Source organism: Tamandua tetradactyla, chromosome 17 (genome assembly GCF_023851605.1).
Source record: "Tamandua tetradactyla isolate mTamTet1 chromosome 17, mTamTet1.pri, whole genome shotgun sequence".
Classification (NCBI taxonomy): Eukaryota; Metazoa; Chordata; class Mammalia; order Pilosa; family Myrmecophagidae; genus Tamandua; species Tamandua tetradactyla.
In genome coordinates this window covers 48215712-48767936 of record NC_135343.1, presented here as the reverse complement: position 1 = coordinate 48767936, position 552225 = coordinate 48215712, and the positions used below count along the sequence as shown (strand labels likewise).

At 43.5% G+C, this 552225-nt stretch overlaps 21 protein-coding genes, 1 long non-coding RNA gene and 7 pseudogenes across 78 annotated transcripts; 16 read left to right on the top strand and 13 right to left on the bottom strand.

Annotated features, from left to right (window-relative positions):
* Window positions 1-37927: 37927 nt before the first annotated feature.
* Window positions 37928-38027, bottom strand: LOC143661789 (U6 spliceosomal RNA; annotated as a pseudogene).
* A 66759-nt stretch (window positions 38028-104786) lies between these two features.
* LOC143661608 (large ribosomal subunit protein eL22 pseudogene) lies at window positions 104787-105137 on the top strand (annotated as a pseudogene).
* A 56977-nt stretch (window positions 105138-162114) lies between these two features.
* On the bottom strand, window positions 162115-193394 carry SEMA4F (ssemaphorin 4F). 3 transcript variants are annotated; one of them, XM_077134678.1, is made up of 14 exons: window positions 193211-193394; window positions 190858-191009; window positions 190154-190213; window positions 189804-189902; window positions 185159-185252; window positions 175415-175534; window positions 175151-175302; window positions 174434-174612; window positions 174089-174236; window positions 173734-173956; window positions 173501-173610; window positions 173226-173386; window positions 166288-166346; window positions 162115-166066 (listed from the first exon to the last, which is right to left on the bottom strand). In XM_077134678.1, the coding sequence occupies exons 1-14, from the start codon at window positions 193389-193391 to the stop codon at window positions 165456-165458; spliced, it is 2349 nt and encodes a 782-aa protein (XP_076990793.1). In that variant the 5' UTR covers window positions 193392-193394; the 3' UTR covers window positions 162115-165455. The 3 variants fall into 3 exon arrangements, with proteins under 3 accessions (XP_076990793.1, XP_076990791.1, XP_076990792.1); XM_077134676.1 differs by lacking the exon at window positions 189804-189902; XM_077134677.1 differs by lacking the exons at window positions 185159-185252; window positions 189804-189902; window positions 190154-190213; window positions 190858-191009 and having other exon boundaries at window positions 162116-166066.
* A 6326-nt stretch (window positions 193395-199720) lies between these two features.
* M1AP (meiosis 1 associated protein) lies at window positions 199721-320118 on the top strand. Of its 3 annotated transcripts, none has more exons than XM_077134680.1 (10): window positions 199721-199776; window positions 224474-224766; window positions 266632-266817; window positions 268516-268684; window positions 286775-286948; window positions 291035-291197; window positions 292159-292240; window positions 316384-316590; window positions 318275-318415; window positions 319385-320114. In XM_077134680.1, exons 2-10 carry the CDS (start codon window positions 224527-224529, stop codon window positions 319541-319543), a joined length of 1521 nt encoding a protein of 506 aa, XP_076990795.1. In that variant the 5' UTR covers window positions 199721-199776; window positions 224474-224526; the 3' UTR covers window positions 319544-320114. The 3 variants fall into 3 exon arrangements, with proteins under 3 accessions (XP_076990795.1, XP_076990794.1, XP_076990796.1); XM_077134679.1 differs by having other exon boundaries at window positions 292099-292240; window positions 319385-320112; XM_077134681.1 differs by lacking the exon at window positions 316384-316590 and having other exon boundaries at window positions 292099-292240; window positions 319385-320118.
* Window positions 226085-228528, bottom strand: LOC143661690 (heat shock 70 kDa protein 4 pseudogene; annotated as a pseudogene).
* On the top strand, window positions 277449-278573 carry LOC143661607 (small ribosomal subunit protein RACK1 pseudogene; annotated as a pseudogene).
* LOC143661058 (tyrosine-protein kinase Yes pseudogene) lies at window positions 309960-314074 on the bottom strand (annotated as a pseudogene).
* A 34-nt stretch (window positions 320119-320152) lies between the features above and the next one.
* Window positions 320153-323446, bottom strand: DOK1 (docking protein 1). Of its 2 annotated transcripts, XM_077134682.1 has the most exons (5): window positions 322919-323446; window positions 322284-322583; window positions 322024-322117; window positions 321607-321791; window positions 320153-321390 (listed from the first exon to the last, which is right to left on the bottom strand). In XM_077134682.1, exons 1-5 carry the CDS (start codon window positions 322976-322978, stop codon window positions 320575-320577), a joined length of 1455 nt encoding a protein of 484 aa, XP_076990797.1. In that variant the 5' UTR covers window positions 322979-323446; the 3' UTR covers window positions 320153-320574. The 2 variants fall into 2 exon arrangements, with proteins under 2 accessions (XP_076990797.1, XP_076990798.1); XM_077134683.1 differs by lacking the exon at window positions 322919-323446 and having other exon boundaries at window positions 320182-321390; window positions 322024-322113; window positions 322284-322344.
* Window positions 323447-323742: 296 nt separating this feature from the next.
* Window positions 323743-341418, top strand: LOXL3 (lysyl oxidase like 3). 3 transcript variants are annotated; one of them, XM_077134664.1, is made up of 16 exons: window positions 323743-323846; window positions 325271-325595; window positions 327210-327373; window positions 328046-328260; window positions 334956-335012; window positions 335628-335687; window positions 337959-338178; window positions 338417-338597; window positions 338736-338890; window positions 339112-339279; window positions 339414-339576; window positions 339784-340027; window positions 340126-340241; window positions 340321-340457; window positions 340560-340671; window positions 340868-341418. In XM_077134664.1, exons 2-16 carry the CDS (start codon window positions 325283-325285, stop codon window positions 340939-340941), a joined length of 2379 nt encoding a protein of 792 aa, XP_076990779.1. In that variant the 5' UTR covers window positions 323743-323846; window positions 325271-325282; the 3' UTR covers window positions 340942-341418. The 3 variants fall into 3 exon arrangements, with proteins under 3 accessions (XP_076990779.1, XP_076990780.1, XP_076990781.1); XM_077134665.1 differs by lacking the exons at window positions 334956-335012; window positions 335628-335687; XM_077134666.1 differs by lacking the exons at window positions 323743-323846; window positions 325271-325595; window positions 327210-327373; ... (1 more) ...; window positions 335628-335687; window positions 337959-338178 and having other exon boundaries at window positions 328192-328260.
* On the bottom strand, window positions 341364-344583 carry HTRA2 (HtrA serine peptidase 2). 3 transcript variants are annotated; one of them, XM_077134669.1, is made up of 8 exons: window positions 344009-344581; window positions 343713-343917; window positions 343416-343610; window positions 343181-343213; window positions 342865-342970; window positions 342635-342704; window positions 341827-341922; window positions 341364-341721 (listed from the first exon to the last, which is right to left on the bottom strand). In XM_077134669.1, the coding sequence occupies exons 1-8, from the start codon at window positions 344506-344508 to the stop codon at window positions 341556-341558; spliced, it is 1371 nt and encodes a 456-aa protein (XP_076990784.1). In that variant the 5' UTR covers window positions 344509-344581; the 3' UTR covers window positions 341364-341555. The 3 variants fall into 3 exon arrangements, with proteins under 3 accessions (XP_076990784.1, XP_076990786.1, XP_076990785.1); XM_077134671.1 differs by having other exon boundaries at window positions 344357-344580; XM_077134670.1 differs by lacking the exon at window positions 343416-343610 and having other exon boundaries at window positions 344009-344583.
* Window positions 344584-344753: 170 nt separating this feature from the next.
* Window positions 344754-347869, top strand: AUP1 (AUP1 lipid droplet regulating VLDL assembly factor). 3 transcript variants are annotated; one of them, XM_077134672.1, is made up of 12 exons: window positions 344755-344938; window positions 345019-345156; window positions 345236-345386; window positions 345592-345776; window positions 346042-346114; window positions 346209-346282; window positions 346537-346603; window positions 346684-346786; window positions 346921-347040; window positions 347156-347271; window positions 347461-347579; window positions 347685-347869. In XM_077134672.1, the coding sequence occupies exons 1-12, from the start codon at window positions 344889-344891 to the stop codon at window positions 347719-347721; spliced, it is 1233 nt and encodes a 410-aa protein (XP_076990787.1). In that variant the 5' UTR covers window positions 344755-344888; the 3' UTR covers window positions 347722-347869. The 3 variants fall into 3 exon arrangements, with proteins under 3 accessions (XP_076990788.1, XP_076990789.1, XP_076990787.1); XM_077134673.1 differs by lacking the exon at window positions 347685-347869 and having other exon boundaries at window positions 344754-344938; window positions 347399-347529; XM_077134674.1 differs by lacking the exons at window positions 347461-347579; window positions 347685-347869 and adding an exon at window positions 347349-347434 and having other exon boundaries at window positions 344754-344938.
* A 117-nt stretch (window positions 347870-347986) lies between these two features.
* Window positions 347987-356013, top strand: DQX1 (DEAQ-box RNA dependent ATPase 1). Of its 2 annotated transcripts, XM_077134668.1 has the most exons (12): window positions 347987-348423; window positions 348787-349038; window positions 349271-349464; window positions 349838-350222; window positions 350527-350760; window positions 350849-350948; window positions 351057-351215; window positions 351299-351490; window positions 353153-353272; window positions 353447-353637; window positions 354070-354260; window positions 354465-356013. In XM_077134668.1, the coding sequence occupies exons 2-12, from the start codon at window positions 348802-348804 to the stop codon at window positions 354619-354621; spliced, it is 2160 nt and encodes a 719-aa protein (XP_076990783.1). In that variant the 5' UTR covers window positions 347987-348423; window positions 348787-348801; the 3' UTR covers window positions 354622-356013. The 2 variants fall into 2 exon arrangements, with proteins under 2 accessions (XP_076990783.1, XP_076990782.1); XM_077134667.1 differs by having other exon boundaries at window positions 347987-349038.
* Window positions 355574-357902, bottom strand: TLX2 (T cell leukemia homeobox 2). The gene is made up of 3 exons (XM_077134675.1): window positions 357503-357902; window positions 356812-357049; window positions 355574-356708 (listed from the first exon to the last, which is right to left on the bottom strand). Exons 1-3 carry the CDS (start codon window positions 357900-357902, stop codon window positions 356492-356494), a joined length of 855 nt encoding a protein of 284 aa, XP_076990790.1. The 3' UTR covers window positions 355574-356491.
* A 6077-nt stretch (window positions 357903-363979) lies between these two features.
* PCGF1 (polycomb group ring finger 1) lies at window positions 363980-366279 on the top strand. Its single transcript, XM_077135103.1, has 9 exons — window positions 363980-364098; window positions 364531-364636; window positions 364804-364956; window positions 365121-365192; window positions 365318-365423; window positions 365605-365638; window positions 365742-365828; window positions 365960-366040; window positions 366144-366279. Exons 1-9 carry the CDS (start codon window positions 364006-364008, stop codon window positions 366189-366191), a joined length of 780 nt encoding a protein of 259 aa, XP_076991218.1. The 5' UTR covers window positions 363980-364005; the 3' UTR covers window positions 366192-366279.
* An 8405-nt stretch (window positions 366280-374684) lies between these two features.
* On the top strand, window positions 374685-376281 carry LBX2 (ladybird homeobox 2). Of its 2 annotated transcripts, none has more exons than XM_077135102.1 (2): window positions 374685-374895; window positions 375896-376281. In XM_077135102.1, exons 1-2 carry the CDS (start codon window positions 374685-374687, stop codon window positions 376279-376281), a joined length of 597 nt encoding a protein of 198 aa, XP_076991217.1. The 2 variants fall into 2 exon arrangements, 1 of the variants encoding a protein (XP_076991217.1); XR_013164720.1 differs by lacking the exon at window positions 375896-376281 and adding an exon at window positions 375297-375398 and having other exon boundaries at window positions 374873-374895.
* Window positions 376282-378495: 2214 nt separating this feature from the next.
* TTC31 (tetratricopeptide repeat domain 31) lies at window positions 378496-386876 on the bottom strand. Of its 2 annotated transcripts, none has more exons than XM_077134662.1 (13): window positions 386585-386876; window positions 386325-386413; window positions 382931-383033; window positions 382581-382810; window positions 382306-382389; window positions 381834-381890; window positions 381645-381725; window positions 381355-381537; window positions 380965-381016; window positions 380787-380877; window positions 380555-380696; window positions 380293-380394; window positions 378496-380110 (listed from the first exon to the last, which is right to left on the bottom strand). In XM_077134662.1, exons 1-13 carry the CDS (start codon window positions 386622-386624, stop codon window positions 379730-379732), a joined length of 1635 nt encoding a protein of 544 aa, XP_076990777.1. In that variant the 5' UTR covers window positions 386625-386876; the 3' UTR covers window positions 378496-379729. The 2 variants fall into 2 exon arrangements, with proteins under 2 accessions (XP_076990777.1, XP_076990776.1); XM_077134661.1 differs by having other exon boundaries at window positions 378496-380113; window positions 386585-386868.
* On the top strand, window positions 386717-394469 carry CCDC142 (coiled-coil domain containing 142). 2 transcript variants are annotated; one of them, XM_077134660.1, is made up of 10 exons: window positions 386722-386850; window positions 387071-387953; window positions 388182-388268; window positions 388346-388513; window positions 388648-388778; window positions 388852-388971; window positions 392500-392614; window positions 392819-392996; window positions 393120-393319; window positions 393466-393733. In XM_077134660.1, exons 2-10 carry the CDS (start codon window positions 387212-387214, stop codon window positions 393720-393722), a joined length of 1998 nt encoding a protein of 665 aa, XP_076990775.1. In that variant the 5' UTR covers window positions 386722-386850; window positions 387071-387211; the 3' UTR covers window positions 393723-393733. The 2 variants fall into 2 exon arrangements, with proteins under 2 accessions (XP_076990774.1, XP_076990775.1); XM_077134659.1 differs by having other exon boundaries at window positions 386717-387953; window positions 393466-394469.
* Window positions 394470-394731: 262 nt separating this feature from the next.
* Window positions 394732-396969, top strand: MRPL53 (mitochondrial ribosomal protein L53). 2 transcript variants are annotated; one of them, XR_013164398.1, is made up of 4 exons: window positions 394732-394859; window positions 394969-395081; window positions 395190-395575; window positions 396525-396969. XR_013164398.1 is itself a non-coding variant. In XM_077134663.1 (3 exons), exons 1-3 carry the CDS (start codon window positions 394765-394767, stop codon window positions 395324-395326), a joined length of 345 nt encoding a protein of 114 aa, XP_076990778.1. In that variant the 5' UTR covers window positions 394732-394764; the 3' UTR covers window positions 395327-396335. The 2 variants fall into 2 exon arrangements, 1 of the variants encoding a protein (XP_076990778.1); XM_077134663.1 differs by lacking the exon at window positions 396525-396969 and having other exon boundaries at window positions 395190-396335.
* An 860-nt stretch (window positions 396970-397829) lies between these two features.
* Window positions 397830-434490, top strand: RTKN (rhotekin). Of its 22 annotated transcripts, none has more exons than XM_077134633.1 (15): window positions 424076-424152; window positions 424955-425145; window positions 425728-425806; window positions 426622-426714; window positions 427550-427749; window positions 429833-429894; window positions 429992-430045; window positions 430140-430257; window positions 430453-430659; window positions 431334-431428; window positions 431569-431675; window positions 431911-432039; window positions 432706-432874; window positions 433040-433144; window positions 433748-434490. In XM_077134633.1, exons 5-15 carry the CDS (start codon window positions 427589-427591, stop codon window positions 434119-434121), a joined length of 1581 nt encoding a protein of 526 aa, XP_076990748.1. In that variant the 5' UTR covers window positions 424076-424152; window positions 424955-425145; window positions 425728-425806; window positions 426622-426714; window positions 427550-427588; the 3' UTR covers window positions 434122-434490. The 22 variants fall into 22 exon arrangements, with proteins under 22 accessions (XP_076990760.1, XP_076990740.1, XP_076990739.1 ...); XM_077134632.1 differs by having other exon boundaries at window positions 425725-425806; XM_077134628.1 differs by lacking the exons at window positions 425728-425806; window positions 426622-426714 and adding an exon at window positions 418194-418299.
* On the top strand, window positions 398339-402001 carry MOGS (mannosyl-oligosaccharide glucosidase). Its single transcript, XM_077134621.1, has 4 exons — window positions 398339-398826; window positions 399010-399236; window positions 399634-399830; window positions 400076-402001. Exons 1-4 carry the CDS (start codon window positions 398475-398477, stop codon window positions 401817-401819), a joined length of 2520 nt encoding a protein of 839 aa, XP_076990736.1. The 5' UTR covers window positions 398339-398474; the 3' UTR covers window positions 401820-402001.
* On the bottom strand, window positions 402178-404736 carry WBP1 (WW domain binding protein 1). Of its 4 annotated transcripts, none has more exons than XM_077134653.1 (6): window positions 404614-404736; window positions 404358-404434; window positions 403922-404023; window positions 403293-403395; window positions 402989-403165; window positions 402178-402827 (listed from the first exon to the last, which is right to left on the bottom strand). In XM_077134653.1, the coding sequence occupies exons 1-6, from the start codon at window positions 404621-404623 to the stop codon at window positions 402316-402318; spliced, it is 981 nt and encodes a 326-aa protein (XP_076990768.1). In that variant the 5' UTR covers window positions 404624-404736; the 3' UTR covers window positions 402178-402315. The 4 variants fall into 4 exon arrangements, with proteins under 4 accessions (XP_076990768.1, XP_076990769.1, XP_076990770.1 ...); XM_077134654.1 differs by having other exon boundaries at window positions 404604-404706; XM_077134655.1 differs by lacking the exon at window positions 403922-404023.
* Window positions 404794-407973, bottom strand: INO80B (INO80 complex subunit B). The gene is made up of 5 exons (XM_077134646.1): window positions 407840-407973; window positions 407411-407603; window positions 407061-407179; window positions 406722-406891; window positions 404794-405700 (listed from the first exon to the last, which is right to left on the bottom strand). The coding sequence occupies exons 1-5, from the start codon at window positions 407895-407897 to the stop codon at window positions 405170-405172; spliced, it is 1071 nt and encodes a 356-aa protein (XP_076990761.1). The 5' UTR covers window positions 407898-407973; the 3' UTR covers window positions 404794-405169.
* On the bottom strand, window positions 434047-438353 carry WDR54 (WD repeat domain 54). Of its 6 annotated transcripts, none has more exons than XM_077134650.1 (10): window positions 438212-438309; window positions 437642-437921; window positions 437409-437471; window positions 436970-437036; window positions 436825-436878; window positions 436384-436472; window positions 435390-435490; window positions 435129-435291; window positions 434874-434948; window positions 434078-434800 (listed from the first exon to the last, which is right to left on the bottom strand). In XM_077134650.1, exons 2-10 carry the CDS (start codon window positions 437861-437863, stop codon window positions 434669-434671), a joined length of 966 nt encoding a protein of 321 aa, XP_076990765.1. In that variant the 5' UTR covers window positions 437864-437921; window positions 438212-438309; the 3' UTR covers window positions 434078-434668. The 6 variants fall into 6 exon arrangements, with proteins under 6 accessions (XP_076990767.1, XP_076990765.1, XP_076990766.1 ...); XM_077134649.1 differs by having other exon boundaries at window positions 434092-434800; window positions 436384-436511; window positions 437642-437939; window positions 438212-438281; XM_077134647.1 differs by having other exon boundaries at window positions 434094-434800; window positions 436384-436511.
* C17H2orf81 (chromosome 17 C2orf81 homolog) lies at window positions 438333-444288 on the top strand. Of its 2 annotated transcripts, none has more exons than XM_077134622.1 (4): window positions 438333-438461; window positions 442184-442414; window positions 442504-442725; window positions 442842-444288. In XM_077134622.1, exons 1-4 carry the CDS (start codon window positions 438444-438446, stop codon window positions 444219-444221), a joined length of 1851 nt encoding a protein of 616 aa, XP_076990737.1. In that variant the 5' UTR covers window positions 438333-438443; the 3' UTR covers window positions 444222-444288. The 2 variants fall into 2 exon arrangements, with proteins under 2 accessions (XP_076990737.1, XP_076990738.1); XM_077134623.1 differs by having other exon boundaries at window positions 438368-438532.
* Window position 444289: 1 nt separating this feature from the next.
* Window positions 444290-491463, top strand: LOC143661046 (retinol dehydrogenase 11-like). Of its 2 annotated transcripts, XM_077134657.1 has the most exons (6): window positions 444293-445113; window positions 445296-445535; window positions 445826-445918; window positions 473577-473765; window positions 474245-474351; window positions 474470-491463. In XM_077134657.1, exons 1-6 carry the CDS (start codon window positions 444963-444965, stop codon window positions 474656-474658), a joined length of 969 nt encoding a protein of 322 aa, XP_076990772.1. In that variant the 5' UTR covers window positions 444293-444962; the 3' UTR covers window positions 474659-491463. The 2 variants fall into 2 exon arrangements, with proteins under 2 accessions (XP_076990773.1, XP_076990772.1); XM_077134658.1 differs by lacking the exon at window positions 445826-445918 and having other exon boundaries at window positions 444290-445113.
* On the bottom strand, window positions 488867-491215 carry LOC143661037 (SCY1-like protein 2 pseudogene; annotated as a pseudogene).
* A 7003-nt stretch (window positions 491464-498466) lies between the features above and the next one.
* LOC143661035 (uncharacterized) lies at window positions 498467-506496 on the bottom strand. Its single transcript, XR_013164393.1, has 5 exons — window positions 506424-506496; window positions 505002-505081; window positions 500611-500841; window positions 499297-499432; window positions 498467-498866 (listed from the first exon to the last, which is right to left on the bottom strand). It is a non-coding gene; the product is annotated as an uncharacterized LOC143661035 (long non-coding RNA).
* On the top strand, window positions 498987-529956 carry DCTN1 (dynactin subunit 1). Of its 10 annotated transcripts, none has more exons than XM_077134608.1 (31): window positions 499033-499073; window positions 499567-499656; window positions 513163-513408; window positions 513676-513754; window positions 513953-513987; window positions 518408-518428; window positions 519718-519909; window positions 520270-520467; window positions 520642-520846; window positions 520922-521000; window positions 521124-521283; window positions 521400-521504; window positions 521704-521895; window positions 521981-522097; window positions 522335-522487; window positions 523038-523198; window positions 523321-523489; window positions 523738-523806; window positions 524150-524212; window positions 524323-524472; window positions 524625-524786; window positions 524869-525000; window positions 525214-525339; window positions 525481-525623; window positions 525908-526074; window positions 527517-527531; window positions 527726-527859; window positions 527972-528164; window positions 528375-528454; window positions 528965-529054; window positions 529467-529956. In XM_077134608.1, the coding sequence occupies exons 3-31, from the start codon at window positions 513181-513183 to the stop codon at window positions 529602-529604; spliced, it is 3756 nt and encodes a 1251-aa protein (XP_076990723.1). In that variant the 5' UTR covers window positions 499033-499073; window positions 499567-499656; window positions 513163-513180; the 3' UTR covers window positions 529605-529956. The 10 variants fall into 10 exon arrangements, with proteins under 10 accessions (XP_076990721.1, XP_076990723.1, XP_076990722.1 ...); XM_077134607.1 differs by lacking the exon at window positions 499567-499656 and adding an exon at window positions 509007-509072 and having other exon boundaries at window positions 499035-499073; XM_077134611.1 differs by lacking the exons at window positions 499033-499073; window positions 499567-499656 and adding exons at window positions 514661-514681; window positions 516976-516993.
* A 114-nt stretch (window positions 529957-530070) lies between these two features.
* LOC143661034 (chromobox protein homolog 3 pseudogene) lies at window positions 530071-536299 on the top strand (annotated as a pseudogene).
* Window positions 536300-552225: the final 15926 nt, after the last annotated feature.

Sequence of the window (552225 nt, the reverse complement as noted above, 5' to 3'; positions counted from 1 at the left end):
TTTGCTGACATATTGACCTAGGAAACAAGCGTGTATGTACCTATCTCTGATTGCTAAGCCTTTGAAAAGGAGTTGAGGACTAACTCATACCTACAGAACAGGTGCAGACTGTTGGCATCGTCAGGACCCAGCCACCCCTAGCTGGTTTCCATGCCAACACGACTCCATCCCAGCGTTCTGTTCTAAAACTTTGTCAGTCAATTCACTCCACAGCTCACATCTCTATAAGCGCTAATCAGTCACTACCTGTGGTAATCATTCATTCTACTCATCATATATTTCCAGTTCTCCCTCATAGTAAGATTGCATAACCTTGTCCTTTTAAGTTAGATGTGGTCATGTGATTTGCTTTAGCCAATGAAAAATCGAGCCAGTGCATTAAAATAATCGAACCCAGGTATCATGGAAGCACAGAGACAGAGCTTTCCTCAGCCTGATTCCCTGAGTGATGATAACACAGAAAAGAGTCCCCATCGACCTGCAATGGACAAGTAGCATAAACAAGAAGAAACCTTCACAGGTTTAAGCCACTAAGATTTGGGAGGTCATTTGTTACTGCAGATGTCCTGACTGATACAATACCCCAAACATTGGCTCCCCTCCAGTCACCTGCTTCCTCCCACATCTCCTCCCAATCCACATTTGCTCTCCCTTATCTAATTTTCTACTTCTCTATCAAATTCCAATGTCTAGAGTGTGCCTTCTGAAGCCTCATTTTTTTTTTTCTTTTTTTGGTGGAAAAGAGATTCTTCTGCATTCTTATCTCCTCCACAGAATGTGTCTTTCATCTCTTGGCCTGATCTGAACCCTGGCTCTCCCTCAGAGGCTTCACCTCCTACATATGTCAGACCTGAGGGTCAGGAGGTAAGTCTATGGCTCCCAGCGCCCAACACTGCTTCTATTGCTGAATAAAAGCCCCACTCCCTTTAGACTCATGCTCTCCAGCCAATTAACCTGGGTCTCTCCTAATTTTATGACATCCTGGCCAAGCCTCCTTTTCCACTGCAGTCTTGGGCACCTGGATCATGGTTTCCTATGTTTTTCCAAGTCCTACAGAATCCTAGGAGACTTCAGTGAGCCTGTGGTTAAGCACCAGATCCCCTGGCCTCACCACCTCCTGGCCCTCCCTAATCTAGTGACCGGCACCTTCTTTGGACTCTGACCACTCTCTCTGAGGTGCATCCTGAACCTCTCACCACCCCGCACTGTCCCCCTTTGCAGTCTAAGCTCCGACAACCACTGCCTTCTCTCCTCCAGCTCTGGCATGGCTTCTCTCCTGTGACACCTTCTCTCCTCCTCAGGAAGACCTCCAGTCCCTCAACCACACTTTCACCTCTTCAGCCTGCTTCTGCCAAGTTGTTCTCCTTTCCCAACCGAGACTCCATAGTTGTTCATTGGAACTACGGCTAACCACCGCCTTCTGTTGCCATGAACCCCTATCCTTCCACAGAATATAAAGGGAAAATAGTTGTCAAATTCACAGTCTACCTCCTCGGTAGCAGAGCTGCATTTTGCCTTCATGGGCCCCTTCCTCCATAGAAAGATCTAAAAATATAGATTATGACTACATTGGTACAAAAATGAGCATAATACAAGATGGATTACACTAACTTTTACTTCTGATTAAAAAAAAAATTAAGACATTTTTGTGGGCCCTTCCAATACCATGATGTATACTGGGCCTAATGGATGAATTGGCCCTTTTCGTAGGTTTCGCAGCACTGCCCATCAATACTTCTTGTATTTGGTTGGCTTCCTCTCCTATTGCCTTCAGAAACTATGCAATTATCGACAATTCTTTTCAATACCTGTACTCACTCCCTATTCCTTGTTCCCTTACTCTCAACAATGTTGCCTTGACCCTATTTAGAAAATAGAGATTGATATATTTGAGTGCCTTTAATCTCCCACTGTCACCTAAGATATTTGCATACATATGCATCCTCACCTCCTTTCCTCCTGCCTTATGTCTTTATTCATTCGACAAACATTATTGAGCATCTACTGAAACCAGACACAATGGTGGGTGCTGTGCTAGTTTGAAACTGTGTGTACCCCAGAAAAGTCTTGTTCTTCTAATACTTATTCAATATTGTAAGGTGGGATCTTTTAATTAGGTCATTTCCATGAAGACTGACCCACCCAATAGTGAGACCTTTTGATTAGGTGGAGATGTGACTCTAACCATTCAAGATGGGATCTTGATTATTTACTGGAGTCCTTAAAAAAGCCAATACAGGGAAACATTTAAGAGAAAGCTGAGATGCAGACATTTGGAGATCGAGATAGAAATAGCCAGGTGCTAATCTGGGACTCCCAGAAATAGCCAGAACCTGAAGAGGACAAATCTTAAGCTCCGGGAGATGCTATGCTAAGAGATGAAACCAGGAGTTTCGTCCCAGAGCAGTTAAGTGTGAATTCACAGATGCTTAGAGAGAAAGCCACTGGAATCAGATGCTGGAAGCCATCAAACAAGGAACAAGGACCAGCAGACGCCAGCCATGTGCCTTTCCATATGAGAGACATCAGCCTTTCTTCAGAGTCAAGGTATCTTCTTCTGGATGCCTTAGTTTGGACATTTTTAAGGTCTTAGAACTCTAACCTTGTAACTTAACAAATCCCCTTTATAAAAGCCATTCTACTTCTGGAATATTGCATTACAGTAGCATTAGCAAACTAAAACAGGTGTCAAAGATGTGGTGGAAAACAAGACCGAAACTGCTTCATCATGTGACTTAAAGTCTCATAGCAGAGAAAGAGAGGTCATTCCTGCTTTTCAAGTCCAGCCTCTTGATCCTTTCCTCTCCAATCAACTCTCAGATCATACCCCATCAGTTGTCATTCGTTTTCTTGTACTTCAGTCACTCCCTCTCTACCAACTCCTCCTTTCCCTTCTCTACAAACATGTTCAAATCTCTCTTTCTGAAAAATAAAAAGTAACTAGAAGGTATATTCACATTTCACTTCCTGTCTGGAACTATCTCCTCTACCAGTCACACTCTGAATTTAATCTCTACCCTCATCACTCCGTGGAAATGCTCTCATCATAACTAATGAACTCAACAAATCTAAGCAATATTCTCAGTCCTCTTTCCTATATTTAACATTCATTCATTCATTTATGCATCCACCATTTAGCAGGGAACATGACAATGAATGAGACATAATCTCTGTTTCCATGGAGCTTTCTCCTAGTGAGAGACAGATAACAAACACACTGACAAACCAATAGTCGCTTGTCAAGCGCCCCTTCCTTCTGGAAACTCTTTCACCCTCAGTTTCCAGATACCCAGTCCCCTATACATCTCCCACTTCACTGACATTTCCTTAATTTTCTCCTTTAAGGGGAGGTTTCTAGAATCTTGGTATTCTCCCAAGCTTCAGTTGTGGTTTGTCTCACCTAATGCTCTTCCAATTATCTGATCTAGTATGAGAGTTACCACTACCATCTTTAAATTGAAGACACCAGAACTCTGCCCAAAGGTTCAAGCTTGTATACATCTGTCTTCTGTGTAGTTTCAAAAAGGGGCCAGATAACTGGTGTAGTGGGAGGAAAAGTAGAAACACATAGAGAGGAGAGACAGAAGGAAAAGCTAAATTATGTTAAAGATAGAGAATCAGAAGGAGGATTCACAACTTCTCCTGAGGGGGACCAATGAGATGGCTCAGTAGGGTGAACTGTATCGCAACCTAACAACACTCACTTTACAAACTATGTCCTAGAGCAGATCTCAAATCTTAATGTGTGTTTATTCAAATCCCCTGGGCAGATTCTGCACACTCATCTGCCCCATGCAAGGCCTCTCTGTTTTTTTAATTTCTTTTCATTGATGTAACGAATTGCCACAAACTGGGTGGCTTAAAGCATAAAAAATAAAGGCTTTGAAGGAAGCTTGAAGATTGAAATCCCGGTTGTGGACAGGGCTATGCTCTCTCCAAAGGCTCTAGGGATGAATCCTTCCTTGCTTCTTCCAGCTTTTGGTGGCCACAGGAATCCTTGACTTATAGATGCATCACTCCAATCTCTGCCTGCATCATCATGTGGTGTTTTCCTTGTGTGTCTGTGTCTCTTCTTTTCTTTTAAGGACACCAGTCATATTGGATTAGAGCCCACCCTAACTCAGTATGACCTCTTTTAACTTGATTACATCTGTAAAACCCCTATTTCCCAATAAGTCCACAGGTTCTGAGAGTGAAGACTGCAACATGTTTTTTGGGGTACACAATTCAACCCATCACACCCTTTCTCCTCCCCAACCCTTGTCATGGGCCAGCATTCTAAGATGTTTGATATATGCCCTCAAATATGCAAGCAATCAACCTTGTAAAGCCTTTTTTTTTGGTATGTTGTATGGAATGGGTCACATATCATTCTTTTTCTATGTGAGTATCCCATTATTGCAGCACCATTTGTTGAATTTTTTTGTTTCTTTTTTGTTTGCTTGTTTGGGGAAATGCATGGGCCAGGGCTCAAACCCAGGTGTCCCGCATGGCAGGAGAGAATTCTACTGCTGAACCACCCATGCACCCTGTAAAATGCTTTTTAAATTACACAAATAATATGATATATATATATATTTTTTTTTATTTTATTTTATTTTTTAATGATGAGACCTTCCTATGAGGTCTTGTTTCGTGGCTCCTCTTGATGAGGTGCTGAGATTCCCGTCACCTTTACTTATACAGGAATACAATACCTCCCTTATTATTTGAACAAATTTCAATGAGTCTCTGTTGCAACCAAAATAGCTCAAGGGACATACTACCTCATAGAGTAGTTGTGAGGCTTAAATGAGAGCTGGAGGTGGCATCTAGATTGCCCCAACCCCGTGGTCCTTAACGTGTTGGAACCTGTTTTGGAGCATCTGGCACTGGGCTGAATGAAGAGTTATGGATTCAATCACCATATGGCCCAGGCAGCTTTGACATATACAAATAGCACCACTAACACTAGCGAAAAGTACTGTTGTAAACCCTTTGACATAATAATGGAAGAAGTTAGAGTTCAAAACATGCAGCCAGACATTATTCGACAGATAAATCACCGGGAATGAGTGAAAAGCTGAGAAATAGACCCACAGATGTACAAGAGTTTAGAATATGTTTAAGATGGCTTTTCAAACTAGTAGGAAAAAAGGGATTAACCAATAAATTATAATAAACCATCAGAGTAACTATCGTGGAAGAAATATTATAGTAAAATAAGTTCCAGATGGAGCAAAGAGTTTTATGTAAAAAAAAAATTAAATTATTAGAAAAAATCTTGGGACAATTTGTTCTCCTTTCTTCAGTGGGCACTGATGGTGCAACTCCTCTGTGCCCAGCCTGTGCCAAGACTGATGGGGAGGCACAGAGAAGGGAGAGGGTGTGAAGTGCCCCAGAGCGGGGCACCATCATGAGCTAGGGAGCAGGAAGCAGGAAGCCTGAACATCCTACAGAAATTGATGGGCTGGGAAGGCCGTGGCAGCAGGGAGGGAGCAAACCACCAAATATCCCAGGTGGAGGCAGCTTGGGAGGTCAAAGAATATGAGGGAAGGAAGTGAGGGAGGAGAGAGAAAGCAAAGGTTCGGAATGGCTGGGGCAGAGAATACCCTCCTCATTTTGTGTGTCTGATAACCCTATTGAGAGATAAGTCTTTCAACTAGTCCTTTGCAGGTTGAGTTCATGTTCAGAGTAATTATGGTGTGTTGATATTTATGCCCCTTTAGGAAGTGCTCAGCACTCAGTTCTGAAAGCCTTAACAGATGAGACACTCAGAGAAGCACCCAATGTGCCATGCCCTCAAACCTCTAGTTCTTTCAGTATTTGTGCTATGCCACTGCTGAACTCATCCTTCCCCAGCCCTGTCACTTACATAAGTGAAGGAAAAGACTCTGCTGCTATCACCTTGTGGGCATTCATTCATTCATCCAACAAGAATTTTTTGAGTACGTATTATGTCTAACAGAGATTCAGTGGTTAACAAGACAAATATGATCCTTACCGTCATGAAGCTTCCATTCTAGGCAGGAGACAGACATTAAAAAAGTAAAAACCCAAAAAAATAAATAATAAAAATTGTGATACATGCTATAAGAAGAGGGAAATGTAGAGCTCTGAGTGAGAGAAATTTGCAGGTATTTTAGATTGTGTGGTTAGGAAAGATGGCTGCCTCGATGCACAACTCCAGGGGTGTCGCTCATGGAACTCACAATGCAAAAGGCATCCCCAGATGTCAACCAGGTGGGCAGAGGCAAAAGAGCCTTCCGAGAGAGAAGAGTATGCTCAAAGGCCCTGGGGCAGGAAGAATCCTGGCACAAGAATAGCGAATGAGGACACAGAGGGGGCAGCACAGAAGAAGGGGTTGTGAACTGAGGTGCACATTCATGCAGAATCTGGAAGCCTATGAGAGGAAGGTAGGATTTTTATTCTAAGTGCAATTAGAAGACTCGAACGGTATTAAGTGGATGAGTGATGATATGGTCATCTATTATCTTTTCCTAAATCATGACATCAAGACACATTTTGGAGATACAACAGATAGTACTTACTGGTGGACTGGATGTGAAGGGTGAAGAATTTGACTCCAGGTTTCCCTCTTAAGCAAGTAGATAGTACCGTTTATTGAAAGAGGGGAATTACGGAAAGAATTGGTTTTGTGGGTAGATCCGGAGTTCCATTTTGGACCTGTGGAAATTCCTCAGATAATCCAAGTGGAGATCACAAGTAGGCAGCTGGATTTTTTGGTCATGTCAGAAATCTGACTAGAGATAAAACTTGGGAGCTGTCAGCATAAAGGTTGTATTTAAAGCCATAGGAAAAGATATGATCACCTCGTGACGGAGTATGGAGAAAGGATCTTTACTATCCAGTGCACTTGAAATTTTTCAACGTTTCCAAGACATTGTGGACCAAACCAAATAATGTTTTTCTGGAGTTGCTGAGAGGATGTCTTTTTTCTTTTTTTTTCTTATTGATTAGTCTTTACACACATACAATCTGCAAGCTGCTAGAATGCGATATACCAGACTTGGAACAGCTTTTAAAAAGGGGAATTTAATAAGTTACAAGTTTACAGTTCTAAGCCTATAAAAACATCCAAACTAGGGCATCCAGGGATAGATACCTCAACTCAAGGAAGGTCAATGGGTCAGGAACACCTCTGTGAGCTGGGTAGTAACGTGGCTGGCATCTGCTGGTCCCTTACTCCTGGGCTCCTTTGCTTTCAGTCTCTATTCTTGTGGAAGTTCTTCACTTTGTTCCTCTAGGGCTGGCTTTCATCTCTTGGTTTCCCAGGGCTCTCTCCAGGTTCTAGCTTGCCTAACATGGTGACGTCTGCTGGGCTCCAAGCATCTGTGTCAGCTTTCTCTCTGTGTGTCAGCTCTGTTGTTTCTGTCAGATCTATCATTTCTGGCTGTCTCCCAAATGTTTCCTCTTTTAAAGGATTCCAGTAAACTAATCAAGACCCACCTGGAATGGGTGGAGTCATATCTCTGTCTAATCAAAATGTCACACCTACAATTGGGCATGCCACATCCCGTGGAAAAAATCTAATCAACGGTTTCCAACCTACATTACTAAATCACTATTGAAAAAAACGGTTGCTCCCACAAGATAGGATCAGGATTAAAACATGGCTTTTGGGGTACATAATACTTTCAAACTCACACACAGAATATACAATCAATGGTTCACAATATCATCACATAGTAGTATATTCATCACCATGATCATTTTTAGAACATTTGCATCTCTCAAGAGAAAGAAAGAAGAAAAAAGAGAGCGGTGCAATGGTGGCTTAGTGGCAGAATTCTCACCTGCCATGCCAGAGATCTGGATTCAATTCCTGGAGCCTGCCCATGTAAAAAGAAAAAGAGAGAACTCATACATCCCATATGACTTACCCCTCCCTTTCATTGACCATTAGTATTTCAATCTACCCAATTTTTTACACTTCATCTCCCCTCTATTTATTTATCTTTATCCCTACTTTTTTATTCATCTGTCCATACCCTGGATAAAAGAAGCATCAGACACAAGGTTCTCACAATCACATGGTCACAATGTAAAAGGTATATAGTTATCCAATTGTCTTCAAGAATCAAGGCTACTGGAACACAGCTCAACAGTTTCAGGTAATTTCCTCCAGCCACTCTAATACATCATAAACTAAAAAGAGATATCTATATAATGCATAAGAATAACCCCCAGGATAACCTCTCGACTTTGTTCGAAATCTCTCAGCCACTGAAACTTTGTCTCATTTCTCTCTTTCCCTTTTGGTCAAGAAGGCTTTCTCAATCCCATGATGCTGAGTCCCAACTCATCCTAGGAGTCCTGTCCCACTTTGCCAAGGAGATTTACACCCCTGGGAGTCATGTCCTACTTAGAGGGGAGGACAATGAGCTCACCTGCCAAGTTGGCTTAGAGAGAGAGGCCACATTTGAGCACCAAAACAGGTTCTCTGGGAGTGACTCTTACACATAATTATAAGTAAGTTTAGCTCATCCTTTGCAGGAAAAAGTTTCATAGGGGCAAATCCCAAGATCGAGGACTCAGCCTATTGGATTGGTTGTCCCCATGGCTTGAAAGAATACCAGGAATTCCCAGATGGGGAAGTTGAATATTTCCTCCTTTCTCCCCAGACCCCCCAGGGGACTTTGCAAATACGTTTTAATTCTCTGACCAAATAACTCTGTGATATATCAGAGCATCACACTAACCTGTACAATCCAACAGGATCTCATGCCCTATTCAAGATTCCAAGTAATTATGGTATTCAAATAAACTGATTACATAAGTTAAATTAGATAATGCACAATTCAAAATACAAATTTTGCACCAAACAAACACCCCTTTCTTTGGTCTCACACAGAAATTGAAGTTTTCAAATATGGACCATATCATCCTTTATCTTGTATTCTGATTTACCTTAGTCCTATCCAGATCAACTTCATTAATATGTCTAGTTGAAGTCTAATTACTTTTTCAATTTTTTGAACAGTTACCGTATAGGATAATGCTGACTTTCATAGTTACAGTGCTCTAATTCAGGGTCTCAGGTATCAGATACATATCTGAAGTTTCAGGGACCAGGCTATACTCAAATAGCTCAGTATCTCAACATTTAGAACAGTTACAATGCCTGAATATATGTGACTGCTGTAACAGCTTACAATCTAGGCCCCTTTACAATAGGCCCCAACCACATAACCTGTGCTCTCAACTTCAGTTCACCGAGTTTTTATGTTATAGTGAGTCATATGAATGAGACATGATAATGTTTGTCTTTTCTTTTCTGCCATTGCATTCAGCACACTGTCTTTAAGGTTCATTCATCTAGTTGCATGCTTCACAACTTCATTTCTTTTTGTAGCTGCTCAGTAGTTCACTGTATGTATGCACTATAGTCCCTGCTTCCTTTCCTCAGTCATATCCTTGGCCATCACCATCCATTGTGAAAAATCGAGAACACTGCCACCATAAACACCAGTATGCAGATGTCCCCACTCTAATTTGTCCAGGTATATATCTAGCAACAGGGTTGCAGGATACTATAGCAACCCCACCTCTAGCCTCCTGTGGAACCACCATGGAGGGGCTGCATCTCTCGGTTTCCCTACCAACAGTGAATAGGTACATCTCTTTCTCCACATTTTTCTAGCACTTGTTCCTCTCTGTTCACTTTCAAACAGTTTTATTTACACATCATACAATCCAACCTAAGTAAATAGACATACCTTCACCACCATAATCTATATGAAGGCATTTCTTTTTCTTCGGCAAAGAATTCATTCTCCCTCATACCCATGTGCTCCCTCCCCACCCTGCCTGTTGACATTTAGTTTTGCCATTATGCCTTTGTTGCATTCAGTGGAAGCATATTACAATGTTACTGTTGACTATAGACCCTAGCTTGCAATGCTCATACTTTTTCCTGTATACCATCCATTTTCAACCCCTTACAATTTGACATTTATTTGTTCTCCCTCATACAAAAATGATTTTATAGGGCGGGCCGCGGTGGCTCAGCGGGCAAGAGTGCTTGCCTGCCATGCCGGAGGACCCCGGTTCGGTTCCCGGCCCCAGCCCATGTAACAAACAGACAAACAAAATATAATAAAAAAACAAGAAAATGTTTAAAGATGTTTCCCTTTCTTCCTCCTTTCCTTCCTTCCATCCTTCCTTCCTTCTCTGTCTTTCCTTCCTTTCCTCCCTCTCTCTTTAAAAAAAAAAAAAAAAAAATGATTTTATATTTGTACATTTAATCACGATCATTGTCCACTCTAAGCATTCCTAAGTTACACCATCTCAGTCTTTATCCTTTCTCTTTCCTTCTGGTTTCATATGTGCCCCCAGCCCTTCTACCTCAACCACGTTCAGCTTCATTCAGTGTACTTATATTATTGTGCTACCATCAGATAGTATAGTGCTATCCATTTCTAAATTTGACAATCAGTCCCATTGCACAATCTGAATTCCTTCATCCCCAAATGCTCAATCTCTATCCTATTTCTATCTCCTGATAACTTTCTTTAACTCTCAAAGTTCACTCATTAATGTGAGCTCATATTAGTGAGACCATACAGTATTTGCCCTTTAGTTTCTTGCTAATTTCACATAGGGTAATGTCGTCAAGTTTCATCCACGTTGTTACGTGCTTCATGACTTAATTCTGTTTTACAGCCACGTAATATTCCATTGTATGTATATACCACAGCTTGTTTAACCACTTGTCTGTTGATGAACACTTGAGCTATTTTCATTTCTTGGCAATCATAAATAATGATGCTATAAACGTCAGTGTGAAAATGTCCACTTGTGCCCTTGCCCTCAGTTCCTCTGAATATGCACTAGTAATGGGATTGTTGGGTGATATGGCAATTCTATACTTAGCTTCCTGAGGAACCACCAACCTGCCTTTCACAGCAGCTGTACAATTTCACATTCCCACCAATAGTGGGTAAGTGTGCCTCTTTCTCACATTCTGTCCAGCATGTGTCATTTTCTGTGCTTTTTGATAACAGCTATTCTAGTGGGTGTGAGATGATATCTCATTGTGGTTTTGATTTGCATTTCCCTAAAAGCCAGTAAAGTTGAGCTTCTTTTTATGTGCCTTTTTGTAAAAAAAAAAAATCTGTTTTATTGTATAACATAACATACATACAAGACAAAGAAAAGAAAAAAAGCAACAGTTTTCAAAGCACTCTTCAACAAGTAGTTACAGGACAGTCTCAGAATTTGTCATGGGCCACCATACCATCATCTCAGATTTTTCCTTCTAGCCACTCTGGGACATTGGAGGTTAGAAGGAATGTATGTATTTTTTATCATCACTTTTTTTCCTTTTTTGTGAAAAATAACATGTATACTAAAAAACAATAAATTTCAAAGCACAGCACAGAAATTAGTTGTAGAACAGATTTCAGAGTTTGGATGGGTTACTATTCTACAATTTTAGGTTTTTACTCCTAGCTGGTCTAAAATACTGGAGACTAAAGGAAATATCAATACAATGATTCAGCAATCATACTCATTTTTTCAACCCTACCTTCTCTAAACTCCATCATCACCTTTGATCTTTCTATCCAACTCTTTAGGGGTATTTGGGCTATGGCCATTCTAAATTTTTCATGTTGTAAGGGGTTTTCAAAAATATGGGGTAGGGAGATGGAACTAGCTGATGTTCTGGAGAAGCTGAGCCCTCTAGGTTTCAGGACTTATCTGGTCCAGAGACCCATCTGGAGGTTGTAGGATTTTGTAAAGTTACCCTAGTACATAGAACCTTTGTAGAATCTTATATATTGCCTTAGATGTTCTTTAGGATTGGCTAGAATGGTTTTGGTTGGGATTTGGCAAGTTATGATAGGTAGCAAGGTCTAATTGAAGCTTGAATAAGAGTGACCTCCAGAGTAGCCTCTTGACTCTATTTGAACTCTCCCAGCCACTGATACTTTATTCGTTACATTTCTTTCCCCCTTCTGGTCAGGATGGCATTGGTGCCATGGCTGGACTCATCCTTGGGAGTCATCTCCCATGCTACCAAGGAGACTTTCACCCCTGGATATCATGTCCCACGTAGCAGGGAAGGCCCTGCAGAGTTGGGCTTAGAGAGAGTGAGGCCACATCTGAGCAACAAAAGAGGTCTTCCAGAAGTAACTCTTAGGCATACCTATAGGTAGGCTAAGCTTCTCCACTACCTATAAAAGCTTCACAAGAGCAAGCCACACAATCAAGGGCTTGGTCTACTGATTTGGGTGACCCTAATGTTTGACAAATATCAGGGGATTCCCTGATGGTAAAGTTTAATAGCACCATATTTTTTCTCCCATCGGGATTTGTCAAATGTTTTTTGATTATGTTTCATATATTCTAGGATGTATCCAGGTATTATATTAAGCTATACAGAATTAAAGGCCCTCATTCTTATTCTGGGTTCCCTGCACTTGAATTGTTCAAAAAGCTACTCAGACAGGTTGCATTAGATTATATGCTACGGAAAATTTAGGATCTAGACAAAATAAACCATTTTTCCTTTGGTCTCAAAGAGTATGTGTGGTTCTAAAATATAGATAATGTCTTCCTTACCCCTGTGTTCTGAATTACTTTAATCCCGACCTGATCAGCTTTGTTCTCATCACTGAATACTAGGCTATAGATATATAAAACAGCTCTGAAAATCCAGAATTAATAATTACCCCTTTGGACTAAATGTGTCTGCTATAAGAGCTTACAATCTAGGCCCCTGTTTTCTTATAAGCATTTTCTAAAGGAGTCCATATAATAATTGTTCTTTTGTTTCTGGCTTATTTTGCCTCACCAAATGTCCCACAGGTTCATTCACATTGCTGCATGCCTCAGAACTTTGTTCCTTTTTGTAACAGCACAATATTTGATCATAAGTATACACTATCATTTGCCACTCTCTTTCTCAGTCAGTGCATCCTTTCCATGTGCCTTTTAGTCATTTGTATTTCTTCTTCTGAAAAGCATTTGTTCATGTCTTTTACCCATTTTTAAAATTAGATTGTTTGTCTTTTTGTTGTTAAGTTGAAGAATATCTTTATATATACTGGAACACTAAACCCTTATCTTATGTGTGGTTTCCAAATATTGTTTCCCATTGTATAGGCTGACTTCTTACTTTCCTGACAAAGTTCTTTGATGCCCAAAAGTGTTTACTTTGAGGAGTTCCCATTTTTCTATTTTTTTTTTTAAGGCTCATGCTTTGGGTGTAAGGTCTGTTATAAGATTTATAAGATATTTCCCTACATTTTCTTCTAAAAGTTTTATGGTCTAAGGTCTAATGTATAGATCCATGATACATTTTGAATTAATTTTTGTATAGGATGTGAGATGTGGATCCTCGTTCATTCTTTTGCATATAGCTATCCAGTTCTCCAAATACCATCTATTGAAGAGGCTGCGCTGTCCTTTGTGGGTTGGCTTGACAACCTTATCAAAGATCAATTGTCCATACATCAGAGGGCCTATTTCTGAATACTCAATTCTATTCCATTGGTCAATATATCTATCTTTATGCCAGCACCATGCTGTTTTGACCACTGTAGCTTTTTAATATGCTTTAAAGTCAGGTTGTGTGAGACCTCCCACTTCATTTTTCTTTCTCAAGATATTTTAAGTTATTTGGGGCACCCTGCCTTTCCAAATAAATTTGGTATTGGTTTTTCTACTTCTGCAAAGTAATTTGTTGGGATTTTAATTGGTATTGCATTGAATCTATAAATCGATTTGGGTAGAATTGACATCTTCACTATATTTAGTCTTCCAATCTGTGAATACAGTATGCCCTTCCATTTAATTAGGTCTTCCATGAAAACTACAATTTTTGTATTTTTCTGTGTATAAGCCTTTTGTTTCCTTAGTAAAAAATATTCCTAAATATTTGCTTCTTTTGGTTGCTATTGTAAATGAAACTGTTTTCTTGATTTCCTCCTTAGATTTCTCATCACTAGTGTATAGAAAGACTAGTGATTTGGGGGTGTTGATCTTGTACCCTGTCACTTTGCTGTACTCATTTATTTGCTCTAGTAGCTTTGCTGTAAATTTTTCAACATATAGTATCATGTCAACTGCAAACAGTGAGAGTTTTACCTCTTCCTTTTCAATTTGGATGCCCTTTATTTCTTTCTCTTGTCTAATTGCTCTGGCTAGAACTTCCAGCACAATGTTGAATAACAAAGGTGACAGTGGACATCCTTGTCTTGTTCCTGATCTTAGGAGAGAAAGCTTTTGGGAGCAAATCTTTTACAGCACAGAGAGTAAAGCTCATTTTCAGTTTTACTGTTTTGTAAACTAATTTTTAAAACTTATTAGTGCATCAAGAATGCTTTCCATATCAATAAATATGTAGCTTTGACATCAGTTTTAAAGGCTTCAAAGTATTGCATTGTAGGAATATAACAATTTAACAAATTAATTTCTCATATTTCAATAGATATTGCTTCAAAGTTTTGCTATTATAAAAATAGACAGGTTAGTTTTTAAAATATTCCATGCCCATGTGTATACAACTTTGTATCCTAAGACAATATGCTGTCTTTTCTAAAAACATACATATCTGAAGTGTGGATCATCTTAATGAATGCTGAAATTTCAGAACATAAAGCTTGTGTGCCATGAGGATGAAGTACTAGATGATCTGGGCAGAGCTGGCTATGGGATTGATGGGTCCTAGGGCAAAATGAAAATGTGGGCTCCCTTGTTCAAAGAGTAAGAAAAAGTGCCATTAAAGATACCGAAGTACAAAGCATTTTTTTAATCTTCCATGTTCGCTCTCTTGACTTGTCATGGTATTTTTTATTTACTATTTAATGTCATTCTAAGTAAAGAAAAATTAAATTTTTTATTATTGGCATAAATTTTAATGTTCATCTTTATATTGTATAATTCCAGTTTCAAATGCAAGCATAAGAGCATTTAATTTATATATGGAACTACCGAAATCACATAATTTGGTCTTCATAGCTTGTACATGCATGTGTATTTCATTCTTAACCGATCACTAGAATTGCTGCATGAAACTAACTCAACTGCTTGTATTTCATTTCTTGATATGCAGTCTACCAAAACTCCCTTCTTAAGAAATGCTGCACGAAACTAACTCAACTGCTTGTATTTCACTTCGTGATACACATTCTACCAACACTCTCTCCTTAATCTACTGCTGAATGAAAAAGGACTGAAAGGAAAAGGAACTCTGGGTTGCCTCACCTTTCTCTTTCCTTCCATTATAATTTTCACCATAGGTGATTGGCTGGTACACTAAGAAAGGCTGGGATAGGTTTCCTTGATTACTTATGTTTTTTAAAATGTCATTGCCTTCTTGATGTATCTGAAGCAAATTCTAGCTGGAATGGAAAGCATGGTCTCTCAGGGTTTCATTCTAACATGATTCCCTTGCATTGGCTTTGAGTCTCGCTGAACTTCCACGCACCCTGAGGCCGCTAGCATGCTTATCGCATGCCGTGCTTCTGGTTATGCGCATGTGCCATTGCATCATCAGGCTTCACTTACTGACCCCAAACATGGAAAAAAATCAAGAATTTCAAGACAGTGACAGCAAAGCATCTGACCAGCTCAGGGCACTTATGAGCCCGAGGCCCTGTGCGACTGCCTGGGCTCACTTGCCCATGAAGCTGGCCCTGCCTGGAGAACCAGATACTTCAGTAATGAGACGAGGTGATAGGGTGAGATGGCACAGTCCTCAGAAGTGGTTTCTAAAAGACAGAGGAGACAGTGGGGAAACAATGTTTTAGGAAAATGTTTGGAGAATAATGATAAATTCTACTTGCTGGCAAATGTCCCAGAAATCTGGAGAAGAAAATATATTCTGTCTGTAGGAGACAAAATTTGACATGGATCTGCTAAATCAATCATGAGATCAAGGAAATTTCATTCTGGATGCAGGATGGATAACCTCCTGGCTGAAGTGATCCAGGATGACACAGAACTTGGTTGGACAAAAGATCTCAAAGCCTCTGAAGAAAACCTACTGGTAAGACAGGCTGGTATTGCCTCAATGGAGAAGAGCTTTTAAAAGAAGGTGAAGGAATATATTTTAGGAAGGGCAACATGATGCTAGGAGAATTCTGACAACCTGCCTCCAAACTATAGGTGGGAACTGGCGAATGGGCAGCCTAGTGCCCTCCAGAGAAAGCCAGAGTTCAGGGAAGCAGGGGAAGGTTTAGGTTCCCCACCACTGCCACCCTTAAACAGATTCAGGCTCTACAGAGGTTTGTTTACCATAAGTAGGGGTTCCAGAGACATGTTGGACTGGGACTTGCATTTTAAGTGTTACAGACATTTGAAGCTTGGTGAGACTAGCTGGGCATGGATCCAGGAGGAAAGCCTGATGTTGGAGTTGCTTTGGGGCCAGCACAAGTGGAGATTGAGTGACACCTTATTGCAATTTTCTCCCTTGTCAACCGTCACCTGTATTCTTACAGGTTCCTCCTAATTGTTCTCTCTGCCACCAGTCCCACTGCACACCAGACCACCAATTACCCTGCTACTAGTTCTTATATCTGAAACACTGTCCCTGGCTCCTTTGGATGTGCACTTCCACTGTAGCACCCTCAGCCTTGTCCCTCCCTCCAGCCTTAGTGCCTGTCTCTGCCCTGTCTATCCTCCCTAGGATGGCAGATGTCTCAGCTTTCCCAAACAAGCTGGCTCCTCATCTCCTGAACTTAATACCCACAATTGATTGAGTCACATCTCCATGGAGATAACCTAATCAAGTTCCCAACCCATGGTACTTCTAATAGGGATTAGAAGAAACCGTTGCTCCCACAAGATTGATTAGTATGTAAATCCTTTCAAACCAGCATAGTCATGTACTAATATGTACGTAATGCTAAAATAAAATAAAATGTGATCACTCTCCTTTTGCCTGTCTGTTTAGTTCCAGCCTCCCCTCCATCCTCTCCCCATCTCAACCCTGACCTCACTCTTTCCTATCCGTGGACCTCTCATGGTTCCACGAACACTCCATGTCCCTACATTGCATATTCTGTTCCACAGGACTCGGCTCACATGTGGGCCCACCTCCCGCTGCCTCCTGCTACCCTCTACCTGGACCACACCAGGAGCATTCTGCCATTGCTTTCCATCCCAGCCAGGGACTAGGCACGTGTGGGGGGAGGGTCAGGGCTGGGCATGCTCCCATTGGACAAAGAGGTGGTTGTCCCCTGGGCTGGCAGGAGGCACAGTGGGGGCTTCTCGTCCACCCTGATCTGGGTTCTGAGTCTGACCCTGCACAGAGGTTGCCATCTCGGGCTGCTCATCAGCCATGGTCTGGGGCAGTGGGCCAGTGGAAAGGGAATTTCCCAGCCCCTGGCTAGGCCTCGCATCTTCACTTTACACTTGGCTCCTCAGAGTTTGTAACCAGCCCTACTGTTCTCCCTACCTAGGTTCCCCTGTTTAATTAAAAATAGTAACAACAATATCAGTAGTTACCATTTTTGAAGCTCTCAGTATATGCTAAGCACTTCAGAGGGTAAGGAAATCAGTCTCCATGGAATGATGGTAATTCCATGTAGTGTTTGGGAATAGAGTACTTCAAGTGAGGCAGAGATGGCTCCCGGGCAAGGGATTTGAAAGTCAACGGTGTGGGAGAGAGCCCTGAAGGGTTCACAGCAATTCCAAGCAACCATCAACTCCTTGTTCTATAAGAAAGGCAAAGTGGGAGGCTCTGTCCTTGGATAATGGGAACAAGCAGTGAACAGAGAGAGGGAGTCTGGGGAAGAGCACAGAATGCAGTGTTAACACCCAGACCTGGGGGAGCTGGTGCTTCCTGAGGACCTTGTTTGGGGTTACTTCCAGATCCTTTAAAGCCAAAAATAGAAGCAGCTGGGCTTGCACAGGCACTGTAAAGGGTATTTGGCAAGGGACTGGGGACAGCGTGGGGGGTGGAAGTGGGGAATGCACCCCCCCAAAAGAAAAGGCTGCTAAAAAGGGCAGACAGTGTGGTTGTTTTCTCAAGAGACTGCCTCAGGAAGTGTCCACACTGTGGTCACAAGTTGCAAGACCTTGGGGGGACACCTCACTGTGTGGGAAGAACAGGGTCTGGAGCCAGAAGTCCCAGATTTTAGTCCGGTCTCGGTCTCTTCAACTTATTAAATCTTGAGCAAGTCTCTAATCCTCTCTCAGTGAACACTTACCTCAAAATAAAGCAAGATATGCAAAGAGATTTGTAAACCGTTAACAAGCAATAGGGTATTATCACAGAAATCGGTAAAGCTTCATTAGGAAGGCAATTATTGTGACAAGGAAAGTTGTTGCTCCACCTTTCTGAAGGCAATGCTGTCTTACACTTCTACATATAAAAGGAAGCACTTGAGAAATTTATTTGCAAGCTTTGCTCCAAAATGACATGATGGCAACTTTTAAGGTAGCTCCTTCTCCTCCATTCTTTCTTGCCACGTCCACCCCGATGTTGGTGGCAGTTATCTTTGAATAGCAGAATTAGATTTTATTTTTATTTTATTGTTCATACTATTCTGCATATTATAAAACAAAGGCCTGGCCTGTGCAATAGTGAGGAAGGTCTAGGGAACTACAAGAGGCCAGGTGTGACTTGAAGGGGGGTGGGGGAAGGGGGGCAGCAGCTGGATGATAAAGTGATAACCGTGATGGAGATTGTGCTTGTGTAGTCCTTTTCTAAAAGCCCTTAAAGCCACTCTGATCTGGGTTTAAAGCAATGAATCTCAAAATGGGATACCCAGGCCTCACCCAGGTACTTGTTAGAGATGCAATTTTGGGGTCCCATTTCAGACATAGTGTATCAGAAACTCTGGGGATAGGGTCCAGCTCTCTGTGCTTTAGTAAGCCCTCCAAGTTATTTTTATGCACATTTAAGTCTGCAAACCACTGATTTAACATATTCCCAAGTTAGACAATGCTCCCCATCCCCAGTGGAGCTAGAAAGAAAAAAAAGCACCACTTGTTTTTATTATTTATCTAATCCACCCTCTTGTGCAGGATCTCCCACATTGGTTCTCTAAGCCCTTAAGAAATCCCTTTCTCTGAAATAATGAAATAGAGGTAAGGACTTGTCTCCAAATGATTGGGATTTTATTTTCTGGCAAAGAAGTGTCTGGGCAGAACAGACTTCACAGTATTGGTGCAAGCCTGTTGTTTCTATTTTTGGGTTTAAAGAATCTGGAAGTAACCCAAACAAGGTCCTCAGGAGAATCACAACGCTGACCCTTAGGATCTTGGAGCAAAGCTTTATCATCCACTACAGATAATTACTCTCCTTTTGAGAAACAGATTTTAGCCTGCTACTGGGCCTTAGTAGAGACTGAAGACACTTATCCATAGGCCACCAAGTTGCCATGAGAATTGAGTTGCCTATCATGAGCTGGGTTCAACCAACCATAAAATTGGTTGCACACAGCAGTGCTCCATCATAAAATGGAAATGGTATATAGGAGATAAGGCTTGAGCAGGTCCTGAAGGTACAAATAAGTTATATGAGGAAGTGGCCCACTCATCAAGGCCAAGCTGGCAACAGCCACTGCTGAGTGCAGAATCTGCCCACAAAAGAGACCCACACTCAGTCCCTAATATGGCATCATTCCCCGAGGTGATCAGCCTGATACCTGGTGGCAGGTTGATTACATTGGGCCACTTCCATCATGGAAGGGGCCACAATTTGTTCTAACTGGAATAGACATGGCCCCCACTCCTGCCACATTACCTTCTCTTTCCCAGACCAGACCTATGGCCTCTTCAGGAGTTCTTACAGTTAGTTGACTGAGGAAGAGAAAGCTTGGGCCTGGATTACAGATGGTTCTGCATGATATGCAGGGACCACCTAGAAGTGGACAGTTACAGCACCACAACCTCTTTCTAGAATATCCTTAAAAGACAGTGGTGAAGGGATATCCTCCCAGGGGCGTGGATGTTCAAGCAATGCACCTGGCTATTCATTTTGCTTGGAAGAAGAACTGACCAGAAGTGCATTTGTATACTGACTAATGGGCTGTTGCTAATGATTTGGTTGGATGGTCAGGGACTTGGGAGGAGCATGATTGGAAAATTGGTGACAAAGAGGTCTGGGGAAGAGGTATGTGAATAGACCTTTCTGAGTATGCATGGAGATATTTGTGTTACATGTTAATGCTCACCAGTGGGTGACTTCAGCAGAGGAAGGTTTTAATAATCAAGTGAATAAATTGACCTGTCTTGTAGATATGTCATCTTCTTTCCTCAGCCACTCCTGTCATTGCCCATTAGGCTCATGAACAAAGCGGCCATGGTGGTAGAAATGAAGGTCATGCATGGGCTCAATAACACAGACTTACACTCACTAAGGCTGACCTGGCTTTGGCCACTGTTGAGTGACCCACATTCAGTCCCTGATATGGCACCATTCCCCAAGGTGATCAGCCTGCTACCTGGTGGCAGGCTGAATACATTGGACCACTTCCATCATGGAAGGGGCAGTGATTTGTTCTAAATGGAATAGACATGTACCCCCAATAAGGGTTTGCTCTCCCTGCACGCAACCCTTCTGCAAAAATTACCATCTGTGGACTTACGGAATGCCTTATCCACCATCATGGTATTCCACACACCATTGCATCTCATCAAGGAACCCACTTCACAGCAAATGAAGTCTGGGAATAGCCACACACAGAGAATTGGGCCATTCTCTGGTCTTACCAGGTTCCTCATCATCCAGAGGCAACTGGGTTGATAGAATGGTGGAATGGCCCAATTCCAGGGCTGGAACAATGTTCTCCAGGAGGTTGTGTATGCTCTGAATTAGAATCCATTTTATGGTGCTGTTTTTCCCATATCCAGGATTCACAGGTCCGGGAATCAAGCAGTGGAAATGGGAGTGGCACCATACACTATCACCCCTAGTGATCCTCTAGGAAAATTTTTGCTTCCTGTCCCTGAAACCTTAAGTTCAGCTGTTCTACAGGTCTTAGTTCCAAAAGAAGAAGTGCTCCTTCCTGGAGACACAACAATGATTCCATTGAACTGGAAGTTAAGGCCACTTTGGGCTTCTCATGCCACTAAATCAATGGGTACAAAAGGGGATTACTGTTCAGTCTGGACTGATTGATCTAAATATCAAGGGGAAACATAACTGCAACTATACAATGGAGGTAAAGAAGAGTTTTCTTGGAATACAGAAGATCTCCTAGGGCATCTCTTAGTTCTACCAAGCCCTGTGATTAAAATCAATGGAAAACTACAACAACCCAGTCTAGGCAGGACTACCAACGGCCCAGAAACTTCAGGAATGAAGGTTTGGGTCACCCCATCTGGCAGTGAACCATGGCCAGCTGAAGTGCTTACTGAGGGTAAAAGGAACATGGAATAGGTAGTAGAAGAAGATAGTGCTAATATGAGCTACAGCCATGTGACCAATTAGGGAAACGAGAATTGTGATTGCATGAATATTTCCTCCCTGTTTTGTTATGAGTGTGTTTGCATTTGTGCATAAGCAAATATCTTGTTTTCCTCTTATCATACAATATAAATTGTATGGTTCATGTTATAGTATTCAAGTCATAGGATATGAAGTTGAACAGTGAATGTTACCTAAGGACTTGCACCCTACTCCGGAGAGATGTAGTTCATTTCCAGTTGTATGCAGAAGAGCTAAGTACTGTTAGGCAAAATCTATGTCTGTTATTATGTTCTATTTGGGAATTAAGCATGTTTCAAGATGATGTGTACAGCTGCCAAGTTGACAAGGGGTGGACTGTGATGGTTAGGGTCAGGTGTCAACTTAGCCAAGTGATGATACCCAGTTGTCTGATCAGGGAAGCACTGGCCTGACTGCTGTTGCAAGGCTGTTTCATGGCTGGTTGACAAACTGGAATCTGGTGTATTAAATCATCAGTCAGTTGATTGCATCTGTGTCTGATTACATCTGCAATCAACAAAGGTGTGTCTCCCACATAAGATAATCAATCAGCTGAAGACTTAAGGAAGAAGAGAGACTTTTTCACTGCTTCTTTCACCAGCAAGCCTGTCCTGTGGGGTTCATCTGGACCCTTTATCAGAGCTGTCAGCTTCACAGTCTGCCCTGTGGATTTTGGACTGTTTCATTCCCACAGTTGCATAAGACACCTTTATAATTCTCATATTTACAGATATCTCTTGTTGGTTCTGTTTCTCTAGAGAATCCTGACTTATTCAGGCCCAAACCACAGGCAGCTTAAAACCCTAATCTCCAAGCCACTCTCTCCTGGTTGCCTATGTGCCCCCTTGCCAGTCTACCCTCGCCCACCCCATTTTCTGCCCCATGCTGTGGGTGGTCATGGCCACAAAGGAAATGCTGAGAATTAGATTACTGGATGGTGAAACATAATGAGAAATTAAGGAGGCCATCTGGCTCAATAGGGTTTAGAGCTAAAGGTCAGGAAGTCATCCACTTACTCATTACATTGATCTTAGGAAGAAAACTGTCACTTTATAAGCGAAATGTGAACAATATTACGGATGTAATATTGAAGAAGTGTTCAGTAAGTTTAAGCAATTCTTGCTAGTATTATAAAAGCCTCTGAAAATGATGGTAAGACCCTTAGTGCCCAAGGAGAAGGGCTCAACCTGGAATGGGGGAGGGGTCTCAGGGACAAAAACATTGGGAGAGAAAGTATCTAAAATGATCCTTCTTCCTTTTCCCCCAGCCTTTCCAGGAGACATACACATTAGCAGAGCTCTCTACCTTTGTTTTTTAGTTATTTATAGGACATGTTGTCACTACTGTCTGTGATCAACCTAATGTCTCCCTCCATTGACAATGACAATTGGGTGTTCATTGACTACCATTGAGGTACAGTGGCTTCCAACTAAAGGTTAAATTTATACAAATAATTCAGCAGGACTCAGGATACAGGGGCTAAAGGGATGTTCCTGAGGTCATAGCTTAGTTTACACTCTCCATCTCCAGGTAGATAGGGGTCTTCTTAAGCTTTTAAAGCAGATTTTTTAAAAAAACTAAATTGTCCAGGTTATGACGTCCAGTTGTTTGGTCAAGCAAGCACTGGCCTTGACTGTTATGATGAGGATATTTTGTGGATTTAAGTCATCATTTGGTTGATTGCATCTAGGGCTGATAAATCAACTGAAAATTCAACTGATGAGATTGACTTTAGCAATGACTGATGTCTCATCCAATCAGATGAAGGCCTTAAAAGCAGAAGTGATAATTTCAGCAATCAGAAGGGAGAATTTCCATCTCTACTTCATCTGACCAGCTTTACCTGGTATTCTGGTTTGAAAGGATTATGTACCCTAGACAAGCCATGTTTTACTCCTGATCCAATCTTGTGGGCATAGCCATTTCATTAATCCAGATTCAACAATGTAGGTTGAAAACTTTAATTAGATTATCTCCACAGAGATGTGACACACCCAATTGTGTGTATTAACTTTTGATTAGATGGAGATGTGACTCCACCCATTCCAGGTGGGTCTTGATTAGTTTACTGGAATCCTTTAAAAGAGGAAACATTTTGGAGTAAGCAAGAGAGCGACAAGAACCAAGAGAGCCTATGCAGCCAGAGACCTTTGGAGATGAAGAAGGAAAACGCCTCCGGGGAGCTTCATGATATAAGAAGCCTGGAAAGAAAGCTAGTAGACATCTCCATGTTTGCCATGTGCCTTTCCAGTTGAGAAACAGACCCTGAATGCCATCAGCCATTCTGAGCCAAGGTATCTTTTCCCAATGGCTTAGACTGCACCATTTTTATAGACTAGCTTTATTTGGGACATTTTCATGGCCTTAGAACTATAAACTTGCGACTAATAAATTCCCCCTTTTAAAAACTATTCTAAATTTTTCAGTATGTGTACCTTTAGTCCAGTACCATGTGTACCTTTAGTCCAGTACCATGCTCTTTTGACCACTGTAGCTTTGTAATATGCTTTAAAGTCAGGTAGGGTGACATCTCTCTCTTCATTCCTCTTCCTTAAGATATTTTTAGCTATTTGGGACACTCAACAATTTCCAAATAAATTTTCTTATTGTTTTTTCCTATTTCATCAAAAGAAAAAAAAAACCATTCTGCCTATTTGGCGAGGGTGGATTTATTGGTTTTCTTTCTCTTGGAAACAATGAAATTGTTTAAAATTGAGACTATTGATGGACTTTGGACACTATACGTGATGCCTGATGAATGCAGGTGGCTGCTTCTGCACTGACTGAGAAGCAGATTGGTGAATGGTCAGTAATACTTTATGAACAAAGGTTGTGCTGCTACAAAAAGGAACAAAGTTGTGAGGCATGCAGCGATGTGAATGAACATGTGGGACATTTGGTGGCAGCACAATAAGCCAGAAACAAGAGTCAAACAATGATATGGTCTCCTTTAGAAAATGTTTATTAGAAAACAGGGGCCTAGGTTGTAAACTTTTATAGCAGACACAAGTCTGGAGTGGTGATTATTATTTCTGGATTTCGAGAGGCTGTTTGATATATATATATATTATATATATATATAGTATATATTATATATATATAGTATATATAGTATATATTATATATATATTATATATATATATAGTATATAGTATATATATATAATCTGATATTTAGAGATGAGAACGAAGCCGATCAGGTTGGGTTAAAGTAATTCAGAACACAGGGATAAGGAAGCAATGTCTATATTTTAGAACCACACATACTCTTTGAGACCAAAGGAAGAAAGGTTTATTTGGCCTGAACTGAGATTTTCTGTAGCACATAATCTAACTCAACCTATCTGTATAGCTGATTTGAACTATTGAAATACAGGGAACCCAGAATAAGAAAGAGGTCCTTTAATCCTGCATAGATTATTGTAATGCCTGGAAATATCCTAGAGTATATTAAGCAGATAATAAAAAAAGTCCCTTGAGGAATGGGAGAAAGAATATGGAACTATTAAACCTTATAATCAGGGAATCCCCGATACTGTGTCAAACTTTAGGGACACCCAAATCAACAGGCATGCCCTCGATCCTGAGGCTTACTCTTGTAAAGCTTATGTAGGTAGTAGAGAAGCTTAGACTGCCTATAGGTATGCCTAGGAGTTATTTCTGGAGGATTTTTTTTGTTGTTCAGATGTGGCCTCACTCTAAGTTCAACCCTGCAAGTAAAATCATTGTTCTTCCCTCTACGTGGGACATGACAGGGGTGAAAGTCTCCCTGGCAGCCTGGGAGATGACTCCCAGGGATGAATCCAGCCCTGGCACTGGGGGATCAACAATTCCATCCTGACCAAAAGTGGGAAAAGAAGTATAACTAATAAAGTATCAGTGGCAGAGAGACTTCAAAGAGAGTCAAGAGGCTACTCTGGAAGTTGCTTTTACGCAAGCTTCAGTTAGACCTTGCCACCTATCATAACCTGCCAAACCCCCAAACAGGACCATTTCAACCAATCTTAAAGAATACCTAGGGCAATATATAAGATTCCACAAGGGTCCATGCACTAGAATAACTTTCCAGAAACCTACAACCTCCAGATGGGTCCCTGGTTTAGATTAGAATCCTAAAAGGTCCAGACTCTCCAGAACATCAGATAGTTCCATCTCCCTACCCCATGTTAGTTACAGACCCAATATGAAAAAGTTAGAATGGGTATATTCGAAACACCCCTAAAGAGAAGGATGGAAAGATCAAAGGTGATGGTAGAGTTATACCGTGAAGATAGGATTTAACAAATGAATATGAATGTTGAATCTTAAAATTGATATCTCTTTCAGTCTCCAGTATCTTAGAGCAGCTAGAAGTAAAATTTTAAAATGTGGAATTTTAACCCCATTTCTCTGAAATATGTTCTACAACTAATTGTGGTGTTGTATTTTGAAATTTATTGCTTTTTTGTATATATGTTATTTTTCACAAAAAAAAAGAAGGAAAAAAGTCAGTTGTGATGATTAAAAAAAAATATTTAAGACTTCTAGACTCCTACATTCTGGAGCAACTAGAAGGAAAAATCTGAGAGGATCATATGGTAGCCCATGACAAACTCTGGGATCTGTCCTGTAAGTACTTGTTAAAGAGTACTTTGAAAACTATTGCTTTTTTATTTCTTTGCTTTCTATATATGTTATACTATACAATAAAAAAAGTTTTTTTAAAAAAGCCATTCTGTTTCTAGTATATTGCATTCTGGAAGCTAGCAAACTAGAACATGTGGGAAATGTGAAAAACTTCATCAGAGTTCCCAGCTTGTGACCTTCCTACAGAATTTGGATTTACCCACCCCAATCAAATGAGCTAATTCTTATAAAAATTTCATAATATTTCCTGTTAGTTCTGTTTCCCTGGAGAACCCTGACTAATGCAGATTTGGTACTGGGAGCGGTTCTTAAGAAACATAGTTCTTGGAACTGGTTCTCTGAATAGATTCAAAGGTACTAATGATTCTATTTCCAACACTCAAGATGACAATGATAGCCCATGGTGTGAGTTGACAAAGATATGCAAAATATCACTAGTGGATATGGCTATCAAATGCTTGTATGGGGCAAGACTATGAATGAGAGTGCTTGGGATACCATGGAAAAGTTTTGCGGAGTTAAAAAGTATAGTGATGTTGGCTGGTTTTTCCTAAATATGCTGGATACAGTTGTTAAAGAACGGAATAGGCTCAAGGTTTCAAATTTCCAAGCCAAGCACCACATGAAGGACATGAAGGTTTCTATGTGTATTGTGAAAGAAAATCTATTTCATGTGACTGCAGAACTCAGACTTGAGATTTCTGAAAACCGCACCCAGGGTCTCATTATGTGAGTGGCTGAATTATAATGTAAATTGAATTCCCAACACTGTAGGGCATCTGCTATAAAAGTGAGGGCATTGAGTAGAAAGGAATGGGATACTGATCATTGGAATGGGGACATAAGAGTTGACTATAATGATGGTGGAATCATTGAAACCTTAGATTCTGCCAAGTCTTTGCCAGAAAAACCTGTAATAATCTGCCCTAAGGAATCAACCTCCAATCTTCCCTGAGGAAATAGCCTTCACATTTCTATCTGAAGAGATTAATCCTTTTCATCAGATGAAATTGCAGTGGAATGTTCCAAGGTAATTGGTTTGTAAAATACTTTAATTCTTTTCATAATCCACACCCATCACCCTTTTTTTCTTCTAGGCCTACAACTAGACTGAAGTCCCAATAGGCACCAAAAGATAAGGTACAAAGTATGACCAATGAGGAGGTGCATGGCACTCTAAAGGAACTGTTTGAGTTTTCCAATTTATATAGAAAAAAAACAGGGGAGTATTGTGAGAATGGATATTAAGGGAATGGAATAATAGTAGAAGGAACATAAAGGTCCACTAAGCAGAGATTTTGGATTCAGTGTTGTAGCTTGAAGGGTTAGAAAGGGCTCTACAGATTTTTTCAGGGGTTTGGCTGAAGTTTGGACAAGAAGGTGGCCTCCGTTGCCTGAAGTAGAAATGCCAGACTTCCCTGATAAAATGTAGATAGGAGATCCAAAGACTTAGAGAAGCAGGAATGTTAGAGTGGTAAGACCTGCTTACCTGCTCTACGAATGCCCAGAGGACGCACCTTTCACCACGATTGTGAGGAATAAATTTGTAAAACTAACTCCATCATCCCTGAAGAACTCAGTGTTATCACTTCTCTATAGGTCAGATGTTACTAAGGAAACTGCTGACACTAAACTTGGACGCTTAAACCCAATGGGGATAATCAGATCCCGCGGTGGCAGAAGCCAAATGGTGCACTTTATCACCAAAGACAAGGTGGACATGGCTATCATAACGAAAAACAGACTCAAAGAAGTATTCAAAATAGTCTGGTTTACACAAATCCAAGGGATGAGCTAGTAGATGATGGGGTACCTGAAGTAAGACAAATGGGCAGTCTACTAAATTCTTATTGATCCGTCTGTTCAGACGGGTTCTAGGTTAAGCAAACAAAAGTCTAACTTGAATCACAAAAATAGAGAATCATGGCCTCTTAATCAATTCCCAGGCTTGAGACAGTTCACAGACTCAGAGCTCCTTTCTTTTTTTGAAGCAGTATTTTCTCATTTTTATTTAGCTTTCTTCTGGCTAAATAATTACAGTTTGAAATAGTTTATTATTAATAATTTTATACTCATACAATTACAAACAAATAGCATTACAGCATGCATAAATAAATGGCCTCAAAATTAGTATAAGCATTTTTAAAGAAAAGTTCTAAATTAACTTTGTTTTGATCTTATATTACAGTGAAGGAGTCACCAAGTACTTAGCCTACTGAAAAGGGTAAGTGAATTTTTACTGTGGCAATTTGTTTCATCTCTATAAGTAAAACCAGATACTCTCCACTAAAAATGTGTTTTCAAATGTTTTCCAACAAAGAAGAAAAACATATGAATATCAAACCTATATAAATTAAATTAATGGACTAAACACATTTTTGAAGAGGTCCATAAGGCATTTACAAACACCTTTAACTTGCATACTATTCTCATACTATTGTCAGTTACATCATTGCAAGTATACATAGTAAAGCACTCGATTTTCACATGTTGAAAATTCCTTTCCTGTAGCTGGTCAGACTTTAGCTGATTTATGGAAACTTGTAACTGCTAATCCAAGTAGATGTTCGGTGAACTATTTCACAAAGCAGTGCTGAAAACCTTGTGATTCAACTTTGACAGCCCATAATACCAACTTCCGAATTCCCTTCCCCGCTGCCAATGTTTAAAATGAAACTGACATTCATTTCAACTGTAAATAATATTAAAAGCAGAACCCAAGGAACGTACATGTGGGTCCCTCAGCTAAACTGCCACACTCTGCCTGCCTAACATGAAGTCTTCACTACTCAGCTCCAATGCCACATGCTTTCAGAGGGGTTTCCTCCTCCACAGTCTCTACTTTGGACACATAACCATTACAACACTTACGACACGAAAGTCTAACCACTGATTTTGTCTTACCCCTCTATTAGCAGTTGATGCAGATTGTCTTTTCTCATTTCTATATTCCTTGATCCTATCACAGGACCTAGTATGCAGTAAATACTCAACAAATGTTTGCTGAATGAATAAAAGAATGAACGAACTAAACAAAACTGACTCCAGATGTTTTAACCAAACACTGCAATAAGTACATCATTTCTTAAAACTATATTTTATATCACAAACACCCAAAGAAAGAAAACTAGCAATTTCAGCTCATTCCCAACATCAATATACTAATCCTTAAGTCCATTTATATTCATGTACATGGGCCCATTAGACACTAGCACAATGTAGGATTAGCTTTCAGCACTTACTCTTCATTCACATTCACCACAGTTATTAGAGATACACAGATGTATTAAAATGGCTTAGCACCAACAGGCAAGTCCTAAAGAAATACGCCTCATGAAGTGATATATCATTAATATTAATATACAGTAGATACGAAGACTTATTTTAATAACCAAGTCTATCTCCTCTTTCAAATGAGGCCTTTTTCATGATGAAATCTTTTAAATTTCCCTTTGGCACAAAAATCAAGCCATTAAGCAACAGTTTCTGCCAGTTTTAATATGTCAACATAACCACTTTATGTTTCTTCCCCATTTATGTTCCTCCAGTAAGTTCCATTGCAGTGACTTCTGTTCTTAGCCCACTGACTGTCATTACAAATTCACTGTTAGCCATTACATTGCCAGCTTTCAGGATCAGTATATTACTAAAATGCTAGGCTTCAGGAGATGAAACCAAACACCTGATATTAAGTGAAAAATGATAAAATTCTTTCCATCAACAAGGTCAAAGATTGCTTTCTATTGGAGTATTCCATATTTTGAATAATTATGTTTAAAACTGAAGAATTGTCAATAGTTAATTTTTTACTCCTTCAAAGTAATAAAGGTTCTAATAAAGTACTTTTTATACTTGTTTATTCTTCATAGTGAATACATATAAATAAATCACTCCCCTAATTGACTGATGAGAAATGAAAATATTTGAATTTTTTAAATACAGAGCCCTTACTGGTGAACAATCCCACATTCCTGGAGATACTGCAGAGATTAGTGCCACCATCAAGGAAATGAAGGATGTGATGATTCCCACCACATCCCCATTAAACTCTCCTATTTGGCCTGTGCAGAAAATAGATGGGTCTTGGAGGATGACAGTAGATTATCATAAACTTAATCAGGTGGTGACTCCAATTGCAGCTGCCATTCCAGATTGCTTGAGCAAATCAATCATTGCTTGAGCAAATCAACACAACACCTGGTAGCTGGTATGCAGCTATTGAGCTGGCAAATGCTTTTGTCTCGATTTCTGTTAGTAAAGATTACAGAAATGGACTGCTTTCAGCAAAACCAGCAGTACACCATTACTGTTCAATCTCATGGGTATATCAATCCTCCAGCCCTCTCCAAGTCATAATCTTATCTGCAGGTAACTTAATAGTCTCTCGCTTCCACGCAACATGATACTAGTCCATTATATTGATGATATAATATTGACTTGGCCTATTAAGCAAGACGTAGCAATTACTCTTGATTATTTGGGTGTTATTTATTATTTGTTATTTGGGTATCAGAAGGCAAGAGATAAATCCAACAAAAATTCAGGGACCTTCCACATCAGTGAAATTTCTAGTGTCCAGCGGTGTGGGGCATGCTGAGATATCACTTCTAAGGGTTAGGATAAGCTTTGCCTCTGGCCCCTCCTACAACTAAAAAGAAGCACAAGGCCTAGTTGGTCTCTTTGGATTTGGAGACATCATATTTCTCATTTGGGTGTGCTAGTCTGACCCAGTTACCAAGTGACCAGAAAATCTGCTAATTATGAGTGGGTACTGGAAAGAGAGGAGACCCTGTGACCAGTCCAGGGTACTGTGCAAGCTGTTCTGTCACTTGGACCAAAAGATCCAGCAGATTCAATGGTGTTGGAAGTGTCAGTAACAAATAGAGTTGTCTTCTGAAGTTTTTGGCAGGCCCTTATAGAAGAATCACAGTGCAGACCCTTAGATTTCAGAGCTACAGCCCTGCCATTCTCTACAGATAACTACTCTCCTTTTGAGAAGCAGTTTTTGGGCTGTTACTAGGCCTTAGTAGAGACTGAACCGCACGTCTTCAAGTTAGCATGAGATACGAGTTGCTTATCAGAGCTGGGTATGGCTTACCTGCCAAGCCATAAATGTGGGTGTGCATGGCAGCACTCCATCATAAAACAGAAGTGGTATATATGAAATAGGGTTTGAGCAGGCCCTGAGGGCACAAGTTCATTATATGAGAAGGTGTCCCAAAAGCCCATGGTCCCTACTCCTGTCACATTTCCTTCTCTTTCCCAGCCCATAGCTATGGCCCCTTGGGGAGTTTCTTACAATCAGTTGACTAAGGAAGAGAAAACTCAGACCTGTTTTACAGATGATTCTGCATGATATGCAGGTACTACCCCAAAACGGACAGCTGTAGAACTACTACCTCCTTCTGGGATGTCCCTAAAGGACAGTGGTGAAGGGAAACTTTGAGCAGTAAACCTGGTTGTTCATTTTGCTTGGAAGGAGAACTGGCTGGAAGTGCATTTGTATTCTGATTCATAGGCTGTGGCCAATGATTTGGCTGGGTAGAATATGAATGGAAAATTGGTAACAAAGAGGTCTGAGGGAGAGGTACATGAATAGAACTTTCCAAATGGGCAAAAAACATGAAGATTTTTGTGTTCTAGGTGAATGTTCACTGGAGGGTGACTTCAGCAAAAGAAAAATTTAATAATCAAGTGGATAGGATGACCCATTCTGTGGGGACACGTCAGCCTGTTTCCCTCTTTCTGTCACTTGATTCCTGCACCCCTGAATCCTGGCTCTGGGAGAGGCAGCACCATAGAGTTGATACTTATTTAGCACATATCCAACCTCCTGGAAAACACTGTCCCAGCCTTGCAAGCTATTGCCACCAAACTGATGCTATAATTGAGTCTTCATAAGGTCATTCCACCATTCTATCAACCTAGCTGATTTAGGAAGATGGGGAACATGGTAAATCCAGTGAATTCCATGAGCATGTGCCCATTCCCACACTTCATTTGCCATGAAGCAATGCTGTGTCTATAATGTGATGGTGGATAAGGCATTTTATAAGTCTATGGTTCGTAGTTTCAGCAGAAGTGCTGTGTGCAGGGAAGGCGTACTTCCTTGTCATTTTTCAATGGACTCATGAACAAAGGGGCATGGTTGTAGGGTTGGGGGTTATGGATGGGCTCAGCAACATGCACTTCCACTCACCAAGGCAGACTTGGCTACAGCCACTGCTGAATGGCCAAACTACCAGCAACAGAATAAAATGCTCAGTCCCCAATATGGCACCATTCCCTGAGGTGATCAGCCTGCTACCCGATGGCAGGTTGATAACATTGAATCACTTTTATCATGGATGGGGAAGCATTTTGCTTTGACTGAATAGACACATATTCTAGATATGGGTACGCCTTCCCTGCGCACAACACTTCTGCTAAAACTACGAACCAGGACTACTAATGACCCAGAGACTTCAGGCATGAAGGTTGGGGTCACTCCACCAGGCAAAGATCTACAGCCATGTGAGGTACTTGCTGAGGGTAAAGGGAAAATGGAACAGGTGGTGGAAGAAGGTAGTGATAAATATAAGCTATAACCATGTGACCAGTTACAGAAACAAGGATTATAATGATTATAAATATTTCTTCCTTGCTTTGACAGGAGTATGTTTGTATATATACATAAAGCAAGTATCTTTATTTTCTTCTCTTTCTTATCCCCAAATCATATGACATAGGTTGCATTAACTTCATGTCACAGCATTTAAGTTATAGGATATCAGGTTTAAGAGTGAACATTACTCAAGGACTCACACCCTATTCTGGGCAAAGTTAGTGTGTTTCTGGTTGTACACAGGACAGTTGAATTTTATTAGGTGAAAATTTGATTGCTATTGTTCTCATTTGGAGATTAAGTATGGTTTAAGAAAATATGTATAGCTGCTCAGTTAACAAGGGGTAAGCTGTGATTAGGTTCATGTGTCAACTTGGAAAGGTGATTGTGTCCAGTTATTTGGTCAAGCACTTGCCTGATTGTTACGGTGAGGATATTTCACAGATTTAAATCATCAGGAAGTTGATTGCATCTATGGTTGATTACATCTGCAGTCAATGAAGGAGATTGCCTGCAACAATGCTTACAGTTTTGAGGCATTATTCAGAAAGCTGCTGTTTCGGTTTACCAAAGCTGCCAAAATGCAAAATACCAGAAATGAACTAGCTTTTAACAATGGGGATTTATTAGCTTACAAATTACAATTCTAAGGCAGTGAAAATGTCCAAATTAAGGCATCAACAGGGGGATGCATTCTCTGAAGAAAGGTTCCTGTCATCTGGAACACTTCTGTCACATGGGAAGGCACATAGTGACATCTCCTGATCCTTCTCTCCTAGGTTTCATTGCTTTCAGCTTCTGGCATCAGTGACTTCCTCGTTCACCTTCTGGGGCTGTGTCCTTGTCTCTTAGCTTCTCTGAGCTCTCTGGGCTTTTTCTGTCATCTATTCTCTAATAAAGGACTCTAATAAAAGGATTAAGACCGACCTTGAATGGAGTGGGTCACATCTCAATTGAAATAACCTAACCAGAATGGCCCACCCACAACAGATCTGCATACACAAAAATGAATTAAAAGAACATAGCCTTTCTGGGGTACATAACAGCTTCAAACCAGCACAGCTGCTATCAACATTCTTATACTGGTCTCCCAGTAAACATACCTTTTTACTTTTCTTAATTTAATACTTGAGAGTGGGGTTGCTCAGTCATCTGTAAAGTGTATGTTTAGCTTTATAAGAAACTGCCAAACTGCTTTCCAAAGTGGCTGTATCATTTTGCATTGCCACCAGCAATGCATGAAATATCCAGTTGTTCCACATTCCCCCAGCACTTGGATTGTCAGGCTTTTTTTTTTTTTTTTTTTTAGCCATTCTAGTAAATGTGCAGCAAAATCTCATTGTGTTTTAATTGCATATCCTTAAATTACTAATGATGTTGAGCATTCTCCTATATGCTTATTTGTCACCTTTATCTCTTTGAATGTGAAGTATCTGTTCACATCTTTTGCCCATGTTTTATTTAGGTGGTTTGTATATTCGGGATACAAGTCCTTTATGAGATTTGTGTCTTGCAGATATTTTCTCCCAGTCTGTCTTGTCTTTTCCTTTTCTGAACTATCTTTTGAAGGGCCTTTTATTTCCCCCTAAGCTGATCCACCCTAGGATGTGGGTGGCCTTGCTTTGGAAAGATCCTGCCAACTACCACAACTTCCTTTTCTAACAGGAACCCTGCACAGATGGGTCAGGAGTAGGGTGTACTTCTGGGTGTCAGGAAGGCATTAGAATCGTATGCTCATTTGTGTGGGAACAATTAAAGGTTAGATTGACTTTGATGTGATGACTATTATTTCTGCTTCTGTTCTTGTCCCACAGAACCATTTCCAACACAGCAACCATTGTCACCCTGTTAAAATGTAAATTGGAGGGTGCATGGGTGGTTCAGTGGTAGAATGCTCGCCTTCCATTCAGGAGACCCAGGTTTGATTCCCAGACCATGCACCTAAAAAAAGAAAATGTAAGTCGGATCATGTTACCTTCCTAACAGCTGCCTCGTTAGTCTGAAAATGTGCCCCAGAGATGTACACCTCCTAACCTCCAGTACCTGTGAACATAGCACTTTATGTGGAGAAAGGCACTTTGACCAGGTGTGATTAAGTTAAGGCTCTTGAGATGGGGAGAGTATCCTGGATTATCAGGGTGGGCCAATGTAATCACAAAGGTGGGTCCTTCTAAGACAGAGGTAGACATGTTAGAGGCAGAGAAGAGGATACGAGCAAAAGCTGAGATTGGAACAATGCAGCTATAAGCCAAACAACGCCAGCAACCTCTCTCAAGCTAGAAGATGCAAGATGCAGATTCTACCCTGGGGCTTTGAGAAGGAACCAGCCTTGCCAACTCCCTCATTTTAGCCCCGCAAGACTCATTTTGGACTTTTGACCTCCAGAACTGGAAGGGAATAGATTCGTGCTGGGATAAACCACTAAATTTATGGTAATTTGCTACAGCAGCAACAAGATATACATTTCCAACCTGACTCACAATGGCTATGAGACTCTCTAAGAACTATCCTCCTAAAACCTCTCTGGCCTCATCTCCTGCAACTTTCTCCCTGTTCATTCTGCTTTAATCCCACTTGCCTCCTAGCTTCTCTGCCTCAGGACCTTTGCACCTGCTGTTTCTGTGCAGCCTTAAATATCTTCTTCAGTTTTACATATGGCTCCCTCCCTCACTTCCTTCAGGACTTTAATCCCACTCAGACCTTCCTAGGCCAGTCTGTATAAATTATAAACCCTACCCCCACCCCTCCCACACACTCCCCATTCTCCTTACCTGCTTTATTTTTCCTTTTATCTTTGAATTACCATATGTTTTATTTATTCATATCAATTATTAAGTACCCCCCCAAGAATGTAAACTCTATGAGGGCAAGAGTTTTTGTCTATTTTATTCACAGTCTATCCACAGTACTAGAATAATTACTGGCACTTATAAACATGTGTTAAATAAATGAATAAATAATGCATTAATTTTAGTTCAATTGCTCACTCTTTCCTCACCTGTTCTTTTTCTTTTATTCTTCTACCAGCATCTGGTTAAGAATTATGAGCCTGGAGAGATCACCCCTACATTCCTGTACACAACCTTGGGCAAGCCTCAGAGTCACGAGAGGGGGTGTTAAAACACACCCCACCCCAGGATTTCTGATTCAATGGGCCTGAGCTGGGTCAGGTGACCTGAAAGCTGTCAATATCTAGACTACACTTCAGGTGAAAGTGTCTCGATCAGGAAGTTGGACCATCTAGATACCTGGGGTTCTAAATCCACTGCTCAGTAACTGTCTGTGCTCAGCTTGTTTCCAGCTGAGGTCAGCTTTCATCTGTGTCCTTGCAGAATTGAACTTACCCTGCCCCTGCCTCAGATCCCGGCTTCAGCTACCCAGGACATGTCTATGATGGACTGGGGCAGGGGTGGGGGGCATTGGGTGGAATGACCAGGTCCTCAGGTCTGCTCCAGTTTAGGTTAAACTGGTTCACAGCCCCTCGAGCACTGGTCCTCTGCCATTATCCCTAGAGCCTTTTAGAGCCTCAGCTAGACTCTTAAATCCTTCCTTCTTCCCTTTCTTCCTCCCTGCCCTCTTTTCTCCCTTCTTTCCACCCTCCTTTCTTTTCCCTTCCCTTCCTTCCTTTCCCTACTTACTGACTAGAGTCCTGCCTTCACATCTTCATGGCTTTGCCCATTAGACTCTCCATGTCCATGGCCAGCTCAAGTCTAAAGAATAAGATTCGCTAGTCTCCAACAGCAGCAGCAGGCTCCAGAAGGCTCCAGGGACGCTTCATAGAACTGTGCCCGCCCAGGACACAGTGCAAGCAGAGGCCTGAAGCTTCTTGAGTAGCAGAAGCAGGGAGTGGATGGAAGTCTACCCAAGGTGAGAACTAGAATAGAGAGTTTGTGTTGGGGACCAGTGCCATCAGAGGGTTATGGGAGGAAAGAAGGATCAGTTGGAGGCAGAGGATTTCAAGCCTAGGAGACCAGATCTCTAAAGCCACGTTCCTACCAATTACAAAAGGTCTTGCAGTGGACATCAAATTTTCAGTACCAAGATAAGTGACTACTGTCTATTTCAGACCAATTCCTGGCATCTTTTTATCTTAACCTCTCCATCTGCTTGGCCTGAAGAGGCAGCCCTCTCTCAGATTCCCGCACAGGTGACAATCCCAGGATTCAAGTTTCATAACAGAAGATACACTGACTCCCCTTTGGGTGGTTTCGAGGATGTATCTTTTAATTCTGCACAATCTTATTTTATGTCAGTGGTTTGTTTTTCCAGGTGGAGTGTAAGTTTTTAAAGGCAAGAGCCACTGATATGGCATGGAGTAAAAATCAAATACTAGTTTAGGGATTTAGCTGACTTTTAATCTAAATTCTCTTCGCTTGTTTAATTCTCACTGCTTCAAATATTTCAATGAGATTTAGGCTGTGAAAGCTTAATGATTAGAATGGAATAATTGAAGTATTTTTGGATGAAGTGTTGAACGATGTCTATGGTAGACTTTAAAATACTCCAGGAAAAAGAAATTGGAGGGCTATGTGAACAAAAACAGCTGGGTGCTGGATTCAAAGGAATTTCACTGTGCTACTCTGTCTACATTTTAAGTGTGTTTTCAAATTTCCATAATAAAAAGAGCAAAAAAAAAAAAGCTAAAATAGAATAAGTCCTATAGACAGGCAAAACCTCTTTGGAATTCTCCTTCTGTTTTTAGGGTTGAAGCAGAATTGTTTAAATGCCCACATCCATGTATAAATTTGCCTCTTATGATGTCCTCTAGTCTAGTTCATTGGTTCTTTTTTTTTTCTTTATCTCTTTTATTACAGAAATTGTAGGCTTACAGAAAAACCATACAGAAAATACAGAATTTCCATATCACCCCCACCACACACACACACGCACTGTTTCCTATTATTAAGACTTTGCATTAGTGTGGTAACTTTGCATAATTGGTGAAAAATAGTATTACAATTATACTATTAACTGTAGTCCATGTTTTACATTCGGGTTCATTGTGTGGTACAGTCCTATGATTTTTTTTCAATTTTACTGTAGTAATATATATACAACCTAAAACTTCCTCTTTTAGTCACATTTGAATGTATAATTCAGTGGTGTTAATTACATTCACATTTTTTGTCACATTATCACCATCTATTAAAAGTTTGGTAACTTTCCCATAATTCTAAATGGAAACTCTGTATCAATTAAGCATTAACTTCCCATACCCTACCCCCTACTCTGGTCCCTGGTAACTTATATTTTAGTTTCTGACTCCATGAATTTGCTTATTCTAAGTATTTCATGCCAGTGAGATATTACAAAAATATGGACCGCTTCATGAATTTGTGTGTCATCCTTGTGCAGGGGCCACGCTAATCTCTGTATCATCTCAATTTTAGTACATGTGCTACTGAAGCAGGCATCTAGTTCAATGTTTCTCAAGTGTTAGTGTGCAAAAGAATTCCCAGACAGGGTGGGTACACAGATCCTGAACATTGGACATCATGGGCAAGTTCAGGGACTTCAAAAAGAATTTTGATAATGGGAGTTTTACATTAAAAGCTGACAGCCCGTTAACCTGGGATTTGGAGTATGGTTAAAGACCCTGAAAAGGGCTCCTATGCATTTCTTTGATGGTCAATGTGTTAAGTCATACCGCTGTGGCACAAAGTTACCAAGAGCTCATTGTTACTTATAGTCCCTTTTGTCTATAATTTGATGTTGTCAAAATACCATGCTTATACATACGACGGAATATCATGCAGCTCTAAAACAGAATAAACTTATGAAGTATGTAACAACATGGATGGACCTTGAGAACATTATGCTGAGTGAGACTAGCCAAAAACTAAAGGACAAATACTGTATGGTCTCACTGATATGAACTAACATTAGTGAATAAACTTGGAATATGTCATTGGTAACAGAGACCATCAGGAGATAGAAATAGGGTAAGATAGTGGGTAATTGGAGCTGAAGGGATACAGACTGTGCAACAAGACTGGATACAAAAACTCAGAAATTGGACAGCACAATACTACCTAACTGTAATGTAATTATGTTAAAACACTGAATGAAGCTGCATGTGAGAATGATAGAGGGAGGAGGGCTGGGGACATAAATGAAATCAGAAAGAAAGATAGATGTTAAAGATCGAGATGGTATAATCTAGGAATGCCTAGAGTGTATAATAATAGTGAAATGTACAATGTACAAGTTTTAAAAATGTTTTTGCATGAGGAAGAACAAAGGTATGTCATTATTGCAGGGTGCTGAAAATAGATGATAATTAATACTTTAAAATGTCACCTTATGTGTGAGACTAAAGCAAAAAATGTTTATTTGTTACAAAATTTAGATTTTGACTAGAGCATTTCCTAATATAACTCATGTAGATAGTTTGATTGAATGTCATAAGTACTTGGAATCTCAGGTAGCACATGAGATTTTGTTGGCTTGTCCAGAGTGATGCCCCGATGAATCCCAGAGTGATTTGATCAGTAACTGGAAAAGTATTTGCAAGCCCCCTTTGGGGAATGGTGAGAGTGGGGAGAAATTCAACTTCCCCAAGTTGAATTCTTGATATTCTCACAAGGAGTGTGGACAACCAAAGCTATAGGCTGAGCCCCCAGTCTTGGGGTTTGTTCACATGAAACAACCCCACAAAGGATAGGTCAAGTCTACTTAAAATTTAGGCCTAAGAGTCACCCCCAAGAGAGCCTCTTTTGTTGCTCAGATGTGGCCTCTCTCTCCAGCCAACACAATGAGCAGTCTCACCACCCTCCCCCTCTCTGCGTGGGACATGACTCCCAGGGGTGTGGACCTTCCTGGCAACGTGGGACAAAGATCCTGGAATGAGCTGAGACTCAGCATCAAAGGACTGAGAAAAACCCTAGAATGGGCTGAGAATTAACATCAAGGGATTGAGAGAAACTTCTCGACCAAAAGGGGGAAGAGTAAAATGAGACAAAGTGTCAGTGGCTGAGAGATTCCAAACAGAGTCGAGAGGTTATCCTGGAGGTTATTCTTACGCATTAAATAGATATCACCTTGTTGTTCAAGATGTAGTGGAGAGGCTGGAGGGAATTGCCTGAAAATGCAGTGCTGTGTTCCAGTAGCCATGTTTCTTGATGATGATTGAGCAATGATATAGCTTTCACAATGAGACTCTGTGAATGTGAAAACCTCATGTCTGATGCTCCTTTTAGCTACTATATCAACAGAAGAGTAGAACATATGGAATAAAAATTAATAATAAAGGGAACAAGTGTTAAAATAAATTCAGTTTGAAATGCTAGTGGTAAATGAAAGCGAGGGGTAAGGGGTATGGTATGTATAGTTTTTTTTTCTCTATTATCATTTTATTTCTTTTTCTGTTGTCTTTTTATTTCTTTTTCTAAATCGATGCAAATGTACTAAAAAATGATAAATATGCAACTATGTGATGATATTAAGAATTACTGATTGTATATGTAGAATGGAATGATATCTTAATGTTTTGTTTGTTAATTTTTTAATTAATAAAAAAAGTTTAAAAAAACTGAAGGAGAAATAAAGACTGTCTCAGATAAAAAACAAAAAAAACCATGCTTAAGAGTTAATTGTGTTAGTGTCTCACCCTCTTTTTGGTTACATTATTCATTTGAAATAATTACATTCATTTAGGGTGCATGGGTGGTTCAGTGGTAGAATGCCTGCCTTCCATGGGGGAGACCCGGGTTCAATTCCTGGACCATGCACCTAAAAATAATAATAATAATAACAATTACATTCACTTGTATACATACTGAATTTTCCCCATACTTATTGACTTTGTTTATTTTTTGTACACACATGAAACATGAAATGATTCTAAAGTCAGAAAATATATAAAAAGAGCTGACAGCAGCACTCCTTTGAGACTCCACTGCCCATGCTTAGGAGAGAAAGGGCCTGAAGTGGAAGCTGCATTATTCATTTGCCTTCCTGGGGCTGATAGCCTCTTTCCCTCAGAGCAAAAAATGCAGCCTGCCCACCTGGGGAGGAAGTCCTGGCTTCCTCACTTGGCAGCTGTCAGGCTTTGGAGCCAGGTGAGGTCTGAGCAAGGTACAGCTCATAGCCACAGCTTGCAAACCTGTCCACTCATCAGAATCTGTGGGTGAGCTTTCAAACAGTACTGTCCCTGGGCTCACCTCAGATTTACTGAAGCCAAAAGATGGCGGGGGGATTTAAAAAGCTGAGAGAATGGAGTTTGGTGAACCATGGGAAGAGAGGGGCAAAATGCAGGGAGATTTAGGGAGGGGCTGGGTCTCACAGGGTTGAGAAGACCACATTAGAGTCTGGATTATATTCTGTTCTTTAATAAATTATGAAGCAAGGAGATTTTCCGCCTGCCCGAGCAGTTTGCACCACTTTAGGTGGAGCCACTCTGCCATTGCCCATTGTTATAACAATGCTAATACAATAATGAAGATCAAAGAACATTTATGGCTTGTTTTGATTCAGCACCACGTTGTCAAGCAAACACCCAGGAATGGATTTGGTTTTCAGCTTTAGTGAGCATATCTTGGCCTTTGATTCTGAAGCCATAAAATATAAATGGCCACAGGCTTTGGACAGTATTTATATATTCAGAACCTGTGACTTAGAGCCACCTCCGGGTCAGGGTGGGAAAAAACAATCTGACAGATTAGAGAATGGTCTCGAGCAAATTAATTCTGGCATATTTTAGCCCCAATCCCATACTTTTTATTTTATTTGCTTTAAATGTATTGACGTGAAACCAGTTTAGGATGTGTAGTTGAATTCCTTCCTGTTACTGAGAATTGAAAGAAACGTAACGAAGACCAATATTCTTGTCCAGTGCCACCATCTTTTACAAAGAGACTCCTTAGCCCAAGACCCACTACTCTAGAATGAACAGAATTCCACTGTTACACCGTTAATGGTTACACTGGATAGTTGAGTATTCATAGTCCTTGCCAACATTTATTATTTTCTGTTTTTTAAATAACAGCCATCCTAGTGGGTATGAGGTGATGTCTCATTGTGGTTTTGATTTACATTTCTGTGATGGCCAATGATGCTGCTCATCTTTCCATTCATGAATTGAGTTTTTGTATATCTTCTTTAGAGAAATATCTATACAAGTTCATTGCCCATTTTCAAATTGGGTTGTCTTTTTGTTGTTGAACTGTAGGAGTTCTTTATATATTCTTTATATTAAACCTTTATCAGATATATGGCTCACAATTATTTTCTCCCATTCTGTAGGCTGTCTTTTTTACTTTCTTGAAAATGTCCCTTGACTTAACAAAAGTTTTAATTTCAATGAAGTCCGTTCTACCTATTTTTGTTGTTGTTGCTTGTGCTTTTGTTGTTCTATCTAAGAAACCAGATCCAAGATTATAAAAGTTCCCCCTGTATTTTCTTCTGGGTTTTATGGTTTTAGCTCTTATGTTTAAGTCCTTAATCCATTTAGAATCAAGTCTTGAATGTTGTGTAAGTTAGGGGTCCAACTTCATTCTTTTACAAGTGGAAATCCAGTTTTTCTAACACCATTTGTTAAAGAGAACATTCTTCCCAGAAGGGAAATTTTTGACCATGATTTCTCCAAATATTCTTTCTCTCACTCTTCCTCTGGGAGTCCCTATACATACATTGGTACACTTGAAGGTGTCCCACAGGTCTCTTAAACTGTGTTCATTTTTCTTCATTATTTTTTCTTTCTGCTTCTTGGACTAGATAAAGACATTTGACCTATCTTCAAGTTTGTTGATTCTTTCTTCTACCCGCCCAAATCTACTATTGAACCCCTTGTTTTAGTTTCCTAGGCTACTTAAGTAAATATCATGAACTGCATGAAATGGTTGATTTGGCTTAAACAATGGGAATTTATGAGTGTATAGCTTTGGAAAATGTCCAAATCATGGCATCATCAAGGTGATGCTTTCTTCTGAAAACCAGTCGCTTGCAATCCTTGGCTGTGCTGCCACATGGCAAAGCACATGGTGATATCTGCTGGTCTCTCCATTCTTTTCTGAGTTTTATTGACTTCAACTTGCTTCCATTACTTTCTCTCTTTTTTTTCTGAATTTCATTCTCTTATAAAGGACTCCAATAATAAGATTGCGACCCATTCTACTTGAGGTGGGTCATACCTTAACTGAAGTAGTGTAATCAAAAGGTCTTATTTACAAAGGGTTCACACCCACAGGAATGGAATAGATTTAGGAACATGTTTTTCTGGGGTACATATAGTTCCAAATCATCACACCATTCTGGTGAATTTTTCATTTCAGTTATTGTTCTTTTGAGCTTCAAATTTTTATTTTGTTCCTTTTTTATAATTTCTATCTCTTTTTTTATATTCTCTATTTGTTCAGGTATTGTTCTCCAGGTTTCATGCGGTTCTTCATCCATTGTTCCCCTTAGGTTTTTAATGCTTTTTTAATTGTGAAATATAACATATATACAAAAAAACAATAAATTTCCAAGTACATTTTAACAATAGTTCTAGAACATATTTTAAAGTTTGGTATGGGTTACAGACCCATGGTTTTTCTTTTTTTTTTTCTAGCTGCTCCAAGACACTGGAGACCAAAAGAAATATCAATATAATGATTCACCAGTCATGCTCATTTGTTAAATCCTATCTTCTGTGTTATACTCCTCCTTCTCTTTTTATTGAAAAATAACATATATACAAAAAAGCAATAAATTTCCAAGTACATCTCAACAATTAGTTGTAGAACAGATTTCAGACTTTGGTATGGGTTACAGTTCCACGATTTTAGGATTTTACTTCCAGCTACTCTAAGGTACTGGAGACTAAAAGAAATATCAATATAATGATTTAGCAATCATACTCATTTGTTAAACCCTACCTTCCTATATAACTCCACCATCACCTTTGATCTTTCTCCCACTCTTATAGGAGTATTTGGGCTAGACTCATTCTAACTTTTCACATTGGAGGGGCTGTCAATAATATAAGATAGGGGGATGGAACTAGCTGATGTTCTGGAGAGGCTGGTCCCTCTGCATTTCAGGACTTATCTATCCAGGGACACATCTGGAGGTTGTAGGTTTCTAGAAAGCTACCCTAAGGCATGGAACATTTGTAGAATCTTATATAATGCCCTAGGTATTCTTTAGGATTGGCAGGAATGGTTTTGGTTGGGGTTTAGCAAGTTATGATTGGTAGCAATGTCTACCTGAAGCTTGCATAAGAATGACTTCTAGAGTAGACTCTTGACTCTATTTGAACTCTGACAGCCACTGATACCTTATTTGTTACACTTCTTTCCCCCCTTTTGGTCAGATGGAATTATTGATCCCATGGTGCCAGGGCCAGGCTTATCCCTGGGAATCATCTCTCATGCTACCAGGGAGACTTTCACCCCTGCATGTCACGTCCCATGTAGGGGGAATTGCAATGGTTTCACTTGCAGAGTTGGGCTTAGAGGGAGAGAGGCCACATCTGAGTAAAAAAAGAGATCCTCCAGAGTTGATTCTTAGACATACCCATAGTGTTCCCCTTCATTTTGAAAGCATATTTAAGAAAGTTGTTTCAAAGTTTTTGCCTAGTAAATCCAATGTCTGTGTTCTTCTGGAACAGCATCTGTTAATTTTGTCTTCTCCTGGGAGCGGACAATATTCTCTTGTTAGTTTTGTTTTATCCTGGGAATGGGCCATATTTGCTTGTTTCTTTGCATGTGTCAATTTTTAAAAATCTGTCCATTTTGGATATTTTAGTTATTCTTTGTATTTTTTGCTATGTGTGGTCATTGACGTTTCTGTTCTGTTATCTCAGTGGTTAGGCAGTGGTTAAAAAGAGATTTCCTTAAACACCATATTTAAGATGACTTTTGCCTGGCTAAGGGTTCAATTGATAGCTCTAAAACTTTGACTATCTCCTGAAATCTGGTAGTGTTTATTTTGTCAGCCTTTGACAGATTTGATCTCTGGCAAAGATACTGGGAAGGAAGGACTGGAGCAACTCCACCAGGCATCCAGTTATGCCATGCCCAAAGGCTTATACTTAAGCTACTCATCACTCCTGATCTCAACCTTTTAGCTCTCTTCTGGACTCCAGATTCATAGAGGTCATTGAGCACTGGACAGCACCCTGACATCTCACTGGCCCCTCCAACCAAACTGTTCGAAACTAAGGTAGTGGACACATTGTTCCTCCAAACACATTGTCTTTCTGTTGATCAAGTTGGACCCCGGGATCCTCTTCTCCTCCTGATTTTGCCCATCCTTCTTCTTCTCATGCTCAGTTAATTCATGTCTTAGACTGTCAGTTTGAAAGGGACACCCTAAACAATACTCAGAGCCAGTTGTATCAACTCCCAGCTCCAGCTTAACCCCACCTGAGACTGATGCCTAAAGCTGAGACTGAGATTATGAGAGAAAGTGATGCTTAGGGAAAAAATCTTTCCTTCTGCCTTATCTCCAATCAATCTGACTCCTGGGAGAATTGTTTTCAAATTTTGAGGAATATGGGTATAAAATTAGTCATTATTCATCATCTTAGCTAAAAATATGGGAAGCGGGAAAGATAAGGAAGGCCAAATTAAAATTCTGGGGTGGGAAGTATTTATTTTTCAAACAGGGGAAGACCAGGCTGCTAACCTGGTGCCTCATCTCTCTCCTCAGAGATGAGTCCTCTTCTGGAGATTAATCCTCAGGGGACTGGAGATGCCACATAAAAGCCACCTGGTAAAAGCTGTAACCACAAGTCTCTGGGAAGATCAGGGTCAGCTAAGGACCTAACTGAATTGGCAGAGTTGGAGGATGAGGAATGGGAGGCCTTAAATACAGAAAACATTCTTTAAAGTCATTGAGCTCACTTCCCGTCTAAGTTCCTGTGATGACTTCTCTTCTCCAGAAACTCCCTCACCAAGTCACCACCCACCACTTCTTGCCTCTAGTGGTCTTTCTTTGTATCCCCTTCCCCCCACACACACACACTTTAGGTTCCTGAGCATTTATCATTGTCCAGACACTCAACTCTTGAACTCCCCTTCTTAGCAGGTTCTCCTACAGGACCACTCCTACATCTCTGATTCTTCATTTGGATCTGTTGAGGCTTCTTAGCTTAGTTTGGCAGGGCTGCTATGACAAATACCACACATTGGTTGGCTTCACATCAGAAATTTATTGTCTCATGGTTTTGGAGGCTAAGTCCAAAATCAAGGTGTTGATAAGGCCTTGCTTTCTCCCTGAAGTCTGTAGCATTCTGATGCTGGCTTGCCACAATATTGAGTTCTTCAGCTGACTTCTCTGTCTCCTGTCGTATGATAATCCCTTTCTCCTTCCAGTCTGCTCTTCCAGTTTCCACTGGCTTCCAACTTCTTCCTGTGGCTTTATGACTGTATCCAAATTTCATCTCTTTATAAGATCTCAAGTAATACAGATTAAGACCTACACTGATCCAGTATGGCCTCAACTTTACTAATAACATCTTCAAAAGGTCCTATTTACAAGTGGGTTCATACCCACAGGAATGCAGGTTAATATCAAGAGCATGTCTTTTTTGGGTTACATGATTCTAACCCCAACGGCTCTGCTTTCTCCTCTGATCTTCTAAAGGCCAGTATTTGCCAGGGATCAGTCCCCAGATTTCTACCTGTCCCTCTGCGTACACTCTGCCTCAAGGAGACTATCATTTCTTGTTCTTATCAATCCCAAATGAGCTTTCTAGACCTCAAAACGATGTACCACCTCCTCAGGTGAACTATGCACAGATATTGTCGTTATCTCTACCTTAACAATCCCTTCCAATTTCCTTGCCTTTCTCAAGAATTGAACCATTCTTTTACCTTACCAGATCAAAATTGAGGGGACGTCTCTGTCTCTTCTCTTTCCTTTTCCTCCTTATCAAATCAGACTCTAAATCTGTCAATCTGCCTAACTGAACCTTCCTACTTCACTCCTGTTTCCACTGAATTACCTCTGAACTGAGCCTTCAACCCATGCTTAGCAAAGACCTCAACCTCCTAAGCAGCCTCCATCATCACCATCCTCAATTTCGACTCTGGGCTCTCTACAAAGGCCATATTTGGCTCTCACTCTCCCAAATAAATCATTTTAGTCATTCTTATCACTTCTGTTTGGATCCACAGCCTTTTACATCAGACGCAGGGAAGGAACTCACCTTCCACTCTATCCCCATCCCTGTGATCCTAACCCTCCTGCACCATCAATAAAAGCTCCGTACAAGATATTAAAAATCCTTGTTTGACAATCTGGGAGAGCAATGAAAGACAGGCAGGCACAGGAGATTTTAACTCACAAAAAAAAAAAAAAAAAAGGGAGCCCCACTGGATGAGATCCATATTTATCTAATCTTTGTTATCCAGCGTGGTGTATGGGAATAAGGCTCAAGCAGAAAGCTCTTGCTATAATTGGTCTCTAACCTCGTCATCCATTGTATCCCCAGTGCCCAGCACAAGGTCTGGCCATCTGTATGCACTCAATCAATATTTGTTGAATAAATAAGTGAATAAATGAAGAGTCAGGAGGGGCCCAGAAGAAATGGTTTACTGAAGTCAAGGAAGGAAAGTTCCAAGAAAGTGTCAGGTATCCTATTCTTCACCTCCCACCTCTTGTGGCATAGGTGTGGCAGTTGGTAGGTGACAGTCACCTGGGAGAGGTTGGGCGAGTTCCCATCCATTCCCAATGTTAAATAACACCCCTGAGGTCAGGTCTTCCTAACAGGGCTTCAGTGGTGGTCATTTTTTGTATTAAAAGGCCCTACCTAATGAAGCAAATGGCATCACTCCCATGAAGGCCAGACACTAATCAGATAGCATACCTTTAAAATAGGCACTTTAGGGGGACGGGCAGTTCATGGTCCAGGGATCTAACCCAGGTGTCCCACATGGAAAGCGAGCATTCCACCACTGAACCACCCATGCACCCCAGACAACACACTGGTAGTGTGTTCTCTGTGGCCATCTGCGTGTACTTGACATTTATAGCTAATTCAGTGATTCAGTCCTGGTGTGACTGCTCTCACGTTGTCTCTAATTATCTCAAATGTGTCAACAGAGTCTCAAAATGAAGTCAATTTGCATTCACCTGAACACAGATTCCTAGATCCTACTCAAGACATATTTAATAGGAATCGCTAGAGTTGGGCTTAGAACTCTGCATTTTGTAACAAAGCATCTCAGATTATTCTGATGCAGCACTCTGGAGTCATTGTTTATTCCAGCCCTTTCATTTTCCACTTGAGCAATCCAAGCCAGGAGGGTGGAAATAGATCGCCTCAGTCACACTGTACCAGGATGAGAGTCCAGGTCTCCAACTCTGATTCCAGTGCCCTCCCTGCTGTACACAGTGCCTCAGAATCCCCAGATCCCAGCACCTGGCTCTTTGGGAACTGAGCAAGGCTTAATTAAAGCAAATCCTGATCTTCCTGACCTTGCCTTAATGTCCCGCAGCCTGTGGGTGCTGAGAGAGGAGAGGCCAGCGGATGCGGTTTACAATGACTGTCTTTGAGGATGGCAGAGCTGTGAGCAGTCGTAGCACAAGCCCCTGCCCCACCGGTCTGCGGGGAGTCGTGGCACCCTCCCCAGGCTCCAATCCACCTCTCCCCACCCCATTTGCCCTACAACTTCTGCTCAACTCCGTGGGGTCCCCAGGAACTGAGAAAAAGGAGGGGAGACAGCTATGCATGCGCATTCTTGGAGCAAAAGGCACAAAGGAGACTAAAGACTGAGAGCGGAAAGGCTGCCTGGGCCATCTCCATGGTAACATTTCCACCCCTGCCCCAGCATGTACGTGCTGCCTGGCATGTGCCCTTCGCCAGGCCCCTGGAGGGCACTGCTGTCTCTCACTGGCTCAGGAATCGGGAGCGAGTTGCTAATTTCCATATTTAGCTAATACTATCCACAGGCATTTATGGGGCCTTGAACCTGCCGGAACTGAAGACCCAGGTTTGCAGGTCTTCTAGCGAGGGACCCAGAATTTACATGCCTCTGCACACCTCCTCCGAGTGCCGAGCCTGGGTGAAAGGCTGAATGAATGAGAGTCTCTCCCGGCTAGAGTGCTCATCAACGTGAGAGAAAACCAGAGCAGACTGTGCCAGCGCAGCAAGAACCTGGAAGGAAGGAGGTGTAGGTCCCCCCCAAATTATGGAGGACACACATTCATCTCCAGATGACTTTCTGAGAGCCTCCCATCTCGCACCTCCCAAAAGTATGACCTTTCCTAAGGGTATGCGCTTCCCTCCCCCTGTAGAGCTCTCCTCAATGCCTCCCCCAACATCCCGTTGTCCTGCTGCCACACATGCACGCGCACACGTGCGCGCGCGCGCGCACACACACACACACACACACACACACACACACAAACTGCTTTGGGAAGTTTGTACTCAGCAATGAACCATTAAGAGAGGAATTTCAAGCAGCAGTGATGAAAATGTTTTTAGGAAATGAGAAGAGCTCTTTGGAGTCCTGAAAATTATTTGCCATCATAGCCTGCAACATATTTAAATATATATTTAAAATCCTCAGTCTCGTCTTCCTTTGCAGGTGGGTTTTCTGATTTGGAAAGAGCAAACACGTCCAGTGAATCTAGTGAACAAAGTGGGTGAGTATGCTAACTAATGCCACTTGTGATAGAAAAATGCTAATGAAGTGGTAAGACTTGGGTTTTGTTTGTTTTGCTTGGGTTGGTTTCTGTCTTTGCAGAGTCAATTGAGTAATTCAACAAATACTCCTGGAGTGTGACCCAGGGTCAGGCACCCACTCAGGCCCTGCAAATACCTACGGGAGAAGTGGGCCTGGGAGGGGCCAGGGCTCCCTGCCCCAGTCCACTAGGGAGAGAAACCAGTAACCACAGGGAACAAGGGCCTCCACCTCTACACCCCACTACCACCACTTAGCCTGGCTAGGTGAGCCATCCCCGAGCCGTCCTCCAGCACTCCCGACGCACCGTCCCTTCCCTCCCTCACTTTCCTCTGGCTGCTGCATGGTGTCCCAGGTTACTGAACACTGCTAAAGAACAGTGTTTGCCTGGCTGCGTGCCATCCCCCCAGGTTTATGGGGCCTCAAAGCTGTTGGATAACTATCTTCTGAGCCCATCAGTGCTTGCTGGCTTTTCCACAATAGCGGCTTTAAATTTTCACCACTGTTTTCATGCTTCCTGGGCCACCATCTCTTTCTTGACTGGCTGCAGATCTTCCAGGGAAAACAAAGGCATGAGGCCTGAGCTCCCCTTTACCCACCTCATGCCCCCAGTTTGATCTTTTAGGGGACCAACCCATACCCTACCTCTTCCATCTCCACGAAAGAGGGGCATCTGCTTCTGCCCAGAGCTAATCCTGATTTTACTCTCCCACCCCGGGCCTTTTCCTTTCTCTGGACTTTATCCCTGTGCCATATGAACAAGTCTCCCTCCAGCTTTTTATTTATTTATTTTTTTGCATGGGCAGGCACTGGGAACCGGCCGGGGTCTCCGGCATGGCAGGCGAGAAGTCTGCCTGCTGAGCCACCATGGCTCGCCCTCCCCCCCAGTTTTTTAAGCACAAACAAACCCCTGTACTTTTAGATCCATTTTATACCCCTCCTTCTCTCCCCAGTGAAGCTCTATTTAGAGAGGTTAGACATTCACGACGTTAATAAAAATCAACATGAAGAAGCACGCAGTGAAAAATGGCTTCTTTATGCGCTGTCCTCTCCCCAGAGGCAATTTTCTGACTAGTTTCTCACATGCATTCAATTATGTCTATTATATACCCCTTCTCTGCTTTTACACTTGCTGTTTTCACATCGCTACAATTCCATATTAGCATGTATAGATTTGCACTGTACCCCAAAGAACATACCATGGACATATCACAATATACCTGACAAATGTGTTGATAGATATCTGGATCTATCTTTTGATATTTCAAATAATTTAATAACCTTGGACAGTCATCATTGTACATATGAACATTGCCATAGGATAAATTTCTAAAGGCGAAATTGTAGGATCAAATGGTATGAGCATTTAGAATTTCAGCTGATATTATCAAATAAACAAGCCATAGGAAACGGACCAATTTACCCTCCCAACAGCCAAGAATGAAAGTGCCTCTTTTCTCAGGCCTTTACCAACAACTGAGTTATACAACTAGTATTTTTTTTTTAAATCTTTCTCAATCTATTGAGAAAAATTTCTTTTTAATTATGAAAGTTTTAATTTTTTCTTCTTCTATAATTAATGAGATCAAACTTTTTTTCATGTCTTTGTGTGAATAGTCTGTTCATAGCTTTCATTCATTTTGTCCGCTGGGTTGCTCTTTTTTGTATTGCTTTGTGAAAGCATTTTATGTTACCCTTTTCTTTTCTTTTTTTTTTTTTACATGGGCAGGCACCAGGAATCGAACCTGGGTCCTCGGGCATGGCTGTTACCCCTTTTCTATGATGGTACCTTAATTTCCCCCATTTGTTGTTTATATTTTGACTGTGCCTATGATTTTTTTAAATAATGCCATTAAAAAAAATTATACAGTTTAGGAGTTCTCCATCTTGGCAATTGGCATGTTGAACTGGATACGTCTTTTTGGGAGGTCAAGGAACTGTCCTGTTTGTTGTAGGATGTTTAACAGCATCCTTGACCTCTAGCCATTTATCCACTAGATGCCAGTAGCACCCCTGAGTCAGGACAACCAAAATGTCTCTAAACATTGCAAAATGTCACCCAGACACAAAATCATTCCCAGTTGAGAAGCACCAATTTGTCTGAATTTTCAGGTTTTATACTGATGTATCCATTTTTTCTTGAGAATTTTTGAGCTTTGCATCATACATAGAAAAGCCTTCTCCTTTCCCAGGTTTTTGTTTTTGTTTTTTAACCTACCGATGTTTTCCTTTGATCAGTGTTTCCCAATCCTGACTGCATTCTAACACCTGAAGAGTGAAAATACCTGGTCCTCATCTCCACAGTTCTGATTTAAACAGCTTGGTGTGTGGCCCACACATTGGTGATTCTTAAATAAGGGCCCCAGGCGATTCTCAAGTTCAGCCTGCATGGAGAACCACTGTTTGGGGTATTTTAGATTTCATCTTTTATATTTAAGACTTTGATCTACCTGGAATTTATGCAAAAATAAAAATATGATGTGAAAATTAACCTATTTTTTTTCCAGATGGCTATTCAATAATTCCAACACCACTTAAATATATGTAAACTATTAAAACTGACTTTAGAAAAGAGAAAGGTCCATTTCCACCACCTAGTAGCTGGGTGATTTGGGGCAAGTTACTTAAACTCTGTATGCCTCAGTTTCTTCAATTAAAATAGAGATAATAATAAATTGTGCCGATTTGAATCTGTTATGTACTCCAGAAAAGCCATGTTTTAATCCTGATCCAGTCTTGTGGGGGATGCCATTTCTTTTAATCTTGATACAATACTATAGGGCAGAAACTTTTTGTGGGTCTTGATTAATTTACTGGAGTCTTTTGAAGGAGGAAACATTTTGGAGGGAGTTAGAGCAGATGCAGATGCAGATGCTTGGAGGGCAGTTGCCTCAGAGCTGACAGAGCCAACAGAACAGAGACCAGCAGAGTCAATGTAGATGTTTGGAGATTGACACAGAAATAGCCTGGCTGCTAAGCAAGGACTCACAGAAATAGCCAGAACCTGGAGAGAGCTCTGGGAAACCAAGAGATGAAAGTGAGCCCCAGAGGAGCAAAGGGAGGAACCCCCACAGGAACAGAGGCTGAAAGCAATGGAGCCCAGGAGCAAGGGACCAACAGATGCCAGTCACGTGCCTTCTTAGCTGTCAGAGCTGTTCCAGACCCACTGGCCTTTCTTGAATTAAGGTATCTTTCTCTGGATGCCATAGTTTGGACATTTTTATAGGCTTAGAACTGTAAACTTGTAACTTATTAAATTCCCCTTTTAAAAGCTGTTCCAGTTCTGGTATATTGCATTCTGGAAGCTTAACAAATTAATGGAATAATATTCACAGGACTGGTTTGAGAATTTTAATAAATTGAAATCACTTAGAACAGTACCTGGGCCTTAGAAAATCTCATATTAATATTTGCCACTGTTATTTGCTTCAGCCACTGAAATGAGCACAGGTGGAGCCAACACAAATATGATGGGATGGTATACAATCATTACACATTATGTTTTTTTCTTTTTTATAATGTTTTTTATTGTAAAACATAACATATACAAAATAAAGAAAGAAAAAGCAATGATTTTGAAAGTACACATCAAGTCCTTAACAGATTTCAGAGTTTGTTATGGGTTACCATTCTACTATTTCAGATTTTTCCTTTTAGCTGCTCTAAAATACTGGAAGCTAGAAGGAACATTAATATAGTAATTCAGCAGTCATACTTGTTTGTTAAATCCTATTTTCTCTGTTATACCTCCTTCTTATCCTTTGATCCTTTTCCTAATCTATAGGGACCTTTAGGCAATGCCTATTTTGACTTTTCCATGCCGAGAAAAGCTGTTAACATAAAGCATAGGGGGATGTAATTAATTGATAATCTTGGACAGGTAGTCCCTCTGGGTATCAGGCTTTATCCTAGATACCCTCCAGGAATTATTGGTTCCATGAAAGCAAACTTAGTGTATGAATCTTTTACAGAGTCTCAGTTTGAGCCCTAGGTGTTCTTAAGAGTTAACAGGAGTGATGCTGGTTGGGGTTTAGCAAACCATGGCAAGAGTTTAGTTTCTTTTTGAATGAAAATAGGACCTAAAACCTATTTATCTAGATTAAACGATGGATCCATTAGACAAAGATTGTAAAGAAATACACTGAAATGTTAACAGTGGTTATATTTGGGTAGGGAGAGACCATGAATTCATTTTATTTTCTTCTTTCTTACATCTCCCCAATTGCCTACTGTGCACAGGTATAGTTTATGTTTAGGGAAAATGTGGGGTGGGGGACAGTTTAAAAATTCTCAGCAAGGTTTGTTTGGTCTGGCTTCCACCCCTCAGTGTACGTGCTGCCCTGCCCAGCACAACCTCGTGTTTAGTTTGAACAGTTTCATCCATGGTATGAAAAGCTTTTGGACTCTGTGTTCAAACTGGCCAGAACAGCCCCCTCTGAGCCATTCTAACCCAACTCATTGCCCTGTCATGCAGCCTGCATCATGCTATCGCTTCATCAATGAGGTGATAAAAGTCCTTAGCAAAAAACTTGCAAAAGCCCACGTTCACTCGGTTAACAAATACTGATTGAGTTCCTGTTATGCTCCAGGCATTTCACCTACCACACTTCCCTAAAAGATGAGTCTAGAAACAATACCAAGGAAAGAAAAAGTTCAGGCTGATTGCTGCCTTTCCAAAGTGTCTCAGGCTCTACAATTATTAGTATTTTAACTTATCTAATCTAGAATCTTGTCTGGAACTGAAGCCAAAGTCAAGCAGTGGTATTTTGAGCTGTGTTCTTCTCCCTTTGGGCCTCCAAATCACCTGTGTTTAGCTCCATCTTCTAGGCCTGCTGTCATGGTTCTGATACGACTCAAAGGGCACCATGAGGTCCTACAAACCTTCCAGTATGCGGGGTACCATTCTTTTGCACCCAAAGACTAGAACTGAGCAAAAGAAGCAAAATCTTGGAAACTTTTCCAGTATCTTGGCACTAGTATAAGAAAACGTCAAGGGAATCTTGGACACTTTTGAAATCCTAGAGAAAATTTCACCCACTTCTTCCCAGTTCTTTACAAATATAAACATCCAAAGAAGAACAAAATACTTATTTTTAAAATAAAATCTGAAAATAGAAGCACCGCAGTATTTTCTATTGCATAAAGGATTGCTATCAGCTGGTAGATAATAACTCAACACTTTTAAGAGCTGAATGGTGATACGTACATGATGAATGAATGAATGAATGAATGAGTACTCTATGGTATCACAAGATACATCTATCTAAACCTAGCTACATATGCGAGTGTGCTAACTATAGGAAATAACTTTCCATGGTAGAAATTAAAAGGGAATTCGATTTATGACCCAAAATTCTTTCTTAAAGTGGTCCAGATTTCCAGTTGACCAAGATGGTGGCATAAGACACACCAGGGTGTCATTCCCCCACAGAAACTTGGAACTAGCCAAAACTGGCAGAGCTAGTTTTTTTTCTAGGAATTCCAGAAAACAGTTAAAGAGTTGGAGTAATTGAGTGAATGCTGAAATCAAGAAAATGTAGCTTTAAAAAGTAGTAGGAGAAGTCCGTGGTGCCATTCTAGCCTGTCCCCCACTCCCTCCCAGGCACAGAGTAGACCCAGTCTGCACTCCCATTGTGAGTCCCTGGCTCTCTTTTGGAGGGAGCAGAGGAATCTCTATGCACACACCACAGTGCCTATGTGTTGGTACCAGTCTATTAGGCAGCAGCCTGAAAGACGGAACCAGGAAACTCTTCTCTGGTTCACCCTCCCAGAATTTGCCCTCCTGGCAGAAGAAGCTTGCAGACAGGTAAAGAGTATAAGAAACAATGAAGTCAAAGCAGCCTGGAACAAAGAATTACCTGCTTTAAGTCATAGGCTAGAGCACCCAGGAGGGAGAGAAAGTCTATTTCATATGAAGTGTATAGGGGACATTCTAATTTCTGTAAATAGGAAAATTCCCAAGGCCACAAACAAGCATGAGGCCAAGACAAGATTCAGGCTCAGAAAAGACAGAAAGGACCCTGCACTTCATAGTCACCTCGGGCTGATCTTCTTGACAGAACATCTGAATTCTGAAAGAGAGCACCAGCCAGTGCACAGGGAAGCATCTTGAGGACCTTGTGTTAGGTAATGGTTTATTAAGCTTTGCAACAAAAGCATGAACACCAAAAGAAAAAATAGATAAATGGGATTTCATCAAAATTTCAAAATTTTGTGCATCAAAGGACATCATCATGAAAGTAAGAGAGATAACCTACAGAACTGGTGGAAATCATTGGAAACCACATATCTGATAAGGGTTTAATATCCAATATGTATAAAGAAATCCTACAACTCAACAACAAAAAGACAACCCAATTTAAAAATGGGCAAAAAACTTGAATAGACATTTCTTCAAAGAAGATATGCAAATGGCCAATAAGCATGTTAAAAGAGCTAACATCATTAGTAGGAAAAGGCACATCAAAAGCACAATGAGATGCCATTTCACACCCATTAGAATGGCTACTGGTAAAAATCAGCATTAAAAAGTGTTAGGATGTGAAAAAAAATAGGAAAACTGTCATTTTTGGAGGGTATGTAAAATGGTGCAGACACTGTGGAAAACAGTTGGGGGGTTCTCAGAAAGTTAAGTATAGACTTCCCATATGACCCAGCAATCCCATTTCTAGTTTATACCCAAAAGAATTGAAAGCAGGGACTCAAACAGATATTTGCACATCAATATTCATAGGATCATTATTTACAATAGCCCAAAGATGGAAAAAAACCATTGCCCATCAACAGATAAATGAGTAAACATAATATAGTATACATAATGGAATGTTTATTATTCAACCATAAAAAGGAACGAAGTTCCAACACATGTGACAACATGGAGGAACCTTGAAGATATCATGTTGAATGAAACAAGCCAGACACAAAAGGACAAATTTCTTTTTTCTATTTTTTTCGTTAGAGAAGTTGTAGGTTTACAACTAGAAAAATCAGGCTTAAAATACAGATTGCTATATATTACCTTGTTATTAACACCTTGCATTAGTGTGATACATTCATTATAATAGATAAAAGAATATTATTATAATTGTACTATTAGCTATAGTCCATCATTCACATTCGGGTTCATTGTTTGTGTTGCACAGACACAAACACGGTGTTTGTTTTATTTTATTCTAGTAACCATTGAATTATATACTTGAATGTGGTTAAAAGGGGAAATTGTAGGTTGTATATGTGTTATTAGAATAACAATTAAAAAAAAATAGGCCTGTACAACACAGTGACCCCTAATGTAAATTGTGGACTATAGTTAACAGTATAATTATAATAATATTCTTTCATCAATTGTAGCAAAAGTACCATACTAATGCAAAGTGTCAATAATAGGGGAAAGTGCATATGTGAGGGGTTTATGGGAACTTGTTATTTTTTGCATGATATTTCTGTAAGTCTATAACCTCTCTCATTAAAAAAAAAAACGTGATCCAGAGAAGTTTAAAATAATGCTGTCTTTAATCCTAGTGTCTCTATGGTGTAACGCACAGAAAGTTTTTCCAGGGTTCGTTTTTTTGAGCGGCATATATTTTAGATACATCACTCAGAACTGGTGAGGGTGGGAGAACAAGCATGTCTTAAATGTGTGAGCCTGGTGGTTTGATGTTTAACAGCATTTCTCAATTTGGGAGCGCTTCCCTGGAGGTACTGCTGAAATGCAAGTTTTGCCCCTATCCACCTCCATCCCCACCCCCAGAGCTCCTGATACAGCAGGTGTGGTATGGAGCCTGAGAGTTTGTTAGAAACTACCAAGCTCCCGGATGAGGCCAAGGCTGCTGGTCCAAAGACCAAATTGCCATGACTGCCCCACAACACCTTGGAGGACTGCGATAAGCTCTGTTATGTGTTGAATTGTGTTCCCAAAAAGATATGTTGAAGTCCCAATCCCAACCCCAGTCCCTGTGACTGTGACCTTAGGTTGAAAAAGGGTCTTTCTGGATGTAATTAAGTTAAGAGGAGGTCATGTGGAATTGGGGGCCCTAACCCAAGACGGCCGATGTTTGTGGAAGAGGAGAAGAGACAGACAGACGGAAGGCAGCCACGTGAAGAAGGAGGCAGAGACTGGAGTTAAGTGCCACAAGGCAAGGAGCACCTGGGGCCACCAGAAGCTGCAAGAAGCCAGGAAGGATTCTCACCTAAAAACTTGGAGAGAGCCTGGCCTGGCCGACACCTAGATTTCTCCAGAACAGTGGGAAAACACTTTTACATTGTTTTAAGCCTCCCAGTTTGCTACAGGAGCCCCAGCAAACTAATATAACACCCCTCTCGACACAGCAAATTCCAAATGCAGGTTCTTTCTTTGGTTCTCGCACTTCATTCATTTTAATAGACCTTCACTTTTATCTACTACTGAGAATATCTATATTCTGGAAGGGAATACACCAAAACGTTCACAGTATCTCTGAGTAGTAGGAGTGCATGTGCTTTCATTTCTTTTTTTTTTTTTTTTTGCCTTTTTATGTTTTATAAATTATTTACATTGAGCATGTATAACATTTACAATAAAAAAAAATCTAAAGGCTAAGGAAAAAAAAGGGGTGAAGGGAACTTTTGTTGTATGGCTCAATGCTTTTATTCAATAGCTACAGAGTGGTTCCAGTGGACTCTATTCCCACAATCATCAATATTCCGTCAATAAAAACGTGGTCAAGTCATCATTCCCAGTATGTCAACCTCATCATCATCATCATTGCCTTCATTTAGCAGAGGAAACAGACGCACACAGGCAGCCCTTGGAGAAGCCAGGATTTGGACCCATGAATTTCGGCTTCTAGCTCAGCATGCTCACCTCCCCCCTCCCCCCATGTTACGTGTCCTCCTGAGGAATGCTTGTCTCCTTGACCATCCTTCACCATATCCTGCTACCACTGTCCTTCCCCACTGCTCTTTTCCCTAAATTCCTCCTGGATAGTCCCTTACAGGTGACCCTTCCAGGCACCTGCTACCTGCCAGACACCTGTCTCTACAAACTGGAGACCCTCACTTCATGAGCACATGGCAAGCCAGAGGAAAACCCTCCCAACTGGGTGGAACTTCCTTCCTGGCAGTCCGAAGACAAGGCCACCCCATCAACTGGACAAACAGTTATCGAGGGCCTGCTGTAGAGACACTGAGCTAGTCATTTTACATGCATTGCCTGTACTCCCCAACGCCCTCCAAAATGGGGTTTTTTTTTGGTGGTTCATGTTTGATTTGTTTTACCATTTTCCCCATTTCATAGCTGAAGGAAGAGTAGCTCAGGAAGGGCAAGTGACTTGCCTATGGACAAGCAGCCAACAGGCCCCAGAGCTGGACTTCAAACTATAGAATCTTTTACTCCAAACTCTCAGCTCATCTCCCTCCCAGGCCCCCAGGTGGATGAGCTGCTGTCCTTTTTTGCCCTTGGTGGTATTGGATTCTCTGACCTGGATCTCTCACAGCAGGGGGCAGAGGCTGGAAGGTAGAAGGCAGAGAAAGGAATGAGCTTCAGGGAGCAATTTCTTTTGAAGAAAGAGTTTCATTAATTTCTGTTTGTTTTACTTTTAATTCAAAATCACTGATTTGTACCATTGTTTCTATGAGGGAAAGCGTGGTTGGAGCTCCAGACCACACACTTTTAAGACACAACTTGTTCCTGAGTCAGCGTGCGCAGGTAACAGAATGACACAGTCAATGAGCTGGTATCAAAACACAGCAAGAGGCAGCGGGATGGAACCTGACCTCTCAACTGAGACTTCAAAAACATTCCAGGCTATGGTGGCTCAGCCTGCCCTGCGGAAGACCTAGGTTTGTTTCCTGGTGCCTGCCCGTGCACACACACAAAAAAGCTCAAGCTCAAGAGAGCTCCTTTTCTTCTCTTTTAATAAGTGCTTCTATTTGTTCAACAATGATTTATCCAACCCAAACAATGCGGCAGCAGCAGAGCCACTGAGGATACTGAGAGGAACAAGCCCCCCTGGGCCCAGCTTTCTGGGGGCAATCAGCTTCATGGGAGAGCTGAACGGGGAAGCCACTGAGCTCTACCAGGCAGGACAGGCATGCCAAGATACAGAGGGGGGCTTCCAGGAGAAGGATGGGGCTGCAGTAGGAAGATAATGCTGGATGATGTCAAGAAAGATGAATATGTGTTGGGAGTGAGGGTGATTCTAAGGCATAGAGCACCCACATGGGCCAGCAAGAAAGCAAAGCACAGGTATCAGACAGGTCCACCAGACGTCTGACACCTCAGCATCCCCTTCAGACAGAAAGGGCCATGCCACAGGTCGCTAAACCGGCCAAGTGTTTTAGGTTGGTCCTCAACAAGAGTGGCTGCTGATTGAATGGGTGAGCACCTGACTCTAGGGCTCAGACTGCCAGGTGCTCTATGAGGAATTCCATGTGAGGTGACATGGATTAAATAATCTGATCATCTGGGCTCCCCCTGGAATTGACACAGGATGAAGAGCAAGGATTTGGCTGCTGAGTGAAGAGAGTCAAGCCAGAGAATAAGGGCACCAGCTGGACCAGACACAAGACACAAAGCTGCCTCTGCCCATGCCTAAACTTTTGAGTTCTATTTCTAATCTGTTCTGGTTAGCTACTGCTGCATAACAAAACACCCCCTGAACCTAGTGGCTTAAACAGCAATCATCATTTTGTCTCTCACAATTTTTGTGAATTGAGGATTTGGGAAGGACTCAGCCAGGCAGGTCTGGCTCAGGGTCTTTCAGGTGGTTGCAACCAGGGGGTGACAGAGGATGGAGTACTAGAGGGCTGGCCATGGATCTCTCTCCCTCTTCATATTATCTCAGGATCTGTCCATTTGGTCTCTCCCTATGGGCTAGTTTGGGCCCTCTCACAATATGACAACCCCAGGGCAGTCAGACTGCTTATAGAGCAGCTGGAAGCTTCAAGAGTGAGGATTCCAGCAAGCGAACTGGATGTCACATCACCTTTCAGGACATAGCATCAGAAGTCAGATAGCATCACTTTCACCATACTCTCTCATCTGGACTTTTCAAACCCACCTTTTGATGAAAGGTTTATAACAACATTTGCAGACGTATTTTAAAATTTCCATACAGCCTCAGCTCAGTCAGACAACAAACCTCCATTTTCCTAAGGGTTAGGGGCCATGGGTTAGGACTGAATCTCTGTTCTTTGCACTTCAGACAAGCTCAAGTTAGCTCAGTGAGGCTGATGTGCAAAGCACAAGCAAAGCACAGGGGAAGATCTGTCTGAAGAAAGAAGCAAGGGTCCTTCATGTCATACTCACAAGACCAGACGTTGTCTTCCGGGTGTCCACTCTTCTTTCCAGTATGGCAAGGGCAGGCACAGGTGATTACCATAACTAGGTGGCCTCTAGGACAAAAGCTGGTAACGGGTGGTCCACGGCAGGAGGGGTCTCACAGGCTTGTTTTGTGCAGCCCATACAAGGGTTCTAAAATTGGGAAATTTCCTACAAAAACTCATCATTTCTGGCTTCTCTTGAAAAATTACAAAATCTGGCCATGGTAGACTTTCATTCTTATAGGGCAACAATGCAAGAGGGACAGAATATCAGCTTCTCTCAATGTATGGGACATAGGCACTCCAGTTTGCCATAGTCTCACTATTTCCTATTGCACGACAATTGTTTTGTTACATTATTTACGTTATCTTCCCAGTCAACAATTGAGGTTGTGACCCCTCATCTCAGGTTGTTCCTGGGCAAGAGCCTTGCTGGACCCAGGCTAATAAGTCCTCCCCTCTCATTTAACACTGGGCAGTGGAAGAGAGATATACTCTATCTTCATACAAAATGCAGTTTGCTTAAACTTTGCAAACACTAGGCACACATGTGTTTTCAACTGTTTTTAAAGAAAAACCTCATACTTGGAGGCATCTCACCTGCAGAACTCACTGAATTGGATTTAGCCAGATTTTTTTAAAGAACAAATGAAAACAATGAGGTATCCTGGAAAGTGTAAATCAGTCACTAGGGTGATGCAACTGCAAGAGTTGTCACTACTTCCCTTGTGAACCAGCATCATGGCCCAACAGGTGTGCCAATTAGCCCGAGATGATTTCAGCCAATCAGAACAATGCTCCATTCAGGTGCAAATCACTGAGTGGCTCTGTGTTCTCACCTCACAGGAAGGGGTTGTCATACTCCTCATTAACTCTCTATATTTTACCCTTCTCAAGCCCCAAATCTTATGCCAGTCTCTCTCCCCGAAAGCCTTTCCAGACCACTCTGAATGTGTAGCTAGGACCTCACCACCCAGCACAGCCTATCTGTCTGGGTTTGGGGCTGTATTTCCAAGTCCCTCCATGCTTTCCTCTCCATCGCCTGGCCTCACCTCTCACTGGACTCCCTTTTGGCCCCGGCTTGGCTGGACCTTGCTCCCATATGGCTGTAGCCTTAGTTTGCCTGACAGCCTCCTTCCCATAAAGGCCAATTCCTCTGTCGATCAGAGATACTGAGACCACTGACAAGGTGAGAAAAGAAACAGTGAAGAGAACACACTCTTGGAGAGCAAACAAGGAAATGACCAGAGGAAGCCCCAGCTAGAGGCTGGATGCCCCTGGTACCTTCGCAGAGAATTGGAAATGAACCACTGAAGACACATGGACAATGAGTGGCCACTTCTGGTTCATATGAATTTTTCTGTCTAGATTGCATCTGTTTTTCATAGACTTTATTTTTTAGAGAAGTTTTAGGTTTACAGAAAAACAACCCATATAGTACAGAATTCCCAAGTATCACTCCCTGACATATATGCAATTTTCTCCATTATTAACGTTTTGCATTAGTGTAAAACATTTGTTACAATTGGTGAACCAATATTATTAGAACTACATTATTAACTAAAGTCCACAGTTTACATTAGAGTTCGCTGTTTGCATTGCATAGTCCTATGGTTGTTTTTTAAAAAAATTTTATTCTAGTAACATATATACATCCCAACATTTCCCCCTTTTGACCACATTCAAATGTATAATTCAGTGGTGTTAATTCTATTCACAATATTGCACTACCATCACACTATCAATTACCAAAACTTTTAAAATAGAAACTGTACAATTTAAACATTAGCTCCCAATTCCTTCCCCCTTCCCTTCACCTCTGGTAACATTTCCTTTTTATTTTTTTTAACTTTTATTTGTGGTACCAAATAGCAAAATCATTTTTTTGTGGACAACACTTTCACACTAAGTCCATTGACAATACTGTGTAATTATCACCACTATCTATTTCCAGATTATTTTCATCATCCCACACCAAAATTCATACTCATTCAGCAATAACACCCCATTCTCCCTTCCCCCACCCCTGGTAACCACTGCTCTGTTTTGTCTCTATGAATTTGCTATTTCTAGGTATTTCACATTAGAGAATTCATACAATATTAGCCCTTTTGTTCCTGGCTTATTTCATTCAACACGATGTCTTCAAGGCTCATCCATTTTGTGGCATGTACCAATGCTTCATTTATTTTTATAACTGAATAATATTCCAATGTGTGGATATGCTACATTTTGTTTATTCATTCGTCCATTGATGGATACTTGGGTAGCATCCTCCTTTTGCCTATTGTGAATAATGTTGCAATGAATATTGGTATAAAAATAACTGTCTGAGTCCCTGCTTTCAGTTATTTAGGAATAGAATTGCAAGGTCATATGGTAATTCTATGTTTAACTTTTTGAGGAGCCACCAAATATTATCCGCAGCAGCTGCACCATTTTACATTCTCACCAGCAATGTATGAAGGTTCCTATTTCTCTACATCCCTGCCAACACTTTTTATTTTCAGATTTTTTTAATAATAGCTATATTAATAGGTATGAAGTGATATCTTACTGTTTTAATTTACATTTCTTTAACGGTTAATTATGTTGAGCATCTTTACATATACTTATTGGCCATTTGTATATCTTCTTTGGAAAAATATCTATTCAAATCTATTTTTATGTGGGTTGCTTGTCTTTTTGCTGTCAAGTTGAAGGATTTCTTTACATATTCTGGATATTCATTGAAAAAATATCTTTATTGGTATATATATATATATGCCCGTATTGGATATATCGTTTCCAAATATTTTCTTCCATTGTGTAGGCTGCTGTTTACTTTCATGATAAAGTTCTTTGAGGTATAAAAGTATTTAATTTTGATGAGGTTTCACATATCTATTTTTTTCTTTTTGTTACTTATGCTTTAGGTGTAAAGTCTAAGGAACCATGGTCTATCACAAGGTCCTTAAGATGCTTCCCTATATTTTCTTCCAGTCGTTTGATAGTTCTAGGTCTTATATTAAGGTGTTTGATCCATTTTGAGTTGATTTTTTTAATATGCTGTGACATAAGGGCCTCTTTTTTTTTTTAAACAAATGGAGGTCCAGTTTTCCCAGCATCATTTGTTGAAGAGACAATTCTTTCCTAGTGGAGAGGTCTTTGCCCCTTGTCAAAAATCAATTGGCCGTAAATGAGAGGGTTGATTTCTGAGCTTTCAACTTGATTCCATTGGTCTATATGTCTGTCTTTATACCAATACCATACTGTTTTTTGTTTGTTTGTTTGTTTTTTACTTTTTTTAAACTTTTTTGATTAATTAAAAAAAATTAACAAACAAAACATTAAGATATCATTCCATTCTACATATACAATCAGTAATTCTTAATATCATCACATAGTTGCATATTCATCATTTCTTAGAACATTTGCATAGATTTAGAAAAAGAAATAAAAAGACAACAGAAAAAGAAATAAAACGATAACAGAGAAAAAAAAAGATTATACATACCATACCCCTTACCCCTCGCTTTCATTTACCACTAGCGTTTCAAACTAAATTTAACATTTGTTGCCCCTATTATTTATTTTTATTCCATATGTTCTACTCTTCTGTTGATATAGTAGCTAAAAGGAGCATCAGCCTTGGCCTCGTGTCCTTTGAGTAGAGACAGCATATAGATGGGTCCTGTTTTTTAATCCATTCTGCCAGACTATGTCTTTTGATTGGAGAGTTTAATCCATTAACATTCAGTGTTATTACTGCATGGGTAGTACTTTCTTCTACTATTTTGCCTTCTGGATTTTATATGTCATATCTAATTTTCCTTCTTTTTACCTTTACTCATAGTCTTCCTTTCTACACTCTTCTCCACACCTCTCTCTTCTGTCTTTGTATCTGTGTCTAGTGTTCCCTTTAGTATTTCTTGCAGAGCTGGTCTCTTGGTCACAAATTCTCTCAGTGATTTATTTGTCTGAAAATGTTTTAATTTCTCCCTCATTTTTGAAGGACAATTTTGCTGGATATAGAATTATTGGTTGGCAGTTATCCTCTTTTAATACTTTAAATATATTATCCCACTGTCTTCTCGCCTCCATGGTTTCTGCTGAGAGAGCTGCGCATAGTCTTATTGGGCTTCCCTTGTATGTGATGGATTGCTTTTCTCTTGCTGCTTTCAAGATCCTCTCTTTCTTTGACCTCTGACATTCTGATTATTAAATGTCTTGGAGTACTTCTATTTGGGTCTATTCTCTTTGGGGTATGCTGCACTTCTTGGATCTGTAATTTTAAGTCTTTCATAAGAGTTGGGAAATTTTCAGTGATAATTTCCTCATTAGTTTTTCTCCTCCTTTTCCCTTCTCATCTCCTTCTGGGACACCCACAACATGTATATTCGCGCGCTTCATATTGTCTTTCAATTCCCTGAGTCCCTGCTCATATTTTTCCTTTTTTTTTTTTACCTATAGTTTCTGTTTCTTGTCGGATTTCAGATGTTCCGTCCTCCGGTTTTGAAATCCTATGTTCTGTCTCTCAAAATCTACCATTGTAGGTTTCCATTGTTCTTTTCATCTCTTCTACTGTGTCTTTCATTCCCATAAGTTCTGTGATTTGTTTTTTCAGACTTTCAGTTTCTTCTTTTTGTTCTTTCCTTGCCTTCTTTATATCCTCCCTCAATTCATTGATTTGGTTTTTGATGAGGTTTTCCACGTCTGTTCGTACATTCTGAATTAATTGTTTCAGCTCCTGTATGTCATTTGAATTGTTGGTTTGTTCCTTTGACTGGGCCATATCTTCAATTTTCCTAGTGTGATTTGTTATTTTTTGCTGGCGTCTAGGCATTTAATTACCTTAATTAGTTTATTCTGGAGATTGCTTTCTACTTCTTTTATCTAGGGTTTTCTTGCTGGATGAATTTGTTGTCTATCTGTTCTTTGACATTCCGTTCAGCTTTATCTGGACCTCTAGCTTAAGTTTTGTTTAACAGAGGAGAATTTTTCAGTTCTTGTTTTCTTGTTTCTTGCCCTGCTTGTGTGGTGCCTTTCCACCCCCCACACACAGTTAGGAGGGTCTACTTAGATATTATAGACTCCAGCCAGATTTTCCCAGACCAAACTGGCCTCCTATCAGGAGGAAAGAGTCACCTGCGTCGGTTTTCCCCGAGGGAGAGACCCAGCAGATTGAAAGACTTTCCTGTGAAGTCTCCGGACTCCATTTTTCTTATCCTGCCCTGTGTGTGGCGCTTGTCTGACTGCAGGTCCCACAGCATAAGATGATGCGGTACCTTTAACTTTGGCAGACTCTCCCTGCTGGAGGCATGGTAGAGACAGAGTAGAGGTTGTAGGCTGGTTTTAATGGCTTCAAATTACCAAGCCCTGGTGTCTGAATTCCTTGATGGAGGGATTCCACCTGAGTTGGGCTTCACCTCTCCCCTGGGGAAGGCACAGGCTCCAGATATAAGCCCCCAAAAGAGCTCACTTCTGCCTATGCCTGGGGCAGTTGCAGCCTGGAAAGTCCTGCCGCTGTATCCAGAGGCAGTCAAGCCTTTGTAGATACACAGCCACATAAACCTCTGTTTCCTTCTTTTTTTCCCCCCTTTTTCTGTCAGTCCTGCCCCCTTGGTGCCAGGGCAAAAATGAGCAACCTCCACTTTGATCGGGTCCACCTAAGCTGGGGGCCTATTTTTAGTAGTCAGAATTTGTTAATGAGTTCCACAATTGGCGTTTGATTGTGCCCAGTCCCTGCTGCTGGTAAAGTCCTTTCCTTTCCCCTCTGGGAAGCGGCCTGTAGGGGAGGGGCGCTGGCCGCCGCAGCTTTGGGAACTCACGGTTCTGGGGGGTGCTCGCAGCCAGTCCAGCTGGTCCAGACTGGGGTATGCTGTATGTCTCGTCACTGATGTGGCCCCAGGAGCTGTTCTGTACTGTTTCTGGTTATTTAGTAGTTGTTCTGGAGGATGAACTAAAACGCGCACATTGTTAAGCCACCATCTTGACCCGGAAGTCCATACTGTTTTGATTACTGTGGTTTTGTAATAAGTTTTAAGATCAAGAAATGTGAGTCCTTCAAATTTGTTCTTCCTTTTCAAGATGGTTTTGGCCTTTTGCCATTCCATATAAATTTGATGATTGTCCTTTCCATTTCTGTGAAGAAGGTTGCTGGAATTTTTGGGGGGATTGTATTGAATCTATAAATCACTTTGGGTAGTATTGACATCTTAACAATATTTAGTCTTTCAATCCATAAACAAGGAATGTGTCTCCATTTATGTCTTTCCATTTATTTGAGTTCTAGATTGCATCTTTGTATTTGAGAAGAGAAGTTTTCCTGGAGCAAGTGGTCAACAAGAGAAAGGGAATGGTCTGAGCAAGCAGAATGGGTGAGTGACACTATTAGGAATAAAAGAGAAGAGCAAATAGATAATGCGAGTTTCAGAATTGTTCATGAAAAGGAATCAACAGCATTAGAGGGTGAGAGAGAATGAATGATTTTTGTTGATTAGTAACTATTAGTAGGCAGAATTACATAATGCGGCCCAACCCAAACATTTTTAAATGTAACCCTAGTGTAATTTTTGGGTGTGCAGAGGGGCAGAACAGGAGTACACAAAATCAAAATATTCATGCTTGGATTAGGTAGACTTAAATGCTGGAAGAAATCATCAAAATTTGATCCACGTGTCTAATATACAATAAACATTGAATATCATAGACATCTTGAGATCATATAGACAAGAAGAGATCAGATTAGACAGCATCCAACATGATGATTAAATGCTATCCATCTATCAATCATCACACATTCATTATTCAGGTGACTTCCTGGTATCTACTAAGGGTCTACTATGTATCAGATGGTAGTGATGCATTTGATGAGTAAGAAAAACACAGTTCCTGACTTCATGGTAATCAGTTTAGGAAAAGTTTTCCTCAACTGTAGGCAAAACATCCACACCCCAGGGGGCATTTGCACACATGAGGAGAATAGGGAAACACTTTTGGCTGTACAGTGACTGAGGACCCCTCAGGCATTTAAGTAATGGGAATCAGTAATACAAAAGACTCTGCAATATACAAACTCTCATTAAAAGTCCAACAGCACCCCCATCGGGAAATACTGGTAATGCAAGGCATGATACTATTTTTATAAATAAGCTATGGTAGGGTAAAGTATTAGACACCATTTTTCGGGGTATGTATTATTCCATAACAATGAGACCATACATAAAGTTTACTTTTCAAGGATAATTTTTTCAAATTCTTTTACAATATTCTTACTTAAATCTCATGGAATGCCTGTCCCCTGAATGGCACACCTTGGAAAATATCAAAACGGAGGTTAAGAGCAGAGACTCTCAGGTATGAATCCTAACTTCACCCTTAACTAGCTTTTAACATTGAGGAAGTTACTTGACTTTTCTGAGCTGCCTAATATGAGGTAAATAATAGCTACCTCACTGAATTGTTGAATTTGGGGGCGAAATAAAGGCAATACTGTATATAAATTAACTTGCATCTGTCTGAAAATCTGGGTGAATAGAAGAGGCTGCCAATTTAGACAGGGTAGCCCAAGCAGCAGAAAGAGATGATGTTACGGGTGGAGGGAGTATTGGAGGCAGGGCATGGTTTCCTGGGGAATAAGGACACCTGAGGTACTGAAGAGCGGAGACAAGTAAGAAGGGAGAAGCAGTCACCAGGTGAAGGTAGAGAATAAGGCGGGAAATAATCTGGGCAAGAAGACTGGCACCTGGAAGGTATCATTCTTATTCCATTGCAATCCGAGGAGTGATTCATTTCCCACTCAGACTCCTCTAAGCGAACAGGTCCCTCTTGATGCCTCGCCCCACTTCAACCCTTTATCTCTTTTGTGTGTCCAGTGCCACTCCCAGAGGAGACATACAAACCAGTTCTCTTGGTGTCACGTGGTCCTGCTTCAGATGATTCACCCACAGAAAGGCCCACTGTAAGGAGACGGTTAGCCCTTTGCCTAACCTTTTGGCACGTCATCCCAGGGTCTTCTCAAGGTCAGGAGCAGAGACAGACAAGCCACAGGAGTCTAAGCCAGTGGAGAGTTTTTTTTAACTCTCCCTGGTTTTGTTTGCTTGTTTGACATGCAAGCTATCTTGAAGAGAATTCTGCAAAGTTACTTCAGGTCACTTAGCTGGGCGAAAGTCTGTCCCTTGGCCAAAGAGCTCCCCCACTGGCCATGAGTAGCGTTCTCATATTCTGGAGGCAACACTGTCATTTGCGTCATTTAGAGCAATGCTTTGGGTGTGTGATGGGGGAGAAGAAAGAACCATGGCAAGGAGTTTCCATTTCTTGGCGTTTATCCTCACACAGGCCATTACAAATATGCTCTGTAAATACTTGTTGACTCTCCTTGTTTGTTGACTTTGTGCTAGTTATGGGAAGTCCCAGCTTTGTAAGTCAAGTGTTCATTCCACCCACACTTTAATGAAAGGCAACATCCCAGCTGCTGTTTCCACCCCCTTCACCTCTTTGCCCATATAAAAATATTCAGAAACTAGGTAAGAGTTGCCCCATTCTTAGTCTCACCTATGCTTTCCTTTCATTCTCAGTGTACCCAAGCACTTCCCTGGAGCCAGCAGCTCTCTGAGAAGGGGAGTTGCAGATGTCAGCATGGCATAATTAGTTTCCCTTGAAAAAGAAAACCAAAACGAGGTAAATTACAAATATTTGAAATATAATGGAAGATAAAAATAAAGTGAAATGTATACTTAGACTTTGGGGGTAAGATGGTGAGTAAGGAACACCAAGACTCAATCCTCCACCAAAAACAGCTAGTGGGCAGGCAGGAACTGTCTGAAACAACTGTTCTGGGGGGAGCACACTGTACAGCAGCCAGGGAAGACAGAGAGAAAGAGGCTGAGACACTACACTAAAGAACGGTGAGCAACTTGCCCTGCAGTGACTGCCAGTGCCCACCCCTCACTCTCAAGGCGAGCCACCTTGGGTCTTACCCCTGGCTGGCTGCTGCAGACCGAGGGATAAGGAGGCCCTCTTCCCCAAGAATTGGGGGCCATGACTGAGTCCTGATCATGGTTTTTAATCAGCAAATTGCAATCGCTTGGTCCTGGGCTTTGAGCCATGGTTTTGGCCCACCTGGAACAGGGACCACCTATGGCATTGTTTCAACCCTGCCACCAACAGGGGCCAGTTAAAAACCTGTCCATGAGCTGTTTTTGGAGGACTGAGTCCTGAAGTTCCATAACTATGATGTATCTCTTCTTTGTTTTTTATTTCCACTTTTTCTTTTTAATCCTTTTATTTCCATTTTATTGTATTCAATTCCTTCTTATGCCCTGCTCCTCTTCCATCTCCACTTCCATCTTCTTTTCAGTGTTTTTCAGGCTTTCTGGAGATGCCTTCACCTGATCTCAGGATTTCTGACTGAGCTCAGCTTTTGCAGTACAGTCCTGGTCACGATAATTGCTGTCCCATCTGTTGCAATTTAACAAAGAATTTGGAGCAATAATTTGAAAAATTGCTTCCCATTATATAAAATGTTGAAGGTACACACATACCCTAAGATAAATGAACGCTGGATCTTTATTCTGAATATAAGCCTTTTTTCAGTTATATATTTTGCATATATTCTTCCTCTATTCCTTTCCTTTTCTCTTTCTTAATGCTATTTTTGATGAACCAAAGTTCTTATTTTCATACTGTCATATTATCAATATTTTTCCTTATAGTTAGTATTTCATGTTCTGATCATTATCCTGAAATCATGAAGATATTATTTTGTATCCTCTTCTAAGAACTTTATTATTTTTCCTTTCCTTTAAGAGAATATTCCCTTGGATTTTATTTGTGTGTGACACAAAAATTGAGTTTCATCTTTTTCCAAATGGGTATTTGAGTGTCTTAGCCCATTCATAGAAAAGACTTGCTTTCCCCACTACCCCACAGTGACTCCTTTGACATTAATCAGGGGTTCAGGTGTGTTTTATTATTTTAATCTATTGATGAATTCTTCCATCCTCAACAAATACCACAAAGTTTTATTTGTTGTCATTTTGTAATAAATCTTTATACTACTAGCTATTAAAAATGTCCTACTAATTCCTGGACTTTGCATATTCATATTAATTTTAGAATCAGCATGTCATTGGGATGGAATTAAATCAATAGATCAGTTTGAGGAGAATGAATATAATATTGAGTCTTCCAACCCATGAACATGGAGTATCTACACTTATTTTATAAAATCATCTTTAATTTCTTTCAATATTGTCATACAGTTTTCTAGGTAGAGATCTTCCCATTTTTATTAGGTTTATTTGTGCTATTGTAAATGGTATCTTTTTTTAAATTACATTTTATAACTGTTGCTGGCATACAGAAATAAAATTGGTTTTGTTTTTAATATTGACCTTCTTGCTAGAAATCTTTGTCAAACCATTTATTAATTCTAATAATCTATCAGCAGATTTTCAGATTCTTTCAGATCTGCAAATATTACAATGTCATTTCTTACTACCTGTGCTGGCTTGAAACTGTTATGTACCCCCAGAAAATCCATGCTCTCTTAATCCTAACTCACTCATACGGGACAGACCTATTATTTGGATGAGAACTGTTGATTAGTTTGTTTCCATGGATATGCAACACAGCCATTTGTGGTTGGGACCTTTTAATTAGATGGAAAGATGACTCTTCCTATTAAAGGTGGGCCTTAATTAGCTTACTGGAGTCCTTTAAGAGGGGAACATTGGAGAAAGCTCAAAACAGATGTCAGGAGGTGCAGAAGGAGCTAAGAGAGCTGTTTGAACCCAGAAGCTGGGAGAGAAGGCCAGTAGACTTCACCATGTGCCTTGCATGTGTCAGAGAAACCCCAGAATCAGCCTTTCTTGAGAGAAGGTATCCTCTTATTGGTGCCTCAATTTGTACATTTTCATAGCCTTAGAACTGTAACTTGTAACTTAATAAATCCCCTTTATAAAAGCCAATCCATTTCTGATATATTGCATTCTGACAGCATTAGCAAATCAAAACAGATTTTGGTACCATAGAAGGGAGGTGCTGCAGTTTGCAAATACCAAACATGTTGGAACTGCATTTTATGTGGTTAAGGGGAAGATTCTGGAAAAACTGTGAGGAAGAGAATATGAAAGGTCTGGATTCCTTTGAAGAGACCATAGTTAGAAGTATGGATGCTGAAGTTTCTTCCAACAAGGCCTTAGACAGAAATGATGACTGTGTCATTGCAAACTGGAAGAAAGGCAATCCTTGTTTTAAAATTGCAGAGATTTTGGCAAAATTGAGTCCTGATGCTGAATGGAAAGTAGAATTTGAAGGCAATGAGCTTGGATAGCTAGCTGAGGAGATTTCCAAACTAAATGTAGAAAATTTAGCCTGGCTTCTTCTTGCAACTTATAATAAAATGTGACAGGAAAGGGATAAGCTGAGAACTGAATTCTTGGGTACAAAGAAACCAAAAGCTGATGGTTTGAAATTCTGAACTTTTGGAAAATGAGAATATTTTCCCACATGAGGATTTAGCCAAACATGGAACCAGTTAGCCATTACAGGACAAGCCAAGATTGGAGTTATCCAGAAAGGATTTGTGGAAAGTCCAATTGTCTGATGGACTTGACCCCTGCATGCTGCATGCTAAGTCAACAAATTTTTTGTGAGATCTGCATAAATGGAACCACTGCCAGTCTGGACTAAAAGGGACAGTTTGAAGGAAAAATTACTTCAAAGACACAACAATGGAAGCTAAGGTCTGGAGCCAGGAAATCTCGGGCCAGAAGAGCCAATCCATCCATGCATGTGGAGAGTGTGAGTTTGCCCCAGAAGCAGAGGGTGGCCTTCCGCTGTTGCCCTCTCAGGCCTCAGAGAAGGTGGAGCATATTCCCTGGAGATTGGGGAGAATCTGGTGGCTGCCACCTCACTGTTCTGAAGGGGTTGAGTGTGTGCCTCAGAGATGGCAGTGAGTCCAGGGGCTGCCCAGAGGCTTGGACAGGGTGGGGTGGAGAATAGGGTGGTCTCCCCAATGTTCCCTGATGTTGAAATCCTCACCCCAGTGTTAGAGAGAACAGTGCTGCTGTGTAAGCTCTTGGAAAGTGTGGGACTACTGCTCCCTCAAGCACCAAGGATAAGTGACTCTCAGTCTTTGAAATCTAATGGACTTTGCCCTGTTGGTTTTTGGAACTATTTGGGTCCTGTGACCCCTGTCTTCCTTTTAATTTTTCCCTATGGAAATGTAAATGTTTATCCTATGACTGTCCCTCCTTTGAATATTGGAAGCAGTTAACTTGTTCTGAGTTTCACAAATCCACAGCCAGAGGAGAATTTTGCCTTAGGATAAATCATTCCTGTAATGATTTTGATAAGATTTTGTACTGTTTTACCTTTGTGTTTTATTTATATTGTTACTGAAATGATTTAAGGTTTTGTGATATTGTGATGGAATTAATGTATTTTGTATACGGAAAGAACATGCCTTTTGGGGGTCCAGAGGGTGGAATGTGCTGGTTTGAAACTATTATGTACCCCCAGAAAAGCCATATTTTTTTCATTCTAATCCAGTTTTGTGGGGCAGACCTATTGTTTAGATGGAAACTGTTGAATAGATTGTTTCTATGGATATGCAACCCAACCATTTGTGGATGGGACCTTTTGATTAGATGGAGAGGTGACTCCTCCTATTAAAGGTGGGCCTTAATTTGCTTATGAAGTCCTTTAAGAGGGGAACATTTTGGAGAAAGCTCAAAAACAGACATCTGGAGTGCAGAAGGAGCTAAGAGAGCTGTTTGAACCAGAAGCTGGGAGAGAAGGCCAGCAGACATCACCATGTGCCTTCCATGTGTCAGAGAAACCCCAGAATCAGCCTTTCTTGAGAGAAGTTACCCTCTTGTTGGTGCCTCAACTTGGACATTTTCATAGCTTTAGAATTGTAACTAGTAACTTAATAAATCCCCTTTATAGAAGCCAACCCATCTCTGACATTCTGGAAGCATTAGCAAACTGAAATATTATCTAATCCTTATTCCTTTGATTTCTTTTTTCTGACCTTACAATAGTAGCTAGAACTTCCAAAACAATGTTGAAAGAAGTAGCGATGGTGATGCTCCTTATCTCATTCCCAGTTGAATTCTGGGGAACTGTGTCTTTAAATAGATGCAGAAAGTTAACACAGAAGGAGGAGGGAAATCAAATTAGATGATGTCACAGAATCCACAGTAGAGAACAGTTCATTCTTTGAGTCAAGAGGTAGACAGTAGGGGAGGTTTGAAAGGTCTCATGGTTTTCCGATATGTTCAGTATCATGAAGCAAATGGAGATTTTCTTAACATTTGTCTATGTTAAAGATTCCTCTGAGATTTTGGGTTTATACTGGCTGCTAGACTTAGTTTTCAGGGTAGCTGTAAGCCTCCCCCCCCCAAGACTCCATGCTGTTGCATCATAGATATTTCACAAAAAATTAAAAGATGCCATAATAAAGCTGTTATCAGATACCATTTTAATATTAAATTCCCCTCAGCCATTGGTTTTCTTTTTAACTTTTTTATTTTATATACAACATCTATAGAAAGCAAAGAAAGACAAAAGCAATGATTTTCAAAGGACTCTTCAACGTGTAGTTACAGGACAGATCCCAGAGTTTGTCATGGGCTACCATACCATCATCTCAGATTCTTCCTTCAAGTTGCTCCAGAATTTAGGAGACTAGAAGGAATAAATTATTTTTCAATCATCACAATCAACTTTGCTTTTCTTTTCTTGTGAAAAAATAATATATATACAAAAAAGCAATACATTTCAAAGCACAGCCCAACAATTAATTGTAGAACAGATTTCAGAATTTGGTATGGGTTACAATTCCACAATTTTAGGTTTTTACTTCTAACTGTTATAAGATATTGGAGACTAAAATAAATATCAATGTAGTGATTCAGCAACCATACTTGCCTGTTAAACCTTACCTTCTCTATATAACTCCACCCTCACCTTTGATCTTTCTCCCACTCTTTAGAGGTATTTGGGCTATGGCCAGTCTAAATTTTTCATGTTGGAAGGGGCTGTCAATGATATGGGGTAGGGAGATGGAACTAGTTGATGTCTGGAGAAGGTAGTCCTTCTAGGTTTCAGGACTTAACTGGTCCAGGGACCCATCTGGAGGTTGTAGGTTTCTGGAAAATTACTCTAGTGCATGGAAACTTTGTAAAATCTTATATTTTGCCCTACGTGTTCTTTAGGATTGGCTGGAATGGTCTTGGTTGGGCTTTGGCAAGTTATGATAAGTAGCAATGTCTACCCGAATCTTGCATAAGAGTGACCTCCAGAGTCAGCTATTGTTTTTAAAGCTCACCAAACATATTAGATTAGCTCAATGATCAACAGAGTTTATGAAGATATTGAAGAGCTGTATGGCTTTCTTAACCTGATTACCATTTTGTCTGAGGTCTAGGTGTATATATGGATACTTTTCAACTCCCTTTGCATCTATTACATATATTTATAATTGTAAATAAAACAGCCAATCAAACTACCTGTGCTGGTTTGAAGCTGTTGTGCATCCTAGAAAAGGCCATGTTCTTTTAATCCATTCTTGTGGCTGCAGACCTATAGTGGGTAGAACCTTTTATGTCAGGTTTTTTCCATTGAGATGTGACCTATCCCATTCAAGGTGGCTCTTGATTCTTTTACTGGAGTCCTTTGTGAGAGGATAAAAGACAGAAAAAGCCCAAAGAGCTCAGAGAGAAATGCCCAAAGAAGTCTAGAGAGAACTTAGAAAAAAGATCCCTGGAGGAAAGAGAGAGAAAAGCCATGGAGATGCTAAGAGAGGACCCACAGAAGCTCAGAGAGGAGGACACTGGAACCAAGAGCTGAAAGCAGTAAAACCTGGGAGCAAAGGACCAGCAGACACTGGCTATGTGCCTTGCTATCTGATAGAAGAACTCTGGATACCAGCAAAACTTTCTTCGGAGAAGGTATCGTCTTATTGATGCCTTAATTGGAACATTTTCGTGGCCTTAGAACTGTAAATTTGAAAACTAATGAATCTGCATTGTTAAAAGCCAACCCATTTCTGGTATATTGCATTCGGGCAGCTTTAGCAAACCAAAACACTGTCCCAAAACACACCTTCGTGTGTCAGATATAACTAGACAACAACCACGGGTTGCCTTCCTAACCAGTACTACTCTCCACTTCATCCTGAACAACACATCCCCAGTTTTATTTGGGTTGTCTATTTTTCATCCTCCTTTAAATTGTATGGCCATGTGACTTTATTTTAACCAAGAAAATGTAGGTAGAGGCTGTTGGGGGTACAGTTTACAGGAAAAGCTCCTTAAAGGGGAAGAGACAGCTAGAAATTGCTTCTCTTTTTGGTCTTCACCACTTCCTCCTGCCTCCTGCCTGGAACACACACATGATATGGCCAGATTCTCAGCAGCTATCTTAGACCAAGAGCAACCTATAAGATGGAAGCCACGTCCTACAGATAGCAGAGCAGATGGATAGAAGGAGCCTTTCTATCTCATATCCATGAGCTGCCATACCAGCTTTGGACTTGACACCTCTGGGCTTCTTTTACAAAAAAAGAAAAAGAAATAGAGCCCATAGTTTGCTTAAAACTAGTTATTTATACACTCTTTTACTAGAAGTTAACTGTATTTCTATCTGATATCCTCTAAATAATTAAAGTAATAAAAAGCTAATGCGTGTTAAGTGTCACACTCTTCTAAGTGATATTAACTCAATTCAAGACTCACAACAATGTCAATATCCTGATTGTACAGATGAGGAACTCAAGATTCGGAATGCTTAAGTAACTTACCCAAGGTCACACTGCTAGCAAGAAGTAGATCCAGAATTTGATTCTGGCTCCAGAGAATGTTCCAGAGTCTGCATTCCTAGATACCATGTAAAATTCCAACCCAAACATCAAAGATGGCTCTGAAAATACACTAAGCACTGCCGTTAAACAACTGCAGTCCCAGTTGCCTGAGCAATTTCCAGGCTTCTGTGTGGTTCCCTGATTTTCTAAGCACTGTTTCACAAATGTCGACAAAAATCCAAACTGACAGCCCGTTGCAAAGGCCAAGCTAAAATCATGGATGGGAATTCACTGGCGCTGTTGCATCCAAGGGCCCAGCCTCTTACTGCCCCAAGACATCCCAGTTGTCGTTCCACATTCACATCACATTTAGCAATCTCACAGCACACTTCATCCTTAAGCAAAAATTCCAATCTTTTCCACCAAATAGAACAGAAACAAAATTGTTGTAAAAATTACCTATTAGCAATCCTTTAGCATTTTTATTGCAATACAGGTAGATACAAGAATTCACATCATTAACAGATCTCAACCAGTCCAAAGCAACATTCCCAACTTGTTCTGTCTGCAACTGTGTTGCATTCACAACTCGCCACAGAGTAATAATAAAATTCACTTATAAATATTTATCCAGATTAACTGAGACACTTGACTTGTACATTCATATAAGGTGTTTTCCAGACCTTTCTCAGTCAATCTCAATGTAAAATGTCATGCTTACAGGAAGTTATTGCTTTTCCTCTTCTTTCTTATTCCTTTCTCGCCCACAATCTGTTAAGAAAAAAAAAGAAAGAAAAGGAAAGAAACCAGACTGACAACATCTGAATGAAAAGGCAGAGTCTAAAAAGAAACCAAATGAATGAAACATACTGAAAATTTTCTGAGACCTCAACCAGGCATTAACCACTCTTGCAGCAGGACCCCGTTTTAACACCCGCCTTGCCACAGTTCAGCGTTTTAGCAACGCAGAGAGAGGCAGACCAAGAGAAAAGAAAGAAGAGAACGGGCCACTTGAGAGAGCTGCTAATTCCCTCCCTACTCGCATTATTTGATGGTGAGCAGGAAACTGTTCACTATCACTGCAAATCTTCCCCCCATTGATCCAGGGCTAATGCTCGAAATCCCACAGCTGTGGATCTTTTCAATTCTTCTTACAGTTAAATCCTAGCAGATGCTACTAGGAAGGACAACAACATAAATAATGATTTTCCTTCCCAGGAGGAGGGGCGAGCTTGTTAGCGTCTTTCCAACCTAAGGGCCACCTGAAAGTACACGAATCGGGTCGCCAGTGTCCGCGCGCAGACACGCGGGTGCGGGGAGGACTGGAGGGATCTGGGGCCCAGAAGCGCGCCGCGCGGTGGTGTGGGGTGCGGGGAGGGGTGGGGCCGCGCCAAGTGTTGGGTTCCAGTGGGGAGCCGAGGGGGACTGGACAGCTGGTCTTCAGCACCACGCATGCCCGAGGTGGGGACACCTGACCCCAGGAAGTGCTGGCGGCACGTGCGCCCTGCGTCCCAGCAACTGGAAGGAAGGGTATGGAGCAGGAGACGGAGAGGGAACACAGCTCGTCAGGCGTCTTCATGCAAACACTGCCTGGTCAAGGCCGGCACGGACGCGAAGTGGGTACTGTCCCCATTTAGCTCTGAGCCCATGGCCCACAGCGCCTCCTCCTGAGGTCAGCCTCCAAAGGCTGGTTGCCAAACCATGTGAGAATGAGCCAGGGTCCCACCGGGATGGGAGGCGTGTGTGGGGCCGAGAGATTTGTAGGAAGGACCGTGAGGTGGCCGGATGGAACGCAGCTGCAGCGTGAAAGCTCAGAGGGCCCCTGCGCCCGCGCGTGTGCGCCAAAGACTCCAAGAGCCGCTGGTGGACTTCTGGCTGGGCCCTCTGATGCTTCGCCGACCAGTGTCACTCCCGGACCAGAGTCATAGCCGGAATGTGTCCCCTTCCCGTATGCCTCTGTGGGTGAGGGGAGGGCCTGGGAGGTGTCAGAGCCCACAGCCCGGACATCTCCGGGCTGGACGTGGGCAGCCACCCCTGGGCTGTAAAGTGGGGGCCGGCATCTCTGAGAGGCTGGCTTCCCCCAGGGGCTGGCAGGGTGGAATGGAGCATCCTTCGAAAGGAACACTGGCATTGGGGTCACCAACCAGCTTGGGTCTCAGGGAAGGGGAAGACAGAATGCTGAACCTCTCCAACCCAGCAGGGCGGAGCTTAGGGGAGCTCAGTCTTGGGGGCTTCAGAGCCAACTCAGTCCTTGGCAAGTTTGGGGTGCTCCCATCTTCATTCCAAAACCACCTGCTGAGCAAAGGCAGGGAACCAAGCTGATATGGAAAAAGTATAAATCACTAGAGATGGTACATGAGGCAAAGAGCTGAAAACAGGGGAACCTTTCCCTTCCCCTGGTATCTAAAGCCCATCACACCTGAGCTAAGTCAAGCCAGAAACTCTAGAGCGTGGATTCCGAGGGAAGGCTGTGACTCCCACCACTTCCCTCTGGGGGCATATGTGAATCTAAGTAGGAGGAAGGGGAATTTTTAAAATTCCCTCCAACTTCGGCCACACACACCTGCAGAAATTCTGAATCACTTTCTAGGTAAGGATGGCCAAAGTAGTGGTAGCCAAAAAGATTCAGTAACTATTTCTTGAGCACTTCCAGTGTTGTAGATGCATGTGTGTCTATTCCTCAGGATGTGGAGATAAAGAAGCCCTGCCCCATCGGGTCACTCCTCTGGACGTGAGCGTGACAGTTTATTTGCTCATAAGACAGTCCAACCGAGAGTATGGGAGACAGCCCAACCTCACCCGTGGAGTGGGATGGGTGCTAAAGGACGTGACTCACTGGCCCATCCTGACCTCAGATGCTCAGCCATGTGGCTATGGCCACTGTCACTATCCCAGGATGTGGCAGAAACATATTTTGAAGAGGTGGGGGGACGAAGTTGGGATTAGATTTACAGCAGGGAATGGCAATAGGGTGGCACGGGGAACAGGTTATCCACAGCAAGAAGCTGCAGGCTTGCTGCAGAATTCAGAAGTCTCCAGTCTTGGGGCTGGGGAGCTGGTGGGTACACAGCAGTGAGGTCCCCGAAAAGGAACCAGGAACAGAAGCCAAAGGGAAACAAATGGGGTTTGGCCCTTAGATCTGGGGACTTGGCCCTGGGTCACCTGGTCTTGGATCAGATTTCGGGGAGTTGGGGAGGTGGCTTTGCCATGAATGGCATGAAGTCATGGGAGAGTATGGACAGAGAAGTGTGAGCCTGCAGGTGAGGAGACATGGGCTCAGCGGAGGAGAATGGGGGAGCTGGAGGCAGGGAATGAGTCCCTGGGCAGCAAGGGGTGTGCCTTCTGTCTCTTTAGAGTATCAAACAGGCCCTGGCTAGCCCTTATGGAGCCTTTGTAGGAGCAAGAAAAGGCACTCCCTCTGGGCAGCTGGATTTCAACAGAGCACCCTCTCGGGGCAGATCAATTGGGCAGACATGCCGGACGCACACAGATGGCACCTTGTATGAAGACAAAGCCTCTGCCTCCTCCTGCATGAACAGAGCATGAGCTGGATTTCAGCGCCCACGTGCTCTCTCAGTTGGCTCCTGCGTGCAGTTCACAAACCACACAGTTGTCCGGGGTCGCCCCAGGAGCTGTTCAGGAAGGGGGAATGTTAGCTCACCTGTTCTCCCCAGCAGTGGGCAAGCCTGGACCTCCCAACGTAGGGCAGTGACGGTGGGTGGGCCTAACTTTATGGTGGGGAGGTGTGTTGGAAGAAATGAGGCTTTGAGCCTTTGAAGATCCCACACCTCGGCCACTACCCTGCAGCACTGCTTATAATGGATTCCTTGTTCAGGGCCTGTCAGGTGCTAGGACGTCGCCTCCCTCCTCTTGCAGCCACAGAGCCATAGCTGGAGAAGGTTTGACCAGCTAGGGAGCTTCAGCCTCAGGCTTCTGGCTTGAATCCTGACCTGCAGGTTATAGTAATGAGAAAGTAGCAGCTTACATTCATAGAGCACCTTGCAGCTCACCCAGGGTTTTCACAGGTGTTATCTCGTTGGCTCCCTGGTGAGGCAGTTGGAACAAGCAGGCCCTTCACTCAGAGAAGTCCTACGTGCCAGGGTGGTGCAGCTTGGTGGGTGTATGGGGGATACACCATGGAGCCTGACTGCCAGGGCTCCTATCCCAGCCCTACCATTTACCAGCTCTCTGTGACCCACCTTTCTGTGCCTCAGTTTCTCCATATATGAGTTGAGGCTATTAGTAGCTATCTTGTGCATGAGGTTGTTGTGGCAATGAAAGTACTTGGAACAGTGTGGGACAAGTGACCCCAGCATAGAGGGTTGCTTTCATAGCCTCTTCTGGAAATTAGGATCCACCAACATGAGCAAAACCTCCCCTCTTTTAGCAGTCTATTTGTGACTCAAATAAAATTGGATCAGATCTCAGCATCACATTTGGGAAATTTAATTGCCAGTGAGTTTGCTGAGCATGACTTGGCCTCCACGTAGCTGGATGCTGTGGGCTGGGCACTGAGAGAGGGTGTCTGCAGGTGCATATGATGGGAGCAAGGGAGGCAGGTGGAGCAGATGCTGGGGTAGCCTCTGGCCACAGGTGGCCAAGCAAGACTACAGACTCAGCGCACCCATATGCCTGTTTTTCAACAGAAGCCACAAAATACTGATTTTTAATGTGTAATATTCTGATTTTGAATTTTAGCAACTAATTTGAATTTCTTTAAAACACCGGTGAACCACACAAGACCCAACTGCAAGGCGCCAGCTTGGGGTGCCTGTCCGGGCTGCCCTCTCAGCCTGCTGGCCCCAGGAGTCTTCAGTGTCTGCTGATCCACACTCCCATCTCCAGACCTTTCCTTGTCTTTCCCCTTGTTGGACACCACTCTGCTTGTTCCACTCCTTTGGTGGTAAAATGCCTGTCATGCAGGTGATGGGTGTTCCACCTGGGGCATTTCAGAGGGAAGAGAACATTAAAAAATACTCATTATCATGTAGTATGACAAAGACTGTGCTGTATAAAGTAAGAGAAAATAAAGCACACTCCTGAAGCAGCCATGCAATGGAGAGTGTTAGGTTTGCAGACCATGTACTCATTGTTACTTTTAAGAACACTCTTCTAGGAGGGGAGATTTGACTCCGCATGGAAACCCCTTAATAAAAGGGGAACTTCAAGGTCATCCCATTCAATCTCCCACATTGCAGAAACTGAGTCCCAGAGAGACCTGCACACGATCCCACAGCTGGGATGCAGCCTCCCAGCTCCAGCACGGGGCTCCCCCGAGTGCTCGCGAAGCCCACTCTTCCAATTCGAATGAGTTGTCGTCCCAGACACGTTCTGAGGGGCCGTTCCTGCCATCACAGGGTAGTGCCAGAGCTTTGGGAAGGTGACAAAATAGAAACTTACATTCGCAGAGGGCTTTATGGTTACCCAAGGGCATCCAGGTGTGCCTCTACTCTTCTGAAAGGGACACAAGGCATGGAAGAAAGAAGAAGGAACCCAGCTCTGGGTTAGGCAGACCCAGGCTCTCAGGTGAACACCACTTATAAGACACGTGACTTTGTGGGGTATTGGATCTCCCTAAGCCCCCAGTTTTCCCACCCTGGATAGTACTAGCTACCCGTTAGGATTATTGTTGTTATTATGAAATTTACCAGTCTCTGGTTAAAGACATGTTGCAAGTGACTGTGACACTGGGGTTCTCACTCCATTCCAAGGATGTTCCTTGGCCTGGCAGGTAACATCTTAAGAAATGGCACATGGTCCCTGAACCCACCAGAGAGGGGAGTGACACACACACAGGCACGCATGCACTGGCCAGGCACAGCAGAAGGCGGCTGAGGAGCTGGTCCCCAGGAGCCCACCTCTGGAAGCTCCAAACCAGACTTCTGGTCACCCGGGCTTTACTAGCACCAAGGGCCCAGGTGTGCTTTGGCTGGGGCTGGTGGCCTGTGTGCCTGGCTGGCTATAGGCACTGGGACCTTCTCCCTTACTTCCGAATCTATTTGGAAATCCTGTTACCTGCTGAGACTAGACTATTTCAGCAACAAACTACAGAAACAATGACCTCACAAGACTGAGGCAACAAGACTGGAGCTAAAGGGTGCCAATAACAGAGTGGGCTCTCCCGTGTGCCAATAAAGTTGCACAGGATAGTGTAGCTTCATTTTAGGGCACCAACTTTCAAGGTGGAAAGGATTGCTCAGAGGGGAATAGCCAGGGACTGATGAAGACTAGCATTTCAGAGATTATATGGGCAAGGATAGAATCATCTGCAACCCAGACTAAAGGGATCAGGGGCTTACTTTAAGCTCTGGCATTGGATTCCTGATTATCTTGGGAAAATATCTTTGCCTTCTTGGCTCTGTCCTCTCCATTTTTAAAGGGATAAAATAGTGAATAGTCAACATCTAGTAAAGCTTTCCATATACTAGGAGCTGTGCTAAGCATTTTCCATGTGTGTCTCATTTAATCCTCACAATGAAGTGGGTTCTTTAATTATTCCCATTTTCCAAATGCAAAAACTGAGGCTTAAAGAAGTTTACTTATTTTACTACCGAAAAGAAATGATAAACTTATTACGGAAGAGACAAGTGTTGGTCTGTCTTCAGAAGTGAGAAGATATTTGTTGAGGGAGCTGAGCCAGGAAGAAGGGGAAGGAGTAAAACCTAAGCAGAGGTCTCAGCTTAAACAAAGGCCTCCAGCAGATTAGCTGGAAAGGTGAACTGGGGTTATACTGGAGGTTGGGCAATGATGCATCATCAATGAATTTTTGGAAGAAGAATCACATAGTCAGAATTGTAGGGTTGGACGCATGAGTTCATAGTGCCTTTTGGAATACGTTTTTTTCGGTCCCCATTAATTATGGCTGCAGTTTGCTCTTAATTCACCCCACTTAAATTTGTGCCCTGTTTTTTTCATCCTAGTGCAGTGTGTGTGTTTTTGCCACCTGTGTAAGTCCTTTTAGGAAGGAGACAGGGAATAAATACCTGCCTACCTGGAAATACATGTGTAAGTCCACCTGTACATCCGGGCCAGCAAGAGAGACCGAGAAGGGCTGGAAGAAGCACGCAGAGTAGTAAAGAGATGGGTCACAGAAGCCAAGGTGGGGGAGGATTAAAAGAGAAAGCAGCTGGTCAGTGTGTCACATGTTGCTGAGAGGTTATGTTGGATGAGGACTAAAAAAAGGCCTTGGGATTGAGAGAAGAGAAGGTCACCTGGGAACCGCAAGATGAGTTCGTTGCCCTGCTGAATCAGACACAAATAGGGGGTGAAAAAGTGGAGGCAGCAAGGACAGACTTGCCCGTTCAAGAAATTTGCAGGGATCGAAGACAAAAAAAGAGAGCTGGGTTCAGTGAGGAGAGGAGGGCTTTATTTGCTTGTTTTCTGTGGTTTGTAGGGAGAGGATCTGAGCACAGATGGGAAAGGGAGCTTCAGACAGGTGAAGGAAATCCAAGAGACAGATAAACCTGGAGATGGAATGAATCTTTGGTCATGGAGAGGTCAGGCAAAGGAAATGGGGAAAAATCTAAACTCTAAGCTAGAGCTTTGCCTTGAAATGACAGCTGGGAGATTAAAGTGTGTGATCTGATTGGAAGACTCTGAGAAGCGGATTTCTCAACTTTTCCCACAGGAATATTACGGAGGTCATTGCTTTAGCCACAGAATCCTGGCACTCCTTTTCCTGACCTCCACCCACCCACCCACCCCATGTGTCCCCAGCGATGGTCCCTTCCCTGGGCCTCAGTTTTCCTACTGGGAGCTCCTGAGGCTACCTTGGGGGAGTGTGCAAAGGGAGCAGGGGACCACACGGTGGGAGGCAGAACGACCCAGGGCTTAGCGTCGCAGGTTCAAGGCTCAGGGATTCCATCTTATAATTCCCGCCTCTCTCAAAGAGCTGCCTTCTGCCCAGTTGATAGACAATTCTTACTTTGCGTTTCCATTCCCATCCCAAAAATGAGATCAGAAAAACTTGAATCCAAAAAAAAAAAGAGAGAGAGAGTTTAAAAAAATAAAAGGAGTGACTCCGATGGGAGAGGCCTGCAGCTGCCGGTGCATATGGAATGCCGCCTGTTTCCCTGAGCTTACATAATCGCTGGGCCAGTAGTGAATCACAGCAGACAGAAGAGCTGGAAATGTGACTAATCCTTATAACCCAGCTGCCTAAAGCAGAACCAGGCATGCTGTTTAACCCCTCCACTGCCACAGCCTGGCACAAGAGGGGACTGCTCTTGTGTAGACAGTTCCTGAAGCTGGGTGGGTCCGGGGCATTAGGAAAGGATCCCCAGACCTGCAACAGTATCTTTGAGACAGCACCAAAGGGCCTTCCATCCCACAATGCAAGTACTTATGGGAAAGGAAACCTATGGGATCCCAGTGTTGAAAGCTGAGAAGAGGAACTTGACGCTTATGCAGTTGAATCTTCCCCCTTAACAGATTAAGCACTCAGGTCCACAGAGATTTCATGACTATTCAAGACCACACAATGAGATAATGGCAGAGTGGGGCCTTGAACCTGGGCCTCCAACAGCAAATCCATGATGTTGGAGACAGGGCCATCTATTGAGAACATTGCACTCAAGGCAGGGAATCCAGTGACTCCCTCACTTCCCTATAGCCTCACATCCCTATAGCCTGGTGCTCCTGCTCTTCTCACACAGCCTGGGGAAGAAAAGCTATTCCCTTATATTTCTCTTAATGCCCAAGTTCTACTTAAAATTCTCATGGCTTGAATGCTGGAGGGAACTGTATTTGGATGTGGGTAGATTCTCCAGCTCCGGAGTCTTCCATATAGACATGGTTCTGCCCCAGACACTTCCTTGCTCAACGACTTTGGGCAAGTTCTCTCACCTATTTGAGTCTCCATCACTTCATCTGTGAATTGGAGATAAAAATGACAAGGTTGTGAAATCAGATGACACAATTTATGAAAAGTGCTTAGCTCAATGTCTGGCACCAAGGAAGTGCCTGCAAGTCATATCTGTTATTTAATGACAGAAGCACAGCTGCCTTCACAAAGGTTGGGGAGGGTGGGCCACGGTGGCTCAGCAGGCAGAGTTCTCGCCTGTCATGCCAGATACCTGGGTTCGATTCCTGGTGCCTGCCTATGCCAAAAAAAAAAAAAAAAAAAAAAAGCAAAGGTTGAGGAGCTCCTGCTGGAAGCACCTGCAGATGTTGCCTTCAGGCTGATGCCCAGACCCTTGCCATCTTCATGAAGATCCGAGTCCAGAATCCTTCTAACAAAGACCCCAAATCTCCTTTCGAGGCCCCTGCCATGAGTCTGCCAAAGTTCACAGGTTTGAGACCATCTGAATTTCACAGATGCCTGGTACATCCTGCTTGGTGGTGTCTCAGGTAGTGGCAGCAAGACACTACCTGAAGGGAACACAGGTTGTTTTATCACTCTCCTCCACAAAAGGTTAAAATGTCATCCCCCTACCCCTATGTCTTTCCTGGTTCCACTCAGAGCACTGATTCCACCATTCAAGAGTTTAAGGAAATGAATGATTATAAGCAAGTCTTTTATTTTCATCTTTGTTCCAATTGAGCAGGTTTTCTCCAGGAAGAGGACCTGCAAATACTGAGTTTTGAGAGAGGCATGAGACTGGGGACAGCCAGCCGGGTGGAAGGTGGGGTGAGGAGATACTTGAAAACAGAAGATTAAGTACAAGTTTGTTGGCTGAATGGTGAGAACCCTTCACCCTTTCCATGCTTAGCAAGAATGTTGATAGCCAGGTTTATATTCCCCAGGAGGGAAGTTAGAGGATCTTAATCTGTAAAATCAGATTACCTTAGAATGACCTGCAGTTCCTACAGATACTGATATTTTGAAGTTCCTTGGTAAAAAAAGTTCCAACGTTGCCCAACTGCCCTACAGCAGTTGACCTCAGCAGCTACAAGACCCAACACCTTCTTTTTTGTAAAATTGCTTTATTGAGGTATAATTAACATACAATAAACCGCACATATTTAAAGTGTATAATTTGAAAAGTTTGGGCATATGCATATACTTGTGAAACCATCGCAATCAGGATAATGAACATTCCATTACACCAAAAAGTTTCCTTATGCCCTCTTGTCATTCCTCTCTCTTGCCCCTCCCGGTCCTAGCCCCATTCCAGGCAATCACTGATCTGCTTTCCCTCATTGTAGATGAGTTTGCATTTTCAATAGTTTTATAAAAATGAAATCATGCATTAAGTATTCTTTTTACCTGGCCTCTTTCACTCAGGATAATTATTCTGAGATTCCACCATGTTACTGGAGCCAATACCTTCTTTTTAAAATAAATATTTTCAAATGTTCTCTTTACTATCTAAAATGGGATTCGTAGTTAAAATAATCAACCTACACATAATTTTTGAAGAAAACACATAATTCCCTTGTGAAAGAGAAATAAAAGGAAAGTAATTTATGATGCAGGATATAAGCACAAGGGCAAAGGATCCTGGAAGATAAAATGAAGTAGTCAGATAGTTTCACCTTTTTACAATAAATTAGTTCAGATTTGAGATGTTAGGCCATGTTCAACTGAATCTGATACTTTCTTCTTAATATTTTGTTACATTTCTTATATCTGATATTCTGAAATAAAGGCTAAAAAAGTATATCAGGGTGGGCCACGGTGGCTCAGCAGGCAAGAACGCTTGCCTGCCATGCCAGAGGACCTGGGTTCGATTCCCAGTGCCTACCCATGTGAAAAAAAAAAGATTATATCCAAATCACCATGAACAAGACAGCTACAACTGCAAACTGATACAAGCATGCTTTATTACAAGCGGTGCTGTTGTCCACATGTTTTTCAAAATGGTGAACAATTCTTAAGTTATAAATAAAACAAAGTATTGTCTTCCTCTCAATTTACATAGTAGATGCATTCTTAGAAATCTCCAAGTACATTAAATCCATTAAAAAGTTGTTTGTATTCATGTATACAGCAGAGTTGATACCTTGGATCAAATAATTGTGAAGTTTTTCACCTAAATGCCCAGTGGGATATGAAAAGTGGAGCAGGACACAGGGATGCCAGATGTAGTCAATAAAAATACAATATCTGGGATTACTTATACTAAAAAGTTATCCATTGTTTATCTGAAATTCAAACTTAACTGGGTGTCCTATATTTTATCTGGCAACCCTAGATAAAAAGTACTCCTTTTGTAAGGAACTGTCCTGCTGTCGCAGGTAGCTAGCACCCTCCGCCCCCACATGCTAAATGCCAATAGGGCCCCCAATAACTATGACAACTAAAAATCCTCACAAATTGTTAACATGCCCCTAGGATCTACCCCGATTTAGAAACACTGTCCTACAGTAGAGATCACTGAAAGCAAGTCCCACCCAGATGGGGCACACAAAGTCCCCCTCATCAGCTTTTTTGTGACTGACTCAAACATTAATGGATAGCTAAGACTCTATGGACATTTGTAAAAAGACCCCTAGCATGGAAAATAAAAGCCAGAGCAAACAAATAGGAAAAAGGGACTTAGAGAAAAAGTCAGGAAGAAAAAACTTCAGGGAAAAAAATCATGTTACCTGTGGAGAAAAAAAAAAAAGGATTCTACAGACGGAAATGAAGAAGGAGAAGCAAAAAACCTATAAGAGTCCTTGAAAATTAAATATGTGACCACCAAAGTTGCAAAAAAGTCAATGGAAAGGTTGGAAGATAAATTTGAGGGTCTTCCAGAAAGTAGAACAAAATAGCAAAGAGATAGACAATAGGAGGGGATAGACTGGAAAATTGGAGTTCAGCATCCAATTAACAGGAATCTTAGAACAGATAATCAAGAAGGGAAGAAATTTTCAAACAAATAATTCAAGAAAAATCTTAGAACTGAAGGTCATGAGCTTCTAGATTGAAAGGGCCCATGAAGTGCCAGCACAAAGAATATGACCCGTAACATTTCAGAACACCAAGAATAAATAGCAGTCTGTAAAAAGAACCAAAAAAAAAGTCACATGAAAAGAACTGGGAATAAAAATGGCCACTCCTCAGCTATAATATAGGAAACTATAAAACATGAAGCAATGCTTATAAAAGCCTGAGGGAAAAAGCCATTTTCAGGCTAATATTCTATACCTAGCCAAATTATCAATCAAGCATGAGAATAGAATAAAGAAAAATTTGGCCTGAAAAGTCTCAAAAGACTTTTCTCCTATGCACTCTTTCTCAGGAAGCTATTTAAGAATGTGCATCATGAAATGAAGGTGCTTATAAATAAAACAAGAGTGGGAACCAAGAAAAGGGATCATACACAGGAGAGAGTCAAAGGAGATTTCAGGGATGATGAAGAAAAGTGCCAAAATCATAGTTTCAAATGTGCTGAGAGAATAACACATCCAATTGGAGCAAAAAGGATAGGGGCAAGCAATTATCTGGTAAATTATCTGATACATTTAAACATGTAAATAATCATGTTAAGAAGCTATTCATAGAAACAAAGAAATTTAAGCAAATGTGTGTGGGGAGGAGGTAATACCCTAAGAATTTAAAAAAGTTTTCAAGAAAGGAATCATAGTTGTAATACATTCTGTGGCTCACCGCCAAACAATATTTACGTAGTCATAATAGTATAGACACTGAAATTGGGCTTAACCAAAAATTACAACATAGCTTTATTGGCAGGAGGGAGGGAAAGTGGAAGAGGGAGACAGCAGAAAAGCAACACCCCATTTCACCTAAGAGAAAACCATTAGGTAGTCTAAAACTGATAATGCAAACCAATGTTATACACATTTCACCTGGGAAAAAATGAAAATAAAGGTAGAGAAAAAAAAACTGAAAATGAGTTTAAGAGTAGGTGGGACAGAAGACATCGTGTTTACCTTCTGAGTAAACTGTTTAACTTTTTAAACTGTCTGTGTGTTTCTTAAGTAAAAATAAAAGTCAACCTCAAGAGATTAACGGCTGTGGTAGAAGTGGTCTGGAAGTTTTCAGAGAGCAGAAAGAGCTGCTGCATTCTGATGCTGAATTTAATCACTGAGCTACCCTTTGCCCTATGATGAGGCAAAGTAAACCAGTTCCTTTGAGAAGGAAAGCCAATGACTCCTTCTGATTAGAAAAGGTCCATCAGGGAGGGGCTTTGGGAAGGACCTGTGTGCATACCTGCTATGACCGTAATCTCTCTTAGTCACTGTTTCTCCAACTCACCAGGAGCAGGAAACTGCTTTCTCTGTTATACAAAGCAACAAAGGGGGAATGAATGGTTTGAGAATGAGGACTGATAACTGTCTACCACAAACAAAGCCTAGGTGTCCCAAAAGCTTTAAATTACAACTTTGATGGCCCTGATCAGGGCTCCTGAAGTTGCAACTGGGACACGGAGAAGCCACAGAAAGGCAGGGTGAGTGTTTTCCTTTAACCAAAAAAAAAAAGACCTGGAGTCAGATTAAACACCTATTCCCCGCTATTGAAGCAGATCAATTGGGGGGCAAAAAGGAGAATAAGAGATGTGTCTATCTCTTTAAATCTTGCTCTAAATTGCAGGTTGCCTTGTAAGTATAGTGAAGATTAGAAATTGTTTAATTGCTGTTCAGTTTTGAGGGAGAGTAAATGGGTGGGTGGGATGCTATAGTTATGATTCAGTTAACCATGATTAGGAAAAACATGTCTGCTTGGATCATAAGCCCAAAACCCAGACTCCACCATTCTCATGGGTAGCAGCTTTATCTGGATGACAGACCTGGTGCCTAGGAAGAGCAATCACCTTTACTGGCCTCGCCAACCTGAACCACCACTGGGATGAGAAATAGCACATCCCTTTTGAGCCCACATATATTTTCAATCTACACCATCTCATACCAGATCTGATCATTTATACATATCAGTTCATCACAAATTCTAGTTGAAGTAACATGATTTGACTCTGCAGACCAGAGTATACTAGATCCCAGGTATGTTCTCATAATTATCCCACTAAGAACATTTGAAAGTTTAGTAAGCAGTTGAAGATCTATCAACTAAAGATTAAGGTTATTCTCTTAGTTTCCTAGCTGCTAAAATAAATACCATACAATGGGTTGGCTTAAGTAGCAGGAATTTATTGGCTCATGATTTTGAGGCTAGGAGAAGTCCAAAATCAAGGTGTAACCTAGGCCGTGCTTTCTCTCCAAGACTGTGGCATTCTGGGGCTGGTTGCCAGCGATCCTTGGTCCTTGGCTTTCCCACTACATGGCAATACATATGGTCTCATCTTCTCCTTTCTCTTACAGGTTCCATTGACCTACAGCTTCTGACTGCTCCCCAAGGCTTCCATACCATGTCCAACTTCCTTTGCCTATAAAGACTTCAGCCATATCAGATTAAGGCCCACTCACCTTCATTCAATTTGGGCATGCCTTAACTAATGGTCCTATTGACATATGGGTTCACACCCACAGGGCCAGGGGTTATGACCTGAATATCCTTTTTGTGGGGGCATGATTCAATCCCCAATGGTCATTTCTGAAGAGGTTTTTACTGGACTTTGTCTATTACATATTTTATTAACAAGACCCTAAACATGCCTCAAAATGGATTTGGCTTGTTTAAAAGAAGAAAAGAAGAAAAAGGTGGACATTGTACATAAATGAAATTCGCATGTGTACCTTCAGTAGAAAAAGCCGCACTGAACTCTCAGCCATTTCTAGCATGACTTTATGTGCCCGGGCAGGCCTGGACTCACCATCTCAAATTGCAGAGCTCTTGGCTCCCCCAGAGAGTCTGTGACAAGATCTCCCTTCATTCCTATTGAAGTTTTCCAAGTTCTCCTGGACTCTACAGAGGCATGCCCACCGATTGAGAAATGGTCACAAAGGGCCTAGCATGGGGGCTCACAGCAGATGAGGGGGTTAGCAGCTTGGCCATCCACACCAGAAATTTTTTCAGCAGATCCAGGTGGACTTCACAGGGCCGTGCATGAGAAGGAAAGGCCTGCCTCACCTCTCTTCTCTCTTGCCTTCACACTTCTCTAGTAATAGACAACACAATTCAACATGCCGACAAAGCAATTTTCCCCATTCCTCCGGAAGACAGATAATACTTGCTTACTGCTGGTAGTAGCTACCATTTATTGGGTGACACCCATGTGCTTGCTGGGCCTTATTTCATTTAATCCTAGCATGGTTGTTGGGACCTGTAGTTACCCCAGAAAAACATCTTATTAAATCTAATCCATTCCTGTTGATATGAACCCATTGTAAATAGGATCTTTTCATGAGATATTTCAGTTCAGGTGTGATCCAATTCCATCAGGATGTGTCTTTTTTTTAAATTTTTTTATTGGGAGATATTACATATATACAAAAAAGCAGTATTTTTTTAACAAGTAGTTATAGAATAGATTTTAAACTTTGGTATGAGTTATAGTTTCAGGTTTTTCCTTCTAACTGCTCTAAGACACTGGAGACTGAAGAAGAAATACCAATATAATGATTCAGTAGTCACACCCATTTGTTAAATCCTATCTTCTCTGTTATTACTCCTCCTTCTCCTTTGGATCCTTCTCCCAATCTTTAGAGATATTTGGGCTATGCCCATTCTAACTTTTTCATGTTGAAAGGGGGGGGGGGGTCAAAAATATGGGATTGGTATGGAACTGCTTGATGTTCTTAGAGAGACTGGCACCTCTGGCTTTCAGGACTTATCTGACCTAGGAACCATCTGAATGTTTTAGGTTTCTGAAAAATAAACATAGTGCGTGAAACTTTTGTAGAATCTCAGACAGAGCCCTGCGTGTTCTTCACGGTTAACAAGAATGATGTTGGTTGGGAGTTGGCAAATTGTGGCAATTAGCAATATCTAGCTTAAGCTTGCATAAGAGTGGCCTCCAGAATAGCTTCTCAACTCCATTTAAGTTGATAGCCACTGACATCTTATTTTCACACATTTCCTTTCCCTCTCCTGGTCTGGAAAGCATTGTTGATCACACGGTGCCATGACTAGGCTCATCCCTGGGAGTCATATCCCATGTTGTCAGTGAGACTTTCACCCCTGAATGTCATGTGCCACACTGGGGACAGGGCAGTAATTTTCCTTGCAGAGTTGAGCTTAGAGAGAGAGAGAGAGAGAGGCCACATTTAAGTAACCAAAGAGGTTTCTTGAAAGCAACTCTTAGGCATAATTATAGGTAGTCTTGGCTTCTCCACCACAAAAATAAGTTTTGTAAAAGCAAGCCTCAAAATCAAGAGCTTGAACTATTTTCTTGGGAATCTTTAATGTTTGAGAGAAATACCAGAGATTTCCCAGCTGGGAAAGTTTAGTAGTTCCATATTTTTTCTCCATTCCCTCAGGGACTCTACCAATACTTTTAATCATCAGACCACCATAGCTTTGGATGAATCCAGTATTATATTAAACTATACAGAATTATAAGACCTCATTCCCATTCTGGGCTCCATATGTTTGGGTTGTTTAAATGAGCTATCCAGGCAAGTTGATCTAGACTGTGTGTTACAGAAGATTTAGGTCCTAGACACAGTAAATCTCTCTGCCTTTGTTCTCTTACAGTAGGTCATGCTCTAGAGTACATACACTTTCATTCTTTGCCCTGTATTCTGATTTACCTTTGTCCCAAACAAATCAGCTAAGTTTTTATCTCTAACTAAAGTCTGACCTCTTTTTTGGTTACTTTGACAATTACTGTATATAGCATTACTGACTTTCAGAGTTATAGGACTCCTGCTCAGAGTCTTAGGTGTCACAGAGGTACCCAAAGTTGCAGGGAAATACCAACTTATACACATATAGTACAGCATCTCAGAATCTAGAAATAAACTTACAATTCTGGACTAATTGTGACTGCTGTAAGAGCTTACCACCTTGGCTCCAATTTTCTTATAAGTATATTCTAAGAGACCATATCATAGTTACTTTTTGTTTCTGTCTTATTTTGCTCAACACAATGCCCCCAAGGTGCCTTCACTTCATTCCATGCCTCATGACTTCATTTCGTTTCTTTTTGTAACAAAGAAACATCATGTTGTTCCATCACGCATAGATCAAAGTTCATCATTCTGCTTCTCAGTCATTGTACCCTTCAGTCCCCTCCATCTATTGGGCATCATGGATAATGTCCAAAATAAACTATTCTTGTCTTACAGTGTCCTTACTTGGTTGTACAATCATCATCACTCCCAATTTTAGACAAATTTCATTGGTCCGAAGATGCAAAGAACCGATAAATACAGCTTCACCAAATATCAGATGCAAAGCTACCCTAATTTCTTGTCCCTCCCCGCAAATTGTTTACCCCTGGTATTGCTGCGGTACCATTGAGGTCTTCTGGTTAACGATTGCCATAGCATGCAATATTAGTTCCACCCCCTATTCCTCTATTTTTGACTCTTTGTACAAGATCAAACCTTTGAAGTAGTTTGTACAAGAATTTATTTATAATTGTAGAGTTAATCTATGGGATAGATGACTCTATACAACCCCTTCACTATGGCAATGTTGCTTACAACCCCACTAATGAACCACCTTTATTTCTATCTATTCCCTTACATTTAAGTTCAACTTCATTGGGTAGCCACTTACCCATCTCTAACTTCTGTGTACTTCTAGTTCCCCTATATCCTACCTTGTAAGTCTCTGAGTTTACCTTTACCATAGTCATAATAGTGAAATCACTCAGTATCTATCCTTTTGTTTCTGGCTTATTTCACTCGGCATTATGTCCTCAAGGTTCATCCATGTTGTGATGGACCTCATTTCGTCTTACTGCTGCAAAATATTCCATCATATGTACATACAAGATTTTCTTTATCCACTCATCTACTGATGGGCACTTGGATTGTTTCCATCTTTTGCCAATTATAAATAGTGCTGCTATGAACATCGGTGTGCACGTGTCTGTTAATGTCATTGCTTTCAGTTCTTCCGGGTATATACTGTGTATTGGTACTGCCGGATCATAGGGCAACTCGATGTTTATTTTCTGAGGAACTGCCAAACTGTCTTCCATAGTGGCTGTACAAATATACATTCCTACCAGCAGTGAATAAGTGTTCTAATTTCTTCATGTCCTCTCCAGCATTTGTAGTTTGCTGTTTAATAGCAGCCATTCTTATAGGTGTGAGGTGGTATCTCATTGTATTTTTGATTTGCATTTCCTTTATAACTAATGAAGATGAGCATCTCTTCACATGCTTTTTAGCCATTTGCATTTGCTCTTTAGAAAAATGTCTATTCATATCCTTTGCCCATTTAATAATTGGGTTGTTTGCTCTTTTGTTGTTGAGTTGCATAGTTTACTTATGTACACAGACTATCAAATCTTTGTCTGATATGTGGTTTCAAAATATTTTTTCCTCTTGAGTTGGTGTCTCTTTACCTTTTGACAAAATCCTTTGAGGCACAAAAGCTTTTGATTCTGAGAAGTTCCCATTTATCTATTTTTCCTTTCATTGCTTGTGCTTTAGGTATAAAGTTTAAGAAGCTACCTCCTATTACTAAGTCTTGAAGATGTTTCCCTATATTTTCTTCTAGGAGTTTTATGGTACCATCTCTTATATTTAAGTCTTTGATCCATTTTGAATTCATTTTTGTATAGGGTGTAAGGTAAGGGTCTTCTTTCATTCTTTTGGCTATTGATATCCATTTCTCCCATGCCCATTTATTGAAAAGACTACTTTGCCTCAGTTCAGTGGATTTGGGGCCTTGTTAAAGATAAATTCACCATAGATTCCATACTATTCCATACTCTCAATATGATTCCATTGGTCAATGTTTCTATTTTGTGCCAGTACCATGCTGATTTGACCACTGTGGCTTTATAGCAAGCCTTAAATTCAGGAAGTGTTAATCCTCACACTTGCTCTTTTTTTTAAGAATACTTTTAGCTACTTGAGGTCTCTTCCCCTTCCAAGAAAATTTGACAACTAGCTTTTCCAAGTCTTCAAAGTAAGTTGTTGGAATTTTGATTGATATTGCATTGAATCTGTAGATTAATTTGGTAGAATTGATATGTCAATAGCATTCAACCTTCCTATCCATGAGGATGGAATGTCTTTCCACCTATTTAGATCTTTGATTTCTTTTAGCAAAGTTTTATATTTTTATGTGTACAGATCCTTAGCATCCTGGTTGTTTATTCCTAAATATTTGATTCTTTCAGTTGCTATTTGGAATGGAATATTTTCCTTAATTGTGTCCTCGGTAACGTCATTGCTTATGTATAAAAACATTACTGATTGTAGAACATTAGTCTCATATCTTCTTTATGCTCTTCCAGTGTCTTCTTGAAATCTTTTATGTCCCTATGAACATCCTTGATTAGTTGTTCCAAACTCCATGCCCCTCCAGTGTTTTAATTTGGTTGTTTAGCTGGACCATATCTGCCTGAATCTACACATGCTTTGTGATTCTCTGTTGCATTCAGGGCATTTGATTTTAATAAGGTTGTTTTGCAAGCTGGTTTCCTTCACTTGTCTAAGGTTTTGTATCAGCTTGGGTTTGCATCAAAAGTGCCCTTTTGCACTTGGTTTGTCAGTGATTCCTTGCCCTTATCTCATGCAGGAGGTGCTATTCTATTTCCAAACAGATTATGTTCTTGAGCCACCTCTTCCCCTCAGGCCTACCTCTCCCTGACTGCAGCAGCCAGCTGAGCAAGATGAAGACTTGATGTAGTTCCAACCAGGGCTGCTGATCTCAGTGTGTGCTGAAAGCCACCAACTCCAGGGCTGGGGAGTGAGTGCTGCGCACCTAGTGGAGACTCTATTTATGGGCCCAATGGATCTGGTGGCCCCCAGGCTTGTATTTGGGATGACCTTGGCTTGTGGGGTTGAGTATTTCAGCTGCCCTGCCCACAACCAGACCAGAAATGCCTGGCAGCTGGTCACAGCTGGCAGCTGGGCATCCTTCTTGGTATCCCACAGGAGCTCCCGGCTGCATAGCCACATGGGAAGATCTCCCAAGTTAGCTGTTGGGGGGGGGTGGTCAACAGGAGTGGAGGGATGGTTTGCTCTTTTGAACCCACACTTTCCCATGCATTGACTTCCCTGTATAATGTAGAAGTTTTCTGGTCACTTGCACCCTGGAACTGCAGTCCTGGTCATTTTTCTGTCTCTTCTCTCATTGTTTCAAGAAGCAGCATTGAACTCAGCCTATCCTATTCCACCATATTCCCAGAAGTCCCAGCCATAAACTGTTTATATGTGAAGAATGTTCTGGAGATGTTAACTGCAGATGGGAATGAGGGGCCTTTTCTAGGAGTAACTTTAGAAAGCATGACCTCACCTCAGTTGATGTGGGCTGGGGTCCCCTCTCCCAGGTTAGCAATACTGTTGGTGGTAGCTCCAACAGGGACCAGAGCACCTGCCAGCTGTGGCTGGGCCTGGAACACACCAGGCCGGTTTGAGTTCAAAGTCATCATTCGGTGGTGGGTGATATGGGGTGTGCAATCCACACTACAGGCACAGACACAAGTGAAAGTGCCAGTGGGTGGGTTAGGATGGCAGGGGTTTGGCATGAAAATGTGATTAGGGATCCTCTGGAGTCATGGGTCTCAGGCCAGGTTTCCCTTCCAGAGCAAACCCTCGTCCCACATCCCTACAATTGCAGATTTCCCTACAACAGGGATGTACCCACTAATGGATCTAGGCTCTCCACTGGGGCAGCTGCAGGGGCTGGGAGGAGAGTAACACCCGAGCTATCATGAAGCCTATGGGGCACGGCCACCCTTCCTATCAGGATGTGTCTTAATGCTATTACTAAAATCCCTTATGAACAGAATGAAATCCAGACAAAGAAAAAAAAAGCCGGAGGAAGCAAAAAGCTGAAGCAGAACACGGAAGAGACCAGGAGATGCCGCCATGTGTCTTGCCATGTGACAGAGGAGACAAGGATCACCAAATGTCACAGTCTTTGGGGAGAAAGCATTACCTTGATGATGCCTTGATTTGGACATTTTTCCAACCTCAAAACCATGATTGAATAAATTCCCATTGTTTAAGCCAAACCATTTAATGGTATTTTCTCGAGCAGCCTGGGAAATTAAAACATCTGGTGACAACCCCATGAGAAGATGAGTACCATTTTCCAGAGGAAGAAACAGAGGCTTTAAAAGGTTAAATAAGATGCTGAAGACCACGTTGAGCCAATATTCAAATATACACTGTCTGAACAGGCATCCTGTTTCCTTCCCATTTATTTTTGTATAAATAACTTTAAGTTGGTTTTCCATCAATTGCAATGAAAACAGTGCTACTAAATACAGAAGGGCCATGTGATAGTGATAATCAGCCACAAGCAAAACAAAACCACAGAGCCCAAAGAAGGGCTGGGAGCCCGCTCTCAGAAGCTTCTCAAGCCAGAGACTCACACACTTCAGAGCTCCATCCCTTGTTTCTGTTTCTGTCTGTGTTGGTTTCTTGCATCAGATGGTTGGTGGTATGTTGGACAAGGGTGATTACTACTGAGTTGTGACATCACAGGCAATTTTTCATTTATTTTAATATTTTGCCTATCTGTGGGTTTTTTTTTCAGTTTTTCTACAATGAATCTTTGTTTATGAAAATTTTAAAAAGGAATGACAAAAAAAAATCCATAATAAACCCTGGAACACTAACTGCTCATCACTACTTAACTGCTGGCAACCCCAGAAAACACTCCAGACCCAAAGCAGGTGAATTCCAGGTTGCCAAAAGAGTGGACTAAATGTGGTTGGGTAAAATCCTGAGATGTCAATTTTTGTCTTCCTCTGACTTTCTTCCCTTTCTTCTTTGCCCCAATTTCAGGGAAAGCCTGTTCTATCTCAGAAGAGGTATGTAGTAGGATGGAAAGCAAAACTGCATAATACATATTTCCTTTATTGGATTTTAGTTCCAAAAACTTAAGTACCAGGGAGGGGAAAGAAATTGTGGATAGAGGCAGGGTATGTAGAAGAAATATGAACAGAAAAAGATTCCCCAGGAGGAGAAGTAGGAGGCTAAAAGTCTCAAAACATTGGATTAAGCTTTATGTCAACTCTACACTAAGTAATTGCCAAAAATTTTTAAAATTACTTTGTAGTAAATCATCTGCCAACGAATATAATAGTATACATGGAAAGCAGTGACATAAGGAAATAGTTAAGCAGCAGCAATAGAAGAACCTAAACAAGCACCCTTACTGGAAGGGTTTAGGAAGCTCTGAAGAGAGAAAAAAGCCATCAGAATCAAGTGCCTGGAGTATTTCTACATGGAAGCACACTGGAGAGAGATTAGCCAAGAAGTGAAGTCCCAGGAAGATGTTTTCAGCACTCTGCTTTCTTGAAAACTTGAGGGAATGGCACACTCATATTTTCTCCCCATAAATGTCTTAAATGTCTCTGCCCTGGTTTCTGCTTCTCAGCTTCTGAAAATTGCTCACTAAGGATCCATGCACCACATGCCACACAGATGCTCCATCCATGAGATTCACAGAGCCTGCCCTGCTGCCTTTTTCCTCCCACCTGGGGCTCAGCCTCCTATCAAGTCAATGACCAGCTGCTCAAAACCAAGAAAGAATACAGGGTAGGGTAAGCAAGGAGGGGAAGGGACAGCAACTCACCACCTGAATCATATTTTATTTTGTTTTAAATCTTTTTAAATTTCAGAATAGTTTTAGATTTTCATAAAATTTTCAGATAATACAGAGAGTTCTCATTTACCTCTCACCTAATTTTCACCTAATGTACTACATGTATTACATTTGTCAAAACTAAGAAACCAATATTGGTACATTGTGACTATCTGGACTTCATTCAGATTTCAGTTCTTCCACTGTCACAGCCTCTCAATACAGTTTTCTGCATAATCAAATGTATCAGATGATTTATCTGCTCTTTCATTTCCCTCCTTCCTGGAGCCCTCTCCCCCGCTCCAGAAATGGAGTGTTCCCTCCATAGGCCTGTGGCACAGGTCTTGTTCAGGAACTTCTCTTCTATCATCCTGAAAATGTCCTTCACCTTTCTCCTGTGTTGAGGAAGGTAAACCCTGGTTCTATCATCTTATGCTTGGACTGTTCTGAAATAACTATCCTCCTTGGCGAAACAAAGAATCTCCAAGAAACCCATATATCAAAGTCAATGACATGATGGCTAGCATACCTCATGGGACAAGGGACAGGCAATCTACCACACAGCTCATTCTTGGCCTCTGTCCCTTTCCTGGTGGACCATGGCCAGTCATTCAGTGTTGCCCTTGCTACCATCTTTGGCCCCTTGGCCTTTTTACCTGCCAGTGCTCCCAACACCAAGCCTCACTCTAGGACATCCACCATCTGCTCTCATCAGGGCTGCCAAGCTTGCTAGGGAAAGTATCGCAGCTGTATCACACGGCCTGCTAAGTATTCACTCTCCCCAACCACAGCTGGGCACCCCCTGCTTCCACAGGTATCCATCTAGAGATGGCTTCCTTTCTTCCCAGTCTTTGCACAGAATTCTCTAGGCTCCACAAGTCTCCAGCTCCTTCCCTGTGTCTCTCTCTTTCTGTGTCTCTCACCTTCATTTCCCCAAGAAATAAACTCCTTTGACCCTCACTCCCCCCACTCTCTTTCCACCTTGGAATTTTTTTCTGTCCTTGTCCAGCCTTTCCTGGGCTCCTCTTATTTTAGAAGAAGAGGTGATGCTTTTATTTCCTTTTCTAGGCAAACCTATCACTGCTCTGATGTTCAGGATGTTACAATCCCTCATTGCAACATCAATTTTCTCAGTAATTACAAAATACAAAAAAAAATCCATTACAGAAAATTTTAAACACATACAAAAGATTCTATTTATTTTTTGTATCTTCAAATTTGTCTGACTTTTTGCCTGCAGGCAGGTCTCCTCCAGTCTTAAAAATAAAAATTTTTGAAATGTATCTTAATATAGCTAGTCCCTTGAGAGCTACTTCCTAATTTTTCTATTTTTCAATGACCTAATGTTTCCAAAGAGTTATCTTCCTTTTCTCCTTTTCTGTTTCTTAACTCTTACAGTCTAGCTTCAACTCTATACCACTCCATTGAAAGTCCTCTTTCTTTTTTTAACCTTTGCTATTTTGAAATTACTTCAGACTTACAAAAAAGTTGCAAACATGTAAAAAAAAGAAAAGTTCTCATATACCTTTCACCCAGCTTTCCCAAATGTTGACATCGTATATAACCACAGTACATTTATCAGAACCAGGAAATTAACATTAATACAACACTATTGACTAAATTATAGATTTTTTTTTTAGAATTTCACCAAATGTCTCGCTGCTGTCTATTATCCAAAGCTCTTTTTAAAGAAGCTTTTTCCTAAAGCCATTAAATTTTCTATTTACTTCTCAAATTCTAAATATAAAAGTAAAGAGTGATGAGTAGAAAATTTGGAAAATATGGAATGACGTGAAGAGGAAAATAAATATTATCCACAGAGATAACTGTATTAACATTTAAATGTAATCCTTTCTGACCCCCAAAACCAAGCTGCCTCTAAGCTCACCTCAACAGAGACTCACGTTTGGAAGCCTCACCACTGAACCTGCCAAGAACTCTTGATACAACTACTAATTTTTGGACATACAAAGGAAAGAAGAACTTGTTAAATGATACAACCATGAGGCTATCATTAGCAAAATTCAGACTATGGATTTTTTCACACACAAAAAAAAATTCAAAGAGCAATAAAAGAGATGAAGGGGGAACCTGTAATTTAAAAGAGATTCATGAGCTATAGTAACCAATCACAATGTATGCACTTTGCATGGATACCAATTTTAAAAAACTGTAAAAAAAAAATTATTAGACAATCGAAAAACTATAAACCCTGAATATTTGGTAACACTAAGTAATTATTGTTACTGTTTAAATACGCATGTTTTAAAAACACTTATTTTATATACATATTGAAATATTTATAGGTGACATAATATCTTCAAAGTAGTGGGGGAACAGATTAGGTGGGTGTATAGGCCACGAACTAATAATTGTTGAAGCTGCATGAGTGAGTAAGTACATTTCACGATTTTCTCTACTTACGTATATGTTTTTAAATTTTCCATAATAAAATATTTTTTAAAAAAGGAATTACCTATCCTAACACCCTAAGAATCATTAAAAGTAAGTTTAGATTATTATCTTGGTTTTCCAAATAATCAGTACAAGGGAATCACATTGTTGGAGACATGACAAACATCAGCGCAAAAATCTAAAGATCTCTTTGAAATGCTCATTTTCACTGGCTATAAGGGAAATGCAGATCAAGACTACAATGAGATACCACCTCACGCAGTAAGAATGGCTGCTGTTAAACAATCAGGAAACTATAAATGTTGGAGAGGATGTGGAGAAACTGGGACACTTATGCACTGCTGGTGGGAATGTACAATGATGCAGCCACAATGGAAAACTGCTTGACAGTCTTTAGGAAACTGAATATCAAGCTGCCCTATGACCCAGCAATAGCACTACTTGGTATATACCCAGAAGAGCTGAAAGCAACAACACAAACGGACATTTGCACACCAATGTTCATAGCAGCATTACTCACAATCACCAAAAGATGGAAACAAACCAAATGCCCATCAACAGACGAGTGGATCAACAAAATGTGGTATATACATACGATGGACTAGTGTGCAGCAGTAAGACAAAATAATGTCCTGAAGCACACGACAAGATGGGTGAGACTTGAGGACACAATGCTGAGTGAAATTAAAAAAGGACAGATACTGTATGATTCCACTTTTATGACCAGCATAAAGGTATAATCAGAGACTTATAATACAGAATACAGGGGACTTAGAGGTGTATAGAAGCTAGTGATGGGTGAACCGTTAGTTAATGAGGTTGACCTCCAATGTAAAGGAATAGATAGGAGTGAAGTAGGTGGGTCTAGAAGTAATATTACCATATTGAAGATGGACAAGATTGAAAGGAATTGTATAGACCTACGTGTTCCCACTGATTCACACTAGAAATATGAATGAGTTTTTGTAAGAATTACTTCAAAGATATGATTCTTATATAAAGAGTGCTTAAGTCCAGGGTACAGGGGGAAAACTGCTACTGCAGGCTATGAGGTATGTTCAAAAGGAAACCATCAGCACTACCATAGCAACAGCAGAGAGAAATAATGGTGTGAGAGACAAGAGTTAAGAGAAGGTTTAGATTTTCTATTTGGTAAGGTTGTGTTTATTGGTTTTCTGTCTCTTGGGAACAATGAAATTATCTAAAATTGAGAATGTTAATGGACTGTAGACTTTGGGCCCTCTACATGATGCCCAATGAAAGTAGGTGGCCGAAGGATGCACTGGTGGAGAGGTAGATTGGCGAACAATGGTGTATACTTATGAATGAAGGCTGTGCTGCTACGAAAAGGAACAATGTCATGAGGCATGCAACGATGTGAATGAGCATGTGGGACATTTGGTGAGACAAAATAAGCCACAAACCAAAAAAACAACAATGGCATGGTCACCTTTAGAAAATGCTTATAAGAAAACAGGGGCCTAGATTGTAAGCTTTTAGAGCAGACACATTAAGTCTGGAGTGATGATTATTATTTCTGGATTTTGAGAGGCTGTTTTATATATATAACCTGATATTCAGAGATAAGAATGAAGCTGAACAGGTTGGGGTTAAAGTAATTCAGAACATAGGGGTAAGAAAGACAGCGTTTGTATTTTAGAACCACATATACTCTTTGAGACCAACGGAAGAAAGATTTATTTGACCTGGAACTGAAACTTTCTGTAGTGCATAATCTAATTCAACCTATCTGTATAGCTCATTTGAACAACTGAAACACAGAGAGCACAGAATGAGAAAGATGTCCTTTAAACCTGTATAGACTATTGTTATGCCTGGAAACATCCTGGAGTATATTAACCAGATAATCAAAAACTATTGGCAAAGTCCCCTGAGGGAGGAGAGAAAAACTATGGAACTATTAAACCTTAACATCAGGGAATCCCCTGATGCTGTCTCAAACTTTAGGGACACCCAAATCAATAGGCCATGCCTTCAATCATGAGGCTTACTATTGTGAAGCTTATGTAGGTAGTGGAGAAGCTTAGACTACTTATAGGTATGCCAAAGAGTTACTTCTGGAGGACCTCTGTTGTTGCTTAGATGTGGCCTCAGTCGATCTAAGTTCAACTCTGCAAGTGAAATCATTGCCCTTCCCTCTACGTGGGACATGACATCCAGGGGTGAAAGTCTTCCTGATGACATGGGAGATGACACCCAGGGATGAATCCAGACCTGGCACTGTAGGAACAACAATTCCATCCTGACCAAATGGGGGAAAAGAAGCGTAATTAATAAAGTATCAGTGTCAGAGAGAGTTCAAATAGATTTGAGAGGCTACTCTGGAAGATGCCCTTATACAAGCTTCAAGTAAACCTTGCTACCTGTCATAACCTGCCAACCCCCAACCAGAACCATTCCAGTCAATCCTAAAAAACACCTAGGGCAATCTATAAGATTCCACAAGGGTTTCAGGCACTAGAGTAACTTTCCAGTAACCTACAACCTCCAGATGGGCCCAGATAAGTCCTGACACTTAGCCCAGCCTCTCCAGAACATCAGATAATTCTATCTCCCTATGCCATATCAGTAAAAGACCCTTCCAATCTCAAAAATTTCAAATTGCCATAGCCCAATTCTATGGGCTCAATGAGAGCCCATAGAGAGGTATGGAAACCTCTCAATGAGAGGTATGGAAAGATCAAAGGTGGTGGTGGAATATACATAGAAGATAGGACTTAACAAATGAATATGAATGCTGAACCATTAAACTGATATCTCTCTTAGTCTCCAGTATTTTAGAGCAGCTAAAAGTAAAAACCTAAAATTGTGAAACTGTAATCCATGTCAAAGTCAGAAATATGTTCTACGACTAATTGTGGTGCTGTGCTTGGAAATTTATAGCTTTTTTGTATATGTGTTATTGTTCACAAAAAAAGAAGGAAACAAAAAAGTCGATTGTGATGATAAAAAAGTATTTAAGCCCTCTAGCCTCCTATATTCTGGAGCAGCTAGAAGGGAAAATCTGAGAGGATTGTATGGTAGCCCATGACAAACTTGGGATTTGTTCTGTAACCGCTTTTTGAAGAGTGCTTTGAAAACTATTGCTTTTTTATTTCTTTGCAATGTTATACTGTACAATAAAAAAAAGTTTAAAAAAAAATCTAAACATCTCTTTGGACCTCATTCAGGACCCACTAGCCCAGGCAGCTGCCGCCCGCATGTCTACCCTCTCTGATTCACTCCCCAACTCTCTGCCCCACCCAGGCTTTTCTGCCTTCTCCAACACCCTTTCTCTCTTGCTCTTCTCTGCCCTGTACCTGATCTTCCCTAATCCTTCATGCAAATAACTCCAAGCTCTTTTTAATATCAATCCACTCTCTTGAGTCTCCTTTCAATTCTACAGTCTCCCCATAACCCTGTTTAGCTCAAAGCACAGAGCTTGGTAGAAAATGTAGGAAAACACCCCAGCATACATTAATATTCTACTCAACTTTTTTTTTTCTAAGTATAGCCTTTTCTGCCTCCACTGCCACCATGGCTACCGTGAAAAAGCTTGTGACAAAGGGGGGCAAAAAAAAAAAAAAAAGCAGCAGCCAGTTCTGAAGTTCAACCTTAACTACACCCACCCTGTAGAAGATGGAATTGTGGATGATGCTGATTTGGAGTAGTTTCTTTGAGAAAGACTCAAAGGTAATGGGAAAACTGATGGCCTTGATGGAAGAACTACAATGCCTGAGTGGAGGAAAAAAGTATTTGAACTAAAAATATTTAAAGAAGAATAATCTACCTGCCTGGTTGCATGTGGTTGCTAACAATAAAGAAAATTATGAATGATGTTGCTTCCAGATTAACCAGAACGACAAAGCAGAGGAAGATGAGGATTAAAGCGGATTTATCTGGAATAAAGTATATGAGTCCTGGAACACAATTTGGGAACCCCCCCCAAAAAAAGTATGCAGACTAAATAAATGTGGAATAAATATATAACTTGTACGTTCTCTCGTGCTTATTATTTATTTTATTAGTTTACTTATTGGCTATTTATATGTATTAGTTGATTGATTATTTATCTGATTATAAACACTTTGTCAAATCCTGAAATGTCCTTCGAAAACCCTCTTCTTACTGTCTGCAGAATATCCCATCATATCCTTGTGGTGCCGTCATGTGTTTATTTCATCCAACAGTGTTCAGTCCGGTGACCCCCTCAGTTGTCAAAGCAGTTCGGTCCTCTTCTGCCTTTTGAACTTGACGCTGCTGACCACCTCCTGCCTTGAAAAGCTCCTCCACTGGCTTGTGTGGGATTCTCTCAATCTCCCTTCTCTCTGACTATTCCTTCTTTTGCCTTCTGTGACTTGTCTCCCTCTTCCTCCTCCCCAAGGCTCCCTCAAGGACCCCTCTTTTCCTCTCTTTACTCTCTCTCTCCCTAGGTGGGCTCTTTCTCTTTTGTCTTCTCTGCACATGATTCCCAAATCTATACCTTCAGCCCTGAACTCTTCCCAGTTTCAAGACCTGCATTTCCCTGGTCCTACTGTACATGACCACTGAAATATAGCCCCATAGTGTCCCAGCAAAACTACTGACCCACCAAAGTAAGCCACCTTTAACCAGCTCTGTGTGCCTCCTCACACCTGACCATGGAACTGCCACCTTCTCAGCTCAGTGCCATGGACTCACTGTCCACTCCTTCCTTCACCCTCTAATTCACCGAGTCACCAAACTCTATAAAAGCTACTTCTGAAATGTCTCCCACACAATTTTTTACTTTCCCTTCTCTCTGTTCTATTCAGACTTTGAGTTTTCGTCTCCCACTTGCATTCACCTCCTTCTTGGTCTTTCCTCTGTCTTGGATCTCTCCAGTACATCTTACCTCTGGCTGTCTTATTAGTATTCCTAAACTTTTATTGGGTGACTGCCCTGTTCAATAACTTTCATTGACTCCCCTTTACTGACCAAAATGAATTCTGATGTTTGAGTCCTATTTTAATATGGCTCCAAAAGACCTTTTCAATCTTATTTCTCACTTCTTCTACACATGTCTTGGAGTGGGGAAAGCATGACTCCAGAGTCATGCTTAGAGTGTTGTAGCCTTAGGTTAGTTATCTGAAGTTCTCTGAACTGCAGCTTTTCCATTCATAAAGTGGAAGTACTAACAGAACATGCCTCCTGGAGTTGATGTGAGGATAAAATGAAATAAATACGTGAAGCATAATACCCGGCATACTGTAGGGTCTTAATAAATGTTAGATAGTGTTACCTTTATTATAGTCAAACTGCAGTCAAATTGAATTGCTTGGCTTCCGCAAACATGCTTTAGGATTTCCCATCCACCCAATTTTGTTCATACGGTTCCCTTCTACAGCTTTTGCTCCCATCATATCCATCTTCTGAAATCCCTCTTATACTCTAAGGAGCCCACTCAAGTGCTGCTTTCTCTGGGAACTTTTCCCAGACCACCAGCCCCAAGCACTCTCTCCTTTCTCCTCTGAATTTCAGGACTCCTTGCTTCCAACACTCCAGAGGCATTTACATTGCCTTCTGGTGAGTGCTGTGGAACCTTCTTCTCTCCATCAATAAGGACAGGACTTTGTCTTCCTCATCTTTGTAACCCTGATGCAACCCAGCACAGGGCGTGGCACAGAGTTGAAACCCAGGACACTTTAATTGAAAAGTGAACAGATGACATTTCCTGTGTCTCATGAATAAAATTTCATCTTGATACTCACCTATTAAACAAATATTTAGCCAGCCTCTTCCCTAGGGCTGGGATTAATGAACACAATCCTAACAGCCTCGTTAGCCTAATTTGGAAGATTAAACTTGAAGAAATAAAACTGAGAACAAGCCGGGGCAGTATTTGACCATACATGAGATCAACTATGATCAAATTTCATAGTATATAATGCAGAGAGACAGTTTCCTGGGTGGTCCTGAGAAGGAGGGGTCTGCAAGAGCTAGGAGTGGGGAGGGAGACAGAAATCTTCATTAGAAGATTGAGCTCATGGGAAGACAATACAAACCAGCTAAGGAAAGTAGAGGGAGGAGTAGCTTTACAGCAGAGTAATTATACCTGCTTTTAGGGGGTGTGGGGAGTGTCCCCTCCAAAGGTAGTGATCCTTGTGCTGGAGTGCCAGTAGATGACAATGCATATCCAGATGCATTGTTCATTTGGGGCAATTACCATAATTATAAACCCAGCAATTAATATTTACCTGCCAGAAGACGGTGTGAGTAATGGGTGTCTCCAAGACCTGCAGAAGCTGAATAAAAACTACAATTCCTGGAGAACCAGCTTTGATTAAATAAGTTTCCATCTTTGCTCTTTTTTGATTTTGCGGCTGCAAGTTGCTATTCAGACTAATGAGGTCACATCTCCGCTCTGCACCCAAGAAAAGAGGGTTTGGCGTTTAAGTCAGACTCTCCTCGCAGCCAGACAAGGCCTTCAGCAGCAGCAGACTGTGATTCCTGAAATGCAATTTAAGGAATCCTAAAACGAAACCAACTGCCCCAAAAGACCTTTCTGGAGAGCTTGTCCACATGCATGAAATGACACCATTATAGGCCATGCAGTTTCATCCAGTTCTCTTCTTATAACTACAACTATTCCAGAGGAAGGCTGCATTAGGACTATCATCTTTTGGGGTGGATGTGTCGTCTAGCATCAGTGTGAGGGGAGGGGAGAAAGTATAGGGAAAAAAAAGATGGAGGACAGGTACCCTGCAGAGAAAAAAGGGGTGGGGTGGGAACAAAATAACCAACACCCTGTCTGGTCTAAGGGAAAAAGCCCCGGACCCAAGATTGCAAGCCCCAGGACAATTTCTCAGCAGTAAGAGGGGAGTGGCCCCTGGGACGTGCCGAGCCGCCTGCCGTGCCGGTCCCCAGGAGGGAGGGCACATGGCCCGGACGCTGACCCCGCTAGGATCCTCCATGGGCTGGAGGCAGTTATGTAAAAGCTTATGAAACGTGGCGCTGGCGGGGTGGCGTGAAAGCGCTGGTGACCATACACAGGATGCTGCGACCCGCGCTCCCCGGGGACCCCCGCCCGGAATGCCAGGTCCCTAGTCCCCACGGAGGCTGGCTCCCGGGGAGTTTCAAGTTGGGCAGACTGAAAGTTTTAACGAATGACGTGTTTGCTTTAGTTGCAATTGGATTTCACGTGATCTTGGCTCTGTCTCTAAACCAGTTCTCATCTTCTGTCTACAACTTCACTCTCATCGGCTCAGCGTGGGGGCCGCCTACACCGACCAGCAAAAGGCACTCGTGCTGCCACCTCCAGGCTGAAGGGGGAAATGAGAGAACCGGAGTTGTGTGATCCGTGCTGGAGGAAGCATTTCCGGATACGGCAGAGCCTCCTCCAGGCACGTCTGGAACCTGACACATTACAGATCTCTACAACTCCTGACGGTTTAGATGTATGGAATCCGAAGAGCACGATATTTGGGAAAAGGCTCGATCACATCATCTGGAGGCTTCACTTTGGTTTTTCCAATATGTGGGTTTGGAAGGGCATTGATGATATATATTCGCACAAATGCAGTTCTGTGGTGTAACACAGCTGTTCACCACCAAAGCAGGTCACTGACCCCCTTCGGGCAGAGCAGATGTGTTTCCAGGGCCACCTCCGTGATGTTACGGCCGTTTCTGTCCTGCCCAGACTGACACTGCGATGAGTCACCCATAGCCCAGGGGTTGCCCCTTCACCCAGAACTCTGGGCCACAGCAACTCTGGGCCGGAAGCACTCTAATACAACTATTTTGGAAATCAACATTTTTTTTTTTAATAATTTCATAACAATCCCATTAGAGTGGTGGCTGAGAGCACAGGCCCCAGCTGCCTAGCTGTGAATCCTGACTTTAACATTGACTTCAAGTTGAAGGTTATCTATTTCCTCGGTGCCTTAGTTTCCTCACTTACTAAATGGTAATAATAATAATACAGTCCTCATAAGATTGTTGTGAACCTTAAATGAGATATGGTATGGAGCACCTGGAGTACAGCAGACTGAGAAAGAAGGCATGCTCTGAGTTTCTAGGAGTACACTTTATTTTTTCTTTTTGTCATGGGCAGGCTCCGGGGATTGAACCCGGGTCTCGGGCATGGCAGGCAAGAATTCTACCACTGAGCCACCATTGCTTCACCCTGTTTTTTGCAAGTGTAGGGTCTGGGAATTGAAGCCAGGTCTCTGCATAGTACTCACTTTATTTTATGACCATCTGTGCAGTTTTTTAATTTTTTCAAGTTCCAGCAACTTCCTAAAACCAGATCTCAAAGTATCAAGAGAACTAAAAGAGACACAGCCTTTTCTTCCGACTCTCCGTTTCACTGGTTAAGGCCTGTTAGTTGTTGCCTTTTGAGAGAGGGTGAGGAGGGGCAGCAAGGGGTCCAGTGGGGTTCCAGCCTCTCAAGAGACTCAGATGTGCTTGTCCTCGTGTTCCTCCCACGATCCCAGCACCATACAAACACACACCCTTCTGAAATGCTCTTTCACTGTTGTGGAATTGGTTTTCTTAATCATCTCTCTTCCTGACAGACTGCAAGCTCTTTGACGCCCAGGACTGTGACTAACTTTAAAAGTTCTTTCAATTTCCTTTCTGTAAAAAAGAAATGCACTTTTAACACTTCTCTACGATGAAATGAAAGACAAGATGTCATTTCTTTGGACAATGAATTATAATCTATAGGGAAAGATTGCATGACTTTTGGCCAAATAGCCCTTTGAATACCTTCCTTTCCTGGTTAATAATAATAGTGAATAATAATAGCTTACATTTACCAAATGCCAACAACAAGTAGACACTATGCTATGCACATTATATGAATTAGCCAGCTCATTCAAGACCTGTGATAACCCTCCAGACTACATACCCTAAGCATTCTTGTTTACTGATAGAGAAGCAGGCTGAAAGAGTTTGGATTAGCTAATGTCACCCAGCTAGTAAGTAACAGAGCAAAAGTGGGGCTTGAATCCAGTTTCTCTGACCCTAAGGGAGGAGCCTTTGACCTCTGCCCTGTCCTGGTTCCCAAGAGCAGCAGGGCTGCTGAGCTCAGCTTGTGGAAGGGAGATGCCTGGTGTGGAGTGTGGACAGAGTGGGTATGTGCATGCATCCTGCCCAAGCCGTCTTGATTTCTTCTCTTTGATTTAGTTCCCAGTTCAAATGGCCCAAGTTTATACCAGAGTCATCTTCCTTGTCTCTTTCCTCGCTGTACCTGGCCTTCTTGGCCCTGGCCCTGGCTCAGGCTCCAGAGTGCTCTCTCCCTTCACTCCTGGCAGCAGGGCAGAGATCACTCACCGATGGGCATTGGCCTTCTTGGCAAACTGCAGCCGCCCCTCCAGTGAGTTGTGTTGATGGCCAAAAGCCCAGCTAGGGCCTCAACCTCTCCCTCGGCAAGTCCCCAATGCCCAGCTGCTCCTTATATGCTCCTGGCCACAAAGGCCAAATGTTTCCACTCAGTTCATGAAGTCCCAAACCCTCCCAGTTCTCCTTCGTGTCCCCATTTGGCCTTACCCACCAACCCCCTTGGGCCTAGTTCCTTTTCTTATTGCTGACACAGCCAGTTTGCTCCTGGGATTTGATTTCCAAATGCTTAACAGGCCCAGTAATTCAGCAGTAACCGTATGGGCAGCCCTAGTCCATTCGCAGCTTCTGTCCCCAAAACTTAAAAAAAAAAAATTGTTAAAGGTTGTCTACAGTTCCAGACTCATTTTCCTGATACATCTGTTTAAAAGTAATCATCAGATCCCATGGCAGACCCTAGAAACTACCTATCACGTACTGAGCATCTGCAGGGAAAGACAGTGGAGAACTGCCTACCTCTATGTCAACCAAGTTAGATAGGGAAGTTTTTGCTCCATGCTTACAACTGAGGGAAAGCCACAGCTAGAGAAGGAGGAAGAGTAAATGAAGATTCTGAAAGGGAGTCCTGAACAACTTCAGAGGCCATAGAGCAAGAGCTTCTCACATCTCACACAAAGAAACCACTAGAGAGCTTGTTAAAATGCAAATTCCAAGGGCCCTCCCCCAGAGGTTCTGATTCTTCAGGTCAGAAGTGGGACTCGGGGAGCCTGCAGGGCTAATAAGGTCTCTTCCCATGCAAGAAGTCCCCAGAAAATACTCGAAGAAACGCTGCTTAAAGGACAAGAACACCTGGGAGAGGGAGCTGAGCCCACCAGGAGAAGGTCCAGAGAACAAGAAAGAGACAGAATGGTTTCCTAGGGAAGGTATTCAGAAGGGAAGCAAAAAGCAGGATGGCAAGAGAAAGGGTGCTATGGATAAGAGAGACCCCCCAGACTCCCATATCCTCAAGGGACCTAAGAGTTAAATTTTCTTTACAATGCGTGCATCCTACTGTATTTCCAGAGAGTAGCTAGGGCAGACTCTAAACATTTGCGGTAGGGGAGGTACAAGAGCAGTTCATCCTTCTCTTAATTCTTCTTATTAGAATTATCTTTATTTTACCGAGCCAAAATTTATCTCCCTTAATTTTTCATCTCACCTCCACTGAATAAGAAAATTTAGTAAATTAATTAATGCTAATTAATGGTTGGCTGACTCATAGCCCCTTAAACTTCCTAGAGATTTTATTTTGTTCTTAAAATGGCATTACTGAAGTATAAATGACATATAATAAACTGTGCACAAAGTGCATGATTTGATAAGTTTTCAGTTATATATGCACCTGTTAAACCATCAGCACAATCAAGATAATAAACACATCCTTCATCCCAAAAAGTTGTCTCATGTCCTCATCCCTCCCTCTGAGCAACCCCATTCCCATGCCTAGGCAACCATGAATTTGTTTTCTATCACCATAGATTAGTTCAGATTTCATGGAATTTTATATGAATGGAGTCTTATAAGATGCCTTCATTTTCATCTAGCTGCTTTCACTCAGCATAATTATTTTGAGATCAATCCATGTTGTAGCAGGTATCAATACTACATGCCTTTTCATTGCTTGTATTCATTCTATTATATAGATGCACCCATTGACAAACACGTGGGTTATTTCCAGCCTTTGACTATTACAAATAAAGCTGCTATGAACATGTGTGTAAACCCTTTTGTATGAACATGCTTACATTTCTCTTGGGTAAATATCCAAGAGTGGAATTCTGAGATCGCATGACTGCTACATGTCATGCAAACTGTTTTCCAAAGTGATCGTACCATTTCACACCAACTGCTTATGAGAGTTCAAGTTGTTCCAAATCGTTGCCAAAACTTGGTATGGTCAGCCTTTTTCATTTTAGCCATTCTGATGGGCACATTGTAGTATCTCATTGTGGTTTTAATTTGCATTTCCTTAATGACAAATGATGTTGAGCATCTTTTCAAGAGTTTAGCTACAATCCATATATCTTCTTTGGTGAAGTATTTGTTCATTTATTTGGCCCCTGTTGAGGAGGGGGTAATTGTTTCTTATTATTGACTTTTATTTTCCTGAGAGTAACTTGGTGTTCTAGTTTGCTAGCTGCGGGAAAGCAATATACCAGAAACAGAATACTGGGCGGGGGGTGGGGGGGAATTTATTAGGCTCCAAGTTTACGTTCTAAGGCTATGAAAATGTCCCAATTAAAGCAAGTCTATGAAAGTGTCCAAATTAAGGCACCTACAAGAGGCTACCTTCAATCAAGAAGGGCCAATGAAGTTCAGGGTTTCTCTCTCAACTGGAAAGGCACATGGCAAACATGACAAGGTCTACTAGCTTTCTCTCCAGGCTTCCTGCTTCATGAAGCTACCCCAGGGGCATTTTCCTTCTTCATCTCCAAAGACTCTGGTTGTGTGGGCTCTCGTGGTTCTCATGGTTCTCTTTCTTTCTCCAGAATGTTTCTTCTTTTAAAGGATTCCGGTAAATGAATCAAGACTCACCTGGGATGGGTGGAGATACATCTCCCTCTAATCCAAAATTAATACCCACAACTGGGTGTGTCACATCTCTGTGGAGATGATCTGATCACATTTCCAACCTACAATGCTGAACAGGGATTAAAAGAAACAGCTGCCTCCACAAAATGGATCAGGATTAAAACATGGCTTTTCTACATAATCCTTTCAAATCTGCATGATTGGTAAACTAATGGTCTTCTAAAAACATGCCCTACTTTATGTCCTTTATTTACTCAAAAACACAAAACTGACAAAGAAAATACAAACAAATGAAAAACTCAGAAGAGTTCCCATAGAATGGCATAGAATATTCATAAAGTTATTAAGCAGATCAACGATAGCTTCTAAATGATTTATCTAAATCCAAGAAATTTTCTTGGCTCTGCTTCAAAAACCTCTGTTAGGTTTTGTAACCTAACAAGGAAATAAATAGGGAAAAAGACAGAGCAAGTTCAAGACATCAAATGAGTGAAATTAAAGCAATCTCTAGAAAAAAAAATTTTGAATGGGAAAAAAAACAATCCAAGATTTGCTCAAGAGCCAACTATTAAATAAAACAATTCAAAAACTATGTACTACACAGTATGAATGGATGTTACAATGGAATGCTTTAAAGTGTGGTAATACATACAGTGGTGCTCAGATGCTGGGTTTACCAACTGATATCTCTATTTTTTATTTTTTTACTCAGAGTCACTTATAAAATAACTCCTTACATCTTTAACATCAGAAATCAGCTAAAACTGACCCAAAAAATGCCTAGAGCACTATGTTAGGCTAAATTATGATACTTCAAAATGACTAGGTCACAGAGCCCTGGAGAAGCTATTAACAATCAAGCATTTGCAGATCACATTCTGTTTATATTCAGAAATGTTCATTCTGTTTACTAAAGATATGTGGAAGAATAGTATTCATGATGATTCAGTTATGTACCTCTAAAATGTAAAATTTAGAACATCATAAAAACAATTTGTATAAAATGCAAATGTCCCAGCTGGGTGGGTTGGTAGTGAGTTCTTCATTGGGTTGAGTCGGTGATAAGTTCTCAGTTGGGCTGGGTTAGTAGTGAGTTCTCAGATGGGTCCCTGCCTGAGCTCATTGTCATTCTGAGTTCAGTATGGGCATCAGTCTTTCAATAAGGAAGCATGTTTTTTTCTGTAATTCTTTATATTCCTTCTGAGCATTGCAATAGCCTCTTCAAATGGTGAGTAGATATGCCATGTTTTGACTTTTCCCCTTTGTCTTTCTTCTTTTCTCATGCTTCAGGATTTCTTCTTTTTATCATTTCCTTTCTGTTTCAAGAACTTCCTTTAGCCATTTTTTAGAGTAGGTTAAGTGTTCTTGGAACAAACTATTTTAGTTTTTCTTCATCTGAGAATGTCTTGTTTTCCCCGTCATTCCTGAAGTTTATTTTCACTAAATGTAAAATTCTGGACTGACACTTTCCTTTTGGCACTTGAAAAATATTGGGCCACTTCATTTTGGCTTTTGTGGTTTCTTACAAGAAATCACTGGTATTCTGTTTGTTTCACCCCTGTAGGTAAGATATAATTTTTTTTCTTGCTGCTTTCAAGGTTCTTTCTCTGTTTTTAGTTTTCAGAAATTTGATTACAATGTGTCTTGCTGTGGCTCTCTTTGAGTTTATGCTGTTCAGAGTTTGCTAGTTTCTTAAATCTTTAGGTTTCTGTCTTTTGACATATTTGGGAAATTTTCCATCATTATTTCTTCAAATTTTGGCTATTGGATTTTTCAGTTTTAAAATCTCCATTAGGGTTTTTGCATGAGGAAGAACAAAGGAATGTCATTACTGCAGGGTGCTGAAAATAGATAGTAATTAAGATTTTAAAATCTCACCTTATGTGTGAGACTAAAGCAAAAAATGTTTATTTGGTACAAAATTTATATTTTGACTAGTGCATTTCCTAATATAACTTATGTAGATAGCTTGATTGAATACCGTAAGTACTTGGAATCTCAGGTAGGACATGAGATTTTGTTGGTTTGTCTAGAGTGATGCCCCGATGAATCCCAGAGTGATTCAATCAGTGAGTGGAAAAGTATTTGCAAAGAATTGTGAGAACGGGGAGAAATTCAACTTCCCCAAGTTGAATTCTTGATATTCTCACAAGCAGTGTGGACAACTAAAGCTATAGGCTGAGCCCCCAGTCTTGAGGTTTGTTCATATGAAACTTAACCACACAAAGGATAGGTCAAGTCTACTTAAAATTTAGGCCTAAGAGTCACCCCCAAGAGAACCTCTTTTGTTGCTCAGATGTGGTCTCTCTCTCCAGCCAACACAACAAGCAATCTCACCACCCTCCCCCTGTCTACGTGGGACATGACTCCCAGGGGTGTGGACCTTCCTGGCAACATGGGACAGAAATCCTAGAATGAGCTAAGACTCAGCTTCAAGGGATTGAGAAAAACCCTAGAATGAGCTGAGACTCAGCATCAAGGGATTGAGAAAACTTTCTTGACCAAAAGGGGGAAGAGGGAAATGAGACAAAGTGTCAATGGCTGAAAGATTCCAAACAGAGTCGAGAGGTTATTCTGGAGGTTATTCTTATGCATTAAGTAGATATCACCTTGTTATTCAAGATGTAGTGGAGAGGCTGGAGGGAACTGCCTGAAAATGTAGAGCTGTGTGCCGGTAGCCATGCTTCTTGAGGATGATTGAATAATGATATAGCTTTCACAGTGTGACTGTGTGATTATGAAAACCTTGCTGCTGATGCTCCTTTTATCTACCTTGTCACAGATGAGTAGAACATACGGAATAAAAATAAATAATAGGGGGAAAAATGCTAAAATAAATTTAGTTTGAAATGCTAGTGATCAATGAAAGGAAGGGGTAAGGGGTATGGTATGTAAAATCTTTTTTTTTTTTCTGTTTTCGTTTTATTTCTTTTTCCGTTGTCTTTTTATTTCTATTTTCTGAATTGATGCAAGTGTTCTAAGAAATTATGAATATGCAACTAAGTGATGATATTGTGAATTACTGATTATATATGTTAAAGTTTTAGTTCGTTTGTTAAATTTTTTTAAAAATCTCCATTAGGTTGTTCTTTATATATTTTCTTTCTTTGCTAAAACATTCTATTTTTTCTCATTTGTCTTAAGCATGCTGTTCATAATTGCTCATTGAAGCATTTTTATAATTTCTGCTTTAAAATTCTTGTCAGATAATTCCAACATCTGGGTCATGTCAGTTTGTCATCTGTTGACTGACTTTTCTCATTAGAATTGAGATTTTCCTTGTTCTTGGCATGATGAGTGGTTTTTTATTGTATCCTGGGTATTTTAGATACTACATTATGAGATTCAAGATCTCATTTAAATAGTCTGTTCAACAGGCTTCCTCTGACACCATGCCAGCAAGGAAAGGGGGCTGCTGCCTTATTGCTTCCAGTTAGGAGTGAAAGCCCTGGTTCCCCATTGGCCTCAAATAATACCCCTGTTGGGAAGCAGCATCTTGCTTTTGCTGGGTAGGAGTGAGAGTTCCAGCTCCCTTCTTGGTCCTCATTGCCACCTGGTTGAAAAATGGTAAAAGTCCTGGCTTCCAACGCCACCTCCTCTGACACCACTCCAGCAAAGAGAGGAAGAGGCACTCATTACTGCTAGGTGGGAGTGGAAAGCAAGTCCAAGCTACTTATGTGGTCGCCACTGATTCAGGATGGGGTGAATAGGGGTGGATTGTTATTGCTGGGAAGTAGAGAAAGTCCTCATTCACCTCTCAGATTTCTCTGACACCAGCCCAGCATGAAGGAGGAAGGGTGCTTCACTACAGCCAGGCATGGGTAATAGTCTAAGTTCGCCACTTGGCTTTTGCTAACAGGATAGGCCTGCAGCTTTTCATATGGGTTTTATTTTTCTGCCTCTTCACATGCCTCATATTTTTATTGGTTGCTAGACATTGTGTAGTTTACCTTGTTGGGCATGAGATATTTTTATATTCCTATAAATATCTTGAGTTTAATTCTGAGATGCAGTTAAGTTAAATAGTTTATCTTTTAGGATTTTGCTTTCATTATATTTTAGGGAAGTCCTGAGAAGTGTTCAGTCTAGGACCATTTATTCCCCGCTACTGAGGCCAGTGTCCCATAAGTCATGAAGCTTTCCAGTCTGGCTTGAGGGAACAGGCACTGTTCCAAGCCCTCTGTGATCACTAAGCACTGCTACTTCTACTTGTTCCCAATAGTATATTCATGTATATTTATTGATCAGTATTCATCTGAATACTTGAGGGACACCAACTGCAAATCACCAGAGTTCTCTCTCTGTGCATCTCTCTCCTTGCCAGTACTCTGTTTTGCAAACTCTAGTTGTTTTTGGTTTCTTCTGACTTTTCAGCTCTGTTTCCTCAAAAGTCCTTTGGGCGCCACCTGGGTTCCCTTTCCTATATTGAGGCTTAGAAACACCTTCCAAGTTACAAGCTGGAGCAATTGTGTGACTCATCTCATTTGTTTCCCATCTCACAGATTCACTGTCCTTCACTGCCTGATGTCCTTGTCTTCAAAATTGTTGTTTCGTATTTTTTTCCATATTTTTAGTTCTTGCAGGCAGAAGAACAAACCCAGACCATCTTTTCCAGAAGCAGAAGTGTTCTAGAGAACTTTTTAAGTTTTTATTTCAAAATAGTTTAAACTTTCAAAATAGTTGCAAGAATAGTATAACAAGCTTTGATGTATCCTGTGCTTAGATTCACTAATTGTTAATATTCAGCCCCATTTGTTTCATTTCTAGATAGATGGTGTGATGGTTAAGTTCATGTATCAACTTGGCTAAGTTAAAGTGTCCAGTTATTTGGCCAAGCAAGCATTGGCCTGATTATTATTGTGAGGATATTTTGTGAATTTAAATCATCGTGTAAGTTGATTACATCTATGGCTAATTATATCTGTCATCAACTGAGGAGATAGCCTTCAACAATCGGAGAAGTCTCATCCAATCAGTTGAAGGTCTTAAAAGCAGAAGTGATGATTTCAGCAGTCAGAGGAGAGACTTTTCATCTCTATTTCATCCAGCCATCTTCTCCTGGAGAATTCATTGAAAACCTTCATTAGAGGTCCCAGCTTGCAATCTGCCCTATGGAATTTGGAGTTGTGCATCCCCACTGTCATGGGGCAATTCCTAGAGAAGCTTGACTTTTTTAGATGGATAGGTGGGTAGATAGATAGATAGATAGATAGAGATAGATAGATAGATAGAGATAGATAGATAGATAGATAGATAGATAGATAGATAGATAGATAGATAGATAGATAGATAGAAGGAAGCATATATACATACATACATACATAGATGGGTACACAGATGGGTACATAGATACATAGATAATTGTTGGATAGATGTAGATACAGATATACAGACACACACACATTATTATTGTTTATGCTGAACAATTTAAAAGTGAGTTGCAGACATGAAGCCCCTTAACCCCTAATACTTCAGCAAGTATCTTTTAAAAAATATACGCATACAAAAAAAAATTGGAAACAAACAAAAAAATATATACGCATACAGCCACAATGCAATGAACACATACAGAAAATTTAGTATTGATCCCAAACTATTATATAATATACACACTATACTCAAATTTTGCCGATATCCTTCACAGCAATTATTTTTCAATTCATTATCCAGGCCAAGATCATGAATTGCATTTCTTTCTCAAAGACATATTTTAAGATGTAATGAAGCCCTAGTTGGTCAAATTCTGGATAGTAGAAGAGGTGAACTGCCAATCTTGCCCTGTTGGGCAAGATCTGGGATTTGCCACAGGGTTCAGCTTTATTCCTCGTTTACTCCAGTTTCTCCAGTCTCTACCTCTGCCCCAATGCCTCTCTAATCTCCAGTGTCAGAGGCTCTAGAACAGCAGGGAGGAGGGAGTGGTACACTAGGCATCCTGCTTGGTCACTGAATTTGAAGCCCTCTACCTGGTGCCTGCAGATAGGATGTCTCCTCTCCTCATCTAGCACTTTGATGAGTGTGAAGTGGAAGTGCTCAAAAGTGCTCAATGAAGCACAAAGGGTAATAGAAAATAAATGAAGAGACTGCAAACAGACACACTTAGTAGTGAAAAATCAGTGAGGCAAAAGCTGTCCAGTTAGAAAATAAATGAGGTGCAAAGGGATCAGCCATGAAATACAGTCAGCAAAACTTTTCCAAGCAACCCTAGGCCAGTACTGATTGTTCAAGAAGCCACCCCACATCTAATCCAGACTCCTCTTCTGTTCCTACCCCTCCTTTACACTCACATGATTGGATCTGGAAAAGTCATAGACCTAACTGCCAGTTACTGAAATATATCACTGGGTCCACTTCATATCTCTATCTCTGATTATTCCAGCCAGAAGTTCTTTCCTCTCTGCATCTCCACAATCCTCTGTTTCTATCACTTGTTTGCCACTGATCAGGGTCTTGGTAGACCCATAGTCTTTGGGTTTTTGTATTCTCACATCCTCTGATGTCCTGGAAAAATTAAAACAGGAGGCTAGGTATAGGATTGCTATATGATCCTGCCACTCGTTATTAGGTATACACTTGGAAGAACTGAAAGCAGGGATATGAATGGACATTTGCACACTGGTGTTAATGGCAGCAGTATTCACAATGTGCATCGGATGGAGGTGGCCTAATGGTACATCAACTGTCTTTGAAGAGTCAACTGACATGTATACATACAATGGAATATTGAGTGGCTGCAAGGAGAAAACAGTTGTGAGGCATGCAACTGGTGAATGGATCTTAAGAACAGGATGTTGATGAAATAAGCCAGAAACAAAAAGACAGACATTATAACTTCTCAGTAATATGGACTCACTGTAATGTGCAAACTCTGAGAATTGAATATGAGAGCATAAGTTGTCAGGGGAAGGCTTATTGTAAAGATTCCTAGATTGTATGTTCTTACAGCAGTCACATGTATTTCCGAGTTGTAACAGTTATTTCTAAACTTTGAGATGCTGAGCTTTTGGGGTATAACCTGATCTGTTCCTGGAAATTTGGGTATCTGTGTGATATCTCAGTCTCAGACCTAGAGTTCTGCAGCTATGAAAATCAGCATTATCCCATATAACAACTGTTTTAAAAAGTTGAAAAAGAGATCCAGACTTCAATTACAGACATGAATGAAGCTGACTAAGATAAATCAGACTAAAGGGTAAAGGATGATATTGACCGTGCTTTAAAACTTCAACTTCTGTTTGAGACCAAAGGAAGAGATGTTTATTTGCAAAATTTATATTTTCTGTAGTGCCCTGATTTAACTCGTATGGTCAGTTTATTGAAAGACCATAATTACATGGAAACTTGTGAGATCTTGTTGGTTTGTACAGGTCAGTGTGATGCCATGATACATCCCACAGTAATTTAGGCAGAGAATAAGAAAGTATTTGCCAAGTGCCCCTAAGGGACTGGGGGGAAAATGTGGAAATACTTAACATCCTCACCTGGGGAATTATTGACATTCTCGCAAGTATTGGAGACTACAAATTTGATAGGCTGAGTCCTCAATCTTTGGACTTGCCCTTATGTAACTTATTCCCGCAAAAGAGATACTAAGCCTACATATAATATGCCTAAGAATCACCCAAGAGAACCTCTTTTGTTGCTCAGTTATGGCCTCTCTCTCTAAGCCAACTTGGCAGGTAAACTCACTACTCTCCCCTCTACGTGGGACATGACTCCCAGGGGTATAAATCTGAGACATGACCTCCGGAATGAGCCTGGACCCAGCATCAGGGGATTGAGAAAGTCTTTTCCACAAAAAGGGGGAAGAGAGAAATGAAACAAATAAGGATTCAGTGGTTGAGATTCAAATAGAGTCAGGTGGTCATCATGGAAGTTATTCTTTTTTATTTTTATTGTGAAACATAACATAGATACAAAAAAGTAATAAATTTCCAAGTACATTTTAACAAGTAGCTATAGAACAGATTTTGAAGTTTGGTTTGAGTTACAGTTTCATGATTTTTCATTTTTTCTTCTAGCTGTTCTAAGATACTGAAGACCAACAGAAACATCAATATAATGATTCAGCAGTCATACTCTTTTGTTAAATCCTGTCTTCCTTGTTATACTCCTCTTTCTCTTTAAATAACATATATGCATAAAAGCAATAAATTTAAGTACATCACTACTGTGTCAAACTTTAGGGACACCCAAATCAATAGGCCATTCCCTCGATCCTGGGGCTTACTTACTCTTGTGAAGCTTTTGTAGGTAGCAGAGAAGCTTAGACTACCTATAGACATGCCTAGAAATTACTTCAGGAGGACCTTTTTTGTTGCTCAGATGTGGCCTCAGTCTCTCTAAGCCCAACTCTGCAAGTGAAATCATTGCCCTCCCACCTATGTGGGACATGACATCCAGGGGTGAAAGTCTCCCTGGCAACGTGGGAGATGACTTCCAGGAATGAATCCAGCCCTGGCACTGTGGGATCAACAATTCCATCCTGACCAAAAAGGGAAAAAGAAGTGTAACTAATAAAGTATCTGTGGCAGAGGGAGTTCAAACTGAGTTGAGAGACTACTCTGGAGGTTGCTCTTAAATATCAGTATACTATCATCCTACTGTTATTTCTTTTAGCCTCCAGTATCTTAGAGCAACTAGAAGTAAAAACCTAAAATTGTGGAATTGTAACCCATGCCAAACTCTGAAATATGTTCTACAATTAATTGTGGTGCTGTGCTTTGCAATTTATTGATTTTTAGTCTATGTCATTTTTCACAAAAAAGGGGGGGGGAATCAATTGTAATGATAAAAAATAATATTTAAGTTGTCTAGCCTCCTATATTCTGGAGCAGCTAGAAGAAAAATAATCTGAGAGGATCGTATAGTAGCCCATGACAAACTCTAGGATCTGTCCTATAACTACTTGTTATAAGGTGCTTTGTAAACTATTGCTTTTTTATTTCTTCACTTTGTATATATTTATACTATTCAATAAAAAAGTTAAAAAAGGTTTAAGTACATTGCACAATTAGTTGTAGAACATATTTCAGAGTTTGGTATGGGTTACAATTCTACAATTTTAGGTTTTTATTTCTAGCTGCTCTGAGATACTAGAAGCTAAAATAAATATCAATATAATGATTCAGCAATCATATTCATTTGTTAAACCTAACCTTCTCTGTATAACTTCATCATTACCTTTGATCTTTCATCTACTCTTTAGGGGTACTTGTACACGGAAAACTATATTACATTGCTAAAAGAAATCAAAGAAGATCGAAATACATGGAAAGGCATTCCCTGCTCATAGATAGGAAGGCTTAATACAGTTACAATGTCAATTCTACCCAAATTGATGTACAGATTCAACACAGTACCAATCAAAATTACAACAACCTACTTTGAAGACTTGGAAAAGCTAGTTACCAAATTCATCTGGAAGGGAAAGAGGCCCTGAATAGCTAAAAGCATCCTAAAAAAGAAGAACGAAGTGGGGGGATTAACACTCCCTGACTTTAAAACCAGCCAAACCACTAGCAACAGTCCAGGAGTCAGTATACAAATGCACCAGTTGGCCAGTTCTACTTCCAAGCGAAATGAACAACCAGGTGCACTGCTCGAACTACTGCCTACTGGAAGGATTTCCCCTCACCACTGTCCTTCAAGGACACCCCAGAAAGGGGTTGTAGTGCTACAGCTGTCCACTTTCGGGTGGTACCTGCATATCATGCTGAACCATCTGTAAACCAGGCCTGAGTTTTCTCTTCCTCAGTCAATTTACCATAAGGAACTCCCCAAGAGGCCATAGCCCTGGTCTGGGAAAGAGAAGGTAATGTGGCAGCAGTGGAGACCATGGGCATTTGGGCAACTTCCTCATGTAACTTACTTGTGCCTTCAGGACCTGCTCTGGCCCTATCTCATATATACCATTTCCATTTTACAATAGAGTGCTGCTGCTCACGCCCAACTTTATGCCTTGCTGGGTCACACAATACCCAGCTCATGATAGGCAGCTCAGGTCTCATGGTAACTTGGTGGCCCATGGTTAAGCATTCAGTGTCTACTAAGTTCCAGTAGCAGGCCAAAAGCTGTTTCTCAAAAGGAGAGTAGTTATCTGCAGTAGATGGTAAGGCTTTGTTCCAAAATCCTAAGGGTCTGCACAGTGATTCTCCTATAGGGGCCTGCCAAAGGCTCCAGACAGCGTCTCTATTTGCCACTGACACTTCCAGCACCATTGGATCTGCTGGATCATATGGCCCAAGTGGCAGAGCAACGTGTACAGCAGCCTGGACCTGTCGCAGAGCCTCCTCTTGTTCAGGTCACCACTCAAAATTAGCAGCTTTTCTGGTCACTTGATAAATGGGCCAGAGTAGCACACCCAAATGAAGAATATTGTGTTGCCAAAATCCAAAGATACCAACTAGGCATCGTGCCTCTTTTTTGGTCATAGGAGGGGCCAGATGCAACAATTTATCCTTCACCTTAGAAGGATAGCTCAACATGCCCCACACCACTGGATACCTAGAAATTTTACTGAGTGGAAGGACCCTGTGTTTTTGTTGGATTTATCTCCCATCCTCTGACATGCAAATGCTTTGCCAGTAAGTCTAGAGTAGTTGCTACTTCTTGCTTACTAGGTCCAATCAACATGATATCATCAATATAATGGACCAGCGTGATATCTTGGGGGAGAGAGAAATGATCAAGGTCCCTTCAGACAAGATTATGACATAGGGCTGCAGAGTTGATAAACCCCTGAGGTAGGACAGTGAAAGCATATTGCTGACTTGCCAGCTGAAAGCAAACTGTGTCTGGTGGTCCTTACTAATAGCTATTGAGAAAAAAGCATTTGTCAGATCAATAGCTGTATACTAGGTACCAGGGGATGTATTTATTTGCTCAGGCAATAATAGCACATCTGGAACAGCAGCTGCAATTGGATTTACCACCTGGTTGAGCTTATGATAACCCACTGTCATCTTCCAAGACCCATCTGTTTTCTGCACAGGCCAAATAGGAGAGTTGAATGGGGATGTGGTGGGAATCACCACCCTTGCATCCTTCAAGTCCTTAAGAATGGCAGTAATCTCTGCAATTCTTCCAGGAATCCGGTAGTGCTTCTGATTTACTATTTTGCTAGGTAGAGGCAGTTCTAGTGGCTTCCACTTGGCCTTTCCCACCATAATAGCCCTCACTGCACAAGTTAGAGAGCCAATGTGGGGATTCTGCCAGTTACTCAGTATGTCTATTCCAACTATACATTCTGAAACTGAGGAAATAACTACAGAATGGGTCTGGGGGCCCACTGGACCCACTGTGAGACAGACCTGAGCTAAAGTTCCATCGATCACCTGGCCTCCATAAGCCCCCACTCTGACTGCTGGACCAGAGTGACGTTTGAGTCCCCTGAAATTGATGTCACTTCTGAACCAGTCTCTAATAATCCCCGAAATATCTGATCATTTCCTTCTCCCCAATGCACAATTACCCTGGTAAAAGGCCTTCGGTCTCCTTGGGGATGACTTGGAGGAAGATTAACAGTATAAATTTGTGGCAGTGTAACAGGTTTCTCCCCCATAGGGACCTGGCCTCCCCTTCATTCAAGGGGCTCTGTAAACTGTCTCAAGTCTGGAAGTTGATTAAGGGGCCATGACTCTGTGTTTTTGTAATTCAGGTTAGACTTCTGTCCACTTGACCTAGAACACATTTGTTTATACAGCTCAAACAAGAATTTAGTACACTGCCCTTCTGTTGTATTTCTAGGCACCCCATGATTTACTAGCTAATGCCACAAATCTCTGTGAGTCATATAATTTTGATGCCTGCTTTGAGTTTGCTACCTATTATAATAGCCACATCTACCCTGTCTTTGGCGATTAAGTGCCTCCACCTGGCTTCTGCCAACTTGTGATCCAGTCATCCCCATTGCGTTTAAGGATTCCAGCTCAGTGACAGCAGTTCCTACAGCAATATCTGACCTACAGAGAAGTGTAACTACAGAGCTCTTCAGGGATGATGGTGCTAGTCTCACAAATTTATTTCTCACTGTTCTGGTAAAAGGTGCATCCTTCGGACATTCCTGGGGTGTAAGAGCAAGCTTTGCGTGATAAATCCACTCTAACATTTCAATCTCTCTCAGCCTCTGGGTCCGCTCATCTACATTATACCCAGGCAGTTCTGGTATTTCAACCTCGGGTAATGTTGGCCACCTTTTGATCCATGTTTCAACCAACCATCCAAACAAACTGTCAATACCTTGTCTAATCCCTCAACTCTAACATTGAATGCAGAATCTCTGCTTAATGGGCCCATATCAATAAATTCAGCCTGATCCAGCCTTATATTCCTCCCACCATTATCCCAGACCCTTAAAATCCATTGCCACACATATTACCCTGATTTCTGTCTACAGAAATTGGAAAACTCACACAGTTCTTTTGGAGTATAACATACCTCCTCATGCGTGATACTTTATACCTTACCTTTAGGGGCCTGTTCTGACTTTAGTCTAGTTATAGGTCTGGAAGAAATGAGGGGTGGTGGGGGTGGGTCATGAAAAGAATTAGAAATATCTTACAAGCCATTTGCTTCAGGGCATTTATTTGCAGTTTCATCTGGTGAAGCAGGATTAATTACTCTAGGGCTAATCCTTTCAGGAGGAGGTTGGGTGGCCAACTCCTCAAGGCAGGCTGGAGGTGGGGTGGCTATGTCCTCAGGGCAGACTATTACAGGGTTATCTAGAGAAGACTCAGCATGACCTAGGGTTTCAACCTCGCCCCCAACACCATTATCAATCCATATGTCACCATCCCATTTTTCACTCTTTTCCAATCCAACCCCTCACTTTAACGGCAGACACCATGCAACATTGAAATTCAGTTTACATTGTAAAGTTGCTATCTAACAACAAGATTCTGAGTTGATTTTCAGAGATCTCAAGTCTACGGCTACAGGAAATAAAATTTTCCTTCAGGATACTCATAGAAACTTTGCATCTGTCAGACAGCACTTAAGCCTCTCATTTGGCTTCACTCCTTAATGTATCCAGTGTATCTAACAACAACCAGCCAACATCTCTATACCTCTTATTTCCACAAAACTCTGTAAAGGTGTCAAGAACCCTTTACTCCAGGGCCTGGCTTCATACAAGCGAAGCATTAGGAGAATCAAATAGTGATATTTTTACTGTCTCTTTTGCCAACTTACTCCATGGATTGGGAGTGTCATTCTGATTATGGGAATCAGAGTTCTTAGTGCCTTTGAGTCCAGTCAGAGTAGAAAACCATTCATAAAAACCCATTTTTAAGATTCTGTTTCTTGAGAACCAGTCCTCGTACCAAGTTGTATTAGTTAGGGTTTTGTAGTGAAACAGAATCAACAGGAAACACTCACAAATATAAAATTTATAAATGTGTCTCTCATACCCATGGGAACGCAGAGTCCAAAATCCACAGGGCAGGCTGTGAAGTCGATGATTCCGATGGAGGGTCTGGATTAACTCCACAAGAGAGGCTCGCCGGCCGAAACAGGAAGAAGAGACTGTCTCTTCTGAATCTTCCTTAAAAGGCTTCCAGAGATTAGATTAAACATCACTCATTGCAGAAGACACTCCCCTTGGCTGATTACAAATGGAATCAGTTATGGATGGAGCTGACGTGATCATGATTTAATTCTATGAAATGTCCTCATCGCTATAGACAGGCCAGCACTTGCCCAGCCAGACAAACAAGTACCACCACTTGGCCAAGTTGACACATGAACCTGGCCATGACACTTAGGAAACTAAATATTGAGATGCCCTATGACCCAGCAATAGCACTGCTTGGTATATGCCCAGAAGAGCTGAAAGCAAGGACTCAAACTGACATTTGCATACCAATGTTCATAGTAGCATTATTCACAATTACCAAAATATGGAAACAAACCAAATGCCCATCAACAGATGAGTAGATTTTCAAAATGTGTATACATGTGATGGAATATTATGCAGCAGTAAGACAAAATGACATCCTGAAGCACATGAAAAGATGGGTGAGGCTTGAGGACATAATGCTGAGTGAAATTAGCCAGACACAAAATGATAGATACTATATGATTCCACTTTTACGACATGGTAAAGGTAAAATCAGAGACTTATAATGCAGAATATAGGGGACTTAGAGATACATAGAAGCTAGAGATGGGTGCATGGTTAGCTAATGAGGTTGAACTCCAACGTAAGGAAATAGATAGAAGTGAAGGCAATTCTCTAGAGGTCTATAAGTAATATTACCATATTGAAGATGCGCAAGTTGAAAGGGGTTGTATAGACCTATGTGTCCCACTGATTCACACTAGAAATATAAATTAGTTCTTTTAATGATTACTTCAAATATAGTATTCTCGTTTGAAGACTGTTTAAGTCCAGGGTACAGGGGGAAATCTGCTATTGCATGCTATGAGCTATGTTCAAAAGGAAACCATCAGCACTACCATAGCAACAGCAGAGGTAAATAATGAGGGGAGGAAAAAGAGTTAAGAGGAGATTTAGATTTCCTATTGGCAAGGGTGTGTTTATTGGTTTTCTTTCTCTTGGAAACAATGAAATTATCTAAAATTGAAAAAAAGTGAGGGTGAGAAGGATGCAGGGGTAATTCACTTGTAAAATTCTCTTCTGCCACGTGGCTGATCCAGATTCAATTCCTGGTTCATACACTAAAAAAAAAAAAAATTCAGAAAGGGTCCTGCAATAATGGAATATTCCACATGGAAAAGAATGAAATGTGACCCCCATACCAAAAAAAAAGTGAAGGAAAGGTTAAAATTTTCACGAACAAAGTCTGAGGGAGGTTGTCAAATAAGAGACCTGCTCTGCAGAAATACTAAAAGGACTTCTATTGGCTGAAAAAACAAGACAGGAGAGGGAGGTCTGGAGGAGGCATAGAACTGAAGAGTATCAGTAAGGGTAAGTTAACAGATAAAAATAGAGAGAGGGAAATGGATATATAGATATGACAAATAAAAAACAAATAAAAAGTTGATAGATTCTAGAACTACCTTTACAGTAATAATTTTGACTATTAACAGATTAAAGTCACCAATGATTTTAGTTTGCTAAAGCTGCCAAAATGCAATATAACAGAAATGCAACAGCTTTTAAAAAGATAATTTATTAAGTTACAAGTTTACACTTCCAAAGCTATAAAAAATGTCCAACCTAAGGCTTCCAAGCAAAGATACCTTGGCTCAAGAAGACCAATGACCTTTGGGATTTCTTTCTCTGCTGGGAGGGTACATGACAATGTCTGCTAGCTTTCTCTCTTCATTTCCCTGTGTGCATTTTCTTTCTGCATCTCCAAAGATCTCTGTCTGTGTGGGCTCTGTCAGCACTAAAGCTTTCTCCAAAAAGGTTCCCTCTTAAAGGACTCCAGTAAGCAACCCCACCTTAAATGGGTGTAGACACATCTCTATGGAAACCACCTAATCAAAAGTTACTATGCACAATTGGGTGGGTCACATCTCCATGGAAGCAATCAAAAAGATTCCACCCAGCAATACTAAATGAAGTTTAAAGAACCTGGCTTTTCTGGGGTGCATGAGAGTTTCAAACTGGCACACCAATTAAAAGATACAGACTGGCAAAATGGATCTAAAAATATGATTCATCTATATGCTGCTTATGAGAGACTCATCACAGACCCAGGGATACAAATAGATTGAAAGTAAAAGGGTGAAAAAAGATCTTCTCTGCAAGCTGTGACCAAAAGAAAGCATGAGAAGCTATACTAATATCAGATAAAACAGACTTTAAATGTAAAGATGTCATAAGAGACAAGGAAGGACACTTCATATTAATAAAAGGGACAATTCACCAAGAAGAATAGCCATCATAAATGTTTATGCTCCTAATCAAGAAACTCCAAAGCACATCAGGCAAACATTGGCAAAGCTGAAGGGAGCAATAGACATCTCAACAATAATAGTGGGAGAATTCAATACACCAATCTCCTCTATAGATAGAACAACCAGATGGGATGATCAACGAGGAAGTAGAAAACTTAAACAAAGTGATAAATGAATTAGACCTAGCAGACATATATAGAATGTTATACCCCAAAACACCAGGATATACATTCTTCTCTAGTGCTTGTGGAATGTTCTCCAGAGTAGATCATATGCTGGGGCACAAAATAGGGCGTTTATAAATTTATTAAGAATGAAATTATTCAAGGTACTTTCTCTGACCACAACGGAATGAAGCTGGAAATTAATAACTACCAAAGAACTAGAACATTCACAAATATATGGAGATTAGGTAACACACTCTTAATCAGTGAGTCAAAGAAGAAATTGCTAGGGAAATTGGTAAATATCTGGAGATGAATGAAAATAAGAATACAACATATCAAAATGTATGGTATGTGGCAAAGGCAGTGCTGAGAGGGAAATTTATTGCCCTAAATGCCTATATTAGAAAATAAAAATGATCAAAACTCGAGGACTTAACTTCTCACCTGGAGAAACTGCAGGAAGAACAGCAAACTAACCCCAAAGCAATAGGAGAGGAGAAATAACAAGATTAAATCAGAAATAAATTATTTGGAGAACAAAAAAAATAGAAAGATTTGAAAAAATCAAAAGTTGGTTCTTTTAGAAAAACAATAAAAATGGATAGACCCCTAACTAGGTTGACAAAGAAAAAAGAAGGAGGATTCAAATAAAATCAGAAATGAGAGGCGGTTCTTTATTATGGACCCTGAAGAAATAAAAATATCATAAGAGGATACTATGAACAACTATATGCCTATAAACTAGACAACTTAGATGAAAGACAAACTCCTCGAAACACATGAATAAGCTACACTGACTCAAGAAGAAATAGATCTCAACAAACAAATCACAAGTAAAGAGATTCAATCAGTTATCAAAAATCTTCCTACAAAGAAAAGCCCAGGGTCAGATGGCCTCACAAGGGAATTTTGTTAAACATTCCAAAAAGAATTAATAAAATCTTGCTCGAACTCTTCCAAAATGCTGAGGAAAGAGGAACATTTACTAATTCATTTTATGAAGCTAACATCACTTTAAAATGAAAGCCAGATAAAGATGCTACAAGAAAGGGAAACTACAGACATAAATGCAAAAATTCTCAACACAATATTAGCAAATCAAATCCAATGACACATTAAAAGAATTATACATTACAAACAAGTGGAGTTTATATCAAGAATGCAAGGGTGGTTCAACACAAGAAAATCAATCAATGTAATACAGCACAGTAACAAGTTGAAAGGGAAGAATCACACGATCATATCGACTGATGCTGAAAATCATTCAACAGAATTCAGCATCCTTTTCTGATAAGAAAATTTCACAAGATTGGAATCGAAGGAAACTTTCTCACTATTATAAAGGGCATATATGAAAAACCTCTAGCCAGCATCATACTTAATGAGAGACTGAAGCATTTCCCCTAAGACCAGGAAAGAGACAACGATGCCCACTGTCACCATTATTATTCAACACTGTACTAGAAGTTCTACCTAGAGCAATCAGGCAGGAGAAAGGAATAAAAGGCATCCAGATTGGAAAGGAAGAAGTAAAATTTTCATTATTTGCAGATGACATGATACTATACTTGGAAAATACTGAGAAATCTACAACAAAGCTATCTACGACAATAAACAATGGCAGCAAAGTGGCCAATACAAGATTAATGTACAAAAATCAGTAATGTTTCTATAAGTAATGATCTAACGGAGGAAACAATTAAGGGAAAAAGTCCATTCAAAATAGCAAATAAAAGAGTCAAATATTTAGGATAAACTTAACCAAGGATATAAAAACCTGTACACAGAAAACTATAAAACATCTCTAAAAAAAATCAAAGAAGATCTAAATAGGTGGAAAGACATTACAGCCTCATAGACAGGAAGGATAAATGTAATTATGATGACAATTCTACCCAAACTGATCTACAGATTCAAGGCAATACCAATCAAAATTCCAACAACCTACTTTGAAGACTCAGGAAAGCTAGTTATCAAATTTATTTGGAAGGGGAAAAGACCTCAAATAGCTAAAAAAAAAAAAAAAAAAAAAAAAAAAAGAAGAGCAAAGTGGGACCACTAACACTTCCTGACTTGAAAGCTTACTATAAAGCCACAGTGGTCAAAACAGCATGATACTGGCACAAAGATAGAAGTATTGACCAATGGAATTGAGAATATAGAGATAGACCACCAAATCTATAGTCAATTGATCTTCAGCAAGGCCCCCAATCCACTGAACTGGGACACAATAGTTTTTTCAGTTAATGGGCATGGGAGCTGTGGATATCAATAGCTAAAAGAATGAAATAGGACCCCTACCTTGTACCCTGTACAAAAATGTCTCAAAGTGGATCAAAGATCTAAATATAAGAGCCAGTACCATAAAACTCCTAGAAGAAAACATAGGGGAACATCTTCAAGACCTAGTAATAGGAGGTAGCTTCTTAAACTATACACCTAAAGCACAACCAATGAAAGGGAAAATAGATAAATGTGAAGTCCTCAAAATCAAATGCTTCTGTGCCTCAAAGGACTTTGGCAAAAAGGTAAAGAGGCACCTCAAAGAGAGAAAATATTTGGAAACCACATATCATAATGACTTGACATCCTGTATAAATAAAAAAATCATACAACTCAACAACAAAAGAACAAACAGCCCAATTATCAAATGGGCAAAGGATATGAATAGACATTTTTCCAAAGAGCAAATACAAATGGCTAAAAAGCACACGAACAGATATTCATCTTCATTAGCTATAAGGGAAATGCAAATCAAGACTACAATGAGCTATCACCTCATATAAGAATGGCTGCGATTAAACTAACAGGAGACTGTGAAGAAATTGGAGCACTTATTCCCTGCTAGTGCAACTGTATACTGGTACAGCTGCTGTGAAAGACAGCTTGGTGGTTCCTCAGAAAACTTAGTATTGAGCTGCCCTATGACATGGCAATGCCGATACTCAGCATATACCCAGAAGAGCTGAAAGCAGTGACACGAACAGACATTTGCACACCGATGTTCATAGCAGCATTACTCACAGTTGCCAAAAGATGGAAACAATCCAAGTGCCCATCAACAGACAAGTGAATAAACAAAATGTGTTATATACATATGATGGAATACTTTGCAGCAATAAGACAAAACAAGGTCCTGAAGCATATGACAACATAGATGAACCTTGAGGATATAATGCCGAGTGAAATAAGTCAGATACAAAAGGATAGATACTCTATGATTTCCCTATTATGACCCTGGTAAAGGTAAACTCTAGAATATAGGGGACCCAGAGATACCCAGAAACTAGAGATGGATGAAAGTTTACCTAATGAGTTTGATCTTACTGTAGAAGAATGGATAGAAGTGATCGTAGTTTGTTAGAAGGTTATAAGTAATTTTGCCATATTGAAGGTGAATATGATTGAAAGGGGTTGTATGGAACCATGTAGCCCACTAATTAACATCACAAATATAAATATGTTTTTGCGAGAAAAAAAATCTAAATTGGCAAAGGAGCCGTCAGGAGAAGCTCTGGGGACAGAATGTGTAGGCAGAGGACTTAGCAAATGCAAAGGCCCTGGGGTGATAGTGTCATTGGTGTGAGCAAGGTTCTTAAGGCTATAATGACTGAGAGATGGTAAGAGATGAGGTCCAAGTTGTAGGTGGAAGTCTGTAAGTCATAAACTATGTTAGTTAATTTTGTTTTAGCTGCAGGTAAAAGAACTGAAACTACTTGCAGTAGTCATCTGCACATACGGCCACCTTCTATTCCTCCCAGCTTCATATGCAGACATTGCATCTCCCATGAAGTAGTCTCCTGAATCCTTGAATCAGGGCTGACCCTGTGACTTGCTTTGTTCAATGGAATACAGAAAAAGTAACATTTGAGAGCTTTTGAGTCCAAATGGCCATATTCTCATTTAATCAACACTCCCAGCGCTTAAGAGGACTAAGAAATTCTTCTTCCCCCTGGCAGGCCTGAGGACACCATGCTATTAGGAATCCTAAAGGAGCCACATGGAGGGGCCACATGGAGGAGAACAAAGGCACTTCAGCCAACATCCCCTGCCCACCCAGCAGAGGGAAGTTACTACATAAGTGACCCTGGGGAGACCAGCAGAACCACCCGGTCCATCCATAGAATCTGGAGAAACAGTAAATCATTGTTTAAGCCTCTAAAAAAAATACAGTGAATTCAACCTACATTGCTAGATGGGTTACGGTTTTTACTCTCTCTTCTGTCAGCTCATTAAAAAATATTCATCCCTTAATACTCATTTTTTTCCTCCTTCCCAATAGCTAACATTTGTTGAGGGCTTTACACATGCCAAGCACTATACTCTATGTGCATTATCTAATTTAAGCCTTAAAATGATCCCATGATGGTTGCACTATCATTCTCCCCATTTCACAGATAAGGAAACTGAGGCTTAGAAAAATGCAGTGTCTTGCTCAAGGCAAGACTAGTAAGCTGTGTGCTAATAAGAGGGGAACCAGTTTAAGAACACAGGCCTGACCTTCTCCAAGGCCAAGTTTTTAATCACAACATTTTACAAGGACCACTGTCTCTACCAGGCACACGAGTCATTTTTTATACAATTTCCTCAAGGTGAAGGCCAAGCAGCCATGGGAATATAAAACTAAGATCCCAGCAGCAATGCCACACGGAGAACAGGGGGACAGAGACCTCCCTCCATCCCAGTCCACCCTGATGGCTCATTTAAGTCCTCAGTCATACAATTGTTTGACTTATTTTTAACATGAGAAGAGTGCAATAAGCATATATTGTATTAAATTTCACAATAACGACAAGCATTTTTACAACTTTTTTTTTAACTTCTTGTTGTAGTAACATATATACAACTCAAAATCTCATTCTCTGTCTACTTTATTAGAGTCACTCAGAGCCTGCCTCACCAAGCAAGGGTGATATTTAATGTACTTGACTTCTTCAAGATTTTACATCATTTAGACCCAAAGAACCAATCTATTTTACAATCCATAATGTTTCCTTGGCTGCTCAAGCAAATAGCATGCAATGGGTTGGCTTAAACAATGGGAATCTATTGGCTCACATTTTTGAGGCTAAAAAAAGTCCAAATCAAGGCCTCAAGAAGACAGTGCTTTCTTCCCAAAGACTAGTGGGGTTGCCTGCCAGTAATCCTTAGTCCTGGGCTCCTCTGTCACATGGCAATGCACATGGTGGCCTCTCCTGGCCTCTCAATTCTCTTCTGAGTTCCGCTGATGTTCAGCTTCTCCTTATAAAGGACTCCAATAGTAGAATGAAGACCCGTCCTGGTTGAGTTGGGCCACACCTTAACTGAGGTCACCTCATCAAAAGGTCTTACTTACAAAGGGTTCACACCCACAGAAATGGATTAAATTTAAGAACATGTTTTTCTGGGGTACACTGTTCCAAATCACCACACTGACCCTCTTCTTTCCTGTGCAATTCAATCACAAATGGTTACCAGGAACTCAGCCATGGCAACCCCCATTCGGCACCTGGCTGCCACCCTGGGGACTGTGTCTGTGTTCCATGGGGCTTCTCTAACACAGTTTTCCAAGTTAGGTTTGACCTCATCCAGGAAACAGGACAAATGCAAAGCCTTGGGAAAGAGACACAGAAGGACCCTCATGCCTGCATCTCTTGGAGGTAACATATGGTAGCTAGAAAATCCGGGGCCCTTCAGAATTTCATGATACAAAGAGAATAGGGATCACCTCAAAGCAGTGATCTTATTGAGTCTCCAGGGGATTGGTTCCTATCTGGGTTAAAATCTGGCCTTGGCAGAAAGCCATGCCCCTTCCAAACCCATTCACCAGCCTTGCAGGGGGTCCACTATTTCTGTCATGGTGTCTCCTCATCACAGTGTCTTCCTGGAAAAGGGTGAGATTAGTTTCATTTTGGTTCATTGCAACACAAGCTGCTTCCCAGAGCTAATGGGAGGGGAGGAAGAGCTGGAGAAATCCTACTTCACTAATCCCCAGCTATGTCCCACTTTCTTCATGATTCCAGGCTACCCCTGCCATCAGATTCTTAGGCTGCATCCTTTTCCCCCAGATTCTCTGATTTTCTAGAACATTGCTTCCCTCCATCAGCCTTTCACATAATGCCTTGTTTGGTCCATTGATTGATGAGTGAATGCCTCCTTGTCTCCTTAAACAAAATGTGCATTTCTGGAGGACTGGGACTATATTTTAAGATATTTTTATATCTTTATCCAGTTCAGTATATGGTGTTATATGTCTTCACTGATGACCCTATTTAAAATTCCAGACAAATTACCCCCTCCCCTCTACCCTGTAATAGAATTCACTTGTTTATTTTGTTTAGTATCTGACCCCATTAGAAGGTTAGCTCCAGGAAGGCAGGTATATATTTTTGTTTTGTTCACTGATTTTTCTCTAGCATTTAGATTGCCTGGCATATGACGAGTGTGCAATAATAGGTGTTGAACTAATGCATGAGTTAAGGAATGAATGATGCAAAGAACTATGCAGTGACACACCAGGTATTTTCTCTATTACTCTTTATGAATTGTAGGATAATTTATTTAGGCTTTCAAGTCAATTTTTAACTTTTTAAAAAACTTTATTTTTTACTTTTTTTCTAGCTTACGAAATCCTAAAATAAAGGGTAACCACCAGAGATTAATTGAACTTTTCCTATGTCCCAGTGACCACATTCTCATTTAATCAACAAAAATTTCCATCCCCAGATCGATGCTACTAAGTTGACATTTTATTGACGAGGGTCTAAGTCTTTTCCTGAGCTCTTCAGCCTAGACCAGCCAACCTTCCCCTGGCTGGGGGTACCCAGGAAACGTAGGAAGATGTCTGCAACCTATAGAACTAGTGTTGGGCAAGTGCATGGCAGTAACGGCAACTGGAAAAAGCAGTTTCTGATCAGTCAAGTTTTCTTCATTAGATGATGAGCGATTTTAGCTGGCCCTTAACTGTCAACTGAGATGGGAGTGACTGCAGATAGAGTGTGTTTCAGGGAAACGAGGGAGTTCAGTTTGGGTCATCTTGAATTTGAGATGTCTAATCAACATTCAAGAACAAATGTTGCATAATCAGTTGGATATACACATCTGAAGTACAAGCAAGAGGGCTAGAGATATAAATTTGGGAGTCAACATCTTGGAACCTTGTTCAAGACAAATGCCAATGGGCTGCCAAACCACAGCTTCTTAGCTGTCAGAGCCCCAATCTTCAGAGTATGTCACATGTTTTTGAAAGTTTGAACAGTGCTGTGTAGAGGTTTCCATGTTCCCTGCGTGGCTGCAGCTCCTGCATTCCAAAGCTCAAGTTTGACATATTCCATGTCTCATTGGGGTCCCACTGGCATTCCATGTGTGATCAGCTGTAATTGTTCCAGGTTGGAAGGGTGAGCTCCAGAAATTGCCTTGAGGCTTATCCCTGGGCTTCCTGTGGCTGACCCAGCCACTTTTAAATGGATACTTTCTTCCTTTAGATACATTAGATCTATAATCTAGCTCTAAGATACAGCCTGCCTCATTTCAGTGACTTTGTCTACCTCTGATCTGAAGCAGTAGACGCTGATTTCTTCGTGTAATGTAAGAATCATCTAGTTTCCCATCTTACCATATTCTGGGCAAACCGTATACCACCTTCACTAATTGCCTAGTCAATATGCATCTTACCCCTGCCCCCAGCTGTGAAGATGGAGATTATAAGTGATAAGATGAATGAAGGGGATCCAGGAGTACCACCAGAGCACAGAGCCTTTTATATGGGGTATCTGACTTAGGGATAAAGAAAGTTGTTTAGCAACATTCAGATTGGAAATCTTAAATTTGTTCTGGAACCAGTCCAGCCTGACTGTGAAATATTCTTCAGGTTGGATTGAAACAGAGAAAACAAATGGTAGGGCTGTTTCAGGATGGGGAAGTATCTGGGCAGGTATGGTAAGAGGTCATTCAGAGAGCAGGTTTGAGTCACAGATGAAACCATAGCTGAAGCAATTGCCAGTGGGTTCCAAGCTGTGTAAAGGATGGATGTAAAGCCAGAAGGAACTGATACATGGAGTATCCCTCTCAGAAGGCTGGAGGTGAACCTGTGAGGATCTCAAAAGGATGAAGAGGGGAGGAAATCCAGACACACAAGCCCAGGATGAGGTAGACTAACCCAGCTGACACCCTCATGCCCAGTCTGGCTCAGAGTCCTCAACAACGCATCTCCTCCCACCAAACAAGGCAGCGGGAATCTTACATACCATACCCCACCTTCTAGAGATCCCAAATACCAGAGCTAAATGGAGGCTGAGTTTCCTAGGAACTATTCAGCCCCTACAGGTGGATCTCTCCAGGCTCTTCCCCTTACACTGGACCTACCAATTTCAACTTTTGGTCTCAGCAAATCCATTTTCATCTTTTATTAGAATGGCATTGAGGTATCACACAGCATCAAATGAGTAGCTGAAGAATTAAGTCTTAGAAAGGTAGGAACCAGGAAAATTCTGAGGATCTTGAGGTCTGAAACTTGGGACTCAAACACCATTAGAACCATCACTCTACTTTCACCATCCTTCTCTCTTTCTCTCTGCAGATTAATGTCATTCTTCCTTCCTGCAGAGGGGAAGAACTCTAGAACTAGCTGCCTGGGCCTTAACCTATCTCTGATCTTCTATTTACCAATTGTGTGGCCTTGACCAATTTACTTAGCCTCTCTGCCTCAGTTTCCTTATGGAGATAATTATAGTGCCTATCATAGGACTGCTTGAAGAATGTGGTGGTTTGAAGCTGGATGTACCCTAGAAAAACATGTTCTTAAAGCTAATCTAATTCCTGTGCATGTTAACCCATTGTAAGTAGAACCTTTTGATGAAGTTACTTCAGTTAAGAAGGTGTGGCCCACCTTATTCAGGATGGGTCTTTATCCTACTACTGCAGTCCTTTATAAACAGAGTGAAATTCAGACAGAAAGAGAAAGCCATAGAAGCAGAAGCCAGAGGCTGAAATTCATCAGAACCCAAAAGAGAAGGGAGAGACCAGAAGATACCACCCTGTGCCTTGCCATGTGACAGAGGAGTCAAGGATCACTGGCAGCCAGCCCCAGAAAGCCACAGTCTTCAGGAAGAAAGCATCGCCTCAATGATGCCTTGCTTTGGACTTTCTTTTAGCCTTGAAACTATAAACTAGCAAATTCCCATTGCTTAAACCAGACCATTGCATGGTATTTGCTTGAGCAGGCTAGGAGACTTCAAATATTAAGTAATTTAATACTTCTAAAGCACTTAGAAGATTCTTGCCCTCCACCCCCAGGCACTGCCTTATCTAAGAGAAGAGCTTGGGCACTCAGAATGATAATCAGTGATCCAGCTTTCAAAGTTGAAGGTAATAAACTAGGGTCCCATTCAAGCCAAAAGTGGTTTATCCACAGAGATCCGATCTCATGCATAGGGTTGGGGGATAGGCATAGCAGGAGCTTTGGTGCTACTCAGAATCACACAGGAAACATTTCTGTTAGGAGCAGGGGAATCTGTTCCAAACCTTGGTATTTCCTTTCAGATCCCTACTCTACCATTGAGCCTGTTATTCACAGCGGATGATCACACCTACAACGTCACAGGAAAAATTCACCCTGCACCTACATTCAGATTCATCTGCTTTAAGACCCATCCATACTGCTTTTCCTCCATTTCTGTGAATGAGGCACACCCTCCTATCCAAGAATAATTCCCCCTACTGTCCTTCATATGCCCCACATTCCTCCTGAGGACTGTTTCTCCATCAGCCATCTCCTCTCTCCTGCTTCCTTCATATCTTCTGCCTTTCCCTCTCAGTTGGCCCCTTTCCCTCTCAGTTGGCCCCTTTCCATAAGCACTAAAACCAGCTCAACTCTCTTTCTCCCTAAAGACAAACAGCTCTCCCTTTACTTCTCCCTCCTTAAGTGTCCTTATTTCCTTTCCCAGCCCAGCTTCCTAAAAGTTTCTCTCCATCCACTGACTTTACTTTCTCCCCTCCCATTCACTCCTCAACACTCTGTTCCCACTCACATCTCATTAGAAACTAACACCACCCCCATTTGCCAAATGTCTGGGTCTCTATTGAATTAGGCATCACTGACCACCCAATTTCATCTCTCTGTGTTTCTACAGTAACAGTCTCCCTGGTCCTCCTCCTGCTTCTCTGACCATTACTTCTCCATGTTCTCCACACATACCTCCATCTTTGTACACCAGTTCATGAAGAATCATCTGTTCAGCGCCCATTCTGGGCCCACTACTCTCCTTCCCCTACCCACCAAGGTCTCTCTGGGTGGTCTCATCTATTCTCATAGTTCCAGCCACTGCTTACACAAGCTGATGATTCTCAAGTCTATATCCATTAACTTAATCCTCCCTCCTGAATGTCAGACTATCTATCCAACAGTCCACTGGGTATTGTCATGGTCAGATTCATGTGTCAACTTGGCCAAGTGGTGGTACCTGTTTGTCTGTTTGGGCAAGTGCTGGCCTGTCTGTTGTGATGAGGACACTTCATAGAATTAAATCATGATCATGTCAACTGCATCCACAGCTGATTTCATTTGTAAACAGCCAAAGGGGAGTGTCTTTTGCAATGAGCGATGCTTACTCTAATCATTGGAAGTCTTTTAAGGAGGATTCAGAAAAGACAGTCAGTCTGTGGAGTTCGGCCAGACCCTCTATCAGAATCATCGGCTTCACAGCTTGCCCTGCAGATTTTGAACTCTGCGTTCCCATGGTCAAGTGAGACACCTTTATAAATTTTATATTTGTGAATGTTCCCTGTTGATTCTGTTTCTCTGGAGAACCCTAACTAATACATCTTGGTGTGAGGACTGGTTCTGAAGAAACCGTATCTTAAAAATGGGTTTTCATGAATGGTTTTCTACTCTGACTGGACTCAAAGGCACTAAGGACTCTGATTTCCATACTCAGAATGACAATCCTAATCTGTGGAGTGAGTTGGCAAAAGAGATAGTCAAAATATCACCATTTGATTCTCCTAATGCTTTGCTTATATGAAGCCAGGCTCTGGGGGATAATGTTTTTGACACCTTTACAGAGTTTTGTGGAAATAAGAGATATACAGATGTTGGCTGGCTGTTGTTAGATACACTGGCTACATTAGGGAGTGAAAGGGATGGGCTTAAGGCTTCAAACAAGAAGCTTAGGCACCATCTGACAGATGTAGACATTTCTATGAGTATCCTGAAGGAAAATCTTACTTCCTGTAGCCGTAGACTTGAGATCTCTGAAGATCAGACTCACAATCTTATTGTTAAAGTAGCAACTTTACAACATAAACTGAATCTCAATGTTGCATGAGTCTGCCGTTAAAGTGAGGGGTTGGATTGGAAAGGAGTGGGACCCTGAAAAATGGGATAGTGACATATGGATTGATAATGATGTCAGGGGTGAAGTTGAAACCCTAGGTCATACTGAGTCTTCTCTAGATAACCCTGTAATAGTCTGCCCTGAGGACATATCCACCCCACCTCCAGTCTGCCTTGAAGAGTTGGCCACCCAACCTCCTCCTGAAAGGATTAGCCCTAGAGTAATTAATCCTGTTTCACCAGATGAAACTTCAAATAAATGCCCTGAAGCAAATGGCTTGTAAGATATTTCTAATTCTTTTCATGACCCACCCCCACCACCCCTCATTTCTTCCAGACCTATAACTAGACTAAAGTCAGAACAGGCCCCTAAAGGTAAGGTATAAAGTATCACACATGAGGAGGTATGTTATACTCCAAAAGAACTGTGTGAATTTTCCTATTTCTATAGACAGAAATCAGGGTAATATGTGTGGCAATGGATTTTAAGGGTCTGGGATAATGGTGGGAGGAATATAAGGCTGGATCAGGCTGAATTTATTGATATGGGCCCATTAAGCAGAGATTCTGCATTCAATGTTAGAGTTGAGGGATTAGACAAGGTATTAACAGTTTGTTTGGATGGTTGGTTGAAACATGGATCAAAAAGTGGCCAACATTACCTGAGGTTGAAATGCCAGAACTGTCTGGGTATAATGTAGATGAGCGGATCCAGAGACTGAGAGAGATTGGAATGTTAGAGTGGATTTATCATGCAAAGCCTGCTCTTACACCCCAGGAATGTCCGAAGGATGCACCTTTTACCAGAACAGTGAGAAATAAATTTGTGAGACTAGCACCATCATCCCTGAAGAGCTCTGTAGTTGCACTTCTCTGTAGGTCAGATATTACTGTAGGAACTGCTGTCACTGAGCTGGAATCCTTAAACGCAATGGGGATGACTGGATCGCAAGTTGGCAGAAGCCAGGTGGCAGCACTTAATTGCCAAAGACAGGGTAGATGTGGCTATTATAATAGATAGCAAACTCAAAGCAGGCATCAAAATTATATGACTTGGAGAGATTTGTGGCATTGGCTAGTAAATCATGGGGTGCCTAGAAATACTATAGAAGGGCAGTGTACTTAATTCTTGTTTGAGCTGTATAAACAAATGTGTTCTAGGCCAAGTGAACAGAAGTCTAACTTGAATCACGAAAACACAGAGTCATGGCCCCTTAATCAATTTCCAGACTTGAGACAGTTTACAGACCCAGAGCCCCTTGAATGAAGGGGAGGCCAGGTGCCTGTGGGGGAGAACCCTGTTACACTGCCACAAATTTATGTTGTTAATCTTCCTCCAAGCCTTCTCTAAGGAGACCAACGGCCTTTTACAAGGGTAATTGTGCATTGGGGAAAAGGAAATGATCAGGGATTATTAGACACTGGTTCAGAATTATTGTTCAGACATTAATTAATGTTCAGACATTAATTTCAGGGGACCCAAAACATCACTCTGGTCCACCAGTCAGAGTGGGGGCTTATGGAGGCCAGGTGATCAATGGAGTTTTAGCTCAGGTCTGTCTCACAGTGGGTCCAGTGGGCCCCCAGACCCATTCTGTAGTTACTTCCCCAGTTCCAGAATGTATAATTGGAATAGACTTACTGAGCAACTGGCAGAATCCCCACATCGGGTCTCTAACTCGTGCGGTGAGGGCTATTATGGTGGGAAAGGCCAAGTAGAAGCCACTAGAACTGCCCCTACCTAGCAAAATAGTAAATCAGAAGCAATACTGGATTCCTGGAAGAATTGCAGAGATTACTGCCACTCTTAAGGACTTGCAGGATGCAGGGGTGGTGATTCCCACCACATCCCCATTCAACTCTCCTATTTGGCCTGTGCAGAAAACAGATGGGTCTTGGAGGATGACAGTGGATTATCGTAAGCTCAACCAGGTGGTAACTGCAATTGCAGCTGCTGTTCCAGATGTGGTATCATTGCCTGAGCAAATCAGTACATCCTCTGGTACCTGGTATGCAGCTATTGATCTGGCAAATGCTTTTTTCTCAATAGCTATTAGTAAGGACCACCAGAAACAGTTTGCTTTCAGCTGGCAATGTCAGCAATATACTTTCACTGTCCTACCTCAGGGGTATGTCAACTCTCCAGCCCTATGTCATAATCTTGTCCACAGGGAACTTGATCATTTCTCCCTTCCACAAGACATCACACTGGTCCATTATATTGAGGATATCATATTGATTGGACCTAATGAGTCAGATGTAGCAACTACTCTGGACTTACTGGTAAGGCGTTTGCGTGTCAGAGGATGGGAGATAAATCCAACAAAAATACAGGGTCCTTCCACCTCAGTGAAATTTCTAGGTGTCCAGTGGTGTGGGACATGTCAAGATATCCCTTCTAAGATGAAGGATAAGTTGCTGCATTTGGCCCCTCCTACAACCAAAACAGGCACAACACCTAGTTGGTCTCTTTGGATTTTAGAGACAACATATTCCTCATTTGGGTGTGCTACTCTGGCCCATTTATCGAGTGACCAGAAAAGCTGCTAATTTTGAGTGGGGACCTGAACAAGAGGAGGCTCTGCGACAGGTCCAGGCTGTTGTACAAGCTACTCTGCCACTTGGGCCATATGATCCAGCAGATCCAGTGGTGCTGGAAGTGTCAGTGGCAAATAGAGATGGTGTTTAGAGCCTTTGGGAGGCCCCTATAGGAGATTCACAATGTAGACCCATAAGATTTTGGAACAAAACCTTACCATCTGCTGCAGATAACTACTCTCCTTTTGAGAAACAGCTTTTGGCCTGCTACTGGACCTTAGTAGACACTGAATGCTTAACCATGGGCCACCAAGTTACCATGAGACCTGAGTTGCCTATCATGAGCTGGGTATTGTGTGACCCAGCAAGGCATAAAGTTGGGCGTGAGCAGCAGCACTCTATTGTAAAATGGAAATGGTATATACGAGATAGGGCCAGAGCAGGTCCTGAAGGCACAAGTAAGTTACATGAGGAAGTTGCCCAAATGCCCATAGTCTCCACTCCTGCCACATTACCTTCTCTTTCCCAGACCAGAGCTATGGCCTCTTGGGGAGTTCCTTATGGTAAATTGACTGAGGAAGAGAAAACTCGGGCCTGGTTTACAGATGGTTCAGCACGATATGCAGGTACCACCCGAAAGTGGACAGCTGTAGCACTACAATCCCTTTCTGGGATGTCCTTGAAGGACAGTGGTAATGGGAAATCCTTCCAGTAGGCAGAACTTTGAGCAGTGCACCTGGTTGTTCTTTTTGCTTGGAAGGAGAATTGGCCAGAGGTGCATTTGTATACTGACTCATGGGCTGTTGCTAATGGTTTGGCTGTTGGTCAAGGACTTGGAAAGACCATAATTGGAAAATTGGTGACAAAGAGATCTGGGGAAGAAGTATGTGGATAGACCTTTCTGAGTGAAAAACATGAACATATTTGTGTCCCATGCGAATGCGCACCAGAGGGTGACTTCAGCAGAGGAAAGTTCTAATAATCAAGTAGATAAGATGACCTGTTCTGTGGATACCAGTCAGCCTCTTTCCCCAGCAACTCCTGTCATTGCCCAATGGGCTCATGAACAAAGTGGTCATGGTAGTAGGGATGGAGGATATGCATGGGCTCAGCAACATGGACTTCCACGTACCAAGGCTGACTTGGCTACAGCTACTGCTGAGTCCCCAATCTGCCAGCAGCAGAGACCCACACTCAGCTCCCGATATGACACCATTCCCCAAGGTGACCAGCCAGCTACATGGTGGCAGGTTGATTACATTGGACCACTCCCATCATGGAAATGGCAGTGATTTGTTCTAATTGGAATAGACACATACTCTAGATATGGGTTTGCTTTCCCTGCATGCAATGCTTCTGCCAAAACTACCATCTGTGGGCTTACAGAATGCCTTATCCATCATCATGGTATTCCACATAGCATTGCTTCTGATCAAGGAACACACTTCACAGCAAATGAAGTGTGGGATGGGCACACGCTCATGGAATTCTCTGGTCTTACCATGTTCCCCACCATCCAGAAGCAACTGGATTGATAGAACAGTGGAAAGGCCTTTTGAAAACTCAATTTCTGTGCCAACTAGGTGGCAATACCTTGAAAGGCTGGGATGATGTTCTCCAGGAAGCTGTATATGCTCTGAATCAGTGTCTGCTGTATGGTGCTATTTTTCCCATAGCCAGGATTCATGGGTCCAGGAACCAAGGGTTGGATATGGGAGTGGTACCACTCACTATTACCCCTAGTGATTCACTAGGAAAATTTTTGCTTCCTGTCCCTGCCACCCTGAGCTCTGCTGATCTACAGGTTTTATTAAGTTCCAAAATGGGGAGTGCTTCCACCAGGAGAAACAACAATGATTCCACTGAACTGGAATCTAAGACTGCCACCCGGTCACTTTGGGCTAGTTATGCCCCTGGATCAACAAGCCAAGAAGGGGATTACATTATTATCTGGGGTGACTGACACTGACAATCAGGGGGAAGTAGGACTGCAACTACATAATGGAAGTAAAGAAGAGTTTTCTTGGAATATAGGAGATCCCCTAGAGAGTCTTTTAGTACTACCATGCCCTGTGATTAAAATCAATGGAAAACTGCAACAACCCAATCCAGGCAGGACTACCAATGGCTCTGAAACTTCAGGAATGAAGATTTGGGTCACCCCACTAGGCAAAGAACCATGGCCAGCTGAAGTGCTTGCTGAGGGTAAAGGGAACATGGAATGGGTAGTGGAAGAAGGTAGTGATAAATATGAACGTCCACCATGAGATCAGTTACAGACATGAGGACCGTAATGCCGTTTTGTTCATGTTACACTATTTAAGTTGTAAGATATCAAGTTTAAGAATGAATATTACCCAAGGATTTTCACCCTGTTCTGGAGAGATTTGATGTGTTTCCAGTTACATGCAGGATAGTTGAGCATTGTTAGGTGAAAGAAAAAAATGTGTGTTTTATTATTTTTTATTTAGAAATTAGGTATGATTTAAGGTGGTATGTATAGCTGCCAAGTTGACAAGGGGTGAACTGTCATGGTCAGGTTCATGTGTCAACTTGGCCAAGCAGTGGTACCTGTTTGTCTGGTTGGGCAAGTGCTGGCCTGTCTGTTGTGATGAGGACATTTCATAGAATTAAATCATGATCATGTCAGCTGCATCCACAAGTGATTCCATTTGTAATCAGCCAAAGGGGAATGTCTTTTGCAGTGAGTGATGTTTAATCTAATCGCTGGAAGCCTTTTAAGGAGGATTCAGAAGAGACAGTCTCTCTTCTTGCTTCAGCTGTTGAGCCTCTCCTGTGGAGTTCATCCAGACCCCACCCCCCCATCGGAATCATCGGCTTCACAGCCTGCCCTGCAGATTTTGAACTCTGTGTTCCCGCGGTCACGTGAGACACTTTTATAAATTTTATATTTGCATGTGTTCCCTGTTGATTCTGTTTCTCTAGAGAACCCTAACTAATACAGGCATCTTCACTTGGAGGTCACCCTGAGTCATTGCAAATTCAGAACACAGATGTAAGCGACAGTTCCTAAAACCACATTGTATTTACAATAGTTGAAGACACAAAAGCGTTTGACCGCAGAAGAGTGGACTTGAGTGAGTTATGATGGTGAACTCTGCATGTAGGGAAGGAATTGGTGATATTCTTTGTGGAACACAAGGGGTCAAATAAAGATCAGTGATTGGAAAATTGGAGAAGACAGATTTCAGCTAAACCTAGAGAAGACCCTTGAGAAGTCAGAGTGACTCAGAGATGGACTTGGCTACCTTAGAAGACTGAGTCCTTGGTTATGAGGACATTCAAGCACCAGGCTTTCAATTCCTTCCAAATTCAGGAGTCTGTGATTCTGTGGGAAAGCAAAACTGAGTTTAAGAAAATCTGACCTAATGCAGTAAAGCCTGGTAATACTGGTGTCAATTGGCATCAGTGTGCTGCTGGAGTCTCTAATCCCCTGAAATGGAAATGGCAACAGGAACATTTCAGGATAGCTGAAGGAACAAGAAAATGGAATAAACCAATATTGAAAATAAAACTCACATGGCACGACTTTCTCAAGGTATCTGTACATAGTTGTATTTGTATGGAACCACTTGGTGGCTCTGGGTTTTTGTTACCTATATTGAAGTAGGACCTTTGAGTTAAAGTTCTGCTTCAACAAACCTAACTACATGTCATTTGAGATAAGGAGCCCTGAATCTTTGTGGAGCATAATGACCTGACAATCAAGTTGGAAAGCTTATTGTGCTTGAATCCACAAATATCGCACCTTCTGGGTAAAGTACAGCCACTTAGAATTGCCATCTGAAAAAGGAGTGACTACCCCTTATAGCCAGCTCCAGACACCTCCATTCTTCCATAGGATTATGTACCTGTCTTAGTTTTCCAGAGCTGCTATGACAAATACCATAAAATGGATTGGCTTGAACAATAAGCATTTATTGTCTCATGGTTGTGGGAGGCTATAAGTTCAAAATCAAAGCATCAGCAAGGCCATACTCTCTATTGAGGTCTGTAGAATTCTGGTGATGACAAACCTCTGTCTATGGCGAGGGGTTGGGGGGTCCTTGACTTTCATCTATGCTTCTGCCACCTGGGGATGTCCTTGGTCTCCTCCTGTGGCTTTCTCTGACTTCTGGTTTCTTCTGACTACATCCAAATTTCCTCTCATAATAAGACTTCCAGAAATACTGATTAGGGCCCACTCTGATTCAATTTAGCCACACCTTACCTAATAGCATCTTCAAAGGGCCAATTTACAAGTGGGTTCACAACCACAGAAATGCAAATTAAAACATTAACATATCCTCTGTAGGGTACACAATTCAATCCCCAGCAGTACCCACCACTAAGACAGTTCCGTTCCTGCCCAAGCCTAGGCCATTCCATCCCATAACATGGAGTGACTGGAGCCAGTGCACCGGGCAACTTGACATTGGCTAGCAAGAGTAGGGGTGTGCTGAAGGTTGGGACATCCATTTGTGCCTTCGCCCTAGGCCTGTCAAATCCTAGATGCTCCAGGAAAAAAAGATGAATGAGGTCCAAGGAACCTCAAGACACACTCAGAACACAAGCCAACTGGTGCTCAAAGGAGGACTTGAACTATAGGTAAAGATGTTTCCTATTTCTCTCTTATGCCTGAGGCCTAGAACCAGCCTTAAATATGCTGCTTTCCTCGCTCTCTGCATGCTCCCCCATCCTCCTTAGCATTTCCCCAGCAGGAAGCAACCCCAGCTCAAAATGTCCTCTTCTGAAAATGCTCTCCAGCTCATCAAGACCTCAGTCTTACACTGGGAGAAGAGGCAGCAGAGAGTGGCTATCTCACCCCCTTGATGCCTCAATTTCTTCATCTGTCAAATAGAAATCATAAGAACTACACTTCACAGATCATTTTGGGCATAAAATTAGAATTGACCACCTGATAACCCAAGATGCACAGCTATTCTGAGCAATGGCCTTTCAAAGAGAAGTCCAGGAAAGAGCTAACTGGGAAGTGAGAGACACTGATACTCTGTACTAATGCTGTCCATTAGCTGTGCCAAATTCTTAAGTCTTAGCTGGTCCCATGTGCACTAATGCCCCTGGATGCCATCTGGTGTGTAGTCAAGGGATGAAACAAAATTAATATTAGTCCAAACAGAATGTAATCTGGGAAGACAGCTTTCCCGTAAAGACTAACTCCAGCTGTAGGGAAACAAGAGCACTTCTACTTTGTTGATGGGAATACAAAATGGTACAGGCCCATGGAAGGCAATTTGGTAGAATCAGTACTATAGATGTAGTTGCCCTTGGACCTAGCAAACCCACTTCTGGGAACTTACCCCTCAATAGGCCTGCATTCCTACAAGGTGACACACGACCACATAGGTTGTAAAAGCAAAAGATTAGAAATAATCCAAGGGTCCATAAATAGGGACTGGTTAAATTTACTATGGTACATCCTTATAATGCAGTACCTGAACAAGGAACAAGGAAGCTCCTTGCGGAAAGATCTTCCTGATACCTGGTTTCTGAAAAAGAAAGTGGGAAAAAAAGAATGTATTTTTATATTTGCTTGTATTTTCACAAGGAAACTCTAGAAGGATTCATAAGAAATTAATGAGAAAAAAATAAATTAATGAGAGATGGGAAGGAGACTTTTCAATATATACCTTTTAACATTATTTTTATTTTAAACCATGTGAATATTTTAACTTTTGTAAAGAAAACTAATAAAGTAAAAAAAAATAAAACCTCCTCTAGAATGCATTCCAGGAGGGCAAAGGGGCTAGTCTGGGCAACAGACTTGGATTTGGTCTTGGCTGGCTGTGCGCCTGGCTGCCCTGAATTTCCTCTACTGAAACACAAGAAGGAGAGTTGTGTCTGCTCTCCATTCCTTCCAGCTCTGTTCATCTATAAATAAAATGTTTGCCTGGACTGTGCCCTGTTTTGTATTATAGCTAGCTCCTGTGCCCTTGCACTTGTACAGATAATCGCAAATTGAGTATGTTTAATGCCATTTTCCAGAGAATTCCCAACACCTTACAATCCATGTTTGCTTACTTCCAACCCTTGGATTATATTTATTAATTGTCCCTGTCCAAATGTACTTCCCTCTTGGGCACCATTCAGAGGCTTTTAAATTTGCTCTTTACTTGGAGTAATCCTTTCTAAAACAAATTTGGTCATGTAAAAGGTATATCATCTATGAGTTTTAAAACAGCATCTGGTTTCTCGGGCAATTGCCCTTGATAGGACAAGGTCTGATTCTGCTTTCTTCACTCATTTGGAATTTCCTATGTCAAGGGCTGTGGGAATGAGGGAGGAGGGTAGCAGATGGGAGTGGGGTGTGGAAGATGAGGGGAGCCGGCACCCCGCTGTGTGTGTCATACCCGGGGAGTTTCCGTGCTAAGGACAGTATAGAAGCCACGTGGATCTGAGGGTTGTGCTAAGGTGCTAAGGGCAGGCTAAGGACGGAGGGAAAGCTCTCTGGATGTAAAGCATCAGCCTCCAGGTCAGGTCTGTTCCCAGCTGCAGAGAGGGTGGCTCTGTGGTCCCAGCTGGCCCATGTGCCCAAAGCAGGTGGAGGTAGTGCTCGTATATCCCACCAGGTATGCTCTGAGATGCCCATAGAGCCCAGCACAGCCAGTCTTCTTTTTTTACCCCTTTAAAAATCACTTTTGTCCAAAAGCTTAAATTAAAACTTTTAATTAAAAAAATCCTATCTATCCTCATCCAAACATAACTATTATCCTTTCTTTGAGTTTATTCCAGGCCCTGATCATAACCACTTACTTTTCCCGAAGTGAAATAGTTGTGTAGGTACATTTCTGCTTTTTTCACTGAACATGCTTTATAAGAACATTCCATGTGGGCCCAAAGTCTTCATAATAATTATTTCAAGGACTGAATAATATTCCATTGCATAGATCCACTATAATTTAGTTAACCATATTCTCTACTATGTGGGACTTCCTAGTTCATGCAGCTTTTCAATCCTTAGAAAATGTGCCTTAGAATAAATTCGCATAAGGGTGACAACTAGGTGAAAGGATATGAATATTTTGAACCATTTTGTTACATTCTTACTTTTCCTCCTTTCTCAACTTCCCATCTCCAGCCTCAGAGTTTACTAATACAATCAGTCCGATTATATGTCTAAAAAATGTTGGTCATATTTGGAGTCAAGATATTGTTTGATAGATAAGCTCTTTTGTGACTTTTCAAAATTCCTATAAGCATAAATTTTGGGGAAAAAAGTAATGTCTGCTTATTGTAAAATGTCAAAGTGTTTTGTAAATTAACATATAAGTTATCATGCTGATAGATATAATCCTATGGTATTTCTATTTTTTTATTTTTTGAAATTTTCCACTTCTATCAATCTTCATTTTTCCACTGTATCCATTTTTATAGATATAAGTACTCAAATCTCTGCTGGATGTTGAGTGATTTGATTTAGATTTTAATGCTTTTGTAGACGTGAGTTTACTTGGGTGTGTGTGTGAGGCACCCATGATCGGTGTTGGTTGATTTTGTTTACTTTACAATGTTCACAGCCCCTTCTTGGGGGAGGATAACTTTAAGATGATATTATCCAGTGGGAGTCATAATTTTTAAGGTTAACCAATCAACTTCTACACCGCTTCTGCAAGCCTGGGTACCACTTGGTCCCACTCGGTCTCCTCTGAGTCTGGACTTAGATTTTCCCATTCCCTGCTGCAAGGAGTCCTGTGCCTTCCACGTGGTAGTTGCTCCATAAGTATCTGTTAATAGGACCTGATCTGATACCACAGTGGCGCTGGAGTCACAGCCGAGGGGTATTGTTTAACCATCAGGACACATCCCCAGGGTTCAGCCTTTCCCAGCTCATAGATGATAATGTGAATGCCAGGAAAAGTGGGCCTGGACGTGCCTGATAGGGCCTGGCCACAGAAAACATACACTGCATTTACCACTTCCTAGGTGGGAGCTGGAGCAAAGCCAACTCTGGGTTCCTCATCTGTAAAAAAGAGTGCAAAATAGCACAAAATAAGGGTTAACTATGATTTACTCAAAGAACCCAGCAGGTCTGCCTGGCCTGGGAAGGTGCTGAACATGTAATAATGATTATCATCTTCCTTATTGCCATCATGTCCTAGAAAATCTAAGGGCTTAAAAGTCCTTAGAGGCCAAAGAATGTGTGCAGCTATGGGAGAGCATGGACATCAATGAGGAGGCAAAAAGGTCTAAGGGCTATCACCCCCACACCCACAGTGCGACAGTTCAAGCCCAACTGTCTTTGCAGAAGACATTTCATCAGATCTCTTAGATCTGATGTTAATCGCCAAGTGATCTGAACTGTGCATCTGAGTCTACAGAGTTAATCTGTTTACTATTTAGTTACGTGTCTCTAAAAGAGAGAAACCTTTCCAATTCATTTAAACATGTACAGCTGTCTTATTTCTGAGCATTACTTCCAAAGTAAATTCCCACACCTATGAAATAATATACAAGGTCACTCACCAGAGCAAAAGATTGGAAACACTCCGAAGTGTCTAGCAGTAGGGAACTGGTTAAATATACTATGGCTCAACTACGTGATGGAACACTCCAGGAGCTATAAAAAAAAGAACAAGGAAACTCCCTACAAACTGATAAGGAATGATTTCCTGGATGTACTGTTGGGTGAAAAGAAGAGGTGTAGTCCAGAGTAAGGAGCATGGCAACTTTTCTACAAGGTTTCCAAGAGCACCAACTTGCCCCTTCGTAAGTTGCAAAAAAATCACCAGCACAGGAGTCATCCCAGGAAATCAAGGCAGGTTCTGGATAATGGAGAGAAATTATACAATCATTTTAATGGATGCTAATAAGGAATTTGAGATCATTCAACATCCATCCTGATTCTTTTAGAAAAAAACTGTTACATTCTGTTAGTGTTAGAGATACATGAAGGAGACTTCCTTAATAAAATAAACTTCTTAGAAACCAACAGGAAACTTGAAAAACAAGGATAAGATACTAGAAGCATTACTATTAATATCAGGAGCAAGTTAAGAAGAGTTCTAGGTGGGCTTATTCTGGTAGTTCTAGCCAACGTGCTAAGATAAGAAAACGAAGGAAAAACCAAAGTTATTATTATTATTTGCAAATCATAATAATTTGCAAGTGTTAATAGAAGACGTTAAAAAAAAATAAGAGTATCAGGCAATAGAATCTTATGCAGCTACCAAAGATGATGGTTCAGTCTCATATTGGAAAGATGTCCAAGATAACGTATCAGATGAAAGAAGCAAGTTACGAAACAGTATCATACTATAATTTCATTTTTTAAAAATATTTATATTAAAAATATACATATATACTTATAAAACTATATTGAATATATATGTAGGAAAAAAGTCTGTAAGGAAATGCAGCAAGATACATTCAGAGATTATCTCTGGCTTATGGGGTTCCAGGAGTCCTCTTTTTTTTAGACTTTTCAGTATTTTCTAATGCTTCATAATGAGCATATTTTATTTATATAATCAGAAAAAAACAACCAAGAAAGCTCTTTCACCCATAAATGCACGCATGCAAGCATGTGGTCATTGGGATGAGCTGGGTTTCTCTTAAAATGGTTTGGGTTTATGACCTAACACCACTTCCCAACTCACACCTACCTCCCTGTCAAACCAGATTGCTCTGTCCCCATCTGACTGCTGCCCCCCTAGGTTCCAGAGAAGCCTAGCCTGGGCTCAACTCCTCCAGTGGTCACCGCTGCTGGTGTCATTACACATCATTACTACATAATGTTCAGTTGCAACCCCATCCCTTTTATTTGCAAAGAACTTCCAGCCCTCTGAAGTCTGCCCAACTTGCCCAAAGTTGAAAGGGCTTCTCCTTAAAATATAGCCACCGGAAGTTTTTGCCTCCCTTGTAGCTGGGTTTGGAAATCACTCTAGCAGCCTCAAGACCCCACACACCAGGCTTCTCAGCCCCACTCCTGAAGGGCTGAAGGTCATGGGCAGAGCATGCCAGGGCCATCAACCTCATCCCAGGACTCTTGGGGACCTTAAATGTTCCACATGTGGTTTCAACATGAGTCATAATCTAGCAGCAGCTCCCTGGAGCCACTTTTTTTCTGCCTCATATTTGCCCCACACCCCACCAGCTTCTCTGCTGGCCCAGCTACCACCATGTGGTCAGAAGATAGTCAGGCCAGCTCCTTAAGGCTGGGCAACTTCACACCAACTAGGAACATTCCCTTCAAATCACAGCACAGTTGTCCCAGGGTGACTCAGCACACTGAGACGGAGGCAGGCTTCCATCATCTTCTGACTTTAAACAATAGTCATTCTTTATCTATTCAGAACGACCTCCCTGGAAGTCTCACCTTTCCATAATTTTATTATGAATCGGAAAGTAATATACAGATACAGATGCCTCCAAATAGATCTGCTTTGAACCTGGGAAACTTTACTTTTTCCTCATTTCTCCCTAGCTTGTTTATTTTATTTCTAAACCCATAACAGAATAGGGAAAATGAACTAGAAAAGGAGAAGGCAGCAGCCTGATAATGATCACAGGGAAGCGCTGGAAAAGTGTGAGACCTCAAGGAGCAGAAGCAAGTAGCCCTACGCATCTGATAGCATCACATGGCACGTTAACTGACGTTTGTCATGATGACCCCAGGTCATGAGCAAGCAGAGGTCACATGCAGCTTGCTCTCTCAGGATGCTGCACAAGCAGCACAGGTCCCTTCTGATCATCTGTCTGGCATTTCCCAGAAATTCATCCCACTGTATTTTTATGGTTAATAATTTTATATATTCATATATTTAAAGCACAAACAGCGTAATTTTGAGGCATGTGTGCTAGTTCCCAGAACTAGATATTAAAGGGGCAAAAAGGCGGACCCATTAACTGCCAATGACAAGTTCTCTGATTAACTGCACTTTCTCATCTGTAAAATGGAGTGAAGAATAAAAGGATCCGTGAGCGTTCCATAGAAAGGAATAAGGGACGTGTTTTGCCGGAATAACTCTCCTAGCTAGATTGGGTCATGGATTAAAACTGCAAGGGGAAGGAAAATTACAAGTACATATTTCTGAAAGGTTAGAGATTAAGTAAATCTTGCAGACGATTATTGAATTGGGCACAGCTCCAGGAAGACGGCTGGCTGGCAATAGCCATCTGCCATTCTCGGGGAAGGAGCGACACCTACTGTACAACATCTGTACTGCATGTGACCTGGAAAACTGGGGGCTTCAACCCTCATCCATAACTTGTATACAAGTTTAGTCAGGCACAAGGATCTTTACTTTATCATTGCAAAAATCAAAAATTTTAAACATAACATCATGCAGTATTTTCCCTGGGGGAAAAAAAATCACCATTTTCGTCTGTTTAAAAATAACTTATTTATACTTCTGGGAAGATGGCTGAATAGAGTAGCTCAAGATAAGCCCTGCTCCATGGAAAAGTTAGAGAAAGGACAGGAGGGCAACTGAGGCGGCGATTCAGGAGGTCGGCTGACCTGGGAGAGACTTCTGCACCACGTGGGGCAGCCCTGGTTGCAGAGGCTGAGGAATTGAGAGGCAGAAAGCTGGAGCCTGATGCGGAGGTGCAGAGCCCGCGGGAGTACACAGACGGGAGCGGGGGACTAGGAAGTAAGTCAGGCCACGTTCCTTGCACGCGCTACCCTCACCAGCGCAGCCCTGTGACTGGCAACTCACCCCACACCCCACACACCTGAACCCCATCACCCGCCATCATTCTCCACACTCCAGGTGCCCCCACCCCACCAGTCCCCAGTGCACATACCTGCCCCACACCCACACCCTAAGTGCAGCCCAACCCACCTCTCCTGCACCCCTCCTGAGCACTACCTCCCCCTCCCTGTTCCCTGCAGGCTACTGCCAGTGCATAAGGGTTGGGTGCACTAACATCCATACCTAGGCTACCCACTCCCCACCCATAGTGTCCCACAGCCTCACCCCACCCTTCTCCCCCAAGTTCTGTGCATCAGTTTACAGCACACCTAGGCTCATGCATGCACATGGGCCCCCAATCTGTCCTTCAGCTCTGGGAACTGCCCTTTACAGCAGTCCTAGAACTGTGCATGCGTACAGCCCTCAGCCACACTTCCCAGCTCTGAGAAAGTGCTGACCTATGCAGCTGGGTCACATCTGCCCCCAGTCCAAGAAGGCATAATACCAACCTGCTGCCACAGCTCTATGCATGCGCACAAAGGGCCCTGTGCCTTAGACCAGGGCACACCAGGGTTACACCCCCGACGGGTGCACCTGCACAGCTACATCCTCCCTGGCCACTGGATGCCCTTGTAACATCCCCAACCTGCATCTACACCTGCCCTGAAACAAATCGTCACATTGAGTGCCCCACCCCGTACCCTGCTTCCTGCTGTAAACCATCCCACAAACACAAGGTCTTAGACTATTAAAAGAAATCAACTCCCAAAGTAAATCGGTCAAGATATTTACATGCCACAAAGACAGCAGGAGATCACTAAGCATTATCACAATGCAGACAGATATAGCCCTGCCTAATGACCAAATTAAAACACCAGAGGAGACAGAGACATTGGAACAATTAATCAAAGATATTCATACAACTCTACTTAAAATAAGTGGGACAGCAAATGACATAAAGATCAAGACAGCAGAGGAGCACAAAGAGGAATTTGAAAGAAGAAATAGAAAAATAGCAGATATCACAGAGATTAAAGACTCTGTTGACCAATAAAAGACATACTAGAGGCACACAACACCAGATTTGAAGAAACAAATGAAAGAATAAGTGATACAGAGGACAAGATAACTGACTTCGAAGACTCAAAACAGCAAATAGCAAAAAAGATGGAAAAAATTGAATTGGATCTCAGGGAAATAATAAACAAAACAAAGCACACAAATATAAAAATCACTGGTGTCCCAGAAGAAGAAGAGAGGAGTAAAAGGCTAGGAAGACTAGTTGAGGATATAATGGGACACCCTCATAAAGGACGTAAACATACAAGTCAAAGAATCCCAACAAGCTCCAAACAGAATAAATCCAAATAGGCCTTCCCCAAGGCACATACTAATTGGTCTGTCAAATGTTGAAGAGAAGCAGAAAATCCTGAGAGCAGCAAGAGAAAAACAATCTACTACATACAAGGGAAACCAAATAAGACTGAGTTCAGACTACTCAACTAGCACCCTGGAGGCAAGAAGGCAGTAGTACGATATATTCAAGAGAAAGACTTCCAGCCAAGAATTCTGTACCCAGCCAAATTGTCCTTCAAAATTGAGGGAAAACTACAGTTTTCACAAAGAAGTCCTGAAAGAAATTGTCAACAAGAGACCGGCCCCACAAGAAATACTGAAAGGAGTTCCGCCGGCTGAAAAAAAAGACAGGAGAGGGAGGTCTGGAGGAGGGCACAGAATTGAAGAGTACCACTAAGGGTAATTTAAAGAACACAAAGGGAAAAGAATATATAGATCTGACAAATAAAATAAAAAGATAAGATGGTGAATTCAAGAAATGCCTTTTCAGTAATAACTTTGAATGTTAATGGACTAAACTTACCAATTAAAAGATTCAGATTGGCAGAATGGATTAAGAAACATAATCCAGCATCTTACAAGAGACTCGTCTTAGACACAAAGATATGAATAGATTGAAAGTGAAAGGATGGAAAAAGATTTTCCACACAAGTTGTAACCAAAAGAACACAGGAGTAGCTACACCAATATCGGACAAAATAAACTTTAAATGTAAAGACATCATAAGATATAACAATCATAAATGTTTATGCTCCCAATCAAGGAGCTCCAAAGTACATGAGACAGACATTGGCAAAGTGAAGGGAGCGATAGATGTTTCAACAATAATAGTAGGAGGCTTCAATACCCCAGTCTCCTCTATAGATAGAACAACCAGACAAAAGATCAGCAAGGAAATAGATGACTCCCAGGACAAATCCATATGTGGCACCATGGGATTAACAATTTCATCCCAACCAAAAGGGGGAAAAGAAGTGTAATTAATAAAGTGTCAATGGCAGAGAGAATTCAAATGGAGTCAAGAGGTTACTCTGGAGGTTGCTCTTATGCAAGCTTCAGGTAGACCTTGCTACCTATCATAACCGGCCAACCCCAAACCAGGACCATTCCAGTCAATCCTAAAGAACACCTAGGGCACTTTATAAGATTCCACAGTGGTTCCATGCACTGGAGTAACTTTCCAGAAACCTATGGCCTCCAGATGGAACATCTCCCTGCCCCATATTGGTAACAGACTTTTCCAATATGAAAAATTTAGAATTACCATAGCCCAAACACCCCTAAGGAGAGGGATGGAGGGATCAAGGGTGATGGTGAAGTTGTGCAGAGAGGATAGCATTTAAGAAGTAAATATGAATGCTGAATCATTAAATTGATTGTCTCTTTTAGTCTCCAATATTTTAGAACAGCTAGAACTAAAAACCTAAAATTGTGAAACTGTGGCCCATGTCAAACTCTGAAATATGCTCTACAGCTAATTGTGGTGCTGTGCTTTGAAATTTATAGCTTTTTTGTATATATGTTATTTTTCACAAAAAAAGAAGGAAAAAAAGTTGATTGTGATGATAAAAAAGTATTTAAGCCCTCTAGCCTCCTATATTCTGGAGCAGCTAGAAGGACAGATCTGAGAGAATCTGTGGGGTAGCCCATGACAAACTCTGGGTTCTGTCCTGAGGCTGCTTGTTGAGGAGTACTTTGAAAACTATTGCCTTTTTATTTCTTTGCTTTGTATGTATGCTATACTATGCAATAAAAAAAGTTAAATATATATACATATATACTGTAATTTTCTGGAGTTCCCAAAATGGTTCATAGAGACTGTGTAGAAGGTATCTTTAAAATATGAAAAAGTAACCCAAAACCAGAAGAAAAGAGAAAAGAACCTCAGTGGGTTAAACACCTACCCTTTGTCCTCACACTGATGGGGCTTCTGAGTCAGGTGGGAGGCGCTGCTACAGGCACCTCTGGCTGGAGGGCTTCGAGCATGATTTTATCATGGCAAGGTCAGGAGTTTCAGAGGTATGAGGAGAAACACACAGTGACTTTTGACATCTAGAATAAATAATAATAAATAAAAAATTTTTTGAGAACATCACAGTTTTGACAGCTGATCAAATGGTATTTAAGTTAGTGTTTAATATTTAGAATTTAAGAACTTTGCTATTTGAATTTGTAGGTTTTTTCCTTGTTGCCTTATCTTAAATTGGTTTATGGAACTTACTGTGCAAACACAGGCTTTACAATGATTATATGGATACTTTATTTAAATACGTCTATGGTTAAGCTAACTAAGACATCTATTCTTGGTGGTTTTAAGTGTACTGTTTTCTTAAATAAAAATTTTTTAAAAAGAACAAAAAAATTATAAAATAAAAATTTGAGTGTCAAGAAAAAAATAAACAAAACCTGAAAAATTTAATTAAATAACTTATTTTATTTACTCATATTTAAATGTACTGCATAATAATTGTAGAAAATACAGACGACCATTCAAAAGAAGAAAATAAAGTTTGCACATAATGTCATTACCAACACTTAATCAATACTTAAATGTATAATCACTGCTATTCATTGTCGTCTTCTCCTCCTTACTTTTCCTTCTCCTCCTCTTCTTCTCTCCCTCCTTCTCACTAACTCTGTTTCTCTTTCTCTCCATAGATATGAACGTGCATGTATATACAATCTATGCACATTGTAAAAACATAGCTTAAAATCAAAAGTAAGATCATCAGGGATAATCATTGTTACCAGCTTTGGGTGTATTATGATGGTGAAAGTATGTATCTATTGCAAACACCAGTGAGACAGCACTCATTATCATCAACCTCCAGCCAAAGACCACCAGGAATATACCTTCAGTTCGACAAATTGGGTTTATTATTCTTTACTTCAAGGGAGTCCTCACGGCATGGAGAACCGTGAGGCATCTCAGTAAGAGGATGTTAGAAAGAACTTTTCATGGGACTTGGACTCATGCTAAGTGGTTTGGGGAGGGTTTAAGGAAGTAGGTTTTACTCTGGATTGGCTGTTATCAGGAAGCACAGGTCACCTCTCATTGGGTGTCTTCACCAACCAGAGCAAGGCAGAAGCTGGTAGAGTTGGTGAAGCAGTCAAGAGGTTATCCTGGAGGTTATTCTTGTGCATTATATAGATATCCCTTTTTAGTTTATGGTGCATTGGAATGGCTGGAGGGAAGTACCTGAAACTGTTGAGCTGTATTTCAGCAGCCTTGATTCTTGAAGACGATTATATATGTGTATATATATATAATGACAAAGCTTTTACAATGTGACTGTGTGATTGTGAAAACGTTGTGTCTGATGCCCCTTTTATCCAGGATATGAACAGATGAGTAAAAAAAATAGATAAAAAATAAATAAATAATAAGGGGGATAAAGGGTTAAAGAAATTGGGCACATTGAAATACCAGTGGTCAATGAGAGGGAAGGGTAAGGGGTATGAGATGTATGAGTTTTTTCTTTTTCCTTATTTCTTTTTTCTGGAGTGATACAAATGTTCTAAAAATAACCATGGTGATGAATACACAACTATATGATGATATTGTGAGCTATTGACTGTACACCATGTACAGACTGTACGTGTGTGATTTGTCAACAAAAATATTTTTTAAAAAAAGTATTGGTGAAGCAGCAGAAGTCATCATATTAACCATGATTGGTCATGTTTGTGGTCCAGTGTTCAGACATGATTATGGGGTGGTCTTGTTTTTGTCTTGACCCATCCCTGTCAAGAGTGACCATGGCTGATGTCATGGAATCATTTATGCTCAGCCGGAGACCTCCAAGGCCTAACTCCCAGCTCTCCGGGGCTGCTTTTGTTTTTCTCATGGTTTTCTCTGCTTCACCTAACAATTTTGTGGACATCTTTTTACGTCAATATTGAGCCTTTTATTTAATAGATTCTCTTATTGAATCTGTTTTTCTAATATTTTAGAATTATAATAATGAAAAATCTGTATAAATACATCTTCACACACGTATAGTTTTCCTCATAATAAACTATAGAAATATAATTAGAGAGAAATGATATATACTTTTTTTTTAGTTTTTAGTAGATGTTGCCAAAATGTCTGCCATATGGTCTATACTGATTTCACTTCCAACAACAGGATAGGAGAATATCCATTCCCCCAGACCTTCAGCATGAAGTATTATCAATCTTTTATGTCTTGCCCGTTTCATAGATGGAAAAACATCTTGTTTTTTATTATGGAAAATTGGGTACACAAAAGACAAAATGATTGGGGGGATTATATATATGTAATCAGTAAACTATACTTCACCAGAGAAATCTCTGTAGCTTCAGGGGAGGCCAGTTAAGGGTTCAAAGCTATTCAGTGGTGTCCCAAGTCTGCTTCACAAGTTGCCAATTAAGGAGAGATGCCAGGTGAATGCGATGTCTTTGGGTTCTTTGGAATTTGGGACATACATTAACAGCAACACTTTTCAAAGTGTGCTATCTGTTGGTTTGTCTGCCTCCCCACTGAATTATGAATTCCAAGAGTACAGGGACTATACCTTATCCATTTACGTGTCTCTGCAAGCTAGCCCAGCATCTTGCCTAAATAGAATTTAAATTAATATTTAATGAAAAATGAATTAAGGAGAAAACACTGCCCACAAAGACCAGGCCAGGATTTGGAAGCTGAAGTCCAGTGGGCATTATTTGGGCACTTGATACCCTGCAGCAGTTCAGAGCACAGATTTTGGACTCTGAGACCTGCCCCGTAGCCCTATGAACTGTATGACCTTGTGCAAGTTATTTCATGCCTCTGAACTTCAGTTTCTCTGAGTGAAAATGTGGTTCATAACACCGGTACTTTTGAGATTGAGTTTGCTATATAAAATGTGCAGTTCAATGCTCAGACCCCACCTAACAAATGATAATAGCTATTATAATTTAAGGAATTTATGCCTGGAAAGGGTGATGCCTGCCAAGGATGTCCTAATTCCTTCACTGTGAAAGGGAGAGCAGTGAGGTCCTACCTGGGAAAGCCACACACAAATTAGGGCCCAAGGCAAGGAAGGCCCAGGATGGAGTTCAGAACCCAACAGAGAGAGAGGCTGTGTGAGCTTTCAGAGAAGGACACTCCAATGCCAACCCTTCAGCTCAGGAGGCAGAAGAGCCCAGAGACTCTTGCCGTGTGTTCTGGTTTGCTAGCTGCAGGAATGCAACACACCAGAGACAGATTGGCTTTTAATAAAAGGGGATTTATTTTTGTTGGTTCTTCAGAGGAAAGGCAGCTAACTTTCCACTGAGGTTCTTTCTTACGTGGAAGGCACAGGATGGTCTCTGCTGGTCTTCTCTCCAGGCCCCTGGGTTCCGACAACTTTCCCCGGGGTGACTTCTTTCTGCATCTCCAAAGGCCTGGGCTGAGCTGCTAGTGCTGAGATGAGGAATGCCGAGCTGCTAGGCTGTGCAACATTGCGCTCTCTCATTTAAGCACCAGCCAATTAAGTCAAACGTCACTCATTGCAGCAGACACGCCTCCTAGCCGACTGCAGATGTAATTAGCAACAGATGAGGTTCACGTACCATTGGCTTATGTCCGCAGCAACAAGACTAGGTATGCTCACCTGGCCAAGTTGACAACTGAATCTAACTAACACACCATGGTACTGTGGAACCACGGGAGCTTGGCACTCTGTGGGCTTCTCCAGCTGCACTGACCAGCTGGTGGTGTTGGGCTTCCAGCAGGACCTAAATTCTTTCCACTATCCATTATGGGCCAACTCAGCAATGGCCATGTTTAGTCAATTGATCAATATTTATTGAGCAACTCCTGTATGTCAGTCACTATTCTAGATGCTGGGGATATAGCAATGAACAAACAGTCACAGTCCCTGTTCTCATCTAGCCAGAAAATAATTAGCATAAAATATACAAGAAAAGATGAATCAATGGTAAGTGCTATGCTGAGAATGAAAACAGAATGATTTGATAGGGGGTTCCTAGGCAGCTACTACGTATTGAGTGATCAGGGTGGGCCTCTCTATGAAGATGAAGCCTGAATGACAATAAGGAACCACCTGTTTACATGTCTTAAGGTGGGCGGAAGCTTGAGGTACTCAAAACAACTGAACGAAGGCTGGTGGTTGATGTTGTTGATGAGGGAGGAGTTTGAGGAGGTAGACAGGGGTCCTAACATTTAAGTCTCTGTAAATGCGAAGAAGGAACCTGGACTTTATTCTAAGTGCAATGGGAAGTCACAGGAAGGTTTTAATTGGGAAGGAACATGATCTGACTGGTGTTATATCAATCCAAACCGACCTCCCTGGAACCACTCCTAATGTCTTCCAGCCACACAAATGGCCATTCAGAGAAAACTCCAGAAAGATCTCTTCTTTGTGGTTTTTATTGATAGTTTTTCCTCCAGCTGGTAAAAACAATCTTTAAAACTCCCAACCTTGCCTCTGCTACAACTGAAAAAGCAAGTTGTATCCTCACACCCTTAAGAGAGGATCTGGGCCCCACGGACCAAGAGCAGTCAGTTCTGGTGACATCCAGCCCTCCCCTGACAGTGGGAGAGTAGCCAGGAGGGTCAGGACCCAGCAGATACTGAAGGCAGCTCTTTCCTGCAAGGGCTGAGGCCTCTGGTCAACGCATGCGGCTACAGGAGAAAGGGCACTCCTAGGAAAGGAAGTGGATGTATCTCCCGGAGGGGCTGGAACTAGCTGGGCTGGCAGAAGCACCAGATGCATGTTTTTAGCTCTGCATTCAGCAAGCTTACGTCGGTAGCAGCAGACCACTGGTTGGGTCTGGCAGGCTGACAACCACAGCTCATACACCAGGGAGTGAAGCCAAAAGCAGAGCAGAATTTGAAAGTGAGAGTCAGAAAGTGGGCAATCCTTGGAGTCTGGAACTAAATCCAACTACAAGGTCCTCTTGTTGTCTGCCTTAATGTGCTAAAGCTAGGCAGCATCTCTGGCTACCAGAATCCTAACATCCTCCCTGTAGGACCTCAGAGTGCAGGAACCTGTCTGCCCCAACCCTGCATGCTTCTTCAGCACCCTTGTCCGTGGACCCTGTCCCTTCCCACACCCTCAAAGACCACCGATAATAACAATTCATGTTGTTCCTTTGAGAACTGGTTCTAGGTTTCCAACCCATTGCTTAATCTTGGGAAATTTCAACCAACTAAGATGTGATTCCCTTTCCTTCATGTATATTTCCATCCTTCCTCATTTTTCTACACCTTTCACCCCACTTTCCTCCAACTAGAACCAGCATCCAAGGGCTAACTTCCCCAAATCCGCTGTGGTCTGATCTCTCCCCCTTCCTTGAAAATCTCTTCTCCCTCCTCACAAAGAACCCTATCCCCCGACACACACATGCCCCCACCTCCCTCTCTCCCTCCCCCAGAGAAGAACTAAGCCAGAAACCTCAAGAGAGTAGGATAAAGTAAGGATAAGCTAAAGAGGGGAGAGCCATCTCCATTTCCACATAATGGGACCAGCAGGTCACCAGGATCAGGCACAGCGACCCAAAACTTAGGCACTGGCAGCTAAGGAATGCCCAGAGTTGGCCCAGGACAGGATATCTCAGTGAGACAATGACTCTCCTGCCACAAATCGGCCTAAAACTACACGTCATGGCTGATGCCTGATTAAGCTGTATGATTATGGTCCAATCAGCCAATTTTTACAATAGCCACCACTATTAGTATAGATAGTGCTTTACTGTTTATGCATTTTCTCATTCAATCCTTGCAGCCATCCCTGAGGTAGTTATCATCATCCCCATTTTACAGATGAGTAAACTGAGATCCCGAGATTGGACTAACTGCCAAACATCACACACTCATTAGTGACAAAGCCATGGAAAATCCCAATCCCAAGGGGACTCCTGAATAGTTTATAGGCTGCTGCCAAGGAAGGTGGAGCTGAAAACCTCAACTGGAAAGGAATGGGTTGTTCACTGGAGTGCAAGAGGGCCCCTCAGCAAGGATGAGCGAGGCACATTCACAGGCCAAGACCAGAACTGAGCAGAAGAAGCTTAAAGCATCTGGGAGCCATGAGACAGGAGAGGGTCTTTAAGTTTGGTTAAGTGTTGACCTTGAGTTCAAATATGCACAGAGTCCAGACTCCAGGGACTGAAGAAACAAGAGGTCACCAGCAACTGCAAGTCCAAGGGCTAGCCACAGGGCAGGCACAGTGTGACTGAAGAGCTGCCACAAAGTGGCTCCATTTCAGCTTGGCCAAAAGAGCTGCCACAAAGTGGCTCCATTTCAGCTTGGCCAAAGAACTGGGGCCTCGGGGCAGTGGTCCTTCCCCTTGAGAGCCCTGAAAATCTTATAAGAACTATAAAACCTTTCCCCAGAAAAACCCAGACACACATGAGCATACGACATTCTGCATACAATTTCGGGGACCACAGACTCTAAGAGGAGAACTCCTGCTTTAGGACAGCGGTTGTACCCTGAGTAAAGTCTCTGGTGCAGACCTATCTCAAAGCTGCTATTATCTTCTGGGACTATTCCTCTTTTCGTCTTCCCTGAATATTCAGTATGTCATGAAGTTATTTTGAATGGGAGCCAAGGAAAAGGGTTCTGCCCAAGCTCTAGCAAGAAAAAGCAGCTGTGGCATGGCAGTGGTGCACAGCCAGGAAGCAAAAAACAAAGAAAGATGGGGTCACGTGTACCACCCAGAAGGTCACTTGGGGACCTTTTCTCTACTCAAATTTAGAGAAGGGCTGTGGAGCCAGTGGAGAGAAGGCAGTGGTGTGCTTCCTCTTAGAAAGGAAAGCTTTCCCTGGCTGGGTGTGGTATCTGAAGTCCTGCCCCATCCCCACCTCCCCTCTCCCTGTCTCCCTAAACACACTTAAGCATTGGCCCTGTTATTCATGGACTTGTGGCTGGGACTCCTATGAACACCCAGGAATTTAATCACCCTCTTTCGTGGAAGAAGGAAAACTGGATGGGGGAGATCTCAGGACAGAGATTCCATGTTGCAACATGGGGATCATGCACTCCCTAGAGAAAACCCGATAAACTGGGAGACTCAGCCAAGCCCCCCTGCAAGGTCTCAGTGCACATGAGCTCTCATCTACCTCATGGCCCTTCCTTTTGACCTGGCCCCCTCATGATAAGAAGCCAAAGTCATAACTAGGTCCTGTGCCACATCCCCAAAACTACTTGGTCCAAGGTAGAGGGCCAGGGTTGGAGGGGATCCAGGGGTTTGGGGGTGGGGAGCCTTGATTAGCTGCAGAGCAGCAGCTCTGATCTCTCCAGGGAAGCAGGAATCAGGCAAAGGTTGACCCTGACATTAGCCCCTCAAGACCCAGAGAGGGCAGATACTGAAGTTCAAGTGATCACTCTTGACTCACAGAAGGCTCAGATGGTTGGACTTCAGGCCCAGCAGCCCCCAGTGTCTCTGTGGTTAGGCCATTCCAGCCATCACCCAAGTTCGTGATGGTTTGCCCAGCTCTAGATGGATGTTTCATCACACGTAGCCAGAGGAGCCCCAGTCAGCCGAACGTGGGCTGGGCTCGGGCAAGGATCAAGTAGGAAGGGTGGAGGGAAGCCACCAAAGCCACTGCCCCTCTTGGCCAGGGCCAGGGGCAGCCGCTCATCTTCAGGAGATGGGGAGGGAGGGTCCTGGCTGTAGCTTGTGGTCCCGGATGGCGGGGCCCCCAGGTCCAAGCCCACCTTGTCTCGAGCCAGGAGCTCCCGCTGTCGCCGATGCTGCTGATGCCGACCAATCAGGAGGAGAGTCAGGGATGCTGCAAGAACCCCCAGGAAGAAGCCAGCCAGCCCAGCCCCCACTGTGTGGGCCCGGCTATGGGGGAGCCGCTGGCTGCCCCATACCAAGCTGTAAGCCGCTACCACGCGGGCAGCTCCCCCCTCCTGACATTCACAGGCATAAGCACCCATAGCCCCTGGGGTCACCACCACCTCTAGCCCATCCCGCCGTGGGGGCAATGCAGTCACTCCGTCAGGCTGGTGCCACACACAGGATGCCCAGGCTGAGCTTGGGGAACACGGCAAGACCACATGTGCAGCTGTGGCCACAGGAACTTCAAACACCACTGGGTGTTCTGTGGAGAGACAGCAAAGGCACAAAAAGGTGGTGAGGATACAGCCTGGAGATGCAAGAGGGAGAAATGAGTGATACTGGATCGGGGAAGGGGATTCCTCAAGAGGATAAAGTCCTGGGTCACTGGCCGCCATCCTCCTAGGACCTAGCAGGTCCAAAGTGGACAACTCTCTAACCCCCTACCCCTACTCCTCCTCCCACAGTTCCCGAAACCATACAGACCTCCAGGCTCCTTGGGACACAGAGAAGAGACATCTACTGCTTCCATGTCTTGGACCAGCCTATAAAGAAGAGAATACATGGTCAATCAACCTTTCCTTCTACCCTTCTTAGTATTGGTGAGCACTCACACACTCGCTGCATCCTCCAGCATCTCTAAATCACTCCTGGAATCACTGGCCAACATTCTTCTCATAACTAAATTTTCCCCCAACTAAAACTCAGTAACTCTTATACGCCTCATGTCAATTTGCTATATTAAATTCTGCAAATATATCTAGCAGGCCATAGCTAGCTAAACTCATACTAGGTCTGTCAGAAAGATGCTTGATAGGGAGGCTTTAAAAAACACATAGGATTAAGTTGTTCATATGTTACTAAAATACTTTTTTAAAAAAATGAAACTTGAGAACTTTCTAAGAAATGGAACTGGTTTTCTACAACTATAAGATTTCTCTGGGGAAAAAATATAAAAACTACAGCTTGTTTTTTTCTACCATTGAAGAGAAAGAACAAACTTTTTTCCTATAAAAATGTATCGAAATTCAGTAAGAGTAACCACAATCAGATACCATTTCACACCCACTAGAATGGCTACTATTAAAAAAAGAAAACAGAGGTGCATGGGTGGTTCAGTGGTAGAATGCTTGCATTCCATGCAGGAGACCCAGGCTCAATTTCAGGATCATGGACCCAAAAAAAGGAAAGAAAGAAAAACAGAAAATTAGAAGTGTTGGAAAGGATGTGGAGAAATAGGAACTCATTAATTCATTGCTGGTGGGACTATAAAATGGGCAGCCGCATGGAGGACAGTCTGGTGGTTCCCCCAAATATAGAATTACCGTATGACCCACAATCCCACTTCTAAGTACATATTCAAAAGAATTGAAAGGAGGGATTCAAATAGATATTTGCATACTGATGTTCATAGTGGTATTATTTACAATTTCCAAAAGGTGGAAGCAACACAAGTGTCCACCAACCAATGAATGGATTAACAAAATGTGACATATACACACAATGGAATATTATTCAGCACTAAAAAGAATGAAGTTCTGATAAATGCAACAACATGGATGAACCCTGAAGACATCACATTGAGTGATATAAGCCAGATACAAAAGGACAAATATTATATGATCTCACTACTCTGAAACAATCCAAATAAGCAAACTCACAGAGTCAGAATCTAGAATATAAATTACCAGGGGCTGGTGTTGAGGTAGTGAATGGGGAGTTAATGCTTGAAAAAAAAAAAATCAGAGTCAGTGAGATGCCTTTCTGTTTCATAAAAGCAGCCTTTATCTCCCCAGGACTCTTCTCCGACAGTGTTGCTACACAGTGGCCTCTAATGGATCTGTTGGCTCTGTTTCAAACACAGCACAATCCTAGTACTTCAGGATTTGGGCGGGCTGTGTCTGACAGAGGGATAGCAAGATAGACTGCTTATTGCCCACCCCCCAGGCACCACTCTCAGAAGTCGGGCGGCAGGGGAAGGGGGGCAGGCACGGGCAGGGCCGGCTTGTAAAACCTCTTCTGCATCTATCAGTGAAGCCCAACTGAAAGCTCAGTCTGAACACACAAACATCTCAGTTTGTGTGAACTCCTTCAATGCAAATTGAGGCCCCTGAAACGAGCCCTGAGACTGATATGAACAGATGGAAGTTTCCTGGGTAAAACCAAGGTTTACTAGTCTAGTCAGGCTTGGGAACATGGTAAGATCACATGTACAAAAGTAATTTATTTTATTATTTTTTTTTTTTTACGTGGGCAGGCACCAGGAAACAAACCCACATCTCCAGTATGGCAGGTGAGAACTCTACCTGCTGAGCCACCACGGCCCTGTACAAAGGTAATTTAGAATACATGTGTAAGGAAGACATTGCCTGTATTTTAGAACTTCACCTACTCTTTGAGACCAAAGGAAGAAGGGTTTACTATGTCCAGAATCTAAATTTTCTGTAGCACATAATCTAACTCAACCTGTCTGGATATATCATTTAAAAAATCCAAACACAGGGAGCCCAGAATAAGAATGAGAGCTTTTAATCCTGTATAATTTAATGTAACGCCAGGATACACCTCAGAGTATGTTATAGTATATACACTAAGCAGATATACAAAAAGTATTGGCAAAATTCCTTGAGGGATGGGAGAAAAAATATGGAACTATTAAACTTTACCATCAGGGAATCCCCTGATACTGTATCAAACAGCAGGAACACCCAAATCAATGGGCCAAGCCCTTGATCTTGAGGCTTACTCTTGTGAAGTTTATGTAGGTAGCAGAGAAGCTTAGCCTACCTATAGGTATCTTAAGAGTTACTTCTGGAGGACCTCTTTTGTTGCTCAGATCTGACCTCACTCTCTCTAAGTCCAACTCTGCAAGTAAAATCATTATCCTCCCCGCTACGTGGGACATGACATCCAGAAGTAAAAGTCTTGCTGGCAGCATGGGAGATGACTCCCAGAGATGAGTCTGGCACTGTGGGATCAACAATTCCATCCTGACCAAAAGGGGGGAAAAAAGTGTAACAAATAAGGTTTCAGTGGCAGAGAGAGTTCAAATAGAGTCAAGAGGCTACACTGGAGGTCACTCTTACGCATGCTTCAGTTAGACCTTGCTACCTATCATAGCTTATCAAAACCCAACCAACACTATTTCTGCAAATACTAAGAATACCTAGGGCATTATATAAGATTCTACAAAGGTTCCATGTACTAGAGTAACTCTATAAAACTTATAACCTCCAGATGGGTCCCTACACTAGGCAAGTCCTGAAACCTAGAGGGCCCAGCCTCTCCAGAATATCAGATGGGTCCATCTTCCTGCCCCATATTAGTGACAGACCCTTCCAACATGAAAAGGTTAGAATGGTCATAACCCAAACACCCCTCAAGAGAGGGATGGAAAAATCAAAGGTGATAGTGGAGTTATACAGAGAAGATAGGAATTAGTAAATGAATATGATTGCTGAATCATTAAATTGCTATCTCTTAGTCTCCAGTATATTAGAGCAGCTAGAAGTAAAAACCTAAAATTGTGGAATTGTAACCCATGCCAAACTTTGAAATATGTTCTACAACTAACTGCTGTGCTTTGAAATTGATTGCTTTTTTGTATATATGCTATTTTTCACAAAAAAAAAAGTCGATTGTGAAGATAAAAAAATATTTGAGCCCTCTAGCCCCCTGTATTCTGGAGCAGCTAGAAGGAAAAATATAACAGGATCATATGGTAGCCTATGACAAACTCTGAGATCTGTCCTGCAATTACTTGTCGAAGAGTGCTTTGAAAACTATTGCTTTGTTTCTTTCTTTGCTTTGTATATATGTTGTATTATACAATAAAAAAGTAAAAAAAATTGTTCATCAAAAATATAAAACTTCCATTGGTTAAAATATTTTTAAATAGCTTAAAATTACTTCTGCTTGAAAAATTATTATTTATGAATTGGTATTGAATAAAAGCCTAAAAGTTTAAACCTTTATCAATTTCAGGATAAACTGCTAATAAGTAAAATTAATATGCTATTGTGAATTAACCAATACTTTAACCAATAATTTTGTTTTTTGAAATACTTATGCATACCAGAAGAAAAGTTTAATTCCTCTATTGCTACGAATGACTATAATTTGCACAATTTATATAGGATACATATAGTGTGTGTGTGTACATATGTACGTGTGTTATATAACATGCACAGTGTCTCTACAGCTAATCTGAATCAAAGAAAAAATGTCATTTTGAATCTTGGCTCCCACAAAGGCAAGCTGAGAAAAGGAAAATTAAACCATTTTACCTCTTATTTTACTTATAAATTGTATACAGGAGTTGTGTTTTTCTAAAGATTTATAATTACAAATTTAGAAACTTCTATATTAAATACCCTAAGTTCAAAAAGTAATAAAAATATAAAACTGGAAAATTTAACATTTCTTACTTAGAAAATCTTACTTACCAACAGAAATGTAAAAAAAAAAAATCTATTAGGTTGTGTGTGGGGTGTGTATATAAACTTTAACCCTTTAAAGTAACTTTATGTCCTCGCTTGTGGGGATGTTTATCTACTGATTTTTTTAAACAGCTTTATTGAAATAAATAATTGACATGTAAAAGCTTAAAGTAAAAGCAGGTAGTTTATATATATATCCATGAAATCATCACCACAGCAACATAATAAATATATCCATTAGCTCCAAAAGTTTTCCCCTGCCCCCTGGTGATCCTCCCCCCTCCACACCACCGCCACCCCAGTTCCTAGGCAATTACTGATCTGGTTTCTGTTGCTATATATTAATTGGCATTTTCTAGAATTTAATATAAATGGAATCACATAGAATATACTCCTTTTTGCCTGGTTTCTTCCATGCAGAATAATTATTTTGAGATTCGTCCATGTTAATCCATGTATCATTAGTTCCTTTTTATTGCTGAGTAGCTTCCATTTTAAGGCTAATAACACCTTCCCCAGTTGTTAGACATTTGTCTTGTTTACAAATCATAGCAAGTACAGCTCCTATGAACATTCCGATACAAACCTTCATACATGCATATGCTTTCATTTCTCTTGGATAAATACCTAGGAGTGGAACGGCTAGGTCATAAGGTAGATACGTGTTAACTTTCTAATAAACTGCTAAACTGTTTTCCAAAATAGTTATGCCATTTTACATTCCTGCCACAGCATATGAGAGACACAGCACACAGCACGGTTGGTTTACAACAGCACTAACACTTGGTATGATCAGTCTTTTAAACTTTAATTCATGACTCACTTAAGTCATCAAGTCCCAACTCCGTTATATATTAAAACCACCTGGAAAGTTTTTTTTAATCTCTGACTATTTATATTTGTGATGTTAAAGCAAGGCATCAATGTTTTTAAAGGTCCCTAAGTTATTCCAATATACAAGCAAGACTGAGACCCACTTTTCTAAATCCTTCTTACATTCCAACCTTCAAGGGGGGCTGCAGGTAAAGGGTGAAGAGATCCAGGCCCAACCCACAAAGGATCTGAGAGTCAGCTCAGATAAAGCAGAGCTGGTAGACAGACATATTGACAATGCAGATTCACTGCACAACAAGCCAAACATCATACTAGTTCAGAGACAATAGACAGACATACAGACAGCAGACAAAAAGATGGAGCAGAGTCAAAGGACAGATAGCACTGACGATGCAGAAATAACAGATAGAAAACAGCACGCATCAGTGACAAAAGACATGAGTAGGCAAATCACACTCAAAAGAAACAAAAATGACTATTAAATGGGAAAAAAAATTAACCTGGCCCAATATTCAATGAAATACAAATTAAAATAACCATGAGATACCCGCTTTCCCTATTAGATTGGTAAAAGAGTAAAATAAATCTGAACAAATAATCATTTGTGGGAAAATGATTATTTACTGATGCAATTTTATGGACCATTGGAATTGTATTTTAAAAAACCGGCTTTCTGGGATGATGGGTCAGAAGTGTAAAAAGAATGTTTATAACAGGAGGGGGAAGGATATGGGAAGGTACCTCAAAATGCCTGGTGCCACCAGGCTATCAGGTGGTACTGAGTCTTTCAATTAGGTCCCATGGAAGCAGGCAAGACAGAATGTTCATGATAAGACACTTGAATCTTTCTACATCAAACTTAATCCAACCTATTTTCTCCTAGTTCAGATTACAACAGATATCTTCAGCAAGTACGTCTTCCTCAACTCCCTACCTTTACAATGAAGACTACTCAGAAGTTGCTGAGATTATTCCAATGGGGTTGAGTCACATAAAATAACAAAACCTTCATTGGGCCTGCCAAGAGAGCCTAAACCGCTCCAGAATGGGGTTCATTAATGACTTCCTGGCATGAACTTTAGGCACCCCACCTACTCCCAGGAAGGGAGGTAGCTATGAACAGGCTCCTATATCCTTTTGCCCAACCCTTAAAAAGTGAGCAGGAAACCATTTTGGTAAGGTCCCTGAAAAATCTCCTGTTTTTAAGCAGGGCATGATGCAATCTGACATACATTTTCATGCCAGCTGCTGAATGGCAAATAGGTGGTAGGGGCTCAAAACTGGCAAAGGGAGACAAGTTAGGAGGTTACTGGGGTAGTCCAGTTAAGAAGCGATGCTGTCTTGGACTAGGGTGGTAGTAACAGAGATGGAGAGAAGTGGATGGGCTAAGGATACGTTCTGGAGCTAGAGTCATATAAATTGCAGTACAATGTGGTGATTCCTGGCTTGAGCAACTGGGTGAATGGAGGTTCCTTTACTGAGATGAGGAAAACCAGAGGAGGATTATTTATTAGGGAAAGAGAAAAGAACGCTGCATATTTACACTTGATAAGTTTGAGTTGCTTATGAAGCATCTAAGGGGGCTATGAAACAGGCAGTTGGGTAGGGAATCCAGTCACTCAGTGAGAGATACATTTGTGGTTGTCATCGGCACTCGAAAGGAAGTAATGGGAATTAAATCAACTAGAGAGAGTGAGTAGAATGAAAAGAGAGGCAGGTCCATGACTGAATCCTGGGGAACAACAACATTCAGAAGTTGGATGGAAAAAGAACCCATATGGGATATAGGCCAGTGAGGTAGGGAGGAAAACTAGGAGAATGCAGAGACAGAGAAGGCAAAAGGAAAGAATATTTCAAGGAAGAAGGACACAGTCAACTGTGAAAACACTTGAGAGCTCTTGTAAGAGGTCAATCACATGGCCAGGGAAGATCCAGCAGAAAGGTCAGGGCACTGATGAGGTAACACCAGATGGACAGACCAATAAGTTCTTATGAAGTGACAGATGGACACACAAGTGATGCAGACACTAACAGAAAGGAAAAAAACACACACACACAGAGTAGCCTTAACTGATAGATCAGAAGCAGACAGATATACAGATGGGGCAGACCCCAGGGCAGTAGGCAAGAGACCAGCGTAATTGCACTCACCCTTGATGCTCCCCAACATGGGGCACGCATGCATCTAGGTGAAAGCTCCAAGCACAGGCAGGGTCCTGGGCCAATAGGCACTCTGAACAGCTCTGAAGACGGCCACAGTTGGTTGTATTCACTTGTGTCACCTCAGTTCGGGAGCCAACCAGGAGCCAGCCCTGGAGAAACGGAGCAGGTTAGGGGAAATCATGGGATCTCCCAGACCTCTGGGTCACCAACTGGCTCTGGACTCAGATGTCCTCCCACCATACTTTCCAAAATATACAACTCACTTGAAATAACTTCATGTTCTCAATTGGCTGTGGCTCTGGGAATAAGGCCAGATCCTCAAGGACACTGAGCTGGGCTCCAATCCGCACTGTTCGGTGGAGGTGTCCATCCTCTAGGAGGCAAGCAAGGGGAGGCAGGCAAGACATAAGGACATAATGGTACCCAGGCCTGGACCTGGGCTGTCGGTGTGCACGGGACCCTCTCTGTGACATCATGGCTGCACAATTAAATATACCTGTCCCCAGGTAGAGGACATCATAGTTTCTCCCTGACAGGCTGGTCACTCTGTGGGCAACGACTCGGAGATAGGCCGTATCCGTAGTGACCAGCAAGGGGTGGCCATCAACCGGAAACACTGGCCTGTCCATGAGGGGGTGGTCCCGGATGAAGGTGAGCACACGGTCAGGTAGGGAGAGTGACGAGCCAAACTGGTGGAGCTTCATGCTGCTGGTGAGGCACTGGAAAAAGCACAAGGGTGGTGACAAAGTCTCCCGGGGGCCGGGGAGGATCAGGGATGCTTAGCGCAATGCCTGCCCTCACAGTAGCTCTTAATTTAGGCCCACAATGAAGCTCTGCCCCAGCCCTCTTACCTCTCCAGGTCTGGGCTGGGGCACATCATTGTCCATGACGGGCAGTCCCCTGTTGCAGTCATGTTTCAACTCTTTGAAGGTACCGTTCAGTACTGTCCGAATGTCTTGTGGTCGGAAGGCACAAATAGCAGAGATGGTAGCCCCCTCCCTGGAAGAGCCACAGGTCGGAGGCAGATATATGGAGGGATTTAGGAGATGGCATAAAATGAGATGACCACGAGAAAGGCACAGCAAGGCCTGTGTCTGGGAGCGAGTCCTCCCTCTCTAGAGAAGACAGCACTGACCTCGCACCGACCCCCCTTATCTCCCGCCCTGTAACTCTCTTCTGCACCACGAGCCCCTCACCACTGGGAGGAAAAGATGCCATAAAAGATGGGGGTTCCCACTCCAGGCTCAGGTCGAAGAACAGCCATGTCCTGCAGGATGCTGGAGGCCCGGCCAAGCTCAGGCCCTGGACACAGCAGGTCGGCCTTCAGAAACGTTGTCCACCTTTGCTGGAGGGTCTTGCGGCCCCCAAGATCCCCCTGGGAGGACAAGCACATGGAAAGGGCTCTTCAGAAGACCAACACTGGGGGTGGACTGTGGCACGCGTCCCCTGACTTCAGGGCAGACAAACGGATGGGGAGACGCATGCATAGAAATGAAGACAGACATACAGACAGAGTCACGGTGGGGAAATGCGGTGCAGGGGCTCGATTTCAAGGTGGAAGGGGCACCATAGCAATGGCTGGGACTAGTCTGTTGTGTGCTTATAAAGCACTTTGCTCCGTGCTTTGGCCCAGTTAACCCGTTTAGTCTTCAACAACCCTTAGGGACAGGCAGAACTGTCATCTTTACCAATTCCTGCCTTTAATCTATACCCAGCCCAGGGTCACCAGGGTATTATGGGAATCAGAGATGAGTGACCCCCCCCCCCACCCTACCCCCTTACTCCTCGAGCTCCCAGAAAGGAATCCAAAGCAAAGGAAAAAGGAGATAGAGGAGAAAGGCAAAGGACCAGAGAGGAAAGAACAGGAGGACAGTGAGACAACAGACAGACACACTTTGGGGTTGGAGTCTCACCGCACACACGCGGGCCACCCGTGGGACCTTAATATGCTCATATGAGTCAAACACCCGAGAAGTCTCCGTAAAGAAGAAGTAGATTTCATCATCTCCGTCTTCATCCCCCCACTCAGCTGGGCTCAAGGCTACGGCTGCAACAAAGGCTGGGGCTGGGGAGACCGGTGATCTCAGATTCCCCCAACACTCCTGGACCCCAGCCTCCAACCCGCCCTGCCCCCATCCCCTCAGCCCCCCACTGGAGCACACTTCCCCATTCCCCACCATTCAGCCAGGACGGCAAGGTCTCGGTGCGAATCCAGTCCTCAGTGCGACCCGCAGCCCGGGAGATGATGGGCTCAGTCCCTAGGTAGTTTTTCACTGTGGCGGCATAGAGGACCCCCCCTGCAAGGCGACAGGGAGGAGATGCCTGTCAGGGACCCCAAGGGAGGCCAGGGGGATCACAGGCAGAACAAGGAACAAAGCAGGCAGCAGCCACCAGAGTCTGAGTGCCTGTAAGTGCCAGGACCGCCAAACACATCCCAGATCCTACCTCCCTGAAAATAAAAGGAGGTAGAAAAGAACACAAGGGCAGTGAGGGAAAGCAGTGTTCAGGGGCAACAACCCAGAAGTTCATGCGAATGAGAGGAGAAGAAAAGCCTCCCTGCAGAAATCAGTTCCCTGGTGTAACTATGAAAGTTAAACATGTTTTTTGCTTTGTTTTTATTTAGGGATGTCTCCGCCCTGCAACACGTTGAATGTGCTAGGACTCTCGAGGGGCGCTGCTTTGTAGCATGTCCCAAGCTTACCTAAGTAAACCATGGTAAATGTCAGCAGAAACTGAGCCCTTTCGGAACATCTGTGGGTGTACACTGCTCTGGAACAAGCCAACTCCAAGGTACACTAGACTGACTAAAATGCAGACTCCTGGTGCTCTAAGCGTGGTGGGGGCTGGGGGAGAGAAAAAGCACAGACTCCCTGGCGAGGAAGGGGGAGAGGTGAGACTCACAGCCACTCCGTAGCTCTGCACAGGGCTTAGCCGGGAACAAGAACAGAGTGATTCGTGTGTAGGAGAGGGTCCCAAGACCTACAGAGGAGCCCTGAGTCTCTCAGGCACTCTGGGGAGAACAGTGAGTAGCGTTTTTTTTTTTGCTTTTTTTTTTACCTTCTAGGTACAAGGCTCCACGGTGGGGCCAGCACAGTGCTACCCCCAAAAGCCCCTTAAGTGAGTCAAGAAGACAAAGATTTAACCAGATCCCAGAGGTGGGAGGGGGCCCAGAGGAGGACCCACTCCGTCCACCTGGGGGAGCAGCATCTCGGGCCAAAATGTGAACCAGGTCTGAAGACTGAGAAACTTGCCAGATGGATGGAGAACTTCAGGGAGAAAGACAAGCAAGTGTAAGAGGTGAGCCATGTTCAGGGAGGGTGGGATAGCCCTGGGGCTGATGCTCTGGCTGGGTGGAACACCCCTGGGGATGACACTCTGGCTGGAGAGAGCTGTAAGTGAGCAGAGATGAAGCTGGAGATAGAGAAACAGGCATCAAACTGTGAGGAGTGTGCTCTGCCATGCCAAGGACATGGATTTTAGGTCAAACTTTTTTTTTTTTTTTTTGAGGAGTAGGAGAGCGACATCATCAGTTTTGTAGTGGGTTGTTTTCTCTTTTTTTGGCATGGGCAGGCTCCAGGAATCAAACCCAGGTCTCTGGCATGGCAGGAGAGAATTCTGCCACTGAGCCACCGCTGCACCGCCCCATCAGTTTTGTTGTTTAAGTAGATATCACTTGTTAAAAGGTTATCTACACACTCCAGGCAAGAGCAGAGGGCCTGAACTGAGGCAAGGACAAAGGGAATAACGGGTCTGGACCCGGTAGATATTTCTCAAGTAGAGTCAATTAACGAGATTTGAAAATCAGTTGAACATGAGATGTGAGGGAATGGAGTAAAAATTCTCTCTCAGGTTTCTGGCTTAAAAGACTGTAGCTAGTGGTATAAATAACCAAGACAGGCAATGAAAGGAGCGGGCCCAGAAAGGGGGTGGTCGGAGAGGAAGCAAGTTCAGTTGTTGGCCAAGCTCAGGCTGGAGCGCCTTCAAGACATCTGGAGAGTCAGTGGAAGACAACTGAACAGAAGGGCCTTGGGAACAGGGTCAGAGTCAGCAATATGGGACATCATGCTGAAGTTATGACATGAAAGTGACAGCCAGGGACAAAGATGATGCAAGAAGAGAGCCTTCAGGGGAGAAGCTACTGGAAAGGATCAAGTCATAGAAGCCAGAGAACCAAGAAATGCTGACATGCTGGTTAATGCGCTGAAACCCTAGCAAAGGCCGTGGGACTAGAGCACATTTGGAGGAAGCAGTAGACAGTATGGCCACTTTTAGGGAAGCACATATGCTAGAGAGAAGCTCCATTTCTTACACACTGAAGAGATTAAAAAAACTCTAGGCAAAGCAAGAAAAGAAAGGGTCAGGAGCCCTGTGAGGGCAGCAGTGGAAGATTAGGATGCCCCGTGTGAGGTGGGGTGGGGAGACTATGCTATCGCTTGAGTTGTGAAAAGGATCCGAGACCTTTGGAGCCAGGCAGACTTGGGTTTGAACCCCAACTACTTCTTAGCAGTATGATTATGGGCAAATTAACCTTCCTAAGCTTCAGATTCCTTGAATGTAGAATGGGATCAGTAACTCATCCACTCAGAGCAGCTGAGGGTTGAGTGAGATAACAAATAGAGAGCCCCAACAGCACCTGGCATGGCTGGAATCCAATACATATTAGTTACAGCTCCTTAAGAAATCACAAAGGGCCTTACGCTTGATTTGTTGCCAGAAGGAGAAAAAAAAAGCCATAAAACAACTTCCCATTCCCATCTAGAGTATTTCAGTATTTCAGGAGGGAGAAAACCCAAGGTTATTTACTAAAAAGTCCTGGCAGCAAATAGAGCAGTAAATGGGGTGATGCTCTGTACTTCCAAAAGAAGAAAAAGTTGAGTCAGCAGCCAGAGTTAGAACCGAACATTTTCCCTAAGAGCATTATACACAAAACACTCTAAAACCCCAACTCCTGGAGGAAGCTGTGCCACAGATACCCTGAGAATAGAGGGAGGGGACAGTTATGAATATTTGGGGAGCAATACTTGGTGCACATGGGGTGAGCAGAAACACAAAACCCTGGAAACAGTAAAGGACCACAGATACTAGGCAAGGACCCAGCAGTGGATGGGGGTAAAGGGTTCCAAAGCTTACCAAGGGATCAAGGGGGCAGTCAGCAACCCCAGAACCTAGAGCACAGTCCCTCAAGGGGAAGAGCAGAGGGTCACTGACACTGATCAGACCCTTTGGGAGGAAGGGGCTTGCACTACAGTCCTACACACACACACACTCTCACACTCACACTGACAGCAGGGCATCACAGTCACGGGCAGGAGTCCCCCAGAGGGCACAGGACCACCTCATGTCCTAGATCCTCCAGGACAGTCTCGATTCCAAATCATCTGTTGCATTCATCATAGAATAAAACATCTCACAAAGTGCAGTTGTTTGGCAAATTATTGCTAATGGGGATCAAGTCAGTAAACATTAAACACATACTTGCTATTGACAAAAGATGGAGACTGAAGCTGGTTAGGAAAAAATACAGAGTACAATTCAACCTGATCTTTATTTTTTGGAAATACATACACGCATACACACACACACACACACACACACACACACACACACACACATATATATATACACACGCATATACATACCAGTATATGTACATGTATATAACCATGTCCGCAAGCATAGGAAAGATTGTTAAAGGAGCTACTCCAGTGTTGATGATGTTTGTCTCTGACTAATGGAATTACAAGTGATTTTTCATTTTCTCCTTTTACTTTTTTTGTATTCACTGTTATGTTTTGGGGAGTTAGCATCTTTTGCTTTTATAACCTGAAAAACTAGGATATTTTCATTTTCGAAATACATGCAAAAAAAATTGCAAAGATTAGAAAACCACACACACACAAAAAAATGAAGACTCACAGCCATAGAAAAATCATAAGACCCCTACGGGCCAGCTATAAAACCAACAAATATAGACTGCCCTGAATGTGTCAGCAAACCCAAACTGACTGGCTGGGTTTTGTGTCATGGCAGTGAGGATTTCACTACGTTCTGGGGATTTCAAATTTTCACTCTGGTGTCAAAATGAGAAAAGTACTCACTTTTAAATAGGTATATCTGTTTATTCATTTTAACAAGATTTTTAACATGCCCTGGATTACCTTCCTCCTCTCCCTCTTCTTCTCATGGCTAGATGCCTTTCAAGACAGAAAGCTCCCAAGCTAATATTCTCCACATCTTTAAAAATTGGGTGAGCTGAATATCTTATTCTAAAAAACAGCCTGTTATTAGGACATAATTAGATAGTTGGAGATGACCATTTACCTTTTCCTCTGCTGGCCATGTAGGATTCCTAAAACTGTTTTGTTTCGGTGTATGCATGCTAGCTGTGGGGCAGACACACATGGAGTTAAGACGTCAGCTTGGTCCCAAAATGCTGAGAACACGCAGGGCATCTGAAACATTTGTAATGCTCCTTGACAGATAAAGGAATCACAAGATGAGGCCAAAAGGAGACAATACAAGCAGGGAACGGGGGTGCATGGGTGGTTCAGTGGTAGAATGCTCACCTTCCATGCAGGAGACCTGGGTTCGATTTCCAGACCACGCACCCCCCCCCCAAAAAAAACGCACAGGACAGGATCCCAAAAAGATATAGCAAAAGCTCCCTCCTTCTGCTCTTCCTGGCTAAAGCCCTATTTAGTAGAGGATGTGATAGGAAGGCCCGAGCTGAAATCTCTAGCTTGGATACCTGGATGGATACAGAGCCATTCAGGGAACACAGGTGGAGGAGCAGATTTGGCGGAGGAGAGTGAAGATGGTGAGCTCACTTCGGGACATTCTGATTTTGAAGTGTCTGTGGGGATATTCTAATGGACACATCTGAAAGGCACTCGGATGTGCAGTCTGAGTTTCAGACAACCTCTGGGAAGCAGACAGAGATGTGGGAATATGGAATTGGAATATGGGCAGAAAGGGAAGCCCTAGGGTTGGTTGAGAGCCTTAAGATGAGTACATGGGGTGAGGAGAAAAGAGGATCTTGATAGAAGGCCAAGTCACCCCAACATTTAAAGGATGAGCAGAAAATAAAGAGCCTACAGAGCTCACCAATGTTCGTCAGGCTCATTGAATATTATTCTGGAATATTCACATTTTTTCAAATTTGAATAGTGCAAATAGAGACACTGAGATCATTTTGTGAATTTTATCTAAGTGCAGTACAGTAAAAAATTATATTTGAAAACAGATTTCAGAAGCTTTTCCCAAAACAAATACCAACAAACACATGAAAAGTTGTTAAACCTCACTAACAGAAATGCACATCAAAACACATTAAATTGGCCTTTGGAGGAGGCCACTATTTGTACGTTTGTTAAGTATACTTCTTGGGACAGACAAGGGAAGGGTGCAGTGAAACGGGTCCTCTTTTGCACTGCTGGTAGGAAAAATTCATCAAGCACCAGAAAAATCTTTACATCCTTTAACCCAGCAATTCTGCTTTTACATGGACGCTTGCAATTAATTAGATTTATGTAAAGGATTTACATAGTTTATGTAAAAGCATTTCTGCCACAGCATTATTTACAAAAAGCAACAATCTATTTAACAATGTAAATGTATAATTATATGGGAATAATTAAATTGTGCTACATCCATACAATGGAATATTATATAATCACTAGAAATCATGGTTTGAAAAATGAAACAATTTCTATAATGAGAAAATTCTCACTATGTAATATTTAGTGAACTATGCATAATTCCAATTTATTATATATACCCCACAAATACACACAAAGTAGAAGAAAATACTACAAATGAATAATAGTTTTTACCTGATGACAGAATTATGAATAAAATTTTCCCTTTCTTCTTTATATATTTCTATATTTTTCTTAAGTTTCTGTGATGTACATTGTTATTTTTATAATTTAAAAAATACTATAATATTTTCATCACTAAAAGCTCTTTTTTTTCATTTCATAATACTCTATTATTCCCAAGAAAATTTTCATAAAGCCTAACTCAGAATTTTGGTTCCAGTTCTTACATAATGTTGCCACTATTTTCTATTCTGCTATTTTTAAAACAGAGGAGCAGCAGGGCAGACTGAATCAACACTGAAATACCGGCACTTAGTTTAAATCAAGGAGACCAAGAAAAAAATTTTAATTGTAGCACTGTAAAGTAAGAACTGCAGAAGAAAATGTATAACGTTGGTATTAACTAATGATTTGGATCTGGGACAGAAAAAGGTCCAGAGGTTCTATGTTTAATTGTCTGAAGCTGGCCATTCTAAACTGTCAGAAAGCTAATTCTGACCACTTCCATCAATTATCAGCTGAAAGGCAACCCTGAATTTCACTACCTAAAGAAAAAAAAAAAGGCTTGAATCTTTTCCAAAAATGTTCTTCCCACATAGCCCTATGATGCTCTTATCTATGAGATTTGTGTTCTTAAACCACATCCTAATGCAAAGTGCTTGCTGGCTGGAACAAAGAGAAATTACTCACGGGAGGGTCAGGTGTTTCAAGATAATTACTCTAAACAAAGAAAGCAACTTAATTGATTACCTAGAATGTTACAACTGAAAAGTCATTTTTCTTGGTAAACAATTGTGCAGAATAAAAAAAACATTTACAACTGCTAAAAAGGAGATATCTTGAATAACTGGCTCAGAGTTTTGCCAAAGATACTTGGTAAAAAGCCAAGAAAAATAAACTATTGCAAAGCTATTTTAGTCAAACGTGTATGAGTATAAACAATGTCTCACCAATTTCAACAGCAGGGTAAATGATAAAAATGTTGTATTTACTGGATATGTACTTTAGTTCATTTTTAAAAACTTTTGTTATTTTATTATTGTTCCAAAACGGTGATTCATTAACTATATGACTAAAGAGTGTTATAAGTTTTATAACTTTCAAGATTTTTCCTTTAAATAAAGTCATGCATAAGAAAAAAATTTCACTGTTAGATCTTGTGTTCCAAATTTTGGTGTTCATAAAATATTGTCAAAAAGTGTAAGTAATGAAAAGGGCATGACCTTCTGTTCAGTTTGTTCAGGTTAGTGTGATGCCCCAAAAAATCTAAAAGTAATTTGGACAGTGAATAAAGAAATATTTGCCAAGCTCCCTTGGGGGAATGGGGAGAAAGGGAGAACTTTCCCATCTGGGGAATTTCTAATATTCTAGCAAGCAGTAAAGACAATCAAATCAATAGGCCAAGCCCTCGATCTTGGGGTTACCTGTATGAAACTTACTCCTGCAAATGATAGGCTAAGCCTACTTAAATTAAGCCTAAGAATCACCCCCAGAGAAACTCCTTTGTTGCTCAATTATAGCCTCTCTCTCTAAGCCCACAGGGTAAGGGAACTCACTGCCTTCCCTCTCTATATGCACCATAATTCCTAGGGGTATAAATCTCCCTGGCAACGTGGGAAAGAAATCCCAGGATGAGATGAGACCTGGCATCAAGGGATTGAGAAAACCTTCTTGACCAGAAGGGGAAAGAGAGAAATGAGAAAAAACGTCAGTGGCTGAGAGATTTCAAACAGAGTCGAGAGGTATTATCCTGGAGGTTATTCTTACACATTATATAGATACACCCTTTCTAGTTTATGGTGTACTGGAGTGGCTAGAGGAAAGTCCCTGAAACTGTAGAGCTGTGTTCCATAGCCTTGTTTCTTGAAGATGACTATACAATGATATAACTTTTACAATGTGACTGTGTGATTGTGAAAACCTTGTATCTGATGCTCCTTTTATCTAGGGTATGGACAGATGAGTAAAAAATATGGATAAAAAACAAACAACAGGGGAATAAGGGTTAAAATAAATTGGGTAGATGGAAATACCAGTGGTCAATGAGAGAGATGTGTAAAGGGTATGGTATGTACGAGTTTTTTCTTTTTTCTTTGTTATTTCTTTTTCTGGAGGGATGCAAATGTTCAAAATATGATCATGGTGATGAATACACAACGTGACGATATTGTGAACCACTGATTGTATACCATGTATGGAATGTTTGTATGTTAAGAATGTTTGTATGTTTCTATGTTGTTTCATCGATAAAAATATTTTTTAAAAAGTATAAGAATTAATTTTATGATAAAGGCAGCAGCATAAGTCAGTGAAGAAAAACAGATCTTTTTCTTTTTTTTATGATGAATGATGCTGATTAGCTAGTTGAGAAACATTAATTTAGATCATCTCATGCCATTCACCAAAATAAATTCCAAATAGAACAGAGTTAAATGTTTGAAAAATGTTTTTGAAAAGATATTTTGTCTGCTCTCTAAATAAGGGAGGGATGAGCTTTAAAAAAAGAAAATCACAAAGATATGTAGAAATCACAAAGAAAAGACATGTAGATTGGAACACTAATATTCTACCTGATAATTGGTCCAAGGATATGAGCAGATGATTTATCAAACAGAAATAAAAAGAACTAAAACATGAATGATATTTAATTTCACTAATATTCAAATGAATACAAATTAAAACAAGGTGCCATTTTTAGTCAAAGATTTTTTTAAATGACAATAAATTCTGGTGAACTTTTGTGAAAGGAAAAAGAGAACCACTCTCATTCACTGCCAGTCTAGGGTGTAAATTGGTACACTCTTTCTAAAAACTCAAACAGCAACACTTAATGAGCTGTAAAATGTTCACACCCTTTGATATAATAACCCATATCCAGGAACCACAAAAGAACAATCTAAAACGAGAACAAGAATTTATGCACAAAAAGGTTTATTGCAACATTATGGATAATATAGCAAACTCTGAAGTAAACTCAGTAAGCTTGGAAATTTTTTTAAATGTATATAAATGATTTTATAATTGATTAAACTACGGTATGCTCAAAGGATATCATGAAGTCATTAAAAATTGTTTTCAATAATTTTTAAATTAAATAGAAAATGCCTACTATATAGCTACCTGACAAAAAATTTTAAGTTACATACATAGAGCACGGAATTAAAGTTTTATTCACACACACAAAAATTTTCTTAGTCTGCTTGTTGACATTAAAATGAAAAAATGCCCAAATTTTCATTGAGTTTACAGGGTATGACCTAAAATACAGGCTATGTGACCCACAAACAATTTACTTTGTGACTGCCAAAGAATTAGGTAGTCATCCTCCAGAAGGTTTATGTATGGTCCATGATAACACCATTCCTCACTCAAGCAAAAGTAGATGACTTGTTCAAACAAAGTAGCAGCAAGAATTTAATGATTCCCTTGAGCAACAAAGGATTGGCCAGACAAATATATGTACATGAGTGTCTATAGATGTGCACACACTTACTAAAAAGGCTAGACAGAAGTATACCAAAATATTAGCAGTGGTTTCTGAGTTAGAATATTCTAGAACTGTGCTAATATGGTAGCCACTAGACACACGTGGCTGTCTGCACTTAAATTAACTAAAATTAAATGAAATTTAAAATTCCTTTCTTCATTCGGTCCTAGTCACATTTCAAGAGCTCAAACGCCACCATATGTCCATGACAGATAGCACAGAGAGAGAAAATTTCCATCATCGCAAAGTTCTTTTGAATAGTACTGTTCTAGAAGACTGCTTATGTTCCTCTTTATATTTTTTCCAAATTTATTATAATATGCATTATAGTGGATTTCTCTTGCAAACTAAAAAAAATAAACACTATGGGAAAAGAAAAGGAGATTAACAGGAAACATTTACCAGAGGTGCAGAGAGAAGGCATTCTCTAGGGGGAACCTTGGGGAAAAGCAGGAGGTCAGAGGCACTCTGGGAAGAACAGGAAAGGCTAAGAAAAGAATGGGAATAAGAGACATTCCAAGGAAAGGAAAAGAAAGGACACAGAAATTCCAACAGCAGGGGTAGAAAAGAAGGCAATGATAGCAAGTCACAGGTTCTTGTCTCCCCCCACTCACCAGCCATTACAGCTGCTGACCGCTGAGCTGGCTCAAAAGGACATTTCCCCCGGCCACTCTCAAGTCTTTCAACCTGCTGGAAACTGGACACATCCTACAGACCAGAAGGGGGCATTGGTTTAGGAGTAATAAGGAAGGTTCATGATGAGAACAGCAAAGATAGTCAGAGGAAGGGAAAACCCAATTTCCTATTCACCTCCCACTCTCCCCACTACAATCCCCATTTTCCCAGCCCACTATTCCTGATTTCTTCACCCACTCCTCAGCTTTCCATCTCTGTCATCCTTTTTATCAATTTAGTTCTCTACCCTCAATTCCCTTAGCACCCAATACCTACATTTCCTAATGAAGGAACACTTAGGATAGCTATAGAAGACACTAAAAGGGTAAACCTTTCTTCTGAAAGGCTGGTAAACTGTAGGTTTTGCAACAGACTGGAGATGTGCAATAGGACAAGGAAGACCCAGGAAGAAGGCAGGAAGGCTGATATAGGACAATCTGAAGCCTAGAAAGAGAAAGGCCATCTCCCCCCTACTCCCACCCCAAGGATGAAAACCATGGCCAGAGTCAAGGATACATTAAAGGAAGGAAGAGAATCTGCAAATTCAATGAAGAATGATCTGAAGCTTGGGTCAGAATTGGGGGATTTGGTAGGTAAATACCTTCTTCATCCAGTGATTCCAGAGACTGACCCGAGCAAGGGCAAGGATGTAAGAGATCCACCGGAGCCAGCCAGATGTTACTTAGCCTAGCATCCAGCACTAAGACAGGCATCAAGATAACATCTAAAATGGGGTATCAAGGGTGATTTTACCCTAGGACAAAGAGAGAAATTAGCTGTGGTTGGGTGGATGTGTCAGGCATGATTTTCAGTTCACCTATATATATATTATATATATATAATACATAATATATATATAATATATATATAAATATATATTCCCTGAGCCTACAATTGGTACATTCTACCTATTTGTTGCAGATGGCAAACAATGACTGTTGCTATTAGATGTGAGCTAAAGTCTTCAGAAAAAGAAAGACTGGGATCGGGATCAAAAGAGTTTCCTGGAATGGAAGACCCCACAGAGGCACAAGCACCTCAACTATGTGACAATGAAAGCCTCCTAGCTTGCACAGAAAGATGCCAATCCAGTGAAATATTACCAAGTCACTGGGCACTTTGGAAATTGGGTGATAACTGCTGCTGCATTCTTGCCTCTCACCTAAACTACAGCAATAACCTCCTTTTCTCCATACTATCCAGCTTAATCCTCCACTTATTCTACAGATTCACCCCAGATTAATCTTCCTAGAGAATCAGTCACTGACTTGATAAATGGCTCACCCACTGCCTGGAGTACAAACTTACTAGCCCAACTTACTAATTTTGCACCACTTCTCAAAATGGACTCTTTGTTCTATCAAAACTACCTCACGTGTTATTCTCAGAAAACAAATTGTTTTCCCATTTCTATGCCTGAAACTACTTCCTTACATTTCACCAAGGACTAAAAGGATGAGCCTTTTCTCACTTCTCACTCTCTTAAATCTTTATATACCACTTGATACTTCTAACTGCTCTCCTTGAAATATTCTACTCCTTTGCTCTCTTGAAACTACCCTCCTAGAGTCCTTCCTCCTATCTAACTGTTTCCCTGTCTCCTTTGGTTGTGTCTCTTCCTCCTAGCCCCTAAATGTATAGCCTAAGCATTTGTCCTTAATCCTTTCTACCTATCCCTCAAAGATCTCATTCATTCTTACACTGTCATCCAGTGCTTTTATGCAAACTCTCTAAACCTTCCCCAATCTCTCCAAGTCTGATCTCGTCCAAACTCTAATCCATGTTTTCATTTGTCTACTTGACTTCCTCAAAGAGATCAAAACTCAACCCCTTAAAATTCAACATGTCAAAAACAAATTCACCCTACCTTCCAGAACCAGTGCTCTTCTAGTTTCCCCAAATGGTACCATCATGTCATCCAGTTTATAACCTTTGAGAAAGTGAGTTTCCTGTTAACTAGAAACATTGTGTGGTCAAAACAATGTTTAGCTAGGATCTGAAAAGTGCAAGATCATTCCACTACATTCTTTATATGAACACTGAGATTCTTAATTGTATCATCATCATGCCAATCAGCACAATCTCTCAAAACCAGCTGTAGTGAAGCCTAGTCCCTCGAGCTGACAGCCAGAGCTGGGTAGGAAGACTATCACTGAGGAGTGGGGTTGAAATCTGTATTTGTACCTTGACCCAACAAGGGTACAAAACACCAAAGGTGGCCAGAGGGGAAATCCCCCATGAAACAGGTCCAATGTCACAAGAAGGAAGGTCTCTGGGGTTTCAGGCTAGACCAGAGAGACAAGACAGTGGAGCTAAGGGATAAACCTGGGTTTGAATCTTGGCTCTGCCTCCACAAGCTATATAATCTTAGAAATGGTCTCTAACTTCTCTGAACTTCAGTTTCCTTACTTGGAAATTAATAATACTTAAATATCATGATGTAGTGATGAAAATTAAACTCAACCATGAATGTAGAACACTTAGTATTAACCCTTAAAAACAATAGGTACACACTTTGGGAGTTTTGTCATCATTGTTGTCACTGTCATTGTTAGATGCTTAACATTTTTTCCTGCTAACTCCTAGAGCTCCCTCAACAAAATAAAATAAAATATTTTCTTCCAATATCTGGTAAGTTGTCACTGAGGGAAGCACTTGTCAAAGATGGTGGGACCAGAGCTTGAACTTCCTTTGCAAGAACGTTTTTTGCTCCACAATCATCTCTGAGCAAGTTGCTATGTCTAGACCAGGTAGCGAAAACTCTCAGATGAGAGCTACATAGTCTCAGTGTTATTGGTCTGCATCATAAGAGATTCAGCACTAAGGATAAGGCAAGAACTAAGTCAAGCAGACTGGGTTGCCAGGTAGAAGGATAAGACAAGTAAAGGCAGAAAAGAATGTTCAGAAAGTCTACAAAGCAGACATGGACGTGGTTTGAAGGTTAACAAAGATGACTTCTTTGGGGCTATGTCCAAATTCTCCTACAAACAAGCCTTGAAAAAATAATAGTCCTTCACTTCAAAAGTCAGCTCGAAAGGAAGGTCCAGAGAGAGAGAGAGAGAGCTGAAAGGTGTGGGAGTGCAGGACATAGACTAGTGGCTTCACTCTTCATTGCTGATGTTGCTAAAAAGTAGATAGGGGTCCAAGTCCCAGCATTCTGGGCAGGTGTGTCCAGAACATTTTCTGTGTAGTTAGGGTCCCACCTCAGACAGCCAAGGAAGAAATGAGGCAATAAGAGATTAAATGGCATGAGTTCATTGTCCATAAGCCATGGCTCCACTACTCACACCCATGGGCTCTCCTGAGCCAGGGGAGATCAGGAAAGGATAAATCAATGGCAGCACCACTGCCATCTGTAAGCTTTGAGAAAACTATAGGGAAACTAGACTCTTAAAACTATCTGCTGGGATACACAGATGTTCAATGCCACTCTGAACTGGAAAACCTCTTGGCCACCAGGAAGAAGGAGCTGTGCATGCCTAGGTGGACAAGGAAAGGAATCAACATAGCTCAACTAATCCCAAGGACAGACCAAAGGGACCGACTGAGGCAATCTGACATATACACCTGTGGCATCTTAAGCAAAAGTTGTGAGGATGATCTGTACAAAGAGGAATGTGGAGATATACAATGACTAGGTCCAGGTGGCAAAGATTACTGCAGACTGCAGAAGGGTCAAGCCAAGATCTAAGGTTAAGGATCAGGGTCAGGAATTGTACCCTCTCCTACTGCTCTATGGAGCAGAAAGGGAAGCCACTGGATACAAAGGATATGTAAGGCTTTGCACTCACCCCAAGGCCTTGCATAAATGTGTGCTGTCAAAGGACCAGTGACTGACTACTGAGTTCAAACACAACGAGACACCTGCTGAGGTGTCACCAGTCCCATGGACCCATGCAGCCATGACCAGTCTAGATATGATTAAGGAGACAATGCCCCAAGTCTGTTTGGGTTTGAGGGTGGAGATGTTCACAGCAAGGAGCAGGATCCAGGAGAAGATGTGACTGACAGAGTGCCCTGAAGGCACGATCCAGAGTATGGGGAGAGTGGGTACTATATCACTGGGCAAAGATCTTAGAAGCCATGAGAGCAGAGAGGTACAACCCACAACAGAACGATGTTCGAAGTGTAGATGGGAGAGGGTGGTAAGAGACTGTTACATGTTAGAGGAAGAAGAAACAAGCATGGGCTGCACTGATCAAGAAGTGGACCCTGGCTGCTTGGACAAAGTGTATAAGGCAAGAAAAACATAAGTTATTGACCTCTGTAAGCCTGTGCTAGCTCCCCACCCCAGCCAGCAACCCTAACTTCTTTCATTTCCCTGCCCCCAAGTCTCTCTTTATATTCTGCATATCTCACCTGCCTCCCTCCCTCCTTTTTCTCCCCTCCCTCAGTGGCAGATGAAAGCTCCACCCTGGGAGGGCATAACCCCACCCCCATGCTTATCATGCAGGTTGGTGGCCCTAACCATGCCCCTCATCATGGTCACTCACAGCAAAACCTTCCCAAACCCTCACCCCCACCCCCCAGTAACTCACACTGGTACGGGCTCCCTCTCCCTCTCTCCCCACCCCTGTCACTCACAATAACCCCGCACTTCGGATCAAATGCGAAGGTGCCACAAGTGAGGAGGTGAGAGGCATTGGCAATGGCGAGAATCTGGACAAAATTGTGACATTCGTCCTGGGGGTCAGAGATGGTTAGAGAGAATCAGAAGCAGCAGGCAGCAGGAAGGGAAGGATAGATAGTGTTAGGACAGTTAGATGCAGCTCTTTTTGGTTCAGAGATGAAGGGTGCCAGCATGGTGTTAGAGCCCCCAAGGAGACGAGGGGACTGGGTCCCCGGGAATGGGGGCACTGCAGGGGACTGACGCAGAGTCAGAACTGGGGCAAGGTCTCGATTGACACTCACAACAGGGCCAGGATATAACCTACCTCCTTCTTGCCTTTCTTCCTACAGCTCTGTCTGTGCGCATCAGGCACCATCCAATCAATCTGAGAAAGGAGGAATGACAGTTTCTTCCAGATTCCCCCCAAGTTCCCCTCAGGTCAGGGAAGGTAAAACAGTTTCCGTTCCACAACCTCCATCAATCTGGGAACTTCAAATACCCCCTACCCCTCCGAACTGGAGGTCCCTACCCATTATTGAGTAAAAGATCAATTGTGAAATCATGAGCAGTACTATTTTTAATGAAATAGAATAAAACATATCAGAATGTATCGATATAGAAGAGCAAGTATTGTTTCAAAAAACATTTCTCTCAGTATAGACTTCATGTACTGGGTCATGATGCAAAATATTATTTCTTACTAATCAATGGTCAAAAAAGTTTGAAAGCTACTTCCCCAGAGCATTGTGATTCTACTGATTCCTCTGCCCACTGTCACCGGAAATCTGCTCACAGTGGCTGCTCCCTATCACGAACCTTTGTCATAGCCTCCCCAGTCACCACGGCACCCTGACACCCTCAGACGACACATGAAGTGGAGCGTCATCCCCATTCACTTTCACCAACTCTCCCCCGCCCACCACCTCCACTGCTGCATGTGGAGTTACTAGGAAACCCCCTCCTACCTCCCATCCCACAACCACAGATCTTATCACATGCTCCAGAGCCCTCCCCCATCTCATCTCTCACCCTGCGAGGTCTCTCCCTGGAGAAGGGCAGGGATAAAGCGAAGATGGTGTCCCGGGCACCGACGTAAAGTGTGTGGGAAACGGGGTCCACAAGCAGAGCAGAGTAATTGTATGTCAGAGGGGCAGCAAACCGAGTGAGATAGGAGTCAGCCTCTGGCAGGAAGAGAGGGTAGGAAGGAAAGTCACATCAGCAGCCACCTCATAAGGGTTGAGTCCACAAGGGCAAAGCCAAAGAAGTCAATTTTTGTTTTCTTCCAAGTATCACTTGTTTTGCAGGCATCCAGGGAAAATAAAACAGAGCCTTGAGAGGACACCCATCTAAGCTTCTTCTGAGATGGATAACTGATGAGGCCTCAATATTTAGCACACAATCCAGTCAGTATGCTTTATCAATAAAAATAGAATACTTCATTAAAATAACAGCTAAACACTAATTCTATAATTTCTAGTCATAGCAGAGTGATAAGTAATTTGAAAATACCTACAGAAGGTACAGGTATTTTCCTCCGAGAAATTTCAAAAACTTTTTAATCACTAATAGTGACTTCTTTTTTCTTAAAAGGGAAACGTTTCACTACTTTCACAAACACACTGGAGACACTCTCCTCTGCCCTGTCCTTGACTCTCCCCCAATTCTACCCAAAGAGGTAAAAAGAGTATACTGGGAAAGGAGAAATACTTTGGAAATGGAGCAGCCTGCATTTTAATACGATCTTGAGAAAGTTATGTGCCTTCTCTGAGCATCACTTTGCTCCTCTGAATATACGAGCATCCAGGGATGCTGGGAGAATTGAATGAGATAACGGAGGTGGAAGCACTTAGCACACAGTACAGACCTCACAAATGCTTCCTTCCTTCCCTCCCTCCAGCAAGTGCTCTGTTTCGGCCAATTCTAAGCCTCATATCATCATTCAAAACTCTGATCTGTTTAAAGGTTATAACAAATCAGTCAACATGAACTGACCCTCTCAACTCAACCTATAGCTCTGGAGACCCTACCCCTACTCCAACACTGCTCTACTCTACCTGTTTCCCCTGTTCAGTGGCCCTCAGTTAGGACTGGAGAGGGCTACCAACCACTCACTCCCAGAGGTGCTAATGTAAGGGGTACCACTCCCTCACCCCACATTATTCATATGCTGTATCTTGCTACTCTCTCAAGCTTAGTATATGCCTTAGGTCACCCAAGCTTCCTTCTAAACCCTGATCACTGCTTCACCCACCCTGCCACCTAGACCTCTCTGGATTCCTGGACAGCAACCCTGCCTAGCAAACCTCAACTTCACGATATGGCTACTGCTCTGACACAAACAGATATCCCAGGCTCTGACCACGACGTTGGCTTCTGGATTCAGAGCATCCCTCCCTATTCCTGCTCAAAAGTTTAGACTCTAAATTAATATGAATTACCCAGCTATGAGTTTTTACCAACAGGTGGCACTCTGTTTCACTGGTTTTGTCCACCCCAGATGCCAAAATTCAATGCTCAATGAGAAGAAAATAAGGTCTATAACCACAGGCAATTCTGCTACGCGGGAGCCTCTAAGTCGGACTCGCTCCAATCACTACTTTTAACCTTGTGGCATACCCTGGCTCTGTTCACATCTTTGGAAAGGATCATACTCCCCTACACCCATTTTCCTTCTAAAGACTTTTTTAAAAAATCATTCAAACAGAACTTTAAATCAACCCACGGAATGATTTCCCAACATTCAATGTCGGAAATGGGCAGAGGGAGCAGGGAATGTTGAGGACGTCAGGAGGGATGAGGTGGATGGGAGGATGGGAGCCGGTGGAAGAAACGAAAGGAGGGGGCTGGGAAGTGGGTGAGGGAGACGAGGGCTGTGAGCAGCGCTACAGGCTTGAAGTGGGCTGGAACGGATGGTTAAGAGAATGCATTTGGGCAGTGGGCAGATGGAAACGCTAAGCTGGGTAGTCGGAACAGAATGGGCGACAAACTGGAATGACATGGGAGGGTGTGTGTGGGGAGAAGGGGGAAGATGGGAATGAAGGGGAAGCAACTTCAAGGGACGACGACGACCCCCATCCCTCCCGTGGGCCTCCGTGGCCCAGTCCGCACCGCGAGGGGCTGCCTCCGGCGGTTCGGCCAATAAGGAGCCGGGGAGCAGTCTGGGCGCGCCGTGGGAGCCGAGGCGCGAGGCCCGGGCCGTGGGCGCAATGGAGGGGCACCGCCTGGGGGTCCGCCCCGGTCCGCGCGAGGTGTGGGCTGCTGCGCCGCGCGGAGGGGCCAGGGGAGCGGCCGCCTCGGCGGGGAAGGCAGGTGGGTGCGGGCACCTCCGGGCGGGGGCCTGGGAGCGGCGCGAAGGGCTGAGGGCGAGGCGCCCACGCCTTACCCGAGATGGGAAGCGAGGTTCTGGGCACCGAGCGGGGAACGCGGCCGGACACCGGGCCGCTGAGCACCGCCAACAGCAGGAGCGGGAAGGGCAAGGCCCGGAGCGGCTGGGAACCCGGCCGGGGCAGCGCGCCTGAGGTCGGCATCGTTTCGACTCTGCCGGGCTGCTGGGTGCGGCGCATCCTGCAGGCTCCGCCGCCTCTGCTCAGGACCAGGGCGCCGCCTACCTCGGCCCCACTCGGCTTCCCTCGGAGCCGCTCGGCCTGCGGCTGCGATCGAACACCGCCCAGCTGCGCCCCCTCAAGAAGAGAGAATGGTCGGGCCGCTTTCTACCTCCAGCCAATCGAGGGGAATAGGAGGCGGGGCTCAGCGGAGAAGCCCAACCCAGGTAGAGGCGGGGCTAGACCCAGGTGAAGGTGTGAGGCCAACTGGCCTGGGGGTGTCACTCCAAGGACCTCGAGTGGCAGATTTGTTCCGTCCACTCCAAACATTCAAATGCTCAGATACGGGCTAGTAGAAAAAACATCTGGGTAAATGGGGTATACTCACCAAATTTCTCAAAATCGTCCCTTCTGTAAGGACTTAATGAAAACTCACAGGCACAGTGCAAAACACTGAAGATGCACAGGTACAAAAAAAAAAAAAAAAAAAAAAACCCAGTCCTTGCCCTTAGGGACCTCACAGTGCAATGGGACAGACATGTAAACAAATAACTGCAAGGAGATAATTGCACTACAAGGTGTGCATGTTTGCTGCAAACGTGTTCAAAAAGGTGTATTCGTTTGTTAGCTGCCGGAAAGCAATATACCAGCAATAGAACGGCTTTTATAAAGGGAATTTAATACATTATAAGTTTACAGTTCTGAGGCCATAAATATGTCTTAATAAAGCAACCAGAGAAAGATACCTTGACTCAAGGAAGGGTGATCAGGGAAGGCACGTGGCTGGCATCTGCTGGTGTTCTTCTGGATTCTGTTGCTTCCAGCTTCTAATGCCATTGTTCTCCTCTCTAAGCGTCTGTGGGCATTCACTTAGCTGCCCTGGGACAAAACTCTGAGTTTCATCTCTTGGCTTAGCATCTGCTGGGGCTGGAGATTTTTTCTGTTCAGGTTCTGGCTATTTCTGTGAGTCCTTGTTTTAGCACCCGGACTATTTCTACATCGGTTCTGAGGTTTCTTCAAAATGTTTCCCTTTTTAAAGGACACCAGTAAACCAATCAAGACATGCCTTGAATGGGTGAGTCACACCTTCTTCTAATCAAAAAGTCACACCCACAACCGGGTCACATCTCCATGGAAATAATGTAATCAAAAGTTTCCACTCTACAGTATTGAATCAGGATTAAAAGAAACAGCTTCCCCCACAAGATTGGATCAGATTAAAACATGACTTTTCTGGGGTGCATATAGTTTCATAAAGGCACAATAGGTTTCGTCTAAGACTATCAGGAGAGTTTCACAAAGGAGGTGACATTGAAACTGCCTTCAAGGATAATGGGCAGGATGAGAGGATGAGAGGCAAGCACTGCCTATGAACATCTCCACCTAGATATTCTACAAACACAGGTCCTGAGCATACCTATCTTCAGCACTTAGTCCTGCAATTTAGAGCCTTGCAGGTTATCCTTGCTTTCTCCTTCTTTTTAAACATTATATCAGTTATCTAGGCTGCATAACAAAGGTAACAAATTAACCTCAAAATTTGGTGACTCACCGTGGGGTCAGCAATGTCATCCTGACAAAAAAGAGGGAAAAGAAATGTAACAAATAAGGTATCAGTGGCTGAGGAAGTTCAAATAGAATCAAGAGGCTACTCTGGAGGTCACTCTTATGCAGGCTTCAGTTAGACACTGCTACCTACCACAACTTGCCAAACCCCAGCCAAAACCATTCCTGCCAATCCTAAAGAACACCTAGTGTGTTATATAAAATTCTACAAAGATTGCATGTACTAAGGTAACATTCCGAAACCTACAACCTCCAGATGGGTGCCTGGATCAGACATATCCTGAAATGCAGAGCATTTCAGAACTCCAACTAGTCCCATCCCTCTATCCCGTATTATCAACAGCCCCTCTCTACATGAAAAAGTTAGAATGGACATAGCCTAAATACCACTAAATAGTGGGAGAATGAACAAAATTGATGGTGGAATTATACAGAGAAGGTTGGGTTTAGCAATGATTATGACTGCTGAATCGTATTGATATTTCTTTTAGTCACCAGTATCTTAGAGCAGCTAGAAATGAAAATCTAAAATTGTGGAATTGTAACTCATACCAAACTTTGAAATCTGTTCTACTACAACTGATTGCTGTGATGTACTTTGAAATTTGTTGCTTTTATATATATATATATATGTTACTTTGCACAAAAAAAGTCAGTTGTGATGATAAATGCACAGCTATATGATGATATTGTGAACTTTGTACACTCTGGATGATTACATGGTATGTGAATATATGTCAATTAAAAATAAATAATTTTAAAAACGATGACTTAACACTAAACTTTTATTATCTCGCACATTTCCTCTGTGTCAGGAATTCAGGAGCAGCTTAGCTGGGTGGTCTGACTCCCAGTCTCTCAGTAAAGAAATCAGCTGGGACTGCAGTCATCTGCACACTTAATTGGGGCCAGAGACTCTGTCTTCTGGCAAATTGGTGCTGCCTCTGTTCCTCTCCACATGGACCTGTCTCCACGGGGTTTTGTGAATAACCTCACAATATGGAGCTAGCTTCTTAAGAGTAAGTGATCCAAAAGAGCCAGGTAAAAACCACAATGTCTTTTATTACCTAGTCTCAGAAGTAACATACAGTCACTTGTGCCGTATTCTATTGGTCACATACGAAGCCCTACGCAACATGAGAGAAAACGACACAGGGTAGAAGGTAGGGACTCCACCTCGGAGGCTGGTTACCACACCCATATGTAGATAGTCATTGGGTCCTGATAATTCTGCCACATGATTAACTTAAATCCGCCCTTTTATTTTTCATTCTCATTGTCATAGTTCAGGACTTCATCATTGGCCACCCCAGTATGCAATAGTTGTATTAAAAAACAAAAGTAAAACCTGTCTCCAATCTCTCCCTCTTCAGACTCCATCAGGGTAATCTTTCTAAGCGCAAGTTCTGCTTTACTTGTGCAACAATTATTGAGGGTCTACTATATGCCAGGTGCTTGCTAAGTATAACAGGTATGAAGATGATTACGATGTGGTCCCTGAATTCAAATTTCTTATCTAGAGGGGGAAATGGACATTTGAGATTGTACTTCAAATCTTCTCTGTGAAACCTTCTATACAACAACAGCCTCAATACAATGGAAGCCTCCTTTGAACCTCTTACCCTGGCACCAAGAAATGCCTCTCCCTGACTGCTTCTCAGTAATTGAGCTTTGCCTTAGACTCTTCTTTGGACACAGTTTAGGTATTGATATTTTTGTCTTTTGGTGTTTTTTCAAAAATATTTTTCAATTTTTTTATAGCAATGCACAATGAGAAGTTCATTTTACATTGCAACCTAGTAATACATAAGAGCATACATTCATAATACATTAGTGAATTAATCTTTTCATGGTCATATTTATATTATATTTACCCTTATTTCGGGGCTAAACCTTGATATTGTCTGTTGTATTGCATTTTATTCTATTTCATTTTTTTAAATGCTGATTGGATTTTACTACCCTTTAATAAGTTGCGATACCCACTTTGAAAATTAGCTGTTGTACTCAGTCTCATTCTGCTAATTTCATTAATATCTATTTCCTAAATCTCCATCTCCAGTTCATATTTCTCTCTTCGTATTCTGACTCATGAATGCTCTCTACAGTACACAAATCAGATCATTTCACTATTCTACTTAAAATGCTTCAATCCAAACGATCATGATGATGAATATACAACTATATAATGATATTGTGAGTTGTTGATTATATAACAGGAATGGAATGATCATATGGTAAGAATGTTTGTGTTTGTATGTGGCTACGTTTCATATATAAATAAATAAATAAATAAAATAAAACTTCAATCCAGCTCCCTCAACCCCACTGTTGCTATCAGATGAAATTTGACATCTTTATTATAGTCCAAAAGACGTTACATTTTCTGGCCCCTTATCTACTTCTCCTGCTTCAACTTTACCACTCCTCTTTCAAATATTATACTCCAGACTGGCCCAGCGTCTTCATTTTCTGAGTCTCCTCTGTGCAGAATACCCTCCATACCCCTTGTATGGCTAACTCTTATTCACCCTTGTTTGTTCAGCTCAGAATAGCAATCCTCTTTTCCAGGAAGAATGCCCTTAGTCTCCAGCTCTATGCTGTCCTTTGTGATCCCAAAACCCTGTGTTTCTCCTGCTCTAGCAGTCATTGCCTTAGTACCTGTTTGTCTTTCATAGACTTTAAGCCCCAAGAGGGCAGAGGTTATTGTATTCTTAGTGCCTAGCATATAGTAGACCACGAGTAAATATTTGGTGAATGTTTAATACCTCTACTGTTACTTTCTACATTGTCTGGAATTGTTTGTTCTAATATTAGTGTCTTAGTTTAAGTCCTGCAAGAAACAGACACCAAGACAAGATTAAATGCAAAAGATTTTATTAGGAAAAACACTCTTATTCTATTTCATGTGAGCGAAATTGGGGAAGGAGCCAAAAAAGGCTGGGAATGCAGTCAGACCATGATACAAGTCTGTCCCCAGATGTAGAAGAAAGGGAAGGAAACATTCTAGATCACTGTGCAGTCTAAGGACAGTTCAGCAAGGCTGTTGAGTCCTCAAGCCAAGGTTGTCCTTCAAAGGAGTTTTGTGTTTCCCAGGAACAGGCCTGCCTTAGTATACCCTTCACACTTAGTCATAGCTGGGAGCAGCCCATGGGGCGTGTGGCCTCAATGCAAACATGGCAATGGATTTCTTTTTCTTTTGTATGGTATATGGTGGGGGTCACATTTCATTCTTTTTTCATATGACTATCCTGTTATTGCAGCACCATTTGTTGAATTTGGGGGCAGAGGGAGGGGATAGTGTATGGGCCAGGAATCGAACCTGGATCTCCCACATGGCAGTCGAGAATTCTACCACTGAACTACCCTTGCACCCCCGGCAATGGATTTCTAAGGCAACAGCTGGGGCCCTTGGTCAAACATGCTCCTTGTATTTGAGGTGCATCTCACAATGAAAAGGATTTGTTACCCTCAGAGTCTAGTGAGATATTTAGGGAATCATATCATAGTGCCCCACATCTGTCACAGTTCTTGGCATATTTTTCAATAATACCCAAGGGGGTGAAACAACTTGTAGTGAGTCAGGGAGAAATTTGTTATAGCTGGGAGTGTTGAGTGATGGGTTTGGAGTTAGAGTTAAGGATACTGTGGGGTTGAGCACCGGATGGTAGGTAGTAATTATGGACCATAGAACCATAAAGGAAACATGAACAGTTTTTAAGCTGAAGAATGACATGATCAAACATTTATTTACAAGGATAATTCTAACATCAATTTAGAGGTTAATATGGAGATTAGAGGCAGGATGACTGATTTGCATTATGCAGAATAAAAGAGCTGTTGAGAAGCTACTTTCTTCAGATTGGAACACAGGAAGTCTAATGGACATCAGATTACAGTGTTCAGAAAAGACACTTGAGCAAAATAGCTCTGTTTTTACTCCAAGAAGCAGATGAGAAGAGCAAATGTCATTAATGGGACTAGAATATAGGCGGGTCACTCTGTCCTGAGGCACTCATTGGTACTCCATGCAGCAGTCTCCATTCCCCTAACTAACGTCTCAGATCATGAACTAATAGGAAAAAGCAATAATAAAGAAGGTAACAGGAGAAACTGTGTGTGTGTTCATTTTTTATTTAGCACTAGCATTATCTCTTCCTTTCCTTGTGGGCTAAACTGGAGGACTCTATACAACCAGACAGAGTTGAAGACCCAGATCAGACAGCTTATAAGAACAGGGCACTCCTAACCTGTCCCGATTCTGTCAAAGGGACTATAGGAATCAATAGGTATTAAGTGAGGATGAAGATGAGTAGAAAGGGCCAGGCCTTCTTGGGATGCAAGGGTTTGAAAAGACCGACAAGAACTTCCTGAGGGTAGATTAAAGGCTAACCTCCATGATGGCAGATACTATTTGTTTATCCAATTTATAGTACGTTGCCAGGCACATAGTGTGACCTCAACACATATTTATTGAATAAAGGAGTGACTGTATGAATGAATGAATGAATTATACAGAAGGGCAAGAAGATGGTGGGGGAGTCGCTGGACTATTTCATTTGTGGGGGGGGGGGATGGGGTACGCTAACGAGAAAGTGTCAGCTTTAGCATAACACTCCCAACAACATTCAAAACTCTACTGAACGACCAAAGAAGGAGTATTAGCAGGGTGCCCGAGGACTCGGAGACCGTGGGTCTCAGGGGCGGTGTTAGGGGATATCCGGAGGATGCCGTTCTCCCCCGCGGCTCTCTCGCAGTGAACCGCCCCGCCCAGCCCCAGCGGGACGTGACCCGGGCGCGCTCGGCGGCGCAGTGGGACGCGAAGAGCCGAGAGGACCAGGTAATGCCAAAGTTCCTTGCCTAAGAGAAAGGGGAGAAATCCGCGCTTCTGCATGCCTCAGGGCAGGAGAAGGTGCTGAGGGCCACGGAGGACGGGAGGACAGCCCCTAGAGGAAGGTCAAGCGCGCCCTCAGGCAGGTGGTAGCGGTAGCGGAGGCGACCGCGACCCGGGTAGGAGCCGGGGCGGGCCTGACGCCCCGAGGCAGGTGGAGCTAAAAGCCAGCGCGCGGCCTTCTGGGCCCTCCGCCGCGTTTCCTCAGCGGCCGGGCGGTCTAGGCTGAGGGCCGGACGGCGCCGTGCGCAGGGCCCACGATCCCTTTGAGGGACCCGCGAAAATGATGTTTTTACACACACACGTACACAGTGCAACCTTTAGGGCCCACGACAACCTGTCCAATTATTTTTAAAAATTGTGATAGAAATAAGAGGCACCGAAGGCAAAAGTACTTAGGGCCCTCGAAATTCTTAGTGCGGCCCTGACTGAGGGAGAACCATTGAACTATTTCTCATACGATAAAGTGTCCTAAGGGCTATAAAGGTATAATGCGGGAGCTTTTATGAGGGTATGTAAAGGGCCCCTAATCTTTTAAGCCGAGACCTAAAGAATAAGTAAGGTTAAGAAAGGAAATTATCAGAAACGAAGGTCGGGGACTAGCAGCCACAGGCGGAAGCTGAACACGTTTGGGGACCTGAAAGTTGCCCCGGGGGTACGGAGGAGCTTGGGCAGGGGGTGGCGTGGCATGAAGAGGGAGAGTAGGAAACAAGGTAAGGAGTTTGGATTTTGTTCCAAGTGTAAGTGGAATCTTTTGAAGGGTTTCACTAAGGGAGTAAGTTGCCAGTTTGGGGCGTTTCCAGTTCTAGTTTTAGCCAGTTTGCATGAGGAAACCATTAAGTGGGTGTTCTTGGCAAGAGTGGAGTGTATAGAGTCAAAAGTAAAGTCAGATCCTGTTTAATACTATGCCCAGACACGTCATATGCATTAATTGATCATATTTGAGGATTTAGTGAAGATCTCTGCCTCTTACCTGTGCTTTAGTACCATCCCCACATTGCATGTTAGTGTGGAGCTTTAAAAAAGACTGTGCGAGCTGAAACTGTGCAAAGAGCTCTTAATAATCAATGGGGAAAAATTACAATTTTTCCATGACCCCTAAAAATTATTGTCAAAACATTAAAAACCTTCTTACTGTGGATTATAAGAGTATATGGAAATAAAAAGTAATAAAGCTAATTTATTTAGTACACTATAATTTTAAATGCTAGAAACACTGAGAATCAAAGTTGGTTTTCTGAGACATATTTATCAACAGTAGTGTGAACAGTGCTTGCCTTCATATGGTATGACTTACGGATACAGAACAAGCGTCTTTTCTATACCTTAGCAAACTGTTATACTCCTTTCTAACTTTGGATCAACTTACATCATTTTATCCTTTGCACTTTCAAAGTAAAATATCTGCAAGAGTTCCTCTGAAGTTAAGTTTTTGCCAGCGTCACTTCTTCTGGGACATCTTCATCCATTTCCTTACCATGACTTTCCTCATTTACATTAAGTTCACCCTCACTAAGTACCTCTGTCTGCATAGTTAGAGTTTTTCAAACAGTGACAGTACATTCTCACAGTCAGGTGTTTCTTCTGTAACTCTACCTGTGTTCCATTCCAATTTCACTTCAAGCATTATCACTTTTCCTTTCTTTCCTGGAAAGAAAATCCAGAAAACTTTAATGGCTCACTCCCTGTTTTGATTATCCATTTTTATAAAATGTCACATAAGTTTGTTACTAAGAGAAAAGGAGGCAACACAGCTACACATACTGACTGTGGGTGAACTGAATAACACATGCAGTGCCTAATCACTGAAAGGCTTTGAAAGAAAGTGGCATGACTGGTCAATAATGATGGTGCACATCTGTTATTTACTGGTGATTTATAGACTGAGGAGCTAGCTGCAATGTGTAATTTATGTAATTGCTCACAATTAATAGCACATGATACCTGAAATTTAAACTCGGTTGTTGGGGGACTGGTGTTATTTAACTAAACGCTTGTAACAAATTCATCCAAATCTGAACTGTGTGAAGTGAGGACTGCCTAAGCTCTAAAATGATAAATTAAGGTTTCAGCTGTGAGAGAAAACGGGCAGGGAAAGTAGAAGCCCATCCCACATTCAGTAAGGCCTCAAAGTCCCTATCTGGGAGAGACAGGGAAGATGACGGCTTAGTAAGACGCGCAGATCTTAGTTCCTCCTCCAAAACAGCTACTAGGGGAGTAGAAACGATACAGAACAGCTCCTGGAGCCACGACAGAGATCAAAAAGACAGCGTACCCCATCCTGGAACGGCTGACTGGCTGAGAGAACCTGCTCCGGTGAGATCGCCGAGGGGCGCGGTATTCCCCGCGCGGGGAGGAAAAAGCGGCCGGAGTCCATCCCTTCCTCCCTCTCGGGCCAGCTGGCAGAATTGGGCAGGCGGTCCCCTCAAGCCGTGGCGGCTGGCGCTCCCACCATGCGCGGCCCCCCAGACCAACTGAGAGAATAAGATCGGAAATCCCCAGGCTGCGGAGAACGGTGACCGGGGGGGGTCCCTTCCAAACACGTGACTTCCCGGTCCGGCTGGGAACGGTGCACTCTCCTGGGGCCGCGGCGGCTGGCGCCTTCCCGCCACGCTTGGCGCCCCGGGCCGAATAGGAAATTCGGATGGGCACTCTCACGGGCTGCGGTGGCCGGCGACCCTCCCCGCATTCGGACCCCCGGGCCAGCTAGCACTCTTCCAAGCCGCTTTGGCTGGCGACCCCCCCCCCCCCCACGGCGAGAGTTTTCCAAAGTTAAAGGACCCACAGCACCTTTTACTGGTGGGACCCACAGACAAACGTGTGCCACGAGGGCCACCTACTGCGCAGGATAAGAAAAACAGAACCCAGAGATTTCACAGAAAAATCTTTCAACCTGTTGGGTCCAACACCCAGGGAAATCTGACTAAATGCCCAGATGCCAGAAGAAGATAACAAATCATGCTCAAAAAATTGAAAATATGGCCCAGTCAAAGGAACAAACCAATAGTTCAAATGAGATACAGGAGCTGAGACAACTAATGCTGAATATACGAACAGAAATGGAAAACCTTCAAAAACGAAATCGATAAACTGAGGGAGGACATGAAGAAGACATGGGCTGAACAAAAAGAAGAAATAGAAAAACTGAAAAAACAAATCACAGAACTTATGGAAGTGAAGGATAAAGTAGAAAAGATGGAAAAAACAATGGATACCTACAATGATAGATTTAAAGAGACAGAAGATAGAATTACTGATTTGGAGGATGGAACATCTGAATTCCAAAAGGAAACAGAAACTATCGGGAAAAGAATGGAAAAATTTGAACAGGGTATCAGGGAACTCAAGGACAATATGAAGCGCACAAATATGCGTGTTGTGGGTGTCCCAGAAGGAGAAGAGAAGTGAAAAGGAGGAGAAAAACTAATGGAAGAAATTATCACTGAAAATTTCCCAACTCTTATGAAAGACCTAAAATTACAGATCCAGGAAGTGCAGCACACCCCAAAGAGATTAGACCCAAATAGGCGTTCTCCAAGACACGTACTAGTTAGAATGTCAGAGGTCAAAGAGAAAGAGAGGATCTTGAAAGCAGCAAGAGAAAAACAATCCATCACATACAAGGGAAACTCAATAAGACTATATGTAGATTTCTCAGCAGAAACCATGGAAGCTAGAAGACAGTGGGATGATATATTTAAATTACTAAAAGAGAAAAACTGCCAACCAAGACTCCTATCTCCAGCAAAATTGTCCTTCAAAAATGAGGGAGAAATTAAAACATTTTCAGACAAAAAATCGCTGAGAGAATTTGTGACCAAGAGACCAGCGCTGCAAGAAATACTAAAGGGAGCACTAGAGTCAGATACGAAAAGACAGAAGAGAGAGGTATGGAGAAGAGTGTAGAAAGAAGGAAAGTCAGATATGATATATATAATGCAAAAGGCAAAATGTTAGAGGAAAATATTATCCAAACAGTAATAACACTAAATGTTAATGGACTGAATTCCCCAATCAAAAGACATAGACTGGCAGAATGGATTTAAAAACAGGATCCTTCCATATGCTGTCTACAGGAAACACATCTTAGACCCAAAGATAAACATAGGTTGAAAGTGAAAGGTTGGGAAAAGATATTTCATGCAAATAACAACCAGAAAAGAGCAGGAGTGGCTATACTAATATCCAACAAATTAGACTTCAAATGTAAAACAGTTAAAAGAGACAAAGAAGGACACTATCTACTAATAAAAGGAACAATTAAACAAGAAGACATAACAATCATAAATATTTATGCACCGAACCAGAATGCCCCAAAATACATGAGGAATACACTGCAAACACTGAAAAGGGAAATAGACACATATACCATAATAGTTGGAGACTTCAATTCACCACTCTCATCAATGGACAGAACATCTAGACTGAGGATCAATAAAGAAATAGAGAATCTGAATATTACTATAAATGAGCTAGACTTAACAGACATTTATAGGACATTACATCCCACAACAGCAGGATACATCTTTTTCTCAAGTGCTCATGGATTATTCTCAAAGATAGACCATATGCTAGGTCACAAAGCAAGTCTTAAAAAATTTAAAAAGATTGAAATCATACACAACACTTTCTCGGATCATAAAGGAATGAAGTTGGAAATCAGTAATAGGCGGAGTGCCAGAAAATTCACAAATACGTGGAGGCTCAACAACACACTCTTAAACAACGAGTGGGTCAAGGAAGAATTTGCAAGAGAAATTAGTAAATATCTCGAGGCAAATGAAAACGAAAACACAATATATCAAAACCTATGGGACGCAGCAAAGGCAGTGCTAAGAGGGAAATTTATTGCCCTAAATGCCTATATCAGAAAAGAAGAAAAGGCAAAAATTCAGGAATTAACTGTCCACTTGGAAGAACTGGAGAAAGAACAGCAAGCTAACCCCAAAGCAAGGAAAAGGAAAGAAATATCAAAGATTAGAGCAGAAATAAATGAAATTAAAAACATGAAAACAATAGAAAAACCAATAAGACCAGAAGTTGGTTCTATGAGAAAATCAATAAGATTGATGGGCCCTTAGCAAGATTGACAAAAAGAAGAAGAGAGAGGATGCAAATAAATAAGATCAGAAATGGAAGAGGAGACATAACTACTGACCTCACAGAAATAAAGGAGGTAATAACAGGATACTATGAACAACTTTATGCTAATAAATACAACAATTTAGATGAAATGGACGGGTTCCTGGAAAGACATGAACAACCAACTTTGACTCAAGAAGAAATAGATGACCTCAACAAACCAATCACAAGTAAAGAAATTGAATTAGTCATTCAAAAGCTTCCTAAAAAAAAAGTCCAGGACCAGACGGCTTCACATGTGAATTCTATCAAACATTACAGAAAGAATTAGTACCAACTCTCCTCAAACTCTTCAAAAAAATTGAAGTGGAGGGAAAACTACCTAATTCATTCTATGAAGCCAACATCACCCTCATACCAAAACCAGGCAAAGATATTACAAAAAAAGAAAACTACAGACCAATCTCTCTAATGAACATAGATGCAAAAATCCTCAGTAAAATTCTAGCAAATCGTATCCAACAACACATTAAAAGAATTATACATCATGACCAAGTAGGATTCATCCCAGGTATGCAAGGATGGTTCAACATAAGAAAATCAATTAATGTAGTACACCATATCAACAAATCAAAGCAGAAAAATCACATGATCATCTCAATTGATGCAGAGAAGGCATTTGACAAGATTCAACATCCTTTCCTGTTGAAAACACTTCAAAGGATAGGAATACAAGGGAACTTCCTTAAAATGATAGAGGGAATATATGAAAAACCCACAGCTAATATCATCCTCAATGGGGAAAAATTTAAAACTTTCCCCCTAAGATCAGGAACAAGACAAGGATGTCCACTATCACCTCTGTTATTCAACATTGTGTTGGAGGTTCTAGCCAGAGCAATTAGACAAGAAAAAGAAATACAAGGCATCAAAATTGGAAAGGAAGAAGTAAAACTATCACTGTTTGCAGACGATATGATACTATACGTCGAAAACCCGGAAAAATCCACAACAAAACTACTAGAGCTAATAAATGAGTACAGCAAAGTAGCAGGTTACAAGATCAACATTCAAAAATCTGTAGCATTTCTATACACTAGTAATGAACAAGCTGAGGGGGAAATCAAGAAACGAATCCCATTTACAATTGCAACTAAAAGAATAAAATACCTAGGAATAAATTTAACTAAAGAGACAAAAAACCTATATAAAGAAAACTACAAAAAACTGTTAAAAGAAATCACAGAAGACCTAAATAGATGGAAGGGCATACCATGTTCATGGATTGGAAGACTAAATATAGTTAAGATGTCAATCCTACCTAAATTGATTTACAGATTCAATGCAATACCAATCAAAATCCCAACAACTTACTTTTCAGAAACAGAAAAACCAATAACCAAATTTATCTGGAAGGGCAGGGTGCCCCGAATTGCTAAAAATATCTTGACAAAAAAAAACGAAGCTGGAGGTCTCGCACTGCCTGACTTTAAGGCATATTATGAAGCCACAGTGGTCAAAACAGCATGATATTGGCATAAAGATAGATATATCGACCAATGGAATCGAATAGAGTGCTCAGATATAGACCCTATAATCTATGGACATTTGATCTTTGATAAGGCAGTCAAGCCAACTCACCTGGGACAGAACAGTCTCTTCAATAAATGGTGCCTAGAGAACTGGATATCCATATGCAAAAGAATGAAAGAAGACCCATATCTCACACCCTATACAAAAGTTAACTCAAAATGGATCAAAGATCTAAACATTAGGTCTAAGACCATAAAACAGTTAGAGGAAAATGTTGGGAGATATCTTATGAATATTACAACTGGAGGCGGTTTATGGACCTTAAACCTAAAGCAAGAACACTGAAGAAGGAAATAAATAAATGGGAGCTCCTCAAAATTAAACACTTTTGTGCATCAAAGAACTTCATCAAGAAAGTAGAAAGACAGCCTACACAATGGGAGACAATATTTGGAAATGACATATCAGATAAAGGTCTAGTATCCAGAATTTATAAAGAGATTGTTCAACTCAACAACAAAAAGACAGCCAACCCAATTACAAAACGGGAAAAAGACTTGAACAGACACCTATCAGAAGAGGAAATACAAATGGCCAAAAGGCACATGAAGAGATGCTCAATGTCCCCGGCCATTAGAGAAATGCAAATCAAAACCACAATGAGATATCATCTCACACCCACCAGAATGGCCATTATCAACAAAACAGAAAATGACAAGTGCTGGAGAGGATGCAGAGAAAGAGACACACTTATCCACTGTTGGTGGGAATGTCAAATGGTGCAACCACTGTGGAAGGCAGTTTGGCGGTTCCTCAAAAAGCTGAATATAGAATTGCCATATGACCCAGCAATACCATTGCTGGGAATCTACTCAAAGGACTTAAGGGCAAAGACACAAACGGACATTTGCACACCAATGTTTATAGCAGCGTTATTTACAATTGCAAAGAGATGGAAACAGCCAAAATCTCCATCAACAGAAGAGTGGCTGAACAAACTGTGGTATATACATACGATGGAATATTATGCAGCTTTAAGACAGGATAAACTTATGAAGCATGTAATAACATGGATGGACCTAGAGAACATTATGCTGAGTGAGTCTAGCCAAAAACTAAAGAACAAATACTGTATGGTCCCACTGATGTGAACCGACATTCGAGAATAAACTTGGAATATGTCATTGGTAACAGAGTCCAGCAGGAGTTAGAAACAGGGTAAGATAATGGGTAATTGGAGCTGAAGGGATACAGACTGTGCAGCAGGACTAGATACAAAAACTCAAAAATGGACAGCACAATAATACCTAATTGTAAAGTAATCATGTTAAAACACTGAATGAAGCTGCATCTGAGCTATAGGTTTTTGTTTTGTTTTGTTTTGATTTTACTATTATTACTTTTATTTTTTTCTCTATATTAACATTCTATATCTTTTTCGGTTATGTTGCTAGTTCTTCTAAACCAATGCAAATGTACTAAGAAATGATGATCATGCATCTATGTGATGATGTTAAGAATTAATGATTGCATATGTAGAATGGTATGATCTCTAAATGTTGGGTTAATTTCTTTTTTTCCGTTAATTAAAAAAAAAAGAGAGAGAAGGGATAATTGGAGATGAAGGGATACAGACTGTACAACGGTACTGGATATAAAAACTCAGAAATGGACAGCACAATACTACCCAATTGTAATGCAATTATGTTAAAACACTGAATGAAGCTGCATGTGAGGTATAGGTTTTTTGTTTTTGTTTTTTTTTGTTTTTTTTTCTTTCTATTATTGTTTTAATTCTTATTCTGTTGTCTTTTTATTTCTTTTTCTAAATCGATGCAAATGTACTAAGAAATGATGAATATGCAACTATGTGATGTTATTAAGAATTACTGATTGTACATGTAGATTGGAATGATTTCTAATTGTTTTGTTAATTCTTTTTTTAATTAATAAAAAAAAAAAGAAAAAAAAATCACTGAGAGAATTTGTCACCAAGAGACCAGCTCTGCAAGAAATACTAAAGGGAGCACTAGAGACAGATATGAAGAAACAGAAGAGAGAGATGTGGAGAAGAGTGTAGAAAGAAGGAAAATTAGATATGACATATAAAATGCAAAAGGCAGAATGGTAGAGGAAAGTACTACCCAAACAGTAATAACATTAAATGTTAATGTATTGAACTCCCCAATCAAAGACATAGACTGGCAGAATGGATTTAAAAACTGGATCCTTCTATATGCTATCTACAGGAAACACATCTTAGACCCAAAGATAAACATAGGTTGAAAGTGAAAGGTTGGGAAAAGATATTTCATGCAAATAACCAGAAAAGAGCAGGAGTAGCTATACTAATATCCAACAAATTAGACTTCAAATGTAAAACAATTAAAAGAGGCAAAGAAGGATACTATGTACTAATAAAAGGAACAGTTCAACATGAAGACATAACAATCATAAATATTTATGCACCGAACCAGAATGCCACAAAATACGTGAGGCAAACACTGCAAACACTGAAAAGGGAAATAGACACATCTACCATAATAGTTGGAGACTTCAATTCCCCACTCTCATCAATGGACAGAACATCTAGACAGAGGATCAATAAAGAAACAGAGAATTTCACTATTACAATAAATGAGCTAGACTTAACAACATTTATAGGACATTACACCCCACAACAGCAGGATACACCTTTTTCTCAAGTGCTCATGGATCATTCTCAAAGATAGACCATATGCTGGGTCACAAAAGCAAGTCTCAACAAATTTAAAAAGATTGAAATCATGCAAAACACTTTCTCAGATCATAAGGGAATGAAGTTGGAAATCAATAATAGGCAAAGTGCCAGAAAATTCACAAATATGTGGAGGCTCAACAACACACTCTTAAACAACCAGTGGGTCAAGGAAAAAATTACAAGAGAAATCAGTAAATATTCGAGGCAAATGAAAATGAAAACACAACATATCAAAACTTATGGGATGCAGCAAAGGCAGTGCTAAGAGGGAAATTTATTGCCCTAAATGCCTATATCAAAAAAGAAGAAAGGGCAAAAATACAGGAATTAACTTTCTACTTGGAAGAACTGGAGAAAGAACAGCAAACTAACCCCAAAGCAAGGAAAAGGAAAGAAATATCAAAGATTAGAGCAGAAATAAATGAAACTGAGAACATGAAAACAATTGAGAAAATCAATAAAACCAGAAGTTGGTTCTATGAGAAAATCAATAAGATTGATGGGCCCTTAGCAAGATTGACAAAAAGAAGAAGAGAGGGGATGCAAAAAAATAGGATCAGAAATGGAAGAGGAGACATAACTACTGACCCCACAGAAATAAAGGAGGTAATAACAGGATACTATGAACAACTTTATGCCAATAAATACAGCAATGTAGATAAAATGGACAACTTCCTAGAAAGGCATGAACAACCAACTTTGACTCAAGATTAAATAGATGACCTCAACAAACCAATCACAAGTAAAGAAATTGAATCAGTCATTCAAAAGCTTCCTAAAAAGAAAAGTCCAGGACCAGACGGCTTCACATGTGAATTCTACCAAACATTTCAGAAACATTTAGTACCAACTCTCCTCAAACTCTTCAAAAAAATTGCAGTGGAGGGAAAGCTACCTAATTCATTCTATGAAGCCAACATCACCCTCATACCAAAACCAGGCAAAGATATTACAAAAAAAGAAAACTACAGACCAATCTCTCTAATGAATATAGATGCAAAAATCTTCAACAAAATTCTAGCAAATCGAATCCAATAACACATTAAAAGAATTATACATCATGACCAAGTAGGATTCATTCCAAGTATGCAAGGATGGTTCAACATAAGAAAATCAATTAATGTAATACACCATATCAACAAATCAAAGCAGAAAAATCACATGATCATCTCAATTGATGCAGAGAAGGCATTTGACAAAATTCAACATCTTTTCCTGTTGAAAACACTTCAAAGGATAGGAATACAAGGGAATTTCCTTAAAATGATAAAGGGAATATATGAAAAAACCACAGCTAATATCGTCCTCAGTGGGGAAAAACTGAAAACTTTCCCCCTAAGATCAGGAACAAGACAAGGATGTCCACTATCACCTCTGTTATTCAACATTGTGTTGGAAGTTCTAGCCAGAGCAATTAGACAAGAAAAAGAAATACAAGGCATCAAAATTGGAAAGGAAGAAGTAAAACTATCACTGTTTGCAGATGATATGATACTATATGTCGAAAACCCTGAAAATCCACAGCAGAACTACTAGAGCTAATAAACGAGTACAGCAAAGTGGCAGGTTACAAGATCAACATTCAAAAATCTGTAGTGTTTTATACACTAGTAATGAACAATCTGAGGGGGAAATCAAGAAACGAATTCCATTTACAATTTCAACTAAAAGAATAAAATACTTAGGAATAAATTTAACTAAAGAGACAAAAGACCTATACAAAGAAAACTACAAGAAACTGTTAAAAGAAATCACACAAGACCTAAATAGATGGAAGGGCATACCATGTTCATGGATTGGAAGACTAAATATAGTTAAGATGTCAATTCTACCTAAATTGATTTACAGATTCAATGCAATACCAATCAAAATCCCAAGAACTTACTTTTCAGAAATAGAAAAACCAATAAGCAAATTTATCTGGAAGGGCAGGGTGCCCCAAATTGCTAAAAGTATCTTGAGGAAAAAAAACGAAGCTGGAGGTCTCACGCTGCCTTACTTTAAGGCATATTATGAAGCCACAGTGGTCAAAACAGCATGGTTCTGGCATAAAGATAGATATATTGACCAATGGAATCGAATAGAGTGTTCAGATATAGACCCTCTCATCTGTGGACATTTGATCTTTGATAAGGCAGTCAAGCCAACTCACCTGGGACAGAACAGTCTCTTCAATAAATGCCTAGAGAACTGGATATCCATATGCAAAAGAATGAAAGAGGACCTGTATCTCACACCCTATACAAAAGTTATCTCAAAATCGATCAAAGATCTAAACATCAGGTCTAAGACCATAAAACAGAGGAAAATGTAGGGAATTATCTTATAAATCTTATAATTGGAGGCGGTTTTAAAGACCTTACACCTAAAGCAAGAGCACTGAAGAAAGAAAGAAATAAATGGGAACTCCTCAAAATGAAACACTTTTGTGTATCAAAGAATTTCATCAAGAAAGTAAAAAGACAGCCTACACAATGGGAGACAATATTTGGAAACGACATATCAGATAAAGGTCTAGTATCCAGAATTTATAAAGAGATTGTTCAACTTAGCAACAAAAAGACAGCCAATCCAATTACAAAATGGGAAAAAGACTTGAACAGACAACTCTCAGAAGATGAAATACAAATGGCCAAAAGGCACATGAAGAGATGTTCAACATCCCTGGCCATTAGAGAAATGCAAATCAAAACCACAATGAGATATCATCTCACACCCACCAGAATGGCCATTATCAACAAAACAGAAAATGACAAGTGCTGGAGGGGATGTGGAGAAAGAGGCACACTTATTCACTGTTGGTGGGAGTGTCAAATAGTGCAACCACTGTGGAAGGCAGTTTGGCAGTTCCCCAAAAAGCTGAATATTGAATTGCCACATGACCCCAGCAATACCATTGCTAAGTATCTACTCAGAGGACTTAAGGGCAAAGACACAAACGGACATTTGCATACCAATGTTTATAGCAGCATTATTTACAATTGCAAGGAGATGGAAACAGCCAAAATATCCATCAACAAACAAGTGGTTAAACAAACTGTGGTATATACACACAATGGAATATTATGCAGCTTTAAGACAGAATAAACTTGTGAAGTATGTAACAACATGGATGGACCTTGAGAACATTATGCTGAGTGAGACTAGCCAAAAACTAAAGGACAAATACTGTATGGTCTCATTGATATGAACTGACATTAGTGAATAAACTTGGAATATTTTGTTTGTAACAGAGACCATCAGAAGATAGAAATAGGGTAAAATATTGGGTAATCGGAGCTGAAGGGATACAGACTGTGCAACAGGACTGGATACAAAAACTCAGAAATGGACAGCACAATACTACCTAACTGTAATATAATTATGTTAAAATACTGAATGAAGCTGCATGTGAGAATGTTAGAGGGAGGAGGGCTGGGGACATAAATGAAATCAGAAACAAAGATAGATGTTAAAGATTGAGATGGTAAAATCTAGGAATGCCTAGAGTGTATAATAATAGTGAAATGTACAAGGTACAGTTTTAAAAATGTTTTTGCATGAGAAAGAACAAAGGAATGTCATTATTGCAGGGTACTGAAAATAGATGGTAATTAATATTTATAAATGTCACCTTCTGTTGTGTGAGACTAAAGCAAAAAATGTTTATTAGTTACAAAATTTATATTTTGACTAGAGCATTTCCTAATATAACTTATGTAGATAGTTTGATTGAACGCCATAAGTACTTGGAATCTCAGGTAGGACATGAGATTTTGTGGTTTGTCCAGAGTGATGCCCCGATGAACCCCAGAGTGATTCAATCAGTGAGTGTAAAAGTATCTGCAAAGCCCCCTTCGGGGAGTGGTGAGAACGGGGAGAAATTCAACTTTCCCAACTTGAATTCTTGATATTCTCACAAGCAGTGTGGACAACCAAAGCTATAGGCAGAGCCCCCAGTCTTGGGGTTTGTTCATATGAAACTTAACCACACAAAGGATAGGTCACGTCTACTTAAAATTTAGGCCTAAGAGTCACCCCCAAGAGAGCCTCTTTTGTTGCTCAGATGTGGCCTCTCTCTCCAGCCAACACAACAAACAGTCTCACCACCCTACCCCTCTCTACATGGGACATGACTCCCAGGGGTGTGGACCTTCTTGGCAACGTGGGACAGAGATCTTGGAATGAGCTGAGACTCAGCATCAAGGGATTGAGAAAAACCCTAGAATGAGCTGAGACTTAGCATTAAGGGATTGAGAAAACCTTCTTGACCAAAAGGGGGAAGAGGGAAATGAGACAAAGTGTCAATGGCTGAGAGATTCCAAACAGAGTTGAGAGGTTATCCTGGAGGTTATTTTTATGCATCAAGTAGATATCATCTTGTTATTCAAGATGTAATGGAGAGGCTGGAGGGAACTGCCTGAAAATGTAGAGCTGTGTTCCAGTACCCATGTTTCTTGAGGATGATTGAATAATGATACAGCTGTCACAATGTGACTGTGTGATTGTGAAAACCTTGTGTCTGATGCTCCTTTTATCTACCTTGTCAACAAAGGAGTAGAACATATGGAATAAAAATAAATAATAGGGGGAACAAATGCTCAAATAAATTTAGTTTAAATGCTAGTGATCAATGAAAGCAAGGGGTAAGGGGTATGGTAGGTATAATTTTTTTTTCTTTCCTGTGTTCATTTTATTTCTTTTTCTATTGTCTTTTTTTTTTTTTTTAAGTATTTTTTTTATTTTGTTATTTTTTGTTTGTTTTTTTTGTTTGTTTGTTTTTTACATGGGCTGGGGCCGGGAATCGAACCGGGGTCCTCCGGCATGGCAGGCAAGCACTCTTGCCCGCTGAGCCACCGCGGCCCGCCCTTTCTATTGTCTTTTTATTTCTTTTTCTGAATTAATGCAAATGTTCTAAGAAATGATGAATATGCAACTAAGTGATGATATTGTGAATTACTGATTATGTATGTTGTTTTATTTTGTTTCTTTATTTTTTTAATTAATAAATTAAAAAAAAAACAGCATGGTAGTGGCACAAAGATAGAAGTACTGACCAATGGAATCAAGTCAAAAGTGCGGAGATAGATCACCAAATCTATGGTGAATTGATCTTCAACAAGATCCCCAAATCCACTGAACCGGGACAGAATAGTCTTTTCAATAAATGGGTATAGGAAAACTGAATATCAGTAGCCAAAAGAATGGTACGCTCTATACAAAAATTAACTCAAAATGGATTAAAGACCTAAATATAGGAGCCGGTACCACAAAACTCCTAGAAGAAAATATAGGGAAACCTCTTCAAGTAATAGTAACAGGAGGTAGCTTCTTAAACTTTACACCCGAAGCACAAGCAACAAAAGAAAAAATTGCCAGATGGAAACTCCTTAAAATCAAAAGTTTCTGTGCCTGAAAGGACTTTGTCAAAAAAGTGAAGAGCAACTCAGAGAAAATATCTGGAAACCACATATCACATAAAGGTTTGATATCCTATGTACATAAAAAAATTATATCATTTAACAATAAAAGAAGAAACAACCCAATTATAAAATGAGCAAAGTATATGAATAGACATTTTTCCAAAGAGCAACTACATGTGGCTAAACAGCACATGAAGAGATGCTTATCTTCATTAGCTATAATGGAAATGCAAATCAATACTAGGAGATATCACCTCACACTCTACAAATGTTGGAGACGATGTGAGGAAATTGGAACACTTACTCACTGCTGGTAGGAATGTATAATTGTACAGCTACTATGGGAGACAGTTTGGCAGTTCCTCAGAAAACTAAATATTGAGTTGCCCTACAATCCAACAGCACCAATATCCGGTATATACCCAAAAGGACTGAAAGCAGTGACACAGACATTTGTACACTGATGTTTATAGCAGCACTTTTCACAGTTGCCAAAAGATGGAAATAATCCAAGTGCCCATCAACAGATGAGTGGATAAAGAAAATGTGGTATATACATATAATGGAATATTATGCAGCAGTAAGACTAAATGAGGTCTCAAAGCATATGTTCTAGTTTACTAGCTGCCATAATGCAACACACCAGAGATGGATTGGCTTTCAGTAAAATGGGATTTATTTAGTTAACATATAGTTCTTCAGAGGAAAGGCAGCTAACTTTCAACTGAGGTTCTTTCTTACGCAAGAAGGCACAGGGTGATCTCTACTGGCCTTCTCTCCAGGCCTCTAGGTTCCAACAACATTCCCTGGGGTGATTCCTTTCTGCATCTCCAAAGGCCTGGGCTGAGCTGTGAGTGCTGAGATGAGTTATGCTGAGCTGCTTGGGCTGTGCTATATTGAGCTCTCTCATTTAAGCACCAGCCAATTAAATCAAACATCATTCATTGCAGCAGGCACAACTCCTAGCAACTGCACATGTAATCAGCAATAGATGTGGTTCACATGCCATTGGTTTGTGTCCACAGCAGTAAAACTAGGCACCTTCACCTGGCCAAGTTGACACCTGAGTCTAACTACCACAGCATATGACAATATAGATGAACATTGAGAACATAATATTGAGTGAAATAAGTCAGAGACAAAAGGATAAATACTCTGTGATTTCACTACTATGACTCTGGTAAAGTTCATCTCAAAGGTTAACACTGTAAAATGTAGAGAACCTAGAGGTACACAGAAGCTAGAAATGGGGGAAAGGTTACCCAATGAGGTTGAACTTAAATGTGAGGGAAGAGATAGAAGTGATGGTAGCTAATTAGTGGGGTTATAGGTAACATTGCCATATTGAAGGTGAATACGATTGAAAAGGGATGTATAGTGCTATGTATCGTTTAACTCTACAATTATGAATAAGTTCTTGCATAAACTCCTTCAAAGGTTTGATCTTGTACAAAGAGTCAATAATAGAGAGGAATGGGGGGAAACAAATATTGCATGCTATGACCTATAGTTAATAGGAAGACAGCAACAGTACCACAGCAATACTAGGAGTAAATAATTGGTGTGGGGGAGATTAGGGGAAGTTTTGATTTGATATTTGGTGAGGCTGTGTTTATGGATTCTTTGTCTCTTTGGACCAATGAAGATGGTCTGAAATTAAGAGTGCTGGTGATTGTACAACCAAGTGAGGACAGTATAAGACACGGTTTGTTTATTTTGGACATTATCCATGGTGCCCAATAGATGGAGGGGGCCAAGAGTACATGACTGAGAAGCTGTAAAGTGAATTGTGTGTGTGTATATATATATATATATGATGAAATATTGTACTGGTATAAAAAGGAATGATGTGATAATGAACATGCACCTATGTGATATTGTGAATTACCAATTATATATGTAGAATGGAATGATCATATGTTAAGAATGTTTTTGTTTGTTATATTTTTTTAATTAATTAAAAAATTAATTTAAAAAAAAAGGAATGATGTCTTGAGGCATGCAACAAACTGAATCAACCTTGGGAACAGTGTATTGTACAAAATAAGCCAAAAACAAAAGAACACATATGCTGTGATCTCTTTCAGAAAATACTTGTATAAAAATTGGAGCCTAGATTGTAAGCTCTTATAGCAGCCATACTTAGTCTGAAGTTTGAAGTGTATTTCTAGATTCTGAGACACTGAGCTATATGTGTATAAGCTGGTATTTCCCTGGAACTTTGAGTACCTCTGTGACACCTGAAATTCAGAGTTGCAGTTCTGCAGCTCTGAAAGCCAGCATTGCTACATACAATAACAGTTAAAGTAACCGAAAAAGAGATCAGACTTCAATTAGAAATAAAAATGAGGCCAGTCTGCTTGGGACTAAGGTAAAGCAGAATACCCGGCGAAAGATGATAGTTGTATGTACTATAGAGTTTCACCTGCTGTATGAGACCAAAGGAAGAGAGGTTTATTTTGTCTAGAACCTAAATTTTCTGTAACACACAATCTAAATCAACCTGTCTGAATGGCTCATTTAAACAACCCAAACACATGAATCCCAGAACGGGAACGAGGGCTGGTAATTCTGTATAGCTTAATGTAATACCCAGAGACATTCCAGACTATGGTGGGCTGATACTTAAAAAGTATTAGTAGAAGGTACATGGGTGGTTTGGTGGTAGAATGCTCGCTTTCCATGCAGGAGACCCTGGTTCAATTCCTGGACCATGACCCCCCCCCAAAAAAAAACAATAATAATATAAAATAAAATAAAAAGAATTGGTAGACCTAAGTACATGGAACCTTGAGTAGGGCATAAGATTTTGTAGGTTTGTCCAAAGTGATGCCCTGATAAATCCCAGAATTATTTGAACAGTGAATAAAAAGTATTTGCAAAGTCCCCTTGGGGAAATGGTGAGAAAGGGGGACAATTCAACTTCCCCAAGTGGAGAATTCTTGATATTCTCACAAGCAGTGGGGACAACCAAAGCAATAGGCTGAGCCCCCAATCCTGGGGTTTGTTCATATGAAACTTATCATCTCAAAGGATAGGTTAAGCCTACTTAAAATTAGGACTAAGAGTCACCCCCAGGACCACCTCTTTTGTTGTTCAGATGTAGCCTCTCTCTCCCAACCAATACAACAAGCAAGGTCACTGCCCTCCCCCTCTGTACTTGGGACATGACCCCCAGGGGTGTGGACCTTCCTGGAAACGTGGAACAGAAATCCTAGAATGAGCTGGGACTCAGCATCAAGGGCTTGAGAAAACCTTCTTGACCAAAAGGGGGAAGAGTGAAATGAGACAAAATAAAGTGTCAATGGCTGAGAGATTCCAAACAGAGTCAAGAGGTTATCCTGAAGGTTATTCTTATGCATTAAATAGATATCACCTTGTTAGTTAAGATGTAATGTGAGAGGCTGGAGGGAAGTGCCTGAAAATGTAGAGCTGTGTTCCAGTAGCCATGTTTCTTGAAGATGATTGTCTAATGATATAACTTTCTCAATGTGACTGTGAAAACCTTGTGTCTGATGCCCCTTTTATCTATCTTATCAACAGATGAGTGAAACATACGGAATAAAGATAATTAATAGGGGGAACAAACGTTAAAATAAATTTAGACGATTGAAATGCTAGTGATCAGTGAAAGAGAGGGGTAAGGGGTATGGTTTGTATGAATTTTTTTCTGTTTTCTTTTTATTTCTTTTTCTGAATTGATGCAAATGTTCTAAGAAATGATCATGATGATGAATATACAACTATGTGATGATATTGTGAGTTACAGATTATATATGTAGAATGGAATGATCATATGTTAAGAATGTTTGTGTTTGTTATATTTTTTTAAAAAATTTAAAAATTAATAAGAAAAGAAAGAAAAAAGAATTGGTAGAGTCCCTTGAGGGACTGGAGAAAAAATATGGAAATATTAAATTTTCCAATCTGGAAAACCCCTGATACTCTTTCAGACATGAGGGACTCCCAAGAAAATAGGCCAAGCCCTTGATTTTGAAGCTTGACCTTAACAAAACTTATTTCGGTAGCAGAGAAGCTAAGACTACCTATAATTATGCCTAAAGCTTGGTCAGATGTGGACTCCCTGGCTATAAGCCCAACTCTGGAAGGAAAATTATTACCCTCCCCACTATGTGGGACATGACATTCTGGGGTAAAAGTCTCCCTGACAATGGGGGACATGACTCCCAAAGTTGAGCCTGGCCCTGGTACCATGGGATTGTCAATGCCTTCTGGACTAAAAGGGGAAAAAGAAATGTAACAGGGCGGGCCACGGTGGCTCAGCAGGCAAGAATGCTTGCCTGCTGTGCCAGAGGACCCGGGTTCGATTCCCGGTGCCTGCTCAAGTAAAAAGAAAAAAAGAAAAAAAAAGGAAATGTAACAAAATAAGGTATCAGTGGTTAAGAGAGTTCAAATGGAGTCAAGAGGCTACTCTGGAGGCTACTCTTATGCAAGCTTCAGCTAGATATTGCTAATTGTCATGGTTTGCCATACCCCAATTAACATCATTCCTGTTAACCCTAAAGAATGCCTAGGGCTCTGAGACTCCACAAAAGTTTCGTGTACTAAGTTTACTTTCCTGCAACCTATAACCTCCAGAGGGTTCCTAGACTAGTTAACTCCTGAAATCCAGAGGAACCAGCATCTCCAAGAATATTAGCTAATTCTATCCCCCTGTCCTATATTGTTGACATCCCTTTTTAAGATGAAAATGTTAGAATGGGCATAGCCCAAAGACCCCAATAGATTGGGACTAGGATCAAAGGAGAAGGAGAAGTTATAACAGAGAAGATAGGATTTAACAAATGAATATGACCGCTAAACCACTATAATGATATTTCTTTTAGCTTCCAGTGTTTTGGAGCAGCTAGAAGGAAAAATGTACCTACTCGTTAAAATGTACTTTGAAAATTATTGCTATATATATATATATTAAATTTCACAATAGAAAACCTTCAAAAAAGCTATGGTATGTGCTTTCTTGGTGTATACATTAGTCATTGGTTTGGATTTCAGTTCAAAATTAATTTCCAGCATATTAGCATATTCATTCATTTAATTGTTCAGCTCGTATCCAGCAGATAGTTGGAGCTTAGACATTTGTTGACTGAACAAATACCTATTTCTACTCCCCAGAAAGGAAAGTTTGAAGGGAATAACTTTATAATAAATATCATTTTGAGAAACACATTTATCTGTACACTCAAATAATTTTTATTAATCCTAAGTTCCTAAGTGTTTCTGAAAATTGTCATAATTATCTTTCTCTTGGTCACAGGGAAAATCAAGCTTTTCATTTCCCTGCATTCATTAACCAAAAGGCAATTATTTAGAATCATTTTAGTTGCCAGAGATGTGGACATTTTTTTTTTTTATTTAAAGAACATTTCCTTTTAGTATTATGTTAATATTGTTTTAAAGTTTGTTTTACTATCAAATATAACATATTTAACGTGAGCATACAGTTTAATAATTATGAAGTGAGCACTCCGTGACCATAATAAAGATTAAGAAATAGAACATTGCCAGTACCTCAGAAGGCCCTCTTTTGTCTCTTTTGATCATAACACCCTCTTTCCTAGAGAGAATCACTATCCTAATTTTTGTGATAAGCATTTCCCTGCTTTTCTTTATAGTTTTACCACTATTAAGTATCCACAAACATTATAGTTATTGTTTGTAGGAATATAGTTATTTTTCCATATTTTTAAAATCTGACAGATGGAATCATTCTCTATATATTCTTTGTGTCATCTTTTATTCAATATGTTTCTTAAATTCATCCATGTTGTTGCTTGTAGCTGTAGTTCATTCATTTTCATCACTGTATGTGTGAATATACCACAATTTATCCACCCTAATGTAGATTAATACTTGTATTGTCTGCAGTTTGGGGAAAGTGTGAACAAAGCTATTATGAACAGTCTTTGTACTGCTATGATCTGGTTTTGTTCACATACCATGTCTTTATTTACAAAATGTTGTGAGCAAAAAATCCAGAAGGATCTACAGATAAATTACTATAATTAGTAAGAGACAGTAGCTACCTTCACCACAGTGTTGAATAGAAGTGATGATAGCAGGCTCCTTGTCTTAGATGGAAAGCTTTCAGCCATGTCATTGTTAAAAATGATGTTTGCTGTAGATGTTTGTAAACACCTTTAATCAGATTAAGAATGTTCCCATCTATTCCTAGCTTAACAAGTCTTTATTATGCAGAAACATTGAGTTTGAACAGATTTTTATGCGTCTATTGAGATGATGATATTATTTTTCTCCTTTAATCTTTTAATGTGATGAAGTACAGTGATTAATTTTCTAGTGTTATATCAACCATATGTTCTGGAGATACACCCAACTTGGTCATGATGTGTTATTCATTTTATATTGTGGATTTCAGTTTGCTTGTTTTTATTTAGGATTTTTACATCTAAGTTCATGTGTAACATTATGCTATAGTTTTTTTCCTGTGTACTTCTGATGATTTTGCTGTCAAAGCATGTGCTATCCATACAACTTAGTTGAGGAGTGTCCCTCTTTTTCTATTCTCTGAGACAGTTTAAGATTGAAAATCTTGGTCTTTGAAAGTTTGATGGAACTCATTAGGAGAATTATCTGACCTTATAGTTTACTTTGTGGAAAGATATTTGCCTAATTCAATTTCACCAATGGCTATAGACCATTTAATTTCTTCTTTAATTAGTATTGGTTGGATATTTTTTCCTAGGAATTTGTCTGTTTTATCTAAATTTTTAACTTACTGGCATAAAGTTGTTCATTATATCCTCATATAATCCTTAATTATGTCCCCCTTTCATCATATTCCTGGTGTGGATTCCTTTTGCTTGCACTCTTGTTTGCTCTCTCTCTCTCAACTATTCTTGAACATGTATATCAAATTTATTTGTGTTTTTAAAGAACAATTTTTGAATGTTGTGTGTTTACTTTGTGTTTATTGATTTCTACTTTTCATTATTTCCTTCCTTCTACTTTCTTTGGGTTCCTTTTATTGTTCCTTTTTCCATCTTCCTGATATAGATACTTAACTCAGTAATTTTCAGTCCTTCTTTGTTTCAAATTTAATGCTATAAATTTACACTTAACTGCTGTTTTACCTGCACCTCATAACTCTTGATATGTACTGTATTTGTTCAATTCAGTTTTATTTTATTTTCCAATGTTATCTCCTCTTTGACCTGTGGGTTTTTGAGAAGTGCGTTTCCTAATTTCCATACACATGAAGATTTTCTAGTTATCTTTTTGCTATTTATTTCTAACTTAAATAAATTATAGTCAAAGAATGAAATATAACTTCAGTCCTTTGAAATGTATTAAGACTTGATTTGTAGCAGAGCAAATACTTCTTTCTAACATTCCATGAATATATGGTAAGAATAAATATTTTGTAGTTGTTGAATACAGTGTTCTGTGTATACCTAATAGGTCATTTGTTAATAATTTTATTCTAATATCTTTGTTGTCACTTAGTCTATTAATCATTTTTAAAGGAATGTTAAATTTCCCATTATGGCAATGGACTTACCTGTTTTTGATAAGTATAATACATAAGTATATGTATTTTGAGACTGTAATATTAGGTGCTTTATAAGTTAAAAGTTGTTCAGTCTTCCTGGAAATTAAACCTTTTATCATTATAAACTGATTCTCTATTTCTAGTAATACTGTTCACCTTAGATTCTGATTGGTTTGATATTAATGTGCCCACACCATCTTTCTTTCCCTTAGAACTGTATTTGTGTAAAATATCTTTTTCCATCCTTGCAACTTCCCCTATCCTTGTATTGTAGATATGTCCTTTGAGACCTCATAAAATTGAATTTTTGAAATTCAGTCTGATAACCCTTTCAACTGGAATATTTAATATACTTACATTTCATGTAATTATGAACATATTTGGATTTTAATATATCTTAACCTTATTTTAAGCTTTCTATTGGTTCCAACCTGTTTCATTTTATCTCCCGTCTGACCTTATTTTGGATTGATTATTTTTCTCTTACTATTTCTAATAATTATTCTGTTTTTTCCACTTATTTTTCTAGGTGACGATCATATAAGTACAGATAATGATTGTCTTTTCTATATATATCCAATTCTCAGTTTGTTCAAAGTGGTATAAGGAGTTCCTTTCCTCCTAACTGCAATAATGGCAGTCATTCATTTGATGAGCACATGTTGAGTGCCCACTGTATGCCAGGCATTATTGCTAGACTCCAGAAGACTATCAATGAATGATTCAAAGCCCCCACCCTGAAATCACTCAGATTCATGTTCGTGAAGGAAATCTTAAGCATATCTGTTAATCTAGAACCCAGCAAAAATCAGCTCAATCAAACTGGATAATTGAGGAGAGTTTAATAAAGGGACTATTTACAAAAGTATAGGTGGGTTTTATGGAAATCAAGGAATGTATAGGAAGCTGGGACAAGCAGTAGCACCTGGGGAAGTTTTTACTACTCCTGGACCTAAAGGGACAAGTGGAAGGAATCTTTTCAGAATCTAAAGAGAGTAGCTACATGGAAAGACCCAACTGACAAGGAATTATGGCTGTATTAGAAGAACATAGCCAGACCACTGTGACCAGAACAGATTGAACTGGAAGAATAAATATCCTACCTCACTCTTTCTATTCTTTGATCTCTTTCTAATGCCTCTTATTAGGTATTAGTTGGGTCGTCTGCCTAACCCAACTGGATACAACAGGGAAAGGAGCCCATTTTTGGTTTTTAGTCCCTATTAAATATAATCTTAATATAATCTTAAATTAAATAGTGTAGAACAACATGGAAGTGGGTGAAGAGTTGATTTGGAGGAGCACATGAAAATGTCCAGTATGATATGTAAGCAAATAATTACTGTTCAGTCCGAAATACGTTATTACATTTCTATAAAGAATTGTGAGAGTAGAGAGGAAGGAAAATGAGTAACTATTACTGTCTTTAGAAAGGAGATGACATTTGAACTATGCCTTGAAAGATATTTAATGAATATGTAAGTCAGGATAGGGCATTTAAAGCAGGGAGAATCATAAATACAAAAAAAAAAAAAAAGAAGAAGTATGAGAGCCTGATACAATTAAGCAAATAGCAAATACTTTCACTATGTCACCATTATCATATAGCTTCCTGGAATAAAGACAAGGGAGTGCTTCCTGGAGGAGATGCTGCCTTACCCTGAAATCTAGGCATAAGTGTAAATAGCCAGTAAAGCAAAAAGACAAGGGTACTAGAGGCAGAGATAACAGTTTAAACAAATGCACTAAAGTGCGTGATGTATTTTTGTATTATTTCAGTGAAGAGCGTTTGGTGAGGAATAGTCTCTGATGAGGCTGAAGATTAAGAAATGAAGGGTATTGAAGAGAGTTTAAATTTTAACTTATAGATGATGAAGCCAACCAAATAATTTTAAGCAAGAGAGAAATGTGGTCTTATTTTCATTTTTAAGGATTACTATGTATTAAACACTGTTCTAGGACCCTGATGAATAAAGTAGACAAGATGGTTTCTTCACCTGTGTGAAGCAATATACTAAAAGACACAGTCACAGAAATAAATTACAATATACTATAAGAAATACTAATAAAGAAACGTTTCATAAGAGTAGATGGCTTACTTAAGAGTGAAGTTTGATTTTTTAATAATTTCTTGATTAGTTCTGTTCTGTATCTCTAGGAATCATCAGCCTTATGTTACAGGCAAACATCTGGATTCCTTGGGAGCTGTTAACATGGAATGGCCTAGACAATGTTAATTCGGTAGCCAGTCAGACTCCTCTTTGAACTTAGTCACCTAGACCTATGTTCATTATTTCAACAGAGTATATAATTCAGTTTTATAAAAGCCAGTGATTTCTTTTTCCTTCCCCGTAGGTGTAAAGAATATCCAGATCGTGGCTGCAGTTCCACCTCTGGTCTTGGCTGCCATGCATCATGGTCAAAGTACTGGCAAAGGAACCTCCATGCCTACCCAGACTTACCAGCAACCACCACGGCTTCTCATTGTGCACATAGCTCTACCATCATGGGCTGACATCTGCTCCAACCTCTGTGAGGCTCTGCAGAACTTTTTTTCTTTAGCCTGCAGCTTGATGGGCCCTAACCGCATGTCCCTATTCAGTTTATATATGGTACAAAATCAGCATGAGTGCATCCTCCCCTTTGTGGTGAGTAGGATCATAATTTTTTAATTTCTGCATTTATTCACTCTATCCTGCAAGTAAGCATGAGGTCAGAGTTATGATTATTTACAGCAATAACTGTGCTGGTTCCCCCCACTCAATACTCCACAGGTGACACAATGAAAGCCAGATGTCATCCTTCACCATCAGGGTTATGCTAGTTTCCTTGGGCTGCAGTAACAAATTTTGACATTCTTTGTCTTATAGTTGCATCACTCCAATGTCTACATTATTTTTCATATGGTGTCTTCCCTCCAAATTTATGTCCTCTGTGTCTCTATGTCCAAATTTCCCTCGCCTTTCTCTTATAAAGATGACAGTCATTGGATTTAGGGCCCACCCTAATCCAGTGTGAACTCATCTTAATTATGTCTACAAAGACCCTATTTCCAAGTTCCAGGGGTTAGGACTTGAACATATCTTTGGGGGGACATAATTCAACCCACTAAACAGTTTTACTACAGATGAGGAACCTCTGTGAGGCTCTGCAGACTTTTTTCTTTAGCCTGCAGCAGATGAGGAACCCCAAAATCATGAATCTGGAAGTTTGTATAGGCTACACACTGCCCTCCTCCTTAAGAGAGGGAGAGAAATCTTGGCCTCTAGTTTACATTCCAAATAAATGTACCTCCTTGACACCAGGATTCATCTCCCTTTCAAATGTAAACACATAGCGAACTAAGTCTCTAAATCCCTTTGGAGGTCTCTAGTTATTCAGTCGCCCTTTAACTTACTTAAAGGGAAATGACTGGCAAGTATATAAAGAGAGGTTTGGCATCATTTGTTATAAGAGAAAAATAATTTTAAAGATACCACATTATATCAGTGAAATTGGTAATATTTAGAAAACATGATAGCAGGAAGAGTTAGTGAGAATATAAGGAGATAGGATTTCTCTCATGAATTATTAGTGAGAGGTTATAAATGCTTGCAGCCATTCTGAAGAGTATTTTTATGTATCCTCTATACAGTAGTCTAAGTTCTAGCTCTGTACTTTGAGAAATACTTGCCAGGATACATGTGGGACACATATGAAGATGTCTGTCACAGTATTGTTGGTAGCAGGGAGCTGGAGGTAACCTAGAAATCTAAAACCAGAATAATAAGTGAAACTGGTTGGTAGATACTATGGAATACATATGAGACAATAAGAAGCAATAAACTAGATTTACAGATGTCAGGGATAGATATAAAAACAATGTTGCGTGAAAAAAGTGAACAAAATGGAATCCATATCATTATATTGTTTATACAATTTTTTTTTGCTTTATAATAGTCTGTTTTAATATAACAACTGTTAGAATCAATTAGTGTCCATTTCAGAAAGTTTCTTGTCTGGATCCAAATGCACAGCTGTGTCTACCCTGCTCAGCAACATGAGGCCCTGGACTGTCTTCTTGTCCATCCACTGGTCCATTCTGCTCTGTTTTTTTTTGTTTTTGTTGTTTTGTTTTGTTTTGTTTTGTTTTTGGCTCTTCTTTTGGACGTTCCACTTTTGAGCTTTGGAATTATAGGGCTACAGAAACTCATCAGCTTTTTAATTTTAGCTTCACTCACTTTTGCCTTGATAACTGGATCCATGATCAGACTCTGCTTGTTCTGCAGATTCAGCATGTTATTCATCCACTCCATGGCCTCATTCATGCTTTTCTCTACTTTCATATCATTAGAATCCAAATGGTCATACTGGGCCTCCTTGTTTTTGAAAGAACTGATTATTTTCATATATTGTTGGATTTGTTTCCCTAGTTCTTCAAATAATTTTAGTCTTTCTTCAAATTCCTGGAACCATATCTTAATTGATTGGCCTAGATTTATTAATTCAGCCAATTTATCCACATAAACTTGCTTTAGCTGGTCTTCTCTATCCTCATATAACCAATTTTTAGTTTCAAGTTTGCAATCATCTTCACTCACAAATCTCTCATATTCACAGCTAAGCTTGTCTCTCATTTCACACACATATTCTTCCACTGCATTCTTAGCATCATTCCACTCCTCCAGTTTATCCTGCATGGTCACCTTATCTTCATTTTCAATGTCCAAGTTGAGAATCTCTCTATCTACCATAACAGTTGATTCTCAATTGTCAGGTCCACTATACTCGTCTTCACTTTTGCCTTCTTGTCTTGAGGTGGTTGCTCCATTTTTGTTGTTGTTGTTGTTCTTTGATTCAGCTTGAGAAGTCTACATTTCTTCAGACTCTGGCCGTAATTTTTTGCTGGTGTCTGTTGCTATCGCTCTTCAGCATGTAGTTCCTCTAGGTCTACTTGTGTCTTCTCTTCCTCCTTTGTATTCTGATCTGTTTCCATTGGCTCCTCATTTTCCTCAGACTTGTGTACTTCCACTAGGGATACACTGGACACAATAAAAATGTCACATACATTTACTTGAACTTTTATTTTCACTTTTGAACTAAAGCCATCAGATGGGGGGGGGGTGACTTTCTGAACTAAAAACTGAGCTATATCAGAATCTGGATAGGGCATATCCTCAGGAGAGTTGTAAATTGTCCTAAGAGTAAAAGGTTCATTTCTATAAAATCTGAGGACTTTAGAGAAAGGAGCAGCATGATATTTTGGAAAGACTTCACAGTCACTTGACCCTTCTTCAACTGGAGAATTCCATCTCAGAGACATTGGATATGGTACTACATCAGTGATAGAAAATTCTCTGACTTCGAAAGCAGGCAACAAGATTGTATACTCAAATAATAGTCTGCAAGGGCATATAGTAAACACATGACAGTAGCTGTTTCATCCATCTTCTTACATGTGCCAAAATCACCTAATTTTAGATGTCCACGTTGATCCAAGAGCATATTGTGGGGCTTCACATCCCCGTGTATTAAACCCATGGAGTATATTGCGTCCAGAGCAAAAACAACTTCAGCAGTATAAAATTTGGCCGATTTTTCAGGTACATCATATTTACTCATAAAATTTACAAGGTCTTCGCCAGGTATATACTCCATTACCATGTACAGATAGATATCTATGATCTTGAAAGGTACAAAAGAGCTGAACCATGGAGACTGTTGGCAAAAGCCATAATATTTCTCTTCCCTGAAGAAAGCAGAATCTGATCATTTTATCATTACAAACTTACTAAGAAGCTTCATTGCGTAAACCTTCTGTGATGCCTTATGACAAACCAACTGAACTTTACCAAAAGCACCTCTTCCCATGACTTTTACATCATAGCCTTCTGCCTTCATCTGTAGACTTCTAATTTTTTTTTCACAATCTTCTCATATCTATTTATTATCAGTATTCTTGTTTTTACTCAAAGCAAGAAGATCCGAATCAAGGACCAAGGAGTTCAAGCCATCCAGCAGGCTCTCCACATTAATGGGTGAATGGGGTACATGAGGGGGAAGGGGTCTTGTATGAGCGCCTTCAACTTCCTCTGGCGGCCCGCACTAGCCCGGTTCTCTAGCACGGCCTCGGGGACGCAGGGAATTCACCCATCGCCTGGAGCCCACTCATGCCTAAGCCAAGGGCTTGCATCCAGCCACCTCAGGGCCTAGCACCGCTCTGGGCATGGGGACTGCCCCAAGGTTTCCCCTCCCTTACGTCAGATTCACGCAGTCGTGTTCCACTAGTTCTCAGGGAGCTTCCTCACACAGCGAGGGGGCGCAGCCCTCCAGGGTCCTGGGAGGCTGAAACCCAGGCTTGTGCGGCTACTGACGCCACTGCCCCGACCCCGCCACTGCCCCGACCCCATAGCGCTGTCTGCTGCCCCCATATTCCGCAAGACCAGCTTCTGCGCATGGACACACACTGGAGGGGCCTCCATAGGCTTCTTGAAGAACCTCATTCCATGGAAGCTGGCTTTTCTGAGAGAAAGTGATCCAAAAAGAGGGTGAGCAAAGAAGCTGCCAAAATACCTTTTATGTTCTAATCTCAAAAGTGACACACTATCACTTCCTCCACATCTTATTAGAAACAAATCACTGTTCCCTTTAAGATGGAGCAATAGGGACCAGATTACTCTCCTGCCTGAAATAACAACAACAACAAAAAAAAAAAAACCTGGATAAAATATATGAAAAACAGGTTTCAAGACATTGGACATCAGGCAGCAAAGATCAGTGATCCCTGAGAGATAGGAAACAAATGGTGTGAGACTGACAATTGTCCAGCTTACTGCCTTGAAAAAGTTTGCAAACCACAATGCAGAGCGGGGAAACCCAGATGGGACTCAGAGGTCTCCCTGAATGGAGGAGATGGAGTGGAAATTCAGCAAGAAGAGAGAGAGCTTCACTGAGGAAAGGAAAGAGGTACACTAAGAGAGAATCTGGTGATATGAAGTCCTCTTTGAATATTCAGCAAAATTATGATTAGTGCGTGCATGTGAATAAACTACCCAAAGCCAAGAAAAGAACCTCCAGAAATGATGAGAGGCCACAGTACCTGGTACCCACAACAGGGGTAGTATCTGTCCCCATCATCCAGAGCTGCATAATTTACAGTACTTTAGGTAGATGTACTTAGAAGGGTCTTGCCTCAGTAGTGAGGAATAAATAGCCCTATAATTAGCACTTCTAAGATTACCTAACAAATTGTAAACATAAAATCCAAAAGGATCAAACTATTTCTAAGTAACATAGTTGCATCCCAGAACAAACTTCAAGAATATTTATAGAAATTCAGAAATATCCATCCCTGACTGGGTAAAACCCACAATGTCTAGCATCCAATCCATATTTACCAAGTATTCAAAGAAGTAGAAAAATATAACCTATTATGAGGAAAAAGTTCAATTAACAAAGCCAACCCAAAACTGACATAAATGTTAGAATTAGCAGGAGGGGGCAGTAAAACAGTTATTTATCTATATTCCATATGTTCAAAAAGCTAAGTAGAGACATAGAAAATCAAACTTCTAAAGATGAAAACTCTAATAGCTGACCTGAAAAATATATGAGATGGGATTAATGGATAATTAGACTTTACAGAAGAAAACATTAGTTCATTGTTCTATAACAACTTCCCTAATTAAAAAAAATTTGAATGTTTAAACAAACTGTGGTACATTCATACAATACAATATTATTCAGCAATAAAAAGAAATGAGTCATTGTCGTGAAAAGACATGGAGGAACAGTAACAAACTTCAGAAATATTTATAGAAATTCAGAAGTAAAAGTGCAAGAAGCCAGTGTGAAAAAGCTACATACTGTATGATTCCAACTATATGACATTCTAGGAAAGGCAAAACTATAGAGACAGTAAAAAGAGTGCTGGTTGTCAGTGGTTCAAGGGGAAAGGGGGAGAGATGAACAGGTGGAGCACAGGACATTTTGGAGGCATCAGAGCTGTTCTGTATGATGCTGTAATGGTGGTGTGGTGGTTTGAGGCTTTAAGTACCCCAGAAAAACGTGTTCTTAAATCTAGTCCCTGCCTGAGCATATAAACATTATACAGGAACTTTTGATGAAGTTATTTCAGGTAAATTGTGTCCCACTTCAGTCAGCATGAGTAGTAATCCTATTACTAGGGTCTTTTATAAGTGAATGAAATTCAGACATACAGAGAGAAAGCCTGATGCAAGAAACTGAATTTAGCTACCTGGAAGATACTAGAAACACCAGCAGAGGCCATCATGTGCCTTGCCATGTGGCAGAGGAGCCAAGGATCACCTGTAGCCAGTCTTTGGGAAGAAGGCATCGCCTTGATGATGCCTTGATTTGGACATTTTCCTGGCCTTAAAACCATGAGTGAATAGATTCCCATTTTTAACCCAACCAGTTTCATGATATTTGTTTTGAGCAGCCTAGGAAACTAAAACAAGTGGATACATGACATTATGCATTTTTCAAAACATATGGGACTAATGCTACAACATGAAGAATGAGCCCTAATGTAGATTATGGACTTTAGTTAGTAATAATGTATCAATATTGGTTCATCATTTGTAACAAATAAACCACACTGAGGCAAGATGTTAATAATGGGGGAAACTGTGCAGGGAGTGAGGGAAGAGTGATATATGGGAACTCTCTATTTTGTGTGCAGTTTTTCTGTCAACCTGAAACTGCTCTAGAAACCAAAATCTATTTTAAAAAACTTTGCTGTGTTGCCATTTTTTACCCAAATTATTGACAAAGAGTAAATTTGATAACATACTGTTGATGAGAGTTGAAACAGGCACACTTATATGCCTTTTGTGGGTATATAAATTGAGACAATTTCATTGTAGAACTATTTGGCAACAGCATTACAATTTACATACCCTATGACCTAGCAAGCCCACTCATGGGAACTTGTCCTACAGAAATATTTGCACGTGTGCGAAAAATAACTTAAGTAAAAGATTATGTATTTCAGCATTGTTTTCAGTACAAAAGATTGGAAACAACCTGAATGTCCATCAATAGGAGATTCATGGTCCATCCATTAAAATATAAAAATTTTTTTAGTCATCAAAAATTTTAAGATATTCTTTATATATTGATATGAAATAACTGTACAAGTACAAGAAGCACTAAATAAGGTACAGAAGAACATAGTCTTTTCTATTTGGTAAGAAAAAAAGATAGGGGTAAAGATAGGATATTTTCTTTCATGTAATGAAAAATCTCTACAAAGATACCAAGAAGCTGGTAATATTGATTGCCTCCAGGTTATTGGTTAGCTATAAGAATAAAAATGGAAAGATGACTTTTCTCTGCATACTCTTTTGTTTGAATGTAAAGCCATGAAATGTATTATGTATTCAAAATAAATACATAAATTAAATTATTTTTATATTAATAAGTTTATGCAATAAAATAATTTTATATGGGAGTTCTATGTAAGATTTTTATTTTTTATACAAGGAAGTTCTGATAAAAAATTTTTTAAATTACTGACCTTAACTATATTCTTATTTCTCGACCTGACAACCAATGAGACAACAATCTGAGTTATCCTGTATTGCCTAGAGAAAAATTATATACAGGCTGTGCCAGTTTGACCCTGTATGAGCCCCAGAAAAACCATGTTCTTTAATCCCCATTCAGTATTGTTGGGTGGGATCTTTTGAATTAAGTTGCTTCTATCGAGATGTGCCCCACCCAGTTATGGGTAGCACCTTTTGATTAGGTGGTTTCCATGGAGATGTGTTTCCACTCATGTAAGGTGGGGTTGCTTATGGGAGTCCTTTAAGAGGGAACCATTTTGGAAAAAGCTTCAGAGCCCACACAGCCAGAGACCTTTGGAGATGAAAAAAGAAAACCTCATGGGGAAGCCTTTTGAAATTTGACACCTGAAGAGTAAGCTAGCAGATGACACCATGTGCCGCCCCAGCTGACAGAGGTATTTTGGACCCATCAGCCTTTCTTGAGCCAAGATATCTTTCACTGGATGCCTTAGTTTGGACATTTTTATAGCTTAGAACTGTAATCTTACAACATAATAAATTCCCTTTGTAAAAGCCATTCCATTTCTGGTATATTGCATTTCTGCAGCTTTAGCAAACTAAAACAGAGGCTAATCCCAAAAAGTTAATGTATGAAAGCCCAGAAATAAAATTCTTTGAAGGTTCTGTCTGGCCAAGCCATGTGCATGATGACCAAACATATTAGCCATACTGGAATCATCCAGGTCAACAATGTATATCAACTGATTCCTGGGGTTTGCCCAATGTTATCATATATTTATCCCTTATTTCTTCAGCTTTACTTTCTGGTAACCAACTAGACTGAGTCACAGCTTTACAGCTTCTAAAACCCTCTTCAGCATTATCTCAATCATGGCTTGCATTGATCTATCTCTAGCCTATGCCTTTGAGACTGATGCCTTCATAAGAGATGTAAGTGGCATCCTATTTCAGGACAACCCTTGATCTGGTGACTAGATCTCGCAGGTACATTTCAAAGAATTAGGCACTACTGAGGTTAGCTATCCCTTGCAAAAAATACTGAAGCTGTTAACCATCAAAGGGAGAGACACTATCTCAAGGTTGCCTATGACTTCATGTCACTACCCACAGATCATCACTTTGGAATAATTGAGGTGCTTATAAATTTACCCAATATCATGAAATTTGGGCTGTTTTCTTCAAAACATCAACCTAACCATCAGCATCCTAGCTGGCAGTAGAATCTCTGGGTAGATGGATAAAGAAGTTAAAGTACTAGGATGTTAATGAAGTAGCCCCACCCTCAGAAATTCTCTAACCAAAGAATTTGGAGAAAACATTTGAGGAAGTCAGGATGGATTCTTACATGCAATGGTCCCTAACAAAATAAGGCCAAACAGGGGCACTGCATATCCCATAATACCAGGGCAGCCTGCTCTCTGAGATAAGTTGCTATTTGTCCTGGCAAGAGAGGCCTATACTCAAGTACTGGGCTTATATTGAAATAATACTGTAGATAGTCATCCCGATTTATTTGATACTGAATGATCCATAAGAATTTTTGGCAACCCTACACCTGGCCCTAGATTTACCACTGCACTCTTCAAGGGACATTTCATTCATGCCCAAATCCTTCATATTCTAGGATATCACCCTGGCTATGCCTCCTTCCACAGCCAAGGTCCTATTCTAACGGTAAGTTTTTTTTAATGATGAATTTCATCTCCTATGCTGACCCCACCTATCCCAAGATATACTGTCATGTTTAATTATATGTTTCCATTCCATACATTTTCAAGCCACCAGCTCCTGTCTGTAACCTGCTTGTGTCCGGGTTTTAGAGGTTGAAGTTCAGAATCCCAAATGTCAAAGCTACGTGTGCACCATTCATCTCTCAGAGACTGTTTTAGTTTGCTAGCTGCCAGAATGCAATACACCAGAAACAGAACAGCTTTTAAAAAGAGGAATTTATTAAATTGCAGGTTTACAGTTCTAAAGTCATGAAAATCTCCAAATTAAAGCAAAACAATAGAATTGTCCAATCTAAGGCATCCAGGGAAAGATACCTTGGTTCAAGAAGGTTGATGATTTTCTCAACTAGAAAGGCATATGGCGAGCATGGCAATGTCTGCCAGCTTTCTCCCCAGGCTTCTTGTTTCATGATGCTCCCTCAGGGGTGTTTTTCTTCTTCATCTCCAAAGGTCTCTGGCTGCATGGGCTCTCATGGTTCTCATGGCTCTCCAGGATCTTGTGGCTCTGAAATGTTTCCTCTTTTAAAGGATTCAGTTAAACTAATCAAGACCTACCTGGAATGGGTGGAGTCACATCTCCCTCTAATCAAAGGTTAATACCCACAATTGAGTAAGTCACATCTCCATGTGGATAATCTAATCAAGTTTCCAACCTACCATACTGAATGGGGATTAAAAGAAAAGGCTGCCTCCACATGATGGATCAGGATTAAACATGGCTTTTCTAGGGTACATAATCCTTTCAAACCAGCACAATTTGAAATGAATTTCTCAAATACAATACCCCACCAAAGTCCTTCACCCAGAATATCCTCCACTCAAAATATTTCCTTGAGCTGTAATTACATCTTTTATTCCTTCTCCTTCCTCAGTGTACCTAAACACAGCACTAGTACCCAGGGAACTACAGTCAACTCTAGAACTAAGCTATCTCTACTGTGGCAGAGATCAGAACAAGGAGAACACTCCCTGGTACTAGACCTTGGGAAAAGATACCTTCTAGACATATCTGTACCACAGTTCTACACAAAAAAGCTGGATAAAATATAATGAGAGTTCATCAGTCCCTACTCATTCATCCCAACTTCCACCCCTCTGTACAGTGATCTTCTAATGAATCATTATATAGATGTTTCTTTTTAGTATCTAGTATATTAGAACAGCCAGAAGGAAATACCTGAAATTGTGGAACTGTACCCATACTATACTTTGAAGTTTGCTCTATAACTACCCGTTAAACTGTACTTTGAAGTTTATCACTTTTATATATATATATATCTCACAATAAAAAATATTTTTTAAAAAAGACCCATATTTCAACTCAGGAACTCTCTGGAGCATATTTGAATACTCCACAATGGAAACTACAAACCCCCGCTCCAAGAAGGGCAAAGGGAGATTATGATACTTGACTTCTTGTCATCTCCTTTAATTTTACCCCATTTCCAGACTGTAGTTTGCGGGAAATTGCAGAATTTCAGCTAAGGGGCACCAGGCCTCATCTTCCTATCAGCCATTGTTTCCCTCTTTAGCCAACAACTCTCTATAGGTCTCTGACCCCAGTGATTTTACATCTTTTCAATTTGAAACTCAGCTCTGAACTTTTTGCATTGTTGTCTTCTAAAATGCTGCCTAGGTAATTCCTGAGGGAAAAGGCTAAACAATATAAGACTTTGATCAGTCTATTATCAATCTTTATGTTCTAGTTTGCTAGCTTCTGGAATGCAACACACCAGAGACAGATTGATTTTTAATAAAAGGGGATTAATTTCGTTAGTTCTTCAGATGAAAGGCAGCTAACTTTCAACTGTTTCTTTCTTACGTGGAAGGCACAGGATGGTCTCTGTTGGCCTTCTCTCCAGGCCTATGGGTTCCAACAACTTTCCCCAGGGTGATTTCTTTCTGCATCTCCAAAGGCCTGGGCTGAGCTGCAAGTGCTGAGATGAGGCATGCTGAGCTGCTTGGGTTGTGCTACGTTGTGCTCTCTCATTTAAGCACCAGTCAAATCAAACATTGTTCATTGCAGCAAGCATACCTCCTAGCTGACTGCAGATGTAATCAGCAACAGATGAGGTTCACATGCCATTGACTCATGTCCACAGCAATAGAACTAGTTTCCTTCACCTAGCCAACTTGAAACCTGAATCTAACTACCACACTTTGGTATGTGGAAATTGTTTCTGAGGCAAACTATATGAGCTCTTCAGATCCAAGGTAATTAATGTTTCTGCAAAACTTGCATTTTAAAATCACTTCCAGAATCAAGTGATTAGAAGTCAGTTCTAAGAACCCCAGATTCCATTTTCAAGAGGTATAAAGCATAGTTGTGTTAATACTTTCCAGAAGTCAGTTCTAAGAACCCCAGATTCCATTTTCAAGAGGTATAAAGCATAGTTGTGTTAATACTTTCCATTAGTTTTTTTTCAAAAAATACAGTTGTTTAGATAAATTGCATATGTGACTTCCTGATATAAAAAATAAGAACTATCTTATACACAGGTCACTTAATTTTACTTCTATAAACCAGGAGTGTCCTCGGGGCAGTGACTGATCCTATTATCTGATTACTGTCAGGAAGAACAATATAATTTTAGTGTTGCCAAAAACTATTGCATTTGACACAATTCTCCAATACTCAAATAAACAATATGTTCAAATCTTGTTGGAAGATCAGTTCCTTCTCCTAAAGGTTATCATCTCCTCCTGGCAGATACATCAGAGGGCCATTCTTTTTTAAATTTCGGGGGAAAAATGACAGTGAAGAATCTTGTATAGCTTTTCCCTGATCCACTCTCATTTTAGAAAATTTAGATGCAGAAAAGCATAGTCTTTTGACTATTGTCAAAGTTAGCCGTTGGAAACACACTTTTACTGTTTGTTCCTCCCAAACACTACCAAAAAGAAAGTAGAACTAGGTTCCTTCACCTAGCCAAGTTGAAACCTGAATCTAACTACCACACTTTGATATGTGCAAATTGTTTCTGAGGCAAACTATATGAACTCTTCAGATCCAAGGTAGTTTTTAATGGCATGGCAACAGTTAAGATTAGATTCAGCTGTGAATATTAGCAACCCCAAACAAAAGCATATTAAATAAGATAGGGGCAGGCCATGGTGGCTCAGCAGGCAGAGTTCTCATCTGCCATGCCAGAGACCTGGGTTCGATTCCCAGTGCCTGCCCATGCAAAAAAACTAAAAACTAAGATAGATGTTTACTTCTCTCTCAAGTAATTTTAGGCAATCTGGGGCTGGTATGGTAATTCCACAACCAGTAGAGAACCTTACTCCTTCTGGCTTGTTGCTTTACCGTCTGCAACTCAGCTATGATCTTGTGGTCCAAGCTGGCTGCTCAAGCTCAAGCCCTTATGCCTTTTTTTCAACCAGCAGGAAAGAGAAAAGTAGTGGGAAAACACTTTCTCACCCCTTAAAGACACTTAGCAAAGATTGCACCCAACACTTTTGCTTACATTCCATTGGCTAGAACTTAACCACATTAAACACCAAGCTGTATGAAAGACTTGGAAATATAATCCTCATTCTAGAAAGTCATAGTGGCTAAGTAAAAATTGTGAGTTCTCTTTCCTAGATGAAGAGTATAGATAACAAGAGACAAGTAGTAATCTCTGCACCAGTATAACCCACAAGAACAAATTAATGGGAGAAGAGAAATTTGCAGTGCAATTTTGGAAGCTATGATGTAGGTAGACAAGTGATAATTGACCTAGCAATCCTAAGAAAGCTAAATCTTAAGCCAGTACTGGGGAAAGCCAAGAAAGAAACAAGTTTACAATGCTAAGCATTCAAAAGACTCTGGAATTGGCAAAATCAAGTACCTCTGGAGATGTGAATGAAGATAGAGTCAAAAGCAAAAAGATAGTTGAACATCTGTTTTAAAAGAAGCTTGCCCTTTAGGTCTCCTCCTTTGTTCCAGAAACCAAGCAACTACTTCATCCTTTCTCTGGCAGAAAACTAGAAGTTTTGTTTCTATGAAAGTTTCTCTGGCCTAGAAGTTACCAGGCAGAGTTTGCTAATGTTGCTGGAAAGCAATATGTCAGAAATGGATTGGCCTTACAAAGGGGATTTATTAAGATACAAGTTTACAGTTCTAAGGTCATGAATATGTCCAAATTAAGTCATCAACAAGAGGGTACTTCACTCAAAAAAGGCCAATTGTATCCAGGGTTTCTCTGTAGCATGGGAAGGAACATGGTGACGTCTGTTGTCCTTCTTTCCTGGCTTCTCATTTCAAATAGCTCTCTGAGCTCCTGTGGGTCTCCTGGCATCTCCTAGGGCAGTTTCATTCCACATCTCCACACATCCGCGTCTAGACATCTGCTCTCTATATTGGCTCTCAGCTCTTTCTCCTTGAGGTCCTTTAAGGACTCTAATAAATTAAGACCCATCTTGAATGGGCAAGGGTCACAACTCCATGGAAATAATCTAATCAAAAGGTCACACCCACAATTGGGTGGGTCACATCTCCGTGGAAACAACCTAATCAAAAGATCCCATCCTAAAATAGATCTGCCCCCACAAGATTGGATTAGAATTAAAAGAACGTGGCTTTTGTGGGGGGTACATAACAGTTTCAAACCAACACATTCCACCTTCTGGACCCCCAAAAGACATGTTCTTTCCATATACAAAATACATTCATTCCATCATACAATAATTAGGTTTTTTTAATTTTTTAATTAATTTTAAATTTAAAAAAATGACAACAAAGAAACACAAACATTCTTAATATATAATCATTCCGTTCTACATATATAATCAGTAATTCACAATATCATCACACAGCTGCACATTCATCATCATGTTCATTTCCTAGAACATCCGCATCAATTCAGAAAAAGAAATGAGATAACATAAAAAGAAATAAATTGAAAACAGAAAAAAAAATTATACGTTCCATACCCCTTACCCCTCTCCCCCACTGACCACCAGCACCTCAAACCAAATTCACTTTAACATTTGTTCCCCTTACTATCTAATTTTATTCCATATGTTCTACTCATCTGTTGATAAGGTAGATAAAAGGAGCATCAGACACAAGGTTCCCACAATCACACAGTCACACCGTGAAAGCTACACCACCATACAACCATCACCAAGAAACATGGCCACTGGAACACAGCTCCACATCTTCAGGCAGTTCCCTCCAGCCACTCCACCACACCCTGAACAACAAGGTGATATCTACTTAATGCACAAGAACAACCTCCAGGACAGCCCCCTGACTCTGCCCGGAATCTCCCAGACACTGACTCTTTGTCTCCCCTCACTCCTCCCCTCCTGGTCGAGAAGGTCCTCTCAATCCCCCGATGCCGAGTCTCAGCTCATTCTAGGGTTTTTCTCAATCCATTCATGCCGAGTCCCCGCCCATTCCAGGATCTCTGTCCCACACTGCCAGGATGGTCCACACCCCTGGGAGTCATGCCCAGCATAGACAGGGGGAGGGTGGTGGTGAGTTTGCCATCAATTTTCAGCACCCTGCAGTAATGATATTCCTTTGTTCTTCCTCATGCAAAAACTGTTTTTTAATTTGTACATTTAGTCACTATCATTACACACTCTTGGCATTCCTAGATTATACCATCTTAATCTTTATCATCTATTTTTCTTTGTGATTTCATTTATGCCTCCAGCCCTCCTCCCTCTATCATTCTCACATTAAGCTTCATTCAGTGTTTTAACATAATTGTATTACAGTTAGGTAGTATTGTGCTGCCCATTTCTGAGTTTTTATATTCAGTCAATGTGTTAGTTAGATTCAGTTGTCAACTTGGCCAGGTGAGCATGCCTAGTCTTATTGCTGAGGACATAAGCCAATGGTACGTGAACTTCATCTGTTGCTAATTACATCTGCAGTCAGCTAGGAGGCGTGTCTGCTGCAATGAGTGATGTTTGACTTAATTGGCTGCTGCTTAAATGAGAGATCGCAACATAGCACTGCTAAGCAGCTCGGCATTCCTCATCTCAGCACTTGCAGCTCAGCCCAGGCCTTTGGAGATGCAGAAAGAAGTCACCCCGGGGAAAGTTGTCGAAACCCAGGGGCCTGGAAAGAAGACCAGCAGAGACCATCCTGTGCCTTCCACGTAAGAAAGAACCTCAGTGGAAAGTTAGCTGCCTTTCCTCTGAAGAACCAACAAAATAAACCCCCTTTTATTAAAAGCCAATCTGTCTCTGGTGTGTTGCATTCCGGCAGCTAGCAAACTAGAACAGTCCTGTTGCACAATCTGTATCCCTTCAGCTCCAATTACTCAATATCTTACCCTGATGGTCTCTGTCACCAACGAAATATTCCAAGTTTGTTCACTAATGTCAGTTCATATCAATGAGACCATACACTATTTGTCCTTTTGCTTTTGGCAAATCTCACTCAGCATAATGTCCTTAAGATCTATCCATGTTGTTACATACTTCATAACTTTATTCTTTCTTACAGCTGCATAATATTCCATCGTATGTATATGCCACAGTTTGTTTAACCACCCATCTGTTGATGGACATTTTGGCTGTTTCCATCTCTTGGTAACTGTAAATAATGCTGATATAAACATTTGGTGTGCAAATGTCCATTTGTGTCCTTGCCCTCATGTCCTTTGAGTAGAGACAGCATATAGATGGGTGCTGTTTTTTAATCCATTCTGCCAGTCTATGTCTTTTGATTGGGGAGTTTAATCCATTAACATTTAGTGTTATTACTGCACGGGTAGTACTTTCTTCTACTATTTTGCCTTCTGGATTTTATATGTCATATCTAATTTTCCTTCTTTTTGCCTTTACTCATAGTCTTCCTTTCTACACTCTTCTCCATACCTCTCTCTTCTGTCTTTTCATATCTGTCTCTAGTGCTCACTTTAGTATTTCTTGCAGAGCTGGTCTCTTGGTCACAAATTCTCTCAGTGATTTTTTGTCTGAAAATGTTTTAATTTCTCCCTCATTTTTGAAGGACAATTTTGCTGGATATAGAATTCTTGGTTGGCAGTTTTTCTCTTTTAATAATTTAAATATATCATCCCACTGTCTTCTCACCTCTCTGGTTTCTGCTGAGAAATCTACACATAGTCTTATTGGGCTTCCCTTGTATGTGATGGATTGCTTTTCTCTTGCTGTTTTCAAGATTCTCTCTTTCTCTTTGAACTCTGACATTCTGATTAGTAAATGTCTTGGAGTATGTCTATTTGGATCTCTTCTCTTTTGGGTATGCTGCATTTCTGGGATCTGTAAGTTTAAGTCTTTCATAAGAGTTGGGAAATTTTCAGCGATAATTTCCTCCATTAGTTTTTCTCCTCCTTTTCCCTTCTCTTCTCCTTCTGGGACACCCACAACTCGTATATTTGTGCACTTCATATTGTCATTCAATTCTCTGAATCCCTGCTCATATTTTTCCATTTTTTCCCTTTATTTTCTTTTTCTTTTCGGATTTCAGATGTTCCATCCTCCAGTTCACAAATCCTATGTTCTGTCTCTCGAAATCTACCATTGTAGGTTTACATTGTATTTTCATCTCCTCTACCGTGCCTTTCATTCCCATAAGTTCTGTGATTTGTTTTTTCAGACTTTCGACTTCTTCTTTTTGTCCATTCCTTGCCTTGTTTATATCCTCCCTCAATTCATTGATTTGGTTTTTATGAGGTTTTCCATGTCTGTTCATATATTCTGAATTAATTGTTTCAGCTCCTGTAGCTCATTTGAATTGTTGGTTTGTTCCTTTGACTGGGCCATATCTTCAATTTTCCTAGTGTGATTTGTTATTTTTTGCTGGCGTCTAGGCATTTAATTACCTTAATTAGTTTATTCTAGAGATTGCTTTCACTTCTTTTACTTAAGGTTTTCTTGCTGGATGAATTTGTTGTCTATCTGTTATTTGACATTCAGTTCACCTTTATCTGGACCTTTAGCTTAGATTTTGTTTAACAGAGGATAATTTTTCAGTTCTTGTTTTCTTGTTTCTTGCCCTGCTTGTATGGTGCCTTTTTCCCCCCACGCTTAGGAGGGTCTACTTAGGTATTATAGACCCCAACCGGATTTTCCCAGACCAAACTGGCCTCCTATCAGGAGGAAAGAGTCACCTGCATCGGTTTTCCCTGAGAGTGAGACCCAGCAGGTTGAAAGACTTTCCTGTGAAGTCTCTGGACTCTGTTTTTCTTATCCTGCCCAGTATGTGGTGCTTGTCTTCCTGCAGGTCCCACCAGCATAAGATGATGTGGTACCCTAAGTTTAGCAGACTCTCCCTGCTGGGAGCATGGTGGAGACAGAGGAGAGGTTGTAGGCTGGTTTTAATGGCTTCAAATTACCAAGCCCTGGTGTCTGAATTCCTTGAGGGAGGGATTCCACCTGAGCTGGGCTTCACCCCTCCCCTGGGGAAGGCAAAGGCTCCAGACAAGCTCTCAAACAACCTTGTTTCTGCCTATGTCTGAGACAGTTGCAGCCTGAGAAGTCCTGCTGCTGAATCCAGAGGCAGTCAAGCCTTTGTAGAAACACAACCACAAAAACCTCTGTTACTTTTTTTTTCTTTTTCCGTCATCCCTGCCCCCTCGGCTCTGGGGCAAAAATGAGCGACCTCCGCTTTGACCAGGTTCACCTGAGCTGGGGGCCTATTTTTAGTAGTCAGAACTTATTAATTAATTCCACAATTGGTGTTTAGTTGGGCTCAGCCCCTGCTGTTGGTAAAGTCCCTTTCCTTTCCATCTGGGAAGCAGCCTGTGGGGGAGGGCCACTGGCCTCCACGGCTTGGGGAACTCACGGTTCTGGGGGGGCTCGCAGCTGGTCCAGCTGGTCCAGACTGGGGTACACTGTGTGTCCAGTCACTGATGTGGCCCAGGAGCTGTTCTGTACTATTTCTGGTTATTTAATAGTTTTTCTGGAGGATGAACTAAAATGCGCTCATTGTTAAGCTGCCATCTTGGCCTGGAAGTCAATAATTAGGTTTTGATGTCAATTTGGCCAGGTGATGGTACCCAATTGCCTGGTCAGGCAAGAAATGGTCTATCCTACTGCAGGCATATTTCATGGCTGGTTGACATACCAGAAAGCTGGTTTATTAAATCATCAGTTGATTTCAGATGTGGCTGATTACATCTACTATCAACTAAGGGCATGTCTCCTGCATCCAGGATAATCCAGTCAATTGGATTTGATCCTATCAGTTGGAGAGTTTTAAGGGAGAAGAAAGAATTTTTACTTTTTCTTCAGCCAGTGAGCCTCTCCTGTGGAGTTCATTGAGACCCTTCATCAGAGTTGCCAGCTTCACAGCCTGCCCTGTGGAGTTTGGACTCTTGCATTCCCATGGTTGAGTGAGACATTTTTATAAATCTCCTAAATATCTCTTGTTGGTTCTGTTTCTCTAGAGGACCCTGACTAATACACATCACAATATTACAAAAGCCCTAAATCATATCAGTAACAATACAAATATGAAAACAAGTCAAAAATAGTACAAAATCTCATCAAATCAGTTCAGACATGGTTTGTCCTAAAGCAAAAGTTCTTCTCTGACTGTGGACATGTGAAACTTAGGACAAGTTGTCTGCTACCAATATACAAATGATGGACACTCATAGGATAAGCATTCCCTTTGCCATAGGGAAAATTGAAAGTAAAACAGTGGCCACTGGACCAAAACAATTCCAAAAACCAGCAGGGAAAACGCTATTAGATTTTAAGTTCTGAGAATCATTTATAGAATGATATTTTCTCCTTGGGACTTAAGAGAATGGCAGTCCCACTCTTTCCAAGGGCTTATGCAGTGGCCCTGCTCTCTCCAAACACTGAGATAAGGGTTGCAGCATTGGGGATCATTGGAGAGACTACCTTATTCTCTGCCTGATCCACTCCAACCATTTGGGCAGCACCTAAACTCTCTGCCATCTCTGGGACACACAATCTTAAGTCCTTCAGAACATTGGAGTGGCAGCTATCAGGATCTCTCCAATCCCGGGAGAATGTACTCCACCTTCTCTGAGGCCTGAGGGGGCAACACTTCCTGAGCAACAAAGCAATGAGCTGGTATCCCTAATTGAAGAGATTTCCAAACTAAATGTGGAAAATGCAGCCTGGCTACTGCTTACAGTTTATAGTAAAATGCAACAGGAAAGGGATAAGCTGAGAACTGCACTCTTGAGTACAAAGAAATGAGGAACTGATGGTCTGAAAAAATTCTGGCTTCCAGAAAGTAAGACCCCAGAGGCTAGTGTCCCACATGATGATATAATCAAACATGGAAGCAGCCAGCCATTACAGGACAAGTCAGAATTGGAGATGGAATTATCCAGAAAGGATCTGTGGAAAATCCTATTGTCTGATGGATTTGACCCCCATATGCTGCAAGCTGAGTCAACAAATTTTTGTGAGATCTGTATAAATGGAATCACTGCCAGTCTGGACTAAAAGGGACAGAAAAGGGACAGATTGAAGGGAAAATTACTTCAAAGGCAGAACCACGGAAGCTAAGGTCTGGAACCAAGAAATGTCAGATCCATCCATGCATGTGGAAAGGGTGAGTTTGCCCCAGAAGCAGAGGGCATCACCTTTCTTCCAGTTTGCAATAGCACATGCTTTATTCCTGTCTTAGGTCTCATTGGAGGTATCTTTAGAGTCCACATTTCCACCAGTTCAAAGAAATTCAGACCTTTGCAATTTATCCCCACACATTCTTCCAGAATCTTCCCCTTATCCATGTAAAAAGCCATTCCATTGTTGCTATAGGGGAGAAGCTAAGACTACTCAATGAGACATAAGAGTTGCTTCTGGGAAGCTTCTTTGTTGCTTGAATGTGGCCTCTCTCTCTCTGGGCCTGGCTCTCCATGAAGGATCATTGTCCTTACCCCTCCATGGTACAAGCCATTCAGGGTGAAAATTTCCCTGATTGCATAAATTGTGATTCCCAGGGATCTGGCCCTGGTCTTGTGGGGTCAACAGTACCTTCCCAACCAAAAGAGGTATGATAGAATAGGGCATCAGTGGCCAAGAGAGGTCAAGTGGAGTAGGGAGGCTGTTCTGGAGGCTGCTCTTATGCAAGCTTCAGCTAGATAGTGCTGATCATAACGGTTTGCTAGACCCCAATTAATGTCACTCTTGTTGTGTTTCAAGAATACCTAGGGCTCAAACTGAGACTCTCTAAAGGTTTCGTGCACTAGGTTTACCTTCCTGGAGAATATACTTCCCAGAGGGTTCCTAGGTCAGATGAATCCTGAAATCCTGTGGGACCAGTCTGTCTGGGATTATCAGTTAGTTACATCCCCCTATCCTTCATTGTGAACGCCCCTTCTCAACATATAAATCAGAACAGGCATTCCCCAAAGATCTCTATGGAGTGGGAAAGGAATTAAGGGAGAAGGAGGAAGTATAACAGAGAAAATGGGATTTAACAAACAAGCATGGCTGAATCACTATATTAATATTCCTTTTAGCCTCCAGTGTTTTGGAGTAGCTAAAAGGAAAAATCTGAGATGATGGAATGGTAACCCATGACAAACTGGGATCTGTTCTGTAACTGCTTGTTGAAGTGTGCTCTGAAAATTATTGCTTTTTTCTTTCTTTGCTTTGTATATACCTCATATTATACAATTTAAAAAATGTTTTAAAAAAGGCATTCCAATATGTTTGTATTTGCAAACCACAGCACCCCACTTCTCTGGTACAGAAATCTGTTTCAGTTTGCTAATGCTCTCAGAATGCAATATACCAGAAATGGATTGGTTTTTACAAAGGGGATTTATTAAGTTACAGGTTTACAGTTCTAAGGCCATGAATATGTCCAAATTAAGGCATCAACAAGAGGATTCTTCACTCAAGAAAAGCCAGTCATGTCCAGGGTTTCTGTCACATGGGAAGGCACATGATGACATCTGCTATCCTTCTCTCCTGGCTTCTGGCTTCAAATAGTTCTCTCAGCAACTGTGGGCCTTCTAGCATCTCCTGGGGCAGTTTCATTCTGCATCTCCAAACGTCTGTGTCTAGGCATCTGCTCTCTGCATCAGCTCTCAGCTCTTTCTCTCTCCATGAGCTCCTTTATGAACTCTTATAAACTAATTAAGACCCTTCTTCAATGGGTGCAGTCACATCTCCTTGGACACAACATAATCAAAAGATCCCACCTTGCAATAAGCCTGTCCCCACAAGCACAGAGCACACTAGAAATTGGAAAATTAAATGAATGTCTCATACTGAATGCTGAGATCTCCTACCCCCAGTGCACACTGTCATTTTCCCTTATTTGATTTCCAGAATGCTGGCAGCCAGGCCTATTCCTGCAAGGACAGATACTGGAGTATCTTTCTCCTGGGAATATGACCAGCCCAAGAGGAACGATACGAATTTACTGAGATAAGAGGATCTGCAATGAAGCAGTTCAGGAAAATCACCTTACAGTTAAACACAGAATCAGCAAGCCCTATCCTTGCACCCAGAGATTCCAACAGTCTTTTTAATGTTCAATTCTTAAATACAAGTCAATAACCAAAAATCAACATACATCTATCTTAGGAAAGCCTCCAACATGAAATATGGATAGCCAAATCAGAAGAAACAAAAGAAATAAAATTTTCTTTAAAAAAAAAGAGAGAGAGAGAGAGAGAGAGAGAGAGAGAGAGAGAAAATCAACTTGGAGGTAACAGAGACCAGGCAAGGAGAAGAAAATAAAAGCTTCCATTGATACCCCCGAGATATAAAAGAAGGTACCCCATCTACAAAATAAATATATCTATTTTTAAAATCCAGTGAACAAAGAAGAGCCATTGCAAACTAAAATTATGATAGTTGAAATGGAAAAACTCAATAGAAGGGTTGGTAGATGAAATGAGCCAAAGTCCAAGAGACTAGAGCAAAATTATGGAAAATAAGAGAAAATATAAAAGAAAATTGAGAAACTAGTCCAGTGTATCCAACATTTAAAGAGACTGGGGAGATGCCTTAGCTTAGCTCAAAGCAATTTTTGGAGGGAGTAGGGATGTCATGTTCTCTTTTTGGCTACTTCCTGCTGTGTCTGGGCGAAGTTAGGGAAGGAAAAACTGCTTTGAGCCAGGCAGAGCCATCATTAATTGGGCTGTGAGAGGAGCAGGTTTCAAATTTTTGATGTAGCAGGAGTATGTCTTTAGTATGTTAATAAGAGTAAGATTTCCAGAAAGAGAGAACAGAAGAGATGAAATCATGACAGAGATAATTCAAGAACATTTCCTAGAACTGAATAATTTATTTCTAGATTAAAAGCGCCCATGGGATGATAGAACTGTGCATGAAAATATGCTCAAATCAAGGCATATCTTCATGAAGTTTCATAATACTTAGGTGAAAATAAAGAATCATACACGACTCAAAAGAGAAAATAACAGATCATTTATAAAGGAGCAGGAATCATAAATGGCTCTGGTCTTCTCAACAGTGGATGACAATGAAGCAAGGCCTTCAAATTTCTGAAGGAAAATCTGTGTAACCCAGAATTCCATATCTAGCAAAATTATCAATAAAGTGTGCAGACAAAATAAGACATTCAAGATTTAAAATGTCTCAAAAAATTAACTCTCATGAAGAATACAGATTGTGTAACAGAACTTACTGTAAAAATTCAGAAATGGATAGCACAATACTACCTGATTATAGCACAATCATATAAATGTTAGGCGTGGGGTCCCTAAAGGATTCCACATGAGACAGTGAGTCAAAACTTAGTAGTTTATTGCTAGAGAGAAATAGATTGACGGAGAGCAAAGGTAGAGCAGACAGGTAGGAGCCAGCAAAACGTACCAGCAAAAGGAAGATAAATGTCTCCAACTCTCTGACAAGTGTGGTTTTAAAGGAGAACCGTGCCAAGAGGGGTGGGGTGACATGTGGCCACAGGCATCCCCAGGAGATATCAGGCTGGTGCAGATCATGTCTTTACACTCATGGCTATCTGGTCTGGCATCTGGTGGGTGGGGTGCTGGCACATTTGTGCTCACTATCTTGCTGTCACATAAGGTCCTGTAAGAAGAGCTGCTGAGGGAGAGAAACTGAAGAATGTCACAGAATCCATTTTGTATATTAAGTTTCATTTTCTGGTACCTGACATTCCTGCCTTTTTATTTAATAAAATTGACTGGAGTTGGAATTAGACTGGGGAGATGCCTTAGCTTAGCTCAAAGCAATTTTTGGAGGGAGTAGGGATGTCATGTTCTCTTTTTGGCTACTTCCTGCTGTGTCTGGGCGAAGTTAAGGAAGGAAAAACTGCTTTGAGCCAGGCAGAGCCATCATTAATTGGGCTGTGAGAGGAGCAGGTTTCAAATTTTTGATGTAGCAGGAGTATGTCTTTAGAATTTTGCTAGTTGGTCATGGCTGCTGTTGACCTGTGAACAAACTTAGACATTATAAGAGGCAGGGGGTTAAGAGGAAAATTAATAGGATGATAATTAAAAAGGAGTGAGTTGTTAATAAGAATTAAGGGCAAAGGGATGAATTGATAAAATTGTTGTTATTTTTGGAGAGTTTAGCATCTTCAGGTTTCTGAGCTTCTTTGGCATTGGAACAATTTGGAGGTCTAAAGTTTCTGAAAAACAAGCTTAATAAGTACATTAGATATTTTTTAGGGTTTCTATGAACATTATTGGTTAGGGTTTGCTGTATTGTGGCAGCTTGTAATATCTGGCTGAAGTTTGCATAAGAGTAACCTCCAGAATAACCTCTACTCGATTTGAAATCTCTTATTCATTGAAACTATATTTCTTTTCCCCCTTTTGGTCAATTCATCCATGTCAAGGCCAGGCTCATTTTTGGAGCTTATGTCTCACAGTGCCAGGGCCAGCCATGTTCTGCAATGATAAGGTCAGTTGTTTTTCACAATGTTAGTTCCCAGGTTTATATTCCTGGAAATTATGTCCCACGTTGGGGGAAAGCTTAGAGTTTGGCTTAGAAAGAGACCACATGTGAGCAACAGCAGAGATCTTCTGGAGATGTCTCTTAGGCACTAATTCTAAGTAGGTTTAGTTTACTATTATAGAAATAAATTTCATAAGGGCAAGCCTTAAAATTGAGGGCTTCCAATGAATCCCAAAATGATTCGATCAGTGAGTGGACAAGTATCTGCAAAGCCCCCTTCAGGGAATGGTGAGAACGGGGAGAAATTCAACTTCCCCAAGTTGAATTCTTGATATTCTCACAAGCAGTGTAGACAACCAAAGCTATAGGCTGAGCCCCTAGTCTTGGGTTTGTTCATATGAAACTTAACCCCGCAAAGGATAGGTCAAGTCTACTTAAAATTTAGGCCTAAGAGTCACCCCCAAGAGAGCCTCTTTTGTTGCTCAGATGTGGCCTCTCTCTCCAGCCAACACAACAAACAGTCTCACCACCCTACCCCTCTCTACGTGGGACATGGCTCCCAGGGGTGTGAACCTTCCTGGCAATGTGGGACAGAGATCTTGGAATGAGCTGAGACTCAGCATCAAGGGATTGAGAAAAACCCTAGAATGAGCTGAGACTTAGCATCAAGGAATTGAGAAAACCTTCTCGACCAAAAGGGGGAAGAGAGAAATGTGACAAAGTGTCAATGGCTGAGAGATTCCAAACAGAGTCGAGAGGTTATCCTGGAGGTTATTCTTATGCATCAAGTAGATATCATCTTGTTATTCAAGATGTAATGGAGAGGCTGGAGGGAACTGCCTGAAAATGTAGAGCTGTGTTCCAGTAGCCATGTTTCTTGAGGATGATTGAATAATGATACTAGCTGCCACAATGTGACTGTGTGATTGTGAAAACCTTGTGTCTGATGCTCCTTTTATCTACCTTGTCAACAAAGGAGTAGAACATATGGAATAAAAAATAATAGGGGGAACAAATGCTAAAATAAATTTAGTTTGAAATGCCAGTGACCAATGAAAGTGAGGGGTAAGGGGTAAGGTAGGTATAATCTTTGTTTTTCTTTCCTGTGTTCGTTTTATTTCTTTTTCTATTGTCTTTTTATTTCTTTTTCTGAATTAATGCAAATGTACTAAGAAATGATGAATATGCAACTAAGTGATGGTATTGTGAATTACTGATTATCTATGTTGATGTTTTATTTTAAAAAACAATCTAAAATATATTAACTCTTGTGTTAGTTAGATTCAGTTGTCAACTTGGCCAGGTGAGCATACCTAGTCTTGTTGCTGCGGACATAAGCCAATGGTGTGTGAACCTCATCTGTTGCCAATTACATCTGCAGTCAGCTAGGAGGCATGTCTGCTGCAATGAGTGACGTTTGACTTAATTGGCTGGTGCTTAAATGGGAGATTGCAGTGTAGCACTGCTAAGCAGCTCAGCATTCCTCATCTCAGCACTAGCAGCTCAGCCCAGGCCTTTGGAGATGCAGAAAGAAGTCACCCCAGGGAAAGTTGTTGGAACCCAGGGGCCTGGAGAGAAGACCAACAGAGACCATCTTGTGCCTTCCACGTAAGAAAGAACCTCAGTGGAAAGTTAGCTGCCTTTACTCTGAAGAACCAACAAAATGAATCCCCTTTTATTAAAAGCCAATCCATCACTGTTGGTGGGAATGTCAAATGGTGCAACCACTGTGGAAGGCAGTTTGGCAGTTCCTCAAAAAGCTGAATATAGAATTGCCATACGACCCAGCAATACCGTTGCTGGGAATCTACTCAAAGGACTTAAGGGCAAAGACACAAACGGACATTTGCACACCAATGTTTATAGCAGCGTTATTTACAATTGCAAAGAGATGGAAACAGCCAAAATCTCCATCAACAGAAGAGTGGCTAAACAAACTGTGGTATATACATACGATGGAATATTATGCAGCTTTAAGACAGGATAAAATTATGAAGCATGTAATAACATGGATGGACCTAGAGACATTATGCTGAGTGAGTCTAGCCAAAAACTAAAGGACAAATACTGTATGGTCCCACTGATGTGAACGGACATTCGAGAATAAACTTGTAATATGTCATTGGTAACAGAGTCCAGCAGGAGTTAGAAACAGGGTAAGATAATGGGTAATTGGAACTGAAGGGATACAGACTGTGCAACAGGACTAGATACAAAAACTCAAAAATGGACAGCACAATAATACCTAATTGTAAAGTAATCATGTTAAAACACTGAATGAAGCTGCATCTGAGCTATAGGTTTTTTTTGTTTTTTTGTTGTTGTTTGTTTTACTATTATTATTACTTTTATTTCCTTTCTCTATATTAACATTCTATATCTTTTTCAGTTGTGTTGCTAGTTCTTCTAAACCGATGCAAATGTACTAAGAAACGATGATCATGCATCTATGTGATGATGTTAAGAATTACTGATTGCATATGTAGAATGGTATGATTTCTAAATGTTGGGTTAATTTCTTTTTTTCCATTAATTAATAAAAAATAAAAAAAGTAAAAAAAAGCCAATCCATCTCTGGTGTGTTGCATTCCGGCAGCTAGCAAACTAGAACAGATTTGGTACCGGGAGTGGGGTGCTGTTGCGGTTTGCAAATGCCAGATATGTTTGAACGGTGTTTTGGATGGCTTAAGGGGAAGACTTTGGAGGAACTGTGAAGAGATTGATGACGAAGTCCTGGAGTGTTTGAAGAGACTGTTGGTGTAAATGTAACTACTACCAATCTTGGCAAAGGAGGACACAAAAGGGAAAAATTGGAGTTTGCAGAGTAAGAAGCATGGAACCTCGGGTCTGAAGCCAAGAAACCTCGGCCAGGAGAGTGGACCCACCCATATACATGAAGAGGGTGAGTTTACCCTGAAGGGTGAGGATGAGTCTCCGCTCTCATTGCAGTGGAATAGTTGTGCAGCCTCGGGCCTTGGAAAAGGCATAGCACGCTCCTTGGGGGACTGGGAGAGCCTGGCTGCTACCATGTGGAGGGGTTGAGCATGTGCCCCAGAAATGGCAGAGAACCCAGGAGTGGCCCTGATGCCTGGAGAGAGTGGAGCCCAGAGATGGTCTCCTCGATGTTCCCCGAGATTGATTTGGAAAGAGGCCAGCCACTGCATAGGCCCTTCGAAGGGGTGGGATTGCCACTTTCTACAGCCGAAGGATAAATGACTTTCAGACTTTGAAATCCAATGGTGTTTTCCTGCAGGTTTTTCTTCCAGTTTCTCCCTATGAATTCTGTGTTTATCCTCCTTTTCATATTGGCATCAGATAATTTGTTTTGAGATTCACAGGCCCACAGCAAGAAGAGAAGTTTCTGCACCTATTTAAAGTGATGCTTGAAGTTGCCAAGTTGACAAGGGGTGGACATGTGTTAGTTAGATTCAGTTGTCAACTTGGCCAGGTGAGCATACCTAGTCTTGTTGCTGCGGACATAAGTCAATGGTGCGTGAACCTCATCTGTTGCCAATTACATCTGCAGTCAGCTAGGAGGCGTGTCTGCTGCAATGAGTGATGTTTGACTTAATTGGCTGGTGCTTAAATGGGAGATTGCAATGTAGCACTGCTAAGCAGCTCAGCATTCCTCATCTCAGCACTAGCAGCTCAGCCCAGGCCTTTGGAGATGCAGAAAGAAGTCACCCCAGGGAAAGTTGTTGGAACCCAGGGGCCTGGAGAGAAGACCAGCAGAGACCATCTTGTGCCTTCCATGTAAGAAAGAACCTCAGTGGAAAGTTAGCTGCCTTTCCTCTGAAGAACCAACAAAATAAATCCCCTTTTATTAAAAGCCAATCCATCTCTGGTGTGTTGCATTCCGGCAGCTAGCAAAAAAAACATTTTTTAAAAATTTTACACAAAGGTTAAAACTTTAAAATACAGACAATATTATTTTTTACCTTGTATATTGATTTGTCTTGGTTTTAACTATATCAGTTTCATTACATTTTTAATTGGAGCTTGAGGGTTATAAAGACTAAAGTAAAGAATGTAATGATAATAGTCAATGTTTACAATCTGAGCCTTAATATTTGTATTTTTAAATGAAGCCTTTGAAGAAATAAAAAACCTTAGACAGTTGTTTCATATTAAGAAATTATAGCAGAGACTTCCGGATAAGATGGCGGCTTAGTAAGATGCGTGGGTCTTAGTTCCTCCTCCAGAACAGCTACTAAAGAAATGGAAACAGTAGAGAACGGCTCCTGGAGCCACGACAGAGACCAAAAAGACAGTGTACCCCATTCTGGAATGGCTGAACCGGCAGGGAGAATCCGCAGCGGTGAGATCACCGAGGGGCGCGTGCTTCCCCGGGCCGGGGTGGATGGCGGCCAGAGTCCCTCCCTCCCTCCTTCCCGGGCCGGCTGGGAGAATTGGACAGGCGGTCTCCTCAAGCCGCAGTGGCTGGCGCCCCCCCCACGCGCAGCCCCCCAGACCGGCTGGGAGAATTGGGTCAGAGGTCCCCCAAGCCACGGAGACCAGCGACCAGGGTCCGTTCCACACACGTGGCTTCGTAGTCCAGCTGGGAACGTTGGATAGGCACTCCCCCAAGCCGCAGCGGCCGGTGCCCACCCGCCACGCTTGGCGTCCTGGGCCGGCTGGGAGATTTGGACCAGCACTCCCCCAAGCCGCGGAGGCCGGCGACCCCCCCCCCCGCAGATTCCTGGGCCGGCTGGGAGATTCGGATCGGCACTCCCCCAAGCCGCGGTGGCCGGCGGCCACCCCACACACGCAGATTCCCGGGCCGGCTGGGAGATCCGGATCGGCACTCCCCCAAGTCGCTTCGGCTGGCAACCCTCCCCCACAGTGAGAGTTTTCCAAAGTTAAAGGAGCCACAGCATCTTTTACTGGTGGGACCCGCAGACAGACGAGCACCACGAGCGCCACCTACTGGGCAAGATAAGAAAAACAGAGCCCAGAGATTTCACAGAAAAATCTTTCAACCTGCTGGGTCCCACACCCAGGGAAATCTGATTAAATGCCCAGACGCCAGCAGAAAATAATGGATCACGCTCAGAAAATTGAAGATATGGCCCAGTCAAAGGAATAAACCAATAGTTCAAATGAGATACAGGAGCTGAGACAACTAATGCTCAATATATATGAACAGAAATGGAAAACCTCTTCAAAAACCAAATCAATAAATTGAGGGAGGACATGAAGAAGACATGGGCTGAAAAAAAAAGAAATAGAAAATCTGAAAAAACAAATCACAGATCTTATGGAAGTGAAGGACAAAGTAGAAAAGATGGAAAAAACAATGGATACCTACAATGATAGATTTAAAGAGACAGAAGCTAGAATTAGTGAACTGGAGGATGGAACATCTGAATTCCAAAAAGAAACAGAAACTATAGGGAAAAGAATGGAAAAATTTGAGCAGAGGATCAGGGAACTCAAGGACAATATGAAGCGCACAAATATACGTGTTGTGGGTGTCCCAGAAGGAGAAGAGAAGGGAAAAGGAGGAGAAAAACTAATGGAAGAAATTATCACTGAAAATTTCCCAACTCTTATGAAATACCTAAAATTACAGATCCAAGAAGTGCAGCACACCCCAAAGAGATTAGACCCAAATAAGCGTTCTCCAAGACACTTACTAGTTAGAATGTCAGAGGTCAAAGAGAAAGAGAAGCTCTTGAAAGCAGCAAGAGAAAAACAATCCATCACATACAAGAGAAACCCAATAAGACTATGTGTAGATTTCTCAGCAGAAACCATGGAAGCTAGAAGACAGTGGGATGATATATTTAAATTACTAAAAGAGAAAAACTGCCAACCAAGACTTCTATATCCAGCAAAATTGTCCTTCAAAAATGAGGGAGAAATTAAAACATTTTCAGACAAAAAGTCACTGAGAGAATTTGTGACCAAGAGACCAGCTCTGCAAGAAATACTAAAGGGAGCACTAGAGTCAGATACGAAAAGACAGAAGAGAGAGGTATGGAGAAGAGTGTAGAAAGAAGGAAAATCAGATATGATATATATAATACAAAAGGCAAAATGTTAGAGGAAAATATTATCCAAACAGTAATAACACTAAATGTTAATGGACTGAATTCCCCAATAAAAAGGCATAGACTGACAGAATGGATTAAAAAACAGGATCCTTCTATATGCTGTCTACAGGAAACACATCTTAGACCCAAAGATGAACATAGGTTGACAGTGAAAGGTTGGGAAAAGATATTTCATGCAAATAACAACCAGAAAAGAGCAGGAGTAGCTATACTAATATCCAACAAATTAGACTTCAAATGTAAAACAGTTAAAGGAGACAAAGAAGGACACTATCTACTAATAAAAGGAACAATTAAACAAGAAGACATAACAATCATAAATATTTACGCACTGAACCAGAATGCCCCAAAATACATGAGGAATACACTGCAAACACTGAAAAGGGAAATAGACACATATACCATAATAGTTGGAGACTTCAATTCCCCACTCTCATCAATGGACAGAATATCTAGACAGAGGATCAATAAAGAAATAGAGAATTTGAATATTACAATAAATGAGCTAGACTTAACAGACATTTATAGGACATTACATCCCACAACAGCAGGATACATCTTTTTCTCAAGTGCTCATGAATCATTCTCAAAGATAGACCATATGCTGGGTCACAAATCAAGTCTCAACAAATTTAAAAAGATTGAAATCATACACAACACTTTCTCGGTTCATAAAGGAATGAAGTTGGAAATCAATAATTGGCGGACTGCCAGAAAATTCACAAATACGTGGAGGCTCAACAACACACTCTTAAACAACGAGTGGGTCAAGGAAGAAATTGCAAAAGAAATTAGTAAATATCTCGAGGCAAATGAAAACGAAAACACAATATATCAAAACCTATGGGACGCAGCAAAGGCAGTGCTAAGAGGGAAATTTATTGCCCTAAATGCCTATATTAGAAAAGAAGAAAAGGCAAAAATTCAGGAATTAACTGTCCACTTGGAAGAACTGGAGAAAGAACAGCAAACTAACCCCAAAGCAAGCAAAAGGAAAGAAATAACAAAGATTAGAGCAGAAATAAATGAAATTGAAAACAATAGAGAAAATCAATAAGACCAGAAGTTGGTTCTATGAGAAAATCAATAAGATTGATGGGCCCTTAGCAAGATTGACAAAAAGAAGAAGAGAGAGGATGCAAATAAATAAGATCAGAAATGGAAGAGGAGAAATAACCACTGACCTCACAGAAATAAAGGAGGTAATAACAGGATACTATGAACAACTTTACGCTAATAAATACAACAATTTAGGTGAAATGGACGGGTTCCTGGAAAGACATGAACAACCAACTTTGACTCAAGAAGAAATAGATGACCTCAACAAACCAATCACAAGTAAAGAAATTGAATCAGTCATTCAAAAGCTTCCTAAAAAGAAAAGTCCAGGACCAGACGGCTTCACATGTGAATTCTACCAAACATTTCAGAAACATTTAGTACCAACTCTCCTTAAACTCTTCAAAAAAATCGAAGTGGAGGGAAAGCTACCTAATTCATTCTATGAAGCCAACATCACCCTCATACCAAAACCAGGCAAAGATATTACAAAAAAAGAAAACTACAGACCAATCTCTCTAATGAATATAGATGCAAAAATCCTCAACAAAATTCTAGCAAATCGAATCCAACAACACATCATGACCAAGTAGGATTCATCCCAGGTATGCAAGGATGGTTCAACATAAGAAAATCAATTAATGTAATACACCATATCAACAAATCAAAGCAGAAAAATCACATGATCATCTCAATTGATGCAGAGAAGGCATTTGACAAGATTCAACATCCTTTCCTGTTGAAAACACTTCAAAAGATAGGAATACAAGGGAACTTCCTTAAAATGATAGAGGGAATATCTGAAAAACCCACAGCTAATATCATCCTCAATGGGGAAAAATTGAAAACTTTCCCCCTAAGATCAGGAACAAGACAAGGATGTCCATTATCACCACTATTATTCAACATTGTGTTGGAGGTTCTAGCCAGAGCAATTAGACAAGAAAAAGAAATACAAGGCATCAAAATTGGAAAGGAAGAAGTAAAACTATCACTGTTTGCAGACAATATGATACTATATGTCGAAAACCTGGAAAAATCCACAACAAAACTACTAGAGCTAATAAATGAGTACAGCAAAGTAGCAGGTTACAAGATCAACATTCAAAAATCTGTAGCATTCCTATACACGAGCAATGAACAAGCTGAGGGGGAAATCAAGAAATGAATTCCATTTACAATTGCAACTAAAAGAATAAAATACCTAGGAATAAATTTAACTAAAGAGACAAAAAACCTATACAAAGAAAACTACAAAAAACTGTTAAAAGAAATCACAGAAGACCTAAGTAGATGGAAGGGCCTACTGTGTTCATGGATTGGAAGACTAAATATAGTTAAGATGTCAATCCTACCTAAATTGATTTACAGATTCAATGCAATACCAATCAAAATCCCAACAACTTATTTTTCAGAAATAGAAAACCAATAAGCAAATTTATCTGGAAGGGCAGGGTGCCCCAAATTGCTAAAAGTATCTTGAGGGAAAAATACGAAGCTGGAGGTCTCACGCTGCCGGACTTTAAGGCATATTATGATGCCACAGTGGTCAAAACTGCATGGTATTGGCATAAAGATAGATATATCGACCAATGGAATCGAATAGAGTGCTCAGATATAGACCCTCTCATCTATGGACATTTGATCTTTGATAAGGCAGTCAAGCCAACTCACCTGGGACAGAACAGTTTCTTCAATAAATGGTGCCTAGAGAACTGGATATCCATATGCAAAAGAATGAAAGAGGACCCGTATCTTACACCCTATACAAAAGTTAACTCAAAATGGATCAAAGATCTAAACATTAGATCTAAGACCATAAAACAGTTAGAGGAAAATGTTGGGAGATGTCTTATGAAACTTACAATTGGAGGTGGTTTTATGGACCTTAAACCTAAAGCAAGAGCACTGAAGAAAGAAAGAAAGAAATGGGAGCTCCTCAAAATTAAACACTTTTGTGCATCAAAGAACTTCATCAAGAAAGTAGAAAGACAGCCTACACAATGGGAGACAATATTTGGAAATGACATATCAGATAAAGGTCTAGTATCCAGAATTTATAAAGAGATTGTTCAACTCAACAACAACAAAAAGACAGCCAATGCAATTACAAAATGGGAAAAAGACTTGAACAGACACCTCTCAGAAGAGGAAATACAAATGGCCAAAAGGCACATGAAGAGATGCTCAATGTCCCTGGCCATTAGAGAAATGCAAATCAAAACCACAATGAGATATCATCTCACACCCACCAGAATGGCCATTATCAACAAAACAGAAAATGACAAGTGCTGGAGAGGATGCGGAGAAAGAGGCACACTTATCCACTGTTGGTGGGAATGTCAAATGGTGCAACCACTGTGAAAGGCAGTTTGGCGGTTCCTCAAAAAGCTGAATATAGAATTGCCATATGACCCAGCAATACCGTTGCTGGGTATCTACTCAAAGGACTTAAGGGCAAAGACACAAACGGACATTTGCACACCAATGTTTATAGCAGCGTTATTTACAATTGCAAAGAGATGGAAACAGCCAAAATGTCCATCAACAGACGAGTGGCTAAACAAACTGTGGTATACACATACGATGGAATATTATGCAGCTTTAAGACAGAATAAACTTATGAAGCATGTAATAACATGGATAAACCTAGAGAACATGCTGAGTGAGTCTAGCCAAAAACTTAAGGACAAATGCTGTATGGTCCCACTGTTGTGAACCAACATTCGAGAATAAACTTGGAATATGTCATTGGTAACAGAGACCAGCAGGAGTTAGAAACAGGGTAAGATAATGGGTAATTGGAGCTGAAGAGATACAGACTGTGCAATAGGACTAGATACAAAAACTCAAAAATGACAGCACAATAATACCTAATTGTAATGTAATTATGTTAAAACACTGAATGAAGCTGCATCTGAGCTATAGTTTTTGTTTGTTTGTTTGTTTGTTTTTGTCTTTTTTCTTTTTCCTTTTTTATATATATATTTTTATTTTTTATTATTATTGTTTTTTCTCTATATTAACATTCTATATCTTTTTCTGTTGTTTTGCCAGTTCTTTTCCTAAATCGATGCAAATGTACTAAGAAATGATGATCATACATCTATGTGATGATATTAAGAATTACTGATTGCATATGTAGAATGGAATGATTTCTAAATGTTGTGTTAATTTTTTTTTCTTTAATTAATAAAAAAAATTATAGCAGAGATTTTGTTCTATTATATTTTTATACATTTACCAGCATTATGTTATTTAACAGGTAAAATATAATATATATATTTGTTTAACTTTTTTTTAAGTTGTGCACTGACCATGACTGTCATGGTCAGGTGTCAACTTGGCCAAGTGGTGGTACCTGTTTGTCTGGTTGGGGAAGTGCTTGCCTGTCTGTTCCAATGAGGACATATCATAGAATTAAATCATGATCATGTCAGCTGTATCCACAGCTGATTCCATTTGTAATCAGCCAAGGGGAGTGTCTTCTGCAATAAGTGATGCTTAATCTAATCACGGGAAGCCTTTTAAGGGGGATTCAGAAGAGACAGGCTCTCTTTCTGCTTCAGCCAGAGAGCCTCTCCTGTGGAGTTTGTCCAGACCCTCCATTGGAATCGTCAGCTTCACAGCCTGCCGTGTGGATTTTGGACTCTGTGTTCCCACAGTTATGGGAGACACTTTAATAAATTTTGTATTCGCAAGTGTTTCCTGTTGTTTCTGTTTCTCTAGAGAACCCTAACTAATACAACCTGGTACCAAGAGTGGTTCTTAAGAAACAGAATCTTAAAATGGGTTTTTATGAATGGTTTTCTACTCTGACTGGACACAAAGGCACTAAGGATTCTGATTCCCAAAATCAGAATGGCACTCCCAATACATGGAGTGAGTTGGCAAAAAAGATAGTCAATGTTGTGGGACACAACGAAAGAGAGACCACATAATTCAAAACTGCAAGCCAATTTGGAGTCTTTATTAGCCAGCCGGCAACTGCCTCAGAAACTTCCAAGAAGGAACCCAGAGGTTTTCAAGCTATACTTATAAAGGCTAAAATCATGTTGTGGTTTTGCAGTTGCTAGCAAGCAAGTGTATCATAGAAGCAGAAAAATTCCATTAGCTGTTGCCAAAACATATCCCATTCTCTCAGTTTCCTAACATTGGTTATTGTTTAACTCTTGGGGACATTCTGCCCCAATGTTGTGGGGACTTTCCCTGCTTGGGCCTGATTAATTGCTCCTGCTTGGGCCTGATTGATTGCTCCTTGCCTTCCACAGTCAAAATATCACCATTCAATTCTCCTAATGCTTCGCTTGTGTGAAGCCAGGCTCTGGGGGATAATGTTTTTGACATCTTTATGGAGTTCTGTGGAAATAAGAGGTATACAGATGTTGATTGGTTGTTGTTAGATACACTAGATACATTGAGGAGTGAGAGGGATGGGCTTGAGGCTTCAAACGAGAAGCTTAAGTGCTGTCTGACAGATGTAGAAGTTTCTATGAGTGTCCTGAAGGAAAATCTTATTTCCTGTAGCCATAGACTTGAGATCTCTGAAAATCAAACTCAGAATCTTATTGTTAGAGTAGCAACTTTATAACATAAACTGAAATCGCAATGTTGCATGGTGTCTGCCACTAAAGTGAGGGTATTGATTGGAAGGGAGTGGAACCCTGAAAAATGCGATGCTGACATATGGATTGATAATGATGTTGGGAGTGAGGTTGAAACCTCACTCATGGTGAGTCTTCTCTAGATAACCCTGTAATAGTCTTCCCTGAGGACATAGCCGCCCAACCTCCAGCCTGCCTTGATGAGTTGGCAACCCAACCTCCTCCTGAAAGGATTAGTCCTAGAGTGATTAATCCTGTTTCACCAGATGAAACTGCAAATGAATGCCCTGAAGCAAATGGCTTGGAAGATATTTCTAAGTCTTTTTATGACCCGCCCCCACCACCCCTCATTTCTTCCAGACCCATAACTAAAGTCCCAACAGGCCCCTAAAGGTGAAGTACAAAGTATCACACATGAGGAGTTATGTTATACTCCAAAAGAACTGCGTGAGTTTTCCAATTTATATAGACAGAAATCAGGGGATAATGTGTGGCAATAGATTTTAAGGGTGTGGGATACTGGTGGGAAGAATATAAGGCTGGATCAGGCTGAATTTATTGATATGGGCCCACTAAGCAGAGATTCTGCAGTCAATGTTATAGCTCAAGGGGTTAGAAAAGGTATTAACAGTTTGTTTGGATGGTTGGTTGAAACTTGGATCAAAGGTAAGTGGACATTACCTGAGGTTGAAATGCCAGAACTGCCCTGGTATAATGTAGATGAGGGAATCCAGAGGCTTAGAGAGATTGGAATGTTAGAGTGGATTTATCATGCAAAGCCTGCTCTTACACCCAAGGAATATCTGGAGGATGCACCTTTTACCAAACAGTGAGAAATAAATTTGTGAGACTAGCTCCATCATCCCTGAAGAGCTCTGTAGGTCAGATTTTGCTGTAGGAACTGCTGTCACTGAGCTGGAATCCTTGAACACAATGAGGATGACCGGATCCCAAGTTGGCAGAAGCCAGCACTTAATCACCAAACAGGGTAGATGTGGCTATTAAAATAGACAGCAAATTCAAAGCAGGAGTCGAAATTATATGACTTGCAGAGATTTGTGGCATTGGCTAGTAAATCATGGGGTACCTAGAAAGAAAATAGATGGACAGTCTACTAAATTCTTGTTCAAACTGTATAAACAAAAGAATTCTAGGTCAAATGAACAGAAGTCTAACCTGAATTACAAAAACACAGAGTCATGGCCCCTTAATCAATTTACACACTTGAGAAGTTTACAGACCCAGAGCTCCTTGAATGAAGAGGAGGCCATGTCATTTTGGGGGAGAACCCTGTTACACTGCCACAAATTTATACGTTAATCATCCTCCAAGCCTTCCCCAAGGAGACCAACAGCCTTTTACGAGGGTAACTGTGCACTGGGAAAAAGGAAATGATCAGATATTTCGGGGATTATTAGACACTGGATCAGAAGTGACATTAATTCCAGGGGACCCAAAACATCACTCTGGTCCACCAGTCAGAGTGGGGGCTTATGGAGGCCAGGTGATCAATGGAGTTTTAGCTCGGGTCTGTCTCACAGTGGGTCCACTGGGCCCCCGGACCCATTCTGTAGTTATTTCCCCAGTTCCAAAATGTATAATTGGAAATGACATACTGAGCAACTGGCAGAATCCCTGCATTGGCTCTCTAACTCGTGCAATGAGGGCTATTATGGTGGGAAAGGCCAAGTGGAAGCCACTAGAACTGCCCCTACTGAGCAAAGTAGTAAATCAGAAGTAATACAGGATTCCTGGAGGGATTACAGAGATTACTGCCACTCTTAAGGACTTGAAGGATGCAGGGGTGGTGATTCCCACCACATCCCTATTCAACTCTCCTATTTGCCGTGTAGAAAACAGATGGGTCTTGGAGGATGACAGTGGATTATTGTAAGCTCAAACAGGTGGTAACTCCAATTGCAGCTGCTGTTCCAAATGTGGTATCATTGCCTGAGCAAATCAGTACATCCCCTGGTACCTGGTATGCAGCTATTGACCTGGCAAATGCTTTTTTCTCAATAGCCTTTAGTAAGGACAACCAGACACAGTTTGCTTTCAGCTGGCAAGTTCAGCAATATACTTTAACTGTCCTACCTCAGGGGTATATCAACTCTCCAGCCCTATGTCATATTCTTGTCCGAAGGGAACTTGATCATTTCTCTCTCCCACAAGACATCACACTGGTCCATTACATTGATGAAATCATGTTGACTGGACCTCGTGAGCAAGAATAGCAACTACTCTAGGCTTACTGGTAAGGCATTTGCATATCAGAGGATGGGAGATAAATCCAACAAAAATACGGGGCCTTCCACCTCAGTGAAATTTCTAGGTGTCCAATGGTGTGGGGCATGTTGAGATATCCCTTCTAGGATGAAGGATAAGTTGCTGCATCTGGCCCCTCCTATGACCAAAACAGAGGCACAACGCCTAGTTGGTCTCTTTGGATTTTGGCAACAACATATTCCTCATTTGGGTTTGCTACTCTGGCCCATTTATCAAGTGACCAGAAAAGCTGCTAATTTTGAGTGAGGACCTGAACAAAAGGAGGCTCTGTGACAAGGCTGCTGTACAAGCTGCTGTCCCACTTGGGCCATATGATCCAGCAAATCCAATGGTGCCGGAAGTGTCAGTGGCAAATAGAAATACTGTCTGGAGCCTTTGGCAGGCGCCTATAGGAGAATCACAGTGCAGACCCTTAGGATTTTGGAGCAAAGCCTTACCATCTGCTGCAGATAACTACTCTCCTTTTGAGAAACAGCTTTTGGCCTGCTACTGGGCCTTAGTGGAGACTGAATGCTTAGCCATGGGCTACCAAGTTACCATGAGACCTGAGTTGCCTATCATGAACTGAGTGTTGTCTGACCCAGAAAGCCATAAAGTTGGGTTTGCACAGCAGCACTTTATTGTAAAATGGAAATGATATATATAAGATAGGGCCAGAGCTGGTTCTGAAGGCACAAGTAAGTTACATGAAGAAGTGGCCCAAATGCCCATGGTCTCCACTCCTGCCACATTACCTTCTCTTTTCCAGACCAGAGCTATGGCCTCTTGGGGAGTTCCTTATGGTGGATTGACTGAGGAAGAGAAAACTCAGGCCTGGTTTACAGATGGTTCAGCATGATATGCAGGTACCACCGGAAATGGACAGCTGCAGCACTCCAACCCCTTTATGGGGTGTCCTTGAAGGACAGTGGTGAGGGGATATCCTCCCAGTGGGCAGAACTTCGAGCAGTGCACCTGGTTGTTCATTTTGCCTGGAAGGAAAACTGGCCAGAGGTGCGTTTGTATACTGACTCATGGGCTGTTGCTAATGGTTTGGCTGGATGGTCAGGGACTTGGAAAGACCATGAACATATTTGTGTCCCATGTGAATGTGCACCAGAGGATGGCTTCAGCAGAGGAAGGTTTTAATAATCAAGTGGATAAGATGACCAGTCAGCCTCTTTCCCCAGCAACTCCTGTCATTGCCCTTGGGCTCATGAACAAAGTGGTCATGGTGGTAGGGATGGAATTGTGCATGGGCTCAGCAACATGGACTTCCACTCACCAAGGCTGACTTGGCTACAGCCACTGCTGAGTGCTCAATCTGCCAGCAGCAGAGACCCACACTCAGCCCCTGATATGGCACCATTCTCTGAGGTGACCAGCCAGCTACATGGTGGCAGGTTGATTACATTGGACCACTCCCTTCATAGAAGGGGCAGCGATTTGTTCTAACTGGAATAGACACATACTCTGGATATGGGTTTGCTTTCCCTGTACGCAATGCTTCTGCCAAAACTACCATCTGTGGGCTTACAGAATGCCTTATCCATCATCATGATATTCCACATAGCATTGCTTCTGAACAAGGAACACACTTCACAGCAAATGAAGTGTGGGAATGGGCACATTCTCATGGAATTCTCTGGTCTTACTATGTTCCCCATCAGCCAGAAGCAGCTGGATTGATAGAATGGTGGCATGGCCTTTTGAAAACTCAATTACAGTGCCAACTAGGTGGCAATACCTTGAAAGACTGGGGTAATGGTCTCCAGGGAGCTGTATATGCTCTGAATCAGTGTGCACTGTATGGTGCTGTTTCTTCTATAGCCAGAATCCACAGGTCCAGGAAGCAAGGGATGGAAATGGGTGTGGTACCACTCACTATTACCCCTAGTAATCCACTAGGAGAATTTTTGCTTCCTGTCCCTGCAACCCAGCTCTGCTGGTCTACTGGTTTTTGTTCCAAAACAGGGAGTGCTTCCACAAGGAGAAATAACAATGATTCCATTGAACTGGAATCTAAGACTGCCACCTGGTCATTTTGGGCTACTCATGCCCCTGGATCAACAATCCAAGAAGAAGAATGCATTATTGTCTGGGGTGATTGACCCTGACTATCAGGGGAAATATGACTGCAACTGTACAATGGAGGTAAAGAATAGTTTTCTTGGAATATAGGAGATCCTCTAGGGCATCTTTTAGTACTACCATGCCCTATGATTAAAATCAATGGAAAACTGCAAAACCTAATCCAGGCAGGACTACCAAAGGCTCTGAAACTTCAGGAATAAAGGTTTGGGTCACACCACCAGGCAAAGAACCATGGCCAGCTGAAATGTTTGCTGAGGGTAAAGGGAACATGGAATGGGTAGTGGAAGAAGGTAGTGATAAATATGAACTACGACCACATGATCAGTTACAGAGACCAGGACTGTAGTGCCATCTTGTTCATGTTACACTATTTAAGTTGTAAGATATCAAGTTTAAGAATGAATATTACCCAAGGACTTGCACCCTATTCTGGAGAGATTTAATGTGTTTCCAGTTATACACAGGACAGTTGAGCATTGTTAGGTGAAAGAAAAAATGTGTGTTTTATTGTTTTTTATTTAGAAAATAGATATGATTTAAGGTGATATGTAGAGCTGCCAAGTTGACAAGGGGTGGACTGTCATGGTCAGGTTCATGTGTCAACTTGTCCAAGTGGTGGTACCTGTTTATCTGGTTAGGCAAGTTCTGGCCTGTCTGTTGCAATGAGGACATTTCATAGAATGAAATCATGATCACATCAGCTGCATCCACAGCTGATTCCATTTGTCATCAGCCAAAGGGCATGTCTTCTGCAATGAGTGATGCTTAATTTAATCACTGGAAGCCTTTTAAGGAGGATTCAGAAGAGACAGGCCCTCTTCCTCTTCAGCCAGTGAGCCTCTCCTGTGGAGTTCGTCCAGACCCTCCATCGGAATCACTGGCTTCACAGCCTGCCCTGTGGATTTTGACTCTGCGTTCCCACGGTTACGTGAGACAATTTTATAAGTATTGTATTTGCGAGTGTTTCCTGATGATTCTGTTTCTCTACAGAACTCTAACTACTACAGCTTCTTATAGCTGCCTGCAGACTAAGCCAAGCATCTCTTCTTTACTGAAGTGATTGTGAGGGATGTTTTGGGTAGCACTTCATCGATTCTGAAATGATCGTCCATGTCAAAATCCTCATATCTGCGAGAAAAAAAAATCATTCTTGAATAGAGAAGCTCCTGGTGCCTAGACTGACTGAAAAATGAAGATAATGTTTAAGGTCACTCTGCTAGGCCTACAGTTTGCAGGCCAATCCAAAATAATACTAAGCAGTCATGGGCCTTCCTTTGGGTGAGTGAATAGGTTAAAGCACTTCCTGTTTAGTTTGCTAAAACTGCCCAAATGCAACACACCAGAGATGGATCGGCTTTTAATAAGGGGGTTTAAAAATTTATAGTTCATAAGAGGAAAGGCAGCTAGCTTTCATCTGAATTCCTCTGCACATGGGAAGGCACAAGGTGGCATCTGCTGTCCTTCTCTCCTGGCTTCTGGGTTCCAATAGCTTTCCGCTGAACGAATCCTTTCTCCATCTCCAAACATCTGGGCTGCGCTGCCAGTACTGAGATGAGGTATGCTGAGCTGCTGAGCTCTCTTCTGACCTTTCTCTTTTACACCTCTAGGTAATAAATTAAACCTCACTTTGTGAAAGGCGCTCCTCTTAGTCAAGCACAAATGTGATCAGCCATAGATGAATTTCACATACTGATTATTTAAGTCCACAGAAAAAGAACAATGGGGCATAATCACCTGGCCAACTTGACACCTGAACCTACCTACCACACTTCTGTTGTGGGCGCACTGAAAGAGAGACCACATAATTCAAAACTGCAAGCCAATTTAGAGTCTTTATTAGCTGGCCGGCGACTGCCTCAGAAACTTCCAAGAAGGAAGATTCAGAGAGCAGCCCCCAGAGGTTTTCAAGGTGTGCTTATAAAGGCTAAAATCATGTTGTGGTTTTGCAGTTGCTAGCAAGCAAGTGTATCATAGAAGCAGAAAAATTAGTTAGCTGTTGCCAAAACACATCCCGTTCTCTCAGTTTCCTAACATTGGTTATTGTTTAACTCTTGGGGACATTCTGCCCCAATTTTGTGGGGACTTTCCCTGCTTGGGCCTGATTGATTGCTTCTGGCCCTCCACAACTTCCTTTCCCTTTTCTGATAACTCCACATAATCAAAAGCTTTGGGGCTGAAAATTTTTATTCCTCAGGCTTAAGGAGGATTTTTATGCAGTACCTAGAACATAGTAGGCATTCAGTAGATGTTGGTTGAATAAACAGATTTCCAGGAAGGGAATGATCTCCTGAAGAATAATTAATGATGAAGTTAGACTGCCAAATGTTCAGAAAGATGGATCACTGGAAATTTGTATCTTTGATTCTTTTTTCTCTGCAGCAGGTAAAAGGGAACTATGCTAGGCTGCAAGCTTGCATCTCAGAGCTACGCATGTCTCAGAGAGAAGGTTGTTTCAGACCACAAGGTACTTCTCTGAAGCTGGCAGTAGAGGATGGACTCCAGCAGTTCAAACAATACAGCAGGCATGTGACCACAAGTGCAGCTCTGGGCTACCCTTCCCTAGAGGTAAGTGAAAGGCAAACTCACCAGGAATGAGGCAGGATGAGGAGTTCAGGCAAAGGCTTTATTTCAGGGAGAAAAAGAGCCACCTGGGCAGCGTTTCAAGAGAGAAATAGTCGCACTGAGGAGGCAGGGGATAGGGTTTTTATGGCTTAAGGTTGGGAGTTGGGGGCAAGGTAAATTTCTGTTGTCTAGCTTTCAGGATTAGGTTGTGGGCAAGAGTTAGGTAAGGTTATGTTGGCTAGTTTTCAGAATTAGGGGGTTAATTTAGGAGTTGGCAGTGCTTCAGTGGTAAAGTTAAAATTTAAGCACTGCCTGAAGCATGCAGGGTTGTAAGAGGGTGAAGGTTGAGTAGTGGGGGTTATAGTAAGAGGGCAGTTGCTGAGCATGAAAAGGTGCAGGCTAGGGTGGGAGAGCTGTTTGAAATGTTTGCCAGAGGTAGATCACATCATGGGGGGAAGAGGTCCTGTTCTCCAGGCCTAACAGTAATAACTGCTAACTTTTAGGACTGTAAGCCATCTTCCCATCTCAGCTCATCTAGGTGCTTCATTATTTATCATTCTTAATATTTTGTTACATTGAATGTAGTTTTCAAGGCCAGATTTTCAGCTACCTTCAGGCAGAGGACCTTTTCCTCTTTTTTCCTATAATCTGTGCATTACTTAATACAGAGATAGGCAGAGAGATCTCTCAAAATATGGACTGAAGTGAATTACAAGGAAAAATAGAAATAAAAATAAAATCTGAATGTGCCATCTGCCTCTGAATTTTTTTTTCTTTGCCTCTGGATTTTGGAACTTATAGAACAAACAAACTATCGCTGTTGGCATCTATGTTTATATTTACCCAGGTACTCTTGGAATTCATAATCATTCCTAATCAAATCTTTGCATCAAATTGAATAAATTTGCTTGGGATTAGCAAGTGTATAAATATAAAAACTGCTGCAATTCTGATGCCAGACTGAAACAGTATTAAAAATATGTCATGACTGGATCCTCGATTGTGTACATGGATGAGTGCGAGTTGGAACACATTCTATCTTTGGTAACCCCAAATGTCCAAACTTAGTTCAAAGGTAAACTTTCATCTGCATCCCTCTTTGTCAATAACAAACTTCCAGGTACCAAAGATAATTGCATATAATACCTGCCTTCCAGAATGTCAAAATATTCAAATTATACACAGACCATATTCCTACAGGTCAAATATATTGGTCAAGGGTAAGCACATTTTAGGGTCAAGAGAGCAAGGAGAGAAATCAGTCTGAAAATCCTACACCAAAGCACCCCCATGGGATAGGAGCATACAACTCTCTTATATTTGGTACATATTTAGTGAGTGGAATTTAAAGATCTTGTTTCCTTTATTGCCTCATAAAATCAAAGAATTTTGAATGAGAGAGATGCTACAGTGCTTCAAGTAGTCTTAAAAGACTAAAATACAGGTATGGTTTCTCATTGGTCACTTTCTGGGATCGGTTCAGACTACTTGAAAGGGTTCTGTGATGATCTGTCCCACCAGAACCTGTCAAATGAAATTTAATTTGTTATGGTTAAATACTCTTCTTTGCACTAAATGAAATGGCCACTACCAGAGACTTCTGCTGCATATATTGTATATATCTTCCAGATGTAGCCTGTTATGTTCCTCACTCTGTACATCAGGGAGAGTAGACACATTGATTCTTGGGTTTATTTCCAGATTACTGTTATGACTTCCCAGTCTGGGAAAGAAGTTGTCAAACAGTTGGAGGAAGGATTAAAAGATACAGACCTAGTCAGGGTCAAGAGACTTCAGGTTGTTGAAATCACAAAGGGAGGCCTAGAGCATATGGACTCAGCATCCCCTGTTGAAGACCCCAGCAACAATGGTAAGAATTTTTTAAAAAGGTAAAAAGAGTGGTAAGAATTTTAATGTGCGGTCTATTACAGATCAAGAAGTCTATTGTCTGTGGTCTTTTTGTATTCTTAAAAAACAAATGAAGCTGGATATTTCACTGCAGTTCAGACCCATGTTTCTAGGTGTTAGAGTGGAATTTTGTAATTGTTATTTTTATTTCAGAAATAAAATACGTTATTAGTAAAAATCAAAATATTATAGGTATAAAAAGTAAAAATCCCTTTCTTCCCTAATCACTTTGAAGGGTTTGGAGTATCCACCCCAACTTTCCTCTATATATTTATATACATAGATATGCTTACATACCCACACACACACATTTAATACTTTAATGGGACCATGACATAAATCTTATTTTGCAAACTTTTTTGTTCTTGTTTTTTGGATAGCTATCTATATCAGAATTTATACATGTCTTGTTTTTTAAAAAGTTGCATGGTTTTTTTTTAATTATATGATTGAACCATAGTTTGTCTAATCGCCTATTAATGAACAATTTGGTTTATTCCATTTTTTGCCTTTATAACCAGTGCTGTACAAACAGACTTATATACATAGTTGGCTTCACGGGCTTATGACCACTGAAGTCACACAGGGCCCTATGCCTACAGTTTCATGCTCTTTAGTCTCTGTCCTGACTCAATAATTTTATCTTTGAATTTCTCTTGTGCGAATAAAGTTTGATGGGACACAGGAGCACACACCGAGGGCTTAGAGCTTTGGCTCACATGTACCTGGTCTCCCACCTCCTCTACCTCTACAATGTAGGTTCTCGGTCACCTGCTCCCCAGCCCTGGGCCCCCACCCCTGCAGGTCCCCAGCCACCTATGCATATATCCACTCACCCAGCAAGTATTACAGTGCCCAAGAGAGCATGAGGTTAAATAGCAAATTTTAAATTACAATGGCATGTTAAGGAAGAAACCACAGAAGAAAGGAAAAAAGATTTAGTGCACTTAATGACACTGTCATTCTGTTTTTTCTAACAAGGAACCCCACATTTTTATTTTGCACTGGGCCCCAGCAAACTATATAACCAACCCTGCTTAGACATACACTTGTATGCTTGTACAAATATTTTCTGTAGAATAAACTCCTAAAAGTAAAGTTACGGATAAAACAGTCTATACATTTTCAGTTGTGATAGTTATTGCCAAATGACCCTCCAAAAAGATGATACCAATTTATACTTCCACCAACAGTAAATTAATTTTTTACTGGGAATTACTCTCTCTCTCTCTCTTTTAATCTTTGCTAATCCACTGGGGGAAAATATCATTTTGCTTTTGAAATTAGACTTTTATTTTTGAATGACCCCCTAAGATTACTTTGGAGGGAAAGTGTTACGTGAGCCTACAAAGTGATCTTTCCCTTTTTTCCATTTGCTCACTTTACGTGATGATCTTTTCCTTAATGTTTACATTGGAAAAAAATTCATGTTTTTTGTAAACAAACTTAAAAATGCAGGTAAGCAAAATGAGTAAATTTAACACCCACAATCCCACTTCCTGAAAGAAGAAATATTCAAAGAGAGTTTTAAAGAACTTGCAGGAATTAGCCAGAGAAAGAGGAAAGGGGCACTCAGAAAGGAGACCCAGAGGCATGAGAAAGCAAAGATAGGATCAGCTTTCAGAGATGTTCCCATGTTCCTTATGACTGGGGCCTGGCAGCAGGTGGCAGGAGTGAGGTTGTAAAGGAGGCAAGGGGTTAATCAAGAAGGGCCATATATGCCATTCTGGGACATTTGGAATTTATTCTAAGGCAGTGGTAGTTTATTAAAAGATTTTAATCAGGAAGTCAAATAGAGATTTCCAAATTGTGAAATTTCAGAGTTTAAAAAACTCTGAAATTTGTTTTATATGTTTTAATTCATATAACACTTAAGTTATGGTTTGCCCTCCAGCAGTCCTTTCTGGCTATATTAGCCTTTTCCAAGGTTAAATACATCTGGAGGTGCCTGTGTAATGATAAGTTTGATATCTTCCTGGTCCCACATGCATAATCTTGCTCTTTTTTTTTATTTCTTTCCCATGAAATTAGGCCTGGGGAATGGTAACTAAAAATGTGATTCCCATCAAATTCTGACACGCTTGGATCCTCCCACCATCATGAAGCCACTCACATTGTTCTGGTAGGGAAGGGAGAATAGCCAGCCTAAGTCATATGGTTCGTGAGCTCTCATGCACTGGTACACGCTGCACTTTTTAAGCCAGTCTCCTCACTGGCTCCAGAACTTATTGTTCTTCTTTCTATCTCCATCCCTTCACTCCTATTAGCCTTTTCCTCTGAATTACTTTTCCTTTTCTCTGAATTCCCTACCCTGTCTTCTTCCAGCAAAATCCTCCCCATCCTAAGTCCTAGTTTGTGACCACTGTATTGATTTTCCTCTGCTTAGAACAATATTATCACTTCTAGTCAGCACCACCCAATTTAGCATTTAATTATACACTATGTAGAATTGTTCACCATTGCTTTGTTGTGTGATAATTTTATCTCCTCAGTTAAATTGTGGGTTACTTGATATCTTTTCCCCCTGCATTAAACTGTATATACCTTGGGATTAGAAATTTGTTTGACTCATTTCTGCATTCCAATGTGTAGCAAATTTTGATTATCAATAGGTATTTTTTCAATGAATTGGTGGCAATGATACCTGAGGAGGCTGTTCTTAGTCTGCCTAGCATCCTCCTTCTCCTGTAACGTCTCCACCCTCCTTGTCACAAAATGCTCCATGACCCAGGTTGAGACGATCATAGTTCCAAAGATCACCAGAGTCCTTCCCGACAGATTCTGAAACTAATACCATAACACAGAAGTTATTTTTCTTTGTCTTTGGTCACAAACAGATCAGATATGGACTATGTCCTTTTCTTCTTTCAGTGACTGAACTCAAAAAGCATTTATTGTATCTCTGACAATGGAGTTCAAAGTGTTCTGAGGCTGCCTGCCACCTTTATGTAGAATAGTTAATGGCTAGGGCTGTGTAGAAGAGCTTTTAAATGCAAGAAAGCATCTTCCTACCTTGTATCATGGTTGATGATTCTTCCAGTAACTTCCTTATAAATAATATATCATCCAATAAATTACTTATAATTCCTTTTTTGTGAGTTAAATTATGTCTTGTTTGTTGCTTGAAAATTTTCCTAATTTGGCTCTACTTTCCTCAGCGTTAATTCTTTTGTTCCCTTAATATTTTTGTTTCATTTTCGTGTCTTTATCAAGAGATTGGCAACAACTGCTTCTCTCATTCTCAGAAGGATGAATGCTCTGGAATTAAGTTGCCTAAATTCCAGTTCTATCACTTACTACCTAGGTGACTTTGGGCAAGGTACTTAACCTCTATAAATCTCCATTATTAATTCCTAACCCATGCAGTAGTAGTAAGAATTATATGAGATTATGTAAGTAAGTTATTTAGTACATACTAAGTACTCAGTAAAACTTACCTATTTTTTTAAAATTTTTATTATGGTAGCATATATTTTAACCAATTTCAAGTTGGTTAATTACATTTAATTATATTCACAATGTGGTACTACTGTCGCCACCATCCATTACCAAAGCTTCTCCATCAGAGATGGCCTAAGGGTACATCAACTAAAGAACGCAAGGGCAAACTGTGGTGAATACATAAATGGAATATTGAGTGTTTGCAAGAAGGAATGAAATTGTGAGCATGTGTTCTAGTTTGCTAGCTGCCAGAATGCAATATACCAGAAATAGAATGGCTTTTGAAAAGAGGAATTTAATAAGTTGCTAGTTTACAGTTCTAAGGCCATGGAAATGTCCAAATTAAAGCAAGTGTATAGAAATGTCCGCTCTAAGGCATCCAGGAAAAGATACCTTGGTTCAAAAAGGCTAATGAGGTAGATTCAGGGTTCCTCTCTCAACTGGAAAGGAACATGGTGAACATGGTGATGTCTACTAGCTTTCTCTCCAGGCTTCTTGTTTCATGAAGCTCTCCAGGAGGCATTTTCTTTCATCTCCAAAGGTCTCTGGCTGGTGGACTCTGCTTCATGTCTCTGTGGCATTCTGAAGCTTTCTCTAAAATGCTTCTTTTAAAGGCTTCCAGTAAACTAATCAAGACCCACCTGGAATGGGTGGAGTCATGTCTCCATCTAATCAAGTTTAATACCCCTACGTGGGTGAGTCACATCTCCATGTGGAGATAACCTAATCAAGTTTCCAATCTACATTATTCAACAGGGATTAAAAGAAACGGTTGCTCCCACAAGATTGATTAGGATTAAAACATGGCATTTCTAGGGTACATAAATCCTTTCAAACCAGCACAGCATGCAAGTAAGTGAATGAACTTTGAGGACAGTATGATGAATGAAATAAGCCAGAAACAAAAAGACAAACATTATAACACCTCACTAATATGAACTAACTATAATGTGCAAACTTTTATTGAATCTAAGAGCACAGATGATCAGGGGAAGGCTTACTGTAAAGATTCTTAGAGTGTAAGCTCTTATAGCAGCATCTATTTCTGAGATGTAATGATTATTTCTAAATTTTGAGATGTTGAACTCTGTATAATCTGGCCATTTCCTGGAACTTCGGATATCTATATGACACCTGAGATTCAGAGCTAGAGTTCTGCAGCTATGAAAATCAGTATTACCCCATACAGCAACTGTTAAAAAAAAGAGAGATCAGACATCAGTAAGAAATATGAACGAAGCAGATCTGGTTATGTCTAAGGTAAATCAGACTAAAGTGTAAAGGATGATACTGACTGTGTTTTAAAGTTTCAACTTCTGTGTAAGGCCAAAGAAAGAGATGTTTATTTGGTGCAAAATTCATTTTTTTCTGTAGCACACTATCTAATTTAACTTATATGGTCAGTTTATTCAAACACTGTAATTACATGGAAACTTGAATAAGGAGTGAGAACTTGTTAGTTTGTACAGATTAGTGTGATGCCCCGATAGATCCCTGAGTAATTTGAGTAAAGAATAAAAAAGTATTTCCAAAGCCTCCTTGAGGGACTGGGGTAAAAATGTGGAAATATTAAACTTCCCCACCTGGGGATTTCCTGATATTCTTGCAAACACTAGGAACTGCAAATATAATAGGCCAAGCCCTCAATCTTGGGGCTTGCCCTTATGAAACTTACTCCTGCAAAGGAGAAGCTAAGTCTACATATAATTATGTGTAAGGGTTACCCCCAGAGAACCTTTGTTACTCAGATATGGCCCCTCTCCCTAAGCCAACTCAGCACGTAAACTCACCATTCTTCCCCTCTACATGAGACATGACTCCCATGGGTGTAAATCTCCCTGACAACATGGGACATGATTTCAGGGATGAGCCTGGACCTGGCATCATGAGATTGAGAAAGCCTTCTTCACCAAAAGGGAAAGAAAAATGAAATAAATCTCTCTGTCTGAGAGATTTCAAATAGAATTGAGAGATCATTCTAGAGATTATTCTTATGCATTGTATAGCTATCCCTTTTTAGTTTTTAGTGGACAAGAATAGCTAGAAATACATACCTGAAACTGTTGAACTGTACTCCAGTAGCCTTGATTCTTGAAGATCATTGTATAACTACATAGCTTTTTCAGTGCCTGATACTCCCTTCATCTAGTGTATGGACAGATAAGTAAAAAAATAAAGACAAAAAACAATAAGTAATAGGGGGGTTAAGGAGTATGGGATGTTTTTGGTGTTATTTTCTATTTTTATTTTTATTCTGTTGTTTGGAGTAATGAAAATGTTCACAAATTGATTGTGGTGATGAATATACAACTACATGATGGATACTGTGAACCACTGATTGTACACTTCGGATGATTACATGGTATATGAAAACATCTCAGTAAAATTGCATTAAATAAAACTTCCCCATCACTCCCCAAAAAAGTTAACTATTCATTCTTATTATTAATATTTTTTAACATTTTGTATATGGATGATTTGGTATATTTCTGATATTTGTTTTAATGGTCAGGTCCCAAGCAGACCATGAATTACATGAGGATAAGAATGTGTCTTATTCATATCTGTATCACCAGCATTTGTCATCTGCCTGGCACATAGTAGATTCTCAGTAAATATTTCTTGAATAAATAAATGAATGATTGGAAAAATTATATAAAATATTGATAAGTCTGACTACTTTAAAATTAAGAATGTTTGTTTATCAAAAGACACCATGAAGAAAATGATGAAACAAGTCACAACCATATGACCAATAAAGAGTTGGTATTCAGAATAAAGAATGCCTGAAACTCAATTAAAGAACAAAAACAAGACAACCAAATTTTGAAATAAACGAGAAGTCTGAACAGGCATTCCACAGAAAAGGAAATCCAAATGAAAAGTAAACTAAAGAAAAATTCCCAGCCTTATTAGTAATCTGGAAATGCAAATTAAAATAATAATGTACTATTTTAAGCCCACTAGACTGAAAAAAATTAGGAAGTCTCATTATAGAGTTGACAATAGCAGAGCAATGTAAACTTTTATACACTTCTGGAAAGAAGATACATTGAAACACAACTTGACTTTTTTTGTAAGGTAATAATCACAATACCAGCAATTCTATGTCTAGGAGAATGTCCCCAGAAAAACTTTTTCAAATGCCCACCTGGAGACATATACAGGAATGTAAATATTGACCTTATTCATAAAGCAAAAAATTAGAGGGTGCACGGGTGGTTCAGTGGTAGAATGCTCACCTTCCATGTGGGAGACTCTGGATCGATTCCCAGACCATGCACCCCCCCCCAAAAAAAAATTAGAAACCACTAAACTGTCCATTGAATGAAGCATGAATAAATGTTGTGAGGTATAATCACAAAGTGGACTATTAAACAGCTATGAAAATGAATGAACCACAGCTGTGTAGAACAATGTAGATGAATCTACTTCATATGGAGTTTTTAAGAAGCAGGTAAACAAAGATATATACAATATTATACCTCTTTATAAAGCTCAAGCAAAACTAAAATAATAACATGTTGTTTAAAGTAATGAAACTACTCTTAAAAGGGAAGGAAACATAAAAACAAAATTCAGTTGTTAAGGTTTCCTCTGGAAAAGATCAGGGAAAAACATAAGATATTTTGATGGCATTGATAACGTTCTACTTCTTCAGTTGAGTAAACTATCCATAAGTGTTCATTGTGCTGTTATGAGTCATAGCTTACATGCATGTGTTCATTTGCATGTAATAAAAATTTTATAATAACTTTTCTAAAGAGTAAATAATAAATAATTCAAAAATAAAATGGCTATTATGATCAACATGCTTTGGCATCCAGAGGGCACATATCCATGTTGACAGCAGTCTGCACTCTTTGGGTTTGTAAATCTCTCATCCAGTTAGAAATCAACCTAACTGCTGTCAGCAAGCCTGTATTTCTCACAAGGATATCAAGTTCCCTTTCTAAGTGCTCACAAACCATCTGTTTAAGATTTCCTCCTAGATTTTGCCAGGGATGGATGTCAAGTTCTTTTGGAAAGATTTTATCCACACATGTTCTCAGGAAACAAATGTTACAACCCAAACATAGAAGATAAAGATGCATTGATTTCTAAAGGATTCCAGAAGAAGAAAAAGAGCCTCTGTGCTTCAGTGCAATTGTCAGACTCCTAATATTGATTTTCGCCCCTGTAGTATCCTAGAAAATAGATCAGAAAATGCAAGCTGTTCATAGAGCTTGTCTTTGATAACAGCATTAACGTCATTTTCCTGGGGGATTAAGACTAAAGGAGAACCACTGTTTTATATAAAGATTTTGAACACAAACATTTCTTTATTTCATTAACAGAAGCCATAGTCTCCGAAAAATGGCAAGTCTTTCTAAAATTTAAGCATTTTTTAAGGGTTCTGCAGAAAATCCAAAGTTATTTGAAAAATAGCATTTTTATGAGGAAGAAATTCCATACCATAAATTGCATTTATTCAAAGTGCAATATTATTTAGAGCATTCTGCCACTAAACCACCTGTGTACCCTGGGTCATGTTTTTTATCCATTCTGATAATCTCTGCTTTTTTATTTGGAGTGTGTACTCCATTAACATTTACCATAATTGTTTATACGACTGGATTTAGGTCTACTGTTTGATTTTTTGTTTATCCACTCTGTTTTTGTTCCTCTTTTTCCTGTTTTCCAGATGTTTGGGTTTGACTCAAGTCCCCCACAAAAGGTATGTCCAGGTCCTAAAACCTGTGCGTGGGAACTCATTTGTTAATAGGACCTTTGAATATGTTATTATTAGCTAAGGTATGCTTATACTGAATGAGGATGGGCCTTAATCCAATATGATTGAAATCCTTATTAGCAAAGGAAATCTGGCACAGAAGGAGAGCCACAGGAAGGAGCAAAATGCTGGAAGTCAATGGAACCCAGAAGGAAAAAGACATAGCCATGTGACAGGAAAGCCAAGGAACCCAAGGATGGCTAGCCAGCCAGAATGCTATTGACACCAGGAGGAAGAAAGCCTTCCAGCCTCTGAAACCATGAACCAATAAATTCCTGTTATTAAGTCTAGCCCGTTATTGGTATTTGTCTTATAGCCTGGAAACTAAGACACCTGCTTTGTTTTGGATTATTTAAATAATTTTTAGAATTTCATTATAATTTATGTATTGTCATTTAGTTTTATTTCTTTGCATTAGGTTTAGTGCCTGCTCTGTGAATTACTTTTGTTTTGTTTGTTTTGTTGTTTTTTGTTTTTGTTTTTGTTTTTGACATGGGCAGGCACCGGGAATTGAACCCAGGTCTCCAGCATGGCAGGCAAGAATTCTGCCTGCTGAGCCACCGTGGGCCACCCTATGGATTACATTTTATATCCTTAAATTTTCACAGTCTGGTGGCACTCAGCTCTCCAGACTATCCAGTGTCATCCTTATCACTGTGGTGACACCAACACCTGCCACTGCCATGACTGAGCAGATGTCCCTCTGTGGCACCCTCAAGGGCCACAATGGCTAGGTGACCCAGATTGCTACTATTCTGCAGTTCCCAGACATGACCCTGTCAGCTTCACGAAACAAAACCATCATCATGTAGAAGTTGACCAGGGATGAGACCAACTGTGGTGTCTCCTGGCATGCTCTGCAGAGTCACTTCCACTTTGTCAGTGATGTGATCATCTCTTCAGATGGCCAGTTTGCCCTCTCAGGCTCCTGGCATGGAACCCTACACCTCTGGGATCTCACAACAGGTACCACAACACATCGATTTGTAGGCCACACCAAGGACATGCTGAGTGTTACCTTCTCCTCTGACAACCTGCAGATTGTCTCTGGCTCCCGAGATAAGACCATCAAGCTCTGGAATACTTTGGGAGTCTGCAAATACATGGTCCAGGATGATAGCCACCCAGAGGGAGTCTCTTGTGTCTCACCCAACAGCAGCAACCCCTTCATCATCTCCTGTGGCTGGGACAAGCTGGTCAAGGTATGGAACCTGGCTAATTGCAAGCTGAAGACCAACCACATCGGTCACATGGGCTACCTGAACACTATCATTGTCTCTCCAGATGGGTCCCTATCTGCTTCTGGAGGCAAAGATGGCCATGCCATGCTGTGGGACCTAAATGAAAGCAAGCATCTCTATACCCTGGATGGCAGGCATATCATCAATGCCCTGTGCTTCAGCCCCAATCGCTACTGGCTCTGTGCTGCCACAAGCCCCAGCATCAAAATCTGGGGCTTGGAGTACAAGATCATCATAGATGAACTGAAGCAAGAAGTTATTAGTACCAATAGCAAGGCAGAGCCACCCAAGTGCACCTCTCTGGCCTGGCCTGCTGATGACAACCTAGTGCAAGTGTGGCAGGTAACCATCGGCACCCAGTAAAAAATTTATGGCAGAGCTTTAGAAATAAAGGAAAAATTGGCAAAAAAAATTTTTTTCAGTCCACTTAGAGTCAATAAAATACTTCTTCAGGTAAAATTTAGAAACCTCAGGATTATAGTACTTCATGTGAGCTGTAAAAACCTAAAGTTTTAAATATATTTATATTTAAATAAATATATATATTTAGTATATGTATAAATGTATATGTGAATATGAATGTACATATGTATTATGTTGTGTATATGTATATATAAATATTTGCAGCCCATTTAAAATAAATATACCATTTCATGGGAAACATAGAAACTTTGCATCTATATAGGTCCATTTACACACACATTGTCTTTTATGTTATAATTGCCATGTGTATTACATCTACATTCATTCTAAACTCCACACGATGATATTATAAATTTTGCCTGAAACAATCATGTATATTTTAAAGTAATTGAGAGAAAGATAGTCTTTTATATTTATCCATATATTTACCATTTTCAACACTTTTCATTCATTGCTGAAGATCCAAGTTATCCTTATATACCATTTCCTTTGGCTTAAAGAATTTTAATATTTATTGTAGCATAGTTCTGGTGATCCAAATTCTCTTATTTGTTCTTCATCTGAAAATATGCATTTTACGTTCATTCTTGGAGGATATTTTTCTTGTATATAGAAATCTGGGCTGACAGAGTTTTTTGTTTTTTTCTTTCAGCACTTTAGATGTTGTTCCACTATCTTCTATCTTGAGTGTTTTCTTATTAGAAGTCACAGTCTAATCATTTTTCTAATCATTTTTCCCTGTTTGTAAAGTGTCATGTTTCTGGTGGCTTTCAATAATTTTATGTTTATATTTGTTTCAGCATCTTGACAGTGATGTGATCAGGCATGAATTTCTTCTAATTTATCCTGTTCAAGGTTCACAGAGCTTCTTGAATCTGTACATTTATATCCTTAACACAATTTGGGAAATTTCTACCATTATTTCTTCAAACATTTTTTTCTGCATCATTCACTCTCCTCCTTCTGAGACTCCAGTTATCTGTACGTTAAACCTTTTAAAATTGTTCCACCATTCCCCAGGGATCTGTTTGTTTATTTTTGTTAATTTTGTCCAAAAATTTTCTCTCCATTCTTCAGAGTAGACGATTTCTATTCAGCTATCTTTAGTTCACTGACTCTTTTCCTCTTTCATCTTCATTCTGCTATTAAGCCCATGCAGTGACTTTTTAATTTCAGATATTGTATTTTTCAATTCTAAAGTTTGTTTTGCTCTCTTTTATTTTATGTTTCTATTTTCTATAAATAGAAAAATTTTATATTTTCTATTTCTCTTTTGTTGTTTACTATCATTCATTCATTATGAACGTACTTCTGTTCCTCGTTGAGCAGAATTATAATTGTGCTTCTTTAAAGTCTTCATCTGATAAATCTAGCATCTCTGTCACCTTCAGGTTTGCGTCTGTTGACTGCACTTTCCTTTGAGACTGGGTCTTTGTATGTCAAGAACATTTGGACTGTATTTCATGAATGTTATGTTTTGGAGATTTGGGATTCTATTCTATTGCTCTGAAAAGTGTTTGTTTTAGAGACAATTAACTTTGTTGGTTTCAGACTGCAATCTTTCATGCCTTCAGGGATTCAGATCTTAGTTCCATTCTTTAAGTTTTAGTTATAAAATGCTTCCTGTCTGCCTTTATAAGTGTGGTGCAATGGTCAGTGCAATGTCTGGGCTAAGTTTAAAAACATATTTCAGGGAGAAAAAAAAAACATAATTCAGGGTTCGCTGACTCTTTCCTCTCTTGGATTTCTCCTTTTCCCTCTGGAGGCCCTGGTTGTCCCAGGGTCCTTTTGGTAAATCCAATGAAAGACAGAGAGCTTTCTATGGACATTTTAGTTGTTCTCATACTGCTGTTAATTCAGCTACTATCAGGACAAAGGTTAAAAAAAAAAAAAAGGAAAACTCACTCCTTATTGGTTGCTTATTGCAAGTTTCAACTCTCTCCAAAATCTCTCTACCTTTATTCAATCTCCAGAACCCTCCATGTAGCTGGTTTTTGTATACTGTTCGATTTATAGCTCTTTTACAGGAAAATCGGTTTGTTAGATACTGGAATCTGACCATGCAGGGTGCCCCTATTCACTCTTGATCAGTGTGGTTCTTTATTTTTACTTCCTTTTCTCCCTCCTATTCAGACCAGTAAGTTCTCCATCATTTCTCTCTCTGTCTTTAGGAGGCTGTGATTTATAAGAAGCTTTTCTGATAAGATTAAAGTCCAACCCTTCTCTTTTCTTCCCTCCCACCTCAGTACTCATAGACACACACCACTGCTTTACTTTGCAAAGTACTTTTATTGCTGCACCCAACCTTGAGACAATCTGGCCACTTTTCTATCTGAAATCAGCTCTTTCGTATACCTAGCACTAGACAACAATGGTGCAAGGTGCAAACCCCAGGGCACAGAAATATGCCTATAGAAATTTAGTATAGAATAGAGGGCATCTCAAATCTCTAGGGCAAAGTTGAGGTTGTTAGAAAAAAATTGTGTGCATTAAAGCGTTAAATTCTCCCATTTTAAACACACTTCAATTTTGAAATCCTGTTTCAGCTATTTTTTTTAATAACAAAGTGTTTTTAGACACAGTTTTTTATCATTTCTTTATAATTTTTTCAATACCATGATTCTCAGACAATAAAAATGGCCTGAGCCTCCCTTGATTTCTGAGAATCCTGCTTTAGGCATTACCTAATTTTCAGTCATTGTGGCCTCCTTAGTTTTTTCCATTATTGTGGCCCTTCCAATAAACCCTAAAAAGACCTCAGTAAGGAATGTCACTGCGGCCACAAGGCGGCAGGATAAGCCCAAAAACTGAACGTTAAGGTCACAGCTAGACCGTGGTAAAGCTAGGTCTTTGCTTTTCATAACTACCCAAGCCTTCAGAGCCGCAGCTCACTCCTGTTGCCTTTCTATTTCATGACCCCAGGGGTCCCACCTCATGCTGGGCATGCTTCCCTGCTCTCCAGTCACTGTGGGAGCTGTTTTCAGACATCTAAGAAGTGAGAATTCTCTTCCTCATCTGCCAAGACTTAGCACATTGGTCTGTGTTTGTAAGGAATTTATGTATGTTGGTGCATTTATGTATGTTGAGGGTGGAGAGAAGGCAGTGACTAAGAAAAGAGCAGTCTTATCCTCTAAATGCTAATCATCTTGTTGATAAGAGAAAAGGAAGATAAATGACATTTTTTTACCTCCTGCATGCCATCCAGTGTGCTAGGCACTTTCATACATAATCATCTCACTTTTTATGCCTCATTATAACCGTAGGAAATAGATTGTACTGTCCAAACTTTGTAGAAGAAAAAACTGAGGCTTAGAGAGGTGAACATGTGCCCAAAGGCACATAGCTAACAACTTGCAAGGTATGATTCAAACCCTGGTCATTCCACCATATCCCACTCCATTTCATAAACTCATAAAAAAAGAAGAAAACCCTTCAAAATAATCAAATTAACTAGTGTAATTATTATTGCTCGAATGAAGTCCACAGATACAAAGGGAGTGCTGGTTAAAACCAGATATAGGAGGATATGATTAAGCATAACTTCCTGGACAAAGTCAGTCCTGAAGTTGGATTCTGAAGGAGGTGCAGGCTATAGATTGAGAGTAATAAAAGCACTAAGGAAGGAAGGAAGTCATGTGGCACAGAGCCTAATTTAGCTGAAGAAAAAAAAATTACAGGAAAAAGTAATGAGAGCTGAGGAGGAGAGAGCAATGTTGAACTCAACAGACTTCACTAAGCTTTAGCTGTATGCAGGGTACTGAGCTAGGGGCTGGGAGAGTGGAAGTGAACAAGAAATAGCTCCTACCCTTTAAGAGTTTGCGTTTGAATAGGAGAGACCAAATGTTTCCAAGTAACAATGGTATGAAGGCAAACTGCAGTATGAACCATATTGCAAATATTAATCAAGAGCTATGCCTAAATACACTAGATGGAAGGTGGCTCAGGGCAGACTCTATGAAGGAGGTGACATCTGAGCCCAATCTTGAAGGGTGGGAACATAGGATTTCAGCAAGCAGAGATGGGGAGAAAAAGTGGGGGAGGCTCCAGAGGACCAAAAGGGTAGAGTATTTGAAGAATAAGGAGTAGTACAGACTGAGTACAAGGATGAGTGAGGGGAATAAAAAAGAGTAGAGCAGGAAGTTAGTATGAGCTCTTTAAGAGGGATCTGATGATGCCATGTTTTAGAAAAATTAACTGGTTGTAGTACATAGGCAGTACTGGAGGGGAAGGAATGGAGTTTGAAAGGACAGCCAAGAGGCTACTGCAATGATCCGGGCACAAGCAAGTGAATTCCTAGATCAGTGACAAAGAAAATGGATAGAGGTTGTCCCTCTAAAGTGTTCTGGTTTACACATTAGTCTTTACTTAGATAACGGTAGTCTATCACCACGAGGGTGCTAACTCCTTTTTTGAGCCTACAGAACAGAAGGCTCAAACCTGAAGCATAGTAGGTCTATAGAACTTACATGAGAACTTTTTCAAAGGAAGGAACTCTGCTCTGTGGCTTTTCCAAGAAGTTGTAGGTTAAGAAGTTAGAAAGAACATAGGGAGCATTGATGGGGTATCTGCAGAGAAAACTGGCTGCCTATAACAGGATGAATTTCCTTCATAAAGGCATCAGACGTCAGGGTTGGGCCTTCCCCTTTGCAGGATCAGAAAGTTTATTTTGTTAGTGCCCTCTCAGAGACACTCACCCTACCAAGTTCAACACTAAAGTAAAAGCCTGAATATTTTGAGGGAGAACCATAACCCACATATCCACCAAAAAGGACAGAGACTCGACAAACACATCCTAGCCATTAGGACACATCCTTGAGCCAGAACACCCTTTCCTCTGAGCCACACTCCAATGAACACTACCAGGCTGTGCCTCCCTTGCTCCCTTTGTCTGTGCTCCATTTCTGACCAACTCTCTGCCCTACTAATGGACATGTTCATTCCTCAGATATACCAATACCATCAATCAGGCTACAGCCAAATCTTGCTCTGTTCAGTAAACCATTCTCTTTTCTTTAGCTGTTTTTTCATTGCCTTCACCACTCTGTGGATTTTATAGTATAACTATCTGAGGAAACCCCTGTTTTTCTTATTTCTAGATTCTTGGTTGGAGACAACTTTGTCCTTTGCACTGCCCTTGGTAGGAGTTTCTGGATTTTTGCCCCTTTCCCTGGGGGATAAAAATAAATAAATAAACACATTTCTCTTCTCCAAAATTCTGATGTTTGAACTCTAAGCAATATTATCCTTTCTACTCTCTGAACTCCTTTGTTCAATTCTCTTTAGTTCTGTACCTTCCTCCTTATGCTTTACTATTTTGCCTCATTGAAGAGAAGCTGTTCAGTCATTTCTGTATTTGTTACTCAAATTTAAGCCCAGGCTTCAGGCCAGAAAAATTAAAGTACTTCTCTTTTTTTTGCCTGTAACCATGTAAGATTCACATTATTAAAAAGTGCATAATTCAAAAGTGCAAAGAATTTTTTCTTGGGCAGTCACTTCATATTTATCACTAGAGGACCAAAATAGGATAGGGCATATGATAGTTTGAGCAGGAATGGTGAGGGAAATATTGCTTTATGAACTCCTTAAAGGGAGAGTGTCAGATATACCTTTTTATTCTGTGTGATATTTCATCTTCCACATGGTAGCTACTTCATAAATATTACTGTTGATGGAATAACTGAAATTCCATGAATCCTTATAACTATTCATGGAATATGGTAGCATTTTCTGGTAAAAGAGAAATGCATTTAGTGAACCTTTCCAGCCACAAGGTAAGTCATCAAATATAACATGAAGTCATCTAACTCACACCCCACCTCTAGTATGTTGAGTACCAGCAAGCTGGACTGAAGCCCTTTTGTTTCCTGTGAAGAGTCTGCCACCTCTACAGACTTGTCCTCAGGAATGTCGTTCTAGAAATAAACCAGCCTTCGCCCTGGTGTCTATGAGTCATACACAGAAGTTAATTCATTAGAGCGACTGGCTTTTCTTAGGTCCTTTGTAAAGTATTTCAGAGAGTCCCTCGTGGTGAAATAGAGAATGTTGGATTCTTCCATTTCTTTCCAGCTTTTGCTGCATTTCCTCTGTCTGTGCTTCCTCTACCACCTCACATTTGGCTTTCACTGACAACATTTACCTGCAAACCCAGACTTTCCCCATTTCCTGAGCCTGTGTTGCCTGAAGCAGGAACTACAACAGCAAAGCCTCATTACCACACCCTTCCCTGTTCTATTCATTCAAGTTTGAACACTCCACCAGACCACCCTATTATCTTTGCTGCTAACCATACTTGTGAGATGGTATGCCAAAGACAAACTCATATAATCTATAACAAAAGGTGGAGCCTAGGAGTTCATCCTTTTTTTTTTCTTTTAGTCTTTTTAAAATTTGTTTTTAACAGAAGTAATAGTTGAATACACCTTCATTGTAAAACAACAACATAAAGCTGAAGTCACCTTTGTAACAAAGTATTTAACTTTCATTGCTGTAGTTTTTGTGGTTGCTTTTATATTCTAGAATGTTTTTTAAACGCAAGGAATGCATTATTACAATAAAATTTGAGCAGTGTAGAAGTATGAATAGTAAAAAGAGAAAGTATCTCAGAATACTGCTCCCTTTCCACTCCCTATCCACCGGTAACCCGCTGTTAACAGTTTGATGGTAGCCTTCCAGATTTTTGTTAAATGCATTTACATACATATGTATATAATTATGCAAATGGTTTTAATTTTGACTTAAATGGAATCATACTTGTTTTGGTTTGCTAAAGCTGATGAAATGCAATATACCAGAAATGGGTTGGCTTTTACAATGGGGATTTATTAACTTACAAGCTTAGAGGTCTTAGATCATGAAAAATGTCCAAAATAAGGCATCAGTAGCATACCTTTTTCCTGAAGAAAGACTGCTGGCAATCCAGACTCCTCTATCATATGGCTAGGCACATGGCAACATCTGCTGGTTCTTCTCTCCCAGGTTTCATTGCTTTCGACTTCTGGCTTCTTGATTTGTGGTTTCCTTTCTCAGCTTCTGTGTCTTTTTCTATGTGCTTCTCTGAATTTCATCTCTTGGCTTCTCTGTGCTTTTATCCTCTTATAAAGGAGTTCAGGAAGGGGATCAAGAACCACCCTGGAACACTCCTCAACTGAAATAACCTAATCAAAAGTTTCCACCTACAATAGATCTGCACCCACAAGAATGGATTAGCTGATCTTTTCTGAACATGATCTTTTCTGGTGTATGTACAGCTTCAAACTCCCATGATACTATACATCTGTCCTACAATGTATTCACGTACTATCTCTTAGTATTCTGTACTGGTTTGAAACTATTATGTACCCCAGAGAAAACATGTCCTTTAATCCTCATTCAGTATTGCTAGGTGGAATCTCTTTTATGGTTTCCATAGAGAAATGACCCACCCAATTGTGAATGGTAGCTTTTGATTAGATGGTTTCCATGGAGTTGTGTCTCCACCCATTCAAGGTAGGGTTGCTTACTGGAGCCCCTGAAGAGGGAACCAATTTGAAAAAAAAAAAGCTTTAGAACCACAAAAGCCACCAGAACCAATAGAGCCAACAGAATGGACAGAGTCCCAGGGAAGCCAATGAAGAGAAAGCTAGCAGATCTCATCATGTGCTTTTCCAGCTGAGAGAGAAACCCCAAACATCATCAGCCTTCTTGAACCAAGGTATCTTTCCCTGGTTGTCTTAAATTGGACATTTTTATAGCCTTGCTTTAATTTGCACATTTTCACATCCTTAGAACTGTAAACTTGCAACTTAATAAATTCCCCTTTTTAGAAGCCATTCCATTTCTAGTGTGTTGCATTCCAGCAACTTGCAAACTAGAATATGTCCCAAATCAATACATTTACAATACAAATACTGTTGTTTTTTAACAGCCAAATAATACTCCATGGTCCGAGTGTCAAAACTTATTTAAACATTCTCCTATTGATGGGTATCAGAGTTGCTTCCTGTTTGGGGCTTTGATTTATTGTTACTAAGTATCTCTTTGTGTCCTATCCAAGAATTTCTCTAAGCTAGGTATCTAGAGGTGGAATCGACCTCTAGGTCAAGAGGTCAAAAGATAGGTGCATTTAAAATTTTGCATTTTTCAAAATTTCCCATTAAGGAAGAAAACAATTTAACCACTATTTCCCTTTCTTCTGCAGAGAGTTTTATCCTGGGAACTGACATTGACCTTCAAGCTATAGACAATGATGTTGTCAGCCTGGAGATTTTCCTCAAAGCGTGGCTGCAGAACAGTGGAACAGACCGAGAGCATATCCATCTCCTTCTTCCTTCACAGAGTTTCAGCAGTTTTTCCAGAGCTAGAGATAATTCAAGTACACAACCCCCAAAAGGCATATTATATAGGATATGTGTATCCTAGTCTAAGATTAAGACTCTAGATTAGGAGTTATCAAAATACAGAGCAGTTGAGGTTTAGGGATTTGATGGGGCTATCCAGCATTAGCATGAGAAATAGAAAGGGAAGTTCTGTAAAGAGACCATAGTTAGAAAGTCAAACCTAACTAAGCCCAGTTAGCATGGGCCAGTTATTTTTAGGGACAGTCTTAGACACCTCGACATAGGGTTCATCTACCCTATATAAAAGCATGATGAATCACATAGTTTTCTCAATTTTCACATTTTTAATGTGGTAAATACTATTGACATTATAATTTAAGACATGCTTATTCCTCAATAGTATCAATAAGGCCTATGGAGAGTGGGAGAGGACCAAAATTAATACTTACATTCTTGTTAAGGAGGCACCAAATTAAGGGCAAAACCAACTACATAAGCAGGCCCTAAGGCAGACAGCTAGTAACCCAGGGCCATGTTCACAAAGGATGTTCACCCAGTTATTGAGATCAAGAGATCAATCTAGTGTTATGGGTGTGCCAGCTAGGTCCTGGGTATTGTTCTGGCTAACAGTGATACTTCATTCCAGATCCTACTAGATGGCAGGAATAAGGCCATTTATAGTCTCACATTCTCTTTGAAGACTGGCTCAGCACATGGGCTAGCAGGGCCTGCAAGTGGGCCCATCAGTCTTGTCGGCCACGCTGAGTACAGTAAAGTGACTCCTATAAAGCCCAGCTCAAAAGGGAAAGGACCAAAGTTTGTCTTTCTTCAGGTGTGAGGGTTCATTCCCATTTTCCTTATTGAGCAAAATCCTGGTAGTGGCTACAGGGATCGGTTGAGAGATGAAGGTTGGACATCATGCTAATTGGGACCCTTCTCAAAGCCTCTGACACAACACCCTGGGGTTGCTCTCTCCTCCCAAGGCTCTTTCTTGGCTATAGGTTGTGTATTTGAGTTTTTATGCAGGTACCCGTTTCTTCAGCTGGTACTGTAATAGAGCTTTGCCCTGACTGTGGTTTCAGTTAGGTCAGAGAAGAGCCCTTTGGAGGTGTTTCTGGATAGGATTTTGGTTTCCCAAAATCTTTCTTTCTATGGACAACCCTTGGGTCCCTACTGGACTTGTTCCACACTCTCAACCCAAGGATGGGATTGCCTTTGACAATTTACCTTAATTTTAATCTGTCTTCCATTGTGCATAAAATTTTATTCCCTTTTTGACCAAGGCTGGTAGTACCAATTCCTCCCTGTCCCATCCTCTGGAATTCACTTTTTATCTATTTTCCCTTATCTAAAGCAATTGGCTATTTTATTCAGAAACTTATTAATAGCTAACATTACTGAGCCCTCCCTCTGCCCTAAGCACAATGTTAACTCCTTTCCCCAAGTTATCTCAGTTCATCCTCACACAATATCCTGAAGCAGATACCATTGCCATATGCCATTGAATCTAAGATACCTTGATGGTGTACCACTAAGAAAGAAAAACACTAACAATTCAACATGATACAAAGCTTTCTTATCACTTAGAAATATTATATTTCAGGTTAGCACTTTCTTATCACTTAGAAATATTTTATTTCAGGTTAAAGTAGTAAGCATGTCTGGTCAATGCCAACTGTAAGACACATATAGAGATATAACTATGTGGGAAAAAAATTCTCTTAGAATCAATTCAATACAGTAGTATCCCTTTTTTACAGATGAGAAGTCAGAGACTTGGAGAAATTAAACACTTTTCCAGGTCTGCATAGAAAATTAGTATTAGAGCCAGAATTTGAAGCCAGCCAACTCCAAGGCCCACTCTTAACCCTTAGGATCTGAAATCTGTATTTTGTATATTTAACCACTCTCTGCCCAGACATTAATAAAACCCAGGTCTATCTGCCTCCAAAGCCTGGGCCTGTACCTGCTACACTAAACTGCCTCGCAAATCCGAGCAAAAGGGCTAAAAAAAAATTTTTTTCTCATTAGGAGGGCTGGAAGCCCTCAAAGGCCAAGAACTCCTACAATCAACCTTTCTGTTCATTGGCTTTTGCATGGCCTATGGTGCTGACCAGAATTTTCCTGCTTTAGTCTCTGTCTTTCCAAGGATTTCAGCACCAGGGTCAGAGCCAAAAGGTTTATTTCCACCTCTAATCATTTTTGGAAATCTGTAAGTTTTCAGGGTATGTGGTAGAACTTAGATCCAGACTCCAGTCAACTATCTGCCAAGGAGCTCTTCACTGGAATCCAGATGCTCAGGCACAGCTAGAATGAAGTCTGGTAAATTAGGCCTCCTTTGGAGTGGGTGTGACCCTCCTGAAATTTTAAACAAGGACAGAAAAGACCATACTGTAGTTATCTATTGTTTAAAAAACTGAGGCAGTGCCACACAGGTAGCTTTCTGGTCAAGTGGCTCACTACAAAACAACAAAACAAAATAAAGAACTCTAACCTCTCCTACTGTAGAGTCTTTTGAGGAGTGTTCCTCAGGTGTTCTCTTTGACTCCTTACATGGTTCCACCCCATGCCATCTGCTTCTTTAGTTGCTTAGGGCCCTTCACCCATCTCCAAGTGCTTCCCTCATAGGCCTCCCTCTGACAGGGTGCAAAGTCAGCTACAGATAAGCGTCTTTTCATTTCTTTGGTTCAGAGTCTGCTGTCCCTGCAGCTGGGCTCTGATAGGTAAGAAGCATACTTGGTTCTAGACTGTAGCACCACTAAAACAGCATTCCCGGCTTTGTAATACTCGGCTGAGGCTACAGATCCAGTACTTCCCAGCCCTTGCTTCAATAAGAATCACTTGGGGAACTTTAAAAGATAACCAAACCTGAACCTCACTCCCAGAGATTCTACTTAATTGGTCTGGGCTAGGTCCCAGACATCAATAGGTTATTAAAGTTCCCCAGGTGATTCTTATTACAACAGGGAAGAAAACTTCAGCCAGATGAACATAGACGAAGCCAGGAACCTAGCAGTGAAGAAGTCAGGCAGAGAGAAAATGAGAGCGAGTTAGGGTCCTAAGCAAAGTCCTTCCTACTCACTCTCAGGACTCTGGGAAGCACCAGGCCTATAGAGCTCATCCAGAATTAATGTCTAGGTCGGATTTGCTGGGCCTGGCAGGGGCAGCTGGATCTGACAACTGTTCTGCCATTCTATTTTTTTCTACATTATTTCTACTTTTGTTTTACCTCACGTTGCCATTAATACAGTCATGTGACACATCACTAACATCTATTACTAGCCCTCAGCATTCATATATTTGCAAGTTTATTGGTATACAAATCAGGTATCCATTTTATTGAAAAACTTTGTAATATCAAGGATTCACACCTAGTGCAACAGAACATTGTACACAGTGATATATGAATGAATGATCCTGCTGCAGCAGAAGCATAATTCAGAAGAGTATTATACTTAGATGAGTAACTCATGCCTAGTCTAAGTCCAGCTCAGAACTGTTGTTTGTGCCTCAGTAATGCCCCAAGGCTAGGAGAGCCTATACTCATATTTTTGGGGGAACTCAAAAATAAACTATTTCAGGAACTTATTGTCCTCCTCCCCCATATGTCCATAAAAGAGCCCACATTGAAACAGTAGCTGTCAGCTGACTGTCTGACTTCTGCTTTCCTGCTCTTCCTTCATCTGACCTGCAGTCCTGCCAAGGCCTATCACAGGGAAGCAGCAGAGGCATGATTTCCTTCTCCGATTGCTAAAGGTCCTTTACATACTATAGTATTAGCTGCCTCCCCCACAGAGGACACGTGTTCCTCTCACACTGGCTTACAAGCCAAATCTCTCACCATGAGGCAACTGTCCAGCCAACCCAGGAATAAAACAAGTAAAAATCATGCAAGACCCAGAAAACAAGTTAATTATTGTGTAAAGCAATGGAGATCCTGTAGGTTCCAGATCTGTTCTATCTTCCCAAAATATTCTCCTCTTTCCATTCCTCTACCCACTCCTGACCCTTGCTTGCCCAGTAAAGGGGAATGGGTGGCAGATTTTCTCTTAATCTCACAGACTGAGATAAATTGTGATCCATAATCCTTCCCCAAATGCCTTTTTTTTGTGTGTGTGTAGTGTGTCTGAAATGTGATCTCCAAGAGCGACTTCTCAGCCCATCCCTGCTCCCTGGCACAGCTGATGGCTTCTTAAGAGTGGATGATCCCAAAGGAGACTTTAATACAATCTACCAGATGGTTTCCCAGTCATCAGCTTCCTGTTACAAACTCCGGGTGATCAAGTATGGTCCAAGGGAAACTCTCCAATCCATGCAAATCCTATTCCTACTGGTTCAATATGGTTAGATAGTCCAGAGATAGCGATCTGTCAGGAAGGCAGGAGTCAGTCCCAAAGCAGCAATTACAGGCATCATCATGTGGAGCAGGTGGGGAAAGCTGTCCTTCATTAAAACATTCCGAAGTTCTGGATGAGGACTGGAAATCCAGAAAGTCTCTGAACATAGAGAAAAATAAGACCAGTAGACAAGTGTTTATCCAGTCAGTAAATGCTTATATTGAACCTTTTGTGTAGGCCTCAGGACAGAAATCCAACTTCAAGGAGCAATGGTACAGAGGATCTACCCCTGTCCCCTCCCATTTCTCTAATTAATAGAATTCCTGATTACAGGGGAGCCAAGTCTAGGGTAGAATTGGTAATGATGGCAAAGGTCACTTTTACTGCTTCTAGTTCCTATCACAGTACCCCATGCACAAGTACCTGAGTAAACTTGTCCATGAGTTTGTAGCTGTAGATGCGGCTAGGGAACCTACTTAAATGCAAAAGAGCCAAGACCCGGATATAGACAGCATACTATTGTGTAATATGTTGTTGCAGCAGGGGTATTATGGGAGCATCCTCAAAGAACCCACTTGGAATGGAATGGCCTCAGGAGAAGAAATATCCATCAAAATCTTGAGATTGCCTATTGGCTCCAGCTTCTATTGATTAACAGGCTCTGAGAATCTGCTGTGTGCCAGATACCATGCTAGGTACAAAGCATGGCCATACAAAGATGAGTATTTCATAAGATCCCACCTAAAGGCTTTCAGCGTAGGGTCTTAGATGGAAGCTGAATTTAAGTGGATCTAGGTAGAGGTTCTGGATATCACTGACGATTTTTCACTGCCTGTGTCTCTCCTCAGGGCTCTAAAATCTAGTGGGGTCTGTGAGTCATTGACATATGGACTCCCGTTCATCCTCAGACCCACAAGCTGCTGGCAGCTGGACTGGGATGAACTGGAAACAAATCAGCAGCACTTCCATGCTTTATGTCACAGCTTGCTGGTGAGTACCCATGTCCACAGGTGAGGAAAAATGTTAAAGCATCAACCACAGAAAAGCAGCTAACTTAATCCTGCCCTACTCACAAGAGAAAAGACCTGGAAACATTGAAATTTGGGGCAAATTTGGTGGGTTTCCTGCTATAGAGAATAATTCCTGAATTCAGTTACGTGATACCAAACTTGAAAGTCTTTGGTTTTATTGGCTGAAATTTAAATGGCAAAAGAAATTTTTCCATAAGGAACTATATTTTGAAACCCACTTCCCTACTAACACTATTCCAGACATTGTGCTAAGCCCTAAATAATCAGTGGTAACATAATATATATTATCTGTGGGCCTCAAGAAACTTACTTTCAAATGAAAGAGACAAAATTTTAAAAACTATATGTACTCTAATTATAAGTTTTATGAAGGAAAATAAGAGACTGAGAAAGTGACATTTAAACTGGAATGGGGATTAGCCAGGTGAAGGGTGGCAGGAAGAGCATTCCAGGTGCTGGAGAAGGCATATGCAATATCCCCAGGCTGGAGAGAGCTGAGAGGAGAACCAAGAATAAAGGCTGTTGTGGCTGAATTCCAGAGAGCTAGTAAGAGAGAGACAAAAGCTGGAGAAGTGAGCAAGAGTCAAACCACACAAAGCTTGCTAGGCCAAACGAAGGACCTGGGGTTTTATTTTAAGTAGGGAAAGAAATAATGGAAAATGACATAATGTGTTTAAGGTTTTAAAAGATTACTTGCACTGAATTTGGAAATAAACTGGCAAAAGCAAGAATCAAAAAAAGAAAATGAGGTAAGTAAGCATTACAGTAGTCTAGCCAAGAGATGATGGTAGCATGGACTAGAATATTGAAAGTCAAGATGAGAAAAGTAATCTGGTTAGAGAAATATTTTAGAGATAGAATCATCAGAACTTGGTGAAGGACTGGATGTAGGGAGTTAGAAGGAAGAAAGTTTCAAGTAACTGCTTAGTTTCTGACTAGAACAACTAGATGAATGCCATTTCCTGAAATGGAAAAAAAAATAAAAGAGCACACACATTAAACAGCTATATGATACTTTAAGAGCAAAATAAAACAACTGCAAATGTAATTTAAGGACATGCATAACTGTTACATGAATATAGAAAAAAGGTTTGATCCTGTAAGATACATGTGATCAGAACAGCACAGCAAGGTCTCTCTTTCATTATCAGAAGCAGACTTCTTCCTTGTTTCACTCTCTTGTGGGTCCACCCACCGAGTTCCTGTTTCCTATCTGAAGCGCACAGAGACAACAAAGATGTTCTGACTGTTAGTGCCCAACAGCTCAGTTTGCTATTTCACTCCACCCAATTCCTCAGGCTCTTGTAAATAATATCATCACTCAGGAGCAATTCCCTCATGTGTCTTCAGTACATTCTTTTTTAAAATTTGCTTTGTTTTGTTTTGTTTTTGTAAGCTGTGCAGTGGGTGGGGGGTGGGGGTGTCACATTTATTCTTTTCCAAGTGACTCTCCCATTATCTCAGCACTATTTGTTGATTTATTTTATTTTATTTTATTTTGAGTTCATGGGCCGGGAATCAAACCCTGGTCTCTCCCATGACAGGCAAGAATTGTATCATCTCAGTACATTTTTTTTTAGCGTTTTTGTGTGTGTGTGTGTGTGTGTGTGTGTGTGAAATATAACATATATACAAAGAAAAGCAATAAATTTCCAAGTCCATTTTAACAAGTAGTTATAAAACAAATTTTAAAGTTTGGTATGTGTTACAGTTCCGCGATTTTTCATTTTTTCTTCTAGCTGCTCCAAGACACTGGAGACCAAAAGAAATATCCATATAATGATTCAGCAGTCATACTCATTTGTTAAATCCTATCTTTTCTGTTACACTACTTCTCTTTTTTTTTCTTTTTTGTGAAAAATAACCTATATACAAAACAATACATTTCAAAGTACCTTGCAGCAATTAGTTATAGAACAGATATCAGAGTTTGGTGTGGGTTACAATTCCACAATTTTAGGTTTTTACTTCTAGTTGCTCTAAGGTATCAGTACATTCTTATAGTACCTGATATTTTAAACATTTTGTATTGACATTCTCATATATTGCTAGAAGGCATATAAATTTTCTGGAAGGTAATACCCTTCAAGACTTTAATGCTATTGGTGGGAATGTAGCCCAAGAAAACAATCTTGAAAGGGAACAAAGGTGTATGTCCCAGCATGTTCATCTCAGTGTTATTTAAAGTGGTAAAAAATTAGAAACAACTTAAATGTTCTACGTAAAGGACTGGCTAAATAGGCAAAAGGTTCTAGGAACTATAATTCAGACAATGAGATATTATACAGCCATTAAAAGCAAGGATGGGAATGAGTATTCCCTTCTGTCCTGGCTTACATACACAAGAACAGTCTCCCTGCCTCTGAACTCGGTGTTTGAGAATATTTATTTATTTATTCAACATTTATTTATTGAGCACTATGTGCCAGGCATTGTTGTAGGGGCCAAAGAGACCTCTTCTTTATCACTTCTCTCTCACGGAAACGGGCAAGTTGTTTGATTGACCCATAACTAAAAGATACTATTTGGGAGCACTTCTAAGTACTAGTCACTTTGCAAACTTTATCTCATTCAATGTTCACAGTACCTCTGTGAGATAGGGAATACTGTCCCCAATTTTATAGATGGGAACACTGAGGAAAAGAATGAAGCTAATTAGTGTTTGGATAGCTCTTCCTTCTCACTTTCCACATACTGCTTCTCCAAGCAACAAAAAACCTGAAAGGCAGTATGTTATAGTGGGAAGGATTTTCCACAAGCATCAGCTCATTCATTCACCAGCAGATCTTTTGTAAGTGCCTACTATGTGCCAAGATTTATTTAGAGTTTTAACCTTACTAACCCAATTATTACAAGTCTTTGCAGTACTTCTTTAACTCCATCCTTGTTATTCTTACACCTTTTTCACGGACTCTTAAAATCTTTTGTCAAGGCAGCAACCTGTGTAACTCTCTTTCCTTCTGTTTCTTATTGTGATGTTTCTCCTCAAGACAACTTCTCATTTTAACTTCTGTCTTTCTGTTAATAGCAGCACCACTAATAACTAGTTACCCAGGCTTGAAACCTCAGTCATTTTTAGCCATCTCACCCTTTACACCCACTTCATCACTAAATCACATCAATTTTCTTTTCATAACATGATTTAAACCTGTCCTTTCCTTCCCATTCCCACTGCTTGTCCTCACCAAATCCTCTTCAGTAAGCTCTTAACTTTCTTCCTTCCAGACTCTCCCCCTTCTAATTTAACCCTACATTTACAGATTAGTCCTCTTGAGACTTTCCTCTGATTATCACAAGTTTCCCAGTGGTACCAATACCCTATCACTCATTAAGCCTTTGTGTTCTAGCCAAATGCAGTAACTACTGCATTTTTCTCTCTCAAGACTCATTATTACCATCCTGGGTCCAGCCCTTTTTACTTCTTTGCTTCAATATTGCAGTAATCTCTTCATTTGTCTCTATGCCTTTAGTGTTTCCCCTTCCTAGCGCATTTTACATACTGACACCAGATTAATCTTGAAACACTGACCCTGTCATTCCTTGACCTAAAAATATTTTGTGATTTCCTATTGCTTATACATTAAAGTCCATATTCCTTAGCCTACTATTCAAGACCCAGCCTTATCTCCCATTATTCTTCCTCATGCACCATATACTCCAACCAAATTAATATACAAACCTTAAATTTTCCCACCTTTGAACTTTTGCTCATATTGTCCTCTCTCATCTCCATGTGTTCAAATCCTACCCCATCCTGGAAAATGGTGCTTGTTTAATAAAGCCTTTTCAGATTCCTCTTTTTTTGCTTCATTTCTTTATAGAGAAAAGTTTATTCAAATTGTTTTTAAAATATATGATGATGATTGAATTAAGATCTAAGCTATAAATTTGACTTCCCAGATTCCAGGATGACATACTTTCCTTTTCTTAGAGTTTCTACCACTTCCCCACTTTAGGAATTGACTAAATTCCTCAGTCTTCATCACATTTATGTCAAGGGCAGAAATTTCCCCCTCTTGGTTACCTTTCTTTTTGGGGAGTCAGAGAAAGGCAATTTTCTAATCTGTTGTGATAAAATGTATTTTGTACTGTCCATGAAAAAGATGGGCCTTGGACTCACATAGCCCTAAGGTTCTGACAGCTTCATTATTTTCCCAGCCTCTGTAAGCATCTGTTATTCAACTATTTACAATAACTCTAAAGAAATCCAGCAGCCCCACATGGCTCAATCTCTGTACAAATGGCATATAAAGAACCACTGTCCAGAGGCCCAAAAGTAATTTTAGCATTAATTTATTTGTGTCTTTCAAATAACACCAAAGACAATCTAGTTCATAAACCACAATGACAGTTCTCAAACCCTCATCCTCCATCCCCCTTTCCCTAGTTATCTCAAAACTGGTGCTGTTCTAACAGCCCTTCACACAACAAACCCAAAAACTCTCTATATATTCCCAGTTCCTATTCCTCTCTATATATAATCTTCCTCCCTCTCTCAGCCATGAATTATATAGATTTATTTAGCCCCTTTGGCATATCCTCCTCCTTCTGAGGTCCTGTCTCTCTCTACCTATTCAAACCCTGGAATAAAGCTGACAAGGCTTTCTCAGTAAAAGTAGAGTGGGGGAGAAAGAAAGAAGAAGGTGCATGTCAGATACACATTAGTAACTCTTGAACTTGTCATTTGTAAAATGAGATGACAAAATATACCTCAGGAGGTTCTTAAGATGATTAAATAATTTCATGTGTATAAAGCACCTTGCATGTGCCTGTTACATAATTTGCATAGAGTAATTGATTAGGAGTTCTACGATTTACATTTCTTTTTTTTAATGCAGTTTTGAGATATATTCACATACCATACAATCCATCCTAAGTATACGATCAGTGGCTCACAGTATCATCATAGTTGTTTTTTCATCACCACAATCAATTTCAGAACATTTTCTTTACTCAAAAAAAAAAAACCCATACTTCCTACCCACCCCCATAATTGACCCCCAGCAATTTGTTACTGTTGATGAAAGACTATTAAAATGTTATGGTTAACTATAGTCCATAGTTTGCAATAGGTTAATTTTTTCCATATTCCACTGTATTATTAGCTTCTTGTAATAGTGACATACATTTGTTCTAGCTCATGACAAAACTTTTTTATATTTGTACAGTTAATCACAGTCATTGTCCACCACGGTTCACTGCATTATAAAGTCCCATGTTTTGTTCTTCAGCTTTCCTGGTAGTGACATACATGGGTCTAAACTTCCCCTTTCAATCATAATCATACCCATAATTCAGCACTGTTAATTATATTCACCATAATGTGCTACCATCACCTCTATTGATTTTGAAACATTTAAATTCAACCTAGTTAAAAATTCTGCACACATTAAGCATCCTCTCCCCATTCTCTACCCTCTTTCTATTTCCTGGTAACCTATATTCTAGATTTTGACTCAGTGGTTTGCTTATTCTAGTTGTTTCAAATCAGTGAGATCATACAATATTTGTCTGCCTTATTTCACTCAACATAATGTCCTCAAGTTTCATCCATGTTGTCATGTGCTTCAGGACATGACTTCTTACTACTCAACAATATTCTATTGTATGTATATGCCACATTTTGTTTATCCATTCATCAGTTGATGAACATTTGGGTTGTCTCCATCTTTTGGCAATTGTGAATAATACCACTATGAACATAAGTGTGCAAATGTCTATTTGCATCCCTGCTTTCAATTCTGGGTATGTACCTAGCAGTGGGATTGCCAGATCATCTGGTAGGTCTATACTTAGCTTCCTGAACAACCACTAAACCATCTTCCACAGCAGCCGCACCCTTTACATTCCACGAGCAGTGAATAAGTGTTCTTATTTCTCCATATCCTCACCAACACTTGTAGTTTTCTTTTTTAATAATGGTTATCCTAGTATGTGTGAAATTATATCTAGTTGTGGTTTTGATTTGTCATTTTCTTAATAGCTAGTAAAACTGAGCATCTTTTCATTTGTTTTTTAGCCATTTGTATTTATTTCCTCTGTGGAAAAATATCTATTCATGTCTTTTTCCCATTTTTAAATTGGGTTTCTTGTCCTTTTATTGTTGAGTAGTAGGATTTCTTTTTATATTCTGGATACCAAACCCTTATCATATATATGGTTTCCATATATTTTCTCCCATTGAGTTTGCTGCCTTTCTACATTTTTGACCAAGCCCTTTCAAGCATAGAAATATTAAAATATTTTTTATGAGTTCCAATTCTCTGGATAAATTTTCCAATTTTCATCTAATTTCCTGAACATGGTATTCATAGTTATTTTAATGTTCTTTTCAGCTAACCCCAATATCTGAATTGCCATGGATTTGTTTCTATTGTCTCTTTTTTTCTCTTGGCTTTCAGACATGTGGTCTCTCTTTTGGTGTGCCTGGTAATATTGTAGTGAAAGATGGACGCTATTATAAACAAATAGGTTGCTGAGTGGAAAATTGGCTTGAGACCCTAGAAGTCTCACCAAAAGATCTGCTGGTTTCTCTGTTCCTTAGCAAGTGCCTCAGCAGATACAAAACCTGAATTCTCAGCCCTCCCCTTCCACTCCTTCGAACCCAGAATCAATATATACCCTCAGTAAAAGTGGCTACAATAATTCCCTCATGTTTTTTAATTCTTTCCTCTCCAGAAACTTAGCTACCTCTAGTTCTCATTACCTCAGCAACTCCCCACTACCATCAAACAGATGGCCTCTGTATATTATCCAGCATTTCTTATTGTTGAACACAGCAGAACTGGTCTGCTGCTGGCCTCTCCAACCCATCCAGGTACAGAAGTAGATGCTTATTAATATTCATTTGTCCCTTTTTGCAGCCCCCGCCTGGCTAGACAGCCTATTGCACATTGGCTGCTTTGTCCTCAGCCGGTTGGCTGGCTCCACCTTGTTTTCATTTGCAGGTTCTTGTGTCTCCTTACAAGAGTAAGCATACCTCAGTACCTCAGTTGATTCAGTGCTGTCCCTTCATCCGCCCCCTCATTTACAGCAGTTCTAAACAATGTCCACACTGCCCTCATTAAATTCTAGCCATTGGTGCCAGCCCATCAGGCCTCAGCAACTATAAATGTTGTGTGGCTTTTCAAATTACATTTTACACATACCCTAAACCTTAGTCAACTATAACCCTAAATACTATTCCATCCCCTGAATTTTTTACTTGAGAATTAAATGTTGCATCTTTCTATGCTCACAAGGGATTATTTTGTTTTATTTGGGTCTTCTACTTCCTTTTCCTCAGAAGATTGCTTCACGAGATGGGCAAGGCTCTTGATGAACCCAATTTTCCCAGTTTCTTCTGAAAGATATATGCCATCCATTCATTCCTATTAATTTTCACTCCTAGATCAAACCAGACCATAAGAGAGTTATGTGCTTTGATGGCATCTTTTGGAGATCTTATAGGCCTATATCTAAGATTTATTAAATTATTTTTAATTTAACAAAAATTAGTAAACTCTAATAATTACAAATGTATTTTTAACTTTAAAATTTTAACACTTCATGGCACTTGCTGTATACTTGACACTGTTCTAAACACTTCTCAAATGTGAATTTAATTATTTTACCCTCATAACCATCCTATGAGTTAGGAATTATTATCCCTATTTTACAGATGAAAAAATGAGGCCAAGAAAAGTTTAGTAATTTTCCTAAGATTACACAGCTAGTAAATGGTAGAGTCAGGATGGAACCCAGAAAAGCTGGGTCCTGGGCCCAAACTTTTAATCACTCTATAGCTATATGAAGTCTTTTATTATCTTGATTACAGGAGTTCTCCAAAAGATATCACTTACTACTCAATAAAGATCCACAAGAAAGCTTCAGACACTTACATCAGGAAAAGCTGTGGGGCTCCCTTCTCATAAAAGTGTGTGGTTTGCATTTCTGTAAGCTCATCTAGTCCTGGCCCTGTTATTGCCCTACCCTTTTTTCCTTTATCCAATCCCCTTAATTATTTATTTTATCTTTTTTGTGTTCTTGTGTTTCTCCAAATCAGCTTAATTGCTTTGTGGAATGTGGCAGGGAATAAATATAAAATAAATAAAATTAACTTTTTCCAAATATTTATAAGATGAATCTATCCATTGCCAGGAAAAAATCATTTTAATTACCAAATCCCATTGTGTATCCCTGGTTATGTAGCTAGTGACTCACTTTCCACATCCTCATTTCTTTTACAAAGTCAAGTCTGTGTCAACTTGAAAAAGAAGTGAAAATACCACCTAGGTCGTTCAGATTCCTACTTAAAATGTCAGAGTCTCTAGAAAAGCATTCCAGAGCTTTAAAGATCTGCCTTAATTGGCTACAGGAGTTGATAGAATTCAAGCCAAGATGTGTCAGCAGGAGTCTAAGAACACAGATAATGACTTGGTTGGGCAATAGATGGGTAGATACATGGAAAGTCCTTGGATATATAGGTAAAGAATAAGACCAAGAATCCAAGCTGAGTGTAGGGTGATGGTAGGTTAGGAACCACTTTTTTAAAAGATAAAGAACAATATGAGGTTAGAGTGAAGAGTCTGCTGCAGAAACAGACAGGTACTAGGACAACAGACTAGAATGGGGTATGGGATCAGTAGGCTTCCTGCAAATTTCCTGTGACCCAGCATTGTCTATTTCCCTTCCTTCATCTTTCACCCTGCCTCCTTCATCCTCCACTCCAGGTACACTAATAAATTACTAAAAGTTGCCCAAACATGCTAAATTGTGTCATGCCCTCATAACTATTTTTGTTCTGCTACCTTCCCTCCCCACACCTTTGTCTGCCTGACATTTTTTGTGTGTGGATTCTGTTAAAATACCTTCACAATGAAGCTCTTTCTAACCCCCTCCCATAGCCTTTCCCCACTAGTTCTCTTTGCCCTTTCCTCACCCCATGTACCTGTTGCCACATCTATCTTGACCTTCATAGCAGTGGTAAGCAGTATGAATCTGCACCATACCTCTCTGATGTACGCATTATATTTTTCTAAATATATTTAGAAAATATTAGTAGCCAAGTGCCAGGATGTTGACATACTCAATATCATTATGGGTGCCTCTCCGCCTCCCTAGCAGTCTGAATCCTGAATCCTAGCAGTCTGACACAGTCCAGAAAAGGTGAGGAGTGACCCTCTGGTCTTCCATATATCTTAATCACCACTGAGATGCTCATGGTGATGCTCATGGTCCTAGTTAACATGGTCAATTTCGTCATGCTTCTCTTCCTCTGGACTAGGCCAGATCAACAAAGCTTTTGCAAAGGCTTCCAAACTGCAGCTCCTAAATTCCAGTGTCCTTGGATCACGCAAACAACCAGCCTCCCATTCAAAGTACTGTATGCAAGGAAGCCCAAGTTTATAACCCTCTAAGAAAGCCAAAACTCCCCATTGTCTCCCCAGTTTCAGGTAAGTTCCCCCTCCTCCTTCTCCTCAGGTAGGCTATTTCTACTTCCTCCCATCTTTACAACCAGCTAAAAATAGACTCTGCAACACAAGCCTTGATGAAGGGTTGTCTTGCAAGAGCTGCAACTTCTGTATTTCTCTCTCAGACTCAACCACCTTATTGGGAAAACCAAGAAAAACATTCTCTTATGCTTGCCACATTCCTATAGCACAAGGACTAAGTAAGCACAATTCATAGCTCAGTTAATTATCCTGCTACATTTCTTCTCTTTGTAAATATTTGTACCCAAAAAAGGAAATCTACTTCCTGTTCCAGTGTTTCCCCCAAGAATGTGAAGTTATACCAGTCTTTAACCCAAATAAACATTTTTCTGGACTGAACTGCATTTCTTAGAGATCATAATACCTAGATGCGAAGCAGCACATTTTAATGTGTGAAGATAGAACCACTCCCCACATTTTCAAAGGACATATGAGCCTGGGAAAGCAGCAAATTCTTTGCAGGTGAGTGAGGTGATTCCACTTGGAAAGTCACCTTCATTCCAAGACTGGCTCCTTCTGACCCCAAGGGCTTTGACCTTACTCAGGCAGAGCTCTCTTGTAAGTCTGGAGAAAACATTGTAGGCAACAAACAACGGATAGTTGGAGATGGAAAGAGAGAATGGCTGCAGACATTAAGGCAGTAGCCCTGTGAGAAGTTAATCTAGGCTAGTACTGTGACCTGGTTTCCCAACCTGGCTTTCCAACCACTTCCTTTTCACTTTTCCCTAAATTTCTGACCCAACTCTACTCACTCCCATCCCCCACCCGCCAAATTTAAATGAGATATGCTCTTGCTCACATTTTGTAGAGGAAAAAAAGGCTGCTGGGATTTTGATAGGGATTGCATTGAATCTATAGATCAATTTGGTGAGAATTGCCATTTTAACAATATTAAATCTTCCAATTCATGAACATAGATTGGTTAGATCTTTAGTCTGGTAATTTTGTTAAATTTATTCCAATGTCTATTATTCTTTATGATGTTTTGGAAATGAAATTGCTTTTTTATTTCACTTCATGATTTTTCATTGTTAGTGTATAGAAGAATTACAGTTGATTTTTGTATCTTAATCTTTAATCCTGAAAACTTGCTGAACTTGTTCATTAGTTCTAATAGTTTCTAGTGGCTTCCTTATGATTTTCTATATACAAGATCATGTCATCTGCAAATAGAGATAGTTTTACTTCTTCCTTTCCAGTATGGATGCATTTGACTTAAAGGTAGTTTTATAATCAGGTGTCCCAGAGAGAGAATGTTAAGTAAACTATGGTTCATTTCCTTATCCTGGCTGTTGAATGTGATTTTAAGAGTTTCAAATGAAGGCAGTGGTATTTAAGACAGATAAGGTGGCCCTCCTATTCATTAGAATTCCTATATCCTTGTCTCCAATTATCAGGTCTATTCTCCTAAAGACCCAGACAATTGGAAAAGTCTGCCATTTTCTGAGGAGACAGCCCTAGAAGTTAGAAAGTGACTTAGCTTTCTTAGAAGGCAAAGGATATGGTGGGGTTGGGATAGCAGGGTGTGCTACTGTTTTCCAGAAGTTTTAGGGAGTTTTTTTTTTCCCCTAATGTCCTGGTGGTTTACAGTAATTACAAATACTAACGCCATGAACCCTGGTGCCCAGAGGGTTGTTTGGGGGACCTTATTTAGCTGCTGGTTTAGCTTAGGAGGATTTTTCTCAGGTTTTTTTTTAATAGTTTTATCTAACTAGATTTCTACCTGACCTTCACCAGCAGTTCTGTAAATTAATTGACAAAGATCCAAGTATCCAGGCTTATAAGCCTGAGTGTTCAGTAGGATTTGGGAAATCTTATCATTACAGAAGGGGAGCTGGTCAAGCCATGACATAGAGGGAAAAAATAGGAGAAGTTTAAAGAGATACAGAAGCTTGGTTTCCCCCAGGAGTAATATATATTTATTTTTAAGCAATCTGAATAGAGCTGTCCTAAGAATTTTTATTTGTTAATTTGGCATTACTATCTGGAAATAAGAAAGTATATATCAAACAGACAGACATAAATAGAAAGTCAGACACACCAAAAATACAGAAACAGTAATATATAACACTAATTTGAACCATAATTTTGCACTCTTTTCTGCACATTCTTATTCTGATACAAAGACGTAAGAGATTGTACATATGATAACATCTGTTTTCAACATGAAGAAATTAGAATGGTCATTGCCTGAAAATTGAGAGAATGAGCAAATGAGAGGGAGGAGCTGTAACAGAGAAGTTAGGCTTTAACAAATGATTGTTTAACTATCTATTATATAGATAGCTCTTTTTAATTTCTAGTGTATTAGAACAGCCAAAAGGAAATAACCTGAAATTGTGGAACTGTAACCCACACTATATTTAAAACTTTGCTCTATAATTCCTTGTTAAACTATACTTTGAAATTTATCACTTTTCTGTATACATATGCTATATTTCACAATAAAAAAGTTAAGAAAAAAGAAAGATCACATATATGGGATTTTATCCCATATTTTTCTTCTCTTTTGCAAAACAAGCCTAATTGTTAATATAGTTTTTGTATTTATAGATTTGTTTTCAGGTCATTTTCCTCCTGATTGTAAATCAGATTGAGGCAAAGAATGTTACAGAAATAAACCATATTTAGTCTTTTCATTGGCTCGTAACAAAAAAAAAAAATCTTCCCAACTTTTCAAAATACAGCTGAAAAGGCTACATATAGGAATGCTATTAGAATTTCCCATTTCTAAAAGTTTTAGTAATTAGTAACTGATTAGAAATGATTTGAATGATGCAAATGCCATAAAAATACAAATTAACAATTTAAACAATGTATAATAATTTATATATTACAAAAATTACCCAGTGCTCCAAGATTCAGGAAAAGGCAGTGGTCAGAGCAAGGGAAAGGGTCTAGAAGTGGGAATTTGGGCCTTCAACCCTGATTTTGGGGCCTGTCCTCCTGATCTATTTTGGCCTTGGTAAGCTATTCACTCAGTAAGGCATCTGGACCTGGAACTATTTCTCCCTTTGAAGCGTCAAGGCACGGATGATCCTGAGGCGCCTACAGGGCAGGACAAGCCAGGTCGCCGAGCCTCTAGACACAGGTCTGGGCAGCTGCCAACACTCAATTACCACGCTCACCTGCCCAGCCAGGGCTCCAGAAATACAGGCAGTCAGAATTAGGACCTCCTGATCCCACCAGAGACCCCAGATTGATGCTGATCAGTGTGGGGTTTTCTCCCTGATGGGCATAACAGCCAATCTATGATACCAAGTTTCAAAGGGAGAAAGAGTTTTATTGCAAAGTGCAGAGCAAGGAGGACAGAAGGCTTCAGATCTGTCTCTTCAAACTGCAGTAATTCTGAGTTTTATAGTATTCAAGGCAGGTAGGTTTAGGACAATGAGGATAATCGCTTGAGATGACAAAATTAGAGATAGTCTATTTGTTGAGCCTGTGCAGATTAATTACATACCTAATAATTAGGTATGTAATTAATTTCTTACTTACAGAACATAAGTAAGAAAATGGCAACCTTAACGTGATGATGGGCATGATTTGGGGTAGTATAATGAGATCTAGGTCACCTATGTGTTAAGGTTTAAGCTATTGTGCATGTCAGGCAGGCCAATTTTGGCTAGAACTGGCTTTGTCTAGTAAGATAGCTTAGAAATTGTGGTGAGTTAGTTCTGGGCTGACTCAAATTCCTTCATTAATAAACATTAAGAGGTGTCTTTGTGAACAGAAGACTTCAAAGTTGTACAACAAGATAAAGAGGGTGCATGAGTGGTTCAGCGGTAGAATGCTCGCCTTCCACACAGGAGACCCGGGTTCAATTCCCAGACCATGCACCCGGTAAAAAAAAAGATAAAGGGATACAAGTGGGGCCAGTCATGTGTATCATGAGGTTTTATAGCCCAAAGTAAAGATTATATAGTTATAAATTATCATTACAAAGATCAAGGCATTTGGGTTATAGTTCAGTAGTTTCCGGTATTGACTTTTGGCTATTCTACAATATGCTGGATAGAAAACGGCATCTATATAATGATTTAGTAACTATAATCATTTGTTAACTCAACTCTCAGTTACAGCCTGGGGGGACCCCCAATATATAAGTTTATTCAGTTTTTTATTTCTTCGTGTATCAGTTTCAGCAGTTTGTGTATTTCTAGGAATTTGTCCATTTCAACAAGGTTATCTAGTTTGCTGTCATACAATTGCTTATAATATTCCCTTATAATCCATTTTATTTCTGTAAAGTCAGTAATAATGTCCCTTCTTTTCTTTCTGACATTCGTAACTTGAAAATTCTTGCTTTTTTTTTTTATGAGTTTAACTAAAAGCGTGTCAATCTTGGTGCTGTTTTCAAAGAGCCAACTTTCAGTTTCATTTTCTGTTATTGTTTTTCTGTGCTCTTCTGGTAGATTGGATTGTGTACTCCAGTTTGGACATAATTGGTCTTGGTCTGCATTCTGGTAGGTATGGACCCATTGTAAATAAGATCTCTTCAAGATGTTTTTCAATTAAGGTATGGCCCCACTGAATCAGGTTGGGCTTTAATCCAGATTACTGGAGTCCTTTACAGTCAGAGTGAAATCAAATGGAGAGAGAAGCCAGGTAAGACAATTATGTGCATTGCCATGTGACAAAAAGCCAAGGACCAAGGATCCCTGGCAGGCAGCCCCAGAATACCTCTGGGAGAAAGCATCACTTTTCTGACACTTCAGCTTTGGATTTCTCCTGCCTCAAGACCATGAGCCAATAAATTCCTATAGTTTAAGCCAGCCCATTTCATGTAATCTATTCTAGCAGCCATGAAACTTAAACAACTCTATTCTATTTATTTCTGCTCTAAACTGTATTATTGCCTTCCTTCTGCTTCTTCGGATTTATTTTGCTCCTGTTTTTCTAGTTTTTTAAGGTGAAAGGTTAGATTATTGACTTGAGGTCTTTCTTCATTTTTTAATTTAGGAGTTTACAGCTATAAATTTCCCTTTGACCACTGCTCTTATTGTATTCTATAACCCTTTGTAATGTTGTGCTTTCATTTTCATTTATCTCAAAGTATCTTCTGCTTTCCCTTATGATTTCTTTATTAACCCATTGATTACTTGGGAGGATGTCATTTAATTTCCTCATATTTGTTAATGTCCAAAATTTCTTTTTGTTATTTCTGGTTTTATTCCATTGTGGTCAAAGAAGATTCGCTGGATGCTTTCAGTCCTTTTTACTGTACTGAGCCTTGTCTTATGGCCTATTCTGGAGAATGTCCCATGCATGCTTGAGGAGAACGTGTATTCTGCTGTTGCTGGGTTGGGGATCCTTTTTCCCTGGGTCCCCTTTGTGGGAGCCAGTGTGCAAGTAGTGGAATAGTGGGCTTTTCAGCTTTTTACTTTTCCTCTTGGGTCCTGCCTTTCTGGAGTGAGAGGAAACGCAAATGCCAAATTAACCTAATTTCTTCCTGATGCCCTTCCAGTTTCCAAAGGCCTCTGAGTATGTGTAGCTTCTCCATAATGGATTTTCTTCCTGGATATATTATGCCATGAAATGTGTCTCTTCCCCACAATCAAAAAAAAAATGGTACTTTTGCATTTACCCTATTGTCAGCAGCTGCCTCTGAAACTTCCTCACTCATCAGTTGGTCAGTGCTTCTTTAATCACATCCTGAATTCGGCCCAGACTATCGTATTAATAGCAGACCAAGAAAGTGCTGGTTTGGTGAGATTAGAACTTTTACCAGCTATAATAAATCCCCACATGCCCTCACTGGCAAGGCCTAGGCTAGTGTCACTAAAATTGTTCATTCTACTACTGTTTCCCCCACCAGGAAGACAGTAACCACAACCTCTTCCTTCCCTGTGGTTGTATCTATAAAGGATACATCTGGCTGCAACTAAGAAAACCTATCCAACAGTAAGTTAAATAATTAAGAATTTATTTTTCTCATGTAATAAGTAGTCTGGGAACAGACAATTCAAGGCTGATGAAGTTGATCAGGATATCATTAAGGACCCAGACTCTCCCCATTATTCCACTCCAGCATCCATAGCACGAAGATTTCATCCATATGTTTGTTGCCTCCCAAGACCAAGTTCTGTCATAGGGGTAGGGTACAGAGACAAAAGACATGCAGCATATTGAAAAGTTTTTCCAGAAGCTCCACCCAACTTATGCCTCATTATTTAAATCTAGGTTACATGATCATCCCTACACCAATCACTGAAAAGCAGTAAAATGGTTATGGGAATTGCAGATAAGTTAGTATCTTCATCAAACTCTAAAAGATGCATTTCCCTCTGTCAGCATCTCTGTAAATCAGTCAACAAGTTTTAAAGAATTGTGTAAGACTCTATTCAATGTCTTCCCAGTCCTTTGATAGTCCCCTTATCAGCAGTGACTTATGAGAGATCTCACTCATTTGTTCACATCACATTCTCTAACAGAATTTTTACTATTACCCCCAAATCAGTTGACTCAAATTCTAGGGATTTTAATTTGTCTGTCTGCATCATTCTTAGTAGTCCCATAATGTAGCAGGTATGGATTGTTCCATAAATGAGGTGCTAGGATTGGCACACTGCCATAGTATTCAAAAGCAAATTAAGCTGCCTCTAAGCCCCCAGTGACTTGTCAAAGTGGAAAAGTATTCCATTCTCAATCAAGTCTGGATAGGGCAAATAACTGTCCGATTTTGTCCAAGACTGGTGATTCCCTGGGATGCAGGGCCTTCAGTGTTAAAACTGAGTCAGTCCCAAGCAAACGAGAACAGTTGATCATCCTAAATTTTGGACAATCATTAGTTTACAAGCCTCCCCCTTACCAGACTATAGATGCTGAAGGGCAAGCAATATGTCTAATGACTTTTTATATACCTACACCTAGTGCTTGGGTCTAAATAGGCTTTCAATAATTTTTTTTTCAAATGTGCAAAGTTATTTTTCTTGGCAATTTAAAAATACATAACCATTTAAACTGAATACACATTACGTTAGTATTTTATTTCCTTACTGTACAACTATTACTATAAGGAACAGCTCCATTCAGTTAAAACCTAAAGAATACCATCAGCTTTTCCTGTCTTTTTTTTTAAGAGCATTAGTAAATATATAATTTGCTACTCTTTTTAAAATGCTTTGAAAAATTGCAATATCGTAGTTCACATAAAGCCCCTTAAAATCTGATGTCACTTTTCTAATACAACTTATGTGGACAGCTTACTCGAACACCATAGTACTTGGAACCTTGAGTAGGGCATGAGATTTTGTAGGTTTGTCCAGAGTGATGCCCCAGTAAATCCCAGAGTGATTTGAACAGTGAATAAAAAAGTATTTGCGAAGTCCCCTTGGAGGAATGGTGAGAAAGGGGGAAAATTCAACCTCCCCAAGTGGAGAATTCTTGATATTCTCACAAGCAGTGGGGACAACCAAAGCAATAGGCTGAGCCCCCAATCTTGGGGCTTGTTCATATGAAACTTAACCCCGCAAAGGATAGGCTAAGCCTACTTAAAATTAGGCCTATGAGTCACCCCCAAGAGAACCTCTTCTGTTGCTCAAATGTGGCCTCTCTCTCTCAGCCAACACGACAAGCAAACTCACTGCCCTCCCCCTCTCTACATGGGACATGAGTCCTAGGGGTGTGGACCTTCCTGGCAACGTGGGACAGAAATCCTAGAATGAGCTGGAACTCAGCATCAAGGGATTGAGAAAACCTTCTCGACCAAAAGGGAGAAGAGTGAAATGAGACAAAATAAAGTGTCAATGGCTGAGAGATTCCAAATAGAGTCTAGAGGTTATCCTGGAGGTTATTCTTACACATTAAATAGATATCACCTTGTTATTAACGTGTACTGAAGAGGCTGGAAGGAACTGCCTGAAAATGTAGAGCTGTGCTCCAGTAGCCATGTTTCTTGAAGATGATTGTCTAATGATATAGCTTTTGCAATGTGACTGTGTGATTGTGAAAACCTTGTGTCTGATGCTCCTTTTATCTACATTATCATCAGATGAAAAAAACACATAGATTAAAAATAAATAAATAATAGGGGGAACAAATGTTAAAATAAATTTAGACGATTGAAATGCTAGTGATCAATGAAAGGGAGGGGTAAGGGATATGGTATGTATGAATTTTTTTCTGTTTTCTTTTTATTTTTCTGAATTGATGCAAATGTTCTAAGAAATAATCATGATATTGAATATACAACTGTGTGATGATATTGTGAGTTATCAATTATATAACAAGAACGGAATGATCATATGGTAAGAATGTGTTTGTATGTTGTTATGTATCATAAAAATAAATAAATAACCTTGAGGGGGGAAATTAAATGAGGATTAAAGAACTTGGCTTTTCTGGGGTATTGGACAGTTTTAAACTGGCACAATCACTACTTACCTGAAAGTGTCACAAGCTAAAAAATATCAGTTATACTGTCTCCCCTCAAAAAAAAATCTGATGTCACAGGATGTGAAAATTAAGGGTAAATAATGACGCACTTTTCTTAGGAAGACCCTCCTGGTAGAGGAATTCAATACTAAGCAGGTTACAGAAATATAAGAAATAATCACAGTTATTAGTACCAGAATTGCTGATAACTTGCATGAAGTTCATTTGTCACATTTTAAAATGGTTTGAATTTCAAAAGATTCCACAGAATAGAATTTTAAATTTCATATCAATTAAATCAGATAAATGATGCTAGTTAAAAACTACATTCCTAAAATATGGGAACCTGAGGTTACTGTTTTATTTAAAGTGTGACTATAAAATAGAGTATTTTAAAACATAAATACCAGATTTTTATTTATTAGATTCAGTTTTTCCATTGCTAAACACTTAAACCAGTAATGCTGCTATTCAAATTCATATTTTGGAATTTCTTTCTAACTTAGTCATAAAAACCAATGTTACTTCATGTTTCACTTCTGCACTTTAAATGGGCAAAACTATCCCATTTTTGCATTATTTTTATTATTTTGAATTAGTTTTCCTCCTCAAATCAATTATATTCTAAAAGAGAAAAAATAGTCACTATTAAGTATATTTAAAAAGTGAATGTGAGGGATCGGTGGTAGAATGCTGGCCTTTCATGCAGGAGACCCAGGTTCGATTCTCGGACCATGCACTCCCCCCCAAAAAAAGTGAATGTAAGATAAAACACATTTTAAAACTGGGATTTAAAAATGTTTTGAGTGGGGTGCACAGGTGGTTCAGTGGTTAAATGCCTGCCTTCCATGCAGGAGACCAAGGTTTGATTCCTGGACCATGCATCGCCCCCCCCAAAAAAAAAGTTTTGAGTAAAAGCTGTATCATTGGAAGTATGAAGCCTTTACTTTGCTATTTTGAGGCTATAATACTCATGTTATGTGTATACTAAGAAAAATTATAGTCATACTTTATAATTCTTAAAAAGTCTCAGAAATAGATAAGTTAGGAGCTTTGAGTACAACAAAGCTATTTTGTCTCTCCATGACATTGACATTAAACATTACATTCCATCCCTCTACCTATAGAGATTTCACATTTTCTTTTCTCATATTTATTTTAAATACATTTTTCTTTCTTGGTGTAAATTCCTCAACAACAAAAGTGCATTCAAGTCCCTGATCTAGTAATATTTTATATTTGTGGCTCCCTTCACCATAAGTACATATTAACAACATCTACAATACCAAGTCTGTTTTTTGAAAAAGTATTGTTTAAATTCTGGATCTTATTTTTCATGTTATCTAAAGATTAAAAGATTTCCCCTTGGATTGGACAGTACAATTTCAATCATATATTGCCTTTTTAAAAAAACAGTGCAGCTTTTTAAAAGAGCAACTCACTTTCTAGTTATCTTCATTATTCTAAATTGAACTATTCACAAAATGATTAAAGTGAAAAATTTTTTATTCTGTATCCTGTACTATGAATATTAACATAGTACATTATACTTTCAAATTCCACTGTTGGAGTCTTACATCTAAGCAAGTTTTAGATGCTACCTATATTCCATTTTGCTTCTGAGAAACCTGGCCTATTTCCATGCAAAAGGAGGCATATTTTAAGATTGCTAGTAATATTCATATTAACTGTTCAACTTAATGAATACAAGACATTTTAAAAAACTGGAATGGAATTGTTTAGACCCATGAAGTTCCTTGATTTTTAACTTTATTATGATATAACTTTTTATGTCCCAAGTTTTGTTTATAATGATAAATAATTTTCCCTTAATTCTGAGTTTGGGAAAAAATGATAGGAGAGGATTTGTAAACAGTAGCCTTGTTTCTCTTCATAGTCATGCTATTACTCACACTTTCATCAACCTCTTGGTGATAGTTTCTTTGGCCTGAAATAAGTTGGAAAACTCATCACACTTGAGGAAAAAAAACTGACTTTGTACAACCATGTCTGGAATTCCAGTTTACCATCAAAAAACATGCACAGAGAAGATTTTCTTCTTTTGATTCCTGTACATAGTGAGGAACTCTACACAACTTCTTTATATTTTGGCAGATTTGTACATATAAAATATACTTGACTTATAAATTTTCTCCTGGCTGGTACTGTGGCTCTGTGGCAGTGAAGTAGTATAGAATTTGGATATATTCAAATGATGATCATTTATCAGGGTCCTTCTTTCAGCAAAGGTTCATCAATTTTTGTAGGAATTCTGGACAGCCCTGAGAGCAAGGCATCCTGTATCCTCGTTCAACCTGCTCCAGCACTTTGCAGTTTACCATGTCTAGATATGGTGCTCTGCCCTTCATTACCAGTTCTGTCTGTAGAATTCCAAATGACCACACATCAGACTTTATTGTAAAGTGACCGTACAATGCAGCCTCAGAAGCTGTCCATGTGATTGAAAAATTACCTTGTCTTGCAGTATATTCACTGTCTTCAGTTAACCTTGCTAAACCAAAATCTGCTGTTCTGCACACAAGGTTTTCTCCTATAAGAATATTAGCAGCTCAAAGGTCAAAGTGAATATAGTTCATTCTTTCAATATATGCCATGCCATCAGCAATGTGATCAGCCATATCAACCAGTTGTGGGAGCTTCAAATACTTTCCATCTCCCTCCTTAAGGAAATACAGTAAACTCCCTTTTGACATAAATTCAGTGACAATGTAAATTGGCTCTTCAGATACAACGGCATATAGTGGAACAAGTTTATCCTGTCTTAATTTCTTCGTGATCTGAGCCTCTTGAAGAAAAGCTTCTGGCATCATTGTACCTGGTGTTAGTGTTTTGATTGCTACTTTTGTAGTTCCATTCCATGTTCCCATCCATCCATAATTCACCAGAATATCCTTGTTCTAGTTTAACCAAGTTGCAAAGATTCTGGAGGGACTTTCCAAGCATTTTTTGCTAGACCTTGAGTATGAGGTTTCAAAGTTGGACACACAGTTGTCAACTTATGGCATAAACCATCAACATGCTCTGTGTAGTGTTTTACCAGTTTCTTTAGAGTATCTGCTCTGGTTGTGATGTGGTATCCACCATTATCAAGTTTCCTAATTTTGTAGTTTTTCACAATGTCACCTTTTAACCTCATGTCAATCACGAATGGAGAGGAAATAGTCACCTTTTATCGTTTCACTCTCTCTTACTAAGAAAATACCTCATTTATTGTCAGGATTCAGAAGTAATCTTTTCTCCTCCTTTTGCCAAAATACCATTTTTCTGCCTGAATGGAACCTGCGGGTGTTACATAATTGCTAGAAATATAAACATTTTTTCCTGTAGCAATTGATCTTGCTTCCCACCAGTCTCCCTCCCTATTGTTAATTATTTGAAAGCTTTCACCCTTCTTAAATGAAAGGTCTTCTGTAGTTCTAGGTCCATAATTACATAAAACCACAAATAGTAACACCATCTATTAAACCAGTAGTATATGAAGTTGGCACCACCAAGAATGAGGAAGATGCTCCTCCAAAAGGTGCCACCCCTAAGGATCCTCCAAATGTTTTTATGGAAAGATTGCTAAAATTAACAGGTGTTCCCTTTGCGGATGATGACAGTGACATTGCAGTGTCCTCTGCTCCACAATGGCTGCACTTGTGCTGACAGGCTCTGGGGTAGCTTCAGTTCTATATTTAATGGCCGAACTTTTGTTCTTTTTACTTTTAATGCAGCCCATTATCAAATCTGTTCCCTGGCTGTGATCGCTTAGAGTGCTGCCGTGGCAGCTCAGGTGGAGGGGAGGGACGGCCACTAGTGGCGAGACCCACAGGGCCCTCTGGTACCCAGTGGTGGCAGCTTCCAATAAATTTTTAATAAATAAACAAACTGATGCATGAATGAGATTAAAAACAGAAGTTAAAAAAAAATCCAAGGCCTAAGCCCCATCAGAAGTTATTTGAACCAAAAGAAATCAGTTAAACTTCCAACTTCCTAGTTATCCTTTCCTGGTTTAAAAAGGCCATGACCTCGGAGCAGGGGCACATTCCCCCAAGCACACTGTCACCATGATTTCTAAATCATTTATTTCCAATTTGATGGATTTGATAAGCATCAGGCAAACTTGCATCACATTTTGAATCTGCTTTTCAGAAGACAACACAACTCCAGATGTAAGCAGAATATTAGGAAAGCATGAACTTCTGAAGATACACATAAAGTTCTTAGCACGGTTCCTGGCACATGGCAAGCATTCTAGTAGAGTTTTTGGTTATGATTATTATGATGATTAATTTTCCCATGCCCACATCACCTACCCCCTTTACCAATCATTTCAGTGAAGCTGCTCTGCGTCTCCAGCCTTAGTCAACACCTGACCCAGGAAGTTTTCTACAACCACAGGAATGGCACACATCTCTTAGAGATATTAACAAGTTGCCAACCACCTGCCAGTGTTCACCAAGCCTCCTCCGAGTTGGATGGCGCCCAGAGTGATGACACTGCTTTCAAGCGTTCAGAACCCCTTGTCAGCACATTCCCTCCAGAGTATAGTGAAAACGCTTCTGCAGTTTTTTCTGCCTTATTGTATCCTTTTCTACTTGTCCCCCTGATATTGCTGTACCCCCTTTAAATCTTTTTTTTTCCCTTTTTGCCTTTTCTCTTACTTCTACAAACCTTCTGTATAAGCTGGAGTTGTTGTAAGAGCTAGTGTGTTTTCTTTCATCTTGAGGGGAGACTGTTATATTTGTACCAGGTGTTATCTGATGATCACTTAAAGCAAAAGAGCACAAGTCACAGGTGATTATAACAGTTCTGACTCCACATTTCCTGAAGTTTTGTGGTTTCCCTGAAAAACTGACAGAAAATTGCCTCATTTTCATGCCTAGCTTAAAAGAGTGTGCCTAGAAAGAACTGTTTTTCAATCTGCTTGTCCCTTCCCCTTATCCATGTGGCTAACTTCTATACTCTCCATGGCACATGGCAAAGTTTCACCCCTCTGTTCTGCAGTACCCTGCACCCAGGATGATTCAGACTATTCTTTTTGTCATGTGTTCTGGTTTGCTAAAGCTGCCAGAATGTAATATATTAGAAATGGGTAAGCTTTTACAAAGGGAATTTGTTAACTTATAATTTACAGTTCTTAGGCCTTGAAAATGTCCCAACTCAAGGCATCAAGAGGATGATACCTGGGCTCTAAAGACAGGCTGCCAGCATTCAGACACCTCTGCACATGGGAAGGCACATGGCCGGCGTCTGCTGGTCCTTCTCTCCCAGTTTTGTTGCTTTCAGCTTCTGGCTTCAGTGACTTCCTCTCTATTTTCTGTGGTTCCTCTCTTAGCTTCTCCAGGATTTTTCTCTAAACTTCTCTACGGGGCTTCTGTGAGCTTCTCTTAATTTCATTTCTTCTGACTGCTGAAGTCACACTTCTCCTTTTAAAGCCTTCAGCTGATCGGATGAAACATCTCTCATTGCTGAAGGCAATCTTCTCAGTTCATTGTAGATAGAATCAGTCATAGATACAATCAACTGATAATTTAAGTCCACAAAATGTCCTCAGAGTAACAGGCTGGTGCTTGCTTGACCATCAACTGGGCACCATTACCTGGCCAAGCTGACACATAAGCCTCATCATCACATCATGTGACTGGCTAAGCTGATCTCAGAGGCCTTGCATACACACACACACACACACACACACACACACACACCTCCCACATTCCTGTTATACCAAAGTTTTCCTCTCCCTGCTCTCTCCTTATCCTCAAGACACAGTTTGCTTCAGGCATCTTCCCTTCAGGGCATCACAGGGATATTCCCGAATCAGCCCACTGGAAGCCCAGTTGTTAGATCTACAGCCAGACTTTATCACTCTCAAAATTCTACAGAATTTTTTCAACACCCTGTACAGGTTTCTGGGTTTTTTTGTGACTCTTAAAACTCCATATTTACCACCAACTAATGTAATAGCCCCTTCAGAGTCAATACCTACTTCAGTTCAAAGGGCATTTCTTAACCTGTCTCTCCATTGTTAACCCTTTTGTGGTATTCTCACTGGCACATCCCTGACCAGGGAGGAAGAGGAGTACCTTATGGTATTGGTTTCAAACAGGAAGTCCCTCCTCCCAGAACCAAGGTGAAAAGGCTCAGCCTTTCCTAACACCCTGGAGGAAGTCAGCAACCTCAATTGTGATTGATCCTCAAAAAGTGCCAAGGAATGAAGATATGCCAGGGTTAATGTATGTCCTTGTTTCAGAAAAGAGAGTGGCTGCTGTTGGCCAAAGGGGAGCCCCTGAGCTTAGGATATGAACAAAGAGTCCCTGCCAGCACCTTTTATGTGATCATGCCATCCCGCTCCCTCACTCTGCTGGTCAAGACGGTAGCCTCACGGGAACTGATGCTGCCCAGCCCTTTTCCCCTGCTACCTGAGGACCCACCTGATGACAGCCTTAGGACTGTGGAGGTAAGTGGGGCCCAGACCTTACAAACCCAGGGGACAGACAGAGGGGAAGAAGAGAATGGAGTTTGAGGTGGGATGAGGGAAAAGAGTGAGCCAATGGGGGATGAATGGGGGAAAAGAAGGAGATATGGGTCCAAGGGGTGTGGTAAGAGTGTCAGAGACGGAATCAAGGATGAGAACTGAGGCTAGGTGGTAGTAAACCTTGGATTAAGGCAGCAGAGATGAAGAAAAAGGAGACTGGCTTAAGGAAAATGAAGCTCAAGAACAAAGAATTGGGAGAGGAGGTTGTGGGGTGAGAAGGGTAGTAGGTCCAGGCAAATGATTAGGAATCAGTGCCAGCCTGGACAGCATAAGTGATATACACACACCGGAAATCTGATTAAAATGAATACCCTATAGAGGAGAAAAGGGGAAGTCATAGAAGGGAAACCTGAATAGAACACAAAAGGTACATGGACAGATTAGAGGCACTCCCAGCTCCAGGTTAAATATTTGATTCTTGCTTTCATTTTTGCACTGGCTGGATATCCTGCCCCCAATTCCCATCCCTACTCTTGGCATGCAGAGGAGATTGTAAGGCTAGAAAAGAAGGGTAATTGCATTTGGGGAATAAAAAAGAAAGAAGAGGATATAATGGAAGGTAGAGGAAGAAAGGAAGAAAGGCGGAGAGAGACAAAAAGGAAAGAATGAAGAAATATCAGCCCCTGAATGAATAAGCATGTCTCTGTGTGCTTATTTTTGTGTCCCTAAGTGTGTTTACGTGCTTGGGTCTTACATCTGAGTCTGTGTCGATATGCCTGCGCACATCTGTTTAATGGTGGGTCCTTACAGGTCTGATTCTCTGTGTTATGTGGGTGTGGTGTGTGAGCGTATACCTGTGTTCCTGTGCATCTATTTCTGTGGACAGTAAGAAGGAAAAGCAGCCAATGTAGGAACCTAGGATAGGAAAGGCTTCAAAATGAGACACTGATGCAAAGGAGGGAGCAGCTCTGAAGGCCAGTCTCTCTCCTCCTCCTCCGCCTCCTCTCCTGCCTGGGTCTGGAATCTGTGATTCCTCTCTGCCAGCCTCTCCAGGCGGAAGGTGGGAGGGACAGCCCTAGGCACGGAGAACTAAAGCCACCTAGCTGCTGGATGGCTGGCTTATGTGCAGAAAGGACAGAGCCTGGGATTGTGCTCTCAAGCTAAAGGCGGCCACGGGGAGGCGGAGAGAGGTGGGCACGAGTGGCCGTGGCTCACTCAGTGTCTCACTTCAGGGCCAATGGTTTCTGGCACAGGATGTTGTGGCCGGAAAACCTGACTGTTCAGGAATGCTGTACTGGCAAGTCCTTCCGTTGGGCTCACCTCACAGGCCCAGAACCTTGTGTACTCTCCGCCCGCACTAGCCTCGCAGACTGTGAGCCCCCACCCGCCCTCACAGCTGCCCTCACTGTATCCCTGGTAACCCTCCGAACCCTGGGACCCGACCCACTTCTGGGGGCTGAAGTGCTCATATCCCTCGGGGTTGCTCCTACTTCCCGTACTGTGGCCTAATGCTTACCTCACAAGCACTCTGACCTCCGGGCTGAACACCCAGTAGGACATGTTTCACAGCCTCCTCCAGCCTCTCACATTCAAGAGTCCCTGCCTGACATTTCATGTTCTATGACCTCAAGTTCCCTGGGTGAAGCTTCTCCTCTTTTCTCCTCAGAGCTTGCTGGACAGCCTGGAGCTGGAGCCCACTTACAACCCGTTACATTTTGGGAGCCACCTGTACTCATACCTGAATAGCACCTTGGCCAAGCCTCAGGGGCGACTCCATTTAAGCTGGGAGAGCCGGGCCCTGAGAAAGGTACAGTTCTGTCTATCCCTTCCCTTCTTAACTTCTCTTCCTCCCTTCTACGCCCAAACTCCAAGAGAGCCAGCCCTCTTCTCTTGCCCACATCCTCCCTGGTAGAGGGGAGAACCAGATCCATAGGGGAGGAAGAAAATGAGTGCCCCTTTATACTTGACAAAGGAAATTACAGGTCCTACTGGGAAAGGGGACTTGACTGCTTGAATATCTCCATGTGATAATGTTTAGATATCATAATTATAGTTTAATGATAATCCCTTAGCCATTTAATAGGCTGTTGACCCACTAAGCAATCTGGCTGCTCTAGAACCACAACCCTTTTCTTGAAAGAAGCATAAGGGAAGGTGGGAGAAGAAATGCCCCCAAGAAAAGGGAAATTAACATTCATCGAGCACTAACCATTTGCCAGGTTCTGTAATGAGTGCTCTCACCTATATTTTTCTCGTTCACTCTCACAGGATCCCTGCAAGGTAAGGATGAGTTCTTTTTATGAGATCCATATTCTGCAATATTGGGGCTTCCTTTTGCCATTATTAATCTTTTAATAAGGGAATTTCTGAAAAACTCCCATTTTGTCTCAGCTAAATGAAACAGCAGAAAGCTGTTTCCAAACTACACTGCAGTGATAGATATGTGGAAGCAGAGCCCAGCATGGTTTAGACTTATCAAAAGTCTGCTTGTGGGGGCGGTACAAGGGTGGCTCAGTGGCAAGAACTTTCACCTGCTGAGCTGGAGACCCGAATTCAATTCCCGGAGCCTGCCCATGCCAATAAAAAAAAAAGAAAATCTGCTAGTGGGCAAGCTACAAGCTGGCAAACAGGGCCTCAGCAAGAGACGGTACTGGTTTCTGATGCCACCACTGCAGGAGTAGGACATCTGAAGGAGATCGAACAGTAAGCCCAGCAGGGAGGACAGAGGATCTGTCCCTGCTATCTCCAGAAAAGGCTCTGGATGCTGTCTTTGCAGGGTGGGCAGTTGCAGACCAATCGAGTTCGAGCTACAGTGGCCCCCCTACCTATGACTCCAGCCTTAGGCAGAGCCCGCAAGATGCCAGCAACCCGGAAAGCTTCCTCAGAAGCCTTGCTGCTTTCCAGTGAGGAGGAAGAGTATCCCTCCAGATCCTAAGTCACCTGCATCAGAGCGCAGCTGCCCTGCCAACCCTGACCATGCTAAGGCTCATACAACAGCTGCCTGTGGCTAGGCGTGCCCTCTACCTATCTGAGCCTGCGTGAGCTCAGAGTGACTGGGAAACAGACCCTCAGTGCTACCACATTCCATAGCTCAGACCAGGATGAGACACCTCCACACCTCTCCCTTCCCAAGCAGGGTTTTTTGTCTTTGTTTTTGTTTTGATCATCTGATACTGTTAACAGAGATGGAGATTAAACACAAGTAAAGCCTCTACTATTGTTAGGAGCATTCCCAACCAAGAATTTCTCCTTGTGTAAGCAGGTGGATAAGGTCAGGTTCCCATCAGGAAACTGGTCCTCAGGAGATAAGGATGAGGTTTCCAGAGCTCATGAAAAACAAGAATTGAAATCCACGCCTCATTCCAAGGCTGGTGCCCTGCCACTGTGCCCCCACACTGTAGCTTCCTCCAGCCTCCACACAGTGGTTGGAGCTTGCACCTAAAGGTGGGGCCCAGGTGGCCTCTCCTCCAGCCACAGCCCCCAATACATTCCTGGTCCTCCTCCGGGTCCCTTCCACACCCATCCAGTGCACCTTGCTGTGTCTCCTCACACACACACAAACCTCTTAAACCTAAGTGGACTTTAATGAAAATCTAACTTGAAAAAAAAAAAAAAATATATATATATATATATATATGGCAAAGGGCAGTGCAAGGTAAGAATCTGGGCATAGTCCAGAATCTCTCGACACCCTCCATCCAGGTCCCTTAAACAGTAGCCCTGCTGACAAAGCACCCCTTTCTGAAGTCCTGGTCTAGCAGCTGTCCATTCCTGTGGGGAGGGGAAGGTCAGGAGTGCTGATTCCACCCCCACCCCCTATCATTTGTCCCACTTCTTAGGACTTCTTGGGATCCTTCCCACTACCCTGACCCTTCAGGTCTAACACAGGTCTATCAGGCCCCTAGTTTCTACTGGTTTCTTGATTGCTATAGTCTTCCTATCAACTCCCCAGCATTGCCTTTCTTCTCATATGGAGCCCTCTGACTTGAGCCCAGTCCTGTGGCTCCCTGCTCTAGAGAGCCCACAGTCCCAGCTCCCTGAGGCTCCACTCTTCTGGACCTTGCTATACAGGGCAGTGTCTGAACTGTGGCCTGTAGTGCCACTATCCAATTCAGTACCAAGTTCAGGGAAGGCTGGGCGCTGGGACTTGGGAGCTGGGAGGGGCTTGGTGCTCCGAGGGGGTGGCACAGCATAGTCGTCAGTGGCAGGGTTGTAAGGGAGTTCATAGCCCTCCTCCTTCACCCGAGCCTGGCACCACCAGGCATCCTTGGGCTCCTGCGGCAGGTCATAAAGGCCCCGGGGAGGAGCTGGGGCCAGGCCCTCAGGTTCATCATAGATGGGGTCCTCTCTGGGGTCCCTCAGCTTGGCCTTCAGCAACTGCTGCTGCGCATGCTCGTACAAGTCCCAGTAGAGGGTAGGTTTCTTCAGCTGTACCCCCTCCCTAGCACAAGCAAGGGTGCTGTCCAGGGGGTCTGAGTATAAGGAGTCCCGGGAAGGGCCTGGAGGAATGCGCAGGGAGTCCATGGGCTCAGCGTACAGGGCTGGGGGGCCTCCCAGGAGCTCCTTGGGACCAGGAGGGGAAGCCAGCTGCCCCCCTGTCCCCTCTCCTTCATGGGAATCAGTACTCAGAACATCGTGCCCCTGGCCAGCCCTTCCCTGGGCCTTCTGCTGATGGATGGCGGTCTCAACTGCCTGAAAAATGTCATTTCCCTGTGCCGTCTGGAAGGTGAAGGTTCCAGGGCCAGAGGGGCAGCGGCGGCCGGCCTCAAAAGAGAACATAACCTGAAGAGGGTATGGAGAGAAGCACATCATCAGAGTCTCAGGGCCTGAAGTAGCTAGAGAATCAAAGAGACTACCTGGGGAGGGAGTGGACTCAAGGGGTAGGCCAGGTAGGAGGAGCCCAAGGGGCAGAGTTTCCCTCCTTCCAGTCCTGCCCCATCCCATCCTCAGCTGGGGAACCCCAGAAGCCCTTCCCCATAGCCCCCTCCCCGCCCCCACCTTGTCTCGACCATAGCGACGGAGCAGAGTGTAAGGCCAGGAAAGGAGCGGCTCCAGGCTCTGGCTCCCAGACCTCAGGGTCAAGAGAGTCAGCTTCTCAGCCTCAGCCCTCAGCACATAGGAGCCGTGCAGGCCACAGCGCTCTGCAGCCTCAGTCCTCTGCACAGTCACCCAGAACTGGGATCCTGAAAGGAAGAGCCATTAGATTCAAGGGGCACCTGGTCAGAACTGGGGGTTGGGGGGCTGGTGCAGGGAGTGTAGAGACCAGAAAGTATTGGGGAGCACAGTGCCCAAGCACTCACTCCAAGTCAGACTTCCGGGGCTCTCCCCCTTCCCCCTGGGTCCGGGAACCCTCTAATAACCCCTTTCCAAAGTCACCCCTTCTCGCGATCCCATTTTTGCTTCTCAAGCCTCTACCTTCCCAGGAGGAGCTATACAGAGAGTTCTCCAGCATCTCCAAGGCAGAAAGCTTGGGTAGATTTTCTGCAGGCGTCGGAGCCCAGCTGCCTTTCTGTGTAAAGAAAGAGTGTCCAGGACTCTCCCTAGCGTGGCTCCCGGGGTCTGAGCCAGCTGAGACCTCTGCTGCCGTGACCCTCATCCTGCCCCCCGCCTCACATCGTCCCTTGGGCCCAGGGCCATTCGCCCCAGACCCCTTCCCACTCCCCGGAACCCCTCACCGGAAAGGCGTTTCGGCACAGTGTCTGCACCCAGGCGGCGCTGGACGGCGCGTCAGCTGCCAGCAGGTGGGAGCGCTGCGCGGTGTCCAGGCGGAAGGCGGCGGCGCCGGGCTCAGGGGGGCTCTCCACAGCCACGGGGGCCACGCTCACACACTCCGCCAGACGGATTACCTTGCAGTCCAAGCGGCGCGAGCCCCCCCGGCCACCTCCAGAGCCCGACCCCTTGTGGTCAAAGAACTCGAGCCGGGCTACGCCGTGGGGGCTGGCCGGGTAGAGCACGGCCCAGGTCTTTTTCCACCTCTGCGGAGAAAGCGCGAGACTCTGAGGAGTGCGCTGCTTATCTCGAGCGGCCGCTGGCCGAACGGGAGAGGAGGCACTGGCTCAGCTCTGGGGCTTCCCGACTGGGCAAGAAGTTTCCCTAGGAGATCGCCATTCCGGCTCCCCAGGAAGAGGGAAAGCGTAGCCCGAGACCCGCAGACGCTTCTCCCGAGTGTGCAAAGCAACTTCGGAGGAACGTCGCGGGACTCTCCGGGTCCCCGCGCCGCACTCCAACCCGCTGCCCACCCCTCCCTCCTTCTGGGCCCTCTCGCCCACCTCTAGCCCTGCTGGGGTTTAGCGTCCCCAGCCCCTACTACCTTGGTCCCGAAACGCTGACTCTGCAAAAACAGAGGCCCTTCCATCACCGCCTCGTCCATGGCCCCCGGCGGTTCCTTCCGCGCTTCCTGGCCCCGCCGGCTGGAGGCGGGGAAGAGGCGGGGCCGGACTCGCCCGGGGCGGACCACGCGTGGGGAGGGGGGCGAGAAGCGAGCGGGAAACGGGATCCCCAGAAACACCCGGCGGCCGCCCTACTTCCGGGCCCCAACCCATAGCCCTGGGTGGGTGGGGGACAAGTAGCTCTACCATGAGAAATTTTGCGGTCTCGGGCTGAGCGTAGGAGCTGCGTGTGACGTTATGATCCCCTCATGACATCAGAGTGATGGCGTGACATCACCCCGAAAGTGGCCGCCGGCACCCTGGGGCACAGGAGGGGCCACGGGCATCCTCCCGGTCTCAGTTTCCCTGCCCCGGCCCGACCCTAACCCGGCCCGAGCTGAGCTGTTTACGCTCGGCCGAGCCGGGGCTGGGGGCGGAGGGGCAGGGCCGGGGCTGGAAGGCTTCGAGCCACAGCCCCGAGCCGAGCCGGGCCTCCCGTCGCCACCGGGCTGCTGCCGGGGGCTGTCGGTGGCCCCGTGGCCGCTTGCGTGTCCAGATCCCTGACCGCAGCTACCCGGCGTCCAACCGGCGAGTAAAGAAAGCTTCTTTGAGCCGACCGGGAGGCTGGGGCTGGGGCGCGGCGTCGGCCAGTCCCGCGGGGAGGGGAGAGCCGAGGGAAGCCGAGGCGGGGCCAGCGAGGGAGGAACCCCGGGAGAGGGTGGAATGTAGGCGGGCTCCAGGGGACATGGGCGGGACTAGCGGAGAGGGGGGGGCCTCCCCTGGCCGAGCACTTTTTTTTTTGGAAGTCTTAAGACAGAACCCCGGGACCGGGACTCTTCATCCAGCCCCTAAGGCCCCGCTCAGCCAAAGGTAGGGGGTGTTAAGCTGTCCGCTGAAGGAAGAGGAGTTGAGGATGGAGAGGATGGTGAAGGGACCAGGGAAGAGGAGTGGCGTGGGTTGGAGTCAAGGACAAGCCAACCAACGGAGGGTTTTATTATTATCAAAGGGGAGATACAAGAAAAGTGGAGAGAAGAAGCAGATGGTGGGGGGCAGGGGTTCCAAATAAGGCAGCTGAGAGGGCTCTAAGGCTGGGGGGCTCCTCTGTGAGGCCTTACCCCTGGCCAAAGTCCCCAGAACAAAGCTGTCTTGTTGGGTTGTTTGTCTGGGTTGGGGGAAGCATGCTCTGGGGGCCCCCTGGCTGTGGAGGGTCTGTTCACGGCCCCAGACGGAGAGAGGGCCTTGGCTGCCGTGCAAATCCGCGCCCTGGCCTCTGGTTGCCGGGTGACAGAGAAGGCGGTGTTGGCCGGAGGTTGTGTTGGCTGGAGGCTCCGACCACCCCACCCCATCTCTGCCCTGCGTGAGGCCTGGCCCTCCTGGGCCCCCTGACCTGATGGGACATCTGAGAGCCCATGAGCCTGGGCAGAGGTGCAGAAGTTCCCTGGATGGTCTGGTCTCTGCCCTCCCTGCAACCACATCTTCCCCAGATGGGACTCTGCTCCGCTGCCATTCAAGGGATCTGAGACCAGAGGGTCTCTTGGGCCCCAGTGGCCTGCCTCTCTCCACAATCAATAGGGCTGTCAGTCTGTGTGACTGACGGAATAGGGTCATCTGGGTTCCTCCCACATCTGCTCTTTGGCTCCCCCCTTAACAGCTGCCTGTACCTTTCCCTATTTCTCCCTAACTCCGTGTGCCTAGCTCTCTCCCTGTCACATTCTTTCTGTCTTCACTGTCTCTCTCTTCCGCTGCCTCTTTCTGTTTGTCTCCCTTGCATTCCCACAGTTTCCCTTCATCTCACATCCTGTCTGTCTGGGTCTTCCTCTCTCTGGGTCTCTTGCTCAGACTCCGTCTCTTTATCTTGACCTGTCCCTGACCCTTGGTCTCTAAAAAAACAATCACTCTTTTGACCTCTGGGTCTCTCAAACTGGGGGGTGGGAGCAATGGAGGTGATGATGGCAGAACTAGGGAAAGGCACAGTGGAGCGTTACAACTGATTGTGAAGATTTATTATTTACACGGGGTGGGGGGGGCAGCTGTTTGCTCCCTCTTCCCCTCTCCCTCCATCTGAGTCTCCTAGTCACTCCTCTTTGACTGTGTCTCTGCTTTTATTTAGAGTGTGTCCCTCTTACTGTCTCCCACAGTCCCTGAGCCTCTCTCACCACGGTTTCTCTGTCTCCCTCTTTGGTCTTATTCAGGGTCTGTTTTTCTTTCACGACATCTATCTTTGACTCTGGGCCTCGCTCAGTCTCTGTTTCTCTTCCTCCCTCTCTCTCTCTCTCTTTTTCTGGGGCACGCAGGCCTTCTCTGCCATGCAACCTGTCAGCATCTGGCAGTGGAGCTCATGGGGTCTGCTGCTGTGCCTGCTGTGCTGCTCGTGTCTGGGGTCTCCCTCCCCATCCATGGGTCCCGAGAAACGAGACGGAAGTGAGGGGCTACGGTTCCGGCTGGCTGGCTTCCCCAGGAAGCCCTACGAGGGCCGTGTGGAAATACAGCGTGCCGGCGAGTGGGGCACCATCTGTGATGACGACTTCACACTGCAGGCTGCCCACATCCTCTGCCGGGAGCTGGGCTTCACGGAGGCCACAGGCTGGACCCACAGTGCCAAATATGGCCCTGGAACAGGTGAGCAATGCTTCCAGTGGCCTAAATGCAGGGAGAGGGAGTATCAGATAGCACAGTCACAGAGAGGGACACAGGGAACCAAAAACACCCAATGTCAAGAAAACCTATGGATGACAAGCCAACACAGTCACTTCCCAGGTTCATGTGACTTTAGGTTGTCAGTTGCTTTCTCTGAGCCTCAAATGTCCCAGTTGCAAAGTGACTAAATGATCTCTAAGTTCCTTTCTGCCACAAAAGTGTGTGAGTCTACAAAGCCACATGCCATGGAAGCCCAGATACAGGTAGCCCTGTATTTCAGTACAGCTGGTTCCGTGGGAAGGTGAAAGCCGGCAAATGATGTCTGGATGTCCCAAAGCCAGAAGGGATCACAAATACATACTGCAGCTACAAAATCAGGTTACAAGCCAGAGCTGAAACCAACAAATTGGAACCGAATAAGGACAAACATGAGGCTTAAGACAGGTATGGGGAGGGGGGTTAAGAGCAATTTGAGTGAGACCTGGGAATACCTGGACTGTCTGGGCCCACTGGGATTGATAGGCAGAAGCTAATGCAACCAGCAGCCAATGCCCCAGTACCCACTGGCTAGACCACTTCGGGAATAAAATGTCTACTTGTGAGTGCCACATTTTAAGAGAGACACTAGAAAATGGAAATAACTTTTTTGGCAGCCAAGTTTTAAGGAGGAATAGCTGAAGAAACCAGGGACATTTGGTCTGGAAAGAAAAAGCCTTCAATGACAATTACAAGACGGTTGTCTTCAGTTGAACAGGGCAGTGATGTGACTGAGCGATTTTTCTGGATGGCATCAAAGGACTGAGACCTAGTGGGGGAGTCATCAACAGTCCCAGGAAGTCTCTGATGGGGGTAGCAGCCAGGTGGGGCGGGAGGAGGGTATCCAGCAGAAGCTGAGCAAGCTCTATCAGTGGGTGCGTAGGGGTCTCTGCACACCGGCTGGGACGGACGACCTTTGATGTCCTGTCCAATTCTGAGAGGAAATCAGTGCTGTTCAGTGCGGGGTCCAGCCTGAGAAGAACAAGGGGCAGCATAGTGGCACAGGCAGGGAGGCACGTGGGAGGATGTGTGGCTCCAGTAAAAGGATCTTAGATCTCCAAGCCTCACAGACTGGGCTCAAACACCTGCCCCCATCTACTGGCTGTGTGGTTGGTCTTAAGCAAGTTACCTAACTTGTCTAAACCTCCATTTCCTTATATAAAATGATGATGGTGTCTTCCTGGCAACACGGTTCCTAGAGTGATCATATATGTACAGAACCTAGCAGTGTCTGACACTCACTGGGTACTTGATTAATTGTAGTCATCATTGACCTGGTAAGGACTGATCTGAACTTCACTGTTGACTCAGTTTTTTATTCACCCTACTAATTTCTTGAGTAGGCCCAGATCACCACCAACTCTCTGGCAACTGCGTGCCCCTTGCCTATTTCGTTGCAGGGTTCCCTGTCCCTCCCCCCCCACCCCATCATCTTCAAAGAAAAATAGGATCTTCACAGCCAGGTGGGAAACCCCCAGGCTCAGTATTTCTAATACCCCCACCCCTCCCCCCTGCTATCTCCCTCAGCCTCTCTCAGTCCCTTCATCTCCCCTACTACAGGCCGCATCTGGCTGGACAACCTAAATTGCAGAGGGACAGAGCAGAGTGTGACTGAATGTGCCTCCCGGGGCTGGGGGAACAGTGACTGTACCCACGATGAGGACGCCGGGGTCATCTGCAAGGACCAGCGCCTCCCTGGCTTCTCAGACTCCAATGTCATCGAGGTCTGCAGTTCATCACACACACACACACACGCACACGCACACACACACACACACACACACACACACACGCTTGCGCACACATCTAGGATAGCCAGACAGGGAAGGCTGTGGGTGGTGATATGTGGTTAGGGCAGATCTAAACACTAGGGGATCCCAAGTGCCCCAAGAGATAATTGGGGTTAGTGAGCAGCCTGGAGGGGAGCCCAGAGGCTGTAGGGTTGGAGATTTTTATCTTTAACATTCCAGTCACTAAATCTGGCATTAGTGGCTCTACCCTCTTTCCTCATCACACAGTCACACATCCTGTGCTCTCCCTGGCCTCAGATGGTCCCGCTGTCCCTGAACAGCTCCTTTCTTATTCTCTGCCTCCTTCAAGGCCCTTTGTGCAGCACTCCCCCAGGCTCTGGGCAGAACGGGCCCCTTCCTCAGCTCCCTCAGCAACCTTACCCCCTTCTCAGGTCCCAGCAGTCCTCCCATGGTTGCAGGGACGTCAAGGCCCGCCAGACTCGGGGTTTCCTAGGAGCAGGTGCTGCCTCTCTCTCGCAGCCCCCTCTCAACCCCGCCAGACCCCTGAGTTTACAGCAAGCTCAGTCAGAATTCCCGAAGGCTGGCAGGACCCATGGAAGGGGCGAAGGTGCTACTGGGGTGCCCCTGCGTGTGGTCTCCCCCCAGGTAGAGCAGCACCCGCAGGTGGAGGAGGTGCGGCTTCGACCAGCCGTTGGGCGTGGCCGGCGACCCCTGCCTGTGACTGAGGGGCTGGTCGAAGTCCGGCTTCCCGAGGGCTGGTCACAAGTGTGTGACAAAGGCTGGAGCGCCCACAACAGCCGCGTGGTCTGCGGGATGATGGGCTTCCCCGACGAAAAGCGGGTCAACACGGCCTTCTACAGGTGAGGGGCCGCGGGGGCGGGATGCTCCTTGTGGAAGCATGTTCAGAGATCCTGGAGAGGGTCCGGGGGCGCAGGGGATCGGGAAGTGGGGAGGGAAGGCGCAGCGAAGCTGGAGCGTTGAGAACTCATTCACCGCGGGAGCGCGGCGAGTGGCAGGGCGGGCCCTGGGGTCCCGTGACGCCGGCGGTTGTCAGGCAGATCCCGCGGGTCCCAGGGCGCGCGCTTGGGCGTCGTCTGAGCCCAGGGGCGCCCGCGAGTCCCGAGGGGCGCGGCCGAGCTGTGGATCCGAGAGCCTTGAGGACCCCTATGGAAGTTTCATCCAGAATTTGCTCTGGGCAAGGCGCACGAGCCTCTCCACGCGCCCTAGGGTCCACGCCTCATGGATATAACGAATTGCACGAATGGACGGCCCGGGGTTAGAGCGCCTCGCGTCCTTGGCGCATCTTATTTGGCCATCTTGAGCAACAGAGAGGCTCTGAGAGCACGCATATATTTGGGAATCTTTACATTGTCTGTAATCTTATATTTTGCAGGCTACAAATGCTTATTCTCTTCAGCTTTCTTAGGCCCGTTTTGCAGAAAGATCTCTTCACATCTAAATGACCTTTCTCTGGGTACAATATTCCAGATGTAGTCTGGGAAGAAAAAGTCCTACTTTGATTAAAGCAGCCTAGATTTTGCATTACCTTTCTGTTAAGGCAGCATCACAGTGTTCACATTGAACTTGTGGTTGCCTGAAACCAGTTCAGAAATTCTCTTATTCTTAATTCTAATAGAGCAAGTTTTCTTAATCTAAGTAGGTTGTTTGCCCTATTAAAATGGTTTCCATATATCATTAAAAATTATTGAAAAGCCATGATGATCTCATGAAATTATCTCAGTTCTTAATATTATGTTCCATCCATTCTCCTTCCCAGCCTCCTCTCGTCCACAGACATAGGAAGAACTTCTGACTGCATCGTAATCATGGTTAAAATTGTTGAAATGGTTAAAACCAAGCTCTAGCTCTTCTTGTGAAACTTTCCTCCCGGTTTACATCAAGCCTTTAATCATCAGTTGTGAAATGTTTTGTTTTTATTTTTGACCAATTGCGAACGAACAGAACAGTACAATGATACAGCCTACATTCCTCTATCGCATCTATAATGAAATCATGGGACATTGTACTAAGTCCAGATACACTACATTCCACAGCCATTCTCCAGCCTTCCAATGTAGTAATCCCATCAAAAAGGGAAATCCTGGTGGTTCGAGTGAGCTTACTTTTATTGAAGTCTTTTTACATCTCTGAGGATCACCATATTCTTTCCTAAATGCTCACAAATTTTCTATTTAATAGGTTATTCCAGAGTTACTTATTTAGCTGTAAGTTGAAGAATCCTTTTTCTTCTTTTTGAAAGTCTGTGCATTATCCAATCTCCAGTCTTTTCTACACTTGCTCAGATTTTACTTGCCTTGGCTCTGAATCACATCTTAAAGTTCTTTCAGTCCTGAGGAACATACTTTTTCTGGTCTGTAGACTCAAAACATTTTATAACAGCTATGTGCTTCTTTCCTATTATCTATCTTGGCGCTGTATGTCTTTCTTTTTACATGTTCTTTACTTTTCTTAAACCAAATGGAAAGTCCTGAAAGATTGGTAGGATTTAAAGAGCAGGCATTCCAAGTGAAGAGGACAACATAGACAAAAGTGCAGAGATTCATTCATTCGATATTTATTGAATATGTAAACTCTGTGGCAGGCGCTGTTGTAGACACTAGGAGTTCAACAGTGAACAAACAGACAGGAGTTCCTGATCTCATGGACTGGGAATAAGCAGACAATAAAGAAAATAAGTAAATAAAAATGTAAATGTAAGGGTGGTAAGGAGTATAATGGATAAAAGTAAATTAGGGAAGGAGTTAAGAATAGGAATGGGATTGCAGTTTTAAAAGAGTAGTCAGGAAAGGCCTATTTAAGAAAAGATTGAGAGCAGGTGGGCGCACACTATGGCGACATCAAGATGAGCGTTTCCAGGAAGAAGGATAATAAATAGAAAGATTCTGGGGAACGTGTGTATGCGCGCACGTGCATGTGTATGTGTGCATGCGCGCGTGTGTGTGTTGTGTGGTGGAGGGGAGATGGGAAGCATCCTTGTCATACACCATGAAGCCACTGAGTGAACAAGGGAGAATATGACAAGAGATGAAATGTAGGAGGGGTCAGGGGAAGAAAGGAGAGCCAGATCCCTTAGGGCCATTTTGGAGACTTTGGCTTTCACTTTGTGTGAGATAAGAGGATTTTGAGCTGAGGCATGACATCTGACTTCCACTTTTACACTTGATGTTAACCAAAAGGCCGAGATGTGATGACTTCCACTTTTAAAGGAGTGCTTTACTTTATTAAGGATAGACCGTAAAGGGTAGAGTAGAAGCCAGGAGGCAGGAGACTAATTAGGAGTTGGTTGTCTCTTGAAAGCCAAGTAAAGAAAGTGAAAGGTGATGGTGACCAGTGTAGATGGTGCAAAATGATCAAATTCTGTATGTAGTTCAGGGTAGCACCAACAGGATTTTCTGATAGATTTGGTGTGGCATGAGAGAAGAGAGGAGTTAAGGATCATTCCATGATTTTTGGCCTGAGCCCAGTATGGAGTTGGCCTGAAAAAGGGAAGACAGTGGGTGGAGCAGGTTTTGTGTAAGGATGGAGGAATAGATTAAGAAGTTGGTTTTGGACATGTTATATTTGAGATTCTTTAAGACATCGAAATGATGAGACTTAGTAGGCAATTGGATATATGACTCTAGAGTTCAGCTGAATAGAAGTATTTAAAGTCCTGAAACTGGACAACATCACCAAGAGAGTAAATGTAAATATAAAAAGAAAAAAAAATCCCCAAGGACTGAACCATTGGGAGCTTGAGAATGGGGAAAATAAGGTGAAATGTAGAAAGTGAAGTAGGAAAGAAACCAGGAGACTATGATGACCTGGAAGCCAAGTAAAGTACTTCAGGGAGGAGAGAGCAGTCACTGAGTGAATGCAGCTGATGGGCCTAAAAATCTGAGGACTGAGAAGGAACCATGGGATTTAACACTGTGGAAGTCACTGACCTGGATAAAGATGATAATGAACAGGATGTATTTGGAAGACAGTAAGTTGACTATAATAGAAAGTATATGCTAAGAAATACTAGAAGAAATATTTGAATAGATGAAGAGGTCAGATAATGGCCACTTTTCTTCCAAAATTGGAGATTTTGACCTTTGTCCTCCAGAAAAATTAAAAATAAAGGCATTTGTATGGGACAGTGCTAAAATAATACGAGCGTTTTTGAAAGTTTGCCTGTTAGCATTGAATGGGTAAAGGAGGGTCTAGCTGCAGTAAGACTAAGAGTTTGTGGTAAATGAAGCTGATTAGGAGAGTGACAACAGAAATGAAGGGGAAGGGATAGATACAAAGTGACTGACAGAATGCATATAAAATAAGAGAAGGGACACCTAAAATGTTTCTGAGGCTGCCCGAGAGAAGGGTGGTACCATGTCAATATGAACTAGCTTTCAAGGTGGGTTATCCTTGGGAAGTTTGAGACCCAGACATTTTTCCTAGGTGGGCTCAGCCAGTAATTTTCAGAGATCAGAAGTATTTGCTGTACATATTGGAATCTCTTACTGAGTGTGGGATATGAAGGCTGGGGGAAGAGATATGCCAAAGTACAGAGGTCATACTTAGTAGGGAAAGAAACTACAGGAGTCTGGGAAATGCCATGGTGAGTGATCTTATATATCTTCTTTCATAGGTCAAATCAGACAGAGGGAGCATTCTCATTGTCATAAAATGATAAAGGAGAGACAAAACTCCCATCCTCAGAAAAAGATAACACATCTGTAAGCTCTTAAAACATGCCAGTGTTGAAAATCAGTGATTTCTGAATGGGAAAATCAGAACCTGATATATCTATTGTTTTTAAATGTATTTTGGTGGTTCCATGCTAGAACATGTGAAAGTTGTGGAATTTTTGAAGAGAAAAGGAATTTATAGATAATTGAACCATCTACTTGACTGCTCTTTTGCAGGTAAGGAAATTGAAGCTCTTAGGACTTAAGTGCCATTTAAGAAATTACTCTTCTGGCTTACTTCTGTTCAGCAGTTATTTATTGAATTTCTACAATATGTCAAGCACTTTGCAATGTTCAGAGAATACAAAGATGAATAAATGCTGGGAGAGATAATTAGGCATCTGATCAGAGAAGTCCGATTGGGCCATGTTATGGGTTGGGGCTTATGGATACCATTGAAGTGTTTTAACAGGTAGGACAGTGAGTTGACATGATCAAGTTTGTGACTCCAAAAGATCACTTTGACTACATTTTGGAGAGTAGTTTGCAAAGGACTAAAAGTGAATGGATTGGAGAGAATTATATAGGAAGTAAAATTGACAGAACTTAGGACTGACTTTGGGAACTGAGGAAGTAAGATGTGCCAAGGTTGACTGCTATGAGTTTATTTTTTGGACACACTATGCTTTAGATGACTTTAAGACATTTAGGTATAAACATCGAGAAAACAATTGGATATACACAGTTGGGTGTGAATGAGAAAGTATGGCATGGGAAGAGAAGAATACTTATTCAGAGCTCAAAAAACTTCAATGACTAGGTAGAGGAGGAGCCTGAAAAGAATATCAAGAAAGAGCAACCACAATTAGAAATAAAATCTGGCAATTGTGCTATGGAAGCCAAGGAAGGAGAGAAAAAACGTCAGCAGTGTCTGATGCTTCTGGAGAGACCAAGAAACTGAAGCCTGAAAAACTAGATTTCACATCATTGGAATTAGTACAGAGTGATGGATGGGGAAAACCAGAAAGGAGTGGGTTAAGAAATGAGAGGGAAGAAAGGATATGGAAATGATGAGAACTGATAACTCTTAAGTTTTGCTGTGAAGAAGAGAAGAGAGGTGAGGTCTAGGGTGTGTGGGTGTGGGTGTCAGAATCTGAGTATGTTTAAAAGGATTCAGGGATTCAGTTGAGAAGGAGAGTTTGATTACAAGACAGAGAAAGGATCAATTCATAAACAGTTGGGGGAAGTGGCCTTTGAGAGGAGAGAGTGGGAAGGAATGAGAATAGGATATGTAGATGTAGATAAATTTTTAAGTTTGATGGTGGAAGGAGCAAATGATAGGAAAAAACAAGCATATCTGTAAATGAAAAAATGTAAACCAAGACAAGCAGTATCAGCACTAGTCTTAAATAAGATCATTTAAATATCTTACGGAAGAGGTCATGTTAAATTCTCCTGAGTACTACTCCAGAGATCAAGATTATCTCTCTGGGTTGACTGGTGAAAGAGAGAGAGAGAGAAGGAGAAGAGAAGGAGGGGAGGAAAGGGGAAAGAGGGAAGGAGGGAAGGAGGGAGGAGAGAGAGAGAGAGAGAGAGAGAGAGAGAGAGAGAGAGAGAGAGAGAGAGAGAGAGAGGGAGGGAGGGAGGGAGGGAGGGAGGGAGGGAGGGAGGGAGGGAGAGACAGAGAGAGAGAAAGAAAGTGCCAAGTGAGTTTCATTTGAGACATGTTTGAGAAAAAAGCCTTCGGAGAAAAGTTTCACACTATATTTGTAAGATGAAAGGCTCTAAACTCTTAATAATGTTCCTGGAAAGGGACTAAGAGTTATGTGGGCTCTTTGCTAGTAATGTTGGCTGTGTTTGAAGTTTTGGCAAAAGGGGCAACTAAATAACATCCTCAGTTTAAAATATGTATGTTCCATGCATTTATAGGAGCAGAGAGACAAAACTTGTGGTCACCTATAAATAGTTGGATAGGACAAAGAGGGCCATAATTAAAGTCTTTAAAATTAAGGGAAGACGGCAGTGCAATGCTGGCTCAGTGGCAGAATTATTGCCTGCCATCCTGGATACCCAGGTTCGATTCCCAGTGCCTGCCCATGTTTTTAAAAAAAAAAAAAGTCAAAATTAAAGAATATGAGAAGAAAGAGATCCAGTACCTAAATTCCAGACACTAGACTTAAGGCAACCCCTGGAAGAATGAAATGTCAATTATTTAAGCCAATTAAAAAAGAAATGAGGTTTTAGAGTTTATTTTCTTGGAAGTAATTTTGGGAGATTAGCTCAGTGTATAAATGACCAAAGTATATGGGATTAGAACCTGGGCAGGAGAGGTGCTAGCATCCTAAACAGCCTGGCTCAGGCTCACTGGTCAGACCAAGATAATGTCCCTGAGGCTTGCAGGCTTGGTCTCTGATTCTGTTTCTCTGGCCTTAGGCCTGTACAGTGATAGAGGCCAGAGAGCATCCAAAGAAAAGGAAAAGAGATAGTAAGCCTTCCTAGGCCTGACCAATCTAGTACCCTCTCCTAACCTGGTCATTCTGGTAATCCTAGCACCCTTCTACTTAAACACCCTTTCCCTCCACCCTCCCTTGAGATTCAGGTCAGCCTAATCCCTGGACCCAGGATTCCTTATTCACCTAATTTCTGTAGGTGCTTGTATACGGACACCATCAGTCCTGAGTCTGTGTCCTCCGCTGCTGCTCACACATAGATTCATGTGCTTATGAGGCCAAACAGCCATGGAGGGCAAGGCCTCGGGAGTATCTCTGCCTCCAGGAGCCCTTCTGACTGGGAAAGAAATTTTACTCCTGGTCCCAGCTGTGCTAGCATTTTTCACTTGGCTCTAGATTGATCCTGACTCTATTATTATCTTGTCCTCACAGAAAGTTGAGGAAGCGAGCGGCCAAAGCCTCGGCCCGACGCCCCAAGCCCCTTGGAAGGTAATGGGGCGAGAGCCCTGGGACCTCCTGCTGGCCCCTGTGGCCCCTGGAGGTGGATGGACAGATGGCAGCCAGTCCATGTCCATCCTAGAACCCATGCTGACAAATTAGGGATGTGACTGGAAAATGCCCTTTCCAGGGTAGAGGGGTGAGGAAGCAGGCCTGGGGATGGGGTCTTTAATCTTAGGGGACACAAGGAGGATATAATGCAGGAATGGCTGAGGAGAAGCCTCCCCATCTTTATATTTCCTCCAAATAGCTTGGACTCCAGCCTCAGCCACCTGTATTCTTCCTCCTTGCCCCCACTCCTCACCTCCTTTAATTTACCCACATCCCTATTCTCTCCCCACTCTTTACCTTTCTTTTATCTCCTCTCTCTCACCTACCTGGGCTGACCTCACTGGACTTCCCACCACTGTTACTAAATCCAGAGAGCAGCATGAATAGTTCACTGATTTTCAGCAGTCAATATATGTGGAAATTCTGTCTGTCCTCCTTGGCTCTTTTCACACTCTGCATGAAGTACCCTTCCCAGAACCAGAAGAAATAACCCTCTACCGTTCCTGGGCTACATAACTAACCACTACCTCTACCAACCTCTTTCTCCTTTTGCAGACCAGTTACCAAGCTTAAAGTCAAAGCAAAACCCCGAACAGGCAGGGTGCCAATCAAGAGGTAAAGTTCAGCCGGGAGGCGAGGCAAGGGAGTGTGACGTTATGATACGGGGGAGGGGCCTGGAGGTGCGCCAAGAGGGGTCTAAGACAGGCTGGTCTGGCTGAAAGAGCTGCCCAAGGTAAGGGGTGAGGGGTGAGGGGGAGCAGCGGCGACGACAGCAGGTCCCCTGCCAGGTCATTTACTGCAATATCAAGTATGCCTGGACCTTACTTTAGTCTCGGGACTTATACTTGCCACAGGATTTTTGAAAATCTCAGTAGAGTTCATCCACTGACACCCCTGGTTCCACATGTTCATTTGTCTTCCCCCTATAGTTCAGATAGAGAATCTGGTGCTTTCCTCTTTTGGATGCCATTTGCCTCTTCCCTGACAGCTTAAGCTTGCTGAAGAGATTAGTGTTCCCATCCCACATTTATTAATTTTTTGGGGGAGGGTGCATGGTCCAGGAAACAAATTTATTAATTTTTTAAAAAGAAGTTTTCTAAAAGTTTTAAGTAAGTGCTTCCAGCTTACCTGAGATGGAGGTGAGACTCGGGTCTCCTTTGGATGGAGTCAGATAGAAGTCCCTGCCTCTCTGGTCAGTTTAACATGATTAAACTCCAGTTTGCTATTTTCTCCTAGGTTCCTTCAGAACTGAAGGAGCCGAAAGCTTCCAGCCCTGAGGATTACTTCCTACTTGGCTTCAAAAAGGGGGCTGAGCGTTAAATACCTCCCTGATAACTGAGGGAGGAACTGAGGGGCATCCGTCCTTTTCTGTTTCCCCTCTTCTCCTCAGAAAGGCCCAGGACCACCCAGTGGTCCTCTGGATCCCACGTTCCCCAACTTTCTTCTTGATGGTTTCACAGGAGCTCAGAACTGGGGGTTTCCCTCACTCCCACATTAAAGTCCATACTATAGTTTTTGCTTGGTTAATTGTGGGGAAAGAAGAGGTCAGAGTTTAAAAGAAAATGTCTTTTTCCTGCGATGGCTTCTTGGACTTTTATTTTCAGCCAAGCAGGACTCTGGAAGAACCCCTGATCTCTTTTATCTTCAGATCCATTGATTCTTAACTCCCACGGAGGTATTCTGTAAAGTCTCCAGGCTTCCATTGTTTGCTTCTTTTTTCATGTCTTCCTAGCGAGTGGCTTCAAGTCATCATATTCCTTCCTCCTCCACAGCAGATGATGGGCACATTAGTGCGATAATCCACCGCGAGGCCAGCGCCTCGGCCACCTGCCGCGCCAGATCTCATCTGGTTTCTTCCTCCCTGGGCTCGAATCAGCTGTTCTGGGAAGAATGCGTTTCTCTCACACGCGTACCTCGTACCTCGCTGCGGCCTCTCACTGCATTGTGTTGATGAGCAAGTCCCCTCGTTCTTTTCAGAGTTTCTTAGCAGGTTTCATGCTTGGAAACTCTAGTTTTTGGCCCTATTTTCTTGCTCTGGTGGCTTACTGGGACATTCCTTATATTCCTTTATACGTTTATATTCCTAAGTATAAATGTAAATTTATATTTAAATTGCAGAAGCACAGAGTAACTCATTAATGACTATTGTTCCTATTGGCCCAGGTCCTGGGATTTCCTTACCATTTAGGGGTTCTCATCTGCCCTCTTTCTCTGGTCATGTAGCCCCCCAGCCTTTTTCCGTCTGCATTTACACGTCTTCCCACCTGCGTATGCCAGCCCAGCTCTTCCTGTGCCCTCCGGCTGGAATGTTCTTCATAGCTCCCCATCGTACTCTGGCCTGCAAAGTCTCCAGCTCAAAAACCTCTGGCCTCTTTCATAAGCCTCTTCAGTCCCAAGGCTTACTCACACCTCTGCCTCCTGACTCATCGGCTAGCTCAGGCTCGGCTCGGCAGAAAGATGTGCTCACTCCGGCTCTCCAGGCTTCCTGTTTGTGTCGGCCTCTCCCTTCTGACCATCCCTCCCAGCTGGGCAGTCCTGGCTTCCCCTTTCTCTTTGCACCACAGCCTTTAGAGCCACGGCTGCCAGAAGCAATTGGGGACGAGGTTTCTGTTGGGTGGGTAAGGACAAGCCGTCTGCTCTTAGGGCTCTTCTCCTGCAGGGGATCCCCAGAGACCCTCTGTCAGGGTAGTCTGGGCATTTTCAGCCTGGACACTTGGCATTCCCTTTGTCTCTTTGGATGAAATCTCAGAAGAAAAGCGGGGAGAAGGGAGAAAGTGGCGGTCATAAAAAACTGGGGGGATGAGGGAGGCAGGGAGCAGGAGGAAGATTGTGGAACAGAGGCAGGACACTGTTTTACCCTACTGCACCCCACTCCTGTCCCCCCAGGCTGCTGGCCCAGCGGCAGCAACACTCCTTTGGTCTGCATGGGGTGACGTGCGTGGGCACGGAGGCCCACCTCTCCCTCTGCTCCCTGGAGTTCTATCGTGCCAATGACACCACCAGGTGCCCCGGGGGGGCCCCTGCGGTGGTGAGCTGTGTGCCAGGCCCTCTCTACGTGGCGTCCAGTGGCCAGAAGAAGCAGCAGCAGTCGAAGCCTCAGGGGGAGGTGTGTGAGACAGTGACTATGACATCCCCACCCCAGGTGGAGAACCCCTGGCCTGGCCATCCCATGACTAAGCACAGCCCTGACCTTTCAGGACAAAGAGGAACCTTTCAGGGGGTGGGCCACAGACATGATATCACCCCGCCCCCCTCCCAGAATCTCCTTCATCTCCCAAATCTACTTAGCCCACTCCATGCTAATGTTTCCTTTCACTCGTTGGGCATGTGTCTCTCTACTATAGGCCCATGTGCGTCTAAAGGGTGGAGCCCACCCTGGAGAGGGCCGGGTAGAAGTCCTGAAGGCTGGAACGTGGGGCACAGTCTGTGACCGCAAGTGGGACCTTCAGGCAGCCAGCGTGGTGTGTCGGGAGCTGGGCTTCGGAAGTGCCCGAGAGGCTCTGAGTGGTGCCCGCATGGGGCAGGGTGAGGGGGAATGTGGGTGGGAGGGAGTGGGAAGGAGGAGGCAGGCACACCTAGAGGGTCCATTCCTTGGGAAGGTTAGGATACCCTGAGCGGATGACAGTCCAGTGACAACCCCTGACCTTTGACCCCTGCCCCCAGGCATGGGCGCCATCCACCTGAGTGAAGTCCGATGCTCCGGGCAGGAACCCTCCCTCTGGAAGTGTCCCCACAAGAACATCACAGCCGAGGACTGCTCCCACAGCCGGGACGCAGGGGTCAGATGCAACCTGCCCCATACTGGGGCAGAGGCCAGGGTTAGTCATTCTTTCTGCCTGGATTCAGGTCCTACTTCTCATCCTATCCTGGTCTCCAACCTGCAGTCTGGTAGCCCTGGCCTATTATCCCAGGCCTTGCCATCCTGCAGCTCCCATGGGACCCCATCACCTGCATACATGCCTCTGACTTGCCCTTCCACCACATTCCTGCTACAAACTCCCACTTACCCACCCAGAACTTTGATTTCATGTCACTACAGATCCGACTCAGTGGGGGCCGCAGCCGACATGAGGGGCGAGTTGAGGTGCAAATCGGGGGATCTGGGCCCCTTCGCTGGGGCCTCATCTGTGGGGATGACTGGGGGACGTTGGAGGCCATGGTGGCCTGTCGGCAACTTGGCTTGGGCTATGCCAACCACGGCCTGCAGGTGAGCAGGAAGGGGGTATGGGGGGGGTCAAGGCTCTGGCCTCTCCTGTCTGAGTTTGCAGCCGATTGAAATTAGCCCTTGGGCCCAGGAGGCTGGGTCCTGGGGCCTAAAGAAATCCCTACATACATCCCCAGGAGACCTGGTACTGGGACTCGGGGAACGTAACTGAGGTGGTCATGAGTGGAGTGCGCTGCACAGGGACTGAGCTGTCCCTGGATCAATGTGCCCATCACGGCACCCACGTCACCTGCAAGAGGACAGAAACCCGCTTCACTGCTGGAGTCATCTGTTCTGAGAGTGAGTGTAGACTAGGGTGACCCAAGCCAGGGAAGAGAGGTTCCAGGCCTCTCTTTCCTTTTGCAAGGAAAGGGAGGGGGCTGTAATCTGAAGGGACATACCTTCCCCTGAGAAAACCAACCTTACCCACCCTGGGGGTAAAAGCACCCCCATATGTCCCTGCCCCTCAGCAATGGTTTCTAACACTCTCCTTCCTTCCTGGGGCAGCTGCATCTGATCTGCTCCTGCACTCGGCACTGGTGCAAGAGACGGCCTATATTGAGGACCGGCCCCTGCACATGTTGTACTGCGCTGCAGAAGAGAACTGCCTGGCCCGCTCGGCTCGCTCAGCCAACTGGCCTTATGGCCACCGGCGCCTGCTACGATTCTCCTCCCAGATCCACAACCTGGGAAGGGCGGACTTCAGGCCCAAGGCTGGGCGCCACTCCTGGGTGTGGCACGAGTGTCATGGGTGAGAGAGTAGGGGGTCAAGTAGAAGGGCAAGGCCACGGGGACAGGGCAGGCAGGGATGGGGCAGGGAAGAAAACAGGAGTTCCCCTGTCCCCACAGGCACTACCACAGCATGGACATCTTCACTCACTACGATATCCTGACCCCCAATGGCACCAAGGTGGCTGAAGGCCACAAAGCTAGTTTCTGTCTAGAAGACACTGAGTGTCATGAGGGTGAGTTGGGACCCAGAATAGACTACAATATCTCCATCCCACAGCCCTTCCTTATACTGACATACACCACTCCCTTCAGATGTCTCTAAGAGGTACGAGTGTGCCAACTTTGGGGAGCAGGGCATCACCGTGGGTTGCTGGGATCTCTACCGGCATGACATTGACTGTCAATGGATTGACATCACAGATGTGAAGCCAGGAAACTACATTCTACAGGTAGCTGGGGTCTGAGATTTCCAGAGGGCAAGCTGGAGGAGGGTCAAGGACACCTTTGGATTTGAAGACAACTGGGTTAAGCGGCCTTTCTCCCACTCACAGGTGATCATCAACCCAAATTTTGAAGTAGCAGAGAGTGACTTCACCAACAATGCCATGAAATGTAACTGCAAATATGATGGACATCGCATCTGGGTGCACAACTGCCACATCGGTATTTGGGGGAAGAGCAGACTGGTTTGGGGGGTGGAGGGAAAAAGTCCTTCCTTCTCTTTTCCCTGAGTTGCTTCTGTGTCCTTTCACCTATCTCTGACCTCTCATATCTGTAGTTCTACCTACCCCTTCCCCACAATGGGTCAGTCTTCCTGTCCCTGCCCAGGGCTCTCCCAAACTGCTTGATCACCCTGCAGGTGATGCCTTCAGTGAAGAGGCCAACAGAAGATTTGAGCGCTACCCTGGCCAGACCAACAACCTGATCATCTAAGTTGGCCCCACCCTCCTCTCTAAACCACCACTGGCCCGACCTGCTCTGAGGCTGCTGATATCTCAGGAGCTTACCAAGAAACCCATGATGTCAACAAGCCCACTGCACTCATCCAGCTGTATACCATGTTATGTGGAAATGTCAGGAAGCCATCATTCTCCTTTCTAGGCCAGCTTTCAGAGTCCATGGCCAAGCACAGGGAATTGTGCACCCAGGCCCAACACTGAGCAGAGCCCGTCACAAAGAGCAGCACCCAACTAACTGCCCATGATGACTGATGGCAGCAGCTGGTTTTCTTGACTAGGGAAGTCAGGATGGTCAGCTCCAGTATCTCCCCTCAGATCAGGGAAGATACCGCCTTACCTCTAGCCTTTTGGTGGGGGAAAAGATCCAGCCCCCCCCCCTCATTTCTGACTATAATGTGTTGCTAGGTATAATTTTATTTTATATAAAAAGCATTTTTGTGATTCTTCAGAACCCAGGGACCAGTGCTGCTGGTTGGAGGGACCTGCCCCCCACTGATTCATCTAAACCTCTGCCCAGGTGTCCTCAGAGCCTAGGCCAGGAAGGCAAGGAGGAAATCAGACAGAGGCCTCACATTCTTGCTGCTCCGTTCATTCTGTGACCTCAGGGGTCACATACAGGGTCAGTGTTTCTGGTCCCCGTCGGATCTGCACTGCCAGCTGGGATTGGGTTCGAACAGCTTCATAAACATCTTCAGCATTTTGTACTAGCTGTTCCCCAATGGCCAAGATTACATCACCCGGCCGCAGACCAGCCCTAGGGAGAAAGATGGAGAGAGAAAAGGGAGGGAGTGTGCAGCCCCATCCAAGGGCAGCCCCACAGCTCACCCACCCTCCCCTCCTGGCACAGCCTCTCCCTCACCGGTGTGCAGGGGAGCCCAGGATGACTTTATGGATGAGGACGCCATGCTGAACATCAGGAAAGCTTGGCTCTCGAAGCTGTAGTTCAGCCAGAATGCTATAAGGATACAGGTCACTGTGTTATCCACATGCTGCACCCTCCCCCTCTGGGTTCACCGCATGTCTCTCATCAACACACTGACAGTCATACAGACAGGACACAGGCCAGGTACCACAGATACAAAGGCAGGTCACTTTCTGCCTTCTAGCAGTTAGGAAAGCTAATATGTACATAAAAGATAACTAGTTCCAAATGACACACAGTGTTAAATCATTGACATTAATGTCATTCTTAAGTCCTAAGAGACTTAAGGGGAGAGCAAGACTAAGACTAAGGGGAGAGCAAGACTTGAGCTGAGCCTTGAAGGACGGGTCTGATATTTAACCATACAAAGTAAGAAAAGTACAAATAAAAACATGGGAGCAGGAAACCAGGTTGGCTGCAATAGAGTATTCATACAGAAAGTAACAGGAGCTAAGTCTGGAAGGCTGAAATAAGACAGATGGAAAATGGCCTTTAAACACCAGGTTAATGGATCAAATGCTTTAAATCAAAGCAGGAGCAGGACAAAAACAATACAGTGGCAGCAGTACAAATGAAGCAGGATGAGAAAGTCAAGGTGATGAGAGGGACAGCTGTTCTGATAGCTCCAAATGTGAGGTGGCTTAGATAAAAGGCAGCAATGAGGAACAAGGCCCAGTAGGGGTGCCCCTAGCCCAATACTGATTACACCGGTGGTCCTCCCTGTCACTATCCCTAACACTCCTACCTGGGAGTCAGAGTCAGCATCATCACCCCAATGTAGCGGCGCTGGGACCCACTGATTTCAAACCAGGAATCTATGATAGAAGGACAAATGAGTCACAACGAAACCCAGCTATCTTTCCTACCCCCTCTCTCCTCCCAACTGACGCCTCTCAATCAAGTCCCAATAAAAGCCCCTCCTTATGCTCTGCCCACCACTTAAAGGAATCTCCTTCCCCACTAAAGCAGGCTCACTCTTCTTTTCCCCACGATGCAGAAATTCTCGAAGGCGATCAGAAGGGATGGCAAAGGAGATTCCAGCTGTGACCTTCATGGTGTTCACCCCAATCACCTCCCCATCCTGTAGGGACACAGGCCCTGATCCATAGCCCCCCAAAATAGTCCAGGTTGGGGGGACACTGGACCAAGGGTAGCAGGGAATGTTGGGGAGATCTGCTTGGATCCTGGGAGGCAGCACACAAGAAACTTAACCAAACATCCTTGAATTAGGGAAAACCCACCCTCCCCACACTGACCTGGGACAGGCATTCTAAGAAGATGTCCAACTCACCAGGTTAACCAGGGGACCTCCAGAGTTTCCAAACTGCAGGACAAGGAGAAAACATGAAAGAGATCCTGGGACCCTGAGCCTGGGGGCATAACCAGGATGTAGACACTCTCTCCAAATTTTATCCTTTCCTAGCCCATAAATGAGTGGCAACATTCTTGCAGCCCAGTCCCTGAATCTGAACCACAGTCTCCCCACCTCCAACCCAGTTTCTCCTTTCTCTCGCATGAGAACCCACGTCAATAGCTGCATCAGTCTGGATGTATTCCACATTGGTTTGGGGGAGTCCCAGGTCTCTGGCTGGGCGCTGAGCAGAGCTGACAATGCCCGATGTGATCGTGTTCTGCAGTGCAAAGGGACTTCCCATGGCGACAACAAACTCCCCTTGCCGAACCTCGGCTGAGCGGCCCAGGGGCAGCGTGGGGAGAGGTTCCTACCGCAGAAGGGGCCAGAGAGAACTGTCAGCTGGAGAAGCAACCAAATCCAAAGTTCCAGACAGTCTCCCACCTTGAGAGGGTCCCAATTCGACCCCCACCTTGGTCTGAATCCTGAGCGTGGCGATGTCCGCCACGGGGTCCACAGCTGTGACCATAGCCTCATACGTGTCACCACTGGGCAGTCTCACACGGACCCGACGTCTATCAGCCACTACATGGGCGTTGGTAACGATGAGCCCATCCGCAGCCACCACGAATCCTGAGCCGTTTGAGATAGGGACCTCGCGGCCAGAGAAAGGGTGCCTAGGATGGGGGTGCAGCACATATGTGAGGAGGCTTTGACCCCTCCTGCCTGTCCACCCCTCCGGGGCCTCCCGGTCTACCCCACCGTTACCGGCCCAAGATCTCGATATAGACAACGGCAGGTGCCGTCTTCTCCACCACATCTGCAATGAAGTTATACTGGCTCCGGGGAGAAGTGGGAGGCGGGCCAGGGACCGCAGCTAAGACCGCCTGGGGGCCTCGCCCCCCGCTCCATAACAACAACAACACCGCTCCCCCGGCCCCCAGCGCCACCGCCAGCCACACGCGCGGGCGTGTTCCGGGGGTCTCTGAGGCCTTCTGGGGATCGGGAGTCCCGGCGGTCAGCCGCACGCGGGATTCCGGAGCCCCCGAAGTCAAACATGCCCAAGGTCCAGGGTCCCCAGCCGACGACGGGGCCGGGGGATTGAGACGCTCATACGTCAGTCGGGCCCGAACGTCGGGAGTTCCTGACGTCAGCAAGGCCCGGAGGTCAGGGGTCAACACGGGTCCCGTTCCCCAGCGAGTACCCCCCAAAGCCCGCCATCTCCAGAGGCTCTGGCCCACACCGCGCCCCGCCCTCAGCGCAGCCATGAGCTCCGCCTCGGCTGTCTCCTGACCGCCCGGCTCAGAGGCGGTGCCCTGGACGCGAGCAAGCGGACAGCGGGACGCGGGGCACGCCGGTACCTGAAGTCCTCCAGAAATGCGCGCCAGTACCCAGCGGCCAGGAGGCCGGCTCCGCCCCCACCCCGCGAATGCCGGGAACTGTGGTCCCCGCGGGGCGCGAGTTCTGAGGTGGCCAAGGAGGCCGCGGGGCATGCTGGAACCGCTAGCCCTTCCGGGGCGACTCGATCCGATTTCGGGTCCCGGCACCCTGGGCCGAGGCCCAAAGGCCCCGCCTTCCCAGGAGCCCCTGCGGCCGGGCACGAAGATGGCGGCGGCGGCGGTGGCCGGGCACCCCTAAAGCAGCAGTGATGGAGCCTCCCTCAGCACCGGGGCCGGAGCGGCTCTTTGACTCGCACCGGTAAGAACCCCAGCGGGAAGTAGACGGCTTGCGCCTCCTCTCGGCCCTCGACGCCCGCTCAGCCCGCCTTTCGTCCTCAGGCTCCCGGGTGACGGCTTCTTGCTCCTCGCACTGCTGCTCTACGCACCAGTAGGGTTCTGCCTCCTTGTCCTGCGCCTCTTTCTCGGCATCCACGTCTTCCTGGTCAGCTGCGCGCTGCCAGACAGCGTCCTCCGCAGGTTCCGACCCGGGCGCTCGGGGAGGGTCAGGGCTGGGCCCGGCCTGAGGCCGCGCAGTCACCACCGCCTGTGTCCCCAGGTTCGTGGTGCGGACCATGTGTGCGGTGTTGGGGCTGGTAGTCCGGCAGGAGGACTCCGGACTCCGGGATCATCGCGTCAGGGTGCTCATTTCCAACCACGTGACACCTTTCGACCACAACATAGTTAACCTGCTCACGACCTGTAGCACCGTGAGTGTGTGTAGGGGGGGAACGAAGCCGCGAGTCTCCCAGAGCGGTTCCCCGGGGCCCAAAGCTCCCCTCGGCCGCTCCACCTGCTGGCTCTAGTTTCCCCTGGGAACCACGAGATACTGAACTTTACCCCAACCCCGCTTCTCTACCCCTCTTGTCAGTTTTCATCATTCTTCTCCATTCTTGCTTTCTTCTCTGTTCCCAGCCTCTGCTCAATAGTCCCCCCAGTTTTGTGTGCTGGTCTCGGGGCTTCATGGAGATGGATGGGCAGGGGGAGTTGGTGGAGTCACTCAGAAGATACTGTGCTTCCACGAGGGTTCCCCCCATCCCTCTGCTGCTCTTCCCTGAGGAGGAGGCCACCAATGGCCGTGAGGGGCTCCTACGATTCAGGTGGGTAAGCACAGATATTGGGCTTCAGCTGGGTAGATGGTCAGATTTGGGGCCCCTTGGATTTTCGCAACTTTTTCTTCTTCATCCCTTCCCTCTCCCATCTCTAGTTTATTTCCTTTCTGTCCACTTTTAGTTCCGTCCCCTGAATCCCTTTATACCCCACTTTATCTAGTCATATGGTTTGACAGTTTTCCTTTTTAAGTTACATATAAGCTGCTGACTAGGCTGATTGGATGCCCATCCTTCTCTCTCATTTCTCTTTTAGTTCCTGGCCATTTTCTATCCAGGATGTGGTACAACCTCTTGCCCTGCAAGTTCAGAGACCCCTGGTCTCTGTGGTGAGTGTTTGTTGGACAGAGAATCTCTGGGGCTTGGAGGGGAACTTTTCCACCCGTGGCCCTGGCTTAGGCCTCACATCATACCCTCCCTCAGACGGTGTCAGATGCCTCCTGGGTCTCAGAACTGCTGTGGTCACTTTTCGTCCCTTTCACGGTGTATCAAGTAAGGTACTAACCGTCCTCACTTTTTGGTGGCTGGGGAGAAGCTCACCTCAAGGTCAAGGAAGTAGCTGGCTCTGCCCTGTCCATTTGCAGATCTTTTAATATCAAGGTTCCACCACAGAGGCAACACAAAGTATTTACTATCTACCCCCCTCACCACCACTGTTCCATGAAAAGAGGTACCAAGAGTAGGGAGGAGATGACAGCCTTACCCCGGGTGCCCCCAGCATGGCCCTGGATTGTTTGTTTTATTTTTACAGGTGGCTCCGTCCTCTTCATCGTCAGCTGGGGGAGGGGAATGAGGAGTTTGCCCTCCGTGTGCAACAGGTGGTAGGGTCTCTCTGGGGGAGGGGGAGGAAAGTTTGAGGCCTCAGATTCTAACACTTTCAAACTTCCAATTCTCCTAGTTGGTGGCAAAGGAATTGGGCCAGACAGGTACCCGGCTCACTCCAGCAGACAAAGCAGAGCACATGAAGCGACAAAGACATCCCCGATTACGCCCCCAGTCAGGTGTGTGGACTCTATACACAGAGCTTTTTTTTTTTTTTTTAGACCTTCTGTAATTTCTGCCCTATTCCTGTCCTAGTCAGCCTCTCCTTCCTCCTAGTTTTCCACTCATCATGTTTCTGATTTATTTTTTGCAGTCCAGTCTTCTTTCCCTCCCTCCCCTGGCCCTTCTCCTGATGCGCAACTGGCAACTCTGGCTCAGAGAGTCAAGGAAGTTTTGCCCCATGTGCCACTGGGTGTCATCCAGAGAGACCTGGGTATGGGAAAGGGTAGCCTCACATGGGGAAACAGGCAGAGAGAAGAAAAGTGGGTTGTGAGGGGAGAAGGTAAACAGGGAACAGATTCCCCTCTTCTCTCTTCCCTTCTCCCCAGCCAGGACTGGCTGTGTGGACTTGACCATCACTAATCTGCTTGAGGGGGCCGTGGCCTTCATGCCTGAAGACATCACTGAGGGGACCCAGTCCCTTCCCACAGCCTCTGCTCCCAAGGTGAGACCAAGGAGACGAGGGTCAGGTCTGAGACTGGGAGTAGGGTGGAGCAGTCTACATACTCCCTAGCCCTGAAGTCTCTTTTTTTATCCTGAGACCCTAGCACGGTGCCTCTCTTGCAAAGTAGGCACTTGATGCGCATTTAATGATGATGACTTCGCAAGCCCTCTGACATTGTGATCACCTCAGTTCCCCAGCTCTAGCCCGGTGACCCCTCAGCCCACAGCCCTAACATTTGCCAAGTCCTCCTGGGCCCGGCAGGAGAGCTTGCAGGAGCGCAAGCAGGCATTGTATGAATACGCGAGAAGGTAAGGGATATAGAAGACAATGGATAGGAAGGGGTGGGTTGAAGATAGGAATTATGGAGCTAAGATGGCAAAGCCCATATGATGTCTTCTCTCTGTGTCCCCCAGGAGATTCACAGAGAGACGGGCCCAGGAGGCTGACTGAGCGCAGAGGAACAGGATGGCACCCAGAGCCGCAGGGCGGAATCTGGGGGCAGCCCTCACCCAACTCACAACAGGCCATATGGTTGGGTGGTATAAAGGGAGGGATGGGGCTCCCCCAATGTCACATTAAATTCAGGGTTTTCACTCAAGGTCTCTGTTGCTTCTCTGAGTCTGAAAAGCCCCCTGAGCAGGTTCCTTTTCCCTTGGTTGGGGGGCCATAGGGTGAGGGCCTCCTTGTGAGTTTATGGGGGCTAGTCAGAATGGAATTGTCTGAAATCACCTCCTCGCTACCAGGAGATGAGTGGTTTTATGGAACTGTAACTGAACTGAAGACCCAGCAACAACTGGACCCTAGCTTGTGTGTTTAGCCCAGGTTTGGGGGCTGGGGGAGTGAGGGGAGATCAGCGGCAGAAGAACTCCAAGGCCCAGGATGCCTTTCACTAGCACAATGCACGTCATCCATAGAGCTTACATGTACTCAGTGTGGTAGCTGAAGACTGTTTTCTATAGGCTCCTTACTAGGTTAAATAAGGTGGAGCAAATGGCCCCACCCCAAAACCATACATGAGGATTCGTGTCTGAGAGGAGTCCCGGGGTGGAGCCGGAATTTACCTTTGTACTTCTCGTGAGTCAAGGTTGGTAGTGACTGCTTGGGTGGGTCTGGAACTGGCTGCCATCCTGATCTTCTCAGAGCTACAAACAGGTTTGAATTCAGGATCCTATGGCCCTGCTGCCCCAATTACTTCCTCCCCTACCCATATCCTTTATCCCTTTTCCCTGGGGACCTTGCCACAGGTTACAGATCTCATAATTCCTGCTGCCCTTGAGGACACCTGCAGTAGTCACAAGATTTCTATTGCCTGGCTACAGGGTAATAGTCCACTTTCGATAGACCTTACTTGAACACTCTAATACCCAGCATTGTTTCTTGGCAGGCCTGGAATACCGGGCAGGATGAACCCCAGGGCATTATCCCTGAGGGTACAGGTTGAGAATCAGGGTTGATTTGGGTAACTGGTGTTGGTCTCCAAATACGAGGCCTGACTGGCCCTCCTGCCTTCTGTAGGTTCTGACAGCTGCCATGGCTTCTCAGCCCTTCAGGCTAGCAGAAGAGTCTGACCCAAGCCCGGGGGAGTCTGAATTGGCTGTGAACCCTTTTGATGGGCTCCCCTTCTCCTCCCACTACTACAAGCTGCTTGAGCAGCGGAGGGCCTTGCCTGTCTGGGCTGCTCGCTTTGTCTTCCTGGAGCAATTGGAAAATAGCCCCAGCGGAGTGGTGCTGGTGTCTGGGGAACCAGGCACTGGCAAGAGCACACAGGTGGGGGAACATTTTGGGAGTATATGAAGGGAGGAGCCAGGGAACTGTCTCTCCCCTGGGCAGGGGAGACTGGGCTTCATTGAGTCATGGGGGAGGTGGGAAAAGGAAGACTGATTGGGTGGCCCCAGGGTGGCTGGTAAAGGATCAGGGGACTCCTCATAATGAGCAATTAAATGGGCCATAGCTCCCCTGGCATTTCTGCCTGACTGTACTTCCCTACCCCTACCCCTAGATCCCTCAGTGGTGTGCAGAGTTTGCATTGGCCAGGAGGTTCCAGAAGGGCCAAGTAACTGTCACTCAGCCCTACCCTCTAGCAGCCCTGAGACTGGCTCTGCGGGTTGCTGATGAGATGGACCTGACCCTGGGCCATGAGATTGGATACAGCATCCCCCAGGAGGACTGCACTGGGCCTGACACCCTGCTCAGGTGTGGCTTCCTGCAGGCCTGACCCAAATCGAATTCCACTCACCTGGTACAAACAGGCCCAGTCTTCCGACATCTCACCATACCTGCCATCAGCCCAACTTACCCTGTAAATCATGTACCTTGCAGTTTCTGATTAAACCCTTTTCACTTCACCTACGCACCTCAGACATTCAGCTTCACCTGCATCTCTAAAACGTTGCTTTCCCAGCTTGAACACAGCCTGTCCCAGTTAAGGGTCCGCAGACTCAGGAAGTTAGTCACAGTCTTTCTGACTTTCAGTGTAAAAATCTAGGTCCCCTGGGCAGAAGCTCCACTGGTCTCCTGAGGCTGGTCTGTGTCCACACTGACTCCTGCCCGCTACCAATGTCAACAGGTTCTGCTGGGACAGGCTGCTCCTGCAGGAGATGGCCTCTGCTCGGGGCACTGGAGCCTGGAGTGTGCTGGTGCTGGATGAGGCCCAAGAGCGGTCAGTGGCCTCGGATTTACTCCAGGGACTGCTGCGAGATGCCAAGCTGGGAACCCTCCCAGGGGATCCCAGAGTGGTTGTGGTCACTGACCCAGCCCTTGAACCCAAGCTTCAAGCCTTCTGGGGCAATACCCCTATTGTGCATGTACCCAGAAAGCCTGGTGGGGACCCCACCCCCATCTTCAGGGACACTGTGCCTGCTGACCGGGTGGAGGCTGTCTGCCAGGCTGTGCTTGAGTTGTGTCAGGAGGAGGCTCCAGGTGACATCCTGGTTTACCTGCCCAGTGAGGAGGTAAAAAAAATGGACTGCAAAAGAGGATGCTTATGTATGCAGCCTTCCTGTCCTAGGTGAAGGGAACACTGTTTATTAAAGTACCACGATTTGTAGTATTAATGTCCGTTAGGGTCCTGAGGGAAAAAAAAAAAAGGATCACAGATGCCCTCTACTACAGAGATTGCAGTTCAGTGAAATCCTGAAATCATAACACCCCAATTTTCTGAGCATGTACATTCTTTAGGGTGAAGGGAAGGGGCCTAAGGTGTTTCACCCAAAAAGGTGAAAACTAACAGCCCTAATGCCCCACTCTTCTCCTCAGGAAATTTCCCTGTGCTGTAAATCCTTGTCCAAGGAAGTGGGGTCCCTGGTTCCCCAAGGGCCACCCCCCCAGGTGCTGCCCTTTCACCCGGGCTATGGTCAAGCCATTCAGGCTGTGTATGAGGACCTAGACGCAGGGGCCCGAAAGATTGTGGTCACTAACTGGCTGGCTGACTTCTCCTTCTCCCTCCCTTCCATCCGACACGTCATTGACTCAGGATTGGAGCTTCGAACTGTGAGTGAGAGAGAGAATGGGGTGGTGGGGGTGAGGATAGAAATGGCCCACTCTCATCTGTCTTGGCCTTGATTGGGGGGAATGACAGGTTTACAATCTTCAGATCCGAGCAGAATCCCAAGTATTGAGGCCAATCAGCAAGTGTCAGGCAAAGGCAAGACGACTGCAGGCAAGAGGGTTCCCGCCAGGTAAGAGCCTTTACCGTCACTGAGATCAAACATGACCATAGGAGTCACTAACACGCAAGACCTGAGAAATCCAGAGCCATCTTCTTTCCCAGGACCTTCTCCCCTTAGGATCCTGCCTCTGCCTATATCCTGAGTCCTTCCTAGAACTAGAGGCTCCCCCACTACCCCAACCCAGGCTGTGTGAGGAGAACCTGAGCCCCCTGGTATTACTACTAAAGCGGAGACAGATTGCAGAGCCTGGGAAGTGTTACTTCCTGGACCGACCTGGTGAGCACCCTCCTGGCCAAGTCCTGCCACCTGACCTCTAGGCACCGAGGCCTAAGGCCTGGTACACCCTGTTTCCTCGCCAGCTCCTGAAGCACTGATGCAGGCCCTGGAAGACCTAGACTACCTGGCGGCCCTGGATGATGATGGGAACCTCTCAGACCTAGGAGTCATCCTTTCAGAGTTCCCCTTGCCTCCTGAGCTAGCCAAAGCCCTGCTGGCTTCATGCGAGTTTGGCTGTGTAGATGAGATGCTCACCCTCGCAGCCATGCTCACTGGTATAAATCACCTCTTACTGCCTCTTGTGGCCACTTCATTCCTTTTCCTTGGTGTTTGCTGTTCTAAGGCTGGCCCTTTTCTTTGGGCCCCAATTCCCACCCAGTGCCTAAAGAACTAGACTTAATCACTTCTCTTGATCTCTTTAGCCTTTTCTCCCTACTGGTACTTGTCCCTCAACATGCTTAAATCTCCCCGTCTGCTATTATTGAAAACTGACATACACACCTTTCTCAGCCTTGTACTACCACTCAGCTATATAGCATTATCTCTGTTCTTTTCCTTCTAATGTATTCTTTGCTCACTGTATCCCAGCTTCAGGCTGCACTGTACTGCTGAAATTCCTTTAAGATCACCAGTGACCTCCCAGATGCCTAATCCAATGAATAATTTGAGTCATCTTCGTGACCTTCTTTTGACATTGAGAGTACTGACTGTCTTCCCCCCCCGTAGCTGCCCCGTCCATCAGCTTCTGTGACCCCACTCTTCTTGGTTTTCATTCTACCTCTCCGGCCATTCCCTTATTTCTTCCTTGGGCTCTTCATCCTCTGTTTGCCCACTGTAAATTGGTCCTCGGGGTCCTATCTTCGTCCCTTTGGTCTTCTCATTCCCTGAACTCTCTGAGCAAGTTCACCCACTCCCATGGTTTGAACTGCCACCTTATACTTAAAATTTCCAAGCCTTGAATCTCCTTTCCAACATTGTTCTGAATCTTAGGTTTATATATCCAACTCCTGGTGGACTCTTCTGCCAGAATCATCCAAAATTCCTCAAATCATTATGCCTAGAACTGAACTCAATCACTCCCTTAAACTACCCCCTCACCACTAGCTACCACAAAATCTTTTCCTTTCTCTGGATTCTCAGTTTTGGTAACATCATCATCTCCACAGCTCCACCAGTACTATTCTATGCTAAAATTTACCCAAGTCCATTTTATCTCTTAGATGGTTTTTAAAATTCATCTGTTCCTCTCTATACTCACTGCCACTGTCAATGTTAGGTTCTCATCACTGCTCAGCTACATTCCTTCAGTGGCCTCCCAACTTGCCACATGAACTTTTTCAAATAGCCTGAATAGCCTCCTTAGTTAAAAACTCTTCTTCAATAATTATTCTTTGTCTTCAAGAATGTAAACTCCTTTGCACAGCACATGCAGCCTTAACCTGGCCTATAGCTATCCCTCTTGCCACTCTGCCACATGCCATTCCTTCCATCCCTACCCTGCCGTGCTATTAACTTCTGTGCCGTGCTTTTCCTGCCTTCAAGAATACTCTCCCTGCCCACCCCTTTTCCACTGGGGTGGAAATATTGGCCCAGGTGTCCTTATCTTTTTTCCCCCACATCACCCTCTTCCCCACTGCCCAAAGCCTGGTTTACATACCCCTCCTCTTTGTTTCCAGAGTACCATATACACACACTTATTATGCTTATCAAGTTTGCTTACTTGTAGGTCACTCCCACCAGACTCTAAGCTCCATGTGGGCAGAGACTATCTTTCATTTACTTACCCTCACTATCTAGTAATGGCACCTAGTAGTTATCAATATCTTTTGAATAAAGTTCCCAAAGGGATACTACTCCTTTCCAGAGTTCCACCTTCTCAAAACACTATATGCTCCTTTCTCTTTTCCCAAAATAAGCTTCCTCTCTTCTGCCTCCAGCTGCCCCTGGATTTACCCACCCTCCACTCTGTGCAAAAGAAGCTGCTCTGCGTCGGGCCCTGGAGCACCCGGATGGTGACCACAGCTCTCTGATCCAGGTGTATGAAGCTTTTATACAGTGTGAGTGACCAACTCTGCACTCTCCTATGGAATCTCAGATTTCCTAAGGAAGGGAAGCAGTGGGCAAACAGCTAACTGATGTCCATGAACAGGAAGAGGAGGCCTTTCGGCTGAGGATTGATTTCTCCTGCGGCTCTCAGACTTTAGTTGTAGCTGTCCCCTTTCCTTTCCTAGGTGGGGAGGATGAGTCTTGGTGCCAAGCTCGGGGTCTAAACTGGGCGGCATTGTGCCATGCCCGTAAACTTCGTGGAGAGCTCCTAGAACTCATGCAGCGAATTGAACTTCCATTGTCCCAACCAGCCTTTGGTTCTGAGCAGAATCGCAGAGACCTTCAGAAGGCACTGGTGTCAGGATTCTTCCTCAAGGTTAGAGGAAAAGGCTGGGGTGAGGGTGATAAAAGAAGCAGAGGGAGCAAATACTGGTATACTATCTCTGAAACCGGAGTCCAGGTGGCCATTCAGAGGATTCTTTGGAACCAGGAGGGACTTTTCCTTTGAGGCTTTAGGATACAAAAGGTTATAGAGAATACCTGATAGTATGGGAGAGGCCATTCAACACTTAAGAGGTAATGATTTACTTTTTTTAAAAAAAAAAAAACACGGGCAGGCACCGGGAATTGAACCTGGGTCTCCGGCATGGCAGGCAAGAATTCTGCCTGCTGAGCCACCATGGCCCGCCCAATGCTTTGCTTTTGATACTCTCACCTCCCTTACTAATTCTTTCTTAGACTCCTCTTTTTTTGCCAGTCTGCCCCTTCCCTCTCATTTATTTATTCAGTCTCTTTGCCTTTCAATGAGGTGGCCCGAGACACAGACGGGACTGGAAATTACCTGCTCCTAACCCATAAACATGTGGCTAAGCTCTCCCCATACTGCTGCTACAGAAGCCGCCGAGCCCCAGCCAGACCCCCACTGTGGGTGCTTTACCACACTTTCTCCATTTCCAAAGACAACTGCCTTTCCATTGTTTCTGAGATTCAACCACAAACGTGAGTTCTCTGATACCCCTCCTACCCTGTCTGTTCCTCTTCTTGGGACCAAAGTTATGTCTGGGGAGTTAGAGAGCCTTAAGAAGAGGAAGGAATCATAGTGATTTACAATAATATATGATTTGAGGGGAGAGGGTTTATGGACAGGGTGAGAAGTTTATGAGCCTGATTGATAAAAGATCTAATTATGACTGTTTCTATCAGGCTGGTAGAGTTGGCCCCCCCATACTTCCTGAGCAATTTGCCCCCGAGTGAAAGTAGAGACCTTCTAAACCAGCTGAGGAATGAAATGACAGATTCTTCAGCTGGGAGTGACTCCTCCTCCAGCCAGGAGTTCCGCGATGCCTGTATCCTACAGTAACCCACCTAAGGAACAGAGCTGGGCTCATCTCATCATCAGAGCCTCCATCAGGCCAGTACCAAGGCAGCCTGCCAGATACGGAAACAGCCACAGGTTTACGGTCAAACATAAAGTCTGGAAAGTCTTAAGAAATGGTGGGGTGTGAGGGACGGTCTCCTCGTACCTCACAGTCTGCTCATGGTAAGACTCTTTTCTTAGCCACCTCCTATTTATTGAAGAAAGACTGACATGCCTCCTCCATACCTCAGTTTATGTCAAATCTCTCCTCATGCTCATTTTTGATCTTTAAAAGATTTTCCTGTGGCACCAATTTTGAGTTTGGTTCTGCAGCACCATATATAACATCTGTGACTAAGAGATATGACACTACATCAAAGACCCTGGGCCAACTCCTTCAGCCTCTTGCCTGGTCCTATGACTGGTCAAGCCTTTGCACTTTGACCAATGTAGCTATCACCAACACAAAACATGAGTAGTTCGGTTACAGTTGGCCTCTCGCCGTTCTTATACCTTACTTCCCTCTGTCACATTGCTATGCTTCAGCCAGCAGGGAAGGAAGAATCTGGGTGGAATCTGGCAAAATCTTCCCCTTTGTCCTTCCTTTTTAAAATCTGAAAGCTACTGTAACTATCCCCTAACTTTGAACCCTTCATTAACATGCTTCCCAGCTGCCCTGGCCCACCTATAAGCTGAATTTTTTTCAATAACTTCTCAGTCATCATACTCTCCTTTGTTTCAGGCAGAGTACTCCTGTCCCTTTTCTACCCTTGCATCATGCACATTGTAAATTTGTGGAATGTGGCAGAAAGAAAGATTTAGAATTCTGCTTTCCTTCTCAGAATTCCATCCCTTGGAAATTCTATCAGTTCACCTCATTCCATTTCTCAGTACATCCATGCAGTTGTCAACCAACCTCCCCCCAAAAGTACTTTCCTATAACTTTATGCTCTCCCGGCCTGGGACTGAGTTTTTCCCACAGAATTATTCTTGTTCCCATCTTCCCAATTTCCCTTCACGGTCCACAGCACCATTCACTTCCTGATACCCCACATTTACAACCTTGGAATCATCTTAAGACTCTTTTTAGGTTTGTTCCTTCCAAATGATTCACCAAATTCTGCTCACCCTAACTCCACTGGGCCTGCTGACTTTGTCCATGGCTTCCTCCTCTCCCCTCTCTTTTCCCGTGGGACATCAGAGCCAGTTTGGTCTTCCTAGATTTTCCCTCTCGTCGGGCGTATAAGTCCCCGCCTCACCATTGAAAGGAAGTGGTCAACAGGCTGAACACACACCGACAACAAGAGGCTCAAAGTCAGTTTTGTTGCTGGAAGGAATCCTTAGCGATTATCTTACAGTTGAGGGATGAGATGCCCGGCATGGGCACCCTCTGGTTCCCGTCCCAGTCAGACCCTCGCGTCCCACATCCACTGCATCACTCTGCTGTCGCCCAGGGGCATCCTCCTACGGTTGATCCTCTCAGATCTGGCCGCGCGGGCTCCGACCCCTTCCACCGCCTCCATCACCACGCCGGCCAGCAGGACCCCAAATCCCTCCGAAGGGCAGCGCCCATTGGCCAGCCCGTCCCCCTCCCCACACCTCATTGGTTACCATCCTGCAGGGCCCGCCCTTTCAGGGCTGCAGGTTCAGTCCTGCGGGCAACTGCCGCGGTGAAAATAGAGGGAAAGGCCGTAGGGACTGGCGCTGGGCCCCGCCGGGTAAGGCGCCCTGGGTGATAGAGGGGCGTTGCTCCTCCCGCGCTCCGCCGCGACGAAGCCACCTGCGCAGGCAGGGCGCGCTCCGCCTACCCGGGCCTCGCGCCCCACGCGGCACCTGTTCGAGAAACGAGCGCTCGGCCGGGTGCGGGCGTTGCTCATACCACCGAGGCAAGCCCAGACACGGAGGCCACCTTGTTGTCCTCGGCCCAGGGCTGCAGGTTCTGCAGCGCGAAGAGCGACGAGTTGTGCAGGCAGAGTGGGTCCGGGGGCAGCGGCGGCCTTAGCGGCCGCGGGAGCGCATCCTGCTGCAGGTGCAGGAGCAGACGGCCTGCGCGGTGCCGCTCGGCCTCGCGCTCCTCCGCTGTCTGGCGCCTGGACGGTAGGGGACGCGGGGTCAGCCAGACCGGTCCGCGCCTACCCGCCCATCCAGTCCGGCCTGCGGGCCCTCCCTGCCCTCTCCCACCCCGCGCCTTACCGCCACTTGGTACGCCGGTTCTGGAACCACGTCTTGACCTGGGCGTCTGTCATGCGCAGGGCCTTGGCCAGCGCCGCCCTCTCGGCGGACGCCAGGTACTTCTGGCGCAGGAAGCGCCGCTCCAGCTCCAGCACCTGCGAGCGCGAGAAGGACGTGCGCGGCTTCTTCCGTTTCGGGGGCGTCCGATTTTGGTAGGGGTGGCCTATGCGGCGCGTCCCGGAGAACGGCGAGAGCGCGGCTACGAGGAGGGGGAAGGAACAGGGCAGGATTTGCGGGGTGGTCCGACGGGCCACTAAGAGAGCACGGCAGCTCAGGCCGAAGAGCTCCCGCGCGGCATCCTTAACCCTGGCCCCAAGCTCGGCTCCGCATCAGTGGAGGACCCTAAACAAGAAAGGGCCTCAAAAGAACGCCCGCCACCCCTTTAGTGAAGGAGAGACGCTCCCTCCCCCATAACCTTGCCCTCCCTGCGTGTGGATCGTTGGCTGTCGGGGGTAGGGTGCATGGGAACCGACGGCAACTCCTTCCCTATTGCCTCTAAGCGGCGGGACCAAGAGACGCGAATTGGGGGAGGAACTCTAGAATGATCGGGGAGGAGATATGAAAGGGGCGCCTGGAGTTGGGGCAGAAGAACCAAAGATGAGGAAACGGGGTCAGCGCGGGGCCTGAGACCAGAAGGGTCGGGCAACCTCACCCGTGAGCCGGTCCTTGGCGAAGCGACGGCCGCTGTCCATCCAGGGAAAGGTAAGCCCAGCTAGGCCCCCGGCGCCGCCCAAGCCCGAGGGCCCAGGCACCGCAGGCGCGCCCCCCGCGGGCGGTGGCACAGGCAACGGGCGGTGCGCGGGAACACGGATCACGCCGCCCGGACCCACGCCGGAGCTGCCTGGCAGCGGGGCTAGCGCGCCCGCGGGACCGTAGGCTGAGGTTCCGTGGAATCCACCCGAGAATGCCGCACTCTCCCCATGGCCCTGGCCTGCGCGACCCAGGCCTAAGCCGCCCCCGGGAGGTTCGGGGCCGCTCAAGATCTGATCGATGCCGAAGCTGATTGGCTCGTGGTGCGCGAGGTTGTGCGGGGCCAGCACCGCCGGCTCCATGGGTTGGGGCCAGTGGGGTCGGCGGGAGGTTTAGCGGTTGGGGAGGGCACCCCGGGCAGCCCCGAGAGCCGGGCGGTGGCACGCTCGGAGCGGCGGCCTCAGGGGCCCACGGGGCTAGCCGCGGAGGGGCGCCGGGGCCCCCGGCACAGCAGCATCCCGGTGCACTGGGAGCAACCCCGCCCGTGCCGGCCGCAGCGCAGTGTCCGCGCGGGAACTCGCATCCCGGGGTAGCGTGGGGCCCCGGAGCGCTCTCGCTGATTCCGAGGCGCAGATGGACGTTGGGTGCCGGGGGCCGCTGCCAGAGTCCGAGGTGGAAAGGGTTGGCGGGCTACGGCCGGGGCAGTGACTGACAGATCGGCCCCGGGTGAGGAGTGGGGGCTGGGGGTAGGGCAAGGGCGGGGCCGGGCCCGTTAAAGGGGAAGAGACGCCTGTTTGCGCCAAGCGCGAGGAAGACTGGCCTGCATGGATGGCGGGAGATGGGGGGTTGGGGGGGTTGTTGTTAGGAACCAGGCTCGGCGAGGGCTGGGGCTGGGGGGCCGCTGCGCGCTGAGTCAGCCGAGAGACGCACGGTGCCGCCATCCTGGCCAGCCTCTGGCTTTGAGCTTCCTCGGCCTTTCCGGCTGCCTGGGCAGGTGCCTCCTTCCCCAGCCCTCATTCTTCGCCGCCCGATGGGTCCTGCCTGCCGACACCCGGATTCGTTGTGGCCCCCGCCTAAGTGCCCTCGAAGACCAAATCTCGTTGTGGTTTCCCGGCTGCGATGGGAGAAAGTTGGGGAACGACTCCCGGTGAACCGGAGGCGCGGGGAAGAGGACAGGTGTGGGAAGGGAGCGGCGGGCACGGCCGGTGGGCTCCCGTGGGGACAACCTCTCCGGGCCAGTGAACCGGTAGCCTCCTCTCCACCCCCAGCCCTGCCCAGGCGCGCGGGTGACCGGTGTTTCTTAGGATTTCGATTTTCCGAAACTGGCTGAACCAGGACCAGCTCAGTCCGGTAGGAGATTGGGGCGGGATCACAAATTCCAGGGGCCCGCAACGCGAGACCCTGCCCCACCACTCGGAGCCTAGAAAGTCTCTTCTCACCCACTCCCCCACCCCGGCAAAGGTGGTGGGCGCCACGGGCGCCTCTGGGACCTTACTGAGGCCTTCTACGGACCCCAGACGCCCTATTTCCCACAGACCCTTCACAACACCCCAGGAGCCCCCAAATTCCGCCTGAAGCGTGACGGAAAATGGAAGTACGGGGATTCAGGAACGCGCGGTGACCTTGTGACCTCTGGCCACAGCCCTGGGAGTTGGGGATGTGTGAACCCCTAGTCCTTCCCCGGGATGGGACCCCCCGCCAGGCGGGCCCCTGCGCCTTAGGCCCGCCCCCGCCGCCGCCCGGCCCGGTGCAGGCCGCGGTAATCGGGTTAGCTGGGCCGGAATTACATTACCTTCCCCGGCCCGGCCCGGCCCCGGGGGGGGCCCTGGCGCCTCCGAGCCGGTGAGACTGGGCGCGGGGAGGGGGACGCTCCTACCATCCCGCGGCGGGTGGGCACGGACCAGCAGCTCGGCTTGTCTTGGACACATGGTGTTCAGAGGACCCCGCCCCGCTGGGTCAACCCTCGCCCCTCACACCCAGCCCACTCTAGCGCTCAGCTCCACGCGTGGGTTCCCCGTGTGAGCCGAAATGCCATCCACTTCTCATAGATGGGTCACCCTAGGAGCACGGATCTTCCAACTGATTTTCCAGGGTCCCCTGGGAAAAACCGCCCCTCCTTTCTCTCCAGCAGATGGGCTGGCAGCCTGGCGCCTGGGGCAGGGTGAGAGGGTCTTTTCTCTCCAGGGAACCAGGAATGATATTTGGGCATCTGGGCAGGAAGATGAAGAGAAGAAAGAAGGGAGTGGGCTCTGTCTTCGACCAAATGGCAGCCCCCTCAGTTTGTAAGAGGGTAGACCTTGAGTGGAGGGGGTGCCTATTGCAGGGAGAAATAGGCATCAAGAATAGGTGACATTCCCTGCCACCACCTCAGCCACCTCTATCATACCATTTCCCCACCCTGCTCAGAGCCCCCTCTGAAAGGAGGGGGAAGATCCTGCCAATTTGGCAGCTGTGTTTTTCTTTGAGAAGAACAGACAACATTATCACCTTCCCCATCCTTCATCCTTTGCAGAAACCGCAACATCCTTTCTCAGCAGTAGATAGCGGGCTAGAGAGCCTGAAACCTCTGCTATTCAGGCAAAACTTACCCATATAGATGGGTTGTGTCCCCCTTGTCTCCCCATGGGAACAGAGAGCCTAGGGAGACAAAGAGGCAGAGAGACAAAGCCTCTGAAGGGGTCTGGCCTGCAGGTCAGGAGTCTGCCAGGCCCTCTACTCATTCTGGGGAGTAGGCCTCTGAGAAGAAGTGGGCCACAGCGTGTCTATGATTCAAGGATCTGCCTCATACCAAGTTGAATAAACCCTGAATGAATCAATGAATGAGAAAAAAGGCATCATTGTGCAGGCCTTTTGAGGTCAGCATAGATGGCACTACCATCCAGAGATTGCCCAAGTGATCCTCATGAGAATGGTCACAAACCCAGTAATACATGCAACTCTTCTGGGGAGCTTAAAAAGAAATCCAGCACCCCACTTCAAGAATGCATGGAATAACCACTTATGCCATTTAAGATATAACCAGTTCTTGAGATTATTCTCTGGCACAACTAGTTTTTTAAAAGTGAAAAAGCCATTGACTTCCAATCCTTTAAACAATAACTTTCCATTTGCTGTTTGACATGTTTTTATCTATACAAGTATTAAAAATGTGTAATAAATGTATATATAAGAAGATTACATTTATGTGAGAACGTTTATGCTAATAATTAAATATCTCTTGTTAATGCCTGCAAGGCAAAATAAAACAGAAGAAAGAAACAAACAAAAAACATGCATGGCTTCCAGTTTTAGAAATTTCTTCTCACCTTTAAATATCCAGCTCCTGCTTGCCTCCACCCCTCTAATTCTCAGTAAAGGAGAGTTCTGCTAGCTCATATTAAAGACACAAGGCCTGGGGAGAGCAACCCCCTCCCACACATACGCACTGCTTTGGATCTGTCTCACCATACCCTAAGCACATGTACCCTCCCCCCAACTCAATTTTTCTCAACTGTGAGCCTGTAGCTTCACAGAAAGAGGCCGTTCCCAGCCTGGGCTAACACTCCTTCCCTTCCTTCCTGCTGTTGGTGCAGTATCTTCCCTCAATGACAACTGCCCTCCTACATAATTTCTCTGATCAGCGTAGTCCTATCCACTCCCAGATGTGCATGTCTATGTACTTAGGTCTCCTTCATCTGGACAAAATTTTTGCCTGACTCTTCAAACAGGATTATGTTCTTCTTTTCCCTCTTACTGCCAACACATGCCTCCATTTCCTCATCATTTATTCTTGTTTTAACGTACTGCAAACTGGCTTTGCTATACAGACACATTCTCAGAGAGCTCCAGTGCTCAGTGTCCACTCTCTAGGACTTTTCTGACACATTTTACTTTGTTGATCACCAACTGCTTCTGGAAATGTCCCTTCTTTTGGCTTCTATAATACAGTCTTATTCTACTTCTTTGGATTTTCATAATCACTGCTTATGTTTTTCCTCCACTGATATTGCTTCTTTCACTAAAGAATGTGTGCATTCTTCAGATCTCAAACTTCAGCCTTCTTTATCTCTGCATCTGCTCATTTCATTCATTCCAGTGGTCTCAACTCTTCTCAGACAACTGTGACCTCCATCCCTGCTTCTGACACCCTTTTGAGCTCCAGACCACTGCTATCCTAGCCTGCTGGCCGGCTCCACCTGCCTTTTCTGTTGTCACTTTAAGTCCAATATGCTCTTCTCCCAAGCCCCCGGCTCTCTTACCCAGGCTCCAAGCCAGTCCCTAATCACTCCCTCCTATTTTGCTTTCCTTTGAAATGTTTCAGATACAGTGCTTCCTCTCCATTTCTACTGAAAACCCCTAAACAAGGCCTTCATCATCACCACCTAGATTCATTCATTTCTTCATCCAGAAAATTTTTATTGAACACCTACTATGAGCCTAAATGTTCCAGCCATTGAAGATGGAACACTGAACCCAATAGGGGGGAAAACTGCCACTGAGGAGCTGACATCCCAATGGAGGAGACAGATGAAAAATAGGGGAAAAAAATAGTATATTCAATAATAATAAATGCTCAAGGGAAAAAAAAAGCAAGGAAGGGGAATAAGAAGTGAAAGGGCAGAGGTTTGTGCTTTAGGTAGAGAGAAAGCAAGAAAGGCCTCATGGAAGATATTTTTGAGTAAAGACCTGAAGGAAATGAGAAAAGGAGCCATCTGGATATCCAAGCAAGGAGAAGTTCAGGTAGGGGACAGAGCTGGAATGTATCCTGGTATGTCTAGGAACAATGAGGATCCAACATGGCTAGAAAAATTGGGTGACTAGGAGAGCCCAGGCAAGAACTTGCAAGCCATTTTAAGGACTTTGACTTTTATTCTGATTGAAAAGGGAAGCTGTTGGAGGGTTTTGAAAGGAGAAATGGAACAACCTGATCTTTTTATTTTAATTTAATTTCAACAGCTTTCATGAGGTATAATTGACATATACTAAACTGCACATATTTAAAGTGTACAATTTGGTAAGTGTTGGCATATGTATCTATCCATGAAACTATCGCCACAATCAAAATAACAAACATAGCTGTCACCTCAAAAACTTTCCTCATGCTGTTTGATTTATGTTTAACAGAACTGCATGTTAATAGACTAAAATGGACACCAGGAAAGCAGTCAAGAGGCCAATGCAATCATCCAGGGAGAGTCAATGGACCAGAGAGGTAGCTGGCTGTAGTAAGAAGTAGTTTGTTTAATAAATCACTTATCTCATAACTTCTTGTCTCTTCTCCACTCCAATCCACTCTGAAGATAAATGAACCAAAATGTCCCTTTCATAGGGTAACTCTCCTTTCAGGAGGTCAGAAAAAACCTGCTCGCTCCCTATTGCCCTCAGGCCAAAAGTCCAACTCCTTAAGGCCCTGCTTCTTCTCGTGCCACTGTCAAACCCACACCTCAGCCTCCTTCCTGTCCCTCTCCAATCATTCCCCTCCATTCTGCCTTTCAGCTCTGTTTCCACCACATTTCTACCCCTATCTCTATAATGGGCCAGCATAAAGTCCCATTTTTTCTAGGAAGTCTCTCAGTCTCCATTGGGATCTCTCCCTTCTCGAATCTCCAATCGCATTTGGTGTTAACACTTCATGGAAAACTTAACCTTATTTATTAATCCCACTGTAAACACCCAGAAAGCAAGGGACGGCGGCGTACGAGCTTTCGGGCTCGCCGCGTCCTCCCAGTGTGTGGGGCTGGTCCTGTGCTCCTGCAGGCGCTCGCTGCTTAAGTGTGTTTGTGTGCTGCGGCGTCCTCGTCGTCTTCCCCCCTCCTTCGGCATCTGCTCTGCATTAGTCTGTCCCAGGCCTCCGCAGGCGCCGATGATTAAATCATCACCATTACCCAGGGCCTGGCCCCCCCAACCCCGGCAGCAAGGGGAGGATGGGGGGACAGGATCACTACCAGGTCCCTGGGGTTCCCCCCCCCAACACCCGCTGCAAGCACCCTCTCCGAGATTCCGCGAAGCCCCAAGAAAGTCCTGCAGCTGAGCCATGTGAAGCCCTGCCACGCGGACGCGTCAGCGGACAAGGGTGGCACTGCAAGGAGAGGGCCCCAGAGGGGCTTCTTCAACCGGGTGGTCGTCTCAGGAGACCGACAACCCTGGGCGGTGGCGTGCGGAGACAGCCGGGCCTTTGAGAGTAGGTGGGGACAGTCTCTCATAGGCTCCAAAAGTTAGTGCCGAGGTTGGGTAGGGTCTACCATGATCATTCCTACAGAAGATCGAAGAGCTAGGACCCTTTCCCAAGCCCCCGCCTCACTCTAATTACGGATCGCGGAGGGGGAGGGGCCAGTGGGACTCAGGTGAGCACACGGGGAGAAAGGGGCATGGGCGGGGCTTTACAGAGAGTCAGCGAATCCGAAAAGACCTAGGCCCTCGTTGCTGGGAGACAAATCCCGCCCCGCAGGCGGCACCGGAAGTGGCAGGCCGGGATCAGCCTTTAAGATGGCGTCTCCTCAGGGGGGCCAGATTGCGATCGCGATGAGGCTTCGGAACCAGCTCCAGTCAGTGTACAAGATGGACCCGCTACGGAACGAGGTGCAGGGGCGGAAGGGTTATTGCTGTGGCAGCCAGCGGTGCGAACTGCGGGCGGCTAGAGGACGGGCGGTAGCTGGCCGGGCGCCCAGTGCGCCTGCGCAGAGACCGGGTGCCCAATGCGCCTGCGTGATTGTGGTCCTGTTGCCAGACTACTGGCTAGGACGCCTGCGCATTCTGCCGCCCGCGTCTGGTAGTCTCCCCTGGGAGAGGAGAGATCGGCAGGTCCAAGTGCAGGGAGTCCCCGCTGTGCGCGGAGCCCCCTGCTGGGCGGAGGGGGACTGTCAGCCCTCGGGCGCTAATACCCCGAGGACAGCGCAGTGAGAGGGACTTGGCCGTGAGGTCTGATGAAAGAGGCGACCCCCAAGCTGGGAAGGCGCAGCGGGAGAGGGGGCGGAGGGAGAAGATTGTCGGTAACTGAGGGTGTGTCCGCAGGAGGAGGTTCGAGTGAAGATCAAAGACCTGAATGAGCACATCGTCTGCTGCCTGTGCGCCGGCTACTTCGTGGATGCCACCACGATCACGGAGTGTCTTCACACCTGTGAGTGTCCTGGTCCCCGGTTGGCTTCTCCAGCCACGAGACCCCACCTAGCAGGCTGCCAACCTCCGTGTTAGTAACACGGGGCTAGACCTCCTTTTCTGGCACCCCACCTAGCCCATGTACCCGATTCCCAGAGTGCCTGAGAATTTGCTTTTCTCTTCCTGTAGTCTGCAAGAGTTGTATTGTGAAGTACCTCCAAACCAGCAAGTACTGCCCCATGTGCAACATCAAGATCCACGAGACACAGCCACTGCTCAACCTCAAACTGGACCGGGTCATGCAGGACATCGTGTACAAGCTAGTGCCTGGATTGCAAGACAGTGAGTGACCAACCTGGATGTAAGGGCCCCTTGGAGACTGATTCTGGGTGGCAGCTTGAGGTGACAGTCTTGAGGTGGGAATCACAAAAGCAAAGGAAATGACAGCCAAAAGGACAAACGGCGAGGGATAGCTCATGCTTTGCTTCTCACACTCCACCTCCTAGGTGAGGAGAAACGGATTCGGGAATTCTACCAGTCCCGAGGCTTGGACCGGGTCACCCAGCCCAGCGGGGAAGGTATGTCTCTGGCAGCAGGAGGGTGAAGTAAAGCCCCTAGAGCATTCCGCTTGCCCAATTTTGCTCTCTTTGGGGAAGAAGGGGTATGGAACTTGTCAGCCGCCTCCCTACCCTGTCTTTCTCAGAACCAGCCCTGAGCAACCTTGGCCTCCCCTTCAGCAGCTTCGATCACTCTAAGGCCCATTATTATCGCTATGATGAACAGCTGAGCCTGTGCCTGGAGCGGCTGAGGTGAGGGGCAGGTCGGGGGCTATCTGAGGTGACAGCATGAATGACCTAGAGCCAGGGGGGGTCTTGGAGAGAGGATGAGCAGTGTGGGACTGTCTTTTCCCTTGAAGAGAGAATATCCTGGCTATAGGTGGGGAAGTGGGGAAAAGGTAGGGCTCCCTAACTTGTGTCTCTTTCCCCCCAGTTCTGGCAAAGACAAGAATAAAAGCGTCTTGCAGGTGAGAGGGGTTGAGGGGAGGGCCTTCTAAGGAGACTCACCTCCTCCTGGCCCTTCCCTTACACTCTGTACTATGCCTTCTTCCCTCCCCTCCTCACCCCCAGAACAAATACGTCCGGTGTTCTGTTAGAGCTGAGGTTCGCCATCTCCGGAGGGTCCTGTGTCACCGCTTGATGCTAAATCCCCAGCATGTGAGTAATCCTACAGTGTGGTTTTCTTGGGGGGAGAAGCTAAGAAGGAAGGGACAGAGTAGACCAGGGAGGGACTGGGGATGCCTCTAGAGGAGAGTTCATAAAGCTGTGCACCTCCCCCTCTCTCCTAGGTGCAGCTCCTTTTTGACAATGAAGTTCTCCCTGACCACATGACAATGAAACAGATATGGCTCTCCCGCTGGTTCGGCAAGGTGAGCCAGGGCCAGGACAGTTCCTAGGGTAGGGGTGGACTGAAGGGAGCCTTCGAGTAAGCATGTTCCTACTGACCATTTCTTCCCCTTGTTCTCTCCTTAGCCATCCCCTTTGCTCTTACAATACAGTGTAAAAGAGAAGAGGAGGTAGGGGCCACGCCCCCACCACACACCCCTCCCTTACCCTCCCCAGATATTTATGTGAAATTAATTGCGGCTTTATTTTTTGAAATAAAAACATAAACATAAACCTCTCTTTCTCCTTACTGCACCACCAGTCATGTACTTCAATCTCTGTCATTTGGCATTCTCCCTCTGAAGAATATGTCTCTTCCCGTATTCCTCAGAACTCTGAGTTGCATTGTGAAGGAGGTTCTCTGCTCTATGTCCACAGTCCCTTAATGTATTGCCAGAGGAATAGGGTAGTGCCAACAGGCACATGAAAAGATGCCCAACTTCCCTGGCTATTAGGGAAATGCAAATCAAAACCCTACAATAAGACATCCTCTCACACCCAAGAGAATGGCCATTATCAATAAAGCAGAAAATGACAAGTGCTTGAGAGGATGTGGAGAAAGAGGCACACTTTCCATTGTTGGTGGGAATGTAAAATGGTACAACCGCTGCGGAAGGCAGTTTGGTGGATCCTCAGGAAGCTAAGTATAGAATTGCCATATGATCCAGCAACACCTTTGCTAGGTATCTATTTAGAGGACATGAGGGCAAGGACATTTGCACACCAATTTTATAGCAGCATTATTTACAATTGCCAAGAAATGGAAATAGCCAAAATGTCCATCAACAGACGAGTGGCTAAACAAGCTGTGGTATATACATACGATGGAATTATGCAGCTATAAAACAGAATAAAGTTATGACGGATGTAACAACATGGATGGACCTTGAGGACATTATGCTGAGTGAAATTAGCCAGAAACAAAAGGATAAATACTGTATGATCTAATTGATATGAACTAACATTAGTGAATGAACTTAGAGAATTTCAGCTAAGAACAGAGACCATCAGGAGATAGAAATAGGGTAGATATTGTGTAATTGGAGCTGAAGGGATAAGATTGTGCAACAGAACTGATTGTAAAAACTCAGAAATGGATAGCACAATACTACCTAATTGTTATACAATGTTAGTACACTGAATGAAGCTGAATTTGAAAATGATAGAGGGAGGAGGGCTGGGGGCACAAATGATATCAGAAGGAAAGACAGACGATAAAGACTGAGATGGTATAATCTAGGAATGCCTAGAGTGTATAATGATAGTGACTCAATGTACAAATTAAAAAATGTTTTTGCACAAGGAAGAACAAAGGAATGTCAATACTGCAGAGTGCTGAAAATAGATGGTAATTCATATTTTAAAACTTCAACATGTGTGAGACTAAAGCAGAAAATGTTTATTTGGTAAAAAAATTAAATATTGACTAGTGCATTTCCTACTGTAACTTATGTGGACAGTTTAATTGAACACCATAAGTATATAAAACCTTGAGTAGGGCATGAGATTTTGTAGGTTTGTCCAGAGTGATGCTCCGATAAATCCTATAGTGATTTGAACAGTAAATAAAAATGTATTTGCAAAGTCCCCTTGGAGGAATGGTGAGAAAGGGGGAAAATTCAACTTTCCCATGTGGAGAATTCCTGATATTCTCACAAGCAGTGTGGACAACCAAAGCAATAGGCTGAGCCCTCAATCTTGGGGTTTGTTCATATGAAACTTGTCCCCACAAAAGATAGGCTAAGCCTACTTAAAATTAGGCCTAAGAGTCACCCCCAGAGAGCCTCTTTTGTTGCTCAGATGTGGCCTCACTCAGCCAACACGACAAGCAAACCCACCGTCCTCCTCCTCTCTATGTGGGACATGACTCCCAGGGGTGTAAATCTCCCTAGCAACTTGGGACAGAAATCCTAGAATGAGCTGGAACTCAGAATCAAGGGATTGAGAAAACCTTCTCGACCAAAAGGGGGAAGAGAGAAATGAGACAAAATAAAGTGTCAATGGCTGAGAGATTTTAAGTTGAGAGGTTATCCTGGAGGTTATTCTTCCTCATTAAGTAGATACCACCTCGTTATTCAAGATGTAATGGAGAGGATGGAGGGAACTGCCTGAAAATGTAGAGCTGTGTTCCAGTTGCCATGTTTCTTGAAGATGATTGTATAATGATATAGCTTTTGCAGTGTGGCTGTGTGATTGTAAAAACCTCGTGTCTGATGCTCCTTTTATCTACCTTATGGACAGACGAGTAGAATATATGGATTAAAAATAAATAAATAATAGGGGGAACAAATGTTAAAATAAATTTAGTAGATTGAAATGCTGGTGATTGGTGAGGGGGTAGGGGAGGGGTATGGCATGCATGATTTTTTTTTCTTTTTTCTTTTTATTTCTTTTTCTGAATTGATGCGGATGTTCTAAGAAATTATGATGATGAATATACAACTATGTGATGATATTATGAATTTTGTGTTTATATACCAAGAATGGAATGATCACAGGGCAAGAATGTTCGTGTTTGTATGTTGTTATGTTTAAAAAATTTTTTAAATGAATAAAATAAAGGAATAGGGTAGAGAACCCTGCATGTGTGAAACTCAGAAAGTGAGCTAAGTGAAACCAGGCCACCCATGCCAGCTGTTTTTAGTGAAAGGAAGGGTTTCTGGAGGGGTGTACTCAAGCATTCTCTCGTATGCTGCAGGTGTCCTAATCTACAGGTGGTTATAAGAGGGCTAGAGTTGAACAGTGCAGGAACAGAGTAGGGTAAAGGATAACCCAAATGATCACACTATGATTCTATGATCAAGGAATGAGGAGAGCGAGGAGTCTACAATTCAGCTCGGGGGAGGGGGAGGATGAGGATAGCCAGAGGTGAAGGCCTGGCTGTCTGCACACGGACTCAGCAATCCTTCCTACGGGTGGGGGGCGGTGGGGAGCTAGGTGAAGCCAGGGCAAGGAGAAGGAGCTAGTGTGAAGAGGAGAGCAAAAGCAGCTTCAGGAATCAAGGGGGGGAGCCAGTAAGGCATGAGTTCCATCAATTCAGCAAGCATTCCTTGTCTGTCTGAGCCCAGACATATGTGGTGCCAGAATGTGCGCTGGACACCTGAAATAACCCCACTCAGTGTTTCTCTTCTACAGACCTCCCAGACGGCGGAGTAGCCAGAAATTCACCCAATTGGAATGGAAACATTTGGAGGTGGAAAGCTGGGGGTTTTGAGGGAAGCAAATGGGGCTGCTGCTGAGCTGGGACAAGGGACTGTCAATCATGGAGGGTGCTGTAACAAATTTGCACAAAATTGATAGAAATATATTGTCATAGTTCTGGAAGTTAAAAGTCAGAAGAAGGTGTTAGGACTATCTTTCCTCTTCTGAGCTTCTGGGGGCCCCGGGAATCTCTGGTGTTCCTTGGCTTGCAGCTGCCCATTTCAGTCTGCCTCAGATGTCACCTGGCACGCTCTGCTCTATCTGTGCCTATTCTCATAAGAACACCAGTCACTGCATTAGAGCTCCAACTAGTCCAGGAGGGTTAAGGGATAAGATGACCTCATCTCGACTGATTCCCTAGACTGCAACTACCCTATTTCCAAATAAGGTGACAGTCTAAGATAAAGACATTTCTTTAGGGGGGAAACAATTCATCCTGGAGCAAGCAGCATAAATGTCTCCAGAACCCGTTTTAAAGTCTAAACCCTGTGCTAGCTGAAATCTGACTCCATGTTGTGCAAAGCTGGTAGCTGAAGGCCCTCAGCAGCTATGGATGGGCTGGGGGTGGCAGAGGATGGTGGGAGGTCGGGAGGAGTCACCGAGGTGACCTAAAGAGAGGAAAGAGACAGATACTTGCATGGAAACCTGAGCTGCTTCTCAGCACCACAGTCTACCGCGAGCTTCCTGGAACCCACCGCCTCTCTGCTCAGATTAGGCTGTAAACTAAAAGGGCGATGTTTGGGGAAGGGTTGCAGACACCCAGAAAGAGTGCCCCGGGGCACAGGACAGGTGGCAATCCGGGAGGAGATACCTCTGAGCCACCTGCCAGGGCAAGATTCCTTCCTTCCACGGGCTCCAAGATTCCCAAAGATTTCCTTATTTCCGGGCCTCCTGCTGAGACTCCTTTTCCTGGAATGTTCCCCTCCCTTGTCCACATTCTACTTATCCTTACAGCCTGTGTCACCTCCTCCAGGAAACCCTCGCCCGGAATCAGAGCTGCTTCCACCACCTTGGGACCTGTCTCTACACCTGCACAGAGCTTGAGGGTTTATGTTAATTGTCTCTATCCTGGGACTCCCGATTCCCTTCTGCTGCCTCTGAGCTCTTACAGGCTTGGTAGCCCCCAAGCTGCTGCCCAGGACACTTCCAAGAAGTGGCTCTGGGCCACAGTGTGGTCCGAGGACAGGGAGAGCAGAAACCCGCCCCCTGGGACTCTTTCAGAGGCCGGGCAGCTGCGGGAGTGTGGGAGCAGTCCGGCTGGGTCTCCTTCCCAAGGACCACCCGGCTTAGGGAGGTGGCGAGCTGGTGGGGCTTGAGGCAACTCGGTGTGAAGAAGGCCCCGTTTGAAGATGTCCCCGTTTGAAGATTAGGGGCCTCGAGACCTGAGACCACCCCTGGAGCTGGGGCCCTCGATGACACGGGAGGACAGAAGGCTCTGAGGCTGGGATGCGTGGAAGGATGGAGTCCTGGGCGGCCCAGCCCCGCTTCCAGCTCCGCGGGGCAGCCTTCTTGTCTGGCCACCGCGGAGGTAGCAACAGCTGCGGGCCCCCCTCTCCCGGGGTGGCTGACGCAGGCCAGCTGCAAGCTCCCCCGCCGCTCCTTCCGGCTCCCCTGGGGGTCTCGGGTCTCCATCTGCCCGGCAACAGGCAAATCCCGCTTAGTTCTCTTGGGCTCACTAGCCCAAGCAGGGGCGCCTGTCGCCTCGCGGAGCTTCCGAGATTTGACGTCCGCGCCCCGCGGGGCCACTCCCATCACTGGACCCAGCTGCCCTCTCCCACCCCTCCGGTTCCCTCGGGCCCCACTCGCCCCGGGGCAGGCGACACAGTGGACCGGCTCATCTCTCAACCTGGCCAGTCCTGCCCTGGTCTTGGTAGTAATGGGGGCAGGGGCGGGGGGGCGGGGAGGGAGGGACTTCCCTGGAACAGAGTCTCAGGGTGTCCGCGTGTGCGTGGGGGTGGGGGGGTCAGAGCACCCAGCCACTCCCCCGTCCCAGTCGGCACCCCGGGGTGGCAGCCACGTGCAGCGCTCTTCACAAGTTAGTGCCAAGAGCCCAAAGGAGACAGACACACAGCCCTAGAAGTAAAGATGATAAAATTTAAGTGTCTGAGTGGGTTCACTCCACAGTAACATTTTCTGAAAGGGAAAGCAAACCCAGGAGTGTGTCTGATGGAGGAGCTGGAATTTCCCCCTGCACTCCCCCTGCCCTCCCACTCGGGGTGACAGGTTTTCCCCAAGGATGGGGCTGGGGCGGGGAGACAACTTGGCTCTGAGCCTGCGCTTATTGCCCACTGTCCCAAAGAGGTTATTCTGCTGGTCCTCACACGCAGGCAATTCAGGAGCTTCGTGGGGTGGAGTCTGCAGAGAGGAAATGTCCTTTATTGAGCAAGATGTCAGTGCCAAGGCCCCGGCTGTGGGGTGGGGGTGGAGGTCTGAGTGGGAAGAACCCAAGAGATGAGAGGCTGGGGTGGGCAAGGAGGGTGAGGAGTGGGATACTGGGGCGTACGCTTCAAGGTTGGGGGAACCAGGAACGGGAAATTTGAGCAGGAGCCCCGCCGGGAGATGTGAGCCCTTCATTGGGAATAGGGTGCCTTCCTGCAGAGCGGAGACAGAATGTGGGGGTCTCTAGACGGGAAGAGAGCAGAGGACCCCAAAATGTCTGAAGGAGCAGGCAGCAAGCAGACGAGGTGGGAGACTTGAGGGATTGCCTGAAAATGATGGCGAAGTAAACCGGCCGCAAAGGTGCGGGCCGCGCTAAAGGTGGGTGTAGGTGGGTCCCTCCGGGAAGAACCTACACAGTAAGGGCGGGGCCAGGGGCCCAAGGCCGCGCACGATAACCCAGCCCGGGTCAGTGTCCCAGCTGGCCCTAGCGGAGGGAGAATCTGCACTTCCAAAGTGGGATGGGAAGGGGGAGGCTAAATGCCCCCTCCAAGTTCAGATCCCAGGTTTAAACTCTTAATCTCCCTCATTAATCACTCACCCTCCTCCAGCCCTCCCTCCACGGATCCAGTTTCTCCCCAGCTCGAGTTCCAAAGGCTGTTCTGGGGAAAGCCCCCTCCTGTGGCCCCGCGACCGTCTGGACTGGTCTGCGGGACGCCCCTGGTAGGGCCTCTGCTGTCCATGGCCTCCTCTGTTTACTAGTCTCCCCTTTCCTCCCCTCCTCACAACTCCCGGCCCAGGATGGCCCAAGGCCACTATGTGAGCCTGGCTGCAGGGGAGGGAAGATGGACAGGGAGATGAAAGGGGACAAAGGAGCCCCACGCTCCCCACAAACTCGTGCAAAATCAAGAGGAGAGGACAGACGAACATAAAAGGTGCAGGGAGGATGCTTGAGTGAAGGCGGCAGTGTCTGTTTGGTGACAGGCCCAGGAAGTGGTGACCTGCTTTAATTGCAGATTGAGTGAAACCAGGAGGAGGATTCAACTTGGTACAGGCAGTGAGCCGGAGGTTCTCTCCTGCTGCCCCCACTAATACCCAATTAACAAGATCCTGAGGCATCTCAGCTTTCCGCTGTGGCCTGGCTCTGCTCTCTGACCTGGCGGTGGCCCATCTGTCTATGTGTTGCTCAGGCCACTGTGAGGGCACTATGTGAGTGTCCAGCATGGGGGGGGGGGGGGGGGAGAGGATGTATGTTAAGGGTGTCAGAGGGATCCCTTAACCAAGGAGACCCCATGTTTCCCTATGTTAGATGAATCAGACCAGTAGCTCAGACCACTTGAGGTTCCCCAAAGCCATTGGTCATAGATCCCACTATCAAAGCACCTTCCCGTCCCTGTCAAGGAGTCTTTAATTCCAGGGATCTTGGGCCTCTCAGCCCTGTTTGGTGTCCCCCACTGTAGCCTTCGCTTGCCCCAGGGAATAGACAGATGGATTCAGAGGACCTCTGCACAAATGGTGAGAGGTGCCCAGGTCTACAGGGAAGGCAACTGGTGACAGAGAGTTGGGGAGTCTCAGGACTGACCTCATTCTTTACGGAGCTGTTCACAAAAACATGAAGGAAGCCTGCTGTGTTTCCTGCTTCCGGCTCTGCTTCCAGCTCGTTCCCCAGGAGGGGTACAGTTTCTTCTTATCTGGTCAGGGAATGCCCTGGTATTCTGAGTGCCATGGGGACAAATCCTTGCCTCACTCGGTCTCCACTGCCTCCATGGCTCCAGCAGCTGTCAACCCACAGATGCACCTTCTACAAGGGAAGGCTGTGGGCTGCTCAACCCCAGTTGGAGCCCAGGACTGGAACAGGTGGGAGAGAAGGCAGACAGACAGACCATATAAAAAAGTAGGAATGACTATCCCCGGCCTCGGAGTTGTCCTTGTCGCAACGTCCCAGGTTCTGGTTGGGCCCCTGAAGTCTGCCGCTCTCCCTTCTGTGGGGAGCCACCCTCAGGCCAGTGGTCAGCAGTCCTGGCTCCCTCTGTGGTTTCTGGGTCACCCCCAGCTTGGAACAGGTGCCTGAACACAGGAGCTTAAAAAGAAGACCAAGACTGACAGACGGAAAGGCCCATAGAATGAGTGGAAAGCCCTGGAGGGAGCTGGTCCTCACGGTCAAAGTCTTCTCCCAGGCGCTCGTGGCCGCTGTGGTTTAGCACTGTCCTCTCTCCCTAGGCCCAGGTCTCAGGCCGTCTTTCCTTGTGTTCACCTTTGGTCCCCCAGGTGGGCAGACAGCCCCACGAGAGAGCTGGAGATGTCCACTCATCTGCTCTGCTTCGCCGTCGAGCCCCCCAAGCTCCCACTATTTCCGGGTGCAGTCGCTTTGCCGGTCCGGCCCTCCCAGCTCTGGAGCCCCCCACTTTACCTCTCCCCTCCCACTCCCACCCGCACGCCGCGCTAATCATTTCCAGCTTCCAGGACCAATTTAATAGCCTTCCGTAGGGGCCCGGTGGGCACAGGGAGGCCAGGTCAGGAGCCGGGGTCCTGGGAGGAGCCGGGGTAGCTGGGCTGGCTCCAGCACCACTTGGATCCTAGTACAGTCAGCTCTGATCCGCCTCTTAGGAACTTCGCAAATCCCCAGCGGCTGGGGCCGGGGAAGGCAATTTTATCGCCGAAGAGTTTATGAGCCGGAGCGGCGGCTCCGCAGGGAGCCGGCGGCACACAGAGTCTGGGAGCAGCCGGCGAAGGTCCCGGCCAGAAAGAGCGCGGGGCCGCGCCCCGCAGAGTGGTGCCTTGCCTCCGTCCGGGTCTGGAGGGCTTTTCCGCAGGCTTCTTCTCTCCGCGCTGTCCCACCTTGCAGAAATACGGCTGCGGGGTCATCTACTTTCTGCAGACCCACCGCGGCCGGGGGTGGGGTAGGGGCGTAAGAGGAGGGGCACACCGGGCTCTGGCCCCGCGCGGGGGGCGGGTCCGAGACCCGGCCCGGATCGCTAGCCGCGCGCTGGGGCCCAGGCGGCTGCCGAGCCGAGCGCAGCGGGTGGTGGGACCGCCACAGCCTGGCCGGCCATGAGCTCGGGCCCCGAGCCCGGGACCCCTCGGACGCCCCGGACACCTTTCAGCATCGCCGACATCCTAGGTCCGCGCGTGGTCCCTCAGGCACCCCTTACGCCGCAGCGTCCAGAGCCGGGCCCGGGCGCCGCATCTCCACTGTGCGCGCTGCAGGAGCTGACTAGTAAAACTTTCCGCGGACTCGACGGCTCCCCGCAGCCCTCTGAAGGTACAGCGCTGGAAGGTCACGGACTCCGATTGGCCTTCTCCCCACCTCCCTCCTCCGGGTTCCGGGTCTCGAAACTTCGTTCTCCCCATCCTCCCGCCCCCATCCAGCAGCCCTAAACCGCTCTTTGCCTTCAGTCTATGGGCCGGGACAAGTATCTCTTGCTCTTCATCCCCGGAGCCATGGGGACTGAACGGACTTCACGAACTGAGCGAACCGTTGGTCCGTTCCCTGTAGGCGGGGCAATCGCGACCGAGGAAGGCCGGAAAGAAGGAGACAAAAGGCCTGAGCCACAGCCGGTAGACGAATGAGCCAGGGCAAGGGCGGCACAGAAAGCTCTGGGAGGCGAAGTCTCCCAGCCTCTCCGGAGGCCAGGCTCCGCTCCAAACCATTCTCTTCTCCAGGGGGCGCGAGGATCAGAAGGTCCTCGGCGCTACAAAGAGCCCGGGACACCGAACTCCGCCTTGCCTCGCCCTTTGTACCCTACTGTCTCCCTTTTGGGCTCGAGAAGAGGGCTCCGGTGTCACTAAGGAAGTGCTCAGCACGACCCATTAGGCTAAGGAAAGGCACGATCAGGGGAACCTGCTACCCTCACCGTGGCTAGTCAGCTGCCCCTACTGTAACTCGGCCAGCCCCCGCCCTGGTGCCTCCCCATCCTCTTGGCCCAGGGCTCCAGAAAGCCTCAAATGCCCTATCCTGGGCCCGGTCTCTCTGGCCTCTCCCGCCCTCATCCCACTCCTCCCTCCCACACCCACTAGACGTCCTCCAGCCTGCAGCCTGCGTTACCCTGGACCCCCCTCTGGCCTGCCCCGCTCTGCGCCCCACTCCCTGACCTCTGCATGACCCCTGCGCGGTCAGGTAAAGCATCTCCACTCGGCTGCCACCCCCGACCGCGCCCACTTCCCCCAACACCCTCTGGTGTGATCCCACCCCCCAGCTTTCCCTGCCCGGCCCCAGCCTGCTTCCGGGGGGTCGGAGACTGACCCCAGCCCTATCCCCGCAGGCCGCCCCGCCCCGGGCGCGCTGGGCCCTGGCCCAGCCGGCCGCAGACGGCGCAAGGCACGCACGGCGTTCACCGCACAGCAGGTGCTGGAGCTGGAGCGGCGCTTCGTCTTCCAGAAGTACCTGGCGCCGTCTGAGCGCGACGGGCTGGCTGCGCAGCTGGGCCTGGCCAACGCGCAGGTGGTCACTTGGTTCCAGAACCGGCGCGCCAAGCTCAAGCGCGACGTGGAGGAGATGCGCGCCGACGTGGCCTCGCTGCGCGCGCTGTCCCCGGCAGTCCTGCGCCGCCTGGCGCTTCCAGACGGCGCCCCCAGCCCCAGCCCCGGCCCCGGCCCGTCTGACTCCGGGCGGAACCCGTCTGACGAGGAGATACAGGTGGACGATTGAGGGTAAAGCCACCCCCAGCCCTGGGCTCTGGAGCCTGGAACGAGGTCCTCGCCTTTGCGCTCCGCGCCCTGTCCGGTTCCGGGGTGGAGGGAGGGGGTCAGCCGGCCGCCTCCGGTTCGCAGTCCCGGCGCCCGCCTTCCGCAATGGTTGAGAATAAAGCTGGGAGTCCGCGGCCCAACGCCTCAATTCCGGCGCCCAGAGCCAATAACCGCAAAACTAGCTATGGTCGCGGGAGATTACGCGCTGCGCTATTCCTTTAATCCTAAAGCAACCCCTTAAGGTGGGTGATACAATTATGTCCATTTTACAAAGGAAGAACCCCGAGGCCAGGATTTGAACCCACCGTTCCAGCCAGCTTTTAACCCTGTGCTCTGCAGACTCCGGCCTGGCGGAAGGGGCTGGGACTGTGGCGGTGGCTGCAGACGACCCCTCCTCCTCTACTGGCCTGGTCGCAGGACTCCCCGGGCCTTTGTTCCGCCGCCGCCTGGGAGATATTCCTAGATCTTCCTTGTGGGTAACATCCAGGCCGGCCCCGAGCGGCCGCGGTGCCCTGACGCCTTTCTCTTTCCCCAGTTGTTCATGTGGCCTCAGTTGTTAATGTGGGTCCCGACCCTTTTCCCCGCCCCCGCCGAAAGAGACACAGAGAATGATGGGCGCCGGGAGAGGGGGCGATACCCTGGCACCTGGGTGGGAAACGTTCCCATCACGACGGTGGCGGTGGGAAGGCCGGTCCATCTGAGGCGGAGCTTGGAGTAGCAACCTCCCGGGTCGGAGGTCCCAGCCTGATCCGCCGGTGGCGGCGGACGTTTCTGAGACTCCTGTACTCCGCCCAGTGATTAACACCCCTCCAGCAGTGTGATGGGGAGGAAAGAGGAACACCCGGTAGTTACAGCAGGCGCATACTTCAGGCCCTGTTGAGGGGGCTTTCCTAGTTCCTCTCTGTCCGCCTTCCACGGGCTTTCAGTTAAGCCCTGGGAATAATCTAATGAGGGCTCAAGGTGGGGGCGGGGGGAGGGCAGCCAGGACCTCAGTTGCAGTTGGAGGGCCCAGGAGAGTCCACAGCAGTGAGGGCAAGGAAGGCAGACGTGTACCTGGTATTTTAGACAGAAGTGTACCTGGTATTTTCAGACAGGTACTCTCAATTTTAACTGTGTTCTTAACGAGCACAGTTCTTAGTGCTTTATATTAATCCTCACAGTTACCCAATGACACAGAAATACTTTTTTTTTTTGGCATGGGCAGGCACCGGGAATCGAACCCAGGTCTCCAGCATGGCAGGCGCAAACTCTGCCACTGAACCACCGTGGCCTGCCCAAGACAGGAATACTTTAATTCTCACTTTAAGGATAATTAGATGGAATCACTGTGGAAACTTGGCCAGGTCATGCAGCCAGTAAGTGGTGGAGCAGAAACTAACCTGCTTGCCCTCTTAACTCAGGAGCCCATGCTTTTGTGTCTACAAGTATTGCTTCCTATAACTGGGTCTGGGCCTAACTGAAAGAAGAGGGTTTACAGAGAGAGAAGAGGACTAAGTTAGGAATTTGGATATTGCACTGTAGACAGAGTGTGGTTTTTGGAAATGCTAGGGAGGTGAGACATGAGAGTTATATTTAAGGCAGGCTAATATGTGTTGGTAGACCAGAGACTGGTAGATACCTGAGGAAGGGAACATTATCTCTGGCCCAAGCAAAGGGTAAACATAGTGAGAATGAGGGATCAGACCTGGGGGGTTGGGGTGTTGTCATAAAAGAGGAATGAATGTGATTCTCCAGTGACCACAGCAGATCTGCATGAGTCCCAGAATGATCCTGCAGACCCTAGCAACTGGGAGAAAAATGGCATCAAGGATAGAAACCGACACTCACTACTCATTTTAGAACTAATAATTTGTCGGCCATTATGTATGTAAAATATTCTTTATCACCTGCATTGCCATCACAGTATACAAGCTGCACACATATACCACCCTAGTTCCTGTTCAGGGACCTATCCCTTATTCTTTTTATCACACTCTCAAGATTTCTGATTACAAAGTCTGGGATGGGGTTTGAGAATTTGCATTTGTAGTAAGTTCCTGGGTGATGCTGCTGGTGCTCATTCAGGGACCACCCTTTGAGAACCACAGCCGCAGGAACTCAGTATTTTATGAATTTATGCAGTAGTTCGCTCTTGTCCCTCTCTTCCCACTGTGAAAATCAAGAAGATGGATGACAGTTGCAGATAAAAATCTGTTTATTTAGCACCCACCCTGTACTAGATAGACTCGTGGTAGGTACCTTCCCATGTTCTTGTTCAGTCCTCACAACAGCCCTGTGAGGTAGGGACCATCCCTATTTTACAGATGAGGGAATAGAGGCTCAGACACTAAGACCTGCCCAAGGTGACCCCACTAGTAAATGGCAGACTCCAAAGCTAATGTTCATTCTGCTAGGAACGGTAAAGGGCCTGTGCGTAAAACAACAACAAAAATAATTCGGCAAAATCCAGTATAAAGGGGGTGCCCTCAACTCCCCACCTCCAGATGTGAACAGTGTTAGGCAGGACCCATAAGCCAGCAAGAATCATTTACGTAGATGTCCCTCTCCCTGAGAAAGGTACTCTGAGGGCCTAAAAGCCCCCCACATATCCATGTTTAAATGAACTGTCCCCTGTGGGCTAGGCAGCCAAGGACAGCTGCCAGGGTCTTAAAAGACAAACCAAAGGGGGACCATGATTCCTACACAGGAAGCAGAGAATTATAGCCTCTTTTGGGGCAATGATCCTTGGTGGAAAAACTACAAATAAATTCATATAGGGTAAGAAAACATGGTACTTATGATACCCAGAGCCAGGATGGAGAAAGAGGGTGGCCAAGGTAGTGGCCACCTGGCTGCTAGCTAAGGCCCCACTCGGCAGCAGAGCCCCCAGCGGGGGACTGCGGGTTGTAAGGGCTGTGCCTGCTCCAGGCAGGGCCTGGGTAAGGGGCTTCCCAAATGCAAACCCTGGGTGAAGCCTCTAGCAGTGGGAGATGAGCGTCAGACCACTGGGCAAAGGAGAGGTCAGAGTCTGCCCAGCAGACAGAAGAAACAGGACACAAGGAGCTAGGAGCAAATTAGGGGTTGGAGTTTCAGAAAACAGGGAACAAACTGGGGTTAAGAAAAGACTGAGCATGCTTCAATCTAAAGGGTAGAAACAGGCCATACTCATCTGTGACCCCATTTAGCAAAGGGGTCTGGTTGGCAAATGAATCTCACAGAGCCAAAAAGCCAAGCAAATCCAAATGCCTCCTTCCTGAGTCTGTTAGAATCCAAAAATCTGAACTTCTCTTGAGCCTTGGAGGATTTTAGTTTTCCTTACTGCCCCTAGCAGAAGCCATCTGCTTGAGTACCAGGGAAAGAATGTTACAGTGGATGTGGGCTTTTTCCTGTCTTCAGGAGGTTCTCTGTGGCAATAGGGATGACTGCAAAGGTCATGGCTTTAGAGCACAAGATCTTGAAAGATGCAGTGAACTGCTGCCACTCATGTGGCCCGGCCTGCGGGATACACACGTGGTCTTGCCCTGAAGAACAGACAGGTCCTCCCTCACCTGTCTTGAGGTAGACCCCTTTGAGGGACCCTGGAGATGTCGAGGACGGGGTCCTCTATTCTGAGCCTGGGGGAAGGTCCAGTTGGGGGAGCTCAGATGACATGGGGGATAATGCAAAGGTAGAGACAGAAGGCTAGGAGGCCTTGGAGCAATGATTTGAGGGGGTCTGAGGGGGAGTAGGCCTGGGGCCCCCAGCTCAGCACAGGGAAATGGCTGGGGGAATTCAGGCAATGGAGGTTGCATACTGTGTCTTCCTCGATGATCCTGCTGAGAAAGGAGAGGGGCACCGATAATCATCTCAAGCAGCAGGCCATGCCCCTCATTCTACCCATTTCTGCCTTTCCCCCATTTGCCGTCTAAGGCATAAGGTGGCATTGCTTGGCACCACCACCCAGGCATTTCTCCCTGCTGCTGCTTCAGCAGGGGAGTGGATCTGACTTCCTTACCACAGCAAGTTGGAGAAGGCAAGAGTGGAGCTCCCGGGCTGCATCAGGCTGGGATCCACTTCTCAGAGTCTCCTGGAACACAGCAGCTGCCTCGCTGAAGCACTTTGGTCCCAGAGGAGTTGGAAAGAAGAAAGTTAGGTGTCAGGGAGTGAAGGGTCTTAAAGCTGCCTCCTTCCCCAAACTGGTCCCCCATCAATGGAGACTCAATCCCCACCTCATCCCACCCAAATCCCTCCTCTGCTTCCAACCCCAGACCCATTACCTGCAGGCCCATGAGGGCCTTGCCCAGGCGAAAGAGGCCCCGGGGCCAGCCAGGCTGCAGGGTGAGGGCCACCTGGGCATCTGCCAGGGCCCACACTGGCTGCCCTAGTCGCTCATGGCAGAAAGAACGATTTCCAAATAACCTGGCAAGGACCAAAAGTAGGCAAAGTTTGGGGTTCTGAACACTCGGCCTTGCCCTAACCTTCCAGCAGAGAGGCCAGGCCCCCACCTACCGGTGATCCTGGGGGTTGAGCTTCAAGGCCTGGGTAAAGAGGTCCACAGCCTTCTGGTAGAAACCATTTTGGGCAAAGCTGGTACCCAACTCTGGGGAGGAAAGAGGGTGGGTAGAAAGGTTCTGAAAGGGCTACGCCAGGGGAATGAGGTAAAGGGGGAAAGAGAAAGGAATCTCACTTGCCAGCTCCTGGCTCTGCTGTAAGGCTGTGGCTAACATTCCTGGAGATACCTAGGGATGGGGAGTAAAGTCAAGCAGGCCTTAGGACCTCAGCCTCATCAAATCCTTCTCCTTCTCCAATGTTAAACAGTTAACATTGCAGGGAATATCCCCTGACTGAAGTATTTTTCATATCAGCCCTGCAAGATGGTGTCAGCCCTATCTTCCTACAGAGCCAAATGCCCGGGGTCAGGGCAATGGTGACAGAGCATAACTCCAGGTCTCCTGGACTTAGGGCCTGAGAATTCCTTCTATAGATACACTTCCCCAACCCTTAGATCGTGGGACTTCCCAGAGTCCTCTGGCTCCCTTTCCAGGGGTTCCAGCTGAGGGTCTTCTGCCCATCTCACCTCTGTCTTTGGACTCTTCTCTCTTGGAGGAGTCCCTTTCTCTTGGCCCACCTTCTCCTGGGGGTCCTGGCTCCTGCCTCGAGGCTCCTGGCTCAGTTCCTTTTCTCTTTGGGCACTGGGAGGCCAATCTCCAACTTTGCGCAAAGCCAGAGACACAAAAGTGCTAGACAGATCCAGTGGGTCCTGTTGGCAGAAAGGAAAGTTGGGAGAAGGTGGAGATAAAGTACATCCTAGAATGATGGGAGAAAGAGGTGGGCAGAGACCAAGAAAGGAAGGAAGGGGGTTCTCACCACTTCTTCATCATACTGTCCCTGAGCTGGGTTCCTGGGGCTGGATGGAGGGCTCCCATCCCCATCTGGGATTGCCTCAGCCTGAAAGGAAGGTAGACAGGCAGAGTTGGGATCACTTAGCTGCCTGTCTTCTCAACTCCACCTTTCTGGCCCTCAGTGCTCCTGGCACACCTGCCAGTAGATACTCACCTTGGGTTCCCCACCATCCTGCTCCAAGCGTTCCTGACGTTTTCGTTCCTTTTGACGCTAAGATAATAATAATGATGATGTATTCTGAGTACTTATATTTCATGTACTGGACTGAAAGTTTGTTGTTTTTTTTTTTTTAATATATGCTATCTCTACTTGCAATTCAGTGAGGTAATTATTATTATCCTCATTTTATAGGTGGAAACACAGACAAGAGAATCACCAGCGATAGGTCTCACAGTAAATGGGGGAGGCAGATTCTAACCCAGGTGGTAGAGTGGACTCCAGAGCCCGTGCTAAGCCACTGTAACATTTGGTTTCTAGGTGACCCTCCTGTCCCTGCCCCTTGGACCCTCGTGGCAAGAAGAGCCGCTGCAGTCCACCTTGAACTCTCTCCTGTATCCTCATAAAGCTTTCCTTTTTCCCTTCCCCAAATCTCTCTGGGTTCCCATTCCTTCTGCCTTCTAGCCACCTTCTTCTTGAGTCGTTTCTTCTCTGCTTTCTGCTTCATGCGCTCCTCCTCAGCCACTAGCTCCTCAGCCAGGCGGTTGGCTTCCTAGAGGAGGAATGACAGGTAATCGGAAAACAGAAAGAGAGGGAAAGAGAATGAGAGAGAAAGTGAAAGGTAGGTGAGCAAGCAGTTTGGTAGGATCTTGAAAGGTACAGATTAGGAGAGAATGTAGGGATGGGAATTTTGGGATTGAAAGAACCCTGTGGAAAGGTGAAGCCCCTTCTGGAGAGTCTCACCTCTTCAGTCACCAGGAGCTTCTGAGGCATGGCCACCTGTAGTAGGCTGTCTAAGCCACTGGGGAAGGAGGCAGAGGCAGAGGGGCTTTGAGGACAGGGCTTAGCACCCTGCAGAGGAGACAGGAAGGCCTTTCGAAGACCACAGTAGGTACCCAGGCCCTCAGCCCCCTTGCCCCTGTCGCTCTGTCCAGATGATCTCCCCTCATCACAGAAACGGTCCAGGAGGTAATCTGTCAGGAGGGAGAAAGGGCAGGGAAACAGAGTGGGACATCAAGAATGGGAGCATCTAAAGGCCAGCCCTCCCCAGGGTACCAGCCTCCATCCCTGGGCCCAGTCCCTCCACTCCCCACCATGGTGCCACAGCTGCAGCCGCCCGCTGCTCCCATCCACATGGATCCGGTGCAGGCCCAGGGGATCACTCTCCACAAGCCGATGAAGAAAATCCACTATGTCCTGGGAGGAGGAGGGGAGGGAAGGCTGGTGTTTGGGGGAGCTCTGGGAGAGAGCCAGGGGCGTGGGTAGTATGAACCCCTCCACCATGGCAGCCACAAACCATTCACCAGGCCCTGACCTCTCCCACCACAGCACCTCAAAACCTGCTATCCCAAGTTTTCATGATGTATCACTTCCCTTTACTACTTTCCTGCCTTCCTGAGGGTTCTGTGTGGCATTTGGACCAGCCTTTTCCACCAACCAGGATCTCCTCCCCTTGACCTGCCACACTGAGGCCCCTGGAATGGAGACCTCTTACCTGCTTTTCCAGCTGTGCCCCCTATTATATCCTTGAAGCCCCTATATAACTCACGCTGGCGATGCCTCATGCTTAACCTCATGTAGTAGCTCCTGAATGCTCTCATCACTTGTACCTCATCTGTTTCTCCCCAAAGCTCAGCCCTCAGTAATCACTCCCCTACTCAGAAACCTCCAGGAATCCCCACTGCCAGGGCAATAGGCAGGATTGAATCTAGCTCTTTAGCCTGGGATTCAGAGCCTTCCAAAAAGCTACCTAGCTCCCCTTTCCAACCTTCCCTTGCAATCCTCCTCTGCTTAGCTGCCTTCCTCCCTCAGTCACCTTTCAGCTTTGGGGCCTTCCCCATATCCTTGGATCCCTCCTGACTCTGACCTCCTTCATCACCACATCTTCACCTCCCTTTAAGGTCCAGTTCAAATTCTATCTTCTCCTAAAGGCTTCCAACACCCTCTGATCTCCCATTGTCTCTGTTCTCCCTCAACCAAGCTGCATTGGCATAGTCTGTGTCACACAATTTAGAATCTTATTATTCACTGCTTTTTCACTGCCATGGTGGAGGAGAGAGCTGAAGGAGATGAAGGAAAGGCATCATGGAACTAGGAAAAGTGCTCTGCTGGAGCAGAGCTGCTTGCATCCTGGTCTTGGCTCGGCTACAGCTTAACTGTATTATTTTGGACAAATCACGTAACCTCTCTGGACCTCAGCTTCCTCATTCATAAAAAAAGGCAGTATTTTTCAAAGTATAACCCATATATTCTGTGGTTTCAATGTGCGTCTCCTCAGTTAGTATAAGCTTTGAAGGGCAGGAATAATCATGTCCCTGTGCAGCCTAATCAGGCCCAGAAGCAAAGCAGACTCTCACTACACTGGTGGCTAACTGAGAAACTTAGAAGCCATATGAAACGCTGAGCTCCTAACATAATCTATAGGTAGGACTTCAGATCATTGGGGTATACCCAATCTTCTAAATAATTTTAGATCCAGGACTCCTTGCAGGGTTAGTCCTGACTCAACAGCATCTTCATCTACACTTTCGGACATTCGAATCAGATAGTCTTAGGCAATTTCCTGGTGAGTTTGTTTCTATTTCCCAACTGGAACATAAGCATAAATACACGTTCTGGGTCCCACCTTTGGTGGCCTCCCTGGGATGTGCCACCACACATATTATCAGTCTCTCTCTTCCTCCTCAGCCCAGTCCAGCAATCTTTTTTTTGTTGTTGTTAATTTTTTTATTTAAAAAAACAAACAATACACTTAGAACCACCAACAATGGATATTAGTTAGTTTAACCATAGGCATATTTAAATAAGGTATCTATATAATCATTGTAAAGCCTGTGTTTGCGCAGTAAGTTTCAGAAACCAATTTAAAATTAAGACAAGGAAAAATCTACATATCCAGATAGCAAAGTTCTTAAATTCTAAGTATGAAACACTAACTTAGATACCATTTGATTAGCTATCAAAACTGTGAAGGTTCTCCAAAATACCAAGTAGAAAGTTCTTACAAATTTCTACATTGCTATAATAATGACCTATGTTATGAAATAAGCAATCTTTTAAAAAAAATTTTTTTTTTTATTGATCTTCTAATTTCCCTGAAAACAGTCTATGCTACTCTAAATAGCAATACATGATCTGGTCATCCAATACCTTTTTTACCCTTTATTTACCTTCCTCTAGCCACAGTGGTCTCCTTTGCAGTTCCTAGAACAACTAAGTGTACTCCCTTTTCAGGGTTTTTGCACTTGTTATTTCTTCTGCCTAGAGTGCCTTTTTCCTTCAGCTCTCTGCTTAAATGTCACCTTCTCAAGGAGGACTTCTCTGACCACCCATTTTTTATTCTTTAAAATTTTTTTTGTGTGTGGTAACATGTCTGATCACCCTGTCTAAAACAGAGTAACCTCTCAACTCTACTCAGCTTTCCCTATCACCCTTCCTTGCTTTTATTTGCATGCTATCTTGTTTGTTGACTGGGCACCCCTCTAGATACTTCTAATTCACTGGATGTAAGAATTTTTGTCTGTTTGGTTTACTGCTGTCTTCCCAGTGCCAAGAATAGTGTATGGCATGTAGTAGGTGCTCAGTAAGTATATGGTAAATGAATGAGCAGAGGCAGAGAGGGTGGTGAGCTAATAGAGCTGCAGTCAGGGCCCAAGTCTGAAGAACTTAATGTGACCCAGTGCATTTGGACTTCATCCGGTCAGTGATGGGAATTGACCTGAAAAGCTCAAATGAAACAGTACTGGGAAAGGAATAAGTTTGAGGTACAGTGTTTAGTTAGCAGGCCATTATAACTGTTCAGTCCAGAGAGAATAAATCATTGAACTAAGGCAGTGGCAGTGGAAACAGAAATGGATTCAAGGAACATTTTAGAAGTAGAGTTTGGTGAGGTAAAAGAAAAGGAATATTATCGAATGATTCTCAGATTTTCTGGACCAAGCAACTGGATGGAAGGTTGTGTTATTAAGCAAAATTGGAAGTAGAGGAGAAACAACAAATTTGCAAAAATAGTGATGTAACTTCTGCAGTTGTTGAGCTTGAAGTTTTAGAGATGACCAGGAAACAATGCCCTTAAATCTGATCCTGTTCCTCCCTTAATAATCCTATCGCCTACTTAAGGACATACAGATCCCTGTGCCAGACAAGAGCTTTCAAGCCACTTGCAGCCTCCTCTCCAGTCGCATCTCTTACTGCTCCAACCAAACCCATCATTGACTGCACTTCCTTTTCCTTAAATTAGAAGAAAACTTCAGCGTCTTTGTTCATACGGGCCCTCTGTCCATAATGGTCTTCTCCGTAGCACTCCTACCTACCCATAACTCAATTCAAACTTCCCCTTGGCATTAGTAGCTCCAGGCGGCGCTACACATCCCCAAAGCCCCTAGACCATCGAGCTGCGCTGACCCCTCATGGGCTTCAGCACGGGAGGGTTGAAAGGAGGCGTAACGGAGATAAATAGGGGGAGGGGAAGCTGGGAGTCCCTTTTACCTCTCCGCCGTAGTCCTCAGGACTAAACTCCTTGCAGAGTTTGGGGACAGCAGCGACCCCCGTTGGGCATCCGGACCGCAGAGGACAGTCTACAGGAAAGGAGAGCGGTAACGCGTCAGGGGGCTCCGGATGGGCGGGCCAGAGCTCTGGGCCCTACGCGTGAAGCATAAAATCCCACTGAAACTGCCCGGGCCACAGACTCGGAGAAGGGCCGCTTCTGTCCTTCTGGACGCCCATCGGGTCTTGTTACACTCGCTCACCTAACTTGATCCGCTCCACTGTCTTCGGGGTCGGCGCCATCTCTTGTCAACAATCACCCGAAAGCGAAAGATATTCTGGTATTTGATACCAGTCGAAGGGCGGGGTAGGACAGTGTGGGAGGCCATCTTTATTAGGGGCAGAAGTCCCTGACTACGGAGCGCGAGAGAGTCCATGACGGCCCCGGCGGCTCCTGGGCCAGTGATGAAGGCTCCGGGGATGGGGTGGAGTCCCGACTACCGCGGGCGTTGAGCGGTGCGGGAGAGAGGTAATCGTTAGGTCTGTTCCCGACTCGCCGTCCAATGGCTCAGGCGTCTCGCTCTGGTGGCCTTCTGCCTCCACTCGCTTCTGTGCCGCCGTTGTGGGCGCAGCCGGGGGGCGCTGGGGAGGAGCAGTGGGAGGGAAGGCGGGCGGGCTTTCTCCCGGGGTGGATTTGTGGCTGGCCGGGACTGCCGGTTGCCAGGAGCATCCCCTGCCTGGACCCGCAGCCCGGAGGAGCTCCGGAAGGGCAGCCGTGCTGGGCTGAGCCGGCCGCCGCGGACGAGGACCACGAGGCTGGCATTGCGGACAGGAAACGGGTTCCCGCAGCGGCCGGCCCGATCCCTCCCGTGCTGCAGCGTCTCCGGGCAATGCTGCTGCGGCTGCACCGCGAACGGGAGCTGCTCCTCCAAGCCCGGGACTGCGCCTGTTACCTACAAGCGGCCCTGCGTCTTCTAAGCATCCCGAGTCCCGATACGCCATTCCCCGGTCTCTGCTCATTGCCCCGGCTATGCTGTAACCTGCTACCTCACCCTTCCCGAGGGGCCGTCCTGCGAATCGGGCTTCGAGAGACCTTCGAGCCGCTGCTCCTGTCGCGCCCGGTCGGACTAGCGGCCCAACGCCTGGATGCTGTCATCGAAATGCAACTTCGCGCTCTGGGCCGGGCACCCTCCAGCCCAAGCCTAGCGTCCCAACTCGCTGAGCTGCTTCTGGCGCTTCCCGCCTACCACCAGCTGCAGGGAAAAGCCACGAGCCACATCCCAGGGTCAGCGCGCCCTTTCCCCCTGACCCGTGTGCTCCTCCTCCTGGCGGGAGAACGGGGTTGCCAGGTGGCAGATCGGCTAGATGCGGCGCTCAGGGGATCGGGCTGGCGTAACCAGCTCCGCAGGCTTTGCGATGAGGAGAGGGAGCTGCTGCCAGGACTGCTGGGCCTGGTAGGCTGCGTTGGGACTTCAGCCAACGGTGGACTGGGATTTGGAGGGGCTGGAGCCCTGTGGAGCCAGTATTGGACCCTTCTGTGGGCAGCCTGTGCTCGGAGTCTGGACCTGAAGCTGGGACCCTGGAGGGACCCGAGGGCAGTAGCACAACAGCTGAGTCAGGCACTGGGTCAGGGTGAGTGATGGGCCTGGGTGATTGTTTGGGAAGGCTGGGTTCTCTTGCTTCTCCCTGGTCAGCTCACTCAACTGTGGATTCAAAGTATAGCTTTTGAACTTTCGGTGCAGGGTCTTGTTTCCCACCCCAGTCATGAGTCTTGGAGTAAGCCCTCTCATCCCACCCTCATCAGTGGTTGTGGAAAAGACAGACCTTGTTTTCAGGCTCCAGGGCCATTTTTCCCACCAGCGTCCCTGCCTCAGGAGTGTGAGAAGGAGCTGGCTTCTTTGTGCAACAACCTACTTCATCGGTCACTTACCTGGAGCTGGGATCAAGGTGAGAAGCAAGGGGCATTGGGAGTGACACAGTCCCAGTTGTCCCTCCCCCATCAGACCATGGCCCCTTATCCTTAGGGTTCTGCCAGGCCTTGGGATCAGCTCGTGTGGATCAGAGCAGTCTTTCCTCAGCCTGGGATGGTAGCCACTGCTCTCCTACCATTGACCTTTTGCAGCACCTCTTCCTCCCTCTCTTGGATGCCCTTCGAGAACCCAGGTCAGGGTTGGTCACCTGTCGACCTCCAGGTAAGAGGAGGGGCTGGGAAAGTGAGGGGACAGGAGAGAAGTTGAGGCTATGCCCTTTTTTCCTTCCCTCTCTTCTAAAGCCTTCCTCCTCTTAAAGGTATCCCTTAGAAGCTCACTGCTGCTCCCCTCCCCAGGTCCTGAACCCCTCGCCCTGGGGCTTTGTACCCTACAGACTACCTTGCTCTGGTTCTTGGGCAGAGCTCAGCAGCATCTGGCAGCGTGGGCCCCAGGTGCCTTCCTGCTTCTGATCCAGAAGGACTTGCCTGTGAGTGACTGGGAAGTGGGGAGGGCAGTGGCTTGGGCTGTGCTCTGACCTTACTCTCTCTTTCCTCCCAAAGCCTCTCCTGCACGAGGTGGAAGCTCTGTCTAGTCTGGCCTCAGAGGAAAGCTCAGTCCTGGTCCTGGATGTGGAGCAGCAGCTGGGCCTGCAGATCCAGAAGCTGACTGCACAGATCCAGGTGAGGAGAGCAGGGGCCCTGACAGTGGCGGTTTAAGACTCTGCATCTAGAGGGTTTGGAACATCTCAGTGACTTGGAAGCTCCTTGGAGTCTCCGCTAAATTGATCTTTTCTTACTCTGTTCATTTTTTTTTTTTTTGAATTCTTTCTCTTTAACTTCTTATTATGGATTTTTTCAGACCTAAACAAAAATAGAAAGGAGTGTATAATAGACTCCCCTATTACCATTACCAAGGATGTAACTTAAGATTATTAAGTCATGGCCAATCTTGTTGCAGTTGTATCTACCCTGCCCAGTAATGTCAGACTCTTTCTGTGATGTTAATAGCCACTGATGGTCATTGCCTAGATCCATTATTTCATTAGGAGTTGCCAGAGGGTGATGTCCAGTTCTATCATTCCTTCTTCATTTATTAGCTAATTACTGCTATAAAGAAAAACTTGCCCTCATTAATTTTTTGGTTACTCTGCAGTATATTTTATATTGAACTAGCAAGATAAATGATGGAATCTTTCCCTTTACTTACCAGTTTTTGATACAATACTTCCCATCTTTTTAAAAGTTTAATTTGTTTTTTTATATTTCATGACTATAAAAGCAGGCCCTTTAGGTTAAAAACAAAAAAGAATGTTATTTTACAGGGTTTCTGATGAAAAAAAAATGCACTTCAACTGCCTCCCACTCCCACCTGTTCCACAATGGTAACTTTGGCTGTTTCTTCTAATATTTTCTTCCTTATTTATGAATGAAATTGTTATACTGATATTTTAAATTTTCCCCATTTTTCACATGATCTATTCCTACTTTGCAAGATACTTTTTCTGTCCTTTTTTTTGGTCTCCCCTGTTCCTTCCCAATTTTCTCCTCTTTGCCCTGAATACAGGTACTGCTATAGAGTTCAGTCTGTGACCCTCTGTCTCTTCTCTCTGCATCCCTGCTCTGGCACCCTGGTGCTGTGGACTCCCATAATTGAGCTTTTCTGGGTTCCCAGAGTTCTAGTCTGGCATCTGCTTTTGCCTGTTGGGCATTTCCATCTCACTGTCCTGCTGTCTCTTCAAACTCTGCATGTCCCTGATCATGCCCATCATGAGCAGTGTGGAGAGTAGCAGCCCTGGGAGCTCTGAGGAGGGAAGGCCCATGGAAGGCCTTTGGTTACAAAAGGCTCCACACAGGGATTGTGAAAACCTTGTGTCTGATGCTCCTTTTATGTACAGTATGGACAGATGAGTAAAACATATGGATTAAAAATAAATAAATAATAGGGGGAACAAATGTTAAAATAAATTTAGTAGATTGAAATGCTAGTGATCAATGAAAGGGAGTGATCAGGGGAATAGAAAAAAAATAGGGGAGTGCTGTGATGCTTACCTGGGCCCAAGATGAGGGTTCCACCTTGCTGAGCCGGGTCTCCTTGAAAATCAAAAAGAGGGCCAGTCACCACCCACCACAGGCTCTGAATGCTTCCCAAGAGCATGTCTGACTTCACATGGGGGCTTTGTCCTGAAATAATTGGGAATTTTATACTTTAAATGTCTTTATACTTTAATGTTACTTGAATGTTGTTTTATACTCTGTAAAATATTAAGATGCTAGTATCTTTATAAAACATTTTCTTTTTTGTAAAAAAAAAATAGGGGAAACAGAGGCTAAAATATATTGGGCAGATGGAAATACTAGCGAGAGAGAGGGGTAAAGGGTATGGTATGTATGAGTTTTTTCTTTTTTCTTTTTATTTCTTTTTCTGAATTGATGCAGATATTCTAAGAAATAATCATGGTGATGAATACACAGCTATGTGATATTGTGCGTTATTGATAATATACCAAGAATGGTATGCTTATATGATAAGAATGTTCATGTTTGTATGTTGTTATGTTTAAAAAAATAAAATTAAATTAAAAGGCCCCACACAGGACCTGTGGCTGGGCAGCTTCGGAGAGCTGAGGTACCAAGGCAGGCAGTTCCTAGAGCTTTGGGGGAGAGTGAAGAGATGGCCTGACCAGAGCAGAGGCTCCCTCTGTACGTGGGAGTACAGAGGTAGGCTTCAAATTGTGGAAGGCACCGAACACTAGCTCAAAGAATTTGGGCTTTATCTCATGAGTGATGGTGAGCTCCTATAAGAGCAGGAGAGGAACAGTGCAGGTTGTGACAGAGTTTGATCTGGCTGGAGTGAGCAGGGTGGACAGGAGGTGAAGAGACCAGATATGATAAGGATCTAGCACTTACTGGTTGTGGGGAGAACAAAGCCAAAGTGACAGGCCCACAGCGTGCTTACCATGTCAACAAAAACACTATGAAGCTCTCTCTGTGCCTTCCTCCTCTGCCTGGTGACTGCACCAGTGAATGCCTGCTCAGGGCTGTCTGTGGCATGCAGCAATGGGTGACAAGGAAGAATCAAGCATTATGAGTTCTCTCCACTGCTGGACTGTGAGGTCCCAGAGGAAGAGAACATCTCGTACTCTGTACCAGAACTACCCCAGAATGTTGAGTGTGGAGATTCCTAACACATGTTGATTGAAAAAGAGGTAATTTCCATGACGTAAATAAGGAAGGAGAAGGCCATCTTCTGTGTCCCCCCTCTGAAATTCTAACCTCTTCCCCCAAACACTGTATTTAAAGGCTCAGTGGATCTCCATTGAAGTGTTTGTGGGAGAAGTGACAAAGAGTAGTTTAACTCTAGACAGATTGTTTTCAGGAGATGTACCAGGAACCACGTGGGCTCCCCCTTACCATGTCTGGGTCCCCCAAACCCTTCCTCTCGTCAGGCTCTCTGGCATCCAGTCAGCCTTCTCTTTACAAAGCAACCACCACATATCCCATTTCTTGGGGTTCTTCTCCAAGTTGGGCTGTGGAATGAAGACCCCCTTTGTTGCTGTCCTTTCCCCATCCAAAAACCAAACCAAAACCAACCAAAGAAAACAAAGAAACAAACAAAACTGGCCCATGAGCCTTTTCTTTTCTTGCTTTATGAATTATGTTGCTCTAGAAAAATGGAAGTGGGTGTCAAGAATGTTCAGTGTGAGTACATTCCAAAGGTTCCTGAATCTCAGAAAGTTAAAATAGCCATTGTCCATTGTTCCTGGCCTACATGCAGTTCCTCCCTCCCTTTGGAAGATCATTACAACTACTCCTTCTTCCCTCAGTCTCTGTCCACCTCCAGGTCATGCAGACCTCTCTGGCATGTACTTTAGAACATTCTGGGGGTGGTGGTGGGGAATCTCACTTTTTTCCTATTCAGGTTCCTCTGTTACAAATTAATCTCAAGGATTTTCCTACCTCTGATACACGCTGCCTGGAGCAGAGTAATCCTAGGACAGCTGTTGATAGTATTTTCTGGGTCCAGACCTCTTAGAAAACCCAATGAAAGCTATAGGACCTTGCCTCAGAAAATGCCCAGGTGCACACAGTTATGCATACAACTCTAGGGTTTTACGGACCCCAGGTTAACCACCTCAAATTTAGAAAAGCATCATAACTTGACAAGCCCCTAATAGATAAGACCCTTTTATTTCCTCCTTGTCTCCATAGCTCCTGCCTGAAGAGTCACTAAGACTCTTTTTTCAAGAATGTCATAAACAAGCCACGCAGGGCTTCAAGCGCTACATGCCACGTGGTCGATACTGGCGGCTTCATCTTTGTCCTGGTAACTCCTCATGCCAGCATCTCCTTCCAGGGGTTCAAGGGGGTAATGGTGTCCCACTCCCTCCAAATCCTGGCTCCACTTCTCTGTCTCTATTCTTATCCTCACCTTCTTTGCCTCCCTCCAAAATCCTACCCTCTACCCCCATTCTGTTTAGAGTGGCTCTCCCTAGCCTCGTATCCTGCCTTTTCTCTTCTCTCATTCTAGAACTGCCCAGCGTTCCCAGTCAGTATGCTGGGGTGGTGGTCCGCACCGTACTGGAGCCTGTGTTACAAGGATTGCAGGGATTGCCACCTCAAGCCCAGGCTTCCACCCTCGAAAAGGCACTGACAGCTGTCCTGGGTGCCTGGCTCGACCACATCCTCACCCATAGGATCCGGTTCAGGTGGGAGAAAAGGAGGCTGCAGCAGGGGGATAAATGGAATTGGGAGAAGGGATGAGATAGGTGGAGCAGGGCAGGTAGGAGAGGCAGGAGGGTCAAGTGGCTTCATTGTACTTTGGCCTTCAGCCTGCAGGGGGCACTGCAGCTCAGACAGGACTTTGCAGTAGTCAAGGAATTGCTGGAAGAGGAGCAGTGGGGCCTGTCCCCTGACCTTCGACAGACTCTGCTCATGCTCAGCATCTTCCAGCAGCTGGATGGGGCCTTGCTGTGTTTATTACAGCAACCCCTACCCAAGACTCGAGTCCACAGGAGGCTCCCTTATTGCTGTGAGTCACTTCCCTTTTCCAACTGCAGGCTCTCTTCACTGCTCACTCACTTTTTTATGTACCCCTACCCCGCCCCTTTCCTAAACACTGGGGTCTGGCTTCACCCTCTCCCCCCAGCCACCTGTCGTCTGCTCCCTTCTTACCAGGTTCTTGTAATGAGGTGCAAACCACAGAATTGCCCAGCAACAGCCTCAACAGCCTGGAGAGCTTGGAACCCCCTCTTCGGCCTGGAGCACCCCCAGCCCAGTCAGCTCAGCTGTTAAGTACACTGTGGGGAGGAGGACCTAGCCCTGAGGCTTACCTGGTAGGAAATGAGCAGGCCTGGCTTGCCCTGAGGCAGCACCAACACCCACGTTGGCACTTGCCTTTCCTTTCCTGCTTCTGTACAAGTCCTGAACACTAAGGAGCCTGGAACCAGGAGCCAGGGTGTCAGATTCTCATCACTGGCTGGTGACGTGCAGACAAAAATTACGTATTAGGGATCCTAGAATTGGGAACTTAGAAGAAAGTACACCTGAGAACCACAAGCTAAACAATGCTTGGACTTACAATTTAAGAATGAAAGATGACTCCAGCACCAGGAATCCAGAGAAAAGTGCAAAACCACACTCGGGAACCTGGAGGTCAGCATTGTTGAGCTCAGGCCTGGTTCCACATTAGTAAAGACTTCCCGGGGTCAGAAGCTGTAGGAGGGCTAGAGACTTGGGCCCAGGAGACAGGGAAAGGGAACAGCAGTAGAAAGCAGAAAGCCTAGATGCCACTTCTTCTTAGACTCTGGGAGCCAGGCTAAAACCAAAGTTAACTGAACAGAAACCACAGACGTAGTACAGGCAATTCTGCACTTGTGTAAGTGCCAAAGCTGTTACCGTGGGCTGCCAGTTACTTTCAGTCATTTAAAAATATTAGGCTGTCGGACCTTCAGATTTAAGCTGTGGTTACCCAGAGTTCAACATGTATAACCTTCATTTACCTGCATGGGCTTTACCTCCCGTAGGCGTTTTATCAGTGCCCTCTTTTTGGAAGGGGCCAGGATTTAAGATGGTGCAAACCTAGATCTGGCACTACAGGATATGGAAGGGAGAAATCTGCAGAAGTCGAACATATTTCGGAGCCAGGTGCACAGGGGTTTTGCAATATTTATTGTCCTCACCGCGGTACAAAGGGCTATGTCAAGAAATAGAAACTCCTCGCTTACTCTGGGTTCCTCGCTGTGTGATTTTCGCAAACCAAGTTAGGCGCTTCCCGCTTGTACGGAAACAGTCAATCCCCTCCCCTCCCCATCCATACTTCCTTCTTTCGGGTTGAGGAACCCGGACAGCGAGTCAGGGCGTGGACGGTGGCGGAAGACCGCTACCTCTAACAGCAACTAGCGCCGCCGAAGACCCGGCGTCCGCAGCTGGTTGCAACGTCACTTCCTCCCGAGGCCTTCCGGGACAGAGGTCATCATGGCGGTGGCGGCATTGGTTCGGCTAGGTCTCCGGTCTGTTAAGCAGGTTCGGATTCAGTTCTGCCCCTTCGAGAAAAACGTGGAGTCGACGAGGTAGGAGGGGAAGGGGAGGGCTGGGGGCAGGAAAGGGAGCACCTTCCTCTCGCGGGAGGTCTGAGCCCCAGGGTCCGGCGCTACTGCCGCCGGCGTTCTCCCGCCGCAGGACCTTCCTCCAGGTGGTGAGCAGCGAGAAGGTCCGCTCCACCAACCTCAACTGCTCGGTGATTGTGGACGTGAGGCACGATGGCTCCGAACCCTGCGTGGACGTACTGTTTGGTGGGCTCGGCGGTGGGGAGTCGGGCGGGGAGGCGGTAGTCAGCTCGCGCGCTTTTCTCACCAGCCGGATAGTCTTCCCTGTGCTTAACTCATTTGTTTCTTCCCCAGGAGACGGGCACCGCCTGATTATGCGCGGCGCCCATCTCACCGCCCAGGAAATGCTCACTGCCTTCACCTCCCATGTCCAGGCCAGGGGTGCAGCGGGGAGCGGGGACAAGCCCGGCGTTGGTACCGGCAGGAGCTGACGGCGCAAACGAGACCGACAAGATTTTAGCTTGGGAGTAGGACATTTACTTAAGAAGAGTTTGACATAATCACTCCTATCTGGAGGACTTACCCAGCACGAACACAAAAAGAAAAGCAGTCCTGCAACCAGTGTTTGGGGGCGAGATAAGATCGGAGAGGGGTCTGGATGACCATGAATTTATTTCACTTTCTTACCATCCCACACTGCTTAACCCTTTAAATTTGGCTTCTCCTATCACTCGCCAAAGGTACCTCTTACTCATTTTAGTCAAATTCGGTGCTGTTTTATGAGTCCACATCTTTACATCTCAGTTGCCACTTTTAATTCACCCCCTATGGAAGCTTTTTCACTTTAAGTCCTTTTTTTTCTAACATTAAAGTGTACCGCCCTCATTCTTCTTTTTCTTCTCTATATTCTTCTACTCTCTCTCATAACTTTGGGCCCTCTCATTCTCTCTTATAATTTAAACTGTCCTATCCCAGCTTAATCTCTCTGGCTCTAATACCAACTTCTGTGTTACAGTTCATAGTTTAGTTTACCTGCTATCAATCTCCCCCAAACCTCACCAACACTCTTTGTCTAAAATAGAGTTGATACTGGTACATACACATATTTTTGTTTCTCTCCAGACTTATCTTTCCTTTTCAAGCACTTCAGCTAGGTTTGAAACCATAGCATTATCTTGGGTTCCCCTCTCTCCCTTTCTCTGCATATCCTAGTAAGTACAAAATACTCTGTTTTAAATAAAGCTCCTGAGATATTTTTCTCCATTACATTCACTATCCTGTATCATTGTTGCATTTCCCCACCTGCTCTCTTAATCATTTTTGCTGCTGCTTAATTGTGTCTTTCCAAAGTACATCTCCCATTTCTACCTGTTTGAGAAAACAGTGATGAAAATAGTGTTTTTCATACTGGGTTACCACCCATTAGTGTGGATCATGAAATGGACTTAAGATATTAAAGCAACCTTAAAAACGTGAAATAGAATAAAAAGTATCAGAGTGCATGGCATATAGTTTTGGAAATATTCCTTTAGGATATTTGGTATTAAGCTTATAACCGTGTGTGTGTGTGTATATATATAAAATATATATTTCTTATTTATATTTATTATGTAATATATGTTATATATGTGTGTGTGTATCTGCAAGTATGGGTTGCAATATAAAATTATTTCTTACTGTGAGTTGTAGGAAAACATGGATGAAAGTCAGTGGTTTAGAAAAGAAATTCAGAAGGCTCAACGAGATAATCAAGGACCTCCAGACATTGCTGCTGTGTACTTTGCCAAATACATTTTCCCACAACATTACCATATGGCTTCCCTGCCTAAAAGCATGCTATCTTCAAAGGACTCTTCTCTCCACCCCCCCACTTAAAAAAAAAAAAATACAGGGAGGCAGTGTTTGTAGTAAAGAGGCAGACTCCCTGGGGCTGAAATGCCCTAAGGAACTGTGTGACTTTGAACAAATAACTTAATCTCTCAGTGCCTGTTTCCTCATTTGTAAAATGGGGTTAATAGCATCTTCCTCACAGAACTGTTGCAATGATTAAATGAGTAAATATGTGTAAAGTGTCCAGAACATTGCTGGAAGCAAAATAAATGCTGTTATCTAAGAAGCGTCATGCTTAGTCAAAGAATACTACTAATCTGGGTTTCAGTTCTCCATTTCCATCATTGGCTGGCTGTTACCATGGGCCAATCTTAACCACCCACTCCTCAGTGGCATAAATGGGATGGTTCAACCATTGCTGTAACTGTGGATTGAGTGCTGGTACTGCCGGATTGTGAATTTGAGGTTGGGGCTGTCGTCTTCTCTGTGCCCTGAGCACCTTGCAGTGTCTGATACAGAGCAATGAATGTTGAATTTATAAATATTTAGCATCTACCTTGTGCCCATGATTGTGTGATACAAGGATGAATATTGAAATAGTTTTAAGTGCTACAGTAGAGATGTGGATCAGATGCACTAGTAGCAAGAAAAGAGATTGAGGATTGACAATTGGGTGTGGTCAGAAGGTGACTGTTGAATGAGCAACTCTGCCAATGGAGTGGGGCCAGAAGTCAGATTACAGTGCAATAAGGAAGTGGATGTGCAGCATAATATAGTAGTTTTAGATAGAGTTTGGATGGGAACTGTGATTAAGGAGCCTAAGAGTGTAGAGTGGGTTTTTTTTTTTCAAAGGGAGGAAGTTTTACTTTATGAAAATACTTTTTATGCTGGACTTTTGGTAAGAAACAAGTATGACCTAAATTGCATTTATGAACTGCCATCAATTGTAACATTGGCTCTCTAAGTCAGCCTGCTGTGCATGTGTTAACCTTCCCACAACCTTTCTTGACCTGTTCGGAGGGGATCCTTTTCCTACACTCGCACTTTTGCTTCATGAGTTGGGGGGGGGGGGGCAGTCTTCTCGGAGTACACGCACTACCATTGTGATGTTAGGGTTCATGAGTTGTGGGGGGGGGAAGGTGTGCGGGGTGGGGTGGGGGGCAGTCTTCTCGGAGTACACGCACTACCATTGTGGTGTTAGGGTTCATTTAGAAGTGTGGTGGTATGACATCTAAAGTCACAGGGTCGCTTAAAAGACGCAGCTGGAACCAGGCCCCAGGCCTCCTTTGGGGTCCACTCCATCACTCTTGAATCAGCGAAGAAAAGAGGCACTGGGTGTGGGCCAAGCGATCCAGCTAATTCAAATACACTTGAGTTCGAAACTAGCCACTTCCCAAATCTGCGACCCAGGCCAGGTAATTTGAACTTTCTAGTCTTTCTGCTACTTGAGGGGTTGGTTAAATGTAAAACACTCGGGACAGCGTCTCGGGTAGTCAGTATTTAGTTGTTTTTTAAAGAGACAGAAAGAATGAGCCAAAAGCGAGACTGGGCTGTGAATTAACGGGAGCACATCCGTAATCGTAATTCACCAAGAGATTTGCCCTAGGCCGCGCCCCGCCGTGCCCGGCTCTGGGTTTAACCAGACGTGGCGGGGCGGGACTTCCGGCGGGAACTGAGCGGGAGGCGCGGGCCCGCAGGCGCGGCCGACGGGTGGTCGCCGGGGCTCGGCGCGCGAGCCTGTGCGGCGAGGCAGTACCTGGGCCCCGCTGCCACCTCTCCGAGCCCCCGCGACGCCGACGCTCGTGCAGGATGGCTCGGGGCGAGCGGCGGCGCCGCGCAGCGCCAGCAGAGGGGGTGCGGGCAGGCGAGAGAGCGGTTCGGGGCGGCCCCGCGCGACGGGACGGCGAGGGCGGCAGGGCAGGTGGCGCGGCAAAGGGGGCGGCTCTGTTGGTCGTGGTCCTGTCACTGGCCCTGGGCCTGTCAGGGCGCTGGCTGCTGGCGTGGCACCGTGCACGGCGAGCGGTCACGCTACACTCTGCGCCCCCGGCGCTACCTCCCGACTCCTCTAGCCCCTCCGTGGCCCCGGACCTCTTCTGGGGCACCTACCGCCCTCATGTCTACTTCGGCATGAAGACCCGCAGCCCACAGCCTCTTCTCACCGGTAACTGGGCCCTAGGGCGGGCAGGCAGGCCAGCTTAATATGAGTGCCCTCATCCTTAGGCCAGAGCAAGGGTGGGGCGAAGTGGTTCTGGTTAGTGATGAAAAATGACTCTTAAGTTTGCCGGGACCCAGGAGGACAGGTCCCCTACTCTCTCTTTGACTTACCTGGCCATTCTACCCCCAGGACTCATGTGGGCGCAGCAGGGTACCACCTCTGGAGCCCCTAAGCTCAGGCACACGTGTGAGCTGGGGGACGGCGTGGGCCCCTATGGCTGGGAGTTCCATGACGGCCTCTCCTTCGGTCGGCAACACATCCAGGATGGAGCCTTAAGGCTCACCACCGAGTTCGTCAAGAGGCCTGGGGGTCAGCATGGAGGGGACTGGAGCTGGAGAGTGACTGTAGAGCCTCAGGTCAGGGCCCCAGGACACCCTTCCCCCAGCCCAGACTCCTTCCCTTGCTGTTAGCAAATTCAGCATGAAATAGGGGGTAACCACAGGAGCTCTGAGTCTGGCTGCCTGGTTTGAATCTTGCCTTAAGTATTTGCCTAATCTCTACGCCTTGATTTCTTTGTCTGTAAAATGGAAACAACAATCTGTAGAATTCTTAGAATAACACCTAGCACAAAAGTATTCTGCTATTTCCCAAATATCCCTGTTCAAGGGTCTTTATCCTATCCCACTGGGTGTACCTGCTTACTTAGTGAACCTTGTCAGATGCATGTTGTTTTTACCACACTCCTGCCCAGTATCTCTTACCCTAAGGCTGCCAATCTGATACTTTTGTTTTCTCTTCTTCTTGGTCACCCAGGTTTCAGGTCCCTCTTCCCTTCCTTTGGTCTCCCTTTTCTTCTATGTGGTGACAGATGGCAAAGAAGTCCTAATGCCAGAGGTTGGGGCCAAGGGGCAGCTGAAGTTCATTAATGGGCATACCAACGAACTTGGTGATTTCCGCCTTACCCTTTTGCCACCAACCAGTCCAGGGGATACTGCCCCTAAACATGGCAGGTAACTGAGGGAAGAGAGTTTGGGGTACTGGTTGGGGTGGTGTGGCTACTGACTATGAAAATGATCCAAACCTAGTTTCCCTATCCTCCCTTCTTTCCATCAGTTATTTCCCTTCTCACCAGGCTCCATGCCCCTTGCTTTGTTGAGACCCTCCCATCTTGACTCCTGATCACCTCGTATTTCTCCATTTAATCTTCACCATCTCCTCATGAATAATATTTCCTGTTTACCTTCTTCCTTTCAAGCTACAATGTCTTCTGGTCCTCCAACCCAGGACTTCCCTTGTTGACAGAGATGGTGAAGAGTCGCCTAAACAACTGGTTTCAGCACCGGCCCCCAGGGTCCTCCCCTGAACGCTACCTCGGCTTGCCAGGATCTCTGAAGTGGGAAGACAGAGGCCCAAGTGGGCAAGGGCAGGGACAAGGGCAATTCCTGATACAGCAGGTGACATTGAAAGCCCCCTTTTCTGTGGAGATGCTGTTTGAATCAGGCAGTGCCCGAGTGGGAGAAAACCAAGCTGTAGAGCAGCTGGCAGGTAGCCTGCTGACCCAAGCCCTGGAAAGCCATGCTGAAGCCTTTACGGAACGCTTTGAGAAGACCTTCCAGCTTAAAAAGAAGGGTCTCAGCCCTGGGGAGCAGGCTTTGGGCCAGGCTGCCCTCAGCGGCCTCCTTGGTGGGATCGGCTACTTCTACGGACAGGGTCTGGTATTGCCAGACATGGGAGTAGAGGATTCCGAGCAGAAGGTGGATCCAGCCCTTTTCCCACCCGTCCCTCTTTTCACAGCAGTGCCCTCCCGTTCATTCTTCCCACGAGGTTTCCTTTGGGACGAGGGCTTTCACCAGCTAGTGATCCAGCGCTGGGATCCCCGCCTCACTCGGGAGGCCCTAGGCCACTGGCTGGGACTTCTCAATGCTGATGGCTGGATTGGGCGGGAGCAGATACTGGGGGATGAGGCTCGAGCTCGGGTGCCCCCAGAATTCCTGGTGCAACGGGCAGCCCACGCAAACCCTCCAACCCTGTTTTTGCCTGTAGCCCACATGCTAGATGGTGGTGACCCTGCCAACTTGGCCTTCCTCCGTAGGGCCTTCCCCCGCCTGCGTGCCTGGTTCTCCTGGCTTCATGAGAGCCAGAAAGGGCCAGTAGCACTATCCTACCGCTGGCGGGGCCGGGACCTAGCTTTGCCAACCCTGCTGAATCCCAAGACACTGTCCTCAGGGCTGGATGACTACCCCCGGGCTTCACATCCGTCAGTCACTGAGCGGCACCTGGATTTGCGGTGCTGGATGGCACTGGGTGCCCGTATACTGGTGCAGCTGGCAGAGCAGCTGGGGGAGGCCGAGGCAGTTGCTGACCTGGGCCCACTGGCTGCCTCCCTGGAGTCAGAGAAGAGCCTGGATGAGCTGCACTGGGCCTCAGAGCTAGGGGTCTTTGCAGACTTTGGGAACCACACAAAAGCAGTTCAGCTGAAGCCCAAGCCCCCCCAGGGTCTAGTGCGGGTGGTAGGCTGGCCCCAACCTCGCTTGCAATATGTGGATGCACTGGGCTATGTCAGTCTTTTTCCCTTGCTATTGCGGCTGCTGAGTCCCAGCTCATCCCGCCTTGGGTCTTTGCTGGACATTCTAGCTGACAGCCGGCACCTCTGGAGCCCTTTTGGTTTGCGCTCCCTTGCAGCCTCCAGCCCTTTTTACGGCCAGCGCAATTCAGAGCATGATCCTCCCTACTGGCGGGGGGCTGTGTGGCTCAATGTCAATTACCTGGCCCTGGGTGCACTCTACCACTATGGGCATCTAGAGGGTCCTCACCAGGCCCGGGCTGCCAAGCTCCACAGTGAGCTCCGTGCCAACGTGGTGCGCAATGTGTGGCAGCAATACCGGGCCACAGGCTTCCTGTGGGAGCAATACAGTGACCGGGATGGGCGGGGGATGGGCTGCCGTCCTTTCATGGGCTGGACCAGCCTTATTCTGCTGGCCATGGCAGAAGACTACTGAAGCAGGAAGATGGGAGGGGAGCCAGGCCCTCATGTCACTCTGGCTTGCTCCCATCCCCTCAGATTTCAGTGCTTCAAACCCTCCTCAGCTCAGGTATCTCCTTATGTTACCCCATTCAGCCCAGGATGAATGTGAATTCAGAGTCTATTTTTCTAAATAAATTGAATAACTGCCAGACTCTATCACTTTTGCCAGCTCTGCCTCATCAAGAGGTCTTAGCTCAGTCCAGGCCTCTGGCCTCCGGCCTCCTGATAATCCTCAGGGAAGGTGGAATAAGGGGCCATTTCCTATCCCCTCCAAATCTGTCAGGTCAAGTCCAATGCAGAGTTGAGCTCTGGTCCACCCAAATACACAAATGGCTGGTTCACATCTCTTTAATGAGATCAAAGGCTCTTGTGTACGTCTTGGGGGATGGAGCCAGCACAGTCCCCCAAACATTGTCCCTTTCAGCAGGGCTCCAGTCCCTTCAGGCAGACTGTAGGAGGGCAGGAAAGGGTCAAGGGCTTGTGGGCAAGGAACCCACCCGCCCTCCCAAAACTACTTGTGGGATGTGCTGTTCACTGGAAACCAGCCCCATAGGAGAGACCTGGGGTACAGGATCTGGGACCAGTGCACAAAGGGAGTGGTTTTCTAGATCTGGGGGTATGGCGCTAGCCCTTGCTTCTTTGACTGGCTCGCCCTCACTGGAATCAGGACAGGGGCAGAGCTCAATGCCCGAGTCACCAGTCAGGCGGCGGTAGCGGCAGGAGGGTGGTGTGGGGGCAGGGCTCATCCCTGCTCCAGGCTCCCCTTCTTGATGAGAGGGGTCACTCTGGTGGGAGGAGTTCATGCTGCTGGCCACATCTGTTCTCTCGTGGTGGGCAGGGCAGCTAGATGCAGAGGAGCAGCAGGTGCATTCACTGGAAGCTGTCAAGGGGCAGCCTGACGCCACAGCATAAGGAGGTGGTGGTGTGCCTGGGCGCTGAACCACGTCCTCATAGGCCGGGGGTTTGAAGGTGCTGAGGAGGCCTACAAAGGAGAGAATGGCAGAGTTGGTGGACTGAAGGCAAACAGGTGGGGTGGTCTCTTTGCTGTAAGGGCACAGGGTGCTTTGAGAGTCTGAAAAAGGGTTATGTGAAGTGATTTGGGAGGGACTACTGGTACTGGGCCCAGAGCCTCAATTCACTCACGAAGGTCAAGTAGTGAACTGGTAGGGACAGAGCCAGTCCCGTGGCATGCCCCATGGTAGGCCAACAAGTTGATCTCACGCTGGCGCTGCTGTTGCTGCAACCGGAGTTTAGCTCGTCGGTGGCGGAAGGCGCAACAGCAACTAAAGAGGATGAGGACAGTCCAGAGCAGCCAGAACCCTGCGGGAGGTGAGCAGGGTGGGTCTCAGACACCTCCAAGGCAGAGAAGGGTTCCTGAAGGCTGGCATTCTGTGGTCCAAGGGAGAGTGGGCAGAGGGACCCAAAAGTAGCCCCCTCGAGGACTCACACCAGAGCTCGTAGTAGTAGGTGCAGCAGCCGGTCTCCCCACAGCAGTGACCACTCTCACAGAGGTAGGGCTGGTTGTTCACTCCTGGGCACAGCTCTCGAAGCTGGGGGCAAGGAGGCACTTAGGACCAAGGGAGGTTCCAGCCCTAGACACTGTCCACCCCTACCTCAAGCACGCACACACGGAATCCCACCCTGTAAACCAAGTTCCCCTTGGAGAGACCTGCAGGGAGTGGTAGTGGGTGGGGAGTTGGGGGAGTGCTGAAGGGCTATAAATGTGGAAGAAGGTTTGAAATCACAAGAATCAGTCTACAGAATAAGAAGCAAGGTACAGACATAAAAGGGTAGATTTCAGGTCTGCATGTATAAGACTTCTCTCACACTCAAGTCTGGCCACTCAGGGTGCTTTCTGAGTGTTTTTGGCAGAAGAGAGTCTGAGCTATCTCAAAGACTCAGTCAGTGGGTAGGGGTTTAAGGTCACTTCCAAAATTAAAAATGCTTTCATCATTCCCCACGGACCACCCCCCCACCCCCAGCTGGTTTTCCACCCCTTGGGTCTCAGGCTCTCTAGGGAAAGGAGGGGTAGTGTGAGACCCGGGGCAATGTGAGACCCAAAGCAGTGCTCCCAACCAGATGGGATTGCTGTGGATGATAAAGGATGGCATCCAAGGCGCGAGTCTGGGTTCCAGCTCTTCTCCAGATTGCTCCCTCAAGAGAAGACGCTGCCGGACTCTGTTGTGACAATAGGCACATAGAAAAACATCACAAATAACTGTTGCAAGACAGTGGGGGCCTCCCTAGGGCCTCACTATGCCTCTGGTCACTAGAGAGCCACTGCAAGCTTCCATTGCAGCCATGGGATGGGGCCTACGAGGTTACAAGCAAAGTCAAGTGTCTCTACGTTACAAAGTTTAGACAAAGAGTGGAAGGGGTATGTTTAGGAACTTCACGATACCTTTGGCTTCGTGGAGCCCTCCCCCAGCCCCCGCCCCCCAAAAGGAAGGGACAAGCAAAGGGGAAAGAAATAAATGGTTGTCGCGATCGGTTTTTGGAGCTGTTGGTATACCTGCTGCTGCGGCGCCCGAAGTGTTCCCCAGGCCTCTTCGCTGCCGTTCGCGCTGCTGGCCCGAGCCATGCCTCCACCTACAGCCCCTTGAAGACCTCAGCCACCTCTCCCGAGAGCCGCCCCGCCCCTGCCACCTCTGCCGCCACCGCCATGGTCCCGGCCCGGCCCATCTTCGCTGCCGCCACCATCACTCCGCGGCGGGAGCTTCCATCCGGGGAAAGCTCTACCAACTAGAACCCAGCTTACTCTGTCCTACCAATCGGCATCGCCTCTCGGTGAGCGGTCCAATAGGAACAGACCAGGGGGTTCTCCCGGCAACCAATCCACAGCAGCGCCTCTGCCACTCTCCCAGACAACGAGATCTTGCCCAGACAAAGAATAGAAGGGTCGACCCCTAGCCTTAACTGACAGCGCCAATAACCAATAGCGGACAAGAGACTGGGGCTTCGGTTTATTAACCAATAAGCGACCGCCCAGAAGGGCAAACTTTGCTCTGATTGGCTTACGCCACATTTTTAGGGGTGACGTCAAATGCCCGCCCAGATCAGGTAATACTGGCTGGAACAGGCGGGGCCCGAGGGTTCTGGCTCAGGCCAGGATGGTAGCGACTGGTGGGGCTCCCTGCGGCCCGTTCCTGGGCCCCGGCATCTGCAGTCCCTTGTGGGGGCAAGGTGTGTGTACAGGGGATTCGTCTGCCCACATCCCATTCCCCCAATTCTGTACAAGCCGAGGCATCGGACGAAATTTAATAGGGTGGGGAGAAAGGGGAAGATATGGAAAGAGGGCGCAGAGTCCGGGTTAAGGCAATGGCCTTAAGTAGCCAAAAGGGGGGACCCGGGGCCCTCGGGTCCCGCCAGCCGCATCTGCAGGTTGATGCGGTAGCACTGCAGGCTGCAGAGCGCCTGGCCCGTGCGGGAGCAGGCGTACCTGCGCGGGTGGGGGCAGCCGGGGATGGAGCAGCGCGGAGGAGGACCCGGTGGGGACGGCCGCGGCGACAGAGGCACAGGAGAGGGGACGCCAGGTGGGAAGGAAAGGGTGGAGCCCTGCGCCCCGCTGCTGTAGCGCACCATGGGGGCCGGGGCCGCGGCTCGCCCTCCCCGTCGCTCGCCCCGCGCGGACCCCCGGCCTCCCCGCCCGCTGGGCGCCGCAGTCTTGGTCAGACGCTCAATCGTCTGGTTCTTGTGCTCCTCCGCCCGCCGCGCGGCCTGCAACCGCCGCTTGCGCGCCCGCTCCTCGCGCTTCAACAGCATCTCCTCGGTGAGGGCGGGGGCCGGGCATCCTCCAGCCATAGGCAACGGCATCATCGGGGAAGGCTGACTCCGCGCCTTCTGGAGCAGAGCTTTCTGGGGGGAGACAGAGAGGGTAGGGTCAGAAAGTGGAGGAGGATGGAGAGGCGAAGTCTGCCCGAACCTTGGGGCGGGGTGGGGTGGGGGGTGGGGGAGTGAGCATGGAAGTCAGGGTCTGGAAAAGAGTGGGCCTTGGAAGAAGGGGTATAATGAGCACCCTCTCCAGTGGCCCTTAATACCACCTCCTCCCAGGTCTCCTGACACTGAGCTTTAGAGTTCTTGTCTCTTAAGAGAAGTATCAGTGCTGTTACTGCCTGTCCTGTAATATCAAACCTCTGGACTGCAGTGCAAACTTCTCCAGAGTTGTTTTTTGGTTTTATTTTTTAAAAATCTCAATAGATGGCAAAATGGGAAATTGATCAAGTCAAAAATTCAGGATTACCCTTGTTCCTGCCCCCCTTTCAACAAGCATCTATTTCCAAAATATATCCAGAGTCTATCTGGTTTTCTCCACTACTTTCATCTTGGTTCAAGCTCCTACCATCTCTCACCTGCTACTTCAACAGCTTCCTAACTGGTCTACCTACTTCTTTATCTTACCTCCACTAAGATTCATTCTCCATGTAGAGGCCAAAGTAATATAAGTGTAAATCAGATTAAATAACTTTTCTGTACACAATAACCCTTCAGCGGCTTAGCCACATTTTTCCTTCTCCTTGGCTCTGCTAAGCCTGTTCCATTCCCAGGGTCTTTGTACCTGCTGGTCTCTTCTTTTTGAAAAGCTCTTCTGGTATTCACAATGTTATTTCTTGAGCAAGGCCTTCCCTGACTATCCTATCTAATGTTGTCTCTTTTCTGCCACTTTCTATTTCATCACTCTGTTTTCTTTCCATTATAGACCTTATAACCTTTTAAAAATTACTTACCTATTTACTTCCTTCTCTTCCCTCCACTAGAATACCATCTCTATGAGGAAAGAAATCTTATCTGTCTGTTCTCTACCACTTAGCAAAGTGCTTTGGGTGTGGAAAGTTCTCAATATATATTTGGCAAGTGAATAAACAATGAACTAATTTACCTGTCGAGCAGTAAGCAGTCGCTCATTAATCTCCTTCTTGAGGTCTCCATTGTCATCCAGCTCCCCCTTCTCCAGGGCATCCAGCCATCTCTGTTCTTCCTCTTCCTCTTGACCCCCTAAATTCCCCGTTAGGTCCCGAAGTGGGGAGGGGGACAGATTACTGTCTTCATCTGGAAAGAGAGTTGGAAAGATAAAATGAGGTTCAGATGGGGCACCCTAATTTGGCCATGCTAATTCTGGGATACTCAAAGTTCTCACTCCCCTTGGAACCACCTCCTTTCCCTTAACCAGCCTGGTACAATGAGGGGTCCTATTTTCCCACCTACTGAGCCTTCTCACCCAGCCAGGCACGATACTGTTCAAGGGGAACTCCTTCCACAGGTTCTTCTTCATTATCCACAACCATAAGGGGAGAGGGTGATCGCGGCCCCTCAGGGATCACAGTGAAGGTAGGAACGCTGCAGAGAAGCAACACCACTCTGTAAGCTGAGGAACTGTCTCCTCATAATGTTTCTCCTGCCCACTGGTTACAGCAAGCCTTCCTTATATCCTCTTGGGTTCCTGCTCCCTTAACGGGAGCTCTGGGGTCAGAGTCCATTCTCTGTCTCCCAGAATGCCCAGCCAGTCTCTCCTTTTATCTACTCGTTATTAAAATTCCCCAAGTAAAACTTTGACCCTCTTGGCCTCACCTCTTGGTGCCCAGGACCTGCCCGCCCAGTTTGATTTTAAGTTTGAGCTGGGGCTTGGCAGGAGACGGCTGCGTGGGTCCGGCTTCCTCTTCCTGATGGTGTTTCTTCTTGTGTTTCTTCTTGTGCTTCTTGTGCTTTTTCTTGTGCACTCCGTGGCCGTGGGCACCCGCCAAACTCAACTCCAGCGCTTCCCCTGCATAAGAAGGGCCTTTTATCCACTGCTCCGCCAGGGCTGAAGTGGGACGGGAAAGGCCCGAAGAGCCTTATGCCCGCGAGGGGTCCCACCCCTCCTGCGGTACGCGCCGTTACCATAGCAACAGCACCCTCTTTCTCTTTCCCGCCTCTGACGGTACACCGTGGAGGCTGCGAGGACCGAGAAAAGGACTCCTTTCTGCGAAGGCCTAAGTTGCTTAGTCGCCCCACGCCTACCTGGTTCAGGGGCCTCCATAACCCCGGAGATGCTCCCGCGCCGCCACAGCTTACTCATGGGGTCCTGCAAGGAAAGGAGACTGGAAAGGGTCGGGTTACTAGCCGACGTTCCTTTTCCGCCCCGCGGAAGAGCGGACTCCAGCAAAATAGCAGGTTACTTCCGGCGCCGGGCAACCATACTTGTGCGGGGCACGCCTTCTGGCTAAAATCCTCCGGGAGAAACAACCAGACTTCAGATAAGCGTTCCGGTCCCTCGGAGACCCGAACGGGCTAGTGGGGAGGCGTGGCTTTCTTCTCGCCGCGCCTCCCCATGCTCGCGTCCAGAACTCAGCGCGGGTGATTCAATCAGTACACTCGAGCTTAGCGAGCACATACTCCCAGAAACCGGGCCGAGCTATGAGGATGCGAAGGTGAATATGAACGCTAGCCCTTGAGGCGTTCGTAGTTCGTGGAAGAATATGTAAGAAGCTGCATTGCCAGGAAGATGGCAGAAGTGCTTAACAGCGCAAGTGACAGACTCTAGAAGCAGGGTAAAGGGATTTAAGTTTAAATGTTACTCAGTAGGGCAAGTAATAGATGAATTATGATCCAGCTACACAATTTGGAATATCCTGGAGCTACCAAAAGTTAAGAGTAATAAGTAAGTGATTAGAACTGGCATGGAATTTAGATCCCAGTGGCTGATTGTATTGGCATAATCTTAGTGTCCCTCCACTGAGTATTTTTTGCTGCATCTACACAATGCGAAGCTATGCAACTATTATAAGAAACAAGGCCCCAGAAGACTACCCAGCTACCTAGGGACAGCAGTTGCAGATGGGTGACTGGGAACCTGACTGGAGGGACACTTTACATTTTCATAACATGCCCTTTTGCGCCTGTTGAATTTTTTATGAAACGTGTGTTTTACCTAATTTTTTAAAAAGCAGAAAGGTAGACCTGTATGTGTTGATGAATGAAATAAGAAAAGCGAGTTTTGAAATGATGTTTTCCCATTTAAATAGGCACAATATGCTAGTAGCATATATATAAATTTGAGGAATGTATGCTGCATTGCTACTGGTGGTTATCTTTAGAGGATGGGCTTGGGGGAACTTTCATTACCTACAACAGTAATGAATTTTCTTACAGCCAATATATATAACCTTTATAATTTTAAAAAGCAGCACCTATACACACATATCTCAACGTGTATGAGATGAGTGTCTGAACAAGGTAGGAGCAGTGAACTAAGTAAGGAAAGTACTGACACAAGAGACATTTCAGTGATTAAATTAAAAAGAATTGATGAGCAGCTATATATGGGATTCAGGAAGAGATCAGTGTCATATAGTGCCTAAGAGATTAAAACTAAAAGTATGGTAGTTTAAAACTGGTAGATTAAAACTAAAAGAATGTTTTAAATAAGGAACAGAGCATAGGAAGAGAAGCAAATACGAGGGGAATAGATTAGTTTTGCCCAAGGTGAATTTGAAGTGCCTACAGAATATCCAGATGGAGATGAAGATGGGATGTAACGCTGAGAGAAATCAGAGCTGAAGGTGTGAGTATGGTGACATCAGCACAGTAACAGCCCCAGAAGGAATGGGAACAGGTGAGATGCTCCAGAAAGAGCAGATAGGTGGAGAGGAAAAGGACCAGGAACAGAACTGGACAGGCAGGCAGAGGGTCTAGGCAGAATTGAGAAGAGGAAGCTCAGAGAGGCAGAAGCACCCAAGGGCAGGGAGTATCAGCAGATGAAGGCTGAGACCAGTAGAGGCATGCTGAGCTTGGAGCAGAGGATGCATTCCAGCAGGTGGGAAGGCAACGCCCCTGCATCAGAGGGAGCTAAAGTGAAGGAACACCTGCAGTTAGCACTTAGAGAGCATGCTATAGTTTATAACCTGCTTTCACATCGCTCTTTCCCTTGACCCCAGGGCAGCTCCATAAGGGAGGTACTATTGTTCCCATTTCATAATGGAGAAATTGAGGCTCAGTCAGAGAGATTAAACAATTTAACCAAAGTCACACAGTTAGGAAGGGGCAGAGCTAGCCTCAAACAGCGGCTTCCAGACCCCAGGCCCAGTGGTATTTCCTCCACATCCTGATGCCCAGCAGGGAGGAAGTGGGGATAGTAAGTGGAGACTGGCTTTGTTGTTTTGTTATGTTTTTAGTTTTGCTTTGTTTAGATTGGGAGAGATTTGAACATGTTTACAGGCTGAGGAAGAACTTTGTTATTCTGAAAGAGTTCTTAGCCTTAACTTTTAAACGTTTATCTTGAAATGATTTCAAATTTACAGAAAAGTCACAAGAAGAGTACAATAATTCTATCTCCTTAACCCAGATATCCCAATTGCTCACATTTACCATACTTATTCCTTCTCTATCTCTCTTGCTGTGTTACTTTTTTTTAAATCATTTTTTTAGCAAGTTACAGACATGATGCCCCATCAGCCCTAAATATTTCTACTGTGTATTACCCCTAAACAAATACACTCTCTTATGACCTTCATGCAACCTTCCCAATCAGGAAATTAACTCTGATACACTACTATCCAATCCACAGACCTACATTCAAACTTTGCCACTGTCTGAACAATGTCTCTTTTTTTCTTTCTGGCCCAGGATCCAATCCAGGATCATACATTTATCTGCCTTTAATCTGCTTTAATCTCCTTACCCTTTTTCTTTACAGCCTTTAGTACAGGCCTTTGATTCTGTACATTGTGCCTCACTGTGGGTCCATCTGGTTTTTCCTCGTGGCTAGACTCATAAATTCTTGGCAGGAATACCATCAAAAGTCTTGCCGTGTCCTTTTCTGGGTATCCCACCAGGAGGCACATGTCTGCCCACCCCACCACTGATGGCCTTGGCCTTGAGCCCGGTCAGAGTGGTGTCTGCAGCTTTCTCCACTGTCGGGTCACCATTCTTGCCTTCATCATTAATAACTATTTTCTGGAGAAATACTTTGAAACCATCTTAATATCCTGTTCCTGAGCAAACCTCCACCCAGTAGGCTTAGTATCCATCGATGAATACTGTACCAATTGACTCTACTGTGTTAAGTGCCAAATGGTGATTTTTCTATTTCCATCATTCCATCTACATGTATGTTGTCATTCTACTGTGAAGAAGAGCTTTCTTTTCACCTTTAGTATTTAGAAATATATTTATTTATATCAGTATGGGTTCCTATTTCGATCAGTGCATTGTTCTCTGTTACTATCATTATTTATTTTGAAGCTCAAATTTATCCCGGATTTGGTCAGTGGGCATTCCTTTAAGATGGTGTCCATGTCCTTTTTATATTTCTCTATCATTCTTTGAGCACTTTCTTATTTCATGACACTATAAAATATTCCAGGCTTGTGCTGGTTTGAAAGGAAGTATGCCCCCTAGAAAAGCCATGTTTTAATCAAAATCCCATTTCATAAAGGTAGAATAATCCCTATTCAATACTGTATGTTTGAAACTGTAATCAGATCATCTCCCTGGATGATGTGATTTAGTTGAGTGGTTGTTAAACTGGATTAGGTTGACGACATGTCTCCACCCATTTGGGTGGGTTTTGATTGGTTTACTGGAGTCCTATAAAAGAGGAAACATTTTGGAGAATGGGAGATTCAGAGAGAGCAGAGAATACTGCAGCACCACGAAGCAGAGTCCACGAGCCAGCGACCTTTGGAGATGAAGAAGGAAAATGCCTCCCGGGGAGCTTCATGAAACAGGAAGCCAGGAGAAGAAGCTAGCAGATGACACTGTGTTTGCCATGTGCCCTTCCAGATGAGAGAAGAACCCTGACCGTGTTCACCATGTGCCTTTCCAGATGAGAGAGAAACTCTGACTGTGTTCGCCGTATGCCCTTCCACTTGAGAGAGAAACCCTGAACTTCACTGGTCTTCTTGAACCAAGGTATCTTTCCCTGGATGCCTTTGATTGGACATTTCTATAGACTTGTTTTAATTGGGACATTTTCTCAGCCTTAGAACTGGAAACTAGCAACTTATTTAATTTCCCTTTTTAAAAGCCATTCCGTTTCTCGCATGTTGCATTCCGGCAGCTAGCAAACTAGAACAAGGCTCTTCTGTCTTTCCCTGGATAAGTGGTGGGAACCAGGCAACAAGAACCCATGGCTGAGGCTATGCCAAGGCCACATGGAAGTCAGCACAGGAAACCTTCCCTGCTGGCACCCCCACCAGCTCCTCAGGGACTGCAAGTGCAGTATGTCATGATTTCTCCTGGGTCTTGTCCTCACTCCTTCATGATTCAAAGTCCAGTTGGGACCATGCCAGTTGGTTAGCTGGGGCTGAGTGCTTACCCCTGACCTGGGAAGAATTAGGAGGAGGGACAATTGTCCCACCCAAGCTTCCATTGACAAATACTGTCCACAGTGGAGTGTTGAACAGAAATGGGAAGAGGATTTGGATACTGGGTGACCAACAACTATCCCCCCAGTACCTTCATATGGACAGAGATATAACTATGAACACTAGCAAAGGCAAAAATCAGGAAGATGGTGCATGAAACCAATGGCATGCTGGTAAACGTTTAACCAATAGCTTCCAAAAAAACAACAGCTCTGATCTGTAGTGTTCATCCATTTCTGTGTGGAAATACTCCCACCATGGCCAATTTCAAACTACCGTGTGATATCCCTGAATATGGAGTTGAGAAGAAATATGCCATTATTTAGCATTTCGACCATACAGCTACTATAGGTATAAATAACCTAAAAAGGTAATAATAAAATGCAGTAAAATAATTAGGAAGTAAATGGGAATTGGATATGTATAATCTTTCTTTTAATATAATTTATTTAATTGTAAATTTACATAATTTTTAATTTTAACTGTGCTTAACAATTCCTGAAGTTTAACACTCATCTTCCCAAAACCAGTATGAGCCTTCAAACTGTCTCAGTATTCTCTTCTGGGGTTATGATTTGTCAGGAAGGCATGCTATTGTTGTTTTACTTTATATTATTTTGAAAGTGATGGAATTCATGTGTTTTTTTTAAAAAAACTTTCTATGTGCTTTGAAATAAAAATTTAAAAAAATTTTTTATTGTATAGTATAACATATATACAAAGCAAAGAAATAAAAAAGCAATAGTTTTCAAAGCACTCTTCAGCAGGTGGTTACAGGCTAGATCCCAGAATTTATCATGGGCTATCATACAATCCTCTCGTATTTTTCCTTCTTGCTGCTCCACAATATAGGAGGCTAGTGGGCTTAAATAGTTTTTTATCATTACAATTATCATTTTTTCCTTCTTTTTTTTGTGAACAATAACATACATACAAAAAAGCTATAAATTTCAAAGCATAACACGACAATTAGCTGTAGAACATATTTCAGAGTTTGGCATGGGTTACAATTTCACAATTTTAGGTTTTTACTTCTAACTGCTCTAAAATACTGGAGACTAAAAGAGATATCAATTTAATGATTCAGCATTCATATTCATTTGTTAAGTCCTATCTTCTATGTATAATTCCTCCATCACCTTTGATCTTTCCATATCTCTCTTTAGGGTTGTTTGGGCTATGGCAATTCTAAATTTTTGATATTGGAAGGGTCTGTCACTAATATGGGGTGGGGACATGGAACTATCTGATGTTCTGGAGAGCCTGGGCTAGGTTTCAGGTCTTATCTGGACCAGGGACTCATCTGGAGGTTGTAGGTTTCTGGAAAGTTACTCAGTGCCTGGAACTCTTGTGGAATCTTACAAATTGTCCTAGGTGTTCTTTAGGATTGGCTGGAATGGTCCTGTTTGGGGGTTGGCAGGTTATGATGGGTAGCAAGGTCTACCTGAAGCTTGCATAAGAGCAACCTCCAGAGTAGCCTCTCGACTCTATTTGGACTTTTTCTGCCACTGATACTTTGTTAATTGAGCTTCTTTCCCCCCATTTAGTCAGGATGTAATTGTTGATCCCATGGTGCCAGGTATGGATTCATCCCTGGGGGTACTCTCCCACGTCGCCAGGGACTTTCATCCCTGGATGTCATGTCCCATGTAGGGGGGAGGGCAGTGATTTCCCTTGCAGAGTTGGGCTTACAGAGACTGAGGCCACATCTGAGCAACAACAGAGGTCCTCCAGAAGTAACTCTTAGGCATGCCTATAGGTAGTCCAAGCGTCTATGCTACCTACATAAGCTTCACAAGAGTGAGCCTCTTGATCGAGGGCATGGCCTATTGATGTGGGTGTCCCTAAAGTTTGGCACAGTATCAGGGGATTCCCTGTTGGTAAGGTTTAATAATTCCATAGTCTTTATCCCCTCCCTCAAGGGACTTTGCCAATACTTTTTGATTATCTGGTTAATATACTGTAGGATGTTTCCATGCATTACAATAATCTATACAGAATTATAGGACATCTTCCTCATTCTGTGCTCTGTGTTTCAGTTGTTCAAATGAGCTATACAGATAGATTGAATTAGATTATGCACTACAGAAAATTTCAGTTCTAGATCAAATAAACCTTCCTTCCATTGGTCTCAAAGAGTATGTGTGGTTCTAAAATACAGACACTGTCTTCCTTACCTCTATGTTCTGAATTACTTTAACCCCAACCTGTGCAGCTTCATTCTTATCTCTAAATGTCAGGTTATATATATATAAAACAGCCTCTCAAAATCCAGGAATAATGATCACCACTCCGGACTTAATGTGTCTCCTCTAAAAGCTTACAGTCTAGGCCCCTGTTGTCTTATAAGCATCTTCTAAAGGTGATGATACCATTGTTGTGTTTTTGTTTCTGGCTTATTGTGTCTCACCAAATATCCCACATGTTCACTCACATCGTTGCATGCCTCACAACTTTGTTCCTTTTTGTAGCAGCACAGCCTTCGTTCATAAGTATACACCATCGTTCACCAATCTACTCCTCCATCAGTGCATCCTTCAGCCACCTGCATTCACTGGGCATCATGTATAGTGACCAAAGTTCACAGTCCATCAACATTCTCAACTTAGATAATTCCATGTTCCCAAGAGACAGAAAACCAATAAACACACCCTCACCAAATAGGAAATCTAAACCTCCTCTTAACACTTGTCCCTCCCCCCATTATTTACCTCTGCTGTTGCTGTGGTAGTGCTGATGGTTTCCTTTTGAACATAGCTCATAGCATGTAATAGCAGTTTCCCCCCATACCCTGGACTTAAACAGTATTAATACAAGAATCGTATCTTTGAATTAATTCTTAGAAGAACTCACTCATATTTCTAATGTGAGTCAGTGGCACACATAGGTTTGTACAACCCCTTTCAATCTTGTTCATCTTCAATATGGTAATATTACTTCTAGATCCACTAGAGAGTCATCTTCGCCCCTATGTATTCCCTTACATTGGAGTTCAACCTCATTAGCTAACGGTTCACCCATCTCTAGCTTTTATGTATCTCTAAGTCCCCTGTATTCTGTGTTATAAGTCTCTGATTATACCTTTTTGCTGGTCATAAAAGTGGGCCCATACAGTGTCTATCCTTTTGTATCTGGCTAACTTCACTCACCATTATGTCCTCAAGGCTCATCCATCTTGTCCTGTGCTTCAGGACGTCATTTAGTCGTACTGCTGCATAATATTCCATCGTATGTCTATACCATAGTTTGCTGATCCACTCTTCTGTTGATGGGCATTTGGTTTGTTTCCATCTTTTGACGACTGTGAATAATGCTACTGTGAACATCAGTGTGCAAATGTCTGTTTGTGTCATTTCAAATAAAATTTTAATTTAAAAAATAAGCAAATTAAGCCACATTTTGTCCCTCATTGTCCCTCCCTCAGTCTAGAGAGCAGTGTCAGCTGGCTTCCTTGACCCCAGTCCCAACATCTTCCAGCTGATTTACAAAAAGGTCACCAAATTATAATCTCTAAATCATAACTTTTCGAAACCTCCAGCCACTCTGAGTGCAAATTATTTAGGCAGGGTTTGAACTCAGCCTCCTTCCCAAACATATTCTATTCCTCCCCCTTTTGCCTGCATCTCAGAGCAGGGGTTTTCAAACCCTTCCTTGGAGCCCATGTTCCACCAAGGGGCAGGGGACAGCTGAATGCCTGTGGGAATGACAGGGCATGGGTTTCTAGCACCTGCTCCCATCACAGCAGCTCTGACTCTATTTCACATATTCCAGATAAGATTTCAATTGGAAAATAAAGTTCGGTTCCTTAAAAAAAACACACACACAAACATTTGAAATGAAGTGTTTTAGTCCAGGGGTACTGCTCACCTTAGCAAGCACTTTTCCTTTAGCGGGTCCCTTTGTTCATTTACTTCAGCTGATGTTTCTTGAGCACCTACTACGTGCTCTGGGGATAAAGAAGCCAGCAAGACAGATAACTATTCCTTCCCGGGGAGCTTACAACTTAGAGGAGCAGTGATCCATATTCAGAGAAATTAAGAATAAGAAATGAAGGGAAAGAATTCTTTCCCCTTCTTTTGCCTTACTCTTCCTTTGAGGTTGATCTCAGATGCTGCCGACTTTATAAAATCTTTTGATCTGCCTTCTCTACTAACTGGAAGAACTCCCTCTCCCTAAAGATTTTTGTATGTCTAGATTTTGTGGTTTTTCCCATCCAACATCCGTTCTCTCACCTTCTGATTGAAGTACCTGGAATATTCTTTGAGACATCTCCTCTCCTTCTCTCTGACTCTCCCTCCCAAATTACTGGGTTCCAGCAGTGTCCAGGAGTGGGCAAATGACCCAGGCCTGACCAACCATCACACAGACTCCACCATAGCCGCAGTGATCAGTTCAGGGCAGGCTGATTAGTCTAAGGCCATCCCTCTGGCTATGACAATGGGTTTGGGATGGATAAATGATCTAAATTAGTCTGGAGTGAATCCAAGACATGTGTAGGAGCCTCAGGAAACAGATGCTCTTTTCTGCTGAATTTAAGGCTGAAAAGATGTAGTGCCAGAACTTTGGCAGCCAGCTCCTTAGGCTGCAGAGTGAAGCCAACATGGAGTCCATTAAAGCCAAGGGGGTGGAAAGGGACCGGATCCTTGTGACACTGTTTTAGTGCCTGGGTCAGGCGGCAAAGCCCGACCCCTGGACTTTTCAGTTCTCTAAGCCAACACATTTCCCTTTATGTGGAAGTAAATTTAAGCCAGATTTTATGAAAGAATATTGAGTAATTCTTCACAGCAGAGGGGCTCTAACCCCGGCTCTAAGAGCTATAGGTTGGTATTTGTCTGGTTTTGGCCCACCTATTATTTAGGGGCTAACCCAGATTCTCTCCAGGAAGTTCTGAAGTCCCCAGGAGACCTCTGTGTATGTTCAGCAAATGAATCCCTTGCCGTTTCCTTCCCTCTGGGTGGGTCTCTGGGGGTGAAGAGGCTGGCTCCCTTTATCTGTGAGAAGCTGGAGAGTAACCTCCTCTCAGCCACCAGCAAAGCAGCTGATATTCATTGTGTGTGTGTGTGTGGAGGGGGCGCTCTGAACTCCTCACCCACTTAAGGTACTGCTGGTGGCTGGTCCAGAAGCTGAGGCCGCTAGTGTCCCGCTGGAGGCACAAAGTTGCTGCTCCCATTCACAGGAGCACTTGCCTCTGCAGGCCCCAGGCTGGGCACTTTACACTCACTACCACACGTGAGCCTCATAGCAGCCCTAGGGGAGGGAATATTTACTGTCACCAGGTTGAGCAGATGCGGAAACAGGAGCTCAAAAAGTTCAATGACTGGGCCAAGGCTCACAACTCGTATGTGGCAGAATTTGGGCTTCCAGGACTGGGTGCCTCAACGCTGCCCCTGAGTCATTTGGGTTGGGCACACAGCCTTGGAGGGGAGCCAGAGGGCGGGAGGATGGACAAAGAAGGCACATTTGGAACTGTAAGAAAGTTAAAATAGTCGTCGGAAAGGTTGAGAGCGGCGGAGAGGGAGTCGAGGAGGCTGCCTGGGGATAACATAGGGAGCGGTCCCACGACTGGCTAAAGCCGGAATATGCCACGCGGCGACCCATGTGGCCACGGGACTTTCCGAGCCCAGGCACGTGGGACCTTCCCACCTCCAGGTGGGGGCGGTGGGTGGGGCGGGACTGCTCTGGGCCCGCCCCGAGTCCAGGTGAGGAGCCCGCGGTCGGGCCCCGAAGGGCTGTCGCTGCTCCGCCGTGGCCGCGAGGAGCAGGGTGCACTTGGCTGTCGGGCCGAGCCTGCTCGGCGCCCCAAGACTGGCCGGGCCGGGCCCTCGGCGGGGGTGGGGGCGGAGGGGGCCGCACCCCGCCCGGCCCAGGTGTCGCCTCCAGGGGCGGGGTTTGGGAACCCGACAGCGGGAGATTCCCGGGCGACTGGCGAGCGGGCGTGGGAGACAAAACAAGCGAGACGCCGGCGAGCCGGGCGGTGCGGGCCGCTCACGGGGAGCCGCCAGCATGTTCTCCCGAAACCACCGGAGCCGGGTCACCGTGGCCCGGGGCTCCGCCCTGGAGATGGAGTTCAAACGCGGCCGCTTCCGACTCAGCCTCTTCAGCGAGCCGCCCGAGGTGAGAGCCCCGCGGCCCTGCCCGGCTCCGCTGCCAGCGGCCGCGGCCTCCTCGGCGCCCAGCCCCGGTCCGCCAGCCCGCCGAGGGGCGGAGACGCCGCGGGCTGGGTCCCGACCGTGCGGGGTCGGTGACTTCTAAAGCAAGGCGCGGGCCGCCTGCACTTTGCCCGGACCTTTGCCGCCCCAGGCAACCTCCTGGCCGCTGGGGAGGATGTGCTTGTGCCTAGAAAACTGCGTGCGGTCCTCGACTCGAGGGGCCCCAGGCTCGAGTCCCCAAATGTACCTGCCGCTTGGCGCCTTCCAGGCATCCCTGGGCAAAGGGTGGTGAGCTCGGGCTTCTGGCCGCCAGCCCGCACAATCCTGCCTTCCTTGTCAGTCGAGGCCAGGTTTCTGTCCTCTCGGCCGAAGCCCTCCCCAACTGCTCCTTTGTGCCCCCGAGGGGCTGCGGAGGTGGGGGACTGTCTTTTAACTTTGGGGCGTTATTTCCTGACCCCTGACTTCCAGCCTACTTTCCTGGGGCCTAAGAGGATCCCAGCCACTAGGCTGAGTGTCCTCCCCCGCCACCAGTCCCCACATTGCCCGGGTCCACGCGCCACTGTAGCTCCCCAAAAAGGCTCCGAAGAGGCCGAAGGTGAGCCAGGACTGACAGGGCGGGTGACTAGGTGAAGGACGCCACAGACTTTTGCCCCTGAGGTCAGCCCAACACTTGCTCAAGGAGGACCCAATTCCAAGCTCTCCTCTCCCAGGCCTGGAAAGGGTTAATTGAGGTGGGCCGACCCCCCCCCCGCCCCCCACTCCCTCCTCGCAGGGATTCCGGACCCGGCTTCTGCCCTTTCCCTCCAGCCGGCCCGGAACAAAGGCCCTTTGACACTCGAGCCCCGGGGTCCCGGGCCTGCCCTGGCTCAGAAGCTGGTGGAACCCCGGGGAGGGAGCTCTGCTGGTCCCGCTCCAAACAGCCCCTCCGGAGGGGCCCAAACCGGGCCGGCGGGGTGGGAGTGAGGGCCGAGGCCCGGGGGCTGGAGGAGGGGCCTGTGCTCTGGGCCCGCCCCCGGGATCAGCCCGGCCTCCCGGGACCCGCGCGGAGGAGCCGGGGCGGAGCCGCAGGGCCGCGCCTGGGAGGGGAGTGTGACTCTGTGGGCCGCGGGTGGAGGGCGGCGGGACAAAGCTGCAGCTGGCTGGGAATCGGGGCCGGTTTCCTGTCTGGAAGGGAAGGGGCCCGCAGAGGGGAGTGGGGCAGCATCAGACAGGCACACCCCTGCCTTTCTCCCTCCCTCTCCTCCCTCCTGCTGGAAAAGCGAGGTAATCGTGAGCCCAGGGTGGGGCGGGCTGGACGGGGGCGTCAAATTGTAAGCGGTGGCTCTGGGGAGTGGGCCGCGTTACCAGCTCCCCCCTTTGTCCCACTCCCTGGACTCACTCTTTCCTCAGGTCCTCACCGCTGCCCCTCTTCCTCCTAAGGCTCTCAAACTGAGCCAGAACCTTTCTTCCAGAGCTTCGATCTTCTGGCAAAACCACTACTCTGTAGAACCTGCATGTAGCGTTCTCTCCCTGCCCCCTTCCAGCTGTGCCTGCCCCTCACGCCCTCCCTGCACACAAATTCTCTGTCCACCAGGCCAGGGCTGTGGGCGGGGGCTGGGGAGGGGCCAAAGTCCCAATGAAAGGGCCTTTTTCTTCCACAGCTGGGAGAACAGCTGCCACCAAAGCAAGACTGGACACTCTGTACCCACAGCCTCCTCATCAGCTGGCCTCCCCTCCTGGGATCCAGCTCATCCTCACCCCACTTTCCTTTCCTCTCCTTGCCTGGCTCCCACCAGGGTCCTGGAGCAGCTCAAGGCAAGGAAAGTTTGTCACAGCAGCCAGAGGGGTCTAACGGGAGCGCGGAGGGACAGGGGCAGCCTTTGTCCATTGCCCAAAAGCTGCCCACCTATTTCAAGACCAAGGGAGCAGCGGGAGGAGGAATTGTGGGGCAGTGCACCAGTCCCCACCCTCCCCAGAGGGGTCTGCAAGGGAAGGGGCACTGGGGGACACAGAGATGCAGGACAGATTGCACATCCTGGAAGACCTGAATATGCTCTACATTCGGCAGATGGCGCTCAGTCTGGAGGTAATGCCCGTACCCTGGAGTACACATGTCCTTGTAGGCAACCTGACTCCCCCCACCCCATCCGTCTCTGTCTGGCTCATACCGTCTGGGGATGGCTGGGCCTGCTCAAAGTGGGGAGATGGGAGCCCTGTCTTGGAAGCTGTGTGTGGTCCTATCCCAGTTTTTCCCGTCAGAGCCCTGTTTTGGCAAAAGGGCCTTCATGCATATTTCTGGAAGTTCTGTGGGTAGGTATGGATGTGTATTCTCGGGACAAGGGAAGAAGAGAATTCGATGTGAGAGATTTGTAGGAAGGAGGAAGCCCCATGAGAGAAGGGAAAGGGGCAGGAGTAAGGATTCTGTTGGCTGTGGAGATGGCAGGGAGCTGCTTATTCATTCATTTCTTCTTTTTTTTTATGAAGATAATTTATTAAGATACAAGATTAATGTTCTAAGGCCATAAAATGTCCAAACTAAGGCATCCAGAAAAAGATATCTTGACTCAAGGAACGGCTAATGATGTTCAGAGTTTCTCTATCAGCTGGGAAGGCATATGGTGATATCTGCTAGCTTTCTTTCCTAGGGTACAAAACAGTTTCAAATTGGCAAAGAGGTCATTCATTGTTTCCCTCCAATTGATTTCATCTTTCCAAGGAGATATGCAAAATTAAACCAAGTGCAGATTCAGAGTTTGAGTTTTCCACAGGAGAAATTTACTTCCAATGAACACATGTGATCGTGGCCCAAGTACTCCCTGATCTAGGGGTGCCTCCTCATTCATTTATTCTTTTTTTTTTTTTTACAACAAACGTTTTTAATGTCATTCATTTATTCTTATAACATATTTGTTAAATGCCTATTATGTGTCAAGCTCCATCCTAGAATTTGGAGATACTTCAGTGAGCAAGACAGGAAAAGTCCATTCTAGTGGGGGAAGAGATGGAAAACATGTAAACAGAAAAAGAAATAATCTCGGGTGGGCCATGGTGGCTCAGCAGGCAGAGTTCTCGCCTGCCATGCTGGAGACCCGGGTTCAATTCCCAGTGCCTGCCCATGCAACAACAACAACAACAAAAAACTCACACAGTGAAATTATAATGAAAGCAGGAGGCTATAATTAGAATAGGGTGGAGGCCAGGGTAAAGCTCAGTGAGATGTTTTGAGCTGAGACCAGAAGAACCTGAGGACACGTGAAGATTGGAGGGTAGGTTTTGTGGGCAGATGGCACAGCAAGGGCAAAGGCCCTTAAAAGTGGGTGAGGGTGATATGTTTGTGGGAAAGAAAGAGAGCCTACGTGGCTGGACCTAAGTAGATGGGGTCAAGCGCATGGGCAAGGGCCAGAGCATTGCAGGGCCTCGGAGGTCACAATAAAGCATTTGGATTTTAAGCTAAGTGGGATGTTGGGCCATGGAAGGGTTTTAAGCAGGGGATTGACTGATCTATGTTATCAACTGATGGCTGCAGTAAAAGAAAGACTGGTGGGAGACTGGCAAGAGAGGTAGCAGAAGACCAGGTAGGAGATTGTTAGCGTCACAGGGAAGTGAAATTGATGGTGTGGATTAAAATGTTTATGGTGCAGATGGGGAGAAGCAGGTGGATTTAAGATGATGTAGAAGATCTAACAGGGCTTGCTGACAGATTGGGCACGAGGGGTGGAGCAAAGAGAGGAGTCCAGGATGATTCCCAGGGGTCTGGCTTGAGCAACCAGGAGGTGGCCAGTCACTGAGATGGGGAAGCTGTGAAACTGACCACCTGGACTGAACAAGAGGTTGCTGCTGAGAGAGGTCAGAGGCAAGACTGTAAAGCGACTAGATGCAAACCTGCTAATGTATTGCACATGGGCTGCCCTTCCCTCTGCCCTTCCACCACTCGCGGGACCATAGGAGGCATTACTCGTCAATCCTCGCACTGTTTACTTGTGAGCCCAGATATAGCCTCAGAATCATTTTCAGCACTGGTTTGACATAAATTGGGTGGATTGTGCCCTTCACAAGGTTGCCAGACAGAGGCGAGGGCACTGGCCTGGCTTGGGCTGCATCAAGAGGAGGTGCTTTTGTCTAATTTGTTTGCCTGGAGAGGGTCAGCTTGTTCTAATATGCAGAAAGATGCTCCGTGAGCCCGTTGGGGCTCTGACACTACCAGTCGTCCTGGGTTGGCACATGAGATAAAGCTTATAGGCCTTTCCTTGTCTTTTACGCTGTTCAATATGGTTGCCACTGATTACATGCAGCTATTTAAATTTAAATATTTTAAAATAAAATAAAAATTTAGTTTCTTAGGTGCTCTAGCTACATTTTTTTTTTCCTCACAGCGAGAGCCTCCTGCTGTCTACAGCAGCCACCCTGAGGCAGGCTAAGAGGCTCTAGCCACATTTCAAATGCTCATGTGACTAACAGTTACTGAACATTTCCGTCACTGCAGACTGTTTTAGTGGACAGAGCTGGTCTAGCTATTTAAAGACATATTCTGCACTCATCCACTCCCAATGTAATTTTTCTCCATGGGAGGAGCTGGGGTCAGAGAAGGAGGCTTAGTTTTCATTTTGGTCACATCTTTGTCAGCCAGAGAATGAGGATTCTGTTTTCTTTATCCATGAATTCAGCAGGTTCTGTCCCTCCTGGGTCCTCAAAAGAGAGAACCATTGACATTTCAGGGATGGGCAAAGAGTAAATCCAAGACGACTTTCTGGAGGAAGTGATCTTCAACGGCAAGTAAAGGGAAGGTGGGAGTAGGCTAAAGGTCGTTTTTAAATATAAGTTGTGCCAGGCCCAAACCTAAACCTTGGGCCAAGGTGGAGGTCAGTCTTTCCCATTTAGTCCTCCAGAAATGTTACAGTTTACAACCCCCCCCCCCCCCACCACCACCAAGGTTAAATTCTCACAGCTAGGCAAGTTTCTAAGCCAGGGTTTGAACTTATTACTCTACAAAGAGCTTTGGTGGGGGATTCTGAAGGCAACAGAAGGTGGTGAGAAGCAGAGCAGGAAGGTAAGGACTGAAGCGAGCTGGAGGCATGAAATGGATACTGAGGAATGCCTGATGTGTGCTGGGGCTTCTGCCCAAGGCTCACTATCCTTCTGCCCCCTGGGCCCTAACCCAAGTCGGGCTGATACCCCAACTCAGGCTCTTTCCCAAGAGTCGGGAAATGCTGTTTTCTTGGAGAAAGGGGATGTGTAGGTGGGGAGGGGGCTCCCTGGAGCTATCCCTGAGGTGGGGAAATGGGCCGGGGTCCAGAACCTGCTCAGGATTCCTGAGATCGTCTTGTCAGTGGGTGTCAGGATTTCTACAGCACTCTCAGCTGTGGGGATTGAGGGCCTGAGGGCAGAGACACCTGCCACCTCCTCCAAGCGGCATCTCTGGGGCCCAGTTTTCCCAATTTATACACCACCCACTATGCTCCTGAGCAAAAGGTCACCTTGGAGTGCAATGGCAAAGCCGGAGAGGCCTCCCTGGGCTTCCTTCCCAGGCTCCAGCGCGGCGGGGAGGTCCGGAGCCTAGTCCCGCCGCGCGGAAAGCGTCCGTGCTCATGCCGCCTGCAGCCGGGACCCAGTTCACCTAGGCGCTCGGAAGGACTGCTCGCGCCCGGCGCCCCTCCGCGGTTCTCGCGGCAGTTGGGAGCTGATGTCACTGGCTCCGGAGCTCCGCGGGAGGGGGCGGCTGCGCTGGCGCCCGGACCTCTCAGCTCCCCGCTGTCCTCCGGCAGGTGCGGCGGGCTCCCCAGAGCTTGTGCGCCTCCTTCGCCGGCACCACATGAGGAAGGAGAGGGCTGGAAAAGGATCCGTGAGTGCTGGGCCCGGGTGGTGAGGCTAGCCGGAAAGGCGCTGCAGAAGCCTCTGCATCGGAGTCCCTCCCTACCCACCTCTGTCCGTTCTCACCGCTTTGGGGTGTTTGTGGCAGAAGCTGGCTGCAGAATTGGGTGAGGGTTGTCAAATAGGAAAGCTTAGCACAGGTCAGACCTCCTGCAGATAGACGTACTGGGGCTACGAACCTCATGGGCTGGGGGAAGCTGTGCAGTCTGGGAGGGCTTCCTGGTGGAGGGGGATTTGGGAATAGTTGGCTTGTTTGGGAAGGGTCAGGAAGGGAAACAGGTGGAAGATGCTGGGATTAGAGGCGATAAGAGTCTGACCTAAGGCAGATGACCCAGGAAATAGTGAAGAATCTGCAGGGACGATAGACAAGATTTTTGGAAATGGGAATTTTAGGGTATTCAGGCCTTGGAGAACTTGGAGATTGGAACCACCAGGGACAGAAGCAAGGGCACAGGGTGTGGAGGAGAGCTGGTGTGAGGGAGAAGGCAGGTTTCGGACAGTCACATTCATGGCCCCACCCCCACCCCAGACTCCAACTAGGGGGCTCCATTTGCCTTGCCTCTGGAAGCAATTTGCACATTGTGACCTGGGATCTCTTCTGCTTCCTTTCTGAAGCCTTCCTTGATCACTTCAGCCACAAGCAAGCAGGGTCTGTCTTCTGTGAGCATGTTTATGGCATGACATGGCATTTGTGGGGCAGCCACTAATGCCTGAACCTCTCATCTCCTGGCTGGATTTTCTTCTTCTTATTTTTTTTTTTTTTACATGGGCAGGCACCAGGAATCGAACCTAGGTCTCCCGCATGGCAGGCAAGAACTCTGCCTGCTGAGCCACTGTAACCCACCCAAAATCCCAGCTGGATTTTAAATGTAGAGCCTTGGAGAGCACTGGGATGCTCCTGTGCTTGTTAAGCAAGTACTATTGCTGCAGTAGCACTGTTAAACAAGCATCCCCACCATTCCAGGTACGATGCACTGGTTTTGGGTTTGTGCTTTACATCCCCATCTCACTGAATCTTCACCACAAGCTTAGGATATGGGGTCTATTTCCATCCCACAGTTGGGGAGACTGAAGCTTAGGGAGGTTAAGTAAATTGCCCAGTGCTTTGAAAATACATTTCTTCCCAACTTTTCAAGTCAGTGGCAGGGCTGTAACTCAGCTCCTGGTTTGTCTTATATCAGACGGGTGTCTCAAATTCTACTTTGCGCTGAGACCTCCAGAACTCTTCCCTGAGCATGCTGGTATCTCTCCCAGGGACCCGTCTGGGCTGTATGCGTGGTCTGCCCAGCGCCTTACTTCTGGAGCACCTGCCATTCCAAACCCATGCCTTGCATCTGTTCTCATGTCCCAAGCACAGAAAGAAAGATGGTGAATGCCCTAATTTGAGGGTGTGGATGAGCTTCTTTGTGGCATGGGTAAACTCTGTAGGTAGGATTCTCTTTCCCCACTGATCCCTTGCCAAACAGATATCCCTTCTCATCATTTGAGTCTTTGGGATAATCCCGGATCGCTTTTATTTTCTGTATCCATTCTCTTTAACCAGTAGTTCTCAGCCCTGTCTGCATCTCAGAATCACAAGGGGACTTTTCAAGAAATGAACATACTCCACTCCTACAGATTCTTCTGTGAGTTTGAGATTGGACTAATAATTTTCTTATTTTTAATCTAATTTTTAAAAAAGCTAACAATTTCCAAGAATAGTGCAGCAATACCTAAGGATATATTTAAAGTCTCATAAATATGTTTCTCATTCTTGGCTCCCAGTCCTGCAATCACTTTTTTATTTTAATGCATGTATAAGCATAGACACACATACACAGTACACAGATATTAGCATGCTTCAACACTGCTTTGCTTTCTTTTCTCACTTCATATATTATTTTTGTAATTGTTTCATATCTGAACACATTTGTCTACCTCTAATGTTTTGCAATATTGTACAGTATAGATATAGTGTAAAATATTTAACCAATGCGCTATTGAAGGACTTTCTTTTTTTACATATAGCATTTTAAAGAGATACTACTGAACCCACTGCTTTGTAACTGAAGTTTTTCTCTCAGTAAATGTTTCAGTTTACTAATACTGCTGGAATGTAATATACCAGAAATGGATTGTCTTTTACAAAGGGGATTTATTAGGTTACAAATTTACAGTTCTGAGGTCATGAAAATGTCCAAATTAATGCATCAACAAGAGGATACCTTCAATCAAAAAAGGCTGATCATGTACAGGATTTCTCTGTCACATGGGGGAAGGCACATGGCATGTCTGCTGGGGTTGGTTTCAAAATAGCTCTCTCATCTCTGGTGGGTCCTTCTGGCCTCTGCTGGGGCATTTTGTTTCTTCAGGTGTCTGCATTTTCTCCATTTGGGTTCATCTCTCTACTCTCTGTATCAGCTCTGAGCTCTCTGTTATCTGTCTTTTATTCTCTTCCTAGAGGACTCCAGTAAAAGGATTAAGACCCACCTTGAATGGGCAGGTTCACACCTCCATGGAAACAACCTAAGCAAAAAGTCCAACCCACAAGTAGGTGGGTCACATCTCCATAGAAACAACCTAATCAAAAGGTCCCACCCAACAAGGTCTACCCCCACAAGATTGGATTAAAAGAACATGGCTTTTCGGGGGACATAATAGTCTCAAACAATCAGAGTAAAATACTGTAAAAAATCTCTCCAGATCCTTAAATATGCATCTATAGCATATATTGAAGGGCTCTTAATATTGGTCTTTAAACTAATGCTGCAGTGAATGTTTCTTTACATATGGCTTTGCCCATGTGTATAAATATACCATCATGTATATATATTTATACCTATATATACACTATGGTACAGTGTGTGTATGTATATAGGTAAATTCCTAGATATTGAAATGCTGGATCAGAGGTAATATGAATATATAGATTTTTCCAATTTCTGCTCAAAAGAGGCTGGAGGATGGCGGGCCGCGGTGGCTCAGCGGGCAAGGTGCTTGCCTGCTATGCCGGAGGACCTCGGTTCGATTCCCGGCCCCAGCCCATGTAACAAATACGGAGAAACAGAATACAATAAAACAAGAAAAATGTTTAAAGATGTTTCCCTTTCTTCCTTCCTTCCTTCCTTCTCTCTGTCTTTCCTTTAAAAAAAAAGAGGCTGGAGGAACTTATTTCTTGACATCAAATGCACGAAAGCATCTGGATTTTTATAAAATTTCCCTGCTTATTCTTAGGCAGGTGAGGTTGAAATCCAATTTGTTCTTGAATTGCCTGAAACTCAAGTTTCCTATCAATGTCTCCTGGACCACAGCCTCCTTGGGAACTGGAGAGTGCTCCAGCCTGTACCCTGACTGACGTTTCCTTCTCACTCTCACCCTCCCTCTGCTAGGATACGGAGCTGCAGAGGAAGCTGGACCATGAGATCCGGATGAGGGAAGGGGCCTGCAAACTGCTGGCAGCCTGCTCCCAGCGAGAGCAGGCTCTGGAGGCCACTAAGAGTCTGCTGGTTTGCAATAGCCGTATCCTCAGCTACATGGGCGAGTTACAGCGACGCAAGGAGGCGCAGGTGCTGGGGAAGATGGCCCGGCGGTGAGCAAGGGCCAGGCCAGGTGCTGGGGAGCAGGAGACCTTATGTGTGGTAGTGCAACGAGTGTATGTGTGGTAGTGCAATGAGTGTACGTGCGATGGTGCAGTGTGTGCATGAGCAGTCGTGCAGTGTGTATATCTGAAGGTACAGTGTGTGCATATGCAGTGATGCAGTGTGCACGTGTGGAGGTGCAACGTGTACATGTGCGGTGGTGCAGTGTGTGTATGTATGGAGGTGCAGTGTGTGCATGTGCAGTGGTGCAGTGTATGTGTGGAGGTGCAGTGTGTGTACGTGTAGAGGTGCACTGTGTCATGTGCAGTGGTGCAGTGTGTGTATGTGTGGAGGTACAGTGTGTGTATGTGTGGAGGTGCAGTGTGTGCATGGGCGGAGGTACAGTGTATGTATGTGCGGTGGTTCAGTGTGTGCATGTGTGGTGGTGTAGTGTGTGCATGTGTGGAGGGGCAGTGTATGCATGTGTGGAGTGCAGGTCGCCCTGGAGATGATGTCCCATGAAGCCTCATAGTGGGTCTGTTTTGTCCCTGCACTGTGCTGCCCAGAGGTGCACTAGTGGCCAGGGCTAGACTCAGGAAAGCCACTGTACCTAGTGTAAGGCTGGAAGTTTGAGGTGTAGTAATGCACAGACGCTGATTCGCAAAGCCCAGCTGGTGACCTGATGAGTCTGGTTTGCTGGCTTCTGGAAAGCTAATTTTCAAAAAGCTGTTTCACCAAATGGCCAGTTTGCTGAATGGCCAATTTACCACAAACTGACAGTAGTTTGTTGTACTGGGGTTCACTACCAGAGGCTGGGATTAGGGAAGGACATTTAAGAACCATTTAAGGGAATGCCGACACATTCACATAAATTAGATTGTGTGTTCTAAAAGGATTCTGCCTCTGGATATGAAGCACAAGGTGTGCTGATGTTAGACTCCACACTGATCTGACAAATTTGCCGGTTGATGTGGTCATAAAACTAAAATATTGGAGAAAATTTCCTCAATGATTTGGCCTCTTTTGGTAAGTTGGTCATTTGGAGAACTGGCTTCTGGTGAAGTGGTCTCCTTGCCCATTCAGAGTGGGGGAGGTCTCTGGCCCCTCGCTGTCGGGGTGCCCATCTCCCCTCTGCCATGAAGGCTGCCACAAGCCCTCCAGAGCTCACCCATGCAGCCACAGGTCAAGGCAGAAAATCCACTCTGTGCCACCCCAGGAAGCTAAAGGAAGGCAAGCAGGCAGCGGGGACAGTGTCTGTGGGCCTGCTGTCCCCCAGGAGGTGGCCATCAACCGACGCTGTCCCACCCAGAGACATCACTCAGGCCTAGACGGCCTGACCATGAGATCCGAAGTCCACAACATGGTGCTGTTAGGGCCATATCATTTAGCTCAAGGCCTTGATAGGAAGGTAATTACTTCAGTGGCTACAGTGGCTGTCACTGCAGGGGAGAGACCCAGGCTCAGTGAGTCCTGAGGAGGGAAGGGAGCGGGGAGGAGGAGGGCTTCCCTGCAGTGGGAACTTGGGGCACTGCGAGGGCCCGGCATATCTGCCAGGAGGGTGAAGAACTCCAAGCCTCGGGTGGGGGTGGAGGGTGCTGTGGAGAACAGGACGTGAATGTTCCCTGCTTGTGGGTTTCCTTTTCATAAACACTGTTTTCTGACTGATCTAGTACCCTCCTCTACCAAAGAAGGGATGAAATAATGTTAAAAAGAAAAAGCCCACAAGCCCCTGCAAGCCTGCAGATGTAGTGAAATGCCCTTGAAGGGTCTCTTGCAGGCTCACCCGCGAGACTGCTCACCCGCAAGGCTGTGGCAGCAGCCCCCCGATGCCACACTTGTTGCTGGCAGGGATCTGGGGATGGGTCAGGGAGGGTGCTTGGAGGGTAGGGCCCCAGCTTGTGCACTGTGAGCCAGTGTTTCTCTGAGTTCAGCTGACAACCCTCCCTAAAGTCTCTCATCTCGGCCATGTCAGTCTGGCCAGGGATCTGGGAGCTGGGCCCCTGGGGTGTAGTGAGGGGTCTTAGGGCCCTTGGGAAATGGAGCTAGGAGGATAGCATCTAGAGGCCAGGCTAGGATGCTGTGACTCACCCACAGGCCTTCTGAGAGTGGTCCACCGGCTGAACGCTCCCCCTGCCGAGGCCGGGTCTGCATCTCTGGTAAGCAGCACAGCTCACCAACCCGCTGGCACCCCTGGCCCAAACACATGGCTTCCCACTCTCTCTTACCTCCTGTCCCCACCCATCTGTCCCTTAGACCTCCGGATTCCACTCATGTGGAAGGACACAGAGTACTTCAAGAACAAAGGTGGTGAGTTCCACACACCCTGGGCCAAGCGCTGGGGAGCGGCCCTGAGGTGGGGCCTTGTGGGCCTGTTCTTACCCCTGCTGCCCTCTCTGCCCAGATCTGCACCGCTGGGCTGTGTTCCTGCTGCTGCAGCTGGGGGAACACATTGAAGACACGGAGATGGTCCTGGTGGACAGGACACTCACGGACATTTCCTTTCAGAACAGTGTGCTCTTGTGAGTTTCTTTCTCTACTTTGCCCCAGGACTCAGAGGGGGTGGCTACAAGGAGGCGAAGGAGGGAAGGAAGGAGGAGCCATGGGAGCTTGGCTTTTCCTGGAGCTGTCCTGTACCTGCACCATCCCCTCTTCTCACCCCTGAGCGTCTGGACTTAACTCAGTCATTCTTCTCTGCTCCTCCCACGTTCTTATAGCACCGAGGCAGGGCCTGACTTTGAGCTGCGGCTGGAACTGTATGGGGCCTGTGTGGAAGAAGAGGGAGCCCTAGCCGCCCCCAAGAGGCTTGCCACCAAGCTCAGCAGCTCCCTGGGCCGCTCCTCTGGGAGGCGTGTCCGGGCATCGCTGGACAGTGCTGGGGGCTCAGGGAGCAGTCCTGTCCTGCTGCCCACCCCGGCTGTGGGGTAGGGCCCTGCAACCCCCACCTCCCTTCACTGTCTGTATCCTCCATGGGTAATCTTTGAACTGTGATAAGCATGCAGGAAACTCATTTTACATTGCTGCTAGGATGTACAGACATGAGTGAGCAGTGGCCACACAATGGTGAGGCAATCTGGCCTATACCCTGCAGCCAGGCTCCAGCCAGTTGAGAAGGCCAGCAGGAAAAAGGGAAAGCTAGGCTCTGGGGTCTAAATCTTTTAGCAGCAGCAAATGCTGCATCTTAGGTACAGCTCCCTAGGAGGAGGGTAGTCCAGGCCCTGCAGTGGTGCTTACAGCAGCCCACTGACACCCCATGGAACCACTCAGTTTGAGACTAGGGTAATGAACAAAATGCTGGTTTTAGAGCAGACATGGGTTCAAATGCCAGCCCCACCACTTACCAGCTATCAGTGATGGGTGAGCTTCTTAATCTCTCTAGCTTCCAGTTGCCTCATGTACTGACTGAAGAAAGCCACCAAATTCACAGAGTTGTCACGGGAATGTGGTGGGATAACATAAACAAAGCAAAGGACCTGGCAAGACACAACTGCAGTTTTCTGTGGGGCAGCCTGAGCAGTGGGGCAGACAGCTCAGCCCTTGTAGCTCTCACACTGCCACACCCCTGCCTGACTGATCCTTACCTCTCTGTTTCCTCCAGTGGCCCCCGCTACCATCTCTTGGCTCACACCACACTCACCCTGGCAGCAGTGCAGGATGGGTTCCGTACACACGACCTCACCCTTGCCAGTCATGGTGAGTGTGTTTGGGGGTGGGTGGATGGGGTGCTGGGTGCTGAGAAGGGGGCTGGCGGGTTGCCAGGTGTTGAGAAGGGGGCCGTTCGGATGGTCCCCTTCTTGTTCCCCGCCCTCACCCTGCACTTCCTCCTCCCCCAGAGGAAAACCCTGCCTGGCTGCCCCTTTATGGTAGTGTGTGTTGCCGTCTGGCAGCCCAGCCTCTCTGCATGACTCAGCCCTCTGCAAGTGGTACCCTTAGAGTGCAGGTGAGGGGGACTCAGAGGAGTGGGTGGGGACAGGGAGAAAGTAGATGAGAGCTGAATCACTTAGGAATAGAAGGATTGCTGAAAATCAAGATCTGGGCGGAGGAAGTGGGACACGGGCAAGCCCAGAGGCTCCGGCAGGAGGGTGGGCAGAAAGGAGCAGGTTCTTGATGGGGCACTGGGAGGAAGGCGGTTGGGCGTTGTGACTCCCCCAGGAGACCTTGAGTCCTCTGTGCAGCCAGCTGGGGAGTTGCAGAGCTGGGCCCAGGTACACGCAATCCTGAAAGGCACAGACCTCTTCTGTTACCGGCGACCCGAGGATGCAGATGCCGGGGCAGAGCCGCTGTTTACTATTGCGATCAACAAGGTGATTGGGTCCCCTGAGGCGAGGCTACCAGGTGCCCGACCCAGGAGCCTTCCCTTTGGCCCCAGGAGGGTGGGCACAGACCCCAGAGAGATGGAAGCCTTCCTTCTCAGGACAACACCACACACAGTCTCAGGGCCAGGAAAGTTGAGGGGACTTCAGCATCACCAGAAAAGGACAGTCCCATTTGCTCACCAGCCTCAGCCCCTGCCAAGTCTAAGAGGGTTCTGCTGCCAGTTTAGAATTTTTCATCCTTACCTTCTTTCCCCTTAGATTACAGTTTTCATCTACTTAACCATTTCCTGTTCTTGTCTCCTGACTCAGGTCCCTTTGCCCCTGATGCCCCATTTGCTGGCTTTCCTGCCTTCTTTTATGAAAGTATTGTAGTACCTTCAGCCTCAGCATTCTTGCCTGCCTCCCTGCCTTCTCTGCCTTGCTCAATCCCTCGTTCTCTGTCTTGATCTGTACTTTCCTCTGACTCAGGATCATCTGTCTCATCCCCAGGCCTTTCTTCCTTTCTTTCCCATTCTGGTTAGAAGGAAGCAAATGAGAGGGTTCAGCTAAAGCCCCACAAGCTCCTCCTCTAAGGGATGACCAAGCATGTCTGATGTGCCGTTGACTCCTGGGACCAAAGTGGAGGAGGAAACAGACTCCTCCTTTCCCCTGCAGGAGACCCGGGTCCAAGCAGGGGAGCGAGACCAAGCCCCTGGGCAGCCCTTCACCCTGAGCATCAGTAACCAGTGTGGAGATGAGGAGGTGACGCACACCCTTCAGTTGGAGAGTCGGGGAGCCCTGCAGAGCTGGAGGGAGGCCCTGTGGCAGCTCTTCTTTGACATGAGTAAGAGAGGAGGGGGAGGGGGCTGAACCTGTGTGAGGACTGGGGATTGGGGTTCGTCATTCCTCCTGAAGGCCTCTATTTCAAGAAGGGAACATGGTGGGAGAGAGAGCAGCCTGGCACTCCACAGTTCTCCTCCTGCGCCCCTGACCAGTGCTCTCCCTCCAGGCCAGTGGAAGCAGTGCTGTGATGAAATCATGAAAATTGATACCCCTGCTCCCCGGAAACCACCCCAAGCACTCAGCAAGCAAGGGTCCTTGTACCATGAGATGGGTAAGTGGAACAGGCCACACCCTGCCGTCTGGGAACCTGATGGGAAGTAGAGATGGGGTTTCAAGGGAACCCAGATAATACGAATAGAGGAGAAAGACATGTAGGGCTAAGGTAGAACTCTCTGGGGACACGAGTCCCACCCAGTCCTGCGATATCCCTTCCTTCTAACTTCTTAGAACCACCTCCACTTAAGTTCAAAACAAAGCCCCAAAGAAACAGATCATTTCATAGATTTCTTTCCTGATTTCTCCTTTTCTGTTTCCTTTCTGCATGCGGACTCCTGTCTCTTCCTCTGGCACTTATTTGCCTGGCCTGCTTTCATTTTTCTCCTCTTTCTTGGTCTCTTCACCCACTCTGCGACACCCCCTTCCACTCCACCCCACCTCCTGTCCAACCGTGTCCACCCCATGTATTATACTGCAGACTTATCAGAGCCCTTGGGGGCTCAGGTGAGGGGCTGCTCCTGCAGGATAATACAATCTCAGCTGAGGTGTGGGCTTTGCTTTTCCTCCTATTACAGTGGCAGGTGATGGTCAGGGCTGGGTAGGCCTGGGACCTGAGCTCTGACTAGCCCCTCCCTTTAACCCCTTCCTGGTGCTGCAGCTATTGAGCCGCTGGATGACATCGCAGCGGTGACAGACATCCTGGCCCAGCGGGAGGGCCCAAGGCTGGAGATGCCCCCACCCTGGCTGGCAGTGTTTACAGACCAGCCTGCCCTGCCTAGCCCTTGTTTGCCTGCCTCAGACCAGCCTGCCCTGCCTAGCCCTTGTTTGCCTGCCTCAGTGGCCGTTGCCCCAACCCGGACCCACCCCCTGCCCTGGGGACGACCCCGAACTTTCTCCCTAGATGCTCTACCCCCAGATCACTCTCCTGGGGCTTCCCGCTCCGTTGCCCCTCTCCCCCCACAGCGATCCCCAAGATCCAAAGGCCTCTGCAGCAAAGGGCTGCCCCGCACTTGGCTCCAGTCACCAGTGTGAGAGGGAAAGGAACTTGCAAAAGGATGCAGCCAGGAGAGAATATGACCTTTGTGCAGCTGGGCTGTAGCCACAGTGCTGGCTGTGGCAGGTTGGCTGGCCTGGCCTCCCCCTCCTCTGCTGGACTGGGGGTAGGCTGGGGAGGAGAGGCAGAAGCCCCTCTCAAACTGTGGTTGCCATGGTGCTGATGGACTCATTCTGGGGCTGGCTGGGAGACCCCCTGAACCCTACCTACTGGGAGAAAACTGGAACCAACCCTGCCCTATCTCCCTGCACTAATCAGCTTTGAGGATGGCACTGAAGAGTCCTGTGACGGAATGTCCCTCCCTCAGAAGTCCCACATCAACCATTAAAATTATTTAACAGCAAGCATTCACCTGGTTCTTGAGGATGGTTGCCTCTCTGCTTGGTCTGGACCCATTCCCCCCTGCATCCCTGGAGCTTAGTTTATCAGTTGTCAAGTATGACTATGATCCTGAGTAATCAGACAAAGGTTGGGTGGAGGGGCTCTTTATAAAGAACACAGGGAGAAAGGAAGGCTGCTCTTCTTTCACACACTGCGGAATCTCAAGATTTCAGCGAGGTCGTAGCCAGTCACAGCAAAGGAGCTGCCTGAGGGATCACAGAATTGGGCACCACACACCTGGGTGTCAGGGACACACTCACCATGACAGTGTTCCACCTAGGGAAGAAGAGGGCTGGTCAGGGCTCTGCTGCCTGCAACTGCCCCATTCCACCCCTCCCATGACATGCACCTCAATGGAGTCGCTCTCTGGGCTTCTGCTCAGCTTCCAGATGTGCACAAAGGTATCCTCAGCTGCAGAGAGTAGCTATTGAAAAAGGCAGGGGGGAAGAGTGGTAGCTGGAACGTGCTGACCAGGGACAGGTTGGGATGGGTGTAGGGTAGAATGCCCAGGCCAGGTGCCCTGGGGTGGCAGAGATAAGCCTTGGTATTCCTTTCAACACCCCAACACCAGGAGAAAAGGTATATAAAGGTGGGGGAGACTGACCTTGCCGTTGTTGGGAGCTAGGTCCAGGGCACAGATGGCCCGTGCGTGGGCGTTGATCTGGACATGAAGTGTGCCTGTACTGGCCTCATACAGACGCACCTGCCCGTTCCCATAGCCTGCTGCTATGATCCCCTGCCACATCTGCACAGAAGGGCATGGGACCCTGCAAAGGTGACACTCAGCTTCAATCTCCCCAGACCTCAACCCACTGCCCACCCAAAGCTATCTTGGGAAGGTTCAGCCCTCTTCCCCGTCACCTACCCAAATCCTGGAATGTGGGTCAGTAATTTGAATTCAGGCCCTGAACGCCAGACACACAGTAAGCCTGAATCATCTGCCGTTACCACATCAGTCATACAGTCCTGGGGGGGAAAAGCAGGATCAGCCCTCCCCTTTGTTCCCTGCTGTGGTCCTATGTACAGGGCAGGAGGGGAAGGGAGACTATTTGCATCTTTGCCTCTTCAAGAAAAGGGTAAAATGTGGGATGTTCACTGGCTGGACCCACCAGAAACTCCCCAGTGTTTCTTCAGGAAGTAAAAAATGCTTCTCTTGCATTTCCTTATGGAGTCGCACAACCTCTGCCTCCTCTTCCTACCCCCCTGCCATGTGTTAGGAGAGGATGCATGGTTGTCCTCACTGGATGGATGATAAATGAGGCCTTAGTGTTATGATCTTCTGGAGGTCTTGCAATGAGCTAGTCACGGTCATGACTAGGCCCTGGACCTCTCGGCCCCAGCCAGCCAACATGCCCCCTGGGTCCAGCTCTGTGCCAGCTGTCGTGGAGGATACAAATCAGATACACACCCTGTTCTCAAGAGGTTTGTAGTCTAACCGAGGAGATAATAACCTGTACCAGAGGATACTGCCAACTCAGGTTCGGCTAACGGAGATCAGAGGGAGTGGGAATAGGGGAACGGCTTCTTGGAAAAGTTGGCACTGGAGCTGGTCATGATCTGGTAGAACTTGCTCAAGTCCAGAGAAAGAAGCTGCATGTGTCAGAGCCGGAAAGCATCTTAGAGACAATCTATTCTGACCCCTCAATTCATACCAGTATTGAAAAGTCTTACTGAATGATAAAATGCCACATACATGCAAAGTATCTCTGGCTTCGTCACTGGACCTGAGGTTGCTGAAGCCTAGGAAAGTATGGCAAACTGCCCACAGGTATCCAGCTGCTTAGGAGCAGAGCCAAGATATGAACCCAGGTCCTCTGCCTCCTAGACTCCCAGGAATAGGGAGGGGGAAGTCCGCTTACCTGTCCCTGGGCAGGCTCAGCAGCAATGTCTGTGACTGGTGTCTGGTGCCCGGCCAGCTCCTCACTCAGTACAATGTTTGGACCCTTGGCTGGGATGTCAAACACCAGCACCCGGCCTGACCACGTTCCTATAGCCAGAACCAGGGCCCCACTGACGGCCTCCGGACTACCAAACTCAGCACACCCTCCATCTCAGAGACCTTAGTCACAAACCCACTTCTCGTTGCAACAGCTCTTGCCCCTCCATTTACTGACTGCATCCTACCCAATCCCACCCCTCTGAGCCCCTCCAAGGCTCTTTTTGAATTTCTCATATTGCTTCTACTTCCATCTTCCCCTCTAAACCTCTATACTTCTCTTAGACCCTCAGCATCCTCCTAGCCCAAAGTCCACACCCTTATACCCCAACACCCCCAAAGGCCCTGCTCTTGGCACCCTTACCCACGCAGATGAAGTGGCCACTAGCAGCAATTCCTCGGGCAAACACAGCCTGTACTGAGTATGAAGGGGAAACACTATGAGAAAGAGAGCCTCCCAGACCCCAGCAAATATTCCCTACCCCCATTCCACTCGGACTCGCCAGTACCTGGAACGGCATCTCCAGAGTTCAGAGCATGCCAATAGACCATGACGGAGCCATCAGACTCGTACATCTGAAAGGGGAAGGGCTGAGTCCTTCATATACCCATGTTAGCCATAACCCATTTAATTCTCAAAATGACCCTGGAAGGTAAGCATTATTTTTATCCCCATTTTACAGAGGAGGATACTGAGGCTCTGAACAGTGATGTAACTTACTCAAAGTCATGCAGCTAGTAAAGGGGCAGATACTGAAGAGATGTAGACACTTGGGAATTGGAAAAGAGTGAAAGAATGGAGATGAGAAACAGAGAAAGAGTGACTAAGGATGTGAAAAGTTTGGAAGTGTTTAGAGGCATGTGGGGAGGGGGTCTGGTAACCTTGAAGGGGAGTGTGAAGATCTGGTGGGGCTGGGCAGGGCAGGGCAAGAGGGTCCCTCTTCTTACCTGTATCCCCCGATGTGAGGTGAGCACTAGCAATACTCTGAAGGGAAGGACACACCAGTGAACCTGGAAGGAGGTGGATCAGAGTAGGCAGAGGTGGTCAGAGTAGGAAACATGGAGGGTCAGGAGAGAGAATTCTGTGGAGGGCTGGAAGACGCCTATTCCCTGAGGTTCTGAAAGGAAGGGCAGCCGGTAGGCCTGGGTTCAGCAACACCGCCCCCAACTCCATGCCTCACCTGGGTGATAAGTGAAGGGCTCACTCCAGTACCCTCCTTAGCGTGAAGCTGGCGCTGGGCCAAGGGCACACCCTCAGAGGCAGCGCTGAGAAGCTGGGCGCTGGGTCCATGGACCACCCCGAAGTGTGTGAGGTTGTGGGCGGGCAGCTGCAGCACACTGAGGTTGTTGCACAGGGCGGCGGCCGAACCTCGAAGAGGGATGGAGCGCTCCCGGCGGAACATCCTGGAGTTCGGACACCTGAATCTCAGGCGCACGGGAAACAGACGACAGCAGAGATTCCTGCAGGGCGGGGAGGGGCTGTCACAAGGCACTGGGGGTGACCCCCCGGAACTGGGTCATGATGTGCTGGGAGGCCCCAAGGGCGGTGATGTTGGGAGTGGGAGGCCATATGACATGGGGAGGGTCTCGGGGAGCAGGAGAGGCGAGTCCCAGAGCTGAGTCATGGGGCGAAGGGGAACCCCGTAGGAGGGATGGTAATGGCACAGGACCCAGTAGCCCCTAGCACCCATGCCAAGAAGAAGAAATGAGGCGGGGTAGCTCCCAGGCCCTTCCCCCGTCTGCTCAGCAACCTGCAGCCCAGGGCTGGGTCAGACGTCACGCCCGCTGCCCCAGGCCCGCTTGCCTGACTCAGGGAACGTTTGCGTCCTCCGAATCCGCCGCCACCATAGAGACGACGCACGCAGGCACGGCCGTTAGGCGGGGCGAGCGGCCCGAACGCCGCGCGGCGCGGTTGCCGAGGCGACCGGTAGGCGGCAGCGCCGGGACTTGGCGAAACTCCGGAGTTTGAGCAATCGCCCCGCGATGGCGCATGAAGGCTCGGTGAGCTTCGGCTGGGCTGGGGGTGCGCCAGAGCCCGGGTCGACAGTTAGCAGTAATTTGAGGAACATCAGGTATGAGGTGATAAGGTTGGTGGGGAAAGTAAAGGTTTGAGAAGATCATGTTTGAAGGTAACTTTTGGAAAGAACCAGGTTGATGAGGACTACTGTGGGAAAACAAAAGTGTTTCTGAGAGACTCCTAGTAAATTCTTAAGTCTCAATAATAAATGAGTTTTTGGAATTAGTCTTTTTCGTTTAAGTGGGTTTTCTTGATAATTAAAGAATATCGATTGAATCACTTTTGGGCTCTACGTAAGAAAGGGCGCTTAAAAATCCCAGTAAATGAATCTTTGAATAAGTATATTTTTTCTTCCTATTTAATTTCCATGGTAGCTGAATGTGTTCTGATGTGAGCAGTCAAAGAACAAACTCCATGCATTCCTACATGTATTCAAAGACCAGATGGACCTCAACTAAGCTGCTGTTAAAACATCTGGTTACTTCCATAACATTACTAATAAAACCTAATGCCCTGCTCCCCTTTCCTATATGGGGAAGAAGTAACTGAATGAATTGGAATGTTCAACAGAGTTACCATCTGTATTAGTTTGTAAGCTGCGGCAATGAGATATACCAGAAACAGAATGACTTTTTAAAAGGGGAATTTATTAAGTTGCAAGTTTACAGTTCTAAGATCATGAAAATGTTCAAATTAAGGCATACGGGGAAAGAGACCTTGGTACAAGAAGGCTAAAGATGTTCGGGGTTTCTCTCTCAACTGGAAAGGCACATGGTAACCTCTGCTAGCTTTCTCTCCATGTCTCTTCAGTGGCTTCCCCCAGTGCATTTTCTTTATGCATCTGCAAAGGTCTCTGGCTGTGTGGTCTCTGTTGGTTCGAAAGCTTTTTCCAAAATATTCCCCTCTTAAAGAGCTCCAGTAAGCAACCCCACCTTGAATGGGTGAGACACATCTCCAGGGAAATCATCTAATCAAAAGTCACCACCCACAATTGGATGGGTCACATCTCCGTAGAAACAAAAAGATCCTACCTAGCAATACTGAATGAGGATTAAAGGACATGATTTTCCGGGGTACATAATACCTTCAAACTGGTACACCATCCCAATTATATGTTTATTTTTTATCTTTATTTTGGAAAAAATTGGCAGTAAAAAATAAAAGAAAGATTCATTGTAGAAAGCTTAGAAACTAAGGAAGAGCAAAAGAAAGAGACATAGAAAACTAAGAAAGAGCAAAGGAAAGAGACATACCCACTGTTAACAATTTTGGGTTTTCTCCTTCAAGGCATTTTGGTTTACACATCTGAGATCACATTTGATATGTAATTTTGTATCCTGTTTCTTTCATTTAACATTGCATCATAAGTATTTTCCCAGGCCACTGCAAATTATTCATAAAGTTACCTGCCCAGTATTCTATCATATCACAGTTTACCATTTTTACTAGGCATGCATTTTCAATATTCTGATATTTAAACATTGCCACAGGGAATATATTGGAGATTTTATTTTCATCTTCATTCATAAACTGGAATTGCTGGATCGAAGAGAAAAATATTTTTATTGCTCTTGATATATGCTGCTGAATAGCTTTCCAAAAATATTATTCCAAGTAACATCTCTACCAGCAGGGTGTCAGAGCATTTATTTTACAAAATCATTGCCCGCATCAAGTATTCTTATTTTTACAATAATTTCTAATTTGATGAACTAAAAATAAGAATCTCAATTAAATTTGCATTCTTCTATAGTTTTGAGGGTTGGACTTTTCGAATATTTAGTCATCTACAGTTCCTCTTTTGTGAAATATTACATCCTTTGCTTATTTATTTGTGGGATCTTATTGTTTTTCCTATTTTATGTAAGTTTTTAATGTATTTGGGTTGTTTATCCATTTTCATATATAATTGCAAATATTTTTCTTTGTTTGGGAGGCAGGCTCTGATGTCAGATAGACCTACATATGAATTCTGAGACTACTGCTTTCTAGTTGTGTGATCCTGGGAAAATTACTGTAAAATGGGAATAAAATAGTACATAGTCTAAAAATAATCTAAGATTTGGGTCAATGTATGTGACTAGCACATTTTACATGCCAATATATGATAACTACTAATATTAGCTTGTAATGAGGAACAATTTTTGAAATTTTGAAGTACAGGAAAATTTACCTATCTGCATATACCTATTTTGCCTATATCTTTATGATTTCTTGCATTATTATTATTTTTTTTTTTAATTTTTTATTTTTTTATTTTTATTTTTTATTAACGGAAAAAAAAAGATATTAACACAACATTTAGAAATCATACCATTCTACATATGCACTCAGTAATTCTTAACATCATCACATAGATGCATGATCATTGTTTCTTAGTACATTTGCATCGGTTTAGAGGAACTAGCAACACAACAGAAAAAGATATAAAATGTTAATATAAAGAAAAGAAATAAAAGTAATAGTAAAAAACAACAACAACAAACAAATCAACAAGCAAACAAAAACAAAAAAAACCCTATAGCTCAGATGCAGCTTCATTCAGTATTTTAACATGATTACTTTACAATTAGGTATTATTGTGCTGTCCATTTTTGAGTTTTTGTTTCTAGTCCTGTTGCACAGTCTGTATCCCTTCAGCTTCAATTACCCATTGTCTTACCCTGTTTCTAACTCCTGCTGAACTCTGTTACCAATGACATATTTCAAGTTTATTCTCGAATGTCCGTTCACATCAGTGGGACCATACAGTATTTGTCCTTTAGTTTTTGGCTGGATTCACTCAGCATAATATTCTCTAGGTCCATCCATGTTATTACATGGTTCATAAGTTTATCTTGTCTTAAAGCTGCATAATATTCCATCGTATGTATATACCACAGTTTGTTTAGCCATTCTTCTGTTGATGGAGATTTTGGCTGTTTCCATCTCTTTGCAATTGTAAATAACGCTGCTATAAACATTGGTGTGCAAATGTCCGTTTGTGTCTTTGCCCTTAAGTCCTTTGAGTAGATACCTAGCAATGGTATTGCTGGGTCGTATGGCAATTCTATATTCAGCTTTTTGAGGAACCGCCAAACTGCCTTCCACAGTGGTTGCACCCTTTGACATTCCCACCAACAGTGGATAAGTGTGCCTCTTTCTCCGCATCCTCTCCAGCACTTGTCATTTTCTGTTCTTGCATTATTTTTATGCCTAGGAAGTTCTTTCACACCCAGAGATTATATAACAATTTCACCTATTTTTTTACTTTATATGATTTTGGTTTTGTTTTTGCCTGTGTTTAACCTTAATCCATCTGAAATTTATTTAGATGTGTATTGTGAGATGAAGATCTAATCTGAATTGGGGGGTGTGTGGAGACTCTAACTACCAGTAATTCCTGCACCCTCTATTAACCCCTCCATCTCAAGGCATTATTTGAACTCCTCCGGTTCTAATGCAATAGCAAGGGCTATGGAGTTAAGAGCTCTATATAACCCTAGTTTACTAGCTGTGTAATCCGATCAAATTTCACTTTCTTTGGCTGTAAAAGGGGCTTAGTAGGAAAATTAAATTAACTAGGTCACATAGTAGGCCCGTAGGAAACCGCCATCTCTTTCCGTTGCTCCTCCTGCTGGAGAGAAGGAGAAAGCTTCCTCCTAGATTGTCATTGCCCCTCCTTCCAATTCAGTTTCTTGACCTGGCTGCCCTGTTCTGCTCCCAGAGGCAGGAGAGACAGACACGAGATCGTGGGGTGACCCGATCCAAGGCGGAGAAGACGCGGCCACCCACTGTGCCAGTGCCGCAAGTGGACATTGTGCCTGGGCGACTCAATGAGGCTGAGTGGATGGCGCTCACGGTCCTCGAGGAGGGCGAGGACGTGGTGGGAGACATCCTGGCGGACCTGCTGGCCCGAGTCATGGACTCTGCCTTCCAAGTCTACCTGACCCAGCAGGTGGGCCTGGGGCCGGATCTTCTGTACTCATTATCTCCCCCCTCCCAGACCCATCCATACCAGGCTGAGACCCATTCTGGCCTCCACAGTGCATCCCGTTCACTATCAGCCAGGCCCGAGAGGCCATGCTGCAGATCACCGAGTGGCGCTTCCTGGCCCGGGACGAGGGCGAATCTGCAGTGGCAGAGGACCCCACATGGGGCGAGGATGAGGAGCCCACGGCTTGTACCACAGATTCTTGGGCGCAGGGCTCAGTGCCCGTACTTCACGCGTCTGCCTCGGCAGGGCCGGAAGAGACCTTCCTAGGAGAAGTAAGCCCACCCTGTCCCCTGCCCCTGTCTTCAAGCTCCTTGGGAGCCTCTCAGGACCCTTCCTCTCTCATTTGCGCTCTCCCATTTCCATCTTCTCATGGCCCGTCATTCCTCAGGACCAAGGAAGCATGGACCAGATCCCTTTAGGAAGATCTTGGATGGGTAGAGGCTCTGAGGAGCAAATGGTGCCTTGGGAACAGTCTCCGGAGTTGGGGGCCACCGTGGGACCGCCGCCCACCCCGGAGTTGTTTCAGGAGGCAGGACCCCAGGGACCTCTGGAGGAGCAGGAACACAAGGTGGGAGACTACTTCTCTTCTGCCAGGCCCTTGAACGCGTCCTTCCAGCTACCAGTGGAGGCAGTCCACGTCCATAGGCCACAACCTACTCCGGAGTTGGCCCTGGTACCCAGTTCCCAGGCGCTGGCCTCGAAGGTGCATCGCTACAGCTCTCAGTTCTCATTCGAGGACCTTTATCATTGCGTGCCCCAACAGGATGGGGCTGGGGATCGAATGAAGTTCAAGAAGAAGGAGGCTCTCCCCGCCACCTCCGGTATGCCGGTGCGCTGCCCCTCTGTGAGCTCCCCCACCGTGCTTAGCCCCTCAGTGTCCTTGGGGTCGCAGCACCCAGGGTGCAGGGACACACGGCTGAGAGCGCAGCACAGCAAGGGGAGCCGCAAGGCCGGTGCTGTGCGCCTGGACCCTGTGCGGCTGCCGCGCCACTGGGTGCGCCCCCTGGCTGAGGTCCTGGTCCCAGACGCCAAGGCGCGCCCCCTGGAAGCCTACCGCGGGCGCCAGCGGGCTGAGAAGACCGAGGCCCGGGCCGAACCCCAATTCCCTGGCCCCGGCATCGGCGTGGCTCATGCAGCTTTCTTCCCTCATCCACCTGGCTCTCCTTTCCGTGCCTTGGGCCCTGGTCCTGGACTCCAGCTTTCCTCTCTAAACTTAGGCCTCCTGTCACCAGCCTTTGGATCAAAGCTGCCCTTCCCTAGCCCTGGGATCCGCTTTCTGGCCACACACCCAGTGCTTCCCGACATGACCTGCGGCTCCAGCCCCAATCTGTGGCCTAGGGCCAAGTGGCCTAGTGGCTGGGAGCGGGAGGCTGAGCTGCTGGGTGACCTGCGAGCCCGGCATGGCCGCGGGCTTCTGCAAGGCCTGGGCCCCGCAGATAGGAAGGATCAGAATCCTCACAGGTTGCCTCATCCAGAGCAGCAGTTCCTTGAAGCCACGTCCCAGGTAATGTGGAAGCCCATCCTTCTGCCAGATGCCCTGAAGCTGGCTCCTGGTGTGAGCCTGTGGAACCCGAACACCCAGGCCCTGTTCAGTGCTGCTGTGCCCCAGCAGGAGGACAAGGAAAGCCGCCCCTATCCTCCCATGGAGCAGCACCCAATCCAGACCGGTGCCCCCAAGCCCCAGGTGACTGTGGGGCAGCTAGTGAAGAACTCTGTCCCCAAAGTGTGGTCGCTCACCTCCAAGCATCTCCCCCAGTCTGGGCCCTGAGTCTCTGGCAGTGAGATTAGACCTTTCCTCTGTCTGCTTGCAGGAAATAAACATCTTTGTTTCCTCAGGAGTTGGCTGAAGTCTCCTTTTCTTCAAAGGTGTCTCTCACTGACCTTCAAGCGTGGGGGAGGGGCAGTTCCTGCTAGCCAAGAAGACAGAACACTGCCTCCAGGGAACAGCTTCCATCACTGGCCAGGGTTGCTTCCTCACAGAGGCATTCTGGAGACCTCTCCTCCAACCCCCCAAGGAGCAGTCATAAAGGAGACAGTGAGGTCTGGGAGCCAAAGAAGGCAATGGGTTGGGAGAATTTAGAGAGTCTCCTTTCAGTAGGACAGGAAGAGGATTGCCCTGCTAGTATGAAATGTCATTCAAAACAGAAAGAACCTGACCTGATTTTATACAGTCCAGAACCAGGTTGTTCCTGGAGCTCTACCAGTTCACCTTGGTTTGCAATTCCAAATTTTGTTTGAGGAGGAAAATCTGACTCTTGATCTTTGACTCAGGACCTGATTCCCTGGAACTAGGATGAGGCAAACAAATTACAGTGTGAAATTTAAGGAGGCACTCATTTTCAGGTTCAGGAGATACACTTGACTAAAAACCGAGAGTGAGTTTCTCCTTAAGTGGTATGACCTTTGTACTTGATTCACCTCCACCCAGTTTCTTCATCCCTTTATACACCGTTTTTTGACTCACAATTTTTCTGCCTCTACTCTGTTGCTGTGGGCTTCGCTCAGTACCATGGTCTGGGGTCCCAGCTCTATCCTCCTCATTCTGATCCTCCTGTGGGGACTATATGCCTGGCTCTGGCGGAGGTCTCATCCTTGGGACCTCCAGCACTGCACCACAGATCTGACAGGGAAGACAGCAGTGGTGACAGGAGCCAGTAGTGGTGAGTGCTTCTCCTGTCTTATTGCCTCCCCAGGGTTCTCAGTCCCCATCACCTCTAATCGGGAGGGCAGGAAGAAAGACCAGCACCTTCTGCTGGGAGCCTTGTGCCTCCTCTTGCTCAATTGCTCTCCGATTGCCATCCCAACCCCCAGATTATCCTACCCTGCCATTGCTCTCCTCCAGGCATTGGGAAGGCTGTGTCCCAGGAGCTGGCCCGTCGTGGGGCCCGTGTGATTCTCGCCTGCCGGAATCGGGAGCGTGGACAGCAAGCCCTGGCTGAGATCCAGAAAGCCTCAAGCAGCAACTGCCTACTGCTTGGTGAGGTGGACCTCAGCTCTGTGGCCTCCATCCGCAGCTTTGTCCGGTGGCTTCTACAGGAGGAGCCTGAGATACATCTGTTGGTAAACAATGCTGGAATCACTGGTATGTGTGTTGGCTGACTTCCCCAAACACATTTCAGGAGCCCCCTGTCTAGCTTAGGGACTCTTGAAAGGTGCAGTCCCCAAACCTACCCTATGCATACTGCTGAAATGATCGAGTTCATGCCCTCCCCTAAAAAACCTATGTTGAGTTATCTCAAATTTCATAGTCCCAATCTTTGTGCATGCATGCCACTGTGGCATTTCTACTGAACTCCAATATGCCTGTTGCAGACCTTGTTTCCTCAGGACAGTTCCTCCAGTACTCACCCCCTGCATGTCATCTCCTCCCAGGGTTTCCCCACAAGACACTTACCCCAGAGGGTCTGGATGTCACCTTTGCCACCAATTATGTTGGGCCCTTTCTGCTCACAAATCTACTACAAGGTAAGGAAGGATGGGTGCCTGTCTTCCATGCCACTCCCTCTTCCCTACAGTCCTGATGTTCTGGCTTACTATCTCCCCTAGCCACACCTCTTTGGAACCCAGCTGCTTGCTGAGCAGTAAACCCATTATACTGTTTTTTCATTAAACTTTATTTTGAAATAATTGCGAACTTTCAGGAGAGCTGCAAAAATAATGCAAACTCCATACATAGAGTTCTGATAGAGACATAAAGTAGACCATAGGTTGCCAGGGTAGGGGAAGAGAGGTATCCTTGCCCCCCACCCCCACCCCAGATACCCAGATCCACCCATTTTAATGTTTTGCCACATTTGCTATATCATTCTATCATTTATGTATCTGTTTCCTGAACATATGAGTAATAATGAGTATAGTTTATATACGTTATGCTTCTTGAACGCTTAATACTTCCAGGTACATATCCTTAGAACAAGAATAGTCACCTGTGTAAGCATCTTAAGTGTAGTTATCATGTTCCAGAAATTTAACATTGATATAAAACTTACCCTCTATATTCCAGTTTTTTCACAGGTCCAAAATATTGTCCTTTCAAGCCTTTTCTCCTCCGTTGTTGGATCCCATCCAGGATCATATATTGCCTTTACTTTTCATGATCTCTTTGGTTGTTCTTTCTTCTTTCATTCCTTCTCCCCCTCCTTTCTTTCTAATTGTAGGAACATATATACAATGTTAACTTTCCTATGTTAACCCCTCCCAAATATATAATTCACTGGGATTGATCACATTCACAGTACCATGCTGCCTTCACCACTATCTGCTACTAGAACTTTCCCATCACCTCAAATGGAAACCTTGTACCCATTATGCATTAAATACTTCCTGCCTCCCTTCCCCTACCCTGGCAACTTATGGTCTACTTTATGTCTCTGAATTTACACATTCCAGCTATTTATACAAGTAGAATTCTCCAACATCTATCCCTCTGTGTCTGATAATAGTCCACTCAACATGAGGTCTTCAGCATTGATCCATGTAGCAGCAGTCATCAGACTCTCACTTCTCTCGAGGGCTGAACAATAATGTGTATACATCACATCCTGTTTATCCATTCATCTTCTGATGGATCGCTGGATTGCCTCCATCTCCTTGCCTCTGTGAAAGATGCTGCTATGAACACTGGTGTACAAATCTATCTGAATCTCTGAGTTCCAGTTCTTTTGGGTTATACCTAGAGTAGGATTGGTGGGTCATATGGTAGTTCCATGTCCAACTTCCTTAAAAACCACCAAACCATTTTCCACAGCAGCTGCACTCTCTCACATTCCCACCAACAAGGTACTGAGGTTTCCATTTCTCCACATCTTTGCAGGTACTTGTTCTTTCCGTTTTTTAAATAATAGCCATTCTGGTGGGGATAAAGAAATATCTTACTGTATTTTTTATTTGCATTTCCCTAATGGCCAGTGATGTTGAGCATCTTCTTATGTGCTTATAGGCCATCTTTACATCCTCTTTAGAGAAATATCAATTCAAGTTCTTTGCCCATTTTTGTAGTGAACCTTTTAGGAACACTTGAAATTTTTTCTATGCACACTTTTCCAATATTTACTTTTTGGTTACTGTGGGGCTTAAATTTAATATCCTAAATCTTATATACACTATGCCATATAGTGTTCCTATATTCCTCCATCCCCTTACTTTTATATAATTCTTGTCACAAATTACATATTTATACATTTAAAGCCCCAAACTATTGTTTTATCATTATTTTCATATAACTTTTTTTTTGGGGGGGTGCATGGTTCAGAAATCTAACCCATGTCTCCCACATGAAAGGCAGATATTCTAACCACTGAACTACTCGTGCACCCTACTTTCATATAACTTTGTACATCATAAACTATAATATATACAAAGCAAAGAAGAAAAAATCAATAATTTTCAAAGTACACTTCAACAAGTAGTAACAGAACAGATTCCATTGTTTGCTACTGGTTACCATTACACTATTTCAGATTTTTCCTTCTAGCTGCTCCAAAACACTGGACACTAGAAGGAATATTAATATAGTGATTCAGCAGTCATACTCATTTGGTAAATCCTATTTTCTCTGTTATACCTCTTCCTCCTCCTTTGATCCTTCTCCCAATATTTAGGGACCTTTGGGCAATGCCCGTTTGGACTTTTTCATGTTGAGAAGGTGTGTTGCCACTAAAGGATGGAGGGATATAATTAATTGCTAATCTTGGAGAAACTGGTCCCTCTGGATTTCAGATTTGTCTGACCTAGGAACCCTTTGGGAATTACAGATTTCAGGAAAGCAAACTTTAGTGCATAAATCTTTTAGAGTCTCAGTTCAAGCCCTAGGTGTTCTTAGGAATTAACAGGAGTGATATTGGTTGGGGGTTAACAAACCATGGCAATCAACACTATCTAATTGAAGCTTGCATAAGAGTAGCCTCCAGAATAACCTTTGACTCTTTGATCTTTCTTCGCCACTGATGCCTTATTTTATTACACTTCTTTTCTCCATTTTGGTTAGGAAGGCATTGTTGATCTCATAGTGCCATAGTGCCAGGGCCAGACTCATCCCTGGGAGTCATGCCCCATGTAGTCAGGGAGATTTTCACCCCTGAATGTCATGTTCCATGCAGTGGGAAGGATACTGATTTACGTTGTAGAGTTGGGCTTAGAGAGAGAGAGAGAGAGAGAGAGAGAGAGGTCGCATCTGGGCAAAAAGATTTCCTGGATGTAATTCTTTTTTTTTTTTTTTTTTTTTAAATTTTGCATAGTTTTTTTTTATTAATTAAAAAAATTAACAAGCAAAACATTTAGATATCATTCCATTCTACATATACAATCAGTAATTCTTAATATCATCACATAGTTGCATATTCATCATTTCTTAGTACATTTGCATTGATTTAGAAAAAGAAATAAAAGGACAACAGAAAAAGAAATAAAATGGTAATAGAGAAAAAAAAACCTATACGTACCATACCCCTTACCCCTCGCTTTCATTTACCACTATTTCAAACTGAATTTATTTTAACATTTGTTCCCCCATTATTTATTTTTATTCCATATGTTCTACTCTTCTGTTGATATAGTAGCTAAAAGGAGCATCAGACATAAGGTTTTCACATTCACAGAGTCTCATTGTGAAAGCTATATCATTGCTCAATCATCATCAAGAAACATGGCTACTGGAACACAGCACTACATTTTCAGGCAATTCCCTCCAGCCTCTCCACTACATCTTGAACAACAAGGTGATATCTACTTAATGGGAAAGAATAACCTCCAGGATAACCTCTCGACTCTGTTTGGAATCTCTCAGCCATTGACACTTTGTCTCATTTCCCTCTTCCCCCTTTTGGTCGAGAAGGTTCTCTCAATCCTTTGATGTTAATTCTCAGCTCATTCTGGGGTTTTTCTCAGTCCTTTGATGCTGAGTCTCAGCTCATTCCAGGATCTTTGTCCCACGTTGCCAGGAAGGTCCACATCCTTGGGAGTCATGCTGGATGTAATTCTTATGCCTCTTTATGGGTGGTCTTAACTTCTCCCCTACAGAAATAAGTTTCATAAGGTCAGGGCTCAAAATCAAGGGCTTGGCTTATTTTCTTGGGATTCCCCAATTGTTAAGAAAGTACCTGGGGTTTCCAGATGGAGAGTTTAATAGTTCCATATAGATATTTTTTCCTTCGGGCCCTCAAGGAACTCTACTAATACTTTTAAATTATCAGCCCACCATAGTCTGAGATGTATCCTAATATTACATTAAGCTATACAGAATTACAAGGCCTCATTCCCAACTGGAACTCCAGGAGTTTGAGTTGTTTACATGAGTTATCCACAAAGGTTGATTCAGATTATCTGTTACAGAAAATTTGGGTTCTAGACATAATAAACCACTCTGCCTTTGGTCTCATAGTAGGTGAAGGTCTAAAGTGCTATTGTCTTTTACCCTGTATTCTGATTTACCTTAGTCCCAGCCAGATTGACTTCATTTTCAACCTAATTGACGATCTCTTTTTCAGTTACTGTAACTGTTGTTATGTATAGCTATGCTAACTTTCAGGGCACAGCACTCCATTTCTGGGTCTTAGGTTTCACGGGGTTATTTGAAGTTCCAAGGAAATACCTTGATACACATATACACATATACAGATACACATATAGCTCAGTGTCTCAGAATCTAGAAATGTATTTTTAACTTCAGACTAAGTGCGACTGGTATAAGGGCTTACAATCTAGGCTCCAATTTTCTTATAAGTATTTTCTGAAGGAGACCTTAGCATATTTGTTCTTATGTATCTGGCTTATTTTGCATAAAACCTTGTCCCCAAGGTTTATTCAGTTTGTTATGTGCCTGTCAATGTTTTTCCTTTTTTTAGTCACCCCATATTTCATCATGTAAGTGTATCACAGTTCACCATTCTGTTTCTCAGTCATTGTACCCTTGGATTCCTCCATCTATTGGACATTATGGATAATGTTCAAAATAAACAAATCATGTCTTATAGTATTCTCACTTGGTTGTGCAATCAACAGCACTCTCAATTTTGGACAATTTCATTGGTCCATAGCTACAAAGAACAAATAAACACAGCATCACCAACTATCAAATCAAAACTACTCCTTATCACTTGTCACGCCCCACCAATTAGTTGCCCCTCATAATGCTGTGGTACTGTTGTTGTCTTCCTCTTAACTATTGGCCATAACATGCTTTTTTAGTTTCCCCCCTATATCCCCTATTATTGATTCTTTGCCCAGTATCAAACCTTTGAAATGATTCATGCAGGAACTTATTTGTAATTGTAGATTTAATCAGAGGGATACATGGCACTATACATTCCTTTTCAATCATATACCATACCTTCAGTATGGTAATATTACTTACAACCCCACTAATTAGTTACCATCACTTCTATACGTTCCCTTGCATTTAGGTTCAACCTTATTGAGTCGACTTTCCCCATCTCTAGTTTTTGTGTACTTCTGTGTCTGCTATATTATACAGTCTACCTCTGCGATTACTTTTATCACAGTCATAGTAATGAAATCATACAGTGTCTGTCCTTTTGTGTCCGACTTATTTCACTCAGTATATGTCCTCAAGGTACGTCCTGCTGTCATGTGCTTCAGAACCTAATTTCATCTTACTGCTGCACAATCTGCCATCGTATGTATATACCACGTTTTGTTTATCCACTTGTCTGTTGATGGGTACTTGAATTGTTTCCATCTTTGGGCAATTGTGAATAGTGCTGCTATGAACATTGGTGTTGTACAATGTCTGTCTGTGTCACTACTTTCAGCTCTTCTGGGTATATACCAAGTATTGGTATTGCCGGGTCATAGGGCAACTCAATATTTAACTTTCTGAGGAATTGCCAAACTGTTTTCCACAGCAGCTGCACCATTACGCATTCCCACCAACAGTGGATAAATGTTCTTATTGCTCCACATCCTCTCCAGCATTTATGGTTTTCTATTTGTTTAATAGCAACCATTCTTATAGGTGTGAGGTGGTATCTCATTGCGTCTTGATTTGTATTTCCCTTATAACTAATGAAAATAAGCATCTGTTCATGTGCTTTTTAGCCATCTGTATTTGCTGTTCAGAAAAGTGTCTATTAATATCTTCTGCCCATTTTATAATTAGATTGGTTGTTCTTTTTGTTGAGCTGTGTAATTTCCTTATGTTACACAGGTTATCAAGCATTTATCTGATATGTGCCTTCCAATATTATTTTCTCCTATTGAGTTGGCTGCCTCTTTACCTTTTTTTTTTTCTCTTGCATGGTCAGGCACCGGGAATCAAGCCTGGGTCTCCGGCATGTCAGGCAAGAACTCTGCCTATTGAGCCATCATGACCAGCCCCTCTTTACCTTTTTGACCAAGTCCTTGAGGCACAGAAGCTCTTGACCTTAAAGAGTTCCCATTTGTCTATTTTTTTCTTTTGCTCCTTGTGCTAAAGCACCTTGTGCTAAAGGTGTAAAGTTTAAGAAGCTACCTACTATTACTAGATGGAAGATCTTTCCCTGCATTTTCTTGTAGAAGTTTTATGGTACTGGCTCTTAAATTTAGGTATTTAATCCATTTTGAATTAATTTTTGTATAGGGTATATGGTAGGAGTCCTCTTTCATTCTTTTGGCTATTGATCCAATTCTTCATTGCCAGTTTATTTAGAAGACTCTTCAGTCTCAGTTTAGTGGATTTGGGGACCTTATTGAAGATCATTTTTCATGGATTTGGTGATCTGTCTCTGCACTCTCAATTCAATTCCATTGGTTGATATTTCTGTCTTTGTGCCAGTACCATGCTGTTTTGACCACTGTGGCTTTATAGTAAGCTTTAAAGTCAGGAAGTATTAGTCCTCCCACTTTGCTTTGCTTTTTCAGGATATCTTTAGCTATTTGAGGTCTCTTTCCGTTCCAAATAAATTTGATAGCTTGCTTTTCCAAGTCTTCAAAGTAGGTTGTTGGGATTTTGATTAGATATTGTATTGAATCTGTAGATCAGTTTATGTAGAATTAACATCTTAATGACATCCAACCTTCCTATCATTGAGCATGAAAGTCTTTCCATCTATTTAGGTCATTTTAAATTTCTTTTAGCAATGTTTTGTAGCTTTCTGTGTACATGTCCTTGACATTCCTGATTCAGCTTATTCCCGTATACCTGACTTTTGGTTGCTATTTCGAATGGATTTTTCTTCATTAAGTGTCTTCTCAGATAGGTGATTGCTTGTGTATAGAAACATTACTGATTTTTGTACATTAATCTTGTATCCTGCCACTTTGCTAAGTTTGTTTAGCTCAAGCAGCTTTGTCATAGATTTCTCAGAGTTTTCTAAGTATAGGATCATGTCATCTACAAATAATGAAAGTTTTACTTCTTCCTTCCCTATTTGGATACCTTTTATTTCTTTCTCCTGTCTAATTGCTCCAGTTATTAGTAAATATTGAATAATAGTTGGGACAGTGGACATCCTTGTCTCATTCCTGATCTTAGGGGACATGTTTTCAATCTCTCACCCTTAAGTATGATGCTGGCTATGGGCTTTTCTTTTATGCCCTTTATGATGTTGAGGAAATTTCCTTTGATTCCTACCTTCTGAAGTGTTTTTATCAGGAAAGGAAGCTGAATTTTGTTAAATGCCTTTTCAGCATTGTTCTAGTTTGCTAACTGCCAGAATGCAATATTACCAGAAACAGAATGGCTTTTAAAAAGGGGAATTTAATGAGTTGCTAGTTTATAGTTCTAAGGCTGAGATAATGTTCCAATTTCAACAAGTCTATAGAAATGTCCAATCAAAAGTATCTAGGGAAAGATACCTTGGTTTAAGAAGGCCGATGAAGTCCAAGGTCTCTCTCACATCCAAGAAAGCACACAGTGAACACAGTCACGGTTTCTTTCTCGGCTGGAAGGGCACATGGCAAGCAAGGCATCATCTGCTAGCTTTCTCTCCTGGCTTCCTGTTTCATGAAGCTCCCCGGGAGGCATTTTCCTTCTTCATCTCCAAAGGTCACTGACTTGTGGACACTCTGCTTCTCATGGCTATGTTGTTCTTCTCTGCTCTCTCTGAATCTTTTATTCTCCAAAATGTTCCCTCTTTTATAGGACTCCAGAAACTTATCAAGACCCACCTCAATGAGTGGAGACATGACATCACCTAATCCAGCTTAACAACCACTCTTGACTAAATCACATCTCTAGGGTGATGATCTGATTACAGTTTCAAGCATGCAGTATTGACTAGGGATTATTCTGCCTTTATGAAATGGGATTTTGATTAAAACAGGGATTTTCTAGGGTCCATGCAGCCTTTCAAACCAGCACCATCATCAATGATATGATCATGTGGTTTTTTCCTTTCAGTTTATTAATGTGCTGTATTACATTGATTTATTTTCTTGTGTTGAACCACCCTTGCATTCCTGGTATAAACCCCACTTGGTTGTGATGTATAACTCTTTTAATGGGTCATTGGACTCAGTTTATTAGTATTTTGTTGAGAATTTTTGTACCTAAGTTAATTATGGAGATTAGTCTGTAATTTTCATTTCTTGTGGTGTCTTTATCAGGTTTTAGTATTAGACTGATGTTGGCTTCATAAAATGAGTTAGTAGCATTCCATTTTCCTCAGGTTTTTGGAAGAGTTTGAGTAGGATTGGTATTAGTTCCTTTTGGAATGTTTGATGAAATTTCCCTGTGAAGCCATCTGGTTCTGGCTTTTCTTTGTGGGAAGATTTTTGATGACTGAGTGGATTTCTTATAATTGGTTTGTTGAGATCCTCTATTTCTTTTTTAGTCAGTATAGGTGTAGTTCATGTGTTTCTAGGAATCTGACCATTTCATCTAAATGATCTAGTTTGTTGGCATGTGGTTGTCATAGTATTCTCTTCTGATTTTTAATATTTCTTCAGGATTCATGGTAATGACCCCCTTTCATTTCTGATTTAGTTTGTGTCCTTTCTTTTTTTTTTCTTTGTTAGTCTAGCTAGGGGTCCATCAATTTTATTGATTTTTCAAAGAACCAGCTTTTGGTTTTATTGGTTCTTTCTGTTGTTTTATTGTTATCCAGTTTGTTTATTTCTGCTTTATTCTTTGTTATTTATCTTCTTTTATTTCCTTTGGGGTTAATTTTTTTTTAATTTTCATAATATGTATCTTTTAAAAAAATTATTTATTAATTAAAAAATAAAAAAACAAAATAAAACAACATACATAATCAGTAATTCACAATATCATCACTTGGTTGCATAGTCATCATTTCTTAGAACATTTGCATTAATTCAGAAAAAGGAATAAAAAGACAATAGAAAAAGAAATAAAACAAACACAGGAAAGAAAAAAAAAAGATTATACTTACCATTACCCCTTACCCTTTGCTTTCATTGATCACTAGCATTTAAACTAAATTTATTTTAGCATGTTTCCCCCTATTATTTATTATTATTCCGTATGTTCTACTCCTTTGTTGACAAGGTAGATAAAAGGAGCATCAGACACAAGGTTTTCACAATCACACAGTCACATCTTGAAAGCTGTATCATTATTCAGTCATCCTCAAGGAACATGGCTACTGGAACACAGCTCTACATTTTCAGGCAGTTCCCTCCAGCCTCTCCATTACATCTTGAATAACAAGATGATATCTACTTGATGCCTAAGAATAACCTCCAGGATAACCTCTAGACTCTGTTTGGAATCTCTCAGCCATTGACACTTTGTCTCATTTCCCTCTTGCCCCTTTTGGTCGAGAAGGTTTTCTCAATCCCTTGATGCTAAGTCTCACCTCATTCTAGGGTTTTTCTCAATCCCTTGATGCTGAGTCTCCGTTCATTCCAAGATCTCATTGCCAGGAAGGTCCACACCCCTGGGAGTCATGTCCCATGTAGAGAGGGGTAGGGTGGTAAGACTGCTTGTTGTGTTGGGTGGAGAGAGGAGCCACATCTGAGCAACAAAAGAGGCTCTTTTGGGGGTGACTCTTAGGCCTAAATTTTAAGTAGACTTGACCTATCCTTTGCGGGATTAGGTTTCATATGAACAAACTCCTTTGGGGTTAATTTGCTGTTCCTTCTCTAATTTCTCCAAGTGAGTGTTCAAGTCCTCAATTTTTGCTTATTCTTCCTTTGTAATATAGTCATTTAGGGCAATAAATTTCCCTCTCAGCATTTCCTATGATGCATCCCATAAGTTCTGATATGTTGTATTCTCATTATCATTCATCTCCAGATATTTACCAATTTCTCTAGCAATTTCTTCTTTGACTCACTAATTATGTAAGAGTGTCTTGTTTAATTTCCATATATTTGTGAAAGCTCTGGTTCTTTGGTGATTATTGATTTCCATCTTCATTTTGTTGTAGTAAGAGAAAGTGCTTTGAATAATTTCAATCTTATTACATTTACAAAGACTCATTTTGTGTTCCAGCATATGATTTATCCTGGAGAATGTTCCATGTGCACTAGAGAATGTATGTCATGGAGTTTTGGAGTGTAATCATCTATGTATATTGTTTTAGAGAGTCGAAAGTTTATCCTGGAGGTTATTCTTACTCGTTAAATAGATATCACCTTGTTAGTCAAAATGTAATGGAGAGGCCAGAGAGAACTGCCTGAAAATATGGAGCTGTGCTCCGGTGGCCATGTTCTTGAAGATAATTGTATGATGATATGGCTGTCATGGTGTGACTGTGTGGTTGTGAGAACCTTGTGTCTGATGCTCCTTTTGTCTACCTTATTGACAGACAAGTAAAACATATGGATTAAAAATAAATAAGAGGACTTCCAGGCCAAGATGGCAACTTAGCAATGTTTATGTTTTAGTTCGTCCTCCAGAACAACTACTAAATAACCAGAAACAGTACAGAGCAGCTCATGGGGCCACGTCAGTGACCAGACACACAGCATACCCAAGTCTGGACCAGCTGGACTGGCTGCGAGCCCCCCCAGAACTGTGAGTTCCCCAAGCCATGGCAGCCGGCACCCCTCCCCAACAGGCTGCTTCCCAGAAGGGAAAGGAAAGAGACTACCAGTAGCAGGGGCTGAGCCCAGCCAAATGCCAAGTGTGGAATTAATTAACAAATTCTGACTACTAAAAATAGGCCCCCAGCTCAGGTGAACCTGGTCAAAGTGGAGGTTGCTCATTTTTGCCCTGGCACCAAGGGGTCAGAGCTGACGGGAAAAGGAAAAGAAAAAGGAAACAGAGGTTTTTTGGCTGTGTTTCTACAAAGGCTTGACTGCCTTTGGATACAGCAGCAGGACTTCTCAGGCTGCAACTGCCCCAGGCATAGGCAGAAACAAGCTCGTTTGAGGGCTTGTCTGGAGCCTGTGCCTTCCCCAGGGTCGGGGTGAAGCCCAACTCAGGTGGAATCCCTCCATCAAGGAATTCAGACACCAGGGCTTGGTAATTTGAAGCCATTAAAACCAGCCTACAACCTCTCCTCTGTCTCCACCATGTCCCCAGAGAGTCTGCCAAAGTTAAAGGTTCCACATCATCTTATGCTGGTGGGACCGGCAGGCAGACAAGCACCACAAACTGGGTAGGATAAGAGAAACAGAGCCCAGACACTTCACAGGAGAATCTTTCAACCTGCTGGGTCTCACCCTCAGGGAAAACCAAAGCAGGTGACTCTTTCCTCCTGATAGGAGGCCAGTTTGGTCTGGGAAAATCCGGCTGTGGTCTGTAATACCTAAGTTGACCCTCCTAAGGATGGGGGAGGAAAAGGCACCATACAAGCAGGGCAAGAAATAAGAAAACAAGAACTGAAAAATTCTTCTCTGTTAAACAAAACTTAAGCTAGAGGTCCAGATAAAGCTGAACTGAATGTCAAAGAACAGACAGACAAGAAATTCATCCATCAAGAAAACCCTAGGTAAAAGAAGTGAAAGCAGTCTCCAGAATAAACTAATTAAGGTAATTAAATGCCTAGATGCCAGCAAAAAATAACAAACCACACTAGGAAAGTTGAAGATATGGCCCCAGTCAAAGGAACAAACCAACAATTCAGATGAGATACAGGAGCTGAAACAATTAATTCAGAATATACGAACAGACATGGAAAACCTCATCAAAAACCAAATCAGTGAATTGAGGGAGGATATAAAGAAGGCAAGGAATGAACAAAAAGAAAAAATGGAAAGTCTGAAAAAACAAATCACAAAACTTATGGGAATGAGAGGCACGGTAGAAGAGATGAAAAAACAATGGAAACCTACAATGGTAGATTTTGAGAGACAGAACATAAGATTTGTGAACTGGAGGATGGAACATCTGAAATCCAGCAAGAAAAAGAAAATGTAGGGAAAAAAATAGAAAAATATGAGCAGGTACTCAGGGAATTGAAGGACAATATGAAGCACATGAATATATGTGTTGTGGGTGTCCCAGAAGGAGAAGAGAAGGGAAAACAAGGAGAAAAACTAATGGAGGAAATTATCACTGAAAATTTCCCAACTCTTATGAAAGACTTAAAATTATAGATCCAAGAAGTGCAGCGTACCCCAAAGAGAATAGATCCAAATAGACATACTCCAAGACATTTACTAATCAGAATGTCAGAGGTCAAAGAGAAAGAGAGAATCTTGAAAGCAGCAAGAGAAAAGCAATCCATCACACACAAGGGAAGCCCAATAAGACTATGCATAGATTTCTCAGCAGAAACCATGGAGGCAAGAAGACAGTGGGATGATATATTTAAATTACTAAAACAGAAAAACTGCCAACCAAGAATTCTATATCCAGCAAAATTGTCCTTCAAAAATGAGGGAGAAATTAAAACATTTTCAGACAAAGAATCACTGAGAGAATTTGTGACCAAGAGACCAGCTCTGCAAGAAATACTAAAGGGAGCACTAGAGACAGATATGAAAAGACAGAAGAGAGAGTGTGGAGAAGAGTGTAGAAAGGAAGACTATGAGTAAAGTTAAAAAGAAGGAAAATTAGATATAACGTATAATATCCAAAAGGCAAAATGGTAGAAGAAAGTACTACCCATGCAGTAATAACACTAAATGTTAATGGATTAAACTCCCCAATCAAAAGACATAGACTGGCAGAATAGATTAAAAAACAGGACCCATCTATATGCTGTCTCTACTCAAAGGACATGAGGACAAGTACACAAATGGACATTTGCACACCAATGTTTATAACAGCATTATTTACAATTGCCAAGAAATGGAAACAGCCAAAATGTCCATCAACAGATGAGTGGCTAAACAAGCTGTGGTATATACATATGGTGGAATATTATGCAGCTGTAAGACAGAATAAAGTTATGAAGTATGTAACAACATGGATGGACCTTAAGGACATTATGCTGAGTGTGATTAGCCAAAAACAAAAGGACAAATACTGTATGGTCTCACTGATATGAACTAACATTAGTGAATGAACTTGGAGAATTTCAGCTAAGAACAGAGACCATCAGGGAGATAGAAATAGGGTTGATATTGGGTAATTGGAGCTGAAGGGATACAGATTGTGCAACAGAACTGACTGTAAAAATTCAGAAATGGATAGCACAATACTACCTAATTGTTACACAATAATGTTAGTACACTGTTCTAGTTTACTAGCTGCTGGAATGCAATATACCAGAAATGGAATGGCTTTTAAAAAGGGGAATTTAATAAGTTGCTCGTTTATAGTTCTAAGGCTGAGAAAATGTCCCAATTACAACAAGTCTATAGAAACGGCCAATCAAAGGCATTCAGGGAAAGATACCTTGGTTCAAGAAGGCCGATGACGTTCATGATTTCTTTCTCAAGTGGAAGGGCACATGGTGAACCCAGTCAGAGTTTCTCCCTCATCTGGAAGGGCACATAGTGAATATGGCATCATCTGCTAGCTTTCTATCCTGGCTTCTGGTTTCATGAATCTCCCCGGGAGGCGTTTTCCTTCTTCATCTTGAAAGGTCACTGACTAGTGGACTCTCTGCTTTGTGGTGCTGCTCTCTCTGAATCTCCCATTCTCCAAAATGTTTCCTCTTTTACAGGACTCCAATAAACCAATCAAGACCCATCCAAATAGGTGGAGACATGTCATCTCCAGCTTAACAACTCCAGCTTAACAACCACTCTTGGCTAAATCACATCATTCAAGGAGATGATCTGATTACAGTTTCAAGCATACAGTATTGAATAGGGTTTATTCTACCTTTATGAAATGGGATTTTGATTAAAACATGGCTTTTCTAGGGGGCATACTTCCTTTCAAACCAGCACATACACTGAATGAAGCTGAATGTGAGAATAATAGAGGGAGGAGGGCTGAGGGCACAAATTACATCAGAAGGAAAGATAGATGATAAAGACTGAGATGGTATAATCTATGAATGCCTAGATTGTATAATGATAATAACTCAGTGTACAAATTAAAAAATGTTTTTGCAGGAGGAAGAACAAAGTAATGTCAATATTGCAGGGTGTTAAAAATAGGTGGTAATTTGGGCGGGCCGCGGTGGCTCAGCGGGCAAGAGTGCTTGCCTGCCATGCCGGAGGACCCCGGTTCGATTCCCGGCCCCAGCCCATGTAACAAACAAACAAACAAACAAAATATAATAAAATAAGAAAATGTTTAAAAAAAAAAATAGGTGGTAATTCATATTTTAAAACTTCAACTTATGCATGAGACTAAAGCAGAATATGTTTATTTGGTAAAATATTTATATATTGACTAGTGTATTTCCTAATATAACTTATGTGGACAGTTTAATTGAACACCATTAAGTACATGGAACCTTGAGTAGGGCATGAGATTTTGTAAGTTTGTTCAGCATGATGCCCTAATAAATCCCAGAAAGATTTGAACAGTGAATGAAAAAGTATTTGCAAAGTCCCCTTGGGGGAATGATGAGAGAGGGGGAAAATTCAGCTTCCCCATGTGGGGAATTCCTGATATTCTCATAAGCAGTGGGGACAACCAAAGCAATAGGCTGAGCCCTCAAGCTTGTGGTTTGTCATATGAAACGTATCCCTGAAAGGATAGGCTAAGCCTACTTAAAATTAGGCCCAAGAGTCAGCTCCAGAGAATCTGTTTTGTTGCTCAGATGTGGCCTCTCTCTCTCAGCCAACATGCCAACAGACTCACTGCCCTCCCCCTCTCTACATGGGACATGACTCCCAGGGGTGTAAACCTCCCTGGAAACATGGGACAGAAATCCTAGAATGAGCTGGGACTCAGCATCAAGGGATTGAGAAAACCTTCTCGACCAAAAGGGGGAAGAGAGAAATGAGACAAAATAAAGTGTCAATGGCTGAGAGATTTCAGAGTTAAGAGATTATCCTGGAGGTTATTCTTATGCATTATATAGATATCACCTTTTCAGTTAAGGTGTATTGGGGAGGTTGGAGGGAAGTGCCTGAAAATGTAGAGCTGTGTTCCAATAGTCATAATTCTTGAAGATTATTGTATAATGATATAGCTTTCGCAATGTGACTGTGTGATTCTGAAAACCTTGTGTTGAATGCTCCTTTTATCTGCGGTATGGACAGATGAGTAAAACATATGGATTAAAAATAAATAAATAACAGGGCAAACAAATATTAGAATAAGTTTAGTAGATTGAAATGCTAGTGATCAGTGAAATGGTGTGGTAAAGGGTATAGAAAAAATAGGAAAACAAAGGCTAAAATATATTGGGTAGATGGAAATATTACCAGTCAGTGAGAGGAAGTAATAAGGGGTATGGTATGTGTTCTAGTTTGCTAGCTGCCAGAATGCAACACACCAGAGATGGATTGGCTTTTAATAAAAGGGGATTTATTTTGTTAGTTCTTCAGAGGAAAGGCACCTAACTGTCAACTGAGGTTTTTTCTTATGTGGGAAGGCACAGGATGGTCTCTACTGGCCTTCTCTCCAGTCCCAGCTCATTCTGGGTTCCAACAACTTTCCCCAGGGTGACTTCTTTCTGCATCTCCAAAGGCCTGGGCTGAGCTGCGAGTGCTGAGATGAGGAATGCTGAGCTGCTTAGGCTGTGCTATGTTGTGCTCTCTCATTTAAGCACCAGCCAATTAAGTCAAACGTCATTCATTGCAGCAGGCCCGCTTCCTAGCCGACTGCAGATGTAATCAGCAACAGATGAGGTTCACGTACCATTGGCTCAGGTCCACAGCAACAGAACTAGGTGCCTTCACCTGGCCAAGTTGACAACTGAATCTAACTACCACATTATGTATGAGTTTTTTTCTTTTTATTTCTTTTTCTGAATTGATGCAAATGTTCTAAGTAGTGATCATGGTGATAAATATATAACTATGTGATGATATTGTGAGTTATTGATTATATACCAAGAATGGAATAATTATGTGGTAAGAATGTTCGTGTTTGTATGTTGTTATGTTTAAAAAAAAAGTCTACAATGAGCTACCACCTCACACCTATAAGAATGGCTGCTATTAAACAAACAGGAAACTATAAGTGTTGGACAGGATGTGGAGAAACTTGGACACTTATGCACGCTGGTTGGAATGTATAATGGTGCGGCCACTATGGAAGACTGTTTGGCAGTTACTTAGGAAACTAAATATTGAATTGCTCTATGACCCGGTGTCATGGTTAGGGACAGGTGTCAACTTGGCCAAGTTGTGGTACCTGTTCATCTGATTGGGCAAGTGCTGGCCTGTCTGTTGCAATGAGGACATTTCATAGGATTAGGTCATGATCACGTCAGCTACATCCACAGCTGATTCCATTTGTAATCAGCCCAAGGGGAGTGTCTTCTGCAATTAGTGATGCTAAATCCAATCATGGGAAGCCTTTTAAGGAGGACTCAGAGGAGACAGGTTGCATTCCTGCTTTGGCTGGTGAGCCTCTCCTGTGGAGTTCATCCAGGCCATCCATTGGAGTCGTCGGCTTCGCAGACTGCCCTGTGGATTTTGGACTCTGCATTCCTACGGTCACGTGAGACACTTTCATAAATTTTATATTTGCAAGTGTTCCCTGTTGATTCTGTTTCTCTAGAGAACCCTAACTAATACACCCAGCAATAGCACTACTTAGTATTCCCAGAAGAGCTGAAAGCAACAACACAAACAGACATTTGCACATTGATGTTCATAGCGGCATTATTCACAATCACCAAAAGATAGAAACAAGCCACATGACCAGCAACAGATAAGTGTATCAAGAAAATGTGGTATATACATATGATGGAATATTATGCAACAGTAAGATAAAATGACATCCTGAAGTGCATGACAAGATGGATGAGCCTTGAGGACATAATGCGGAATGAAATTAGCCAGACACAAAAGGATAGGTTCTGTATGAGTCCACTTTTATGGCCAGCATAAAGGTATAATAGAGGCTTATAATACAGAATATAGGAGACTTAGAGATACATAGAATCTAGAGATGAGTGAACTGTTAGCTAATGAGGTTGAACTCCAATGTAAGGAAATAGATAGGAGCAAAGGTGATTCTCTAGTGGATCTAGAAGTGATATTACCATAGTAAAGATGAACGAGATTGAAAGGGGTTGTATAGACCTATGTGTCCCTGTTTCACACTAGAAATATGAATTAATTCTCATAAGAATTACTTCAAAATATGATTTTTGTTTAAAGAGTGTTTAAGTCCAGGGTACAGGGGGAAATCTGCTATTGCATGCTATGAGCTATGCTCAAAATGAAACCATCAGCACTACCACAGCAACAGCAGAGGTAAATAATGGGGGGAGGGACAAGAGTTAAGAAGAGGTTTAGATCACCTATTTGGTGAGGGTGTGTTTATTGTTTTTTTTATTTTCACTTGGGAACAATGAAATTATCTAAAATCAAGAATGTTAATGGACTGTGGACTTGGACCTTCTGCATGATGCCCGATGAATGCCAGTGGCTGAAGGATGCACTGATGGAGTAGTAGATTGGCAAACGATGGTGTATACTTATGAACGAAGGCTGTGATACTACAAAAAGGAACAAAGTCGTGAGGCATGCAACGATGTGAGTGAACACGTGGGATATTTGGTGAGGCAAAATAAGTCAAACAAAAAAACGACAATGGTATCATCACCTTTAGAAAATGCTTATAAGACAATAGGGGCCTAGATTGTAAGCTTCTAGAGCAGACACATTAAGTCCGGAGTGGTGATTATTATTTCTGGATTTTAAGAGGCTGTTTTATATATATATAACCTGACAGTTAGAGATAAGAATGAAGCTGCACAGGTTGGGGTTAAAGTAATTCAGAACATAAAGGTAAGGAAGACAGTGTCTATATTTTAGAGCCACATGTACTCTTTGAGACCAATGGAAGAAAGGTTTATTTGATCTAGAACTGAAATTTTCTGTGGTGCATAATCTAATTCAATCTATCTGTATAGCTCATTTGAACAACTGAAACACAGAGAGCACAGAATGAGAAAGATGTCCTTTAATCCTGTATGGATTATTGTAATGCATGGAAACATCCTACAGTATATTAACCAGATAATCGAAAAGTATTGGCAAAGTCCCTTGAGGGAGGGGAGAAAGATCATGAACTATTAAACCTTACCATCAGGGAATCACCTGATACTGTGTCAAACTTTAGGGACACCCACATCATGCCCCTATAGAGTTACTTCTGGAGGACCTCTGTTGTTGCTCAGATGTGGCCTCAGTCTCTCTAAATCCAACTCTGCAAGGGAAATCATTGCCCTCCCGCCTACATGGGACATGACATCTAGGGGTGAAAGTTTCCCTGGTGACGTGGGAGAGGACCCCCAGGGATTAATCCAGACCTGGCACCATGGGGTCAACAATTACATACTGACTAAATGGGGCGAAGGAAGCATAATTAATAAAGTATCAGTGGGAGAAAAAGTTCAAATAGAGTCAAGAGGCTACTCTGGAGGTTGCTCTTATGAGAGCTTCAAGTAGACCTTGCTACCTATCATAACCTGCCAACCCCCAACCAGAACCATTCCAGCCAATCCTAAAGAACACCTAGGGCAATATATAAGATTCCATAAGGGTTCCATGCTCTAGAGTAACTTTCCAGAAACCTATAACCTCCAGATGGGTCCCTGGTCCAGATAAGACCTGAAACCTAGTCCAGACTCTCCAGAACATCAGATAGTTCCATCTCCCCACCCCATATTAGTGACCGACCCTTCCAATATCAAAAATTTAGAATTGCCATAGCCCAAACAACCTTAAAGAGAGGTATGGAAAGCTCTAAGGTGATGGTAGAGTTATGCATAGAAGATAGGACTTAACAAATGAATATGAATGCTGAATCATTACATTGATATTTCTTTTAGTCTCCAGTATTTTTCACACAAAAAAGAAAAGTTGATTGTGATAATAAAAAAATATTTAAGCACACTAGCCTCCTATATTCTGGAGCATCTAGAAAGAAAAATATGAGAGGATTGTATGAAAGCCCATGATAAACTCTGGGATCTATCCTATAACCACTAGTTGAAGAGAGCTTTGAAAACTATGGCTTTATTTCTTTGCTTTGTATATATCTTATACTATACAATAAAAAGTTTTTTAAAAAGGTAAATATATAAAAATATAGAAGTAAAAATTAAAAATAAGAAAATAACTAATATGACTTATAAAAGATATATACAGAAAAAATAGATTTTAAAAAAAGAGGAAAGAAAACCTAGGAAGATAGGGAGTTTGCCAGATTGTATGTGCCACTTCTTGTCAGCAGGCAGCACTCCTAAGGCACTTCCTCCTGCGGTGGCTGGAAGATGGCATACATGGTAAGGGGACTGCTTTCATCTCAGGGGACAGGGAGCTGACCTCAGTGCCCAAAGGAGTAGCTGACCTGGGCATATTAGTGACCCATATTAGTGACAGACCCTTCACTTGCATTATAGTGAAATGCAAGAGGAAAGAGACAAGTTGAGAACAACTCTTGAGTATAAAGAAACCAGAATTTGATGGTTTGGACAGTTGTGGGCTTCCAGAAAACAAGAATAGTGCCACATGGGAGTATTTAACTGAACATGGAACCAGCCAGCTATTTCAGTACAAGTCAGGCTTGGAAACGGAGTTATCTAGAAAGGATTTGTGGGAAGTCGTATTGTCTGATGGTTGGGACCCCTGTGAGCTGCATACGAAATGACAAGTTTAAACAGGTCCACTGCCAGTCTGGACTAAAAAGGACAGAAAAGGGACAATTGAAGGAAAAATAACCTCAGAGGCAGAACTATGGAAGTTAAGATTTGGATGAGGGAGAGTCTGGCCACCATCCTACAGTTCTGAAGACCCCAGAGATGGCAGAGTCTGGCCAAGAGTGCGATGCTTAAGGAGGGTGGAGCCTAGAGCTCAACTGCCAACCTGAATCTTGAAGCAAGTGGAGCCAAGAGCCTGGCCATCTCCCCCAATGACTGGAGATGTTGGAGCCCTCATCCCAGTGTTTGCAGAGCACAGGGCCTCTGCATAAGCCCTTGGAAAGGGAAGTACTGCTGCTTTAACCTTTGATTATATGGAGATGTGACTCCACCCATTCCAAGTGGGTCTTGATTAGTTAACAGGAATCCTTTAACAGAGGAAACAACAAAATGACAGGAGCCTCAGAGCCAACACAGACAGCAGATGTAGATGCTTGGAGAACAGTTGCTTCAGAAAACAGAGATATAGATGTGTGGAGGTTCTTTGAGCCCAGCAGACATCATCATGAGATGTTAAGCAAACCAGAGTGTGTAGAGAGCCCAGAGAAGCCAAGAGATGAAAGCCAGCCCTGGAGAAGCAAAGTGAGGAATACCCATATGGACAGAGACTGAAAGCAATGGAGCCCAGGAGTAAGGAACAGCAGGTGACAGCCATGTTACTTCTCAGCTAATGAGGTGTTCCAAACCAATTGGCCTTCCTCGAGGAAAGGTTACCTCTTGTTGGAGCCTTAATTTGGAAATTTCCATACGCTTAGAACTGTGAACTTGTAACTTATTAAATTTCTATTTTGTAAAAGCCATTCCAGTTCTGGTATATCACATTCCAGCAGCTAGCAAACTACCACAAGGGTCTTCACTGTTTTGGGGGGAGGACAAAGACAGGGGAGATTGGGACAGGGAGAGCAGGGTAGGTCAAATTGACTGTGATCTTTGATCACAGATAGCAGTGTGCAGAGAGTTGTGGATTGGAGGGAACTGACTGTCCATCTACTCCAGCCTGCCCCAGCTGCAGGCTGCGAAAACTCCCTGAGTGGTGTCACAGTTGGCAGCACCCGTGGGGACTTGGAGGCAGGCCTGATTGTCCACTGGCTGTGGACACCTGACCAGGTACCACAAGTGGCCATTCCGTTTAGTGTGGTATGTGGTGGATGCACCAGGCTCCAGGCACATACAATCTGGCAAACTCCCTATCTTCCTAGGGTTTTTTTCTTCTTTTTTTAAATATATTTTTTTCTGTATATATCTTTTATGTCATATTATTTTAATATATTTTTTCTGTATATATCTTTTATAAGTCATATTAGTTGTTTTATTATTTTTAATTTTTATTTCTATATTTTTATATATTTATATTTTCTTAAAACAAATCTTAACTTTCATAGTTCTGCCTCTGAGGTTATTTTTCCTTCAATTGTCCCTTTTCTGTCCTTTTTAGTCCAGACTGGCAGTGGACCTGTTTAAACTTGTCAGTTTCATATGCAGCTCACAGGGGTCCCAACCATCAAACAATAAGACTTCCCACAAATCCTTTCTAGATAACTCCGTTTCCAAGCCTGACTTGTACTGAAATAGCTGGCTTGTTCCATGTTCAGTTAAATACTCCCATGTGGCACTATTCTTTTGGAACTTGTTTTCTGGAAGCCCACAACTGTCCAAACCATCAAATTCTGGTTTCTTTATACCCAAGAGTTGTTCTCAACTTGTCTCTTTCCTCTTGCATTTCACTATAAGCTACAAGGATAAGCTTGTCTGTATTTTCCACATTTAATTTGGACTCTCTTCAGCTAAATATCCAAACTCATCACTTCCAAATTTTATCTTCCATCTGACATCAGGATCAATTTTGCCAAATTCTCTGCTACTTCAAAACAAGGATTGCATTTCTCCCAGTTTGCAATGACACATTCATCATTTCTGTCTCAGGCCCCATCAGAAATACCTTTAGCATCCAATCTAGGCCTTTTCTATCAAATAAGTCACAATTCTTCCAGAATCTTCCCCTTATCCATTCATAAAGCTGTTCCAGCATTTTGTATTTGCAAACTCAGCACCCCACTTTTCTGGTACCAAAGTGTGTTTGGGTTTGTTGAAGAAGACAAAATCCAGTATACCGTAAGTGTGTTAGCTTTTACAATGGGGATTTTTTTGTCTTACAAATTTACAGTACTAAGGCCTTGAAAATGTCCCAATTAAGGCATCAACAGTATGATACCTTCTCTGAAGACCAATTATCCTGAACTTGGGCTCCTCTGTCAGATAGTAAGGCACATATGACATTTGCTGGTCCTTCTATCCTGGATTTAGTTCATTCAGATTCTGGCTTCTCTGTCTGTTGCTTTTTCTCTAAACTTCTCTGGAGCTTTTTCTGTGTGTCTCAATTTCATCTCTCTGCTTCTGCATGTGTTTTATCCTCTTATAAAGGACTGCAGCAAGGAGATTAAGACCAACCCTGAATGAGGTGGATCACATCTCAATTGAAATAAATGAGAAGCTCCTACCCTACAATAGGTCTGCACCCACAGGAATGGATTAAAAGAACCTGGCCTTTTCTGGGGTATACAACAACTTCAAATTACCACAGTTTGTCTAGTTGTTGCCAGATTCATCTACCTAGGTTCTTGGCCATGCTGTGAAAAAAAATTCAAGGGTACAGCACAGCATAGAGTATGCAGGCAGAGAATTTATTAACGCACTGAGAGGACATGTGGGCACTGACAGAGAGGTGAGAGGGAAGAGGCCTCACAATTTTGAGGGTCATCTGCTTTTATTGCTTAGCTTTATTTGTTCCCCCTCCCCCTTTCTTGTTTGGGAGTGGGGTGAGCTATTTTTCCTACCCTCCCTCTCTCCAGGGCAGTGCCTGGTGGTAAATAGTGTAATTGGTAGGTTCATTGGCGTCACCCTTCTCTGTAGATGACTCACCCAGGTGGGGGTCATTTGACTCCAGGTGCTGTTTCTTGCTGTTCTTCTCAGAGATATCTTTCTCCTTGATGCCTAAGTGCCTCTATGAATTTGTCCTTTGCTCAGCCAAGCCACTGCCCTAATTCTAACCCTATCTCATTATGTCCTTTCCTTTCATCCTGAAGAACTACTTTTAGCATTTTTTACAGGGCTTGGGAATGCCCTCATGGCCCTAGGAATTCCACCATTTACATGTATATAGATGTTCTCATTTCCCTAGGAAATAGTATCCCAGGTGCCACACTCCTGGGATACTCTCTAGGCGGCTATAATTTTTTAAAATTTATTTATTAATTAGAAAAAGATTAGGAACAAACAAAAAACATTAACATATCATTCCGTTCTACATATATAATCAGTAATTCTCAATATCATCACATAGATGCATATTCATCACTTCTTAGAACATTTGCATCAACTCAGAAAAAGAAATAAAAAGACAACCGAAAAAGAAAGAAAACCATAACAGAGGAAAAAAAAAAGACTATACATACCATACCCCTTACCCCTCACTTTCATTTATCACTAGCATTTCAAACTAAATTTATTTTAACATTTGTTCCCCCTATTCCTTATTTTTATTCCATATGTTCTACTCATCTGTTGACATGGTAGATAAAAGGAGCATCAGACACAAGGTTTTCACAATCACAAAGTCACATTTTGAAAGCTGTATCATTATTCAATCATCATCAAGAAACATGGCTACTGGAACACAGCTCTACTTTTCAGGCAGTTCCCTCCAGCCTCTCCACTACATCTTGAATAACAAGGTGATATCTACTTAATACGTAAGAATAACCTCCCAGAATAACCTCTCAATTCTGTTTGGAATCTCTCAGCCATTGACACTTTGTCTCATTTCACTCTTCCCCCTTTTGGTCGAGAAGGTTTTCTCAATCCCTTTTTCTCAATCCCCCTAGGCAGAGGGAGGGTGGTGAGTTTGCTTGTTGTTTTGGCTGGAGAGAGAGGCCATATCTGAGCAACAAAAGAGGTTCTCTTGGGGGTGACTCTTAGGCCTAAATTTTAAGTAGAATTGACCTATCCTTTGCAGGGTTAAGTTTCATATGAACAAACCCCAAGACTGGGGGCTCAGCCTATAGCTTTGGTTGTTCACCCTGCTTGTGAGAATATCAAGAATTCAACTTGGGGAAGTTGAATTTCTCCCCGTTCTCACTAGGCGGCTATAATTTGATGACATTGCTCTCAAGGAGAGCTCTATGAGCCACTACTAGGTGCAAGGCAAGTTCTGAGTTTGTGAGCCTGCAATGCAAGTCCTGGTTCAGTCTTTCAGGCTGCCCCTAGACAAATTGGTACAGACATATATATATGCACCCTAGTATGTGTACGCAGATTACCCTGCTCCCTCTGGAACCAGGACCAGGAACTTGCACTGGGAACATGTGTCAGCCCCGTGCCAAGCTGTTGAGGCGATGGGTGAGGGGTCAGTAAGGGTACCAGGAGAACGTACTGGTTTTCTTTCTTTTTCTCTCTCTCTTTTTTAGAGCAGTTGTAGGTTTAGAGAAAAATCATGTGGAAAGTACAGAGTTCCCATAACCCCCTCCCCCCCATGAACATTTTTAACACAAGGGAACAAACCTATAATGCAATATAATTACCTGTTTGCCAAGTAATAGTATGATTTATTACAAAATATTAGTGCATAGTCACTACCAATGTGTGGGATGGTAATGGAAAGTTTTAAAATCCTGACTTCTTTCTGTCAGTCTCTGGGACTCTGTATAGAGATTCATTAGGCAATCGTGTCAAAGGTTTAGAGTGGAGGTCTTTGGCGAATATGAGGTGAAGGTCACATGTCCCTCCTTTGACATTCCCAGCCTGGCACTGCCTGGCACCAGCTGGGTCTTGGGCAGCTTGTGTAACTTAGTTCTTGGCATCAGAGTCTCAATTTGTAATGCCTCATTTTTTTTTTTTTAACTTTTTAGTTGTACAATATAATATATATACAAAGCAAAGAAAGGAAAAAGCAATAGTTTTCAAAGCATTCTTCAACAAGTAGTTACAGGACAGATCCCAGAGTCTGTCACGGGCTACCATACCATCCTCTCAGATTTTTCCTTCTAGCTGCTCCAGCATATAGGAGGCTAGAAGAAATAAGTATTTTTGTTATCGTCACAATCGACTTGTTCTTCTTTTTTGTGAAAAATAAAATATATACAAAAAAGCAATACACTTCAAAGTGCAGCACAATTATTAGTAGAACAGATTTCACAGTTTGGTATGGGTTACAATTCCACAATTTTAGGTTTTTACTTCTAGCTGCTGTAAGATACTGGAGACTAAAAGGTGTATCAATATAATGATTCAGCAATTATACTCCTTTTATATATATAACTCCACCATCAACTTTGATCTTTCTATCCCACTCTTTAGGGGGTATTTGCACTGTGGCCATTAAAACTTTTCATGTTGGAAGAGGCTGTCAGTAATATGAGGTAGTGAGATAGAACTAGCTGATGTTCTGGAGAGGCTGGGCCCTCTAGATTTCAGGACTTATCTGGTCCAGGGACCAGGGACCCATCTGGAAGTTGTAGAAAGTTATCCTAGTGCATGGAACCTTTGTAGAATCTGATAAATGCCCTAGATGTCCTTTAGGATTGGCAGGAATGGTTTTGGTTGGGGTTTGGCAAGGTATGATAGGTAGCAATCTCTGACTGAAGCTTGCATAAGAGTGACCTCCAAAGTAGCTTCTCAACTCTATTTAAGCTCTCTCAGCCACTGATAGAGAAATTACTGATTTTAAGTTGCCGTTTTTCTTGATTTGGCCCTTGCTTTATTACTGCAATCCTTTAGCTGTTTTCTGGAGCATTGAGAAAGATATTTCTGCCAGTTTTTGATGGTCATTCAAAGTTCTGTGGGGGCATGAAATCTTGGAGTGTCTGGCTCTGCCATTTTGATCCAGACAGACAACCCAGCATAGTTTTACTGCATACAGCAGGGGCCTCCATCTGCATGTGTTGGGAGGCTGATAGTAGAATCAGGCAGCCAACATGATACAAAATCCCACAGGATCCTAGTTCTAGGCAGACCAGTAGGTTCAGTCATTTCAGTAAATACTTCTTGAAGAGGGCACTAGGAATAAAAAAAGCAAGGTCTTTATGTCAATTTAGCTTCAAGTTTGGGGGCCTTTGTCCTCTTTAAGAAACCTTTTTTTTTCTTGGGAAAATTTTGGGTTCCTGCTTTCAAAGTGTTTAGGAACCACCAGGGATGCAGGTGCATACAACAAGTGCCTTGGGACCATGTTCTTTGAGGTCTTTTCTGATGAGAAGAGTTGGGCCCTTCCTGGGGTGAGGGACAGAGTGGCAGGCACATTCTCCCTGACATTTTCTTCTGCATTGCCTATTTGCCTCTTTAAAAGAAAAACATTGTTTCTTTTATTTGGTGATACGTTTCCAAGTAACAAAATTGAAATTGTGCAAAAAAAAAAGTTTCCTCCTCTCCTTGTATATCAGCTACCCATTCCCATCTTGGGAGGTGGCTACCGTTGCCAGGGTCTTGTGTTGTACTTTGTTGGCTAATTAAATTGGCACCAACTGAAAAGTGAGCAAAGAGCAAGGGAAAACTCTAGGCATTTGCAAGTATGAATGTTTTTCCCCTTCACAAAAATCATAACATGCGTCCAGTCTGCATTTGGCTTAGAAATAGTTTCTTAAATTGTCTTCTCTTCTGTCTCCCCTTTTCTAATCTATTCTCCCCATTGCCATCCCTGGAATCATCACTTTCTTGTTTAAAACCATTTGAAGGCACCTTTTCCTTTATTCTGTGAACTCTGAGCTCCTTCTGTCCACCTCCAAAGCCCCCTGCTGACTGAGAGCCCCATGCTTTGCCCTTCCCTAACCCACACCCTGGTCTCCAGCCAGACAACCTGTAGCTCTTGGATCACACTCTGGCTGTACTTTGAAATCCGTGGCTCCCTCTGTTTGAATATCCTTTCCTACCCTCTTTGCCTGGTTAATAATAGTTTGCATCTGCCAAGACTTGGCACACATATCTCCTTTCCCCTGGATCCTGCTCTGAGAGCCCTGCCTACCCCTCTCCCTCCACGCGGGTGTATTCCCCAGGGCTCCCTTAGCCTCTTGTATACATCTCTGAGGAGCAATTTCTTCCTCCTGGGCTGTGATTCTCTTTAGTGTTTATGTCAATATATTTTCCAAGTTTGGGGGCCTTTGTCCTCTTTAAGAAAACTTTTTTTTCCTCTCGGGCAAATTTTGGCTATTACCAAATTTATAATTGTTAATTTAAATACGGGGCTCAAAATAGTTTAGCATTTTTTAAGACAATGCCGTCTTTAATCATATGCATACAACTACTATTTTTTTTGTTTTTTCACATGGGCAGGCACCGGGAATCGAACCCAGGTCCTCGGACTTGGCAGGCAAGCATTCTTACCTGCTGAGCCACCGTGGCCCACCCACTACTAATTTTTTTAATAGTTTGTATAATCCAGACTTTTCTACGTACTGTTATGTTCTCATTATTATTTTTTTAAGATTTAATTTGTTCTATTGACTATAATTTTGTTTCTGTTCCTTTGGAAGATACTTTTAAAACAAAAAACACTTTCCTAAGAATCTGTGCACATGTTTTTTACCCAAAACCTAGCACCCTTATAGCCTTAGCACCTAGCTTGATGTTGGCCATATTCTAGGTTTGTAGGATGAATAAATGAAGGAGTGTATGTATGAATGAGTGAAGAACAGCCTTCACCTTGTTTCAGCCCTTCCTTCCCCCATTAATCATCAGTGATGTAAAATGTTAACAAGGATCAGTAAAATTAACTCAGACAGGCAAGTGGAAGAAGGACAAAGCACAATTCTAAACACTAAAATAAAGAGGGAGAGCATTAGGAAAACAGCTGATGAAGGTGAAGCCTTAGTTAACAATAAGCTCTTCTGTGCCTAGCCTGGGAGCCTGGGTGCCTGGGTGGGGGGCCCAATGCCCCTCTCAGGAAGCCCTGGATGGGTCCTGCTCTCCTAGAGTTTCCTGAAGAAGGCAACTGGGGAGTGGGAGTACAAGTTTACCCTAGGGTATGCGTTGAAGGAGTGTGGTCTTCTCTCCACCAGGGGCTCTACACCGGGCAGGGGCAGCCCGGGTGGTGAATGTGACTTCTTATCGACAAAAATATGGCTACATTGATGAAGAACATCTGACAGGAGCTGGGAGACCTTTGTCATTCAATCAGAACTATGACTGCAGCAAACTGCAATTGATCTCATTCACTGGGGAGCTTGCGCAGAGACTTCGAGGGACAGGTAAACTGCCTCTGACACCCTCTGCTCCTCCAGTCCAATACCACTTCCCAACCCTTCATGTCTCCTCCCAACGTGTCCTGGCCATAAAATACTCCCAGTATCCCCAAAGTCACCATTAATCCCCTCAGATTACTGCCTTTGCACCCTACAGTTCTCTTAATCTTGCCATCACATCTCCTCTTCACCCTTTTCCAACTCTCGTCACCCACAACATCCCTTTCCTCCTAGCATTTCCCAATACAATCCATCCATCATGTTCCTCCTAAGAGTCGTCCACACTTTCAACTACCTACCCCTTCTTGCTGACTCAGAAGCCACCGTTAATGTAAGTTATGAATGCTGATGTCACTGGTCCCTACTACCCAGCAGTCCCCTTGGGACTCTTCCCTCATTGCCTGATGCATAACCACTCTTAACCCTTTCTTTCCCAATCCTCCTCTCATTTCCCTTTGCTTTATACTTGTGTCCCACCCTCTCAGGTGTAACTGTGAACTCTGTGGATCCAGGTATTGTATACACAAACATCATGAAGCATTTGCCTTGGCCATATCGCTTCTCCTTCTGGCTCTTCAGCTTCTTTCTGAAGGTGAGTAGGGAAGGAAGTGGCTCAGCCTGACGGAGGGTCGGGGAGCAGGCCTCTGCTTCTCAGTGTGTCCCCCAGCAGGCTAAAGTTCCTTTTCTCTCCCCCATCACCCTCTCCACAGGATCCCAGACAAGGTGCAGTCCCAGTCCTCTACCTCAGCTTGGCACAGGAGTTGGATGGAGTTTCTGGAAAATATTTTAGCAGTTCCTGCGTGATAACCCTTCCTGCTAAACCAGCTCAGGATCCTTATAAGGCCCAAAGTCTTTGGAATGCCTCAGTCCGACTTACAAACCTAGACAAGATGGACTGATACTCAGTAACGCCCACCCTAATGGGCCACCCTTCCCTGACTCCCAGCTCTTACTCTGATTATGCCTTTGATTTACTAGCACCAAAGTGGTTCTTTTTCTTCTTTTTAAATTGAAGATGTTGTGGGTTTACAGAGTAATCATGCATAAAATGCAGGATTCACATATAAGGTGGCTCTTTATGCATAATGAAATTATTTTGTTCCTTGTAAAGTTCCCATTTCCTTGGATAGCAGGGTTGTATTTTATTCTCAACACTTGGATGCAAGGAATGTCACAGTCTTATATTTCTCCAAATCTAGAATTGACAGAGAGAAATATAGGACATCTGGTTAAATTTGAATTTCAGATGATGAAGATTTTTTTTAGTATAAATATGTCTCAGATGTTTCATGGGCCCATATATATGATATTTTCAACATGCTTATATTAAAAACCAATTGGATATCCTGTATTTTACCTGGCAACCTTATCCAAATAAAAACAAATTTGTTTATTTATTTATTTGCATGGGCAGGCACCGCGAAATGAACCCAGTCTCAGAGAACAGAACTCTGCCTGTTGAGCCACTGTGGCCCACCCAGCAAATTTGTTTTGAGTAAGAACTGTATCCCTCTTCCATTGGATCATACCAGAATCTCTGGCTTAACCCTCTTACATTGCTGGAAGGAGTACAGACTTGGAAAACCATTCTGGAGGGCAACCTGGAAGTATTTAGTCAAATTGAACAAACTTATCCCCTATAGCACAGTGATTTGACTCCTAATATATATCTGAGAGAAATTTCATTTATAGGTCCATATGGGTCCCAGCGAAAATAATTGGCACACATGAATTAGGTAATACGAAACTAGTTTAACAAAAGACTGTTTTCAAAGATGTAGCAAGGTATAGGGAAATGATAGGACATAATTCAGTCAGTACAGTACCCTCCAGGTAGTAACAGAGGGGTCTACACCACCCCTCGGCTCTCCTTCCTTCCATTGATCTCCTATAGGTGCTCCTGGAAACCAGAAGGCAGGGCAACCATTTGATGTAGTCAAAATACTGGCCAACCTCCCAAGCCAAAAAGTCTAATGGAGAAGAGTAGTAGACTGGTGGGTTATAGCCTCCCCTATTGCCCCTAAGCATCCTCACCCTTTCTGCAACCGGGTATAACATGAAGCCTCATCAGCTACCATTCATTGGGGCTGATGTCAATTACGGATACCCAGCTGACACCTAACGTATTAGCTACTACCATGGCTCTTGATATAAGGTGGGAGGGGAGGGAGAAATAAACTATTAATCTAAAGCATATTGTTAAATTTGATTATCCTTAGCTACCTTCTAACATCATTCATTCCATATTCCCTGTTCTAGTTTGCTAGCTGCTGGAATGCAATATACCAGAAATGGAATGGCTTTTAAAAAGGGGAATTTAATGAGTTACTAGTTTACAGATCTAAGGCCGAGAAAATGTCCCAATTAAAACAAGTCTATAGAAATGTCCAATCAAAGGCATCCAGGGAAAGATACCTTGGTTCAAGAAGGCCGCTGAAGTTCAGGGTTTCTCTCTCAAGTGAGATGGCACGTGGCGAACACAGTCAGGGCTTCTCTCTCGGCTGGAAGGGCACATGGTGAATACGGTGTCATCTGCTAGCTTTGTCTCCTGGCTTCCGGTTTCATGAAGCTCCCCGGGAGGCATTTTGTTTCTTCATCTCCAAAGGTCACTGGCTGGTGAACTCTCTGCTTCATGGTGCTGCAGCATTCTCTGTTCTCTCTGAATCTCTCATTCTCCAAAATGTTTCCTCTTTTATAGGACTTCAGAAACTAATAAAGACCCACTCAAATGGGTGGAGACATGTCATGCCCTAATCCAGTTTAACAACCATTCTTAACTAAATCACATCACCCAGGGAGATGATCTCATTACAGTTTCAAACATACAGTATTGAACAGAGATTATTCTACCTTTATGAAATGGGATTTATATTAAAACATGGCTTTTCTTAGGGGACATGCTTCCTTTCAAACCAGCACATTCCCCTTACCCTTTGTCTGCACCTTGGCTTGTTAAGGTTCTTTATCTGGTGTCAGTGAATTCTTGATTGTCTCTCAGTTTTCCACTGATCAGATATATTAGGCAAAGGAGTACCTAGAGGTTATTCCTACAGTGTTCAATACACATAATCCTTCTTGGCCCCACTATATAGCAACAATTCACTTTCTATTCTGGTAATCAGGATCCATCATCTTGTTCAGGACAATGACTAATTCCTCTGCCTATTGTCTTAGTGGTGAGAGAGCACAAAATAGCCAAGGGACAGTTTCAGCTTCCATTTTGTTTCCAGTGTTCTGATGGAAGTATTTATCCCTTGGGAAACTAGAATCTCCAAACCTACTGAGTATAGGTTGTGATGACAGGAAGTGAAACTCCTTCCACTGGGTATTAGGGTTACTGTTAAGAAGGGAAACTCCCATTTCTACCTCTTGTTTACCAGACCTGTAATTCCTGACTATGAAGAAGAGAACACCACATAGTGTGGTTTGGTTTCAGGCATATACCACAACCTGAAGGACAACATCCTAACCTCACAGAGTCTCGTCACTTGTACTGTAACCGAGCCTATGGATTGTCATTCCACTTTTCTAAAACCAGCTACTTCTTGGTCATATATCATATAATAAGACCAGTAAATTCTGTGGGTGTGAGTCCATTGCTTCTTTTCTGGGATTCTCTGTTCATTTATGTAAATTTTGGAATAAAATCTGTTGTAGTTGCATTATATCTGTAGATCCAACATAGAAGAATTGACATTTTTATGATATTGAATCTTCCTAACTATGGACAAGGTATACTATAACTATTTAGGTCTTCTTAATATCTTTATAATATTTTAAATTTCCCCTTAAAGATCTTATACATATTTTATTAGATTATCACCTTATGTTTTACACTATCACAAATGGCACTTTAAAATTTTTATATTAATCTTTTTTTAACTTTTTAAATTGTATAGTATAACATATATACAAAGCAAAGAAATAAAAAAGCAATAGTTTTCAAAGCACTTTTCAAAAAGTGGTTACAAGATAGACCCCGGAGTTTGTCATGGGCTACCATACGATCCTCTCATATTTTTCCTTCTAGTTGCTCAAGCATATAGGAGGCTAGTGGGCTTAAATACTTTTTTATCATCACAATCGACTTTTTTTTCCTTCTTTTTTTGTGAACAACAACATATATACAAAAAAGCTATAAATTTCAAAGCATAACATGACAATTAGTTGTAGGACATATTTCAGAGTTTGGCATGGGTTACAATTTCACAATTTTAGGTTTTTACTTCTAGCTGCTCTAAAATACTGGAAACTAAAAGAGATATCAATTTAATGACTCAGCATTCATATTCATTTGTTAAATCCTATCTTCTGTGTATAACTCTACCATCACCTTTGATCTTTCCATACCTCTCTTTAAGGTTGTTTGGTCTATGGCAATTCTAAATTTTTGATATTGGAAGTTTCTGTCACTAATATGGGGTAGGGAGATGGAACTGTCTGATATTTTGGAGAGTCTGGACTAGGTTTCAGGTCTTAACTGAACCAGGGACCCATCTGGAGGTTGTAGGTTTCTGGAAAGTTACTCTAGAGCATGGAACCCTTATGGAATCTTATATATTGCCCTAGGTGTTCTTTAGGTTTGACTGGAACGGTCCTGGTAGGGGGTTGGCAGGTTGTGATAGGCAGCAAGGTCTACCTGAAGCTTGTATAAGGACAACCTCCAGTTAGCCTCTCGACTCTGTTTGAACTCTCTCTGCCACTGATACTTTATTAATTACACTTCTTTTCCCCTTTTGATCAGGATGGAATTGTTGATCCCACGATGCCAGGTCTGGATTCATTCCTGGCAGTCATCTCCCACATCGTCAGGGAGACTTTCATCCCTGGATGAAATGTGCCATGTAGGGGGGAAGGCAATGATTTCCCTTGCAGAGTTGGGCTTAGAGAGACTGAAGCCACATCTGAGCAACAACAGAGGTCCTCCAGAAGTAACTCTTAGGCATGCCTATACGTAGTCTAAGCTTCTTGCTACCCACATGTCATGGTCAGGTTCATGGGTCAACTTGGCCAAGTGGTGGTACCTGTTTGTCTGGTTTGGCAAATGCTGGCTTGTCTGTTGCAATGAGGACATTTCATAGAATTAAATCATGATCATGTCAGCTGCATCCACAGCTGATTCCATTTGTAATCAGTCAAAGCAGAGTGTCTTCTGCAATGAGTGATGCTTAATCTAATCACTGAAAGCCTTATAAGGAGGATTCAGAAGAGACAGGCTCTTCCTGTCTTGGCTGGTGAGCCTCTCCTGTGGAGTTCGTCCAGACCCTCCATCGGAATCGTCAGCTTCACAGCCTGCCTGCGGATTTTGGACTCTGCGTTCCCATGGTCATGTGAGACACTTTTATAAATATTATATTTGCGAATGTTCCCTGTTGATTCTGTTTCTCTAGAGAACCCTAATTAATACACCACATAAGCTTTACAAGAGTAAGCTTCATGATCGAAGACATGTCCTATTGATTTGGGTGTCCCTAAAGTTTGACACAGTATCAAGGGATCCCCTGATGGTAAGGTTTAATAGTTCCATAGTCTTTCTCCCCTCCCTCAGGAGACTTTGTCAACAGTTTTTGATTATCTGCTTAATATACTCTAGGATGGTTCCATGCAATACAATAATCTATACAGGATTAAAGGAGCTCTTTCTTATTCTGTGCTCCCTGTGTCTCAGTTATTCAAATGAGCTATACAGATAGGTTGAATTAGATTATGCACTACAAAAAATTTCAGTTCCAGATCAAATAAACCTTTTTTTCCATTGGTCTCAAAGAGTATATGTGGTTCTAAAATATAGACATTGTCTTCCTTACCTCTATGTTCTGAGTTATTTAACCCAACCTGTTTGGCTTTGTTCTTATCTCTAAATATCAGGTTACATATATAAAAACAGACTCTCAAAATCCAGATATAATAATCACCACTCTGGACTTCATGTGTCTGCTCTAAAAACTTATGATCTAGTCCCCTGCTGTCTTATAAGCATTTTCTAAAGATAACCATACCATCATTTTCTTTTGTTTCTGGCTTATTGTGTCTCACCAAATGTCCCACATGTTCATTCACATCATTGCATGCCTCATGACTTTGTTCCTTTTTGTACCAGCGCAATCTTCTTTCATAAGTATACACCATTGTTCTCCAATCTACTTCTCCATCAGTGCATCCTTCAGCCACCTGCATTCATCAGGCATCATGTAGAAGGCCCAAAGTCCACAGTCCATCAACATTCTCAATTTTAGATAATTTCATTGTTCCCAAGTGAAAAAAAAAAACAGTAAATACACCCTCACCAAATAGGAACTCGAAACCTCCTCTTAACTCTTGTCCCTCCCCCTATTATTTACCTCTGCTGATGCTGTGATAGTGCTGATGGTTTCCTTTTGAACATAGCTCATAGCATGCAATAGTAGATTTCCCCCTGTACCCTGGACTTAAACACTCTTTATACAAGAATCATATCTTTGAAGTAATTCTTATGAGAACTAATTCATATTTCTAGTGTGAATCAGTGGGACACTTAGGTCTATACAACCAACCCCTTTCAATCTTGTTCATCTTCAATATGGTAATATTACTTCTAGATCCTCTAGAGAGTCACCTTCACTCCTATCTATTCCCTTGCATTGGAGTTCAACCTCATTACCTAATGGTTTGCCCATCTCTAGTTTCTATGTATCTCTAAGTCCCTTGTATTCTGTATAATAAGCCTCTATTATACCTTTATGCTGGCCATAAAAGTGGAATCATATGGTATCCATCCTTTTGTCTGGCTAATTTCGCTCGACAATATGTCCTCAAGGCTTATCCATCTTGTCATGTGCTTCAGGATGTCATTTTGTCTTACTGTTGCATAATATTCTATCGTATGTGTATACCACATTTTGTTGATGCACTTGTCTGTTGATGGGCATTTGGTCTGTTTCCATCTTTTAGCAACTGTGAATAATGCCGCTATGAATATCGGTGTGCAAATGTCTGTTTGTGTTGTTGCTTTCAACTCTTCTGGGTATATACCAGGTAGTGCTATATTTAGTTTTCTAAGGAACCACCAAGCAGTCTTCCATAGTGGCTACATCATTATACCTTCCCACCAGCAATGCATAAATGACCCAGTTTCTCCACATCCTCTCCAACATTTATAGTTTCCTGTTTGTTTAATAGCAGCCATTCTTATAGGTGTGAGGTGGTATGCTATTGTAGTCTTGATCTGCATTTCCCTTATAGCCAATGAAAATGAGCATCTCTTCATGTGCTTTTGAACCATCTGTATATGCTCTTCAAAAAAATGCCTATTCATATCTTTAGCCCATTTTATAGTTGGGTTATTTGTTCTTTTGTTGTTGAGTTGTATGATTTCTTTGTGTAAACAGGAAATCAAACCTTTGTCCAATATGTGATTTCCAAATATTTTCTCCCATTAAGATGGCTGTCTCTTCATCTTTTTGACAAAGTCTTTTGAGGTGCAGAAGCATTTGATTTTGAGGAGTTCTTATTTATCTATTTTTTCTTTTGTTGCTTGTTCTTTGGGTATAAAGTTTAGGAAGCTACCTCCTATTCTTGATATTCTCACTGCTTGTGAGAATATCAAGAATTCTCCACTTGGGGAAGTTGAATTTTCCCTCTTTATCACCATTCCCCCTAGGGGACTCTGTAAATACTTCCCTATTCATTGTTCAAATCGCTCTGAGATTTATCTGGGCATCACTGTGGACAAACCTACAAAATCTCATGGCCTAAGCGAGGTTCCAAGTACTATGGTGTCCACATAAGTTATATTAGGAAATGCACTAGTCAAAATATAAATTTTGTACCAAATAAACATTTTTGCTTGTCTCACACATACATTAAAGTTTTAAAATATTAGTTACCATCTATTTTCAACACCCTGCATTATTGACATTCCTTTGTTCTTCCTCATGCAGAAACATTTTTAAATTTGCACATTTAGTCACTATCATTATACTCTAAGTATTCCTAGGCTATACCAACTCAGTGATGCCCAATTATTGAAAAAACTTTTTTGTCCCAGTTCAGAAGATTTGGGGGCCTTGTCAAAAATCAGTTGACCATAGATTTGGTGGTCTATTTCTTCACTCTTGATTGTATTCCATTGGTGAATGCTTCTGTCTTTGTGCCAGTACCATGCTGTTTTGACCACTGTGGTTTTATAAAAGGTTTTAAAGTCTGGGAGTGTTAATCCTCCCACTCTGTTGTTCTTTTTAAGGATACATCCCTGGGAATTCTCTCCCAGGGATGTTGTTTTTGAACTTAGAGGGAAAGCTTTCAGTCTTTCACTATTGAGTATGATGGTAGTTGTGGGTTTTTCATATTTGCTGTTTATTATGTTGAAGCAGTATCCTTCTATTCCTAGTTTTCTGAGTGTTATTAGCAGGAAGGGATGCTAGATTTTTGTCAAATGACTTTTCTGTGTCAATTGTGTTTTGTCCCCTTCATTCTGTTAATGTGGTGCATTATATTAACTGATTTCCTTATGTTGAAGCAATCCTTGCATACCTGGGATTAATCCCTCTTGATCATGGTATATAATTCTTTTGATGTGATGTTGGATTTAGTTTGTTAATATTTTTTTGAATATTTTTGCATCTATATTAATAAGAAAAATTGGTCTGCAATTTTCATTTTTGTATATCTTCATCTGGCTTTGGTATTAGAGTGATGCTGGCCTTGCAGATGTTGGCCTTCCTATTTAGAAGAGACTGGTGTTAATTCTTCTTGGTATGTTTGGTTAATTCACTTGTGAAGTCATGTTTTCTCAGGCTTTTCTTTATTGGGAGGTTTTTGATGACTGATTCAATCTCTTAAATAGTTTTTGTTCTGTTGAGATCTTCTATTTATTTTGGAGTTAGTATAGGTAGTTTGTGTATTTCTAGGAATTTGTTTCATCTAGGTTATCTAATTTGTTGTCACACAGTTGTTCAGAGTACTGGTGCTGGTTTGAAAATATTATGTACCCCAGAAAAGCCATGTTTTAATCCTGATCCAATCGTGTGGGAGGCAGTTGTTTCTTTTAATCATGATTCAATACTTTAGGATTGGAACGTTTTGATTAGATTATCTCCACACAGATGTGACATGTCCAATTGCAGGTGTGACCGTTTGAGTAGATGGCGATGTGATTCTGCCCATTCCAGGTGGGTCTTGATTAGTTTACTGGAATCTTTTAAAAGAGGAAACAGGAGAGAGTTGGAAATGACAGAAACCTCAGAGTTGTCAGAGAGAGCAGATGTAGATGCTTGAAGAACAACTACTTCAGAGAACAGAGACACGGATATTTGGAGATGCTTGGATCCCAGCAGACATTACCATGAGATGTTAAGCAAGCCAGAATGTGCAGAGAGCCAAGGGAATCCAAGAGATGAAAGCCAGTCCCAGAGAAGCAAAGTGAGGAATCCCCACAGGAACAGAGGCTGAAAGCAATGGAGCCCAGGAACAAGGGACGTGACTTCCCAGCTGACACAGGTATTCCGGATCCATCAGCCTTTCTTTTTCTTTTTTCTTTTTTAGGAGGGAAAAGCCAAGATTTATTGAACCATTACACTGTCAGACACTGTTTTAAGTATTTAACATTTATTTACTTATTTAATTCTCAAAGCAACCCTGTGGAATAGGGTACTATTGTTATCCCCATTTGACAGATGAGAAAACAGGTACAAAGAGGTTAAAATCGTGTTCAAGGTTGCTAGCAAATGGAAAGGCAGAATTTGTTCATCAGACTAGCTCCAAAGAAAAAAATTAGAAAAACATACAACAGTTTGTTAATGGTGGTTCTCTTAAGAGGGAGGATTAGATGAGATTTTACATTTTAGTTAAAAGTTTCTGTAAGTTTTTACTCTTTTTAAAAAATAAACACCAAAGTGTCAATAGCTGAGAGATTCCAAACAGAGTCTAGAGGTTATCCTGGAAGTTATTCTTATGCATCAAGTAGATAACATCTTGTTATTCAAGATGTAATGGAGAGGCTGGAGGGAACTGCCTGAAAATGTAGAGCTGTATTCCAGTAGCCATGTTTCTTGAGGATGATTGACTAATGATACAGCTGTCACAATGTGACTGTGTGATTGTGAAAGCCTTGTGTCTGATACTCCTTTTATCTACCTTGTCAACAAAGGAGTAGAACATGTGGAATAAAAATAAATAATAGGTGGAACAAATGCTAAAATAAATTTAGTTTAAATGCTAGTGATCAATGAAAGCAAGGGGTAAGGGGTATGGTAGGTATAATCTTTTTTTTTTTCCTTTCCTGTGTTCATTTTATTTCTTTTTCTATTGTCTTTTTATTTCTTTTTCTGAATTAATGCAAATCTTCTAAGAAATGATGAATATGCAACTAAGTGATGATATTGTGAATTAGTGATTATGTAAGTTGTTTTATTTTGTTTCTTTATTTTTTAATTAATAAATAAATTTAAAAAATAAACAAATATTACTTTTTTAAAATTAATTTTTTAAAACTATACCAACAAACAGACACAAATATTCTTAACATATGAACATTCCGTTCTACATATATAATCTGTAATTCACAATATCATCATATAGTTGTATATTCATCATCATGATCCAAATGTTACTTTCTGGCACAGAAAAAAAAGTAAGGTAAAAAGGGGAAAAGGTAAAAACCACCATTCCATTCATTGGATGGGCATGAAATAAAGAGAGAGATTTCAGGGTGGTGCAATGGTGGCTCAGTGGCAGAATTCTTACCTGCCATGCCATAGACCCAGGTTCGATTCCTGGAGCCTGTCCATGCCAAAAGAAAAAAAGAGAGAGAGAGAGAGAGAGAGTGATTTCAGTCAACATTAGTGTGGTATTTGTTACAGTCCTTTCTTTTGCCAGACTTACTTGCACTTTTATTTTTCCTTCCCAGAAGAGTCCCAGGATTCAAATAAAAGCCTAAGAATTGGGGGCTCTCAGACTCTTTCCATCAGCCTTTCTTGAGTGAAGGTAGTCTCTTGTTGGTGCCTTAATTTGGACACTTAACTCCCTTAGAACTGTAAACTTGTAACTTATTAATTTCCCTTTTAAAAAGCCATTCCATTTCTGGTACATCACATTCTGGCAGCTTGCAAAACAATGCAGTACCTTTTATAATCCTTTTCTGTGTGTGTGGTCAGTAGTAATGTCCCCCCTTTCATTTCTGATTTTAGTTATTTGCATTCTTTCTCTCTCTCTCTCTCTCTCTTTTTTTTTTTGTCAGTCTAGCTAAGTGTTTGTCAATTTTCTGGATCTTTTCAAAGAACCAACTTTTGGTTTTGTTAATTCTTTCTGTTGTTCCCCTCTACCCCTTGTTCTAGTTTAGTAGCTGGTGAATACAATATACCAGAAATGGAATGGCTTTAAAAAGAGGAATTTAGTAAGTTACAAGTTCACAGTTCTAAGGCCATGAAAATGTACCAGTTAAAGCAAGTCTACAGAAATGTTCAATCTAAGACATCCATGGAAAATACCTTGGTTCCAGAAGGCTAATGACATTCAGCATTTTTCTCTCAACTGGGAAGGCACATGGTGAACATGGCAACAGTCTGCTAGCTTTCTCTCCCAGCTTCTTGTTTCATGAAGCAGCCCGGGAGGCATTTTCCTTCTTCATCTACAAAAGTTGCTGGCTGGTGGACTCTGCTTGTAGGTTTTGCTCTCTCAGAATCTCATGGCTTTCTCTCTTGTTGTTCTCTAGCTTTTTCCAAAGTGCTTCTTCTTTTAAAGGATTCCAGTAAAACCAATCAAGACCCACCTGGAATGGGTGGACACACACCTCCACATAATCAAGTTTAATACCCATACTTGATTGAGTCACATCTCCATGGAGATAATCTAAAATTTCCAATTTACAGTACTGAATAGGGATTAGAAGAAACCATTGCGCCCATAAGGTTGATTAGGATTAAAACATGGCTTTTCTAGGGTACATAAACCTTTCTCAAACTGGCACACCCCTATTTCATTTATCTCCACTCTAATCTTTTTTTTTTTTTTTTTTTTGGCAGGGGGTGCTGGGGTGGAATGCATGGGCTGGGAATCAAACACAAGTGGCAGCCGAGCATTCTACCACTGAACCACCCATACACCCTTTCCACTCTAATCTTTGCTATTTCCTTCCTTCAGTTTGCTTTGGGTTTAGTTTGCTCTTCTTTTTCTGGGTCTTTCAGTTGTGAGGTTAATTCTCTGATTTGAAGTCATTCATCTTTTTTAATATAAGCATTTAGAGCTATAAATTTCCCTCTCAGCATGCCTTTGCTGCATCCCATAAGTTTTGGTATGGTGTGCTTTTGTTTTCATTTACCTTAAGACATTTCCTATTTTCCCTTGTGATTTCTTCTTTGACACATTTTTTGTTTAAGAGTGAGTGGTTAATTTCCACATATTGTGAATGTTCCATTTCTTCACCTATTATTGATTGCTGGCTTATTCCATTGTGATAAGAGTAGATGCATTGTATTTCTGAGGCAGGTTAGATAGGGGAAGAGGTATGGGGAAGTGACCCTAAGGTCCATAACAGAAAGTTCCTTTTTGTGCTGACATACTTAGCTAGCCACCCCCCCCCCCCACACACACACACTTAGCCTTCACTCAGGTTAGCACCTAAAAAGAACCAATGAAAAGGGAAGCTCTTCAATCCCTTATTAGCATAACCAGAGTGGGAAGGGCCCCTCCAAGTCCCTATAATGTAAGGATCATGACCTCAGATTGTGTCTCCTCTTTTGGAGAATGCCCACGCTCATCATCCTCACTAGGTATTAAAGTTTTTAATTGAACACCCTGACTAGTTCTTGGATTCTTCATCTTTACACACTGACTAGTCCTCAAGTTCTTTCCTGCAGCTGAGTCAATAACCTTCATGACATCAGCTCCTGGTTGAGGTCTCAACGTCTCTGAGAATTCCCAGGCTCTCTGGCATCTGGAGAATTCCTGGGGCTCTCCAGCATTCAATAGAGAATTCCTGGAGCTTTGTGGCATTCAGCTTAGAACTCCTGGGGCTCTCTGACATCAGGCTTATTAAACTATTAGGCCTCACACACTGACTAGTCCTTGAATTCTTTACTACAACTGAACCAAGAAACCTCACAGCACCAGCCCTTGGTTGGGGTCTCAATTTCTCTGAGAACCTTCAGAGCTGGCATCATTTTTTTTAAAACTTCATATGATTTATTTTAAATGAAAGCTGGTTCCAGATAATTAAAAAAAAAACAAAACTCTATGGCAGCAACCTTAACATACACACATAGTTCTTTGAAAGATTAGTTTTAAAGTTACCACATAATAGTGAAATATAATTTAACAAAATTCAAATGACATTGTAGCATAAAATCCTGTGGTTGAATAAGCAGAAATTTAAAGAAAAATATCATCAGAGATAGGGTTTGAAAATGAAAGCTTATTTTTTTCTATTAGAACAATCTATCCTTTCCTTCCTAAAAATTGGCTAATTATGAACATTAAAATGTTAGAACAAAAGGTTCCTGAAATTCCTAGAAAAGAAATAATGAAGCTTCTGTTGCAGTAACTGATGAGGTCAGACTTTATCAGGAAGCGGAAAATTAATCTGGTAATAGCCAGAGGATACGCTGCTCATGTTTAGAGAAGTAAAGTATATTACATTGGAAACAATATAAGAGACATCTCAAGTGTACTCATTAAACATAGTTTAATTCTTACAAATCTCCTTTTGAAAATGCAATTCATTTATACTCCAACGTCAGAAGTTTGAATTAAAAATGAAATATGAAGAGTGAAGTGAGACAAAGTGTCAATGGCTGAGAGATTCCAAACAGAATTGAGAGGTTATCCTGGAGGTTATTCTTATGCATTAAGTAGATATCACCTTGTTATTCAAGATGTAATGGAGAGGCTGGAGGGAGCTGCCTGAAAATGTAGAGCTGTGTTCCAGTAGTCATGTTTCTTGAAGATGATTGTATAATGATATTGCTTTCACAATGTGACTGTGTGATCGTGAAAACCTTGTGTCTGATGCTCCTTTTATCTATCTTGTCAACAGATGAGTAGAACATATGGAATAAAAATAAATAATAGGGGGAACAAATGTTAAAATACATTTAGTTTGAAATGCTAGATCAATGAAAGGGAGGAGTAAGGGATATGGTATGTATAAATCTTTTTACTGTTTTCATTTTATTTCTTTTTCTGAATAGATGGAAATGTTCCAAGAAATTATCATGATGATGAATATGCAACTATGTGATGATATTGTGAATTACTGATTATATATGTAGAACGGAATGATCAAAATAGGAATGTTTGCATTTGTTTGGTGTTTTTTGGTATTTAAAAAAATGAAATATGGAGACAGTAGTCAGGGAAATTACATCAGAGTGTTTAGTCAAATATCTATACAAATCAGGTTGTACCTCTTCTGTCTGTGATACAGGAAAAAAAGTGATTCTAAATATATCCTTAAGTAAATGCAGAAAAATACTATTTGAGGCAGACCATGCTAAAATATAGTTACAATGATTAGTTCGTATTTAAGATGGCTAGTAATGCTTTTAGTGTGAACCAATGAAACCAAGATAAGTTAAATTTTGCAGTATTTGATTGGTCTTCTGTACTAAACAATAGTTTTATCTGAGAAGTAAATAAGATTGAAAAAAATATATGACCTGATCCTTTTCTTTATGATTATCATTTTCTCACTCAGTCATACTAATTCAAATAAATCAATACAACATTAAGATTTTTCACATATTAAAATGAAGGTAATGATTTGTGAAGGTAGACAGTGTACCATGTAGTACTTAATAGATGAAACTTGCAATTACTATCAATTCTGCTTTTTAATAACACCAAGATTTACAAGCCAAAATAAACATCTGATTAAAAAATTCTGCTTTTCAAGATGCTCAGTTGTCCTTTTTATCCTTTGACAGTGGTGAGGGTTGGATATTTAAAAGCCTGAAGAGGAATTGGTAAGAGGAAAAAAAAATCCTCAATGCTTTAGAAAATTCAACTGTTTAGGAGTCCATACAACTTCTATGCTGGCATGGAAACAGGTGTTTTCTGTCACAGACCCCTTCAAATTCCCATAGAAATGGTTCCTCCAAGCCATCAGGATGTAAATCAGCTCACCCATGATTAAAACTAAAGTAAACCCTCCAAAACAGAAGCAAGACACCTCACCCAAAAAGATCTTTTAAATCATTGCTTGCTGAGCTGCTATTGGTCACAGTAGTTGGCGGCTGTGCTAAGTTCAGTGGGTTAAAGAAAGAATTACCCTGAATATCAAAGACAGATTGTCCTATCATGTTCATCTGTGTTCCCAGTGCTGAACTGTCCATACCTGGAGACCCTTGAGAAGCTTCAAACTGATTAAGCTGCTGATTGGGTTTCTGTTGTGATAACTGGTTCATGCTAACTTTGGGTTTCTGAGGGCCAGAGATGATTAAGGGCAGACATATCTGTGGGTCTTTGTTGGGTCTGCTTTGCACCAGCTGGAGAAGCACTCAAAGCACTGAAGTTTGGCAACGTGGAAGGCGTCCCCAGGGTCATCTTGGTCACTCCAGGTGTGCTTGGATTACTGAAGAAGTTCTGGCTTGTATTAACTGGGATGTTGAATCCTGAAGTCTGAAAGCCCATGTTGGCATTTAAGCCATTAGTCAAATTTCTCTTAATATTATCAATTGTAGTAGAAAACATCATGCCAAGGCCCATGGAAGGAACAGAAGTGAAGGTACTTGAAGCAGGGGTACTAACAGAAAAGCTGGTCAAAGATGATATATTATCCATCAGTGTGCTGTCAACTCCTTAGTCTGCTTGACTGAAGCAGCAGGTGTGTGCACTTGGGGTTTAAGAGGCTGCTGGCTTTTAAACTTCTGTGCCTGCTCTTGTTCTTTTGCTGATTTTTGTTTTTCTTCAAGTGTGAGTGATCCTCTTTTATGTTTATTCTGTAATCCATCCTCTTTATTGTCTGATTCACCACCCGTCAGAAGGTCTGCCCCAATGTTGTTGATGACCTTGTCAATGTGCTGATGCCCAACATTTGTAACTTTTGTCTCTTCAGAAGCATTCATTTGACTTCCTCTGTCCAAAGATTTCTGCTGTTCTTGCATTATATGAAGTTGCTCCAGTTTGGTCTTATGTTCAGCCTCCAGTCTATTCAGCATCTCTTTTATGACTGAGATGAAAAATTAAACTAATTGAGATTAAAATTGTTCCAATACTCAGGGGAATCAAATGAGGCAATATTTTTCCAGCTAGTTGTTCTTTGGTGATTCCCAGCTTCTTATGAGTAAAGGTACATTTGTAAATACCTAAAATTCCCATGGGGACTGTGGGTTCCTTGCATGGAATTTGTTGTAAGGGTAGAATATCATCAAGTACTCCAAAATCTTTCCTAAGCACACTAATGAGTTTACACGAACAGCAAGGGAAAGGTTTGTAGACATGCAGTTTTAATTCTTGGTATCAAAGAATTTTTCACTGACAAAGTTCCTGTATCTGAAAGGAAGGAGCTTCTAGTGCTCTGTAAACCATTGGAAGGACTGTTCTTTATCTCATCAGGAGGGGTTTTGGTTAGTCGCAAATCCATTTTTTTGTAGGAAAATTAACAAAATCTGGATTGGCTCCTGCCATTTAAAGACAGGCCCAAGTTCAGGTAGAATTAATCTGACATATTCTTCTTTGGTACATTCTTCAGCAATCAGTAGAACATTTGGCAAAACAAAAGGGACCATGTCAGGCTTTACAAACTCTAATGTCAAACAAGGCAAAATTCTTTGCACAATGACACGCTTGGGCAGTTTTGGTAGATCCTTTGGAAGTCCTTTGAAAAACATTGATTTCCGAAGATTATCTCTTTGGAACAAGGTATCAAAATACTACAGTGTTACTGCACCAACATCATCAAAGAAGGGAATCTTTGTCATTTGGTCTGCATCTGGTCTTACAGTTGGAGTTACATTTATTTAGCAGTAGTTTTATGTGTTCACGGACTTCCTCGGGTATATTTGTAAGTGGATTAGATCCTAACTGATCCAATTGCCTACTAAAACTCTTGTAAATATCTTGCTTGTTGACTTCAAACATAGGTTTCCCTTTATTAAATACAGCATGCATAGCAGTTCCTAAGGAGTACATGTCACTGGCTGTTGCACAGCTCACAGAAAGTATGTATTCAGGAACCAAATATTCAGGATTTGGAAGGCATAGTGATGGCAAATTCAGGTCCTATTCTTTATGAGGAAATTTAGGCTGTTGTTCAGAAGGATTGGTAGATGATATACAAAAATCAAAGCCCATTATTTTGCAGGCCTCCTTATTCAAAATTATATTTTCAGGAGTAATATTTCCATGAACCATTTTCACACTGCTATGCAAAAATGACAATCCTTTAGAGACCTGAGGTAAACTATATTTGTTTTCTATATCATAAAGTTTACAATCTTTAATGTCTGGAGATATGGGGGAAGGTAGGTTTTCTCAGTTACCGAGAACATTTGCTAAACTGGCAAAAAACTGGTTCTGTACAAAATGCCAAGCAATCCCTGGATTCTTCTAAAGGATACTGGACGGTAAGAAGTAGAGGGTGTCCTAGTAGAGCTAACTGTCGGACTCCTCGTTTTAGAGAATCAATGATTTGATCCTTTTCAAATTTTTGATATTTATCGATCAGCTTTTTATCAAAGACAAAAACAGCCACTTCCTGCTTGGCTGATTTTTTTTGTGCTGTTAAAAATCTTCCAAGTACTTCCGGAGAAGATGGCGGCTTAGTAAGACGCGCGGGTCTTAGTTCCTCCTCCAGAAAAGCAACTAAAGAAACAGAAACAATACGAAACAGCTCCCGGAGTCACGACAGAGACCAAAAAGACAGCGTACCCCATTCTGGAACAGCTGAACGGGCAGGGAGAATCTGCTGCGGTGAGATACCCGAGGGGCGCGCGTTTTCCCGGCCGGGGCGGCTGGCGACTGGGGTCCCCTCCACGCACGTGGCTCCCGGGTCTGACTGGGAACGTTGGATAGCGGGGCCCTCCCGTCACGCTTGGCGTTTCGGGCCAGCTGGGCAATTAGGACCGGCACTCTCCCAAGCCGCAGCGGCCAGCGACCCCCGCCTCCACGCGCGGTTTCCCGGGCCGACTGCCGTGCAGACAGACGAGCGCCATGAGCGCCACCTACTGGGCAGGAAAAGAAAAACAGAGCCCAGAGATTTCACAGAAAAAGCTTTCAACCAGCTGGGTCCCACACCCAGGGAAATCTGATCAAATGCCCAGACACCAGCAGAAAATAATGGATGACGCTCGGAAAATTGAAGATATGGCCCAGTCAAAGGAACAAACCAATAGTTCAAATGAGATACAGGAGCTGAGACAACTAATGCTGAATATACGAACAGAAATGGAAAAACTCTTCAAAAACCAAATCAATAAATTGAGGGAGGACATGAAGAAGACATGGGCTGAACAAAAAGAAGAAATAGAAAATCTGAAAAAACAAATCACAGAACTTATGGGAGTGAAGGACAAAGAAGAAAAAATGGAAAAAACAATGGATACCTACAATGGTAGATCTAAAGAGACAGAAGCTACAATTAGTGAACTGGAGGATGGAACATCTGAATTCCAAAAAGAAACAGAAACTATAGGGAAAAGAATGGAAAAACTTGAGCAGGGGATCAGGGAACTGAATGACAATATGAAGCGCACAAATATACGTGTTGTGGGTGTCCCAGAAGGAGAAGAGAAGGGAAAAGGAGGAGAAAAACTAATGGAAGAAATTATCACTGAAAATTTCCCAACTCTTATGAAAGACCTAAATTTGCAGATCCAAGAAGTGCAGCGCACCCCAAAGAGAATAGACCCAAATAGGCGTTCTCCAAGACACTTACTAGTTAGAATGTCAGAGGTCAAAGAGAAAGAGAGGATCTTGAAAGCAGCAAGAGAAAAACAATCTGTCACATACAAGGGAAACCCAATAAGACTATGTGTAGATTTCTCAGCAGAAACCATGGAAGCTAGAAGACAGTGGGATGATATATTTAAATTACTAAAAGAGAAAAACTGCCAACCAAGACTCCTATATCCAGCAAAATTGTCCTTCAAAAATGAAGGAGAAATTAAAACATTTATAGACAAAAAGTCACTGAGAGAATTTGTGACCAAGAGACCAGCTCTGCAAGAAATACTAAAGGGAGCACTAGAGTCAGATACGAAAAGACAGAAGAGAGAGGTATGGAGTAAAGTGTAGAAAGAAGGAAAATCAGATATGATATATATAATACAAAAGCCAAAATGGTAGAGGAAAATATTATCCAAACAGTAATAATACTAAAAGTTAATGGACTGAATTTCCCAATCAAAAGACATAGAATGGCAGAATGGATTACGACCCAGCAATACCACTGCTAGGTATCTACTCAAGGGACTTAAGGGCAAAGACACAGACGGACATTTGCACACCAGTGTTTATAGCAGCATTATCTACAATTGCAAAGAGATGGAAACAGCCAAAATGTTCATCAACAGACGAGTGGCTAAACAAACTGTGGCGTATACCTACGATGGAATATTATGCAGCTTTAAGACAGACTAAACTTATGAAGCATGCAATAACATGGATGGACCTAGAGAACATTATGCTGAGTGAGTCTAGCCCAAAACTAAAGGACAAATACTGTATGGTCCCACTGATGTGAACTGATATTTGAGAATCAACTTGGAATATATCATTGGTAACAGAGACCAGCAGGAGTTAGAAACAGGGTAAGATAATGGGTAATTGGAGCTGAAGGGATACAGACTGTGCAACAGGACTAGATACAAAAACTCAAAAATGGACAGCACAATAATACCAAAGTGTAATGTAACTAGGTTGGAACACTGAATGAAGCTGCACCTGAAATATGGTTTTTTGTTTGTTTGTGTGTTTGTATCTTTTGTTTTTGTTTTTTTTCTTTTTCCTTTTTATATATATATATTATTAGTATTATTATTTTAATTCTCTTCTCTATATTAACATTCTATATCTTTTTCTGCTGTTTTGCTAGTTCTTTTCCTAAATCGATGCAAATGTACTAAGAAATGATGATCATACATCTATGTGATGATACTAAGAATTACTGAGTGCATTTGTAGAATGGAATGATTTCTAAATGTATTAATTTCTTTTCTTTTTTTGATTAATAAAAAAATTAAAAAAAAAAAATCTTCCAAGCTAGTCCATTGCCACCGCTGGCAGTGTGTCGACCAACATTGAATGTCTCTCTCTGGTGACAGGATTTCCTATTACAGCACTGCGGACATCAGCTGTTACTTTTGTAACAGTGCTCTTCGACTTATTAAGCATGGATTTCACGGCTGCACTACTGAGTAGTTACAGCTACCTCCTCAGCACCCCCTGGGAGGGGCGGCTGTGGGCTCGATCCCCCGCCCCTTCCAAGCGCCGCCTGGGCTCCTGCTCAGCCTCGGCCCCGGGCCCCGCCGCCTCACTCCACAGCGTCCTCCGCCCGCGCGGCCGCCGGGGCTGGAGCGGGAGTGGGGAAGGTGGAGCGGAGGGGAGGGACTGGGAAGGAAGAGTCTGTCTGGTATCATTTTGACATTTAAAAATTTATGGCAACTTGTTTTTTGATCTAAGATATAGTCTATCCTGGAGAAGGGTCCATGTGCGCTAGACACGAATGTGCAGTCTGCTGCCGTTGGGTGCCGCGTTCTGTGCTGGTCAGTCTGGTCTAGTTGGTTTATAGTATATAAGTCTTCTATCTTCTCTCTAGTTGTTCTAGCCATTATTGAAAGTGATGTATTGTAGTCTCTTACCATCAATGTAGAACCATCTATTTCTCCTTTCAAATCTGAAGCTTGCATTTTGTTCCAAGCTTTTGCTAGCTAGTGGCCTTAGGAGTTCTCCTGTTTACAGGAATTCAAATGACACCTCTATTCCCTAAAGTAGGCTTTCTCCATTTCCTGGATGGTCTGCTTTAGGATTTGAAGCAGGTAAGCCTTTGTCCCAGGCCTTTTAACTTAATTGTTTCTTAAACTGTTTTGGCTGTCCCAAGCTGCCTTTGCCTGGAGGGCAGATTCTGACTTGGGGGGTGGGGTGGATGAGTGAGGAGTTTCCTAGGTCAGTCTTTCTCAGCGGGAACAAGTTTAGAGACCCACAGTGGGAATGCAGGCCAGTTCCTTGTTGCACTGGGCAGGAGGTGACGGAGGGGCCAAGAAGGGTGCCAGGAACTACTTTTTTTTTTTTTTTTTTCATGTTTAATCATCTTTAATTCAAATGTAAAAGTCTAATACAAGCCATTTATAGGGCTTGGGATTTGTTCTTTAAAAATCAAGGACAGGGAAAAAAAACAAGGATGGGGGAATGCAATAGAATGATCTTTCCACGTTTTCATAAAAAACTTTTAAGGAAAGGATAGATCATAGGGCATAAAAGATCCGTTAAGCCAAACCCACTCTTTCTCCTCTACCAATAGTTCTGATACTTATTCCTAATCTTAAACACATTCTTGAATGAAGATTTACAATTCAGCTCTACTTATGTAACCATTTAAAAATAATTAGCACTGTCTTGCTTCCTGTAATGCCAGCCAGATCAGATCATGAAACGGCTTCATTGTTCATTTGTTCTTTTTAAAACGAGGGGGCAGTTATTTGTAGAGAGCAATACTTAGTATCCAAATTCATTTCCCAGGATTGGCGTACATCATTCAAAGGCCTAGACAAGCTCATGCTTTCAAAATGGAATACCTAGCCTAATGTGCATAGGAGCATGAATGGCAAAGTTGAAGATCAATAGTATAACTATTTTTCTATTTATCTGAAGCAGAGTAAAAAAAAAATTGGTACATTTTGGGAATTCAGTGGCACAAGGTACACTGCTGTAATGTGAGGGACTTTACACAGTTAATAAAAAAAAAAAAAAAAGGAAAAAACAATTTCCCCTGTTTCAAACACAGTGTTACATAATTTTACCTGCCCAAATAGACAGTTTACAAATGTTTGGTCAATACACTGCTAACATCCATAAAAAGGTAGCTTTCTTACTAAAATGCAAGAATTTAAAAGGTTGCTATCTAAACAAGATACACTTGATCTTAGCCAAAAGGCAGAGAAGTGATCCTATGGATTTTTTGAAGCTGTGTCTTAATGGGCTGTTTTCCATAGTTTTGAGGAAGTGTACCATCCTTAAGGTTTTGTTCTAGTTTGCAAGCTGCTGTAATGCTATATGCCAGAAATAGAATGGCTTTTAAAAAGGGGGAATTTATTAAAGTTGCAAGCCCACAGTTCTAAGGCCATGAAAATGTCCCAATTAAAACAAGTCTATAGAAATGTCCAATCAAAGGCATCCAAGGAAAGATACCTTGGTTCAAGAAGGCCGATGAAGTTCAGGCTTTCTCTCTCAAGTGGAAAGGCATATGGCAAACATGGTTAGGGTTTCCCTCTCGGCTGGAAGGCACATGGTGAACACGGTGTCATTTGCTAGCTTCCTCTCCAGCTCTCCAGGAGGCGTTTTCATCTCCAAAAGTCACTGGCTGGTGGACTCTCTGCTTCATGATTCTGTGGCATTCTCTGTTGTGGCTTTCTCGTGGCTCTGTCGTTCTTCTCTGCTCTGAATCTCCTCCCTTCCTTCCTTTTCGTCTTTTGCATTTAGATAACCAATTTTTCCAGCACCATTTCTTTTCTTTTTAATATTTTTATTGAGAAATACCTACACATGTACAGTCCAACCATATTATATGATGACTCACAATCATCATATAGCTTTGTATTCTTTACCATGATCAATTTTTACAATTTTATCACTCCAGAAAAAAGAAATAAAAAGAAAAAAAATTAACTTATACATCCCATACCCCTTACCCGTCTCTCATTGACCCGCGATATTCCAGCCTACCCAATTTTTTACTCTTTATCTCTCCCTTTTATTTATTTAGTCATCTGTCTATACCCTGAATAAAAGGAGCATCAGACACAGGTTTTTACAATCTCACAGTCACATTTTACAAGTTATATAGTTATACAGTCTTCTTCAAGAATCAAGGCTACTGGAATACAGTTCAACAGTTTCAGGTACTTCCCTCTAGCCACTCCAATACACCATAAACTAAAAATGGATATCTATATAATGTGTAAGAATAACCTCCAGGATAACCTCCTGATTCTGTTTGAAATCTCTCAGCCACTAAGACTTTATTTTGTCTCGTTTCTCTCTTCCCTGTTTTGGTTAAGAAGGTTTTTTCTCATTCTGATGATGGTGGGTCCAGGCTCATCCCAGGAGTCCTCCAGCACTGTTTTTTGAACAGCCTTATCATTTCTTTAATGGTCAGCAATATAAATTTTGTTATATATAAAGTTATCATATATATGTGTGCATTTGTTTTAAGTCTAAACTCTTTCTTGTTCTCATGGTCTTTTTTCTGTCCTTACAGTAATACCACAGTGCCTTAATTACTATAACTTTAAAAATTAACACCCTCCAACAATGTTCTTCTTCAAGAGTTTCCTGACTATTTTGGACCTTTGTTCTCACCTGTAAATTTGATAATTTGCTGTTGGTTCCTAGAATATCCTGATAGGATGCTATTGGAATTCTTTCATTATATATAAATATATATAACTAACTTCTTTGATATTAAATATTCCTGTTCATGAATGTAATATCTTTGTATTGTCAGGATTTCTTTAAACATCGTTTTGTAATTTTGGATTGTATATCTTTTGTTTGCTTTATTGCTAGATGTATTAGCATATTTTCAAAAATTATATTATTCAACTCTTTATTGCAATTCACAGAAATACAATTGATATTTATATATTGATTTTACACAACTACTTTATTAAATATTTTTAATCAATTCTAATAATTTATTGATTCTTTTGGCCTTTTCTATATAGATCATATCATCTGTGAAAAATGAAAGTTCAATATCTTTCTGAATTTCATGCCTTTTATATATTTTTATTTCCTTACTAGTCTAGTTATGTTGAAAGACGATGTTGATTACAATCAGAGATGTTGGTTATCTTGTCCTTCCAGTTTTCAGAGAATGTAATGAGCTCTTGTATTCTTTTCAAGAATCTGTCTTTGTTTTAACAAAAACATCTCCATCTGTAGATAGGGTTTTCCCCATGAATTTCTACAAAAGAGCTTGCATGTTCAACTGTAAGAGAGGCTTTTTTATAGTTGTTTGGTTTATCCCATATTGTGGGTTCTTCTTATCACACAAGTTTCAACATCCGTTGAGTCTTCATTTTGCCCCCAACCCTCAGAAGGAAGTGTGATACAGAAGGTCTGGCTCTTCCTCACACACCCTATCTGCTCATACTCTATTAGACCGACAAGACAGGCTGTAATGACTGTGCCTGACGTTCTTCCGGAGGTGCCAGACCCTTTCATAAAAGTGTAACAGGAAGAGGGCAGACAAGTTGAAGGTCTAGCTCTGCATTGTCCCGTGTGGCAGCCACTGGCCACATACTATTATTGAATATTTGAAATGTGGCTACTGCGACTGAGGACATGAATTTTCAATTGTTTCTGAGTTCTCTATTTTAAGTTAAATGGTGAGATGTAGGGGTCCACTTTCATTCTTCTGCACAGATATTCAGTTTTGCTAGATCATTAGTTATAGAGACTATTCTTTCCCCACTTCATGGACTTGACACGCTTGTCAAAAATGAACTGGATACAGGGGTTGATTTTTCACTTTTTAATTTTTTTTTTTTTTAATAAAAAAGTGCCAAAATGCCATTAAGTACTTTTGTGTTGTTTTACATTCCCATCATTAGGGCATGAGAATGGCTATTTCCCCAAATGATGGATAACCCTAAGTAGTAGCAAACTTTAATTTTCTCTTCAGGCTAAACGACGAGATGTGGCTTATCACTAGTATTTTAATTACCAGCTTAGCACTCAAAAGCTTAGCCACCTTCTGGGTGACCCATTGGCCCCCAGCAAATGGGTCCTTCGATCCTTCTGCGCTGTCTCTATTCTGCCAGCAGAGGGCGCTCGCTACGACGGTCCTCTCCTGTGGTCCTAGGCGGCTGCCCAGGCACAATGCGCGTGCGCAGATTCCGCCCCAGGTGTCCAGCTTTGTGCCTGATCGATGTTTCCTCGGCCGCGCTCTGCTTCCAGTTCTCAACCCCGGCTGAACTGTGGGGGAGAGGAACTATTTCCCGACCCAGAGCGCCTCCAGGACTCGGAGCGAGGGGCTCTAGGCTATTGGGTGGTCCTGCAGGGGTCGGCGGCGCATCGGGCAGCCCAGGCGGGTGGGGCGGGCGGAGTGGGCGGGGCGGATAAGGTCTTGGGCGGCGGTCGGCGGTGGGGCCGGAACCGGCCGCGGAGCCCCTGACAGGACAGGTACGGCGGCGGCAACCCTGCCAGTGGTGTCCTCCGACGCGCCCCGCACATCCTTGCGGTTCCTGGCGCGGGCAGGAGTCTTGGCAGTAGCCTGGGGAGCTGCACGGAGCCCTGCGTGCGGGGCCGGGGCTGGCAGGGATATGGGCCGCGCAGGGGTGGGCTCCCTCCCGCGCCCGGGGACCCCCTGAGTGTTTGACCCTATCAGAGAACTCTCCCATTCTACCTGAGATCTTCATCCTGGCGGTGTTCTCCCCGGGTCCAAGTGGCTGTGCCTCTTGGTTTCTTCGGGGCTTCAGGGTCTCCCTCCTTTCCTGGGAGCGTCCGAGGCACCCCTGAACCCAAGCCGAGCCACGGGTTTTCTGTGGGCATGTGGTTGAGAAGTTTTATGTCAAACAAACAACAACAGAAATCATGGAGCACTCAAGCATGGGGCCGGGATATTCCTGGGGTCCGCCCTAGCGAGCAGAATCTTGAGCATCCCTTTCGCCTTTAGACAAACCACATCTAAATCACACAGAGGAGGAACTCGACTGTTTTTAAAGAGACAGTGATTTGGAAACTTACCCTTCAGTGAAAGTAGCAGGTCCGTATCGACTATTTACTAACCCCCTGTGTTTAAGGTACTGAGTCAGAGAGCTATGAGGTAGAGCTTGTCATTCTTTACCTGGTGTACAGCCAAAACCTGCCCCACGGGACGTTAAGAAAGAGGTAATGGTAACTTTAAAAAAAAGGCATTTTGTGTTCAATTCTGTTTGGAAAAGTCATGGTTAAACAAAGTTTTCTTTACTGCAGAACATTTCAGAGCCTTGGTATGCTGATGATGTTTATCAACATCTCCAACTGTGGTTATGGTGTGGAGCGTTTCCCACATTTGACTGGGAAATAGTGTTTTTTCATGGTCTCTATCAGCGCTTAGAACAGTTTGGGAAATGCACCTTGAGAATTGGAAACTCAGGGTTTGGAAGAGGTAGTGTATACCAGTGCTCCAGTGCTCTACAAACTTGACTGAGGCAAACTTTTGGGAGTCATGTTAAAATGCAGATTCTGGTTGGTTCTGAATTCCTAATGAGCTCCCGGGTGATGAAAGATTGCTGTTCTGTGAACCACATTATGAATAGTAAAGGTGTGGATCACTCAGTTGAGAGTTAGTGACCATGCACTGCTCCCTGCTCCCCAGAACTGCTCCCTTGGATGAGTGAATTCACCTGTGCAGGCCTATAAACCAGGAGGCTGGATTAGAAGATCTCTAAAGTTCCTTTCACATGTAAAAGGCTGTGATTCTAGTCCAGTCACACTTTTGATACTTAGATTCCATCTACTCTATCCTTGCCAAATGGCTGTTTTGGGATTGAACATTTTTGGTGATGGGGAACTTAATAGTAAGAGACAGCCTATTTCAGGATAGTTCAATAAGAAAGTTCTTTATATTGCTGAAGTACATCTCCCTGCAGCTTTCATCCTGTTGGTTTTTCTTAGAAGTAAGCAGGGAAAATGTGTAATCCCTCTTTAAAAAGTATTAGAAGACAATTATTCTTACTAAGTTTTCTCTCAGCTGAATTATTATCCTTCATTCTTCCATGGTGTTTCAAACACTTCTGTTGAATTTAGCCCTTGTTGTACATACAGTGTAGTGAACCTTTAGCTGGATTTTGAAGGATGGGGGGCCTGACTAGGGAAGACATCCTAAGCAGCGAACAGTGGTGCAGAGTTGAGACTGCAGATGTCAGATCCAGGAGTATTTGATGAAGGTAGCTGAGGTAAAGGTGTCCTGTAATAGAGAAATGGAAGGTAAGACTGAGTTCAGATTGTGGAAGGCCTTGCTGGCCAGTACAGCACACCATGAATACCCACTGTGTGCTAGGTAGTATACTCATACCAGGAGTTGACATCGATTTTGTAGGGAATGTAATGTCAGTGAAAGTTTTGGGGCAGGTGAGTATATGGACAAAGCACTATTTAAGAGTATGTATTTGTCTTACTGTCAAGTATAATATAGTTAGTAGGGAAGGAGACAAGTAGGGAGCCTGAGATGCTTCACATATCAGTTAGAGGGGCTCTTAGTTGATGATAATAATAATAATGCCTTGTATGTATGTATAATACTTTATAGATTACAGAACTTCCCAGGCATGCTCTCATTTGATTTGATAATCCTGTGAGACAGGCAGAGCAGTTCTTACAGATGAGGCGTCAAAGAGGGTAAATGATTTGCTTTCATTCTCAAAGCTTGTAAATGGCAGAGCAAAGTGATGATGGTGGTAGTGGAGGTGAAAGGAAGGATGGGTAAGCTGGGCCTGACTGAATACGAGGGTACAAAGAAAGAGAAGTTTTTAGGGAGGGGTCAGAGTGGTTGGGAGAATCATTATATCATCGACACCTGTCACTCTGCCAGGTGTGCCATAGCTAGTGACTGCCTAGAGGTTTGGGTCAGGAGGGCTTGTGGTCGAGGATTCCCAGGTTGCCTGACCTGTCCGCAGCTACTGGGTGGTGCTGTGGGGATTTAGGCTGTCTGTCCCATGCCAAGGAACATGATAATTGGGTCTTTGGTGTCTCCTGAGGAGGTAAGTGCTCAGTAGATTAGTTCAAATCCATTTTAGGGTCCTTGCCATTTTTGGCTTTACATCATTGTCCTTTTGAAGTTCAGGCAGATTCCAGTTGCATTTGACTGATGGACAGATTAAGTGTCCAGTATGACCTTCCAAGCTCCTTTCTATTCCCTCAGGTCTCTAGGGCCTCACTGCCGCAGAGACAGGATACTTACGGCCCCCAGAGTCTCATCTAAGCTGTTTCCTAGAAGATCTGCACCATTAATTTCTCTGTGTTGGTGGTGTTTGAGGGTGGAGCTACTCTCTTGGAAAGTTGTCAGAGCCAGTTTATATCTCTAGATCCTGTCATTCATTTAACACTGAGTGTCTTCTCTGTGCAAAGCACTGTGTTCAGTGCTTGGGATACAGACATGAATAAAACTGCTCTGGAGGTATCATGATGGGATAAGGAAGACAATATTTTAAGTAAAATATGCTATTGTAATGGAGGTGGGTACAAAGTGCTATGTGAAGGCAAAGAAAGGAATTGACTAGCTTTATGTGGACAATCGGGAATCTTCAGAAAATAGGTGATAAGTAAGCTGAGCCTTGAAGGATAAGAGGGGAGAATCGACCCTCGTGACATTTGCAGCATTTGCAAAGAGGAAGAAAGGGAAAGGTAAGTAGATCCAAGTGGCTGGAGTGTAAGAGAAAGTTAAGATCAAGAGGGAGGTGATTGATGAGACTGACTGTAAATGAGGCCAGTTTTTTTTTTTTTTTCCTGCATGGGCAGGCTCGGGGAATTGAACCTGGGTCTCCAGCATAGCAGGTGAGAATTCTGCCATTGAGCCACTGGTGTACTGCCTAGGGTTTTTTTGTTTGTTTTTTGTGTGCTGTTTGTTGGGGGTCACATTTCATTCTTTTTCCATATGTGTATCCTGTTATTGCAGCATCATTTTTTGAAAAAAAAATTTTATTTCTTTCTTTGTTTTGAGCATGGTTATCAGATAATGTATAAGAGCCACTGGGAAGTGCATGGGCTGGGAATTGAACCTGAATTTTCTGCATGGCAGGCAAGAATTCTACCAGTGAACTACCCATGTACCCCTAAGGCCAGGTTTTATTTTATCTATCTATCATCTATCTATCTATCTATCTATCTATCTATCTATCTATCTATTTAAACCTTTGTCCCCCTATTATTTGTTTATTTTTTAATCTCTATTTTTTACTCATCTGTCCGGACCCTAGATAAAAGGATCATCAAACACAAGGGTTTCACAATAGGCCAGGTTTTAAATGGCCTGAAGTGCTATGCTAAGAAGATTCAATTTTTTATGGGCACTGGAAGTTTTTAAGCACATGAAGACATGATTGTATCTTGGGATCTAACTGTGGAAACAGACTAAAGACTGAGAACCTGTGTCAGGGACATTAGGAGACTGTTATAATAATAGCCTAGACGTAGGTTAGGGCTGCAATAGATTTAGGTCAGTGGGGATGGAAAAGGGGGAAGAATCTGAGAGAAATTTTAGCGATAGAGTTAACCGGTCTTAATGACTAATTGGTTGTTGAGAACAAGAGAGAGAGTTGTTGAGGATGAATCAGTTTCTATTTTGGGTGGAAGGCAGTGGCAATAGCAAAGAGGGAATATAGAAGAGGAATTTTTTGGGGGGGGTAGGGAGACGATACCAGTGTGTTTTGTATCATGTTGAACTTGAGGTGTTTGTGGTGCTTGGCAGACAGATGGAAGGTGGATCTGAGGTTCAGAAGGGGTGGTAGGTGTAGATGGTGGTTGAAACTGTAGGAATGGACCAAATCTCCCAGGCACCTCTGAAGGTGACAGAGGAGATGAGAAGGGTTGGTGCATAAGGTAAGAATGTTGCCTAGGAAAGTAGGAGAGGAGAACATTCCAGGAAGAGGATCAGTGACCTCATTTGTTGCAGGGAGGTTGAGTAGGATGTACTTGGAAAAAGCCTGTAAGGTCGGCAGTCAGGAGATGATGATTACCAAGGCTCTTTATATTTTAGTGTGAGCAACTTCAGTGGCCTATATGGGTGCCAGGTTGCAATGGATCAAGGAGGGGATGGGAAGTGAGGAAGTGAAGGTAGGGAGGGTGTACTCACTTTGAGTAGCTTGGCAGGGAAGGGAAGATTAGCAATGGTGGCAGGTTGAGGAGGAGGTAACAGAGACTGGGGACAGTTTCTTTCTCGAATAGAAGTCTTGAGCATGGTTATCATGTAATGTATAAGAGCCATTGGGGAGGGTGCACTTGAAGGCACAAGAGAAAAGATTATTGCTAACTCAAGTCCTCAGAGGAGGGTGAAGGGGCTGGCCCTGCAAAGAGGTTATCATTTCCTTTGAAGTAGAAGGAAAGAGGCAATGATGAATGCAACCATATCCAAATTTGCAGGGAAATTCTTACTTAACAGATTCCATATTCTTTCTCTGCTAAGTTATTTGCTGAGGGCTGGGGACACAACATGGGCTTGGGCAGGAATTGAAACTTAAAAGTGGTAAAGGAAGCTTGGAACTCCTTGAGGAAAGGGAGAGAGAGCAGCCTTGAGACGAGCTCCAGAAGTTGAGTACCCATCTCAAATTAAGTCCTGCACTACAGACCTCTCCTTTTCCTTCCTCCTCCTCCTCCTCAACAACAACAACAGTAATAATAATAGCAACAGCAATGGCTAACATTTATTGAGTGCATCATCCCAGACACTGTTCCAAGTGCTCTTTATTTGTTCTCTCCTGGTTTTTAGAACAGCCCTGTTAGAAAGGTATTATTATTCCTATTTTACAGAGGAGAAAATAGGATTAATTTGGCTTACCTTGTACTTGTGTTTGATGAATCTCTTACCTCTACAGAAATGGCATTCCTTCCTCTGGGGCACCAGAGATGTCAGAAATTTAACCCCAGTCCTCACGTTGTGGGCCTTGAGGGATTTGTGTCTAGGGCTACTGAGAAGGAAGTTTTGCCCTGACAGCCTGTGAGCATGATAATGGCATGGGTGGGGAGGACAGTGGTGTCAGTTGTTGGCAGCTTTTTGTCACTATATAAGGGACCTCTGAAATCCTTGAGTGATTTCCCAGCACTAAGACTAGGAAGACAAGTGTCTGATAGTGATTTGTCAGGTACTGCAGGCTGAGACTGTGTTGCCTGAGATGGTGAATAACAAGAAGGACCTTGTCCTCATCCCCACCTCCCCAAAAAAGAAAGATTTTTTTCTGTCACTCAGTTATGAGACTAGGCAGAACTATAATCTTATGTAATAACAGAATGATTAACACCTACCTTTTGTGTTTTCCCACTTGGTGTAATAGAATTTGCAGGTGTGGTGCACAACCGACTTAGATGAAAGGGGAGAATGGTCGGATGGCATGGATGGAAGGAAAACGTACTCACCTTTTCCTGCTGCAGCCATTGGAGCATCATCTCCTTGTCCTTCCTCTGGAGGTTGCCATGGATACGCCTTTGAGTGGTGGCTTAAGGAAATTGATTTTCATTATGATCAGATGATGACGTGGGTTTAAAAAGAGAAAAGACAGAATGTTCTGCTTCTGGGGAGTAGTGGCTGGTGAGCTGCCCAAAGGGCAAAGCCTAGCAGAATCGAGGTGGCTTTGTTGGCTGCTTTGGCTTTTGCTGAAGTTGTGAAATGGTGTATCTCTCTTTTTAGAGCGCAGACTCAGGCTTCTCTGTCTGCAGGGTCCTAGTGCCAGGGACTTGCTGGTAGATTTAGGGGGAGAAACCAGTGGGAACTTTGAATAGGCTAAGTGGAATTCCTGTTGGCACTGGGAAGGGTAGATGCCTGTTGCCTCCCTGCAGAAGTTCCTTTATTGAGAATAAGGGAGACATTTTATGTAGCTTTCCCTCCTGGCTCTTGGAGGTCTGTGCCCTTTGAGGATGGGCCTAGCAGGGGAGAGATTGACATTCTGGGAGGGAACAGAGCTGTGTTCAGATTGGAGTAGACTGCAGACATTTCTGGGAATAATAAGCCAGAGAGGTAGAAGGAGGTCCATTTAGGGTCTGGATCCTGTTTGTATGAGATCTGGGAGACAGATACAGGAGTAGAACCTAGGAACAAAAGGCTCTCTGTGTCTTCTTGGGTTTCTGTGGCTATCTGGAATTCAGTCTTTTAAGCTTCCAGTCCCCTAGTCCTCATTCTTCACTCAGTATACAGTATGCAGACCTTCTTCCTTCCTGACTCTTGAACTTGTCCACATTTATCCCTTCCCTGATAGTGCTTTTAAAGATGTACAACCTTGTCCTAGTATTAAGAAAATATGGATCTTGCTGTACCCTCTAATTAAAATTGTTTCTTTTTGTCTCTTTGCAATCAGACTACTTTATACCCAATCATTAATGCAGTTTAATTCAAACTTGTGGACTCTGCTGTCAGCCTGCCTAGATTTCAGTCAGCTCCTCTAGGAGTAGAATCAGGGAAAGCAGGCAGTTGGGTTAACCCAGGATAAAAGTTAAGTGAGATGAGCCATGGGAAGTTCAAAAGATCAAAGGATATTGGGGTGCCAGTAAAAGCAAGGTGGACAACCTATAGGCTGGGTGCCAAAGATGTTTTTCCTTCTTTCTTAGTTCCTCAATTTCCAACAATCTAGTTTTTTCCCTATCATCTTCTGATGATAGGAATTTTTTCCAAGACCATTGGTAACCTATTTAGCAATCACAGGTATCTTACTCTCCTCTGTTCCCATTTTCCTGGATATATTGGCAGTATCACTGGGCAGGAAAATGGACTCAAAATCCAGGGAGTACCTGTCTCCTGGCTAAGGGAACAAGTAACTCCAGTGGTACTGTAGAAAGCGCACCTACCTGTACAGCTGGTCATTTTCTGGCCATGAGACCTGGCAAGTCATTTAACTTCTGAGATTCAGTTCCATGACCTGTAAAATGGAGATAGTGGGGTCTGTTTTTGGTTGTATCACAGGTTCATGTTCAAAAAAGCGATAGTGAAAGAAATGGCTAGGATGCAAAGTTAAATTTGCCTCAGAAAAGGCCCTAAAACAGGGCTTATTTTTTAATCTCCTAATAAAATTGTTTCTTTTTCATTTACCCCCCCAATTCTGTTAATGTTTTCAGTCATTATTCTTTCATTATGCATGCTTGAAAACTCCAAGATTTTGCATTCGATTATGTATTCATCCATCTATCTACTTATCCATAAACATTTGAGTTCCTACTGTGTACACATATCATTGATGTAACCTTTCAATAATGAGAAAGGTGATATCTACCATTTACCTACTATGTGCTAAGCATGATGCTGTCTGCTTTACTTAAATCTGATTTAAAGCTCACAACAACTCCATAAGGTAGACGTGATTTCCTTCTCATTACAGGTGAGGTAACTGGGGCTGAGAAGGTTAAATATCCTGTCCAGGGTCATATAGGTGAGGAAATGAGAGAACCAACATTTATATCCAGTTTGTCTGTCTCTAGAGTCCATCCTAAACTGCAGGCATCCTGCATCTTTTCCCACATCTAATCTATACAGCGCCTTTTCTCAGTGGTTTTTTTTTCTTCTTGATACTGTCTCTGAATCAGCCTCTTTCCTCTTCTCTCTCTCATGACCTTTTCTCTCCTCAGACCCTCTTCATCCCATGTCTGTTTTGCAGCAGCTCCTTGCCGACATCCCTGTCTTTAGCAAGTTGTTCCTGCTTCTGCTCCATCCTGTGCATGCTACTAGTTTGCTCTTCGAAAACAGCTTTCATTGTGCCAGCCTCCTGCTCAGGAAGTAGTCTGACTTCCTGTTGTTATTGTATCAAGTCCGTCTGTTTCTTCCTGATATTAAAGTCTCCCTGCTTGTTCATACTTACTTTCTAGTCCATTTCAATATTAATGCTTTTGTTTATTCAATAAATACTTGACTCCATGTACTAAGGGCCATGGAACCAAGAAGAAAAATTGTGGGCTCTGGCTTCAAAGGCTTAGAGTTTTAAAAAAATATATTTTTATTGAGCTATCTTCACACACCTACAGTCCATCCAAGGTATAAAATCAGAAGCTCACAGTATTGTCACCTAGTTGCATATTTATCACCATGATCATTTTTAAAACATTTCCATCACTCCAGCAGAAAAAAATACAAAGAAAAAGAAAACACTCATACATCCGAGACTCCTTACCCCTCTCATTGACTACTAGTATTTTAATCTACCCAATTTCTTTTTTACCCCTTATCCCCCCTCATTATTTATTTATTTTTTTGTCCTTAGTTTTTACTCAGCTATCCATACCCTGAATAAAAGGATCATCAGACACAAGGTTTTCATAATCATGCAGTCATATTGTAAAAGCTGTATAGTTATATAATTGTCTTCAAGAATCAAGCTTACTGGAATAAAATTCGACGGTTTCAGGTACTTCCCTCTAGCCACTCTAATATACCATAAATTAAAAAGAGCTATCTATATCATGCATAAAAATAACCTCCAGGATAACTGCTCTATTCTGAATCTCTCAGCCACTGAAACTTTGTTTCATTTGTCTCTTACTCCTTTTGGTCAAGAAGTCTTTCTCAATCCCTGATGCGGGGTCCTAGCTCATCGGGTCCTGTTCCATGTTGTCAGGGAGATTTACAACCACTTGGAGTCATGTCCCACGTAGGGGGGAGGGCAGTGAGTTCACCTGCCGAGTTGGCTTAGAGAGAGAGGCCACATCTGAGCAACAGAAGAGGTTCTCTGGGATGACTCTTAAACATAATTATAAATAGACTTAGCTTCTCCTCTGCAGGAATAAGTTTCATAGGGGTGAAACCCAAGATCAAGGGTTTAGATTATTGAATTGGTTGTCCCCACTGCTTGTGAAAATATCAGGAATCCCCCAAATGGGGAGGTTTAATATTTCCTCCCTTCTCCCCAGTTCCCCAAGGGGACTTTGCAAATACTTTTTTAATTCTCTGTTCAAATTACTCTGGATGTATCAGGGTACCACAATGATCTGGACAAACCAATAAGATCTCTTGCCCTATTCTAGATTCTATGTAACTATGGTGTTTGAATAAACTGACCCTACAAGTTAAATTAGATAATGCACTACCCAAAATATAAATTTTGCACCAAATAAACATCTCTTTCTTTGGTCTCACATAGAAGTTGAGGTTTTTAGATATCGACTATATCATCAAAAGGCTTAGAGTTTGATAGAAGAACTCATTTAGAAGTTTCATTTCAGCTAAACCAGTGTTCTTTGATAATCTCCAGTCAAGCAAAAAAAATTCTGCCTCTGCTTATACTGTGTTCACAACTTACGGTGTTTTGCAGGCTTTTCCTTTCTATATAAGTTAAAGCACAGTCAGGTACCCCTTTTCTTTCCAGCTCATCTTTCTTCTGCCTGTAACTTTTTATAATATTTGTTGTCTAGATGTTTTATTTTATTTAATTTTTTATATTTTAGGGATGGGGTGCAGAGAAGAAGGTGGTGCTTGGGCCAGTAATCAAAACCAGGTCTTCTACATGGCAGGCAAGCATTCTACTAGACATTTTATTTTAAGACTTAGGTACTATCTTGTATCATGTCAGGTAATATTCTTTGCATTTCTATAGCCTCTGTGCTTTTTTCAAAGCAGTTTTATGTGCTTTATCCTGTTTGAGGTTCATAACACTAAAATAGATATGTTAAATATTCTCGTTTTTTTAAAGAAATGGCCTCCACAAGGTTAATTGACAGTATGAACTTATGTTAGGTCTGAGCTCTCCTGAATCTTTGAGGACAGTATGATCTAGAGGAAATGCATAACTTTGGAAGCTTGCAGATGTATGAGGTAACAATGAGAGATGTGAAGAAAAGGCAGAGGGTGCCAATTCAGCTTTGGTTCCAGCTTTGGCTTCACTCCTTACCTTCTATGTAACTTCCGATAAATTGCGTAGTTCTCTAAGCCTCAGTTTCCTTGTCAATATCATCCCTGGCTGCCTCTCTAATGGGGTTTTGTGATATCCAAATATGATGATCATGCTGCTGATGAAATTAGCTAATTTTTATTGAGCACTTACTAAATACCAGGCACTATCTAAATGTTTCACATGGGTTAACTTCCTTAATCCTCCAGTCAGTCCCTAAATTATGTTCTTTGATTGTTCCCAGTTGATAGATGAGAAACTTGAGGCACAGAGGTGTTAAGTAACTAGACCAAGTTTATGTAGCTACTAAATGGTGAAACAAGAAATTGAACATGAGCAAATTGAGTCTAGAGCTGGTACCCTTAACCATGGCACTATAAGATAATGTTTTTAAGGTGCTCTGCGGATTATAAAGGGCTCTAAATGTGTAAGGTTCAGGTTGCCAGGGTCATACCCATCTGCTGGGGCAGAAAGTTTGGAACCCTGGCCTGCCCTCCTCTGTCATAGTGGATAGGGATGGGAAGGGGCGAATTGGAGATATTTCTTAGAGGGTCTGCCAGGATTGAAGATGTGGAGAGGTATTTTGAGGCCAAATTTCTGGCTGTGGGCTACCATTCTACTTTTGGACTATTGGGCCTGTCTTAGAGAGTGAAGTGTTCTGCCAGTGATGCTCAGTGCAGAAAAGATAGATACCCCCTGGCCTGAAGGATCCAAATCCAGACCATGAGCAGTGAGCCCATAGGTCAGGCCCCAGATCAACCTCATTGGCTGCTTGGGGCTGGGGACTCTTCTCTGTTGGTTCCTAGCCCCTGGCACACAAATTAATAAATATGAAATGGTATTGTTATAAGTCCTTTGGAGAGCTCTAACTAGAGTGCACAGTTTTCACTAAATATAGAAAATAAACCATCTTGTTGATCTGTTAAAGAGAGCCTTAGAGTCTGAGACGCCTAAGAGGCGAGGCCGAGGGTACCAGGGGCAGGTGCCTAAGGTGGCTTGAAGTGAGCTCTTAGCTTTTGCCCACTGTCCTTAATCAGATTCTTAAGGTTCAGAGCCTGGTGCCTTATACCAACAGGAGGAAAAGAGAGTGATTGTGGCTGTCTTTCCTAGTGGGTAGGGACCTGGAACACTTGACTTGCTTTGCTGTGAGCTTGAAGTTGCTTCTATTACTGCCCCTTCCCTTCCTGATAATTAGGTAGGGCCTGGCTCCTCTGGCCCAGTATGAGATTAAACTCTAGACCCTAAACAAATGGATTTGGACCCTGAGCCCAGGGCTTAGAAAGGGATGGGGGAAGAGAGTGCCAGAAAATGGAGTGAAGGACCTCGTTTTGGCTGTAGGAAAGCCCTGGACAGCTGAGTATTTTCTAGTGTCACCTGATGCTTGTGGATCTGCTGAGGCCCTGTACCCTGGTGCCGGGAGTGGGGGGTGGGGGGAGTGGGGGTGGGTGGGAACAGTGATGGAGAGGTGGTACAGACTAGCAGGACCTGTCAGGGCTGTGCTTCCAGCCTGATGATAGTGTTCCCTGGGAGTGAATGCTGAGTGTCTGTGGTGTGGGTCTAGCCGTTGGTCCCTGCGCCTCTTGTCTGGCCCAGTTGAAGAAGGTGGGCACTAGGACCCAGCGGCTAGCACAGTCCCTGACTGGTCTAGAGCAGCACTAGCGCAGAGTGAGACTCATCAGCTGGCAAGAAGGATTCGGTGTCTCTGGGTTCAGGAATCCACGGGCAGCAGAAGGGACTTGCTTCTCAGCCCCCATCTCTGTCCCCACCTCTACCCTAGTGGGCTACCGACTAGGGCCCATGGATGGGGGAGATCTGGGTCCGATGGCTCCTGGGTCTGTCCATGAGAGCCTGGAGCCCTGACGCTCCTGCCTAGGTTTCTTCCTTTTCTTTCTGTCCCTGGCTGTCTGGGGAGGGGGTAGAGGCTGAGTGAGCAACATGGCCCAGAGCAAGAGGCACGTGTACAACCGGGTAAGTGGCCCTGATCTGGGATGGGCCTGGCAGGGCTGCTGGAGGGCGCCTGGGTGCCTGTGGACATCATCGTCATGGGGGCTGGGTAGCCAGACTGGAGATTGGCTGGAGGCACTCAGAGCCCCTGTTTCTAAGGAGCCCTCACAGCCTTGGTAACGTTAGGCTGGACAGGCCCCCCTTCTCAGACTTAGGCCCTGAATGAGGACTGGTTAGGCCGAGCCTTTGACTCTAATTAGATAGTAGGCTGGGGGTTCCTGTTGGGGGCCAGGGTACCTTGGAGACTTAGAATGGGATCGGTGGGTCAGAATGCCTTATGGTGAAGCCTTTCTTTAGAGCTGCTTTGTTGTTTATCACTTACTTTCTCTCTCTATTGGCTGAGCTTACATCTGTACCTACTGTTATAGCCACCTGGTTCTGAGAGGTTTATTGGGGTTGGGAGGTGAGGGGGGCAGTCTGGGTCTAGGGCAATTTGATTTCACTGTCAATCCTTTTAGTTGTTGGGTTCACGAGAGCCACCTTGCTGTCCCATGTGTGATTTGGGGGCTCAAATCCCTTGGTAGCCATATCCTTCCAGATTGAGTTCTTTGGAGAGGGGCATTAGAGAGCAATTGGGCTGGGAGACATTCTGGCTCCCAAGATGGGGCATCAGAAGGGAGACTTGTGAGGTCTTTAGGACCATGATGTCACTTCATGCCTCATTCATGTGTTTACTGCAAGGCCCTTGGTTCATGGAGCTGCTATTGCTAAAAATGACTTAGGTGTGATTTTTTTTCTAAACCATGAGGCCTATTTGGGTCTTAATTTTTGTGGTGTGTTCTGTTATCATGGGGTGTCAGAAATTGAGAGCTTCCCAAGGACAGTGTCTTAGTCTGCCCATTTGCCTTGTTCATCCATGGGGTGATGAGCCATCTATTTGGACCACTGGGCAGAGTCTGGGGGCAGAGAGAGAGGGAGACCTGAAGTACCTAATTTATTTGGCCTTTGTTTTTCTTTTCATAGCAACATAAAATGGAGAAGGAGCTCCAGAGCTTGGAGGTAGAGAGTTCACAGAACAGAACTTAGACCAGGAAAAGGGATTTGAATGGATGGGTTGTAGGGAAGGCATCCAGGAGTGTCATGGTGGTGTGTGGTTGGGAGTGGAGGGAGTCAGATTGGGGAAGGGGAGTGGGAACTTGAGGCCCTGGAAGGAGGCACAATTGTGTGGCTCTGAAAGAAAGAAGCCTAAGACAACTATTTGAAGCACAGAAAAGACAGATGATAGGGTGTGTGTGTGTGTGTGTGTGTGTGTGAGTGAAGGGAGAGTCAGGATTCTCTAGGGTCACCCACTGAATCGACTGTCTTCCTAGTTCAGGCTCCTGAGTCAGGTGTTGGGTTGTGGGGAACTTGTTCTGAACTGAGTTATTTGCTTGAGCGTAATTCCTCTCACTGGGGTAGTACTCCTAAAAAAGCAGCCATGTGGTGACATTCAGAGATCTATCAATGGATTATGATTTTTTATAAAATTTAAGTATAAACTCTTAAAATTTCTGGCAGGTTGTAGAGGGGTTTGGAGAAATCTTGGAAGAATACATCGTGAATCCTTTTCAAAGAGGAGTTTGGGGACAACCTTAGAATGGGGTTCAGGGAAGTGATGTTTTGGTCCTTTTTACATCCAGGATCCTGGCTAGGACATTTCTTACAGATTAGGATGCCCCCCTTGATGTGAGGCCTCTGACTGTGTATGTTTGCCCTTGTCTTTTTTTCAGACGCCCAGTGGCAGCAGGATGAGTGCAGAGGCAAGTTCTCGGCCTCTGCGAGTGGGCTCCCGGGTGGAGGTGATTGGAAAAGGCCACCGAGGCACTGTGGCCTATGTTGGAGCTACACTCTTTGCTACTGGCAAATGGGTAGGTGTTATCCTGGATGAAGCAAAGGGCAAAAATGATGGAACTGTCCAAGGCAGAAAGTATTTCACCTGTGAAGAAGGACACGGGATCTTTGTGCGCCAATCGCAGGTACTCACACTCTGCATCTGTTTGTGTGTGTGCCTGCATGTGCACAAGCTCTTTTGCATGTGTAGTTGGTGTTTTGGTATTCCTTCCTCTTGGGAGTGGATGATAAACCTCTGGTTGGGAGAGTGGGAGGTGGCAACGGGGAGGGATAATTGGAAATTTCTCCTTAGGGAAGCTGCCCTGTACCCCAGACTTGATTGGGGATTAATGAGAGGTCACATATTACAGCATCCTTGATCTGGCTACATTAAGTGTGTTCTGTGACCTTAGATCCAGGTGTTTGAAGATGGAGCCGATACTACTTCCCCAGAGACGCCTGATTCTTCTGCCTCAAAAGTCCCCAAAAGAGGTAACAACTGCTCACTTAAGTTGTCTCCCCACATTCAGGAGTTCCCAGGAAATCTCCCTGTAACATGAGGCCCCAGTAGATCCTGAGATTTTCCGTCACCATCATATTCCCCTGTTATGTCTTCCCCAACCCACCAGAATGTTCTCTTCCTCCGCCCTTCTATACAAACCTACACCATTTCTTTTTTTCTTAATACAGAGGGAACTGATGCAGCTGCAAAGACTAGTAAACTGGTGAGTGGTTGGAGGGTGGGAGTGGGGAGCAATGTGGAGGAGAAGGGAGTGAAGGAGGCAAAGAGGAGGGAGACTCAGTGCTAGCCAGGTTGAAGCAATAAGTAGGTCTGAACCCGAGTTAACTTTTCAGTCTCTTCAACCTCCCTGAGAAGGAAGTCTTTCTGGGTCTTATTTGCTACTTTAGGGCTAGAGTAAAGGTGGTAACAGGGAGAAATAATTAGGGTCCTCATTTCAGGGTCAGATGGCTGGGAATGATGGGTCTGAACCCAGTTGTGTTGCCAACTTTCCAATTTTTGGTGTCCATGGATGCTAGGATCTAGAGGATCTGGGGATGGGGGTAGGGTGAAGCTGCAGGAGGAAGGAATGCACCTGTTCACAAATGAATGGCGAGAAGTTGGGCCCTGTGCCATCTGTTTTAGGCTGTGTGCAGTGCTCCCCTACTACTCTACAAGTTGGGTGAGATGGGCTTCAGACTCTCCAGCTTCTCTGGGTCAGAGTGTGGACATTCTGGAAGGCGATCCCTCATCTCACTTACCCAGGGCTTGAGTGACTTGACTCTCTGCCTTAACTTTGTATTCCTGAATTAGTTTTAACTCCTGTATTCAGGATACCTCGCCGGCTGGCACAGTGTGACATCTGTTTGTAACTCTGCTTTTTCCTACTCCTCATGCAGCGGGGACTGAAGCCTAAGAAGGTGGTGTGTTTACTGTTCATGCCTGGGTGGGTGGGGACCATGAACCCCCTCCCCAGCTGTCTTGCATGTCCTTGGGCTGCTGCATGCTCGTGCCTGTGACCTTGGGGCTGGGATGGCCAGAGGAAATTGTGGCCTTGGCTTTCATAGTTCCTTTGAGGGGTGCAGAACATCAGATTCAGTATCCAGGCCCAGCATTCATTAGCACCTGACTCCGTAAAGAGCAGCAGCATGAAATTTACTGAGCATTTACCGGGTTGCAATGGGTTCTCACTTACATCTCACAAGCTTCAGGTGTGCTGGGGGGATAGGCTGGGGAGATTGGGGTTGGGGAGGTGATCAGACAAGGAGGTGGGAGATCAGGGAGCAGAGCACAAGAAGAACAGTCTTGAGTTGGAAAGCCTAAGTGTCCTTATGTTCCTGCCTCTGGGTGGGTGCTGCCATGAACACCCATTCCCACTCTGCCCATCAGTCCTTCCCCACCTTCTTCTTTCTCTATTGTTATTCCTAAGGCCTACTTTCCACTCTTGCAGCCCTCCATCAGCCAACATTGAAGTGGCTCAACTGTGTCTTTCCCCCTACCTCCCTTATTAAGTCAGTGCCACGTTCTTCCTCCAACCAGACCCCGCCTTGGGCCTCTGCCCCAGCTGTTTCTGACCTGCATGTGACTGTCAGACCTGTATGTACTGTGCTGTATGTACAATGCTGTGATTTCCTTGTTGCCAGCCTGTCACAGGGCCTTTTGACATTGTATGGGGAACTACTGCATAAGGGCAGTGAGAGGGGAAAGGAAAACATCCTCTTTTGTACCCCTAACTGGTGATGAGTTCTCACTGTCTTGAGGCTTGCCATGGAAGAGACCACATTCTGGTACTTGCTTTGAGGTCCTTGCTCTGGGTTGGAATGGGGATGTAAGAATGAAAATAATGCACTGAAGGATGTTGAGCCCATTCCAGGGTCATAGAAACTTGGAGTCTTCCTTTTGGATTATTGTTTCCTGGTTGGGGTTCCATTTGACCTCAGGTTCCTGAATAGAGAAGAGCCTGGGACTGTAGTTTGATACCTGGGGAGGAGTTCTAGCTGACCTGACCTGGGCTAGGCTGTAAGCCATGATCAAATCCTGGCACTTTGGCATTGCATGAGGAAATAGATAAAGCCCAGCCTAGACTGCCCGTACTGGGATACAGCTTCTTTGCTCATGGTGGAAAGTACCACTCATGTCCCTCTCCTCACCAGCCTTCCTCTCCAGTGGTTCTCTGGCAGTAGATCACTTAGGCTTGGGCTCCCTGCCGTCACCCCAGGTGGATCGGCAGCTAGCTCCAGGTATAAATGTGTGTGCTTTGAGGAGGGGGAGCAGGAGAGAATCCCAAACATCTATACACAGTGTTCAGTACTTTCTGGAAGCTCTTTGGAAACAGACTTTAACCAGTCCGCAGCAAAGGGAGGGTGGGGAAAGGAACTAAATACTGTCTTAAGGCTGCTGTCCAGATGGAATGTTCCCCAGGATGTCTTTATCACTCTGTGTGTTCCCCAGAACTGATGTCCCTTGCTGAGGGATGCTCTGGATATGCGTGCCTGATGAGACCCAGAGGGTCAGAGATATAAGGGGGTGGTCAGTGTGTATAAGGCAGAAGTGGAGGTGATGGGATTGTTGTGGGAAGGGAAGTACAAGTGTGAGAGGCCCTGTGTCCCTGTCGGTGATGCCTCCGGCCCCATAGGGTTTTATCTCTGGGGTGACCCCGGCCCCAGTTCCTTGAAGCAAGTTCTTGGGAGCAGGGAGGAACCAAAATCTGTTCTTGGGAGGGAGGAGCCAGGCGGGCTCTGCGCAGGACTTTGTCCAGTCAGGAAGAGGAGGAGGAGTCAGCAGCACCCTGGGTGGTTGCTAGGTGACCCAGGAGCCGTGGCTCCGCCCCCACGGAGCAGAGGAGGGTGGGTGCATGACGTCAGGTGGAGCTGGTGCTGCGGCCACTCAGGCTGCCATCAGCCTGAGCTGGTGAACTGGGCCGGGCGGCTCTCGGGTGCCTACCGGAGCCTGGCTGTACTGCCTGTGCGCCGGCAGAGGCCTCTGCGTCGGAGCTGCAGCCCTTTGCCGCTGGGAAGCCTCCGGGCCGGGAAGCTGAGGCTGCATTGTTGGGATTTGATGCACTAATCTCCTGTCTCCGCCGCCTTTCCCTCTGTTCGGTCTCTTTCCCTCCCTCCCTCCATCTGTCCTTCCTTCGTGTGTTTGTCCATCCCCCTCTGTCCCTCCTTCTCTTTCCTCTCCCTGCTTTCTTTGGTTTTCTGCAATGATGAGACAGGCACCGACAGCCCGAAAGGTACTCTTGTTTGCTCTGGTCCTGCTGCTGGGTTGCTAGGGCGATGGTGGCAGCAGGCTGCTGGGGTGGGGGTAGGGGCGGATTGACTTAATCTGTATACCTGGTTGGGGGAGGTGGGCCCGATGAAGGGTAGGGGATGGGGAGAAGTCTGTGTAACCTCCGTGCTCCATATCCTGGGCCCAAGCCTGCCTGCTTGGGTCTGGCTGTTTGGTCTGTGCCCTGAGCCTTGCACCCAGTTGCCTCACAGACTTGGCCTCCAGGCAGCCTCTGTGTTAAGCCAGCTTTGGAAGTTTCCTGTGGTGGAATCTGAAAAAGCAGGCCCAGGTGTCTCAGTGCTCTAGCAGGCCTGCCGCATCCCTTAGCTAGAAAGACTCTTGGTGGTTCCCCCCAGCATCCCTCCCCTACCCACTCCACTGGTGTTTATATCAGTAGGACTCTAAAAGTGGAATGGGGACCCTAGATTAATTTTGACCCCAAACTCCAGAGGCTTAGCCTGGATTGGAGGGGTAGGGAGTTGGGGGTGGGTTTCCTTGGGTCCAGTGTCTTCTGAAAACAGAGCCCAAGCTGAATCTTGTTTTTGCCAGAGCATTGGGGCATCAGGTAGCCAGAATACTATTTGGGAATTGGAGTTAAAATCCATTCACCAGTTAGTAGTGACCTGGGGGACTTCTGGGTTTGGTTTAGGGCATTAGCTTCCCTCTGCTGCTGCCCGACCAGCCTCCTTCGGTGCAGCTGGCTGGGTTCTTTGCTGAGCTCTGGACTTCTGGCTAATGCAGTATTCATGGTCCTGACACCTGAGCCTCTGCCCAAGGGATGGGGACTGCTGCAGGATCTGGACCTGGGGGAGGCAGGCAGGGAGCACAGCAGCATTGTTTTGCCTTAAGGGTTTGATCTCCCATTTCTGGGTTCACAATTTGTCTTGTCACACGGGATTTCTAGGGATTCTTCTGGTGAGTAGCACTTGAAGGGAAGGGGCTGAACTGAGAAGGTCCTTGGGAGTGGTGTGTGGGCAGGGCCTTGGCTCTTGGCTGGAGTGTGAGAGGCTGTTCGCTGTAGGACTGGTCTCTGGAGACCTTCTTCCCCAGCTGCTGCCTTTGGTCTCCTGTGGCTCTGCCTAGGAGACCAGAACTCTGAGATTTCCAGGGTGTCTGAAGGGGTGAGCCCTGGAAGGGTTGGGCAAAACTGGGAGCAGGAGCCAAGGAGGACCAGGAGTTCTGGGTTCCTGGAGTAGGAACAGGTTGATTCATAGGAAAAGAAGATAGGGTGGTGGAGATGGGGTGGGGTGTCTAATCATAGACCTGTTCCTGTTACTTCTTCTGCCCTCATTGCTGTCCCTTTTGCTGTCTGTCTTTCTGCCATTATCCTTTTCTTTTCCTGATTACCTCTCCTCCTCTGGCTCCTGTTGCCTGTCCAGACCACAGCTCGGCGGCCCAAGGTGAGAAAAAGCAGTCCTCTGCAAGCCTCTGCTCCTTTTACCTGTGCATGTCAGGCATGTGCATGCATGTGTGACTGTGTGTGAGCAAGTCACAGTCTGTAGACAGCATCCTGGGTTCTCTTTTGGGGAGAGAGGCAGGGATGGTGACATGCCCTCCTGGGAAAATGACTTCACACTCTTAAGAGGTTGTCTGAGCCAACAGCTGAGTGCAAAAGAGAGGAGATGGATTATGGTTAATCAAGATAAGCTTTCTTAAAGAAGGGAATTTGGACCAGTTTTGGGGGGGGGGTGGGGATTGGGAAAAAGATAAAGAAGGACTTGGCAGTATAAAATGTCAGGGGATGAGAAGGTGAGTATGTTTACAAGGCTTTGGGTGGGGAGGGGCGTCGGTCTTCTTGGAGAGCACTGCTAGGAAGAGCACTAGGCAGGCCTAGGTCTTCAGGGTTGCTCCCCTACCCCAACGTTCCCATGCCTCCCTCAGTGCTTTGCCCTATTGGAGTTCTTTTGTCTTGGGGAAGAGAGATGACAGAAGAGTTGGGTCTACTGACCTTGCTTTCTGTTGACCATCTCTCCGGTGATAGGGAAAGGGGAATTCTGAGACTTGGGAGGGATTGTCGAAGAGTGGGGACTATATACGGAGGAGTACAGCTTTCACCCCAGTCCTCTTCCCCGAAACGAGTGGAGTAAGGGAGATTAAGCTTGACTTACAAAGAGTAGGGAAGTCCTAGCAGCGTGGAGAGTGTGACCATCTTCAACCCCCATTCCCTTTTAGCCCATCCTTCTCTGGGAACATGAAAATCAGAGAACAAACTCCAATCTATTATTTCTCTCTGGGAATGACATTGAAGTTCTTTTTTTCCCATGGGGGAGGAAGGCATAAGCCCAGAGCAAGGACAGGACTGGGAGAATTAAGAAATTGTTAGAATGATTATAATTGGGTCACAAAGAGGAGTTCTGGGGAGTAAGGGACTGATTCTGCTCTAAGGGGATAGTGCCAGAGTTGGGAGGAATGTGGGGTCAGTGCCAAGGGAGGAGCCTTATAATCTTATATCTCTCCCCTACTCCTTCTTCCCTCTTCCTCTCCTTTGTCACTGTCTCACTCTGACTCTCTTGTGTCAATTTCCCTCTCCCCTTAACTCTGTTTTTCTCTTCTCATTTTGCTTTCATATACTCTTTCTGCCTTTCCCATTCTCTGTTTCCTTCATTATATTCTTACATTCTCTCTCTCTCTCCCTTTCACACTCCTGCCCCCTGTTCTCTTTCTGGCTTGCCCTACCTTCTCTGAATAGCCGACCCGCCCAGCCAGTTCTGGGGTGGCTGGGGCCAGCAGCTCCCTGGGCCCCTCTGGCTCAGCTTCGGCAGGTGAGCTGAGCAGCAGTGAGCCCAGCACCCCAGCTCAGACCCCGTTGGCAGCACCCATCATCCCCACGCCGGCCCTCACCTCTCCCGGAGCAGCCCCTCCACTTCTTTCCCCCTCCAAGGTAAGGATTGGGGTAGGGGAGGGGGCAGATAACTGAGACACAAAGAAGCCTGTGACACTTGGCTGAGTCCTGGAGATTTCCCAGGCCTGAGAGAGAACCAGAAAATGGACAAGGAAGAGTTGGGACGTAGCATGTGGGAATCCTACCACTGACTGAGCTATCCTTTTCTTTCTACCCTTCTTCCACGGTGTCCCCATATGTACCAGGCTCTGGTTCCTTTTCAGATCTGTTTGTATGACATTTGCTTTTGACCGTAGGACGGGGTGACTTTTGTACTCATCCCTGTCCACTTTGCTCCAGCTCAGCCTTGGTGGGGAGGAGGGGTAGATTGTGCACAGACAAAGGAGCCTCCCTTCACAGGAGGAGGAGGGCTTGAGGGCCCAAGTACGGGACCTGGAAGAAAAGCTGGAGACCCTGCGTCTCAAACGGGCGGAAGACAAGGCAAAGCTAAAAGAGCTGGAGAAACACAAGATCCAGCTGGAGCAGGTGCAGGAATGGAAGAGCAAAATGCAGGAGCAGCAGGCAGACCTGCAGCGGCGCCTCAAGGAGGCACGGAAGGTAAGACTCAGGGTGAATGGAGGTGGCTGGGGAGGCTAAGGGGCCCAAACAAATGTACCAGAAACTGTACTAGAGCTGGAGCCTGAAACATCATGGAGCTGAGAAAGCGTGGCACGGGGTCAGGGGTGGGTATCTCTGTGCTCTTATCCCCACCAACCTCCACTTCATCCTCAGGAAGCCAAGGAGGCACTGGAGGCAAAGGAACGCTACATGGAGGAAATGGCTGACACTGCTGATGCCATTGAGATGGCCACTCTGGACAAAGAGATGGCTGAGGAGCGGGCGGAGTCCCTGCAACAGGAAGTAGAGGCACTGAAGGAGCGTGTGGATGAGCTCACCACTGACCTCGAGATCCTTAAGGCTGAGATTGAAGAAAAAGGTGAGGGCCAGTAGCAAATGGGGGCCAAATAGTGGGGTCAGGGCCTTGTCTGAAAGTGTGCATGGTCTTCCCCAGGCTCGGATGGGGCTGCATCCAGTTATCAGCTCAAGCAGCTCGAGGAGCAGAATGCCCGTCTCAAGGATGCCCTGGTCAGGTAGGTCCCCCTGCTGCTGTCTCTGGAGTACACTTTCCTCATCTCCAGAGGGGTCAGAGCACTCCTTGCCCAATTACTGACTGAGACTCTTTCTCTTCTCCTCTCTCCCCCACTTCCAAACAGGATGCGAGATCTTTCTTCCTCAGAGAAACAGGAGCATGTAAAGCTCCAGAAGCTCATGGAAAAGAAGAACCAAGAGTTAGAAGTTGTGAGGCAACAGCGGGAGCGTCTGCAGGAGGAGTTGAGCCAGGCGGAGAGCACCATTGATGAGCTCAAGGAGCAGGTGTGGGGAGCCCAGCCTCTCATCCCAAGTCCCCCCCCCCCACCCCAACTCTCCTTTTGGCCTTCTTCTCTCAGATACCTTTCAGCAGCCTTTCTTATTGCCTCCCTGTAACTCAGGTGGATGCTGCTCTGGGTGCTGAGGAGATGGTAGAGATGCTGACAGACCGGAACCTGAATCTAGAAGAGAAAGTGCGGGAGTTGAGGGAGACGGTGGGGGACCTGGTAAGAAAAGAGCAGATCCTGACTGAAGGGTGTTGAGATTTCTGACATTTGAAGGAGGGTACTTGGAAAGGGATAAGCTAAGAGAAGGACTGACATATGACCCCTGATATTGAGCAGGGTATGTGGTGAGTGGACCCATCTTGGCCCTACCACACTGACCCTGCCTTTCCTTGCTCCCTACTACCTCGTGGCCTTCCAGGAAGCAATGAATGAAATGAATGATGAGCTGCAGGAGAACGCACGCGAAACAGAACTAGAGCTGCGGGAGCAGCTGGACATGGCTGGCACCCGGGTGCGTGAGGCCCAGAAGCGCGTAGAGGCAGCCCAGGAGACAGTTGCAGACTACCAACAAACCATCAAGAAGTATCGCCAGTTGACTGCCCACCTACAGGTGCCTGCCCACCCTGCTTTTGGCCTGTAATCACCCCAGCGCCCTTTGTGACCAGCTGTGTCTCACTGTCTTTCTCTACTCCCAGGATGTGAATCGAGAACTGACAAACCAACAGGAAGCATCTGTGGAGAGGCAGCAGCAGCCACCTCCAGAGACTTTTGACTTCAAAATCAAATTTGCTGAAACTAAGGCCCATGCCAAGGTTGGGAGAGTGGGTGGGCCTGAGGGTGTGTTGGGGAGTCTGGCTTGGATGCTACTGTGGAATGATATGGTGTGGGGCTCTTGCCTTCAGATTCCCAGAGTAGGGAGTGTTGTGGCAGTTTGGAGGACACCTGGTCTGGGCAGGTCCTGGAAGCAAGGAGCCTCGTGGATCAAGGCATGGTTGTTCTGTGGCTTTTTCCACCCTGGCTGAGAGCCCTCCTCCCTCTCCACCTCACAGGCAATTGAGATGGAGTTGAGGCAGATGGAGGTGGTCCAGGCCAACCGGCACATGTCCCTGCTGACAGCTTTCATGCCCGACAGCTTCCTTCGGCCAGGTGGGGACCACGACTGTGTCCTGGTGCTGCTGCTCATGCCCCGTCTCATTTGCAAGGTACGGCTGAGCAGTCACACATTCCATAGAACCCTGGAGAACTTGCTGAAATCCAGGCATCAAGGATGCTAAGTGAAGATAGCAGTCGGTGTTTGTGATGTTATGAGGGATCACACAGTCAGCCAAGTCATAAGTGAATATACCTTACAAAGTGCATGATGTGAAGGAGAGACAGGTTCTGTAAAAGCACAATTGGGAATCTAATTTAAATGGAGGGAGGAGGTGTCACTGAAGGAGTAGCATTTGAGCTCCAGAAGGTGACTAGGAACTAGCCAGGGGGATGATCAGCAGGCTAGCTTCTAGAAATGGCAGCTTTCAGGCAGGAAAGAGCAAAGTCCCACTGGTTATGCTACCCTTTTATCCCCACATCCTAAATCCTCACAACCTCCTTTAATCAAGATTTCCTGCCCTTCTAAGATCTGTTTCTGCTTTTCCCCCCCTGGGTATCCATACCTACTTTATAGCTGTTAAGCTCTGTGTCCTGTTTTTCTGAGTCTGTGTTCCCCATCCTCTACTAAGAGTCCCAGGTTCCTGGTCCTTCTTCCCATAGGCAGAGCTGATCCGGAAGCAGGCCCAGGAGAAGTTTGAACTAAGTGAGAGCTGTTCGGACCGGCCTGGGCTGCGAGGAGCTGCGGGGGAGCAGCTCAGCTTTGCTGCTGGGCTAGTGTACTCACTGAGTCTGCTGCAGGCCACACTACACCGCTATGAGCAGTAAGTGACCCCTGATCCCCTTCTTCAGGGCCCTGGGTCTGAGATAGGCTGGAACTGAGACTGTTGGTACTCCCTGGGGCTCGGATGACCCTGGCCTCACAGAACCCTTCTCTGGTTTCTAGTGCCCTCTCTCAGTGCAGCGTGGATGTGTATAAGAAGGTGGGGAGTCTGTACCCTGAGATGAGTGCTCACGAACGTTCCTTGGATTTCCTTATTGAGCTGCTGCATAAGGATCAGCTGGATGAGACCGTCAATGTGGAACCTCTCACCAAGGCCATCAAGTACTACCAGGTCTGGGGCAAGACAGGAAGGAGGGAAGGTGGCTCTTATGGGGGCTATCACCAGTGTATCCACAGATGTATTGCCCACACTGGTTGCTTGAGGCTTGGTTTGTTCTTAGCTGAACTTGCCTTATGATGCAGCTGCTTGGGGTTTTGGATTCTCTTGTACCTCTGCAGTCCCATGACTGCAGTTTAGGGAGACCTCTCTTTCCTTCCCGGGCCTGAACTCTGTCTGTTTTCTTTGTTGTCCCTTTTCAGCATCTGTACAGCATACACCTCGCTGAACAGCCTGAGGACTGTACCATGCAGCTGGCCGACCACATTAAGGTGAAGTGTCTGGCCTAATGGTCAGCCGCCCTTTAGAGATGAGAAATGGCAGTCATCAGGTCAAGAAATCAAGCCCCCACTGAATGAAGATGCATCTGAGCTATAGTTTTTTTTTTTATATATATATATATTTTGTATTTTGTAAAAAAAAAAAAAAAAAAAGAAATCAAGCCCCCAAGGGATTTTATACAGGACTAGGGCAGGGTCACCGAGGGTAGATCAGGGAAGCTGGAAGACCCGCTTAGGCATGGGGGTTGGAAGAGGGTGCAAACTTCTTAGAGATGATGATGAGACAGAAGGGCTCCTGTTGGAGATTGACAACCACATTCTTCCATCCTCACAGTTCACCCAGAGTGCCCTGGACTGCATGAGCGTAGAGGTAGGACGGCTGCGTGCCTTTCTGCAGGTGAGAGCTCTCTAGATCTATTTGACCTCCTCTTCCTTCCTAGTTCCCACTTCCTCACCCCTAGCCTTAAGGCTGATTTCGTTCCCCATCTATTTCCTATTTCCTGATAGAGTGGGCAGGAAGCTTCAGATATTGCACTCCTGCTCCGGGACCTGGAAACATCATGCAGTGACATCCGTCAGTTCTGTAAAAAGATCAGAAGGCGAATGCCAGGAACAGATGCTCCTGGCATCCCAGCTGCACTGGCCTTTGGACAACAGGTTTAGGGCTGCAAGTGGGGAAGGAAAGGAAGTTGGGGAGAGCCAGGAGGGCATAGTCTGTCATTATCCTGTCATGGGGACAAGAATAGTTTGGGGTAGCTGGGAGCTATGGTGCTCCCAGGCTGGGTTCCTGATTCTGGCCTGTTGCACAGGTCTCCGATACCCTCCTAGATTGTAGGAAACACTTGACATGGGTGGTGGCTGTGCTGCAGGAGGTGGCAGCTGCTGCTGCCCAGCTCATTGCCCCACTGGCTGAGAATGAGGGGCTGCCTGTGGCCACCCTGGAGGAGCTAGCTTTCAAAGCAGGCGAGCAGGTAGGTCCAGTGCCTGGGCAGGGATGAGTAGGGCAGTCTGTTGGCTAGTGTGTGGCTTTCGAAACTGTCCTTGCTCCTGCAGATCTATGGGAGCCCCTCAAGCAGCCCTTATGAGTGTCTGCGCCAGTCGTGCAACATCCTCATCAGTACCATGAACAAGCTGGCCACAGCCATGCAGGAGGGAGAGTATGATGCAGAGCGGCCCCCCAGCAAGGTCGGTGGAGGGTCCTAGGAGGGGCTTCCAGGGCCTGGAGGAGCAGGACTCGCTGAGCTCTGCTAGGTGTGGGAGGGCCTGGTGGCTGAAGGAAGGGATCTGGTTAGCTCCATCCTGCCTAAATGGCAAGATGTCTATTGCTGGATCTCCCTGGAAAGGAGCACGTTGGTGATCTCTCCCTATCCTCATCCTCTGCTCCACTCCAACACTTAGCCACCTCCTGTTGAGCTGCGGGCAGCAGCCCTTCGTGCAGAGATCACAGATGCTGAAGGCCTGGGTTTGAAGCTCGAAGATAGAGAGACAGTTATTAAGGAGTTAAAGAAGTCACTCAAGATCAAGGTGAGAGTGGGGTAGGCCCAGGATTTGGGGGGCCAGGAAGCAAAGTGGAGCCTTTAGGGAGTTACTCATGATCTATCCCAGGTCCCCAGGGGGGCTGTGGGGTGGGTGTAAGGGAACTAGAAGCTCTCTGCCCTTGCCCAGGGAGAGGAGTTGAGTGAGGCCAATGTGCGGCTGAGCCTCCTGGAGAAGAAGCTGGACAGCGCTGCCAAAGATGCGGATGAGCGAACTGAGAAAGTCCAGACTCGGCTGGAGGAGACCCAGACGCTGCTGAGGAAGAAGGAGAAGTCAGGCACCTTCCCTGGGGCCCAGCTTATACCAGTTCCCCTGCTGCCGCTGGAGGTTCTCTGCCTCCTGACCTAGACCCTACCTTAGGCCCTCCTACAGTGGGACTCCCAAGGAAGCAGACGACATTTCCCTTCCCCAGTGCCAACCCCACTGTATCACCTGAACCTAAGCCTATGCTGCCCCTGCTGCCTCCCTAGTGGGGCAACTCCAACGACCTTTTAGGATCAAAAAGGGTGGGTGGGGACTATGGTGAGAATCATCAAGCCCAGATTCTCTTTCACAGAGAGTTTGAGGAAACGATGGATGCACTCCAGGCTGACATTGACCAGCTGGAGGCAGAAAAGGCAGAACTAAAACTGCGACTGAACAGCCAGTCCAAGCGCACAATTGAGGGACTCCGGGGGCCCCTTCCCTCAGGCATTGCTACTCTCGTATCTGGCATTGCTGGTGGTGAGTACAGTGGGACAGACAGTTCTGCCCCTAAAGAAATTGAATGGCATTCCTCCTGTCCTTGGCCTCAGTTTGACTTCTGCCCTGTCTTACCCTTAAATGTTTAGCCAGGAATGTGCTTACCCAGTTGCACTCTGCCAGTTTCCCCAAAGATATGTGCAGAGTTCCTCTGACCAAGATGGGCCTTTATCAGGCTGTCAAGAAACTCAGAATAACAATGACAGTTGGACTCTAGTATGTCCCTTCTGGGTCTACAGTTTGGCCTTTTGGTTCTTGGCCTGATTTCCCAGAGGGACTTCAGCCTGCAGCAGACTTGGCTAACTCAGCTGTATATCAAGCCTTGCCCGACACCTGCTCTTAACTGTGCCTCTTGATTTTTTGTTGTATCTTCCCCACTGAGTTCACGAACCACCCAGAGGTGTGGTTTCCTCTTCTGTCCTCTAGCTCTTCCTGTATCTGTAGCCTCTGGTCTCTGAAGGACATCTTTGTTCAATTTGGACTTCAGGTTATAGACCTGGGAAATCTGACCCTCTCCATTGCTGAATTTTCCCAGTTTCATTTGGGATTTGTGTTCTGACTTTTGTCTTGTCTCTCAGTGTGATCAGGTCTCCTTACCTGGAGTTTTTCTGCCCTCTGGGCTTGATCTCCCAGTTTCCTGATCAGGGAGGACTGTAGCTGCTGTTGTTTTGATCTTCATCTGCTATATAGTTTGTTTTCTTATTTACTCTTTCCACCTCCAGAAGATAAACTCTTTGCTCTGGAATTAAACCCCAAGATCTCTAGACTTCCCTTGGTGCTCCTGGGTCTGATCTGCTGACCTCACCTAGGTTCTTGTTCTCATCAGGAGCCCCCCTAACTGGCACTTTTTAATCTGAGAGGTTACCAAGTACATTTGTGGCATCGGAGTCCTGTGGTACAGATAGGTCCATGTTCCTTGAGGGGAGTCTCCAAAATTACCATGTGGTATTGTTTTAGCACAGACTAAACAAATAAACACTGGTTCTGAGTTTATGGAACTTCCTACCAGAAGAGAGTCTTTTTCCTTAGAGCCATGAGGAAGTAAATCTGCATCTTCAACTTAAGCTTTGCTGGTGGTGAGCACTGAGTGGGCAGGCATATTGGGTTCTCTGGAGACTTCCTATGCCCTCCTTGGATATGTAGTATGGGATAGGGCAGCAGGAAAAACTTCACACCCTAGTGTTTCCTGTAGTGTACACTCATGCTGTCTCATTCCTCACACAGCTCACTCTGGCTCATGTTTTCACTCCACTTTCCCTATCTGGTGGGGGGCAGAGGAAGGGTCTTCCTGTATGTGATCAGAAAAAGAATTTTCTTGTGGGTCGTGTCCAGGATTCCTCTGGCATGCCCCCCTCACATCCAGATCATCTAATTCCTCTCTCCTCCTCTCTCCCTGCTCCCCTCCCTGGCTACCCTGAGCACAGAAGAGCAACAGCGAGGTAGAGACCTACCCTGGCTGGGGCTTACCAGGGCTGGTGGGAATTGGAGCTGGGGGAGCAGGGTGAGACTTTCTACTTGGGAACAGCCAGAACCAGAGGTGGGCGAGGAGGGGATGAGGAAAGGGAGGAGCAGTGGTGAAGCTCGTCTCCAGCCCTCTCCACTAAGGCTGAAGCCCTTTGTTGTGGTCCTGCAGGGGGAGCCCCTGGACAGGCTCCAGGGTCTGTGCCAGGTCCAGGGCCAGTGAAGGACTCACCGTTGCTGCTCCAGCAGATCTCTGCCATGAGGCTGCACATCTCCCAGCTCCAGCATGAGAACAGCATCCTCAAGGTGAGAGGACCACAGGAAGCATTAGGGTAGGGGTGGAGCATGCCTGCACCATCAATAGATGGGAGGGAACTTCTAGCACCTCTTCCCACCACCCTGCTTTTCTCCCCCACAGGGATCCCAGATGAAGGCCGCCTTGGCAGCTTTGCCCCCTCTGCATGTAGCAAAGCTGTCCCTTCCACCCCATGAGGGCCCTGGTGGTGACCTAGCCACTGGAGCACTGTATCGTAAGACCAGCCACCTACTGGAGACGTTGAATCAGCTGAGCACGCATACCCACGTAGTAGACATCACTCGCACCAGTCCCGGTATAGATGCGCCAACCCCTGAAATGAATTACACACCCCCTTTCCCTGCTGTCTTCTGGGTTTAACCCTTGCCCAGGCAGTCCCTGCACTGGGGAGGCTCTTACCAGTGGTGTTTTTTGGCCCCACTCTTCAGTTTGCTTGATTTACCCACTCTCTTTTAAGCAGCCTGTCTGGGTCTTAGTGGGTCTCAGCAGTCTTCTCTCCCCATAGCTGCCAAGAGCCCATCGGCCCAACTCCTGGAGCAAGTGGCTCAGCTCAAGTCCCTGAGTGAAACCATCGAGAAGCTCAAGGTCAGTTCAGACCCTGCCCTTTCTCACCCTGCACACCTTGCTCCAGAGCATTCCCTGGTGGAGCCCTTAACACATTCATTTCCTGTAAGCACTTTAGAGTTTCTCATGGCCCAGCCCTATGCTAGATGATGCGCTGGGGAGGGAGGTGGAGGGGAAGGTAGGGTGCCTGCCTTGGGGCTTACGGTCTAGATATCAACAAAATGAGATGAGTTAGAGAGTACCATCATTAGAGTGTGTAGTTCAGACTGCACCTGAGACCATTGGGGGTTAAAATGGATGGGATGGCTTCCCAGAGTGGTGGAATCTCATTTGTGCTTTAAAGAATAATGATTTGTAAAGTAAGGAGAGCTTTTGGGGTGGGGATGGGCTTGGAGGTGAGACATGCAGGAGCAGAGAGCAAAAGTGTGGTGACAGAGAGGACTAATCCTTGCTGTTCCTTGAGAGACCAGGGAGGTTTTATGTTAGTCCACAAGTAGTCTTTAAATAAACATGAGCTTTCCCCTCCCCCAGGATGAGGTCCTCAAGGAGACAGTGTCTCAGCGCCCTGGAGCTACAGTCCCCACTGACTTTGCCACCTTCCCTTCATCAGCCTTCCTCAGGGTAAGGGGGATTATGGGGACTGCGATAGGGCAGTGTGGAGGGCTCAGGTAGGTCCTCCTTCTTCTCTCAGAATTTGAAGTGGCCTCTGGGGACTGAGGTCCAACAACTGTAACCCTTGGGTTATCTGGCTAAATCTTACCTGCAAATAACTCAAAAGTGTTTGCAGTGACTCCAGAAGTTCCAGTATTCTATCACCTAAACAACTTCTATGCCTTTTGACAACAGAGGGGCTCTACTTCCTTGTCAGACCTTGTACCCCAATTTGATTTGGGAAATGTGGTTACCATAGCCCAGGAACCCAAGGCTTTTGTCTCCCAGGGGCTGCCTTGATCTCAGAGTTCAAAGACCGTTTAACATACCACAACTTGAGTGAGCCTCTGACCTGAGGTCATGTCCTCCTTCCCAACCCCAGGCCAAGGAGGAGCAGCAGGATGACACAGTCTACATGGGCAAAGTGACCTTCTCTTGTGCGGCTGGCCTTGGACAGCGACACCGACTGGTGCTGACCCAGGAGCAGCTGCGCCGGCTTCATGGCCGCCTCATCTCCTAAGCATGCCTTTCCTTGCTGTCCCCTTCAACCCTCAGGCCCTCCTGGTGCCACTCTTACCTGATACACAGCCACCTCAGTTGGCCCCCAGGTAGAACCATGGATGTAAAGCTCTTCCCATTCTGTTCAGCTTCACTTCTATCCTGTTGGTACCCTGTCCATGCGCCTTGCCCCTTGCTCTTTGCCCCAGGTTCCCCGAATTCCTGGGTTCTGCCAGAATTTATTGATTGACTGCCTCCATCTTTCCTGAGGGGCCTCAGAGCATTTGGGAGGTGCTGAGACCCCACCACCAAAGGTTAGGTGAGATCCTCCTGAACGAGGACTTCACCCCTTGATTAAAGCAACTTCTGCTTCAGTGTTTTCTTTGTGATATTGGGAATGGGACTTGGGACCTCCTGCTTAGGGTAGGAGTGGAGAAGAGGCTGAGAAAGCTTTGGCTGTGTCAAACTTGAGGACTTCTTTCTGAGTCACCAGTAGACTGCTGTGTCCCTCAAATTCATGAGCAAGGAGGAGAGGGCTGGACTGAGGGGAGCCACCTGAGCCCATTTTAGGCATTAGGAGGGCCGGGGAGTGAGTAGCCTCTGACAGCCTTGCCTTTGCTACTTGGGTCACCACTGTTTTTTTCAGTTTGGTTTTTGGATCTGGGGTAATGGTGTGCTCACTACCTCAGCTGACTTTCCGTTGCACTGGCTGGAATCTTCATACAGGATGTGGGGCCCCTCCGAGGGAGCATTTACTAAATAACACGGGAAAGTCAAAGCAGCAGGCCAGTGAGAAAGGATAGAAGTCACAAAAACTGTTATCAAACCCAGCTACAAATGAGTATCACCTACTGAGCTTTTTAAAGGAGTCACAGATTTCTGGCCTTGGACCTGACCTTCTGAATACACCTACAGTTTGGGGCCCAGTAAACCAGTGAGCAGCCCCCTGGCATTTTGGAGCCTGGCCCCAGGTTCGTTTAGTTGACTGGTGTTTTGGTTTAATTAAAACTGCTGGGGAATGCGATACACCAGAAATGGGTTGGCTTTTTCAATAAGGTTTTATTAGGTTACAAATTTACAGTGCCAAGGCCATAAAAATGTCCAAGTTGAGGCACCAACAAGAGAAAGATACCTTCCTGAGGAAAGAGGTATCTGTGGTTCCTCTGTCGCATGGGAAGGACATGGTGACATCTGCTGTCCTTTTCTACTGGTTCTGGTTTCAGTGACTATCTTCAAATGTCTCTGGGTGTTCTCTTTTAGTTTCTCTAAACAGAGTTTCATCTATCTTTTATTTTTTCATAGAGGACTCCAGCAAGGGGATTAAGACCCACCTTGAATGGGCTGGGTCACATCTCCATGAAAACAACCTAATCAAAAGGTTCTACCCAACAAGTCTGCCCCCACAGGGATGGATTAAGAGAACATGGCATTTTATGGGGTACTTAACAGCATTCATGCTGGATCCTTGATACTCTCTTTTCTCCTCTTGGGGAAATCCAGCCCAAGCTCCCAAAGGGCTAGGGCACTGATCCAGCTAGAAAGAGACATTGGTACTTAGGAGCAGCTTCAAGTCCGGCCAGGTCCTCTGTGCTTGTGCTTCCTCTTGTGGAAGAAAAGGAGCAGACAAGGGGAAGGACTCCAGTTAGTTTTGGGTGCATTTTCAGTTTACCTCTGGGAAGAAGTCAATGGAATATGGAATTTAATGTCTGTTCTGTACCCTAGTCTTTCTCAACCTAGTTGAGACAATTTTGATTATTGTTTTTTGTTACCCCCAAGGATGGTATATGGCTAATACCATTGCTGTTTAGTGTGATTTATCATAAAAAGGAGGCCTTCAGGTATTTAGGTTTAATTTTCACAAAACTGGGTTAAGAAGGGTTGCTGTTGCTGTATCTTGATAGCAGAGTCTTCACCTCACCTCTCCAAATTTGACTCCTCAAGAACTAAGGATGTCCTTTCCCTGGGATTGTATTGTCATTCTATCCTTTCTCCCCAAACTGCTGACCTGCCTTCTGGCTGGTGGTTGAAGTACTGAGGGCCAATTCTAGGCTACTCCTGGCGGCACCCTTAGATGAGAACGGCTTTCTCAATCCATCCTCTTCCCTTGGTGGTGGTTTCTCACCACTTGAACTGCTTTCCTGAGTGCCAGGCTTGCTCCCTCTGATAATCCCACAGGTATCTATCTCAAAATCAGCATATAGAAAACTGAATTATTTTCTTCCGTGTCCTGGGGGTGGATCAGCCACAAACTTGTACTTCTTTGATTCCTCTTTCACTTTTCTCAGCTAATCTTACTCAGCCTTGTTCAGTTTTTCCTTCATTACTATCTCTCAAATTTGTTCACTTTTTCCACCCCCACAGCTGCTACCTTTGTACATTATTTCTTGTTCTATTTCAGTAGCTTTTAAACTGATCACCTTACCTGTAGCCTTTCTTCTCTTCAACCAGTTCTCTCCCTGCTGCTAGAGTGATCTTTCCAAAGTGCACACTGGGCCAGGCCTCCTGCTTTAAATCCTGAAATGGTTCTCCCATGGGTCTAGAATATAGGATTTAAATTCTCTAGAATGGCACATGAGGCCATTCTGCCAACCTCTCCAGCCTTTACATGGCTGCTTCTCCCCGTATGCCTTGGGCTCCAGCCTTGGTGATGCTTGCAGTTCCCTCACAGCTCTGTGCTCTCAGACATCTTCCCACTGCCAAGAATATCACCTGCTTCCTGACCTCCTCTCTACCTCCCTGTCTCTTTCCCTCCAGGGGAACAACCTGTTCATTTTTAAAGAGCGCACTGACCTGGCCACCTCTGGAAGTCTCCAATCACTGTTGCCAGTTAGGTGCTTCTCTTCTGGAGGCAACAAAGAATATGGACTTTTGTTCAGGCATGCTCAGATGTAGTTGATTTGTGACTTTGACAGAGTTTCTTTCTTCTAGTCTTGTTTTTTTCAACTGCAGAATGGGAATAACAATCCCCCTCCCCAAGTTTGTTGTAAAGGCTTAATGAGATAGTGCACAACAAGTGTCAAGTACAGAGTCCAGCACAGAATAGGCTTCCTTCTTTTCATCATGCTCTTACCAGCTTCCCCCTCCCAGGATGCATCTGTTCCTGCTGGGATTAACTGTTCTGTCTCCCCCAAAGTACATGAAAATGGTTCGTGTTTGGGGCAGAGAACAGTGAGTTCTGTTTTGAATTTGAGTTTGAGGTGCCTTGGAGAATGTCCAGGTGGAGATGTCCATTTGGTAGTTGGATCTAGTTGAATCTGGAGCTTAACAGAGAAGTCTGGATCAGATAAAAAAATTTGGAGAATCAGTTTGGAGCGTGTTGTGTCATTGGAGGTTGAAGGCACAGTTTGGATGAGGTCACTGTCTTCACTTGGGTTACTTAGAAAACAATTTGAGGCAAAGATTAAGTGTTAGTGCTTTATTGGAAGATACAATCCCACAGCAGTTACTGTGAGGGAAAGGGGAAGTAAGGTAGGAAAGGAGGAGAAGAAAATAAAAAATTTGTTTCAGTAAATTGGTTACTGCTTCACAGAGACACAGCTGTCACTCACCCTCATGAATATCTCTGAATTGACTACAGAAAAACCATGCTGGCTAGAACATTGCATTGCGATTGATGGGAGGAAATTTACCTGTTATCCTTCTTGTCTTCTGTCCTTCATTGGTCACAGTTTGCCGCATGGAATGTTAACTCTGCCACACTTGCTACAATGTATTTCTTGGTCACTGAGAAAGTTGAATCCTTTGCCCTATAGCATGGCATTTCATCCAGATCCTAAGAAACTGGGCAATAGCCTGAAGGAGTTGGTCAGGGCAGAGCAAGAGGTGAAGGCCTGGAAGTCATGTGAGGCCAAGGGAATCTGAAGCAGCATTTTTCCCAGGGAGAGTGTACAGCGTGAGAGTGGAGGGCAGAGCCCTGGGTATCACTGAGAATTAGCCCACAGCAGAGCCTGGAGGAGCATCCACTGAGAGCAGAATGTTGTCATGGGGCCAAACAAGGTGAAAGGTTAAGGAGAGGTGGTTGTCAGTCTCAAGGTGGCTGAGAGGTCAAGTGAACCAAGTTCTAGTCACTGGCCATCATGATTACCAGATGTCTGGTGAGCTGGCCAGAGCAGTCTCATTGGGATCGAGGAAGCAGAAGCTGGGCTGTGGAGGTGAGGAATGGAAGAGAGCTGCACACATGCATCTCTGTGTCCTGTACAGGCCTTGGTCGATGTTCAGTTGTGGAAGTTGGGTGGCCAGGGGATGGTAGAGACCCTGACTAAAGCATCATTTCCCACAGATGATAATAGGAACTGCTCCTGGGGGCCCAGGTGGAAACTGGGATGTGGTGGTGGGAGAAGAGCCCTGGCCAGGCACGGGTGAACCATAGCATGGAGCAGCCTCTGAGCCATCCAAGCCCAGAGCTGCCAGTTGTGACATGAGAACCAACCAGACTGACTGGCAGTTTGCAGGAGCAGGGTGTGAATATCCTCAACCCTATCTCCTAGGAATTCCTCTCTTCCTGGGATTCTTGGGCCAATTCCCAGAGTCAATATCACTAGTTCCCAAGGCATCTTGGTAAAGTGGTAAAATTAGAGCTCAGATCCAAGCTTTCCCCCTCATAATCTGTGTGAACTTGGGAAAGTTGCTAAGTCTCATAGCTTCAGTTTCTGTTTCTGTAATTTCAGGCTAACAACATCTTCCTCAGGGTTGAGGTGAAGATTAAGTGAGATAGTGAGCATGGGTACTCAAAAAAAAAAACATACCTGGGAGAGGCTGACATTGAACAAAGGAGAAGGAAATGAAATACAAGTTGCTGCATTCCTGAGACATACACTTAAGACCCAAATAACTGTATTGGGGGAGGGGGTAGTCCTCAGTACCCACCATCTAGCTCATTTCCATGGATGGAGACGGTCTTACTTTCTACCACCTAGGCACTATTTCCTCCCACTCTTAGCAGGCCACAGAGCCTAAACCTTGGGGCACCTTCAATTTGAATTCACTTGCTTGGTTTCCATGGTCTGTCATCTGAGGGTCTGACCTCAGCCCTAGCTACAGGCTAGATGGCTGATCCAGGATGGTCTTGCCTTTCAGTTGCCACACTGTCTCCTGTCCAAGGTTTGAGCATTCTAGGCCCTCCTGGTGGCCACATTAGTGTCATAAGTGAAAATGAACATGGGAATGTCAACTTTTGTGCTGACCCACAGTGGGGATCAGGGGTGGGGGCGAAAGACACAGAGACCTGCTTCTGCCACTGGACTGATAGGATCCCCAGAACCAAGGTTCCACCCTGTCGGGTTTGAGGCTGAAACAAAAAGCAGATGTGCTCCACAGTTTCAGGTGCCAAACTGGGGAAACTTCATAGCAGTGACAACTTGTTGCCCTGTCAGGTAGACCCAGGGCAACTGGAGATCACTGTATCTGAGGGTTGGTGACTCCTCTTGCCTCCTTGTGAGTGTTATGCCCAATGCAGCCCTCTTCTGTCTCTGTATATCGAGAAGTGTGTCCATGCGCCCAGCCTCTCCCTCCTCTCTATCACATGTGCGGGCCAAAGCAGGCAGCACTGCTCCTAGAATAGACGGGAGCAACTGCTGTGGTTCCCAGAGGTAGTTTAGGATGTTTGGCCTCCATTCCTTTCCAGAAAGCTGGGGAGTTTGGGGGTGGGAACAGAATTCTTCTAGCTTGAATAACTGGTGTCAGAGCAAATATATGTCTCTCACCCTGTATTTTGTTTTTAAACTTTTTTTTTTTTTTTTTGCATGGGCAGGCACCAGGAATTGAATCCCGGTCTCTGGCATGGCAGACGAGAGCTCTGCCACTGAGCCACTGTGGCCTGCCCTGTTTTTAAACTTTTTATAATGGGAAAATTTAACATACAAATGAAAAGTAGAGTTTAGTAAATCTCCGTGTACTAATTTCCCAGCTTCAACAATTATTTCATGGCCAGTGTTTCAGCTATACCCCTTCCCATTCCCTTTACCCCCAAATTATTTTGAAACAAATCTCAGCCATCTTATAATTTCATTCCAAATTATTTTAGTATCCCTAAGAGATAGGGCTTTTAAAAACGAAAGCACTCTCGAGTATGGCTGAAGCTGGAAGGATGCAATGCGGGAGAGGCTGCAGACTTGGGACCCAGAGCAGCTTGGAGGCAATGAATAATAGCTCTTCAAGTCTGCAATTAAAATGGCCTCCAGTAAAACAACATTGCAAAAAATGGGAAAGAAGCAGAATGGAAAGAATAAAAAAGTTGAAGAGGCAGAGCCTGAAGAATTTGTAGTGGAGAAAGTCTTGGATCGACATATAGTGAATGAGAAGGTAGAATATTTCTTGAAGTGGAAGGGATTTACAAATGCTGGCAATATTTGGGAGCCTAAAAAAAATTTAGATTGCCCAGAGTTAATTGAAGCATTTCTTAATTCTGAAAAAGCTCATAAAGAAAAGGTGGTACAAAAAGAAAATCTGTATCTGATAGTGAATCTGATAACAACAAATTAAGGGAGAAAAGAGATGCTGCTGACAAACCAAGAGGCGTTGCTGGAGGTCTTGATCCTGAACGCATAATTGGTGACAGACAGCAGTGGAAAATTAATGTTTCTCATGAAATGGACAGATTCAGATGAGGCAGACTTGCTGCTGGCAAAAGAGGCAAACATGAAGTATCTTCAAATTGGAATTGTTTTTTATGATGAGAAACTAACTTGGTGTTCTTGTCCAGAAGATGACACTCAATAATTGTTTGCATTGCTTTATTTATTTATATATATATATAATATATATATATATTATATATATATATATAATCTGGATCTTAGTCTTTTATTAGTGTGAATAATATTTACTATTCTAATGGAAATCAAGTTAGTGTTTGTTTTGAAATAGTATTGGGGGATTTGTTAGGTTTTTTTGGGGGGGGCCTATTGGTTTTTGTTTTGTTTTTGCATCAATATTACTGGTTACTTTGAACAAATAAAGGCTTTCTGTAGTTGTTTTATTTATTAGAAAAGGACATTTTATACCATGATATATTATTTCCTTTGCATTAGAGAACAACTTTTCTAAATATGGGAAAAAGTTCCACAGTCATTACTGAATCAGAACTTGTGTTTAGCCCCATATATGCCTAAGGAGACCATTCTCACCATTCTGGGTTTTTTGTTTATTTTTTATGTGTGTGTATATAAATGTATGTATAATTTTTATTTTTTAATCATTTTTTACATTTGTTGAAAACAAAACAAAAATGGCATTTCACAACCATGGATAAATCCATGGTGTTTCTGTGATGCATCAGAATAAAATAACTTGAAGAAATCAAGTTAAACTGAATATTTTCCTTAAGTCATAAGTTTTCAAATCAAATAGATGATTCAGTAATTAATTGGACAATTTAAAAATAGTACAAATAATTTAGATTATATAATTTAAATCAGAATGAAATCCATGTCTTTATCTATAGTAATGTAAAATATTTGCAAAACTCTGAGAAGAAAGTCTACTGCAACCAACAATGTCCCCACCCAGATGGAGAAAACAGAGTAAATACTGTTGTGTTTTCACTAGCCAAGAAAGGCTTAGTTAAATGGCCATTTGAAGGTTTCTTCTAGAGAGCCATTCCTTTATGGAAAGTTGAAATCCCTGTGCTGTGTTGACTAAAAACGTCATGATTCATAGAAAGCTAATCAGATGGTTAAAGATATTGCTGTTTAAGACCTGTTGGCATAAATAGCTAAAAAGACTTTTGTAATCTAAACTTGGCCTGCATATTTTTTCTTTACCCCCAACACATTCCTTATATGTAGGCTCAGTCTTTTCAGTATTTGGGTTACTCGTACGGCAGAAGCAAGGAAAAACAATAGCGTCATGGTGATCAGAATGTTATCCAACTGTTTATCTTTATTGTAAATACTGGTTAACAGTAGTCAGTAAGTGGTTTTATATTCCTTTTAAAACAACAACAGTTATAATACCCTGATCACATGTAAAAAAAATTCATCAAATTTCCCTGGTAGTATCAAAAAATATTGTATTTTGTTTTAGAGTATTTGTGTTTGGATAAGGCTCAAGACAAAATCTGTATGTTGCAAAAAGTTGTGTTTTTTAAGTCTCTTCTCCCCATATTTTAAGTTACCAATTGTTGCAGCACTACAGCACATGCTTTATGCACATAGATCTTAAATTTCATTTTCAGTGTTTCAGCAATTCACATACATATTATCATTTTAAGAACACAAGATGGAGGAAGATTGCGAACTTAATCACGGGTGATTGTACAGATTTCCCTATTTCTGTGTTTTCTATTGGAATTTAAAGATGTCCTGCTCAGTCCCTGCAAGAATGGAGATGCCTGGAAGAGGAGTGCAATGAATAAAGATTGGCTCAAAGTTAGGAAGAAATAAGACAGAAGTCAAGAAGAGAAAATATATTTTGAATCTAGATGTAACGATTTCTTTCATCCAGAGTGGAGGTATCCAAATAGGTGTTAAAAGATTAAGAAAATATATCCTCATTTCTTTCTCAAAATTGTTCATTAACAAACCAGATAAAAATAGTTGTTTAACTTTTTGAACTGTATAAAAGTATTATTTTATACAATTTCTTTGTATAAAAGCAAAGAAGAAAAAAAGTAATTTTCAGAGCACTCTTCAACGAGTAGTTACAGGACAGATCCCAGAGTTCATCATGGGCTACCATACCATGCTCTCACATTTTTCCTTCTAGCTACTCCTATATAGGAGTATATAGGAGGCTAGAAGGACTAAATGTTTTTTATCATTACAATCAACTTGTTTTTTATTTTCTGTGATAAATAAGATATATACAAAAAAGCAATAAATTTCAGAGCACAGTGCAACAATTCGTTGTAGAATAGATTTCAGAGTTTGTTATGATTACAATTCCACAATTTTAGGTTTTTACTTCTAGCTGCTCTAAGATATTGGATACTAAAAGAAATATCAATATAATGATTCAGCAATCATATTTGTTTGTTAAACCCTACGTTCTCTGTATAACTCTACCATCACCTTTGATCTTTCTGTCTCACTCTTTAGGGGTATTTGGGCTATGGCCATTCTAACTTTTTCATATTGTAAGGGGCTGTCAGTAATATGGGGTAGGGAGATGGAAGTAGCTGATTATCTGGAGAGGCTGGCCCCTCTAGGTTTCAGGGCTTATCTGGTCCAGGGGCCCATCTGGAGGTTGTAGGTTTCTGGAAAGTTACCCTAGTGCATGGAACCCTTGTAGAATCTTATATATTGCCCTAGGTGTTCTTCAGGATTTGCTGGAATGGTTTTGGTTGAGATTTGGTAAGCTATGTGTTCCCTTTTGTTAGCTGCCTGAATGCGTATACCAGAGAAAATGACTTTTTAAAAAGGGAATTTAATAAGTTGCTAGTTTACAGCTCTAAGGCCAAGAAAATGTCCCAATTAAAACAAGTCTATAGAGATGTCCAATCAAAGGCATCCAGGGAAAGATACCTTGGTTCAAGAAGACCAATGAAGTTCAGGGTTTCTCTCAAGTGAGAAGGCACATGATGAACATAGGGCTTCTCTCTCAGCTGGAAAGGCACATGGCGAACACAGCGTTATCTGCTAGCTTTCTCTCCTGGCTTCCTGTTTCATGAAGCTCTCCAGGAGGTGTTTTCCTTCTTCATCTCCAAAGGTCACTGAGTGGTGGACTCTCTGCTTCATGGTGCCACAGCATTCTCTGCTCTCTCTGAATCTCCTGGCTTTCTCTCTTGCCATTCTCTTTTATAGGATTCCACTCTTGATTGAATCACATCTCCTGGGAGATGATCTAATTACAGATTCAAACATACAGTACTGAATAGGGATTAGAAGAAATGGCTGCCTTTACAAAATGGAATTAGGATTAAAACATGGTTTTTCTAGGGTACATTGATCCTTTCAAACTGGCACACTCTGATAGGTAATAGTGTCTAACTGAAGCTTGCATAGGAGGAACCTCCAGAGTAGCCTCTCGACTCAATTTGAACTCTCCCAGACACTGATGCTTTACTAGTTACACTTCTTTTCCTCTTTTGATCAGGATAGAATTGTTGATTTCATGGTGCCAGGGCCAGACTCATTCTTGGGAGTCATCTCCCACATTGCCAGGGAGACCTTCACCCCTGGACGTCATGTCCCATGTGTGGGAGATGGGAATGATTTAACTTGTAGAATTGGGCTTAGAGAGAGAGAGGCCACATCCGAGCAACAGAAGAGGTCCTCCAGAAGTAACTCTTAGGCATACCTATAAGTAGGCTAAGCTTCTCTGCTACATACGTAAGTTTCACAAGAGCAAGTCTCAAGATCAAGGTCTTGGCCTATTGATTTGGGTGTCCCCAATGTTTGACACAGTATCTGGGGTTCCCTCAGTGGTAAACTTTAATAGTTTCATATTTTTTCTCCCATCCCTTAAGGGACTTTGCCAATACCTTTTAATTATCTACTTAATATACTCTGGAATGTATCCAGGCATTACATTAAGCTATACAGGATTAAAGGCCCTCATTCTTTTTTAAAATAATTAATTAATTTTTTTAAATATAACAACATACAAACATGAACATTTTTACCATATGATCATTCCATTCTTGATATATAATCAATAACTCACAATATCATCCCATAGTTGTATATTCATTATCATGATCATTTCTTAGAACACTGGCGTCAATTCAGAAAAAGAAATTAAAAGAAAAAAATTCATACATACCATACCCTTACCTCTCCCTTTCATTGATCACTAGCACTTCAATCTACTAATTTTATTTTAACATTTGTTCCCCCATCATTTATTTATTTTTAATCCATATATTTTACTCATCCGCCAATAAGGTAGATAAAAGGAGGATCATACACAAAGTTTTCACAATTACACAGTCACATTGTGAAAGCTATATCATTATACAATCATCAAGAAACATGGCTACGGGAACACAGCTCTACATTTTCAGGCACTTCCCTCCAGCCTCTCCATTATACCTTAACTAGAAAGGTGATATCTGTATAATGTGTAAGAATAACCTCTCAACTCTGTTTGAAATCTCTCAGCCATTGACACCTTATTTTGTCTCATTTCTCTCTTCCCCCTTTTGGTCAAGAAGGTTTTCTAAATCCCTTGGTGCTGAGTTCCAGCTCATTCTAGGGTTTCTGTCCCACGTTGCCAGGAATGTTTACACCCCTGGGAGTCATGTCCCACATACAGAGGGGGAGTGCAGTGAGTTTGCTGTGTTGGCTGCGAGAGAGAGAGGCCACATCTGAGCAATAAAAGAGGTTCTCTGGGGGTAATTCTTAAGCCTAATTTTAAGAAGGCTTAGCCTATCCTTTTTGGGGATAAGTTTCATATGAACAAACCCCAAGATTGAGGGCTCAAAGGCCCTCATTCTTGTTCTGTGCTTTCTGTGTTTGGATTGTTTAAATGATCTATCCAAACAGGTTCAGTTAGATTATGTGCTACCGAAAAAGAAGGAGGGTCTTTGCAGCATTGCACAAGAAAGGTGGGGCAGAAGCAAAGGAAGTAGGAGAGCAACTTGCTTTGAGATACTCTTATTGATGGGCATCGAAGCCTTTGCTTTGGGAAATCTGTCAAATAGCTGAAGTGTGAAGTGGTAACTCTCCAACTTCATCAATGATAGATATAATAACAAATTTCTACTAAAGAGCTATATGGATTGAAAAACAAATGTTTATGGAAGGGTACCAGACAGATCCAGGCAGCAGGGTAATGTGGGTACCATACAAGAGTTAAGGTCTTTCAACCTCTGTGTTCAATAGATCAGGCTAAAAACTAAACTCTGACTTTAGATTAAATAATGGGACAAATGCAAGTGAAAACCTTACCTTAAATGCAGTGACTGGATTGAACTATAAGAGAAGATAAACACTTCTCTGGCATATAACTTAGAACAACTCCTTGAACTTCCTTCAGCTAAGCCACATCCACTGGTCAGAGATGTTCTTTTCAAAGAACAAAAGAATAAGGGTGCTGCCACCAAAATTACCCCTTATCACAGAAAGAGACATGCACCCACATAAGAGGAGCTGTACTCAGCCTGGGATGCTGCAAAGAAGGGTACATAACAGGGACCCAGGTAAGAGGTGTTTCTGCATACCTGTCTGTCAGAACCTGGGTTTGTAAACACCAAGTCCTGTCTGTCCATTTTCAGAGTCTTGGCTCAGTGGCGAAGGAAGTAACACTTTTTTTTTCCTTCCCTGAAATTGCTAAATAGGACTTCACGAAGAAACACATGAAGGTCGTGAAATGACTGAGTAAGTTGAGGAACCTAAAAGGTGGAGAAGAATTTTAGAGCTATTGGAGATCACTTCCCCCTGACCTTTTGAGTCAGCCACAAGTATGGTAAGGCCATTATTTCCTGCCTTGTCAACAGGCAGGAGATGGCAGATACTTTCTGGCTGTATAGTAAGTAACAACAACAGGGAGTGACAAATCATCTTGAATGCCGTAGGAAGCTGTGAAAAAGATTGTCCAGTAATTTTAGTTCTGGGGAGTGAAAGGGTTTCCAATTTCTCTCAAAGATTTGTACCCTCACAGTCATTTTTATTCTTTTTAAAATCTGCCCTTGATATCTTGCCAGTGCGATTCAGATCTGGACTCAGCTGGATGGCTGAGATGCCTGGTGTAGAATACAGCTGGAGGCAGTGCTTGTCTCTCCAGTCATTTCTCACAGACTGGAGCTGGTGCTCATGTCATGACAGGAGCAGGAAAATCCCAGGCTAAAAGACATCTGCATCTCTGCTTTCTTGGTTAGATTTTGAATTGGTAGGGGAGGTGGTGGTGGCAGTGGCAATTGTTGAGGGGCACAGCATGCTTGCTGATGGCAACTTTGGAGAATGATGGTAGTATAGGGGCTTTGCAACCAGGTAGGGATGTGAGTAAATTTAGGCTCCCAGTCCCTGCTGTCCTGGGTTTAGAAGCACCTCTCTTGGTTGCAGTATTCCCATTACTCAGCTTGGTGGTCTGTCCTTCCTTGAAGACCAGATCCACCTTGAGGGAAGCAACCATTTCCTGAGATTCTTTGGGCATCTCAATACCTGCTTTACCCACTTGAAATGGTAAAGATATCATTTATCTTGAAAAATGATAAATTTTTCATTTGAAAAATTGAAAATTTTTTATCTTGAAAAAAGATATCACCTTTACCTTGAAAAGGTGAGGAGATATTAAAGTCAGAGGCATCACATGGATCTCTGAAGCCAATGACAGTGAAAGCACTATGCCCAGTGCCATCCTGAATCAGGTTACAAAGTAGAAGCTGGAATCTGTCACTGTGCCCTCAGCAATTCCAGGATATTTGTGTGCCTGAGGAAAGAGCTGTCCTGATATTTCATTCTCTAGTTGATATAGGCATCTTCCCTTGTGAAGTGATTTGGAGGTGACCCATCTACCCAGGATGACTTGAATTTTAAAAATCCTGTAGCTGCCATTGGAGGCCTGAGGCAAAATCCGCAGACATTGACATCAGCTTCATGGACAGGACAGACTCATGCTCTGACTTGGCCGCTCACCTGGCTCTGTGCTCCATGACTAGTAAGTCTCCTTCAATTTCGAGGTTCTTGCTTGCTAGCTTGTTTTTTCCTTAGCATTTATTTGTTGAAGGAATTGTTTCTTATAGTCTGGATTGAAAAAAAAATACATCCTCAAGGTGTTAACAAATTCCTCTGTCTTCTGTATTTCCTGCATCCCATTTATGTGAAGAAAGTCCCCAGTACATTCAAAGCCCCAGTAAACAGTATCCAAGATTAAAAAAATCACTTTTCAACCCATCTCACTTTTTTGTGGTAAAAGAAAAACAAAAAAAAACAAAGAATATACTTAAGCAGTTGTTAAAACTCTTAGGATTGAACACGAAAAAGAGAATGAATTATACTGTATATAAATTTTTAAGTGAACTAAAAAAAAACCAAACAGAGCAACAAGGCATTCTTTGGTAAACAAAATGATAAAACATAACCACAACTTATTAGAGAAATTTTTCCTACATATGAATACCTTGATGTTAGAAAATAATTTTTCAGGGGAAGAAAAATTCTAACTCCCCGTTTTGGAAGGTAAGCATTTGGGCTCCTATTTTAAATGAAAATATGGTGTCTGAGTAAGTAACATATCTATATAGGGCTAGTGGGGGGACAGAGTAAAGAAGGGACAGAGATTGCAACTTATTTATGCATTCTATTATTTTAAAATTTTTATTAATAAAACCAATCAACATACAATATGAACATTCATTTTTTTCATCACATAGTTGTATATTCATCATCATGATCATTTCTTAGAACATTTGCATCAATTCAGAAAAAGAAATAGAAAGAAAACAGAAAAAAATTTATGCGTACCATACCCCTTACCCTTCCCTTTCATTGATCACTAGCATTTCAATCTGCTAAATTTATTTTAACACTTGTTTAAATAAAAATAAATAATTTATTTATTTTTAAATGATATGTTTTACTCATCTGTCAATAAGGTAGATAAAAGAAGCATCAGACCCAAGATTTTCCCAATTACACAGTCACACTGCAAAAGCTATATCATTATATAATCATCTTCAAGAAACATGGCTACTGGAACACAGCTCTACATTTTCAGGCACTTTCCTCTAGCCTCTCTGTTACACCTTAACTGAAACGGTAATATCTGTATAATGCGTTAGAATAACCTCCAGGATAACCTCTCAACTCTGTTTGAAATCTCTCAGCCATTGACATTTTATGACTCATTTTCTTCTTTCCCCTTTCGGTTGAGAAGGTTTTCTCAATCCCTTGGTGCTGAGTCCCAGCTCATTCTAGGATTTCTGTCCCATGTTGCCAGGAAGGTCCACACCCCTGGGAGTCATGTACCATGTAGAGAGGCGGAGGGCATTGAGTTTGTTTGTTGTGTTGGCTGAGAGAGAAAGGCCACATCTGAGCAGCAAAAGAGGTTCTCTTGGGGGTGACTCTTAGGCCTAATTTTAAGTAGGCTTAACCTATCCTTTGTGGAGTTAAGTTTCTTTTGAACAAACACCAAGATTGGGGGCTCAGCCTATTGCTTTGGTTGTCCCCACTGCTTGTGAGAATATCAAGAATTCTCCACTTGGGGAAGTTGAATTTTCCCCCTTTCTCACTATTCCCTCCAGGGGACTTTGCAAATACTTTTTTATTCACTGTTCAAATCCTTCTGGGATTTATCGAGGCATCACTCTGGACAAACCTACAAAATCTCATGCCCTACTCAAGGTTCCGTGTACTTAAATGGTGTTCAATTAAGCTGTCCACATAAGTTATGTTAGGAAATGTACTGGTCGAAATATAAATTTTGTACCAAATAAACATTTTTTGCTTTAGTCTCACACATAAGTTAAAGTTTTAAAATATTAATTACCATCTATTTTCAATACCCTGCATTATTGACAGTCCTTTGTTCTTCCTCATGCAAAACATTTTTAAATTTGTACATTGAGTCACTATCATTATACACTCTAGGCATTTCTAGATTATACCATCTCAGTCTTTATCATCTATTTTTCCTTCTAATTTCATTTGTGCCCCCAGGCCTCCTTCCACTATCATTCTCACATTCAGCTTCATTCGCTGTTCCAACATTACTGTATTACTGTTAGGTAGTAATGTGCTATCCATTTCTGAATTTTTACAATCAGTCCCCTGGCACAATCTGTATTCCTTCAGTTCCAATTACCCAATATCTACCCTATTTCTGTCTCCTGATGACCTCTGTTCTTAACTGAAATTATCCAAGTTCATTCATTAATGTTACTTCATATCAGCGAGAAACATACAGTATTTGTCCTTTTATTTCTGGCTAATCTCACTCAGCATAATGTCCTTAAGGTCCCTCCTTGTTGTTACATATTTCATAACTTTATTCTATCTTACAACTGCATAATATTTCATCGTATGTATATACCACAGCTTGCTTAGTCACTTGTCCATTGATGGACATTTGGGCTGGTTCCATCTCCTGGCAATTGTAAATAATGCTGCTATGAACATTGGTGTGCAAATGTCTATTTGTATACTTGCCCTCATGTCCTCTGAGTAGATACCTAGCAATGGTATTGCCAGGTCATATGGCAATTCTATACTTAGCTTCCTGAGGAACTGCCAAACTGCCTTCCATGGAGGTTGTACCATTTGACATTCCCACCAACAGTGGATACGAGTGCCTTTTTCTCCACATCCTCTTCAGCACTTGCCATTTTCTGTTTTATTGATAATGGCCATTCTGTTGGGTGTGAGATGATATTTCATTGTGGTTTTAATTTGCATTTCCCTAATAGCCAGGAAAGTTGAGCATCTTTTCATGTACCTTTCGGCCATTTGTATTTCCTCTTCTGAGAAGTGTCTGTTCAAGTCTTTTGCCCATTTTGTAATTGCGTTGTCTGTCTTTTTGTGGTTGAGTTGAACAATCTCTTTATGTATTCTGGATACTAAACCTTTATATGATATATTATTTCCAAATATTGCCTCCCATTGTGTAGACTGTTTTTTTTATTTTTTTATTTTTACTTTCTTGACAAAGTTCTTTGATGCAAAAAGTGTTTAATTTTGACAGAGTTCCCATCTCTTTCTTTCTTTCTTCAGTGCTCGTGCTTTGGATGTAAGGTCTAGGGAACTGCCTCCTATTATAGGATTTGTAAGATATTTCCCTACATTTTCTTCTAAAAGTTTTATGGTCTTAGATCTAATGTTTAGGTCTTTGATCCATTTTGAGTTAATTTTTGTATAGGGTGTGAGATATGGATCCTCTTTCATTCTTTTGCATGTGGATATCCAGTTCTCTAGGCACCATTTATTGAAGAGACTGTTCTATCCCAGGTGACTTGACTTGACGGCCTTATCAAAGATCAATTGTCCATAATGAGAGGGTCTATATCTGAACACTCTATTTGATTCCATTGGTCAGTATATCTATCTTCATGCCAGTACCATGCTGTTTTTACCACTATAGCTTCGTAATACACCTTAAAGTCAGGTAGGGTGAGCCCTCTGACTTCATTTTTCTTTCTCAGCATACTTTTAGCTATTCGGGGCACCCTGCCCTTCCAGATAAATTTGGTTATTGGTTTTTCTATTTCTGAAAAGTAAGTTTTTGGGATTTTAATTGGTATTGCACTGATTCTGTAAATCATTTAGGTAGAATTGACATCTTAACTGTATTTAGTCTTCCAATCCATGAACACGGTATCCCCTTCCATTTATTTAGGTTTTCTGTGATTTCTTTTAACAATTTCTTGTCGTTTTCTCTGTATAGGTCTTTTGTCTCTTTAGTTAAATGTATTCCTAAATATTTTATTCTTTTGGTTGCAATTGTAAATGGATTTTTTTTCTTGATTTCTCCCTCAGATTGTTCATTGCTAGTGTATAGAAACACTACAGATTTTTGAGTGTTGATCTTGTAACCTGCCACTTTGCTGTACTCATTTATTAGCTCTAATAGTTTTACTATGGATTTTTCCAGGTTTTCGACATATAGTATATCATCTGTAAACAGTGAGAGTTTTTCTTCTTCCTTTCCAATTTTGATGCCTTGTATTTCTTTTACTTGTCTAATTGCTCTGACTTGAACTCCCAACACAATGTTGAATAACAATGGTGATAGTGGACATCCTTGTCTTGTTCCTAATCTTAGGGGGAAAGTTTTCAGTTTTTCCCCATTGAGAATGATATTAGCTGTGGGCTTTTCATATATTCTCTTTAACATGTTGAGGAAGTTCCCTTCTATTCCTATCCTTTGAAGTGTTTTCAACAAGAAAAGATGTTGAATTTTGTCAAATGCCCTTTCTACATCAATCGAGATGATCATGTGGTTTTTCTGCTCTGATTTGTTGATGTGGTTTGTTACATTAATTGATTTTCTTATGTTGATCCATCCTTGCATACCTGAGATGAATCCTACTTGATCATGGTATATAATTCTTTTAATATGCTGTTGGATTCGATTTGCAAGAATTTTGTTGAGGATTTTTGCATCTATATTCATAAGAGAGATTGGTCTGGAGTTTCTTTTTTTGTAATATCTTTGTCTGGCTTTGGTATGAGGGTGATGTTGGCTTTGTAGAATGAATTAGGTAGCTTTCCCTCCTCTTCAGTTTTTTTGAAGAGTTTGAGCAGGATTGATACTAATTCTTTATGGAATGTTTGGTAAATTTGACATGTGAAGCCATCTGGTCCTGGACTTTTCTTTTTGGGGAAAGGACTGATTCAATTTCTTTACTTGTGATTGGTTTGTTGAGATCGTCTGTTTCTTCTCAAGTCAGTTTTGGTTGTTCATGCCTTTCTAGAAAGTTGTCCAATTCATCTACATTGTCTGGTTTATTAGCATTAAGTTGTTCATAGTATACTGTCATTGCTTCCTTTATTTCTGTGGGGTTAATGATTATGTCTCTGCTTCCATTTCTGATTTTGTTTATTTGCATCCTCTCTCTTCTTTTTGTCAACCTTGCTAAGGGTCCATCAATCTTATTGATTTTCTCATAGAACCAACTTCTGGCTTTGTTGATTTTCTACAATTGTTTTCGTGTTCTCAGTTTCATTTATTTCTGCTCTAATCTTCATTATTTCTTTCCTTTTGCTTGCTTTGGGGTTAGTTGGCTGTTCTTTCTCTAGTTCTTCCAAGTGGACAGTTAATTCTCGATTTTTGCTCTTTCTTCTTTTTTGATATAGGCATTTAGGGCAATACATTTCCTTCTTAGCACTGCCTTTGCTGCATCCCATAAATTTTGATATATTGTGTTTTCATTTTCATTTGCCTCAAGATATTTACTGATTTCTTTTGTAATTTCTTCCTTGACCCACTGGTTGTTTAAGAGTGTATTGTTGAACCTCCACATATTTGTGAATTTTCTGGCACTCTGCCTATTATTGATTTCCAACTTCATTCCCTTATGATCTGAGAAAGTGTTTTGTATGATTTCAATATTTTTAAATTTATTGAGCCTTGCTTTGTGACCCAGCATATGGTCTATCCTTGAGAATGATCCATGAGCACTTGAGAAAAAGGTGTATCCTGCTGTTGTGGGGTGTGATGTTCTATAAATGTCTGTTAATTCTAGCTACTTTATTGTATTATTCAAATTCTCTGTTGTTTTTTTTTTAATTGATCCTCTGTCTAGATGTTCTGTCCATTGATGAGAGTGGGGAATGGAAGTCTCCAGCTATTATGGAAGATGTGTCTATTTCTCTTTTCAGTATTTGCCTCATGTATTTTGGAGCATTCTGGCTCTGTGCATAAATATGTATGATTGTTATGTCTTCTTGTTGAATTGTTCCTTTTATTAATACCTAGTGTCCTTCTTTGTCTCTTTTAACTGTTTTATATTTGAAGTCTAATTTGTTGGATATTAGCATAGCTACTCCTGCTCTTTTCTGGTTGTTATTTGCATGAAATATCTTTCCCCAGCCTTTCACTTTCAACCTATATTTTTCCTTCGGTCTAAGATGCGTTTCCTGTAGACAGCATACAGATGGGTCCTGTTTTTTTAATCCATTCTGCCAGTCTATGTCTTTGATTGGGGAGTTTAATCCATTAACAGTTAGTGTTTTTACTGTATAGTCAGTACTTTCTTCTACCATTTTGCCTTTTGGATTTTATATGTCATATCTAATTTTCCTTCTTTTTACCTTTACTGATAGTCTTCATTTCTACACTCTTCTCCACACCTCTCTCTCCTGTCTTTTCATTTCTGTCTCTAGTACTCCCTTTAGTATTTCTTGCAGAGCTGGTCTCTTGGTCACAAATTCTCTCAGTGATTTTTTTGTCTGAAATGTTTTAATTTCTCCCTCAGTTTTGAAGGACAATTTTGCTGGATATAGAGTTCTTGGTTGGCAGTTTTTCTATTTTAGTAATTTAACTATACCATCACACTGTCTTCTTGCCTTCATGGTTTCTGCTGAGAAATCTACATATAGTCATATTGGGATTCCCTTATATGTGATGGATTGCTTTTCTCTGGTGTTTTCAAGATTCTCTCTTTCTCTTTGACCTCTGACATTCTGATTTGTAAGTGTCTTGGAGTATGTCTATTTGGATCTATTCTATTTGGGGTACACAGCACCTCTTGGATCTGTAATTTTAAGTCTTTCATAGGATTTACGAAATTTTCAGTGGTAATTTCCTCCATTAGTTTTTCTCCTTGTTTTCCCTTCTCTTCTCCTTCTGGGATACCCACAACACGTATACTCGTGTGCTTCATGTTGTCATTTAATTCCCTGAATCCCTGCTCATATTTTTCCATTCTTTTCCCTATATTTTCTTTTGCTTGTCAGATTTCAGATGTTCTGTCCTCCAGTTCACTAATCCTGTTTTCTTCCTCTTGAAATCTGACATTGTAGGTTTCCATTGTTTTTTTCATCTCTTCTACTGTACATTTCATTCCCATAACTTCTGTGATTTGTTTTTTTCAGACTTTCAATTTCTTCTTTTTGTTCATTCCTTGCCTTCTTTATACCCTCCCTCAATTCGCTGATTTGATTTTGATGAGGGAAAGTGTATCTTAAAATTCATATGGAATTTCAAAAGGCCCTGTCCTTGTTTGAAGCTATTAAGTACTCCAGAAAAACAGTGTCCTTTTTCCTGATCTTGTGGAAGGATGATGATGTTGTTCTTGGGGTTAAATTAAGCCCATCCAAGTGGGGGAGAGAAATTTGGGGGGAGATGGTGCAAAGGGAGGCATGGAGCAAAATCCAGAGGACAGAGAGCCGGAGTATCTCAACTCTGTCAACTCTTATTCTTATAATCCAGTGAGACTCATACACTGCCCATGTTGGTGTAAACTGATTCAACATTCTGGAAAACAATGTGGCATTATTTAGTAAAGATGAAGATACACATACCCAATGATTCAATGGTTCCAAAATATACCAAACAAACAGGCAAACAAAACAAGCCCCAAATAATAAGGGACGTGTGTATCAAGGTGAGAAAATGATCAACATTGTCTAATAAAGAAGTCCATCAAAAAAAGAACTGAAAAGTGTCCACTATTGACTATTAAGAATCTGATGATGAGCTTTGCCATAGAAATATTTGTGACATTGCCTTCCCATGTGACAGACATTGGCCGTTCTTGAGTCAAGATGTGGTCCTCTGGATACCTTAGTTTGGGCATTTTTATGGCCTTAGAACTGTAAACTTGTAACTTAATAAATTCCCTCTTTAAAGGGGAATTAAGGGGGTGCAAGAGTGGTTCAGTGGTAGAATTCTCACCTGCCATGCAGGAGACACGGTTTCAATTTTTGGCCCATGCACTCCACCCCCCCCCAAAAAAAGAAAAAAACAAAACAAACAAAATAATGCAACAAATGGTGCTGCAATAACGGGACCCTCATATGGAAAAAGAATGAAATGTGACCCTCACCTTACAGCATACAAAAAAGGGTGAATTAAATTATTCCATATCTGGTATATTGCATTTAATATATAAATGCAATGGTAATATATACCATTTCTGATATATAAAGCTAGTAGCTTTAGCAAACCAAAACAGGCCCCTATAAGCTAAAACAGTCTTGAGGGGGAAGAAAGAACAAATTTGGAATGGGCTCAAACTTCTAGATTTCAAAACTTACTACAAAGCTACAGTACTCAAAACAGTGTGGATTCCATATAGCAGCATTATCCCTAATTGCCAAAAGATGGAGTCAACTGATGAATGGATAAACAAAATGGATATATACATATGATGGAATACTATTCAACTGTAAAAGAGCATGAGGTCCTGAAGCATGCAACGATATGGATGAACCTTGAGAATATAATGTCAAATGAAAATTTGGATGCAAAAAGACAAATACTGTATTATCTTACTAATATCAGCTAATTATAATAAGTAAACTCAGAGTTAAAATCTATAATATAGGTTACCAGGAAATAGGATGAGGGTTGAGAATGGGGAACGGATATTTAATGTGTGCAGAATTTTTAATTGAGTTGAATTTAAATGTTTGGAAATAGAAGTGAGGATAGTATGATATGGTGAGTGTAATTAACAGCACTGAATTACACTGAATTGTGATTGTGGTTGAAAGGGGAGGTTTAGAGTCAAGTATGTCACTGGAAGGAAAGCAAGAGGACAAAACAGGACTATATTACACAGTGAATCCTATGGAGGACATTGACTGTGATTAATAGCACAAATACAAAAATATTCTTTCATGAACGAGAACAAATGTTCTAGAACAAATATATGCCACTATATGAAGAGTTAATAATGGAATAGTATATGGGAAAAAGTGGACTGAGTTCAAACTATGAACCATAGTTAGTAATATTTTAGTATTCTTTCATCAATAGTAACAAATATACCATACCAATGCCTAGGGCCAATAATAGGAAGAGATAAGAGTTATGGTGTTTTGGGTTCTTTTTTTTTTTTTGAGTGATGAAAATGTCATAAAATGGATGTGGTGATAACTGTACAACTATATGATGATACTTTGAACTGCTGATTGTACACTTTGGATGGATTGTATGATGTGTGAAGTATCTCAATAAAACTGCTTTACAAAAACAAAAGAAAACAACAACAGTGTCTGGCATAAGGGCAGATACATATCAATGGAGAAGAGAGAGTCTAGAAGCAAATGCTCACATATATGGTCAATTACTTTCCGATAAGGGTGCCAAGGCCATTCAATGGG

What these genes read in the sequence shown, in the direction of transcription:
- WBP1 (XM_077134653.1), bottom strand. An exon ending in TTCGGGCGCCGCAGCAGCAG is followed by an intron (nt 404,024 to 404,357) that starts GTATACCAACAG and finishes TTGTCACAACAG; the next exon opens with AGTCCGGCAGCGTCTTCTCT. An exon ending in CAGTTCACTACTTGACCTTC is followed by an intron (nt 402,828 to 402,988) that starts GTGAGTGAATTG and finishes TCTCCTTTGTAG; the next exon opens with GCCTCCTCAGCACCTTCAAA.
- HTRA2 (XM_077134669.1), bottom strand. Translation starts at nt 344,508, where the DNA reads ATGGCTGCGCTGAGGGCGGGGCGCGGTGTGGGCCAGAGCCTCTGGAGA. An exon ending in CGCTCAGGATTCAGACCAAG is followed by an intron (nt 343,611 to 343,712) that starts GTGGGGGTCGAA and finishes CTTCTGCGGTAG; the next exon opens with GAACCTCTCCCCACGCTGCC. An exon ending in GAGGTCCCCTGGTTAACCTG is followed by an intron (nt 342,971 to 343,180) that starts GTGAGTTGGACA and finishes GTGTCCCTACAG; the next exon opens with GATGGGGAGGTGATTGGGGT.
- TTC31 (XM_077134661.1), bottom strand. Translation starts at nt 386,624, where the DNA reads ATGGCGCCGACCCCGAAGACAGTGGAGCGGATCAAGTTAG. An exon ending in GCAGAGCCAGGAGCTGGCAA is followed by an intron (nt 380,878 to 380,964) that starts GTGAGATTCCTT and finishes TTTCCTCCCCAG; the next exon opens with AGTTGGGTACCAGCTTTGCC. An exon ending in AGGCCCTCATGGGCCTGCAG is followed by an intron (nt 380,395 to 380,554) that starts GTAATGGGTCTG and finishes CTGGGACCAAAG; the next exon opens with TGCTTCAGCGAGGCAGCTGC.
- MRPL53 (XM_077134663.1), top strand. Translation starts at nt 394,765, where the DNA reads ATGGCGGTGGCGGCATTGGTTCGGCTAGGTCTCCGGTCTGTTAAGCAG. An exon ending in AAAAACGTGGAGTCGACGAG is followed by an intron (nt 394,860 to 394,968) that starts GTAGGAGGGGAA and finishes CTCCCGCCGCAG; the next exon opens with GACCTTCCTCCAGGTGGTGA. An exon ending in CTGCGTGGACGTACTGTTTG is followed by an intron (nt 395,082 to 395,189) that starts GTGGGCTCGGCG and finishes TTTCTTCCCCAG; the next exon opens with GAGACGGGCACCGCCTGATT.
- AUP1 (XM_077134672.1), top strand. Translation starts at nt 344,889, where the DNA reads ATGGAGCCTCCCTCAGCACCGGGGCCGGAGCGGCTCTTTGACTCGCAC. An exon ending in CGGCTCTTTGACTCGCACCG is followed by an intron (nt 344,939 to 345,018) that starts GTAAGAACCCCA and finishes TTTCGTCCTCAG; the next exon opens with GCTCCCGGGTGACGGCTTCT. An exon ending in TTCACGGTGTATCAAGTAAG is followed by an intron (nt 346,283 to 346,536) that starts GTACTAACCGTC and finishes TTATTTTTACAG; the next exon opens with GTGGCTCCGTCCTCTTCATC.
- LBX2 (XM_077135102.1), top strand. Translation starts at nt 374,685, where the DNA reads ATGAGCTCGGGCCCCGAGCCCGGGACCCCTCGGACGCCCCGGACACCT. An exon ending in CTCCCCGCAGCCCTCTGAAG is followed by an intron (nt 374,896 to 375,895) that starts GTACAGCGCTGG and finishes CTATCCCCGCAG; the next exon opens with GCCGCCCCGCCCCGGGCGCG.
- C17H2orf81 (XM_077134622.1), top strand. An exon ending in AAGTCTACCTGACCCAGCAG is followed by an intron (nt 442,415 to 442,503) that starts GTGGGCCTGGGG and finishes TGGCCTCCACAG; the next exon opens with TGCATCCCGTTCACTATCAG. An exon ending in AAGAGACCTTCCTAGGAGAA is followed by an intron (nt 442,726 to 442,841) that starts GTAAGCCCACCC and finishes GTCATTCCTCAG; the next exon opens with GACCAAGGAAGCATGGACCA.
- PCGF1 (XM_077135103.1), top strand. Translation starts at nt 364,006, where the DNA reads ATGGCGTCTCCTCAGGGGGGCCAGATTGCGATCGCGATGAGGCTTCGG. An exon ending in CACCCAGCCCAGCGGGGAAG is followed by an intron (nt 365,193 to 365,317) that starts GTATGTCTCTGG and finishes TGTCTTTCTCAG; the next exon opens with AACCAGCCCTGAGCAACCTT. An exon ending in AGAATAAAAGCGTCTTGCAG is followed by an intron (nt 365,639 to 365,741) that starts GTGAGAGGGGTT and finishes CCTCACCCCCAG; the next exon opens with AACAAATACGTCCGGTGTTC.
- TLX2 (XM_077134675.1), bottom strand. Translation starts at nt 357,902, where the DNA reads ATGGAGCCGGCGGTGCTGGCCCCGCACAACCTCGCGCACCACGAGCCA. An exon ending in CGCCAAGGACCGGCTCACGG is followed by an intron (nt 357,050 to 357,502) that starts GTGAGGTTGCCC and finishes CCCTCCTCGTAG; the next exon opens with CCGCGCTCTCGCCGTTCTCC. An exon ending in AACCGGCGTACCAAGTGGCG is followed by an intron (nt 356,709 to 356,811) that starts GTAAGGCGCGGG and finishes CCTACCGTCCAG; the next exon opens with GCGCCAGACAGCGGAGGAGC.
- INO80B (XM_077134646.1), bottom strand. Translation starts at nt 407,897, where the DNA reads ATGAGTAAGCTGTGGCGGCGCGGGAGCATCTCCGGGGTTATGGAGGCC. An exon ending in TATGGAGGCCCCTGAACCAG is followed by an intron (nt 407,604 to 407,839) that starts GTAGGCGTGGGG and finishes CTTCTTATGCAG; the next exon opens with GGGAAGCGCTGGAGTTGAGT. An exon ending in GACTGCTTACTGCTCGACAG is followed by an intron (nt 405,701 to 406,721) that starts GTAAATTAGTTC and finishes GTCTCCCCCCAG; the next exon opens with AAAGCTCTGCTCCAGAAGGC.
- RTKN (XM_077134624.1), top strand. Translation starts at nt 418,189, where the DNA reads ATGTTCTCCCGAAACCACCGGAGCCGGGTCACCGTGGCCCGGGGCTCC. An exon ending in CTGGGGAAGATGGCCCGGCG is followed by an intron (nt 427,750 to 429,832) that starts GTGAGCAAGGGC and finishes ACTCACCCACAG; the next exon opens with GCCTTCTGAGAGTGGTCCAC. An exon ending in GTCCTTGTACCATGAGATGG is followed by an intron (nt 433,145 to 433,747) that starts GTAAGTGGAACA and finishes CTGGTGCTGCAG; the next exon opens with CTATTGAGCCGCTGGATGAC.
- WDR54 (XM_077134648.1), bottom strand. Translation starts at nt 437,863, where the DNA reads ATGTTCCGCCGGGAGCGCTCCATCCCTCTTCGAGGTTCGGCCGCCGCC. An exon ending in TAGCTCCCAACAACGGCAAG is followed by an intron (nt 434,949 to 435,128) that starts GTCAGTCTCCCC and finishes CTTTTTCAATAG; the next exon opens with CTACTCTCTGCAGCTGAGGA. An exon ending in CAGAGAGCGACTCCATTGAG is followed by an intron (nt 434,801 to 434,873) that starts GTGCATGTCATG and finishes CTTCTTCCCTAG; the next exon opens with GTGGAACACTGTCATGGTGA.
- LOXL3 (XM_077134664.1), top strand. Translation starts at nt 325,283, where the DNA reads ATGCAACCTGTCAGCATCTGGCAGTGGAGCTCATGGGGTCTGCTGCTG. An exon ending in AGACACTGAGTGTCATGAGG is followed by an intron (nt 340,242 to 340,320) that starts GTGAGTTGGGAC and finishes CACTCCCTTCAG; the next exon opens with ATGTCTCTAAGAGGTACGAG. An exon ending in CAGGAAACTACATTCTACAG is followed by an intron (nt 340,458 to 340,559) that starts GTAGCTGGGGTC and finishes TCCCACTCACAG; the next exon opens with GTGATCATCAACCCAAATTT.
- CCDC142 (XM_077134659.1), top strand. Translation starts at nt 386,885, where the DNA reads ATGGCTCAGGCGTCTCGCTCTGGTGGCCTTCTGCCTCCACTCGCTTCT. An exon ending in TACCTGGAGCTGGGATCAAG is followed by an intron (nt 388,269 to 388,345) that starts GTGAGAAGCAAG and finishes CCTTATCCTTAG; the next exon opens with GGTTCTGCCAGGCCTTGGGA. An exon ending in AGCTGACTGCACAGATCCAG is followed by an intron (nt 388,972 to 392,499) that starts GTGAGGAGAGCA and finishes TTGTCTCCATAG; the next exon opens with CTCCTGCCTGAAGAGTCACT.
- DOK1 (XM_077134682.1), bottom strand. Translation starts at nt 322,978, where the DNA reads ATGGACGAGGCGGTGATGGAAGGGCCTCTGTTTTTGCAGAGTCAGCGT. An exon ending in TGTGCCGAAACGCCTTTCCG is followed by an intron (nt 322,118 to 322,283) that starts GTGAGGGGTTCC and finishes TTCTTTACACAG; the next exon opens with AAAGGCAGCTGGGCTCCGAC. An exon ending in GTATAGCTCCTCCTGGGAAG is followed by an intron (nt 321,792 to 322,023) that starts GTAGAGGCTTGA and finishes TCTTCCTTTCAG; the next exon opens with GATCCCAGTTCTGGGTGACT.
- M1AP (XM_077134679.1), top strand. Translation starts at nt 224,527, where the DNA reads ATGCATCATGGTCAAAGTACTGGCAAAGGAACCTCCATGCCTACCCAG. An exon ending in AGTGCATCCTCCCCTTTGTG is followed by an intron (nt 224,767 to 266,631) that starts GTGAGTAGGATC and finishes TTTTCTCTGCAG; the next exon opens with CAGGTAAAAGGGAACTATGC. An exon ending in TGGGCTACCCTTCCCTAGAG is followed by an intron (nt 266,818 to 268,515) that starts GTAAGTGAAAGG and finishes GTTTATTTCCAG; the next exon opens with ATTACTGTTATGACTTCCCA.
- LOC143661046 (XM_077134657.1), top strand. Translation starts at nt 444,963, where the DNA reads ATGGTCTGGGGTCCCAGCTCTATCCTCCTCATTCTGATCCTCCTGTGG. An exon ending in GCTCACAAATCTACTACAAG is followed by an intron (nt 445,919 to 473,576) that starts GTAAGGAAGGAT and finishes TCTCTCCACCAG; the next exon opens with GGGCTCTACACCGGGCAGGG. An exon ending in TCTTCAGCTTCTTTCTGAAG is followed by an intron (nt 474,352 to 474,469) that starts GTGAGTAGGGAA and finishes CCCTCTCCACAG; the next exon opens with GATCCCAGACAAGGTGCAGT.
- SEMA4F (XM_077134678.1), bottom strand. Translation starts at nt 193,391, where the DNA reads ATGCGCCGCACCCAGCAGCCCGGCAGAGTCGAAACGATGCCGACCTCA. An exon ending in CCCAGCCCAGACCTGGAGAG is followed by an intron (nt 173,957 to 174,088) that starts GTAAGAGGGCTG and finishes TGCTTTTTCCAG; the next exon opens with TGCCTCACCAGCAGCATGAA. An exon ending in AGAACATGAAGTTATTTCAA is followed by an intron (nt 173,387 to 173,500) that starts GTGAGTTGTATA and finishes CCGTTTCTCCAG; the next exon opens with GGCTGGCTCCTGGTTGGCTC.
- DCTN1 (XM_077134602.1), top strand. Translation starts at nt 511,385, where the DNA reads ATGGCCCAGAGCAAGAGGCACGTGTACAACCGG. An exon ending in CTCAAAAGTCCCCAAAAGAG is followed by an intron (nt 513,755 to 513,952) that starts GTAACAACTGCT and finishes TTCTTAATACAG; the next exon opens with AGGGAACTGATGCAGCTGCA. An exon ending in GGCTGCGTGCCTTTCTGCAG is followed by an intron (nt 524,213 to 524,322) that starts GTGAGAGCTCTC and finishes ATTTCCTGATAG; the next exon opens with AGTGGGCAGGAAGCTTCAGA.
- DQX1 (XM_077134668.1), top strand. Translation starts at nt 348,802, where the DNA reads ATGGCTTCTCAGCCCTTCAGGCTAGCAGAAGAGTCTGACCCAAGCCCG. An exon ending in TTACTTCCTGGACCGACCTG is followed by an intron (nt 351,216 to 351,298) that starts GTGAGCACCCTC and finishes TTTCCTCGCCAG; the next exon opens with CTCCTGAAGCACTGATGCAG. An exon ending in TCTGAGATTCAACCACAAAC is followed by an intron (nt 354,261 to 354,464) that starts GTGAGTTCTCTG and finishes TGTTTCTATCAG; the next exon opens with GCTGGTAGAGTTGGCCCCCC.
- MOGS (XM_077134621.1), top strand. Translation starts at nt 398,475, where the DNA reads ATGGCTCGGGGCGAGCGGCGGCGCCGCGCAGCGCCAGCAGAGGGGGTG. An exon ending in CCCACAGCCTCTTCTCACCG is followed by an intron (nt 398,827 to 399,009) that starts GTAACTGGGCCC and finishes TTCTACCCCCAG; the next exon opens with GACTCATGTGGGCGCAGCAG. An exon ending in ACTGCCCCTAAACATGGCAG is followed by an intron (nt 399,831 to 400,075) that starts GTAACTGAGGGA and finishes CTTCCTTTCAAG; the next exon opens with CTACAATGTCTTCTGGTCCT.